This window comes from Neolamprologus brichardi, chromosome 17 (assembly GCF_056152115.1).
Source record: "Neolamprologus brichardi isolate AB-2024 chromosome 17, ASM5615211v1, whole genome shotgun sequence".
NCBI classification, from domain to species: domain Eukaryota; kingdom Metazoa; phylum Chordata; class Actinopteri; order Cichliformes; family Cichlidae; genus Neolamprologus; species Neolamprologus brichardi.
In genome coordinates this window covers 13,799,436-14,347,763 of record NC_142120.1, presented here as the reverse complement: position 1 = coordinate 14,347,763, position 548,328 = coordinate 13,799,436, and the positions used below count along the sequence as shown (strand labels likewise).

Below are 548,328 nucleotides of genomic sequence, written 5' to 3'. Positions count from 1 at the left end.
TTTTGCTCATAATCAGCAAGTGTTTATGTTGTGAGGTCTCCCCGAAAGACGGCGCTCTGATACCTACATTTGTTGCTCAAATAAAAGTGGTGTGAACACGTATACTACATTTAAATGTAATGTAAAATCATCTTTTCACCTCCATCTCTTAAAAAAAATAAATAAATAAAAAAATCATACCCATACATCATACAATGAGGAAATTATTATACGTGAGCCTGATTAGCAGCGGCAGAGCAACTTTTCCTTTGTGTGAGTTGATGCAGATATGACAGGTTCCATGAATGAGATCAGTCATAGGTTTCTCATTGAGCCTCTGTCCTCGTCCAAGTACGACACGTTGCTGGCTCTGCCCGTGACGGCTGGGTAAACACAGACGTGAGGGCAGCTCGAAATGCAAGCACACAAGAGCTGACACCTGGCTGATGAACGCATCAGCCAGCACAATAAGGAAGTCATATTCAGGAGTGTAATACAAACCTTAGGTGAGATAGTTAAGCACTTTAGAGTGAAAACAAAAAGCATTTATAGTATAACACATGTAAGAAGTGTGAATCTTCCCATTTAATTATTCCCATTTAAACCACAGATCAGATCAGTTCATACCTCTGCTTTTATTTAGAGTGGATAAATAACAAAACCGAGATAAGTTCTTTCTTTTTTTTGACACAGGTCTGATCTCTTTGATAATGAAAAAAAAAAAAATACACCACGTCACTACTGTGATGTATATCCAAGTTCAGTTGCTACACTGGACTTTCCTTTATTATTACATTTCACCAGGCATGGTGAAGACTATGCTGTATATAGTATAGGATGTAAATGATATATAGCATAGGTGTCAAAGTCTGGCCCGCGGGCGAAATTTGGCCCGCAGCCTAATTACATTTGGCCCGTGAAGCCATGCCAAATTACTATTAGAGCTGGCCTACTGGTATTATACATTATATATATATATATATATATATATATATATATATATATATATATATATATATATATATATATATATATATATATATATATTATATATATATATATATATATATAATATATATATATATATATATATATATATATATATATATTATATATATATATATATATATATATATATATATATATATATATATATATATATATATATATATATATATATATATATATATATATATATATATATATATATATATATATATTTTGTTTAGTATTAAGCTTTGCTTGTTCCATATTCAGTTTTTCAGAAAAACGTGTTTGAGTCCATAAGAAAACATTCATTCTTATATCTGGAAGAATAAATATATTTCAATAAATATTAACGTTAGCCCGCGACTTTGTTCCAGTTTTGAATTTTGGCCCACTGTGTATTTGAGTTTGACACCACTGATATTTAGTCTTTGTGCTAGAACTGTTACGTATTTACTTCTGTCTAACTTAAAAATAATTAAACAACAGTACAATTTTTAAAAAATAGAGAGAAAAGCGTTTCAAGATCCAAAGATTTAATTTAACCCTGAATGCACACGAACATATCCAACATTGAAAATACCAACATATTTGTTCTTCCTATTTTGCCTGAAATCTGCAAGAAGAAAGGGTGTACTGGTTTATTGTGCATCCACACCAAATTCAAATTACATACAAAGTTTATGCAGAGGCGAAATCTATGGAAGCTCGTTTTCACCACTCAAAAAAAAACTTCTTTTAATTTTAATTTTTAATTTCATTTTTAAAAATTTAATTAGGTTCCAAAAGTCTGAGTTATCAATGGGAAAAAATTCACTGGCAGTAATAAGCTTCCATAGAACTGATGTGAGCTGAGGGGAGTAGTTAAAATATGTAAACTTTACCAAAACGTTCACTTCATGCTACATGACCTCAGATTCTCCTCAGTGCCGATAAGAAATAAAAGACAAACTTGAGGTAATCTCGAGCTGTATAGTTGAACTTTGCTTTGAAACAGAGACAGGAAAAAGGAGAAGGTTTAGATGAACATGAGTAAATTTTTGGGACATTATGATAAGTTCTAAATTAATGTACTGTAACTTGATTCCTTCTCATCCTGCTGGTTGTTAAGAGTGAATGTTCATGGGTTTCCAGCTATATTCTCTGCAGCTGGTGTGAACACAACATTTCAGAGATTAGACATTAGTGATTAGTCAGTGGTGCAACTACCACAGAAGACCTCTATGTGATATGGTTTGGTTTTGTTAAAACACTTGCTACTGTCATCTTCTGACTGCTGCTTATATGATTAAGAGAAAAAATGATCTCCTCCTCTTGAAAAGTAATTTATGAGAAAAAAATGTTTTTTCAAAAATAAAGGTCACTGATTGACCAAACAGGAGAACCAGTTCAGCTCTTTTAAACTGAAACTACAGTCACTCAATTTGGATTTCCTGTTTCAGGCACCTACATTCACACCACCTCCTTCGAAGCCCTTAACAGGTACCTCATACTTCCTCGCTACGGGCCTAAAGCTGTGCAGACGGCGATGGATGAGGAAACTTTGTGTGTTGAGGACAAATAAGCAATTTCAGTCACTAAAAGATGATTCACTATCAGAGTTGCTGCCGGCAGCGTCTTGGTCCTCCGAGGTCTTCGTTCCTCCGTCGGGCACGGGGGCATCAGGTGTGCTGTGATCAACAGAGAACAAGTCACATACTGTTTGTCAGTTTATCAGAAAACTGGTAATAACCAGAACAGTAATTTAAAAAACACTCACTCAAGCAGATTGGGATCCAAACCCTCCATGACCATTTTATTCCGTATGGCCATCACCGGAACCCCCTTTGGCACATTAAACATCACATTAAGGCACAAAACTAAACCGTTACGCAGGTAACCACAGCAACAGTAATAATGACTCACCACTTGAACCATTTTCAGGTATCGGGCATAGCGCGGGTCTTTGGCCACCGTCATGACGTTCTCTGCAGCCGCTTCTGCTTTTTGCGTCGCTGAAGCTTCTGGTGTGGTCTGAGCAGGCTGCAACATGACACATGCACAGAAACGAAGGCAGAGTGAAGCGGTTTAGATGACAGCAGATATCCTGACAGGTTTTATATTTTCATAGTTTAAGATATGTTTTTAAATCAGGTGATACAATTTTGGAAGTACCTGGAAACATACCCATTTCATCACTTTGTTTAGGGGCGTAGTGCTACGTGTTTATTTCTTTAAGGGACCATGTACTAAATATATTAATCACATGAAAGCAAAAGATGCTTTGTATTAGATTTAGCTACTAGTGTCCATCTGCAGGCCCTGGGCAGTTAAAAACCAGTGAAATCACCAAATAACAGATATGCACATGATGAAATACCAAATAAATATGTGCATAGACACACATATAATAAAAAACAAATACATTTTGCAAAAACAAAAAGAAAATTATAATGAAATTAATTCTCAAAATCCTTTTTTATCCAAATCATGAGAGGAGAATCTGTGCAAATCTGCAAATCCTTTGGAAGCAAATTCCAAGCTTTATTTTCTCTGTTAGAGAAAGTAGACTGTAGTGGTGCCTTGCTCAGGCACGCTACAGTGCCCCCTTGTGGTGGACCCGATCGCTCTGCAAATTTGCTCAGAGCATTTGAAAACTTTTTGAATGGTGAATGCTAACTTAACAGCAACTTGCTCAAATACATTACAATGTACATACAACGCTCCCAGCAACACCATCATAAAAAAATGATTGGTGAATACACTAAACAGCAACGGTCCTAAGATGGAGCCCTGTGGCATCTCATAGTACAGGATTTCAGTGATGATATTTAGCTTTAATAAATCTTCCCCTGTAAGACCATCTCCTTTGGCATTCATTCATTCATCACACCTTTCTCTACTTAAACAGGTCCTCTTTCCCCTTTTCCAGAGATTTGTTGCCCCCCCCCTCATCTATTCTCTTTTGTGGTAGAATAACGCATGAAGTGTTAACTGTAAAAAGATAAATGTTTTGTCTTTAAATAAAAAAGTTTGACTTTTCCACAACATGTTTCTGCAAATGTTTCACAATAAGAGAAATGAAAGCCTGTAAAGGTTTTCTGTTTGAGGTCCTCTTTGCAAGAGATCTTTCAGATAACATTTATTCTCTTTTCATCATCTCATTTACCCTAAACTATCTTCATGTGGCTCTTTTTTAAAAGTGCTCCACTGGTAGATATAAATAATACAAGTGGGAGATTCCTGCTTTGAAGTTCTTTCATTTTCACTTCAGGTGAAAGAGGAGATCATCAAAACCACTAAAATTTGACAAATTATATTCCCAAAAAGAAAAAACAACAAAGTTTCATTTCTCTTTAACAATTCCAACTACTTCAGTTTTTTCTCTTTACTGACTCTCTTGCATTAAAAGAGCTACTCTGGAGCTGAACTTCAGCCAGATAAAGCTCCATGGAAATATTCCCTTTCTTCATCTAGAGGAAGAAAAACAAAAACACATGTGGTGGGACATCCCACTGTAGTCAAAACAGTGGAAAATTTTACTTGAATGTCTGGACAACAAATACAGAAGACTGAGTTACCCTGAGAGTCAAGAGAAAAACTGCTCTGGCTCCCATCATGTCAAAAATATATTAGAGGAGCCTCTCTCAATGTGGGATTGTCAAGTTGAAAATGGACTAAACAGGTCAGATATTAAGTTCTAATTAGGTGGTCTTGGGGGTGCTTTGAAACCTTTGTCTGCTCCACGTGTATGAGTTTGTGTATCTACCTCTTCTTGAGGCGCTGCTACTGGACCATCGATTTGGCTCTGATTGGGGATGATGGGTCCATTGGCCTGTGCAGTCTGCTGCTTACTGAGTCCTTCGACTGTGACGTCCTCCAGTCCAGGAATGGAAGACAACTACACAGAGCACAATATTGCTCCATAAATGTCAAGAAAATTGGCATTAAATTAAGATAATGTTGCACTGCAGCCTGCAGAGGCTTCAGAACTCACCTTGGCCTCCAAAATGCACAGGCTGGTTTCTATTTGCTGTATGCGAAGAGATATGTTTGCAAGTTTCTGGGGGAAGATGTTATACAACAGTTCAGGATTTAAGTGTTACAGAGATTTTTTGTTTCATGACGAGAACAGAAGAAAAATAAAGATAAACAAACCTCTTCACACACTGTGGAAAAGCGGTTAAGGAAGCGGACTGTGTGTGCAACAAACTGATTGAGATAGGCAACAATTTTTCTCTGCTGGATCGCAGGAACCTGAAGGAAACACAGGAAAAGAAATTTACGGTAAAAGGAACATAAGTGTAATATAACAAGGAAATGAGGAAATGAAACAACTCCCAGTCCAATCTCCCCTTAAAGCAACTTCTCCTCCCTAGGCTGCATACATCTTCTTTCCCCTGCTCCTTTTAGGTGTCGGCACAATCAGTTTTTTGTGAAGTATCTTGCTTTTAAACGTGATGCAAAACTATTTTTATTATTCTTGTGAAAAATAAATAATGAGTAGAACAAGTTTAACACGCTGACAGTCATTCACAGGCAACTTCAAATGCTGAATGCAAAATATACCACTTATATTTCACAAGAGCAAAATAGCATTTTAGATTAGCTAATATTGCCCAGAACGGTTAATAAAATAAAAAGCATCCCTTCCCGAAAAACAGTTATTTATACAAATGACAGACATTTTCACTTCATAGATTTATTTTAAACAAAAGATAAGCGTAAGTATATCTCTTTGCAAAGGTTAAATCTGTTACCCTGGAAGATCAAGTGTAGAAACAACATATATTCACTTAAAAAAAAAAATCACTCATTTATCAGGGAAATTGAACTACAAGCGCTTGCGACAGTCATATCTGTTAATGACTTACAAGCTATAGGCTTCTATCACCGATAAACAGCCTTTGTGTTATCTTACTTCTTAAACAAAACATATGTCAAGCAGCTCTGCTTGTGCCTGCTTTCATTTCCTCACCAGCTACTCAAATAGCTATGTTAGCTAACTAGTCAACGCCAACCTTGGTAAGGTCGACTCCAGAGCCCACGATGGGCAGCCCGTCCTCGTCCATGTTGGATGGCTGAAGATTAAAGTGCACTTTCAAATTCAGCAGCAAGAAATTTCACTGCAAAAAAGACCGAAAACAGGTTATTAAAACATTTACATATGTGAAACGGTTCACGTGACTCTGGGTTGCGTGATCACGTCCTGACGTCACCAACTGCGTAGCAGAAGGCTGCCTCGAAGTCGCGCTTCAAAAACCCTCGAGCCTGTATTTTTTTTAACCCTATATTTTTTCTTGTTCCCCGCTTTACCTGAATTATATGCACTATTATATGACTTCAACCGCCATGTTTGTATTTTTCTGTAAATTGTTTGTGTTTAAATAAAGTTAAGAGGGGGTGGTGGGTTGGGTGTTACTTCAAAGTAAAAGTTGAACTTTTGCTACATTCGGAGCTACTTGTAATTTAGCCATGAAAATATCATTATTGTATAGAATTTGCATTTATTTAGGTATTTATTTATATGTTTTTGACAACAAAAAATAAAGAACAGATGATAGGAGGCAAGCAAAACAATTAACTCAAACAATGAGCAGTATAGCTTCATGCTCGGAAAAAGCATGCAGATGCAATGTTTACTTGTTTACTTGCTTTTTTGGAATTGGAATTACTCATTTTTTAGGATTTGTAGGATTTGGAAAGTCTGTTCTATCTTGTCTTCCAACTAAAAACAAAACTGTAAGAAATTAATGTCAGTGAGACAAGTCGCCTGACAGCTTTGATACTTTTATTTTGAAAAGCGGAATCAGAGTATAAGCGTTGAGGAAACGGTGCTTGCGTCCGAACAGCGCATGTTAGCTACTAACTAAAACAAAACAACTTAACGCCTAATTTTCGGCACCACAAGAGGCACAGTGCACACATGGAGGTTCTCGACTCTGCAGAGAAAACAAGCGGTGGGTACAGTGGCAATCTGAACCAGCTGCGATTTAAAGTAAGCTACGTCTATGCCGGTTACACACTTAGCGGTGGCCGTCTATTTAAAGGAATTGTGATACGCACACGCTGTCAAACTTAAGGTTTAGCATAAAAAATAAATCAATTATTTTCAGATTTTTTTTATTATTCTGTCAAGTATTATGCTTAATTTATTATCTAAACCATAGCTAATGATATATTTGAAGAATCGCAATTTAAAACTCCTTTTATTAAGGACAGTCCAGCAATTATTCGGGTTCCCAAGCTTATGGCTGTTTAAATACAGGGCAAAAAAAAAATACATATGTGTGCATTGCTTTACCTGAGAAAGTTATTACCTTAGTAATATATGAGCAGCACTGAATTAAATGAATAACATATATGTATTGTTATAATGTGAGTGTGAGTTCTGGAGTTTAAAGCTGATTGCTGCCCTCTAAAGACCATTTGTTACATTACACCTTTATGTTTTAGATCCAAGCCTGTCTCTCTCATCCCTCCAACTCCTGGTGCCACCTCTGCAGCTTCTGTCTGCCTCCATGTGGCAGCTGGTGAAGCAGAAAGATGTGATGAGCTACCAGAAGCTGCAGGAGTTCGTGTTCACAGTGACAGAGGCGATTCCTGGTCTGATCAGCCACAGGCAGAGAGCCCAGCTCATCCTCGGACTCAGAGCGAGGGTGAGGAGGTAGTCTGGCTGGCATACCATCCATGTATGTTTATTTTGCTGCGTTGATTCTGTAAAAACTCAGTTTATTGATATTTCAGTTGATACTGGAGCTTTGCAAAGGCTCGACACGCGGTTCTGTTGATTCTCAAGCAATCCAGAGCCATTTGGACAGACTCCCAGTAACCTCTGAAAACACAGATGTAAGTACGTTAAAGAGAAGCGGCTAAAATAAAGTGTGCCCTGTACTTTTTTTTCAAGATATCACTTCAATTTGTTGCAGTATAGGGATGCAGAGGTGAAAACAACAGAGTCTACTTTTGTCGCTCTGGTTCAAAGTCTGCTGAAAGATCCAATTGAGAGGGCATATTTTTTTCAGGTATGACATATTTTAGTATTTCATATCTTTGCTTGAAAATGCTCAGAATAAAAGGAACATCTTATTATCTTACAGGAAGTGTTTCCAGTGGAATACGGTCCACAGTATGACTCAGCACTAAATATGTTATTATGGGATCTGCTCTCCAAGCTGGAAAAGTTGCTTCCAGTACCAGACCTAAAGCAGGTATTCAGTCAGATAACATAATTGTTTCAGGTGATTTTCAGCAGGTTATATTAACACCGTGCTGTGATTACAGACTGTAGCCTGGCTGGACTCAGCTCCTTCTGTTTTGGGGGAATGCATTCAGTTGTCAACTGAAGATCTGAGCTTTATCTATCAGCACTACAAAAGTTCAGGACTACTGAAAATGGCATGTAAGTAAAATGGCCTGTATTTGTATAGCGCTTTACTTTAAGTAGACCTGCAGCAGTTTTCACAATCAACAAAACTATGAAGCAAGATGTTGCACCATCACAGCTGGGTTAAAAAGTCAGATTTAAAGTTGCATAATTAGTTCTCACTTCTTAATATTTCAAGATCAGTGGATAAATTCATAGCAACAGGTTTGTAGTGTATAGTAATGCACTTTATCAGAACTTTCTGAGATATAATGCTTATCTTAACAGGCCCTGTGATATATTAAAGACCTATTAGTATCATATTACCTAATAAGGTCTTTGCCCTCTCTCTGCAGGCTTACTTAGAGTTTTTAGAGGTAGAACAGGAGGTAGAGTCTTTGGCTATCAGGCCCCTCTTCTGTGGAACCAGCTCCCAGTTTGGATTCTGAAGACAGACACCCTCTCTACCTTTTAAGATTAGGCCTAAAACTTTACTTTTTAATAAAACTTATAGTTAGAGCTGGATCAGGTGACTCCCTTAGGCTTTGATTTTACTCTGTTATGGACAGGAACAGCTAAAGCACCAACAGCTGAGCAGTCATTCCTGTTTTACTTGTTAAAAGCCCACTTGAAGTCCACCTGGTATGCATGTATAGTTGGTGCATTTCAATATGTGAGGGTCACAGCTCCATGTGACCCTCACAATCCCTATCTGATGACCAGATTATGTCAAATAGACCCTAGCGGACTCATTGTGATGCAATAGGCTTAGACTACTGGTTTGCTTTCCTTCACTCAACTGTGACAGCACTGACAGCACCTCCCTCAGCCTATTTCTGCGTGAGGTTTCATTCTGTTAAATACTTTTTTTGTCCTCATAGGTGGTTGCGTGCTTGTCAGTTTCTTTCTAAAATTGGAGGGTCTTTCCATCAGGATATAAAGCACCTTGAGGCGACTGAATTGGCCAAATATGAATAAAATTGAATTGAATTATCTAACCTCTAAACACCCACCAAATCTCCAGCAAACCATTTGGGGTTTGATGATGTTTCACTCACATGCTAAACAAATAAATTTCCAGAAACTAGAAGTTGTTATTTTTCAAATGAAGTCTCCTTCATACATTTTGGCCTTGCAGTTATTCATTGATGGGATTTTCCATTTAGTTTTTCTAAACGGGGAAAATTCCACGAAGAGAGGTGAATATTAACTCAACCTTAACTCAAAGTGGGATAGGGTGACCTGATGGCTGTTAAGTGACAAAGTTATTTTAGTGACATTTCCTAATGTAATAAATTATATTTTTAATCTTTTTTATGCCAAAAGAAATTTAAAAACACAAGTTGTATAAACAAAACTACATTTATTTAATCCTCTTCTTGTTTGCCATGTTTGAGTGAATTGTGTATTACAGTATGTTAACATAATTTTTACACCAAAATAGAGAGGTGCTCGTGACTTCCTAATGCTTTTATCAGCAAACTTTAAATTACAATTTCTGAGAATATATCTAGGTGACCTCTCAGGTTCAATGTTTTGAAGAGAAGGTTTGAGAGAAAAGGTTGAATTGGCTTGGGAATACAATCAAAAATATTACTTCGCATATAAATGAACTCAGTCATTCCATATTCTATTGTATATATTTCTGTTTTAGACTGATACTACAAAATGATTGACCTACTGTGATTCCCACATATTTGTAACAGGTCAACTAAATGTTTAATAACAGATACAATAGATGTTGATGTGTTCATCACACCTAAATACATTTGTGGGTGTGTGTGTGTGTGTGTGTGTGTGTGTGTGTACTATTATTAGTATACACTTTATACTCTTACTTCTTAGTACCTGAGCCTGTTTTTGACGGGGGTTTATTCTTTTTAAAAGAGAGTTTTTCCTTCCCACTGTTGCCACATGTTTGCTTGTTTGCTCATAGGGGGTTGCCTGATTGCTGGAACCTTTGCTATATTATTGTAGTGTCTTTACTTTACAGTATAAAGCACCTTGAAGCATCTATTGTTGTGATTTGGCGCTATATAAATAAAATTAATTGAGAGATTTTGTTTACATATGTCTCTCTCTGCAGTAGCTGATGAGTCTCTTTTTTGCAGACGGTCCTTCTTCCACTGCTGGTAACTCCATTATGTCTGCATTATCAATCCCTCCCTCACAAAAGACAAACGTATCAGTTGGACTGGACGCCATCCATAACTACGCTAACGTATTGAACCCAGTCACTTTAGTGGGAACCGACCAGTACAGCGTGGTCACCGTTTACACTGAAGTGGAAGTCGGAGCAGCTGAGGTGGATGAGCAAATGATGGAGTCGGCTGCAGTTCAAGTTCAGACAGATTTCTATGAAGAGGAGATAGTGGCTGTAAGTGCTGATAGCGCTGGCGACGAAGAGGCTCCTGCTGTGAGGGCTGAAGAAACGAGTGAGACTGTGGATGTAGCGAAAGCTTTGGAGACTTTGACGAGAACCTTTGCATTAAGGGGGCAAGACGTACTTACAGAAAAGAACAACCAGTCATCCATAAATGACGATCTTGAACCAGGAAAGGGAACAGATGAAGGAAAAAGCCATGAAGGGCACGAAATAAGTGACCAAGTGACTAAAGGGAAACGGGAAGTCATTGCAGAAGAAGTGACAGATGAGTTCCAGCTTGGAGGCATAGAGAGAAATATATGCGCAGATCTGAAAGATAATTCATTTTCTGCTCAAGAAATGGCAGAAATCCAGACTGAAATGTCGGAAGCACAGGAGTCTGACACGTCAGGAAACGTGCGCAGATCCACACGTCTGCAACTAAAGACTTCGCCGAGTTGCAACGAGACGTGTAAAATAAAAAGGACAACAAGAGAAAATCCTGAAGAACCAAAAATGTACAAAAACATTATTTTCATTCCAAATATCTTTAGCAGAAATGTACACCTTATTAGAATAACAAAAACAAATCAGATTAATTTGGTTATGTTGATCTTGGGTATAGCTATTATAATCTAAAGATGCACGTTTTAATTCATGCTCATCCATTTAAGTAGGAATAGGAATAAGGAATATGGTTAAAATATTCCTGGTCATGGTTAAAATAATATAAGAAAATAGGTCATTACCTTCATGTCTGGTTGGTAAATGTGAAGCTACACCCAGCATCCTTAAGCACTTGCTCTGGATCGGTGCAAATGTTAAAAAATAAATAAATCTGCCCGTCAGCACTGCTAAACCTCACTAATTAACTAATTATAGGCTGAACGATTCCCTGGTTTTAATGTCTTTGTGCTCATTGGAGCATATTTAGTACACAGATATGAGCAGTTTCTCATCTGCAGATAAAGTTTGCATGCAGTCATCGTGGACATGAATATCGGGGTAATTTTGAGCTTTTAATGATTTCCTTGATTTGTTCTTTTTCCAAAGTGAAATGATTGTACAGCATACATATTTAATTACTTTAAAAAGCAAGAATTTGTTGTACTTGTGCACCCAATTCTTTAAAAGCTCGAAATTACCATGATATTAATCCCTATGATGACTGCATATAAACTGCTGTATCCCAGGACAAGATAACAGACTTTGAAGGGATTGTACTTTATGTACTTTAGCATTCTGATTAAACATTTATGGTTTCCTGTTACACTTTTGTCTACTTGTTCATATCACAAAAATGTGAAAAATCTGAGAGATTTTCCTTTAAATATTGTGACACAGTGTTTTGATTTCTCCAGGAGCACTGCTGATGGATCAGCTGCCCCTTCTGTGATAGCCATCAAAGGATCTGACAAAGGTGATGTGATGTCAAGAAGAAAACAATGTTGAACTTCTTAAATAAATCCACTCATGTATCTGTTCCTTTATTTTAATGCAGGAGATGCACACGAGATGACGTCTATCATCTTCACCTGCTCGCAGTGTCCTTTCCATAACTCGGATGAAAACAGTCCTCCACACTTCCACATGCAGAGCGTTCGCAAAGAAGCATACAGGACTCTCTCAGGAGTTAAATTTACACCATCCCCCTCCAGCACAGATGAAATATTTACATCTATTAAACTTTTTCCCAGAGGAAACTCGGAGGAGAGAAAAGCAGAGCAGCCAGAGCAAAGCAGAGAGAGTGTTTCTCAGTTGCACGGCCGTCAGAGATCGCTCACATGCGAAACATGCGGTAAGACGTTCACCCGGACATCGGATGTCAGGAGACACCAGCTCACTCACACGGGAGAGAGACCGTTTCACTGCTCGCAGTGTGACCGAACCTTCCAGCACTCGTGGGATCTGGCGAAGCACGAGAGCAAACATCACGGCGTAGCCATCTCCTTCACCTGCCAGGTATGCAGGAGCTCCTTCGCTAACCTGAGGGCGTTGACTGTCCACCATAAAAAGTCTCACTCGCAGGAGAGCCAGCTGCCTCAAATGTGCTCCATCTGCAGTCAGAGCTTCCCGACTCCGTCTGAGCTGTTGGAGCACAGGAAGTCCCACGTCACTGCTAAACGTTACATCTGCCAGCAGTGCGGCGAAGGCTTCGACACCCTACTCGCACGCTCTCAGCACAGGCAGATGCATCAGGTGAAGCGTCAGTTTAAATGTCCACATTGTGAGAAGACGTACACTCGGAGGTCTGACGTTAAGAGGCATCTGTCCACCCATACTGGGGAGCGTCCTTACCAATGCAACCAGTGCAGCAAACGATTCTCGCTGCGCTTCATGCTCATCAAACACCTCCGTGTTCACACGGGTGAGCGCCCTTTCCAGTGCTCCCACTGCCCAAAGAGGTTCACCCTGGTGTCTGTGCTGGCCAGACATGAGAGGATGCACACCGGGGAGAAACCCTTCCTCTGTTCTCAGTGCGGGAAAGGCTTTTTGTCACAGGGCGAGCTCTCAAAACATCACAGGTCACACGTGGACGACAGGCCGTACTCCTGCCCTCAGTGTGGGAAGCGCTTTAAGAGCAAGAAAACACAGCAAGAGCACATCGTCTCACACACTGGGGCCCGCCCCTACCCATGCACTTACTGCGGGAAAGGCTTCACCAAACCCTACGCCCTCACCAGACACAACCTGATCCACACAGGAGAGAGGCCATTCCCCTGTGGACACTGTGAGAAGTCCTTCCTCACCCTCAGTGAGGCTCAGTTGCATCAGAGAATCCACACGGGGGAACGCCCGTATCCCTGCGACACATGCGAGCTGAAGTTCAAGAGCTCGTCTGAGCTGGCACGACACAAACGCAGCCATTCTGGCTTAAAGCGGGTGAAACCGCGCTGCGAGCGGTGCATGATGACGTTCGCATCTAAGGCCAAACTGAAAAAACACATGGAGACACATAGAGACGAAGGAGACACAGTGCAGTCTGTAGAGACCAAGGAATGAAACTTGTAACAGAAACTCCCAGAGGTTAAATAAGTAGGGTGGGGAAGGAGAAGGAATATTTTGTTTAGATTTATATAATTGGAGAAAATATATTTTATGCAGATCAGGAGCGAAACAGGCCCTGAGCTTGTCAGCAAATTAGATTTTTTTAAAAAAAATAAATAAATACATTTTTATATTGGCAGTTTTACTCTTTTCACTTTACAACAAGGAAATCATATTCAAAATACTTTCAAATGGAAGATGAACAAAAACTGCTCCTGTAGTGGACTTTTTCACTGCATGTACTGCCTTTTTCCTTCTTTGTGTTGCCATCGTACTATTGCCCACCTATAAATGAAAACAAAGATACTACCAGCAGGTAGTAAAGAAAGGAAAAACATGATTTTCTAGATCCAATTTCTAGACTTCTTGGAGAACTCTGTCATCAAACATTAAAATGAGCATCATGCAATAAATGGTCCTTTTATGATGTGTGTAATGTTTCTTTTTTTGCTGAGAAAGTGTTTGTATGTTGGATTGCATTCAACTTTAAGGCCAAACCAAGCAACCTCAAAGGGATACATAGTTCAGTCTTGTGATGAGTAACAATGACAGGAAATCAGAGGTTGATATCTCGGCAGCTACTGAATGCATTATTGTGAAATGTGGTCAGACATGCACATCCTCCCCTCAGGACTATTTATAATACCTGTACAGAAACAGGTTTTCTGTCACCGCCATTGCCTTACATCTGTAGTGATAATTCTGCTCATTAGTAAGTCTTAGCACTTTGTTGCGGTAAGTTTCTTCCATTTAGGCCTTAATAATTTAAGACTATAAAAGACCTGAACATACACAACATGCAAAATGCATGGACGGATTATGAAAGTTTAGGGCCTCTGGGCACATGTATCCTCCTCACTCATTCCACAGAGAAGCTGAAAACCATGCACAGTTTTTGGTAGTTTTGTCTCGCCAAATAGACATTTTGCTGATGTTCTACAACATTTTGTCTCATTACAGTCATGTTTTATCCTATGTTGGATCTTTGTGTATCATTTGATTGGTTTTTTTTAAATCTCTGGGTTTTTGTTTTATATCTCATTTTGCAACACTGATCATAAATGCACCCTCTCCAACTTTTCATTGCTCTTTGAGGTCCTTTATGTTCTGTTTGTCTCTTCTTTCTTTCTTTCTTTTTTGTTTGATTTTGTGTCTCTGATTCAGTTTTGTCAGATCACTGAATCAGAGACACGGGGCGATCGTGGCTCAAGAGTTGGGAGTTCGCCTTGTAATCAGAAGGTTGCCAGTTTGAGCACCGGCTCGGACAGTCTCGGTCGTTGTGTCCTTGGGCAAGACACTTCACCTACCGCCTACTGGTGTTGGCCAGAAGGGCCGATGACGCAATATGGCAGCCTCGCTTCTGTCAGTCTGCCCCAGGACAGCTGTGGCTACAACTGTAGCTTGCCTCCACCAGTGTGTGAATGGGTGGGTGACTGGGTGTGTAAAGCGCTTTGGGGTCCCTAGGGGGGACTAGTAAAAAGCGCTATACAAATACAGGCCATTTACCATCATGTTTTGTGACATACACGAGGGGCCCATTTAGGACCTGCAAGCAAGCCTTAATTTGTTTAAATGTGGAACTCTTGCGAAAACGTGCTTGGTGACATTTGGTGCTGTTGAGGTGACCTTGAAAAATGATTCTGCATGTCAGGTGATGTGTCTTTGTTCTTTATTTGTGTCAGCAGTTCACATAAAAACCAAATGACTCACTGATCTGATGGTTATGGTGTTATAAAGATGATAAGCATAACCTAATTTCCTTCACACAGCTCCAGCTGTCTGTGGTAAAAAGCAGTCTGTCCAGTTCATTTTCTGGTAGAGTTCCTCATACACTAACTGAGAACTAATGGTGTTTGGTGTCTATTTTAAAACATTGGAAAATTTTCCATAACTTCATGTAAATTTTCTGCTATGGTACAAGGCTGTTGTGAAGTTTGTGAGGATGCTCTCTGCATCGATGCAGTTCAGAAGAACTCTTAAGAACACAATCTCAGACTGTGAACCGCCTCCATGCATGTAGCCTCTTTGTTCTTGTGGGTGTCATGGGTGGGTTGCCACAAATTAAGTAAGTGTGGCAAAAGCCTGAACCCTCCCATAAATCTGATTTGCCCTCCTGTGCACCAAGAAAAATATATGCTGTCATATCAATGCAACAGTGGATAATGAAATTTCCTTGGTCCCTGTTTTTGAGCTTCTTGAATATTTGGGGTTTTCTGGTTTAGTATTTTTGATGTTGTGTTCTCTATATTGTGTATTATTATGTCTTCTGGTTATAGTGTTATATTTATTTTCCTGGGCTTATGATGAATCCTGTTTTCTGTGCCCTTAGTTTTCTGATTACTTAGTTGATAGATTGGTTAATTCCCTTTTGGTATTCCTCTTCTATTTTTTTTAGTCTTGTCTCTGTCTGTTTTAACTTCTGTCTTTATGTCAAGTTTCCATATGTTAATGCTGGTCTCAGTATTAGTGTCTTCCTGTTATGTTTTGATAGGCCTATGTGCACCGTGTTCCATTTTGCGTTCCCTGTCTCTTTAGTCTGTAATTAGTGTAAGCTTTATAACTTCCTGTTCCCTCATTGCCCTCAGTGTATATATTGTCTCAGATTTCCCTCGCTCTTGGTTGTGTTCTCCCTCTAGCTGTGTGCTGTTTGTTCTGTGTGGGTAATATAAAGTTTTTATTGATTTTGACCTTGACCTTTGACCAATTTTCCCAAAATTAAATCAGTGTCGTATCTACCATCACATAAAATTTGACAATGATATCTTGAAAACTGTTGATGTTCGAAAAAGCGTGTTCAAAAGGAGAACTGTATATTATTACATTATAATATATTGCTATATTAGTACCATTTATCTCTGTTGAGATGTTGCGCTGTTGTTGTACCTAATTTATTTTCTTTTGATTTTTTTTTTAATTATACTGTTTTTTGTTCTTGATTCTTTTCTTCTTTTTTTCTCTCTCTCTTTTCCCACCAAAAAAACAGAAAATTTGGTAAGCAGAGCCGCGTCTTGATGCATGCTCAATCATCCAGGTAAGTAAATCCCAAAAGGTTCTTTCTATACATCTGTAGCGTTTTCAGTGGGAGAATCTTCTTCAGTCTCAGCTGACTGCAGGTTTCCCCAATCTTAGAAACAGGACATTTGCACAACAACTGAACCTAGCCTACTCAATGAACAATGGTCTGTGAGGTCAGTTCCTTTATCATTAATATGCAAATTGCCATGACCATTGATTAAGCAGAGTCACATTATAAGGTCAAAAAAAAAATGATCATAATTAACTTTGATCAAGTAATTCAAAATAAAGTAAATTTAGAAATTGTTTACATAACACTAAGTGACTGACCTGGAACTTTCTTATTTGTATGTGGTGTTGTCGTCCTTTAGTAATGGCATATATGATGCTTACTTTGTGGTCCAGACCATCCAAAAAGCTTCACTAGTGGTGAGTGAAATTCTAGCACTACTTAGCAGATGCTGTCTGTGTATCTGTGCTTTGTACCGCTAAAGTTAAAGATTGCTAGCATTAGCGCATATTATAGCACTCCACTCTTTCATCCTAATATGGTCACTTCATGGTTCAAAAACACAACAAAGTGATAGCCAAAAAGCTAACACTAAAGAGTTGAAATATGTAAAAGCAATGAGTGACATCTGCAGCTGAGCATTAGAGCCGAATTAAGAAAAAAAATCTTAGTGTTCATTTTGAGAATACAGTTGAAAGTTTTTTGAGAAAAAAGTCCAACTGTGGAGATTAAACCTGATGTCAAACAACTGCCATGGTTGCTATATGCTCTACAAAGTTGCCTCATGTAGATAAATTTGTGAAACAACTTGATTAGCCATCTTAGCTAATGTTAGCAATGTACATTTTCTAATCTTCAGGTTTCTGTTGCCATACCTCCCCTGTGTTCCGCGCTTCATGTTTAGACACTCATGTCTTCATGTTTTATCTTGTTTGGTCTTTTCTCCTGTCTGTTTTGTTCTTATATCTGTTTCTCTGACTGCCCCAGTGTCAAGCGTGTCTTCTTCTCAGTGTGTTTTCTGTTTTATCGTGCTAGTCTCTTGCCCTGTGTTCAGTGTGTTCAATTTTGCTTCCCTCATCTCGTTATGTCTATTAATTCCAGCTTTGTTCCCCTGTGTTTCCACTTCCCTATATCACCCTGATGTGAATATAAGACAAGATAAGATAACTTTTATTAGTCCCACATGTGGGAAATTTGTTATATATTGTCAGTTTTCCTTTGTCCTTTAGTGCATTTTTTGTCTGTCTGGCTCCTTCTATGTTCCAGGTTTTAGGTTTTTCTATGTTCTTTATGTACCACACCCTTAGTGTTTAATTTCACCCAGTTGAAGTTAGTTGCTCTAGTCTCAGCTTACCTTTTGTTAAGATTCAGTTTCAGCCTCTCTTTATCTGCATTTGGGACTCAAATTTTGGGTCCCCATCTTTACTCCACATGATTTGCGCACCTAGACCGTGACAAGACTTTCTTTCTAATTTCATTATTTCCACTTTATTCTTAAAATGGAATTTCAAATTTTGACTTGAAAATGAACACTAATACTTGTTTTGTTTTGTTTTTTTAATCAGTGTGGCCTGGCCCCTCTTTAATTTCGTCTGTGGATAGTTCCCAAACAAAGGTATCTGTAAAAGCGTAAACATGTTATGGTCCTGAGTCTGCCGACTCAGTGTTTCGTGTTTCTTTATGCTTTTGTTTATCCTGAGTATGTATTCTGTTATGATTTGCCGGTTGTTAGGTTTCTGTTCTGTGCTTACTCTGGTCCCACTTCTGTGTTCTGTCTGTTTATGGTGTCACACTGTCTGTTTGTGAATCTGTCTGTTTAGTTAGTTCAGTGTCTTGTCTGGTTCTCTGTGTCTGAGTTTCCTGTTTTATTCTGAAGGTCCCTGTCTCGTGTGAGTGTGTTCAGTTTACGTTTCCCCCGTCCCGTCAGCTCTGACTTCTTCCAGGTGTGTTGCCCTCCTGTCTCTCATCCCCTGATTACTGCTGTGTGTATTTAAGCCCTGTGTGTTCTCCTGCCTGTTGCCGGTTTGTCTGTGTTCCACGGTGTCCTGTCCCTCGTCTGCGGCTCTCTGCCTCTCTCCCCGTTTCGTATGTTCTCAGGTTTGTTATTTCGTTTTTTCCAGTTTAAGTTTCTTTAGTTCCCTGTCATCCCTCACTGCCTGTTTGCCACTACACTACCCTGTAAATAAACATCACTCGAATCATCAGTCATCACCTGCATTTTGGGTCCTCCTTTCCTCCAACACCACACGGCTCGCCTCGTCAGCCATGACAAAACAGGTGTGTCACATTCCTGCGCTCACCACAGATCCCAGGAGATCTGAGATTGGCTGTGTTATGTTTCTCTCTGCGTGCAGATGGCCACTTGGCGAGATGGTCAAAAACATGAAAAGATTTATATTTTATAAGAAGTAAGTGGTGTGTAGATTTTTGGCCATTTTTAACATCCTATAAATTACAAAATGTTTGAAGTCACCAGCCAATCTCACTTTATCTCAGTCGCACTAAAATTTGGTAACGACATTCGACAATATTCAAATCTTTTTTTTCTTTCTTTTTTTTCTTTTTGGATGTAGTCCACAGCTTTTGTAATTTTTTATACTTTGGTCAAAGTATTTCAAACACCAAAATAATTTCTCTAAGATTTAAAGAATTGTTTAAAAAAAATCAGCGTTAGGGAAACATTATCTCTGCAAAGATTTCTAGGACAATTTAGAGGCTCATTACTAAAAAGGCCAAGGCTCTTCCAGAAATTTTGATTAAAATAAATAAATAAATAAGCCTGTATTATGTAAAAGCGCCCTCAACAGGGAAGTTTAAAACGATGTGTAAAAAAAAAAAAAGAAGGAAAAAAAAGCAAAACTGGCTTAGATCCCAAACTGCCACAAAATGAGATCAGTCTTCTCCTGCCACTTTTTCTGGGTATTCCCTCTCTGTCATCATGTCAGTATTATGGTTATCCTTATAAAAAGAGGAAGTTGAATGTGGTTAATTAACCGAGATGTTTTCATTAGCTCTGACTAGGCAGGTAGGTGATTGGTGGAGAGGGCATGCCAAGCAGGAATCACCAGAATAAAAATGTCCCTGTCATATTAATGGGAGACTAACTGAAGCAGAATAATAGTAGGTGAGGTAGTGGGTTTCTATTTTTAGCTTGCCTTTTACTCACTTTATATTTTTATGTTTGTTTTTCTATTGAACATCATTAAAATACATAAATATCAGTGTTTTTGTGCTACAATAATAACACTAGTGCAGTCCTGATGAAGCAGAATAGCCTTGTTTGTATTTTAAAAAACAATATGTAGTACCTAAGGGTCTTTTAAGATTTTAAAAATAACCTTTTACTGCTCTTATCCTGGAATCATTTATTCTACAAATGGAAAAATGTAAAAGTCGAAGGGATGGCTCCTCCACGCCGAGAGAGGGTGTGCATTGGTTGATTCTCGGTCATTTCCCTCTGCAATCACCTCTTCTCTTGATCAGGGCAGCTGCGAACAGATAGATGTCGGGATGTGACTGTCAGCGGAGGACTTTGGAGGACTGGTGACCAAGCAGGTGGAAAGAACCTTCAGAATAAACAGATAAATAAGGTGGAAACAAGGCAGCTGCGGATGCAGATAACGACTCAACGCGCACCCATCAGTGTGATTTACAGTCCAGTTGGCAATGGTTCTGCTGGTGGCGGATTAATAAACAGTCATAAAGCTTTGGGAGAACAGCTGTGTGTGTTGCAGGAGGACGAGGGTGAAGGCACTGATAGGAGAAAAAGGAGGAGAGAGGGAGAGTGTAACGGAGAGAGAAGTGAGTAGATAAAGCCAGGATTATGAGTGCACTGCCTTACGACTCGCTGTCGGCTCGGCCGAGTCCCAGCAGACAAGCTTTGGACTGGGAGCATGAGCAGCTAGCTGTGCGACGACTGTCTTCACGGAGTCTTGACCTGCTGACTCCGCCTCCTCTTCCTCGTCGACCCTCTGCCATCCCTGGCTACCTGCTGCCTCCATACCAAGGTCAAGAGGAGCAGTTCAGCCTGCAGCGGCAGCAGCAACAGCAGCGTCTCTCCTTGTCCGTGTGCTCAGAAGCCTCCCTGGCGCCCCCTGCTCCTCCACCTGTGGGTGCTGGCCCACCCTGCTGCCATTCCGTGGGAGTCATGCACCTCTTGCGTCTGGGTCTTCTAGCCTTCAGCTGCCTCTTCTGGGCAGCTGGACTGGCTATCTTCACACTGGGTGTGTGGGCTCAAATTTCCCTGGCAGACTACATGATGCTCTCCGCCAACCGCTACCCCAATGCCCCGCTCATCCTTCTGTCCACAGGTGCGGCCATCACAGCATGGGGCTTCCTGGGTTGCCTGGGGGTGGCTGCAAACCTGCCTTGCGTGCTAAGGGCTTACGGCTTCTTTCAGCTTGCTGCACTTGTAGCCGGTTTGGCAGCAGGACTCTCGGGTCTCTTCTACCGTGAAGAAATTGCCGGTGGATTTCGCAGTGGTTTACAGCGAGCAGTGGCGGGCTACACAGAGGATGAAGGCCGTGCTGATGCTCTAGACAGCCTTCAGAGGGCTCTGAAGTGTTGTGGAGCTGACGGTTGGCGCGACTGGCTTGTGTCTGACTGGGCTATCCAGCATATGAACTTCCTGCCCATTGAGAACGGCACCTCGGTGTCCTTGCCCGACAGCTGCTGCGTGAGGCGAAAGGGTTGCAAGAATCGGCCTCTTCTGGCAGATGACGGTGACGGTGTGGCTGCCGCGGGGATCCATCCGCATGGCTGCTTCCGCAAAGTCTTCAGCTTGGTCAATGACAATGTCTTCCATATTGCTGCTACTGTGCTGGGGTTAGCCTTCACACAGATTGGAGGCATTGCCCTGGCTTGTCTGTTAGCCAATAAACTGGCACCGAGACAGCATGGACGTGTAGTAGCACATTAATACTCTAATTACTAAGGCTAGCTGGTGGATTGGCCATTTGAGTTTAATAGAGTTGTGAAGTTTGAAAACCCCCAGGAATTTGTAGGACTTATATAACACTAAAAGTTACTCAAACATATGACACGTGATTCTTTGACAAAACAGTTGAAGGTCCAAACTTGTGTTCAGAAATCCAGCACATTGCTTAAATTCCTTCACTGTCCTTCTTTACAGCTAGATGAGGGAAGCTACAGATAGCTGCCAGGGAAGTCAATATGCTCTTTTTCCTCTTTGCATTGCAAAATTGGGCATTTTCCTGAAAAATTTAATACCTTGGGGCTGAGCACTCTATAGATTACCAAACTGATCATTGTGTAGTTAACATTTACTTTAAGATGAAGTATTACAGGAAAAAAATGCATATTGCAACTTTAATGTTCTTCTTATATTATCCTTCAGCGGTTTCAGTCAAGTTACTACTTTTGTGCGTCGCTTTTCCCTTTGCAGCTGTATTACACTCACTGGCCTCAGCATGAATAATGGAGGTTGTCTTCTCATGTAAGGTTTTTTGTGCTACATGCAACAGCGTAGGAACAAGTGGGTTTGCGTAACAGACTTCAGATCTCACCCGGTGGCAGTACAGTGAGACATTTTCTCCTTTTTGCTGTATGAATTAATTAAGAAATATTTAAATGATGGCATGAAATAATATACCTCTCTGTGTTACATACTTGATCCTTGGACCTTTTCACCTCTGGCACACCTCAGTCCTAAATGCACAGGAATGTTCACCAGCTGTTTTCCACTTTGATCGTTTAGTCTGGCTGTGCTCACAGATGTTTGTATCTACTTCATTTAGTTTTCCCATCTCAGAGATCACTCTGCGCTGGTTTTGGTGCTTTAAAAAGAGATTAATATTACTGTCTGGTATTTTGTGTTGTTTTTACACCCAGTAGTGCGTACTAATTTCCACTGTGTCGAGAGCTTTGGTTAGAGAGTTTATTAAATTATGACTGCTTTCAAACAGTTTCTTCCAGATGTCACTGTGTTGTTCCAAAGCACATCATTGAAAGGTATGACTAGAAACACACACTACTGGCATGAAACAACAAGCAACAGCAAAAAGTTGGGTTATATAAACATTTGTCTTGCTCTTCTTCTTAGATTTTCAGCTTAGCATTATACTCGTGAGACATATGCAACATTATAAAGAAAGTATTTCAATAAGATGAACGTGAATGTGTTTTATTGTACATGTTTTAGTATTACTATGCACTGAAATTATATGAAACCCTTTCAGCCTTCTCGTTATGGTGCATCTCCTCATTTCTTCCTTTTTATTGTTCTTATTAATGTAATATATGATAAACGTTCCCTATTTAATAATGCATAACTGGTATATGATTGCCAGCTCTGCAAGCAAGCATGACCTACTCTGTAAACTATTTATGTAAAAAATAAACAAAGAAAACACTTGCCTAAATATGGGATATAATGTTGATTGCCACAGTCTGCTATCCTCGATTATGCTAAATGTATAAATTCTGGTAATGAAGAATTCATGCATAATAAACATGTTGTGAAGCTCTTTGGGGTTCGAATGTGTTTTTCTTTCTCTTTAATGTTGATTTATAGCCTTCATCTTTAATGTGGGAACCGTTTGCATGCATTTTAAAGAGCTATAGAAGCAGCTCTATGTCTTTATTTCGTTGGGAAGGTCATGCTGAAGGTGTGCCAAAGCAGGAAATTCTCGTTGCATTGAGAAGTAGATCATGGCTGGGACCTCTGGCCACGCAAATCTGAATTATTGCTAACTGAGTGACATCTCATTTCTGCTGTGCACCTGAGACGATGGTGATTAGATCTGCCCTTGAAGGGAGATAACAGAGTGCAGCATATACAACATATGCACAGCTGAGAGCGATGAAACAGAGCACCCTGAGCCAGCATCGATTGGTCTATGGAGCACAAAATAATAAATTATGGAAATGGAAATTGTGATCAAGTCTTTCATACTCTACCCCTACATTTACCTTAAAACCAACATCTATGACTGTTAGATGTAGAGAGACTTTAGGCTATGACCTCTGAACAATGACAACCATTTTCATGACCTAATTATGCTATTGATTAGCCTACATTGTGCTCTAATAAGGTTTCTGTCTGATTAGGCTGTGCTTGTTGTATCCTATTTTGCCCGAGGTTAGGCCATGCCTCCAGTTTAATCAAACCAAAGAGGAGCTCTGAGAGAGATTTGGACACCTGAATTCAGACAAACGCCAAACTTTTTATGCTCTATTTCTAGTCCATTTGAATTGAATCAAAGGTCTGAACCCAGCATACACGATTTTTTTAACGCCATTGCATGAAATCAAAGGCTCACCAAATACAAAAATAAATGTCTGCAAGTTATGCACATAAACACAACATGAAAAGTGGAAAAATAATCCGTAGTCATTGAGCTAAATAATAAAACATTTACTGCTACTACTAATATTAAGCTCAAGTGCTTCAGCCTTGCCACAGGCTACATATTGTGGCACCCCCAAACCTTTAAGATTTTTAACCTCCTCAAACAAATGTGGCCTTGTGCTCTATACCAAGATGGGTGTGTCCTTTAGCAAGTCTCCTGAATCGGATAACAACAGGATTCCTCCTCTTTGGTTTTGGTTTTTGGCAGTGCTTTGAGGAATTCAGGAGCCCAGCCTCTCAGGAGAAATACCTTAGATACAGTTCTGTGAATACATGTAGTGTGAAATCATCACGTAAATGTATTCACACTGTCGAGATCTATTCATGTCTGCTTTTTTCCCCACTATTTTAAATCGTTTTTGTTGAATTATGAGAAGGGAGGAGGACCGTGTGGTGCTCCAGGTTTTGTTTCGGCTCTCCGCCTCTTTAAGTCTGCACCACATCTGATACTTTGGGCCTTTGTCGTTTGCACCGCAGTGAGTGCTCTGCTCCACATTTTGCTTGGCTGTTCTCACCACACGGGCGCTCACCCGTGGCTGCGTAAAAAGCCGCTGCGCACCGCTTCGGAAATGTAGTTTTGCGCGTTCCCGGCGGTCTCCAAAAAATGGACCTAAAATCCGAACTCCTGAAGTCCATCTGGTACGCTTTCACGTCGCTGGACGTGGAGAAGTGCGGGAAAGTTTCCAAGTCGCAGTTAAAGGTAAGGAGAATTTTAGTGCGAGACGTTTTTAAGATCAGGAAACTGAGACCGAGGGGCGTCCGCTGGACAGAGCACAGAGACAAACACAAACGCTTTATATTCTTGCAGTTTTACTTTGGTCATCACTTCGACTCTGTCTAAAGTCAGAACTCAAACGTAGTTGTGTGTACGTGTGGTGGCATACTGTGCGTGAATTCGTGTTGTAATCAGAGGAACATGAGACACGCAGACAGATTAAAAGCTCGCACTCAAATCCAGATCTTTTCAGACATTAACAGACGTTTAGCCTGTTCAAAGTGGAGGTGAAAGTCCAACCTTATCATGGCCTTGATACCACACAAAATTGTCAGGGTTTTTAAATAAAAGACGAATATTATGTTTTGCCTTCTTTTCCCCTCGGTAGGTTTCATTTTGCCTGATAACTTGCTTTCCCTCCACTCCCTACATGCCTAACTGACCCCCCCTTGGTTAGAAGAATCCAGGGAAATAGCAGAAAGCTGCCCTGACATGCTTACTCACTGGTGACTAGCTGCCTGTGCTTGTGAGCGTTTGTTTGCTGATATGTGAAGAAACAAGGGAGTGTGCGGGAGTTGTGCTTAGTTTTATCCATCCACTTATGCTTAATGTCTGAATTCTCCAGGTGCTGTCCCACAACTTGTACACAGTGTTGAACATCCCACATGATCCCGTTGCTCTGGAGCAGCATTTCCAGGATGATGATGATGGACCAGTGTCTAATCATGGCTACATGCCCTACCTCAGCAAATACATACTGGATAAGGTAATGTAAAAAATACAATCTAAGCAAAGGGTTTTCCTTCAGCTGCAGTTATACTCGTATTTATGTTGTTCAAAACTCTTACGAACACATCACTGAGCAGTACCTTCACCCTCGATCTCATGCTCCTTCATTACCATGATCATTAACTTAAGTTTATGTTTACATTGCTTGCCAGCTGATCGTGCAGTACTGTGTGCCGATCTGCAGTTGAAAGACATTCCCATTTCATGCAGTATTATTCAGTTTTGAGTAACACTTGCAAAAACCTACAGTACCCGGCTAACTTAAAAAGAAATTCAGAACCGACTAGTTGTTGGTTTTGGACTGGTTAAGAGGCTTGTTAAGAGATTTATTGAGATGAGGAAAATATAGCCCTTATATAATCATATATATATTAATCATATCTACACGCCTAAATGCATTGATCTGCTGCCATGTGACTGGCTAATTAAATATGTGTTAATGAGAAGCCAAACAGGTGTATCTAACAAAATGAGTGCACCTCACTAGCAACATAGCAGTGGAAATGTGTGTCACATTGTCACAGGATTTTCCATGTACTCAGCTGGTGATATTTTTATGCTTGATGCCAATGCTGCTGAAGTCCTTTTTTTACACTGTTAAGAGTTGTAGCTGAGTTATTGTAACTTAATGATCTTCTGAAGCAATCAGTCTTATTTCAAATTCAAATTTTATTTGTCACACACACAACCATACACAGTATGACATGAGGTGAATTGCTTGTAGCTGTGCAATGCAATGCCCGACCATTAGATGACAGTGGTTTTACAGTATTTACAATTTACAGGTTATTACAAAATTTACAGATTTGACTTAGAAATTTACAGTAAAAATGTGCAAATAGCAGAAAGAGATTATAAATTATAGGAAGTGTGCATGAAGAAAAACCAGAGTGCATGTGGTGATGTGATGTGTGTGAGAGTCCAGTCTTATAGTGATGTGATGTTTGCAGCAGCAGTGTTGTGTTTTACTCTTATATTTATATAAACTTTAGAGATCTTTGTAACCCGTTTCTTCTGACTGCAGTACGCAGTGCTCAGTCGAGTCCCATTTTATATAAGTGTGCACAGAGATTGAAGCAGAAAGCGTGAGTTAATCGAGAAAGATGATAACCAGTGTCATGATAAGAAAGCCAGGCAGTGTTGAACTTCCTTCGTAACGCACCCCTCAGGAAACAAATAATCTTTTGTAAAACTGTTTTAAAAAGTGCAATTTTAGTTTCAGTTCAGAGCATTTCCAGTTTTGCATTTCCAGGTCAAAAAGGGGATGTTTGATAAGGAGAAATTTGATGACCTGTGCTGGACAATGACCATGAAGAAGAACTTCAGAAGGGTGCCACAGGGGACACTGCTATCGGAAAGGGACTGCTTCAAGCTCTTCTGTTTATTCAACCTTCTGTCAGAGGACCGATACCCACTGGTGATGATACCAGAGGAGGTAACAGTTATGAAGAGTAAGGAGAGTGAAATGTGTTCACTGAGAATTTGTAGAAACACTTAAAGTTGGAGAGGATTTTATTTTAGGCAACTGCTTGAGGCCTGATTCATTAGGGCTTTCTTGAAAAGGCTCAAATCCACAGTAATTATTTTTTAAGTCATTTGTATGCTATAAATGCAAAAATGGACACACATTGTACAAAAAGTTAAACAATTCACTTTTGATTTAAAAGAAATCCGGCCAATTAAAAAAAACAATTTTAGAGAGTTAGAGGAACAAACACCAGCAACACTTGTAGTTTTTAGACACTGCTATACCCAAAAAGAAATATAATTTGTGTGTGATGACAGAGTTAGGACATTAAAGATTTTCTCAGTAGGAAAATACAAGTGCAAGTAAGTTAGTTAATGAGGCTCTTCCTGCACTTCCTCCATAATACTTTTGGTTTCCTGTCGACAGAGATAAAAATAAACGGCTTCTGTAGAAGTCACTCAGTGAGCTCCTCATGAAGAGTGATATCACAAAACCACAGAATACAATCTGCGTTGAGTCAGTATTTGCATTGTCGGTGCCATTAATATTTGGTTTTCGCGATGTGCAAAAAGTTTCATATACAAATATTTGAATGCTTCTAGGTGGAGTATCTCCTCAAGAAAATCTCCACTGCGATGAGCGAGGAGTGGGATGGGAAGCCCATGGAGGACTTACTATCGCAGGATGCTACAGTGTGGGAAGAGGGAATGTCCGTGTGGACCTTCCTGGAGGATATGAGTGCAGGCCGGCTGCTGAGCGTCACCAGCGCTGAGGCCTTCAGCCTGGCTTTAGATGAGGTGTTCCTGGAGATCTATCACAGCGTTCTCAAGAGAGTGAGTTGTGCTGTGTCACTGGAGCCTATTTGACTGCTCCCTTGACATTTTTGTCTTTCTTTGTTCTTCAATCGATCCCTTGTTTTGCAGGGTTACATGTGGAAAAAGGGGCATGTGCGTAGGAATTGGACTGAGCGCTGGTTTGTGCTGAAGCCCTCCTCCATGGCCTACTATGTCAGCGAGGACTTAAAAGACAAGAGAGGGGAGATCCAGCTGGATCAGAACTGTGTCATAGAGGTTAGTGAGGAAAACTCAGCATGTTTAACTCTTCACCAACCAACGCTGTGACTTACACACATTTTTCTGTTTCAGTCTATTCCAGACAGGGAGGGAAAGCGTTGTCTGTTCTGTGTGAAAACCCATAGTAAAACCTATGAGATGAGCGCACCTGACCAGAAACAGAAAGTGGAGTGGACTCAAGGTGTGTAACTTATAATGTGTGTGCTCATTGGTTTAGTGTAGTTGAAATGTACTGAAGCTTATCATAGTGTATATAAATAATTCCAGGATCTTTCAGATATATTGAGGCCACTTGTCAAACAATCTCTGTTTCATTGGTTGCTAATTATTTGTGTTTCTTTTGCCAGTGATTAAGAAAACTTTCAGAAGTCAGCTGAAGCTTATAAAATGTTGACTAAGTCACAGTTACAGCCAGACTCAATAATGCTAAAATAGTTTTCCCTCGATGTTTTGGGTCATTATCTCCACAATTCATCTTGCCACTTCTACCAGCAGTCACACCTTCAATAAACACTAGTGATTCAGTTCTTTGTTTCCACCATGTTTGACAGAGGACGTTGTCTACATGTCCAAGTTAAACTCAATTTCATCTTTACAATATTTTTCATAACTGTGCAGGCTCTTTTAGATTCTTAGTAATGTTTAACCTGACCTTCCAGTTCTTGAGCGTAACCAGTGTTTTGGACCTTGTTGTAAGCTCTCTGTATTTCCATTCATGAAGGCACCTCTTGATTACAGACTTTAACAGTGATATCGCTACCTATACTCTGATAGGTGTATTTTAGGTTTTTAGCCTAATGATGGCCTCCTTCTTTTGCACTGATATCTCTTTGGGTCTCCTCTTTAAAATTACAGATATTATGTCTGCTTTATTTGTCATAAAATAACAAGGGGACTCACTGAAACTGCTTTTTAGTCAATTGGTGTTTTTGAGCATTTGAAAATGGAGGACTGTGTTTAAAAATGGCTGTAATTCCTAAAGAGTTAATGCATTATTTTTTCAAAAACCTTTGAATTAAAGGTGAAAGTCTGCACTTCAGTCACGTCTTGATTGTTTAATTTAAAATCTACTGTGGTGTTGGACAGAGATAAAGCACAAAAATGGTCTCTGTCCAACAAATTTTGGACCTAACTCTACAAGTCTGGTAACTATATAAAAACTGCTTTCAACCATGACTCAGTGCCATTAACTTCCACAAGAAGCATTATAGAATGCAGCTGTCTGCAAATGGAGAAAATCCAGGACTTTCTCCTTTTATCAGAAGGAGTTTTAAGAGTTGAGAAAAAAGAAGCAATGACCAAAAACACTGCACAACACTATTAAGCATGGTGCAGGGAGCATCATGATTTTAGGTTATGCAAGTCTCTTAAACAGCTGCAAGAAAAGGTGTGATGGAGGTTGTTGATACTAAATGAGATTTAACTGGTGAGTTACTGCTTCCTGTAATAACAAATTGTGTTTGCCTACGATTGTGACTGAGATAAGAAGCCACATTTCATGAATAATAGGTTCAGACAGCTTGGTAATTTGAAAAGAGGTCACTGACAGAGGGGCACAAAACACCTCTTCTACAAAAAAAGACAAAGAAGTACAAAGTTTGGGTTAAAGTGGACATAACTTTTTTTTTTTTTTTTACAGCTCTGTCTTGTAACACTGAGACACATCTTTTTTTTTTTTTCATGAAAGAATGCTGCCATGGCTTTCTCATGTAAAAACAAAGTGTACATGTAGTTCGTATCTTTGCTTTGTTCGTAGGCTGTTCATTCTATTTATAGCAGCAAATGTGGTGTCTGCAAAGATTAATGATAGTGTGGCAGCTGATCCAGGTGATAATGAAGGTGATAATGAGGGTTTGCTAAGATGCAACTCATAGCAAGAAGTCTTTTCTGAGGGAAGCTATAAAAGGAATATATTGTTTTTTAATTGTTTTAATATATTATTTTCTATAGCAAGGCAACAAACTTTCATTACTACTTTTATGTATTCTTTCACTATTCAGCCATTCAAACTGCCCTCCGTCTTCAGAGTGAGGGAAAGTCTTCCCTTCACCATGAACTCAAACTGAAGAGACGGATCCAGCGGGAAAACAGTCAGCGGGAACGCAGCCGGAGCGCCCGCAGCAGCTGCAGCAGCAGGGGCAGCCAATCTGATGACTTGACTATCCATGAGACGGAGAAGACAGAAAAAGAGAAAGACAAACAGGACTTGGAGATTGAAAACATTATCAAGGTAAGTGAGGTCTATAAGAATCTTTTTTTGTAATATTTATTTAATTACATCATGCACCAAACTATCCGTGATAGTGATTATTTAACTAATTCATAGTGGCACTGGGCAGCTGCCAGTGCAGTTCATTTTGTCCATTTAAAAAGTACCATGTACACTCACTGGCCACATTTTTGTTAGATACACCTGTTGAGCTCCTCATTAGGTCAAATACCTAATCAGCCTATCACATGGCAGCAGCTCAGTGCATTTAGGCTTGTATACGTTAATAAGACGACCTGCTGAAGGTCAAAGTGGATTTAAATGACTTTGAACATGCATTGTTGTTTGTGTCGGACAGGCTTGTCTGAGTATTTCAGAAACTGTACAACCATCTAACGGGTTTATAGAAAATGGTCTGAAATGGAGGAAATCTCCTGTGAGCAGCACTTCTCTGGGAAAAAAATCACTTGTTGGTGCCAAAGATCAAAAGCGGAATGAGCAGATTACTTACAGCTGTAAGGAAAGCAACATGAACTCAAATACCCACTTACTACAACCAAGTTATCAAGAAGAGCACCGCTAAAAGCACAATACGTTGAACCTCGAAGCTGATGGCCTAGTGTCACCTGCTGGATAGAGGTGAAAACACAAACCAAACAATGGCTTTTTCATCTGTTTCACAGCATGCACGGGAACTGGAAACTCGCCGAAGGGAGGCAGAAGAGAGAGAGCGGAGGAAGCAGAGGGAGGTGCAGATGGAACTGGAAAGACAGCTGAAAGAGGCTGAGATGGTAAAAAAAAGTTTTCCACTTGACACCAATTATGTACAGTCTTTTCTCCTTGACTTTGATCTTTGAGAACTGCAGCAAAATGTTGACTGTCGTTATAAAATTCACACCTAGTCTTTAATGATTTGGAAAAATGGTTATGACAGTCCAGAAAAAGGTGATTCAGGAATAGGTCAGTTTATACCGCTCTGTTGGTGCATCTGTTTATGTAACTGTGTGTGTGTGTGTGTGTGTGTGTGTGTGTGTGTGCATAGATAAAAGACAGCATGCAGGCTGAGATGCAGGTGAAGGAAAAGGAGGCTGAACAACAGAAGAAGAGGATCAGGGAGCTGGAGCTGACACAGCAGCAGCTGGAAGTTGCCCTTAATATGGAGATCCAGGCTCGGCTGGAGGAGGAGAGGGCCAGACTGGAGCTTGAGCGGTAACAATGGATTTCTAACTCTTATTATGGCCCTTTATTATTTTATTTGTGATGGAGATCTGAGATATCCATGAGAAGTATTAACATTTTCAATTGCTTCTTCCCTTTCTCCCCTCCTTCAGGTTGCTGCAGGCTGAAGATGAAAAGAGGAAACATTTCCAGCTCCTCCAGGAGCAGCAACGTACAATGCAAAACCTCAGCCCCATACAGGAGCTGTCAGATGGCAGTCCCGATGAGGACACCCCCTCAGCCCTCAACTCTGCCTCTCAGGAGCTCCAGGATCTGCAGGCATCTCGCCAAAGAAGCCACCAGCGTCTGGAGGTGAACAAGTTTGTTTTGACTGGCTTTGTGAGCAGCATCTTATTTAGTGCTCTTCTAAAACAACACTGATGAGGATGCCTGCATGATTTTTGTTTCCAGGAGGTTCAGGAGAGGCTGAGGAATGCCAGTCAACATGTACGGCACTGGAACATCCAGCTGAACCGACTGATGACCCCCATTACTCCTGCAGGTGCGGTATTCACTTTGCCTCTTTGCAGCACAGACTTCTGGAACAGAGTGTTAGTACAGTTAATAACAGCGTAGACCATATAATCTGTCAGATAATTGCATTAAAATGCTACAAAAGGCACCTACCCTCAAACATGTCAAGAGATCCAGTTCAGTGACTCGAATGAAAGAATCTGACTCGCCTCAAGGTAATTAAAATTAAAACTAAATCTTATTATGATTTAAACACGGAAATCTTAAAACGAAAAATAACCGCATGCACAGTTGTTACAGGCTGCAAACATGTTTTATACTGCTTTGAAGTCTGGGACAGCATCATGAGAGGCATAAGTGACCTCACCGTAGTCCCATGAATACTCAAGATGAGTGTTTTCACGACTGCCATCTTGGTGTTTTGAAATCAGGCATGAGGATTGAAGGGAAGAACTGTCTGTTAAGGTTCTCAGTCGTTGAGGTCATCGTAGTCTAAGGAGCTTGGAAAGAAAAGAATCTGGACTTCTTTAAGTTTCTTGAAGAGCGTTTCACCTCTCATTCAAGAAGCTTCTTCAGAGAACTGAAGAAGCTTCTCAGAAGCTTAGACTGTAGTTAAACTTCACATACTGGACTTGTCAGTCACTCATCCTTCGCCAGTAGGATTTTTTTAGTACTGGAGCTTCCTGCTCATTGAAGACTTTTTTAAAAGGAAATGCTTAATCCAAAATGGCGTTTTAAGGGCTTGGATTAATGTCAATTTCAGCAAATATTCTTTCTTATGTTAAAAGAACATGGATCTCTGTCAGTGATAACTTCTGACTTTATAACTCAAATTTTAAGACAGCTTCACTGCTAAGCTCTCATCTGTGTGGGGTTCAAATCCCTTATTCAGATTAAGATTTTATGTGACATTACATTGGCAAAAATTAAATTTACTTGAATAATGTGAGTACTGGAGTAAGTACTTGAGTAATTTTTGAATAACTTTAATTTGTAATGTGCATATTTTATGAATAATGATGTTTCAATACTTTAATCTACTGAATAAGTAAGAATTAGACTTGAATAATCTTTTTACTTTAAAAAGGGAAATTGTGTACAATCTTTTATTCTCCAAAATGCACATAATAAAAATGTTTTGGGGAATGTATATGCTTTTTAAAAACCAATTGCTTCTTACCTGATGCATGCTATAACTTTCAGCAAAACTGAACTAAAATTTGTTAACAAGCTCACCAAATAAGAAATGTTTTGTTAATTTTCTTTGCAGAGCGACTGGAAAGCCGCCTATTATCAAAGCGCACATGCCCTAAAAAGGAGGGCGCGCTGGCCAGTAATGAGTTCATCACTAAGTTTAAGATAAGAGTTGATCAGAATAGAGGCGATGATGAAAGTCTGGAGCATCAGTTGGAGGCTGCCAACCTGTCTGATGAATCGTTCGAGGCCCAGACAGAAGTCAACGGACAAATATGATCAGACATTTTAAAAACGCGAGTTGAGAGTTAAGGGGGAAAAATTTTGTAATAAGTATATATTTGAATTGCACACTAAGATATAAAGTGATGGCAGCGAGCACAGTGTTGCAGGATTTAGTTAAGAACACATCTGACTAAGACCAACTGAAATTTAGAGTTGTGTATAATAAAGTTTATTCATGATTAATAAAACAAATCTGTAATATTTTTCTTTCTCTTTTCTCCATTTGAATCTCGCTACAGCTTAAATAAAAGACCAGAATGTGTTTTGAATAAATTAAACTCTATTCTCTCTTTTTCTTTCTTTCTTTTTTTCTTGGTGGGTTTTCTTTTGCAATCAAACGCAACATTATACAATTATATAGTATAGTAAGAAATATCCTTTAACTTAATTTAGTATTTGTTTTTTAATTTTTGTTTTTATTGTTTCCCCTTCAGTTTTGTGCTTATAACATGTTCTAATCTGACATATTATGCAGTAAATTATTTTTGCAATAACTTAACAGGCCATAATGGGAGCCAACATTCACTTATCAAAGACATTTCCTATTCTGTGGGCTGCTTTATGGTTGTGTCATTTAGAAACATAAGCCACGACAGACTTCCACCGGAGAGTACTTAAAAATGTATTTTTATGTAAAAATATTTTAATTAACTACTATATTAAGAGAGAACCTATTGTTACATGGATTAATTGTACAAACTGTAGAGAAATAAGTTTAAGCGTGCAACTTTTTATTCATTTTTAACTGTATTAATGTTTTTATGTTGATACAGCTGCCTCATATCTGTTTCCTCAGTGTTTTTTAAACCATGTACTCCATCTATGAGTAAGAACATGAATAAATTCCTTTCCAAATTTGTAGTTCTTTTTTCCAACTGTTTTTAGTATATATGTAACATTTCTTTACACACAAATGCAGGTATTCTTTTGCACCAAAACTTTAAAGAAATGCTAAGAAAAAATTAAAATACTACGTTGCAACCTGTGTGTGTGTGTATATCTGTATCTATATAGATATAGATATATATGTGTATTCGTACCCTTTTTTCATCATCTAGTTTCCTGTGCCAGATCTTCTATTGATCCACTGAGGCAGACATGTAAAAAAAACATGAACTAAAGCATATTTCTGTATATAAACAGGACTTTAAATCTTCATCAATAGCTACTTTAGAGGAAATTCTTCAATAAACTGCAACCAAAGGCTCAACTCAGAGGACAAAACCCAACCTGTTATAAATAGTGTGACAGCAAACTTTCTCTTGTGTAAAGTTACAAATAGGAGTAATTATCCACAGGAGCTTTTATACATAATGAAGTTATACCAGATCCTGTAGAAATTGTATATTTAAGATATATAGTTCCCTCTGTGATAACTCTGCTATGAATGCCTCTTATTAACTTTTATGCTTTTACAACCCACTATGAGCACTATGAGTCTTCAGATCATTTGCAGTGTGACTGTCTTTGTGCACACTTTAACCTGATTCCGTTTTCTTATTTGTCAAAATGCACCATGGGTAAAAAAAACAACAAAACAAAATAAAAATAAAAAACATAAAACAAAATAGTAATGAAGGAGAATCCTCAGCAAAGATGAATTAAACAAGTTTTATTTTGATCAAATTTTACTTTAAGTAAAACACATCTTTATTTGATGACTTTAACCCTGGAGAACCCATGGGGTCAGAGCCGACCCCATTGGTTTTCTAGGGAAACCATGGGGTCAAATTTGACCCCATGGGTTCTCCAGGGTTAATGTCATCAAATAAAGACAGTGTTGATGGAGCTCCTGACCCAGCCCAAGCTCTCTATGAAGACGAGAAAAAACTCCCCAGGGGGCCAGATCGATGGGAAGAAACCTCGGGAAAGCCCATTCAAAGAGAGATCCCCTTTCCTGGGATGGCTGGGGGGGTTACAGGAACTCCAAGAAAGCAAACTTTTTTTAATTTTTTTTTTTAAGATTGTCCCATTCTATCTATTCCACGGGGCGACCACGGGGGTTGGGAAGCGTATCTGTAACCGGAAGGTTGCCGGTTCAATCCCCGGGCTCTCTGTCCTGGTCGTTGTGTCCTTGGGCAAGACACTTTACCCTACCGCCTACTGGTGTTGGCCAGAGGGGCCGATGGCGCAATATGGGGGCCGATGGCGCAATATGGCAGCCTCGCTTCTGTCAGTCTGCCCCAGGGCAGCTGTGGCTACAACTGTAGCTTGCCTCCACCAGTGAGTGAATGCGAGAGTGAATGAATAGTGGAATTGTAAAGCGCTTTGGGTGCCTTGAAAAGCGCTATATAAATCCAATCCATTATTATTATTATTATTATTATTCCTGTCCAAAAGAAAAAAGAAAGGAAGTTACTACAATGTATCACACTTGCATGATAAGGTGTGAATTGTGTGTTTGTGTGTGTTATCTTAGCCAGGGGTGAAGCTGGAGCTCCTCCAGTGTTGGGCGCTTCTCCGGGACTTTAGTTAAACAGGCGTCCAAGAAATTCCGGCATTCTTGAAAGAAAGAAAAGATCAAAAAGATGAAGATGATAGTTCTAGTGATCCAAGGCATCAGTGAATCTGGAAGTGTGAAGTTTTCTTACCTGTGGACAGATGCTTTTTGATACTCAGTTTCTTTGTGAGGAACCTCTCGGCATTAAAGTCCCGTGCATGAACCGCTTCATACAACACCACTCCCATTTGCCACACCGTGGTGGGTCCACACCTGTAGCAGCTCCTCCTGTACCACTCGGGAGGGCTGTGAACAGGAGTACCTAACAAACAGACACAATTGCAATTTCTTCTAAAACAAAAGACACAAATTGTTACATCTGTGAAAAGCAGGAGCAGAATATGTTACCATAGAAGATGCGATACAGAGATCGCTGCTTAACAAAGCAGCTCAGTCCAAAGTCAATGATGCGAACACGAGGCACATCTGAGCCGGTCTCAATCAGAATGTTTTCTCCCTTGCTGTCCCGATGAAAGATGTGTTTATCCTCAAGTTCCTTTAGAGCATCAACTAGTTGCTTCAGAATGACCTGGAAAAGATGAAAAACACAATAATGAGTTAATGCTTTTCTGCCTTGATTGAATGCTGTACAGTCTAAGGTTCTCCCAGTCAACCTACCTTGGCCTTGTCCTCTGGTAAAGTTCTTCCATTTTCTGCTTTGTATTTTTGCAGGTCCACAGCGGGGACAGGTCTCTCCAGCACCAGGATCAGCTCTCTGCCAAGGTCGAACCACTCCAGCAAGGACACAGGTGCTGATATTCCCAATGACCCTTCTGCTTCACCTGCAAGTTTAAGCATAATGGCCACTTCCACCGAGAGCTTCTTCCCGCTTTCATCCTGAAATATTACAACAAAGTGGATGATGAGGAACGCTGCATTGAATCCAGTAATGTAACACTGATTCAAGTGTTGGACGCTTACCGCCACTTTGCAGTAGACTTTATTTTTGGGAATGTGTTTGATGGCAATCTAAAAGACACAGAGCATTGGTGAGCATTTCCTCAGTACGACATAATGAAAGGTGGAAACACAGCACACGTCTCAGTTTATGATATTATCCATTATCTGCGTTACTGCCTGTCTTACTACCATCATCTGAACACTTACCTGAAAACGATCTTCTATCCGGTAGCCAGAAAACACTGCTCCGCAGCCTCCTTCTCCGAGCCGGTGCTCCTCCACATATCTGGCTTGGAATTCACCTGAACAGACAAAACAGCAAATTTTGTTTTACTACAGCTGTGACACAAGTTACTCTCCTCTGTAGCCTAAATGTTCCTTTTGCTCTTCCCCTGAATATAAAACCAGGCTTCTTGCTACTTACGTTTTTGGTCTGCCACTGATTTTTTGTCCTGGTCCACATTCCCTTTTTTTTTCTTGGGTGACTCTCTGTTGTCTCCCGCGGCCTTTCCTTTGCCATTTTTTGCACACACCTGTTTGTTGTTCAAGTCTGGAGATGTGGAAAACACCAAAAGCACATCAGCTCACTGGATGATAGACACAAATATCTCCCAAACACTAAACACCAATATCTTAAACCTTCCAACCACACTTAATCTACCCACTTATTCAACTAATTAGCCTACCTTTACCAGAGTCCAACGAGGAAAATGCTTGCTCCTTGTCACCGCTCATATGGTCAAGCAGTTTAGCCTTCTTTGCTTTCTTTGTTGTGCCCTCTCCATCTCGCACAACCTTGCGCTTCCCTCCTTTGACCACATCTGAGCTGGTGGAAGGACCAGCCTGCTCAGCGACCCTCCTCCTTTTTATTGGGGTCTTCTTTTCAGGACTGGCCTTTCCTTTAGCAGTCCTGCTCTTACAATCTATAAACAACACCAACACAGTGGTGAAAAAGAGTCCCCGACATCAGGACTGGAAGCATTTTGATGGCAAAGAATTTGAAATTGCTTTTGCTTAAATTATTACAAGTTTATTCTTGGGATAAAAAAAACTAACCAGTGCGAATTGATACTAGGTTTACTAAGTCTTAGATCTTGATGACACTTGTTGGTCTGTTTTTACTGTTGAGTCTAAGAATAAACTTATTACATTATTTTACCAAAAGACCGGTAACCTTTCTTTGATTAGACATCTTGTATTAAAGCGATTTTCAATCAAACATATGATTCAATTGCTCTAAAAATGATTCACACAGTGTCAACATTTCTAGGATTTGGATTTTACCAGGATTTTATTTTATTATTTTACTTACCTTGATCTCCTGAATCTTTCTTATCGGCTGGAGTGGTAATTTTTCTTGTTTCCTTTTTCATTGTAATTTCGGAGAACTTTTCAAATCAAAAATGTAAACTGTAATGAGTTAATATTGAGTTAATATTCCTTCAAATGTGCGTCCTTCAAATGCTTGACTTTTCTAACTGAATTCTGTAAGTGAGCTTTATAAGTAAACTCTGGAAACTACAGCAACACAACATAGATTCTTGCCTTTGAGTGACTTCACTGACTGCCAGTAGTTCAAAGTAGTTTACAGAAAAACACTCTGGCAGACAAAGCCATAATATTTCATATAATTCAATCATTTCATATCAATTAAACAGTGTCTTTCATTATCTTTCATCATTTGTATAAAGACCTCATGTATGGATGACAGTATGAAGATTTGTGGTTGACCACACACTAATAAACACAGTGTCAGCTACATTGTCATCTGATTTAAAGTATTTATTATTGTACATTTAACTGTCATGGTACTGAGTCTGTGACCCAGTGTTTTGTGTTTGTTAATTTATATTCATTGATTATTCTTATGTATGATTTTGGTTCTCTTTATTGTTTTCTTCTTGTGTTATATTCTTAGGCTTTAGGTTTCTGTTACTTTGCCTTGCCCCTGTGTCCCACGTGTCATGTCTAGTCATTCTTGTTTCCATGTTCCCCAATTTCTCCCCAGTCAGTCATGTCTCTGTGTCACTCTGTGTCTTTGTAAAAGTCTCTTATTTGCTGTTTTACTTTGATAGTCTTGTGTGCTATGTTAGTGTTTTCATGTCTGTGAAGGTTCTCAGTCATCCAGGTCATCGTAGTCTAAGGAGTTTGGAAAGAAAGCGTCTGGACTTGAAGTTGCTTGAAGACGTTTCACCTTCTCAGATGAAAGGAACTTAAACTTTGCTTGAACGTCTTCAAGCAACTTAAAGGAGTCCAGATGTTTTCTTTCTAAGCTCCTTAGACTATGTTAGGGTTTTCAGTTTTCCTTCCCCATGGTCTTGTTGTTTGTGATTTCTCTCAGCTGTGCTCTCATCCTGTGTCTTATTCCCTCATTTATCCCTCTGTGTATTTAAGCCCATTGTCTTCCTCTGTTTGCTGTTGGGTTGTCTGTGCATCATCCATGACAATTAAATTAAATAGCAAATGCAGCTACAATTTCAATGAGATTCATTCCTGGCATTCTACTGCAGTGGCTGAAAGTAGACACCAAGCATTATCACTGTAACTGATGTAAATATTAGACTTGGAGGGGATTCATCTGATAGACTGATGCAAACATTACTGTGAGGAAAATTTTGAATCTCCCAATTTTCTTTTTTTCTGAAAGAAATAAAGTTGGTTACTGTATCACATTTGTATAGCAAGATGTGAATTCAGCACGCGTGTGTGTTTGTGTCAGAGAGGAGTTTATCTGAGCCAGGGGTAAAGCAGGAGGTCCTTCAGCATTGGGCACTTCTCCAGGACTTTGTTAAAACTTGTTTTCAAGACGTCTGAAATGAAAGAAGGACAAGAGATATCGAGATGATAATTCCAGTGATCCAAGCGATCACATTGATTTACTGCAAAATTTTCTTTTTGAGAGTCATTCGGCTGGGCAGGGGGTATAACACATCTGCAATGCAGCAACATCTGCTCTCTGGGCCTGTGTGAGAGTGTTATCACAATGGCGGGAATTAGGATGTTGGAATTTGGCATCTCAGGCACCAACTCATCTCTTTCCTTAACCGGGCTCACCAGAGATTGGTTTCAGCCTCTCTCCTTGCTTTAAGGTGTTGCTTGCTTTAAGGTTGAGTTGATAAATCTGACTGGCCCCTCCCCTGTCTGACCATATCTCTTCATAGTCAACACCAATGTTCTCACCATGTGACCATGAACGGTCCTTACCACTTGGCAAGTAATTTCTAGCTAGAAGAAGGGAGTAAGACAAGCACTTTATGTCCCTGTTAAAATACAATTACATTTTATCAAATATTAGCAGTCCTTACCTTTAAACACAGCCTGGCTTCTTTCTCTTTCTTTCTATATCTCTGAGTGAAGTTAGCTCATTCTTTTCTCTCCCTGTGAAATACAGCAAGTGGAGCTTTAGCTAGCAACACACTGTGACACAGTTAGTGTGTTTGCTGATTTTTGTTCGGTGATAGAAATGCTGCATTTGAAATTACCTGAAACAACATGTTACTCCCTTTTATGTTCACTCCTTTTTTTGTAGGGCTAGCTCTGAAGTACCGCAAATTATGGGCACGTGGGGTTGTTCTGGTGTTGTGCTAAAAATAAATAAATCAAAACTACGGTACATGGTTTGCTCTTTCATCTCTTTTTATGCGACATCCTCTACTGATTAAAACGCGACTGCCTTTCATGCGTCACTGTTTAGGCTCAAATCTCATTGTTTGAAGGCCTGCAGTGACGTGAAATATTAATTTCCCCCAAATGCGTTAAACCCAAAGTAACGAGTTTGATTTGAAAATATACGGAGTGGAAACTACAGATATTTGTTTTAAAATGTAGGGAGTAAAAATTAAGTACAGCAAGGAAGTTTTTTTTTAAACTTTTTTACTTCCTACCTCTGGAGCTAGTTAAGCTAAATTTAAGAAGCGCATGTCTGTGTATACTTAAAAGCTCTTATAGTTATTTTTACTTTGATGACAAATTAAAGCACGGAAAAGAAAAACACGATACATTAGAGCATGACATACTTTGACCTGAGGTGGCGCTGCAGCGTGAAAGAGCCTGAACGTCAACCGGAAGAAGACGAGAATAAACTCCGTATAAACAACATGGCGCCTCCCTGTAAGGTGTCATGCCGAGCAGATATCAGAGTTGAGTTCAAGCAAAGTTGACTCTTTCGGTGATTACAGTTTGTCCGGGCGGGCTGTGCGTCTTATTTTAACCGCAGACACGTCGTTGGATGAGGAACAGCTCATGTTGGCATCAGTGGCAGTCAGGATGGCAGCATCTTCCAGAGGGAAGGTCAGGTCGCTGGTCTCTCTGAGCAGGACGCTGTCCACCAACAAGCCCGGTTCCACGGCTGGAGGTTACCCTCATCCGGCTGAAGCCCCTGCTTCTTCCCCGAACAGCGAGCCAGCCGCGGCGCCTCAGTGGAGACCCAAAAAAGACCCCAGCGGCTGCTCCGTGCTCCTCTTCCCCGGTCAGGGCAGCCAGTTTGTGGGCATGGGCAGAGGACTTTTGAAATACCCCAACGTTAAAGAAATGTTCACCGTAGCCCAGAAGATCCTGGGTTACGACCTGCTGTCTCTGTGTCTGGAGGGCCCCGAGGACGAGCTGCAGAAAACGGTTCACTGTCAGCCGGCGGTGTTTGTCACCTCCCTGGCTGCTGTGGAGAGACTCAACCAAGAAAACCCCAAAGTAAGTGCCAGATAAATGTCTGGAAAAAGGACAATAACTGCAGGTCCTGCCTTCTTAAATGTAGCCATTTTATTTATTTATTTTTAAATACTGCTACAGTAATATTAATTTATATTTAAAATGTGCGGACATTATGTATGAAGGTGTGGATGAATGATGCTTGTTGTAAGAAAGCATTTTGAGTGCCCAGTAGAAGAGCATCTTTCAAATGCAAAGTTTCTCATTTTAACTTTAATTACTGCACCTGATTAAGGCGATAGAGTAAATAAGGCTTCCAACAGTGATTATTTCTTATTATCACATCTTGTTTTTATGAGTAGATTGTTGTTTCACTCCCACCAAAAACATCACCGTAAATAATCTTCTGATTCAGAATGATCATTTAAAAAAATAAACAAATTGTTCTGAGTTAATTTCAGTTCAGTACAGATGTATCAGTGACGTAAATGATATATCGGTCATAATCGGGAGGCTGTTACATTTTTCTTTTTCTTTTTGACTTGTTTCCTTCTGTACACAGGCCATTGAGATGTGTGTCGCTGCTGCAGGTTTCAGTGTCGGAGAATTTGCTGCTCTTGTCTTTTCTGGGGCGATGAACTTTGCAGAAGGTAGAAAGATTTCTTTTTTGGGTTTTTTTGTGCATCTGTAAAAGGTGTTTTAATCACAACTTTGCTTAATATTCTGTATTTACTCCTTATGCATCTTCTAGCTTTGTATGCAGTGAAGGTGCGTGCGGAGACTATGCAGAAGGCCTCAGAACTGGTTCCCAGTGGGATGCTGTCAGTCATTGGTAGACCTCAGGCTCAGTATAATTATGCCTGTCTGCAGGCAAAAGAGCACTGCAAGAGTCTGGGGATGGAGAATCCTGTGTGCTCTGTGGCCAACTACCTGTTTCCAGATGGCAGGGTTATTGCAGGGCACCAGCAGGTAATGCATTCATATATTCTTGCTGCTTTAATATACCGTGAATCTATTGTGTTCTCTTTTCTGTCTTCTCTCAACCATCAAAAAAGTTGTTAGAGCTGCTCTTGTCATTTCTGCTGTCTTCTTTGACTTCTCAGGCTCTGGATTTCCTCCAGGAAAACTCTCGGCGCCTGAAGTTCATGCGGACCAAAACTCTCCCAGTCAGTGGGGCGTTCCATACTGAGCTGATGGCATCGGCTACTGAACCCCTCAGAGAGGTGCTCCGGCAGGTGGAGGTCAGTCAGCCACTTTATCCAAAAGGGATTAACATATTTTCTGAAACATGCATTCAATTACTCTGTAAAGCTACACCAGCCCTCATTTTTTTAAGATAACCCATCCTATTCAGTCTGACTCAGAAAGTTAAATGGAAAGTACACCCAAGACTTTACATCTGGTCCTTAGCAGGTCTTAAAATTAAGTAAATACAAGCACATATGAGCTGCAAAACAACATATAACACAATGTCATTTATTTAATTAAAAATAAGCCTAAATAAGCAACACTGTAAAGAAGATTTGGCCATGTTAGGGACTGATAAAGTCAGGGTCCATGTGTTGTTCATCTGACATGTATTTAAATCATTTTTGAGCCTCCTAACCACAAGTTCCATGTGCGATTTTCTATTCGTCCCCTTCCCGTCCAGGTGCGACGTCCTGAGATCAGCGTCTACTCCAACGTAGATGGAAAACGTTACATGAACGAGAGCCACGTGCGCAGGCAGCTGGTTAAGCAGCTGGTGTCACCCGTGAAATGGGAGCAGACCCTGCACGAGATCTACGAGAGGACGCAAGGACAGCATTTCCCACACACCTACGAGGTCGGACCCGGAAGGCAGCTGGGCGCCACACTTCAGAAGTGCAACAGGAAGGCATACCAAACGTACGCCCACGTGGAAGTCACCACATATGAAGACTGATAAAGCTCCCGTGATTGCTTCTTGTCTTTATACAAGTGTGTAATTAAAGATTTTTGTAATTTTTTTAAAATTTACAATGTTGTCACATTTTTGTCATTAAGAAGTTTATTTGGCGTCACATGAAAAAGCAGTTTCAAATCTTGAACAGAAAGTCCAGCTCCCTTCATTGTACACTAAGCAATGCTACATATCATTTGAAAAAATTTTGGCCTCTTAAACCAGTAAGAAACAAATCTGGATACAAAAGACTGCAAGCCAGCAACAGTCCAGTCAACATGTTTTCTGACATGAATCAACATGCCACTGCTACAATAAACTGGCCAACTCCTTAGGCAAGGCTAGATTTCCTTTAAACAATTTACTCCCAACTAATTTTACATTATACTTTTTTTTTCTTCTCTTTTCTTCTGCGTTGTCAAAGAGGTTGTTGTCCTCACTTTCAACTTCAATACCGCTCAATAAAAACAGTTATTTCAAAAAAAAGGAAAAGTCAAAGTAAACAGCAAGAGAAAACAGCAGTAATTCTCACTCGATAGCAAACATATTTTGACAAACATGGCTGAGAAGACCTGCTCGTGGCCCCCTTAAGCTTTCTGCTCCGTCCATAGTGCACTGAAAATGGTCACCATGGCCACCAGTGCCACAGTAACAAGTGCTCCTCTGTTCCACCCAGTGCAGGCTACTGGGTTAAAGTTGGATGCCTGTAAAATTAGACATAATGAGAAAAAGTGGGCTGTTTTGGATAGATGTACCAAATTATATTTAATATAACACGACCACACAACAGTCAAGAATGCAACAAAGCAAGACGGCTCAAATCCACCGGGACCCTATGTTCTCTCTGTAGTGTTAGTTTGCATGACCATGTGCAAACTAACATGTGCAAGTCCAAACACATGCATGTTGGGTTAATTGATGATTGTAAATGTAAACTGGCTGTGTGTGAATAGTTCTCTGTTAGCCCTATGATAAACTGGAGACTTGTCCAGGCTGTACCACACCTCTCACTCTAGGGCAGCTGGGATGGGCTCCAGCACCCTGTAGACCCTGAATTTGATAACCACTTAAGAAAATGGATGGATTGATTATTTTGATGGTTCTGTAATCTGATCAGATTTTATGTAACTCGGGTTATTTGAAAGTAGTATGAGAAAACAACAAAAAAATGACAGTAGTTAGAACCATAGTCTGGATTAATTTGATTGGCTGAGTGCTGATCATGTGATTTTACGTGCCACCATACCAGCAAGTGCACACACACAATAGCTTAAGTGTCGTTTTATGCCTGTACCTACATTTTACCTATGATTTTTGCACTAGTGTTTATTATATGATGTTAAAATAGCTGAATTATTTTAAATTATAAGTTGAAAAGTAGCTCCTAATTAATTAATCACTTTTCAGTAAAATAGGTTTTATGAGTTGAACTGTTCAAATGACTATTTTGGCTCTATTATTTTTATTTAAATTTGTTTAAATTGAGTTTCTCCTTGTTTTATGTATATATATTTATTTAAATCATATTTATATTGGGGTTCAAATTGGGAAAGTAGTTCCCAAATGGGATCCACTTTAAAATCTTTGGTTCTTTATTAAACTGTCTGCCAATTAGAAGTTTTTGCAGGTTATGCATCTGTTGACAAATTTTAACTAAATAAATAACTGTCGGTATTTTAATCTGGATAATCCACGTGTGGAAAACAGAGCAAATTAACAGTTAATATCAGGTATAAGTGGGATAATGATGTTAGGGATGAATCTGCTGCAAGCTACTTGCTTTACATATTTGGTTTGGCAGATTTTTTTTTTTAACACTGGACGACTTTGCTAACACAACCTCCAAAGGAATTAAACCAGGAAGCTTTGCTTGTTTGGCACATGTGTAAACCTCTACACTTTGGAGTCATTGGATAAACCCGCTGCTGTAAACTGAAAGATATCCCTTTTCCTTGGAATACAAAGCCTTAATGCAAACACTAAGAGCAATGGACCTTTGTGCATACGTATAATGCAGAGATGCGTTAAAGAGAAGAGTTACCCAAGCTGTCAAGGCCTCAACTCTGAGGATCCCCTGCCCAGGTGCAGTGCTCACTAACCAGGTCTTCATTGCAGCAGACAAACCCCGAAAAGTTCCTAACTGATTGTGAATATCCCTATGAGGAAGCAGTGAGAAGTTAGAACCAATCACACAAATGTAATAGTTTGATAAGTGAAATAAAATAAGGGGATTTTTTATTATTTTTTTTTACCTATAGATGGTCCGAGTCAGTGCCTGGGCAGGTCTCAGGAGGTTTAAGGGAGTCGGAAGCTGGTTTGGCATTCTGCTGGCATACTCTCGGTCTAGCTGGTCACCGATTAAAGCCAACTGCCGGCCACAGGCCCGTGCAACCCTGTCACTGATCCTGAGGGAGGGAAAGGCAGGTGTGTTTAGAATCCATCATAAATATGGGAAACTCAATAAAAATCTTTTTTATAAAGCTGTTTTTGCCCGAGGCACAAGCTGCCCGAGCTGTGTGTTTGTTTTTGGTATTAATAGTCGAACTGGGGCAGGGGCGGGACTATACAGTACCTCAGGGTGCCAGGGTCCACCTCACTAGGTCCAGCCTGGAGGGCGATGACACGACTTGGGCGTCTTGTTTGTTCCACCATTTTGTTTTCTGAGAACATATATGCAAATTGTTCATATCGTGCAGCAGACTGCTAAGAACATCAACAGGACAGACAATGGCTCCACAGCCTGAAAGTGTCTGTGTGTTATCTTTGCTCAGGCTCCCAACGGTCAATAACAGGCTGTGTAAATACTGGCTCATGTGACCGGGATAGGTGTGGACTGGGTTACTAGGCTGAAAGAAAAAAACAGCTCCAGAGATAACATCATCTCTTGGCTCAAGTCCAACCTTTGTGCTGTACTTTCTTTTTAAACTGCAGCAAAAATGCATTGCAACGCTTTCATGTTTACGACCAACTTACGACAACTCAAGACGTAACACCTTACATTCAATTTGCCTTTTTCACTGAATTTTTTGTTTTTGTCTTAAAGTCCAGCTCAAAACGAGTTTATAATCTCTCAGGTACACCTGTCTTGAGATCAGTTCCTGTTGCACCTGCAATCCTGCCATTTAATGCAAATGCTGAATTTCCATAACTCAAATTAACCAAACTGCCATTTTACTCTCACAGAGAAGGATAGAAAAACACCACCGGGTCAGGAGAATCAGATCACAAGCTTTAAATACTATAAATCTTGACAAATCAAGAACTGGTTTCCCTTGGATTTAATTGCAACGTCTTTATTTTTACAAACCCTTTTTCTTATGGCAAAACACCAGCAAACTGAAGCCTTAAACGTGGAAACATAAACACCACCATTAAAACGACAGGCAGCCATCAGGTAGAAGCCATATTGCCACAACAAAGTGCGGAGTCATTGCTCTCAGCAAACAAAGGTCGTTTTGAAGATCACACATATTGAAGTAGATAAACAATAAACAGGTATTAAACCATTTAAAGACTTAAATTAGTGTATTGTATCATGTTTGAGCAGTATAATATTAGATATTAGTCGAGTATGAATATCCCAACCCTGACAAGTAAACAGGTGCACACTGTCGTTCGCTCTCTCTCACACACACACACAAAAGGAAATTAAAAACTACCTTTTTATGTAGATTAAGTGGACGCCGCCCTGTGATAAAAGCAAACAAATTAAAAATAAACATTGTAATGTTAAAAATAGCTGGAAATACTGAATAAAAGCATCATTTCAAAGTGTTTTCTTCCTCTACTTACAGCAGCGCCCTTTAATCTCGACGCTCTCAGGTAACTGCTGCCGCTAATGACAGGACACACCTTTATCTGTCACCGCTGGGGCTTCCGCCGACAGTGAACACCAGGGGGCCACCTGTAAGATGCTTTCTGGTAATGTTTGCAGGGTTATTATTAATAACCACAGCTTAAAATTACTCTGCGAGGTGCGCGGTTGGGCTGGGGAAGGCTCCAGGCTGGGTTATTTACAGGTCCAAGAGGGTTTCTGAAGTCCGGAATGGAAACCAAGCTCACAGAGGAGCAACTTCTAGGAAAGAGGACAAGGTGACGTTAGCGAGGTAGGACAGGTGAAGTTCAAGCAGACAAACACGAAGCTTACACTGGATGACTGCACTGAGCCTGTCCTACAGGCATCTACCTGGAAATCCACATTCCAGCCATAATCCCTGTTCTTTTCTTTTAAAAACTAATTAAATTATTTTAATTAGTTTTAAATTAATTTAATGCTATTGTTACACTAATTCTATCTACATGTGTGATGTTATTAGTCATACAGTTTAATTTATTTTCTTATTTTTTTCCTTCGTGTCTTGTGTAGCAGGTTGAAAGGTCTGAAATGGGGTGGTGATGGGTGTGGTGATCACGATTCGTAGAAAAAGATTTATAATCTATGAACGGAGCTGCTGATTCCACTTTTTGCTGAAAACAAGTAAGCAGCTGATAGCTGAATGAATATCAGCAGTTTTGAAGTCCTGAATTTTTAAATCGGACATGTAATTGAGTCAAACACATCAAAATGGTTGTCTTTTATGCTTATATTTCATATAAGCCATTTAATGACATTACATCCTGCTGGACAAAACTCATCTCACAATCCTGTAACAGCTAGCTGCCTAGTAGGTAAGTCAAATACCAATATTGCTATAAGTTTTAACAGTATTACTATAACTAATGTTGTTACAATATTATTAGCATTAGCATACCTTTTTGTCATCTTTTTGTACATAAAACCTGAAACGCATTGAACACGTAGCATTTAAAAACGGGTATTGCTAAATGAATATGTGTTAAAGTAGGCTATATCATCATTAGGAGAGTATTTATATGTGAATAAACAATTGTTCGTATTTGATTATTACAAATGAAACCTGTGTGAACTTCATGACGCAGATCAACTTCATATGGAATTTGAATTGGGTGTAATCAGTCAATATGCTTTGTATCAAAGCTTCAGGCAGCTGTGGTGTAATGTTGTTGGGGATGTTTTCTTGGCACACTTTGGGGCCCTAACTGATTATCAATTAAAACCTCAACCTACCTGTTTACTTTTGCTGACCATGTCCATCCCTTTATGACCAAAGTGTACCCATCTTCTCATGGTTGCTTCCAGCAGGATAATGTACCATGTCACCAAAACTAATAATAATAATAATCTCAAACTGACTTCCACAGTCACATGATTTCAAGCCGGTAGTGCACCTTTGGGTTATGCAACCGACACATTGTCAGGCAATGATGCTACTATATCAGGAAAGTTTCCAATACCTTACTGAATTTATGTCATAAAGAAGCTCTGAAATTGATAAGTGGCCAACTCTGTACTAGCAAAGTGTACCTAATGAAGTGGCTTTAGGGATTGTTTTACAATGACCACGATGCGGTGCTTGTCTGTTAACTCGGACCTTATTATCTTGAATGAATAAACAAACTAATGCTTACTATTCACGAATACATACAAGGTAGTAAATAACCGATGCTTCATTTTTCTGGAAGGACGCGATGCATTGTTGCCACCCACAGTCCAACACTGACCTCTCCTGGTGCTCTCTTGTAGCGCGCCACACAATGACATCACTGCGTCCTCGGTTGCTAGGTAATTCTTCCGGAAGGACCAAGCCCGTAACGACGTCCTTTAGTGGTTTTGAGACCTTTCCTTCTTTAAACGTGTCGCTAAATTTTTTTTAACGTAGTTTAACTAATCTGTGTACATGTAATTACATTTACATAACAAAGACTTTTATTGTGAAGAGGAGTTTGACTGTGCTGGGCGTTTTCGTCTTTGTCCAGGTTCACGTCGCCGGGATCATTAAAAAGCAGCTTGTTGGCGATAAAAGCAGCTAGCATGGAGGTAGCTTTCAGTCTCTAGCTGCTTCTGCTGACGGTGTGTTTCGCTGTGAGTTTAGCTCAGGGACAGTTTGTGGGTATTGCATCACTGACCGGATGATGTCCGCCCAGCCTCTGCGGCAGCATCAGCAGCCCGGGGAGGATTCAGCAGCTTGCTAACAGAGCCAGCCCGGCTAGCTGATGCTGATGACTGGCTGTTTCCTGGCATTGACTTTCAGGTAGTTCACTGGTGCAAAATGCTTTAGTTTCTTGTAAAAGAATGCAGTTTTTCAAATATATGTCTATGCATTGGTCCTATCTGTCTGCGGTACTTTTCTATGTGTTTACCTGTTGTTGTTGTTGTTTTGTGTTCCACCCTAGTGGGAGGCACCATGTCCGGTAAGGTTAAGTGGGTGACAGATATTGAGAAATCAGTGCTTATCAACAACTTTGAGAAAAGGGAATGGATTCAAGTTACAGAAAACGACGACTGGAATTTCTACTGGTAGGTTTCATATCTACAGCACACCTGCACCTGTCCTGCTTGGATAAATACATGCAATTGGCACATACACAGGCACATAAGTTCTTCCTGCTTATATGATGCAATTACAAGTAAAGGTCCTGCATTAAAAATCATACTTATAAAGTATTCATATGATTAATCTTGACCTCAGTAGCGTGTTTAGATTTAAGCAAAGGCGTGCTTTAACTGGTTTACAACAGATATTGTTACGTAGGGTTAGGGTAGGGTTAATAAAAAGTATAGTCATGGTAATCTTAAAAATAAAAAGAATAAAGTATAAAATGGTAAGTATTTGTATAGCGCTTTTCTAGTCCCTAAGGACCCCAAAGCGCTTTACACAACCAGTCATCCACCCATTCACACACCCATTCACACACACATTCACACACTGGTGATGGCAAGCTACATTGTAGCCACAGCCACCCTGGGGCGCACTGACAGAGGCGAGGCTGCCGGACACTGGCGCCACCGGGCCCTCTGAACACCACCAGTAGGCAACGGGTGAAGTGTCTTACCCAAGGAAACAACGACTGAGACTGTCCAAGCCGGGGCTCGAACCAGCAAACTTCCGATTACAAGGCGAACTGAAGGTCTAAAAGTGGAAGAAATGGATCATCTTTATGGGTGCTGAAGAAGATGTTGCCTTCTTACAACTTAGCTGGTTACAGACACTTATATATGTGTATATGATTTGTTTAATTAAATAACATGGATCCTCAACTAGACAGTTTTGTTTGTAAGACTAAAAAACTGAAATTTAGGATCTAGGTTGGCAAATTAGATGCATATTTAGTGTGAAAATATCAATTCATATATTTATTAGTGTGATACTCAATTTACCAAGCGTATTTTGATCAGGTTATTTGTACCCACATGCAGGATGAGCATTCAGACCATCAGGAATGTGTTCAGCGTGGACACCGGTTACCGCCTGTCAGATGACCAGATGGTTAACCACTTTCCCAACCATTATGAGCTGACAAGGAAAGACCTGATGATCAAGAACATCAAACGCTATCGCAAGGAGCTGGAGAAAGAAAGCAGTCCGTTAGCGGAGAAAGACGAGAATGGAAAATACATTTATCTGGGTACATGACTTGCTCTTATTTTGCCTCACAAAACTCAAAGAGGCACGCTGTTTTCTTCAATGAATCTGCTTTTTCTCTTTGTGCAGATTTCGTCCCGGTGACGTTCATGCTTCCTGCTGATTATAACCTCTTTGTGGAGGAGTTTCGTAAGAATCCATCCAGCACCTGGATAATGAAGCCCTGCGGGAAGGCCCAGGGGAAAGGCATCTTCCTCATTAACAAGCTGTCCCAGATTAAAAAGTGGTCGAGAGACAGCCGCACCTCAACGTGAGTTATCGTGTGACCTATACAGACAGAAGCAGCAAGAAATATTGTGAGAAATTAGCATATCTCTAAATTTCACATTACAAAAAGGCTCTATGTAACTGTTCCCCTCTTGTTTTGTCAGATAGTCTCATCTAAGAAAGCTACAAAAGTTCTTTCTGGATTTGAACACATGCAAAATCTGTTTCATAGACATTTTCTTTCCTGGTAAATCTCAAATTGTTTGGTCACAGGCTGTCGTGTGCTGATGCCTGGCTGTGTCTTTGCCCCAGGTTTGTAGCAGCATCTAGTGGCAAGGAAGCTTATGTCATCTCTCTGTACATTGACAACCCTCTGCTGATAGGGGGGAAGAAGTTTGACCTGCGTCTTTATGTCCTGGTGACCACATATCGACCCCTGAAATGCTACATGTAAGCCTATGATACTGTTGATGTGTTTTTTGATCATGTTGAAAACATCAGTATATAGGAGATGTTAAGAGGATTTTTTCCTGTTTTTTTAGAGGTTATTCTCAAATGTGCACACAAAAAACTGTTGTTTAATAGTCTCTCTCTCTCTGTCATTCGACTTTCAGGTATAAGCTGGGCTTCTGCCGGTTCTGCACAGTGAAGTACACACCCAGCACCAGTGAACTGGACAACATGTTTGTGCACCTCACTAACGTGGCCATCCAGAAACATGGGGTAGGTCTGGTGGCGTTCACAGGAAGTAGAATAAAGCTTTTGTGTTAGCAACAGTGGACTTTCTGTTTCTCCATCTCTTGCTAGATCCTCATTGACTTGTAAATGTTCACATTTTATCCAAATCCACAGTCAGGGTTTCTGTTTGAAAATGCAACGTTTCAACACTTTCAGGAAATGTCACTACTTGGAAAATTGGTAGCTTGCCCATTGTTGAGAATAGTCTGAATTCTGCACATATAGCACATCTATGCACCTGCCTCACCACATTACAGGCAGTCCCTAACATGGCACAGAGTCAGGCCACTTTTAGCTTTCTGGGAGCTGGAGCTCAAACAGTTATTGCTGTATCACATTCTGTTGGAGGGATTCAGCACAGGTCTCTTTAAACTCAGGAAACTCTTTAAGAAAAAGATGTGCAATTTCAGCGGAACATCTCAGTTTTTCTACAAGATAAGAAATGTTGCTGTAGTAAATGTCAGCACACTTCTTAGAGCCTAAATTGTAAGAAATGCATGTCAAAAGTTTCAGAAAAAAGTTCTGGTAGCTCACTGCTCATACTATCCTGTAATTATGAAACAAAAAACTTATGTTAATTCACAGAATTTTTTTTTTCTTACTGTGGATCTATCATAAAAAAACAGGACTTTCTATAGTGAAACAGGAACTTTTCTATCATTTAATTGTTTATCTCAATTACTTTAGTGTAGAATAAATGACCATGAAAGACCATAAAACTAGAAAAAGCAGTAAAAATCCTGAAAATAAAATAACATTTATGCTCTACTTCATATTTTCCAAAGCTGTCCAGTGGGCCGAATTGGAGTTTGTGTAAGCTGGTTCAGGCCCCCGGGCCTTATGTTTGACACATTGCTTTAAATAAACTTCCTGTTTACACAGAATAGTTGAAACTGTACTCGTGCCAAAACTGAGTGAGAAAACTCAATGACATGATCTGATCGAGAATGATTTAACATAACTTTATGAAATAGTCGCTGATTACAGATATTTGTGATTCTTGTAAAGTGGTAATTTGTAACTCAAGTTACCACAATCATCAAGATCAACCTTCACTTTCTGTATTTCTATGTCCAACCTTTATGTCATAAACAGAGTTAATAGTTGAGTGACCGTTAGCACTTGCAGCATAAACAGTGTCAGTTGTACACTTGTCCTAAATACTTTGCTTTTACTGATTCCCCGATTGACCAAGTACCCTCGGTTAGTCCGGGTTTGTGACAGCAGCTTCCTGTTGCCGAGCAAGTTCCTGATACTCAAGATAAGAAACATTTTGCATAACTTAACGCAAAAACATAACACCTCTGACTTTTGTGCAGCTCCAGACTTTGCCTGCCCCTAGCCCTCAGTGGCACGGTGGTTGTATTCTGACTTCTAATCCTGCCTCAGAAGGGTGGCTGGATTCTGACTCATAAGAAGAAGGGAAGAGGGAATGAGGCACCTATTAATAGTCTCTGATCTGTTAACACCTTTTACTGTGCTGAATAACTATATATTTATATGTATAACTTCTTATTTATAGGGACACTCACTGAGCATTTTCAAGTCTAAAAAGTGATATGTGCGTATTTTGTAAAATAAATTGATACAATCATGATTAATTTCTACTTAGACTCTTTACCTTTGATGCAGGATGACTACAACCATGTCCATGGAGGGAAGTGGACGGTCAGTAACCTCCGTTTGTACTTAGAGAGCACCAGAGGAAAGGAGGTGACAAACAGATTGTTTGACCAGATCCACTGGATCGTGGTGCAGTCACTGAAGGCTGTAGCTGTAAGTTGATGTGATGTTAGTTTTTTTAATAATATATTAAGAAGGTGTGTTCCTAATCCATATGATGTTTCGCTCATAGGTGACTCTATTAGGTAAACCTTGATGAGGTCAGGTTGGGCCCCCTTTTGCCTTGAGAACTTCCTTAATTCTTTGTGGCATAGATTTGTCAAGCTGTTGGAAACAGAGATTTTGCTTCATATTAACATTCTAGCAACACACTGTTTCTGCAAATCAAACCAACAACCATGCCATGTTCAAAGGCACTTAAGTCACCTTTCTTCCTCATGCTAATGCTCAGTTTGGACTTCAGCAGGTCATCTTGACCCTGCGTTTATGCCTAAATGCATTGAGTTGCTGATTTGAGTTAACACAAAAATCCGAACAGCTGCACCTAATAAAATGGCCTGTGAATGTGTTGTTACCTACCACCATATATTCTGCAGCTCCTTTTTCAGTTTTCAGACAACACCAGGAAGTTTAATGGGTTTTTTTTCTTATTACAGTTTTCACACGAAGTAACAGTTAATTGTGGAGAGTGCTGCTAAAGTAAACATATTGTCTGTACATTTTTGCCAGTGTATATTATAAGATTATGATGCATATAAATTTAGTTCTTTAATTTCGCTCTGCAGTAACTTTTGGGCAACTTGGAGGGTTACAGTTCTCACGTAGTTTATCATCACCCTTAGATGTTGTTAGCTAACAGTTCCCAATTTAAACATCTGACAGAAGCTGTTTTCAAGCCACAGCGTTCACTCTGTGTAAAAGTTAATGTCTGATTTGTAACTGCTTAAGCTCAAACATTTTGAAACACACTGCTGCAAAGCCACCTGGTTGTGGTGATGGCTTTTATGTTTTTAGAACAACAGCACAATCAGCCTAATGCACACTTCCTCTTTCTGCTAAGTGATTGGACTTGCTTCCTGTCTAAAGCCTCCATACCCAGGCCACTTTGTGTGCCTATAGTTATGACTGATTATTTTTTAACATCCTTCGTCGATGAATCGCTCTGTGCCGCATCAATAAGTTTCCACATAAAAGAATCACTCTTGAGAAGATCCCTCATGCTAAATCACTCTCTGCTTTTCTGTCTCACAGCCTGTGATGAACAATGACAAGCACTGTTTTGAGTGTTACGGGTATGACATCATTATTGATGACAAGTTGAAGCCATGGCTTATTGAGGTAAGAAGTTTAAAAAAGGAATTAACAATTTAAAAGAGTGTTTTTCTTTACTTATTTTTCTTTCTTTTATTTATTTATTTATTTTTGGCATATTTGAGTCCTTGATTACTTATCGTGGTTGCACAGTAACACCATGTTCCTTTCCTTAGATTGTGGAGTAAATTTGAATGCCCTTGAGGTATGTTTAGATGTGTATTCAAATGTGTGCTGAAGGTCTGCTTTTAACTCATGCAATGCTGCTGACAAGCACTGCTCAAAGGAGAGGGAACTGAAAATTGCCATGCAATACATTCTTTTGTTGTCACGGTATGAGACTTTCATATTTTGACAGCTGTACAATGTGTTGCTAGGTTTTGAGGCTAGGTCTGAGCTATTTCTGTTCACAGACACCATTCTGCTCTATTTTGGGCAAAAGAAAGTTGGTTGAAGGGCATAAAGGCTCCTCAGTGAGCAACTTGTGCCACAAACCTACTCAAGACCACACTCTGTTGTTCATTAATCTTGCAGCTTCCTCTGTTACGCTACGAGGAGCTAAAGTAGGTCTTTTGTTGCTGCCTTTCACATTGATGATAGAGTAACTGCTCCATCTCGCTCTCTGCACTCATGTAAATTTTCCACAGTGTATCTAATGTTCTAATGTAGCAGCTACACTTCCTGATAAGAGCTTCTCTGTAAAGACAGGAAGAAATTAAAACAATCTGCTCCTACCTGTTTGGATCCCTGGGGTATTATTAAGCACTGCCCATTTGCTGCAAAACCAGATCCATTTGCGCATGATGCAAACCCCCCTTTTAAATGTAAATGTTTTCTTGGTGTGATCCTCAGGTCAACGCCTCTCCCTCGTTGACATCCAGCACAGCCAATGACCGCATCCTTAAGTACAACCTCATCAATGACACCCTAAACATCGTAACACCCAATGGGGATATTCCAGACTGCCGCTGGAATCGGAGTCCGCCTCGGGAGGCCCTGGGCAACTATCAAGTCCTGTGAGTGAACCTGTCAGTCATATTCAGGCCTTAAAGACCAAAATTGTATGAGAATTAATTTTATTTTTAAGCTCCACATTCACAGAGTGTATAGAAATGTGTCAAAGAAAGACAGCAGGGATGTAGACTAATGGCCACTGGGTATGGTTTGTCTGTACAAAATATCTGGCCTTCAAAACTACTTTTTGTTCAGGCTATACAGATACAGATATCATCAGTCATGAAAGGGTTGTTGCTGTCTTCCTTCGATAGCTCAGTTGGTAGAGCAGAGGACCATAACATGGACACAACGTCATATTCTTAGGTAGTGGATTGGGATGACATTGTATCCGTGGCTATCCTTAGACGCTGGTTCAACTCCAGCTTGAAGGAAGATGTTAGAGAAATCCTCTTTTCCATTGAGGAGTGTCCATCTACATTGGATTTTACTTTCTAAGTAACTTTCTTACTTGAGTTTTTAGCTCAAATCTGACTCAAACCAGAGGCTTTTAATAGTGTGTGTTGCTCACTTTATTAAATAAAAGGCTAACATCTCCAAAATAAAGGAAAATAACAGTAACACTATGCTGTAACTAACTGTTCTGTGTAGTTGCAACATATATATGTATATATAAATATATATATATTTATAATGTAAATAAATAAATAATTACGGTATAATCTTCTGAACTTGTAATAAAAGACTAAATTGTTTTTAAAAGCGACCTGTTTGATAACCTGTGTTTTGTGGATAAAACAGGTCGTCCTAATGAGCTCTGTGTGTGTGTCTTCCTTCAATAGCTCAGCTGGTAGAGCAAAGGACCATAACATGGATGCAACGTCATATCCTTAGGTAGTGGATTGAGTTGACGGCGTATCCGTGGCTATCCTTAGATGCTGGTTCAACTCCAGCTTGAAGGAAGATGTTAGAGAAATCCGCTTTTCCTTAGACACGTGTCCATCTACATTGGATTTTACTTTCTAAGTAACTTTCTTACTTGAGTTTTTAGCTCTAATCTGACTCAAACCAGAGGCTTTTAATACTGTGTGGTGCTCAAATTATTAATTAAAGGCTGACCACTTCTAAACATAGGAAAATACCAGTTTAAATGTATATATATATATATATATATATATATATATATATATATATATATATATATATAGATATATAAAACTATAGTGTAAATAAATAAATAATTAAAGTATAATCTTCTGAACTTGTAATAAAAGACTAAATTGTTTTTAAGCGACCTATTTGATAACCTGTGTTTTGTGGATAAAACAGGTCGTCCTAATGAGCTCTGTGTGTGTGTCTTCCTTCGATAGCTCAGTTGGTAGAGCAGAGGACCATAACATGGATACAACGTCATATCCTTAGGTAGTGGATTGGGTTGACGGAGTATCCGTGGCTATCCTTAGATGCTGGTTCAACTCCAGCTTGAAGGAAGATGTTAGAGAAATCCTCTTTTCCTTAGAGAAGTGTCCATCTACATTGGATTTTACTTTCTAAGTAGCTTTCTTACTTGAGTTTTTAGCTCAAATCTGACTCAAACCAGAGGCTTTTAATAGTGTGTGGTGCTCAGTTTATTAGTTAAAGGCTGACCACTTCTAAATATAGGAAAATACCAGTTTAAATGTATATATATATATATAGATATAGATATATAAAACTATAGTGTAAATAAATAAATAATTAAAGTATAATCTTCTGAACTTGTAATAAAAGACTGTTTGATAACCACTGTTTTGTGGATAAAACAGGTCGTTCTAATGAGCTCTGTGTGTGTGTCTTCCTTCAATAGCTCAGCTGGTAGAGCAGAGGACCATAGCATGGATACAGCGTCATATCCTTAGGTAGTCGATTGGGTTGACGGCGTATCCGTGGCTATCCTTAGATGCTGGTTCAACTCCAGCTTGAAGGAAGATGTTAGAGAAATCCGCTTTTCCTTAGACACGTGTCCATCTACATTGGATTTTACTTTCTAAGTAACTTTCTTACTTGAGTTTTTAGCTCTAATCTGACTCAAACCAGAGGCTTTTAATAGTGTGTGGTGCTCAAATTATTAATTAAAGGCTGACCACTTCTAAACATAGGAAAATACCAGTTTAAATGTATATATATATATATATATATATATATATATATATATATATATATATATATATAGATATATAGATATATAAAACTATAGTGTAAATAAATAAATAATTAAAGTATAATCTTCTGAACTTGTAATAAAAGACTAAATTGTTTTTAAGCGACCTATTTGATAACCTGTGTTTTGTGGATAAAACAGGTCGTCCTAATGAGCTCTGTGCGTGTGTCTTCCTTCAATAGCTCAGCTGGTAGAGCAGAGGACCAAAACATGGATACAACGTCATATCCTTAGGTAGTCGATTGGGTTGACGGAGTATCCGTGGCTATCCTTAGATGCTGGTTCAACTCCAGCTTGAAGGAAGATGTTAGAGAAATCCTCTTTTCCTTAGAGGAGTGTCCATCTACATTGGATTTTACTTTCTAAGTAGCTTTCTTACTTGAGTTTTTAGCTCAAATCTGACTCAAACCAGAGGCTTTTAATAGTGTGTGATGCTCAGTTTATTAGTTAAAGGCTGACCACTTCTAAATATAGGAAAATACCACTTTAAATGTATATATATATATATATATAGATAGATATAGATATAGATATAGATATATAAAACTATAGTGTAAATAAATAAATAATTAAAGTATAATCTTCTGAACTTGTAATAAAAGACTGTTTGATAACCACTGTTTTGTGGATAAAACAGGTCGTTCTAATGAGCTCTGTGTGTGTGTCTTCCTTCAATAGCTCAGCTGGTAGAGCAGAGGACCATAGCATGGATACAGCGTCATATCCTTAGGTAGTCGATTGGGTTGACGGCGTATCCGTGGCTATCCTTAGACGCTGGGTCAACTCCAGCTTGAAGGAAGATATTAGTGAAATCCTCTTTTCCTTAGATGCGTGTCCATCTACATTGGATTTTACTTTCAAAGTAACTTTCTTACTTGAGTTTTTAGCTCAAATCTGACTCAAACCAGAGGCTTTTAATACTGTGTGGTGCTCAGTTTATTAATTAAAGGCTGACCACTTCTAAATATAGGAAAATACCAGTTTAAATGTATATATATATATATATAGATATAGATATATAAAACTATAGTGTAAATAAATAAATAATTAAAGTATAATCTTCTGAACTTGTAATAAAAGACTAAATTGTTTTTAAGCGACCTGTTTGATAACCTGTGTTTTGTGGATAAAACAGGTCGTCCTAATGAGCTCTGTGTGTGTGTCTTCCTTCAATAGCTCAGCTGGTAGAGCAGAGGACCATAGCATGGATACAGCGTCATATCCTTAGGTAGTCGATTGGGTTGACGGCGTATCCGTGGCTATCCTTAGACGCTGGTTCAACTCTAGCTTGAAGGAAGATATTAGTGAAATCCTCTTTTCCTTAGATGCGTGTCCATCTACATTGGATTTTACTTTCTAAGTAACTTTCTTACTTGAGTTTTTAGCTCAAATCTGACTCAAACCAGAGGCTTTTAATAGTGTGTGGTGCTCAGTTTATTAGTTAAAGGCTGACCACTTCTAAATATAGGAAAATACCAGTTTAAATGTATATATATATATATATAGATATAGATATATAAAACTATAGTGTAAATAAATAAATAATTAAAGTATAATCTTCTGAACTTGTAATAAAAGACTAAATTGTTTTTAAGCGACCTATTTGATAACCTGTGTTTTGTGGATAAAATAGGTCGTCCTAATGAGCTCTGTGTGTGTGTCTTCCTTCAATAGCTCAGCTGGTAGAGCAGAGGACCATGGCATGGATACAGCGTCATATCCTTAGGTAGTCGATTGGGTTGACGGAGTATCCGTGGCTATCCTTAGACGCTGGTTCAACTCCAGCTTGAAGGAAGATATTACTGAAATCCTCTTTTCCTTAGATGCGTGTCCATCTACATTGGATTTTACTTTCAAAGTAACTTTCTTACTTGAGTTTTTAGCTCAAATCTGACTCAAACCAGAGGCTTTTAATAGTGTGTGGTGCTCAGTTTATTAGTTAAAGGCTGACCACTTCTAAATATAGGAAAATACCACTTTAAATGTATATATATATATATATATATATAGATATAGATATAGATATAGATATATAAAACTATAGTGTAAATAAATAAATAATTAAAGTATAATCTTCTGAACTTGTAATAAAAGACTGTTTGATAACCACTGTTTTGTGGATAAAACAGGTCGTTCTAATGAGCTCTGTGTGTGTGTCTTCCTTCAATAGCTCAGCTGGTAGAGCAGAGGACCATAGCATGGATACAGCGTCATATCCTTAGGTAGTTGATTGGGTTGACGGCGTATCCGTGGCTATCCTTAGACGCTGGTTCAACTCCAGCTTGAAGGAAGATATTAGTGAAATCCTCTTTTCCTTAGATGCTTGTCCATCTACATTGGATTTTACTTTCTAAGTAACTTTCTTACTTGAGTTTTTAGCTCAAATCTGACTCAAACCAGAGGCTTTTAATACTGTGTGCTGCTCAGTTTATTAATTAAAGGCTGACCACTTCTAAATATAGGAAAATACCAGTTTAAATGTATATATATATATATATAGATATAGATATATAAAACTATAGTGTAAATAAATAAATAATTAAAGTATAATCTTCTGAACTTGTAATAAAAGACTAAATTGTTTTTAAGCGACCTGTTTGATAACCTGTGTTTTGTGGATAAAACAGGTCGTCCTAATGAGCTCTGTGTGTGTGTCTTCCTTCAATAGCTCAGCTGGTAGAGCAAAGGACCATAACATGGATACAACGTCATATCTTTAGGTAGTGGATTGAGTTGACGGCGTATCCGTGGCTATCCTTAGATGCTGGTTCAACTCCAGCTTGAAGGAAGATGTTAGAGAAATCCGCTTTTCCTTAGACACGTGTCCATCTACATTGGATTTTACTTTCTAAGTAACTTTCTTACTTGAGTTTTTAGCTCTAATCTGACTCAAACCAGAGGCTTTTAATAGTGTGTGGTGCTCAGTTTATTAGTTAAAGGCTGACCACTTCTAAACATAGGAAAATACCAGTTTAAATGTATATATATATATATATATATATAGATATAGATATAGATATAGATATATAAAACTATAGTGTAAATAAATAAATAATTAAAGTATAATCTTCTGAACTTGTAATAAAAGACTAAATTGTTTTTAAGCGACCTATTTGATAACCTGTGTTTTGTGGATAAAACAGGTCGTCCTAATGAGCTCTGTGTGTGTGTCTTCCTTCAATAGCTCAGCTGGTAGAGCAGAGGACCATAGCATGGATACAGCGTCATATCCTTAGGTAGTCGATTGGGTTGACGGCGTATCCGTGGCTATCCTTAGACGCTGGTTCAACTCTAGCTTGAAGGAAGATGTTAGAGAAATCCTCTTTTCCTTAGATGCGTGTCCATCTACATTGGATTTTACTTTCTAAGTAACTTTCTTACTTGAGTTTTTAGCTCAAATCTGACTCAAACCAGAGGCTTTTAATAGTGTGTGGTGCTCAGTTTATTAGTTAAAGGCTGACCACTTCTAAATATAGGAAAATACCAGTTTAAATGTATATATTTATATATAGATATAGATATAGATATATAAAACTATAGTGTAAATAAATAAATAATTAAAGTATAATCTTCTGAACTTGTAATAAAAGACTAAATTGTTTTTAAGCGACCTATTTGATAACCTGTGTTTTGTGGATAAAATAGGTCGTCCTAATGAGCTCTGTGTGTGTGTCTTCCTTCAATAGCTCAGCTGGTAGAGCAGAGGACCATGGCATGGATACAGCGTCATATCCTTAGGTAGTCGATTGGGTTGACGGAGTATCCGTGGCTATCCTTAGACGCTGGTTCAACTCCAGCTTGAAGGAAGATATTACTGAAATCCTCTTTTCCTTAGATGCGTGTCCATCTACATTGGATTTTACTTTCAAAGTAACTTTCTTACTTGAGTTTTTAGCTCAAATCTGACTCAAACCAGAGGCTTTTAATAGTGTGTGGTGCTCAGTTTATTAGTTAAAGGCTGACCACTTCTAAATATAGGAAAATACCACTTTAAATGTATATATATATATATATATATATATAGATATAGATATAGATATAGATATATAAAACTATAGTGTAAATAAATAAATAATTAAAGTATAATCTTCTGAACTTGTAATAAAAGACTGTTTGATAACCACTGTTTTGTGGATAAAACAGGTCGTTCTAATGAGCTCTGTGTGTGTGTCTTCCTTCAATAGCTCAGCTGGTAGAGCAGAGGACCATAGCATGGATACAGCGTCATATCCTTAGGTAGTTGATTGGGTTGACGGCGTATCCGTGGCTATCCTTAGACGCTGGTTCAACTCCAGCTTGAAGGAAGATATTAGTGAAATCCTCTTTTCCTTAGATGCTTGTCCATCTACATTGGATTTTACTTTCTAAGTAACTTTCTTACTTGAGTTTTTAGCTCAAATCTGACTCAAACCAGAGGCTTTTAATACTGTGTGCTGCTCAGTTTATTAATTAAAGGCTGACCACTTCTAAATATAGGAAAATACCAGTTTAAATGTATATATATATATATATAGATATAGATATATAAAACTATAGTGTAAATAAATAAATAATTAAAGTATAATCTTCTGAACTTGTAATAAAAGACTAAATTGTTTTTAAGCGACCTATTTGATAACTTGTGTTTTGTGGATAAAATAGGTCGTCCTAATGAGCTCTGTGTGTGTGTCTTCCTTCAATAGCTCAGCTGGTAGAGCAGAGGACCATAACATGGATACAACGTCATATCCTTAGGTAGTCGATTGGGTTGACGGAGTATCCGTGGCTATCCTTAGATGCTGGTTCAACTCCAGCTTGAAGGAAGATGTTAGTGAAATCCTCTTTTCCTTAGAGGAGTGTCCATCTACATTGGATTTTACTTTCTAAGTAACTTTCTTACTTGAGTTTTTAGCTCAAATCTGACTCAAACCAGAGGCTTTTAATACTGTGTGCTGCTCAGTTTATTAATTAAAGGCTGACCACTTCTAAATATAGGAAAATACCAGTTTAAATGTATATATATATATATATAGATATAGATATATAAAACTATAGTGTAAATAAATAAATAATTAAAGTATAATCTTCTGAACTTGTAATAAAAGACTAAATTGTTTTTAAGCGACCTATTTGATAACTTGTGTTTTGTGGATAAAATAGGTCGTCCTAATGAGCTCTGTGTGTGTGTCTTCCTTCAATAGCTCAGCTGGTAGAGCAGAGGACCATAACATGGATAAAACGTCATATCCTTAGGTAGTCGATTGGGTTGACGGAGTATCCGTGGCTATCCTTAGATGCTGGTTCAACTCCAGCTTGAAGGAAGATGTTAGTGAAATCCTCTTTTCCTTAGAGGAGTGTCCATCTACATTGGATTTTACTTTCTAAGTAACTTTCTTACTTGAGTTTTTAGCTCAAATCTGACTCAAACCAGAGGCTTTTAATAGTGTGTGGTGCTCAGTTTATTAGTTAAAGGCTGACCACTTCTAAATATAGGAAAATACCAGTTTAAATGTATATATATATATATAGATATAGATATAGATATATAAAACTATAGTGTAAATAAATAAATAATTAAAGTATAATCTTCTGAACTTGTAATAAAAGACTAAATTGTTTTTAAGCGACCTATTTGATAACCTGTGTTTTGTGGATAAAATAGGTCGTCCTAATGAGCTCTGTGTGTGTGTCTTCCTTCAATAGCTCAGCTGGTAGAGCAGAGGACCATAGCATGGATACAGCGTCATATCCTTAGGTAGTCGATTGGGTTGACGGAGTATCCGTGGCTATCCTTAGACGCTGGTTCAACTCCAGCTTGAAGGAAGATATTACTGAAATCCTCTTTTCCTTAGATGCGTGTCCATCTACATTGGATTTTACTTTCTAAGTAACTTTCTTACTTGAGTTTTTAGCTCAAATCTGACTCAAACCAGAGGCTTTTAATACTGTGTGGTGCTCAGTTTATTAATTAAAGGCTGACCACTTCTAAATATAGGAAAATACCAGTTTAAATGTATATATATATATATAGATATAGATATATAAAACTATAGTGTAAATAAATAAATAATTAAAGTATAATCTTCTGAACTTGTAATAAAAGACTAAATTGTTTTTAAGCGACCTATTTGATAACCTGTGTTTTGTGGATAAAATAGGTCGTCCTAATGAGCTCTGTGTGTGTGTCTTCCTTCAATAGCTCAGCTGGTAGAGCAGAGGACCATAACATGGATACAACGTCATATCCTTAGGTAGTCGATTGGGTTGACGGAGTATCCGTGGCTATCCTTAGATGCTGGTTCAACTCCAGCTTGAAGGAAGATGTTAGTGAAATCCTCTTTTCCTTAGAGAAGTGTCCATCTACATTGGATTTTACTTTCTAAGTAACTTTCTTACTTGAGTTTTTAGCTCAAATCTGACTCAAACCAGAGGCTTTTAATACTGTGTGGTGCTCAGTTTATTAGTTAAAGGCTGACCACTTCTAAATATAGGAAAATACCAGTTTAAATGTATATATATATATATATATGTATATATATATATATATAGATATAGATATAGATATAGATATAGATAAATAAAACCATAGTGTAAATAAATAAATATTTAAAGTATAATCTTCTGAACTTGTAATAAAAGACTGTTTGATAACCACTGTTATTAATTAAAGGCTTTGAGGCTTTTAATACTGTGTGGTGCTCAGTTTATTAATTAAAGGCTGACCACTTCTAAACATAGGAAAATACCAGTTTAAATGTATATATATATGTAGATATAGATATAGATATAGATATATAAAACTATAGTGTAAATAAATAAATAATTAAAGTATAATCTTCTGAACTTGTAATAAAAGACTAAATTGTTTTTAAGCGACCTGTTTGATAACCTGTGTTTTGTGGATAAAATAGGTCGTCCTAATGAGCTCTGTGTGTGTGTCTTCCTTCAATAGCTCAGCTGGTAGAGCAGAGGACCATAACATGGATACAACGTCATATCCTTAGGTAGTGGATTGGGTTGACGGCGTATCCGTGGCTATCCTTAGATGCTGGTTCAACTCGAGCTTGAAGGAAGATGTTAGTGAAATCCTCTTTTCCTTAGAGGAGTGTCCATCTACATTGGATTTTACTTTCTAAGTAACTTTCTTACTTGAGTTTTTAGCTCAAATCTGACTCAAACCAGAGGCTTTTAATACTGTGTGCTGCTCAGTTTATTAATTAAAGGCTGACCACTTCTAAATATAGGAAAATACCAGTTTAAATGTATATATATTTATATATATATATATATATATATATATATATATAGATATAGATATAGATATAGATATATAAAACTATAGTGTAAATAAATAAATAATTAAAGTATAATCTTCTGAACTTGTAATAAAAGACTGACTTTTTTTCTAAGCGACCTGTTTGATAACCTGTGTTTTGTGGATAAAACAGGTCGTCCTAATGAGCTCTGTGCGTGTGTCTTCTTTCAATAGCTCAGCTGGTAGAGCAGAGGACCATAGCATGGATACAGCGTCATATCCTTAGGTAGTCGATTGGGTTGACGGAGTATCCGTGGCTATCCTTAGATGCTGGTTCAACTCCAGCTTGAAGGAAGATGTTATTGAAATCCTCTTTTCCTTAGAGGAGTGTCCATCTACATTGGATTTTACTTTCTAAGTAACTTTCTTACTTGAGTTTTTAGCTCAAATCTGACTCAAACCAGAGGCTTTTAATAGTGTGTGGTGCTCAGTTTATTAATTAAAGGCTGACCACTTCTAAACATAGGAAAATACCAGTTTAAATGTATGTATAGATATAGATATAGATATAGATATATAAAACTATAGTGTAAATAAATAAATAATTAAAGTATAATCTTCTGAACTTGTAATAAAAGACTAAATTGTTTTTAAGCGACCTATTTGATAACCTGTGTTTTGTGGATAAAATAGGTCGTCCTAATGAGCTCTGTGTGTGTGTCTTCCTTCAATAGCTCAGCTGGTAGAGCAGAGGACCATAACATGGATACAACGGCATATCCTTAGGTAGTCGATTGGGTTAACTGCGTATCCGTGGCTATCCTTAGATGCTGGTTCAACTCCAGCTTGAAGGAAGATGTTAGAGAAATCCTCTTTTCCTTAGAGGAGTGTCCATCTACATTGGATTTTACTTTCTAAGTAACTTTCTTACTTGAGTTTTTAGCTCAAATCTGACTCAAACCAGAGGCTTTTAATAGTGTGTGGTGCTCAAATTTTTAATTAAAGGCTGACCACTTCTAAACATAGGAAAATACCAGTTTAAATGTATATATATATATAGATATAGATATAGATATATAAAACTATAGTGTAAATAAATAAATAATTAAAGTATAATCTTCTGAACTTGTAATAAAAGACTAAATTGTTTTTAAGCGACCTATTTGATAACCTGTGTTTTGTGGATAAAATAGGTCGTCCTAATGAGCTCTGTGCGTGTGTCTTCCTTCAATAGCTCAGCTGGTAGAGCAGAGGACCATAACATGGATACAACGTCATATCCTTAGGTAGTCGATTGGGTTGACGGAGTATCCGTGGCTATCCTTAGATGCTGGTTCAACTCCAGCTTGAAGGAAGATGTTATTGAAATCCTCTTTTCCTTAGAGGAGTGTCCATCTACATTGGATTTTACTTTCTAAGTAGCTTTCTTACTTGAGTTTTTAGCTCAAATCTGACTCAAACCAGAGGATTTTAATAGTGTGTGGTGCTCAGTTTATTAGTTAAAGGCTGACCACTTCTAAATATAGGAAAATACCAGTTTAAATGTACATATATATATATATATATATATATATATATATATATATATATATAGATATAGATATAGATATAGATATAGATATAGATATAGATATAGATATATAAAACTATAGTGTAAATAAATAAATAATTAAAGTATAATCTTCTGAACTTGTAATAAAAGACTGTTTGATAACCTGTGTTTTGTGGATAAAACAGGTCGTCCTAATGAGCTCTGTGTGTGTGTCTTCCTTCAATAGCTCAGCTGGTAGAGCAAAGGACCATAACATGGATACAACGTCATATCCTTACGTAGTGGATTGGGTTGACAGCGTATCCGTGGCTATCCTTAGATGCTGGTTCAACTCCAGCTTGAAGGAAGATGTTAGAGAAATCCTCTTTTCCTTAGATGCGTGTCCATCTACATTGGATTTTACTTTCTAAGTAGCTTTCTTACTTGAGTTTTTAGCTCAAATCTGACTCAAACCAGAGGCTTTTAATAGTGTGTGGTGCTCAGTTTATTAATTACAGTCTGACCACTTCTAAATATAGGAAAATACCAGTAATACTATGCTGTAACTAACTGTTGTTTTAACGGACCTGTGTGATAATCAGTGTTTTTTTCGATAAAATAGGTCATCCTAATGAGCTCTGTGTGTGTGTCTTCCTTCAATAGCTCAGCTGGTCGAGTAGACGACCATAACATGGATACAACGTCATATCCTTAGGTAGTCGATTGGACTGACGGCGTATCCGTGGTTATCCTTAGTCGCTGGTTCAACTCCAGCTTGAAGGGAGATGTTAGTGAAATCCTCTTTTTCTCGGATGACTGATCAGTTCATTTATTGCCTAATAGAGCTCTTTTAACTGCTGCCCTTTTTAGAGAATTGTGCTTATCATATATTCGTGTAAAGATGTTGCTTTAGTGGAACTACTTCAGTGGGACACTGTGGACTGGCTCCCTTCGATATCTCACTTGGTAGAGCGCCGGACTAACATGGGAAGCCTTAGGTCACTGGTTTAAACCTGGATCAAAGGAGGCTGTTTATTTAACTAATGGAGATCTAGATAGATGTTTATATGAATGCTAACTCCATATTTCACTCTGTGATATTAAATATTTATTTAACAGAATGTATTTGCACACCTTGAATCCCATTACATAAGCATAACTCCACTGGAATATTTGTTTGGTGCTGCTTAACTAGTCAACATACTGTATGCTGAACCTATGGATTTTATCTAAACACTCACTACAATCATCTGCTCTTCCAGCTGAGCCGTCAGAGTGATGCTGCATAGAGTTTCAAATACAGCTGTTGTGCACAATACGGGGGTGTTGTTTCAGGAAATCCCTTTGCTTACACTTTCCCTGAACATCCACTGTTTCTGTGTCATCAGGTATGACGAAGAGCAGGCGCAGAGCGAGAATGCTGAACGTGACCTGCGGAGCCGTTCCGGTCAGTCACTTGGGTCAAAGGGCACCAAGGGGAGTGCAGGCATTCGCCCCACTGCCGCCACCTGGAAGTGAAGCGATAATTTTTCCTTCAAATTAACTTCCTGTACAACACTCCAGGGAACTTCTGTGGGGAACCACTTGGACTTCTTTTTTTAGCACATTGGACAGATGCTCCCTCCATCCACATTTCACTGACTGTGGCACAGGGAGCAATGGCACTGCTGCTCAATGGAGAAAAATCAGCTATGTGCTCACATTGAGAAGGTTGAAAAGCTTGTGTTTGTCACTGTTGTTATGAATGTAAAACAAAATAAGTGGAACTGACAGTGCTCTGACAGGTTTAAGGTCAAATCAAGTAGGTCAAATATCACATACAGCAGCGGTTTCCACACTTAAGACAAGTGCTGATGAAAAGACAAGTGCTGATGAAATCTTCAGAGATGGACACGAAGGATTACTATGCATGACATCGGATTGCTGACACTTTAACTTGACCTTCCACACCGGTGCTAATGAGAACATACACTGTATGGTAATGAAGTGGTATAAAGTTATCAAATAGAAGTGATTTAAATATTGAATTTAATAAAAGGCAGAATTAGCAGTACTAAATGTTAACAGACTTTATTAATTTTTTGTACGTTCATTATCAGTATGTTTTGCGGGGTTTTGATGATTGTATTCCTCTTGCACTTTATTTCTTTACATGTGCTTTAAAAAGTATGTCTCATCGTTCATTTCGACTCTGACCCGTTGTCACATCTGCTAAAAATTTAAATGCTAATTATATGTGTTGAGATGTTTTCTTATTGCCTGCTCATTTCCTTCAACTACTAAAAAGCTGAAACACTGATGAAGAGTTATCGTCCATCTTTCTGATAACTGGATTGGGGCTAAATGATATTGGCGACAAGCTGAGAAATAAATCTTGGTCTTTTAAAATAAAGTTACAAAACTCCCTCTTACCTTACTGAGTCTGTTTTGGGCTGCTGCTAACATTTTTTCTGTAATTTTTTATTTTTTCCATGAATTCACTAATGACTTTGCCTGTGAAATGATATAAGATGTATTAAAAATTAATTACAGAAGGTGTAACTTAAAAAGGTTTTCAAAAGTTCTGCATTTATTACTACTTCCACTTCTAGTTCAAGTCAACAATCAGGAGTATTATCCATGATCATTTTCTCCAAAAAGCAACGAAAAGACAGTGAAAGGGTTTAGAGAAACGTGTCTGCCATCAAATTGTGATTAAACAAGGTTGAAACAGTGTGATTCAGCTCTGCCCTGACACAGTGTCCAATGTGCTGTTTTCTGTGTAATTAAATGCTGCTTTTCTTTAGTTGCATTATGTGTGCGGACTTATGATTTGAAATAACAAGCTGTGTAAAAAAGTACAGCTTTCTTTACTTTACTAAATTCATTCTGTTTAAATAAAAAGCTTTCAGGTTACTGTTAGGGCGGGCGGGTTGTAGTCTTTGTTGAAAATAAATGTGTAGTCTGGAGAATAATCAGAGGTCAAGCCTTCAAAAAGCCTATGACCTATATGTTCTTGCTGTTGCCACAGCAGCAAAGCAGGTCTCTGCATGGTACTGTTTCTTGGTTATCAGTAGGTTGTCAAGTGGTGTAAGCTGTACGTGCTGTGGCCTGTGATTTCTGACTGAAGTCCCCAAAGTAAACACTCTGTTTTTACAAACCAAATTTAAATTTAGAAACCAAATTTACTGGAAGGTTAGGTTCCCACGGCTGCTTGTCTTTAACCCCTTTATAAACTTTTGTGAACAATACATGAACAGAAACTCCTTTAAATGTTTTTTGCTTTTATATTTCAATAAAATATCCGTACTGTTGATGCACTGATAAACAGTTATGGTTGTAATTTGTCAATTTGTGTGTATTGACCCTTCAACAATAAGAGCAGTCAGTTTATTTGCATGTCATATGTCATCTGCTGGTGTGAAAGAAATCTATTGTTCATTGGAAAGTGACCATTGCACATCTCTGTTAATCATATCTTAGCTCAAGTTACAGAATTAGTCAATGGGCTTTACATGCGTTATTTTGGTGGAAGCACAAGGTGGTTATAGCTTCCTATTTCTGAAAAGCCATCTGTGGTTGTTTATTTTTTAAAATCATCTTTCATTGAGAATATTTTCTCACACATTCATTATCTGAATAAATATTTGTAAGAGAATGAAAAAAACATGCCTCCTCCGATTCCACAGTGTACTTTCTGATTTTCAGAGGCGAATTTGTGTCATTCTGTTGCTGATTCATTTTAATTTAAAAAAGAAAACATGGATATTGTCAGCAGCGATACATAGGAACAGAGGCCAGCAGCACCCAGTTCTCATATCTGGTGAGATTTAATTAGAGTCCCCACCAAAATTACCCCAAACAGCAGTAGATGTGCTATATTGTTGGCTCTTTGTACCTCCGTATCCATTGTTTTCAGATGACATGGTCTGGAGCGCCACAGACCTCACAGTGGGAACTACTAACTTTTCATAAATAGTAATCTAAAAAAGTTTTCTGGGGAATGTGACGTCAGAATGCGCGTCTCGCTCGTTTGCATAAGAAATCTATCTTGACTAGTCCAACATCGGAAGTCATGTGATTTCAAAATAAAGTGTGTGACACCGAGACTATCGAGAAACAAATGCACCACTTATGTTGCCTAAACAGAGTTCATCTCTGCTAAACATTTTTTTTCCAGATTAGCTTCTTCAGATTACAAGTGCAATATTATAATGAGGCCACAAGTAATTTATTTCTGGTTTAAAATAAGCCTTTGAGGGTCCCTATTGGTCCACATACAGTTAAGGCCAAGTGTCTTTTCTTTTTTTTTCTTTTTGCCATTTCATTAATTAAAATGTATTTTAAACTTGTATAAAAATATTTTTGGAGTAAATAATTTAAAAAATATATAGATAAATGAAAAATCCTGGATATACATATATAATGAGGGAAAGAGAGAGAGAGAGAGAGAGAGAGAGAGAGAGAGAGAGATAGAATACATTACCACCATGACCATGATTTACTTTCATGATTTTGGAAGTGGTTGATCACTGGAACTGTGGCTGGATGACAGTCTCTTGTATAATTTTATGTAAATACCATGATATAGTGTGCTGTTTAAATCTAATATTTATTATTATTTATTTGTATTGTTGTGGTGTGTTTTATGGTATAGCACCTTTGTTTTGAATATGCTATAACCATAAAATGTGTTTACATACTTATTTTATTTGCCAAAAAAACCCTTGTTTTTGTTAAAAGTTGCAAACATATGAGCACAAATATTTTCAAGCGAAAGCTGTAAATTCAAACATTATTTATGGAAAACAAAAAAAGGACTTTTTTGTTATGCATTTCATTATTTAATTGTTTTAAAGCTCTCACATGAGCTGATTGCTTAATAAAGTGTGTAATTTAATTCAAGCAGTCTCCTTCAGCTCTATGATGTCTGTGAAACTCTTTGCTTGGCGTTATATATACGTCATCGCCTGTCCTCGCAGTCATATTGTGAAAATCTTGACCGGATGTGCAGGGTCGTCTGCTTATAACTGACACGGCTGTTTCAGTCAGTTGATCCATGGTGCCGCTGCTGAGCAGAAAAACGGCGAAAAGATTTGTAAATCGGCACCACTGGGACCAGTAACTCTTCGTTAGAACATAAATCCTCAATAGGACAAGTTTAAGGTGAGTTTACATAGATACTTTTACGTTGTGCTCTTTTACTAACTTACTTTTATTAACTGAAGGGGCTGTGGCTTATTCGCTAATGTTGGAGCTAACTGAGGGCTAACTTTATTAATTCGCACTTGAAGGAAGTTGGCTTTACAAATACGAGAACCGGTATTTAGTCGTGGGAAAGGTCAGTTAATGGTAGCGCTAAAGTGGTTTCAGGTGTGTCATGGAGTGTAAAAGTGAAGTTGAACTAGTTCACCACTGACTATTATCACGGTTGCAGTAACTTGGATATTCCGGGGACCTGTAGTAAGACTTAAGCCAAACCAAGTTAAGTGGTAATGTACTAAATGTCACCGTGAGTTATGTGGGATTTGATGTTATTGTTATAAAGCATAGTCGGTCAGCTGCTTTAAGATGTTTCACCTCAACTGTTCTCACGTTTTTGTAATGCGAGTCTGGAGCTGAAGTGGTAAAGGGCGGGGCAGGTTTCGCAAGTAAAGATAACCTCCTAGCTTGCACGCTGTGCTCGCAGCATTACATAATTTTAACATTTTCTGTGGAAACTAATAGATTGGTATGTTTGTCTGAGCTCTGACACATGCCCTCTTGATCTGCTCTGCTCTGCTCAGTTTGCTGCAGTGTCATCTGGCTGCCAAGTTCTGCCCTCCTTCACTCCTGTGCTGCACATATCCCGACAGTCTGTGTCTATATTGCTCAGAGCTTTGGGGACGGACTATAACAAAACACCTAATGGTCATGACATTTGCCATGAATGAGTGGAAGTTATCAGTCATCATGTAGCAGGAGAATTTAGAGATGGATACCAAGGCGGAGATTTGAGGTCCTTGTGTTTTGTATGTGTAGTTTTGTTGTCAGGGTAAAGCAGTAGTGAAAATGCACCTGGTTCCTTTTTTTTAGGGGGGGGACATCCAAAATGATTGGCCCTTCACATAACCAAGCTAAACTTAGAATGGGTGTTCCAATTCATGCTGAGGACACTTGACTGCATTTTGAGGTACTGTTGTTGGTGTATTCCCACGAAGAAGTTAAATGACTATGGGCCTGCAACACTTGATGAGACTATCTTTACTAGAACTAGAATAAATAAATAATATGCTACTGAGTTCATCTCATAACCAAACTCCCCCGTGTTTTCAGTCTCTTACTCTTGTGCTCCTCGACATCATGATGGGTGTTTTGTGCAGCTGTTTTTCCTCTAAATAAGAAGTTTTGGTGGCCACCAAATATATTTGGGCTTTCCAGGGTTGGTTAAAGAAAAGTAACTTTTTTCTCTCTAAGTAGCATTTGTATTTACTTGGGCATAAAATCTGTGCCCAAGAGAACTTTTACATTGGTGTTTTTTGACTGAAGGCTTTCTTTTGGTCCTCTTGACTCAAGCAGTGAATGTGAATATTGTGTTCGTAACTGGTAGATAATTGAGTTTTAAATTGAATTAATCGCCCAGACCTAATTCACAGTTCAACATAATCCTTATTTATTTTAGATTAGGACTTCTTATTACAGTTAAAAAAAGAGTACTTTTTTTTTATCGCTTCTTTTATGCCAATGCATTTATAAACAAATAAGGATAAGAAATTGATTTGTAACAGTTGGTAGATTACTTGTTTGCGGTTCTTTGCTGTAAGGCTGCCACGATTAGTCGACTAGTCATGATTACGTCGACGACTGATTTAATAGTAGACACGTCGTTTGAAGCTTTGTAAGATCACAAAAGACGCAGAAATAAGTAGGATTTAAGAGTGTAATAACGGACTGAAACAGAAGATGGCAGCACTGCATGTACAAGGATGCCAGCTGTCGTTAAACCCAGAAGAAGAAGAATCTGTGTCCCAGAATTCATAGCGCAGCCCAGCTCAGTTTCCAACAATGGCGGCAGCTAGTTAGTTTTAATATTACTCTTATTATTCTTTCTGGGTCACAAAATATACGTTTAACATATTTTCAGGCGAGAATGTAGCTGTGTAAACCTCAAATATCTGCTCAGTTTATCAAGACACCACATATTTTCAAAAGCGCTCCGACATTTACGGAGACGTCTGTTACCCACTAGCTTGATAGCTGGCCGGGGACAAGGCTCACTAGAGCCCGTGAGAACACCAGACTCCCGGCAAATCGTTTTCAAACCCACCACCGTCTTTCGCTACTCAGGTTAAACATATATAAGTAACTTAGATAACTTACAAATGTTATTGTTTGGCTTTTTTTTTTAGTACTTTATTTGTTCCTAAGTAAATCGGTTTGGCTGAGAAATAAAGTTATAGTTTTTACACAGCTGAATAAATGTCAAGCAGACAACTGATTATCAGAAGTGTGAGATGCTGGAGAATATACTCCGGTGTCCCGTTATATTTTAGATAGCAAGGAGTTTATTAAACTTCACCGAAACAATCTGTAAATTTCATTAACATTTATTCAACTATCATCTTGTCTTTATTTTTAGTTAGCACATACCTTACACACTTAAAGCTGTAAGCTAATGATAGTTCTATAAGAGCAGATGCATGCTTGTGCAGTAAGCTGTATGTTTTACATCCAATGGATACATGATCTGATTAGTCGACGAATCGCAAAAATAATCGGTGACTAGTCGACTATCAAAATAATCGTTTGTGGCAGCCCTACTTTGCTGAAGACTTTGCATACTGCTCATAATGCAAGTCTGGGGCTTCCACAGGAAAACATGCCCGGTGGTGATGTAACAATCTCCTCTTTCCCTTTCATGTAATACTGGATTTCCCTCCATTATGTTTCTCTCCATGCTGTTGGCATACCCAGTGGAAAGTGCCTGAAATTGTGGAACAAATGCCATTGTTTATCCTTGTCCACTGAGCAACAGGGGGACTGATCAGTGATGTTGAGGCTACAGTTAACAGGGTGTTGACGGACCAGCGGTTTCACTGTGTAGAGATCTGAGGCTTCTTAACTATAGTTAAGTTCTACCAGTGATCTCTGTAAGGGCCACAGATGCTGTTCTGGAAAGGCCATATTCCTTTAAGAGCAGCTGTTGAGCTCATGTGAGGAAAAGAGGGCAGAGTTGACTGAGAGTGATAGATATTAAAGGTCATGGCCTGTGATTTTATTTATTTATTTTTTTTGGTGGGTACTACTACTCCTGAGTGCACAAGTTTTTTTTCTTTTCTTTCCTCCTTCTTTGCACAGTTGGTATTAAACAATGCCCTGCAGTGAAAGTGCAATATTGAAGGGATAGATCAGTTCAGCTGCACTCTCCACCACAGAGATTGCAGCTGCTTTGTACTACAATAAAGTAAAATGGAAACATGCAAAACAAAACAAAAAAAAAAATCACCCCTGCTCTGGTAAGTAACTTCCATGTGACTAGCTTTCAACACATTTCATTTTTTGCTTTGTTTTGTGTATGTCATGTATGAAAATGGTTAAAGTTGCTCAAACATTTAGTCTACCCTCAACATAAAAATAAGTATCATAGCTTCACAATTAATCAGTTTCCTGGTTCTTTTACCTCTTATGGTTTTCAGTAGGGCTGCCACAAACGATTATTTTGATAGTCGACTAGTCACCAATTATTTTTTGCGACTAGTCGACTAATCGGATCATGCATCCATTGGACGTAAAACATACAGCTTATTGCACCAGCATGTGTCTGGACTTGTATAACTACCATTATCTTACAGCTTGAAGTGTTTAAGGTATGTGCAAACTAAAAATAAAGACAAGATGATAGTTTATTAAACTTTTAATAAAATTTGCAGATTGTCTCAGTGGAGTTTAATAAACTCAGCCATCTGCTCCTTGCTATCTAAAATATAACAGGACACTGGAGTAAATTCTCGACCATCTCACACTTCCGTTTAATCAGTTTTCTGTTTGACGTTTATTCAGCTGTGGGAAAACTATAACTTTAATCTCAGCCAGACCGATTTACTCAGGAACAAATAAAACACTAAAAAAAGCCGAACAATAACAGTTTTAAGTTATCTAAGTGACTTATATATCATGTTTAACCTGAGTAGCGAAAGTCCATGGGGGGTTTGAAAACGATTTGCCGGGAGTCCGCAGTTCTCGCTGGCTCGAGTGACCATTTAAACCCCCCGGCTAGCTATCGAGCTGGTGGGTAACAGATGTCTCCGAAAACGTCAGCGCACTTTTACAAATATGTGATGTCTTGATAAACCGATCAGATATTTGAAATTTACACAGCTACATTCTCGCCTGAAAACATCTTAAAAGTTTATTTTGTGACCCAGAAAGAGTAATATTAAAACTAAGTAGCTGCCACCATTGTTGGAAACTGGAATTGGCTGGGCTGCGCTATGAATCCTGGGATGGGTTGGGCTACGCTGGGGAAATGAAGAACGCATTTGTCAACCGCATTTGGAGGCGTCTTCGAATTTGGAAAGCCTTTGTCACGCCGCTGTAACGTAATCGGCCTTCAAATCCGGCCTCCAAAGGATGCGGCCTGAATTTGGACTCAGCTACGATACCGGAGTTGTTCTACTTCAGGGTTTAACGGCAGCTGGCATCCTTGTACATGCAATGCTGCCATCTTCTGTTTCAGTCCGTTATTACACTCTTAAATCCTACTAACTCCTGCGTCTTTTAGGATCTTACAAGGCTTTAAACGACGCACCGACTATTACATTTGTTGTCGACGATTTTGATAGTCAACGTAATCGTGACTAGTCGACTAATCGTGGCAACCCAGTTGTCAGGCAGTTAAATATCTATCAATCCTGGTGTCATTACTGGCCCATTCAAAAATTCTTGCAAATCTTATAATCTGAGGAAAAAATATAAAATGAAATGAAAAGGCACATCCGCATTTGCTATAAGTTGTGGGTTCTTGCTTATACTGGCAGATATCCAGACTAACATGTATTTGTCAGGCAACAAAAACTGACACAGAAGCCCTCAGGATGCCTCCAATTACTGAATGCATTTAGATGGAGGCAGAATGAGATTGTGTCACATGAATGGAGCAATATCTGTGTTTCACTATTAAATGTTGTTTTTGCTGAAAATGGCCATCATATAACAAATCCTCATCAAACCACTTGCTTTGCATCATCTTGTGTTCTTATTATGTTTCTCAACCACTGATATAAAGACTGCTTTAGGCATGTGTGTGCCTGTCGGCTGTATATATGTGCTCATTTCTGTGGTGCGTACGTCCTGTTGTTTCCTACTTTTCTGCTTCATTCATTAGTATCTGTGACAGTCTGCAGGGCATTCTGAGGAACATAAACAGGCAATGGGAAGTCAGTCTACTGGTAGCTTATGGAAAGGAATATGCCCTTGGTAAAGGGTGTGTTTTGCTTAGCAGTCTTTCCCACCATTTGCAGAAGTCTCTGGGAGCTCGTGTCTTTTTACAGACGTGACTCGGGCTTTCTCACTTCTTGCCAGCATACTACAGTAAGTGTTCATATGCTTTTAATAAAATGGTCATCTTTTGCCATTCATCAGCACTGGTCAATGTCCTGTTTTTATGAGGGAATGCACAGCATTTATCAATTATCCCTGTGTCCTACATAATGACAAAATATCACATTTTGACATTTTGTTATGCCCAATGAGGAGAAATTATAAATCAGCACAGCTGGAAACTAATGAGATTATCATGGAAAGCCCCATGGAGGAAAGCAAATCCAGCTACAATAAAGACTGGAAAAATGCTGAACACAGTGATAGAAGAGTCTTTTTTTTTTTTTTTTTTGCCTTAATTATACATATATGCCTGAAGATATGTGGTGGTCCGAATGCATCCTTCTTGAACCTTTACAGCCTTAGAACTGTTACAACAGCTAAAATAACAGTAAACTGTTTGAGAAGTTAATGTCATTCATATAAGAGTATTGAGCAGACTTGAGCTTGCTTTATACTAATCATATCTATTTAAAAAATATGATTTTAAGGAAGATGATTTTATTGTTGTTATTATTATTATTTTGAATAAAATCATATGCTCAACCTGTCCTGTTTTACTATTTGTTTCAATAAGGTTTCAACACTTAAGCAGAAGTAAACTATGCCTCATCGGGCCATGCTCACCCTATTCGGAGTCTGCTTTTTAAACCATTCATAAAAGAAACCACTAATACTACTTTCCAAACAGACAGCCTGACAAGTGTATTTCAAAGCAAGATTAATGGGTTAGCGAGTTATGTCAAGCTTTTCAGTGTAATGAAGGTGGTTCTGTTTTAACCTGGGAAGAGCGCCATAGCAACTTATGCTGACCACATAACCTTTTCCAGTGTAAAGTCTGCTGTAATTTCCACTTTATCCGACTCAGACTTCAGTAACATGCAGCTTATTATAGAATTATGATTATTAATATAAGGTCTCCAGCCTGCAAAACTGTAGCACCAAAGGAATCTGTAAAGTTATCATAGTGCCAACTGTACATCACAATGGCCTGGTTTTTCTTGCATACAGAACTGTTGGTACCAAACCCTCCCAATGCATCCTCAAGCAAGGTTTTGGTCTTTCCTGAAAGCAAAATTAAATCAATAGGATTATATTTTCATTATGATGGCACTTCCTTTACTTAAGCATAAAATAAATTTTCTTTAACAAATAGCCCAAAAAAGACAATGCATAGATTTCAATTAAAGTTAAAGACTTATTGCCCTAGTTATCTACTTGTGTACATAAACACGCACCAGAGAGTTCTTTGAACCTGGAAAAATGATGCTGGAAATTTTTTTTTTTTTTTTTTTTCTTTTTTTTTTTTTTCATTCAAAGATTCTTGATTTTATGCAGCACCTTTTGTGTTGGTATATTTGCCCCTTTCTTTGGAAGTATGCAGTATCGTTCAGTGTAGAACTTGAGTCTTTGATGTGGCAAAAAAGGGAAATGTGTCAAACTCACCCTTTCATGTGGGCACTCAGAGAGCCAGGGCTGGCAAAGAAAGTTGATAACCGCTATCAAGATACTGTTATCTCTGTCTGGGGTTTGGGGTTTTGTCAGTCCAGCTAACTCGAAGAAAGCCTGGCTGTGTTGAACTCAATTTGCAGAACAGCTCTTTGGTGTTTTTTGCAAAATGGGTTCAAGTAGTGACCGTATGGGAATTTACTTAACATGCCATGGCTCAGTCAGCCACGGAGGAATGTATTTGTTCACTTCTATCTTAAGGCTATTGTCAGCAATTAAATTCCACTGTGGTTAGTACATACACTTATCAGACTTCAGTGATTATGCAATTTCTAAGCCTGTAATCTAAGGCAGTCTATAGTCTTGATTAAATTATACATTTAGAAAGACACTTGTCATTTTTATTCAATTCAAATTTAAACGATAAACACTCTCGACTTTAGTTTCCGCATATTTAAGTGTTTTTTGCTTGGGCATAGCAGCATAGTGTTGAAATTTCCAGCGTTCTCCTACAGTGACAGACTGAGTGGACTTCAGACCCCAGCTTAGTCAACACCATTGTTTACAGTTCTGGCTCAAGCTGTGTTCAATTGTTTAGCACAGTCGACACAATGTCCTTCAGAGCCAAGGGTGTGCAGAGGTTTTCCTATAAAGGAATTCATAGGAATTCAGTCTTTGTGGAGATTTAAGTTTCTTTTAACTGCATAACAGATTGTTCTATTCATCCTTGTTCATTTTGAATGTAGCTACTAGAACATCACCTGCTCAAACATATTTGTATCCTGAGAATATAAGCATGTAGTTTAAACTGAGTTTTCATATCCCCAAGCACATGAACACATCTCAAAATGTTGATGTTTATGTATCTTGTAAAGGCAAAGTCATATTCTCAGTTTCATCCCCTCCCATGAGTAACAAAACAGAAATGTGTACGTGTATTACTACAGTTGTTATTGGTTTACTCATATTAGGTCATTACGATGTTATTGGAGGTTTCTGTTGAATTTTCTTGCTGGTTTCAAATATCCTTGCCCCTGTGACATCACCTTTGTTTGTTTTTGTTTGGGTGTTTTTTTTTGTTTTGTTTTTTTTCTCTCTTCCTGTCACCCAAACAAGCAGCTTGTGTTGTGTAGTCCACTGTTTGAAACAGCTGGTAGGAGGGACAGGACGACAGGATTGCACATGCCCCTTAATTCTTGGAAATTGGCTCTAATTAATTTTGTTATGAAGAGGTGTGTGTTTGAGGTCTAATGATCACATGCTCATCATTTACTCTCTTCTGGCTTGTCTCTTTGAGATTTTGATCATCTATACCTCTTACATGATTGCTTATGAAGAATGGTCTACAAAGAAAATTGTGAATTTTGCACTATACCGTCACGTCTAATCAGTCAAGTCTGTTATGTTTGAGCTCAAGGTTACTTCCCCTTCTCCACCCATCACTGGTTCAAAAGTGTATGATGACTGAACAGGGTGTGTGGTGTTTGTTAACTTAAAAGGGACCCATTTTGCTCATTTTTAACTCAGTATTTTTGTTTTCTCTGATTCTCTATATAGTGTGTAGCTTACATGCACAAATACTGAAATTGAAATGGTGCTTTGATTTAGAGAAGTAACCCATTTAACAATAATAAACTGAGTCAGGAATGGTGTTATAACTGGACTATAACTTTTTGATGCAGACAAAATGCTCCACAACTACAGCTTATTAAAGCTGTCATTTATGAGAAAATTAAAGTTCACCTCCTTTTCCTTTTTTTTTTTTTTTCTTAAAAAGAAAAAAATATCTAGAAATGGTGGCACACCATCTGTTGTTGCATAGTTTCTTCTGAGTGTGTGTATTGGCTGTTAGACCGACATAACTTCACAGTTTAAGAGAAAATTGTTCATTTGCCTCCCTGGCCTGTGGACACCACAATACTACCCTCTGTCCAAGTCCTGCCCTGGAGGCCATGGGCCACTGACCATTGATGAACAGACCCACAGAGCAGTGGGCCTCATCTTCTCACTGTCTCGCTCAGCTGAAAGGGGCCCAGTGTGTTCATACTTGGCACTAAACTGAATCTTGTGTGATCCAGTCGGAAGTGGACAGCTCTCAATTGGGGGTGAGAATTGTTAGATTTATAAGTTGGTTTTTTGTTTTGTTTTTAAAAAGTAAAAGTGACTACTGGAAGTGTTTTACAAGACTTTGATAAAACTGCTAAACTCACCATGGGTGTGAATGCATCTAAAAGTGTGTGGTTTTTTTGTTTGTTTGGTTGTTGTTTTTTAAGTTACAGATCTAAAAAAAAAAAAAAAAAAATGGAGGTAGAACATGAACGCTTTAATTTGCTATGTTTTTATTGGAGACACACATTGGAAGCCACATTTGACTTTACGGGGTAATCTAGAGAATATAAACTATCTCAGCATTATTAAAAACTTCAAATTACTTCTGCTCTAAGTGCAACTGAGCACAGACTTTGTTGGGTGAAAGTTCAAATACACTTTGACGTGCCCATTTGAGAAGCATTTGCATCCTGTTAGATTTAACTCTGATCTGAAAATGTATATGAGATACTAGAATGAAAAGGGCCTCCAAGCTGATGAGGATGAGAGGAAGGATAGGAGTGAGAAATTTAGCAGAGAGGAGTGAAGGGAAGAATAAACTGCCTGTTTTTTGAGGCTTTTGAGTTTGAAATGCTGGATGCGAGGACTCGAGGAGTAACAGAGCACAGACTGTCGTACTAGTCTGGAGGAAACGGAAGCTGCCCGCTGTGCGCCTCTTGATGGTTTCTCTTTTTGCGATAATAGAGACTCAGTGTTCTGTGAGTAGCCGCTGTGGTTTCAACTTGTCATATGTGCTGGTGGGGGCGTGGGGGACCCACCTGCTGGCCAAGATTATCGAACCAGATCACACACTCTGCACCTGTCTGAACTGCTCTTCTGAACCTTTTATCTTTCACCATCTTATCTGCGTCTGAACACCGCTGTAGTCTCTGTGGAATTTTGTGACAGAACAGTGATGTTCACTAAATGCTGTTTTCTTGGTGGTTTTGTAATGCATGGAGGGAAGACAAATTTGAGTTGGTGTTTAAAATGTTTCCCTTCCCCCTTTTTGTTTATGAACATCAGCTTGTCTTCCCCCCACACATTTGTGAAAGTGAAAGTTTCTGTAATAACATGTGAACTAGACTGATTGTAAAAAGCCTTGAACCTTTTCAAATGGAGGGTGGTTTGTGCTCATAACATGGATATTCTGACTTTTAATTTTGGCGTGTGTTTTCTCTAGGACCCACACACTAAGTGTAGCTTTGGGCAGCAACCATGTCAGGCACCTATGATGACTCCATGATTGATGTCTCCAGTGACAGCTTCTGGGAGGTGAGATTCATTAAATCTTTCCTCTGTTCTACAGTTTGTAACTTGGTTATTTACACTTTTTTTTTTTTTTTTTTTTTTTTTTTTTTTTTTTTTTTTTTTTTTAAATGGCTCAAGTCAATCAAATGATTGAGGATCAATTATAATAAAATGATGCTCTAAATCATTCTTGGGAGGGGTGTAACTGCTCTCCAAAAGAAAGCCCTTTAATAGAAAACAAGCACTGTAGTTCCTTTTTTTTTTTTTCTCTCTGTATATCCATCAAGTTTTATTTTCTGATTTCCAGGTTGGAAATTACAAGCGCACCGTGAAACGGGTAGACGATGGTAGTCGGCTCTGCACAGATCTCATGAACTGCATTCATGAGCGGGCGCGTATTGAAAAGGCCTACGCACAGCAGCTCACTGAATGGGGGAAGCGCTGGCGGCAACTTGTAGAGAAAGGTAAGATTAAATTGTACATAGTTAATTTTTTTTATATACATAAAGATTTTGCTTTGTCTTAGGTAAATTGAGTGTAGTTTATACTGTGCCGGTTCAGTTGCCTTAAGGTGAAAAGCCTACAATAAATTATAATTATTGTAGCATCTTAATCTTTCTAATGTATTTATCACCCAGAACAATGTGCTGATTCATCATCAACAATGGGAAATTTGAGCTCAAGTTGAATCTAAGCGTGAATTTTCTCAATAACTCTGCCGTCAGGACCTCAATATGGCACGCTGGAGCGAGCGTGGGCTGCTCTGTGTACTGAGGCAGAGAAGGTGAGCGAGCTTCACATGGAGGTGAAAGCAGCATTGATGGGGGAAGACTATGAGAAGCTGAAGAACTGGCAGAGAGAGTCCTTCCACAAACAGATGATCGGTGGCTTCAAAGAGACTAAAGAGACTGAAGATGGCTTCCGCAAGGCTCAAAAACCCTGGGCCAAGAAACTCAAAGAGGTGTGAATTTCAAACTTCTCATGAGCTCAGGACATTTGATGCGAGTAGGAAAAGTGTAGTTTAGCTTTAATAAATCATGAGCAGCGTCAGCTTTACTCTAGAACTAAACATTTAGGTCAGGCTTCACATTTGAGGACTGCAAATCACAATTGGGCTTTACAAATTTTAGTCTGGCACACACATCACTTTGTTCTCATTTAAATTTCATCCTCTAGTTGTATGGTCTGTAGCCTGAAAAGACAGGCTAACAAGCTACCAAACACGGAATGTCACAAAAAGGAAGTTTTAAGGGTGACTATCTCAAGAGGTGGAAGTACTTAATTACTCAATTTTAAAAACTGCTATATTTATCACAAGATGATCTCAGCAGTCAGAGAACGTCATTTCTCTTGTGAAGTTCATTTTTAACTTTTTGGTTTTTATATGCAACCATGGTTGCATGTCAGATGATCAAAAAACAGGGTGTTAACACACCTTTGTTGCTGAGGAAGGACCATCTTTCTTATAACTCGTATGGCATTCAGCAGTATCCCTCTGGTAGTTTCTTCAATTGTGCTTCTTTGAAGTTGGATAGGGCAGAGTAAAATTTCTCAACTTAAAGTGATGGCTATTATTTTGCTCATTTTCACTTTCATTTGTTAATGTCATTCACTTTCTATGGTCTGTGGGTCACAAAATGAAATGCACTCGGTGGATTTTGTTAAAATTCAGTTGATAAAATCGAGCGAGTCCTTTTGTCTGCTTCAGGACTTTGGCTGCACAATTCTGATACAGTTAGCACATGTTAATAAACTGTTTGGTACTTAGCAAGCTTTCCAGTTTTGCCATCTTATCTAAAGCAAGGAAGTCATTTATCATCTTGCTGATCACAGCTATAAATTTTACCCCTCAGTTCTCATGAATACATTTTACTGACTCATTGGTAATCATGGAAAGAAGAGCAAACAATGTCTTAAACAACACCAGAGCACAAGCACAGTTGTATCTGGTTAGTGTTGATTTTGAAGGTTACTGCCAGGCATAGGAAAGGAAATGGTGAGGGCACAGAGGGAGACTCCTTTGGTTGAAAATGAGGTCAATGTATTTCCTACTGCTACTTTTATTTTAGCCTATTTACTTGTCGGAACCTACCCCCCCTTCTTCCTGGGCATATTTATGACAGGGCATGTTGCAACCTTCAGGCTCCCACCCACTACTTCCTGTGAGTATGATGTCACAGGGGATGGTGACATCCTGGCCTGTCATTGAGCAAAACTGTTTTGTGATGGAGATTTATTGATTGACCAGATGGGCAAGGACAAGCGATGAATGGCAGAGAGAAAATGAGGGTAATTAACTGGCTAGCTGACATGGGGGAAGTGGGTAGCGTGTCAGTATTGGACCTGCCTTCTAAACTGACTATGAAGTATTTTATTCATAGGCCTGAGCCGCCTTGTTTTGTTTTTGTGGACATTAAATATTTTTTTCTATTCAGAAAAGGGAAAACACACAAATGTCTGTTATAACTTAAAAATCAGGGCTGGCTCTTGTTGTTTTGAGCCATCTAGCGTAATGATTACAAATGACACCGAAAAAGTTCTGCTTTTTCGGTGATCAAGTGTGGTCATCAGTTTACATAAATGTGAAGGCAGCCACTTGAACATTTTGGAAAGCATAACAAATGTTGTTTGCTTAGATACTTCACTGAAAGTTTTCACACAAATTAAGGCTGGGTAAAGAGGTGGTTACATCTTCAGATACCAGTGTTAACAACTCTTTCCACACTTCCTCACACTGTTTCAAGTTACCTGGTTACACACGACTTGTGTCATTTCCTTAATTTTACTTTAACCATCAAACCTGCAGGTAGAGACTTTGAAGAAGGCCTACCACACTGCTTGTAAAGAAGAGAAGCTTGCAGCCAGCAGGGAGACTAACAGCAAACTCGAGAGCAACAATAACCCTGAAGCCCAAAAGAAACTCCAGGAAAAGGTGGAAAAATGTCAGCAAGAGGTCCAGAAGGTACAGTTTCCTGTGGCAAGAGGCTAAGAGGGAGGCTTGTAACTGGGAGGACATTTTGTTTTGTCCCCCCCTTTTTTTTTTTTTTCCCTTTCTTAGCTGAATGTGGGAATCTGTGTGAGTTTTTGTTTGTTTTGGGGTTTTTTGTTTGTTAAATGTGATTTATCATTCCTTCCCTCCTTACCTTTCAGACTAAAGAACGTTATGAGAAATCCATCGAGGAGCTTGACAAATTGACCCCTCAGTACATGGAAAACATGGAGCAAGTGTTCGAGCAGTGCCAGCAGTTTGAAGACAAGCGCATTCAATTTTTCAAAGAGGTGCTGCTGGAGGTTAAGCAGCACCTGGACCTCTCAACCAATCACAGGTCAGAAATGACATACCACCCCTTTCAGAAAGACACAGATGTGGGAGAAGTTGGAGCTTTGAATAGTTGCGCTTAAAGTGTATCCCTTGCCCTTTGTCATTGTAGATATCAGGGAGTTTACCACACACTGGAAGACACAATCTCTGGCACCGATCCTGAAGAGGACCTAAAATGGTTCCGGTCCAATCATGGTCCTGGAATGCCAATGAACTGGCCCCAGTTTGAGGTAATGTACTAAAGACCACACTTATTTAATGCATGAGTGTAAATCTGCTAGGGGAAGGGTTGAGCTCAGAGCAATGGCTAGAGGTTTCCAAATAGTTTTTACATCCGAACCGGACGCTCTGTTTGACTCCTGTCACTCCGAAGAGTGAGTTGTTGTTGCAGACTTGATGAGATGATGATATACACTAATAGCTGTTATATATTATTCAGTAGGGTAATTTAAGAATGAATTAAAGTACTTTAGGAAGCGTATCTTAAGAGCCGCGGGTACTCTTGAGGTGCAGCTGTAAGCACCACAGGTCAGAAATGGGAAAACATCTGAATGAAAAAGTTTCAAGGGAAGTAAGGCATTTGGCCCAAGCAGGAGTTATAGCCTTCTGTCACTCTTGGCATTGAGACACCAGCGGTGGAAGTAAATCTGTCTGTGCGTAAAGCTGCATGCGCTTCCACTGATACAATTTATAGTGTTTTTGAATACTCTTGCAGGCATAGTTGTTCCAGTGAGGCAACTTCTTCCACTTTTTCTGTCTGAACAGTGCTTATTTTTGGAAGTGTGTTTTTTCTTTTCTTCTTTTTTTTTGTTTGTTTTTTTTAAAGAGGAATATATCTCCCCTTAGATTAAATTCTACACAACTGAGAACTGCTATCCATAGCACATTTAAGTAAACTGAATAAAACATCACTGTGTCTTCATTTTCCTGCAAGATGGAGATTTTTTTTTTTTTGTTTATGCAACTGTTTCAGCAACATGGTTTAGGATTGCATAGTGTTATCTGCATTAAACCTGTTGTACCCCTGCTTTCCTTTCCGCATATTTGACAGAATTTGGAATGGTCTCGTCCTCGTCCCTCTAAGAGATGGTCCATTGTAGTGAGTTCTGCATGAGAGGGCTATTCGCTCACAGCAGCCATGGGGAGACTATTTATTCCCACTAACCCTCTCTCATTCTGTGTGTGCCTTTGACTCAAGTTGCCTTAGTGAAACTTAACTGAGACAAAACTTCATGTGGTATATGCAGACAATATATGAATACTATGAGTGCCAGTCAAAGGTTCAAGCTTCCTGACATTTACTTTTCCTCGATATCAGAATTGCTGTAATTTTTCTTTCGTCTTTCTAACTTTTGGACTCTGACCCGTCATTTCAGCCTCTGAGGCATTCCTGCAGTTCATGTGAACTCTGCAGTGTCACATGATACTGTGTCATGGAAGACTTTGGTTTTAAGTTATAAATCAGAGGGGTCAGAGAAACTGGAGCTCTGAGGTTATGCTTGCATCCATCTAAGGAAGAATACAATTATGTAATGTGAATAACCTTCCTCTCTTTGGTTGAGGGGAAAATTTGTTGGTGCTATTTCTCTTTCAATGGGATATGGATGCTGTATATGTCTGTATATCCTTTACACACTGCAATATAAACAGAAATGTATGCACAGTTTTAAAATTGAGAATTAGTGGATCAGCTTAAGAAATGCTGAACTGATCAGGGACTCTGGGGCTGTGTGTTTAAGATGCTGTGCTTATGTTCTCTCTGTACTAGCTGATGGGCTTGTTGATTCACTCTTTTCACTTGGCTAAGTTTGGCACAGTTGTACGGTTAATTTTTAATAGGTAATTTTTTAATGTGTAACAGGAATGGTCCGTAGACCTCAACCGAACCTTGAGCAGACGAGAAAAGAAGAAGCCATCAGAGGGCATCACATTGACGGGCATCAGTCCAGCTGGGTCAGACCAGCCTGTTCAGCCTGCTAAAACCAGCAACAGGTAGATGTCTGACAACTCATTGGTTCACTGTCTTTGTCAAAGATGCAGAGAATAGAACATCTGTTTTAATACACACATCTATTCAAATTCACCACATCAAAGATGCTGCTGCACCCTGTGCATGGCATCCTACTCTTAAGGAATGGCTGTAAACTTTGCATGAGGGAAGCTCCAGGAATGATGTTCAGTTGTGCAGCCGTCCCCATGGCAACAGTAAACATTTTGATACAGATTGTTGGGATAAAGTTATCGTCAAGAGACTGAAGTCTGCTGGTGAATACCTGAAAGCATGCCAAAAGTACTGTGAAAATACAACCCACGCACATGCTTTATAGGCATTCATATTGGTTGTGACAAGTTGAAAAAAGGCCTGATTAGTCAGACATCTGTACTTAAAGCAAGTGGGCTAAGATGTTAAGTTAATACTCCATTGATCTAATAAAATACATAAGGGATTTAAGGCTCCTATCAAAGTTAAATGTCTGGCGGTTTTTAATAACATGAAGAAGTTTTTCTAAAGCGATAAGATCGGAATGTAATTGACCTTAGACATCTGTTAACTGTGTCGTGGCAACAGTACTGTGGACTTGACAAATCATGGAAATGATGACAAAAAACTAATTTAGATACGCTCTATAAAAAAACTTGGTTAAATGATTTGTAATTGTGTGTGTGTGTGTGTGTGTGTGTGTGTTTTGGGAGGCCTCAACTCTTCACATTCCTTTGTAGCTTTGTAATCTCTCCATTTAATGTCCAAACACCTGCTGTTTGCTCTTAACAAGCAGGAAGATGTGTGCATTTAAAACTTGTGGAGGAGTGTGTAGAGGAGCTGATTGAGGGAATGCCAAGCATGGAAAGTATTTGGCCTCTGACCACTACCATTGCACTTGCTGCCACTCCCCCGTATATGCTGCTTATTGTTGGTTCTTTTTGAACATCAGTGAGTATGGGTACTTGTTTCAAGTCTGTTCCCTATCTGTAGTCACAACTTGGATAATGGTGAAACTTGTTTTTGAGTCAGTGTCAGACTTGTCTTTTCTTTCCCTGTGTTGTTGTTTTGTTTTTCTTCTTTTTCTTTCCTCTCTTTGTCCTTGATTCGAAGTGTCAGACATGAATCAAACTGATTTTAAAACTCTTAGAGCTTGCTTAGAGCAATGTCAAGTCTTTTTAATTCGTGATTATGAGGTCAACTTTGGATGGTTTCAGTCAGCTAAGTTACACTGTACCAGACTCCCACTGCAGAAGTGTTTGCTGTAATAATGCCACAGGCTTAACTCGGAGAGCATAGCATGACTACGCAAACAAAGGCGTTCACATTTCTGTACTTGGGGCCAACTGATAACTGCTTCTGTAAATGTTTCTATAAACAGGGAGTAGGAGTCTTGTTTCCTCTGATACAGGCTGCCTTCAGGTTTTTTGCTCCTTGAAACACAATCACAATAATAGGACGTAAACAACCCTCATGTGACTTCTTCACAGGGTTTTTACACCTAAACAACCCACAGCTGGCAATTAAGGGCTCAGGGAGGGGCTCACTGATGTTTTTGGTAGCTTTGTGATAATTATGACATGCAGCACTTATTAGTGCAAAACAAGTCGCACTAGAATGCTCTGTCTGTTTAGTTTCATGCTTTGTTGACGTCACTCTTTCATATAAATATGAAAATTACTGGGTCTTCCAGCTGTCCTTAAACCTACAGTTATAGCCCCACCTCTCTTGCTGTTGCTAAATGTGCAACAGAGACAGAAATCTCTAACCTTCAGCTGACTAATTCTATGACATGATTAAATTCTAAAATAACCTTCTGAGCTTGCCTGTGTTTCATCTAGACTTCTACACTCTATTATCAAGCTTTAGAAAATGTAGCCCATGACAGGGAAACCGTCAGACGGCCCTGCTGGAAAAAGCAGGTGCACAAGCGTGTCCTTTTTTTTTTTTTTTTTTTTTTTTTTAGATGGCGGAAAACATGATTCAGTGATGGGAAGTTTTACAGAAAAAGTTGCTTCTTGAGTGCTGTCAGTATTTTCCCATCTTTTTAAAAATAGAGTAAAGCCCACATTGTTGGAGGGACTTTGAGCAAAGAGTTGTACAGAAGACTGTGCAAAGACTTTTGTCTAACTCAGTTTTGAATATTTACTTCATTAGACGTTCTTTGACTATGCCTGGCCTTGTTTGGGGTTGGATACTTAAACTGATGTCTAAACTCATTTCATTCCAGAGAATGGCGTAAAAGATTATGGAGTCTGACTGTAAGAGCTCATTATAGTTACATGCACACTACTGGAACCTGCTGGGAAATCCATGATGTTGTGCAAGACCAGCTTTGTTTTGTTTGGATACTCACTGTTGGGTTGAGGGGTTTAGTGAAAGGCTGATAGGACAACTTTAACTTGTGTGATGTGCTGATAAACTTAAAGTTGTTACCTCACTGGACACATGTTCATTTGCCCAACCATTTTCTTAGATCCTTATGAACTTAAATCCCATCCCAGCTGTCGCTGAGCGAGAAGCTCTTTACACCATGTATAGGCTGTCAGTCCATCACAGCAATAGCCCTTTAGTTTCCTTTTGGACTAAAATATCGAATGGGTCGATGATCCAATCTTCTTCTGCTTCCTGTTATGCATAACTTTTTTTTTTTTTTTTTTAAATCCCAGGTGTGACTCTGTATGCATGCTTGTCAACAACAATCTCTCACTGTGTCCCATGTTGTCAGTCTGACTGTACCAAAAGCTGCACCTGCGGGCACGAACCCGTTTGACGAAGATGACGATGAAGTGGGGGAGACTGCCGTGGAGCAGGAGATCACAGTCAACAACATCGTTGTGAATAAAGAGGAAATAAAAACGTTGGTGAACCGGAAACGCTCACCTGCAGAATTTTCTGTTTCTACCTTTGCTACATGGAGCGTCGTTGGTGTCGCGTCTTGTGCATTTTCCTTTTCTTGGTTTCTTCCCACTACTTTTTCTTCTCTTGTTCCTCAGGTGTCATGTTGTGGCTCTGCATGGTCATTGAATGGCATTGCACACAAAGCCTGTGTCTGTTCTTCATCCCTAACAGTTTCATGTCTTGCGGAACGTTAAGTGTATGCGCATGGAGGCGCATGCTTCTGCTGTGGAAACGCATTGTTTCTCTCTTACAGTCAGATCTGGATATTAGATTGAAATTGGTCCTTTTTTTTTGTCCCAGCTGATAATTAAAAGGCTCTTTAAAACAAAATGAGTAAGAGTTTTGTGTATCAACTTTTATTCATTTGTGAATATCAGTTGTACCTAATGGGTGGAGGGATTCAAAAATAGCCTTGAAACCATAAACTGGTCTGACTGTAAATTATTCTTGTTGGTTTTGTTGGTTTCAGCTTTGCCTGCCAAGTTCCTTCTGATGTTTAGGTGGCTCCCTCTCCTGGTCAGAGTTCAAACTCCAATCATGCGTTGACAATTGTGATTTGTCTTGCTTCATCTTGTTGTGCTTCGGTTTTTGTTTTTGTTTTTCTTACATGTCACGTTGATGGTTTTCTTTTCGTCTTTTTTTTGCTTTGCCCCCTATTATTTCTCTCTCTTCTCCATAGACTTCAAGTTCTTGTTCTCAGTGGCATCTAAGCAATTTTGAAATCATTTATCCTGTGTCAACCAAATGCTTACTTTTTAGTCTTGCAGTTGTTTAGACTGACCCCAAAGGATAGTGTTTTCTGGATTTGGAGATGCATTTTTATGCTTTTGGGTTTCCACTCTACTGTATTTGTTTTATTCCCCCCTTTCTTTTTTTTTTTTTTTTTTTTTGCCCTAACCAAACTCTTTCCACCTGCCTTGACGGTTTTTCTTTGACGTGTGAGGCAAAATACCAGGTTTTTACTATGTGGTTGGTCTGTCTGTCCAGTGCAAGCAGTACGGAGAAGACTCCAGACTGGTCGGATGAGGACACAGCTGGTAACCCTTTCTCCACCAATGGTGAGGGTAATCCATTCGAGGAAGAGCCGGCCTCTCCTGTTGTATCGGTGCCTGTCAAAGCTCTCTACGACTATGAGGGACAGGAGCAGGATGAGCTGAGCTTCAAAGCAGGTACATGACTAAAAGGGGTCATGTACATCTCAGTTTGGCCTCAAGCAATCATTTATGAAGGAGATTATAATTTCAGTAATGTACAGCTATGACCACTTCATTAGGGTACATCTTAGAGTTGGACCTCCCTTTGTCTTCAGGGCTGCTTTAATTCTTCATGGCATCGATTCAACAAGGTGCTAGAAACGGCCCTAAAAGATTTGAGTCCATATTGATATAGTTGCTGGAGATGCATACTTCCATGATGCAACTCTGTTTAACCACATCCTAAAGGTGCTTCCCCTTTATTAGATTGCATTCTGGTGACCTTGGTTCTGCTCAAAAAATTTTAGAGCTGCATATTTGACGCTGCTGCTGTAAACTGACTTGATTCTTTTTTCTTTTTTTTTCTTTTTTTTTTTTAACTTTCAAATTAGAATGACTTCTGTATATGTACATGGATTAAGATTGATTAAGATTTCTCTCTCCCCGTTTCCAGGTGATGAATTTACCAAAATAGGTGAAGAAGACGATCAGGGCTGGTGCAAAGGCAGGCTCAAGGATGGACAAACAGGCCTCTATCCTGCTAACTATGTGGAAGACATCCAGTAATGAATTGCCACTGATGGAAACAAATGTGAAGAATGTGTTTTATGAAACTTGACAGGCTCTTATTTTCAGCCCTCTTTTCCTTGTTTGTGATGACTGGATTGGAGTTGGTGGAGGACAGAAGAGAAGGGTTTGTAGAGCTTAGGAGGACCACTTTAGTCACTTCTTACCCGTGGACACTGTTGGAAACTAACTACAAGTTTCCAGAAGATTTCAGGAAGATCCAAGAAGACTTGCTGTTGGTGTAAGATGTTACTTAGAATCCCATTTATGCTGTTACAGAAATAGCTATTCAAGTACATATTAGATAAGACTGAATGAAATGTGTGAATTTAGATCATTTGAAAAAATCACTGAGATTACGATCTTATAAATAGTCTTGCATGCGAAACACAGCCTTGATATGCAAGCCCGTTTTTAATTCATCAAGGGAATTGAACCTTTTTTATAACCAGTACTTGCATTTCTCCTGAAAGAATCCAGTCCATAGATGTTTTTTATTATTTGGCCTGAATTGTGAGATTCATGAACTTCATTTTAAATTAGTGTTTATATTCTCTCATTTCTTTCAGGGTTTTGATTTTTCCCCATTCAGTTTGTAACTGTTGTGGTTGTTGTTATTTAGTTTTTCAAAGGAATGGTAAAGGTCCTCAGTTCACCTTTATTCATGGGTAGACTTCCTTTAGTCACTGCAGCTGAATGTATTCGTTTTTACTCATGGATTGTTCACTTTTACTGCATCCACTGACCCCACTCCCTTTCTCACATACCTTTCTGATGATTGTAGATATTTTTCATTCAACACTGAAAGTTTCTCACTTGAATCTTCTAAGTTCAGTTCTCGATTCTTGTCACATGCCAGGTTATGGGAGAATATTTTGTTTAATTTAGATTTCATGTTCTAGCAATAAAACCACAATTAAGTATTGTATTGCATACATGCATATACATTAATAATATTAGAACAAATCAAATATTCTGATTGGATGATGTGCAGGAAATTATTAATTTATGATGCCACAAGTGCTTTTGTTGTTCTCATGCTGAAATGTTGTGATGGAGAATCGGTTTGTACATTAACTGAATGTTTATGGCAAACGTTCATCGACCGTTACTGCTATATCTGTAAATATGATTTATATTTTCCCTGCAGAGGGCCATATGAGTTGCTTTAATCACCAAATGTTTTGTGAAAAATTCCTTTTCTTTGGGACCTATGACATTGCTATCACAGCCTTAATGCACAGTTTGCAAATATGAGCTGCACATCGTTCACAAACAGCATTCATAAGTGCACCAATTAAATAACTATTACTTTTGATGCCTTCAGGCTACAGCAGAAGAGGAAAAAGTTTTGTTTTTGTACATCAGTGAGGAAAGATGTTTGAGTGTTGCTAGCAAAATGCAGCGACAGTTATACTTGCACAGGAAGGTTTGTAATTGTTGTCCCACATCACAATAAATGAATTTACTGGGAAAATATACAGATTTTCTTCTTATATTTTCACTGAATGCCTAAATAACTTCAATGAATCTAAAGACACTCAGACCAGATTTGATCACTATTGTACTTTATTTATTAAAAAAGTTTGACTGCATCTAACTTTATTCTGTTGCTGTAATTTATTTATTTTTAATATATAGTTTTGTTTTTTTTTTAGGCACCATATGACTGTAAAATAAGTTTTATGTCGTAGCCTTATGCTATTGTGCAAGACGAGGATTTAAACAATACAACAGAAAGTTGAACAAATCCCAACAAACTGGAATATGCAGTTGGATACTGTGATAAATCTGACTGTATTGTTTTTAAGGTTTGGCATCAAATCCATCCAAGACAAACTAGACTGGATGCAGTTTTCCCACACACTGCAGGTTTCTATTTATAGTCTGGCTCTCTCTCTCTCTCTCTCTCTCTCTCTCTCTCTCTCTCTCTCTCTCTCTCTCTCTCTCTCTCTCTCTCTCTCTCTCTCTCATAGTCTTGACACTGGCGTATTCCCTGGTGTTGCAGCTGGCATGATAATCATTTAGGTTTCCAACAAACATGCATCCACAAATCGCATCTCTTTTCAGAGACACATTTCATATGACACACATGTTGATATGTTATAAACTTAAAACAATGTCCAATACTTTCTAATGGGAACTGGGTGTTTAAAAGACGTATAGCCCCGAGTCACTGCATTGCTTTGTTTGGTTTTAAAGAAAACTTAATGTGTGTACAATAAATCAGATAAAAAGTGAAAGGTAACTTGAGCTGCTCCTTTATCAGATTTCACCACAGCAGATAGATCTGCATATTTCATTTGGCACAGGATTTAGCTGGCTACCCTCCCATTTTTCTAGGTTTAGGACTAATGGGTCCTAAACCTAGGTAATACACTAGCTTGGGACCCCCTGGGTCTGGGTGTCTCTTCTCACACTTGGGGAAACTCAAGTAATCCGAGTTGCATCTGACCTTTCACATATAACCTTTTAAGCAATACACCACAGAGCAACTCGATAACAGTCTAAAAAAATGTTATTGTATTCCCTCATAAGAATCAATATAAAACATCTAACACACACACATATATACACACATACCTTGACGTTCCCTGTAGGGGATGCCACAGCTGATAATCTGCCTCCATTTCACCATACTCCTAGAATTCTCTCCTTATCATTAGTAATAATGATCATATTAATAATAAAAAGGTGCCACAAAAGACAGGAAATGACCTGCCACATTCCAAAATAACAATAACTAGATTTGATTTGATTTGAGCTTTGTTTCTTTTTCGGTTCAAACGATCCATTTTTCATGCATTTTTTTTTTTTTACCTTATTGAACTATTTTATCATATTTTAGTATTTTTTTATTTAGTATTATTGTATCTTATTTCAAGACACGTTATTAAAGTTATATTGTTCAAAGTTGTGTTTAATGTTTTGGCTGCGGTCACACAGAAATGCATGAAATTCGAAGATACGTAAGCTATCGCTTATATGATCTAAAACTACATTGCCAAGAAGTCTTTGCGACAATAACACGACCACGGATCATTTCCAACCAATCAGCGTCCGCCCATGGTGTTCTCTTACTGACGTGTCGGGTTCAGTTCAGGGGAAAAACACGGGTCTGCTTTTGATGCTGTTCCTTTAACCGCCAGACACCAACAGGTAGAAAAATGGCAGAACCCAGCAAGCAGGACATTTCTGCTATTTTCAAGCGACTTCGTTCCATCCCTACGAATAAGGTGAGACTTAAATAAATACCAGAAAGACGGGTGTACTCTGGTGCACAAGGAAGTCCGCTGAACTAAATATCTGACACGTCGCACTTTATGGGAAACGCCACAGCTGGCTTCAGTTTGCGACCAATTTAACAACTGTCTGACGAGTGTCATCTTTAGAATAAGTCGGGTTTTTTTGTTTTTTTTTTAAAAAACGTGTTTTAAAATGCGCAGAAACAAAATATCACAAAACTTAGAAATTGTAACCTGGCGTGACGTGACGTTAGCAAACGGTGTGACAGCTAGCTAGCTACATTTTGACAGTTTACATCAGCCGTGTTTGTTTAAAGCTCAGTTTCTAAGGCCTTTTCTCGACTCGGGTCATGTAAAAGACAGAACAGACATCTTCAGGGATAAAGACGTGTTTGCGACTCGCTGCTGTAACTATTATCTGCTGATCTCATTGCGAAATTAACGCCACTTCACCAACAGCTGTTTGAGTCAGTAGCACAGTCTCCTGTTTATCCTCACAGCTGTTGCTTCGTGTAGTCGGACACTCTTCACGCTCTTGGCCTCCACCTGTGGACCATTTTACAACTGCGTTAATTTGAAAAGAATCCATGCATAAAATACTACAATACCAATTATAGTCCTGAGACAAAATCTAAATCCAGTTGTTGAAACAGTGGTTACGAATAAACATGTTATAAAACATGTCCTGATAACTTCCTTATAAGCAAATCGCGTGTTAAATATAACAAACAAATTTCCAGCTTAGAAATCCACTTCTTCCAGATCCACATATGTTTTTTTTTAAACATTTTGTTAACATCAGCATATTTTAAAGAACATTATGCTCTGTAAATTGTGTCCAACAACAACGACCTAATTCGCCTTGGAAAGGAAGAGATAAAACAGTAAGATGACATGTCATGTTTTACATGTGCCAACACCATGGGTAGACTAAAGGTCTGTCCTCTGACATATTTTCTGACTAGTTAAGTGCATTGAGTGCATTAGTCTAACCAATACAACACTGTTACTCATATTACCAAAGGTTCAAAGTATCCTTTATTTATATGACTACATTTATCCCTAGATAGCATATTTTTCTGAGAAAACACTAATAATAGCTATGATTTGCAACCCTGTTGACATGCATATAAAACAAGCATGTCAAAATCATGAAATATTATTAAACAACACTGCTGTGGTCCTGAGTATTTGTCACATTTATGTCATAACTGCAAATAAAAGTACTATATTTCAGCCACGTTAACTTGTACAATCCTGTTAGTCTTATTTTAACCAGGTTACCATATAATTTTTACTAAAATGACTGTAAATGCTTTGTTGTTGCTTCTTCATTCATAAGGGCTCAATCTGTTGCTTTTGCAAAAGTTTGTAGTACAGGGTAAAGTTGTTTAAAGTGATTAAACTGAGTATGCAATATGAGTTCATTCACTTAATAGTCAAGAATTTATTAAACACTATTTTAAAAATATCCTTTTTTCTGTTTTTCTGCCATATTGGTTACAAGGTTGCATCAAGCATAGTATGCAACAAATAAAAAGTGCACCTTTGATGCCTGAACTGGCCATATCAATTTATTATTTGTTTTTATTACTTACATCAAATAAAAATATCTTTAAATTATCTATATTTTAAAAAAATAGTCTTCTCCAGTTATAGAATAATCCGTCTCTTTTGTTAATTGTGGAATTATGGTCTTAAAATAGAAGTGAGATGAACATCTTGTATGTTTGTATAATGAGACAATCCTTTATTCTTGCTCTCTGTCCCTCAGGTTTGCTTTGACTGCGCAGCTAAGAACCCCAGCTGGGCCAGCATCACCTATGGGGTTTTTCTCTGTATAGATTGCTCTGGGACTCACAGGTCTCTGGGAGTGCACCTTTCATTTATTAGGTAAGTCAGGAATTATATATTTTCCTTGGAGTTGGAGGTAAATGGACTGGTGCTTATGTCAATGCGTGAATGAGGCTTGTTGTAAGAAAGCTCTCAAATAGAGTAGAAAATGTATAAGTGCTTTTTATCTAATATCACACACTCCAATAGAAGCATCGGGATCTTTGGGATCAAGTTTACTTTAACATGCAGACTAGAGGAGCCAGTTTGCAGACAACCTCCTCTTCTTCATGAGCCACGAGCACCTCTAACAAAATAATAAATCAAGAGTAAACAACAGTTGTGTGTGGAAGGTTGTGTTTGAGCATTAAACACTGAATTTTTTTTTTTTTTTTTTTTTAATTTTCTGAGAAGATTTACACTGCGTTACTGACACCTGCTATGATGTATGGTTTGGAGATGTTGGGATTAACAAAAAGACAGGGGGCAGAGCTTCCAGATTTTCACTGGGAGTTACCAGGATATGCAAGACTAGAAAAGAGTACATCAGAGGGATGGCTCAGGCTGAGCGGTTTGGAGACAAAGTTAGAGAGGCAAGGCTGAGATAGTATGAAGATATGCAGCGCTGAACAAAGGATGCTGAAGATGAAGCTGCCCAACGGGAGGAAAAGAGGAAGAAAATAGAGAAGGTGTTGGTGAGCGTTGGTGTGACTTAAGAGGATCCCTGGGATAAGGTGAGATGGAGGCAGATGATTCGCTGTAGCCACCTCTTTGAAGTGAAAGTGGGTGGGAATTAATTTTTTTTTCTGTTTTTGCAAACAAAAGCGCCTTGACTCAGCTGTTGCTGTAATTTTTTTTTTTTAATTAAATTGAGTTTAATAAAAAGTTGGGGTTTTTTTGCAGTATTTAGGATGTGAAAATATCAGCTCGTTAGGATAGTATTAAACCCTTTAAAAAAAATACAAGACAACAGCAGTCATAGAAATGAAAAGAAGATAAGATATGCACAGTGTTTTGATCAAATTCACTCTACCTTTTATAACCCAAACTGCAAAGACGTAGTGCAATATGGACTCAACAGCTCAGAAGTATACTCTCAGCCAAAAACAGGCCTTTGTAGGGTAACTAAGCATGACTGGTGTTCTTGTTATTAAGGCATAGGATTGTGTTACCTGTGTAATAAACATAAAATTTTAAAAAGATAAGCAATAAAAAAAAGAAGAAAAAAAATAAACTGTCATTTCAAATGACTACATTAAAAGTGTGTAATGTAATAGTAAAGCTATTGTAGGCTGCTTCCTTATTTCGCAAGCATTCACCACAGCAGGTAGCTTCACATGCTTGACTTGGCAGATTTTTATGCCGGATGCCCTTCCTGACCCCACCCCAAAGGGATTTATTTCTCCTCCTGGACTTGAACCAGGGATCTTTCACTTTTTGTGCAAATGTGTAAACTACGAGCAGTAATCCTGGACACGGTACATTAACTGGACATAACAATCTCAAGAGATTTATTGTAATTTTGGATAAAAATAAATGACTTAAGCATCCAAAACAAATAAAACAGAATAAAGACGCTTCAGATACAGTGAAGGATAAGTGGAACAAAGGCAGCTCAAGCAAGGAGATGGGAGTGGATATGGTTCTGTAACCTCAGGTGTATGTTTCTTTGTTCAAACACACATTCTTCAAACCCTGATCCTGTTGTGCCACACAGGTCCACCGAGCTGGATTTTAATTGGTCGTGGTTCCAGCTAAGATGTATGCAAGTTGGAGGCAACGCCAGCGCAGTGAGTAAAATATCAGCACACTATTATCAGGTTAAAACTCCAGCAGTGTGTGACACAAGCGTGATTCTACCTGTTTGCTTTCCTGTTTCTTATTTGACCTCTCGGTGTCAGATTGCATTTTTCAGTCAACATGGCTGCACAGCCAATGCTGCCAATGCCAAGTACAACTGCCGGGCTGCACAGCTGTACAGAGAGAAGATAAAGACTTTGGCCACACAAGCAACCAGACGCCATGGCACTGAGGTAACACTGACAGGCTGGGTTACAGTTTGAAAACACCTCCAGGTTTCTCCTCAAGGGGGGCGGGGAGAAACCAACCTGGCGCTGAGAGATTAAATTTATTAAACACTGGCTTCCTGGGTATTACCCATGTGCTTATCACACTTATAATAAACGCTCATATAATTGAATCATTTTACGGCTCTTGTTCTTCACAGCTGTGGCTGGACAGTCAGGCTCCTCTGTCTCCAACATCCCCAGGCGACAAGCAGGTGGATTTCTTCAGTCTGCATACACAGGTATAAGTGTGTGGTTTCTTCAATTGGGATTTTGTCCACAACTATCCACAGATATGCTGCACAGCCTGACACAGCGATTATTAATTTCACTACGTGTGTCTGTGTCCTGGCCAGGCTGTTCCTGAAAATCTGAACATGGCCAAAATGAGTCTGAGCCCCTCCGCATCAGAGAAGCTTTCAGAGCCAGAAAAAGATGAAGACCGTAATGGTATCTTTGTGTCATTGCTTAATAATCTGATTTATACTGACCCACTGCAGTTTTATATTAAAATAGTTTTGTGGCTTATCACATGTTTATCTTCAGGTAACTCAGAGGAGGGTCCCAATGTGGAGATGCTCAGTGTTTCACCAAAAGCAAACCCAGGTTTGAGTCAATACTGTGCATATTTAGTTAACTCTACCTAAATGCCCATAAAAGTCTGTCTAAATATTGACTTCACTCTCTCTGTTGTTTTCTCAGAGCCCTCTTCTCTTCTTAAGAAGAAGCCAGCAGGTGCCAAGAAAACAGTATGTATAAAGTTTTATATTGGTGTCATAATAAGTACAATAAAACAATTACTTAGGTTAAGGGAGGAGGGTAATATTCAGAGAAAAAACTCAAGTAGTGTCTGAGATAAATTTTAAGACAAATAGAAAGCCAGTCACGTTGTCCTACTTTACAAGCTTGGGTCAACCTGATCGTACTACACACCACAGCCACATAGGGAGGGCCACATTTACACCTGAGTTAGGCAGTGCAGCAGTAGTCACTGCATACACACACATCACATGATTGACCTGAGGGGATACAAGAACAGGTAAATAAGGTGAATCACAACAACAGTAGGCACCATTTACTGCCAATAAAATAAATTATCTTTACACATTTGTTTTAAATAATGAATTGGGGTCCCATTCCACATGTCCCTGCAGTTTGCACTGCCCTGCTGCCACACGGACCCATTTATAAGAGATTATAGTATAGTATTATGAGAGGTTGTTTTTTGTTTTCTGAATTTTCCTCTTTTAAAATATGTTTTTAATCTTGGAGATTCTGAATGTTATCTCAGAATACAAGCTTCTACCCCAGCTCCGTTATCTGTTTTATTTGGTACATCATTGTAATGTGTATGTTTGTGTGCAGCTGGCCTCAAAGAAGGGCGGTCTGGGCGCTCAGAAGGTTAGCAGCCAGAGCTTCTCGGAGCTCGAGAAGAAGGCGCAGGCTGCTGACAAAATCAGAGAGAAAGAAGAGAGCTTTGCTGGTGCCAAGAAGAACGTTACAACTGTGGAGTCCATGTAAGAATACCCATAGCTTTTTATTTCTTTTTCATTCCATCTTTCTTGTTGTAATCAATTAATCGGAAAGAGAATGTAACTTTGTGTCCTCTATGGCAAGATGAAATCCATGGCTCTTTCTTCTCTTTACCTCAGGAGAAAGGGGCTAAATCATGAATATTACTTAAACTATACACCACATTTGGCTCATCTGTTTCTATCTCTGAGCTTACCTACTTTTTTTCTCTTCAGTGCTCCATCCATGCGGCTGGCCTACAAAGATTTTGAGCAGCAGAGGAAAATCGAAGAGCAGAAGCTGAAAGGACTAGAGGGGAAAAAGAAGGAACAAGCTGAGAGACTGGGCATGGGTCTGGGCATGAGGAGGTAAGACAAATTGGGAGTGAGGGGGGACAAACCTCTAGTAGATTTAAGAATGTTGTTTTTCCATTTTAATGTGTCTCACTGTCATTTTTACTCTTTCTTGGCTCTTCTCTGTAGTGGAGTTTCTCACTCTGTGATGTTAGACATGCACACCATCCAGCAGGACAATCCAATTGGAGCAAAGACCACCAAAGGACGGCGATTTATTGATGAAGATGACGATGAAGGGTCCTTCAGCTCTAGGTCAGATAAAGTTGATGTTGATAATATATAAACAAAATGAACTCTTGATACTGTGTTAACAATATTACAGGGTTTTTTTCCCTTTTGAGTGAGACAGAGACGGGTATAACAGTAAAGCTGTAATATCAGTAGTGAAGGTAGATGAGTTTAATAGTTGGATTCGACTATCCAAAGTAGCAGACAGTGGATAAGAGAGGTGAAGAAGAGAGTCCAGGCAGGGTGGAGTGGATGGAGATAAGTCTCAGTAATGATTTGTGACACCAAGTGTGAAAGGGAATGTTTACCAAATGATAGTGAGACCTGCTTTGATGTGTGGTTTGGAGATGTTGGCACTGACAAAAAGACAGGAAGCCAAGCTGAAGATGTCAAGGTCTTCATTGGGAGTGAGCAGGGTGGACACGGTTAGAAATGAGTACATCACAGGGACAATTCAGTTTGAAAAGTTTGGAGATAAAGTCAGAGAGGCAATGCTCAGATGATTTGGACATGTGGGTATATTGGACAAAGGGTGTTGACTATGGAGTTGCCAGGCAGGAAGAAAAAGAGGAAGATCAAAAAAGAGGTTTATCGATGTAGTGAAGGAGGACATGCAGAGGGTCGATGTGATAGGTCAGATAGATGTTTGTTTTTTCTTCAAAAAATTACAAAATTACTGATGCAGTTTGATTAAAACATATAATATTCTAAATTATCATAAATAAAACTGAGTATGGTACAAAAATATATATGGTATGTGAAAAATGTAGTAGCTCTTAAGGGTTAAGAGTTGGGGAAACCTGAAGTGAGCATTTGTTGTGAACATCCGTAGCCTTTTTAAATAGGAGTAATTCTTCTTGGTGCTCTTGCACACAAATACATCAGTTATAGACGAATGAACAACTTGGCAAAGTTCATTCTTTCGATTCAGACTGTGTTGATATTGAACTATGTGCTGCAGAGCTCTTTGTTCTTTCTGTTTCTAATATTTCTTTATGTTCAGAGTCATTTTCAAGTTACAAGATTAATGTGGGATCTGTGAGCACTTCCCTGACACTGTAGCATGATGAATGGGAGTCTATAAATCTAACATTTGCATGCTAAACAATGTGCTGACTGTGTGAATTTGGGTATCTTAGTGTCAGCGTACTAGTAAAGTCCATTATCTCTCTTTTTGTTACACCTTATATTGTTCTTGTTGGCTACTTTCTTCAGGGTTCTGACTCGCTTTGAGGACCAAAGTGACACCTCAGACAGTTTCTCTTCACGGTGGGGCGATAGAGATGATGGAAGAGGCTGGATGAAAGAGAGCAGGAAACCAGAGTCAGACTTGTTCTTGTCCTCCACTATAACTTCATTTGATGACAGGTTGGTTGTTTAAACACAAAACTGAAGTTTTCTACATGTTTTTATGGTTAGGTTTAATGATTCAAAGCAAATTTTAGTTAAATACAACAATCAAAATTAACAACAAATTAAGATAAGGGCTTTCTAGAAAAAATCTGATTATGTTATCAAATAAAATAATCAGATTTATTCTATTTTATCAAATAAAATTACTAATTTACAGAAAGAAATTAGTAAATAATTTAGTTACAATCCATTAGCAGCTGTTGTTATGTGTTTATTTTTTTAAACCGTCTAGACCCTGAAAAAATTAATTTGAGGTCATGTATGTTGAAGAAAAACAACATACAGTCCTGGAACCAGACGGTTTTTCTAAATGTTTGCTTAAAATGATTAAAATATAAACACCACAAGTAAAAAACAACAAGTTATGAAATATTATAAATGCAGTTTAGTAATGGCACAATTTTTACACCTCAGCCGCAAAAGGCTGATGGGTGACATGCAATAACTCGAGAAGAAGGCAAAGGAGAACTTTGAAAATGATAGCATAAGTGCGTCTGCTAGCTGGCTGAGGTGTAGTGCTGGTGGTCATCAGTGCTTTTTAATTGTAGCTTAAGATACTTTTTACACAAAGTTAAGACTCTTCAGTCTTGAATATGTTTGGTGTAATTTAATTCAGCGTGTTCTTTTAAAATACACGATTTGTGCTTAAAGTACTTCTTCCTGTTGTCATATTATTATTTTTTCTGTTGGTAACTGTTATCAGGCCCACAACCAGAAGGAAACTAGAAGCAGCAGCGCTCTCAGACACGGGAGAAGCTCGGAAAAAGTTTGGAGATGATGTAAAAGCCATCTCGTCTGATATGTTCTTTGGAAAACAAGACAACTCTGAGGTATACAAGCACAACGTGGACACACATTCTAAACTGTGCTTTTCCTTTGATTTCATTTGGTAAATACTGGACTGGGATATCACTTTAAAAAACTGTTTGTATTTGTTCCTTGGAACTTGAGATAAGCCTGAACATTAGTTCCTGAAGGTCTTTAATTTAAATGGACATAAAACTTGGTTGAAATTTTTAACATTTTCTGTTGTTCAGTATGAAGCCAAAACCCGACTGGAGAGATTTTCTGGGAATGCATCCATAAGTTCAGCCGATCTGTTTGATGATCCAAAGAAGCAGACTGGTAAGACATGACTGTCTCTTCTTTTCTTAGCGCTTGTATGTTGAGCCGCTCGGAGGAACATCTTAGTATGATTGTTTGTTTGTTTTTAATAAGATGCCCACTTGTGTGATTCTTTAAAGTTGGATTTAACAACCTGTTAACTGTGCACTTTTCTGATACATCTTCCAAACTCCAGGTCATTTTGTCAGTAATGAGTAGACAAACGCGCCACAAATTCAGCTGTGTTCTTAATTTTATTGGGGACTTGGGGTCACTGATTAATGGCGGTTGCTAAAACTGTATCATAAGAGAGAAACTGCACATGTTGGATGCTTGTTCCAGGCTTAGTTAGGTGGTGGTCACATTGAGAACAGAATCTTGGCCTATCCTACTTGGTGTTACACTGTTGGGTGGAATTTTGGGTGGAATGGAGGTTTTCCACCTAAAATTCCACCTGTCTGATGACCCTTGAACATCTGCTAGAATAATTACATAATAAGTATTGAACTGTGATACAGGTTGTAATATAAAATATTATGCCCCTGAAATTATGAAAAGAAGTCTGACTTTTGAGTTTATTGTGAAGCTGTGCTGAAATTGTAATTTAATTTATCTCACATACACTGAAGTTTTGCACCAGCTCCAGAGTGATTAACCAGTCTGACTGTGCATACTGGTCGAACTGGTCTCAACCCTTATTGTTTGTACCTAAGAGGAAATCTAAATACCGTAAATTCTTTCATATGATCATGTGAAAAAGCAGGTTTCACAAGACTGAAAACATTAAATACACACTTACTGCTTCCACAGGCATTAAGAAGGTAAGTAGCCTCCAGGTGCTGCTAATCAAATGCATTTGAGTAATTGATTTTGAGCAAGTGTGAACACCTCTGTGACAGCAGACGTTTTGTTTTCCTGTTCTGGAGCATTCAGGGTGAAAGATATCAGCAATGATCTTAAAGAAGCAATTGTTGCTGCCAATCAATCTACGAAGGGTTATAAGGCCATTTTCAAACAATCTGAAGTCCCTCATTCTACAGTGAGGACAATTATTCACAAGTGGAAAACATTCAATATAATTACTGATCTTATCAGGAGTGGAAGTCTCTAGAAGGTCAGACCATTCAGGACTTGTAGCATTTTTTTTTTTTTTTTGAGTTTCTCTATTTCTGACTCTACAGGCCTCAGCATGTTGGCATGTTAAATGTTAATGGTCATGACTGAACAAGTATAGTTTGTTTGGAAGGATTGCCAGTTTAGGATTGCAAAGTTGCATCTGAACAAACCACGAGACTTCTGGAACAATGTCCTTCATACAGATAAAACCCAAAGTAGGGATGTTTGTTTGGGGGGGCTTGCAGTCACTGAGACCCCCAATGAACTCCTCTGTATACCAAAGTATTGTAGAGTCGAATGAGAGGCCATCTGTCCAAGAGATGAATCTTAAGCAAAACTGGGTCATGCAGCAGGACGATGATCACATCACAGCATTGCTTTAACGAGCAGGCCAGAATTGTTCCACAACAATGTGAGAGACTTGTAAGATCATACACGAAATGATTGCTTCAAGTTATTGCTGCTAAATGTGCTCAGCAGGCTACTGTACTTTTGTTTTACACAGGACTGCAGAGAGTCCCGTGAAAACTGTCTTTTTCACATGCGTGTGGCTTCTCCACGAGTCCCCTTTGTCTCTCTGTCTGCTTGACTTTTTGCCTTGTGTCCACAGCGAGTTCGTACCGTCTGAGCAACGTACTCCCCAGCGCTCCCGACATGTCGCAGCTCAAACACGGAGTGCGCTCAGTTGCAGGAAAACTTTCAGTCATGGCCAGCGGCGTAGTTAGCTCGATTCAGGTCAGTCAGATATATTCCAGCGTATGATACAAGTTCATCAATAATGACGACTTCTCATGGTGCTTTTTTTATTTCCTTTTTTCAGGATCACTACAGTTCCTAAGTGAACATGTCAGATTCACCGTCCATAGGTATCTTCTGTTTGCCAGTTAGATGACATTTCTAGTGGGTGCTCATCGTGGGAGAGTTGGGAGGAAAATATAAATCAATGCTATGAGCAAGTCTGCAGAATGTACTTGTATATTGTATATCTATATCTAGTTTTTTATTAGATGATGTATATACATAGTCGTAGTCTTTGGGATCAAATCAAGATGAGCAGAGCACAATATTTTTCAGTGGAATTATTTTCCCCCTGCAAACACCTTGAAGGAAGATATTTGTGTATATACAGCTATGAAGAATATTCAGCCTGCATTATGTTAAGTTTGCTTTGAGCTTCGGGGTTTTACATATATAGAAATGCTGTATGTAGCAGTCTGAGGAGCTAGGAGGGCTTTCCGTTTGATTCCTTTACCTCTGTAAGTACTTAATTCAGTAACTCTCTGTCACTCATCACGTGCACTTTGTAGTGTTGTTTTTGTGTTTTTTGTTTTTTTGTGCCCCTTCATGCAGGGTTGAAAGTGTCCTTTCTGTTCCCAAAGTGCACTTACATTTGCTCTTCCAAAGGCAGGACCAAAAGCTGATTTAAAACTGAGGCCTTGGGGCAACAGATATACTTTTAGTAAGTGTACTGTAAGTTATGTAAACTGATGCGTCACTAGCACATAAGTGTCATTATCCTGTGAGTCGCAATTTGTTGTTGTTGTTGTTGTTGTTTTTTTGGAAGTCATGCAGAAATGCTTATAAAAAAGAAATGTGATATGCCAAAGTTTTAAGGAGTAAAAAAACAATTATTATAAGATATAAATATTTCTTTAAAACAACAAATGAGCTTCGTAAAAGCTCCAGTTGCATAGAATTAGATGCTATGAAGAATTCAGTCATCATTTTAAGAAGTAATTTTTGTTAGATTATTGTTTTTTTTAATGTTCTTGAAATAAATGCCTAATCATCTTGGTAAATCTCTAAATTGTACACTTAATACGGCTCTTGGATCGCCTCTATAAGACTTGAAGGATTTCTTGATGTGCTGAGACCTTTTATGTAGCTTTCAGGCCTCGTTTCCACTTTAAAAGAACAATGTGAATGATCCCTTTAAAACCATCAGTTATTTTTTTCTGTTACTTTAACTGCCATCAGAAAAGGTGTTAACTTTATATATGCTATTGTTTCTAAACACAGTAGAACTACAGGCAGTGCTTGAGTTAGATTTGATATCTGTTCAGAGTAAAGCTTGTGCTTTTGCCTTTTTTCTGTCCTTTATCATTGTGCAAAGTCAAAGGGACTAATTAAAGCCCGGACTCCGTCATAATAGTGCAGACTAATTTCTGAGAAGCTGGAACATCCCAGGAGTTTGACATGTTCAAATATGAAACACTAAAGAGGTTCTTAAATGATCAAATATATTTTTGTTTTTTGGGGTTTTGTTTTTTGTTTTTTAATTCCCATCAGTAAATGCCTTAGTCAGGAGATCTTTGATTTACACATCTTCTTGTTGGCTCAATCTAGGTATCTTTTGCACATGTGTTGGAAATTGTGTGTGGCAGCTTTTGCTTGGTCTAGTTTTTGCCCCTAAGTCAGCATATATGTCCTGTAAGATTGTGTCTCTGCCGTTCTATATTGTTACATGTAGGAACTTGTATAAGCTGCATGGCCCTTGTAGCCCTCAAAATAAATATGTCAACACATCCTGAATATGAGATGGATTAAGAAACTTGTTTATTAAAGCTCTAGTCTGCTGTGAATTGCTACATACAATCTTGTATAGGGGTTTTTCATTAATGAAAAAACTTACAGATAGATTTTGACCATTTTTGACACTCAAAATGTAAGTACGACTTTTGGGAATATGCCAAATAAATGGTTTGTGCTTAAACTTTTACTGTCTTCATTATTTGTGTAAATGTGTCCATGGTCCGTGTGCCTACAAACTTTTTTTTTTTTTTTTTTTTTTTTTTTTAGATTTAAGTGGGATTTGTTTTTTCTTTTTAAGACATCTTATTCACAGTACTGTGCAAAACTCTTAAACATCCAAGAACCCAGCCTGAATCTATGAAAATGCCAATGACAGCACAGTTTGACATGCATAAAATATTTTTGCATTAACAAGATGATTCTCAAAGAGCTATTGGCAGAAAACCTTTATCATAACGGTGTGTAGTGTGCCCTAAAAAAAAAAAAAATGGAGGACCTGAGAGATGCATCTGGCCCTTCTATTGACCCACCCACTCAATTTTCCCTTACCTACTGTACTTCCGTATCTTTTGTAAATTTCAGTGTTTCATCCAATTGATGCATTCATTTCCAATTTTTCCTCTATAAAAATATAAAAAACTAAAGGGTGGCTCAAGACCTTTGCGTGTTTTTATTGGGCAAATATCACTTCATAAAAAGTCAATAGTATAAACCACATAAAAGCAGCAGTTCTCGCTTTAAAAAGCTGAAACGTGATCTCGTCTGTTTAATAAATATCTTAAATAATCAGTGAAAATGTAAAATTATATCAGTAAAGTTCTCTTCCACATCGGACAGTCTATCAAATGTTGATCTCCTTCTGCAGACATTAATCCACTTTGGCCAATTTCAGAGCAAATTCTGGCAACCGCTTACGTGGCCGGTTGTTGCGTTGAGAGTCGTGCGGTCATTGTCGGAAATTTGATGCAAAATCAAACAACACTGCTAAACCTGGCGAAAAGTTGCTTAATTTAAAGGTTTCATCGTGAACAAATAATCAGTTACTGGAGTAAAATGTTTTCTCTTTAATTGTGTTTATAGCATTTAAACAACTAAAAGCGTTGGTGCTTTTAACTAGTTAAACGTGACAGTATTAATATTTACGAGCGTACGAAGCATCCCTTGAAGGTCGCATTTTTCCAAGGAACAGGAGTAAAGAAAAAGTCCTTTTAAAGCGCCAACACACGCACACTCAGTCCGTTATTTTTTTTGCGTTTTTGAAGTTGATTGCTACATTATGAACTTCTCTCTAAAACAGGAGTCCTGTTTTTCTGTGCAAGGTAACAAACTCTGGTAAGCCCGTTTAACTCTCTAAATAGGCTATAAAAAGATAACCAGCGGTTTATTACTGCGCTAAAATGCCTACTGAACTAAAGCAGAGGAGGAAGACGCAGGCACAGAAGCAAAGCGACGAACCATCAGAAGGCTCAAACGGGAAAGAAGAAACGCAGAAAGTGAAGACTGAAGCAGGAGACAAGACAGGAGCGAGCAAAACGTCCTCGGGCCTGGACATTAGAAGTGTAATGTGCTTGTTGTCGCTCGCAGCTTGCGGGGCTCTGAGCTGGTAAGTCCACATATTAGTATTAATGCTTTCTTCAGAACTACAGAGGACTTCTCTCTGAAGGTTTTCTGACTTTCAGGTTGGTGCTGCAGCAGAATGAGAAGTTTTCCCAGATTGAGGAAAAATACAGATCTCTACACGGAAAAACTTCCAGTCTGTTCGACATGGAGGAGGAGATTGTCAGAGTTTCCAAAAAGGTGCGTTTGATTGACTGTGGAGCAGATCCTTAGCGTGTTTGGACCATGAATCTGCAAATTTTGATGGGTGTGAAAGTCAAATACTTAGCGATCTTTAAATATTTAGCCCGACGATAAAGAGTGTAATTCCCCTAGAATTAAATTGATTTTAAGTGTATTTTATCTGAAATTACGATGTAATTATGTATCTATAAATATTTACTGCTAGATACAGTAGGATAAGGGTGTAATAATTAATATTTTTTAGGCAAGAAGAAATAATTATACTGTAAGTATCAGCGTAACTACTTTTAAGTAGTGCTAACTCCAGGTATTTCACAGGAAAGAAGAAATCATTCAGTTTTATGTCATTTTAAGTTGCGCCCAAGTAATTTTAAATAGCCCATAAGTAATTTTAAGTAGTTTATAGCTTGTATGTTAACATGTATTTTAGAGAAGATGTAATTAGAAGAAGCTATTATACTGTAAGTACTATGTGTAGGTAAGTTTAAGTAGGACAGCACTTCAGATATTTTACAGGAAATAATAACTTAGTTTTAAGTAATTTTAAGGTTTAAGGAAGTTATGCATTACTAAAAATTAGTTACAGTGTAATTATTTATTGGCTCCTGTAAAAACGTGAACTGTTGCCCCTTATTCTACTGTGTCTAGTAGGTATTTGTAGGCAAATATTAATACTTTGGATAAAATAGATTTTATTTTATTTTATTTTATTTTAACCACACGCTGTATTATAAAACACTACCTTGTTTTTAACTGGACTCTATGGGTACCAGATGTTCTTTATTTCAACATAGAATTTAGTTCTTTGGGCAAAACAAATAAACTTAAGAATGATTGTGTTGTATTAGGTTGCTTAAGAAAAGCTGTGAGACAAATATTCCAAAATCTGGACACATAAAATCCAATGTGTCTGTTCACCTAAATTCCACTTGAGATTATTGCATTTCAGCCCATTTGAATTTAAGTTTAGCAAAGAAAAAGTGTCTTCTTATTATATTTTATTCATTATATATATATATATATATATATATATATTTATTTATTTATTTTTTTTATTATTATTATTATTATTATTATTATTATTATTATTATTTTTTGTTTAACCTCAAGGGAGGGAAAAACTACGGTTACATCTTTTGCAGAATGAAACTTGCTTAGTCTTTGCATTTCTTGAGAAATTCTGATTTTTTTTACTCACCTCAAACATATGCAACTCACTTTAAGCATCAAGTCAGAAAGGATGCTGCTATACTTTTTGTAAATTCATATGTTTTAAAAACACCATAAAACCTTCCAATATTACCCAAAGTCAATGACAGATAGAGCAGAAACAACTGCTTTGATTTTTCTTTGTTTAAAAGATGTCACCTGAATTTGAACCAGGACCTGTATTCTCATGTGATACTGATTGAACCACAAGATGTTGCAGCAAGCCTTTATTTACCAAAGCAAGTCATTAGGAGTGTATTGTTATTTACAATAATGGGCACTTCTGAAAACATGGAAGTACACCCACTGTCAAATACTGCCCCCTGGTGTTGAAAGATTTAGTAACTACAGGGATAATTACAAAAAGTACCTTTAAGTTAAAGAAAGGGAGAAAACAATCTATCTTCATGAATTTCATTCTTTTAAAGTTGAGTTATCACTGCACCACTTTGTGTATTATATGAATACTGAGGATCATAGAGCTCCCACAGAAACAGCACTCCTGTTTTGTGTTGCGGCTGCAGCTTGCCGCCTCTGAGGATGACCTACAGGATGCGCTCTCCACCATCTCCCTGGTGACAAAACTCCAGCAGGACATCTCCACCCTCCATGCTGCTGTCACGACAATACAGGCTGATGAAAGCTCTGCTTCCCGTGATCTGGAGAAGGTCAACGCCCACTTCCTCAATGTGACCGAGACATGGCAAGAGAGTCTGGCAGCCATCAACTCCGATCTCACCTCACTCAAGGCCGAGTCCAGGGACACTCATGCAGGAGCCACAGAGCGGGTGAATGAAGCCGAGCGGAGAATCCGTTCGCTGGCGGAGAGGCTGGAGGAGCTCAAGGACAGCACAAAGAGGAACGCCCGAGCTCTGGAGCGCACAGAGGAGGACGACGTCAAGCGAGCGCAGGATCAGCTGGACTGGAACACCAAGCAGATCCACAAGCTGGAGGAGCAGATCGGCATCCTGAACAAGAGGGAGGCCGAGCTAAGCTCTCAGCTCCAGGAGCACATTCCCCGTGCGAGGGCCTGCGAAGAGCATCTGCCGGAGGTAGAAGAGGCGGTGCGCTCCATCCTCAAACTGGGTGGAGATCTGAGCGGGATGGAGAAGAGGCTGGAGGAGGTGACCTTGCAGGTGTTCGGCACTGAGGACAGCATGTTGAAAGCAACAAATGAAATCCTTGAGATCAGACAGGAGCTGGACACCCTGCAGGCTCAAAACAGCATCATGAAGATGAAAAATGAGTTGTCCGTGGTTAAAGAGGCGGTCCGTGAACTCACCATGGTGTTGAGGGAAAGTGGGGTTGACAGCCAAATAAACTCTGACGCTCTGGAGGAAGTGGAATGGAACGAGGAGGAGGAAGAGTGGGTGAAAGATGAAGAGGATAAATTGACGGAGCCTTTTCTTGATGACCTCACTGAATGATGTCATTGTTTTTTTTGTCCACTAGGAAAAATGAGTAGGAATGTCCTGTTTAACTGTACGCTGTAAACCCCTTAAGTTGAGTTTAGTAGTATCTCTGCAAACTTTGTACCTCACTTTAATGTCAGAAAACTAGCCTGATGTCAACATGAGCTCATTAAAACACTGCACAGTATTACAGAAGTTGGATACATTTACCTTTGTGCACCATTTTATTAAATATGCCCGACTACTCTCAAGGTATCCATATGCACTGATACAGTTTTACAGCATTAAATGTGCCAGTCTCTGTTCAGTCTTCTCTGTTTTTCTCTATTTTATTCAAATGTAAACTGGATATTTTTTAGGTTTTAAAGTTTTGATTGAGAACAAAGCAATTTCATATCACCACCTTTGATGCAAGGTCGTCATTGTGCCATTTTCTTTGCGCGTTTTTGTTGTTTAAACAGCAAAAGATCCCCTGATCAGTTGGAAACAAGCAATAATGAACAGCGTCAATAAAATTTCTAAGTGTTCGATTCGATTTTAAACAGAAGAAGCTTTGCAAATATCAAGACAATCCACATATTTGAATGTCGCGTTTTCATCTTGTTCTGGTGTCACCTGTTGTGTCACTAAGCTTATTTAATAAAACAATCTTTTTTTGTTTTTACAGAACAATGTCTGATTTGTTTTTTTCTCTCAGTGAATCGTCTTCTGTCCTGAGGTGTTTGTTTTTTTTTTCCATTGGGGAAAAAACATGTCCTGTACCTCCTGTTTCAGTGTGAGAGCGTCCAGCTGATGCTAGAGAGTCTCGGGGGTCAGCGTGGGGCTCTGAAGTCTCAGCTGGAGGGTTTGGAGCAGGATGTAGCTCGGCTGAAGGAGTGGGCTACTGGCTTGACTGAGAAGAGGGCTCAGCTTCAGAGCAGCTTGACTTCACTGAGAGAAGCTGTGGGCCAGATTGAAGCACGGACATCGACCATCACAAAGGACTTTACCAGCAAGGTTATTGATGATGTTATTGATGTTGCGCCTTTTCTTTTTCTAGAATGCAAGTGTATGTGGGTAGAGATGAATCATATTGATAGCAACTCTGGTATCTGTATCAGATTAATACTAGAGCAATCGATATTGCAGTTCAGTATGTAGCCCACTAAATTCAGTTAAATACTTTTTTGGGGGTGGAGGGGTGAAAAACTATACCTCAACAACACCACATTTACATTCAAGGTCTCCAAGTTTAAAAATAGATGAAAAGCTGATAGGTGTGCTTCACTGTACTATTTATTGTGGAAAGTAAAAATGTGATTTAGTGATCATTAAAATCTCTTCGGAAATTGCAGGTTGATGATAATTTCTCTCATAAACAATAACACACTCTGCTATATATGTCGCGTCCCTTTATAGGTTAAAAGTAGCAGTATCGGTAGTACAGCCGCGTATTTATTTGGTTCAGTTGATACCCAAATTTGCATTATCGCACAGCACTGTGTAAGTATTTAGTCTTTAGTTTTTATGTTATCTGTAAAAAAGCCAAAAGAATCTTTTGCAGAGGTGAACATGCTTTTTTGTTGCAAAGACCTTACAGAAAAAGCTTTCTTATTGCTGTTTCAAACATTTCTTTTTTCCCTATGCCCATCTAGGTGTCATCAGTGAGGACAGATGTGCGCAGGATGGATGGCCTGCACTCTGAGGTGGAGTCTCTGCTGACTCAGGTGGGCGAGCTTGAAGACGAGGCTGCTCGGGTGGAGCACAGCATGGTGAAACGCATCGGGGATGTGCTGGCCAGCAGCATCGATCGAGTTTCCAACCTCCGATCCGGATCTGAACGCAATTCTCAGGCCATAGACCAGCTCCGCAGACGCATCCCTGAACTCGCCAGCGCTGACGAGCAGATCTCGGAGCGCTTGGTGGAGCTAGAGAGCGGCCGGGCCCGCATGATAAGAACGGTGACCTTTGCCAGCGACCTTAAACCAAAGGTGGCTAATATTAGGAGAGACTTCGGCGCGTTTGGGCCCCAGTTGTCAGACCTGACTCTTCGGATAGGACGATTAGCAAAAGATCTCATGGAAAGAGAGAGAGAGATCGCTGAGCTTCGACAGACATTAAGTAACCTCACTGCAGTCGAGGGAGATTTGAGCGTCACAAGTAAACAGGTCAACGAGATAGCTGATATAACAGACATTGGAGAGATACACAAGCCAACATGAAAAACAAACCGAGACCGGCTTCAATTCATCGGTTTCACCCGATTACCTGTCATACTGCTGTTTTAGAACAAGAACAAATACTGAAATAAATCTGTTTTTATTACAAATAAAACAAATGTGAGCATCTGAACACCCTTGAAGCAATCACTATGATCTGAGGATGTCAGCTTTTCTAAATGGCGTAATATGATCTGGACCTCAAGGATGAAGATTTGATCGCTTTATTGTTTTTCTTTGCCTGGCTAAATCTAAATGTGTAAGTTTCATTACTTACCAAGTCAAGAATCCCCAGTAAAACAAATACAACTGCATGAAAATTTTGCTGGTTTTGCCCCCCCAGAAGAAGTTTCACTTACACAACTCTCTTTTTTACCTGCACAATTCTCTCATACATTTCCATCGGGTTTCATGCCGTGTGCGATGCCTTCTCCTCCTCCTTCTATAATCTCCCTGATATTCAGTATGGGCCACATAATACTAGCTTTAGGGGAAACAGTAGCTTGACATTTTGAGGAATGTGCCTATTCGCGTTCCAGCAGAGCTCTGCAGAATCTCTCTCGTGTCTCCAGGGTAAATGTGAATGACTGAGCTCCAGTTATTGGTTCTGACCAGCTTTGGCACAATCACCGATTGCAAGTAGCCACGACAATAAAACCACCTGCCACATATTGTTTAGATCCCCCTCTTCAAACCAGAAAAGCTCTGACTTGTCAAAGCTGGACAAAGGACCTCTGTGTGACCCCTGGCTCCAGTGACCTGCAGGGTGCTTGTTCGGTTTATCTCACAGATGCTCGATCGGTTAAAGTTCTGTGGAAATCGGAGGCCTTAGAAGCTGTGTCATTCTTCTCTATTCATTTATTGCGTTTCCTCTTTATAGTTTTAACTGTCAATTAACTAATAATTACTGCAGTTTTTAATCCTCTCCAGTCCAGCCCCCCATTAATATAACGCTTAAATTACACCAGTGTAAACACCATTACTACATCACACACACCATACATTTTCTATAGAAACCAAGTGTAACGAAAAGCAGCAGTTGATTGTTTTCCCTTTTTCTTTCTACCTTTTTTATGGTGCCATTATATTTCTCCACTTGCGTTCATGTTTAAGCATGCTCTTTCATTGTTTTCCAGTGATGAAGCTACCTTTTAAGAGTCAAAGCGCACCAGTTATGCTCATTTTCAGTGCCATATTATGATTTTGGACTTGCTTCACACCCCCTCGGTTCACCCTTTGGAAAAACGCCATTTTAGATCCCTTTCTTTTTCCCTTTAACCCACCAACATCGAGTTTAAGTGGATAGCTACCCTAACTGACATGACGCAAAGCCAGTAAATAAGCCAGTAAATAAGGAAAGGATTAAACTGTTAATCAACCGCTTTCATGGCTTATTCTGTAGTAGTATAAGTGATGCAGATATCCCAATGTACAAGAATTTGGTGTGAGTATTGCACTACTAGTGTGTCTTATGAATGCCAGAAAAAAAGGTTTCCCAACTTAAAAAGATTTTATAAAGCAATGATCGGTATTTCAGTGCCAATGGTTTTAATGTTGTGTCTGATTAGTTTGGCAGTCCATGACCCGTTTTTAATGTTTGGAACATTGAAAACGGCCGTGCCGTCGGTAATATTTTACTGACATCACTCACCACGCATCAGTTCTTCTTACAGCTTTTACTTAACACATTGTCCTAAATCGTCTTACCTTTACCATTAAAGTGCTACAGACTTGAAAATCCAGTTTGTCAGTAGAGATATGCAGTACATGAGTGTTTCCTGATGTACTCTCTAGATTACTTAAATAGTTTATTGATGTCCAAATGCCTTAAACCAAAACAGATAGCTTTGAAGTATTCTAATGAAGTGGTCACCCAACCACAGCTTTAGCTGTTGCTGAAGGAAGCGCCTTCCTATGGAACACTTGGTAAAGAGGCAAAACTATTTTTCACTTGTATAAAGAGTTCAGCATCTGGTATTTATTCATTAAGAGGTGAAAAATTGTTGCCTGGACTCCACAGCCTTGTCACATATTATTAATAACATGATGCTGAAGTTATAAATAATGTAGCGAAGACGGATTATGATTTTTCTCCTCTCCCCATCAGCCACCGGGTAAATCACGTCTCTTATTTTTTCATTCCCGCCCTTCCTGTCAATACATCATCCATGATGTAATGAACCAAAGTAAGAAATCATTTTATCATGAAGTTCACACCCAGAAATAATTCTTCACAATTTTGAGTTAACAAGGTTTTTTTTTTTTATTCTTAAAAAACAAAAAACAAAGTGAATAAAAACGGGGTGCTCAAAATGAGCTTACTGATCCACTAGAAAGATTAAAAAACAGCCAACTGGCACAAAAACGGTGAGTTTGAAAAAAAAAAATAATAGAAAATTACAGTGCAGAATGAGTGTGGATTCACAGATAAGCAGTCCGTCTCTGCCCCTCTCACTCCTGCTCTAACTGTCCTCATGTTTGTTCTTTTCTAGTGTGCAACGTCACGGCATCAACCACCAACTCTGAAAAACCTTTCTTTTTAAAACTAGGAAAAGCTTGTCACCCGTTTGGATTCATTATTGACCCTGTCGTTGGATGTTTTGACATCCCGATGGGACATTGCTAACTACTCCTCCGTGATGTCGGGCTGTTCAGACAGGCCTGCCAGTGACTCTGTGGTCTTCTGCAGGGCTTCCTGCAGGGCAGCAATAGCCTGATCGTGGCCTTCTAGCTTGGCTGCTTTGCTTTCCAAACCAGCTACCATGTCTCTTAAGTTCTCCAGCTGCTCGGGCTTCATCCTGCTGCTGTTGTTCTCCAAAGCAGCGAGCCTCCTCTCCAGGTCATCCACCTGCTCACCCAGGCTGGAGTCTGCTGAAGGTAACTCTGTCTTGTCTCCTTCTAGAGCAGCTATACTAGACTGGAGATCCTCCAAACTGCTCTTCACTGCCTCCAGTTCTTGCTCCAAATTAGTTTTAATGTCCTCCGCAGCTTTCCCCTGTGCAGCCAGACTGCTCTCATGTGCATCATGTTTGTCAAACAGCGATTGTACTTTGGAGTTGATGTCTGACACTGAGGCAGACATTGAAACGACGTTCTCCTCCGATGCTTTGACTCTGGCTGCAAGGTCATCAGTTCTCAGCAGGGCCTGAGTAGCTGCTTCATTCACTTGCTCCTCCACATTACGAACAGCACCGGCAAACTGCTCCATGCCACTCTCTAGCATCACAGCCTTGTCCTTCAGAGCCTGAAGCGAAGCCTCGGTTGAAGACAGAGACTCCCTCAGATTCCCAGTGGTGTCTTGCATCACTTTCCTCACTGTCTGAATTTCCTGAGACACTGATGCCACCTCTCGGTTGCGAGTCTGGAGCTCTTCCCTCACTGCAGTGATCTGCTGTCTGAGGGAATCACCTGACGAGTCAGTGGCATCTTTGGCTGTTTTAATTTCAGCTACAGCATCAACAATGGCTGACAGCTCTTGTTTGATGAGAGCGGGGTCTTCGATGTCACCCAGGCGGGCTTTAAGATCAGTCAGCTGGCTCTGCGCCTCACTCTGAGCTTCAGTGAACTCTGCAACGCTGGCTTTAATGGACTGGCTGGCCTCAGCTAAGCGCTCCTCAATAGTCTTCTCCAGAGAGGAGAAGTCTTTCTCTCGAGCCTCCTTCACGTCATTGATACCCTCTGAAAGGTCCCTGAGTAGATCATTCTGGAGCCTCTGAAGGGCCTCCTCCACTCTCCTCGTCTCCACCTCGCCTCTCTTCATTCGACTGATGGCCCCCTCCAGCTCCACCCGTGTGATCCCCAGAGATGACTCCAGCCCATCCACAACACCCCTCAGAGACTCCACCTTTACAAAGCACATTGGAAACACAAAGACAAATTTTACTCACACTCTTTTCTCGCATTTAGATGTTATTAGATTTCACAGTCTACAGCCGTGCAAATGAAGCTCAAATTCAAAGTATAAAAATGAAATCTCTACAAGGTTGAAAAGATGGTGCAGGAATTTTTTCAGTTTCTCAGTATTGTTATTCCCTGAACTGTATCAGAGCTTCACAGTGTAAGATAATCTTATACTGGGGCTCAGTGCAGTCCCTTGCTTCTAAAGGCCACACATCCTTTTTACACAGTTTGCTTCTGATTTATCAATCCTAGCAAACAGAAGGTTTGCAGTGGGCTGCTTTTATGTGCCTGAGATGAATCTTGTATCTTCTCTCTTTTTGGTATCATTCAGATCAAGCACAAGAAGAAATGATATATGAAACAAGCCTTTAAAGGAGTCTCAGTCTCCACTTTAACAGCCTAGATATGAATTAGAATTTTTTAGCAGGGCTGAGTTCTGGAAAAGATATTGCCACCTCATGTTCTTTGTGAAGCAAGAGAAAGCTGAATCTCTGCATTAATGACTGACCTTGTAAATCCATCCTAATCTGCCCTGTCCAGCTTTGCAATCAGAAACGACTTGTTCTCATTCAAAGAAACACGCGATAAAGAAATTCATAATACTGTAGATGACGTATTATTGAGTGGATCTGAAATTTTTATTACCCACTCACATTTTAGAGCTCACAAACACAGACTCCTAGAGTACATGAAGTAAAACCACATTATCCACATCTATATAAGTGCATACGCGTTTATTATGAGATGATGCTTCCTTTTAGAGTTCTGGAAAATACCTGGAACCTGAAAAAGTGGCGTTTAGAATTTCTATCCATTGATTCGCATTCTTTCCTACCTACCTGTTGAACGACACTTTCCACTTTGCTGCTCAGTTCTGCGCTTTGCCGTGCGCTCTCCTCGTGTTTTGAGCTCGTCTGGCGGATTTCATCCAGCGCTTGTTGTACGTGAAAAGCAGCGAACCCTGCAGCACCTATTAACGCCACATAAAACACCGTGGTCACAAGAAGACTCAGGCAGCTGCCTGACCGTGGCGACCCCTGAGGTCCGGGGGCACTCGCTCCGTTGTGGCTGCTCTTTTGGGTTTTCTTCGCCACATCTTCTTGGCTGGATGCGGCGCTCTTGTCGCTATTCTTCGGCTTTTTCGCAGTCATGGTTAGCGGGAGCTTTGAGACGTGTGTGTGTGTGAGAGGAGGCTGCTAGTTTTGCAGTCGTGGATGGAGAGGCTTTTCAGTCCAGTCCCACTGACTGGACCAGCAGCGTATCAGTGAGCGCTTCGTGTCTTTCCCCGGGGGGGCTTTTGCGCTGAGGTATGCGGATGGGGGTTGTCCCATGCCCAACTCCAGGCTCTGAATGGGTCTTGTCCGGTGACATAAAACACTAGGAAGCAATGAATGATTAGTGGGCTGCTGCACTTATAGTAGATTTTTATATTAGGCATGTTTTTTTTTTATCTTTGCATCAGGTGTGATAATCGCATAAAGACAGATTTATATAGGTGTGTCATACTCTGATTATTTGCAGAAAAACTGTGACTTTTTACTAACGTGAAGGGGAGAGAAGAAGTGTCAGTCTGTCTGCCATCCACACACTTTTGTCTCTGTTATTATTCTTACAAATTTCCCCTAATGCTGTTTTTTTCTTTCTTTCTGCTGATGCAAACTTTCTGCACACAGCTCAGCGAAGCGGAGCAGCACAGGGAGGGGCACTTTCTTCCCTTTCAGTTTGCTCCTCCTTTCATACGTGGCAGCTGAAGTTTTGGCACAGCAGCAAATCACGTACTGTACACGTTCGCGCAGAGAAGAGACATCAGAAAAGTCACAGAGTCCGTGTTAAAGTCACTGTTAAAGTCAGTAAACGCATTATAAAGGTGAATAAATCCCAGTTGTGCCACCAAAATCCCCTCACTATTGTGTGCTAAGTCTGGAGATTGCGTTTGATGTTTAATTTCAGTGCCAACAGTTCAGTGGTCTTAGTGATGTTTGTGGCATCGTTAAGTACTCATTCATGGTATTTTTATTTATTCTTTTAATAATTTTGTCATTTTATTCTTTAGGACTTTCTAGTCTGCATCTTTACTGATAGACTTTTATTATATTTCTGGATTTTGTTCTTTAAACCACATAACGAAAACGTTCTGAGACAGAATATTAGTCCCTTTCTGCCCCTTTTCTTAAAAAAAAAACCCGTAATGGTCACATTCTCGGTTTGAACACTAGATGTCGCTAAGAGAGCGTTTAAAGTCAAAACCAGAGCAAGCATTGTTCTATACATGAGAGCATTGCATGTGCAGACCACTGATGAAATTATTGACGTTCGTATTAAATAAAATAAAATTAAATTAAATTAAATGCAACTGTCTATGTTTCCCTAAATGTTTTATTCAGCAGAGATGTGCAACATAACAATTTTGCATATAGAAAAGTACAACAAAATTGCCAATAAAAGGAAGGAAAATGTAAATACTAAGTCAGAAGATGATAAAAATGTTAACATGTATATGTGAAAAAAACTATAAACTTAAAAAGTGGAATGAGTTACTTCCCTGTTTTATTCCAGAGGGAGAGCTTATAAGTGATCCAATTCACACCTTGATTTGTTCCTTCAAAATGTACTGAATAATAATTGTGTATTAAACTCAAATGTGCAACAAGTTTAGACTATTAAGACAGTTAAAACAAGTCACAGTGTTACTTTTTGCATTGGCATTGTATTCTTTTTGCATTTTTTGTTTTGTTTCGTGATGCTTAAATTTTTTTTCAGTTATTTAAAGCTGTGGACTGCCGGCAGGCCAGTTCAGCACTTTCAATCCTCTACTTCTACTACAAAGCAATGCTGTTTAATGGTCTGACGTTTTTAATTATGAAGTTAAAAAAGAAAGAAAGTTAATAATAGTGAAAATGATATTTCGTCATCCAGAGGACCCAATAGTGCCTGTATAGCTGGTTGAAAAGTTTTGTAGCTGTCTTTTAAATATGAGTATAAATAGCTAAATCCAATCAGTGGACAGATGTTACGTGGTATAAATTATGCAAAATGAGGAAAAGATTAATTTATCACGAAAATCTTCATTTCATTTAAAAAGTTTTTAAACTTTTTTAAAGTAATTTGATAAATGTCTTCATTTATATCTTCGACGTTAATTGAAAAAAAAGAAAATTGAATAAATAAATGGGTAAATCACTTTCATTAAAATTAATTTTTAATTTTAAAGACATGAATTGAAATGACATCATCCTTAAAAATAGATCATGCCTTTAAAAATCCTGAAAGAGTAAAACAGAATAAAACAGAATAAAAACGAAATAAAAAGATAATACTTGTTTGTTTTATAAAAAACCATCGTAAAATTGATTTTCAGAATAAAGTAAGTTACATTTTTAGAAAATGTAGATATGACAATGAAAGTACGTCCAAAATGTTTATTATTCGAGACTGAAATGTTGGCTTGATCGGCATATACTTTTAATATAGTTTAACAAGCCCCATTTTAGATGAAATGATAAAATCATAAAGAAGACATTTTTATATACTGTAAAACGTTACCACTTGTAGCACTGGCACTTACCCGGCTGTGCGTAATGGGAATTTCCTAGCAGACTATGAACCCCGCATTAGTCCCCGCCCAGACGCCGTGACAGCAGACGCCGCTCAGTCCAGGTGTACGGTGTGAGGTATTGCAGTGATCCGGACCGTTTCAGACCTCTGTCGGTATATTTTCGTGAAATGGCCTAACGCGATATGCTTTGTCTCCGAGCTTGTCTGTCACTCGGACGTCCGAAATGCCGCCTCTCCGCCCATCTCGCCCCTCGTCTCCCAGAGAATAAAGCGGGAACACCGCTAACATGAACGCGGGCGAAGGGATCAGGCTGTGAGCTGTGAGTTTAAACCTCGAGTGGGAAAAGCTAGCGGTTAGGCTAGCCAGCTAGCTGTGACACCCGGCGGCGGAGGCTCGGATATCGGATTTGCGCAACCATGGCGGGACTCATCAAGAAGCAGATCCTGAAGCATCTCTCCAGGTCAGTGATGAGCCTTGGTTAACGCTAGCAGACAGGGAGTGGAAATAAAGCGACGACGAATGGACCAAGCTGTCACAGACGTTAGCTAGCAACCACAAAAACCTCACTTTAATGAGTTTATGCTTGCCGCACATAGATGAAGGATGTACTGTAATTTAACACGTCCCTCCGTTGACTGTCACTGTGCGTTTTTGAGTTGGTAACCCTCACAGGACCTGAGACGTGGCTACCCAGCTAAGTGTGCTAGCACCACGCGAGCTGCTAATCCTCCAGACACTTGCTAAGTCGGGTTGAACCAGTTGTGTAGTTGAGGCAGATTGTTAAAATCAACAATCTCAGCGTTCACCTCAAGGTAGCTTAACCTTCAGCAACTGCCTAGCAGGTAGCTAGTGGGCATACAGTCAATATAGTAATGGGAAGACAGATGCAGGGTACAGGTTTGTTTACATGGGTTTAAACCCCTTTTATCTGGCACTTTTCGCTTTTGTGTTCCCCTATCAGGCATCATACTTAGTGTACATGGAGCCTCAACGTCCTATTATTCAAGATAAGGTCATTTAGAAAGTGAAATATATTGTCCTGCCCCCTAACTCAATATATTTAACAGCATTTTGCGTCACTGTTAAACACCCCACCATATTATATCTATGTTGCCCTTTAATGCCTCACCAAACGTCATGGAATAGTAATGATGTAGTAGCGTTCAGCTGTCATATTTCTAATCCAGATCACTGATGAGTAAGTCATGAAAAGCCTACAAGCATGCAGGTGGACTGGTTCTTGGAAAGAAAGAAAAAAGCAGTGAGGTGATTGTCCTCACTGATAAAAACCTTTGTCGAAACTGTGATGAATTTGTCACCCTGTGGATTATATCAGCATTTGTTATTGCTGTGCCCTTGATGTTCTTGCACAGTGCTGCAGTTAAATATTAAAATGATCTCCTGCACACCACTTATTAGTGGCACGTCCTTCAGCATCCTCATACGTGGTGTTGTGTTGAGATAAGCGCATGTACATATGACTGTGCATGCTGTCAGCAAAAAAATAGCATCTACTTTGACAGGAAATGACTGGAGGAGGCGTGATGTCATCTGTCTTTTGGCTTGCCATCCTTTTTTTTTTGTCCTGGCCTGATTGGTCTGTTTCTGAGCGGAAGAAGACAGTCGACCAGTCCTGCATCTTTCAATTTGGTGATGTCATGATTGAGGTGCTGGTGTCAGAATACCAGAGCAGGGTGGCCCTAAATGCTCTACTGCACGAGTTTGGCCACAGCAGGCTGTGATTCTGCATAGACTCTCTCTGCTTTATCACCATTATTATCTGTGTGCTTAAAGCTGCAGTTTATGTTGTGGGTGTCAACAGCTTAACTGTTGCAGAGGACATTCCTCTCTCAAATACTGTCTGTGACTAGGACTGTCACAGTGAGCCAGCATCACATCTTCACAGTTCACTGATCAAGACGTCTGCAATGACCGTTCCCCCTCTGGGCAGGACAAGTGCACTGAGGCATGCATGACATATTAAACTAGTTGAAAGAGCCCCGTTTTCACGATGTGATCTGTTAGAAGAAGCTTTGTGTTTTACTTTTCATGCCCAAGAATGAGTTTGTGAATGCTGAGAGAGCACTGGCTGAGCTGCTGGCTTCAATGTTTCGCCCTAATGTGAAAGTGTTTAGTCGATAAAGTGTTTCGCAGAAGGTCGAACTCAGGTAGCCCCGGGGGTGAGTTAACAACAAGGTGTTTGCTTGTCTGCGTTACGGACCGCTTTGGATATCGACACGACACTGGCTCAGAGCCTGACGCGGCGAGATCCAGTTACACAAACAAAAACAGATGTAGCGACGCTATGTTTCTCCTGAAAGAGGCTGTCGCAATGAGGTGAAAGGTCACACTCTCATTTAAAGGAATATTACGGAGCTGGGAAAGGAGCTTAATTACAGGTGTTCCAGTTAATGAATGAGCATTCATTTCCTTATTTCTTGTCTTCCTCCTTTTGTTGCTTCTTCATTTCTTAGCACATGTGATTCTTTTAACCCTTTTGTGACCCTTTTAAAATGTCCTCACTTTCTTCACTTTTCTACCTTTAGTCTCTTAATCTGATTCTGACTTTTGTCATTATTAGTTTATTGTCCTCAGTATACAAATGAATATCCAAGAATAGCAAAAAGTGATTTCTTTGTGTTTCCATGTCTTGACTTCAGTCCTCCTCAAAGAAGCATACGATTTGACACGTTAAACAACTTTTTATATATTTTTTTGCTGTGTTTTGACCTCTTCCTTTCATAACGTCATTATGACTGAGTTAAATGGATGCTTATGAATTTCATAGGGCCGTCATATAGCACTACCACTAACTGTAAGTAGAGATGGCACGATACCACTTTTTTATGTCCGATACCGATATCATAAATTTGGATATCTGCCGATACCGATATGAATCCGATATAGTGTTTTGAGGTTGAGTCTGTGCTTTCTCATCATTGGAGTTTTAGTGCCCATTGCAGTGGGAGAAATGGATTCATTTCTTCTCCTGTGTTTATCACCACGAGTATCTTCCCATCCTCTGCTGTAGCTGTGTAATAATGCACCATAGTGATGCACTCCACTATTCCCTCTGCTGGTGGGAAGGCTATTATGGCCTGAGTCATGACTAAGTGCCTCGCTTTGGGTGTCTCATCAGTGTGTAGCTGTGAAGTGCTTAGTGTGTAGGTTGTGTTTGTGCAGCGAGTGCAATAGAGCGACATTTGGCCAGGGTCCCTCCAGGCCTTGGCATCCTCTGCTGCCCGTGACTGGGCTGGTGGATTGTTTTCTCCTTCACGCTAACCTTTTCGCTGCCTCCACGGGGCCATAAATATTCCACTAAGACGTGCTGTGCCAACACATACTCGCCCAACTTTTTCAGGTTGCCTTCATTGTGTTGTGTTTGCGTGGAGGCGTTTAGTAGGAGTTTGTGTATGTGGGATTAAAGGGTCTACCTCCTGATGTCAAATTCAAAAAGGAAGAGCAGGCAAAAATTCCAGGCGTGCAATAAAAGTCCAACTGGTAGCATGCTTGAAGCCTTACTGGCAATATATACTCTCATCACCCACTTTATTAGGCACACTTGCTAGTAAGGGGAGAGGCCCAAGGTGTTGCCATCAGAACTGCCTTAATTCTTTGTGGCATAGAGTCAACAAGGTGCTGGAAACATTCCTCAGAGATTTTGGTCCATGTTGTCATTAACGCATCACACAGCTGCTGCTGATTTTTTTTTTGACTGTACATCCAAAGGTGCTGTTTTGGTTTGAGATCTGGGGACTGTGGAGCTCATTTGTGTACAGTGAAACTCATTGTCATTTTCATGAAACCAGTTTGAGATGAGCTGTGCTTTGTGACGTTGTCATAAAGGGAACAATACTCAGGTTGACTTTGCAGTTTGATTTGCACCAAGACCAGCCTGTCTGACGCAAACAAACACACCACGTTCAAAGTCACTGACATCACCTTTATTCCCCATTCTGAAGCTCCTGTTTGAATTTCAGGAGGCCATCATGATCTTTTGCATGCCACAGTGCAGTGAGTTGCTACCATGCGATTAGTTGATGTTAATGATAAGTTGAATTATAACGTTTTTGATAAGTGTAAATATTAATCAAATATTGCAAATGAGTCCAAAATCGCTGAAGATTTATATATTAGGAGTGAAAACAAATGAAAATGCTTTTTTTGTTTTAGCCTTTTTTTCTTGCCAAGTCGTTTACTTTCACTAAGCCAAAATCCACCCATCCATTTACTTTCACTGAGGTCAAGTTGCGGTTTCAATTGGGAATCGAGAAACATGCTGAACGCTTCCTTCTCTGAGTACTTGCATGTCTTTTTGACAGTTGATCATTGCAAAACACTGACGTCAAACTCAAAGCAGTGCAGCTTTACTGTCTATTTCATGTTTGCACACTGCAAAAATGAGACGCGTGCTGTGATCCCTAAAACCTCGCAGTCTAGCTGCCTTTGAACACAGAATTGGTAAAGATTTTCCCCTTTAGATAATAATATCATTAGCCCTCTGTGGTTGCAGTGTAGCTGATTGAGCAGGGTATTTCACGCAAACATCACCCCAGCGATGTTTTCCAGTTCCTGTTGGGGAATCCCGAGACACTTGGAAAGCCAGTCTTTCCAGTAAGCTTTGAGTCTCCTCCCTCCCTGCTGGAAAACCTACAAAGGAATGCACCAAGGAATCATTGTGATTAGATGCTTAAACCGCATTGGCCTCCTTTTGACGCTCCCATCAGATCCATCATCCTCATCCAATCCCTAATACGTAGTCAGGCCACCCCAAAACAACAAATATAACCAAATGCAGGACTGTAACGAAAGATTTTGATTATCACATCATTAATTATTTATATTCTAGTAAATCAAATAGTAAATTTGGGCCATTTGTTTTTTAAAAATGATGATACTGTAAATTGCAGGTTCATATCATATAGGTTGTCATCCAGCTAGCTAAGGATAAGTGACTGATGCCTAATGCTTAATCATTTTTCTTAACCTTTGCTATCAGAATTTTGTGACCCAGAACAGATCAAAGAAGACGATGAGATGCGACAGACCGTGGCTTGCAGCCTTCAGATACCGTTAATGAGTCCAAGCTTTAATCAAGCTTGAATTATTAAAGCCAGGCAGTAAGCGGCAATATCCTCAGGAAGGCTCTATATAATGTGAATATTGGGTAAAGATTGGAGACCACAGCGACTGGTAATTAAGAAGAAGATCCTATGTGTGCTGCACAAACCCACACTGCACTCCTCTGACCTGGAAGCATATCTTAGGCATGGCTTTAAAAATCTATTTTCATACTCGATGACCTGGCATTTATGAAACATTAGGGAAACTTTTTTATTAAGTCCGATTACTGCCCTTCTTTTAATAGTGCCAGCCGATGGCTTTGAGAAACACTTTAGTGTGATTTAATGTGTGACTTGTCAAATTATCCCAGCAAGTCACATTCACCAGAAGCATCTTATTGTCCTAATTGGCCTCTAATTACATCCAGCACCTGGTGATCTGTTGAGGAATACTGACCCTAATGAAAGCGTTATCAGTTCAGGAGGCTCAACCCGCTCTCCTGTTTACACTGAATGGGCCAGTGAAGGATTTAGAGGGCTATTTAAAGCTCACGTTCACCATTTTTCTTGTTGAGCCTAGTAAAAATGTAGGAACTCCCCTTTGTCTTCCTGTAAACTGCAATTCTAGGTTGCACAGGAATGCCCTGAAGATGCCGCCTGTGTTTCCTGTTTCATCCTCTTTCTGTTTGTCTCTTTGTTTCTCACTTTATGTCGCCGCAGTCTTTGTTGCTAAAAAAAACAAAAACAAAAATAGAGTTGGTAGTCCTCTGAGTCATTCTGGCTGTTTTGTCTCAGACTCCTCTCTTTTTGGCACTGATGTCATCAGGGTGCGCCTCAAATGCATCGTCGGAGAGTAGGAAAAACCTGTATCCATCGACCAGATCCGCAGACACAAGCATACAGTGTGGCGGGCCAAATCTCTGCTCTTGGTTTGTGGTTGTGTGGGAAGTTGCAGGATCAGCGTACTGTTGGAGACGTCCTTAGCTGAGTTTGAGGAAAATGACTCACAAATGGTTATTAGCAGCAGGTGTTTACTGAACAGCCAAGTCATGCAGATGGAAAAAGAAGGATGAAAAATTGGTGATGCATGTTGCATAAACGTGAACCTTGAAGCAGAAGGTTAGATTAGCTTTGGGTAAGATTCTGAACGGCAGGAGAGAAGGAGACAGCAGCTCTCTCCAAACACGACTACAGAGCAGAAACTACAAATGGAGCCGAGGGGTAGATGGTACAACAGTCTCTGTAGTGCAGCCACTTTCATTTGATCACATTTTAATATAAAAAAAAAATTAATTTTAAACGCTTTAAGGTATTTAAAAGTGGCGTCCTTCTTTGTGTATCTTTTGGCATGACGGCTACTAATCATTTCAAATGGGTCATGTGAATCTGGTTAAGTTTTGCAGGAATTAGCTCTGTGCTGAGTGGTTAATTTTGTCCTTTGGAGAGGCAGACACCCCCACCTGCAGCCATTAGCCTGCTCTAATCTCTTTATGGGCCTGGATCTGGTCCGGTGAGCTGGAACCTGCTGACTGGAATAATGGCTGAGGTCTAGTGTGGAGAGATGAAAGAGAAAGATGACAGTGTGTGTGAACATAATACCCTCTACCTCTTGCTGTTGACTGGGATCTACCTGCTTAATTTAGGTTTAGTAGCCTTGATATTAGACAGCTGATTAACAGCATTTTATTTGCTCACAGTAGTGATTTATTTATGGAGTTGAAGGAAGGCAAGAGGAAGCCCTGACTGAGGATGATATACCAGATAAGGTGCAAAAGAGGGAGGGGAAGCTAGCTGGCTGATACTTGATCAGCAGCAGAAATGAATATTTCACTGGTCACAAGGCTAAGACTCTCCATCTCTCAGACACAAACTGTTTCTATGTGTATGCCCATGTGTGCATTGAATTGTTTGTGTTTTGCTTGTAAGAGTTTTAATTTATTTATTTTTTGGACTCATTCTGCTGTGCCGAGGCTCAGTTTATGCTTCCGCAGCTGAATAATTTACACGGATGGCGAATACGAGAAGAATCCAGTGCTGCCAGGAGAAGGTGTTGGGTGTAAAGGAACTGGATTGTGACTGATTGAATCATTACAGACATGAGCTGCTGAATCACAAAGCAGTGACAGAGTGTCCTGATAGTCTAGGTCCAGACGGACCATCTGAACAAAAACAAAAACCTTTTGTCTTCTTATGACTATCCAGTTTCTTAATGGCTGCGTAATCATACAGCACCATTTCGGGAATGCCGAGAGTGCAAGTTTTTGAGCTCTTCATGACTCTCATGAGCTCTCCGTGACTTTCTCTACAGGTTTTTAATTGACTCTTATACTTCTTACTAGGCTAACCTGATTTTGGTCTCTTGTTATATTTTTCAGCTTTTACTATTGTTTTGAAAAATTGATTCAAATTCACCAATCAGTTACCTGCTGATGCCGAACTCACACAATGGAAAACAGTAGTTGAAGACTGCACATGACCGAAATGATTACAGCTGTGTGCAATCGAGCGAGACATGATTGAAAATCGCGGCTACAAAGACGGCAACATGGTCTGTGAACAAACGCAGCCAGTTGCCGTCTTTGAATGCACTTTGGTGTGTGAAGACGGCGAAAAAGCGGCAATAACATGGAGCAACTCTGCCATCAGTCTTTTAACAGTTTGAAATTGAATGAGGTTAAGTTGGCAATTACACGCAATCTATTTGCAATAAAACGAAGATAAACTGTAATAAAATGGTGAAAATGGCAAATCTGTTGGTATCTACTTACACAGAAAATTTCACGTTAACTTGCATTCAAAGCAAGAACCTCATAGATTTGAAATGGCCATTTGTTCGCCAATCTGACTTGCTCAGATTGAGTCCAGCATCGTGCAAATCTATATTTATAATTGAGATGGTGCAAGTTGGACCGTGGTCGTTTGGAGACGAGATCGCCTCTCACTAGGCGACCTGTGCAGTGGCCTCATGATTGAAAGCGGTTGCCCAGAGGTTAAGTTATAGTCACATATGAATCTACAACTCACAAGTTAGTCCACCCCTTCCTGCTATAATCAACCTTTCCTCAGGTTTTGCTGTGCTTCTTCATAGAGTCACATATGGTGTCACATATCTATGTCTTGAGCATAGACGTATGGATTGTGTTATTTTTTTATTAGCTTGCTCTAAATTAGGAGGTGGGTATATCAAGATAAGTGTGTCCAGTGTTGGTTGGGTTTAGTGTTGACCTAATTTAATGGTAGCTTTGGCGTCCACGCCTAATGTTATTTCAGGATGGTCACCTCTGCTGACCTCACTAGAAAAGTACAACTAAGTAAGCACTATGGTGGGTTGAAAAAGCAATAGATGTATTATTCTAGTGCTAAAGAGTTTCAATAATAAATGATTATTTTTTTAACCTTATCCCAACCAGTAATATTATTTATATAAAATAACTATTAATAGGAGTCTGAGTTACAGTAATTCAAAGCAAAATGTATTAATATTTGTTTGTGAAATAGACAATAAATACAAAAATCAATCACAAGATTTAGATCATGCCACAATAAAACTGCATGCCTGCATGTATCTTGACTTAACAGTGTTGATATACAAATGTTAGGATAATATGGTACTATTCAGTGGATCATGGCATTCTGGTAGAATCTATGCTCAGTTGGTTTACACTCAGTTAAATGTTTTTTTTAATTTAATTTAGTTATTTTAGATAGATAAAAACTTTATTAATCCCTCGGGTAGGTTCCTCTGGGAAATTTGTTTTTCCAAAAAGCACAGCACCGACAGAAGTTACAGAGTTAAGAATATTATATATATATATATATATATATATATATATATATATATATATATATATATATATATATATATATATATATATATATATATATATATATATATATATATATATATATATATATATATATATACACACATATATAAATACAAAGACATATATAGATAAAATATACAAAGGGATAAATAGAATAAATAGGAGTAAAAATACAAATAAAAATAAAAATAAAAAATACAAGTGAATTGCACATTTCAAGTATGAAGTCTATTGCACTGCTGATTATTAACAAAAAGTATTGCACAAAAGGTATTGCACAGTGAAGTGGAGAGGCACTACAGCTTAGTTGTTCCCCCCTCCTTTGTCCTCCTGTTTCCCCTCCCTCTCCCCTCCAGAGAGGAGTTAAACAGTTTGATGGCGTGTGGGACAAAGGAGTTTTTAAGTCTGTTGGTTCTTGTCTTTGGGAGAAGCAACCTGTCACTGAACAGAATCCTCTGGTTGTTTATGGCTGTGTGCAGAGGATGCCCAGCATCGTCCATAATGTCCAGCAGTTTCTTTAGTGTCCTTTTCTCTGCCACTGTCACCAGAGTGTCCAGCTTCATGCCGACCACAGAGCCAGCCTTCCTGATTAGTTTTTCCAGCCTGGATGAGTCCTTCTTTGCAGTGCTGCTCCCCCAGCACACCACAGCATAGAAAAGTACTCCAGCAACCACCGACTGGTAAAACATCCTCAGGAGCTTCCTGCAGATGTTAAAAGACCTCAGCCTCCTGAGGAAGTACAGTTGGCTTTGGGCTTTTTTGTACAGGTGCTCTGTGTTGCATGACCAGTCCAGTTTATTGTCCACCCACAGCCCGAGGTACTTGTACTTGTTGACCACCTCCACCTCCTCCCCCTCTATCTGAACCGGCCCCCTCTTTTCTGGTGTAACTCAGAAAGAAAATCTCTTTCTGGTGTCAGTTTGCTATTATTAAAGGTGTTCCACATAGTATTAACAATGACACCCCAATGTGGCGGACACTTCTATGGTCAGGTTTCATTTATTTATTGTTTTTTACCATTTCAAATGAATATCAGGCTAGGATCTAATTCTTTTGTGGGGCTTTATCATGGTTTTACTGCATTCTTCAAATGTGATGCGGACCAAAATTGGGAATGTACAGGGAAGGCCGTGAAGCTCTTGACGGCAAAAGAAAGAATGTGAAATCAATAAAATCACAGTAGTGTTTAGAGGAGATTGTACTGAATTGGTCTACGGCGATTTCTGCGTCAATGATCCACCTAGTGTGCGGCTACTCTGCTAACTATTAACCAATACTCAAACTGTGAATGGAGGCAGAAAACACTTAGGGCATGGACATCAAGTTTGTGTGATTAAGTGTCTTTACTTTGTGTAAAAGCAAACAGGGACTCACTGATTCAGCATACAGCATATAGCATGGGACACTGGCAAATACTTATAAATGTGCACCTTATTTTATGAGACTGTGAGGCCTGGGTACACTTTGTCCAGTGTTAGTTACACATATTACTGTACTAGACTGACCCCTGTTCTTTTTCAGCATCTGTTTATGAGCTTATCACCAGTAGATTGAGCAGTGTATAAGCAATACAAATACAAATACAGCTTCAATTAAATAGAAAACACCTTTTCCAAACACTAGCTTTGGTTTTATGACGTATGTCTTTCCATTCCTGTTGCAGCAGTCATAACCTTAAATTATGGGCTTTTAAACATTTTTTTAGTGTTTCTAAATATAATTTATTCTGTATTTAATATAACTGTTTTTTAAAACCACAAGCGTGTGTGTGTTGTAATCGACATCCAATACACCGTAAGCACTACTCTTGGGATTTGCTTGGCTGGCCTGTCGGTTTGTTTACAGCCTGTTTCTATAAATATATCTGGACTCTTCTCATCTGCGTCCTGTAGGTTTGCTAAGAACCTGTCGCCCGACAAAATCAACCTGAGCACGCTGAAAGGGGAGGGCCAGCTCACCAACCTGGAGCTCGATGAGGAGGTGCTCCAGAGCCTGCTGGACCTGCCCACCTGGCTGGCCATCAATCGTGTGGAATGCAACAAGGCTGCCATCAGGGTGAGACTCAGGGTTGTTCAATTTGTCACCCATTTACTGGAAATGATGACTTTTAGGGAAGAGCTTTGGCGTCAGATTGAAACAACCCTTACGCTTTTATAGAGAACATTAGGACTGGAAACACTGGGTTTAGGAAAATAGATTTCATTTGTAAAATGAGACATGGGTTATGATGCTGGTTCCAGTGGTGCTTTTTTAAGGAGTCATATTTAAATAGATGCGCAAAGCAGATTTTGCACTCAAGTCAAGGATACCTAGAATACTCCATAAACACACAATGTGTATATACAAACAGTGTGCCTTAAAAACACATCATGCAAGTGTTGAAGGCACACTGGTAACCTCTAGTGACTCTTTGCACTACATAAGCACTCTCTGCTGGAGCTGTCTGACACTCCGATGCGGTCATGGTGATCAGCCAAGTATCATGACTGAGAGCAGCCTCTGACACACCCTGGAAACGGTGAATGCAGCTGTATAATTTTCTTCATGACTGGACTTTTATTCAGGCCAAGGTCCATTTTCCACCTCTGCCTTCCCTCCCCCACCCGACTACCTTCCCCTCTTATCCTCAAAAAGCTGAACCCTCAGCTCATGGCATAATTTTTCAAGCCTTTTCTTCTTGTTTCGATTCGCTTTAAGGTTGCCACTTTGATGTCTGATCAGCTGTAAATGCAATGTACCATTGTTCCCTTGTCTTTACTTCTAAAAGTCACGTCAGTTGGGGTCAGTGTAAGGGGAATATGATTTCTGAGTGAACAATGGAGCTGCTGGTGAATTGAAACCTTCACTACATCCTTAACGTAACTCGCTGGATATTTTTGTGTTTGCCATTAAACCGGCTTTTTAAATAAAACAGAAAGCAGAATCATATCTCACTTCCTCACTTGTTAGATCCCCATCTGTTCTTTGCATCTTCCTGTTACGGAGACAGTAAGCCTCACACATTCACCTCTTCCCTTTAAAAGGCCGCAATACACAAATTAGAGTAAATATAGGTTGCTTCATTGAATGGTCCTGTTGAGTAAAGTTACACAATCAATATCTAGACAGGCAAAGACTCATTTGTAACTTCACATACTGTAGTAGATGTTTCTGCCTCAGTGGTTTAAAAGATGAGCTAGAACCCCCTGATGTCTTTGTGAAAACCAGAGGGAAGGCAAATGAAATGGATTTAATTGAATTAGCATTTCCCATTACTTGATTTATGACGTCTCCCAAAAAGGAGTCGCTCTGACAGAAAAAAAACCCTGAAACCGAACATAAGCATTTAATCTGTTTTGCTGTGTAATTTGACTTGAATCAGGAGGCTGCATGTCGAGGATTAATGACGCTCTGGAGATGAATGAATGAGCTGCCAGTCAGTCTATACTACTCATCGATTACGTTTTTGTTCTTTCTACTCTGCTGGATTTCTACATCCTGTTGATTGAAATTGTATTTTTCATTTCAGTGAACCAAAAATCTGAATGAGTGAGGTAAAGATTAGTTCTGTGTAGCATGCAATGCTGCAAAGCTGACACGCTGCTCTGCTTTCACCCACAGATACCATGGACCAAGTTAAAGACTCACCCGATCTCTTTGGTAAGTTGATGTGTCACTTTTGTTTTTTTTATACACGATCTTGTTGTGGTTAAAATCAATAAGTGAATGTCCAGGATATATGATACACTTTATTAGAAGGTTAAGAGCAGGAAATGGCAAACAAAATGTGTCAGTAAGCTTCCTAAAGCACTGCTGAAGCTTTCCTTTGACGTACGAGAGTCTTTCGTTTCCCGTCTTGAGCCCGTTTTATCTTCAGTATGCTGTTTATTGGCCTTCATGTTGGTACTGAACTTTTCCAAAAGCTCGTTTATGTCTGTTCCACCGGCTGCCAGTGTTTCTCTGACCTCCGCCTGAATGAGCAGGCCACAGGTGTCAGGTTGATAGACTCCCAGTCTCCAGTTAGCTTCAATTCCCAGAACACGGGCCAGTGAAAACCAGCAACAAGAACACACAGTACACCTGCCTACACAAAACCTTTAGACGCCTTCAGCTCTGAGCGTTGTGAACTTTTTGGGCTCAAGGAAACATTTTTGTGTTTTCTAATGTGCATTTCCTCTTCGGGGTTCATTAGTTTTAGTGTTAATTTGAGCTTTTTCATATCATACTGTGTTTGGTATTTGTCAGGGGCAAGATTTAACACATTCAGGTCTAGCATCAAAGTACGAAAAGATAAAATACACACCAGCGCTTCTTGACGATTGTTGGATTGGCAAATTTTAATACGTTGACAAAGACTATATAAAAGTAAGGCTGTTTGCTTATTTTGCATATTTTAGCTCATGCAGCCAGAGGACTGTTGAGCTCATGACATACCAAGGCACCCGTCCCTTCGCCAACTGGTTACCAAACCTTTATCGCAGAATCACTCAGCCTGTAATGCTGCTCCGAATTTAACTAAACTGAAATAAACAACCGCCTAATGGTCTTCACTCAAAACATGCTCAATTTTGTCATATGTCTTTCTTAATAAATTTTTACTTTCATTAGATTGTGCAGTACAACCAATCAGTGATAAGACCTGACAAGACAACCAATATACTTCTGAACTGTGATCGATAATGAGTCTGATGAGCTACTATGTCTATGACATTCTAGTCTTTGACTTGCCTGTTCTTTCAGACTTTGGATAAAGTGGTGATGGAGATGAGTACCTGTGATGAGCCTCGTCCACCCAATGGCCCATCTCCCATTGCAACAGCATCAGGACAGAGGTGGGCTTTTCTTTCTATTCTACTCATTGGGATGAGTTGGCTGAGCAGTGTAGGCAGCAATGAAGTGCTTTCAAACTTTTCAACTGTCCAGTTTTTGTTTGTTTTATTTTTGCCTTTTGAATGTGAATTAATGCAACATATATATAGTGCTGACCAGTAATGGCAAAAAAAGTATCAAAACTAATTAAAAACAGACATTTTTAAAACAGTTCTGTTGTGTCACCAAACACCGCCATAAATCAAATGACTCTGAGGGGCAGCTAAAATAGTGTCAGAGTACTAGCACTTAAACCCGAACCTTCCCACTCTAGCAAATATTAATTACTCAACCACTAGTATAAAAAAGGGTCATTTTTATGAGTTAACAATGGGATGGGAGTTTATTTCTGATCATAAAGGTCACAAATCAAAGTTCAGAGATAAGACTAATATTTACTTTGCTTGTTGTACAGCTATGAGTGATCAATATAGCTTATCTTCAAAAATTAATGAATACAAAACATGGGGGTTATTTAGATAATGTGTGAGGTTTTTGTTTGTTGAAAGACGCAGATGACTGACAGGCTACTAATGATCTATTGCCCCCCCTCTCTGTGCATCTTACAGTGAATATGGTTTTGCTGAGAAGGTGGTAGAGGGCATATCCTTATCAATCAACTCCATTATCATCCGGATCAGTGCCAAGGCCTTTAACGCCTCTTTTGAGCTCTCCCAGCTGCAGGTCTACAGCGTCAACACCAGCTGGAGCATCAGTGACCTACGCTTCACTCGCATTCAGGACCCCCAGAGAGGAGAGGTCGGTATTTGTTAGTTTTAAACAAAATAAGGGTATTTTGACACACAACGTTCTCATTTACTGCCCTTTTTTTCTTTTGCTCAGATTCTGACATTTAAAGAGATCAGCTGGCAGATGATCCGGATCGAGGCCGACGCTATCCAGAGCGCCGAGCACGAGATGTTGAGCGCCCCCATCCGCCTCATCACCAACCAGTCCAAGATCCGAGTCACTCTCAAGAGACGGGTTAGAAACCACGCATGTGCCCTTTCAGATATTCATGCTATGACATTTGATGGAGCAGGCTTGAAACCCAGACTCTAGGCAACATCGGCTTGTCCACTGTGAACAATGACCCCTCTGTGTGGCCTCACTGGCTGCAGGGCCAATAGCAGTGCTTCATTAAACAGCTGGTGTTTATTTCAGCCAAAATGGCAACCAGTATGCAGTTTCTTCAACACAAAGGGGATTTTAGTGTGCTGAGCAAAAGTAATTGGCCTGCTGAATTGCTATTGGACAAAAACAAAGATACAGATGCTTCTTAAACTGCAAAACCTGTATTCGGTTTGTTTGTTTTTTTAAATCCGATAAATGTTCTTGTGAATTCGGTGTCATGTTACATTCCTGGAAACTCTTGGCGAACCTCCACCTGCATATTGCTTGTTTATTGCAACTCTTCTGTGTGATTCAGATCAAAGACTGTAACGTGGTGGCCTCCAAGCTGATTCTGATCTTGGATGACCTCCTGTGGGTGCTGACAGACTCTCAGCTCAAAGCTATGGTGCAGTATGCCAAGTCCCTCAGTGAGGCTATGGAGAAGTCTGCACAGCAGAGGAAAAGCATGGCCACAGAAGACCAGGTACCAGTCAGTGACTTTTTTCCACGCATAGAGAACGCTTATCATATTTTCTTACGTTTTTTCCCCTCTTTCTGTCACCGTCCCCATTTTTCCATTTTTCCCATTTCCTCCTCCTCTTCCTGTTCATGCTCTAATTGTGTGTGAATGAGCCATGGTGTAATATTTAGTCCTCGTGCTTGTCAAAATCACGTCTGATGCCCTATTTGTGCCCGCAGTATGTCTTTCGCTGTTGCTTTTTAGCATCCTTCAGTTAGTGTCCTACTTTCCTGCTCTCTACACTCACACAAAGACACAAAATGTACAGACAGCCATCGCCCACTCATATTCACACCTTCCTATATCTCAGCAGCTTCACTGTACACTAATGAATCTGTTTCCTGTAAATTGGCCTCATATGCCACCTGGTGGAAACACAGAGTACTTCACCGCTCATCTTTTTAATTGGACTCATCAATCTTCATGAGTCACTCTTGTAGGAAATGAACTGAAAACCTCATCAGTGACAAGAATAGGATGATCTATCAGAGCGTTTATAACACGGGCAAAGCGTCAACACTTAAAACGTTCTGTGTTCTCCAGGTGTCATCGCCGCCCCCTTCAGCCCAGCAGGTGCGCACCCAACAGGCGTCCTCAGCTGCTGACCAGAGTGCAACCATGGCCAAGCTGTTCAGCGCCTATGATGTGTGTGAGACATCGCACCATCTCCAGATCACACACCTAGACCTGCACATCTGCGATGATATCCATGCTAAGGACAAAGGTAACGCGTGTGCAGCTTTACGCCTTTACTTTATTAAGCGCACAAATGACAAGCATGATTGTTTTCAACTTGAGGTCTCTTGTTTTTTGCTTCTGGCGTATAGTCGTCAATAAAAGGATAACCGGTGGAGCCATGCAGCTTTCCTTTAGCTCCATTACTTTGGACTACTACCCTTTCCACAGAGCAGGTATAAATTCAGCTGTTGAAATCAGTAATCTGCCAAACAAAATAAACATGGTTTACTTTAAACAAACCGAGAATTTATTAATTGTATTTCAATCTTCATAGGTGACAGCTGTGCTCACTGGATGCACTACAGCGACGCCACTAAGACAAGAGAGAGCTGGGCACGGAGCCTCCTGGATGAATTCAGGACCAACGTGGAGATGTTAAAGAGCACAGTTCGAGACCAGCAAGGCCCGAGCCACACACACAGTTCCCCAAAGCATGGTAAAAGCACACACACTCACACACAGGTGTTAGGTGCATTTTTGTTGTACCCACAGCACATCACCCCTGTGGGTTTTCTGTCCTCCAGTGTCCCTTAGGGACGATGTGTATGGCTCTCTAGGAAGTCAGGAAGGAGCGGGAGGAGGAGCAGTAGGGCTTAGTGAGACACACTCCTCACTGCTAGATTGGAGCCCACACGCACAGCCTCCAGCGCAGTGCTGCTGGTGCCTGGAGCCAGGTATCGCGGTGTGTTTGCGCACAGTTTGGTGCGGTGATACACACCTTTGTCTAGGCACAGAAGTTTCTCATTGGAGAACTGAGTTGTGACACTGTTTGCCGCCCTCTCTGCTGTTGTGTTTTTAGTCATTTCCTCTTGTTTTACCTACACATACCTTCTTCTTTTCCCTCCAGGTAAGATAAACACGTCTTCCAGCGCTTCCTTCAGTCCTCCTCCGCCTCAGACTCCCAAGGCTCAGCTCATGTCCAGCTCAATTGTTCTCAGGATGGCTGACTTCAGCATCTATCAGGTTTAGTAATGTTGCAGACTTTTTCTGCAGGAAATCACTGAGGCTGTATATATTTTCTCAACTACCTTTAATTCATTTTTCAGGTCTCAACAGCAGACCAGCGCCGCTCCAGCCCCAAGACCATGATCTCCTGTAATAAGAAGTCCTTGTACCTTCCGTCAGAGATGCCGGCCATCCATGTAGAGTTCACAGAATACTATTTCCCTGATGGAAAAGACTACCCTAGTAAGACTTTTGTGCCTTAATACTCAAGATACATTTATTTTCTCACCTCACAAATAAATGAGTTGATCGTGCGCTGTGTAAATGACAATTTTTCTAAACCCGGGCTCTGCTTCATGGGAGGTTTTCTATCTCCCATCACACTTTCGAGTCCATTTAGTCCAATCAGTGAGCTGTGGGGTTAGTCATTGACTGCTGTGTGGCTGAGAGAACATTGATTTTTCTGAATTACACTCAGTGCTCTGGATGAGGGGTCACCCAATTAATTCATTTATGGATTTCTCACAAGCTCTATTAGCACACATTATGAGAGGCACTAAAGGTTTTTTACTTTTCTGACTTTGAGTGTGCAGCCAAGAAAATAACATTTAGCAAATTAAGTACCATTCCTTCCTCCTCCTTTTTTAAATATGTATAGTGTCTTATTACTTTCTGCTACGTGTTTCTAAATATTATGTAACCTTTCCACCTTTTCCATCATGTTTCTGCTCCACCAGTTCCGTGTCCAAACCTTTATGCTCAGCTCAATGCCCTTCAGCTGGTCCTGGATCCTCGCAGCCTGGTGTGGCTCAACCTCTTTGCCCTCGACCTGAGGCAGAGTCTGGAGCAGTTCATGGAGATCTACAAGCTCAATGACTCTCAAAAACCAGACGAGCATGTTGACATCAGGGTTGACGGCCTCATGCTGAAGGTAAGAAGGATTGCAGAGGGATAGGCCGTTTCCTGGTTTGAAGCTTGGACTGTATTTTCTCGGATTCATGCCTTTTTAAAAGAAATTATTATTATTTCTCCACTAGCTTGTAATTCCCACTGATCAGGACTCTTCTTCGCCTGCTGACCTGCCTCGCTCCATCTCAATTCAGACTTCAGAAATGGCAGCCACTAACACCCGACACCCGGCCAACTGTACACGATCCCACCTTGAAGCCCTTCTGCAGGCCTTTGAAGAGGAACCCTTCTTCTGTTCATCTTTTTCCTCTTTCCCTCGCTCCTCATCCTCTTTACCCATCCTCCATCCCGTCTTCCAGCGCCACGCTCACGAACAGGACACCAAGTTGCACGACGTTTATCGGGGCCTGGTGGTGCCCACGATGGGCACGGACGCCCTCAAGATGCCTGCTGCCACTGACTTTTGGGCGCTGCACTTTGCCCAGTTTTGGGTGGACTATGAAGGAACCCGCGGAGGTAAAGGGCGGCCGCAGCCCTTTGTGGACTCCTTCCCTCTAACTGTGTGGGCGTGTCAGCCAGCAAAGCTCGTCCAGCATCAGGAGAAGCTGAGGAGTGCTGCTGGACCAGGACTGTCCAGAAGCTCGTCAGCGGAGGCTGTCGCACGTTTACAGAGGAAGCGATTATTAAAGGAGTATTACAGCACTGATGCAACGACATCATCACCTCACAATAGCAATTCAGCACTGCCAGCCAGTAATGGTCTCCATAAACCCCTCTCACTAGACAGTCTGCCCTCCTCATCCTCCTCTTTGTCATCAGATAAAGATGCAGATGTGCATGTGTTGGTGCATGTGCAGAAGCATCTGAGCGCTCAGGTATTTTTTCATAAAGGCTTTTGTATCTAATTTGCTTTTTTTATTCAATATCTTTGGTTGGTTTGAAACCTGAATAGGAAGGAAAATCTATACTTAATTGTTAATGGTAACAGTTCTGACCTGACCTGTTACCATTACAGGGATAAAAAGAATAAACATCACAGATTGAAAAGAGACAGGAAAGTTAAGAAGTTAAACAATAAACCTTTGATAGTTAACAACCCCCCGAAAAAAGCTTCACAGCATTAACACATTTATACATCTTTAATAATGCCTTTATTCTGTGCGTGTGTTTAGGTAAGCCATCGGCAGTATGTGTTTCTGATGCAGCTTCAGCGCACCATTAAATCCCTGCAGCAGACACTACAGCAGGATCTGGAGAAGATGAGCTCCAAGAGAGACCGCAAGGATCCTTCCCACCGTCCGGCAGATCGCCAGCCGTTCACCGTCTGCTTGGGCCTCCTGCTCAAAAGCGCAGAGGTGTCCCTGCTCCTGAAGCCCATTCCGCAGCCTGAGGGTTCAGGATCTCCTCCAGGCTCGGAGCTGTCGCCCTCAGAGAGCCGAGGAACTCTGGAGCCTGCGAGTGATGCGAGAGACGGGGGAGAGAAAGGCAATGAAGGATCTGGCTCAGAAGGTGGAGGAGCCAAGCAGTCTTGCACTGTAGACCAGCTGCTATGTGGCGATGGCTTCGAGGGAGGACCCATGCAGGTTCCTGCACCTCTCGTTCCCGCTTCCACTTCAACTACACATCCCGACTTGAACCACAAAACGTCAGTGGAGGAGAGGACTCCAGCTAAAAGGACTGGGCGGGGGAGTTCAGATGAAGGTGGCGAGGTGCTGATGGATGGGTTGTCTGGAGGTGATGATATGGGATCTAGGTTAGACTCCAAAAACCAACCATGTGACCATCTGCCTGATCCACTCAGCAGCAAAGACTGGAGCGACAAAGACAAGGCTGCAAAGATGCCTCAGTCAATATCCAGGTATTCAGTTTGTCTCACAAATGCTATTAGTTTCCACAACAGAGTCATTACTAATACGTTAAGGCAGAACTGAGCTGCTTCATCATTTAGACTCCGCTGAGATAAGCCAGTAATTAGTTTTGTTTATACAGTTCAGTATCACAAATTTGCAGAAGAGGAATCACTCTACCAGGAATCAGATGCTTGCAGTACAGGCTGTGTAAGTGCATTATTAAGTTGAACACCAAGAGATAAACAAAAAAAAAATTAAGGATTCAACAAAGCATAATTTTAATAAGGTTAGTCTGCTGATGATTTTGTTGATTAACAAGTTAATCTTTGTAGAATCTTTTCCTGTCGGGAAAGCATGTTAAAGAGGCCATTACAATGTCAGTATCCTAACTAATGTTGTACAGATGCTTGTTTTATCCAACCAAGGTCTAAAGCCCAAATTTGCTACCATACAAGGACTTGAATCACACCCATAAAAAAACAAAAACAAACATATCCCCTGAAAGGACGTCTCCTTGTGTTATCACTTTCATCACTCCTGCTGCGTTTGGATTACTCTCTGGTTGATCTGACTACTCGTTCATGTGCCTTTGAGATTTGCCCTGGTTTTCATTTATTAAAAGTGACCCTACAAGCTAAATGTAACTTTGCAGGGAGCCAAATGTTACGAACAGGGCTGAGGGGGGATTGTGTTGGTGTGGCTGCACCACAGTTCAGGACGTTCTCTCTCAGGCGTCAAGATGTTACAGCAGGACTCTTTAGAAAAGGATGCCCCCGGTTGTGTTAGTTTTGAAGTGCTTCCTTCAATTTGGATACTCTGTTCTCTTCTGTGCTGTAGAGTGCGCTTGTAGCTGGAAACTGAGCTCTCGTCACCAGGGAGGAAACTGTGAAATTGCAAATATGCATTTGCAGATCAGATCATGGCTTCCATGGAGTAATCCAAATATAACGGAGAAACGCAAAAATAGGCCTTTGAAAGTGACAACAGGCAACTTTAAATTGGGATATGTTTGTTTTTTATGGGTGGAGTTCGAAAAAGTTTTGATTCAATTTTATTTATACAACGCCCAAATAACAGCAGCAGTTGCCTCAAGGCGCTTTATATTGTAAGGTCGATTGTACAATAATACAACGGAGAAAACCCCAACAGTCATATGAACACCCTATGAGCAAGCACTTTGGTGACAGTAGGAGGGGAAAAACTCCCTTTTAACAGGAAGAAACCTTCAGCAGAACCAGGCTCAGGGATGGGCAGACATCTGCACTGACCAGTTTGGGTGAGACGAGAAAGAGTAATCAAATGTGTAATTTGGGGGGGGGCGGGGGAAACAAACTCAAACAATCTTAATGTTTGAAGCTGAAATCTTAATTTCCATATGATCTTTAAAGCTTGAAACATACCACTTAAACCACTTCCAGACTGGTTCAGCCTTCAATAAGTATTCCAGAAATGTTCAGCTGATGACTTGATTTAGCTGACAGAAAATTAATTGACAGCAGGGTTGTTAGTTAATGAATTGATCAAGTCATTTATGTAAGAAAAAGGCTAAACAATCCCTTTTTTTGCCCAAAAGTTTAAAGTGGTTCCTTGGGTGACCGTCATATGAAACTAGTTATGCCTTTTATAAGAGAGAAAGAAAAGCAATGGGGAGCAGGAGTGTGTAGGCACAGTATAAGACAACTGTACTACGTGCTGAGTACACCCTTAGCTGCAAACATAATGTCAAAAAAACAAATATCTATTAGATTTTATAAGTAAACCAGCAAACATATTTTCTACTAGATGATTTGCACCCTGTTTAAATAGCGTTGCGGTGCTGAATCCAGAGAAGTGATCGTATGTCACAGTTGTCAGACTTTTGTAGACTTTTGTTAAATGACCCAGACAGCTTTTTCAGAAAGCCCTCTGTGCCTCGCTCTCATTGACCTACATGAGTCTTTCTCTCACTAATTTCATGTCTATTCCTGAACACAAGAGCTGTGTGTCGAATTCCCACATGAGCGCTCGTCAGTCTGAATGTTCAGTCGTCTCACATCACCTGTCTCACTTTCTGAATGTTGGCCGGCCACAAGCTGCTGTCTTTTCTTACATGTGTTTTCTCATCTGCCGTCTGTCGACATTTGGATGTTCTGTGTCTTAACTCATTCATTTCCTTTTCTGCCTCTTGACCTTTGCTTTGACCCATGCGAGGTGTGTGTGTGTGTTTTCTCTCTATCAAGGAAAGGAAGTTTGTCTGTGGTATCTGATCTCCTCAGCTCCTCAAACTCCAGCAGATCCACCTCCCTTTATTCCATGTCCAACATGTAAGCCACTGGATCTGTGACTAGCTGTGCTAATGAGGGTGTACATGTACCCTGTGTGTGTCCTTGTGCTTGTAGTCTGTGGATGAGTACAAATGTAAATGTGTATATGTGCATCTTCTGTGGGCATGCATTTGCATGAGCGCATGTCTGTATGTGTTAATTTTTTTCTCCCCTCTGTTTGCTGTCTATTTGTTAACCCTTCATGGTAGAGATGAAATGGGAAGCTCTTCCTTTGTGACAGTTTTCCTCCTCCCCAGCCTTGTGTTCTCAGTCTGACGAGAGCAGCTTTACTTTTTTGTCTGATCTGAATTTTTCTTGAGATTATTTCTGGCGCTCTGGTGAGGCTAGCACACTTGGTTCTTACATGACCTTAAACAACACTACACAAAGGAATGAAGCGATATTTAATTCATGACTTGTCGAGTAGGCTCTGTCAGCTCAGAGAGCACTGTGGTGTCGGCTAGTGTCGGCATAACACAAACTCCTATCAGATGTGATGAAATAGTTTCACTGGACTCCTTTTTTATGTCACTGTTACTCAGTCTGTCATAAATTAGTCATAACTTAGAATTAATCGCATGCATGAAAATTGTACCTCAAGCAGAAGCGGAGTGATCGGAGTGATTATGGTCACTACTGTCACACCTCCTCATGCGCCCGTGTATGTGTGTGTGTTGTAGTGGTCGTTTGATGCGGGATCGCTCCCAGTCCAGTTTCTCTGTGTCCTATAAAAATATGAAGAAGAGCCCCTCTCTGCAGTCCCTGGACAACATCTCCATAGATAGCTACCTGATGGAGGATGGAGACACTTACAGCCTGCTGGAAAGAGGTAAAAATATTGTGTAGTTGCACTGAGCTCCACCATTTTATCCTGACCTTTGGACTTCTTACGTGCTTCATGGAGTAGAGGATATCTCCGCAGGGATCAAGATTTAATGATTTGTGTAGGTGTAGTTGCAGCTTGCTGTTTGGCCTTAAGGTGGCAGCATTGTGCTGGTTGTGCGTTGGTGAACTGGATTACATGAGAAAGGAAAAAGTTACACTAATGAATGCAAAACATGATATACTACACTGCATCAACAAAATTTAGGCTAACAATGCAGAAGCTGCGTGTGGAAAAAAATAACTACAGCCTTAAGGCTTCCATAGGGATTAAGAGGGTAAATAGTAGGCAGGTGCTGTTAATCAGATGCACTTGATTAACTGCTCGTCAGTAAGTGTGACCACCCTTGTAAAAGCTGAGGTTTTGGTAAACTGGGAAGGGTTTTGGGCATTTTTTCAAACAGTATGAAGTCCATCGTCTTACACTGAGTGACTATTTAGAAGTGGGAAACATTCAACACGGTTGCCAATCTTCCCAGGAGTGGATGATGTAACAAATTCACCAGATGTTCAGACCCCTGCAATGCTCAGATAAACTGTAAAAACCCAAGAGCTACATCTCAGACACTACAGGACTGAACAAGACAGGTTCGTGTCTTAAAATTTAAAGTTCATGACAGCATAGCTAGAAAAAAGACTGAACAAGTACGGCGCGTTTGGAAAGGTTGTCAGGACAAAGCCTCTTCTCTCTAAAAAGAACGTGGCAGCACAGCTTACACAAACCACAAGACTTCTGCAACAATGTCCTTTGGACAGATGAGACCAGAGTGGAGGTGTTTGGACATGATTCACAGCCCTATATTTGGAGAAAGCCTGACACAGCATATCAGCACAACTGCTGGGTGATGATTTGGGCATGTTTTGCAACCATAGGACATGGGCACCTTTTGCAGTCATTGAGTCCAGCTAAAGCTAGGCCCAAATTGGATCATGCTACAAGACGATGATTCCAGGCAAAGTAGCTAATTTACAACAGAATTGCTGAAAAAGAAAAGAAAAAAGGTGCTGCAGTGGCTTCAACCTGATTGAGCTGCTGTGGTGGGACCTTAAGAGAGCTGTGCATTAATGAATGCCTGCAAACTTCAATGAACTAAAGTAGCAGTGTTGTTAAAAAGGAGTTGCCAAAATTCCTTCTTAAGGACTTTGAGACACCCATTAAGTTAGACAGAAAAAGGTGAGCTCAGTTATTGCTCTTGTAGGTGGTTCTGCAAACTATTGGATCACGACATGCACTTAGTTTATAACAGATCCTTTTTATTATGTGTTATGTAAAACGTTAGAGTTCAGAGGGTGTATGGTTCTCTTTATCATGATCATACATGTGTTTATTTGTCTGTGTGAGTCACATTTGTATTCCTTTATGTACTTTGCAGACGACGTGTCCATCTCAGGCTTCAAGGACGTCATCAGTGAACAAAGCACCGCAGAGAGCGCCATCGAGGCAGCGACTGGTCAGGAGCACGAGGGGGGAGAGTCCCCCGACTCTGCCAGCGCAGCATCACAGAGCATTGATGAGCCCACCAAAGATACAGTAAGAAACAGAGCGTGGTTTTGGGATGAACAATAAAAAGCCAGCATGCGCAGCTTATTCGATTTTAAAATATGTATCCCTCACCTCCAGGTGTCAGTGCTGGTGTTGAAGGTGCAGTCGGTGTGTGTGGGCATGGAGGCCATGGGCGAGAGCACAGCCGTGGCTCTGGAGGTGGGCCGGGTCACACCCAGCCAGCTGGGAAATGTCAGCCTCAGACAGTACCTCAGCAACCGCAGCCTGGGTAAGAAATGCAAGTCGGCTACGCGCATGTTTTAAAGTTTTGTCTGAGAATGAGCATGAGACAAACAGCTTTTCATGTGAGCTCTAATTATTTTTGAGTGTTTTTTATTTAAATGTTACAAATGCCAAACTATCACATGAATACTGCCACATTGCCAATTGATAATTAGCAAAACCAGTGCTAATAAAATTAAAATTGTGTAAAATTGTGTGCACCTGTGTTTGTTAATGGATTTAGACTCAATCCAGCTACAGCTTTTTTGTGGCTTTTTATCCATTTTTTTCAAATATTTTTTTTGAGGAGGTGGAGTGTTTCAGAGAGTAAGAGGGATCATTAGGACAGGGAGAGGAAGGAACATGTGATAAAGGTCCTGGAACAGTCCATCAGGATACTGAGGCGACACCTCCTGACATTAAAAAAAAATGTTGTTCACATTTGAAATGATGGGGTGAACAGCAGCTTACATCAGGACATCCACGTTTCTCTCTCAGCAGATGCCAGTGAAAGCAGGAAAGTGATATATAGAGAGTGTTGGGGGGGAAAAGACGTTTGTTCTCAGTTACAACAGTGATTTATTGATCATTTAAGGCTTTGAGTGCTTCTCAGATGTGAGAATGAATTGCCATCCTTGGTGGAGTTTCTGGGACAAAGCCAGACATTTCATGGCACATCCCTGTGTGATGATTGGTAGATGAATGCAGCCTGAGTCTGAATCCACTTATCTTCTCAAGTGCACACACACACACACTCGCACACTAACAGCCCACCACTACCACCACCCCCTTCACCGTTTTTATTTACCCTCCATAACTCCCCACAGGTATGGTGTGTTCAGTACCAATACCTGCACAAAGCAGCCAAGGTAACTGCTGTGTGTTAATGCACCATCTGTAGCCTAGCGTGCATGCTTGCATTGGTGCCTCTTTTTCCATCTGTGTACGTGTTTGTTTGTGTGTTACGGTTTGCAGGACTTGCTCAGTGGCATGCGCTGCAGATGCAGACGGCGTGTGTTGCAACGCATGAGGAGTGTGTGTTTGCTCTTTTTTTTTTTTTAGCAGCAGCAGCAGCACGGGGTGCTGATGTGGTATTGTGTGTGTGTGTGTGTGTGTGTGTGTGTGTGTGGCACTTAACAGAGGATAAATGTGACTGTAATGGAGTGAGTGGTCCCATTATTTGCAACATTAGGCCTGCAACCTTCAAATCTACGCACATTCGTGCCATATTTAGGGTAACAGCTACTTTTTGTGCTGACAGCTTTAACCCCAAATCCTCCCATCCTTCCTCTTTCACCCTCTCTCTCTCTCCATCCTCCCCTGTTTTTTTTTCTTTTTCCCTCCTACTACCTCATCTCTCCACTGCAGCAGAATTTGCAGTTTCAGTCCAGTGATTCAGGCAATGAGAGAAATGCCAGCTTTACCCCTCGCCTCCTCTCCTTCTCCTATCTCACAAAAGCTATCCTACTTCCCCCCCTCTTCCTTCTTTGTTTCCCTCCACCTTCCTTTTCACTCTTCCCTCCAGGTCCTACTCCATCTTCCTACTAATCCTCTGTCATTCACCCCTCCCTTTCCTTCACCTTTCCTTTCCTTCATCTCTCTCCCTCTGTAGGCCATTTCCCCTCCCTCCCCTCCCTGTCTTATCACAGTCATTCAGTTCTTGGCTGCTGGCTCCCTCGCTCTCTCTCCTCACCCACTCCCATCTTCCCTCTCTTCGCCTCAACCCTGGCTGCTCAGGATTGAGAGAATATGCAATTTTATCTGAGGAAAAGCTGACAGAATTCGGTGTGTGTGTGTGTTTTCTTTTGTGTGTGTGTCTTTGAGTGTTTTTGCTAGGCGTGCAGTTGCCCTACAGTATTAACCTTCTCCTGACTGTCCTTTAGAGAGCGTTTGAAAGGGAAGTGACGCGCTTCTCGCTGTCATAATAAAAAGAGTGATTTCTTTAAGTGGCCATTTTCATGCCTTGCTAAGTGTTCTTATTGTGACTCTCTCACCTGTTCAAAAACTTGTCTGTATTTGTGCGCTTGCCCAGTGAACGTCCCCCTTTTGTGTGCTGACGTTAACGTAAAACAACTACTTGAGACTTTTATCACTTCACATGTCTTCTTTCTCTCTGTACTCATTTTTTTGTCTTCTTTACTTCTGTTTCTCAAGAAAAAACAGCAAAAAAAAAGAAAAATAGGATTGTTACAGTCACATTTTGTAGTTCCTGTAGTTATATTCTTAGTCTTTCTGGGGTGAAACGCTTTTTTTTTTTTTTCATTAGTACAACAGCAAACCTTTTTCTTTTCAGCTCCTTGGAGCTTAGATGTGCTAGGTGTTTTATTCATATAATAAATAAAGTATTAAATGAAAACTTTTGCTTGTTTTTTCCACCAAACCCTCAAGTCCCCAGTCTTCGGAAATAATTAAACATTACAGCTGCAAAGAGCCGATGGGACTGTAAAAGATCTCCTTCAGCCCACCTTCTTAAATCCTTCCGGCTTCTTTTCTTTCGTTCTTTCTTTCTTTTTAACTTTCTGTTCAAGTCCGTCTCCCACTCGTCTTTCTGATGTTATTCTTCCTCTGTCTTTTCATTCATCCCACCTCTTACTTTGAGCTTGTGTAAACTTGATATTAAAATTCACCCTTTATTTAGAAGAAGTAACCGTGATGACCTCGAGATGTTTTTGACACATTTTAAGAAGTAAGGAACGTCCTTAAACTTCACCGTGACAACAATGTGAGCATATTAAACTTTAATGTGTTAAATGCGCTGCTCAGCTACAGCATTAAAACCATCTGCCTAATAGTGTATAGTCCCACCTGGTGGGTGTTAGCAGTGGATCCTTTTCATGATGTAGTTTGCGGGGTGACACCTCTGTGGAAATCACGGATGCTCAGATTTGGTTGGAGATAATTCGAGGTTCAGTGCCCAAAGCTCTTTGTGACATTCTTTTAGAGGTCTCTGAGCAGTTTTTGGTAGTGTGACATGGTGTGCTTGGTCTGCTGCAGTGTTTTGGTGGGTGGTAAGTGACATCCACATGAATGGTAGCACCCAAAGAGTCTGATTCTTGATTTCTGCCCCAGCATTTGGATGGCAGGGTGAGAATTAGCTTAAACAGCAAGAAAGCATGGATCCATCCTGCCTTGTATCAACAGTTTAAACAGCTGCTGGTAGAGTAATTGTTTGGGATAATAGTGGGTTTTTTGGTGCACTTCGGACCCCATAGTATCAACCGAGCATCATTTAAACACCACAGCCTTCCTGAGTATTGTTGCCGACTATGTCTGCCCATATTGTACCGACTGTTTGATGACTGCTTGCAGCAGGATAACATGCAATGTCACAAAACTCATTTTAAACTGGTTTCTTGAGCATGAAAATGAGTGTCCTTTACTCAAATATCTCCTACTTCCATCCACTGGATAAATCTGCAGCAGCTGTTTGATGCTGTCATGTCAGTATGAAGCAAAATCTCAGAGGAATGTTTCCTGCACCTCGTTGAATCTGTGCCATGAAGAGTTAAGTTGTTTCTGAAGCCAAAAGCGGGTCTAACCAAGTACTAGCAAGGTGTACCTAATAAAGTGACTCTACACTGATGTTGAGAAAAGGGAATGAAAAAGGAAAAAAGAGAGATTTTGGCACCATCTTTTTTTCTCTGACATAAATTTGAGACCAGTGTTTATAGTTGGTTCAAAAACATCTCGAGATAAAAGTTTGCAGTCAGCTAATATCAGCTGATGGTTTGACCTGATTACACAGAGAGATTAAAACAGTCCAAATCTTGAATTAGACAAGAAGTGGAATTTGCTTCTTGTCAGATTCCTGGGCACTTTCAAAAGACACACCAGCCTTATTTCATGTTGGGTGGATTTTAATGTCGGGTGTATTTAAGCTGACTTGTCTTATCTCCACGCTTCACAAATGTGACGTTGATGTTAACAGCTTGTATCTCTTCCTTCCCAGCTGGCGGCGAGACCAGCTCTGCATCCATCCAGGGCCTTCGCGGTCCGGCAGTCCGGGCTCGGCTGGAAAGCGGGCCCTGGGCCGCCGCCCACTCCCCTTTGGCTGAACGTAACGGCTTCCTCCAGCTGCAGCTTCACGATTACACGGCAAGCTTCATGATGTCCTCGCTCCGCAACCTTGCCCTTTTCCTGGAGGACGACTCGGCCTCCCAGGTGCTGCCCATGGAGATCAGCATCAGGGACACACACATTGATTTAAAGGTGAAAAGACTTATTTCAGTGTCGTACTTTGCAAAGTTTGTGTTTTACCCCGAGGTTACTGTTACAGAACACCAACAGAACTGTTTCAGTGGGAAATTTGTCTCATTGCTTCAAATCCAGTTTTACTAATTGAGCCCATAACTCACTGCCTCAGACTAAATCACCCTCTTGTTACTAAGTTAAATATTTTGAACTGTGGCCTAATTGGCGTTTGGATTTGAACTAAAGGTTTAATGACACAGAAAGAAAAGGCCTTTCTACTCTGTTTGGTTCTTTCATGGTCAAGCAGCTTTGCTGTGGAACTGATTTGAGAAAATGGATGTGGACTAAACGCCTCCCTCATTCTGTCTCTGGTACACTCAGTCCCAACAGCATGTGCTGTGTCTCCTGCAGGATGATGACCCTCGTGATAATCCCGACTCGGAGCCCTCGCCGGTCATGCTGCACATCGACAGCCTCATCGTACACAGAAGAGACGACGGGTCTTTCTCTATAGGAGGTGACAAACGTGCACGCATTTTCATCTGCCAGATATTTCCACCTCCACTCCAGCGCTGATTCACTGCAGTTATATAAGATGACCTATTAAGTGGCTTTTTAAAGTCCACGCTCGCTGCATCCACACATCCGAACTCCCTCCTCTTCTCCCTCTCTCTTTTTCCTCACAGTGGATAGAGCAGGAGAGGCCAAACCCAAGCAAGCGGCCTCAGTGATTGACAGCTCTCTGAGTCCAGTCCCTGAGACTGTGGGCGGCATCTGTGGTGTTTCAAAGGCGACGCAGACTCAGGCTCCGCCTACCAGCCCCCCTCCATCTGACAAGGAGAAGGTGAGAAAGACAGCAAAACACAGTGGAAAGAGAGAATAGAGGCAAAAAAACAAACAAACAAACACCACATGTGCAAACAGTGTTGATGTTCATGTTTTTATTCTTCTTCTTCATCATTTTCTCCTACAAACAGCTCCAAATGAGAATGTTGTTTCTTTCTGATCATTCTGGAGGCTGAAGCATGGTGTGCCAGGTTTTGCTTTGGTAAAGCTATTCCAGTTCTGTGTTTGGCTTCAGTTTGTTTCCAGTGGGAGTGATATTTAGAAACTTAGGAAAAGCATTGCATTTTCAGCCAGATCTACAATCTACTCGATGCTTATTCATTGCCACCAAAATAGCTAAATTACCTTTTAAACTTTATCCCACGGTGAGGGTCTGTTTGGAATTACAATACTGTTTAAAGTCTTGAGCCTCTCTGCATTTATTTTGCTGGAAAAATGGAAATTAGGTGCAGCAATTTATTGACCACCTTTATTCTTCAGCACAGCCTGAACTCTCTTAAGCAAACTTTCTTGTAATTTCTTTAAGTAGTCTTTACAAATAGTTCTCCAGGTTTCTTGAAGGACATCCAAAGCTCTTCCTTGGATATTAGCTGCCTTTTGTTTCGTTCTTTGTCAAGATGATCCCATGTTGCGTCAGTAATGGTGAGGTCCAGGCTCTGAGGAGGCCAGTCTCTGAATGATAGTGTTTTTCTGTCCTGGTATGTTTTTATTATGTGTTTGGGATCACTGTGCTGAAAAATGAACTCACTGCCAATCAGGTGCTTTCCAGATACAGATATTGGATGGCGAGACCATTTCTGATGAAGCGTCAGTGAACAGTAGATGGATCAGCTGAAGGGTCAGATGCATCTCTCAGGTCCTGTTTCAGGTTTTGACTGGATATTTTCCTATTTCTTAAGGAGATGATGACTTTCATATATAGATAGCTTTTTTTTCTTCCCCTCTTGTCCTCCACTTTTTCAGGTTCCTCAAATTATTTTAAAGACACACTGCACACTATGCCGAGATACACTGAGCTTTTAGCTAATAGCTCTCTGGGGATCACCCTGTAGGTGCAAAACTACTGTTTATGAACAAATTGTGTTTTTGAAACTGGATGTTAGTAATAAAGAGTCTAAATGTTTAGTAAATGGTCTCTGTCCATTTCTTCTATTGATTAAGACCACTTTGAAATATTACCACAAAATCTGTCTCTTTGCAAGCACAATATAAAGAAATGAGAAATGACTCAAGACTTTTGCATCATACTCTAGTCAGCTAAGACCTATTGTCTTATCTGGCTTTTTGGTCACGGCTAAAAGACAGAAGTCATTATGTGCAAAAGCCACACTATAGTTCAGTGGAATCAGACATGAAAAGCCCCTGAAACTGTTCACTGTAGCCGTTGCTTGTTCTTCTTCCTCTTTGTGGTAAAACTTGCTGCAGTCGTTATGTTTTCTGTTCAGCCCAACTTTCCAAAGAAGCAGTATTTCTCAAGTCTTTGTATAAGCAGCGATCCCTGGGGGGGGTATAATATTAAGCCTACCGATGAGACACTTGAATGACTTCATACCTGTAGGGAAACTGAGACTGGAATGGTTGGAGCTGGCTGATTAACAGCAACTGAACTGGTGAGAATGTCAGCGGTCAATGAAGGATGAAATGTTCCATATTCTGTATGTGGGGCAGATTGTGATGTTTGTTTATTTCTTCTTTCAGATGCTGATCGAAGAGAATGAATGTTTAAAGGTGGAGCTTTCCCGGGCAAAGATGGCGCTGGCTGAGGCTCAGATGGAGAAGGACTCGCTGCTTCACCGACTGAAGAGCCTTAAAGTCAGCACCAGCTAGACCGCCACTCTCTAAGACCCGACAAGTCTCGCAAAATAAGAAGGAAAAGAAGATGATTTTTTTTTTTTTATTAAACTACAGTGGCGGCTCCCTTTTCACGAGCCACCGCGTGACTTCAGACTTATACAAATAAAACAATCCTGAGTCTTTGACGACCCTGAGAAAACGCATTTTTACACACTTGTCATCTGTTTTATGTTTTCCACTTTTAATTGTGGACAATTCACACGTTTGCAGCGCTAAGAAGGATAAAAAGCGCACCTGTGTGTGTTTGTGTGAGACAGCAAGAGGATGAGATTTCTAACTTTGGTCGTGCCTACAGAAAACCATTCCCAGAAACCTGCTTCTGTTGTTCAAGTTTCATTTAAAAAAAGCATCCCAGCTTTTCTTCAGTGAGCTTCACTCAGACCTGTAGGCATGGGGAAACGCTGAATGTCGTATCTTCAGAGGAATGTCTTACTTTGCACTGCGCTGAAATTCGATTTGTAATCCAGCGCTTTCATATTCAGAGGGGATCGACGAATCATGTTCCTGCTCGTCCTCGCAGCGTGTACAGTGTATATTGTGCAAGAATGGGAACACATAACTATTTTCTACAGAACTATGAATGATTTTGCAGTGATTCAGTTGAATGAGTGTATGTCTCGGTCAGAACAAGCATTTCTTTACAAGTAAAGTGTGAATTTCCATGGCTTTGACACCAGTCTGTTCCTTCCCGCCCGCACCCATCCCCATTTATTTTATTTTTTTTAATTATGTGTAAATAGCTCCTTAACATGTGCTGCACTTTTAAAACTGAGGCAATGTAAATACAACAATCAGAACTGTGAGAGAAAAGTTGAGCCGACGAGTAGAGACAGTGGAAATAAACATCCACTCTGAGAAAAGAGGAAAATTAGGGCACCGTAAAGCTGCCTGATTACTTAAGTGTGTGTGTGTGTCTTTATGTGAATTTTCTAATCTGCCATCTAATGTCATGTCATTTTATTTTTTTTTTCCATGGACGCACAAAGACTATCTGTTCATGTGCCCATGCCTCACGCTTGTGCGGCTACTTTAGGGGGAGTGACTTTTCTAAAAGCACATGCTTCGGCACAGCACAAAAGGATAGTTTTTGGCGTCTGTGGATTCGGAACATTAAATCGGTCTGAAGGTGCATTTATTCTTTTCAGGATGTTTTTTTTTTTCCTTCTTTTTAATTTAAAACAATGTTTTGATTTGTTTGGTTTCCTGAAACACAGCTCGTTGCCTCCACGAATGAGCGATTCAGACTTGAAATTAGATTTTTAACAGAGCTGTCTTCTTAAAGAGGAATGTTTTACTTTACGTCTGCTTTATTTTGGCCCATTTTTCCTAGACTTTTTTTTTTCATTTTTGGTGGGGGGGAAAAAAAAAAAAAAAAACTATCTTAAAAAAAACAAAAAAGAAAAAATACACACGTAATAATAAGTTGTATTTTTGTCTGTCAAAGCTGCTGAAATACTCACAATAATAAAAGGTATCCGACTGAAAAGGTTTCACTTTTTCTAAGTGTCAGGTGTGAAGTTCTTTGCAGACATCTTTCTCGGCTCATTATGAGACTTCCCGTGCCTGCGTCTAAAGCTCATTACTGCCAGTAGCTTAAAAATGTGAAACACAAACTGCCATGAACAAACAAAACACACTGACATTGTTCTTTGGTCTGTGAGCATTTGTCAAAAGTTTTGGAAAAAGACACGCTGAGCTATGTTTTAAAATGTTTTTATAATGGTGAATATGTTGATCTAAAATATTAAGATCAACATCACCATTACCTCATTGCTTATTAGTTGCCTATTCATTCTTTATTAAACTCACTATCAATCCCATATTAATTGCTTACTCTATTTGGCCATTAAATAAGAGTTTTCCTTCTTAGAATACAATGTTACCATGCTCTCCGTCTGGGCCATATAAGGTGGAGGAACCGTGAGAGTAGATATTTCCTTTAATAGCGCTAAAAAAAAAACAAACGCAGCCTATTTTCATGCAACTAAACTACAAGCATTAAGAACTCTAATTTCAGTCTCTATGACTGTTTCTGGCTCAGTGGTGAAGTTTCTATTTAGTTAATGGCCCAGAGGGTGTGCATAGAACATGATTATGCTTAGTAGGGCATTATAATTACTACGTAATAAACAAATAGAAAATGAGCACCATACCACAAAGTTTTACCAAACGTTAACTCCGACTCTTTAACACTGCATTAACCTAGCACTGTTACAGTAGGATAGTTTGAATCCAGCAGGGGCAGAACGATGTTTATATGTACGCCTCTTTGTCTTATCCCTTGTCAAACAGTTGTCGTCTTCAGCTTCAGACTATTATGAGGCTCCCTCTTTAGCTACCAAACTTTAAAAGCTGGACTTTAATCACTGTTGGCTAATAAGAGAAAAACCACATTGGCTGATTTAATACTGGAGCTTTATAGTTTCTTTGCTTTCCTGTGAAAACCTAAGAAACTGTCTTTCTAAAATGGGCAGTTTCTCCTGGTCTTTTAGTGCTTCAGCGATTTCTGCTGTTTCTACACTTTATCTCAGCCTATACAGGAGCACTAAATATTTCATTTTTTGTATGTGAAAATGTGTTGTTTTTGCAGCACAGCCATATATCTCATACATCTACAACTTACACAGCAGCAGTGTTGGCCTCCTAAAAACCACCAAGACACCGGTGACCCTTCAAGGGTCAAAGTTAGGTTAACGACCGCCCCTTTTTGATTGATTCTCACACAAATTGAAAAGGCTTTTAACAAAATGTATGTGACTTGATTTGAGAGGTAAATTTATGTAGGTGCTAAAAAAAATTGGCTGGATGAATACAAAAGGCACACTGGTGTCAAATGTATCTAACACATCTTTATATGCAGTTTAAGTGAAAAATAACAAATTAAAAACACATAAAAATTCATTCTGACAGCACAACCACAACATAACTTACTTTTGAAACTTCTATTTGAAAGCTAGATTAATGAACACTTTTAAAACTGCTAATTCATTTATATATGTGTGTGTGTGTGTGTGTGTGTGTGTAAGAAATACTGCTAAATATTGAAGCTTGGAGAGTGAAGCTCTTTAAATAAGAGTGCAGCGACTTTGTCGGCTCAAACGTGCTGCACTGAAGCGCTGCAGCAGAGCGTTTGGTCTTTGTGAACATAAATGGTCATGACATTTTATGGCTGGAGAAGTGCAGTGAGTCATAGAAGGACATTAAGTGTTCAAGTGTGTGTGTCTAAGAGACAAAGTTCTGCTCCCCTCTGCTGTTTAGATACTGCAGCTTAATGTGTCTGTGATGACAGCTACGTCACAGTGCAGACCCATTTATGTAAGCAAAGTGTACATGTTCACTTATATACTGCAAGTGTGTGTGTGTGGAGCAGAGTACAGGGATTGCCAGCTCCATGTGCGGCAGGATTGTGGGAAATAGGATGAACGAGAGAGGCATCAGGTTGAGTCTCGGCTGAGTGCGAAGTGCAAAATCTGTGTCCAACACCCAGTTTGGCTGCAGCTGCCTCTTCACTGTTTCATCCTCTGGTTTTAGTTCAGCGTTGGAGCGATCCTGTGATATTTTATACAATGATAGTGTGCAGGTTTAATTTAAAAAAAAAAAGAATTATTATAAAAGCATTATAGTATTACAGAAGAAAATGGGTTTTGTTTGGTCTTTTTTAAGTGGAGCATTTCGATTTCAGCTTGTGCCGTATGCAATGCCACACAGTCTATTGTTTTCAGTCATACTAGTGGCACCTCTTATGAGGAAGGAAATGGCAGTCTGCTGGTAGGTTCACTACTTTGAACAAGATTAATATAGACTCTTCAGCCACTTAGGTACATCAGCTAATTACAGAAAACTGAGGTTGTATTTCATACAGGCTCACTAAAAGCAGACAATAAGAGATTGAAAAAAATTCTAAGATCAGAATATGAAAGTATTGCCATCGTGCCTTGACTCAACGGTTCAGACTGGTGGTAATTTAATGGTGTGAGGGATACTTTCTCAGCACACTGTGGGCTCCTTAGTACCAACTGTGCATCGTTTAAACACCAAACATACCTGAGTATCTCTTTATGATCAGTGTACCCATCTTCTGAAGGCTGCTTCCAACAGGATGCCACCATGCATGTCACAAAGCTCAGATCATCTCAAACTGGTTTCTTAAACATGACAATGAGTTCACTGTGCTCAAATGGCCTTGACAATCACCAGCTCTCAGTCCAACAGAGCATCTTTGGCACATCTTTGGAAATTCACATCATGCATGTGCAGCAGACAAATCTGCATCAACTATGGGATCCTATTGTGTTAGCATGGACCAAAATCTCTGAGGAGTGTCTCCAGCAACTTGTTGGGTGGGTGTACCACAAACAATTAAGGCAGCTACAAAGATAAAAAGGGACCCAATCCAATAAGGTGTACCTAATGAAGTGACCAGTGAGAATATCTCATGAAGTAGCAGCTGTATTTTCATGACTTTTTGTTTTGTTTTTTGTAAAAAGCAATTTATGTATGTATTTGGCACCTCAGGGCCACCATACATTTCCACCAGCCTAAGCTTCTACATGTTCACAAAGTAAACAGCATGTGATCATGATGACATGTGTTTTTAAATGATTATTTCGCACCTGCAGACCTACACATTACTGGGATATGTATGTCACATCAATACTGTATAATCAATAATAGTAGTAACCTGTGCAAGAAGCTTGATCCAGCTCTCTCACTGAGCAGCATCATGTAATCACTAACATGTGGGCGCGAGGATGACAGTAATATCATAAGTCTGTGCGAACAAAGAGCTTTTTTTCTCCCCACCGCTGCAGAAATCTGCTATTGCTGACCTGATTTCAGATCAAAAGGTGACACGCAGGACCTTAATCTGAATGCTGCCACAGCTGGAAACACGTGGAGCGAGCACACACAGCCTTTGAACCCTCAGCAGCTGCTGAGGGTGTATGTTTCTGTGAAATATAATCAGGTTATTAAAAATATAAAAATAAAACAAAAACATTTGTATAATTTGGGGGTTGTTAGATATTAAATTCTTACCTAATATACTAAAATTAATAAAAGCTGAATTGTAGTTTACTGCCATCTTCACATAGATGTGAAAAAGTAAAGTTTTATTTGCTCCAAGGTTGACTAATGAAGAAAATAATAAATGCATATTTAAATTATTCTTTAATTTCAAGACTTTAATCATTTGAATTGCCTAAAAGCGCTTAAAAAATTCGGGGGGAAAAACTACAGCTGCAGGTGGAGCAACAATTTCTTCTAAATTCCAATTTAGCAGGTCCAAGCTTGCACCGACCTGCAGAGTGGGGGCGCAGTGGAGAGAGTGGAGGGAGTCTCAGTTTCCCAGGCTGTCACATCAGCAAACATAAGAGAAAAAAAGACAAATCCCTCCTCTGCATTCACACAAACTCTGCTCTAGCATGACTGCGGGATATTTTAGGAGCTCACCTGCTTCTAAATCTATTCAGCAGTGACGAGAATACACTGTCCGCACAGAGGAGTGCGCATGTGCAAGTGTGCCAGAATAAGTTTGAGGTGTGAGAGCGGCAGCGGCTGCTACTGCCGGTGGCTGCTGCGAGTGTGAACCTAACAAAGGCATAGCCTCCCGTTGGTGCTGTAGCATCGTCATCCACGCCCAGACTGTACAGTAAGTCTGCCAGTCAGGTAACCCGTGGTAACAGAGGAAGCACAGCAGGAGTACTTTCAAAATAAAGGCTTAGCGTCGCATAAGTGATAAGGGACAAAATCTAATTAGATTCTTTTCAGTACAGGAATAGCATAATGATTTTAGCTTATTTTATCTCCAGAGTGTTTATTAGTAAGCAACAGAAGCAAAAATGATTTGAAAGAAGGCTTCTAATTAACAGCCGATTACCCCATGGGGATCCAGTACTCCAGGGGGCCATTAAAAAAGTACTAATTTAGCAGTAAATGTGTTTGGGAATAAATGCAGCAGAAGTAAACATGGCTCAGAAATAATAGTGATTATTTGTATAAATGATTAGCCCCAAATGAGTTCTGCTGCTTTGTTTAGGGTGTATAATCATATTGTGCTTTGCTTATATTGAAAGCTAAATAGCAATTTGCTCTCCTAAATACTGTCATAAAGTATCTACCAGGCCTCAAAATAGATCTAAACAAGTCGGTATTTATTCAACCTACCTAACCTGAAATTCTGTCCCCATAATGTAACTATTGTAGCCCATAACAGCAGTTAATCTTCTCGATTTGGAGAAGTTTTTTGCTGGCTTCCAGCTTTATCTGGATCCAAAACCACTCAAGTGTGAGATGTAGAGGGATTTAGGATGAGAATAAAAAAAGAGGCACCTAAAAGTTTTTTATTTTGTAAGCAGGAAAAGGAAGTCCAGTGTTTGACGACAGGTGAGTTGACGTTGAGGTTCAGGCGACACAGAAAAGCACCGGGCAGTGCGCTTGGATCGCAGGAGAGGAGTGCTGAGTGCAGCGGGGGGAAGGAGAGCTTGTTGTGGCGGCGGATGGAGTTTCACCTCCCGGCTGTTACCGGCAGGAGCGTCAGAGACGAGAAGCGGAGGGGAGTGAGAGTTGGGAGTGAGAAGGAGTTTGTTTTTCCTTTTTGTCCCCCCTCTCTCTTTTAAACCCTGGTTACTCTTCACTTCACACTTCAGGGATTCGCTTCGGTTCTCCCCGCTGCTCCTGATTGCACTGCACCGGGGAGAAGTGCAGTGAAGCGGACCCGTGCATGCCCGTGAACTTAGGAGAGCAGTGCGCGCCAGAGCTGATCTGCAGCATCAGTAACACCTATTTCCACCGTGCAGCAGCAGCAGCATGCAGTGAGAGGAATCCTTTCTGATGCTTTCCCACACCAGACAGTGAAGAAAGGTGTCGGCGGTGGGAGGAAAGGAGGCGTATATGGGAGATTTGTTGGATTTCTATTTCCTTGTCGTTGCAAACTTGTGTCCGGGATGGGGAAGGAGCAGGAGCTGCTGGAAGCCGCCCGGACTGGGAATGTCGCCTTGGTGGAGAAATTGTTGAGCGGGAAGAAGGGAATACTGGGGTCAGGCTCCGGCTCCATCCCTCTGCCCAACCTACTAAGGTAAGCAGCCTGCTTGAATTTGCTTCCCATGACCGCAACAATGTCCGGAGGGGCGGGGAACCCCGGAGGGGGGAGTGCTGGAGGGGATTCCACAGGGTGGAAGGGTCCACTCTGTAAAAATTAGGCACATTTCAGCTTCATCTCAGGTCAGTGCACGAGAAATGAGCCAAGAAACCGCAGCTTCAGTCAGCCAGCCCTCCTCTGAGCTGCAGAAAAAGACCTCCGCACTGAACACTGTGTCAGCTGCTCGGTACCACCACAGGGCTTCTCGGAGACAATAGGGATGTTTAGGGGGCTCTTCGTGTTCGGTTGCAAAACCCTGCTTGACACAGGAGGGGAAGAGGAATGTTATGCAAAGTCCAGAGACCAGCATGTGCAGCAAAGTGCACTTTTAAAGCCACACAAACGGGCAGCAGGCCAAATCATAACTAGACACAGCACCCTGTTATCCCAGGCAGAATTTGTCAATATGTGACAGTTTAATGGGGAGTCAGCTCCTGTCCTCTGCTGATCCCACGACTGGGTCGAGTGTTTAGAGAGGGAGAGAGAGTTCCACACACTGACAGAATGCAAGTGTTTGTAATTTTCAGTTCAGTCTGTTTTATATATGTTTTTGTGCAGCTATGAGATATTTCCGGGAAAATATTATTATTGCTAAACTGATGCCGGTGTGGTATATATATCGCACCATGGCTTTTTTATTTTTTACACGATGCTGGGAAGGCCTGACAGGCACAGCGTCCAAGTTGGCTTTGAAGCTGCTCTACAGCATTCATGTGCTTCTTTGTGAGAAGACAAATGGTAAACAAACACTGGATCCTCTAACAAAAGGGGATGTGGATTTCACTCGAACTGGCTGCTTCTTCAAACACGAAGAGGTACGTGAGCGGTGTCAGGAAATGCTGTTTGTTGTCAGGTTAACAGGTGGCACTGTGTTCAGAGGCTCCAGATTTCACCTTGTAACCTTGAATGATGCATAACAGGTAAATTCATTAGTTTCGGTATGCTGGGGCGTGATCACATTGTAGCGTGAAACTACAACCTTTAAATGCCCCCCCCCCCCCCCCCCCAAAAAAAAAAAAAAAAAAAAGGTTTAAATCTCCCTTCCAGAGCAACTGCTGTGGTTATTATTGTCCTCCTCCTGCCCCTGCAGCCGCTCCCTGCTCGCTTTTCGGGCCCAGGCTGAGCCAGGTGATTAGGAGATCAAAGAAGGGGGGCGTTTGGGAAGAGTACAGCCTCAGGCTTCCCGAGCAGAACGTCTCATGATTAGGATAGGGTCGCATGTTGCAGGGGGAAGGCAAACCAGTCCACTACAGGTGTCAGCACCTCTGTCAGGGTCTTAAAGTGACCTTATTCAAATAGAGACATCGTGATTCAAGTTCTGTTTAATTAGTCAGACGCTACATTCGAAGACAGCCAGATCTGAAGAATAGTGTCTTCACAACCCAAAGAAACGGGAGAGACAGCCGTGCTTTGAGACATTCAGCCCAAGTGTAAAAGCACAGAGAGGAATCACAGCACATGGTGTCTGTTATGTGTAGTTGGTGATAATTTCTGCAGCCCTTGTTGTGTGAATAATACATGTAATAGAAAAAAAGCGAGAAGCTCCCCGCTGGCTGCAACAAGTTGTGAAGAAGACAAGACAGATTTTTGCTTCACTCCTCATTATGATACCTGTGGTCATGTTCTGCATTTAGTTGATCCCATGTATTTGTGTTCTTCTGTTTTTGGATGCTAATTTCCTCTCTGAGATAATAAAGTAACTGAATTTTTGTTCAGGTAGAGGAAGGAGTTGGTGAACCTGTTTGCTTGCTCTTGTTCTTCTTTTTGGTTCATTGGTTGCAAAAGACTTCTGTAGTAGAGAGCCGGCAAGTGAAACACGAGTCTGTGAGGACAGGAGCCGGGTGACTGAACGTTCACAATTGGAGAGGATGTTGTCTCGTTTCTGTATCTATGGCAAATCTCTTAGAGTAATCCATCCATACAACCGTACATTTATTATCTTCTGCTTATGCAAAGTTGGTTGTAGTAGCTACATGCTATTCCAGTTCATCCTGGGGGATCCCAAAGTGCTCCCATGAAGTGTTAGATGAATTATATAATCTCTTCAGTGAGTTCTGGGGGTGTCTCTCTAGATAGGTGAGGAAAATCTCCAAAGGAAGGCATCAGGGAGGCAACCAGATCAGATGCCCAAACCCTCTCACTGTGATTCTATTCTGAGCTCCCTGCGGATGTCTGCGCTCATCATCTCATCTCTAATGCTGAGCCAAGCAACCGACACAGGAAACTCGTTTCAGCTGATCGTATCTGCAAAAGAGATGTCGCGATACCAGAAATGTAGTCATTATCGATAGCCAATCGGATACTTCAACAAAATGATTACTCAGTGTACTTAAACATAAACTCCATCCATCCTCCTCCTATCACTTATCCAAGTCTTCTAAACCAGCCATGAGATATAATCTCACCAGCGTGTCCTGGGTCTGCTCCAAGGCCTCCTCCAGGTGAGACGTGCCCAGAACACCTCACCTGTGAGGCACCTGGAAGGCATTCTGGTCAGATGCCCGAATTACCTCAACTGGCTCCTTTCAATGTTGGGGAACGGCAGCTGTACTCTGAGCTCCTTCCGAATGGCCAAGCTCCTCACCTAATCCCTAAGGTTGAGCTCGGCCATCCTTCAGAAGAAGCTCATTGATCATGTTGAATTAAAACTCCCCTTGAATTCTCTGAAGAGGTCTGGATATTGGGCTTTAAGTTGCTTTGCCAAAGTTTTTCCTGCTTTTCACTACCCAGAACTTGTGACCATAGGTGAGAGTTGGGATGTTGTACATTGGTAAATTTAAGAAGTTTAACTTGGGACATACCCAATCCACATTACTAATATTTATTTTGGTTGTCGCCACTACACGTCACTGAATTTCATTGACTGATTGATTTGATTTCCATGCTTCCTGGTTAGTGCATCTCTGCTACTCTCTTTCTGTGTGGACTTTCCCTTAGGCCCTGTATGCCAGAAACCCTGCTCGTGGTGCTGTGTTATGGATTCTTCATTTTGTCATATCTAAAAGTAAATTAACATTAGTTTGGGCGATGGCGTTTCTTTATCCCGTCTGCAAAAATGTGTGTTGATAAAAGGGATTTAACTAAACAACGACACCCAGTTTGTTACTGTCTGTATCTCATCTCTGATGTCCTAGAACTGTACACATTGTTCCGTATCGTGTTTACTTTATGAATTAGGTTTGGGAGTTTAATTTATCGAAGGGTGAAAAGCCAGATTTTCCACTGAGGGGGTGGGGGTGGTAAGAGGTGGAGTGTTTAGGTCATTACAGCATGAGAAACAAAGCGCAGTAGCTAGAATGGAACATGATTAATTTGAAGGGTGAAGTCGAGGTCAGTCAGATGCATTATTGGTGGAAATACTGTATGTCTACAGGTCATTTTCAGTGAGTTATGTCTGCTGTTACACATACTTGACTTTTATTCAGTCAAGACACAGGCCCCTGAGGAGATGCCTGAAAACTCCCATAGGCTACACACACACAAACACACAGACACGCACAGATGTGGCAGTCTTGTTAGAGTCATGTGTGTGTGACCAGATGTGTGACACACCTCCTAATAGAGAGCTTTTTGTGCTTTAGCAGATGAATGAGTCAACAGAGAGGTCACAGTGATTGGAGGAGCGAGTGCAGGCTAATGTTGTGGGAATGATCTCCAAAATCGATGCATACTTTCCCATCTTAAGGCCTCTGAGCCATTCACGGCATTCCTAAGTCATGAGGTTCCTCTGAAAGAATCGCACTAAACCGCCAAGTGGGACACGAACATTAGGCGCACACGTACTGTATAAACACACTAGAGGAGGATGTAGAGAAGGCGATCATTTGCTGCAGTTTTGTGGCGTGGAGTGCTCCACATGAACACACGTGCACGGTGGAAAATCAATAGTGGATGATCTCATCACTCTTTAATGGGCCACATTCTCATCTAGATGTTCCATACTGTACATGGTGGCTGTTCCTCTGTGCTGGGAGGGAACAATAAATAATAAAAACCATCCCCGAAACACTTATAGCTGCACGTCCTTGTAATATTTACGTTACATAATGTTGCATAATTTACAGAGAGCTTGTATTAGTGGCACATCAGAGTTTTGAGAATATGAAAAACAGACCTCGGGATTGGTCATGTCTGGTTGAAAGCTGAGCTGCTTAATCAAATCAGTCCTGGCACTGACACCAAGCCAGTGACTCAGAGTGGCCAATGTCTAATTTTAACAAATGTGCCTCCTCTTTGTGGCAGTTGTTCAGAGAAGACAAAACCTTTTATCATATCCTTTTTTTATATGAGATGCCACGTCCTGGTTTCTGGCTTTTAAACCTATTCTTTGGTGTGTTTTTTTTTTACCTTACTCATTGTGCATGTAAAGGTTATTTAATATTTCAAGGTGTGTGAAGTCCACTCCAAATGCTACGCTTTCCAACAGACAGCAATGCTCTCGAGCTGTCTTGTTTGAAGTATCTACCTCACTATGTAACATATTTGCATAACGCCCGCCTACTTTCATACGTCCTCAAGTAAGGCTAGCTGGAGTAGTTTGGTTAACAGTCGGAGCAGTATTTCATGTAAAAAGTCCTTTTAGTATCGCCCGTTTGCAGCTGATTTCAAATGACAGTGGTTATTTTTTTGTTGGACTTGTGACATGCCAGCTTCACTTGTCAGAGTTTGCGCTGGTCCTCATTTCATATATTTCGCTGAAGCTGTGCATTTTTGTCCTGTTGGAGCATTAGCATCTAATCTGATCACGCCACGTATGTAGTTAACGTGTTATTCAATAGTGGTAGACAAACAGCTTCTGTGCGTATCAAATGCCCCAAAGCAGAACTATCTCTAGATAATGGCAATGCTAAGTTCTGAAGGTGGCTTCTTCTTTTTTTGTGGATAGTTCCTTTTTATTCAGTTCAATTCAATAAAACTTTATTGATCCTGAATGTTGGCCCCGAAGGAAATTGGAACTTAAAAAGGAAGAGAAAACAAAAAATAACTGGTTTAAATACATTTGGGCAATATTTCTAAACAGCAAAACCCCAACTTTTTCCTTAAAGCTGATTTTTGTGGGTGAGCAACATAAATTATAGAGCCGTTTGGAGTATTTTTGAACACGAAAACAAGGCTTCATTATATTATATTATATTGGACTGTCTTCTTTAAAGTAGTAAGATGCTGCATTGTAAATGTTTTATTTAAACAGGTTGACAGTCTTTATTTTTTAATGAACAAAAAAAAAAAATCTAAATGATAGTGTGTGAGTCCCTGATACTGCTGTGAGGGGATAAAGTATCAGAATGTGTACTTTTACTTCAAGCAGTGTTGCACATGGGCTGATATTAGCACTGAAGATGAATTTGTGATGACATGCTGTTATTGTACACATCATTTTCTTTGTGCGGTGCTTCATAAAGAGAAATCAGGATAAATGCATGCGAGACAGAGTATTGACTCTGATGGGGTGATGGTGATTGAAAGCTGATACGCACAAAGAGAGTGACTCATGATTCGGCAGATGGCGGATGATCCCTCTTCACTCTCGCTCTAACTCAATAACATTAGGGGAAAGCCCTTCTTGTTTGTGTGTGTGTGCGTGTGTGTGTCTGTGAGGGGGGTGGGGGGATAGGTGTGTTTACTTCCCTTCTCCTCAGCAAACAGACACCCCATATGAGGAGAGAAGTGACTCCCAGAGGACACACACACATGCACACACTCCTCCTGTATGGGCTGTCTGTTTTAATTGGCATCCTCACAGGCGGTCTCCCTGGCTTTTATTTTCTGATTCTTTCCGTGCTTGTGTTGGAGTCTTTAGGCGGATCACTCTTTGTAGCACACAGCATGGGGCTCTGTGTATGTGTGTGTGTGTCTGTAGCTGTATGACATGTTGTCCAATGAGGATGAAGAGTGAGAAAGAAACCCACAAATCTGTTTTTCTCAAGTTGCTTCACAGCCGCAGCACTTCGGCTCTCCGTTTCAGGAAACGGCAAATCACACAACCAAAACCCAAGTGTGGATAGCAGCCCCTTTGTGCTTGGATGTGGCTTTTTGTGAGACTTAAGTGTGTGACATAACCATTATCCTTGCATAATCACTGCTAGCATTCACAGATGTGTGTTTGTGTGCGCAGAGCAGTAAGAGTGAGAGCTGATGGAGGAATGAATGAGCTGCATGTGGTGCAGGCGACCTGGACTGGTCAAAGGTTAATTCTGGAGAATGTAAGTCATTTAAGGACATAGACACACATGCACACACACACAAACATACAGACTCACAACTTAAGAGTATTTGTGTGTCGTTAGTTGTTGTGCATATGGTTTAAACAGTTGGTTAACATGTCCTAAATATTCATCCAGCCACAGTGAGGCCAACGATTACCAATATATTCATCGGGAGAAACTCCCATCACATGAATGTGTGTGTTGTCATGGAGACCTCAACACTAGGGCTTTGTTCTACATAACATTGACCATGCAACTGCAGGTCTTCAGGGACCTGCAGGTAAATTAAAAAATGATTTAACAAGTTGAATTTTCAAAGAGGCAAGCCGCTAAATTAGAAAAATAAAATGAGGAGACTCGCTGGACTCTGCCAGTTGCAGATATGATATTGATATATTTGTCCAGATGCTGTATGGAACTTGGCTTAAGCAGTGCTTGTGCTGATTGGTCTGCTCAGTTTTTTTAAATTATTCATAGGTCATATATTGAAAAGCATGCTGGAAGTCTCTGGACTGTGGAAAGAAGAAGAAATATGAACACAGAGAAATCATTGGTGAATTTGAACCCAAGACCTTCTTGCTTTGAGGCAATAGTGCTGATGGCATCAATAATATAAAAAAGTTAAATTACTAACTTTAAAGTTAAAGATTATCTTTCATTTACAGAGCTATTTTCTGATCCTGCACTTGTTTTAAACTGCATCAATGCAGGAAAACGGGAGACTCAGCAAGCAATGAATAAGTGAACACACAAAGAAGGAAATACTCTTGTAATGATCACAGTTGGTATTATAGAATTGCACTAGCAAGATAGTTTAGAAGATTTGGGTAAAATTTTAAATCCCACAATAGTTATATAACCATATAAAGCTAGAACATATAGTTATGCTATTGAGAACAGTTGATCTTATTGACTTTATATTGGATTTGTGTCTTTTTGCAAACAATAGCTGTGCTTACCTGAGTAAATATGATGGTAAACTGAATATATTAGCACTTGTGACTGGATGATAAACAAAAAACAATCTGGGTTGATTTGTAATTGTGTTGGAAACATATGAAATTAGATTTCAAATTTAAGCAACATGTCAATCATTTAATTTTAGCTGGCCAGAATTATTATTATTTTATTATCTAGATTTCTATTGATGAAAAATTGCCGATGTCTCGAATGATGGCACGAGTAGGAATTTAATTGCTGAAATCAAAAATTTACATTCTAACCGAACACATCTGAAAGCAGCAATTCTCGCTGTTAGAAATTAATTGTTAATTTTGTGCAAACTGAATGATACATTTTTGTAATTAAAAATTTTACCAGTCAAAATTAGAGTTTGCATATGTTTGCTTCGAATGCTAATTAGACCAAGAACAATTTTTGATGTGTGCAATTGCTGCTACTGATCAAATATTAAAGGGATTTACATGCAAATGGCAGGAATCCTGTTGGTGGTATGAAGGCTATTCTTCCAAAAGATTCCAGGTATTATATTAGTGTAACTATCATAATACATTACAATTAGAGCAGGGCGATATGACCAAAAATATTTATCACGATATACATTTGAAAATTTGCGATAACGATATAACTGGAGATATAATTGACACTAGACAAAATACAAAATACAACTCCACAACTTTATTAGTGCAAAAAAACAAAAAACAAAAAAAACCCATCAATGTATTTTCACTTAAACAAGCAGCTGTGTTTTTTTATGTGCATTAAAGTTATATAAAAATTTAACCGTGCAAATGCAAATTCCTTGCTGACAGTTTAACCAAAAGGCGTTTCCAGTGGAAATTGGCCGACGCATCCTCAGCATAACCATGTATAATATCCACACAACCTAAGAGGTTATGCACACATGACACGGTAATACTGTGTTGAAGCACAGTATGTATCACTCCGCCAAGGCTCCTGCTGCCTACCGTAGCCGTAATGCTCCGACAACCCATCAAGCGGTGCGGCTTCATAGCTTAGCAAAGTTGTACTAAAACATTTGACAGATTTTCGAGCGCCGTGTACCACATAAAATCGTTTCGAGGTCAGTAAACACAACCAGAATTCATACATAAGACACACGGGATTATAAGGGGCACTGTCGATTTTCAGAAAAATCAAATGATTGATTTTAAGTGTGCCGTATGTTCCAAAAAACACGGTAACAACGACGGCCCGCTAGCATGCTCTACCAAAAATAGTGCTTTGTTGTGTATCTGACGGACGAAAGCTAAACCAGTTCCACACCGAAGTTGCAGCATTTTTACAAACCAATTCTGCTTCATCCGTTTCATTCAAGGATCCATTTTCGCCCTTCTCATTCTCCGTCACCACCAAACTTTTTCGGCCATGTGCGTATGAAAACAAAGGCACTGCGCATGCGCGTTTTACCCATATTCTATTGTGATATTTCATTTTCTTATCGTTGCCCAACATTATACCGGTATTACCGTAAACTGTATGATATGGCCCAGCCCTAATTACAATGTTAGGATGGTGTCTGAGTAGCCTACTAACATTTCAGCCTGTATCCTGTCAACAAAATACTATGTTAAGAATTAACTTGGTCTGTGATCAACATATCAGTGATTTAAATCTACTTTTTAAGTACATGGGCTAATTATTTTGTTTTTCTATCAAATTGTGTATTGAGATTCATGCATTTTTACTAATACTAGTAACAACTGTTACATAGCTGGGATTATGACATCCTTAATATGAACATTGTTCATATATTGCTGTAGCTCAATTATAACATAGTAGCTTTTCTGAAAATACCATGTTTCTTTAATAATAAAATGGACCAATGACCGGTGGTGCTTTTAGAAAGCACTTTTATTTATTTTTAATGTATTGATTTTTTAAATTTAATTATGGAAAAAGGTATGAAAACCACACATTTGCCTTCATATTTCTATAATTACTGTTATGCTTTACTGTGGCAAAGCAAGAAAAACAAATGAATGCAGCTATGAACATGGTTAGAGAGTAATTAGCACCAGACTGTTTGTGGCTCATAGATTCAACCTGCTTCACCTCTGACCACACCCAGCACCACTAATGGGTGAGACTGGCTGCGGTCAAATGGGTCTCTGGTTGCTCTTGTAATTGCATCCAACAGTGATGTCATAGTTTGCTAGTGGGAGAAAAAACATAAATTAGGGGGTTCCCTTTAATAAACACTGTTTCTTGATATTTTGGCAACCAAATCAGGTATTTATACCTTTACTCGGATTTTATTTTCCCACATGTTCCCACATGAAGCTTATATGTGCTACAAAAAGTATTTATTTATTACTTTAATTAGTCAGTATTTACTTTTGGAAAAAAAAAAGTTCAGTTGCCACACGACCTTGAAAACCTGCTACGTTTGTGTTACGCACTATACTTATATAGTGAAGTGCTTAAGTTGCTTAAGTTTGGTTTAACTGTGGTGTCAGTGCATTGAGGTTGTCCGGAGCCAGACTGATTGGGATGGTGTGTGTGTGTGTGTGTGTGTGTGTGTGTGTGTGTGTGTGTGTGTGTGTGTGTGTGTGTGAGAGATCAAACTCAGAGACTTCTTACATCTCCATTAGGGTCCGGGCCAAGTTCTGCTGCAGCGTTCTGCCAAGAAACTGAGACCTCCATATTCACTAAGTCAGACAGACACACACTGGATTTTTCTCTGCTGCACTCTAAGCCTCTGTCTGCCTTTGTTCCTCTCTCTATCTAAATCTTTGGTTTTTGTCTCAAATCTCTTTTTTTCTCGGTCTCCGAGCTCTTTTTTCCCCTTTGTCTCGCTTACTCCATCTGGTGCCCCGGATTCTCTGTCAATATCTTCCTGGCTTCCTCTCCATCACTCACTCCACTCCACAATCTCTCTCCTCCCTCTATCCCTCTCGAGAGACAGACGATCAAGCCTCCCTACTGTTGTCCTTTATCGTTTTCTCCTCCCTCTGCTCCCTACCTTCTCCTATCTTATCAAAAACCACCTCCCCCTCTCTACGTCTCTTTCGCTTTTTCTCTGACTCGCATCTCATGCCGCTCTACATCTGTTATCAGTATGTAGGAGCATCTTTTACCCATCATTCGTCGGTGCAACATCGTGTTGGTTGACGGTGGCAAATGGGGAATTCGGGGAATCCGCAGCGCCGCCTGCCTCTACAAGTACAAACTGGGATTTATTAGTGTTGTCCTGGTTGAGTCCTCTGTTCGAAGAGGAAATGTAGCATTGTGTCGTCCCCGGTGAAACGGTGATAAAGTGGTGTAGGGAAATGTGTCAAAGCTGTGTTCTCCAGATGATGATTGCTACATGCTAAACCGCAAATAGAGACAAAAATTAAGTAACTCAGCATTAAGAATTAGCAGCTTTGCACCAGCACTATGAATAAGTAAATTAGCACTGCAGTATGCCGTTGATTTAGATCTGTTAAGATGTGTTCAGACTACAGCTGTTCCCACTTGAACTTAAGCACTTATCCTGACACTTACTGACTCCAATTTAATGGTGAAGTGTGTAACAACATAATGAAAATGAGATTAGAGAAATGGGGAAATATAAAAGAAAAAAATCGAAGTTTCAGGTCATTTTTGAGATCTCAAGCAAAAAATGTGCTTCATGCGCACATTCCAAACTGGCCTAATGACAATTTGCTGCACTGGATTTTTGTTTGGCCAGTAACTACATGATGGCAAAAAAGTTCAGAAAGCAAAATGGACATAAATGAAGTTAATATTGTGCAGAAACAAATCAAGATTATGTGCACAGTAATTAAGCTATGATAGGCTCATCTTGTCTCACCTCAGCAGAGAGATGATAAGTACTGAATTGGACCTAAAATAGTGCAGTGTTTTTGGCAGTAGATGGCAAATATACAGTAGTATCACTGCCAGATTTGATTTGAGTTTGGCTGTGCAGGATAGGACTAATACTGGCTGAGATTTAGCTTTGGTTAGCGGGTCTTGGGCCAACTTTGGGCCTGAGTACACTCTTGGGGATTTAGTGAGTTATTAATTACAAATTTGGCAACAAGATGTGCTAGATTTAGATTTAGTCTGGGGCACTTGAGCTCTTTCCATATTAAATACATAAACATAATGTAGCCTGAGATGAAAGAAAAATTCATCCATCGACTGGAGCCTATCCCAGTGCCCACTTTTCACAGTTCGCCCATCACATGGCTAATGCTTAGAGACAGACAGTTCATGCCTACTCTCAATTAAGACTCAAATGTTAACCTAACATGCTTCCTTTCACTGCCCTTGACTGCCAGTGAACCCACACTTGCACAGAGAGAATATACAAACGCCACACAGAAAGGCCCGGCCAGCGGATTCGAACCCAGGACCTTTTTTCTGGGAAGCAACACTGCTAACCACCGCCAGCTGGAAGATTAGTTATTTGTTCAAGTAAACTTTCTATAAAAAAAAAAAAGTAACGCATGCTAAATCCATTACCGGGAGTTAATTTAATTGTTTCACGACTTCCCCTTTACATAAGTAGATTTTGCACACTTGCCCCTCTGGTCATGTTGAGTCTCGTCTTGAAAGGCAAAACGCGGTGATACTGAGTGAAGAAGACACACAGGCAGCATGCAGCCAGAGGAGAGGCGAGTGGGGGGAGAGGTGTGACGTCGAGGCTGTCATACTAATCTACAAGTGTGTGTGACCCCACATAACACTGCATGTGTTGTGGAGACACACGCATTCCACTCGGCTCCCCGCTCTCTGATAGATGGCAGTATTTAATGAAGCGCTGCTTTTGAAGTAGATAAGATGTGGAGAGAAGAGGGCTAGAAATGCTAATGTTATTATGTGGTTAGGGCAAGGGCTACGCTGGAGGGCACTGCAGGGAAATTATGCATGTAAGCGTGTGTCTTGTTGGTTTGAACTACTTTGGACATAGATTTTTTTTTTTTATGGAGCTTTTAAATTAAATGTTTGTGCATATATTCAGTATCTTTGGTGCTTTTGGTGTTAAAAGCATGAACATTTAGTTTTTTCAAACTAGGCGTCAGACAGTAAGACATATGATCAAAACCAGTTCTCTCGAAGTAAATCCTCAGTTCTTTTGTAAACATCCATTAGAATTGGCAGTGCTGCTTTTAGGTATTTTTGGCCTGCTGTACTTACTGTATATGTCTCCTGTCTCCTCCTGTCCAAATAGACCTGCAAACTTTAGACCTTTGACAGTAGCACTCAGGAACCAAAAACCTCTTTACACATTCCAGTTGGCATTTTCATTGCAACTGTGAAAATTAGGTAAACTAGGCACCAGCTTTGTGCCTAGTTTACCTAACATGTGGTTAGATAACAACACAGAATGAGGCTGTTTGAAGCTTTGGTTCAATTTTTTTTTAGTTTTTACTTGTGAATTTTGAATTACAATATTTTTTACAGACCTGAAGTTGTAAAACTAACTCTTCTTCATTTTGTGTCCTAGCCTAGTATTGCACTTCCTAATTTAACACCACAGTTTGGGGAAGGACTTCTGCTATCGTAGTATACTCAACAGATACTTTTGTTTTGTTTTTTCAGTACCATATGCTGTGTGTATGAAAAATTTAGTATTTACATTTAAATGTATTTAGTAATGTTTCCAGATTTTTGTTTTATAATCATATATATCCCTCAGAACTGGTGCAGATTGATACCGTGTCTCAACCGCAGTATAAATAAGAATAGACATTAAAGAAACATGAATGTTCACCACTAATGTACACATTATCTGTGTGCACACACATGCACTAAGCCAGCGGTCCCCAACCTTTTCTGCGCCATGGACCGGTTTATGCCTGACAATATTTTCACGGACCGGCCTTTAAGGTGTCGCGGATAAACACAACAAAATAAAACTAGTACCGGTACCGAAAAAAAGAAGATTTATTCATAACACACGTGAAAATACCCAGGAAAACTGAGTTAACGATGAACGCTGAAAACCGATAAAACCCCTGAAAACCATACATTTCAGATCTGAGCCTCAACTCTCACGGCTCAAACGACTCACGGACCGATACCGGTCCGAGGCCCAGGGGTCAGGGACCTCTGCACTAAGCGCACATGTGAAAAATACATATGAAATGACACGGAGAAGGCGAGCGGCAGAGTGTGATTTCAAGCATATTGCACCGCTCTTTAGCACATTCATTGATGAAAAAACTCCAGAAACTCTTTCATCTCCAGTCTATGCAAATATGGAGTTTTCCCAATTATGCTGCGCTCCCTCGGTTTCTCTTTCTCACCCCCGCACACACACGTACCCACAGCTAATCACCTCAGATTAGTGTGTGACTGAACACCTCCCCAGCCTGTCACAAAAAGACCCCGTATGAATATTAAATATGAATTCAGATTGTGTGCTCTCCTGGCATATTGCTTCTCACAGGTGTCTTATGTAATTTGTCACCATATGTGTGGATAACACTGGCCTTTACCTGTATGTGTGATGAGTTTACGGTTCGCACGCGCGTGTGTGTGTGTGTCAGAAATACCTATCTTGGCTGTGATGGTGTGTAATTGCTTCCCCACTCATCTTCCTCTCCTTGGTGCTAACTGTGAGGGAATGCAACCAGGAAGTGAACTACCTTGAGCTGATAGCCTCCCACGGGATACACACATTGCCCAGAAGGATGCCAACAGTTGCCTTTTTATTGTCTTTTTCTCTCATGGTCTCTTTGTCACATAGGAACACAAAAGTGGTGCACTCAGTGTGTGATGTGCTACCGGCTGGTAGATGCATCATCATTGTACATACAGATATAATGTATTCAGGCACTTGTATACTTTCCATATCCACCCACACATAACCGACACACACGTTGGATTTTGTGGGCCAGAAGCAACTCGGGTGTCCTTGTGTACAATAGTCTTTCATATGTTGTAGTTATAATAATATAGAACCTGTAATCAGATGGGGTTTATTAATAGTTCAACTTTAGACAGGCAGAATAATGGAGCTTTACCTAGTTAAATGTATTAATTTTTTTGTGTCAGAGGGTTATTTTAGTACACTTTTGGTGCTTTTGCTGCTTTCACACTTGAAATAGAAGTGAAGAATGATAGGGTGCGCCTTGCATTGTAACCATAAAGACCCTGAGCGGATGCAAGAAATGATATACAGCGCAATGCAGATTCTTGGTAATTTGCGCAAACTAGCTGTCAGTGAAGTGCATGACCCCAAATGATATTTTAGGACCATGTTGATGTTTGCTTATTTAAAAATGTTCAGTTATTAGTTAATATTAACCTCTGGCTCCCTTCCACAATGCGTTTTTCATCCTGTCTTCCTCCCCTCACCCCTAACCGGTCACAGCAGACAGCTGCCACACCCTAAGCCTGGTTCTGCCTTCGGGTTCTTCCTGTGAGAAGGGAGTTTTTCCTTACCGCTCTCTCCAAGTGCTTGCTAGGGGGTCAGTTTGGATGGTTTCTCAGAATTATTGTAGGGTCTTTACTTTGCATTATGCAGCTCCTTTATGTAAATAAAATGAATTTAATTAAAAATCTGATATTTTGAAATATTGGCTGATTTATATTCTATTTTTCTGTCAGACACAGTGTCATAACCCAGCTTATAAGCTGCAACAAAAGAGGGAGAGTGGATGAGGTAGTTGCAAGTAACGGATAAATTCTTTTATGTAGCATAATTAAAGAGAATATTTGTCAGTAAGTCAGCAGTGTAAAGCATGCATGGGTGTGTGGCCTGTAGAAAGCAAAACAACTCAAGAACACCCGCTGTAGCTAAGTTGATCTAATTAAGGAAGCTGGTATTCAAATCAGGGCAGTGAGCAAAAGGGAGGTAGAAAGTAGAAAGGAGGGTGCTTTTAAAACCAAGGTAACTGGGTCCAGGTGTAGCTTATGTAGCCAATTACTTCTCCAATCAGCTCCTACAGTGCAAAGCGCAGCACAAACTACAAAACAAAAACCTAAACCTAATACCAATTTCCCTGACGTTTGTTAGTTAAAGGTATATTTTTGTGCTTGTTTATACTCAATCCGACTCTGCTTGGCTGGTTAATGTTTGTGACGCTCCAGAGCTCCAGAGCTCCAGAGCTAAGGTTGCAGAGTGCCCTCTGGTGGGCACAAGCTATGCAACATCAACATGCATAACATGGTTGAAGGGTGTCTCTCTGTCTCTGTAAATGCTGAACAAGGAGACCCTTCACATGCTACCAAATCAGTCATCTTCTGGAGACTAGAAATATATGTGCAAAATCTAATTACAACATCAGCAGTAACCACTCTACAGTCTCAAAACAATAAGCATGTAGGTGTCACCCACCCCAGGGTCAAGCCTGGATGACATAAGATAATAACTTAGTTCTGTAACGCAGTTTTACTTCCATCCATAAGAGGTGACTGGACTTTCAAAGTTTTGAAAAGTTTATTGAAGTTGACCTGCAAATTCAAAAAGTTATATTCGTTTTTCGATGGCGACAACTTCTCCTACTTAACCCCACTCTGAATGCAGATGGAGCCTCATCTGGTGCCTGCAATTCAACTCTCTTCTCCCATACATTTCTAACTCCATCACCAGCGTTCTCCATCTTCTTGATAATGAGCCCCGATATCTGGACTCCTTCCATAAGTCTCTCTCGCCACAGAATCGTCCCTCATATTCCAACAGTCCCCTGGCCAATGTGAACTACGTGATGAATGAGTCTTTTAAAAAAAATTATAAAATATTCAGCTGGCCTTAAACCCTTAAAAGAAAATGGAGAATATATCATTCACCTAGTCCTCATTTTGCTTTCCACTACCACTAAATTCTGAATTCACTTATCTCCTACAAGCACCGAGGCTCAGAAAGCAGCCGGGTGTGAATTATCCTGCAGATTGTTTTATGCATGATGGTTAAGTGCAAGATTCTTTTGACTGATGGAAAGGCAAATCAGTGTCCCAAAAAGCTTTCTTTGCCATGATTAGGTTTGCCTGTGGTGCATTATTTTGGGGAAAAGGCAGAGACCGGGGGGATGGGAAAGGGAAGGATTTTGTGTTTTGCTTTTTCCTTGAGTCCTTGGAGGAGGTAGTCAGCCCCCTCCCTGGAAAAAAAGAAGAATGGGAAGGAAACAGAGAAATATGTATGGAAAAAAATATCTGGAGGGGTAAAATGCTTTTGTGTGTGGGAGGAAGGAGAAGGAATGATAGAAAGGTCTGGAGCTGGGTATGAAGGTGATATGTCTATGGGTTCAGGCAGTGCATGTTATGCATTTACACACCTGGCAACCCTGAGGGACAGGTCTGCAAATTAGAACTGTAACCTGCACACATCCTTTGACTCATTCCCTTCTTTCCCCCCAACTTTTCCTTTCCATCCACTTCTCTGCTTCTTACTTTTTTGTCAGTTGTTTTTTTTTTCTCATAAGTATATACATATATATCTGTGAGAAGATCCCCCTTGCATCATGACATCCTGTCTTGTCTTTGTTTTTCCTTTAAATGTTTTTTCCTGGCAACCACAATTTCATTGTACATGTAGCATGAGAATAAAGACCTTTCTATGCTATTCTAAAATGTGGCTAATATGTTTATAGCTATGTTAATGACAAAACACTTCAAATTTTACCGTCTCAGATCAGATTCTAACTATATATGAGAGCAAAAAGTGCCCAAGGGAGTTGCATAATGTCTGTGAAGTTTGAAAAAGAAAAATATCTGGGCTCTGGACACTCCTTTAGCTTTCTCTTATCATCAGCTTGAAGCTAGCAGTTTGAGGCTATGTTAGTCACAGCTAGCATCATGGGTAATGCAGGTGTGCGGTTTTAAAAGAAGAATGTATGGAATTACAGAAGGAATATATCTGTCGGTTTACAGCACTGAATTTGAGCCTCTTTTGAACTGTCCAACATTTTTACAGTACTGCTTTGGTAAACTGGAAGAGGACTCTTGAATTATGGAGCTTTTCAATCCACTGCCTTTATTTCTTTTAGCAGTCTAAACTACAGATGTAGCTAGCAATCCGTTTAGACTGTTGTAGCTGTATACTCAGATCTGCGGTTAGTATACTGTTGCAGTCTTCTTTTTAAGTGATGACTTCAGTGAGGTCTAATGTTACAGTCACGGAGACTGCGGCAAAACCAACATTTTTGCAACCATTATCACACTGATTGCCTTTGAAATGGCTCCTTCAAAGATTGAAACCAGGTTTAACATTAGTCTGCCATCAGTTTACAATGGAATGGGGTAAAGTCGGCCATTGTGTCCAATCTGTTTGTGGTGATAAGACAATTAACCATGATAAATCAGTGAAAATCACAAATCTGTTGCCTGTTTTTCCAATCTTTTTTCATCTGCAGAAATAATTCACTTTTACTTGCATCCAGAGCTCTAACAGAACGTCACAGATTTCTAACAGAAATTAATAAACTCCTCTACAAATAGTGACAAAGTTGCAGTAAGATGGCATTTTAATGGCAAAATGACAGGCTCAACCACATCTCTTTGCAGTAGAAGACTCAACTCATCTGGTTGTATTCTAGTTGCATTGCTGTTTAAAACCACCTTTGTCATTTTGCAGTTAAATTGCCATCCAACGATTTTTGCTCATTGGTGCAGATCTGTTTGGGAGTGTACGCAGTCAGTCCGAGCCGGATTGTGATTGTTAGAAGACGGATTGCCTCTTGTGCAGTCGTCTTGCAACTGAACGTTTTCGCTGAGCGGTTGAGGGTGTTGCCTTCAAACACTCGAGCCTGTCTGTAGTCTGTATTTGAACATTTTGTTCATAGTTAAAAAGTTGGAATGATGAGATTTTGATGCACACTTCCATCTAAAAACATGCCTGGTTTTTTACCAGATCAGCAGCGATGGGTGTAAAAACCATGTCCTACTAAACAGGTAGTGCATTTGTAACCACTGGCTTTAAAAGAGTCACGTGGATATCTGAATTAACACTGAGTTTCCTCACAGATTGTGTTTCTGTTTTATGATGATGCAGAACTGCTGGTTTTATGTGTAACTATTCCTTACTCTGCTTTGATGGTGTTGGTTATTTTTGTGTGAATTCCTGCTTTTACCTCATTAGTAACAGAAAATGGAAGCAGAGCCACCAGAGAGACATCTGCGCTGACTTTTGTGAAGGTAGAGTGGATTGTATTGAACTGTGCTTCCACATCGAGCAGATGGTTGTTCAGATTTCTTACACTTCCTGCTTGGGTGCTTTTTCTGGTTAATAAAGACGAAAAAAAAAGTTGGACTTGATGCTCCAGTGACTCACTCTTTCCTCTTCAACTACTAAATGGTATTATTTTTGAACTAAAATACTTACTTTCAGACCCTTTAAAAGCGTAAAAGTAAAAAAAAAAAAAAAAAAAAAGTATTCCCAGCATGTACGCTTGTTCACTCATGTCTCTTGGCATTCTCCCCAGAAGTTCAAAAGCAGCATTAGTACAAATCCGACCCTCTTAAGGACTTCCCTTTTCCTTTCCACCCCTCGTCCCTGCTCGTCTCTGACTCATTGTCAATAAAACAGGGAGACACTGCAAATCTGCTGAGTAAGCACTCCTGAATCTTCAACTTGTGAATACAGCAGAGCCACTCCCCACCGCCCCCCGCAGAGTTCAACCTACGCGCCAACCCTTTGTGTGTATGATTATGTGTGTGGCTGTCTAAACGCCTGCCTGTCTTTGCTTGTGTCCTCTGGTGTCTTTCCTTCTTACTTTCTCCTCTTTTCCCTCCATCGCCACTGTGCTGCCTTGTACTCCTTTATTGTCGGTCGATGCATTCTTCTTCGTTGCCTCTTTGTCTGCGTCTGGCAGCCTGCATGTGTGTCTGTCTGCTCCCTGTCTGTCTTTCTGGCTCCTCCACAAAATGATTTTTATAGCTTCTCCCCTGTGTCTCCACCCTCACACCCCCTCATTTTTCTGTCTCTATCTCTGGCTCGCACCGTAGTGTAACCGACTAATCAGGCCATTCACTGATTACACGCTTAACGCTAATCATGTATGCGTGTGTCTGACTGTGTGTGTGCATGTGCGGTGCCTTTTTGATGCTCAACATGTTTGCGAGTGTGTCATTGTGTCTTTTAAAAACGGCGAGGGGCATTTTGTTGACACTAAGCCCTCTCCGCGGTGTCGTCGGCTCATTGTTCGACATTCAAGTGCAAAAATGCAAAAATGCAACAAAGCGGATGTGGGAAATGATGTGTTTATGGCGAGCTCCTGCCACGCTCTTTGTTACCTGCCTGACTCTGTGTGTGTGTGTGTGTGTGTGTGTGTGTGTGTGTGCGCAGGTAGACAACGATGGGGTAGGAGGGATGATGATGAGGAGGAGGAAGCATGTGAGAGGAGTGGGTGGGGGGGATGCAGAGGGGGAAAACCAATTATTGTCCAGATAACAGGCAGGCTATGGATTTTCTACCGGGCCTCTTCTGCAGCTCTTTCATTTAGTCTCTTTCTCTCTGTCTATTTCTGTCTCTCTGCCCTTGTACTAAATTTAAATTTCACTTCAACCGAGCTTTATTGAGAGGATTAAAAACAAAACAAAAAATGGACATTGTATGGATTCTGTAATATCTGGCCTTGTTATCAGAGTGTGTGTGGTCTGATTAACAACAGAAAACGGGCTGTTGAAATGTGTCAGACAAAAGAGACTGACATTTTGTCAATATGCCCCCTGCCCCTGTGTGTGTCTGCGTATGTGCATCACTGTAACCGGCAGGCAGATTACCTAATATGCATTGCCATGTTGACCTTCTGCATTAGAGGCTTTGTGTCCTTGACAGCTGACAACATCACACACTTGACAAAGGGTTTGACATTTTAGAACAATATCCAGTATTTTAGCTTATGTCAGTCATAATTAACAGTACTGATTTCGAAGAATCATACACAATGTCAAAATATCGCTTCAAATGCGTGAATTTACTTAGCGGGCCACACAGGTATATTTTAGCACTTCATTTATTTATTTTCAAAGTTGCAACTAACCAGCTGGCCCTTACCCCTTCTTATGTCTGGTGACCCTTTAGGCAGGGGGGAGCACTGGCCTGGGGCTCCAAGCAGATGTGTGCCTTGCCTAGTGGCAAGAGGTGCTTCTGTTATGCATGTTAATCATACTAAAAAGCTATTTGGTGGTTAGCAAGGTAACAACTTGTTATGGGTAGGTGCTTTGAGATTTTATATCACCAACAGTCTTCACATGACGTGATCTGCTGGTGAATCTTATAGATTTTAAATATTATTAAATAAATAACAGTGTTAACCAAATTGGTTAATAGCTGGTTGCGTTTTTGGAGGCATCTTGAAGGTGTGAACATCAGTGAAGCATGGTAGACAAAGAAGAGTCGTTGCCAAAAAAGTGTGCAGGGGAACTCCCGGGATGACTCAAAGAAATACCACGAATATGCTCAACCGAGAAACACAACCGCAAACAACCTCAAAGTTTATCCCACAGCTCATCAGTCAGCAGACGTAAAGAGGTGCTAATAGAGAAGGAGAGAAGCCAAGTAGCTACGAGGAAATGAGCTGGAAATAAGACGTCTTAATAGTTTGTAATGCAGTGGTGCTAGTATTTTGAAATGCATGCATAGTTTGGTTTTAACATTTTAAAAGATGTCAGAAAAAAATCAGTTCATATGCAGATTTGAAAACATGGCCAGCAGATGGATTGTTTGGCAAAAACAACCACCCCTACAGCTCATAATGGAAGATGCCAAATTTACGCTCAAGATTAGATTTGCATTTATTAATTTACAGCGTGGATGAATCGATAGCATAAATCTTCTGGTGTTCGTGAACATAGTAGCATGTAGTCTGAGTCATTTTGCTTTGTTAGTTGGGTATAACTCTTCATGGGTTACGATGCCAACTAAACAAAGCCACAGCCTCTGACTACAGTAAAAGAGCTCAGCTGTTAATTGGGACTTTTATGAAAAAATTAGGAGTAATTATCATTTTGGCTGAGCACGAATGTGTGTGATGAATGACGTCTCATCATCGTTACTGTCGCTGATGTTGACATTTTCACTCAAATTAAGCAAAGTGACATGCTTTGCTAATTTTATTTGAAAGCATCACAACAGTCGCACAACATCTGGATCAAGCGGGAGTCCTTTACGCATGCTGAACTCGGTGGAAACAGCAAAAGGAAGCAGCAAAGGGAAACCAGGCGTGCAAAGACATGAATAAAATGAATACTGGTTTAGAAATAAACATGAAGAGATGTTCACAGCTGGACCAGTTTGTTTTTTTAAACATTTATCTCAAAGATTTCTTGCAGAAAGTTCCATCGATGTCCAAGTAAGCCATTTTGCTGGAATGACGTTCTACAGAGCAAACAGCCCTTCTGAAAGCTGCTTTTTAATCATCTTTTACTCTTGAGTCTGAGAAAATAAAACTAGCTTTTCAAATATATACATGTATATTATCATTTTTGTTGCTTGGAACAGCAAAAATTCCTTTTTATTTAACTCGCGGTGTCACTGAAATCCAGTCTACCCCCATTCCTCACCTCTCAGCACAGCACCACATGCTTCAGCCTCATTTTAAGCGTTGTGGCTGTTTGTGACAAAAATCTGTCCATAATGACAAGTGTCTTCAGTGTTTACAAAGATTGCATGTTTCACAGCTGTGATGTGAGCTCCTTTATATTTTAGGCAGGGAGGTGTGCTAATTTACCGTTTGGATGGATTCTTGTGTTTGACAACAAACCTGCAGTGACGAGTCCCTCTCCTATTGAAGTGGAAGTGAAGTAGCAAATGGGTTTACATAAAGATGCGCAGTGACTCATCATCCTCATTGCTGCCCTTTTCATTAGCGTTAATCTTTCCTCTTCCATTATTCCCTTCTTTCTCCTTCCTTTCTCTGTCCTGCTCTTTGGCGCGTCTCCCGTGATTCCTCTATCGGCCCATCTGCACAGCTGAGTCACTGTCCTCTCTCTTTTTCTTGCTGGACGGCTGACGCTCCATCTGTCCTCTTGGGTTCACTGCTTTTAAACTCTTAAAAAGGCTCTTGCTCAAATGCACACTTGACCTCACTGCCATCTTTATGATGCATCACTGTTTTGGGTTTCATTTCACTCTTCAGTGTTTACACACACTTCATCTGAAGCAGCTAATAATACTGACGTTTCAGTCTGTTCAGCTCACAAAGAGGCTTAGAGACACAGAGGCAGACAGATGTGTCAGCCCTCTGGTCTGTTTAAAAAATATTATCGCAATGCCCTTCATACCTTCAGCTAGCTTTGCGTCTGTCAGCTTGCACTCCAGTAATAGCATTTTTCGTACTGCTAAATCTCAAAGTTGTGCAAGCAGAGTTTAGGTTGTCAGTCTACTGAAATGAAGCATTGTTTTTATGAGTGACAGATAAAAGGTAGACGATAGAGTGACTTCATACAGTTTAGTCCATAATTTGTTAGATATAGACAATTTGTGTAGTTTGCCCCTGTACATCACTACTGTAGATGTTTGCATTTACTGTTTAGGAATTACAGACACAGTCTCTCATTTTCAGAGGCTCAAAGTTAATTGGACCACTAGCTGAAAAGAAGTTTCATTGAGGTGAGGTACATTACTTAGTTTTTTTTTTTTTTATGACAGATGAAGTAGAGATGCTATCTTGAGCCAATTCAAAGCTTTTCACTGGACTTTTTGATATATAGGCCCAAAGAGATGTCTGTACAAGTGAAGAAGGCCATCAGTGCATGGAAAAAACAAGTGGATATGAATGTAAATTGCAGAGAAAAGCAACTTCTTCTGCATTCATGAATGTAAATATAGAGGGTTTGCAACGAGCTGCAAACTGGTTACACTCCACATAAAGAAGGCAAGGTTTGACTTTCCCAGAAAACATCTATAAGTTCTAAAAAATCTGCACAGCTCTGAAGAAGGCTCTTTGGATACATAAAATCAAGTTTAACCTGCACCTTAACATTGGGAAGAGTGAAGTATGGAGAAGAATTGTGCCAATGGACGTTAGTGTCAGGAATTCACAATGGTGAAAGTTTATGGCGATGGCTGAGTCAAGGTGATCTCATTTTCCCATTGATGCACTGTTGTTGTTGTTATTGTTATTATTATCATTGAAGCAGTCATCTGTCAAACACGGCGGAGGCAATGGCCATGTGTGGCTGCCAGTACTGTGTCCATGACATGAGTCCTGATAGAGGTATCAGGGTGAATTGTGACAGTAACAGAGCTATAGTCCTCGCTCTGATTTAGCAAACTGCTGCAAAACTGATGGGGCAGCACTTCACAGCGCAAATGGATAATGACCCAATGCATAATGCAAAAGCAACCCATGAGCATCTCAGGGCAAAGACATGGGATATTCCAGCAGCAAATGCATTGAAGGGATGACAGAACATCTTAAGGAAGGAAATGCTAAATTTTGGTGACATCCATGGGTTCAAAACTGCAGTTGTTGACTGCAAAGGATTTTCATCCAGGCATTAACAGCAGTTCATGTCTTTAAAATTTTACTAATTAGTTTGTCAAATTATTTTTTATAGTTAAAATATTAATTTTTAACCTCTCTAATTAAAGTCAGAAGCCTGCACTTCATTCACATATTGATTGATTGATTGATTGATTGATTGATTGATTGATTTAAACTCCACTGTGGTGGTGTACAGAGGCAAAATACAAAACTCCTAACAAACGATGGACCTGACTGTATAACCTGTGTGCCACTGTGGCAGCATAGACTAATGTGGGTGGAATCTGTTGTGGCATGTTACTTGAAAATCCATAGTCTTTGAAATGTCATTGATATTATAATCTAAAATATTTTATATAATATATATATTTCCTTTCTAAAAATATTTTTCATGTAGTCGCCTTTGTTAAAGGGGGGAAAAAAAGAACCCTTAAGGAATAAATTTATATTTTAAATGTTTAAGAATATAACTGTATCCTGTCCAATTAATGGAAAAACTAAAGGGCACCGTCACTTTATTAAACTCGTAGACGGACACTTTATTCAACCTGTTCTCCATTCACTGGGGGAAAGTGCACTGCTGATTCAGTTTTGCAGGCTAGAAAGCTAATTAGCTGCTCTGCTGCAGCACATTAAACAGCATATAAATGTACCTGCAAATGTCAGTTTGCTCCGGTAGGTGCTGACGACATCCTTCCTCTTCAGCAACACTAACACACTGTCTGTTCATGACATTTAGCTACAGCACGAGTTTGTTTACTCTTCCTGTCGTTCTCCACTGCTGTCAAACACAGGCATGGCATGCTGTTTGCCATCTTGCTGACACAAAAAGAAGCTTTGCCAATATTGTCCTTTATTTTCATAAAACAAGGCTAGACTAGAATTTAATTTGATGTTTAACTGAGTGTGATTAGCTGGACTTTATTTTCGTTACAGTAGGCTAAACAGTGCTCGAAGTTGGTTAGAGTAGTTTAGGATTAAACGAATTTAAAAATGTGGTGCATTTATAAATCACATGAGATTTATATTACATGCAACTTCTTGACTGGATGCAGACACATTTTTGTTTTATTCGGAAAAAGCAGGATTATTTTTTTAGAAGCTTGCCTCTACTACAGTTTTTATTAAGTAATTAATTTATTGCTATCAGTAAATAAGATTTTTAATTTAATGAAGCAAAATTCCAAGTTTCTCAAAATGTACATTTGAGTTAATTAAAAATTTAGCTAAATTTTGAGACAACTCACTTCAGATTTTAAATTACTGTCAGTAACAGTATCATAAAAAGCTAACGTGCTAAAGTGCTAACTAAGCTAATCAAACTGACTGCTACTTGTTACTTTATACTACAGAAGTAAGATATTTATATTCTTATCTAATCCATCCCAAGAAAGAGAATACAATTGCAAGATATTTGGCTGCAAGAAGTGACGACTAAAAGTGATTCCGGCTGAATTTTACTCATTAGTTGCAATAACCTGCTGCTAGCTGTTGGTTAGCTTAACTTTGGAAAAAGACTTAAAATAGTTTTATTAAAGTTAGAAAGAATTTATAACCAACATTAAAATCTGTTAATTAACATCTTATATTTGTATAAAAAGAGCACATTTTAATTGATCCGATAGACTTTAGGCTACATTTTGGCAGGAAGTGATCGCATTTTGTTTTCTTTGGAAAAAGTAATTATACTGTAATAACGATATAAATATATTTATTTAACCTCACTCAAGATGAACTATTTCTTTAATACACTGATACAGACCCTCAGACTAGTTTTGAGACCAAATAACTTCATTTCATTTTTCAGAGCGATTTGTTGACTGAGCATCCAAAAGCCACCATATTATTAACATCAGTTTTACTCTGTAACCTGTAATCTGTAGAGCTATGGCGGCGCTAGAGAGCACAATATATAAATCAGATAGTGATCAGATAAATCTCACTCTCAAATCTCACTTTCATGGTAACTGTATTAGAATTCGATTATGAGGTAATTTAGAACATAGTAAAAAAGCGGCTCTATGGCACTGCCGTTTGCAGAAATAAAACCAAATGACACAACCTTGTTGCAGTTTTTCTATTAGTCTAAGTTTTACTTTCTAGAGATGCGGGTTTAACTTACTTACTTACTGTAAGTTACAAATTCTTTCTTCAATTTCTAATTCTGCATTGTGAAACTTAAATTACACTGTTAGAGCTGAATGATGATACAAACTAACGACCTGTTGATAGTTGAAATGCCACCAGTTCCTCAAACCTGCCATGGGAGAAAAAGGTTTTAAGGGTTTGATTTTAGCGAGCCACATTTCTCTGCTTTAAAGTAGAGTTATTTACTTCTTTGTAGTTTACTTTGGTTTCTCTGAGACACAAAATCTTCAGCCAATTTGATACACTGTGTGTAGTTTTACTTAATAAGTGTATCTAAATATCTATGACTGCCTGAGGAGGAGATGGTTCTGAGACTGTGTGTATTGCTTGTGTGTGTGTGTGTGTGTGTGTGTGTGTGTGTGTGTGTGTTCCTTTTTTTTTTTTTTTTTTATTTTAATCCTGTGTGTGAACTCCAGACAGTCCCCAGTGTCTGACTGGGCTGTAAATAGCCATGGGAAAGTCACACACACACACACACACACACACACACACACACACACACACACACACACACACACACACACACACACACACACACACACACACACACACACACACACACACACACACACACACACACACACAACCGAACAAGGAACAAGGACACATATAAATGCTTTTTTGGATGTTTTCTTCTCAGCATCCAGAGATTTTGGCTTGTGAGTAAAGCTCTCCTTCTCCTCATCCCTTTATCCTCTCACATAGCACGCCTCCCCCTCCCCTCTCTCCCCCTTTCTCTTTGTGGTAATTAAGTGGCTCCACCTTCACTGCGTCTGATGGGGTTTTGATGCGAATCCAAAAATCACACCGTGGTTTGGGTTTCTAACAGTTTTGTGATTTCTTATGCGATGTTGATATAATTGATATAATTGTTTGACTTTCACATTTTATGTGTTCACGTTTTGGTACTGACCGTGATATTCCTTTGTTATTAAACCTTTTTATTGATTGTGGGTGCAATTATTTGTGTGTTCGTGGTCAGCTCTTTTTTTGGCCCTCATGCTCGTGCTTTAAAAAAGTGGCCACACCTTTAATTTTAGATTTTTCATTAAACGGTTTAGTGAGCATTGCATTAGTTCTCACAGACCACGGAGGCAGAATTGTGCAGGAAATGTTGTTTTTCATGAGTGGATTTTACATGTAATGTTTTGGATGGTATTTATTATTATGATTTTATGGGTTTTATGAAGCGCTCCACTGTGATAACAGCTTAGTAAATTTCATTGTATGTGTTCTAATATATAATAATATAATGGTATTATTAGTATTAAATCACGTATTCTCTGTGCTTGCCCATTTAGACTTATGTACACTCACCTTCCACTTTATTAGGTAACTGCTCATTAATGCAAATATCTAATTAGCCCAGTTACATGGTTGTAACATATGGCATTTAGACATAATTGTGGCATGTTTGCTTGTGTTAGACAGGAGGACCTGGGTGTTTCAGATAGTGCTGATTTTTTGCCAGGGTTTACAGAGAAAGGCCCAAAAAACAAAAAACAAAAATCCTTACTGAAGCCACAATGCCTCAGCAATAGTAACTCAAATAACCACTCGTTTCAAGGGAGGCATGCAGAAGAGCATCTCTGAACGCACAACACATTGACTCTTGAACCAGACGGGCTACTGTGGCAGAAGAGCTCACCAGGTGCCATTCCTATAAGAACAGCAAACTGAAGCTACAATTCTCACCAAAATTGGACAATAGAAGGAAAAACATGGGCCTAAAATGGTTTAGATATAATAAAATAACAATCCTATTTAGGTTAAGAGGTCTTGACTGAAATATAGTTTCATAAAAGAGAAGAGCAAAATGAGTAAAATCTAAAAATTGCAATCACCTGTTTTTTTTCATTGGGATGCTGAGACGTGTCCTGATTGCTTCACTTAAGTCCTTGAACTGTTTTTATTCTTCGTTTAACAGCAAGATAATCCCAAATCAGTTTGTGGAAAAAGTAGAATATGAGGTCACATGTGTATGAATATTTGAGTTTGAAATTACGCAGCTATGGCACATATATTCAGTCCTTTTCCTTTCTTGTTTTAATTGCCAAAGCTAAGTATTGTAACACAGAAAAATGGTTTAAAAATCACAGGGGAGCACCTTGCGTTTTGAGATACAAAGCGGACCTGTCAGCTACATCTATTGATGCAGGAGTGTTGACAGTGGAGAGGAGGAGAATTAAAAGCTCCCTAATGAGATCAGACAAGCTCACTTTCTTCTTCATGTACACACCTGCCAATTACAGCATTGTTTAACCCAGTGGAAAGCCAAACAGCTTGTCTGCTTTATCTCTAAATACTTGTCTGTCATACACTTAATTTCAGGAAGCAAGAAAGAAAAATGGAAAATAGAGAAACCGTGCTTTAAAGAAACTTTTGGAGAAAGTTGTTTGACATTTTGCCTGGAGGTAAATGACAAGTTTTCCATTAGTTGCTACATGAAGAAAATTAACTTGGCTGCAGATACATAAGTCAGCTGCAGATCGTACCTGCTTCAATATCATAATATTAGCCCTGAGATCAGAAAGAAACATCAAGTTATACCTGATGAATTAACTGTTTCTATCAAAGAAAGAATCAAACATCAACCATAAAACTGCAAGTCCTTTAAAAAGATGAGTTAACGAAATGTAACATGCCCAAAACATCAGTGATGTAGTAGCTCATCCAACTCATAATCCATCACATTTTACAGTTACCTGTAAAAATGGCGCATGTAACCTTTACCTTGAGAACATTTAGGTTGAAGACACATTAGGTGATCATTGTGTGCTATTTTGATTAAATTATGCACCAAGTCTTTTAGAGTTCGTAGTGTCAAACCCAGTCTAAGAAGTAAAGTATTGAATTATCATGACCAGCCAGACCCTGTTGTTTGAAAAACCAGCTAGTGCAACTTTGCTTATTGCTCAAATATTTAGGGAACGTAGTCAGTGTAATTAAAATTCACTGAATAAGCTCTGTGAATATCACCAAATCATAAACATAAAAGCAAATTCTTTAAATAGGTTGATATTAAATAGAAAAAAACCCTGAACTTATCAGTTCCACTGGAGGCTAAAAATGCAGCGTGGCTTGAAAATACTTCTTAGGATGAATGTGTTAGACACTATATAAACAACTGATATTCATAGACGGGTTTAGGCTGACAGTGTGGGGAGATCGCAGCTGATAGAGGAGAAGCGAGAGAGAATCATTTATAGTAATGCTCTCACAGTTGCTGTCTTTTCTTTCTCTCATTCCTAAACTAAAATGTGAACCACAGATTGCTGTTTCCCTGGCAGCTGAGACAGCCATCCCAGGCATGCTGATAGTAACTGGCATCTCAGCCATTTTTACCAATGAATGGAACTTTCACAAATGATCTATCACTCCTTCTCTCGATCTCCCCTAGAGCTCTTCTTTGCACGATAGCGTGTCTCTCCACCAGGCTCGGACACACATATTTAGTAACACACACCGCCAACTGCGCGCATCCCACATGTCATGTGCCACCTCCTCTCGGCAGGAGCAGTCAGCCTGGATCTCTGTGCTCTGCTTCCCGAGGTGTGTTGTCTGGATCATGGCAGGGGCAGAACCGGGTGCCAGCAAGTCCCAGCGGGCGTCACGCTGCCTGCTTTTTACCATAGTATCTCTACAAGGTGGCTCACGTGTCAAGTATACGTCAGACGTTGTTACTGTTGGCCTGAGTCTAAACACGAAATCTTTACATTCAGTTAATAAAGGACTTGAGAGGATTTAGTTTTTATTACAAGCAGAAAGGAGGACATCAGTTAAAAGTAAAACAAAACATGTGTGAGGTGTTTGGCTTTTTTTTTTTTTTTTACTTTCACCACTTAATCAATAAAACATTTCGTGCTTGTAACCAGAATGCATTTTGTTAGGTCATGTGCTTCAGTGGAGCTACCATACTGTTATGGAGCATGTTTATGAAGGCACGATGTCTGTCCACACTTAAAAGAATGAGGACTTGCTGAATTTTAAATCATGTTTTAAACCGTTTTATGGGGTATTTGGTACCAAATGTAGTGCCGTAGAGACCTGAGTGGTCACAGAGGGCGCTATCCCAGAGCCCACGTTAGGTAAGGTATTTGCTTGCTCTAAGCAGACAGGTTGTGCCCATTAATAATTATCATCACATTATCCCCACCTGTTTGTTTATTCAGGCTGCAGGTAGGGATGCACAGTTTTGACTTCTCCCATTTCCGATTCAATACTGATATCAGGAATTTAGGTGAAAATCTTAAGGTTTTGATCAGGAATGACCGGGAGAGAAGGGGGAGTGGATATGTTGAACAAAGGATGTTGAATATGGAGCTGGCAGGCTGGAGGAAAAGACGACGACCACATTCATGGGTCTAGTGAAGGAGGACATGCAGAGTGTGGGTGTGCTGGAATAGGATGCTAGGGAAAGGGTGAGATGGAGGCAGATGATTCTCTGTGACGGCCCCTAAAGGAAGCAGCCAAAATAAGAGGAAGGCCTTGATTTTAGGCATCTGCTCATAGTTGTGCCAGCTTGACCGTAGTTTTTGCTTAGGTAAAAAACTTTTGGAAACACTTTTTTAAAAAAGCTGCTGGCGTAACAGGCGTGAAATGCCTCCAAACTGCTGCTGCAGTCATGCCACATTAGCTCTACCCCGGGTGTTTATTGTGGCATACCAAAGTAAACACAGAAAAGAACTGAGCTGAGTAGTTCACCCATAGTTCGGCACGTTTCCACGATAGCCAGTCCAAATAGTGGACTGGTGATCCGTGGCTGCAGTTGTATCTTTCATAGCTTCATTTACAGCTCCTTGGTGTGCTGGCTTTGTTCACTTTAAAACCAAAATGATCCCAAATGATGAGTTTGCAGAAATAAAATCTCAGGTCACCTGTTTCAATGTTTCACATGAAACTAAATACATAGTCATAAAGAATTCAGACAGTTTTTCCTTCCATTGTGTATAGATGAGCTGCGCCGGTAAGCTGATGTATTCTCCATTGATTTTAGTAGCCTCAGAATGAAGACTGAGACAAGAAGAAGTATCACATGAAGTGCTGCTCTAGAAAAAAAACAAAACCAAAACTTTTAAGAACACTTCAGTTCTACTTTGGTACTCCTACTTATTTTAAAGGTTACCTGAAGCAGACAGAGCTGTTAATGTAATGCCAGATTTTAAATGTCTTCCTGCAGTTCAATTTTATTGACTCTTATTTAGCAATGTCTGAACCGACTGCAACCCGTTTTTAAGAATGTGCTTTTCTTAAATTTTGACTGTAAGCACCATGTAAATGTAAAAACAATCACATGTGCTTAGTTATATAAACGTATACTGTATCTGTTCTGTGAATGCAGTCAGCCTGCAGCTGTCTGTCTCTCTTGGGGCTCATTCTGCAGCGCTATGGCCTGCCTAGATCGATGCTTGTCTCCTCGAATGCCCTCCCAGCTTAGCAGAGCATAATAGCTCCTGAAAGGTCGTGACCTCTCTAATGAGCAGTTCATATGTTGACCCACCTCCTCAGACTGTGAATTCATGACAGCAAACATCCAGTTGTTTCCCCGAGGAAGTGAGTTAGCTTATTTCACTGTATGACTGAGCGTTTTTGCCCTGCAGCTGTTTTTGTCAGCAGTTAGCTGTTAGCATATGACAGTGTAGTGGTTAACAGTAATCCCCCCAAAGGGGGTGTATTATACAGAACACAGATGCTGTGTACACCACGCTAAAGGTTAAAAATATCTAAAATATCTAAAAAAATATCTAAAAATCTAGTTCAGATTTAACTGTTTAGTGCTTGTACCTGTTGTGTATGTAGAATTAGCAGGGACATTAAAAATGATGCAGTGCAGGTCTGCCAGTTGTTGTTTTGCAGACTCAGTAATTTTACTTACCTTTTGATGAATTAATGCCAATGAGAGTTTACTTTAGACTAGTTAGTAGGGTTAAACTTAAAGTAAGACTTTAAGTATCATTCATAGTTGAGACCCCTTATGAAGTTTGACATAGGTCATGTTATGATTTAGATTCACAAGAAGCAATTGATGTGATGGAATTGGAAGGACCATCTACACTAACTGGCTCTAACAAGGATGTAAAAATATCTAATGTAAATGTAAAAGTTGAGCTGTTGAACACTCCTCTTTTCAAATCCTTGTGTTGGAGATTCTGTGTGCAGATTTACTTTGATTTTGATAAAGAAATGTCAGGTGGATTTTTATTTTTAAGGTCACAATATTCTGACTGCTGCAAGATGCTTAAACTGAAGATCAGACAGTGTGACAGTCTTAAAATTTTGATTATGTAGAAATGCAAAACCCCAGAACTGTTGTGACTTCTAACAAGTGTCAGTTCATGTCCTCCCCTTATATCGAAATGCTTTAATAAGTCAGAGATTTACATTATTTCTGGTGTGTTTGTTTTTCGGCACTTGGAGCCAGCCTGTTGGGGTGAGGAGTTGGTTCTTCCAGTTATAATTTAAGATCACATTAACACCCCCCCCCCCCCCCCCAAAAAAAAACAACAACAAAAAAACAACAACAAAAAAACAACAACTGTCCTCTTCAGGTAGGATGATACAGCAGAAACAGAATGCCTACAGTCCTGTGATGTTCTCCCACAATCCAAAGGGCTCTCCCTCCTCTCCTCCTACTGTGGTGATGGCCATGTGGGAGTTAAATCGCTGCTCAGCTCAGGATTTTATCGATCTGTTATGGAGGAGTCCTCCCTGGCAGCGTTCCTTGCTGCCTATGAATCATGTGGATAACTGTGTGGTGCATCGGCTTGCCAGCGCACTGTAAAACCGAAAAACTGGATCTGAAAGAAGGTGTGTTGATGGTACACGGAGTTTTCCTCCACATAACCTCCCACCCTCTTCTTTTTTGAGCTCCTGTTGGTATGCTGAATAATTGCTCTGCTCTGCTGGCTGGCATGATGGCAACTTTACTCTCTCATTAATGTGAGTGACAAAAGAATTGATTACAGCTATAATTTCCCTGTTCACACTAGCAATATTTAACTTTGAGGGAGAGTTGAGCAGGCAATTGAGGCACTGGAGATAAAATGAATAGGGCCGTGAATGAATTAGTATTTGACTAATTGCACAAAAGAGGATGTTGCATGGGAGAGCAATGACTGCAAAAGATGCACCAGCCAGACAGAAAGCGTTGTCATGATGAATTTTTTGTCTACACTGATGCAAAAAGTTAAAAATAATAATAATTTAAAAAAAGATCCCTCTTATTCTTTAGCTTGTCACGCTTTTCCTCTGTCAGTGATTGCTGTTGGTTGCTGATACTCAGTTCTAACCATCAAATCATCTGCAGCAGTGCTCATCAAAGTTTGATTTTATGGTGCAAAGCACAACACGGGAACTACCGGCATCATCTGAAAGCAAACTTGCAGCTTGGTGTGTTGCATGTTGTCTATGAATGAGAAATGTGTACATGTGAGTGAATGAAAAGTAGTTTAGCTGTTTTTTTATTTACATATTGGTTGATAACGTGTGTTTTACAGTATTCTTTTAGCTTCTTTCAGCCCTAACACAGTGATTCTTACCATTTTCATAACCTTTGAGATTGACAGTGATCTCTGCAGTCCTGCACTAATTAAATGCCGCTTCAGTGTATTTGTATTTCGCTCAAGACACAATTAGCTGGTCTAAAGGGAAAAGTAATGGCGTCTGCATGTTCCAGTGCTTAATTTTCATGCCACTGAGCAAAGAATGTAGATTATTTTCACTAATGACTAATCAAGGGATTATTTTGGCATTAGTCCATTAAATCTGATAACGTGACCATCACAGCCTCCTTAGAGACTAAAGGGATGCCTCAGGACCATGCAACAAGTAATGAAACTTAATCTAGTGAATATTTTTTGCTTGATAAATTTTTTTTATAAATTCAAGTTAATGCATTTTTAAAAATTTGCTTCGCTGCAAAGCGGCTCCTTGTGACGAGGACAAATTTAAATTCTAAATCCAAGTAAATAATAAATTATTGGGACATACATTGCTCCTTGTGAATAACAGTCATTGATCCTGCTCAAAGAAATGAAAATCCGTTGCTCTCTCTTTCAGCTTGACGCTATACTCGGTGTCCTGCCTCTTCTGCCCCCCTCTCTCTCATCTGTGGCCCTCATACATCTGCCGCTTGTGATAATAGCTACCCCAGTCAACAAGAAGCACGGAGGGCAGCAGAAGGGGGGGGGGAGACTGCTTCCACCGCTCACACAGGCTCAAATGCGCTACACCAGCTACACAAGCTCAATTAAATCCCAAAACATGTAGCTCGGCTTGACGATTGCAGGATTGGTAAATGCTTCCCTTCTCAGTGAATGCTTGGTTGCAGCCCAGAGCCAGTTAGTTTGTTAGTATTCAAGACATCCATGCAAGGCTGAGCAGGCAAGTGGGAGAAAGAAGGGAAGATGGGGATGAGATGAGAAAGGAGAAAGAAAATGCAAAGAGTTACCAGTTTGAATTTGTAGCATCCTGGTCAACAACCGCCCACCAGTTGTGTACATTCTTCTTCTTCTTTTTTCTAGACAGAATCAAAGGTGTCAGAGCTAGAAATCTATTTTCTGCATCTATTGTTGAGCATCCCACACAGGTCATACCCACACGAAAGCAGGTGAAAATGCTAATTTTCCATTAAATTGGTCTCTAGCCTGCCAGCTCCCTGTTCTGTGTGGTTTTCGATTGCGCTCGAGTGAGAACGTTGCATCTAAGTGCCTACTGGATTTGGAGCAAGCTCATGGGCGTCATGCCTGATAGTCCCGCACACTCTCCCTTACATTAGAGTCAAACCAGGAAAATTAGGGGTTGGAGGCGGAGGCACGATCAAAATTATTGCGAACACAAATGAACTTGTGATCTTGTGGCCTTTGAAATGGACTTTGTTGCATCCAGAGCGCGATAAAACTGCAGCGAGATGGAGTCTGTTTGCCGTCACATTACGACTGAGGCGGGTCAAGTTGGCATGCAGTCTGCTTGTGAAAATATGGCCATGATAAATGGTTGAAAATTACAAATCTGTGGCCATTGCCAAAGAAATAGAATATTTAAAATTGTGGCAATGCATCTGAAGCAAACAATCCCTTGTTCTGTGTTAAATGTCCCAATAGGTTTAAGAGCATTTCCTGGAGATCATGTGTGAAAATAGCTCAGCAGTATTTCAGGGATTTCTAACAGATGCTTGGTCAGCCCCAGTGGTCAGCGCTTTAATCACCATTTTGAGAGATATTTGTGTTCTTTAGGAGACTTTGGGTGATCCCCTGGCTTTTTAATAACAATATGTTGAAAAATCTTGAATCAATTACCGTGAAAGCGTGCGCACAGATTCACTCTGCCCTCATAAACTCTAATGACTTTGGAAGGTGCTTAATTTTGTGCCTAGAAAATCAAAACTCATTACTTAAAAGGTGAGTAACGAGGACTGTATTTGCTATGTTGTATATTTGTTCATGAAGGGCTTTAGACAGGTGGAATGATTTTTAGTGGTTAATATCTTTCTAATCTACACATGCCATGTAATAGGTGCATAAAGTTTCCTTTAAGAAAACTTAGGAAAAGGGGTAAAACTGTTACTTCAGACAGTTTTTGCAGTGTGTAGAGTTGTTAAGTGATACCATCCGTCTTCGCTGTTTTGCGCCCCTGTGGGTCTTGCTGAGTCACATATTCCAGAACATCCAAGCATGTGTGTGTGAGAGAGAAAGAGAGAGTGCATTTGAATGTGTGTATTCATACCTTTGTGACGTTACTTTGTGTGTGTGTCATTCTTTTTGCTAAAGAGGTCTTTGGCGTCAGCTGCGACATCCTGTCTCGTTCTAAGCCCCACAAACTAGACAGGCTGTACAGTCTGATCTGTCTCCCGGACAACCACTGGGGGTGAAACTGAGGGGTCAGGGGGATAGGGCAAGGGAGAGTGAGAGGGGTGTATGTGTTTGTGTGTTGCTGTCCCAAGGATGTTTTGGTGCTGATTCAGAGGCCCAATTTAGAACAGTATACCCATGCTTTTTCTATTCATTTGTGGTGTGCATGTGCTCATATTTCACATGCTGGTTAGTTTGTTGGTGAAATGCTTAAAATAGAAAGTGATGTCTTAACTGTTAATATATGTGGTACCAAGTTTGGTGAAGATGTTCACACCCTTTAATGGCTCCCTTTTGTTGCCAGCTGGTGCTGGAAGACGTCACTTGGCTTTATTGTTTGTCTCATGATACCTGTTAAAAGTCTTAGATGAACTGGCAGGTGATATTTTGGTGAATAACAAGAAATTCCATATGAACGCCAAAAATGTGCTAGACTATCATTCTATTTTCCGACTTTAATGGCTTCTCTGAAGTAAGGTTGGGCGATATTTTCCAGCTGGCCACCGTTAAACTAATATAGTATGACTATATTGTTTTTTCTTTAGTAATGAAACCTATCTATGTCATTCCAACACTGACTGGTCACTGATGTTTGTAGCAAATGGTATTTTTGTTAGAACTAATAGGCATCTGGTGTTCTAGTAAGTTGCTTTGCTATTTGGGAGGTAGTTTATATAGGGCCTTGTAATAGTTGTGTCCTGCAGTGATTAAGTTCGTTAATGTTTTTACTCCTTAGCTGTAAAATCCTGATGGGCTATTGTTTGAACAATGATGGCGCCCACTTGAATACTAGGATCATACATCCAAGGCTTTGATTACACAGGCGATACATGTTAGTAGCTTCACACTACGGGTTGTGGCTGCTTAGTGAGATTTACAAAAAATTATGACAAGTAAATTACATTATCAGATTGCCATGATATCTGGCTGATGGATTGTAAAAATCCAAAGTAATAGGACTTTAACTGTGTTATTATGGTATAAAAGGCCAGCTGGCGCTAATAAACCACAGTGAGAAAACCTTATAGTCTGTCAAGCCCAGCTTGACAAGCTTAGTATGACCTCTAGAATGGGTCACAGAAAGGAGTAGGGGTTTCACGAAGGCATCTGTTTTCCTGAATGTAGAACTGATACTGAATGCATCAAGATACAGGATAATAATAGCAACATGCAGCAAAGCTTCAGGCACGGTTCTGCTGACTTATGGAATTTTACAACCTTGGTGCCCCTGCCTGAAAACCTGAGTCTCCATGTTTTATGAACCTAGTACGTGTGGCCAACAGCAACCTCTGACCTGAAGACCGAAGTGTTTAGGAAGAAGCATGAGCTTTCAACAGGTCAGCGATATAGTGGAAACCAAAACTGAAGTAAAATGCGATCTTTTGTTAGTGCCAGTTAAAGTCTTGCCTTAGCATTCTGTACAGTCAGAAGGTGATCCAAAGCTGATTGGTTGGAACAAGTAAAAAGGCCGTTACAGTAATCCAAATAACTGGCAGATGGCCACACCTCCCTGAGCCTGGTTCTGCTGGAGATTTCTTCCTGTTGAAAGGGAGTTTCTCCTTCCCACTGTTGCCAAAACACTTGCCCATAGGGAGTCATGATTGTTTAGGTTTTCTCTGTATTATTGTAGGATACATTACAATATAAAGTGCCTTGAGGCGTGTTATGATTTGGCACTATAGAAATAAAATTGAATTGAATTAAACTGAATAAGCACAATAAATCATCTCAAGTTCGACCTTTGACACTAGTAGTCTGAATATAGAAATATTTCTTAGATCATAACAATTCTGAACCAGCTGTTTGGAGTGATTCTCAAGTGACAATGAACTGTCAAATATCATTCCCAAATTTTGGAGTGTCGATTAAACTTGAAGAGCCTAAGAAGTTGATATACCGCTTATTTTCTGAGACCATATGGTCAGCAGCAACGTTTCTGTTTTCTGTTTAAGAAATATTATTGTAATGTCTGATAATTTGGCCTAGAGACAGTAAAGCAAAAGCTTGTAACTTTAGCAAGTGTTGCTCATAACAGTAGTGCACTACCATCATTACTTTAAGTCTGTATAATGTTTCATGTGCTCTTACACTGTAGGTTCAGCAGTTTTTAAAAATCTGGTAAAAATTTTCAAACCCACTGAGTTGTATTTTGTTTTTTGCTTTTTAAATTTTGGTGTAATATTAAGTCTTAAGAATTGTGAAAAGTCATATCTACGATTTGTTGTTGACATCCCTAATAAGGATAAGATATTTCTTTAAATGGTCCAGTGGCATCCTAGAAAGGGTAAAAGTCAAGCAATAGCTATGTTGCAGCTTCATCTTTGTTTTTGCTCATCCCAAATTTTGTATTCCTCTAGTCCAAATAGCCTTATAGAAAAGAAAAGGACAAAACATGTACAGTAGTGTGCAAAAGTCTTGGCCTGAACCTGTTTAAAGTGGTCTTAAACACACAAGGCTTTCTAGGCGGTCTTTCATAGGTTTTCATAGGATATTGGCTGCTTTTTCACTTATTTTCAGTGTAGGTCTTGTGACAAAAAAACAAGGGATGTGGTTTTGTTTGTTAAAATAATCTTTACACTGACCTATGATTTGTTCAAACATTTAAAAAATGCACCTAAAACAGAATTTATGGTTCAGTGGGGATAGCGCTGTCCATCTGGGCATGGCCCGTCTGCCTGCAGTCGGCGTTGTTGTCAGCTAGAGGCAATACACAAACTATGGCGTAAAAACTAGTCAATAAGCTACTCTTTCTTGTGCTATTGTTGGTCTGTCAGCCAGAAAGTTCAGGCTGTATTGAAGAATAAAAGTGGTCAGACCAAATATTATCTTATACTAAAATTATACAAACTCAATTTTTTCCTTATATATTCTATTTCCTTTTATGCTTTCACACATTTCAACAAACAGCTGCACCTGTTTTCTGTTAGAAATAAAAAGAAGTGAGTGGCTGGCTACTTTTGCTCTGTACTGTATATACCAGGAATTTTGATGAATCCTCTGCATTGGGATGTACGGTCGAGTTCATGTATATGCAATTTTTACTGACGCCAGGTGTTGAATTACATAAGGCTGTTTGCATGGGAGGGTGACACAGCAGTATTTTGTGTATCACTGTGTATTTTTTTTCCACAGGTCACATTTTGTAGCTTGAATGTTGAAAGCTTAACATTTCTGCACCTACTCATGTTCTAACTCACTTTCAGGGCAGCACATTCCACATTTCCATCCCCTTTCTACTGTAAATCTACAGGAACCTAAGACATGCTGCAGAGTTATGCCAGCAAGGCCATGTGTGGCAAATGGAAGTATATCAAATGATATTGAGAATGCTTTCAGTACCACACAGACCTGCCTTCAGCATGGCACACTGGTGTGGTTTTCGTCTGGGTCAGTGCTGGACTATACCAAGCTGTTAATGCACTCAGAGCAGTATGTCTGAAAGTTTTGACTCAGCATGTGTCTCAAATCCCAGCACGGTCATGTTCATGTCATCAAAAGTGAATGTAAAAGCTTTGTGCTCCACAGTCTCTCCAATCTCAAAACAATTACATGCTGAATAAACATCTGATCTATTGGCCCGCCAGTCTAAATGCTTAAAAACTTTGGCTTACCGCCTGTACTGTTTACCATAAATGAGATTTAAGAGGCTATAAAATCTGATTATTTTTGCCTGTTTGCTGACTCTCAAACACAAACAGCCAGAAGGCAAACTGTTGGAAATTGGATCTGAAAAATCAATAGAAATCCAGGTGCAAATTAGATTATGAAAGTGCCACTTGCTGCACAAATGTACTGTGGTATCAGTGTGTGTCTTTTTGAACTAACAGCCAATCACCTTATTATTTTGTTTCCCATTTTATTAGTTAAACCTAAATGTTAAATCTAAAGTAAAACATGTTTAGAACAACACAGTAAAGAACACATTTCGATACTTGAGATGATCCCATTCCCAAACAAGAGAGTTGATATTAGGGTTGGGCCATATCATACCGTTCACGTTAATACCGGTATAATGTCGGGCAATGATAGAAAAATGAAATATCGCGATAGAATATGGGTAAAACGTGCATGCGCAGTGCCTTTGTTTTCATACGCACGCGGTGGAAAAAGCATGGTGGCGAAAGCAGATCGTTGAATGAAACTGATGAACCAGAATTGGTTTGTAAAAATGCTGCAGCTTCAGTGGTGTGGAACTAGTTTAGCTTTCATCCATCAGATACGCAACAAAGCACTATTTTTGGTAGAGCATGCTAGCGGGCCGTCGTTATTACCGTGTTTTTTGGAACATACGGCACACTTAAAATCAATCCTTTGATTTTTCTGAAAATCGACACTGCCCCTTATAATCCAATGGGCCTTATGTATGAATTCTGGTTGTGTTTACTGACCTCGAAACAATTTTATGTGGTACACAGCGCTCGAAAATCTGTCAAATGTTTTAGTACAACTTTGCTAAGCTACAAACACGCACCGCTTGATGGATTGTCGGAGCATTACGGCTATCGTAGGCAGGAGCCTTGCGGAGTAATACGTACTGTGCTTCAACATAATATTACTGTATTGTGTGTGTATAACCTCTTTTTAAGTTTTGTGGATATTATACATGGTTATGCTGAGGATATGTCGGCCAATTTCCACTTGAAATGCCTTTTGGTTAAACTGTCAGCAAGGAATTTGCATTTGCATTTGCACTGTTAAATTTTTATATAACTTTAATGCACAAAACACACCTGCTTGTTTAAGTGAAAATACATTGATGGTTTTTTTTTTTTGCACTAATAAAGTTGTGGAGTTGTGAAGTATTTTGTCTAGTGTCAATTATATCATGGTTATCGCAAATTTTCAAATGTATATCGTGATAAATATTTTTGGTCATATCGCCCTGCTCTAGTTGATATTATATAATTTTTTGTCCACTGGCATTTGTGGCAGATGTTTTCTGCTGGAAAAGGGTCATGTGACAAATGACAACAGTGGGAAGGCCAAGCATGTAATCATCCAGTGAACGTGGGTGTTTTTCCAAAAAACAAAGTTTTTCCCAACTTTTCAAAAGTCTTCTGGAGTAGTCAGGCCAAATAGAATAAACACAGCAAAAGTTAACATGGCCACAGCATTAATGCAAATCTGAGGCTTCAGTCGAACAAGCTTTGAGACTCGTGCCCTGGCAACTTGTCTGGAAAAACCTGACAACTGCTCGCAAAGCAGTATGTAGTTGTGCTTTGCCGCTTCAAAAGGCCCACCTTTTACTTTGATGGTGATAAAGGTCGTAATATTACTACCACTCCAAGAATAGTTGGTAAGTGTCCGCAGATAAGTCTGGGTCCTCCATTCAGCTGTGGCAATCTGCTAATGACCAAAGCAACCACAAGGAGGTTTTCGGTGCACCACCTTGGACTTCTTTATGACCAGTGTCACCTAGTTACAACCTTCTGTCAAACAGCTGTGGGATACACATTTTCTCAAGTGGCCTGTGGTTGACAAGGTGTCACTGACTGGTCTCTAGACCTGTGTGATTGAGGCCAAAGTCGACTACCTCCTGTATCTTCAAATTTAATGAACAGACATGAGAATGGTAAAAGTCTTTTGCATTTTATATTTGTGATTGTTAAATTTCAGCTTTCAAACTCCTGGAGCAGAAGCAAGCATGTGGTTTGGTCCCTTTCAGTCAAGCCATTATCAGTTTTACACTACTGCCACCACAAGTCTGACCCATGCTGTTAACCTGATCGTGACCCGAGTTGGTCAACTGAGACAGAAAACCTTAGTTATCTACTTTGCACTCTCAGCAGACTTCGCAGACTGTCAGTGTTATAGTGAGGAGTGAGACTACAGTTTGCAGAGGATCTGTAGCCAAGGCTGTGATTGATTACGTTTGCTTCTTAAGTGTATTTAGCATAGCTGTCCCACATCAATCACAAGTACGGATTTGTGGACTTCAACTCTGCAATCAGTTGCTCTGAAACCACAGAGAAGTGTCACATCCTCTACACGACTGTGCTTTTTACTAACATTGACGGTTCAAGAGTTCCCCTTTAGAATAAAGCTACGACCACCTCAAATGTATATCATTTCTCCTTCCTGGGATTCTTCAGTGCTGCATATAAAGTAGGTCATACAGTATGTGCTCTGGAGGTACAGTACAGACCTATCTATCCATATGTGTATGCATTTTTCATGAGTCTCAGTGTGTATGTGTTGAGAGGTTTGTGTGCTTTTGTGTGTGTGTGTGCTGCCTCTGTCTTTAAGCAGGGATGTCTCCTCTGGAAGTTTCTCTCTGTGCTTCTGCTCCTGTGTTGTTAATTAGAAAGGACTGAATGGAGGAGCCTTGGAGAGCCTGCAGCGTGGCACAGAACACCCAGAGATGGGATGGTGGTGGGAGTTAAATGAGAGGGGATGAGAGAAGAAGGCAGTGAGAAGCTGGAGGTAGAAAGAGAGAGAGTGTGTGTGTGTGTGTGTTTAAGCTGAGGGATTTCCTTCCATCAGCCTCTCACTTGCAGCTGAAGTTAGCCATCTTGATGACGAGAATCTCAATGCAGTTTAATTCTTTGAGCAATAACATTGTTTTTTGCACTTTAACCTCCAGCTCAGCTCATACCTCTGCTGCTGACCTGCAGCTTATCTTCTTAACGTATGAAGGATGCTGAAGAAATCTAAATGTTGACCAATTCCATTGACTCATGTAGACACTTACGTAAAAGGCTTTAAAGCCTTTTGCAAATTAGAACATGGAATAACACTTGAATGATCCCTGTGGCGAAATTGGGGCATTGCGCAAGGGATTATTTAGTATGAGCGAGTATTAAGGATCTTATTTGTACACTTCGAGTGAAAATACAAAATTTGCTACTCATTTATAGTAAAGTCAGGAGCCCTACAAGATTATTATTTTCATCTGATCCAAATTGTACATGGTTGTGTGACTCTGTTATGGGATCCTTCTGGCCCTCTGCTTGCATAAATAGAAACCCTGAGGAGGACAGAGTTGCACAGAATAGCACAGACATGAATGGGTTGCAAAGCAGCTTGCATATGTGGACTGGCATTGACATCAGCTGTTCCCTGTTATAATTGTGGGCTAAGTTTTCCTCTTTGACCTCCCTGAATTAAGACTACACGAAGACTTTCTGTATGAAAAGTATTTTTTTGCACTCATACCCATAAAACTTGCAGTGCATTCAGTGGGAAGCAGAGGGAGAGTGAGGATGAAGGGGTGGAAAATGGAGTAAATCAAATGGACCTTTGTCAGTTGACATATTTAACCTAAAATTAGTCTGTTTATGTGATTTGCCGCAATCCTGCGGGCGTAAACACAACCACATGACGAGGCGAAACTTATTAGGGCCAACTGCAAACAATTTTCTGCAGATTAATGGTTCATTATGGTTCATTCAATATCTGGCTTTCTTAAGGGCTTTGCCAACTAGTGTTGTAAAACAGATCAAAATGACTCATAATGTGCTTGTAGTTTTTTTTTGACATGTTTCATTTTGGTCTCCAAAGCCAGTGTAGTGTGAATTGTTTCTCATCGGGACTTGGGGATTTGAGTGTGGATTAATACGCAACACAGATGTTCCTGTATGCTATCGCAACCGTTTAGTTATGCGTCTCAGAGCATGCATGTAGATCTTGCTACTGTGTCTTTCTCAGAGAAACTTTGTGCATCTTAGGTCCTGTAAGCTATGGGTAGACTCTTAACTTTTTAGATCTGGTGCTTTGGGTCTTGTCTTTGCTGTCAGTCAAATTGGTTGTTTTTAGGAACTGATAGTATTTTTTTGATGTCAACCACTTCCTCTATCTGCTAACGGTACATCCCATGGAAGGCTTGGTATTTTACAGTATTTCCTCTTCTGTCATTGTCTGGCTTCTACTGCCTGATGCACTCTTGTGGCAAGTTAGATACTTCCTGGTGCATTCATGGATGCTCATTGTTTCATTCTGGGTTATGGCTCTGACACTCACCAATTCTCCTTTCCTCTTGTCAGTGCCCAAAGAGTTTCAGGATGCTGGACTATCTCTTTACATATCCAGCGTACTATTGCAACATGGGTATCTGATGACTGGTAGGGCTTGGATGTTGTTTCTGGAGCTCCTGTTTTACCCTCTGAAGGTGTTTGGCTGTAGCTGACCATCTTGCATTTTCATCATGGTTTCTTTTAGCCTGTGTGATACCCAGATAGTTAGAGCTGTCCACCACCTCTTCACCACCACATGACTGAGTCTCAATTCCCTTTCTCAAAATCCTAAACAACGGTTAAGTGGATCAGCGATTCAGTTTCTTATTCACTCTTGGTGTAGAGCTTGGAGTGTATGGTTGCTTAATTTCTGTATTTGTGCCCATTCCCACTCTTTTAATAAGTTGGATGTAAAGGTTCAGCGTAGGGGTGGGCGATATAAACGATATACAATAGAAACGATATAAATTTGGCCAACGATAGAGATTTTGACTATATCGCTCTATCGCATGTTGATGATGTCATCAAGCTGCGCCTGTTTTGGTCGAAAGCATCGCAGCGGCTACAACCATTATCATCTGCAAATTATGCCGGGCGACAGTCATAGCAAAAATATGAAGCACTTTTGAAATATGGGGAAAGCCAAAAACCGCGCTTCCTCCAGTTCCGTAACATTGATTCATTAATGTTGAATTCCCTCGCAGCTGTTCTATTCCCATGTTGTTGCAGTATACTAATAACTAACCTCATATTGTGGATGAATAATCTTAGTTGTTCTCCTGACTGAAGTTTGGCCCGTGTATAGCATCCTGCTATGCGATTGCATTTGTCCCTAACCACCAGGGTTAGGGACGTTAACTTTTATCGAGTGGGGAAAAAGTTGGCGTTCATCCTCCAGCTTCACTGTGCTAATGTTATGCTAACATAGCTGTGTCGCTAGCAATCACGTAGCACAGTGGTTCCCAAACCTTTTTTGCTGGGCCCCCCTTGTTTTACAAGAAAAATGTTCGCGCCCCCCCTCGCGCGCGCACGTGCGCACGCACGCGCACGCGCACGCACGAACACATCCTCCAACCACACACATCCATATTTTGCTTCATTGCGGTTTATTTCACACCTCAAACATTTAGTAAACAATTAAGCAAATACAAGTAATCTGCAATAAATTACAGGTAGTAAGAAAATAAACTACTAAGTCTTTTACGCTACGTCCACACCTACACGGGTATTTTTGAAAATGCAGCTGTTTCATCCACACGTAAACGGCGTTTCGAATCACTCTGCAAAATGGGTTCAAAAACATAAATAACTGTTGGATGCTGTTTGTCCGTGATTTGAACCGGGGGAACAAATTGTGGCAGGATCAGCCTGATGTTATTTGTATCCCGCTGTAACTTTACTGTATAAAGAGCTAACATCTCCAAAATGTCAGGAGTAGTTAGTCATTACAACAAGTGTTTGTGAACTACAAATCAAGAATGTGGGATCCTGTTTGTCTGTGATTTATACAGCCCAGCGCTGCTCCCAACAAAGGGAAAACCAATTCTGCAGGAGAGACCAACCTCTGCACTTGTGCAGGTGAAACCAAAGGGCAGATATGCTTCACCATATTTTCTAGTCTTTGGCTTAGAATGAAGTTGGTTTGGAAACATATTCAGCTATGCTTCATCTCCTGCTTTGCGTTTGTGTGGGCGCCCGTGCTAGCAGTGTCCAAGCGTTGTTGTTGTTTTTTTTTTTTTCCCTTTTCATGCCGCGCCCCCCCTGCAATGGCTCTGCGCCCCCCCTAGGGGGCGGGCCCCACACTTTGGGAACGTCTGACGTAGCACAACATTATATACCAGGTAGTCCAACTTAAGTAACCCTGCAAACGCCACTGCTGTTTAGTTTTCTGTCTTCAGTTATGTTGGAAGTGATAGTAGAGCTGTACGTTTTAATTAGTTTCAAAAAATCCCTCAGTCAGAACATGGTATGAAATGTTTAGGTGTAAACTAGCGAGCTAACTTCCTGTTGACTTCTAACTCCGTTAAATTTAATAAATTCTGTTTTCATGGATGTTAAATTTAATTGTTACACCCGATAAAGCAACAATGCTGATGATTTAATTAAAGATGAAAGAATTTAGACCGTTTTTAACTCTTAGTGTCTGTTTGACTTTGGGACCTGAAGTGGATGGAGTTTTGGACCCAGATTACTCCGCGAAGCTCCTCACTACGGCAGCCGTAATGCACTGACAATCCATCAAGCAGTGTGGCTTACCAAAGTTGTACTAAAACATTTTTTAACAGATTTCTGCACGCCCAAATCGGTTCGAGTTTCGATTTTTGAGAAAATTAAAGGATTTTAAGTGTGCCTTATAGTGTGGGAAATACGTTATACAGAAGAAAAGAATATATCGTGAATGTATCTCTAAGCATGTGTGGTATATATAGTTACCACACATGCTTCAAATTATATTGTGATATGAATTTTAGGCCATATCGCCCAGCCCTAGTTCAGCGAGAACAGTGCTTGCTGACATATTAATGCACATGTCTGTCAACTTATAACAGATGCTGCCTTTCTGACCGTATTTCTATTGCTCTTCTATTTGTCCCTTCTTGGCTTGTTTGAGAAGATCTTGGATGTTTTGGAGATGTTTTTTTTTTATGTCAATCCAGTTAGTAGGAGGATTCCCTTGTGCTGCAAGCATCTCTTTCAGTCCAATTTGTCAGTAAGCCAGTGCAGACTATGAATTTAGTCTGGCTACAGTCTATAGTGGATGCATCTATCTTTCCATCCAGCCGTCATCCGTATTCTGCCACAACTGTTTAGCTCTATTATGTATGGAATCAACCTACTGTTATGGTACAGAACACATGTTTTACACATATTAAAATGCCTGAAAGAGTACAACAAAAAGAAATTTACAAACTGTATAACAAAAAAACAAACAAACAAGCAAACTGTTCACCTTCAGTTGCTCAGCTGACATCCATCCGCTTAAATTCCCTAATTACAGCAGACTGAATCATTCCCTCTTCCTGTCTCTCCTCACCCCAACAGACATGTGTCTGCAGTCTGAAGCAGCAAGAGCTGAACCTAAGCCTACACTAACCAGATGTTCCAACTTTGAAACACAGTATGTGGTGTCGTTGTAGAATAGTGCTCACTTTTCCCTCCGGAGCTGCTTTGTCTAATAGCTGGTTAAACCTTCTAAACAGTTACTAAGTTTCACAATCAGATGTCTAATTTTTATGTGACAGTGTGTGGTTGTCTGTCTCCGTGTAAGCCCTTTGATGGATGTATGACCTTTCCACATCCACGTTTTCCCTAAAACTGCTGAAATAGTTTCTGATATGCTGCAATCCAGAGTTGGATTGATGGATGAATATATTATATAGGAAATTTCAAAATGTTTGTTGATGGCACTTGATGAGCTTATGTGCTGTTGATATCTTAAATTTGAGTATCTATTTAAATTTTGTCAGCACATCTTCTGTTCAGCAGTGTTGCCACATTTTACATTAAAAAAATAAAAATGCAAAGAAATGCTCACATTTCAAACAGGTGGAAGGAAGTTGGTATAGCGATAAAGAAATAAGCAGCAGGATGTTCGATAAGGGGAGTCAGACAAGAAGTAGAAAATCGCAACCATCAGAAGAGGAAATGACATGGGGTGAAGTCAGACTAGGTGGAGACTCCAGTTATCCTGTTCCTGTATGTTGAAAATTATGTAGCATAACCAGTGTTATAGTACATCTTGTTAGTGAAAGCACATCATTTCATTTCATTTCCCAAGTGTAAGCTTGGGAATTTCCCACAGTAATTTTTACCCTCTTGACTTGCACCAAGAGGGCATTTTGGTGCAAGCCACGATGTGGCTGAGTCAGTTCACGCATTAGCATAAAAGAGGTAAAAAAAAAAAAAGATGAGACGGAGAGTGTCCCATGCAAATATTTGAAAAAAACTAAATTCTTCAAACTGAGATTTCTTGACGTGTTTTCTCAACACGCACTCTTTGAGAGTGTGTTTGTGGCTTCTTTGCAATCTCCTTTAGTGAGTTTAAAAGTCTCTACCACCAAGGAGCACATTAAACACGGTTACAGTCAGCTCTCTTTGATTCTGAGTGCTTCATAAATACCTTTTAGGCCTTGTGCACCTCTCCTCTTACCAAGATTTATTGAAGCATGGGGACTGATAATGACTTAATTCATGGAGAAACATGACCCTCCTTGCTTTCTCTCTTTGTCTCCACTTCTTTATTACATAACTGTCTACTGAATGTACAGAGACAAGCAGTCTTAAAGCAGAGTTTTTGTGGGAGGCTTGAAGTTAAGCAGTGCTTTGCTTATTATGCTGTGCGGGCACAGTCCTGAGACCTTAGTAATCTTAATAACTGGACCAATTTATATTGTGGAATTTGTTGTTTATGAGCTTTAGAGGATGTGTTTTTTACAGGATGCATTTTCCTGCACAAGCATTGGCCTTTATAGTCTTGCTCTGTCATGTATTTATAGCATTTGTAAAAGCTGTTGGGCTGTTTGCATATATAATAACACAGTGTACTCACACTGCATGCGCTTTGCATGGCTGTCTCCAATCTACCTCAATATGGCTGCTGGCCATAGATTTATATGCTGGTCTGTAATTGCCCCTTGTTTGTCTGCACCTTTTTTCAGAGGCATCTTTCACACTGTAAGTGGAGGGATTTGTAATGATGGAGGAGGCAGGCTGTGTGTCGCATGTGTGCACACGCTCATTGCCTTGTGCGTGGTTGTGTGAATCTGAGAAGTGATCATTATGACTGGGCTGTGTCCTTGTTTTTCTCTTTAAACAACCCTGTGCACTCTAAATTGCACTTCACGCTGTTCCACCATTGTGCCTGAGAGAGCTACTGCGGGATTACAAGTGACTCGGCGTGAACTGGGGCAGAGGCATTTGTTGTCTCTGTACTCGCCCCGTCGGGCTTGCGCATTGGCAGGTGTGTTCAGTAAAGTAGAAAACTGTGAAATAAGAGTTATTCTGACAGAAAATAATCAAGTCTGTCTCATCTGTTTTCTGCATCTTGTGAGCTTGGTGCTGAAAAGCATCCGTTGCTCTCGCTGCTTACAAGTAGCTCTGCAGACATCATATGGGTTTAGGGCAGCTGTGGTTCAGGAAATGGACAAGTTGTCCACTTATTCTAAGGTCAGTGAATTGACCGCCAGAGCTTTCAGTCTGCATTGCATAGTTGCTGAAAGGGTGTGAATATAAAAGCGCTGCACAAACACGCTTTCTGTCACTTACAGACAAGGAAAGTACCATCAGTGTTGTCCATTTATCATTTATAACTGATAAATATGCTAATGTCCTAGATGTTCTAATATGAATGTAACATGACCACAATGTCACTGGTTTGAGTGCGGTTTGGTTTCATGTGATTTCCCTATCTCTCTCTATTTCCTGTAATAATGCTGGGTTATATTTAATAGAGACGCATTTGCACCAGCACGTTCAAACCAAACAAATTAAGTGGTTATGGTTAGGATGCCATAAGTTACAAATAGATGACATTAATTGATATGCAAACTGAAAAACGTTGTGCTTTGATAGCATCTGAAACAACTGAAGGAAACTGGCTAGTTCCCATGCAGTTTAATGATATCAGGCTGAATGTGAAAGTAGATATGAAAGCGTTAAAGACCTTAATGTGAGCATGTCTTTTTCTTAAAATGTGTTATGTTATTTAGTCAGTTATTTTGGCCTCTTATGCATGTATTCATTGTTCTTTTTTTACTTTTACAAGCTATGATCACGATTACGTCATTACATCTGTCAAAGTCATCTACAGTGGTTGCTATCCCATCGATTGTTGGATTGGTGTACAACACTACACAACACGCTGAGTACCTCTTCATTTTGTGTGTTGAGTGTCCTTCATCTTTTGGCTTGTAGTTTAAAACACTTTTAAACTACTTAATATAATCTTCACAACGAGCTCTTCCATGATCTATTAGCTTCCCTGGGTGACCAACGTATAAAGCGTCTACATACATTATCAGCATTTGCCAGTTGTTGGGATGACAGTGGGCAGATGGAAGTTTTTTAAATATTGCCCTTCAAAGGTTACACAAAAGCAAGTCTTTGGAAAAGAGTGTTCAGTGACTCAAAAGTGACTCGCATTTAAAGAAACTGGTGTGTGTGTGTGTGTGTGGAGGACAGACGTACATGCATCTAAAGTAACAAAGAAGTCAAGCTGCGAACAGACTCGTGCATCGGTGCAGTAGATGGTTTCTTTCAGCTGTCCTCGCTGTTCCATTCCAACTGAACTGCAGGCTTTTTCACAATTGGCATGCGGGTACAGCAGATTACAATAATCTATGCAGGATGTGGCAAATGCATAAATAAACAGTTACCAGACTAAAATGTTGAAATGTTTTGAAATGAGCCTTAAAAGAAGCGTGCTGGTGGACAATAGCGGGAGCTGGTTTGTGTTGAGCTGTTACCTGTGGTGCAGACAACATTTTTCAAGGACAAAGTGGAGACAGCAGAACTTAGCTGCAAAAAAATCAGAGACCACCTCACACCTCCGTCATGCACATGTACAGTATGCTGCAGCAGCGAAGATGCGCTTTTCAGGCTGATGTGTTTTGGAGAATGCGCTCTAGCCTCGGAGCAGCAGAGGATGAAAGCACAGGGCGAATATTCACTGTGGACATAATTGGGTGTAAATTAATTGCCTCTCATGCAATAACCTTCTAGATTGAATGAGTGTCTCCCTTTATAATTCTGTTTTGGGAGTTCTGACTTTGAAGCACCTATGTCAGTGATTGAATCCTTCTTAATGGGATTTGAAATAATTGCTTATTTCTTCACATTTGAAAGTCTTAAAGCAATTTCAAAGCAATTGTATATGTATATGTTTGGCCTCTTGTGCATGCAGGCAGGAAGATTAGAAAGTGGTCCTAGATGATATCCAATATGTGCAGCTTTGAAAATGAAGCTAAAATCTTGGGAGAGCCAAGACAGACAGTTTGATTTTTAGTAAAGTATCCTTTCTGGCTGATGCCACTTGCCGTACGCCATGTATGTACACACACTCATACACACACACACACACACACACACACTTGACAGATTTATAGACATTCATGGAAGAGCTATTTTGATCGATCTGATAAATAACACAGGCCAGAGAACCTCATGGTTTAAATACCTTCTTGTGGCGGGTAATTGCATGCAGCTGTGTGTGAACGCAATTTGGCAGCGCACGTCTGCATGTATGCGTATGTGTCAGCCCTCTTTGGCTTTTTGTGTGTGTTTGTGTGCGTGCGCGTGATTGGCAAGTGAGGAGAGAATAGCTGCTAAGATGGGAAAACTTGTGAAAGCATAATTTTGTTTACGAAAAGGAAGAAAAGGAGAAAACGAGTGCGATAGACAGCGAATGTTGCACTTACACTCAGCGTCTGCAGGGCACAAATAAGGTTCAGCTGATGAGCTGCTGCAGTCAGTGGAGTGATGGATGTGTTGGCTTTGACCTTACGGGACAATTTGCCTAAAATAATCTAACCTGTGCTGTGAAAAAGTATTTGCCTCCCTTCCTGATTTCTTATATCTTTGTGTATTTGTCACACTTACATGTTTCAGAGCATCAAATTGTAATATTAAAGTAAATTCAAACTGCAGTTTTTAAATGATCATTTTATTTATTAAGGGGGAAAAAGCCACTAGTACACCCAGGCCTGATTACTACCAGACCCGTTGAATCAAGAAATCAGGTAAATATCACCACAATGTAAAGAAACAAAGTAATTGAAATCAGTCTGGAAAGGGTTACAGAGTCATTTCCTAGACTTTAGGACTCCAGTGAACCCTGGTGAGAGCCATTATCCACAAATGGAGAGAACTTGGAATAGCGGAGAACCTTCCCAGGAGTGGACGGACTTCCAAAATTAGTCCAAAAGTGCATCAACAAGTCAAATAGGAGGTCATTAAAGAACCCACAACAACATCTGCAATTGCAGGCCTCACTTGCCTCAGTCAAGGTCAGAGTTCGTGATTCAATAATAAAGAAGAGACGGGCAAAAATGGCATCCATGGGAGAGTTCCAAGGAGAAAACCACCGCTGTCAAAAAACAACACAAAGGCTCATCTCATATTTGCCAAAAAATATCTTGATGAGCCCCGAGACTTTGGGAAAATATTTTCTGTGGACTGATAAGACAAAAGAACTTTTTCAAAGGTTTGAGTCCCGTTACATTTGGCAACTAACACAGGATTTCATTAAAGAGCATCATATCAACAGTCAGACATGGTGGTGGTAGTGTAATGGTCTGGTCCTGGAGGTGCAAATTCCTCGACTGTAATGTCAAAGACTCATTTCCAGTTCTCACAAATGCTTGATTGCAGTTCTTGCTGCCAAGGGTGGCACAGCCAGCTATTAGGTTTATGTGGTAGTTATTTTATCACACTGGGCCAGGTAGGTTTGGATAACTTTTCTCCTCAATACTCAGGTTATTTTTCACTAATATAACAAATTGTTTGTTGGTCTGAAACACGTATGTGTGAGATTTCATTAAAGCCCTTTTTAGGAAAAAAATGCATAATTTATTTAAACGGAGAGAGTGAATCCCTGCTTTGTGTCTAAACCCAAAAATGTCCATATGTTTCTTTTCTGTATTTATTTTCATGGTTTAAGGGATTATTGTGTTTTTTTTCAATCAAAGCATTGTTTGAGTTTAAGCCACTTCTTCTTCTCTAAATTTCCCAATGTGAGTTAAATTGAAATATACTTATACTATACTGAGAAAATATTACACTGCTCTCATACTGCTTGTTCAGTATTCGTCTGGAGTCAGGGGACGATTCGTCTGGCTTAAGAACAGTAGCACACAGCTGCCCCGTCTCTGTCAAAGCATCACTTATTTTATACATATGCTGTTTGACAGAATTAAAACTGTATGAAAGCTGACAGCAGTTAGTGAGATTTAGAGGCTCAGGTGTGCCGACCTCTAAATATGCTTTCAGTCTTTTTGTTGAGCTAAAGTAACTGCCTCCAGCTTCATGTTTACCCTACAGACATGAGATGAGCATCAATCTTTCCAACTAACTCCTCTGCATTTGCAAAGAAACGTGTGTGTATATATATATATATATATATATACAGTGGGGCAAAAAAGTATTTAGTCAGCCACCGATTGTGCAAGTTCCCCCACTTAAAATGATGACAGAGGTCAGTAATTTGCACCAGAGGTACACTTCAACTGTGAGAGACAGAATGTGAAAAAAAAATCCATGAATTCACATGGTAGGATTTGTAAAGAATTTATTCGTAAATCAGGGTGGAAAATAAGTATTTGGTCAATAACAAAAATACAACTCAATACTTTGTAACATAACCTTTGTTGGCAATAACAGAGGTCAAACGTTTACTATAGGTCTTTACCAGGTTTGCACACACAGTAGCTGGTATTTTGGCCCATTCCTCCATGCAGATCTTCTCAAGAGCAGTGATGTTTTGGGGCTGTCGCTGAGCAACACGGACTTTCAACTCCCGCCACAGATTTTCTATGGGGTTGAGGTCTGGAGACTGGCTAGGCCACTCCAGGACTTTCAAATGCTTCTTACGGAGCCACTCCTTTGTTGCCCGGGCGGTGTGTTTTGGATCATTGTCATGTTGGAAGACCCAGCCTCGTTTCATCTTCAAAGTTCTCACTGATGGAAGGAGGTTTTGGCTCAAAATCTCACGATACTTGGCCCCATTCATTCTGTCCTTAACACGGATCAGTCGTCCTGTCCCCTTGGCAGAAAAACAGCCCCATAGCATGATGTTTCCACCCCCATGCTTCACAGTAGGTATGGTGTTCTTGGGATGCAACTCAGTATTCTTCTTCCTCCAAACACGACGAGTTGAGTTTATACCAAAAAGTTCTACTTTGGTTTCATCTGACCACATGACATTCTCCCAATCCTCTGCTGTATCATCCATGTGCTCTCTGGCAAACTTCAGACGGGCCTGGACATGCACTGGCTTCAGCAGCGGAACACGTCTGGCACTGCGGGATTTGATTCCCTGCCGTTGTAGTGTGTTACTGATGGTGACCTTTGTTACTTTGGTCCCAGCTCTCTGCAGGTCATTCACCAGGTCCCCCCGTGTGGTTCTGGGATCTTTGCTCACCGTTCTCATGATCATTTTGACCCCACGGGATGAGATCTTGTGTGGAGCCCCAGATCGAGGGAGATTATCAGTGGTCTTGTATGTCTTCCATTTTCTGATGATTGCTCCCACAGTTGATTTTTTCACACCAAGCTGCTTGCCTATTGTAGATTCACTCTTCCCAGTCTGGTGCAGGTCTACAATTCTTTTCCTGGTGTCCTTCGAAAGCTCTTTGGTCTTGGCCATGGCGGAGTTTGGAGTCTGACTGGTTGAGGCTGTGGACAGGTGTCTTTTATACAGATGATGAGGTCAAACAGGTGCCATTCATACAGGTAACGAGTGGGGGACAGAAAAGCTTCTTACAGAAGACGTTACAGGTCTGTGAGAGCCAGGGATTTTCCTTGTTTGAGGTGACCAAATACTTATTTTCCACCCTGATTTACGAATAAATTCTTTACAAATCCTACCATGTGAATTCATGGATTTTTTTTTCACATTCTGTCTCTCACAGTTGAAGTGTACCTCTGGTGCAAATTACTGACCTCTGTCATCATTTTAAGTGGGGGAACTTGCACAATCGGTGGCTGACTAAATACTTTTTTGCCCCACTGTATATATATATATATATATATATATATATATATATATATATAAAACTGCCTGAAAACAAACACCAGGGCCAAGAAAACCAGTGCAGCTGTTGCTGACATGAATCAACTTAGACGTCCAAAAGAATGAGCCTGTACAGGATGTTGCTGTATCTGTCAGCTCATAAAGACGCATGCAAATCAGTAACACAGTGTGCACCGAGGGCTTGAGGAGAGTGGTTGGCACACTGGAGAAAAGATGTTATATCTCCCTGCGTAGTTATTTTTCCGAAGTGGCAAATGTTGCACTGCATGCAAAATGTCACAGTCGAGTACTTTTGCTTTGAGTTTTACCCACGTCCAGCATGCAGGTACAATGAAAGGACTGAAAGACCTTCCATTTTGCTTGTTTTAGAGCCACTTATGCGAGTAAATAAGCACTTTATTTGTCTGAGAAGATGTTTTAATTAACAGGAATATGACACAATATAAAATCGAAAGCAGTGTTGATTTAATTTAATGTAAATTTTTGGTACAACATGGATGTAAAAGCAGTAAACCCAGCTTTCTCACTAAAGCCAGTTAATATCCATGATAAGTAATCACAATCTGAATGTGCAGCTGTAGACATAACATCACAATATGAGATACAAGGTGCTGCCATGTAGATACCGATCCAGGAGTGCCATTGCAGCTGACCAGTCATAATGTTGTCGTATCCTAGCTTTGTCAAAAAGGCTACATAAAGATGAGCTTATGGTAGATGAAATGATAAAACAAGACTTCCTCTCACGAGGTAAATATCCCACTTTCACTGCATTTTGAAACAGTCTTTCTGACTCCTTACTCTGGCAGAAAGCCCTGAAGGCAAACCCCTCCCATGTGTGGTCTTTGCCTCACGTTGCAAAGCCACAGCATCGCAAAAACCTGACTGGTCAGTTCCACTGATGGTCCCAGAGCAACAGCAATGTATCTGTATTAGATGGTGCTCTTTTGGCTTTGTGCCTCCCTAACAGACTGCTGGCCTTTGTGTTTATTGGAAGGAACAGGAAGGCTATATTTGTTTGCTATAGCATATCATTTTTTACCTGACATTTCTATTGCGTGCCTTAATGCTTGCTTACTCAGCCTTTTATACAGTTGAAAATGCACACAATTTAATTTTCAGCTGTAGATAGGAAATGATGAGCAGCAAACAAACAAATCCATCCTGGAAAATGAGCCCAACAGTTTCATTTTTCGTTTTCAGCCTCTTTTGTTTTTTTGTTTTTTTTTGTTTAACCCAGAGTAATCTGATCAGCTGCTGAGTTAGAGAATCGGGAAACTGTATAAAGGGACTAAAGCAGCCCAGATTAACAAATCAAATTAACAAAATCAGATAGCGAGTGCCTTTTCTATTGTATTTTTCTTCATGTATTTTTTTAAAGGCCCACATTTCTTTTCTTTGACTGTATTTCTGATTAATATATTTAATTCTCTCAGTCTTGTATGAATGCTTTTTATTGCCAACCTCATGTGTTTTTCCTCAGCTCACTAAGTCATATTTAAACCTGCAATTTATGTGGATAATTCCAAATTTGGAGCATGCTTTTTACAACAATAAGTGTCGGTGCACAACTATCTAAAATTTCCCGAAAATAACCCCCTAATACTTTAATACCACAAGCTGCGGAGGACAAATGCGCTCTGACCCCAGCGCAGTTGGTATTCGTTTCAGTGTCGATTTGAGCCTTGTTTACCTGTGCTTGCTGCAGCAGCAGATGTGTGAGCCTGTGGTCTGAGCAGTTTAAATGGGATGCGGCAGTCCTGCTGACAGGCCTATTACACACTCAGAGGAGAAAAAAGGGGGAAGCCATAAGGAGACACAGCTGTCCAACATAGGAGCACGCAGCATTCGTCATTAAAAAAAAAGAAGCTCGTTATGGCAAAAATATGAAAAAAATTATGTAAAGCGAACAATATATAAACTGGTCAGCTGTTTACATACCAAGCATGCACGGATATCACAGTAGCAGTTGCTCTTATTTCATCCCTGGGGAGTTGTGTACTGTGCTGGCTACCATGGTAAAACACATAGTGGACAGATTGTTAGAGCAGAAGGACGTTTACTCTTTGTATTTGCCTGGATTCCAGTGTATAAATAAACATAATATATAAATATTATCTATATATCTATAATAAGAGACAAATCTCTGTGTATCTGTTTATGTATTTTTATTTTGTGTGCAAACATCAGGATTTGAGCAGCCACATTTTGGCATGCAGGTACATCATGTAACTCTGAGGGTCCTTATATATATATATAAAATAATGTGATGTCATCATATTGCCTAGCGACCACCCAGCAACAGGCTAAAATGACCCAGTTTTGGCATTTATGAAGTTGGAATCAACTAAAAAAGGACAAGAAACATTTTTTAAATTCAGTGTTTAGAAGTTTAGAAATGCTTAGAAGTCCTTATATAGCCATGGCTCCCTGCTACTGCCCTGATGTTGCCCCCCCTCCCTTTCACAGGATATATTGCATGCTTTGTCACACAGCAGAGCTGTAATCAGTACAGGCACGGTCTGAAAATGTTTGTAAGTGTAACACAGACACGGAGCAGGAGTGTAAATGTTTAGTTTGGGACTAAACAGAAGTGTTACTTTGTTTCTTCAGCGTGCGCGTGAGAGTGGACCCTGCTTTTCTTCATAATGACTCCCACTGATATCGTTTTATCACCATTTTCATTGAGCCTGCATGGCTAATTTCCTCGTGGCAGAGTAGATAATGAAGATGGACTTGGCGTGGCTGTAACTAACCTGATGAGTTGCCAAATGATATTTAGCCTGAACTGACTTGCAGAATCACTCAGGTTTCATGTTCTGTATACCAGGAAATGGCAACGGATTAAAATGCATTTGTAAAGTTGAACCCCCTTTAAAGGTAATGGTTTAGTTTGTGGAGGCAGGCTTCTGGGGTCACACATCTCATAAACTTTTTTTTGTGTGTGCAAGATTTTGGCAGGGAAATGAAAACAAAGCAGGCGGCTTATGGCAAAGGTCCCTTCTTTTGAATATTCAGACTGCAATAGCAATAGCAAAAAATGTGTTTGGTGGGTTTTTGTTTTGTTTTGTTTAAATGTTATGGCAGTCATCAGATATGAAATGGCTTCCCTTTGCATTAAAAACACTCAAAGGCTTCAGTCACACAGTCCATGAGACCAGTTGTTAACCTGCTGGCATTTGCCGGGAAAAACGTGCACACTGTGATCAGTGTGTGAGAGGTTTCTGGATGTTGCTGGCTGTCACTCGGCAAAGAAAAACAAAGCAGAGAAGTTCTCCACCAAAAACCTTGTGATTGCCATGGTTGCTGACAGATTTTCATGGTCACTGTAATTTGCATGAATGCCAGAAACTTATATGCAAACACTCGCTGAGCTGTAGTAAAATTTGAAAAAGTGTGTTGCAAACTCGAAACGGAGACTGTTCGCCTTCAAGTAAAAGTTAAAAAGTTAAAAAGTGAAAGTTTTGCCTTACTGCTGAAATCAAATGTGCAGTTTTTATTTAAGGGCAGACAGTTTAATTTTCTGGTTTGCATCAGACTCCTCAGTTTCACTGTGGCTTAGCGAGTGTTTGCATAGATGTGCAAACTACAAGCGACCGCACGAACCAGAAGACATTTCTGGTGCCTCTTTGCAACTAATTTCACTTTGCAACTACCAAACAACCACTTGCCAAACAGTCAGAGAATAGTCTGTTTTCCCTAGTGACTGGTGGTTGCCAGGCCAACTGGTCTCTAGGCTTGCCTCACTAGTGCCTTAGTCATCACCTGATAAGTATTTTAATTACTGATTAATCCATCCGTCCATTCTCTTCAGCTTATCCAAATCAGGGCCACGGATGGGTTGGAGCCTATTCCTGCTTTCATGGCGAGAAGCAGGGTACACACCGGATAGGTTGCCAGTCTGTGCTTTCAGTAATAATTGATGCATAAATGCAAAATATAATCTGTTTCCAAATTTGTGATCGCAGGATGAGGGAAAATCACAAGGAGCATTTTTCACGTTCATTTAACATGTGACAGTTTTTCGTGGCAGACACTTGATCACTGAGTAAATGATCCCTAGCTCATTTGATGGGCTAACTGACAGCTCCTTAGTGTTTCATTAAGTAAATTATTAGACAGATGTGCTGGAGACACCCATTTGTTTTTTGTGTCGAGTCATAATTAGGAGTGTAACAATTCTGAAACTAATCCAAACAGGGTCTCTTGTTTCATGTGAAATATTTCTCCTCCATCTGCCCCCCCCCCCCCCCCCCCCTTCCACCAATGTTGAGCTGTCATTAAGTTGCTTATAGATGTGTTAATAGGACATAGAGACATTGTAGCACAATAGTTAAGGGCAGCAACCTGGTCCCTGAATGTAAACGCATAAGAACTTCTGGAGGGTTATGTGCTTAAAGAGATTTATTTATTTTTTCTTAAGATTTTTATGTCTAAATGGAAGCTTAATAAGGGCGGTTTGGAAATGGCTTCAGTAATTTGCATTATGGTAATAATTTCCATGCATGACAAATCAGTGATGCTGTGCCAAAAAGCATGTGCTAACTGTGTTTGTGCTAGTTGGGCATGGGAAGCTGTTAATGTCTGGTTAAAGCGCGCTACTCTGGTAGAAGCCGCATTTTAACATAAAAAAGCTTTGCAGGCGAAGCAAGACCTGAAAATACAGAATAATGGAGTCTTTTTTTAGTTCATGATCAAGTAATGATTAAGCAACCATGCCTGTGGTAAAAAGACTTCCTGTTTTTCTTACTTACCCCCTCTTTAAAAAAAAAAAAAGATGAAAAAGCATGACGGCAGATGAAATGATTCCCGTCACAGTCGCTCTGAAGAGCTTCAGTGTGAGTTCTCTACAGTATCAATACATTGACCGACTCAATCCACTGCATAGATTGGTTATCTCATTTAGACGGACTACTGGACCTCATGTTTCCCATTCCTAATGCTACCGATCTGCTATATTGATGGTCGACCAGATGGAATTGTGGCTGGCTGTGGTCAAGTAGAAATCTAAAGCTTTCTGTCACTTACTGTGAGGAGAAGTGCCCGAGGAAGACACACACACGGTCCAATACACACGCTTACAGATTGTTTGCAGCGCTCCAGATTGTGATTGATTGGAAAGGCAGCTGTGTAATCAATAGCAGCAGCGGCGAAGCAGATTGTGGTCATTTCTTTTACCTCCGCTTAGGTTGAAGAGAAAAGAGAATGTCATCAGCTGCTTGTTGTCTTTCTGTCTTTGTGTCAGAGGATTTTTGTTGTTGCTGACATTTATGTTTATCATTTTTTTCTTCTTGTTGAAGGAATCTCATCACTTGTTTCATTCACATTTAGAATAATATTACATGTATTTATTCATATAGCACAAGTGATATTGAGGATGATAATATTTGGGAATTAAAAGCCTTCAACAACAGCAGAGATGAATCTGGTGATAGATATGTGTGTTTGGCAGCGTGGCCTTTATTGTGATTAGCAGCGACGGCAGCATAGGTATTTGGATTGTTAGGGACTGCAGGGACTGCAGGGACTGCGCGGCTGACTTGTGACCCCGTGTGAATTTACACTGTGCTTTATTAAGTGGTTTCTGTGCTGGCCTGCAGTTTTTGTCACAGTGGAAATGAGGAATTTCAGCTTTGTTTTCAGTTATTCTCAGGAGGCTGTAACAGGAATGCTTGCTGATTTTTAATCAGACAGCTTTGGTAAAAGGTTGGAAATTATAGGACTAAAAAAAATCTGAATCTACAGAGGCTACTTTTTACTTGAAACCTTTATGCTGCTTGTTTCAAAGAGCTGCCAGTTTGATGTGGATTCTGTATTCAGATAGATTGTGCAGTTTTGGAAGTCAGCTGAGGACAGAAGAGGGATGTTGCCATCATATTTAAGGAGATGGGTGAGAGATAAACTTCTAGATTGTTTAAGACTGTGTAGTACATGTTTCTTTCTGATGAAGCTGTGTGTGTTTAAGTGGAATTCATGTATACAGCTTTTACGGTTTCCTTTCCTTCTTTGATGTCCTGTGTCATAAGAATTACAATAGGTGCTAAGACTTTTATGTGCGCCTTATAGTCGTAAAAATACGGTATGTGTTTTTTTTTTTTTTATTCTGCTGCTGCAGCCCATCTGCTTCAAGGTTTGATGTCTCATATGTTCAGTGATGTAAAGAGTAGTTATTTGAGTTACTGCTGCCTCCTCTTCTCCTCTAATCTCTGTCATTAACAAGGTGTTTACAACCAGACAACTACTCTGTAAAACCTGGAGATCATAGTGTGGGAAAATCCCAAGAATTAGCAGTTTTCTGAAATACTCAGTTGAACATTCATATAATAATTATTATAAAGTAAGTCTACATTTAGTGTATTTTTAAAATATATTGTATTTTCTTAAGCCAAAATCTTTGTAATGGCCTCATTTAAAGTAGTGTTGTTGTATTATGTATAATACACAGTGAGTTTTAAGACTCTGTGTGTTTAACATCCACTCAATGCAAAGGTAAAGTATGCGTGAAACAGCATATAACAATCAAAACAGCTGCAGGGATTTGCCTTGTGCACTGTATTTAAACATAACCAGTCCATGAGTTATTGCAGCCCTTCGAGGCTCATTGCACTGACCTGGACTCAAATCCAACAATTTTTACAACAATGTAGACTACTGTTTTTTGGGGGGTTTTTTTTTCCAATATTGATGGCACTTTTCCCTTGTGAATTTTATGTGACTTCCTCCCTCCAGACTCTCTGAGTAACTCCCCACAGGACCAGCAAATTATCAACGATCAAACTTCATCAATAAACTTCCTAAATCCCCGCGGGGAAGTTGTGCAACTATCGATTTCTCGTGTCTTGTTTTAATTACTGGTGAGAAATGAGGGGGTCTGATGCAATTTCAGTCATGCGTGCGTGTGTGTGTTTGACCCACTGCCTCCGATAGCAAACCTCAAAGTTCTTTTGTGCACCAGAGATTAGTTTGACCCAAAGATAAATTACTTCCTGCGTTGGGAAGTGGTGACCGCTTCACCTATTGAACATGTAATTTAATTTTTGTGCCTTTTTAGGGCATCTGTCAGGAACTCACTGCATATTCATTCACGAATCATCTGCAAAATTATCTGTATGTATTTATTCAGTAAGATACCACTCTGCATATTTATGCTTATATTTGCATGCCAGTGGGGCATTGGATGATTCATGGCATTCTTCTGTCCAGCAACCAGTTAGCGTAGCTTAGTATAAAGACTGGGAACAGGAGGAAACGGGAAGTCTGGCTCTGCTTAAAGCTTTGTGTGTTTGTGTCCAACTGACAGTTTGCTGTTTTCTGCCTACTTCTTGACTCTAAACAGTGGCAACGCCAGTAATGACAAAATTCCAAAAAGCACCCGACACAAAGCAAAAACTAAACTGGAATAAATCTACGTGTTTATCGACACCATTGTTTAAGGAAAGACCAAGTATTTGTTTCCCCATTTAGTGCTAAGCTAAGTGAAGTGGCTGCTGGTATCATTTAGTCATTGCTGGAAAAATATGGCTTTTTCCAACCACCTCTTGCAGCTCTTCCAGGGAGACTGTGAGGCATTCCCAAGGCAGCTGAGAAATGTAATCTCTCCAGTGTCTCTTGGGTCTGCTTTGGGGTCTCCTCCCAGTTGAACATGCTTGAAAGTAGGTAATCTAGTGAGATGCCTGACCCAAGACTGACTGGCTCCTTTCAATTTGAAGGAGTAACGGTTCTTTCGAGTCTCTTCAGAATGATCTAGGCTGATCCCAGACACCCTGCAGATGAAACTCATTGTCACTACTTGCACCTGGAGTCTCATTCTTTTGGTCACCAAACACAGCTTGTGAACACAGGTGAGGGTATGAACGTAGATCCACAACTAAATTTTCCCACTCAGCTCTCTTTTCACCACAACAGATCAGTACAACATCCATTTTGCTGCAGATGCTACACCAGTATTAATCTGTCTAGTCTGTTAATCTCCAGCTCCACTCTCCCCTCACTTCACCAACCAAAAATTGGACACTCTGCCTATTACCAGCTGTTTGACACTGGCTTGCAAAACACTCCAGTGTGAGCAGGAAGTCTTGGCTGGATGAAGCCAAAAGAACCACATCATCTGCAAAAAGCAGAAATGAGATCCTTAGACCACTAAACCCGACACCCTCCTCCACTTGGATGCTCCTAGAAATTCGGTCCAAAAAATTATGAAAGGGCATTTGTAATTTATCAGGATCAAAACAAGAGCAAGATGTTTTAATTGTGTTCAGTCTGTATTTTGTGTCTTTGTTATTAGCTCTCATTCTGGTTCCATTCACTCCAGCTTCTAACCTCAGAATTGGCATTGAGTCTATTGTATATATTGATTCTACATACTCAAAATGGTTTCAGTACACATTTTCTGCGATATCGACCAGCTTACCAGCTGTGCTTTCCCTTTCTCTCCTCGCTGTCATGTAAAATTCTTGTTATATTTATATTTTAATAAATATCTGTTCAGTTCAATTCAGGTTTATTTATAAAGCATGAAATCAGAACAACAGTCCCATCAAGGACCTTTATTATTGTATTCAAGAAAATAACAGCAACAATCAAACGACCTTGGTCCAGCACTTGGTAACAGTAGGAAGGAAAAACTCCCCTTTAACAGGAAAAAACCTCCAGAACAGCCAGGGAGGGGCAGCCACTACCGGTTGGAAGGTGGGGGGGGAAAGAAAAAACGAAAAAAATGTCTTTAAGACCTTAAAGCTGTAGCACATTTTCCCCTTGATCTTGAAAATGGTATGGATTATTGATCATTTCAAGGCATATTAGAGCTAGAAGTTACAGCAAGTATCTAGTTATTAAAGTCAAATTTAAAAAGACAATTTAGCAAAGTCACAAGCCTTTGTTGTGTTCAGTCTTCTCCTTTAAAAACTTAATTTATTTTTTAGAGTTGTTAAAAGTGGATGAACATCTACCTAAAGGAGACAAATATAGGCCAGTACTGGGGGGGATGGTGTTTAAATTAGCAAAATTACTAAAAAGGAGTTTTGTAGGAAGCTGCTGTTTTGCTAAATACGCTAAAAACTGAAGGCTGTTTTACAAGAACTTACTCAGCAAATTAGGCCAGAAGCTGGTGAGGAAAATAACTTCATTTACAGAATAGATGACACTTATAGTTTAAATAGTTTAAATCTGTGCTGCAAAACCGAATAATGATGCCCTTTGCAAACATTCAAGTATTGCCGAATAGCTGCTGTATCCACACGCTGAGTGAGTGGCTGAAGTTTGACATACAAGGACTTCAGATATTTTTTTTATTTTTTTGACCCTGTGTCACCCACAGTGTGGATTTAGTGGTGCAGAAATGGAGCAGTAGACAGTGACAGATTGGTGATGAAGAGAGAAGAGAGAGACAGGGGGAACACCTCTCCTTGAAAAAGCAGAGCAGGACTACCTTTTAGAGTTGTGTGGGTGTGAATGGGATTTTCTTCCTGACACTGTGGGAATATGAGGTGAAACTGAAATTCCTGTTATAAAAAGACGCCACACTGTATATGTCGCTAATGTGTTATTGCCTGTTGCATTAGCTAATTGCATTTTCTGTTCAGTTAGAAACATCGAGATTTTCAGTGTTACTGTACGTGGAGAGAAAAAAGGAATTTCTAGATTAAAGACAGAAGTATGCACCTTAGCAGTCTCTAAAAGGGATCTCTACTGATTTTATATATATATATATATATATATATATATATATTTATATATTTATATATTTATGAATCAGTTATCGGTTATTTGTTGATCACCCAAGTGCTTTCATAGCGGACTCTGACGCCTTTCAATGAGTAAGACCAGAGCTATCACGTCAGCTGCCATCTTCCACGTGTATGTTTCGCTGTACCATGGTACAGTATTGTGTTATTGACTTCTTCTTCAGCATCTAAATATAGAACACTTGTAGCTGTATGCTCCCCACTTCAGTTCCAGAGGAACTGCCTCCTTGGCACACACTTGGTACGCTGTAGTCCTTACTGTGCCGAAGAAAAACAAGTACCATCGTGTTTTTAGAATTTTGGTACTTGATGGTACCATAAGTATTGCTTCTGATGACATCTCTAACCAGGTTTGTGAACATTTGCAGTCAGCTGCAATGCACTCTGAGTCAGAGTTTATTAATTAGACGGTTAGCCATTGTTTCCTGACCTTTACCAGTTGGTCTGAGAGTGATTGCAGTCAGTGGAGGCCAGATTGCAATTGGCTGGTTGCCTTAGATTGCCTTAGATGCCCAAGGCAACCAGCTTGTTACTGTAACTACTTGAAATTGCTACTTAAATAAAAATAAATAAATAAATTCAATTAGTTGGTAACCACCGATTTATCTGATTTGATTTATCTGATTTAAAGAATGGTAGAATGCTTCTCCGCCATCACTGCCTGCTTCTTTTATGAGCGTGGAGTAATGTGAAGGAAACAGGGCTCACTGTGTGTCAAAACAGCCTTCCTTCAAAACATTTAAGTGATCTTTACTTACTTTTTTAAGTATGCACAATTGCAGTCACTGACTGGTCGTACATGAGCGTAAAAACTCATTTGTTTCTGCTTTTTTCTTTAAAGTAGCACCTCTCCCTCCACCCTCTCCCTGTATTTGCAGGGCACTCATGTACTATACAGCTGCAAATGCATGCACACATTTTGTGCAGCTTACATAAACCCACTAAAGAAGTAAACTGGGGCCTCAGAAATTAAGCTGTATTAAAGATCGTGGAGCAAGATTTCTTCTCTGTTCTCTCTCCAGAAATACAATTTGTCTTTTGAGAATTTTCACACACTTTGCACTTTGATTCTCTTTCTGTGGTTAAGCTAATTTCGACTATGACACCGCGCAAACTCAGTTATGTAAACGGGCGCATCTGCTACATTAGACATGCGTGAAAAGTAGCATATTCATACCCTAAAGCATCATGGGGGCTGGACTCTCTCTGTGCGAGTCGGTTTCAAACATCAAAGGCCAGTTCCAAAGAGAAGTTAATGCTCACATGTAAAAGTCTGTCTACGTGTGTGTATTTTTTATCATCCTACAGGTCATATCAGTTAGTGAGCTTCTGCAGCACTGCTATTAATCAGCAGGTATCTCTTCTGCTTCTTCTTCAAAACAGGATATGAAGCAAGCCCACTTCCTGTCTGACTTTATCTGTTGTGATGGCAAGTGCACCTCAACGCATATTGGTTCCTTTATTTATTTCCCCTGAAGTTATTGCTGTTGTTGAGTCCTCTCTTTCTGTTGAAACGCCCTTCACTATATCAGGCGGCGTGAATTTCAACAGGCAGTTGGATTCAGTTAACCTAAATTCCCTCCCCGCAAAGAAGAGGTTCCTTTTAAAAAGAATCCAGAACTACAAAGGTTTTCCCAGTTCCTTCGTTCCTTTTACTTTGATGACAGTTTGCCGCTTTGATGTAGCCTGAACTTTGCTGCAGCGTGATGCCAGCTTCAGTATCAATACTGAGTGAGAACCAGCAAATGAAGGCTTTCGCTTCCGAGTTTGCATCCAGAATGGGAAATGTCTTCCCACTTGAAAGACATTACATATTCTATTTTTTAATGACTGATAAGAAATTACATTTATAAAGAAGTGGAGACCAAATTTAGCTCTCACTTGTTGAGCAGCAGCTTTTTTTAAATTGCTCGAGGTATGTGTTGCTTTTCACCACATCCCCAATTAGCATCCAGTACATCAAGGTGAGCTTAAAAGAAAAGAAAATCATTTTGTAATGCCTGAACAGGCTTGGTGAAATGAAACTGCTTACTGTACTGTACTCTCACCTTTTCGGCTATATCATGTCTGTGTAGTTCTCTGCAAAAGTGATGAACAGGGAGGGAGAAACTGTCAGGGTGTAACTAAAGAAGGGTTCAAACAGAGGGCAGCATTGCTCTGCCTGCAGGGAGGCCCGTCATGACGTTTGACCTCTTTACCTTTACTGCTTTGATCAAAAAGAGGGTTTGGACCTTAAGGAGAACCTGATACAAAGGAGTAAGAGATCTGTCAGAAACCGGAAAACACACTATTAAATTTTAATGTAAATGTGCAGCACAGGAGCAGTAGTTGCATGCAAACATGAATGCAGAGACACAGCATTTCAACCCACAGCTCCCCTTCACATTGCTGAGGTTAATTAGGTAGGACGTCGTCTGCATATTTGACTAATCCGCCAAGAGTCTGCATTCCTGCAGCAGCACCTCTCCTCCATTATCTAATCGCAAGTTGTCTTCTAAATCTATTTAAGCTCTGCTGGCTCGGTTTATGCTTCTGGTGAAAGAACAGAAAACAATGGAGGAGTGACAGGGCATCAGACTGAGTTCGGGAATTTAGGTTGAACGTGGAAGAGCAAAACAAAACAGCTGGGATAAGAGACCTGGCCTCATTACAAAGTGATTTACAAAGTTCAAGTTGTTATCCAGTGTGTGTGGCATTCATTTTCAAAAGTAGGGCTGCACGATTTTGCATAAAATGAGAATCACGATTTTTTTGCTTAGAATTGAGATCACGATTCTCTCACGATTTTCTTTTCCAATATAAATATTTATTGCGCTTATTAACTGCACATCAACTTCGTAACAGTTGAGACTGAACATAAAAACAATAAATAAACATAAAAACAACAAATGTCTCACATTTTGTCGTTGCCGCAAAATGTTGTGCTGCTTAAAATTCCGTCTCCACCGTTGCTCGACACTGCGTGTATAGAGGAGGTAGTGCAACAATAGAAAAATAGTTGTGGGATGGCACTGTGTAGCGTTTGTCTAGGACAGGGGTCTGCAACCTTTAACACCCAAAGAGCCACTTGGACCCGGTTTCCACGCAAAAGAAAACACTGGGAGCCGCAAATACTTTTTGAAATCTAAAATGAAGATAACACTGTATATATTGTTTTTTACTTTTATGCTTTGTGTGAACAACTAAAGTAAGTAAGTAAAGTTTATTTATTAAGTGCTTTTCACAGACAGGCAGTCACAAAGCGCTGTACACAAATATTAAAATAAACAATACAATCAATAGACATTATACACAATGTAAAAGATCAAATGTAAATAATGTAAAGAATATAAAATACGTAGATCAACAAAAGGCTTGTTTGAACAGAAAAGTTTTTAACTGCTTTTTAAAAGAATCCACAGAGCAAATAAGCTGTGTTGCTTATGAACTCCATGAAGTGCTACAGAGAAAATTACATTTTATTTATGTAATTAACACATTTTGAACTCTTAAAGAAATATAACAAAAGGAAAGACACCCAGCTGAACTAAAATGATCCATGTAGCAAACAAAAACTGTTGTGAGCCGCCACCCTTATATCGCCTTTGGGCTTTTGGAGCCTTGACTTGACTTTTAAAAAATAACTGGGAAAAAGCACTATGCTGCTAAAAAAAGGAAAAATAGATATTTGCAAAATTCTGCCTAAATATGTATTTTACCAGGTTAATGTGTGTGGCGGGGCGTGGTCTGCAGGGCCGCTGCAGGAGAGGCGGACGCACCTGAGCGGCACCCGCAATCACGCCTCGCCACCTTAAAGTCTGTGCTCTCTGTGCTGTTGTGTTGTCGGGCTGTGAGCTGAAAAGCTACAGCCGGCTGTATGCGTATAGCAACCGTGTGTGAAAAGTGGTCAGTAAAGAGATGCTGAAAAGCGTGTTCATGCAAACATCGTCGGGTCTGCCGTGATATGTTTACAATAAAAACTTATGGTCCCGAACCTCTGCGCACAGCGTCTGCAAAACGGGGCTTTCATCTTTACGCAGGACTTTAAGGTGTCATCGGTGTTTGTTTTAACATAGTTCACGGTGGAGCTGCTGACATAATGTGGATCCGAAGATCCATAACTGGCCTACCTGGGGTCGAAAGTCTCGATAAATGCACGGCGTTTCGGCGGGTATGCCGGCTTCCGCGAGTTTGACGCTTATTTTGAGCGGTGAAAAAATAATAGAATATAATTTTATTTTTATATTTCAAAATCACAATAACCTTCCAATTTAGAACTACAAGTTAAAAAAAAAAGAACTAAACACAAATACAATTCACTTCAGCTAAATACTTCTAATTTATTTTCCCAAACCACCCGGAGCCGCAGTATAAGGACAAAAGAGCCGCATGCGGCTCCAGACCCCTGGTCTAGGGTGTTGATCATTTTCCTAAATCCCTCGTTTTGCACAGTGTTGATGGGAGCCATATCTTTGGTCAGGTGATAAGTGATAGCCTCCGTAATTTCTTTGTGCCTGCGGGAGTTCAACGGGTATAAGGGAAGCGCTGTATAAGGTTCATGTTATTGATGTTTGGGTGGTTGACCGGGACGGATTTTCTCCTATCACTTTCTCGTCATCCCTGACGTGCTCTCCGTTGTTTTTTCCCTGCCAATTTTAGCAGCCAACTTCTGTATCACGTGGTATAAGGCTCCGCCCTTGTCATTTGTTGAGCAGGAAGAGTGAGCGCTTGTTTTCATGCAGATTACGTCCCGGATCAAAATGCGGTACATTCGTCGTCGTCGTCTTTTTTTTTTTTTTTTTTTTTAAATCGTTGTCATTTGGAAATGAGATCGCACATAAGTATGAATTGAGATCGCGATTTTCTAACGATTAATCGTGCAGCCCTATTCAAAAGGCACATCGCCTGCGTCTTGTACTTTTTTGGCAGAGTTTACACATTAAATACAACGTTCACAGGTTTTCTCTCACTGGGCAGTAGTGAATATAAATACATATCTATCAATGGGGTTGAGACTCCTTCTCAGAGTTGAGGCCCTGGTAGAGCTTATGAAACAGATTAAATATGCATGAGTTTTAAAATAAGTAATAGGACAACAAAGAATAATATTGTAATCTGTCAGGCCTCTAACAGTTAGCTGTGGTCGTAGAGGCTGAGGGAATTCCCTTGATGGTCAAACTGCACATTATAATGCTTTTTTCCAAGAGAATGCCAGACAACAATATTATTACCTGCTCATTTACACATACTGAACCAATATCATGTGTATTTAAATGAGTAGCTTAAAGAAATTAGCATTTGCATGAAATGTGCAAATAATATTGATTTCTAAGCATGACTAATTATGTAACGTGTATGAAAAATTAAGAGCGTTGTACACGTGGCATGGTTTTGATTATAGGTTTACTCCAAGACCGCTCTTATAAATCAGGTACCAGTTGGACACTAATTAACAGCTGGTGTCATCACCAATACTAATGTGGACAATAACTGTGAGTAAAATGTTCCGGACAGGACTCGAGCTTGTGTTGATTGTGCCGTCAACCAACACCCTATGTATTTGTTCTTCTCCACACTATCAAATGAGGCTAAAGGGATATCTAAGTATATCAGAAGCGGAGCCTAATGCGGTACTTGTATCTTTAAAATATGATGAGAAGGGGGTCCTGACCAAGTGTTGGTATGTATCAAGTTGGGAGCAAGAGTGTTAGGCTAAATTTCTTATGCAAGTTCTCGTTGACGTCCTTAGAAGAGCAATAGAAAGCATTCTAACAGGAAACATTACCAACTATTAAAAGATGTGCACAGACCAAGACCACAAGGCTTTGCAGCATCTGATTAAATCTGCCCAGAACACCACTGGCACCCTGCTATGTGTCTGCTCAGAGCCTAAAGCATACTAAAGTAGACTTCGACGGACACAGGCCACAGCCTGTTCACCCTGCTGCCACCCAGCAACCTGCTGAACCACCAGACTTCAGAAGTTTCTTTCCTCAGGCTGTGAGGTTATTGAATTCATCTGCCACGCTGCATCATAAATATAGCTTCAAAAATATATTTTTCTAATTTTATTTCGCTTTTGTTTTTTTTGTCAGTGATATAAATAAGACGTCATTTGCAAGCTTCCTCAATCTTCTGTGGCATAATAATAAATACAAATACTGATTCTAAAACTTTGAAATGTAAAATTGATGAAATGTAAGCGACTGAAGGGAATCTGCAAAGGGGAAAAAAGCTCTAGAAGAGGCCAGAAAAACTATGCAGAGCTCTCTGTCAGCTTTAGGCCAACCCCCACATGCAAAAGGAACTCAGTAGTGTTACACATCGGCCATTGCTCCACAACCTAGAAGTGTGCCGTAAACAGAACACCTTGTTCAGCTCTGGCCTTTACAATGAGACTCACGCATGCTGCAAACAAGATTTCCTCATTTCCTCACAAAGTAGCTACACAAATTTGTTTGTGCAGGTTTTTATGATGGTAATATGCCTCGGTGTATGACTGCTGTGTTTTAGCGTTAATACGGCGATTTTGGGAGTTTGTCATGCGGAAAATATCCACCACTTCCAGAGATTCTTTGTACTGCAGGGCTTAATGACTCAGTGTACATGTTTGTTTTGGGGGTAACACCAGTGGTAAATATCTGCGTGGGTGTTTCTGTGCTTTCAAGGTCTGTTCAAACCCAGTGAACCCACATTGGCAGCTTAGTGCTTGTTTTACTGGGATTAAAGTTAAATAAAGGAAATATGTGATAAAATATTAGAAAAATGCTTCTTTTAATAAACAGTGTACCTTTAACAAAAAGATTGGCATGTAGCTACTAATTACACTCATTGGCCACGTTGTTAGACACACCCTGCTTTAGAGATTAAGAGATTTTGGGTCATAGTGACATGATAGCGTCACGCAGTTGCTGCATATTTGTTAACTGCATATCCATGATATAAATCTCCAGTTTCACCACATCCTAAAAGAGCTCAATATATGTAGATTGAGATCTGGTGACCGTGGAGTCCATTTGAGTACGGTGTAGCTGATTACCAAGTTCAGGAAGTTTGAGATGAATTGAGTTTTTTGACATGGTGTGTTATTCTTCCGGAAGCATCCATAAGAAGATGGGCACCCTGTACACATAAATGAATGTCAGCAGCAATAGTAAGAGGCTCAAACTATGCCAATAATCCATGCTTTTATACTCTTTATGCCAAATTCTGACCCCATTATTGGCATGTCGCAGCAGAAATCAGATCAGGAAACACTTTTCCAATTGTCTATTGTCCAGTTTCGGTGATCCTGTGGAAACTGTCGTCTCAAACCAATCTTTCCAGGACCAACAACTAGTCACATTCAAAGACATTTAAATAACCTTTCTTCCTCATTCTGATGCTCAGTTGAACTTCAGCAGGTTGTCTTGCCCACATCTGTGTGTCTAAATGCTACTGCAACGTGATTGGCTGGTTAGATATTTGTGCTAACAAGCAGTTGAACATGTGTACTTATGTAAATGTAGAAACTGTAGGTATAGAAGCTGCTTGACAAAGCTGCTTGGCCTTTTGTTAAGCTGTCACCTTACATTTTTCCAGCTGTTGTCTTGCTTAATCACCCAAATACTGTGACGACTACTCCAGAGAATTAAATGATGAAAGCTTGAATCAAATTTTTCTCTTGTCTCTCCCTCTTAGAAATATATCGAGTGTATTTATTAGGTTTTAAACGCAGCACAAATTTATCTGATTTATCTGATACTTTTTTGCAGATTTTGTTCTTTTTGTGAGTCAAATCTATCTACATTTATTTCAGAACGGATTCGAAACTGGACACTGTGTCTTTATCTCTACGTGCATTGAATTTAGGTTTTCCTCCTCTCTCCTCATTCGCTGTCAGTCGGCTCTTTTTAACAACCCATCTTGCTGGCTGGATAGGTCAGTGCTAGAAGGGGTCAGCAGAGCAGCATGATCGATATGGCCTCAAACAGTCACAGTGTGCACTGATCAGCTGAACCATTAGAAACAAGCCTTGCTGTATCTCTTTTTTTATCTCTGATCTTCTGCCTCACGATCTACTACTTGTCTTTGTGTGTGTGTGTGTGTGTGTGTGTGTGGCATATTAAGAGCAAATAGTGCTGAAATGAATGATAATCTGAATTCAGAGGAAATAAGACTGCCTAGTCGTGCACTTTGTTCTGTTAGTGTGCGTATGTGTGCGTGTGCAGCCAGCCCTTAATAGCACTTTTAATTCACGTTTAGTTGTGTCTCTGTGTGCACAGCTGTTGCATAATTCCCCTGACCTTGATCATTGTGTTGATGCCTGTCAAAACCAGTGAATGTTCTGCTGTTGCTGCTTTACTCCAGTGTCTCCAAGGAGAAAATTCCTCATGAGATACGCAATATGTCTGTGAGTGAAAGTACAAGTGAAACTTAAATGCTTTCTTTAAAAAAATAGAAAGAAAGAAAGAAAGAATATTTATTTTCAATTAGATTTCACTACAGGAAGGATTCCTTTGGTTCCCTACAGATATGATCAATGAAATAAAAGGAATTAAGAGTTAAAGTGCAGCTTTTATTTTGTACAGCAAATCTTCAAAGGAAGCATTGATTTTTTTTTATCCTTCATTTCAGGATGCACATATGCCAAAATCAATAAGAGGGAGACACAGGGTTATAGAGATTATAGGGTGGTGTGACTAGATACATGTTTTTGGCAATTAGATACATAAAACCAGTAAGATTTAGAGGTGTGTGTGTGTGTGTGTGTGTGTGTGTGTGTGTGTGTGTTTGTGTGTGTATAATAAAAAAGGCCCAACAGTCACTTTTAGAAGTTTCTCGATGCAGCTTTTCAGCTAAGATTTGCTCAGGCTCGAATTGAGCTAATTAGTACTTCTCTCACTTGTACGAGTTCATTTGAAAAAGAGAGGTCATAAAATTATAGCCTCGGGAAAACCCTGAGCTGTAAGTAGACTTTAGTGTTTGTGTGTCATCTGTATACGGGTGTGTTTCGGTGCGTGTTCAGCCTCTGTGGAGCTGGATTTCCTCGTAACTTTCTGTCTTTGTGTAATTTTATTTGCATGCTCAGCCGTTTCTCGAGTACAAGAATTGACCTCATTCGCTCCCATTATTTGCCAGTGTGATGAAGCAGAACTTAAGATCTCCTGACTGTTGCCTCCAAATGAGAAATTACAAGCCTCACCCTGGGACCCTTACATAATAAAGCTAGATTATTTTGTGTGAAGAAAAGCGCAATTTGAAAACAAACTAATAAACACACTGTTACACAAAGAAACTGCTCTGTAAAACAACACCTGTAAGACTTCATACGTAATTTACTTGGGGGAAAAGTGTCACTAAACATTTTAAAATGAGCAATCTGTGTTCTGAAGGGCATTTTTCTCAAGAAAACACCACAAGCCACTTTCCACCTGTCCTTGCTTTCCATGCTTGACACATTTGAGGAATGTGAATCCTAATTGGTCAGGACTGGCTTGTCATTTCCTGCTTCTAAACTAAAAGAGACTGTCGCAGCTGGTAGCGCACTTACACCAGCTGATGAAATAAAGGTGGTAAATCTGTACAACTAAAAGCAGTCATAAACGTGCGTGTGTGTGTGCGCGTTGATTAATTGTGCCATTTCTCTGTTCCACAGCATGTGGAAGGGCCTGAACGTGAACTGCACAGACAGCTCAGGATACACACCCTTACACCATGCATCACTCAATGGACACAGGTAAGACTGCTAATGAGTGTTTCTGTCACTCTATTTCTGCTGGATAAAAATTAGTTATAAATGCAAGCGCTACTCAGTGCACTGGAAACAAATTGTTCTGTTCTTTGTACGCTGTAGAGCTGAAGCTAAATATTGTTTTCCATTATCAGCAAATCTCTAATTATCTGGATTTTTATGTGTTTGCATGCAAATAAATGGGGGATACAGAGATATCTTTGGATTGGTTTCTTTAAAAAAGTCTGACAGTTTCTTCTACAGATTGCACTCTGTGCTTTTTCTATTCTTTAAAAAAAGTGTAATTCTGTGCAAATAAATAAATATATAAATAAATTACCATAACCAAAGGAAAAGAGTCTAAAAGAAGTCAGAATGTCATAAATTTTATTTAATTGTTTTCACATTTCTGCTGTGACATGATGAGAGGCCATGGTACTGTGCTTATGTCATGCTGTCAGTGTAAACTGATTTTGAACGGGCCTTTTTCTAAGTTCCTGGATAAACCTGCAGGGAGGAGTCTTAACTGCGAACACATCCTATTAACTTAATAAGGTAGTTACACATCCAGGGGCCTGTTCCAGTAAACAAGTTCAGTGAAAACTGAAGCAGCTAAACTAGTTGTGTTCCCGTCCTGCTGCTCCTAAACCAGATGTCTGACACAAAGTTTCATTTCTTCATTCATACAGTCAATATCAAAAGCACATAATGAAAAATGTTGATCGGCTGAGTTAAAAGTTGGTACAAACACTGTACAATACACTGTATGGACAAAGGTACTGTAAACCCATGCCGTGAAGCTCCCAGCACACATTTCATGTGCTGATATTAATGCCACTTCATGACTGAGCTGCTGTGGTTCCAGTTTGCGATAATACCACTTACAGCTACACCTACAGAATACCTATGAGGGAAATTTATTGCAACAATGCCATCCCATTGCAGTACCACACTAGAATTCGTTGTGCTCTTTAGAATGACACTGCTGCAGTCCGACAAGCATTTATTGTGTACAAAGATCGAACATAAAGAAGGGATACGGGAGCCTCTGCAAACACTAACAAAAGTGGAAGAAGACCATGAACAAACCACACAATGAGCCATCAGATTGAGGCTTCCTCCCTAAAGTCATATGAGCAAATCTAATGTAATCTAATGTGGTGATGTAGGAGAGGGAGAGGGAAAGGTACCACTGCTTGCTCCTCCTGCCCTGGCTTTACATGCATGCGGTGAGCCTTCAGCAACCAATTATCACCAGGTGTAATTCAGAGAAGAGTGAGGGTGAAGCACTTCTAACATACATGAATTTAAAAATTAACAGGTGGTCCAATGGTTTTGTCCATATGTTTGATATTAGCCCAATATATTTATCATGAGTGCTTTTGGGATCAATTTGACATTGATTTAATCATAAATAATGGATTTATAATAAATTTAGAATGAAATCTGTAGCCTACCAAACACAAAACACTAACTCTCGTGACATTAGGACAGCTGTCAGGTCGCCAGTCATTTTCTCTGCACTGAAACATTTGCTATATATATTTGCTATTGTTTAAATAAAGCTGATTCACACATTGACACTGATCTGTGATCCTGTATCATGCTGTGATTGGTGGCACTGATTGAACATTCCTGTTGTAGTTTGCATCATGACTTAAGGACTGTTTGGACTAGACTAAATGTATTTTGAAACCAGCACTGAATGTGCGCAACATTTCTGGCTGTAAAACACGTCTGAAGATATTATCGACTGCTTTGTTCATGGGATTTCACATAGAGATTTGATGCTTAATAACTTTGATTATAGAGGCTTTAAATCAAAGTTAGAAGTTAGTGCATAACTATGAAAATGAAAAATGAAAATGAAAGCCATTACCGAAAGCAATCTTGCATTTTTGGGCAGTAAAATAGTTGCCTACAGTCAGAAATTCAAAATTCCTACATTATTTCCGTCCAAACTGTACAATATGTGAATGATTTGAGTGTCTACAGCTGCACAGAACTACAGTGCAGCTCCCTTTCTTCACCTGGTCCTGCTGAGAAATCCGTTACACACTTCGGATTAGCTGCGAGCCTGACTGCTATCCCGGTTTGGCGGAACTGAAGGATTAGCACCGTGTTTTGGGGGCAATTATGTGGATTTCCTCCTTCAGATCAACGGGGAAAGGAGGAGGGAAGTGAGGGAAAGAAAAATGCACCCTCACAGTGAAAATTAGGCCGCCAACAAAAAGCTTCAGAGGAGTGATTTAGCATTTAGGTGGGAGAGTGAAAAGAGAGAAGGAAGAGGACTTGGCAACAGGCAGAGCTGTTTTCAGAGAGCTGTTCTTCAGGCTGGGTTTGAATTGAATTTTTAAAGATCACAACTTTAACTCACTGCATTTTTTTTTGATGACATCAAAGGCGCTTTGGTGATAAATACATATTTTTCATCTTTACGCCATCCTTGTTTTAACTGTTCCTTAAACTGAAATGAAATTATAGGAAGATATAATAAACTACAGAAATAAGTAAGTAAGTAGTTCATTAAGCAGCACAGAGCTGCTTCATTGTGCTCTCCTGAGAGAGGTTTTGCCCTCCTGTCTCCTCTGTTGCTCCCTCCTGACATTTTCAATGCAAATCAAGCACTTCGCCTTGCCTCTTCAGCTGGAGTCCCCCTAATATAAAACACTATCACTGACATTACTACTCAGCAGCAGCTAAATGGATTTTTTTTAGCCCAATCCAACTCTGTGATTTGCTGCTTTATAAATTTGTGTACTGCTTTATTTATCAAGAGCAGCAAAGCAGCAATTCTGCTCTCTGTAGCTGTACTTTTTCCAGTGCCTCCTGCAGCGAGCTTCCTGTAAATCCCTCAGAACCAAGGCTTTGTTTAACTAGGGTTTAGTAGGAAGTGCAAGTTTATTATCACATAAGGTGGATAAAAACCTGCATAAAAGATGATCTACTGCAGAAAGAAACACAATAAATACCACGATGGTGGAACAGCGAAATGAAGATTGTGTAGCTACAATATGAGAAAAGCTCATTACGATACAGCCATGTTTATTGAGCATCTTTTTAATTGTAGTGTCAAAGTGACCCACGATTTGTAGGCATAGCTTTATTTCATTTCTTGCACATTCAGTTTTGAAGTGGAGAATTTGCATTTTTTTAAAAGAAGAAAAGAAAGAAGCACCTCATATGTACTGCTGTCCTTGAGTTTGTTCCCCCGAGTCAACTTAGGTAAAATATTACTTAAAGAAGAGAAAGGATGACTTTTTTTAGACCGAAGCAAATATTGCAAAGATGAAAATGGCAAAAAAGGTGGAAAAAATTATTCTTAAATGAAAGAAAGGCATTTATCTGTAGAGCTTGAACGTTTTAGTATAGCTGAGCATTTGAAGGTGAACATGCAGCATTTATGTTTCCATCTACACAGCCTGAAGATTATTATAATAAAATCTTTATTTAGCCAGTTGTTACCAAGGTCTTAGTGATTTATACAAGTACTTTTTTGTTTTTATATAGAGTCAGTAAAAACTTAATTCTCGGAAAGTAGCATGTTTTGCTAGGTGGTGTCTGTGCACTGCTAAAGGATTCGAGTACTTCTTCCACCACTAAAAATGATTAATTGGCCAATATGATGAAGAGATTCTTTGCAAATTATGTTCCAAAGTGAAAAGTGCTAAAAAAGAATCGTTGCTGTCAAATAAAGTTGACTGCTTACCATCATGTGGATTTTGTAGCACCTGGTTGCCTTAGCTTCCTAACTGTCTGTTCTTCCACTTGTTCCCCTGTTAATGTATTGATATCCGTGTACCTGCTTCTCTCTCAGAGAGGTGGTGCTGAAACTGCTCCAGTTTGAGGCATCCACAAATGTGTCTGACAGCAAAGGTTGCTTCCCGCTGCACCTGGCTGCCTGGAGGGGAGATGTAGACATCGTCCGAATCCTCATCCACCACGGCCCATCCCACTGCCGTGTCAACCAACAGGTAAACACGCAATAATCCCTTCATCATCCTCTTAAGAAACTTCACCTTCAGTGTCACCTTAAAGTCTAGCTTTTGTTTGAGCTCCGCTATGTCTCTCCTCGGTCCAACAAAAGGCTACAGGCTCAATCAACTGCAGGCCCAGAGGTTGTGCTAAATAAAAAAGTGATTTCTCAGGTGTCCTTTAATCAGGCAGCAGGCTTTAGCTTGTGGTTCTTTGTCTTCAAAATAAAAGTACATGTGGTTCTGCGATGCTGTTTCATGTTCTTGTAATGAATGTTAATTGACTGGACTCAACAGAGCAAACATAAAATCTATTGATTGTGCTACTACAGGTCAGAATAGCTACTTTGCCATTTTTTTTTATTGCAGAATCTTTTAGCAGTCCATTCCTTACTTTTTAAAATGGGTTTTTATTTTTAAAGAGAGGCAGGCTGAGATCGTTTGGGCATGTGCAGAGGATGGATACTGGATATTCTGGGAAATGGATGTTATATATGAGGGAGCCTAGAGGAGGATAGAAGGAAGCCCACAAAGAAGCCTCGTCAAGGGGGCTTCTTTGTGAGCTTCTGTGGATGCCGTGAAGGAGGAGATGCAGAGGGTTGGTGTGACAGAGGAGGTTTAAGGTGAAATGGAGGCAGATAATCTGCTGTGGTGACCCATAGAGAATTCAGAACAAGAGAACTTGGCCGGCATATCCACCAGCTACACTGGAAGCCTTGGGTTATTTGGCTTTTTCATCAGAGGCCAAGTCAGTCTAGACTAAGTTGGACTAGTTCCCCAGACTGACAATCTGTATTTTTGCGATTTGTTTTTGAAATCGCTGCAGAACTATTACGTTGCTCTTCCTGAACAAGGACGTCCTCTTCCACTAAAATAAAGGCCTTTAGCCCGATTTCTCGGGGCATGTAAACCAGTGCTGCCGCTGGTCGTCTCATTGCGGCTTCTGTCCAACAGAGCCGATCCTTTACATTTTCCAGAGATCTCTCTCTGACAGCCCGGTGAGCGTTTCAGCTCCGGGAGCATTCAGCCTGCCTCTGCTGTCATTCCTTATCAGCAAAAATGACCTTCTTCTCCTGCCTCACTCCTATTCTGTCCATCTTCGCTGGCAGCATATTGGTGATGTCACAGCTCGCTGATGCGCTGCATCTGAAGATAAGGAAACAAAACACAGGAAGCTGTTTAATCAGAAGTGTTGGCAAAAATCTAAATACCCGAGATATTTCTTTAAAAAAATCAAATCAAATCCTGCATTTGCCGATGGCATAGTAATGGACCTCGCTGGCTATCAGAGCGTTATTTACTCTGCCTAATAAGCACAATTTCCTCTGTCACCATTAGCCAGATTGTTTCCCCGTGAGAGTTGTTACAACCTAATTGTTTGCTGTGATAAATGATGTCCTTTCCCCATAAATGAAGAGGTTGGTCAGCAAGTGAACACGCGCAATTTTCTCTTTTACCTTGTCAATGAGTTGCTGTGCGGGCAGCGTGGACACACACTGAGTGGAAGCTGCTGATGGAGAGAGTACTGTGGACAGGTGCTGACTTCTTGGCATTGACTGTGCTCTTGTACCTCTTCTTAAGTACATACACAGTGAAAAACATCCCACTTATCTATGCGTTCATGCTTTCAAGCACATTTATTTAATGGTTTCTTAAATTTCCTGGAATTTCGTCAGCAAACCCCCAAAGCAGCAGCGGCTTCTCTTTCTTTGCTTTTTATATGTGGGAGGCCAGAGTGGGTTTCTATGAGAAGTAATCCAGTCCAGCAAGACAAAGTTAACAGAAGAGAGATTATGTTTATTGTGTCCGTATTTGGCGCATAGTGCAAATAAAAACCCAAAGACTGTGAATTTTATATGCTGCAAGCATAGCTCTGGCTCCACTGCAGCTGAAGAATCAGTTCACAACAAAATATTATTGAACTCTCAAGCAAAATAGTTCTGAGCACGCAGTGATGTGTAGACTATCGAGTTTAATTGAAAAGGACTTTAATATAAATGAGTAATGTAATTTGTGGCATGTTTGGAAGAGTTGTTCTTGATACTGAGCCGATAACCTGTGCAAATAATTCCCCCCCCTTTTTTTGGCCCTAAAACCCAGACATAAGAAATCAGTTGACATTGTATATACAGATGTGTTCTCCGGAGGAGGAATTCCCAAATGATATGCTGTGAGGCTTTTTGGGACGACCATGCATTATGTTTTCTAACACAGCTGCACAGAAAATGAAAAATGAATTCTGTATAAGTGGTTTTTGTACTCGTTTGCCCTAAAAGAAAATCCTTCGTAAACCAATGTTGCTTTTGTACAAATGTTTTAAGGATTAAATTATTACTTGGAGCCAAATAGTGTTTGAATAGTGAGACTTTCTTCCCTTTTTTGCAATACTAACACGGTGCCAAAACAGCTAAGGATGCACTCGGTAAGCAAACATCCCTCCTGATAAAAAGCGCGTGTCCTTCAAAGGAGCACTGGATCTAAACTGGAGGTGGAAAATCTGTCTGCTGTGTTGTGAAACTGTCTGGTGGTTGAACTATAAGCGAGTGAGTGGGGATACTCTTGCAAAAAAAAAAGAAAGAAAAGTTGTGGCTATCATGGCAGGTCCAGTTTCCGCTAATGTGCCTTTCTCTGACAATGCAATTAGAAGAAGCATGTCAGATAATGTGGGCGATATTTTGCACAGGTGTGAATAAAGGTGTGTCTTGACATTTTTGCTTGTCCTTAACTAAACTGAGACTTGCTTGTGTCTATAAATAAAGTTGCTCATTACCGTTATCTCCTGCTACCTTTTCCACACTCCTGTCATCATTTGTGACTTTATGTAAGAAAATGAGCCCACAAGTTGAGTTTGTAGTTCAGTTTAAATCTGCTGCGCTGCACTGTAAATGTGCTGTGTCGGTGTGATTGCATTTTTTTCCCTAATGAAATTCTGATATTTGTCAAACAATTTAAAATCACATGAGTAGTCATGAGTATTTTACTAGTGAATATTGTGAAATATACATTTTTGAAGTAAGACTGCAAAAAAATATTCGTTCAGTATACTAGGCAGCAAGAAGGTTCTGGGTTTGAATCCAGCGGTCTCTCTCTGTGTGGAGTTCACATGTTCTTGCTGTGCCTGTGGAGGTTCTCTCCGGGAATCCCGGGTTCTCCGCAGGCCAGAAGCATGAATGTTGGGTTAACTGGCAATTAAAAATCAGCAATAGTTGTGGATGTGTGTGTGAGTGGATGTGTGTCCCTCCGTGTTAGCCCTGTGATAAACTGGCGACCAGTGGCCAGTAGGCCTTTCACCCCATGGTAGCTGGGATCCTGTGACCCTGAATTTGATAACAGAAAGAAAATGAACAAACGTTTCTTGGTGTATATTGATAAATATTTAGGGACAGAAAATGCAAATGTGTTTTATAATCGTACAGAATATTTCCAGTTTATCTTTAAAAAAACCCCGTAACATTTTACCTGAGAGGTAGCAAGCTGTCATACACTTCTAATTTAAGAGCGCTCTCATTTCACTAGCTGGGCCCACGTCCTCATTTTAGGTTTGACAGCGTTTTAGTAGGTAAAAGTGAATGCTTTGACATGAATTGAGCTGCGGTTTGGGGAAGGCCTCGAGGCGTGGTCCCGCTCCTGAAATTCCGATACATAATCTCCAATTAATCATCTAATTACACTGATCATCTTTCTCTGTAACACTCTTCATTCGCTATATCTCACTTTGATGCTTGTCATCAGCTTCCATCCTCCTCTGTGTGTAATAAGCTGTTACATTAAAAACGATAAACACACTATGCTCCCACTTTTATGAACACTGTTATGTTAGCCTGCTCTTTAGTGTCCTTAAAGGTGTTAGTTTTCTCCTAAGCACTCAGGTTTGCAAACACTGAAAACTGAAAATGTGGTACTTGGGCATTTTTTATTTGTGTATTTTATATATATTTATATTTTATATGCATGCTGCATGTTTGTACAGTATTCTTGTTGTTATATCACCGCCAGGGTACAGCTGTTTTTAGGTTGCAAGCATAAATCAGTGGGTAAGATTTATTTAGTGTTGGTGTGTTTGCGATGCCTAAGCTCCATATTTCCCCGCTGTCTGTCGTGTCTGCAGTACAGAGCAGGGCTTGCATACATTAGTCAGTGTGATGTAGCGAGTCTCACGCGCACTCACACCCATCATCAAGACGTACAGCAGCAAGCCATTGGCTGCACATTACCCCATTCTCAATAATATTACTCTGCCCACACACACACCATTACTCGTGTCAGAGGTTGAGTATTTATGTGTGCGAGTGCTTAGTTTTATAGGCTCGCTCTGGTGCCACAGTATTTGCCTTAATATGATCTTTTTTTCTTACAGGAGAAAGGGAAACTCAACATTTGTGCTTGCTTTTGTGCACAAAGTGACAAATGGTGACAGGAGTGTGTGGAAAAGGTAGCAGGAGAGAACTGCAATGAGTGCGAAAGGTCCTGAGAGTGTAAAGAAAGAGATGGGAGGTTGACAAAAATCGAGCTAGGGGAAGTTTGTGGGCCAGTTCCACTTTGCAGCGAGCAGAAGATTATTAGCAGAAGATTAAGGTTAGTGGGTGTTATTAGTTGGCGGTAAACCAGTTCCAGCCCACTGTTTATTGTCTAATTGGTCCCAGTAGTTCCCATTCGCAGCTGCTTTTGTTTATTGCGGGAGCGTGTGCGCACGAGAGAGGTGGAAGCCGCCTGACTGGAGGAGATGATTATACATGCTGTGTTCGTGCGTGTTTATGCGTGTATGTGTGAAAGACAGTGAGACAGTGATTGATGGCGAGAGATTGTTTGTTTGCTCAAAGCTTGCACTCGGATTGCAAGGCCAAATGCATGTTTTGACGACTAACACGTGGCTGTTTGTGATCTCTTTCTCCCACTGAGACTGACTCAGATCAACGGCTGGGTGAATGAATAGAAGACAAGTCAGGAGTTTAATTTCATTTTATTTTGTTTGGTTTTTATGATAGAAAAGGAAAGAGTAAGGACCAGGTGTTACACCTGGCTTGTTCGGGACATTTTAACGGGGTCAACAATGCCAAAATACACATCGCTAAATCAAAGAATAGATGCAATTAACCGAAAAGTCCAAGGAGAAACTAGTTGCCTGAAAGGCGAGAGGGAGAATATTGTCAGTGGAAATCTCGTATACAGCCAGGCCGGTGAAAAGGTGCTCCATGAGGTACAGTACTGTGCAAAAGTCTTGAGCTTGCCGCTATTTGGGGGCAGGGATAGCTCAGTAGGTAGAGTGGTGGCCCCATGATCGGAAGGTCGGGGGTTCGACTCCACTGAACGGTTACCCTGAGGTACCCCTGAGCAAGGTACCGTCCCTACACACTGCTCCCCGGGCGCTGCATTGGTGGCTGCCCACTGCTTCATTGGGTGAATGGGTTAAATGCAGAGGAGCAATTTCCCTATGGGGACTAACACACACACACACATGTATTTGTTTGTATTCTTCTTCCAAGCAGACTTTCTTGTAATCTTTTAAAAGCGATCTCAGGCAATAGTTCTTTCTGAATCATTCAAAGTTTTTCTTTTGACATTTTCATTCATTGTCAATCTTGGAAGAGACTTGCAAACCTGACGATTATTAGAGGTAGGTTTTTTTTGTTTGTTTGTTAACTCCACTTAACACTGACCTATGAATCATTCAAGTATAACACGCAACCTAACAACTTAGACCAATTTCAAATTGTACTTTGCTACTAGCAGCCTGTCGCAAAATGTATTTATAATTTATAATTTATTCCTGCTTTTTTCAGTCAAATCTACAAAAGAAAGCTAAAGATAACACAGTTTGACAGGCATAAAATCTTACTTATGCACCATCAAAACAAGGCAATTTCCAAAGAGCTATAAATGAAAAAAATTGAGCCAGTAGTGTTGGCAAACCTGTCAAAAGTGATGGAATTATGAACACCATCTGGAAAGCATCTAATTGGCAACAGCTTCATTTTTCAGCATGACAATGATCCCAAACACACAAACACTGCAGTAAAAACATACCTGGATAGAAACGCACAATGGACTGGCCTCCCCAGGGTACTGATCTCGACATTTTAGAAGCAGGATGGGATCATCTAGTCAGAGAATGGAACCAAAGGCTGCGAATAACCAGAGGAGAGCTTTCATGTTTTCCAAGAAGTATTCCCAAAGACTGCTTAAAGAAATTACAAGGAAGCTTGTCTGAAAGACTTCAGGCTGTGCTGAAGAACAAAGGTGTTCAAAGCACATATTTACTTTTAAGCTTGTTAGAATTGTTAAAGCTGTGTTTTTGCCTGTATTTCCATGTATGTTTGCACACATTTCAATACATCAAGGAAGCTCTTCCGATTCTTTAAATGCACATCGGGAAGATGAGAAGTGGGAAGAGTGGGGATTTCTTGATGACCTAAGAGTGAAGCATCAAACCAGTAGTAGGAGGATCTTACTGTATATGGATGTCTTTAAAAAACGTATCCATGCTGCACCTTTACATGTGAGGCAGTTAATTCTCATAGTCTTCACACTGTGGATGGAAAATCAGCCGCATGCAGTGTAAAGCATGATCCCACATCCTGTGTGTGATGAATCTAGTTATCATAACTAGTGTGTTGGGAACATACACGGAGCAAAAGCAGGTATGTGTTGTGGAAATAACATTAATGCAGGTAAAAAAAATGATCCAAGGAATCATGCAAAAACACTGATCTGTACATAAATTACAAGCTTTAAATTAACTGCTGATAATTATTTTAACAATTTTAAATATCTAATGACTGTATTTAAGTTTTATAGGCCTAAAAGAGATTTTCATAATTGCCTATCTATAAAAGATAAGCTGCTGTAAAGCTCTGAAATTGAAAGGTCATTTCAGTGGGTTTTACATGTGGTACAGCTTTCATTTCATTTTCACCTTTCATTTATTTAATAGGGTTGTGATTAACACTAAACTGTATTTAAAAACCAGATCTAAAGGCTGCAAGCTTCAGCTCCAGCCATTTGAAATATGCTGTAAAGAATGATGGCAGTGAACAAAGCCAGTACAGACTCATGGCCTATGAATTGGTGCACTCTGCATGAGCCGGTAAGAAAACAGATACCACCACATTTTTAAAAACAGTAATCAATGTTGCATATTTTTGTAGAAAGTTCTATAATTCTATCATATATTGGACCTTGACAGCCCGGCAGCCCCAGCCTGAAACAAGCATTTTTACAGTAGCTCCTTTCCTTTGCCTATAAGCCACCTTTCTTCTGATTGACTGCCTATGCCTCTGTCTGTGTCTGTGCTCACAGCTGGAGCTGTGCACCCAGGATGACCATAGCGATATTCCCTCTCTCTTACATCACACAGAACCAAGAGCAGAAAAAATATGCATATATTTCTACATTACCCTGAAGCCTGAGGTTTTGGCTTCAGTCTGTTTTGAAGGTTGTAAATATCAAAATAGGATGTGACTGGGTTTAACAACATTTTATTTTCCTAATCGGCGAGCACAAAACTCCTCTCCAAACTGTTGTAGTATTGCTGTATTGTTGATGAAACGTGAGGGAAATTTGAACAGTTACTGACCAATTCTGACACTTTTTACTCCAACGTACCTGCACAGATAAAAGCTAGCCTGTAAATTTTGCTAGGTGTGTATCCTTACAGTAGTTGTCCTGCAGATTTGCCCACTGATGGAGAACAGATGTGGTTTGTGTGCGTGGGAACCAGCACAGAACCGTGTTGGCTACTTTCTCTGTGTGGGACCTTTGGACTCATCAGTTTAGGGTTATCCTGTGCGTACACTGTGTACTGTATGCGTGTGGGTGACTGAGTATGTCAACTATGTGTCGCTGTAGGAATGTGTTCTTCTTCAATAACAGGAGGATGTAGGGTTATTCTATCCTGTCTCCTCTCCATTTTTCCCCCCCTCATCGTTCTTCTTTTCCTGCTCTCTTTGTCCTCCCAGAGGAGACACTGAGCAAGATCACAAGAGAGGCAGGCCTCTCACCAGCAAGAACTTCTGAAGGCTTAAAGACTGTGTGAACTGAGGCAAATGTTACAGGTCACGAGGCCATTTTCCTGCTGTGTGTTTCCATGAGAGTGCTTCTGTGTTTGTGTCTATTCGGTCTTGGTAACTCGATGTCCGGTCATGCACACATGCTGCTTCCACACAAGAAAATGAAACCATATGCGTCTTGATGATCAACTTGAGAACACATGCTACTACTGCTGCGACAAACCGCCCTGGGAAAGTCCTCGGCCACTGAGATGCCCACTGCTGCCAAGACACACACTGAGCCACAGGTCGCTTTCTCATGAGTAATCTCTTAAAAAACTATATGTTACTGTATATCATATGTTTTTAAAAGCCTGACTCCCTGCCCGCAGTGGGATTCCTAATTGAAGTTCAGCAAAAGTAAACTGATTCATCTCTCCATGAATCAAAACAAGCTCTAGCCCTGAGCGATTAAAGCAAGCCAAGAGCAGATTGTGTGCGAGGGTGTTAATTGAGGTGTTATAAAAAAACATTGCAAAGCAGATTTCTAGGATTTCTTTGAGGTCGTCAATTAAGACGTTTAGCTGGGGAACGCTTCAGGGAGGTGAGAGTTTACAATGGCAACCGCAGACCGGCCACCCTGGAGCAGAAGGGCGTTTGGTGTCTAGCTCAAGGACGCTTTAGTTTTAAGGAGATAATTTAGAGATGCCCATGTGTAAGCATTAAAGATCAAGCATACTTCCCCTGGTGTTGCGCAGTCCACTTTGATAATGCCATACATCATGTTTAGTGGGGGTATGAGTTTCAAATATATTAAATGAAGTGTATTTTAATTGCAACTTTGACTGTGGGAAAGTTTGTCTTTTACTCCATCAGTCAAGATGCTCTCAGCTTCTCAGATGTGAGGAGTTGCTGCAGCTCACATCATGACAGTTGCCTTTCATTGCAGATTAAATATCTTTGGGATTTTACTTCTTTATTGCAGAGTGGGCTCTCAGTAATCGTGACGTGCATTTTTCAGTATTTTAATGGAAAACCACAAGTCAGTTTTTCCCCAAGTAATATTAAGAGAGTAATTAATAATGGTTCCAAAACAGTGTGTTGCAAGAAACACTCCTGGCACCATTTACCTCAAAATGTGTTCAGTTGAGTGCTTTTATTTTGGAATTAAATCAGTGTCTGCAGCTGATGCTGCTGTGAATCCTGTGGAAAACCCCAAAGGGTTGTGCGAACGAGTGTGTTTCTTGCCAAAGTGTCTGTGATCAGTCGGTCGGCTGCGAAATGTGGATACTGCAGTCTATTCTGTCTCGCTTCTCATCTTTGTTGTTTCTGGTCTGGTCTCATCCTCTCTGCTATCTTTTGCAATCACTCCACTTGTCCTCACATGTGTTATTAAGTTATTATGTTCACAGTTATTATGGCTCATTTTTTAGAAATTAGTTTCTATACCCAGTTTGACCTATTTAGTGCACAAAAAGGAGAAGAAACAGAAACCACCTATTATCTCTCTCTTATTGTCCTTCAGTCTACCTCTCAGCTCCTACAATATGTTCTTCTGTCTGGATAACAGATTTTATCCACATTTCTCTTTAAAAAGAATTGTTACAGCTGTTGAGTAGGGGTGTAATATATCACTATAGCAATATATTGTTATTTTATTTTGTGACCCAGTTATTAATTTGCTCTGTAAATAGATTCCCTCAGCAATTTGACTCATTTGATTTCAGTGTTCCTAGGATTGTTCAAAAGGAGACATATGTGGACTAAATTCTGGCCAAGGAAGTGTCTGGATATGCTTATGATCTGGAAAGGCCTGTGCAATTGTCCTGTTGAAACAGCTGGGTATACACCTCATCTCTGTACCTCTGTACGGTCAGATTTTCACCAAGAACAATCAGATCAGAGACGGTGCTCTCATTAACTAGCAAGGCTGCTCCGATAGCTTAGACATGCCTGCCAGCATCCAGCATTCTAATATCCCGACCTCAGTCAGTCATGGCGCTGAGTGTAGCTTTTTCTGGGGGAAACCATTGGTTTTGAATTGGTGTTCAGTACACAAATTGTCATCACTGACTAAAACCAATCACCCAGAACTGAAAAGAGCTCACACAGAGATTTTAATAATGCACCGAGAACTGCAAAGATTGAAAATGTATTTCACTTTAACTTAAAAATTGCAGTTCTTTCTCTTTCTTTGTTTCCCTACACCACCACATTTCGAATATGTTGCTACTAGACACCAAATCTTTCTAGAAAAGTCAAATTGAAGTTCTTAGACAATGTATTTTTTTTTTTTTGAATGAACTTGCATGAAAATACTTTTTCCCCATTTTAAAGCTTTATTATCATTTTGACAATTCAATCGATTTGAGTAGTTTCATGGTAAATGCACACATCATGTAATGGAACCAGTGTTGGAAATTTTAACCTATCTCTGAAAAATGTTCTCTGGCCATACTATCACACTTTCAAGCAAATTCAAACTCTCAGAATTTTATGCTGAACTTCAGCTACACTTTTGAAACGCCATATTCCTGAAGTCATTGTAGCAAATATTTGGCCCGAAACATTTGAATGACATAGCTTAAGTAGTTCTCTTTTTATGTAGCTGTGTGAAACTGGCTCCACAGAAAACACTGCAGAGTAAAGCCTTGAAAATGGCCCTGACTTCAACACAAAAATATTTTTTTATGAGCAACTAATAACGGCAGAGATCTGAGATTTTAACGTTTTCCTATCAAGAAATGTATCATTCGTGATGGTCAGGCTGGAAGCATTTGGTTGGAAGACATTGAATGACCCATCAGCCTGAAAAAATCATATCTTAACCAGTGTTGGTCAAGTTTGAAAAAACTAATCAGTAACTAATTACTGATTACTTCCCCAAAAAAGTAATCGCGTTACTTTACTGATTACTTATTTTCAAAAGTAATTAATTACTTAGTTACTTTTTAAAAACACGATTTACAACCTGAATAGGTAATAAAGCGATAGCTCTTTCAGCCCAATTCTACTTTTTCTGCATAATCCATCATATAAAATGTAATCAAATGGAAAAGTCTCTTTTTTTTAACTTGTTTTATCAGTTTTAATCTTTTAACTTTATGCATCAAGTAAAAATTTAATTATATGCAACATTCTTTGACTTGAAGAAATTAGTTTAACATTTAAACCTATTTTCTGCACATTCCAGCACATAAAATAAAAATATTTTTGTGTTTACACTCAGTCTTTCAAATAGATGCAAGTAAAACACAGCAGAAAATAAATAAAGTCAAAGACTAGCGGTCCTTTTGCTCTATTTTCACCTGTAAAGCAGGCGGAGGTGTGCTCTGGTGCAGGTGTGCCGCAGCGGTCAGTGGAAGAATCCGCGAGTTTCTCTGTGAATTTCCCATTACGTCGTTGCGCACTCGGTGCTTGTTTAGGGGTTTTTTTTTTCGCTGTAAAAAGAAGTTTTCTTCCCACGCACAACGGACACTAATGTTTTTGTCACTTTTTATGGAATCAAACTCAAAGTAAGGTCAGTACTTCCACGCTTTAAACGCTGCAGCTCATACTCTCTCCGTACTCGATATATTATCCATTGTTGATCTGCACACAGCTGTTGTCACATACGTCGCACTCGCTTACGTCACCGTCATGAGACATTCTCGCAAAAAAAATCACGGTTTTAGTAATGCAGTAACACAGCGTTCCTACAGGAAGTAACTGTAATCTCATTACCGTTTTTGCAATAGTAATCCCTTACTTTACTCGTTACTTTAAAAAGTAATCAGATTAACGCGTTACTGCCCATCTCTGATCTTAACCTTAAATATCTCATATCTTAAAAGTTATTGATTTGAACAGCTCGTAAATATAATCTAAAAGCTGTTTTTCTTTATTTTTCAAAACACAAACCTGAGACCCTCCATTTGGTGCGTTTAGGTGACATCAAAAGACAACACTCTCCCTGAACAGGCAATGCACAAGTTCTAATAACAGAAGATAAGAGGGAGTAGCAGAGACATTCACCTTGTATGCCTCGTCTTTTTTCATTCCTCATTTACCCCGCTCTCCCCGGGCGGCGAGCTGAGCTGCTTGGATTATGCGATGCTGTAACATAGACGGAGCTCATCCTGCATATCAGTCCATCAGCATTAACGCAGTGCATGTTCAAACAAATACCTCTGCTCTTCCTCCGCTGTGGTTTCATTTCAGGCCTGGCCTCGCTGATAAGGCTTGCTTATTTGCATGGATGTTGCTGTTTGGTCCCAGGGAGATGAACTGCGAGAGCACTGATAGAGTGCACCATGGGAAGCTGTGCGTGTATGTGTGTAGGTATCATTCTGTGAGCAAAAGTTGATTCTTTGTGTCCTTCACTTAAAGAATGCAGAAGATGCGCCGCATATAATCAATATATATGAGAATAAATCCTGCTTTAAAGAGTAATAAAACCTTATAGTTGTCATGGTAGAGTGAGCTTTATCAAGCCAGTGCTTCATTACTGTGTGAGCATTAATATCAGCTGCATATGCTGCTGAAAGAAAGGCTGTGACACAATCATTTGTATGGGCATGTCAATAATGTGCTGCCATGCCTGTTGATGCGGCATTAGTAGACGGCTGTTGCTCAGAGCCCAATCAGCAACAATGCACTTGAGTGCTAGATGGTATCGGAAAGCTGTCAGAGCAGCGTAATAGGAATATATGGCCACTCCGAGAACACAGAGGCAGGATCTTTTTTTCCTCCGCCTGCTGCTCTCTCGCCACATCTCGGGCTCTATCGCTCTTGTCTTGTCACTCTGAGTCTCTGCTCATGTTTTAGTCCCTCTTCTTTCTGTCAGGAAATTGCATTTTTCCTATCTTAAGCAGCGTGCGTGAGGCACGGCGGTTTGGAATGACAAAGCTTCATTGTCCATTTAAGGCCGCAGAGACGGAATAGGCCACAGGCGGCAGCAGCAACGTCTGCAATCTTTATCCCAGTGGTTATCACATCCATGTCATCAGTGTGTGATGCTGCTTCTTCATTACTTTCTGATGCTTGTTTTGTGTTGAATATGAAGATATCATCCTTATCACTGTTGCTAAAACCATAACTTGCTACCCCGTTTGGTTTTCTTGAAAATAAACTAAAGTATACTAACCAGACACTTTATTAGGTCCACTTGGATAGTACTGGATTGGAACCCCATTTATCTTCAGAATGGCTTAATTCTTAATGACATAGATTCAGCTTTTTTTGGGTACATGGGTACACTATGGTTGGACGTGGTCAACAGCAATATTTAAGTAAGCGGGCCCAGTATACTTTCTGTTTTTCAGACCAGTCTATATAAACTCTAGAGAAGGCTGTCATGGCTAAATACATTGACTCCTGTGTGATTGGCTGATTAGATTTTTGTGTCAATGAGCACTAACAAAGTGGCTGGTGAGTGTAAAGTTTACACAATCCACGTTTTAAATTCTAACACATGGTGGTTCTTTCTACACTCGCCATTTGCAGAAGTTGATATTCCAGTATTGGACACTGAGATGTTCCAATAATAAAGTATTCTATGAAGGAGAGTGCCACCACTCTCTCACCTTTACCGTTTATAAAGTCATGTTGTGTTTGATCTTTAATGAAAGAATGGCTCTGTCTCCAGACGTTGCTTTGTAATTGGACACTTAATAATATCGGGACCAAATGATTGTGCTGCGTTTTTGGTTATTTGGGACCTGGTAGAAGTTTATGAAGTCAGGATATGCAGTTGATTAGATAAGCTGAAACTCAAATTATCCATCAGGGAGACTGAGTCACTCCAAGTTGAATATTCACACAGTAACCAAGCAAATGGAATTTATTAAATACAACTCTGGCACCAATTATACCAGTATATTGTAATGAATGTGAATTACAGAGCGCCTGAGTGTGTGATTATTGTTCTTACAGTACAGTGGATCTGCAATCAGAACTGCTCTGGAAGGTTCCACTCGGCCATGAATGGAGGGGTGTGAAGTCCACAGGGGAAAATGCATGGATCTGATTGGCTAAGGAGAAGGGAAAGCTCTAAATCACACAGTGGTGTTCTTTTGCTGCTACAGCGCGTGCGTGTGTGTCTTCACGGGGTTTTCTTACCCTCTGTTATTTGCAGATACAGTATCTCTTCATCTCGCTCTCATACACTTCTCAGAGGCATAAATGAAAGTATAGAAAGTCATGAGAGGGAGGCGAGAGCGGGGGTGACTCTGGCTCTGGGGTTCAAGTGAGTTAGAAAAAGCCACGAGATGAGATCTGAGCAGTGGAGTGTGGCCGTTGTGTTTTGGACTTTCATCATGGAAATATTAGAGGTGAATTGGATGATGAAAACATTTAATGAAATAACGTAAGAAGACAGGGAAATATCAATTACAAAAACGATTCACACAACAGTTATTATTATTTCATGTTTGGAGTGTGTTGTTTTCAACTGGTGATAAAAAGCTGGTTTTTAAAGAACATCTTGATAATCACGCTTGATTGCCTTTTCATGTTACAGCATTCTTTCACGTTTTGTTTGCCTTTCTCTGTCCAATCAGCAGCCAGTGACATTTCTGTCTCATTGATTTGATTTTCCGTTAAAACGGAAGTTCGAGTAATTATTTCTAAGGGCTTTGAGCTAAATGTGTTTGCAGTTATTTAAGAAGTAAAGTTCACTTGCTTTTTATTAATTGTGCTTACTGCAGTAAAGCATGTTGGAGCTACACTCTATGTGTGATATTATAAACAGAAACCTAAATGCAGATCACTTTGCATGCACAATTCATATATCTGAAATATACGGGGGCCAGATTAGTCATTGTTAAGTAAATGAATCCTATTTTCCCTAAGGGGCTCCCTACAACCAAGGGTTCAGGGTCTGACAGGGGTCCCTAGCCATTAAGGAAACGGCCGCATTCTCCCAGAACAGAACACATGAGAAACTCCCGTGATCCCATGGTTGAAGTGTTGAAAAGGACACTGTCTGGTGTAAAGGAACCTGCATCCCTATGTGTCTGGAGGACTTACAGCTGGCCTCGTTTTTTTCCACCTTTCCAAATGGATCATAAATCAAAATGATTTCTTTCATAGTTCCTAGATAGAAGCTCTTGAAATTTTGAATATACGCCTGTTTGCATGTGAGGACTCACCTGTAGTGATGAACTTTACATATGTTTAGTTCCTTTTCTATTTTTTTTCTCTATTTTTTGGTTTTATGGCACCCATATTTTATGGTTTAGTTTCAAAAACACAAATCCTTCATAGCCAAGCCTGAGCTAAAAATAACACAATAGCCAGACTTAATTAGGTATCTGAATAATGTGTAAACAGGCAACAGGACATACTGATGATGCTAATGTTTTACAGTATAGTAATGTCACATTATATATATATATATATATATATATATATATATATATATATATATATATATATATATATATATATATATATATATATATATATATATATATATATTTTAATTCAGTTACATTCAAAAGTGTCAAGATAAGCAAAAGTAGACAAAACATATATACATTTGTATGCTGTACTGAGATAAAAGCAAATTGTTATTATTTTGTGTGTGTGTGTGATTTGCTGATACTATTTTTCCTGATTCTGATTTCGCAGCATATGCGAATAGAAATAAACTTTTTTTCAATGCAAACCACTGTTTTCATAACAGAGATGATTAAACTTGACAATTTCCCACAAACTGCTGTAAGTTACAGGATCTTCTCTGACTTAAACTGTAAACAGTGATCTGCTACTGGAAAGGGGTACAAATGTTGAATTAACAGTAAGTTGCTGTTCACCCACCTTTACCTCACATATTTAATCTTGTCGAACAAAAGCAGGTGCAGCAGACTTATATACCAAAACAAAATGTCAGCTACTGTCAGATACATTTTTCCAGTGCGATAATAAATTTACCAGAAAAAAAGACATTGATGCTTTTTATATATTATTTCTCGTAACTGCTCATCCCGAGGCTGCTGGCTTGTGGCAGGCCCTTGCATCAGCCCGGGTTGAGAACACTGGAATTTGGCTTATTTTGTTCCCTACCCAGTCAATCAGTGCAATTCAAGACTGGAATTCCAAACATTGCCCTTTTCTCTCTTGACAGGAATGTTCAGGAATCCAGAACAAACAAACAAACAAACAAAAAGCTTGCACAGTGTTATCTAAGAACCCCCCCCCCCAGCAAAACTGAGCACGCCATCTGACAAACAAATGTGCTAATGAATGTATTCTAACGGCGCACATGAACTGAGGCCCCATTTTAGTTATTTCAAATCCAAATCAAATCCAGATACTTTTTAAAACACTTACCTACATATTTGCATCTACTTTAATCAGATCACATTTGATGGCCAAAATACATGATGAGGCAAAGTGTAATTAACTGACAGTTTTGAGGGAACATTTTGAGAAATTATTTTACAGAAGTAAATGTTTTGAGGTGAGAAATGTGATGCATTAAGGATTTTTAAAATGTGTATTAACTGTGGAGCTTGATTAATTGGCAGTGAGGTGATATAAAGCTAAAAACATCCAAGTACATAACAGCATATAATGCGTTTAATCATTGAAAGGCACCGTTGCTTCTGTTACACAGACAGGACACCATAGATTTCTCCTAGCAGGTCTCTCAATCCTGATAGCCTTTTGGAATTTGTACATGCAGAATGATATAGTACTTGAGATATGTGTTTCATATGTGTAGCGGAAATCTCTGCAGTAAAATGTAGCTTCCCCATATCACTGGGCCAATAAATAAAGCTAACTGCTCCTTCCTCCTCCTTCCTCTCTTCCCTTATATCTCAATCGTTTCACCCACATGTCCCCTACTTATAAATCACCACCTTCTTATATCTTATATTGCAATCAAACTTACATTCCATTTTCCTAACCTTATCTCTCTCAAAATTTCATCACCTTTCTCATCACTTCCCTGGATCTCGCCATGTTTCTATGGCTCACTTCACTTCGTGTCTCTGACTCTTTATTATTCCAATAATTCCTAAGTTCACTACCCCCCACCTTCCCTCAACTTCACTCTTTTCAATATCCATTTTTTTTGTGTTCTTCCACAGAACCACGAGAAGGAAACTGCACTCCACTGTGCAGCCCAGTATGGACACTCTGAGGTGGTTTCAGTACTGCTGCAGGAGCTGACTGACCCCACCATGAGAAACAGCCGACAGGAGAGTCCTCTAGACTTGGCAGCACTGTACGGCCGACTGCAGGTCTGTGAGAATATCGGATCAATGAAAACATCATTACTTGACGCTAGGAAAAACGAGAAGGGAAGCACTGCTTTGAATCTTTTAGTTTTAGTTTGAGCCAATAAGTCAACTCAGTGCATTTAGCCACGTAGCAAGACAACCTGCTGAAGTTCAAACTGAGCATCAGAAGTGATTTTACAGTCTTTGAATGTGACATGGTTGTTGGTGCCTGATGGGCTGGCCTGAGTATTTCAGAAACTGCTGATCTGCTGGGATTTTCCAACACAACCCCCTCCAGAGTAGAAAAGGAGAAAATATCTAGTGAACAGCAGTTCTGGGTTAAAATGTCTTGTTGATGTCAGAGGTAAGGAATGTTTCCTTCACCGTGTTGAATCTGTGCGTTGAAGAGTTACTGCAGTTCTGAAGGCAAAAGGGTGTCCAACTCAGTACCAGCAAGATGTAACTAATAAAGTGGCTGATGAGTGTAATTTGAGAAAAAAAAAATTTCAAAGACAAAGGGATTTTTTTTGAATCCAACATACAATACAAGACAGTTGGAACTGTTAGATAGAAAAGGTCCAAGCATTTCCATAATAATATATCTATGTATGTATATGTGTGTGTGTGTGTGTGTGTATATATATATATGTATATATGTGTGTGTGTATATATATATATGTATATATATGTGTATATATATATATATATATATATGTATGTGTGTATATATATATGTGTATATATACACATACATATATATATATATATATATATGTATGTGTGTATATATATATGTGTATATATACACATACATATATATATGTATGTATATATGTATGTATATATATGTATATATATATATATATGTATATATATATATATATATATATATATATATATGTATATGTGTATATATATATGTGTGTGTGTGTGTGTGTATGTATGTATGTATATACTAGGGGTGCAACGATACACAAAATTCACGGTTTGGTTTGGTTCGATATTTTTTCGATACAAAAAATGTTCATGCCTTTTTAATTTGTCATTTATTAAAATTATAAATATATATTTAAACTCAAAAGTACAGTTTTTAAATTTAATGTTGGGCTGAAACAACAAAGTAATAAAAAAATAAATCTATCTGATCAAGAAATCACTCATCTTTGGAAAAGAGAGTTTATTACAGAGAAATGGCTCTTTCCAAAATAAAAGCTATACTATACGCTTCTTCTGGGCTATATTCTCAGCAGCATATTAAACATATCAGGTCCCCATAAGGAGAATCATGTGCTAACGGCTATCTAAATGACTCGGGTAAAGTTTGTAGCATGCGTGCTTGTTGTTTTTCTCTGCTTCCACTTGTCTTTGCACTAGGATGATGTCGGAGTAAATGTGCAGTCATATTCGTTGTGTTCCCACTAGTGCCGTCAGCGTTAATCTCGTTGAAATGACGTTAACGCCACAACACGGCAAATCTCCGTTAACAAGCTACCGCGGATCGCCCCGTGCGTGGGGCTGAACGGCCAACACATTAACGAGCAAACTGCGCTAACACACTAGTTCCCACCAATGTAATTGAGCATTGCTGGCACATCCAACATACTGTTTTACTTTAGTCCATGACGCGCTTACCTTCAGGGTCATACGTCACATGAAAACCAAAATAGTTCCAAACGCCACATCTGAATGAGGGTGGGGGAGGTTCAATTTGCCATGTTGTAAGGAGAGCTTAACTTCTGTCTCGCTAGCTTGCCCTGCGCTCAGTGAATCTGCGTTTGACTACTCCGCCTAGGCTGCACTGTCGAGCGCAGATCCACTGAGCGCTCAACACAGACAGCATCGTCAGAAGGAAAGTTGATAAAATAAATTATAAATTTTGTATTGTTTGATACATATGCGTACCGAACCGAAAGCACTGTATCGAACGGTTCAATATCGATACGAGTATTGTTGCACCCCCAGTATATACGTATGTATATATTTATATATGTGTGTATGTGTATATAGGTGCGTCTATAAAATATAGACATAAATGGTTAAAACGTCATCACCTTGATTTCCCAGCACTTTAGTATTTACTTAATGGATGCATCTGCTCCTGAATAATGAGCATGCAGTGCCTTGAAGTCAAAACAGATATAAAAGAATACCTCAACCTGTTTAGGTTTTGACCTTTTCTACATCAGAGAAGCTTTAATTTCCATAAAAGCCGCTTGATATAGAGGACTTAGGTGGCACCCCATGCATAAGAATGTGATACAAACATCTGCTCCCTAATCAATTTAATTTGCAATTAAAATTGAATTGAAACTCCAACGACATTAATAAAAAAAAATTTCAAAGTGACAAAATGGGTAAAAAAATAATAATTAGCTGAGCTTTTAATGTAGCTGACAGGAGGCACAAATCCTCTGCAATTTGGGGTGAAGAATAAATTAGCTGCGTTTTATTTACAGAGTACTTTGCTCAAAAGGCAGCAGAAGGGATCGTAATTAAAAGAAAGCGCGGTTAAATGCAGGTATTTGTTCTTGTAAAGATTTTTGAAGAGCATCCTCTCCTCCAAAGATACACACTGGTTTCTCAGTCTAGGTCATGTTTTTGTTGATTACTGGTTAGGAGGCTGATATGTGGATGATTTACTGTATTTTAACCTGTTCGTGCACTGTGTATCCCGTCCAAGCTCCTCACTGGCAGGCAAAGGGAAGCAGCAGGTGAAGAATTAACATGGCAAAGGAATCAGACCTTCCATACCTCTACTGCTAATTCAATTTAACTGATACATATGTGTTGGGGGAAAAACCCTCAAATATTGCCTATACTCCACAGAAAGGCAGACACAAAGAAGTGTTACAAAAAGCGTGCACATGCGAGCACAATCCCACACAGAGGCGTGTGCCTGCTGATGTTCAAATGCAATCACACATTCTTTCTGCTAAGGTGGTGAGTAATTGCAGTCAAGCCATACAGGTTTGTCTGAGTGAATGAATAATTTATAAAGGCAGCATGGTAGTTCTCTCTCCTCTCCTTTCTCTGCATAATAATGAAGGGAAATCCCTGTGGTGGAAGCTCCTGCTGCATGGAGATGTAACTAACACAGGGCAAAAGTTTACTACACACACACACACGTGCACAGACACGCGCGCGCAAAGATGCACATTAAAGGGAGGAAGCTTTCGAGAGAACTGCCTGTTGGCAAGCTGAGTTAGTAAACAAACGTCATTCACTATCAGTTAAAAGCACAGGAGCATCTTACCACAGATATATTGGTGTGTTTGACAGGAGTTTTAAAGAATATTTTCTTTCACTATTGGTTGAAAAAGGTAAAAATACCTGCTGATAATCCATCTTCAGTGTTTACTTAGCATCCCACTTAGTCAAGCAGATCTGGAACTGCAAGCTTGAATTTATGATTTTGAATTTTGCAAAGAAATTTTACAGAAAGTTTGGTGATACTAAAGCAGACTTCTCATTTCTGGACTGTTGATTTTGTCCTCTAAAATGACAGCTGCTGGTAGCAGGTTTAAACAACTAATAGAACATTTTAAATTTGTGACTTGTTTTAAGGAAGAAACTTATAAAGCAGTCCAAAGTACAAGTATTATCCCATCTTGATGCATTCTTAATCATCCAGAAAAGTAAATCTCCAAAAAGTTCATTCTGTTCATCTGGACGTAGCGTTTTGTGGGAGAAACTTTTCGTCACTCATCCAAGTGACTTCTTCAGTCTCAGCTGACTGCAGGTTTCCCCAATCTTATAAACAGTACATTTGCATAATGACTGAAAGTAGCACCACTGAAGGAACAATGGAGGGAGGAACGCTGGTTTGAGCGTGGAGTCAAGGAGGTCATTTACGTGAAAAGGGAAAGACCATCTCTGAATCGAGGAGGGGACCTAAGGGTATCTTTCGCCATCTTACAATGCTGTGATTGCAGCCATTCCCCAACTCTCTGTGAATGGTACTCATGACCATGGATCAGTGATCTTTGATCAGTGGGTTTTGGTCAGTGGTTGTTGATCAATGGTCATGAGAATTTGCATAATTAAGATTAAGGAACTGACCTCACAGCCTATTGTTCCTTCAGTGGGCTGGTTTCAGTCATTATGCAAATGTACTGTTTATAAGATTGGGGAAACCTGCAGTCAGCTGAGACTGAAGAAGTCACTTGGATGAGTGACGAAACGTTTCTCCCACAAAACGCTACGTCCAGATGAACAGAATCAACTTTTTGGAAAGTATTATCACACTTTAAGTCATAGGCTTGTTCTGGACAGCATCACTAACTCAAGCATTCTCTCCAGTTGATGATCCAATGACGAGTGGATCATGTGAAACCAAGGTGCATGATTGGATGGGGCATGAGTGTTTCTGCAGACTGGGTCTATTAATATTTCACAAACTAGTGATCTACTGCGATCTTCCCACTCAATCATCTGTAGGGTTTACAGAGAAAAGACCTGTATGTGCTGTGATATGCAAAGCCTTGTTTTAAATGACCACACCCAACCACACAAGCACAATGTGCGCTAATTGTGGATGACAAATAATATAATTGCTTTATTTATTAATAAAAGGTCCAAGGAGGCTGCTCTGGATTTTAATCCTGCTAACATGGCTACAAAAGGAAGCAAGGCCTTCCTTTGACCTTCACTTTGAAATTTGTGTTTGGTGCAATTTAGCTTTTAGCAGGTGTAAGAAGGTGACAAGTGGCCTAGTTTTTATATGTTTGCTGTTTTTGTCATTAACGCGTGGCTGTGTTTTTTTGTGGGCAGGTGGTGCGCATGTTGGTGAGTGCCCACCCCAATCTCATGACCAGTCACACTCGGCTACACACTCCGCTTCACCTGGCTGCCCGCAACGGACACCACAGCACCATCCAGACTCTGCTTGAGGCCGGCATGGACGTAAACTGCGTGGTAAGAAGGCACCACCACATTCCTTTTTAAACTTAATCTCCCGAATTTGTTGTACGCTGTTAAAATGGACAGCTGGACACACTTTGGGATTAGCGAATTCTAATGAGTCGCTAAACAATAACAGCGCCTTCTTATTGTGCTCCAGTCAGTAAGAAAATGAGAAATCTTGTACTTTAGAGGTGTTTACTTTGAAAGTGATATATATTTACAACAACTGAAACATGTAAGACAAGATATGTTTGCCTGGTAGGTACTTGAGTTTAACATTTTGTTCCTATTATCTGATATAGATTGGATTAAAATAAAAAAATTGTTTTTACAAAACTTAAGAAATTATTTATCCTTTTGCTAAATCTTTCAAAATATCCTTCCTCCTGTCATCTTGCAGTTTTCTGATTTAATAAAAGAAAATAGAAGTTTTTATTTTTACATATCCAGATTGCTACATGCATGGATGCTGGGAAGATTCTTCTTTTGAATCTATGTGCTTCCTTCATCTGATCAGAGAGCATATACTGTATGTATATTTATGTGGTACATGGGTCCTATGGTTTGGTGGTGGGGAAGGATGTATAATTAATTGGGAGAACAGACTGTAAAAGCGAAAGAAAGAAGAAGAAAGAGGACAGGGTGTTCCAGAGAGGGCCCTCCTTTTACACACCTCTTTATATTTTCATTAGAGGAAAGGGAAACGCGTGTCGGTTACAATATGTGGAGCTTCATTACTGCTCGATTTCTGATACGATGTTTGGACCTCTCTGCTCTTCTCACCTTTATATTTTGTCTTTTTGTGTATTCTGAGTTGTCTGGGCGATTCAAATACAACTTAGTCCCGACCCTTTCTGGACCATTTGCTTTTGTGAAGTCTTGTCAAAATGCAGCCACGCTTTGCTGATTTCTTGAGCACTGTTGTCTTTCTCTGGAGAAAAGCTGAACTGTTTGACTTTGATCACTTGTCTTAAATGTAGAAATATAGCCCTTTACTGTATTAACGGTTCTCTTTGGACTTATTACTTGATTGTTCACACCACAAGCTTTATTTTGACCCGGCACAGAAGAACATCACAGCTGATCATTGGCTTAGTGGGCTTATTCGTTTTTTATCTGGACAGATCATCAATGTGTACCAATAATGGCGCTGTTATTTCAAAAATATAAAACCGCTTGTGATTGTTTGTTCATTCATTGTCCAACTATAGATCCATGCATCTTAACTACTTATCCAAGAGCCTGTCCCAGCTGTCAGCTGTTCTCAGGTGGCAACAGTGCTAACTGCTGCAGCTACCTGCTGACCAACTATAGATACTTCTCACAGCTTGTTATAAGGTCATCACTCATTATATGCCGGCTTGGGGGTTTTGGTGTCTAATGTGCAAGCCACTGTGACAGATGTGTAGTTTAGAACCAGGTTAAATTCATTATTTATTAAAACAGCTGGTAAACAGTTGTATTTGTTCTGAAGTCCTGCAAAGTCAGCATTAATTGGATTGTTTTTTTGAGGAGAGAATGTGGACTGAAGACAAGGCTTAGGATTTACGACTTGTTTTATGTTCCAAGCGGTGCTTATGGATGAGTGAAAGAATGAGATTATGCATACTTTGCAGCTAAAGTTCATTTCCCTTTTTCAAGGTGTAGTTTAGAACAAGGCTTATGAGATTTTTGGCAGATTACACTAACCAAGAGTTGCTCTCTTGGATGGAAAGGAGCCAGCTGTCACGGAGCTGAGTGGTCTGTACTGAACAGGACTCAGGTGCAGAAACCCAGAGCAGAGACGGCAGATGATGTGACAATTTATTAGGCGTAGTGCAAAAAACGTAGCAAAGACAAAAAAACAATAAGACGTGGAGTTTGACGAGGCGTGGCCTGGGAAACGTGGCTAGGGCGAGGGAATGAGGCCTGAGATGTAGAGTGGAGCTGAGCAGGGAACAGTCACACTGAAGAGAGAAGATAGTGGCGTTAGGGAGGTAGTGGAGGCAGCTCTGAAGTGGCAAGTTGTAAGGGTGGCAATTCTTACTTGCAGTAGGGGACATGGAGTGTTGAGAGGGGGGTGAGAGAATCCAGGGAGGGCTGAGTGGCGTGGAAAGGCTGACCTGAGATCCGGGGCTTCAGATGGAGTGTGATGGCAGGAGGGCAGGCAGGTGAGGCACAGAGGGATTTTCAAAATGATTGCTTGGTATCCTGATTCTGGAGGTGGAGCGTGAGCCAAGGTGAATACAGCAACTGCAGCACAAGAGAGTCTGGTTAACAAGATAAATCACAGCAAGAACTTGAAGTATAAGGCCTGTTACCAACATGTGTTGATGACGAACTGGCAGTGAATGAACATCAACGTGTGGCTTAAATCCCTCTGGCTTGATTGCCTGCAATAGGCTCCAGGTGTGCAGGAGCTGGAGGAGTTGGCCCTGCCCAGGGGCGGATCCCAGGTAGGTTCAGGAGCCTTATGGAAATTCCAGCCACCCACTGCAGACCATGACACCAGCTGAGGTGGTTCAGGCAGCAGCTCAGGAGGCCTCTTGAGTACCTTTTGGAGTCTTTCCAGGTGTGGCCAGCTGTTAAGAGACCCCAGGGTAGACCCAGAACTTACTGCATGCGCTGTATCTTAAATGGCATGGAGGTCTTTGGATGCCTGAAGAGGAGTGCTGATGCTTATTCTGCTGCCAATATCACCTGACCGGAGATAAACATCAGACACTGTATGGATATAATTTACTGGGATTAGCCACTTTTAAGTCCATATTTTGTATTTCTATATTTTACTAAACAAATTAACTTTTTTTTAATTCAACATTTTCACCAGAAATATTACTTCACTGCAAACAATGTCCAGGTACGAGCTTTTAAACAAGACACAGGTCTAAACAGCTATGTGAAACTCATTTTACATTAAATGGCATATAGAGCCCACTTTGATCTTACGTAGGCTGTACTAGTGAAATGCCACTTTTCTGTCAGTATCAGTAACTACACATTTAATCCCCGAGGTGTCTTAAAATAAGAAAGAAATGCACAATTTCAATAATACATCTCTACATGAAAAAGAAACGCTGATTTACTAAATGATTGCAAGGATAAAACTGAAAGTTTTTATTTAAAAAGGCTCAAAATTCTGTTTTACAGTGTTGCACGTTGTTGTTTCACGCTTCTTTACTGGAGTTGGTTCTGTTGGATTGAAGAATTGAAGAATTGAAGCCGAAAAGCAGCTCCAGGAGTTTCAGAGCTCAGTCAGAATCTAAAGCCCCCTAAAGCTGCTGATTCTTAATCAAGGGACATTTCTGCTTAGAAGCTATAGAAACAGGGATCGATCAGAGTTTGTACACACATGCGACAAAACAATCCTTCAAAGCCTTTATAGGAAATTTCCTTCAGTGCCCCAGAAGCTTTTATGGATCTAAAACGTGTAGCTGTTGCTATGTGGATCTGAGAGACTCTAGAAGTTAACTTCTGCTGGTGCCAAAATCTGATCTGACTCTATTATCATTCACTGCTGAGACATATGGCGTAACAGATGCTACGTTCTCCCTTTTTTTTTGGCTGTGTAAAGTACAGTTTATATACAGTATAAATAGCATGTGGATGGAGGAGGGTCTGCGACTGCAAGACAAATATGAGCTTTTTTGCCGTACTGTGACAGCGTCCATTAGGATGTGTAGCAAAGAAGAATTTGATGGGCACGGACGTGGATGTGTGTCTGTGTGGATTCCATATCTGGAAGGATGAAAACAGTTTGACCTCTTGGATATGAGAATCACTGTGAGGCTCTCACAGTGAGGATATGCATGACTCAGTGGCACCGCACCTATCGTCTCTGCCTTCTGTCCTTGTTACACGCTGCGGTGTCTGTTTATGCCCGAATGTGTGCATGCCTGCTCAGATCTGAAGAGCAGGGCTGTGTTTCTCTGCAGGGATTTGGCCTGAGGCTCCATGTGTCTAGAGCAGATGAACACTACACGCCTTTGATTTGCCTCATCTCTCTTCACACGTCTGCAAATCCTCCGCTCTCCCCTTTTCTTACTTTTCCTCTCTACCTACTCATCAAGAGCACTGCAAGTCTGATATCTCGAATCGTCTCCTCAGTTTACCCTTGGCGTTTGCTCTGCTCGTGTCTGTTGCTGAAAATAATGCATAGGGGCATCAAGTTCTCTTTTGCTCTATTAGCTATCATTATCATACGTTGGATGAGAGTAGCTGTTGCACACTTGGCGAGTAAAATTGGCTCTTTGGTTGGTTAAACTTGATGGTCAATTAGAGGGAGCCTACACATGTCACCTGACCTGGAACAGGGGTCAAACACTGCTCGACTGTAATGGTAGGCATTTCTGTTAAATTGGGTTTTCATTTAATCTCCGTGTTGCACGGTAATTGGACTCTCCTGGTTTTACTCATAGACTGCACGTAAAAGATGGATATAGCAATAATGATTCCACAGCATTGGCTACACTTTTCGGACCTTACTCCCTTTAATATACAGTTTTTGTTTTTGTAAAAGCCCCATGTGGCTGTTTGCATTTGATGTTCAGTTGCAATAACATCAGGTAAACAAGCAGACTTAATGGCTTCCCTTAAGAGCAAAGGCTTTTTTAATGCCACTTAGGTGAGAAACACAGCGAGTGTCGAGTTGTCCTCTTTTCCCCACCTGCTTTCCGCTCTTCTCCATTTCCCCTCTTGCCTCGCTCGTTCTTTCTCTCTGTATTTTCTGCAAGGCCGCACTGTCAGAACTGTACTATAATGTTGAAGGTGCAGAGTGGATGCTGTGGGTGACTCACAGATGGCATTCCAAGAATGGAAAGCAAATTGTGCATGTGTGTGTGTGTGTAAAAGAGAGAGCGTGTGTGTACAGGTCAGTAATTGGAGTCATGCCATATAGGTCTGTGTGAGTGAGAATGAATAATTTATACATGCAGCGCACTTTCTCTTTTTTCTCCTCTCTTTTTCTCTTGCTCTCACACACTCTTTCATCCTCTGTCTGTTCCCATAATAATGAGGGGAAATCCCTACAGTATGGAGGAACGTGCCACTGAGTGACCTATAGCCAACACAGGGCAAAAGTTTAGTATAGATACACACATCTTTGTTCACAAACACAGCTAACTGCTATTTCCAACACTGTCTAGCACAAAAATATGCTTTAGGTCATTATTGCCTGCAGTGCAGCTGTTTTGATAAATATAGAGTCCTATTTTTTTGTCAAGCATAAGTAAGAGGGATGATGTGAGCATTCACATTCAGACATTTACCTCGTCGTCCCATCATGAGCAGTGAGCGCTACATTTCTGCGTGCTGTCGTTAAATCGATTCATCTGCCTTTCAATTCCAGGAAACTCGGAGTAAGAACTGCCTTCCTTGTTTCCTCATGACATCACTGCATAATCGCTATGGGAAACAGGACAGGAAGTGGTAAAGGAGGTTCAGGAGGGCAAGATGTGTGTACTAGAATAGGGGGTGGATCTCTTCCTGAGATACAACCTCGGCTTTCATGCATGAGGGCAGCAGAGATTTCGTTTTGCAGGGGAGACATCCACATTGTGATAAACTCGCAGGCGCTACAAATTTGACATTTCGTCTGTTTCCACTTTGGATTCACACCTGCCGGATTTTTCCGAGAGATCTGGGCCTTTGACCTTTTGAACTTTTAAAAGACAGAGGAGCTGTCGCATATGACGTTATAGCTTCATTTTGCCATCAATCCCTTCTCTGTGGCGATAACACCTTTGTGTCAGGGGAAACGGAAAAAGTTGAGTATTCCCTGCAGAAGACGATCACACTGATGTGGTGTAGTGTTGCGTCGAGCAGAATTTCCTGGCAGTGTCGGCTGTCGTCCAGATAATTTGTCTTCATTACGGCTGGGACTTCTATTCAGTCCAGGGTTTCATCTGTGTTGTCAGGAAGCCAGCTATGAAGGATGCAACGTGTTCAGCGTGTGTGTGTGTGTGTGGCTGCGAGTGTGAGACATGTGTCTTTGTGTATGTTGAAGTCCTTAGTATCCTCGATGGGCTCTATTGCTTCCAGCAACATGCACAGATTAGTATGTTTAATGTTCCAGAAAGACCTTCAGGATCATGATGTCCTGTTAAGCTATATAGCAGTAACTTCATCAAAGTAAAACTAGTTACAGCGTTTCCCTTATATATACGTTGTGTTTTTGGCTTTACTAGCGGGGTGTGTGTGTATAAGTCTTCCCAGCTGCACCTAATAGTTCTTGCTGAGGTAGGCATAGCAGTAGCAGTTCATTACCTACCGTCGGTTCTGGTTGGAATGGACCTCCAGCTTGCTGCTCATCTCAAGTGCAGAATGAGTCAACTGGACTGCAGGACGTGAGCCTCAAGTAGCTGAATGATGTTGAACATCACTAAAATAGTAATAGCGTCCCTACCTATTGACCTGATCTATTTTTGTAGCTTATTTTTGCTAATTATTCTGATTGTATGGAAACAATTAACTGAAGCAGAAATACAGTGGACAAATTCACTGCACGCTATTTGGTAGAGTCCGACCAACGTAGGACCTTTTTACGACAATTTATAGATCTGACTTTTTAGTCATAGTCCTTTGACTAAAAAGTTATTTAGTTTTAGTTAGAATTTAGGCATCTAAATTATTTTAGTTTTAATTGACTAAATATTATAAGATTATAGTAGACTACATCAAAGTTGATTAAATATAAAATGTAATGTAGGTTGTTGTTTTATTACCCTTGAGAGTTGCTCAACGTGGTTTACAAAGCATCCTGTTTTCCTTGGTATCAAATGCAAAACTTGTCCACATATAGCCACGCTTCGCTTCCTCCCAAGCACTGACAATTTGTCGCTTTTTCATGAGAAGCATGGAGGATGGAGCTAGTTGTACTGTACGTGTGTTTCCAACAGCAGAGTGCCTTAATAAATGCCATTACTGATATATTAACAAGTACCAAATATTGGACATTAATATCGGCCCAATACTGGCCCTCCAATAAATTTTAACTTTAGGTTATTTAAAATAGATTTGACTTTAGTTAAATAAAAAAAATCTGTTGGGTTTTGTCAGGAAGGGAATCTGTTATAAAAAGACCCTGTGTGGATGTTCTAGTGTCTGGCATGTTGATAGTGAATATTGGGTCTTGTTGGCTGTGGGGTGGAGCTTTAGTGGAGGAGGCTTTAAGTGCTCGATGGAACTGTTTGGAGGCTGTTTGTTCTTGAGCTGCTTACTCTGCTTACTCTGCCCGCTGGTATGGAAAACATTCCGATGTGTGTTTTTCCACATCCTAGGATATCAGTCATTAGTATCAGCAAAGGATGCTGTAACATAAAAATTCTACACCTTTAAGTCTAGCTATTTTGGTGCTGTTCACCCCCAGGCTGTGTGATTAAACAGCTGTTCTTTATGTTGTTGGACTTTTTAAATGTATCCTTGTCAGGATAATCGTCTCTCTCATCACTGCTGATACGGGATGAGACACTTACTGGCACCATCCTCGTGCTGGTTTCAGTGTGTTGCATCATATCTGTAATATCTCTATTAGTTGGACTGGAGGCTGATACGGGCCAGCGTAGGGTGAGGTGAAAGTGGGACGTTTCCACACAGGCGCCTGCTGCTTGTGTAATGGTTTGAAATCGCTGTGGCCTCGCACTGTTTGGAGGCGAGGGAATGTAACTTGTTTTAATCTCTCTGAATCTCTTTCATTTAACTGCCAGCGAGGGGGGAAAAAAAAGTCAAATCAAAATATTGCCTTTTTGCTCCCTTTTAATCCCAGTTCCCTTTTCTTTTTTTGTAACGCCTCTTGTGCTTTCTGGTTTTGATGTCTATTTTTGTCTCCAGTTTCAATTGTTAAAGTGACTTAATATTAATACACAAATGCTATCTCTGTCTCTTGTAGACCGAGAATGGCAGTGCCCTCCATGAGGCAGCTCTCTTTGGGAAGATGGATGTTGTTCGCCTTCTGCTTGACTCAGGTGGGTCTATAAATATACCCCGGCTAAACAAAAACTGTGCGTGTTTCCTTATATGTGTGTGATGTTTGGAATTTTGTTTTGTTGTGTTTTCCCTCTCCTTCCCTAAATTGTGAGTCAGTTTGCCCTCAGGTGAACTCCAAACATCTGTTTGCTAAATTCTTCCTCACTTCAAGCTTTGTTATTGTTTTGGCCAGTTTCTCTGCAACTGCATAATTAGGATGTGTTGTCTTATGTCATCTTATGCAATGACTGAAAAAGATTCCCGAAGGTAGAACAGCTCCTGTCTTAACTAGTAGCTTGAAGTCATGTGGGTATAGTTAGTACTTTTACTAAAACAGCCTGGACACTGTTGTCCTTTTGACATCATTTCCATCCTCCACCTACTTTCCTTCAGCACTTCCTGTTTCCTACAGGATTTCCTCTGGGTGGCCATGTTCCTTTTGCCTTGATTTTATTAACATCCTGGATCAAAGCAGGGCTGTACTTGTCAGAGTCACTGAGCTCTAACCCGATATAGCTAAAAATATTGCCTGTCGGTAGGTGGGTTTACTGTAGAGGTGTAGGATGGGCCTCTATGCCTACGCGTAGAGAATGGCTTGTTGGTGTAACTGCTCTATCAAGTAAGCATCAGTCATTTTTTGACCAAAGAAATAACCTTTAGTATCACAGAAAAGGATCATGTGACATTCAAGTTAAGTAGGTAAATGTGGTTATTTCTGTATTTTCTCTGAGCATTGCAACGTCTGAACTTGGCAGGGCCTCCAGTCATTAGAGTGTCTGCTACTTTCTGGTCTGCTATTTACTGACCGATCAAATAAAGGCTAAAAAGGCTAAAAAATAGAAAGTTAAGAACAACTAAATAAAAACTGAATGCTATTAAACGTAAGCTAAGTTTAGCACAACTCTGGGACATGAAGAGCATTAAACAACAAGCCGTTATTATTATAATTCATTTTTCTTTTAAACACATTTGTTATTTTTGATTAAAAAAAAAGCCAGGAAAGCTGTTTTTTTACATCTACAGTTCCTTGAAGCACTAATCACATTACAGACTTCATTCATAAATGTACAAACCACATGAGAAATAAGGAGGACAAAAGGAGGGAAAATAAAAACCTGAAATGCTAACTTAGGTGTAAATGTCCTTTTATTACAGTTTGATACACTTATGATGGTACCCAGCAGAACGATTGGAATGACATTTATTTTCACATATGGCCTATTTGATATTGTGCATCAGTTTTTGAATGCAGTCTTTTTATGTGTCATTGTCTGAGATTGTGACTTAGCATTGCAAGAATGTGTATGTGTGAGACTAATTTGCATTCATCTACAAAACATTTGGGTTATAATCTTGGAAAAAATGCTCACTGGTGTTTCTGACTGAGTGGTGTGTTTACAGATCTGACTTCATATTTATTTTTGTATACTGCGCTTGAATGTGTTTAGTTCTGTGCATCTGCGGTGAAGGTGAATTATCATGAGCGAGCCTGAGTAGGTCCTGTATTGTTAGACTAAGTAATGGGTGTTGACTTTTTCCCTCTTTTTATTGTATTTTATGCACGTTTTCTTGTGTGTGTTTGTGTGTCAGGGATCGACACCAATCTAAGAGACAGCCAAGGAAGAACGGCTCTGGAGATTCTGAGGGATCATCCTGCACCAAAATCCCAGCAGATCACTGCTCTCATCCAAGGTAAAGACGCACACACTTTTGATTTAGATGAATTGAGAAAGTGGGGAATTTCAGGTGTAAGAATCTTATATAAGTTCACTAAATTTATAACAACAAAAAGAAAGATTTAACAGTTCACCAGCAACAATGGAAGCTCCTGTATGTGTTTAGTTTGTACAATGGGTGAATGCACTGTTACTGTTAGCTTTGACTTGTTTTCTTTGTCTCACTGGTTTAGCTGGATTTTAAATAAGATTGTTATCAATAAGATTCTGGAAGTTTCAGTGGATAAATAGCACTATGGTATTTCTGATGACTACTGTGCAATAAAGTCCATATCTAAACTACTTAAGAACCCTTATAATAGATGTTCTCCAGCAGTGTATAAATGAATACTAATATCAACACACATTGTAAAGGAGCAGCAAGACCTTGGCATGCCATAAAAGGTCAGACTTACATCTTCATATTGGATTTTGTTGCTTTGCTATTTAATAGTAGTTTCAAACATCCCGACTTGTCAAAGCAGGAAAATCCCTTGTTAAAATCCTTAACGATGGTTGAATTTGGAAAAGGCTCAGCTAACTGGAATGCACCAGTCATCACAGGCATCAGTTTCATTTTTGCTTTTTTTGCTTTAATGAGTTAAAAAATTATCTGCTCTGACAAGAGTTTCTACTTTTGTGACGTTTAGAACCACGAGCTATGATGAGTGAAGTAAATGATGCCTTTCTTTGTGGATTTTTTGCCCCTATGCTGTAGTTTCCGTCCTAAGAAATGCATATGTTTGGTTTATGGTGGCTGATTTGGTCGATGATCTGTCCTTGCTGTACTCTGCCTTTGATAGTTTCAAAATAAAAGTGGGAGTGCTAGGAAAAAGCATTTGCTCCCTATCAGATTTATACTTTTTTTCACGTTTCATGGTGGAGAGTGATGAATATGCAATACACCTATACACTTCTCTAAATATGCCAGCTGCTTCTCTGATAATGCTCAGGAAAACTCAGGAATTGCAAATGGGTGAAGTCAAGGTAATCTGAATGTTTTTAATATGTTTAATATTTAATATGTTTTATGGCCCAAAAAGAAAAAAGCATACTGTCATTTTCAGTGTCTTCACTTTATTCCACCTGCCATTAAGACCCCTGTTTTTGCTCTTGTCCTCGCTGCAGTGGGTTTTGTGTGCAACCAGTGCTTGTTTGTGTGAGTTTGCACCGCAGTCCCCGCGGACCCAAAGATTCTCCATATTGCACCTTCTAAAGACAGTTTTATCCTGAAGTGATTATGAGGTTCAGTTTGAACGCTCTAATCTGTGGCTTGGAGGCCTTCGCTATCTGTCATTGTGTAGTCTGTGGGTGTACGTTAGGCGTGTTGTTGCGCATGATTTAAAGAGAGTGAGATAAAGACAGACAGGATTGGAGGGATAGGCGAACGAGGAGAGCCTAAATTAACCGCTAAACAGTCTTAACTAGGAGACAAAGATAGAAAGGGGAGCAGAGACTGAGCCCCAGGAATGTAACAAATCGTCCACGGTTAGAAAATAGCAGACAGAAAGCTGACATTAAACCAGGGAACGCACAGCGATGCAAAGGGCAGAACAATTTAGATGTAATTAGTGATTCACGTTTCCTATTTCAAGTTTAGCACGACAACAATTTGAGGCGTAAACAAATAACAAAATCTGGGAAAATTGTCTATATTTGTCTTGTGTTTTAAACCTTAACATGGAGTTGTTGCTTTATTATCCTTCTACTTGCTTCAGAGTTACATATGTGAAGTGGAAGTGGTTTGTTGTTGCAAAGAACCTACCCACACATCTTGAAAAATTATTTCACATAGCTAGTTGCTCTCCAAAATAGTTTTTAGTTTTAGTTCTCTTTTGTGATTCTCATCAGTCAGGCAGAGTTAGGAGCTAAACAGCACATGCTTAACTCTGGAGGCTTAACCAGCTAAAGGTATAGTGAACAATGGGCTAAAATTCACTTCTTCAGTTCATAAAGCGGCTCCCAAACCCAACATCTAAAACTTCTGCGTAATTTGTTTTTTGCTAATGAAGAGCAGTGAGCTTTAGAGATGGTCTGCGTCTCCGCTACATAACAGAATTGGACTCTGTTCAAGCCCTTTATTGAAACTACACAATGTACACTCAGCACTTTATTAGGTACACCTCAGCAGTAGTGGGTTACACCTGCTTTTTGCCTTCAGCACTTACTGAATTTTTCGAGGCATAGATTCAATATTGCCCTGTTCCACTACATCCCAAAGGTTCTCTATTGGATTGCGATCTGGTGACTGTGGAGGCCCTTTGAGTACGGTGAACATTTGAGTGCATGTTCCAGAAACCAGTTTGATATGATTTGAGTTTGTGAAATGATGAGTTACCCTGTTGGAAACAGTCATTAAAAGATTGGTACACTGTGTCCTAAAGGAATGGACATGGTCAGCAACAATACTCAAGGCTGTGGTGTTTAAACATGATTTTGTGGATTGGTGTGATGAGTCCTTCCTTTCACTAAACGTGTCAAAAACTAAAGACATGATTATTGATTTTAGGAAGTCCTCTTATAGCTCATCGCCCACTATCGTTAAAACTGCTGATATTGGGATTGTTGAAAGTTTCAAATATCTAGGTGTGGTACTTGACCATAAACTGTGTTTTGGCTCTCATGCTGATGCCATTACTAAAAAAGTTCAATAAAGACTGTTGTTTTTAAGGAAAACGAGATCTTTTAATGTCTCATCTGAGATGTTGTCTTTGTTTTATAGAAGTTTTATCGAATCTGTGATGTCTTTTTGTATTGCTGCCTGGTTTGGTAACCTGACGGTGAAGAATAAGAATCGGTTGGGTCTTTTGGTAAAAACTGCTAGCAAAATTTCAGGGCGCTGGCAAGATGGACTTTTTGCCATTTACAATAAAAATGTCCTTAGAAAGGCTCATTCTATTGTTAATTGTTCAAACCATCCACTTCACAGTGAGTTTGAATTGTTGCCTTCCGGCCGCTGTTTTAGAGTACCTCTGAGGAAGACCAAAAGACTTCTTTTATCCCTACTGCATCCTGTCTCCTAAATGCCATAAAACTGTTCTGGGATTTTCTACTACTATTATTGTCATTTTATATTATTTTTTGTTTACTTTTATCCTGTTGCTAAACTAATTTCCCTTTTGGGACAATAAAGAATTTGAATTGAATTGAAACAATGCCCAGTTGGACCCCCCATCATAACACCAGCACCAGCTTGAATTTTTGATCCAAGACAGGATGTTCATGTTATTGACTTCAGATTCAAGACAGTCGAACACCAGGCCTGGTGGCCAGAATCCTTTAGAAAATGTGAAGGACATACATTTTTGACTTTCAAACGTTTTTCAGCTTTTCCCTCTGATACAGACCTTCTACATTGACATTCATATTAAACCAACATCATTAAACAGTTAAATGACAGAAAAGTAATATATGTAACTCACCAGTCAGTGTATGCTAACCAAAACCCGTATAGCCTCTGTAGCAGCACCACCTACTAGATTCTTGCTCCCTGTTTTGTACACCTACTCCTAACATTTAGCATTTTTTGGTATATTTGGGATTTCCTCTACAGTTTAAAATAACTTCTGCGACCCTAATTTGGAAAAGCAGAAGAGAATGGATAGAGTTTAAAATACAGTTCTGTGGATTTGCTTGTTTACACACTTGTATTTACAAGAATGAAGAGTGATTATGTGGATCACTGGGGTTGAAGATGTCAATACAGTGCAGCTGTCTGGACTTAATTCGGCATCCTTAGCTGCTCACAACCCGAGCTGTGCATATAGAATCACAATTTGGGGGAATATTTGTTAATATGCACACAAGTGAGGCTAGAAAATATGTTTATGAAATTAACGTAGCTTTTTAAAAGTCAGAAATTCATGTCATTGTGCATATTGGTCAGAAATGACAGCCGTGAAAAGCTTGTCTCTCTAAATTAGAAGTGCAAACAGAGATTTGGACTTCAGCATAAATTGGAGAGTGAATGTGTGTGAGAGAGAGGGAAAGGACGCAGCTGTGACTCAGTGAAAAGATCAGCTGCATGCCATTTCCTGTTGGAGAGGAGATGGAAAAGGACACACACACACAAACACACACGCACAGACAGAGACGCAAAGAGCAGAATACTTGTCATTTACTCAATTGTACCAGTCGAGGGGCTTTCTGGTTGCCGTAGGCACCTCGTTATGAATAGAATCTCATTTGATTCACAGCACACGATTCATCAGACTGTTTGAATTAACAAGTTCATTTTGTACTGCCCATCAGCAACTGCTTGTGTACTACAGTTCAGTGGATTATTTTATTATTTTATAAAGACACTGAACTTTATGTTCTCTGCTGTTTATGGAACTTAATAAATCTGCCGGAGCATTTCGTCTTTCTTTTTGAGTCGGATACAAATTCCAGTACTAAGTGTAGTTGTATGCAAATGTGGTTGTTCGTCATAATTACTGAGCTGAATGCCACTATTCATAATAATGAAAATATACCCACACGCACAAACACTCCTCCTGACATTAACCGGCTCCCTCATTAGGACTCTGCAGGGAATTTGCCACCTAATTTCTGTCTGCAAGTATGAGAACCTTCACAGACATGTCTGCAAGTATATTCGTGTGCTTTGCCTGAGTTAAGCAAGTGTTGAACTTTGTTTCTGGCCCTTCACCTGAACCCTTTTCTCCCCTCCTCTTCCTCTTTCCTTCCCTAGCCACATAATTTGTTCTGTTTTACCTTCATGAACAGCAGATTGCTTTATTAGCAGAAGCTGTGAAGTGAATTTGCGGTGTGGGGAAAAGTGTGAATTGAATGCAGCTCAAGCTGTTTACAATACTGATGGCTGTGCTATTATATTGATCCGGTAAAATGCCTCTGAAATGATTTTTTTCTCTCTCGCTCTCCCTCCCCGATCACTCTCCAAACTTCCTCCACTCTGTGCCCTTTCTGCTCATTATTCCCGTCTTCCTGGCATATTTTCACTTTCCCCTTAATTCACATTGCTTTCATCTTGTCTGCTTCATCGTCCATCTTCTTAATTCCCCGCTGTTTCCACGTGTCTGTAGAATATATGATGGATGAGATGGAGAAGCTGAGCATCCTGGAGGAGCCTGTCCGCACGTGTCCTGTCCCTACACCTCGAACTTCTGTTCCCTCGCCTTCCGCGTCCCCTTCACTGAGACACAAGAGTAAGTATGAAGACAGATTCATGTGACACAATGCAACTGGACTGTGAGCTCTGAGGTGACTAAATACAGCTTTTTTTAGTTCTAAAAAGAGGAAGTGGCAGAAATAAAGACAGAAACCGGGTGTAGACAGATAACATAACAACAAATAACAACCTATGTAGCACATTCCTTTATGCATTCTGCACAAAGGCTTACAATATGTTTAGTAATATACCCGAACAACTACAAAGGCATTTGTATAAAGCATTTATTTATATATAAGGGAACATTACAGACCAGTCCATCATCCAAATGCATGTGTCCAGTTTACTCTAAGAACAATGCCACTAAACTTGATTGGAACTATTGTTTACTTTTTACAATATGGGCTGAATAAAGCCATGGAGAGCAGCTCCTTTAGTGGAGAATAACAGTCACTGCCACTCCACACTTACCTTGTCCAGCACTGCCCCCTGTGTTACAAATATGACATTGCAACCTGCTGAGTGTGTGCTGATCTGCTCTCCTCTCAGTGATTGTCAGCAGATCCCATAATTACCTTGATTACCTAGAGAGTCGTGGAGGGAAGCGGGAGGAAGTGATTAGCACAGTGTGCCTTAATGCGACACAAAAGCAAAGCAGGAAGCAGACGGGGGAGGAGTTTTGTGTCTGCCAAACAGGTTAATCTCACAATAAATCACACAGGCATATAAAAGATTTTCTTCCACCTTTTTTTCTTTGTTGTTTCGGTGATAAAATATATTTGCTGGCGTCCCTGGTTTGAGAATAACTGGCTTCACAGATACGGATCACATTTCTTACATTCTCCTCAGATGATGCTGTGACAAGCGAGCTGTCCAAACTGCTTCATGAGATCAAAAAGTGCCGGGATAGGGACTACTCATTCGAGGAGCTCTGCCACACCATCTCCTCCCACTCCATGGACAGCTTCGGTAGCGGGCGGCTGTCCGATGAGGAGCGCCCAGATCGACCCAACGGCACTCTGACTCGAGCCAGCAAGGTACGCCACTAGGCTATTACAGAGGCGTGGTGCATTTTGGTTGTGGTGTTTGTCTCTCCTTTCTCGGTCTGCTCATGTAAATGCATTTTGTGGGAAGTAATGAGCCAGGCAAAAATGGAAAAGGGCACTGAGGTAGTTTGCAATTGAACACCTTGTTGGTAATTAAATATTCTCACACCAGAGTTTAAAGTTGCTCTGAAAAACTCCTTGCCAAAAAGAAAAACTAGTAATGCATTTCTACTTTTCTGTTAATTGACACTTGACTATAATGATGGTTAACTCAAAAGTAAATGTCCGGGCCTTATTCCAGTTTCTTAAATACAAGAATTTAGTGGTTTTGCAGCACTTCTTTTTCTCCTGCTGTCTTTGGAGTTTGATTTATGCCCCTAAATATCCCTTTAGTTGGCTGCTTTGTGCTGCCTGCTTTCTGTTTTACTCGTTCTTTTTTTCTCCTGTTTTAGTAAACAGATAAAACAAAAGTGCAAATGTCAGTGCAAATCTGCCAAATGAAAAAAAAGCCAGATAGTTTAAGGTTGCAATTTCAGATAAGATTGGTATGAGGTCACTGGCTCAGAAAGTCTTAATTTCAGGAGTGACCGAATTGCAATCAGTCCCTACAATAATGTCTGTGTTGCTCTAGAATAAATTAAGACTTAAAAATCGATAGAAAAATATTTTGGCTCTGAGTAAAATGTTTCTGCCACATCTATAAATGTTTGACTGCAGGCAGGCCCTATCTGTTTATCTAAAAGAATTTCTCTCTGCAGGCTTATCAGCTCTTATTTAGTCCTTCAAGATGTTTTATCTCACTGCACACAGGGCCCAGCTGTGCTGCAGATCTTCATTTACTGTCAAGGCCACTTCACTGGGTATTGTTCAGCTGCTTGTTAATACAAATATCGAATCGGCCAGTCACATGGCAGCTACTCAGGCATTCAGACACGGTCAAGATAACCCGTTGAAGTTCAAATTGAGCATTAGTATGGGAAAGAAAGGTGATTTGAATGACTTTAAAAGTGATGTGGTTGTTTGTGCCAGCTAGGCTGGTCTGAGAAGGAGAAAATATCGAGCGAGCGGTAATTCTCTGGGCAAAAATGCTTTGTTGAATGCCAGAGGTCAGAGGAGAAGGGCATGTCTGCTTTGAGATGATAGGAAGGCAGCAGTGACCGAAATAACTACTTGTCAGAACCAGGATATACAGAAGAGCATCTCAGAGTTCACAGCCTTGAACCAGATGGGCTACGGCAGCAGAAGACCACACCGGGTGCCGCTCCTGTCAGATAAGGAAACTGAGGTTACCGTTCACACATGCTTACCCAAAAACAGGAAGAGAAGATTGGAAAAATGGTGCCTGGTTTGATGGGTGTCGATTTCTGCTGCAACATTCTGTTGATGGGATCAGAATTAGCTGTAAACAGCATGAAAGCATGGCTTGCATCTTGGCATATCTCAGTCTGAGACTCGAGATCCATGTGAATGAGAAGTGTTTCCAGCACCAGCAGCTCACTGAATCTGCATCATGAAGCCTTAAGGAAGTTTTAAAGGAAGTTTTAAAGTCAAAGGGGGATCAGCCTTGTGTTAACAAGGTGCACCTAATAAAATGGGCACCTTGTGTACTTCTGGCTTACAAAAAAGACTGCACTTTGACTATTTTGACTACAGAGGGCAGTATCAGACTGATGCCGCTGAGCTGGCTCGTCCTGTTGCGTTGTCACTTCTTGTTACAGAAACAAAACAGGTCCAGGGTTTATTTACAATTGTAATTATTCTTTGTGCTCAAAGATCCGTTCACAGCCTGCAGATATTTTTCATGACCTTCTTCTAAATTGGTGCCTATTTATGCTGAAATATTGTTCACGCCTTCCCCGTATCTGTCCACACTCTCCTAACACAACACACATACACACACACACACACTCTTACGCAGAAGAAAACTGATTAGACATTAATGGCTTGAAGTTCAGCTCAGGAGGAAGTGGATGACCTTTATCAGTGTTAGCTGACCAGAGAATCACACCTGCAGTTTATTTCTAACAGCCAGCACAGCGTGACGAAGAGGCTCTGAGGCTCAATTCCATCAGCCAGAAAGACAGAAACACAGGTCATCTATCACACCTGAACCTTTAGACCACACACAGACACACGTGCGCGCACACTCAGGCGTGCACACTCACAGGGTTGTTCAAAGAAATGCGATTGAATGTGCCTGCGCGTCTCACTTATTACTGCTTGTCTGTTTCTATTTTTCTTTCTATTTCTCTCCATCTTGCTCCCCTACGGTAACACATGCACAGACACTCCAGCAAAAAATATTGTGACGCTGATCAATAGTCCATTTTTTTTTTCATTTCTTTAATAAGTTCACTTTCAGCGTAATTCAAGTAGCTTTTATGGACAGTGCAGCAGGTGCACAGACCTCATGCTGAGGCTCTCTCACACGTGCATGCACATTAAACACGTACACCACGTCTTACTCAGGCTGTAATTACCTGTATCCATCTTGTGCCCCTCTCTATAAGTACCAATTTGTATTCTATTACTGACACTCCTAACTTGTGTATGTCTGTGTGTGTTTATATGTGCCCGCAGGCTACTGTCTAAACTGTGGCCAGGCCTATTTAGTATGCGATTCAGTGTCTCTATAGTACAGAAATGAACAATGCAAATATGCGCAACAACTCACACATAGATTGCATACACTCACGAAGAATGCTGGCACAGTGTGAATTAAGTCAGAGTGGAAATGTGTGTGAGTTGTGTTCAAATGAGCACTAGCATGTGCATTCTGTGTGGTTAAACCAGCATGTGTTTGTTATAATCTGATGCCACTGGTCTGCCGGCACTGGTTGTATTCCTTGCTTACATTTATTACACAAGAATTTATTATTCAGTTATAATTCAAAACTAAATAATTTAGTCCACATGCTTATCTACGTATTTCAAATCAAAGCTGAGATTGTGTATTTTTTCTAACCAGAATTCCAGAACTTGTGTATCCCAAGAACCGTAATGGAAAAGCACAGACTGTACATAAAAGGTGGATGTCATCGTGGAGCTTTAAGTCGAGTGTTCTGGCCATTTTCATCTTGGTGTTTGGAAACCAGATGTGACAAATGAGGCTTGGATGCTTTGTCGTCTGTTTTACTCTAAATTGGACCAAAATTGACATCATGTTAAGTGAATTAAAGCTAGGGTAGTGACTGAGGCCAAAAACCCAACAGAAAAGGGTTTAATGAGGTCATAAGTCAAGTGTGGACTTGCACTCTGACTTCTTTCTACAGCTCGCCCCCTGCTGGCCACTTATGGATTTCTTTTCCCTACTTGGATTCTGTGTTTTGCGTGCAGATGATGCATAGAGCAGAGAATCAGATCCTCACATCTAAGAGGCCAGAACCTGTAAATACCCTTTACAAGTACTGTCTGGACTAAAAATCACATGTGTTCCTTATTAATTTCAAATATTTGGTGCCAATCTGTAACCATGCTAACAACTCTGCAGGACTATGATGATATACAGCTTTGCTTTAAGCTATATGTTGAGGGACACTGACTAGCAGGTTATAAAATTTACTGTCTCCCGATACTAACATTCTATCACTAAGCACAGAATCAAGTAAGGATTTATTGTAATAAATCATATTATTGGGCATATTGATCAGATTTTTTATACTGGTTTGAAATGTAATTTTTGCCACGATATTGTTCTCTGCACCAAAAATGTCACCTTGCTGTAGATGTCAGTTAGATTTTGGAGTTGATCCTTGTTTATTCATCGCTAACCATGATTGTCTATAATGACCAGTTAATTAAGACTTCTCCATGCTAGTTGGAAATCTGTACAATACTTGCAGCCCTGAGTAAAAATTCTGAACATGAGACATACAATATCAAAAATTCACTCCAGAATTGATTAGTTTGATTGTTTTTTTTTATTTTGTAAAAAAAAGAAACCCATTTTAAATATAATTATAATATGAAAATGTACTCCTTCCTTTTTTGTGGAAATGACATTTTGTGGCCACACCTGCAGTTCCTGTCTTCCCATCAGGGGACATATCACACTTTTCAGTGTTAGTGGTCCAAACAATTAGGAAAGAAATCTAGTGCAGCGTAACCCATTCAGTCATTGTAGAGCTATTTGAGCCTGGATCTGTCGAGCCACTAAGAATCTGTGTAAAAACTGTGTTTTTCATCCATGCAAAGACTCTCTTCAACAGATATTTTTTATGCATGGTTAGTTTTCACTAACCAGTTGGCTGCACTATCAAAGCCATGTGCATGTAGTGCAGGGAAATTTCTAAGGGTTTGTTCGGTTTCATATTGATCTGTAAAATTTAAACTCGTGTAACTTAAACTCATTACACTGGAGTCAGTTTAAATCCAAGTATAAATCATTTTGTTTCCTCCATCAAATGAACTACACTCATTTGTGTTAACAAGCTTTCAGACAGACATAAAAGACACATTTTCATGTAGTTAAGCAGGTGATTTTCAAGTCATAATCCATCCCTTTAAAGCTTTCCCATTGACAACTAATGTAATATTGATTAGCTATGCAGCTTTCAGTATGAATAATTAACTGTGTCCTCTCTATTGAACACTGGCTGGCATCACATTCATACTGTAATGAAAGGTTATGTATTGTTTATGCATACAGTGCAGTATGTATATGTGAATACTGCAGTCCTTTTTAGATCAATCAATATTCAAGTGTTGCAAAGGGCCCTCTGCAATCTGGAGCGATTGGTGACCTTTTGCTTTCTGCCTCATTTTCTGCCTCCGTCTCCATTCTTGCTGCCGTTCTTTGGCTCTTCCCATCTGTCTCTCCTTCCTTCTGTAACTTTATTTGCACAGTTTTCATTCTTTGCTTCTTTAGCATGCCCTCTGCATTCCTGCCGCTCTTAATCCTTTTCTTTTTTTGTTCTTTTTGCCCTCTCGCTTGTCTCTTTTAGACCTCTGTTCTAAAGATAATCACCGCATGATGAACATGAGACCTCCCTCAGTCTATGCACCCTCATCACTCCTGGTAAAAGCTATATGCAGTTTTAGAGACGTCCGATATGTGTTTTTTGTCTTTATAATCTGCTGTGGTCTACGACCTCGGCTGCGTTGTTTGGTTCACAGAGATATCAGGTGGGCTTTATCTGCCCTCTAACGCTTCATACTGCAGAGCCCATCCGCACACCTGTCCCCTGAGAGCCAAAGAGCCCCCAGGAAAGGGCACTGCGTGTGAGCCTCAGATGTTCTGCTATTAATGGGCTTTTCTCACTAACACATACTAGCCCAAAGCAGTGCTGTGCAGGTATTTCAAGTAGTTATATGAGAAGGGTTGCAGGCTTTTGCTGTGATCCCCATGAAGAGCTTCACAAAGAGATACTGAGGTTGATAAAGATGGTGCCTTTGAGGGGAAATAAGCTGGCTTTTACTGTAATTATCAAAATCTCCAGTAATGGAAGAAAGTCAGGGAAAGAAATTCTAGATAAGAATGTATTTGATTGTTTGATTTTTATCCCATAAAAGTGTTTTTGGTGAATCTGCTGCACATTTAGCCATAAGCACCATAAGTTAAATCATTTTAGCAAACTGCTACTTACTTGCACCCACAGCTGTCACAGAGCGACGTTAGCATTGTGCTTTGAAGCCAAAAAGATGAATTGAATAACTCTGTGTGTAGAGCTAAAGAGAATGGCAGAGGTGGGTGACCAGTCTCTGCGGTACTACTTGCTTCTTTTTTCTTTCCAGAAGGCAAATCAACAGTGAGCTGCTTCTGGCCAATAAGTGGCACCTGGAAAGGCTTCATAATAGCCTCCAACTCCCACCCCTCTGTCAACCAGCAGAGCCTTCAGGAGCGAAGTCTCCCTCTACCATGTCATTTGTTCTTTTAATTCAGTCTTAATGTAAAAGCTTGTTTATTCCAATTTGTTTCTGTCTGTGCCAGGGTTACACGAGCCACTGTTACTGTAAATATATTGGTCATAGCAGCTTTGAAAATAACTGCTGTCATCCTCTGTCCTCCTAAATCTATGCTGATGTATACAAATGGCTTTTGTACGGTACCATCAGTCTTTTCTTTTTCCGGTTGACAATTAATCTTCTTGGGACACATACACCCTCTAAAATTGAGCTGATTATTATTGGTTACTTGTTATAATGACAATCATATACTTGTGTTCTGATTTTTGTGCTCACAGCGGCCGACGCCACCTCTCCCTCCGGCCATGGAAGAAGATGAGGCAGAAAAGAGCTGCGGTCCCACTGGCTTCTGGGAAGCACTGACTCCATGCAATGGCTGTCGTAACCTGGGCTTCTCCAGCCTGTCGCAGGTACACACACACACACGCACACACACACACTTATATGCAGTGAATTAACTAACTCTAACTGCATGATGATGATGTTTTGACTCCTAATTTGCATTATAATGCAGTGTCGGTGTGCACAGAGTCAAAGAATGATATCATCATCACAATTCTTATTTAACATACATGATGTAGAGTAAAGCAACACACAAACACACAAATTACAGGCTAGTGATATTGCCATTGTTCTGAGCGAATACTTTCACTGGTTACCTTGGGAACGCAGTGAATGAGCCGTCACTAGAGAGACCGGCTCTCCTGGCAGTTCTAAATACTCTGCTCAGTTTCTGCCTCTTTCTTCATCTCCTTACATTTCTGAAAATCCTCCCTATCTCTCCAGTTTTTTTGAAGCCTTTTACCTTTACAAGTAGTTCATGAACTCTGAATAACTCTCAGCTGAAATATCTGATACAGTGAAGTGACATGAAAGGCTAATGATCCCTGTGGGGGAAAATGGGCATATTACAACAACAAAGAAAGGCTATGTAGGACAGAAGCTTGATTTTTAGGGTTTTACTGAACAAGCAGGCTTAATCCAAACTCATACTACTTCTCAGTATTCCCGCTCCATCTTTACTTCTTCCTTCCGGCTCCCTCAGCCCCACATGCTGTGTATTAAGTGTGTTTAAATGAGTGCTTAGCAGGGAGATGCATGCTGGCACAAACAGCGGGACATCTGACATTTACAACACAACAGACCCTCTGTCTGGTATACTGGCAGCCTGCCGGCCTGACTGGCACACCGCCTGGAGATGTTCGCACCTGGGCGAGTGTGTGCGTTTGTACTAATGCGCTGTGCATAATAGCTTAAACCTTTGAATGCGAGCATGTGGGTATACACAGTGTATTTGGTATCATCAGCTTTTTGTGTGTGACATCATCTCGAGCTTGCGTGGGAGGATTTGTGTGTGCGTGCGCGCTCGCACTGGTTTTATTGAAGAAGTAGAAGTGGAAGGAACAGAGTGTCAGAGGGAGAGAAGGACTGAGTCGTTGCTGAATAATTAACTTATCACTGCAGTGATTTTCCCAGTGCCATTGTGGATAAACAGAGTTAACATAAACACACACAAAAAAAGCATTTGCATCCCCTTAGAGGATTAATAGGGTCTAAAAAAAATAGCTGTGCTGCAGTCGCCGCCATCGTTTACATCTCAATCTTTTGTTTTTATCAATCCACGTGACATCTGCTAACATACGTGCTCACCAGTCCCCCCGGTCATCTTTCTCCCCCGTTAGATGTCTGCAGTAGTGTTTTAACCTCTGTCACTTGTCTGAGTGTTTAGTTTCCTGGTTGTCAGCTGTCACTTAAAGCTGTCAGTCAAAGTGCTAGATTTTTGTAATGAGTCATACAGAAAATCTAACCTTAAAATAAACCGCTTAAAGCACCATGTTAAAGTGAGTTTTCTTTAAACCCCCCCCCCTCAATATACTTTAAAGCCATTAATATTATTCAAATTCTTCATTGGAAAATTCATATTTGTTTGGTTTACTTATGTCAGCAGAAATGATGCTGTCAAATTCAATTGATTACAAAATATCCTGCGGAGACTAAGAACCCTGACCTTCTAATATATACAGGCAGTGTTCATATAAACATGTAAATCAGATATTTGGTAAATAAAAATTGATTCATGTGCTGTGTATTGTTTAATTTGAGGCAAATGAGTATATTAATCAGATAGATGTGTTTGATTAATTGAAATCAGATCAGGAACCTCTCACAGCCCTATCAAGCTAGTCATTTAAAAACCCATTTTACATTGTGGGCCACATACAGCCCACTTTCATCTTATGTGGGCTAGACTGGTGAAACTCCGCTTTTTGTCAGTGAAAAGATGTTGAACTAAACATTGAATCTATTAAATCTTACTATATAATATTGATATATAAATTTAATAATAGAAGATGAAGAAGCACAATTTCAACATCCTGTTTCAGTTTTTCTACATGCTGCTATAGTAAATGAAATAAATCTATAAGCATGACTCTTTAGGGTTAAATTGCAAGAGGTAAATGACTGAAATCTAAAATGAAATTGTGTTAATGGCCAGTGGGGGAGATCTTGATCAGTAGAAGAAAAAACCTGTAAAACTTAAAAATACAGTTTCTTTATATTTTCCAAAACCTTCCATAGGACCAGATTGGAATCTTTGCCAGGCTGATTCTGGTCCCTGGGCCTTATGTTTGGCACCCCTGATTCAGAGTATTTTTTGGGGGGTTTTTTTGCATTAAAGAAATGCATGAATCTATCTAAACTGGAAAAGCATCACTGACATATAAACAGTGTTTACAGTCATGTGCCAAACCAGATGTACATTTTTATCTCTGAGAAATGTGTAAGGCAACATTTACATTTTGAATTTCTGGCAAGAGTGCTCCTTTCAGCTCTTTACAGTAGCTGCTATATGCTTCATTTTTCACCAGCTAGTTACTGACTTTGTTGGTGCCAGGGTTGCTATGGTTGCGAGGTCTGCGGTTTTCTGAGTAATTGGCCCACATTTGAAGCATTTCTGCAGGTTGAACTTCTCTTGTCCATGAGTTCGTGTTGTGTATGAAAATTGCCAATATATCCTAAAAATCATAAAAGCCAAACTCCAAATCAGCATGCAGGCTTAGATAGAAAACAAACTATTTTGTGATACTCTCCAACACCAGGTGCCTGCCTTTTGGGTGTTGTATTGTATTGTTTATTATAGGTTAGTTTGATTGGCCATGGGGCTGGTTTTATCAAACAGACCTGGCAGCTCTGTTTGGTGCTGAGCAGAGAGCTCACAGGAGAGTTTTTGTTGAACACAGCTGCCTGCTGCATCCAAAAGGCTGGAAAACCAAAACAATAACCTGAAAGGTCAGTACAGCCGAGGGGAAAAGCAGTGTTGGCTGATAATTTTCTGTGAAACAGGATGGCTAGCCATTGCAAATGTAAAATACTGCAATGAAGGGTTTATGGAAGTGTTTTAAAATATTATGTTGCTGAAAAACAACACTGTTAAATTCATAGCTATACCTTAGTAAAGCCTGAGAGTGACTAAACCACCAAAGGGTTGGTGGTTTAGCAGGGGATACTTCTTTGTCCTCTGCCACCGGGTGGTATCAGGGTGAGCAAGGATGTGTCCAGGGTGGATATTGTCTCTGGACTCTGATCAGACACCTCACCACTCCAAAAACCACAGATGCTTGGTAGAAAGGTGCCGGGGAGTGATCTGTAGAGGCTTCAGGTATTGGTGTGTAGACATATACTAGTCGTAGGAGTCAAAGAGAATTTGTCATGAGAAATACAGATTTTTTTTACAACATGTGTTCAAGCTTAACTATCAGAAACCCTTCTCATCATTAATGGGAACTCGTGTAATTTTCCAGTGCCTGGAAATGTACCTCTATCCTGTTTGTCTCAATTTCTAACCAGGACGAAGACCAAAAAAATGAATAAAGTCTGAAAAAAATGTTATTAACTCTTTACCTTTTACCGTTTCATTCTACAGGGTGGGCCATTTATATGGATACACCGTAATAACATGGGAATGGTTGGTGATATTAAAGTCCTGTTTGTGGTACATTAGTATATGTGAGGGGGCAAACTCCTCAAGATGGGTGGTGACCATGGTGGCCATTTAGAAGTCGGCCATCTTGGATATAACTTTTGTTTTTTCAATAGGAAGAGGGCCATGTGACACATCAAACTTATTGGTAATGTCACAAGAAAAACAATGGTGTGCTTGGTTTCAATGTAACTTTATTAAATTGAAGCGGAGCAAAGTTACAGAGGTTCAATTAGAGACACAGCTAAGCATTTTGCAATTTCGCATAATTTTAAAAAGTTTACATTTCTTCAGTATTGAACAGCAGAAATTAGACTTTCTTGTTGTAAGTTAGTTAAAGGAAAAAAATAAAAAACAGTGGCCGACAGCGCTGTACACACAGTGGTAGACTGGTGCGTAATAAGAAAGTGGATAATGCAGAAAACAGAGATTTTTAGATGTGACACTCTTCTTGAAGTACACTGAGAGAGAAGGGGAGCTGTGCATGACGTGTCATTTTATCGTGGTGGAAGCAGAACCGCAAAAGTAAGAGGGAATTCATGACGATGTTTATGTGAAGCGAAAGGTGAAGCTTAGTTTCGATCTTCTTTTGCTGATGGTTCAGTCAGTTTTGGTTGGAGGATGATGAAACCTGCAGCGTCAGAATCTAGCGCAAAAAAAGACGTAAACATAGAAAGCTGCCATCTCACCAATTCTGATGCGTCGGCAGGTTCGCGCTCTATGTTTACGAATTTGTGCAGAATCCATGTACCTGCTCTCATTTACAGTTTTAGTCATTTGGCGGTTGTTGAAATTTTGTGAGGTTTAACCTAACCGATTTTAATCGGTAAACCCACCCCTACTTCTCATAACACATCCAGTCCATTGTGTTGGATGAAGGTTCATGAGTAGTGGAATAAAAAAAGCTGCCCTGTAGCATTACTGAGATGGATGTCTAATGTCAAAACTTGCTTGAAGTATTTCAACAGGCCCACAATTCACAGCTTCCAAAATATCCATCTGACGTGAAGTCATACCCTGAAACAAAAACAGCAAAGTAAATATGTACCTTTATTAAATGGCAGCTGAAGACATTTTATTTCCTTTTCTATGTTTGTGCAAGACTGCACGTCTTAAGCAAGCATGAAATAAAGTTTGCCTATGTTTTAATATTTGTGTGTCTATACATATTTGTGTGTCTGTACCTTGTACCTTTGTGGCCCGAGATAATGAATTTAGCACATGCGTGCTTTTTGTGCACACATGACGGCACTCACTCCCTCATTACGAAGTTTCTCCTGTTGAGAATTGTCGTCACTAGCTACAGGTTTCCGCTGACCATCTCCATGTGAACGCAGTTTGACGCCAAAGCATGTGCGGGGGTTTCCTTCGCAGCATCACCTTTTTAAAAATTAAGTTACAGAACTCATTTGAACAACAACCTTGAAAGCAAAAGAAAAGGGAGACAGGTAATGATGAAATGCAGGCAAGACAAGAGATGCTGTAGAGAGAGGTCTGGAGTGTTGCCAAGCAACACAGACTTTCTTGAGATGTCAGGCGTGGGATGTCCACCATTAACAAATCTCAGTCACCAACAGCATAGGTGCGTCAGACCGCTGCACACACACTTGCACATGTCAGCATTTCTTGACTTTCTACCAGGTTATTTCCTCTCATTTCACCATCTTTACTTCCTTCCTGTTTTTCTTCCTCCGTCTGACTTTCTTTCTCCACACTTAGTCAGACTTGCTTCTTACATTTCTCTTTCTCGAGCTCTAATTTTCTTTCTTAAGAAACAGGGCTTTACTCACAGCTGACGCAGTTTTAAGATGTGTGTTGTAAGGTGTCTTTGTGTGAGAAATGAGAGAATCTTAGCCAGCAAATATCCAGATAAGTGATATCCAGGCTCAGTTTCCAGTACAGTCCACCTTTACAGATATGTTTTAAAAAGTTGTATGAGAGCAGATGTTTTCATGATTTGCATGTTAGACACACAAACAGCATTTAGTCAAAGCCTGCTCAGACGTGATCGGTCAAAACTCGTGAGACTAAGTGCAGGATAAGCTTCTGGTCTGGTTGACTCCAGATTGTGTGCATTCATATGTAGATATCAGTTTGTAGAGGTTAGTGTTGTGCTGTCACAGATCAGACAGCCATGAGAGCCTTTGAGGGTGCTAAGGAACATCAAAGGCAAGTGTTTATGAGGGGGCAGAAATTATGTGCAGAGCTTTAAAAGCATCTAAATGAGGGAGTCGAATTTGTGTGAGTGGGTGAGTTTTCATCTTATGTTTAAAGTTTAAGATCATACCTTTTTCAGATTGTTTAATGTTTTGTAATATTTAATTATTTAAAATAAGCAAGGTTGAAGTTGCTCCGTGGAAACTGTATCTTTATCTTACGTGCAGAATTAGACATGCTTCGTTTAAATAAATAAATAAATCACACACAGCTGCTGGCCTTCTGAAGTTTTTCCTGGAAGCAAAGTGGCGGTATCATAATGTCATGCAAACAAACTGGTGATAAGATTTGATGAGTACAAATAATACTAAAGGTACTGAAAAGCAGTGACATTCTGTTATAATTTGGGGTTTTGCTCCCTTCTGATTGACAGGATTTTACCGTCAATATACTGTGAAAAGTATTCACTCACCAATCCAAGTGATTTATTTCAGGTGTTCCCATCACTTCCATCACCGTGGGTGTATAAAATCAACCATTTGTGAAGGAATGGGTCGCTCTCAGGAGCTCATTTACTTCCTTCGTGGTTCCGTGATAGGATGCCACCTGTGCAACAAGTCCAGTCATGAAATTTTTATTATTAAATATTCCACAGTCCACTGTTAGTGGTGTTATAGCAGAAGTGATAGGAAGTGGCAGTAACTCAACCCCAAATTTCTCGCCCACTGCCAACCATTTGGGGAAGAGAAATTTTTCCGCTCATAACCATTGGTCATATTCCATCCAACAGGGCGGATGACTCAAAGAATGTGCGCGTGATGAGAAAACCAAGGTGCTTGGTCATTTTGGAGGCCTACTTAGGTAAATTGCATCTCTCTGGTCTTATTCACATTCAGACAAAGATGACTCCACCCACGCCATTATGCTCCTCCTCTTGCTCATCACTAATACAAGTTTTTTTCTTGGTGGCATTACCTGGAGTCTTTTAATAAGGACTTCGGGCAGCATGAGTTGATGTGACTACAAAGTCAAAACAGGAGAATCTTTCCTAAGTGTTCAGTAACCAGTCGCAGTAGATGGCCACCCCTCCCTGATCCTGGTTCTGCATGAGGTTTCTTCCTGTTAAAAGGGTGTTTTTTCTTCCCACTGTCGCTGAATTGCTTGCCATAGGGGGCCATATGATTGTTGGGGTTTTTTGTTGTCGCTTTCTTTGTATTATTTTAGGGTCTTGACCTTACAATATCAAGCAACTGTTGTTGGGAGTTTGTGCTATATAAATAAAATTGAATTGAACTGAATGGAAAAAAATTGAATTAATCTTGCATTTATACCATTGTAATAAATCAAACTGTTAATATGTAGCCATTCTGCATATGCTAGTAGTATAATTATCTTCCACTCACATAAACCTTGTAGTCATAACTGCTCGGGAAAGGAAACATCAATTTCCTGAAAGAAAATGAGCGTGCCAGTTATGAGACAAAAATACATAACTGAAAATAGTCAGCAGCTATTTGGATGATGTGTTTAATTATTTTAGTAGGATTTCTTTTTTCAGCTCCAGCTTTTCAGATTTGAAGTTTGATGTCTAATAGAACCTTTGGGAAAATTTAATTATCTCATTTTGGACTTGTAAAATTAAATTAAAAGTCAGTAATAGCTCCAGGAAAATGTGGTGGCTATTTTCTTGATATTTACTATAGACAAAATTAATTCATCAAGAAAATAATTAGCAGACTAAATGATCAAGCAAATAATTACTTCTTGCAGTCCGTATCTGAGACGTCTAAAACTCTGCAGTGCCTGCAAATTTGTGCGCGTGTGTTTGAGGATTGTATGAATTGAGACAAAGATGTGAACAAAAGTGTTTTAAATTTTTGCTCTGAGTGAATAGCGGATGATGCTGTTTGCTCTGTGGATTTTAATCCTGTTCTTCCAGTTAATTATCATTCATTTAATTTGCTGAAAACAGAAATTCTGTCATTCAAAACATTGAATTAGACTAATTGATTATTATTATGTTCTCTTTTAATTTGATTTGATTTTGCTTTCATTTCCCACTCTCGCTCCCGTCTCTCTATGGGACGTGATGCAGCTCTGTGCTTACACTAGGTGCCTGTTAATGGCGTTATGCCCCTCTAGACTGCAGCTATAGGCTGTCAAAATAACTCACAAGACACATATAGGTGCTGTCATATTTCACCTGAAATAGACTGGCACAAACCTAAAATGCCCTTGACTCCATGAAGATGTGCAGTGGATGCGTGCACTTGTTTGTGTGTAGTTTTACATCCCGTCGGAGCATCACACATCTCACTATTCTTGAGGTAAACAGGAAAAGGCAGAGAAAGCTGCCGAGAGGGGAATAGAAGCTCAAAGAAAAGCCACCAGCAGGAATTTTTTTTTTTTACTGCAGTGTTGGTTTTATAATACGGTGCACCACAGCAACCCTTCCTGTAGTGTTGATGCCCTTGAGCAAGGCATTGAAAACACAGTACGCTTATGCAGAGACTGTTAAATGTGTGCATATTATGTTGTGTTCCAGTTCAAATGAGCTTGCGTTAAAGAGATTAAGCCACAATCCTACACACAGGTGACAGAGCGAGATAAGGGTAAATTTGCTTTCTGTGTTCTTGTTTACAAAGGAATTAAAGATGTGGTTAGAAGGCTTTACAGGCAAATAAGATGACTGATCGTACCGAGTTCATATTTAAACAAACATCATTTGTATCCGTGTATTTGTGTAACATATTGATGGAAATTATTTTCATACGAAACACTGTTGTGGCCCCACATGACGCGATGGCTAATGATGTTGGCAGGAAACGTCTGTCTCTGTTATTTTGCCTCTGGCAGCACAGTTATGCAAAAACCTATGATAATAGGTATTTGTCATTTTGAGCGATTTACACTCAGCTAAAAAAAGGGGAATGAACTTTGTCGAGAGATGTGAGGCAGTTGCAGATGATGCTTCATCATGTTTAGCTTGGTCTAATCTCGGGAGATTATGAGTTTCTGGAAAAGAAGTGCTCTCTGTTAAAGGAATTTCTTGATTTTTACATCAATATATTTATATGAGGTTGCAGTTGCTTAGTGTACCATCATACCAAACCCAGCATGCTGATTTTAAATGGATATAGTGTTTGCTAATTCAGTCTGAATACAAAGATTTAGTGTTTGACAGCTATATCCTCACCAGTATAGCTGCCAAGTAGTGAAGCCAGTGCCAAGGAGCCACTGGCTCCACCACTTTGTGCCCCTGTCTTGCATCATTTTAGGTCTGCACTGAAAATCATTCTTGTGCACTAAAATAAATTAAGTGTAATAAGGCAAACATCAAGCTGATAGGCAGTATAAAAGATGGACATAGGTACTGTGATAACACCCACTGGTGAATGAAATCCTGTTTTGTACGGTGGAAGTGACTGTAAACTGACTGTGAAACCACACACTTATTAACTGACATTTTGTTAGTCCAACTTCATTAGACAATGAACGTATCCTTGGATTATCCTCCTTTCAGGAAATCTACAAAATAGACTTTGGCTATGTCCACACGTACACGGGTATTTTTGAAAACGGAGATTTTCCGTTTTTGCTTTTAAAAAAAAATCCTGTCCACACGTAAACGCAAAAACGAAGGAAAATGCTGCTAGGAACATGCCAAAGCAACAGGTGGCGATATATTCCTAACCGTGTAGAAATGTTGGCCAATCAGAAATCTAGAAGCCTGGGCGGGAAAGAGTAAACAAAGATAGATCTGCGCATAGAAACAGAACTTAGTCCTGTGTGGAGGGACAGTAACTGTGTGTGTATATGTAAGCATTTAAACACTGCAGAGAGTAACAGTATTTTGTGTAAGTCCGCCATTGTAGAAATTCATTTCACCGAAACAATAACGTGGCGCACAGTGTGACGTCAAAAAATGCGCACACCTTTGACGCTGCGTTTTCTCCGTTTTCATTGTCCACATGTAAATGCAAAAACTGGGTTTTCAAAAATATCCACCCTGGCAGGTGTTTTTAAAAATCTCAGTTTTCAGTGACCGAAAATGCCGTTTACGTGTGGACGAAAGGCGCAAACGCATAGAAAAATCTGCGTTTTCAAAAATACCCGGGTACGTGTGGACGTAGCCTTCAGTATGACTCGAAATGAGTGACTGAGCTCATAAACTGATCAGGAAAAGTGTTCATAGAGGTCAAGTCCAATGGCCCTTCTTTTTGGAGGGATGTTTTTTCCGTGGCTCTTCATAAGGCTGGTTAGTGGTCTCCAACCACTGCGGTAACCTCAGTCATGGTGGCCTGTGCTTGAAGAAAACAGTTTTCACTCAGCCATAAAAACATATTACACACAAACATAACAATCAAAAAGCAAACACTGCAAGAATGATAACAATACTGCTAGCGTGACAACTTCAACATTAACATTCCCATGAGTCCCTGCAAAAACCAGCCATAGTCTGCATGGTTGGCTCACTTGGGGCTGACATATACATTGCCTTTAATTCTGTTTTTTCAGCAGTTTTAAATGTTTGTAATATTGGCCAGTGATTGTTCATGCATCATTAACAAACACAAGATCAGACTTTTAAATCAACTACTACATTAACCTCCTAGGACCTAGGGTGCACATATGTGGACATCACATTTTGGGTTGTCTTGACCAAAATACTAAATTTTGCTCTACAAGGGCCTGATTTCCACTTACGAGGACATTATACTGCCACTGTTCTATCGAAATGTAAAAATGTGGATCTCATTTTTCTCAGAAACAAAAATCAGGGGGAAAAAAAATCACATAATTCTTTGTTTTTACATTCATCAGGTCTCAAACAGCCCAAATAGCAAAGACAACTTGAAAATGCATGCCATAAAAGAGTTCAGGTCTTAGGAGGTTAAAGATTGTTTTGTTTTTTTTAATCTGTTCATATTTAAACAGCTTTGAAAACAGCCCATAAAAACAATGGAAATCAGCTTTCAGTTTTTGCTTCTGGTTTATCAGTAAGGTTGTGTAAATGCAGCCATGGGAAATAAAATAATAACTGGGAAGTTAATTTCAGCTCCAAACTAAATGTGCTTCCTGCTGCAAACTTTTTTTCTCCCACCGTTACGCAACGCACACTCACCTTAGCAGCCTTTTGTTGCTTCAGAACTTCCTCCAAAGTTGAGGGACCTGCAGTTAAATGCAGTAAAAGTTTGGTCACACAGCAGTGGCTCTCTCTCTGCAGTCTCTTGCTCCAGCTGGTTGCCGTGTCTGTGGGATTAAGCGTGGAGCCGAGGGAAGCCGCAGTTAGAGCTTTGCTCAATACAGTAGCCATCATGGGGAATGTGAAGGGTGTAATTTTCTGTGGAGTGAGTGTCGGTGTCCCATGGGTGGCTCAGCTAGCTGATTTTTGAGGGATTAGCCAGCCATGGAGGGAAATCCAATTCTGCAAGGCAGTCCTTGCTCGCTGATCGGACCAACCTGCACCTCTGACTTTTTCCTTTCCTTTTCTTCTATTTTCCAGTTTCAGATTTACTTCACTCTGTCCTTTAATTCTCAATCAAATACTCCCTATACCTTACCTATTTTTGTGATTACCCGAGATCAAACAGTAATCTGGTCGTTAAGTGATGACGTGACGAATCCTACTTCCGGGCCTAAGGTAGTCTGCGTTTAATATGGCTTTTGTGTTGTTAACATGTTTAATGTTTTGTATTTTCTTCTATTTAATCTCAAAAAGCTCCTAAAACAGTCAGTGATCACTGTTGACCTCCCTCGGGTTTTATTACCGCTAATCATTTATTTAAGCTCAGTTTTTAAAACCTTAGGATGTAACTACAGCCCAGCCCATGCAGCAGTATATGAATGATTAACCTCGTATTGTGGATGGATTATCTCAGTTGTTCTCCTGGCTGAAGTTTGGTCCTTTTACAGCATCCAGCATCCAGCAAAGTTAGCTTGTTTATATTATGCTAACATAGCTGTGTCGCTAGCGGTCACGTAGCACATCATTATATACCAGCTAGCCAAACTTCAGTAACCCTACAAACGTCACTGCTGTTTAGTTTTCTGTTGTCATTTATGTTGGAAGTGATAACAGAGCTGTATGTTTTAATTTGTTTCCAAAACCCCGCAGTCAGGACATGCTATATTGTATTTAGATAGAAGCTAGCGAGCTAACTTCCTACTAACTTCTAACTCTGTTAAATGTCATAAATTCCGTTTTCATGGATGCCTGGATGTTAAACTGAATTGTTACACGTGGTAGAGCAGAACGCTGATCATTTTATTAAAGATGAAAGACTTTAGACAATTTTTCAACTCTCAGTAATGCCATAGTAATCGTTTGATATATGGACCTGCAGCGGAGTTTAGGCCCAGACACGGCTAGTGACGTCAGACTTAACGACCGGATAGAAATTTTAGAGATGTACTTAATTGCTTTCTTGTAGAATTGTATGGGAAACAAATCCCCCAAATCATAACCCACAACAGAACACATAGATGGAGATAAAGTTTTGACAGAATGGATACAATTGTGCCTGTGCAATGATTAAAAAAAATAAAAATACAGCTTTCTTACAGCATTCTGCAGGTTGCCAGATGGGATTTTGGTCAATGTTTGATTATCAAGAAAGACGAACATACCCATTCAGTTTTGAACTGCCTTAATCTTTCTTCACGTTCTGTCTCTTTTCTTTATTGTTATCCTCTACTGACCGCACCCCTCTCATCGAGGCCCTCAGAGCGTCCTTTGTCCTTTCTTGTGTTCACCCCTCCTCTTTCTTTCTAATCAAATAGTCTCCATGAGGAAATGCCAGCAAATTATAGCGTCTATTCATATCTGATGGCCTGTGAACTCTGTGTACAGTGTGTGGGGTGGTGGATTGGCTGTTGGGTGGTACAGCGCTGGGTTTAACTGAAAAACAGAGATTCGGGATTTAAGTTCCTCGGATGTAACAGAAGCAACAGCACATTTCCTGGTTGGGTTATCAGGCCTGTGCACATGCAAACAGGCACGCACACACAAATGCTATACATAACGAGAGTAAACTCAATCAGAGAAAAACACACAAAATATGCATGAAAGCTCTGACATGATCACACACGCATAAAACCCCCCCCACCAAACTGTATCTGCAGCAGACAGACACGTACAAATGCTGCACTGCATTATTACACAGATATAATCAGAAACAATCTTCTGGCCACATGTGGAGGCACATAGACACACACACACCCAAAATGCACACTGTCAGACGTTTAATCTGGCCTGGCAGTTGGATGGGAGCTGCATACGACCTGCTAATTAGTGGCCAGAGGAGGCCTCTGTTTGTCTGCTCTCTTCCTGTTCAGCTCAGACACAAGTTTCTCTGTCCTATCTCTTCCCTTTAAGATAGAGAGCAAGAGAGAGAGAGGGAGGGATATGAATGAAGACCGAGTGTGTCTGTTTGTTGGAGGCACAGCACACACTTCTCTGCGTGAAGCCTTTTTGACAACATTTTAAAGCTTTTTGACCCCCCCATCACCTCCAGGGCCAAGCGGGAGGATACCATCAGAATATCAAGGTAGCTAAACCTGTTGTCACCCTGCCGGATTAATTTCATCTCCACATTCAGGTGCTCCTAGGCTTCTGTCGAAAGATTTCTCAGCACCGGCTGTCCTGTTTGAGATAGGTGGGACATGCGCTGTAGAGAGACTTGCTCAAACTTTAAGTTTGTTGCTCTCTTCAGTGAAGCCGGATCGCTTGCTTTCTTGTCTCCCTTTGGCTTACTTTAGTGTAGAAAAAACAAGCACGTTGTCTGAGTTGCCTCCCATTTCTGTGCATTTTTCCTCTGTGTGCGTGAGGAAATCCTTTCTCCTAACTTACCGCACTCCCACTTCCTCTGCTTCCGTTCCTGAGCACAAAGTCATTTTCCTCTTCCCGCTCTGTCTCTCTGTCTCGTGCTCATCTCCTCGGGATTCGCTGACACAAACTCCAAAGTAAGTGTTGAGTAGGATCCTGGCGTCCTTTTGATCTACCTGTGTTTTCCTCTCCCTTCTCTTTTCGCTGTCTGTTTCTAGTCTTATCCAAAGCTGTGGTTTTTATTACACCTGTCAGATTTGACCTCCTTTCTTTTGCCTTGTTTCTGCCAAAGCAGCCAGGGTGGACGCTGGAGATTTAACAGGAATAATAAAAGGTGATGTAGAAGTGAAAGAGGTAAATGTAGCTATACCTGGTAGCAAAGGGTATAGCACAAGTTACAGCACAAAAATAGGTCTTTTTCAATACAATTATTGATTATTTATACCTGTATTCATTTAAGGAATAAATGTAGTTAAAGTTCTAACTATTGCTATTCTTTCAGTCTTCACCATCACTGCTTTTCATTTTGTTTTTTCTTCCCTTCAGATGCTAGTGGGGCAAAGCTTTCATTATTTCTTTCTGGAGATTTTGTCATATGCTTTTCTTCAGTGCATCTATTAATCAGTATGACTCCGCTCGTAGCGTTTCAAAAGCTCTGGAACACAGAATGACATCCTCGTTGTTCCTGTGAACAAAGGAGACAGTAGCTGAGATTATTCTTAACTTTTCCCACCAAAATTTATCATCCGAGTCATTTATTTTCAGATCACAACTGAATTTCCTATGAGCTCTGACACTTTCTTTTACAAAGACAATGGTTCCACTTGTCTCTGTTTCGTTTTGGACCTCTGTTCACTTCCAGTGAACAGTAACTCGGAAAGCTTTATCTTCGTTCGCTCTAAAGTACTGCCCCCTCCCAGCTTCGCGCTTTGGAGCAATCTCATGCCTTTCCTGGCAAATCTGACCCACCGAAAAACCCCTTTGGTATGATTACATTCCTACTAATAGTAATAATAATGCTTCAATTTTCAAAACATAGATCCAAAATGCTTTGCAGAGTAAATTGAAATGCCACTGATTTGAAAATCAAGAATCAAAAAGAAAATTAAACACAGTTAAAACAAAAACAAGTAAGAGCAGAATAAGACTCGGACAAACAGGGTAAATAATATGGCAGTGAGGTCAATATAATACAAATAAATGAATAAGAAAACAATCCTTATAGAAAAACAACAACCAAGAACAACTTTACGTAAAAATGCGTTTTGAGGTATGACTAATGGTCCAATGTTGATCGTTCCTTGCTGAGATGATTTTTATGGCTGCTCGAGCTCATCCATGGAGATGCTACATTTTATTACACCAACTTTGCATGTGCCTGATTTTCCAGAGTTTAAACATGTGTGACAGTGATGACTACTCCACCTAGGTGTCTCCAGCAGCCATGGCTTTATAAGAAGACGCAAAGTCTGCTCTCCCCAGTTCTTCTTGTAAAGACATCCACAGTTGCAGGGCTCTAACAGAAAGTGCCCAAATTCTTTTTGTAATGATGAATTACATCATTACATCAAAAGCTATGGGAACAGCTAAGAGGGCCTGCAATCGAGAATGCAAGCAGAAGAATTCCTGATGTTTGAGGACAAATTTTCCCCTTAAATTTAAATCCGTAAGTTGTAAGTTTACTAGCTGTCAGTGAAACAACATATACCTCATATTCACATAACAGTAAAAAATTATCTTTATCTATAATTCTCTATATGATTCAACAGAAGCATATGTTAAACTTCTGCCTTATGTGATTGTAAATATACTTCAATTCAATTCAATTTTATTTATACACCCTACAATAATACATACAGAGAAAACCCCAACAATCAAATAATCCTCTATGAGCAAGCATTTTGGCGACAGTGGGAAGGAAAAACTCCCTTTTAATAGGAAGGAACCTCCAGCAGAACCAGGCTCAGGGAGGGGCGGCCATCTGCCGTGACCGGTACTTACATGTAAAGCCAGGGTTGTTGCTACACACAGTGCTAGATGGGCGCAGCTCCCCATTATTCAAATTCCAGTTATTTCTTTATTTATTTTGTAATGCAAAAAAGTCAGTTAAATTTATTTAAACATTAAATTGTGCCATCTACTTTTCAGCAGCTGCCTCCTTGACCGACTGACTAGTCACTTCAATGCTAGTATACCTCAATTCTGATGGTTTTTGTTTGTATTATTGCATGTTCTTGTTGCCTATTTTTCTGCTTCTTTAAAGAAAAAGTCAACTCTTTTTTTCCCCATTTACCATCAATCTAAACGAATCCACTGCAAAAGGTAGAGCCTCTTAAAAAAAATTAAAAAGTAAGATTTTACTGGACCCCAGAAGATCAATACTGAGGCAGTAAAAGTGTGACGGCGATGCTGAAAGTCAGGTTTGTCAGGAGAAACACTACACTGATTTGTGGCACAAATCTGGGAGAGTAGGCAGCTCTTCAGAAAACATGGCAAATCTTTCCAAGTTAAAGCAGTGGATCAGCTTTATAACAGAAAGTGACAGCTTTAATGGGAATCTCAGTTGTGATTTGAAAACAAACAATGAGTAAAAAAAATGAATCATTTCAGCCATATTCTCATTTGGATCATGAATAAATGGGTTGTGTGAATTAGCCAAGTCTGGAAATAAATCCAGTGACAGCTCTCATACAGTCATGACAATGCATATGCTGGTGATGGGCACCAATCACAAGGAAGGTGAGATTAAACATAACATATCTCAAATAAATAAATAAATTGCATTCATCTACCAAACTTCCATTTTCATATTATAGCCCGGGATGAGGGGTACCACTGATTGTTGCTGTGAAGTAATCAACCTGATTGCTGTAAACATACATGCGGTGACATAAATGAGGCCCCAGGTTGTAAATCAATGTATACATGCAGAAAGGCAGTAATCAGGTTGTGCTTTTAGAAGCTATTGCAGTAATAATGACAAGTTTTGCTTCCTGATTTTTACTCATGACTGTGTAGTGACAAAAATGAGTTTTACAATAGATAAAAAGTGGAATCCTCCATAAACGTTTAGAGGCTACTTTTTAAAACAGTTCTCAGCCCTGTTCTGAATGCAATTATTTTCAATGGGAGAATATGTTACTGTTATGTTTTCTATGAAACAAGCTTTTATTTCTATCACAAAAACCAAAAACACCTTTATACTTCTATAGCTGTAGCAATCTGAATTGATCCAATAACCTTTGAGACGTATCAGAAAAAAATTAAAGTGTCAGCTCTACTGTGAAGCTGATAAAGGTTTGGGGTATAGAGGTGTGTAAACCCATATGTGGTTATGGTTTGGTACAGTCTTAAAATCAATGTGAACATGATTTGTTGCACCTTTAATGGTCAAAATAATCTTTATGTCTCAGAAATGGCTCTTCATGGCTGCACTAGAGTGCTCTCAACCTTTCCTTCAGCTCTGTGAGGGAAATCTCTAGCTAACCAGGCTGTCACGTCAAATCTGTCAGCCGAGACGGGGCCACCTGTGGACTGAAGGCGCATAAGTCTGACTGGGTCTGACTGGATTAGTGGTAATGGCGGCCTAATCGAGTGCTGATGGAGATGGAAAAGGGGGAGAAAAAACAAGGGACTTTGAGTTTATGTGCCTTTTAATGAAGTGGGGTGTGAAATAAATCCCAGACTGAGTGCAGAAGGTGTGAGCGAGAGAAATCATCAAAGGACTGATTGCTCTGTAAGCTAGAATGATTAATCAGTTTTGAGTGTGCTCAGTGTGTGATTGATGGCCTGGTGCAGTGTGGGTAATGTAGTAGCAGATGCTGACAAGAAGAGTAATGGCTGTTGAATTAGAAAATAGATTAGGAGAAGAGGAACGGAAAGATGAAGTCATTGGGTTTAGAAATATGTATGAAGCAATGGTGAGAACAGGGGCAGCCACACACAGTGAAGCGTTCACCACTGATCCCATTAGTAAGAGTACAACTTGGGGAAGGTTGCCAAGTGACACTTCAGAAATGATGATGGAGTCTAAGGGAAAGGACAGACATCCAGAGGCTGAGTCGCTGGAAAGAAATGTTTTGTCTTTTTGGCTGAAATGACTCTCGCCCCTGTAACCTTTTCCCCTGCTTCACATCACTCTCTCTTGTTTTTCATTCTTTCTTGGTACACATCTGCCTCACAGATAATGGACCTTTTGGGCTTCAGCTCCCTATCTGAGCCCTTTGGGGCTCAACCTTTTCACCAGCGCCGCAACAAAGTGCAATCTGAAATTTTCCTGAAATACCCAGAGAGCAAGGCTGTTATATAAAGGTCCCACAGAAACATTTCCTTATTTATGATTCTAAATTATTCAAATGAGAGCTGATTTTCAAAATGCTGCAAGCCCCATTTTGCTAAAAATCAATGATCTGTCTCATTTAATATGCAAATGACATTTTAGGCATTCTGCAGTCTTTTTAGTCAGAATGAATTACAATAAGGCTCACAAATGTGTCCAACAGCACTTATTGAGAGAATTGAATGAAGGGTATACTGTAATTTCTATTAAGGGGCGGATAAGAAATAATCAAGAAGAACCTTTTAAGTTTATTGTGCAAGTTTGGATTTCTAACCTTTTATTTTGGGGAAATGGGAAAAGAAAATCCAACCTGGCTCTGTTAACGGACTAAAGAGAAACCTAAAGAGAAACCTAAAGAGAGAAAGTAGAGGCAAACAAGTTCATGTGTTTGATTAGGATAGAAGTTAAATTTGTGAATGGTAATAAGAACTCCCCTATTCCTTAGACCTAAACTAGTTGTCCCTTAAATAAGTTAAAAATGTTACAATGACAAAAGTTTAATGTTTGCAAATACCCTTAAGCCACTTGAGCCTTGAGCCACCTTTAGCAATAGCAACTTGAACTTATCTCTCACATCATTGTGAAGGTATTTTGGTCCACTCTTCTTTACAGCATTGTTTCAGTTCATTGAGGTTTGTGGGCATTCATTTAAGCACAGTTCCCGTCACAGCATCTCAATGAAGTTGAGGTCGTAAGTTTAACTTTGCCATTGCAATTTGTGCTGTGCTTGGGATCTCTATCCTGCTGCATGACCAAGCTTTGGCTTTTAAACAGATGGCCTCACATTTGACATTAGAATACTTTGGTATATAGCGGACTTGAAACAAGCCCATGTCCTCCTCTATTAACCTTCGTTATTTTGCAGTATAGTTTTTTGTTGTTGGTTTTTCGCTGTTTTTACTAATATGCTCATATTTGTTTTTACTATATACGGTGCTGGGCATTATGGCCAAACATTATGGACATTACTCCAAAAATAGTAGGTAGTTTGTTGCCGTGCTGTCTTCAGCTTTTACTCCTCTCTTCTGTGGAACCAGCTCCCAGTTTGAATTTGGGAGAAAAAAAACCCCTCTCTATTTTTAAGATTAGGCTTAAAACATTTCCTTTTGATAAAGCTTATAGTCAGGGCTGGGTCAGGTGACCCTAAACCCAATAGACCTTGGCTGCTGGGGGCTGCCCATAATGCTGTCTTTACACACTTTTGCAGTTTCTTAGAGCATTGTCTGACCTTGGGGTGACTTTGCTGATATGTTCACTCCTGGGAAGATTGTGGCATTATGTTAACACACACCTGCTGACTATGGTTGCTGCTTGCACTCTTAATTCCTGTGAAAGCAGTTAAGGATGTATCTTGTTTTTGGAAACGTTCTTTTTCACACAACTTTTTTGTCTTTGTTATGAAGTTTTGCTGATTTTGTTTCTCACACTTGAAACCTCAGCTGGGTAAGGGGTAAACCCTTGCATTAGGTGCATCTTGAAAACCTTGCCTATCAAGATAATCATTTACTTCGCTGCTATTTTTACCCTGCAAATAATTGGATTTTGATTTATTTATTAATTTAATTTGCATTTCAAACAGAAAAACTAACAATTAAAACTTTCCAGGTTAATTCTGCCTTTTTTACCTTTAATGTATGAACTCTGTCCTCTTTTTCCTAGTGACTCCTTTCCTCTTTTATGCATAAAATATTTTCACGCCATGTGATCATACCCTGAAGCTATTGTACCATCAGAAGATCAGCAGCCTGCTCTCTCAACATTTAATAAGTTGAAATAAAGCTTTTGTATCCCCTTGTATGTTTGTACTTCAAGGTTAGGGTTTGGTTATCCTATCCTATTATTAAAGAATTTTGATCACGTTCATGAGATTCGTCACATTAAGCCTTCAAACATTAAAGTAAAAACTGCAGTAATGTTACAGCAATTATATGGGAGAAAAGTTGTCTCTTTTGTGTTAAGGAAAAGCTCCAGGAAAGCCTTGTCGATCACATTGAGGACAAAAGCCCAAAGTGACTTTCGGATTTTAAAGAAACGAGGAAACTTCAAACTTTTCCCAACCTTTTATTTTAAGAGAAGACTGGCCTAAACCTTTGATGATAATCCAATTGTGTGAACACGGTTGGACTTCAATGATAGCCTTGAGCTGAACTCGCATTACTGATCTGATGTGGTTATTTTCCTTTGTTGTTTGTAATGAAGCACCTCAGGCCAAGGCAAAGAAAAAGAACTTTAGCCTCTTAACAGACCTCTTTTTGTCTTAAAAAAAAAAATCTGCCCTCTCTTGCTTTTAAAAAGTCACAAAATAAGAATTCCTGGCTGGACTCAATCAGAGGCTCCTTCACTTCCCTTTTTAAAGACCATTCATTAACATGACACATCATCTATGGGTCTCTGGAAGGGTATAATACCAGTTTGGCTGAAGTACATAATTAATGATGTAATTAGTGGTGTTTGTCTTATAATGAATGGAGTGCGGCTGGTAGCTTCCAGTGGAATCATTTGAATAAAACATGTAAAATTATGGTGGGGTAAAGAAAAACAGCTATCAGATTTTTCTTGTTGGTGGCTATTATGATATGTTTAACAAACTACCCTACCATTTCTCTTTCCGTTTTTTTTCTCCCTCCCAGGATTCAAAGCGTTCGGCAGAGATCGTCACTTCTCCTTCGCTGGATGTTTTCCTTCCAGAAGACGAGGACAACCCGTATGAGTCTGTGACCACCGCTGTCACACGCAAACCCTCCTCTCTTGACATCAATCAACGACTCAACGCCTGTCCACGCAATGGTAGGATAGCTACACATGTATCTGGTACCTAAAATACTAAAACAGTCCTGTAACTTGCATTTATAAACTTAGGTGTCCTTTTATTTAGGTTATGTAAATATAATACTTACTTGAATATCTAAGACTTTAGACACATTATTAGATACACCTTGCTAGTACCAGGTTGGACCCAAGTTTGCCTTCAGAATTGGCTTCATTCTTCATGGCACATTTTCAAGTACTGGAAACAATCCTCAGAGATTTTGGTCTGAATTAACATGATGCTACACATCCATGATGTGAATATCCTATTCCACCCCTGGAATCTGGTGACTGTGCGAGTACTGTGTACTCATTATCGTGTTCAAGAAACCATTTTGAGATGATTTGAGCTTTGAGAGATGGCAAGTTATTCTGCACTGTGGTCACAAAGGGATTTACACAGTCAGCAACAATACTAAGGTAAAAAACGTTCAGTTTGGGCCCAAAATGTGCCAAGAAAATATCCCCCACACTGTTACACCACCACCAGCAGCAGCATGAACTTTTGATAAAAGGCATGATGGATCCATGCTTTCCTGTTCTTTACACCAAATTGTGCCCATGCTGAAAATGAGACCCATCAGACCAGGCAGCAGTTTTTCAATGTTCTGTTGCGCAATGTGAATTGAAGGCTCAGTTCAAGGCTTAGCTGGCAGGAGTGGCACCTGGTGTTCAAATATGCTCCTCTGCATTCATTGGTTGTACATAGTGGTTATTTGAGCTAGTGCTTTCTTTCTATCAGTTTGAAGCAGTCTGACCATTCTCTTCTGTGCTCTTAACCCTCTCAGGCTCAAATTAAACTTTTTGTTGCTAATGCACAACCAAGTCTTGCAGTGGTACTTCTGAGTAAAAAAAAACCTCATAAAATATGTATGTGGGCTAATCAGGTTGTTAGTTTTTAACTGTTGCAAATCAGCAACGCCTGCCTCGAGAGGGTTAAAGCGTTACCAAGAGTGCTGTCACTGACTGGATATTTTCTCTTTTTTTAAGCCCATTCTCTTTAAGTCCTTGAGATGGTTGTGTGGAAAAATCCCAGTAGATGAGCAGTTTGTGAAGTACTCAAACCAGTCTGTCTGGTGCCAACAACCATGCTGTGTTTAAAGTCACTTAAATCATTTTTGGGTCCCCATTCTGATGCTCTGTTTGAACTTGATGTCTTAACCATGTCTGCCTGCCTAAATACATTGAGTTGCTGCCATGTGATTGGCTGATTGGATATTTGGGCTAGAAAGTAGCCAGTAAGTGTAGGTTTTATTTAGGGGTGCAACAATACTCGTATTGATATTGAACCGTTCGATACAGTGCTTTCAGTTCGGTACGCATATGTATCGAACAATACAAAATTTTTTATTTATTTTATCAACTTTTCTTCTGATGATGCTGTCTGTGTTGAGCGCTCAGTGAATCTGCGTTCGACTACTCCGCATAGGCTGCACTGTTGAATGCAGACCCACTGAGTGCAGCGCAAGCTAGCAAGACAGAAGTTAAGCTCTCCTTACAACATGGCAAATTGAACCTCCCCCACCCTCATTCAGATCTGGCGTTTGGAACTATTTTGGTTTTCATGTGAAGCATGACCCTGATGGTAAGCACGTCATGGACAAAAGTAAAACAGTATGTCGGATGTGCCACGCAATGCTCAATTGGTGGGAATTAGTGCGTTAGCGCAGTTACCTTGTTAACGTGTTGAAGCCATCCAGCCCCACGCACGGGGCGATCCGCGGTAACTCGTTAACTGAGATTTGCTGCGTTATGGCGTTAATGTCATTTTAACAAGATTAACGCTGACAGCACTAGTGGGAACACAACGAAAATCACTGCACATTTACGCCGACATCATCCTAGTGCAAAGACAAGTGGAAGCAGACAAAAACAACAAGCACGCATGTTACAAACTTTACCCGAGTCATTTAGACAGCCGTTAGCATATGATTCACCTTATGGGGACCTGATATGTTTAATATGCTGAAAAAATATCGAACCATGACACCAAAGTATCGAACCGAACCGTGAATTTTGTGTATCATTGCACCCCTAGTTTTATTGTTAAATTATGTTTTTTTTTCTCCTTCTGATAAGACTTGGCCCCTTTATAATTGACTTGATTTTTATTGAATTGATTCAGTCGTCAGGGTGTTATCGTACAGAAAATGTACAGTCTGTCACTGCAGAAAATCTTAGAATGGTCCTAGAATAATTTGACAGTGGAACATATGCTACGTTCAAGTACAAGCCATGATCCATATGAAAATCCCACTGCTGTGAAGATCACGACTTCAGTAGCAGAAACGAGCCAGCTGAAAGCCAAACATATTGCCTATTCAACATGAACACACAGTTTTATGGCAGTAAACAAGTGTGGAGACAGTGGGTGAGAGTGAGAGCAGCAGTGTTTGGGATACATGCATTGTTAAAAATATGGTGGCTTTTGTTGGTCTTCATTTATTTAAGGCAGCTTAGCTGATTTTTAAAATTGATTACCGGGATAAGATGTTAGTATCAGGGTAATATACAGATGAGGTCTGAGTTTCTATTTTACTTTTCCACTCCCAAGTAATAATTAGTTCCTAAAACGTACTTTTAATTTGTGTACTTCATTTTCATCCTGTCTTTATCACCTCATAAACATCACCTTAAAATCTTTATAGATCCTGCTGCTGTCCTCAAAAAGCTTGCCAATGAATGGAACTCAATATTTAATTGACATCATATCAAAAGTTGAAACTTTAATTTAAAATATATTCCCAAGTTAGAATAGAGGCCTGTTTATCACTGTGCATGGAGAGCAGATGCCTCTGTTGCGTAAACAAAATCTTTTTCTCAGCCTTGCTTTGTATATAATTTCAACAGCTCAACAGCTTAGGACTGCCTTCCTTTCATATTACAGAGGTTTTCATTGCTAGATTAGCACCCACAGTCTGTTACTGTTACTGTAGTTTAAATCTACAAAAAAAAAGTGGGTTGGAGCAAATTAATAACTAATTATTATCATATGCAAACAGTTGCTCGTTTACATCCCTAAATATTGAGGTTCCTTTTAGTCTAGGAGCAGGTGGAAATAAATATTTTATCCGTGAGCTAAATAACTGTTTCTGCAAACAACTGAAATAATTAAAATGCATTGACTAGGGTTCATTGATAAATACCTAATGGCATCTTCCACATTCAATATTGACATTAATAGAAAGTGGTCAGCTGCTAGATTTGGGTGTTAAAACGAAATAGTTGATGTAGAATATTGATCGCGTTGCATCTCTCTCTTCCACAATGTATCTTCTATTCTGTCTTCTGCCCATCACCTCAAACTGCTGATGTCAGATGGCTGCCCCTCTCTGAGCCTGGTTCTGATGGAGTTTTTTTCCTATTTAAAACGGAGCTTTTCCTTCCCACTGTCACCAAATGGTTCCTCAAAAGTAGTTGTTTGGTTCTTGGGGTTTTCTCTGTATTATTGTAGGGTCTCTACCTTACAGTCTAAAGTGCCTTCTTGTGATTTGGCGCTGTGTAAATAAAACTGAATTGAACTGAAAGTGTATTAATGATTGCTAAAAAATCTTCTTCCAGGCATGGGTGTACTTCTTGAGAAGAAGTGCAAATATTGTATTTGCACTACTCTCTGAGTAACTTCTAACTTCTTTCAGTCTAAAAATGCGTTTATAACTAAAGCAACCATTCAGTGATTTATACCTGATACCTGATACCTTTTCACTGTCATCCACACTGTTTTCTAATCTGTTTCTAGCATGAGCTAATCCCTCGGCCTTTGACCTTTCAGTCAGTTCTGTTTGCTCACCGCATGTTTGGTCTGCGGCGTTGTGCCTCTGCACCCACGACAACAAACACCCACGGATGCATTCACCCCTTTCACTCGACTACACACTGCTGCAGGTTGTCACGGCAACTGCATCACCGGCTGGTGAGTCACCTGAATGTTGCCATGGGAACTGTCTTGCTAGTGACACCCCCCTCCCCACCACTCCTGAGCAGAGGAGCAGCGAGAGGCTACTGTAGAGCCTTGTTTTCTGTGTGTTTGTCCCGTGCTCGACTGTTGGATCTTGCTCATCATCGACTGTTTGAGAGTTGAGAGTTGAACTGTCAGCACACGCTCTAGATTGTGCATGTGCGCGTGCATATGATAGGTTATTTGTTTTATGTCAAAGTGTTTTTGGGTGGAGAATTGCTCCACTGATGTAAAGGAATAGTGTGGGTGTTGTATTTGTTCTCATCTCTCTGAGTGCTGTCACCTGGCCAAATGAGGGAAAGAGAGCCACACAGACAGATTGGGAATAAGACTGAGATGTGAGGCAGAGCTGACTACATATCTATAGTATAGGTAAGCATGACAAGAATTACATATTCACCTATAACATAGAGATAGTTTACATATAACATGGATAACTCCTTCCAGGTATCAGATAATGTGTTAATCCAGATAGACCAAAGGTAAGAAAGACACTGAGATGGACCATGAACAGGTTATACATTCAGTAGAGGAAGTCAAAGGTTGACTCAGGCTGAGCCATCTCCATGAAAATGACACAGCAGGAGGGAAAATCCTGGATTCCTGCTCTGAGTCCAGTCACGTGTCAGCCTAATTGGACATGGGTGTGAGTCAGTCTCTCTTTATCTGTCTCTGAGAGGAAGGATGTGGTGATCAAGGAACATGAGGAGGAAAGGGCTGAGATGAGAGGAAAAGGAAGAGCAGAGTGGGACTTGGTGCAATACACTGCAAAAAATTTGGTTTGTTCTTTGGTGTTATCATATTTAAGTTACTGTGTGGAGGTTTTGGGAAAATACTGAATAAAAGTTCACTACAACCACTGTATTTATTGCAAAAAAGAGCTTTAACAACAACAATAGCTACCAATGCATAAGTTAAGGAACAATGTGTTGTGATTTCTAGAGGGATAGACAGGGGTTAGAGTTAAAGAGCTGCCTTAAATTTAAAGATATAGTTTTTTGGACAACCAGAAGTTTTTCTATACCATATGTGGTGTAGGATTGTGAAATAGTTTAACTCTGGAATTAAATTAATGTCCAAACATGACATTATAAAGAAATAATTTCCACAAGGTACAGGGATTTAGAAGGATGCCAGTCACTGGATGAAATAAAAGTTCTGTATAGATGGTTTATAAAGGCATTATAAGATAATTACTCTTTTTTTTTTTTTAAAGCCACATCTTATTTTAAATACTGTTTTATTATCAAAAAAGCATTTATTTGCTTATATGTTTTAATAAAATTGTAATGAGCCTGTTAATGTTGCCAGCAACATTAACAGGTTAGGCCTGTTTTCTGACCACAGTAACAACGGCAGAAGAGACAATTTTTTAACAGCACTATAAAAAGTTCTGGTTCAAGATTTGTTCAACTAGGGACACGAAATGAACGCTACTGCCTCAACATAAAATCTCCACACAGACGGATCAGATGTTACATGTGCATTTACAGTTTGTGAAATTGTGTCACAGTCAAAAATGGTGCATAATTACTAGCCTATATTGTGCATCTGAAAAATCCTGCTCTGCAATAGAAGCAGAATTTTTAAAGTTAACATCATCGGCGCCTGTAGTGGAAAGCAGGTATCTGAAAATAGGAGCATTTCATAAACTCATATTTAGAAAATGACAAAGAACTTATTGCAATTTTTTTAATATTTAAGTATTACCAGAAACTTGATCTTTCTAAAAAGGTTCATTTGGATTTGGTTTATGGTGTCATACATACCTGGGGAATATTACACTCCTGAGTGTCCATATTCATAGTGTCAGAGTACCAGATATTCATCCTAAAAAAATTGAAGGGTCTAGCTGGATATTTTTTGTAGTGTAAACCCTGCCTGATAGCCACCTGTCTTGTTATTGCTGGTTAGTGGTCTGCAGGTGTGGGCTGCTGCAGTCTCACAGTTGAGGAGGGGAAGATGCTACAATACACTCAGAAGCTTCAAAGAATCAGGGCGGTTTTATCAAAATTCATCTGCTGACTGTCACTCAGCCTAGCCGCTACAGAAACATCAGGGGCTTGTTGTCACTGAGACTGCCATCCCAAACAATTTCCTGCATTTCATGTCTTGGCTTCTTGAATTCCTCACCAACCTTTCATCTCTTTTTATTTTACTTTTAACTTTATTTTTTTCTGTCTCCTAAAGCACTTGTCAAGAGATTCTCCACAGAGTGTTAGAGGCGCAGTCCTCCTTCTGATGCTGCGGTATTCATGGAAACGCGGTGTCCCTTTGCACAATATGCCCTCTGATATGAAAACTGTCACTTTTGACAATGAAGAGGCTGAATTATTTTCTTTATAATGCAAAGTACATGGAGTATATAGTTGCGCATGTAATCCTTTTATTCTTCGAGTCCTAAGGCAAGTCATTTTTTATTTTATGTCAGGATTATATTTATTCCTTTCTGATAGAATTTCCTCTGTTTCAAATGAGAGAATACATTTCTGCTGCACTGTTTGCCTGCAGATAGATTTAATGTACATTTGTCAGATTTGTTTTATTCATTTTTACATGTATACAGATTCAGATAGAAATACAACTGCTTGCCAAGTGTAAATTAAAACACTCATGCAGAGAATGGAATGTAACAAGCTAGTAGGAGAGGCAGAAACATATCTGGTGTCACTTTCAACCATCAGATGTCTCAGTTTTCTTTTGTGCAGTTTCTCAACCTTAAATTATTCTTTTTTTGTTTAGTTTTTGCTCTGCTACTAAGAAGCACATTTATTAAGTTACTCAGTATTTGTAACTGTGACATTTAACCAGTTAAACAGTTCTGCAGTACTGGTAATCGGTTTAACAATCAGTAGATTTGAACTCCAGGAATGCTGCTGTAACAGCCCGATTGCAGAAACGCACAGGAGCACTGCAGGTAAAGTGCGATCCTGCAGATAGGAAAACAGGCAGCAGAGTGGTGAGGAGGGACCTGCGAGCGAAGCTTCCCAGCTTCCAGTCACGTATGGAGCAGACAGGAAGTACAGATTGTTGCCAAGCAGTAAGAGCAAAAGTGCTTCTTTTCTGCTATTGACTGACTTCTCCCAAGATAAATACACACTTGGTGTTTGTACCTATGTATGTGCTTTTGTATGTGTATAATACTTCACAGTCCTATATTTATATACAGGATCTCTGTAAACTTTCCAATGACAAAATCAGCCAATAAACATGCAGGATGGGTATCTTGAATTTCTTTGAATTTTTCTTTGGTTTGTCACCTCTTGAAGGAATTTGTAATACATAATTGTAATTATGAAATACGTTCATTTGACCAATTTTACCCTGGATCCTCAACTGCTTTCTATTGAAGCATGTTTGTGCAACTGAAAAAATTGTTTTCCATTCACAAGTTAAAATTTTGGGATACGATCGGAAAATTCTGAATTAGATGTCTGAAAATTTCGACATTTTAAGTCAAACTTCTAAGAAAATAACTCCAAACTGGAGATGAACCTTTTTGAGTTATTAAGTTGACATTTTGAGATAACTCAAAATTCTGACTTATGTGTGGCAAATCTTAAAACACAATACGTTTAGAATAAGGCGACACAGGAATCATCATAGCTTTGACCTCAGAGGTCAACGTTTTGGAAAATCATCTCGGATTTTTTAATTTATACTATCTGGTCTTTAAGTGATGATGTGATGAATCCGGTGTTTATTAAGGCTGTTGTGTTTTTAACATGTTTTAATGTTTTTTATCTTGTTCTATTTAATCTCAACAAGCCTTTAAAAACAGTCAGTGATCACTGTCAGCCTCTCTCAGTTTTTATTGCCGCTAGCCCGTGCATCAGTATATGAATGACTAACCTCGTATTGTGGATGGATTATCTATGTTGTTCTCCTGACTGAAGTTTGGTCTGTTTACAGCATCCTGCCATGCAACTGCATTTGTCCCTAACCATCTGGAATCCTCGTGTCAACTTTTATCGAGTGGAAAAAAGTTAGCGTTCATCCTCCAGCTTCACTGTGTTTTTGCTAACATGGCAGTGCCGCTAGCGATCACGTAGCACATCATTATATACCAGCTAGCCTAGGGTGACCATATTTTGATTTCCAAAAAAGAGGACACTTAGCTCAGTCATGAAGAACTTGCTTAAAGAAACATATTTAACATATTTAAACGATGCCTTCTCTGTGCGGTTAATTAATTGTGAAATAAAATATGTCATATAGGCTTTTACAAGTCAACAAGTGCAAAAAAATAACTTAAAAACCTCTGGAATTAAATAATGCTACAGAAATAATGCCTCATCTGCATAAGAAAAATTACCAGTACTAGGTCGGTATGAGGGCTGGACTGGGACAAAAAACTGACCAGGGCATTTTGACTAGAGACCGGCCCACTAGGTATTATAGGAAAAGCCATAAAGCCTTTGAATTAAAACGAACGCTGTTGTGACAGTGATTTGCACTGTCTTGTTGGTATATGTATGATTTCTATACATTTTACATCAGATAAAAACTTAGATTGTAAGATTCAGTATTATTTATTAAAAGCTAGACATTTTAAATGAGAATAAGAAAGAAAAGTATTTTTTTGTGCCCCCCTTTCCCTGTTAATGCCCTACCTGGCCCCCTGGCAAAACTTTGCTAGATCCGCCCCTGCACAGTTACCACCTGTCAGCTACTTAGAAAAGGATCCTGGTGTTATTTGTCTCTCAGAAACATTCATAACTTCCCTTCAACTCATTCATGTCACCTTAAAGGTAAACCTGTTTCTCCATCACCTGTTCAGCTCTGACGATTCAGTAAGGACATCTCCTGGTTTTATCTTCATGTTTCCCTCTCACCAGATAACAAAACCGATATCATATCACTATCAGTAACATCATATCACCTGCCCAGCTGTATAGAAACTCCGTCATGCTAGCTAGTACGCAGTTATTGTAACTGACTGTAAAAAGTCAGCACAATGAAAGTAAACTACACCTAAACTTGGTTTATATCTGACCCAGATAGACTGCAGGTCATAACTTCTTACCTGAAGTGAACTTTCAGTTCACTTGACACTCATCCACCTGCTGGGTCTGTGGAAACTCCGCCATAGACACCACCAAATAACTGAGTTATTTTTACACACCAGCCAGCATCTGGCCAATCCACCACCTTTCATTGTTTATACCGTTACAAAACAACAACAACAAAACCATCGGCTGTAAAAATGAAAAACCACCATCGGCCCACCGGGCAAATGCCCAGTATCCCCGATGGCCAGTCCAGCTATGGTCGGAACAAGGGAAATTTCTTTTGCAGTTCGTCTGAAAAGATGCACTTGCGCTTTGGGATCGTTTAAACATCATTAGTCGCGTTGCTGTGCCGCTGTCTGTCTACAGCGCACAGCAAAGTGGGCTGTAGACAGTGAACCTCGTTACCTGAAGCTGTTCGATCCACAAGCTTTTGTCTAACAACAGATGTGTAAGCAGGTTGAGTGAGAACTTTTTAACCATACTGTATATCTGCTGCTTTGTATGGAGGTGTATGTCAATGTTAAGTTACATCATATTTCATTTTAAATTTCAGGACACAGAAAGTCACACGAATTCTGATTTGAGGGTTCACACTGAGGTCATGTGAAAGTGGCCTGAGGCAGATTGAAAAGATTAGATTTCTGGCTGCTCTGAGTCACATATGAGGAGTAAAAACTAAACAAAGCTCAGATTTTGGTCCTTTTTATCCCGCAGTGTGAGCGCAGCCTCAATCTGAGCTTGAAATCTGGAAGGTTAATATATAAAGATTTCTACTTCATAACAGTGTTGATATTCATTATTTTCCCCTTATGTTACAGAAAGAGGCAGTTTTAATGATGGTCTTGTCACAGCTATTAACGCCATGCTTCATTTTTAAATGAGTTCACATTAGCAAGTCACAGGTATGCACACCGCAGCCCTGCTACCTGACAGGTTAATGAATGAAGTACTCGGTCTTTTAGTTTCTTACTCCCCCTCCCATATTAACTTTCACCCTCACTGCTCTCTGGTGGATAAAGCTGTGATGTTGCTGCGTCTCACCCCATTTATCGCACTTTGGTTGGCACTGGAGGCTTAGAGTGGCTAATGGCACCATGTACTAGCCCAGGGCTTCGCCATTAAAAGGGTCGAGGCCCATTGACTTGTTGAAAGAAAGGCAATAACATGTCTTCCTCTTTGACACCCAGAGGAAATTGCTGTTGATATGGTCATACACTTTTCTTTTTTTTTTTTTAAAGTTTCTGGTCTTAGCTTTACATTCAAGCCTTGAGTTTTCTGTTGACTTACTTAGATTTGGTTGTTTCTGTTATATAGTTCTGTTTGCGCTCTATTGTAGGAATAAAGAAGACTCTCTGGCTTTTCCATTCCATTCCACTTTCAAGATCAACAGTGAGTTAAGATCTTTAAATACTTTCTGACTTCCCTATTGTGGAGGCTTATCTTACAATATAATCTTTAAAACATATAATTATTTTCTAAATGTTGTAGGTATTCTAGTCAAAAACATTACTAAAACATTTCGATTTGGGATTTTCTTCAATATTTATGCAGACATTATGTTTATATGGGGCTCACAGAAGACTCATTTCATGCCCTCAAATGGTGATTCCTGTAGTGAATCAAACCTTTTCTTTTTCTTTTTTTTTTTTTGCCTGTCCCATTTGGTTCTTTAGCCATCAGAATTGTTGTCTGAAGACCAACAAGGATACCCAATGGATTTATTTTGCCAAATGGATCATCATGGCATTGTCGTATTGGTCCATTTGATCGACCTTTGTTTTTATTACTTATTTTATTTTATTTTCAGTTGTTACAGACGGGACAGACATGAGTGAGGGATAGGAAAGGGAGAAAGAAAGAGGAAGGAAAAGCAAAACAGAAGGGGAGAGGGACAGTGCGAAAGGGGGAAAAAAAATATCTCCTGGATCACCTGTTGAGAGAAAAAGAATAGAAAACAAGCAAAAAAAACCAAAGCAACATACTAAACACAACACCATCGCATTAATCTAGCTAAGTGTAAACAGCAGTAAATACTAAATATTGAATGTTGTTGTGCAGCACGCAGGACAGACAGCGCACAATGTGCTTTGAAGTAGCAGCCAAGAAAGGTGTGATTTAAGTCTACGAACAGTAAACACCCGTGTGCACACCTGTGTGGATCAGCGCGCTTGTATTCAAAAGGTTTCCCCATGTAATGGTCTGCAAGAGGATGTAGAGAGCCATAGCCCTGTCCCCCAGGGCATGAAGCAGGCATGGAGGAGATCCAGGCCCCAGACATCCAGAGGCCCCAGAGTGCGAGAGCCCAAGGAGGACCACCGGAGGGGCATCAGTGCCACCTTCATGGGAAGGGCTGAGGATCCCCAGATTCAGTAGTGAATCAAACCTTATCAACTTCCTGCTGGAGAAACTACTCAGCATGATGGACAATCTGCCCTATGCCGTGCATGCCTCCCTGATTGGTCAACGTAGCACTCATAGCAAAAGTCTTATTGGCCCAAGGTGTAGGAATGAGCGGTAGAGGAGATCCTTTCTACTACTGAGCTATAGTATTAGATGGTGTAACTTGATATTTTATAAATCTACACATGCACATCAACATTTTATCATATTATACTCTTACTCCATCCCATCTGTTCATTACCAGATGGAAGGATTATTATTACTACACCATCACATGCGATTTATTTTATACTGCATTTGTTAATAGCATTAATCTAATTAAAATTTTAAGCCAAATTTCTCAGAGGTAAGATACTGTACATGTTGACATGTATTTTATTTATATGCATATTTATTCCACTAATTTTTCTTGTTTTATAGTAGCTGTGCTTTATAATGCTGTTTTTTTAAAATGTATTACCTTGGTTTGTATTGGAAACATTTATGAAATGTTTGGAATATAATAACTTACAGACATTATAGTTTGCATCCAAACATGAGGTCACATTTGGCGTCTGATCTCACTTTTACATTTCAACTATTTTTTTAAGTTGATCCCTAAATAATGTTTCTATAATCAAATATCTGACGTGCTACCATTATATGATTTATACTGCATGACAAACTTCTTAAAGTACATTTAAAAAGAAAGAAGACAAAATGAATATATAGAAAATATAATACTGTTCCCATAAAGCTAAATATTGCCCAGAGAGTGAGCTGCCTTGATAGAGGTTTGCATGCTGAGTGCTCTTTGTTTTTGCTGTTTTTGCTATCTGACTCTGTACACTGTTGCGAAATCAGTTTTACCCCGGTTCGTTTTATTCCTCGAAACTTCCAGAGACGGCACCGGAACTCAGTAGTTATTTTACAAAACCTTTATTCATCTTTATTCATCTTCATTTAAGCATGCACTTCTAGAAGGGAAGACGAGGCCGATGTCCCTCTGCAAAATCTTCACCCCTTTGTTAGTTACAGCCAGCTTTATAGAGGCGACCCCATCATAAAACCCCCATGGTGTGCTCCAAACTCTGTGTCTGTGTGTATGCACGAGCACGTGAGTGCCTGTGTGTGCGCGTACCTGTATGCCTATGTGAGTGAATGTATGTGCGCACCCGTATGCCTATGTGAGCGCACGTGAGTGAATGTATGTGCGTACCTGTATGTATGTGTGAGTGCGCGAGAGTGAGTGTGCATGTGGGTGTGGGTGCGTAACAGTTAAAGCACTGTGGGTGTAGGTGACTCCCTAGAGGTCATAAAAACCCATCTCCCTTCCAGACCACAGTTATCCAGTTACAAATGTTGAGACCCCCACCCAGATATCCTCTGGGGAATTTCCACTCAGCATTAACTCCTCTTTGTCTTAGTTTCACAGTCCAACTGGGGAGGGTCTCCTAAAATCTACTCCTAAGTTCATGACACAATCAGGCCTTTATTACATTGAGGGCAGTGTCAGTGTCTCTACAATAATTCTACATTCTATGTTAACACATTTCTAAACTCTAAATCAGCTAAACATTCCTACAACACCTTATTGCTTCTGCTCCTGTTTCTATTTTTATTGCACCGAGCATATAAAAGGCACAAGAATTTCCTTTGGGATTAATAAAGTTCTTATCTCTTTTATTAATTTTTGTATCAGTATAGTCAGTATGTAAATAAATAAATAAATAAATAACCTGAGCAGCAACTGTACTTTGTCTGAAATGCAACAGAAGATCAGCTGATGTCTGTTTATAGTAGAACTCACAAATTCAGCATGAACACAATTTCCACCCAAGGTGGGAACAATGGCAACTTCTGTACAAAAGGGCTCTTCACAAAATATAAATACACTGAATGACTAAAGATACAGACCAAAAATAGTACTGAATTGGCCTCGATTTAATGAGGATCTTAAAGATTATTACTCTCAATTCCCTGTGTGGATTTAAAATTATCCTAAGCTGAAACCCCAAACCATAGGGATTGGCTAAAGCATCTTTGCTGTAGTGCACGGGTAAATAAAACTTTCAAACTTCCTCTTTTTTCAATTCCAACTGTAGTGTTAAAAAAACACAGAAGCTCAGCTGTAAGTTGACACTGACTTGCAAGGTTGCATGCACACACACACACTATACATATGAAATACCCCCAGAGTGGCAGAGAGGCAGAACTGACAGCCCAAAGAACGTGTCTAAAATTGACAGTTTTTGTCTTGTTAGATGACCAGGAAGTGGACAGCTGATTGAATGCTTGCACACACCGAGCATTCACTTAGACACACAGGTCCTCTACAGGGTGCTGTAAAGAGCAGGGCAGCTGGTCTTGGATCAACACAGAGTTATATTTGAATATATCCAGGCTCTATTATAAGACACAGAAACTGTACAATGAAACATTTCGGCGCTTCCCAGTATCAAGGATGTGAACAGGTACAACATCCATCAGAGATTACATTTTGACACCCATAAACATGTGCACTTTTGTATGCACACTGACATACAAACATGCATTCTCTTTGGCAAGGACAGCTAAGAGTGTTTCCCAGGAGTGAGCCCAAGGCAGGTGTAAAGGCAGAAAACAGACACATTCACACACACATCTTACATCCATCATCAAAAACAGTGTTGACAGGCGTATTCAATAGGACAAAACCTCAATCCCTATCTATATATAACCCTCCTTCCTTTTTTCTCTCTCTCCCATTTTTTTCACTCTTTATTTTATCTATTTACGCCCACATTTAAACATTGATTCAGCTCCAGGCAGTTCTTTTATGGTGCATGCGCGCGTGTATGTGTGCATGCGCATGCTCGTGTGTGTTTGCAAACATGTTTGATAGATGTGAGAGCATGCTGTGAAGCTGTGTCACTTTCCCCCTGCAGGACAGATGTGCCTGCGTGATTGTGTGGCTTCACGTCTGCAGCCAGACTGTCAAAAAATCAAAATCAAAATAGGATGGAAGATGGTAGCAATTTCTAAACCAGAATCAGACATTTTTGGTTTTAAAGCTGCTTCACAATAGAGCTGCAAAACTGGTAACTTCAGGTTGCTGGAGTATACAGAAAATCTTCCATGAAAAGAAATACAGTTCTTTTATTTATTTATTTAGCATTTAAGGACTTCAGGGAGTTTTAGCTGCGTCTGGAAATGGTCTCTTATGAGGTTTACATCTTTGCAAATTGTGTTTCTCTCTGTTGCTCGATTATTGTTCCTGCTAGCATTTTCTCAGTGTTTATGATTTCTTCTCTAATGAGCCTCATTCTTTTGTGTTACTGTGAAAATTGGTCCTACTTGCTGTTTTTCTGGATTCTTGTTAAAATGCTGTTTGGTAGATTTTTGAAAAATCTTAAGTTATTAAATGTCAATAAAGAATATGCAATTATTTCCATAAGTTTTTTTTGGGGGGGGGGGGGAATTTGCCTCTGTACACCATCACAGTAGATTTTAAATCAAACAAAAACCAGTGCTTCATTTTTAGGAGCTTAAAATAAATTGGACAACTGACTGATAAGCAGTTGTGTGGCAAGGTGAGGCCTGCTCTATAATTGTACGATAGACTGAACTGATTGAAGATCCGAAGTTGGGTCCAAGTGTATTTGCTTTCGGTAGCTTTTTACTGGATACAAGGCCCAGAGAGATGTTGATAAGAGTGAGAGGCCATCATTTTCAATCAGAGAGATACCAAAGCTTTAGAAGTGGCGCAACCCACAGCGTGGATATAATGCAGGGCGGTGGATCTTATGTTAAAGCGTGAGCTCGTATTACTGTCAGTGGAACTGGCTTACTAGTATTTACTGATGATCTGACTGCTGATAGAAGTACCGGTAGCTGGATGAAATGTCAGATTTAGCCAAATGGATAATGACCTAAAGTGTACTGAAAAAGGATCCCAAGTTTCCCAGAATATATAAGAAATGTGTGGTTGTTAAATGTTGACTTAAAAACAGATGGCAACAGTGTTTGTCAGCTAAGACCAGCTACACTGACTGACTGTAAATGGCTTCATCTCAAACTTATAATCCAGGGCAGAAGCTTCATTTGATACACCAGACACCGTATCTGCTGTATTTTATTTCTTCTCTATTTGGCTCACTTTATTTTTGGGCTGATTTCAACCTTTTAGACTGAATATTGTTCCACCAGGAATGTCTTCAGGGATCTAATGCATCTGCTGCTATCCTTTTTTTCTTATGGCTTTCTCAAAAGTTACCATGTTCTTTTTAATTATTAAGAAATTCTGTCATAATAAGTAACAAAAAATGTAGAGTTTACTTTCAATTACAGTAAAAAGAAAATCTGAATACAACTTTATTTTTATCCTTTTCAGTTTGTTCACAAATAATTTGGTACCTCTTCTTGCTTTTTTTTTCCCACATGAAGATTCGAATTCCTCCTTTGCAGGCTGACATCCTGGTAAATGTAAAGTAAAGGCGTTTGTCGCTCATTAAATTACAGGACGCTGTATGTGTCATTATGCAAAACATCAGCAGCAGCCCCACATTTCTCCCTTTTTTATACATTTGTTCTTTTTGAATAGGTGAAGATGATTTGTGGGAGTTGTGAAAAATCACACCATCAACGACATCCAAGTTGAAACAACAACAGGGAGCACTGCTTTTATTTCAGTTTCCATTTGAAATGAGCTAAGTGGTCGATCATATTTGGACCTGCCACATAATTAAAAGTTATGCGATTATCTTGTAAGAATGCTGTGTTCTGCTGGGACACCGTGCGTCTGGGCATTCATATCAAAGTTACCCACCTTAACATTGTTGCAGCCCAAGCAGATGGCAGCACTCTCCCTACATAGGAGCAAAAATAATCAATCCGCAGAACTAATTAATTCATCCAATCCAGGATGCACAGGAACAAGCCTGAAACACTACCAGAGGTCCAATGCCAGATGCCACAGGACACCCCCACAGAGCTGCTGGCTCATTTTAGAACATGCTAGAGCTCTATTGGTGGCACAAGGGGGGGGTCGTACATACACATAGTAGGCACGTGGTTTTAATGTTGTCGCTTTAGTTAAGAGACAATCCCTGGAAATCAGATGAAATATATAATTCTGTTCTTAGTGCTGTTGTGTCAGTGTGTACATGTATGCACAGGTAATAGTCCCGACTGGGTCTCACACCTTAATTGGATGATATTCTGGCATCTGATCGAGTCCATGTAGGCAGGTGGTAACTGACAGAAAACATCTAGCGAGTGTGTGTGTGTGTGTGTGTGTGTGTGTGTGTCTGATGACAATATTGCGAGAAAGCTGTGTTAGTCTGGGTATTGTGTCTCTTCCAGTTGATTAAGACAAATGCTTTCTCCCACTGAAAGTTAATTCAGTCGACTTCAGCACTTCTCTCTTCTTCCTTCCTTTCTTGTCTTTTCCTTTTCCTTTTTCCTCCCCTCTTCTCTGCTAAAGGATAATGCACTGGGGAAATTAGCTCAGATACTCTGTAATCAACTGCACACACTGAGTGTGTGTGTATAGAAAACTGAGATAGACATCAAACTGCTCTGGACAGCAGTCACGTTTTCCTGCTGTGGTTGTTGCTGAAGCTTGTAAAATTACAAAATGGCATTCACCTCTCTTTGGTTCTCTTCAGTGATAAAACAACTGTGACTACCAGGTCACTATTAGGCGGAAGTACTGTACATAATACAGGGCTCTAGACTAACTTTTTGCCATGGGCGTACCGGTACGCCTAACTTTAAAAAGTTAGGCATACCGGCACAAAAGTTAGGCGCACACAAATTTTATAACAATTTATATAATATAATGTGTTTTTCTGGATACACTGTGCCTTTTCAGCATTCAAAGATTGATGACACCGTGTCAGAGCACTGGCTATGAATTTCAGAAGGATCAGGCCTTAACTTAACAGAAAAGTTATCAATAGTTCTTTTCCTATTACAGCTACATCCACTTCTGTCGTGCCTAGGCTGCTCACTAGGTCTGGGTATCATCACTGATTTCTATAATCCATTCGATTCCGGTTTTCAAATTCCCAATTCGATTCAACTTCGCCTCAGACAGTCAGAAATATTATAATTCTGATCATTTATCAGTACTGACTTCATCAGAATTGTGAACATCACAGCAGATGCCTTTGTGTGAAAGTAACTGAGAATAAAACACAGAAAAACATGAAGGAGATTTTCCTGGTCTGGCTTTTTATAGCAGATAACCTTAAAAATATTCTACAATGTTCTGCATATAAAGTTTAAATTTCTTCAGTTTTGAACAACAGAAAAAATAGGCTTTCTTGTCCGAGGTCATTTAAGTGAAAAAAAGAAAAAGAAAAGAAAAGGACAGCAGCCGACAGTGCTGTAAACAACGGTAGACTGGTGGGTAATAAGCGAATGAATAATACAGAAAACAGAGATTGGAGACGGGAAACTGTTCTTGAAGTACAGAGAGAGATAGAGAGAGAGCTAGCTGTGCATGAAGTGTGATTTTAATAGTTGTGGAAGCAAAACAGCAAAATTCATGACGACATTGATCAAATGTGAAGCGCAGTTTGCTGCTTCTTTTGCTGCTTCTTTTGCTGCTTCTTTTGCTGCTGGCTCTGCGAATTTTGGTTGGAGAGAGACAAAACCTGCAGCTCAGAATCAGCGCAAAAAGACGTAATCACAGCGCGGACCGGACGCATCAGAATCGCTAAGCTCCGAAAGCGTGTCCGTGTTCGGGCCGTCGGGTGAGAAAGCCGAGAAAGACTAAGTTGATTCTGATGCGTCGGGTCCGTTCTGTGTTTGCGTCTTTGTGTGGAATCCGTGTACCTGCTCTCATTTGCTGTTTGGAATCATTTGGAAGCATTTACATCCATCACCCATAACATTATGACCACTTACAAGTGAAGTGAATGACACTGATTATCTCTTCATTGTGGCACCTGTCGGTGGGCGGGATATATTAGGGAACAAATGAACATTTTGTCCTCCAAGTTGATGTGTTAGGAACAGGAAAAATGGGCAAGATTAAGGATTTGGGACAGTCTGACCAGGGCCAAATTGTGATAGCTAGACGACTGGGTCAGAAATTGTGATGTGTTTCCGGTCTGCAGAGGTCATTATCCATCAAATGTGGTCAGAGGAGGGAACAGTCGAGAACCAGCAACAGGGTCAAGGGCAGCCAAGGTTCACTGATGGATGTGCGGCGTTAGGGTTGGCGTGTGTGGTCAGATCCAACAGATGAGCTATCTTAGGTCAAATTGCCTAAAAATTTAATGCTGTTTCTGATAGAAAGCCAATAGAAAAAGCAGTGCTTTGCTGTTTGTTGGTATGTGGCTGCATAGGCATAGACTAATCAGGGTGCCCATGTAGATCATTTTCGCCAACAATGGGCACATGAGCATCAGAGTTGGATGGGAAAAGGTAGCCTGGTCTGATGATTCATGTTTTCTTTTACATCATGTGGAAGGCCAGGTGCATTGCTTACCTGGGGAATACCTGGACCCATGATCCACTATGGCAAGAAGGCAAGTCGGTGTGATACTCCGGGAACTGCTCTGCCGGGAAACTTTGGGTCCTGTCATTCACGTGGATGCCACTTTGATCAAGCATCTGTGTGATGAGCTGGACAAACAATTCCAATCCACACACAACTTACAGGACTTAAAGGATTTGTTGCTAACTTCTTTGTGCCAGATACCACAGCACACCTTCAGTGGTCTAGTGGAGTCCATGCCTCAATGGGTAAAGATGGTTTTGTCAGTTAAAGGTGACCCAACAATATTAGGCAGGTGCACACAATGCTATGCCTGATCGGTGTATATTGCAGTATTTTGACTGGCTGTTGTTAAATGTCTGTCCCATAATACTACATTTATTCTGTGTTATTTTGTTCCTTGACTTTAACTGTGACTGTGTTTACATGCAGAGTGTAAATCCAAACACATCTGCTTGCAAGTATCGCAGAAATGGTAATCTGGCTTTAGACTCCGCCCTCCTGTGGATGATGAAGGGGGTAAAAAGGGCAAGTCTTCCCCTCTTCTTTTTACTTGTCTCTCACTCTTTCTCTCTCCCTCTAAGGTCACTTGTCCCATGTAACGGTGAGTGACGGGGAGCATGGTAACCATGGCAACTGCTCAACAGGACCCACACCGGACTGCTCGCCCCCCTCCCCTGACACAGCCCTGAAGAGCATCGAGAGAGTCATCCGCCCACAGGTGAACACACACACAAACACAGACAAAAAGACTAACACACACACACACACTAATGAATGCGTTGTAGAAGCACCTGATGCATTATTGAACATCAGAGCATCCACCCACAAGTAGCTTAAACACCTGCACCCACACACACACACACACACACACACACACACACACACAATGGTAAACAACTCTCTCTGTTTCTGTTTGTCTCTCTGTTTCGTTTCATCTATCTTCCTCTCTCTGTTCCTGTTTCTAGTAGTTTAGATTATCTAAATTTTCCATTATGTTTGTGCTTATAAGCATCATATTCTGGTAGCAAAAGCTCAGACGGTCCTTTTAAACCAGGGTTGGAAAGTTTGACTGTGTTTGCTGTGTTTCTGTTCCAAATGTGATTTAATTTCCATTCTCAGTGTCTTATTTCGGTCTTATTTTAGAATATTTTCTTTAGTCACAAAACCTGCTGGAAGTTTAGCATGTGGGGGCACGTTTTGCACCACAGGTATAAAAACGTCAAACTTATGTATTTGAAGAAACAGCTTTGGAAGACAGGTATCTGCTGTGTCATCTGTGAACCTCCACGCTGACATAATGGGGTGCGATTGAGAGATTGTGGTCTGCTGCTGCACCAGCTACACTCTTTTTAATAATTCAGTTGTTGATTCATGTTAACTTTCACCTTTCACCAGCGTCTACATGTGCCGAACAACCGTTGCATGCAGCTGGGTTGTGCGTTGACTGTGGTCAGAATGCGCACCAATAGCTTGCCAGTCACTGCATTATTTAGCAGATTTTTTCCACTGGCGCATTAAATTAATATGATTTTAAAATTGAGATTTTATTTAATTTGTCTCTCTCTCATTGAGGCACCAGTGTGCATGAGCTTGAATACGTACTGACAGTTCACGCTTGCGCCTCTTTGAAATTAATGTGTGTAAGGAGAGCCTACATTGATCCATTTGTCAGAAATGCTAGTTGATCCCATCTCATCAGCTCCTTGTTTCACCGTTAGATTTTTGTCAATTACAGACTGCTCCATATTTGTCACACGTGTTTTTAGGTGGTTTTTAGACATAAGCTAAAACAGTTAATTTGGTGAATGTATGTTATTCATATTTCTTCCTGTTTGACCTGAAAAGATAGCTGGATGATTTAAAAAAAAAGATGTGATGTTCCAGTTTACTTGTAGATAGACTGGTTCTTATGTAGTGCTTTTCTGTTCTACTTAAGCACCTAAAGGGCTTTTTTACGGCATGTATTTTTAACCCATTCACACACAGATTTATACAAGCACTTTTTTCTTAGTCTAAGTACATTTACACACACATTCGCTCTCAGGAGCACTATCACTATCTTGCCTAAGGATACTTTGGCATGCAGACCACCAACCTTCTAATTAGTAGATGATCTGCGCTGCCTCCTGAGCCACAGCCGGTCCTGTACAGCCTGCATCTGCCACACTATCTTCACTAACATAGGAAACTATATGATACATTGTGAAAAAAGGTCCCCCGATGAATAGGCCTATATTACTTTCTTTTCGTGCTGGGAGTTCTATAAACTCCTTTTGTGTCACTGTCTCAGCAGCTGCTGTACCTGAATCTATGCAACTTCACTGTTTATTTTTTAATGCTAATGGCACAGATGGTACAACATTGATCACCTGATGATTATTTGAAAAATAATGATGAAGATTGCCAATTGCAGTCATTGCTAAACACAATGATCCTGCCCTTAACCCAGCACAACTCCCCATCTAGACAGATTTGTTTTTGTCGTTGTAGCGAATCATTTGTTCACTATAATAAAGGTCTAATGAGATCTACATGAAAAAGTCAAACCCAGACAGCCAGAAGTTGAAGTTCATCGTCTACTGCTTAAGAAACAGAGTCATTTATGGATATTTGTATGAAATTAAATTTTAAAAAATGCTTCATTAGGTTTATTTCAGTGAAGGAACCTCCTGTGAGCCAACTGAAGTGTGAAAGGAATGTGTATTAAATGTGTATCAGCATCATTATATCACAGATAGATGCTTTGCCTGTAATACAAAGCTTTCAAAACTCCACTTTCTGTGTACACCAGCAGCAGAATTGATTAATAATAATATGCCTCTGATCTTGAATAACTTCAAATCAACACTCGGCGATTCACACGCAACAGCAAATCAAGTTCATTAGAGACTTGGGATTAATTTATTCCTCGCTTTTTCGGTCACTGGGAAGATAGTATCAGACACCCGTGCGCAGTGCGAGCGTTTCGCACCTTGATAATTAAAGGCAGTTGTTTCTCAGTGAGCAGATGATGTGTGACATAACACTGACAAAAAATATTGAACTCATCTGCTTGTTTAGTGTAGTGTAGTAACTATCATGTCAGTGTTTTTCAAGATTTTCATTCTTGTTGAAGATTAAGACATGGCGTGAGATAAGTAGACCTTCTGACTCTCTGAATGGCCTTTACTCACCACAGCATCTTCTCTTGTTGCCCTGTTTTCTTCACCCACCCCCACCCATTATCATGGGTCTATCTTTGGCATGTTAACTAATGTGCGTAGAGGGATCACATGCGGCGCCCAGCGGGCCTCCTCTCGGCTTGAAGCGCACATAATCAAGGAGCACCAGAGTTCAATTTTATAGTGCTTAATTAATTCTCTAGAATTCATTTCATTTGATTTAATGCTCCCGCTGGCTATTTCAGCAGTACACACAAGCAAGCAAAAAGTTAGTGAACCCTCTGGAATTACCGTGATTTCTGCAATGATTACTCATATTATGTGGTCTAATCGTCATTTGACTTGTGAGGTTAAAACAACCAAACACTGGTGCTTTTCATCTCTTTTCAGACTGATTAATCACATTGTGCAGGCTGGAATAAGCAACAACATCCATTAGATGTTTCCTTTAGCTAATTATGAAAACAGTAAGCATCTCAGTTAAGCTTAGGTCAGGAATCTGAATCCAAGATCTCATTTAGTTATTTTTATTTGAAAAATGCAGGTCAGTGGCTTATTGTATCTTCTTTTCTTTTCTTTTCTTTTCTTTTCTTTTTTCTTTCTCTTTTCTTTTCTTTTCTTTCTTCTGCACTGATATTCTCCCCTGGTACAGTTTGAAATTCAGTTTTTCTCTCAGTATTTGCAAGGCGTCCAGACTCTAAAGTAGAAAGCAGCCCAAAATCATGATGCTTCCTCAACCATGTTTCCTCAAAGCAGTGATAGTAGTTTTGTGTGATTTGCATTTATGCTTCAAAATTTAGTTAACCTTAACTTTTTTGTTTGTTGTTATTGAGACCAGGTGTTTCCTCTGTGTTGCTGACAGTATTCTTATTCAGCTTTTTCTTTCTTTCTAAATTGGAAACATAGATTGCAGTTTTGTTACTACATTTTAAGGGTTTTTTTTTTACTTCTTGCAGGACTATACTTTATTGTGTATGTTACATATTTGCAGTAAAATTACTTCTAGGCAGAGTAGTACTATAGCACTCGTGAATTTGCTCTCTTTGTGAAGGACTTGAGGATTAAGGAACGTGTAGGTCTTTAGAATTGCTTTTGTAATACGCTGTTGTGTGCATCTCTGAAATGTTTTTTCTAAAATCCTGTGAATGTTATTGAGATATGACTCACACTGGCCACTCTTTGTCAAAAAGAGCAAATTTTGTGAGTAACCACACTTTAGGCACCTTTATTTGCTGAGAAAGGCACCTCTCCAACAACTCCAGTCTCATCTCCTTAATTGCGACACCTGACTCCAAGCAGCTTTGGGGGAAACTGTAAGCACAGACAACCTTTTGCTTTTTCTGACCTGCGCCATCAGCGTCTACTCAGTGTGTTTGATAAAGACATGAAAACTCTGTGTTATTAGTTTGATCAGATTGTGTTTTAATAAACACTTACCAGCCACTTTATCAGGTGTTCGCCTGTTCATTATTGCAAATTAAATTCTAATCAGCCATTCAAATGGCAGCAACTCGATTCATTTAGGCAGACAGACATGGTTAAGACAACCTGCTGAAGCCCAAACTGAGCTTTAGAATGTGCAAAAAAAGTGCTTTAAGTGACTTTGAAGGATGCATGGTTATTGATGCTAGACTCATATGAGTATCTCAGAAACTGGCGATCAACTGATTTTCCCCCAAACAAGCATCTCTAGAGTTTAGAGACTGGTCCCAAAAGGAGAAAATATCCAGTGACCGACAGTTCTCTGGGCAAAAATGCCTTATTGATGGCAGAGGTTGGACTTCTTTGAGGTAGTAGGAAGGCAACAGTAATAAGGAAAAAACACATGAACACATCAAACCTTGAAGCAGAACAGCATCAGAAGACCAGATTGGGTCCTGGTCCGGTCAGCTGAAAACAGGCAATTGAGGCTACAGTTGGCTTAAAAATTGGTCACTAGAAGGTAGTAAAAATGTTGCCTGGTCTGAGTTTTGATTTCTGATGTTTTGGTGTGCAGGATGTTTTCTTTGCACACTCTTGGCCCCTGATTTAGACTTCTAAGGGAAGTCTATTTCATAAGTTAAGATGCAGCCATAAATTCCTTTTAATCATACACCAGATCATTCCACGTGAACTGACATGCACCTCCTGAGAAATGTCGCTATACGTCCGAATGACGCAGCCAACGACTGAATAATGCGGAAGGTTAAGGCATAAATTACGATATAGACTTCCTAGAGAAGTCTTAATCTGGCAAGAACCAACTGAGCATAATTGACATCATGAAGAGTTAATAAACTGAGTACTCAGTGAGAGTTACTGAAAACAAGCAGTTTATCTCACCCTGATGGTGAGATTTTCTGCCGAACTGGCAACGTAACAATTGCATAATGGTGCAAGATCAAGTGATTTGCTGCCACGGTCTCTTTTTGCAGTGTGCCATCCCCCAAGACAAAAACCTCTCCAGTTCTGCTGCAGTGACTCAAAGTGTATACTTTTGTCATAGACCCCTAGCCAGTCACTGAAAAACACATGTGATCACTTTGTAAATGGGGAAGGAGATCACAAAGACTATGCTGACTGATATCCACAGGCTTAATGTTCAGACCGTTTTCATTTCTTTTTCCTTTGCTACTTTTCCAAAACTGTCAGCTGGACATGTTAGATCTCCACAAGCTCTTGATCACAGACATGGCCAGATGGGATGTGGAACACAGAGGGGATGAGAGATGTAAAAAGGACAGAGATCCATGCATCATGGGGTTATCAGTTTTAAACCCACTGGCTCAGTGTCCTACTTTGCTGTGTGCGCGTAAATTTTGTGTGTGTGTGTGTAAATTTTAATAACTGCTACTTGCCTACGAGAGCTTCTTGGTTATTGAGAACACATGACAGAACTTGTGTTTGCGCCCACAAAGGCTGAGTTGGTATCTTTAGCTGTAGTTGTACGTGCCAAGCTGACAAATACGCTCACTGGTCATTTTATTAGGTACACCTTGCTATCACCAGAACTGCCTTAATTCTTCTTGTCATGAATTCAACAAAGTGCTGGAAATATTCCTCAGCGATTGTTGGTCCATATTGACATGACTGCATCACAAAGTTTCTGCAGATTTGTCTGCTGCGCATGCGTGATGTGAATGTCATCTTCCACCACATCCCGGAGGAGCTCTGTTGTTTTGAGATGTAGGTGACTGTGGAGGACGTTTGAGTCCAGTGAACTCGTTGTTATGTTCAACAAAGCATTTTGGTGAGGTCATGTGAAGTGTAGCCTTAGTTTTCTGTTCTTAGCTGATGGGTTTTCTCAGAGACCTGCTTACTTTTTTCTCTTTTTCAAACTATTCTTTGTAAACCACAGAGATGCTTGTGTGGGGAAATCCCAGTAGATCTGCCCTTTCTAAAAGAATGAGACCAGTTTGGCAGGAAGAACATGCTATGTTCAAAGTCCTCTTCCCCATTCTGGTGGTCTGATGGTCCATTCTTGACCATTTGTACATTCCGAAATGCTCTAAATTGTTGCAATGGGATTGGCTGATTAGATATTTGTGTGAAACAGTTGAACGGGTATATCTATTACAGTGGCTGGCGAGTGTTTATTAAAACACAATCTCAATAAACTAATAACATAGACTTTATCCAACACACAGAGTAAGGTTGCAGGGTAAAATGAGGTTATAATAAAATGATACCCATTACTAAAGCTCAGGCTCTAATTTTTCTTTTGCTTACTTAATGCGAATGTCTGCAATACTGGGATCTCTCTCTTATACACACACACTCACACCCACCCACACACAGAAGAATATGTGGAAATACAGTATGCATTGCACACATTCAGATCTACCTACCCTGGATCTGTCACACTTCAACACTTCCTTGATTGAGCTGATAGCTACCCTGGCCACATGAAGACAGTCAAACACACTCAGAGAGTAGATAAAGCGAGCCAACTGCTTTCTGATGCTGAAACATGGAGATAATACTTTTCCCCTTACAGAGGCTGAGAGGATGCACAGACGCACACAAAGTCCATAATAAAGGCGCCAAGTATGACACCACTGTCACTCTGAAAACATCACCAGAGCATTCAGAAGGATGTCAGCCTGACATGTGGATGATGTGCCTGTGTGGAAACCCCATGACTTACTGTACAGTCCCACCTTTCCAAATTATTGTAGTTAAAGTGCTCTTGAGCTAGGGGCAAGAGCAAGCAGTGGGGGGGTGTTGATTTTGGTGGTAGATAGTGGATTGTTTTGACCAGTCCGGAGCAAGTTGATATGTGTAATTTCAACATCAGTGCAGAGTAATTTTGAGATGACAGCATAATTACAGTAAACAAACAGGACCATCACAGAAAAGACTGCCTGCCTCTGTTAGCACCAAAGACACACTTGTAAACTGCCCTTTCGGGACAGATCTCATTGGAAATGTGAAAAGGTTAAAAACAGTAAGAACGTGTTGTCTTCAGGACAAATGGAGTTAAAGTTCTCAGACATTATTGTGATAGCAGATGATAAACCAACCAATCTATCCAGTAAAGAGATTGTCTTAAAGGCTTTTGTTGATTTTAGCCTCAAATTTAATCACTCTTCTAAGATGTGTAAAAGATTTAGTATTATCAGCCCCACTGTGAATCAACACCTACCTTTACAACTCCCATGCTCACATAATTGTAGGCTTTCTGCTAGCTTGTGGCTTGTAAACAAGTAAACAAGGCAGGAAGTTTTATGCAGTGTGTTTTTTGTCTTTTTTTTGGTGGTGGGAGTGGTGGTGGGGGTCTCTCTGGTCTCACTGGTCTCTGCCAACAAAGTAGCATGACATCCATTTTTAAAGTGTTGTTTACACGCCAAGGTATACATCTTTAATCAGCGTCATACTGGAAAACACCATCAGGAGATCTATAATAAGATCTTATGATGTCATTGTGTTGTCTAAGAACCACCTTGATAATGTGCGGCACCCATTTATGCCATTTATGCACATATAACACATATAAAAAAAACATTTTAATGTCACGACATAAAGACCTCATTTATATTCTAAAAAAGTTCATATCCACATCATATGACGCCCATCACATTGCCTAGCAACCACCTTTAAATTGCTTTTGCTGATACCTCAGGTTTTACTGTAGGTATTAACTTATATTTGCAAGGATAATTTTATGTTGCTCAACAGCTTTAATAATTCCACTTCAGCCATCACACTTGAATTTAAACAAAGAAAAAGTAGCAGTTGGAACTGACAAGGAAGCTTTTTGGTGTAGTCACCGTCAGCTTTATGGAAAGGCCCATCTAAAAAGATCACTGCGCCTTCTCAGCTGAATTCTGCTGATATAACTAAAGTATTAGTTAAATGAAAGTTTACTGTTCGCTAATGAAAAACATAAAAATGCATATTGCTGGTAAGTTATTCCAGCTCAAACTGAGGTTAATTATTCAGTTGGTGTTTCTGATTCAGTCACCAATTAGCCTGTGCAGGTCAGACTCTGCAAAATATCCTTGATGTCTCTTTGGAACTGAGGAGAGGTCATTCATCAGCTTATGCAGCTAGTCTTGATGACCCTACTTGAACTTTGCAAAACAAATGGGACTATGCTGAGGGCACTCTGCACTCGCAGTCATATATATGCAACTTTCCCAGTATGTGGTAAATTCATTTAACTGCTTTGCATCTGTAATCTAACACAGATATATCTGCATTTTCCGAGTTGGTTTCTGTGAGTGTGCTATGTGTGTAAGGTTGTAATCACGCAGACTGGTTAATGATTTTGGTTTAAAGTTGCAAAACAGTGGTTATCGCTGTTGACTCACAGCAAGAAGGTCCTAGGTTCTAATCCACTTTCCAGCTGTCAAGTTTGCATTTCTCTGTCCATGCGTGGACTTCCGCTTCCTCCCACGGTCTAAGACTGTGACATCCAAAGACTTGAAATGTATGTCAACTGATTATTGGCTGTAGGCCCAGTGTATAGGTGTATCAGTCTCATGGGATTCACTCAGCTTTAAATGGAAATTTATGTAAATTTAAAATAACAGAACGTGCTGTTTATTTTAGTTTACAGTCTCTGATTTGTGGGCATAAATGTATTCCTGTTTTTTTTTGTTTTTTTTAAATAAAACGTGTAATAGCAAAGTTACTTTATCCAAATGCCCCTGTCAAAGTTGAATGCTCATCCATTATATATGCTCTGACACTGACCATGTATTCTGTACAAAGTCAACACATACTTGTGAATTGTTGTCACCTTTTGTGCTGGTTTGATCTAAATGCTCTCTCTATCTCTCTATATATTTTTGATTTATTTTGAACTTCTAGAATTATCACATTTTCTTGACTAAAACAAACCTCTAGAATCTTCACTCAACACCTCACAGACTGATTGCGAATCACATTGGCGTTTAGAGCTCATTCATCCTTTCACTCCCATCAGTCAGTTAGATGCTGAGGTTGTTGCTTGTGCCACTCGCCGACTGCTGTAACAGTGTTGCTCCTGTTAGTTAGTCAAAGGAGCTTGCAAAGAAAAGCGTCTGGACTTCTTTAAGTTACTTGAAGACGTTTCACCTCTCATCCGAGAGGCTTCTTCAGTTCTAAGGTCAAATGGTGGAGAGTCCCAGATATAAACCTGGTGGGAGTGTCCCCCCACAGAGGGACAAAAGGACCCCCTGATGATCCTCTAATCGCCTGAGCCAAGGTGTGGAACTGGGTGTGGGTCCCAATCAGCCAGAGTTTCGGATGAGTTCATTGTGAAACCTGGCCCCACCTTATCATGCGAATTCCTGAGGTCAGATGGCCCAGGATGTGAGTGGGCGTTAAGGCGTCTGGGAAGGGATCTCAAAACTGGATTATAGATGGCAGAGAGTTGGTGTCATAAACCACCGCCTCTGTTCAAAGATGGTCGCTCACAGTGGACATAGATGGCTTCTTTCACAGTGGACATAGAAGCCATCTATCTCCACCATTTGACCTTAGAACTGAAGAAGCGTCTCGGATGAGAGGTGAAACGTCTTCAAGTAACTTAAAGAAGTCCAGACGCTTTTCTTTGCAAGCTCCTTTGACTACGATGACCTGGATGACTGAGAACCTTCACAGACATACCTCCTGTTAGTTAATCTCACAGGAAATTTGCTCGGATTTGTCTGTAATTACAGTAAACACTTGCTTTACATTTCCATAAATACATCTGAGTGTTTGTGCCAGCTCTTCATATGGCCCACATTGTCGTGTGTTTGTGTAACAAACAAAAGACGAGAAAAAATGGAGAGAATGGGGCCCTCGGTTTATACTGTTCAGTTCATTTTTCTCAACCCTTCCTTACTCCAACTGAACATTTTCAAGTTATTGCAACAAGTAGGAGACCTTTCTGTGTTTGTGGTTAAAGAGATTTTCTTTCCCAGCCGGTGGCCCCAGAGGACAGACTTGGGTCATGCACTGCTAATAGAAGTGACTCAAGCTAATACTAAAATCTCTCAAGTGGGAGTTGCACATCTGAGCTTTTCCCTGCCGTTTTCTGCCTGTATTAAAAGGATTTGTAGCCGGGATTTGGATGCTTTCAATAAATGATGCAGTTCATACATATCATTAGTTATGAGCCAAGAGGACTGCTAGTCTCTGCTGGCCTCTGCATCACATTTAAATCATCTGTCACAATAGATTTGGTGGGAAAACAAGTTCAGTGCTTGGTAGCAAACAGAAGGTAAATTACTTTCTGGATTCCTCACAATCTTAGATGATGGAACAAAATAAAAGACTGTTTTATCTGACTGAGGGATAGAGCAAATAAACACAAGGGATGGCAAGCGATAGCAGAGAATGGTGGGGAGGACACTTACAATTCTAGGAAGATTATTTTGTGTGTGTGTGTATCGTGTTTACATATCTTTGTGGGGACCAAAAATTGTAAGTTTACTATACTTGTGGGGACAAAATGCCCATCCCCACAAATTTGAAGGCATTTTTGAGGCTCAAAATGTGGTTTTAGTGTGAGGGTAAATATTAGGTTATGGTTAGGTTTATGCTAAGGGTTAGGGAAAGGATTAAATGTTCCCAAAAGGATATAAAAACATGGCTGTGTGTGTGTGTGTGTGTGTGTGTGTGTGTGTGTGTGTGTGTGTGTGTGTGTGTGTGTGTGTGTGTGTGTGTGTGTGTGTGTGTGTGTAAATAAAAAACAGTTTGGGGAACAGCTAAAAAAAACCTTAAAAGGTTAATAGTCTGCACATAATAACTCAACTGGATACAGGTCCAGGATAAAAGAGCAGGAGAGACAGATTCCAATAATATTTTATTCCACATGGAAGTCATTGATTGGAAAATTGGACCTGCCATCACCTGAAATTTAAAACTTTCTTCATTAGCTATTAGGTTTGATTTTAAAATAGACTAAACCTTTAATCCACATTTGCCCATTTTAAAAACCACAAACAAAAATGTTTAACAACCAGGTGAGCAGTATGTTTAGCAGATAGATAAATAGATAGTATGTAGCGCATTTAATTAGTTCAAATGTTGAAAAAGATTTTATATATTAGATGTAAGTGCTCCTACGTCCACATTTATGAGTCACAGCGGAAGAAAGGAACAATCCCTTCACAAAAAGATCTTTAGCATGGTGTTACTTTTTCAGAGAACATCTACAGTATTTTAATGGAGGAATAAAAGTAGAGCAATTAACTGAATGAGCTATCTGCCATCAGCAGATTGGTCAATTGGTCGTAAACGGATGGGTATGGTTGGGAATAGTATTCGGGTAGGCTGCGTTGTTTAAACAATGCTCAGCTGAACCAAAGGTGTGTCACCCAGTGTGGTCTTCTGCTGCTGTAGCCCATCTGCTTCAAGGTTCAACATATTGAGGATTCAGAGATGCCCTTTTGCATAGTTTGGTTGTAAAGGTATGCATTTTATGTAAACCCTAGAAATAGCTTTATGGGGAAATCAGCAGGAAGATCAGCAGTTTCTAAAATACTCAGACTGCCTTGTCTGGTACCAGCAATCGTATCACCTTCAAATTGTATACGTTGCTGAAATACTGCATTGTCATGTACTGAATTTAAATACAGTACATGACATATTTCTTAAGACAAATAATGAAAAAGAAGTTTGATCGTTACAAGAAACACACAAGAAAACAGAGCCATATAGCTGAATGGGGCAAAAACAGCATGCATCAAAAGAAAGTGTACAAAATCCAGAGATGAGCGGTGGAATGTTACTTGTAAGAGTTGCAGTTAAGAGTTTGTTTTGGAATTGGGAGGAAAAAGGAGGTTTTAGATGTTTACCCCTTTATCTTTTCTATTCTCTTGTTCTTCGCTGCCCTCTGGAAGCAGAAGCATCGTCAGCTCGGCTCTTTTGAACATTTTGCCTTGTGAGTTTGTGCGCTTACATCTTTATGTGGACGTGTGTTGTAGCTGAAATAAAAGACAGACATATGCTATTTGCAATGCTCCACATTCGGGATCATTACCTCTAAGCTAATGTTAACAGAGGACGAGCTGCTGTAGCAACTGAAAATATCAATTAAAATCTAACCATAATTAACTTTGAGTCTACTGCTCACGTTACACTTACAAAAGCAACATTTAGAGACAAATAAGCCTCATTCTTTGGTGTATTTGACATATATTATGTTTGGGGTTTTTTGCATGCTTCCCTCAGAAGCATAGTAAATATTTCTGTGGGGAGTTTCATTCATCAGAAGTGGTGATATTCCTACCTTCTAATCATGAGATCCAATTCTCATGTTATTGATAAATTACCGCACAAATGCTGGGTTGCAAAAGTGTCAATTATTAGGATTTCAACACACGTAGCTTTTTAAATGACCTTTTTTTCCCCCTTTGCTATGTTGGAAGGAAAATGGTTTTTCCTAATGTTTAGTCATGCATGGGGTGTGTGTGTGTGTTCCCGTGTGTCTGTGCTCATTAATCCCCATCCAATCGGGCACGACATGTTCATTAGCCCGCTGCCTGTTTGCATTGTTAACGCTAAGCCTCAGCCAGAGCTATGGCACATGTGCATGTTTTTTTTTCTTATATGCGTTAATGAGTGTGCGTGTGCAGGCTCTTAACAAGCACAAGTCTAGAGAACAGACACATTTAATAGTTTGAAAGAAGAGGAAGACAAATGCACATAGATGAGCTGGCGATAAGTACAGTAAGAGAGGGATGCTTTAGGAGCAGTTGATGTACCCATTAAACTCCCTGAAGACGGAGACACACAAAGGCTCAGATTGCCACTTTAAAATACCACGGTGTCACATTTGAAGGCGTTCACTCATTCTGTGTTCACGATTGCTTAATCTCATTTTGAGCCCTCGGTGTTCTGTTGTTAAGCTTCCAGTAACACGTTTTGAGTCATGTCACACATGGCTTGTAGCAGTGTCTTTATTTTCCACAGATTATGTACGCTTTAGATCGCAGAGACCTGATAACAACGCCTAAGTTGTCGGTTTGTGTAGAATTGCTTCTGTTACACGACCAAAGACAAATGGAAAGACTAATGAAGAGAATGCGTGGCTTTGACAGCTAGTTCTTGTAATGTCCCTCCCCTTGCCCAGTCAGTGTGTTTCACTGTTGGGCTCATACATCACCGTCTTTACTCCCTGTACCCTTTCTGGGTTGTTGTGATCTTGTCTGGTTGATGCATTGGTCCTTTAAACATCCTGCCGTGTAACTCCCTGGTGACTGACTTTCCACAAAAAAAAATTTAAAATGAACTCTGTGCCATATTTGGTTCTTTGAGCAGTACCTTGGACTTGAGCAGTGGCGTATCCTGAAGTGTTCACTCTTAGCTGGATGTCATTTTCTCTCTGTGTGTGCAAAAATTCTTCTTCATTCTTCCACTTAAAAGACCGAACACACTGCACCAAATTGATCTGTGTACTTTGGGGTGGATTTCTTTCTTTTATAGGTAAAGTTAGTTGGAAATGATTGTTATTCACTAAAGAAATGGGATAAACCGCTCTACCCCAGCCTACCTGCACCCTTAAAGCTCACTCAGCATGGCGTACCTTGTCTAATCGATGCAAACAAGCAGAAAAAAACTGTCAGATTTTCCCCTAAGCTAGCTTAAAGGCTGCAGCTTCATAAATACTGCACAGACTTTAGAGTTTGGGTTAGCGTTAGTATTCTCACCCAGCAGCACTTATTTCCCAGAATAGAGAAAGATATCCACGGCATTCAAATTTATGTTAAATTAGTCATTCTTTCAGTGTCCTTCCTTTTTTTTGTACATTGTCTTCTCTTTCTATTTTCCATTCTTTTGTTCTTTATTTCAATCTCGTACCTCTTACTTTCGTCAGTGATCGCTTGCTTTTTGGCCTGATCCTCCCTATCCTGTTTCAAATGTTTACCTCTACTCATTGTTTCTTTTGTTTCTTCCTTTTTATTTCTTAATTGCTTTTCTTTTCAGTCAGCGTGTCTTCACTCTTTCCATTTTTTCATCCTCCCTCAGCCTTTTTCCCTGTTCTTGTTCTGCTTTTGTGTTTTTCATCCCAGTTTAGTTCGGCGAATATCTCAAAGCCCAATTTGAATGCGTCATGCATAGAAAAGAGCGTCCTGTCCTCCTCCTGCTTTCATTTCCTTTTATATTCCTTTCCCATCTCTCAAGGTTTCGTTTTTATACCTTGAGTCACAAAATAGACCGTGAAGGTCTTACGAAGGTTGTTTTGTTGTGCGTGTGTGTGTCTGTCTCTCAATATTTCAGGATGATATTTTGCGTTCAGAGTTCACTCTATTGATTCCCTTAGCATACATCCTTTGAGTTGTGATTGCATATACATGCACCAGCAGGGTTTTGACTGCCTGAGTTGTTTGTGAAGCTTAGCAGCAGGTTGTTGAGAGCTGCAAATGCCTCATTATGTAAGATGTGTTTACCAGATGCCAGTCTACAGTTTCATTTGTCCTCTGTCTCACTTTATCACTCACATTTGCGTCTTCTAAGCAGCCATTTTGGCTCGCTTCTTTTTCCTGTTCTACCTCTGTCATCTGCTATCTTGCATCCCAGTTTTACATGAGGAAAAAACAGATGTCCATATCTTATGTTATACACATTTTTTTTTAGGAATACATGCCTTGACTTAAAACAATGCCTTTGTGTTTTTGCCTCATATGGTGTATTTTCATGTATGTTTCCACATGTTTCAATAAACTGCTGCATCCATTTCTCCTTTTCCTAGCAGTGATTGCACCACCCACAAACTCATCCAGAAAATAATAAAATAAAATAATAAAGGGATTTGCTTTTGACTACGAGAAAGCACAAGATCTTCAGCAACAGAAGTGGATCTGTCGTATAAAAAGGAAAATTAAAAATAAAGGGCGAGAGGATCAAAACAAAAATAAGGAAAATTGCTTTATTGGTAATTAAAGTTATTAGCTGGTCCCTGTGGTAAAACGAGTGATGAAAAACAGATAACTCTTCTTACATCTCATGATGAGTGGGAACATTTATTGAGCTGCAGGCAACTGCGTTTTATTTTTGGTATAAATCAAAAAGGGGCTGTTTGTTCAGAGAGAACTGTATTTCTCTAAAGCTGTAAATTCTTGCAATTGCAATTCTTGTAATGGTTCCCTTTTAGTGGCGATCTCGTCATGAACAACATAAAGCTGCAACACAACATAATATAATGTAGGATCTGACTTAGTAAAAACCTAAAAAACCTTATTCATAAACAGGAAACTGATAAGTTTGTAGCATAAACCTATTCGCTGGAACGTTCAAGACAATTCAGTTACACAGCAAAAAGCATTTATATTTCTCGTATACGAGGGAGGCCCGAGCTAAGTGTCGTTCCTTCCACTTGACCCCAGTTGCTCTCGTCCGCTCCCTTGTAACACTGCTGTGTGTGTGTGTGTGGTCAGAGTGTGACCCCATAAACAACTTCCCTAAACCTGCTGGTCTGGAAGCCCAGCAGTTCATCTAAACAAAAGGCACTTAGACTAAAACAGATATAGATATGTTTATCCCACCACAAAACAATAAGCGAAGGTACGACCTCTCCCATGCTCCCAGGATGTGGGTGTGAAAGCCAGAACACTCTGGAATGCACACAAAGTCTTTGCAGACTATTAAGGATCAACCGTCTACCAACATGACATTGATTATAAAACTCTCAGCATATATGAGTAGATATTTCTAAGCATAAATGACAATCCAACAATATAACCCTAACAGAAACAGGTCATAATAGCACACTAATCAAAAGATATACGAATAAGTACCCTGCTACAATGAAAATGTGAAACTGAAATCGCAACATACAAAACCATACTGAGAGTTAATTTTACGTTTTTTATTCAGACGGGAAGCAAAAAAATCTGTCTGGCAAACCTTTTTTCAAGCAACCCAAACAAAACGAAACACTCAAACAAAAATGTTTTGGACTCTCAAACCCTTCGTCTTCTCTTCTCCCAGCCCAAACAGCGCACCTCTCTGTCTTCATCCTTGGATGTCCAAAGGCCGGTCAACCACAGCTGTGAGCCCAGCGAGGTGAGCTCTTCCCTCGGCTACGCCAGCTTCAGCACCAGTCCCCCTGCCAGCCCTCCACTCAGCCCCAACCAGGAGGACTCTGCAGGTTCCAACGACGACTGTCAGCTCACAGGTAAGAAGCATTAAATGCCGTTTAACTTCAAATTTTCCAGTTACAAAACAAGATGATCATTATTGAAGGCCTGAGCCTCAAGTGAGAACAAGTCTTTTACCTGGAATGTAATGACATCTCACCTCCCCGAGGGGAAGGAGGCGGAAGCAACACAGATATCTTCTCTAAGGAGTAACGCTGTGCTATTTATATAACCCTTTGCATTAATGTACTGGCAGCAATCAAAGCTACTAAAACACTTCTTCCTGTTTTAATATATGCAAATTAAGACTGAGTAACTTTGGAATTAAAGGGGAAGTGTACAATTTTAAGGTGGCATCTAAAGGGCTGTTTTAATTATTGATTGTTCTATGAGTGACTTTCCTAACTAATTTATCATTTGGTCAATTAAGAAAAATAATTAAAGAGATTTATTATTCTTTGTTGCCTGACCAAAAATCATCAGTTTGATGAAAAATAACATGGTTGTGAATAATGTGTTTTTTTTGGATACTCACTAACATGTTGCCTGAATTATTCTTTATTTTTGGATTAGTGGTGTTTTATCATCACAGGGGTCTATTCTCAGTGAAGCATCTGTAGAGAGGGAGTGAAATGTGGTTTGAGCTAAAATGAAAGGGAATGTAAAATCTGTTCAGAATATTTAAAATGCCACATTTCTCATGTGTCTAAGCCAGCTGGTGTCTTGGTGACTGCCTCTCTTACTAAATATCTACTCTAATAATGCATAACGCACATATTTTATCTGAAAGTGAATATAATGACTGCTTGTATGTTTTGCCATGTGGTGCATCATTTTTCTTGCACTTGGGTTGCTCATTATAACATAGCTAAGCCCACCTTTTTTTTATTCCTGATGTTTTCCTTTTACATGTTGTCACTGTTGCCTTGGTTTAAGTGATGCTTAAACTCTGACTGCATGGGAACCAAATAAAACCCTAATCTCTTTGTCCTGGTCCCAGGAAATTGAAATCCTATTTCTACTCATTCTATTCCAGTGGCCATAACCAAGTGGCACCTTAGAGGCTAAGAACATGTCTGAGAACAGCTGGAAGGTGTACAGAGTGCACCATAAAAGCAGGATCATTTCTGACTGAGATGAATTAGAGATCATGATCCAGGGTACACTAGGCAGGCAGACAGTTTAGCAACAGCAGGAGAACACTTTATCTTTCAGTTAGGCATCAGTCACACAGCCCTGGAGACCCTAGAGACCCACACGCCTCAGTTGGTGAGTGGTTGTTGGATGTTAATGGCGTTAGTGCTTGAAATTGGTTGCAAAGAGGTATACGATGCAGTACCAAAAGTCTTCTTGTGATTGCTTTTGTCGCTGCCAGATTGCATTGGTGGCCATCAGTTTGCGTAGGAGTTGCAAACTAACCAACAAGCGGCAGTGAAACCTGAAAAATTTAGACGCAAACCAGAAGACACAACTTTTACTCACCAAGCAAGTTGTAGTTCCAGTTGGTGTTGCACTCTTCAGTTTCACAGCAGTTTAGCGAGCAGTTTGCAGGAAAGACTGCCTTCTATACAAACTGTGGCCAACAAGAGCAATCTAGAGGTGTTTTAGTCCCACGCTGTGTTCTCTTTGAGACCAATTCTGCATGTTTACAAACAAGCAACTTCCTGCAACCACTCGTCAGTCGGGAAATATATATTTTTGCTTAGCAACCAGTAGTTACCATGGGGTCAGTAATTGGTCTTAAGTAGGGATGGGTATCGAAAACCGGTTCCTGTTGAGAACCGGTTCCCACTGTTTCAATTCCTTGGAATTGTTTGCCATTTTTGCAAACGATTCTCTTATCGATTCCAGTCACCCCGAATGACGTCACCACATTGCGGCGCGTCATTAACCTGGCAGGAAACATGGCGCCTAACGCTCAAAAGTTTGGTTTTACTTTACGAGAACGGATGACAACAGGGCAACTTGCAATACTTGCAAAGTAGATATTTCATTTAAGAGAGGAAACACTACGAATATGCAAAAGCATTTGCTCACAAAACACGCGATGACCTTAAATGAATGTCATGTTTTTAATTCCGCTCCGGACTCATGAATCTCAACCCAGCAGCAGCGGTAACGTTTGCACGTCCTCTCCCGTTAATGCGGCAGGTAAATAATCAACTAACAGTGCATATTATGTTAGCGCGATCTGCCTTATTACAAAACCTGCCATTACTGTGGGTGACCATGATGAGAGAGACAGAGTCTGGCTCAGATGCTGGCAGTTCTCACTGCAGTCTACCGGTAGCGTCTCCTTTCAGGCCACGATAGACGAATGTCACCGAGCAGTGACTAAGTTTGTGGTCAAAGGCTTTGCCACAGCAGATGCCCCGATTTTCGGTAAGTGAATGTGTTTAATTGTAGGCAGGGACATTACTGGATATTCTTGTGTAATTGCTACAGAAGAATATTTATTTTGTTATTTTACATTTACAATTTTTTTCCCCGGGGACCCTGTGACACCCCATTGAAGAGCCATAGGCTGTGGATCTCTTAAGATCTCACTGTTGGGTTTGTAAGGCCATGTTACTCCTAAATTTCTATCTTGTTCAAAGAGAAGATATAAAACAAAGTTCTAAGCTAATCGACCTTAGTGTTTTCCTTTTTTAAAAATAAGAATCAATAAGAGAATTGATAAAGAATCAAATCGTTAAACAGAATCGAAAATGGAATCGGAATCGTGAAAATCTTATCAATACCCATCCCTAGTCTTAAGGCCTGTGTGACTGTTGTTTGACAAGCAATTTCGCAGTGACTACTAGCTGCCTCTAGCAACCAGTCACAACCAATCTAGGACTGCTAGTTGGTCTCTAGGCCTGTGTGACTGGGGCCTTAACTTAAATGAATCACTGCAGCGAGTGCCTTACTGACTTCATTCATCAAAATAAATGAATAATATCTCTATTTGCTACTACTTGCAGATGCTGGAGCCATTCAAGCTATTGCTGAAAGGATAGTCATGTTATTAATGCAAACATATTGAAAGATGCCAGTTTGGGTTTGTTTGCATTCAAAGTTATCAGCACATCCCAACACAGACACATTAGCATGATGTTTTTAGATTATATCCCATTTTAACTTGTTAAACTGTGTTTGCATAATCTGCCCTAGACTTTGTTTTGACGAATACAGCCACACCAGCTACTTTTACACAGCATCAGTTACTGCAGGTTGGCTCTGACACCGAATGTTCAGCGGTTAGTTAGACCTGTCGGGTAATGCAGGTTCATAGTTATGAAAATGCAACATTTTCAAAACTCCCATTTTCCACAAGCAGCGTGTTCCTCTCACTGGCAAAAATAATGGATTATAATGGATTCCCAGAGGACTCGTGATTTTCTCCTCATCAAAGAAACACCGGTAATTTTCCAGCCAGTGAGAATTTAGTCAGATGAAAGCATCTGAGCAACCAATCAGCCAGGTGATCTGGAGACTACAAACTTCAAACTTTCCTCTGTCTTTTCCCTTAAAACTAAATGCATCAATGCTTTGCAGTTATTAACATTTTTTTTTTAAACTTACTATTAAATATTCACCAAAAATCTTCTTTGCTTTTGCAGAGAACTCCACTAATCATGGCAAGCCAGTGAAAATGAATGTATTTAGCCTGATATATTCACCATTTTAAATGCTTGTGGGGATGTAACGAACAGATTAATGTTAGAGATTAAACTATTACTACTGAATAAATCATGTTAAATATATTCTTTTTAGTCTGGCATTTAAAAAGCAAGATTTTAGGGTAACAATATAGCAGATGAATCGCACATCTGTTCAGCTTTGATGCAAATCAGGATGCAAGCTTGTTTGCAAGCTTGCTGGCTATCTTAAAAACTAGGCTCTGAGACATCAGCAAAAAAATCTCTGTTAGTCCAGTGGGGAGTCGCTTTTTCTGTCACACCAGATAAAACACTGTTTCATCATTAGATGCTCTCCCCCGCTGAGTTTCAAAGTTTCATCTCCAAAAGGAATATTTGGAGTAATGAATAAGGTGTTCATATAAGAGTCCCGTAATCAGTGCATCTGAGTCTTAAATCTGCACACGTGCACATTTCACTGCATTTATTTAAGCTCACAAAATAAAAAAGTAGCATAAATGCTAATTAATGCAATCATGTTTACTATTCACGTGCCCCTTTTTAAAAAAACTACATATTTATGAGTTTGACACATTTTTAACATCATGGACTTTCCATTACCATGTATGTTTCTGTGTAAATTAGGGAATATTTTTGAATATTCCTTAAATTATAAAAAATCAAGTCGTTCATGCGACGATTTCTACTCCTGGTTTTATGTGTGTATGTATAAGGTGGCTATAATGTAAAAATGGCACTTTAAGGTTTGATGGTAGTTAGCAAACAGGAGAAAAGTCAAAAGTGGAAGACTATTACAGCTGTCAAAATGTTCTGAGAAATAAAGAAAAGTGAGGCTCCGCTCAAACTTCACCTGGTAAAGCTAGCATGTCAATTGTACCAGAAATATGCATCATCACTGGAGATTAGAAGTGGGTGGGTGAACACTGTCAACACTGAATATTATTTTTGCTTGAAATACCAAGTCCTACAGTAAATCCCCTTTTTATTAAAAAATAATTTTTGTACGTTTATGTCGGCACAATGTAATGCTTTCAATATTTAATAGAAACATAACGATTAGTGTGTTTTGTGTTTTATGTATTATGAGATATTTATTTCTGACCTTCGTTTCCTTGGTGTCATTTCCTAGAACCTCGTTTGTGTTACCATAGTGATGAAATCTCTGTTGTCATGGAAAAGTGGTGGCCTTGGCGATGGTTAGCTTGTGACGTGGTAATACTTCCTTCTCTCAACTGGCTTTCAGTCCAACTGTCCCTCACACCCGCAGCTATCGGGCTTCCAACAAAAGAGGCAAAGCAAGGGAAGCTGTCCATGCAGGAGACATATTCGATGTGTGTGTGTGTGTGTGTGTGTGTCTTTGTCTGTGTGTGTGTCTCTGTGCTTCATCCGGGAGCAGTTCAGAGACCCTGCTAGACTTTGATCTGAGTAGAGCCTCTGCAGGGGAAAAACACATTCATTATCAATCCACAGGTGCATGCACACAGACACACTTGCGCGCACACACACACACATGCACACAGGCGTAAAACTGAATGAGACATCTTCATCTAGTATTCCTATTGAAGCATTGCGGTGGTATTTATGTTACAAGACTGTGTTATTTCCCTCTTAAAGCTACATAATGAGCCTTGGCCTGTCACTGATATCTGGTGGATGACTTCTGAAGACAGAAACTGAGGAGCAATTATTGATCACAGTCTCGAAAATCTCTTCTTTTTGACTTTTGAAAACATTGCCTGACACTATGTAAATATATCGGGCATGGATAGTGTTCACAGTTGAATTGCTGAGTGGATACATAAAAATTTAATGGCTTGCAAGAAGGTTCTCGTGCTTAAATGGCTTATCAGTGGTTCATTTAGAATGCACAACCACAAAGTGTCTTTTGGACACTGTTGCCTAAAAGGCATCCCTCTTCTCAGTGAATTGGATCAATGCGTTGATCCTGTACTTAATAATTATGCATCTAGTTATTGGTTGAATGGATGCAATAACATTTACTGTACTATGTAAGATATTTGCTCTGTTCATAAATATTGAAAGATGAATAGAGTGACGAACAATCAGTTAAATTACATTCCAGGTTGTTTACAGTCATGATTGGCTAACTTACTCTAATTGTAAACAATCTTAAGAATTTGCCACATTCAAAAAGGAGTAAGCTAAGCTAAGCTAGGCTGAAGTTCCTTGAGTGACCACTTGGTGCTGGTTCCAAAAATGAGTCAGTTCTTATAAACTTGCATCGGACCTGAGATAAAGTTTTCTCAACTTCGAGGCGGGCAACTGAAGCAACTATCAGTGAGAGTAAACATTACTGTTGATTGATACGTGACCTGGTAGTAAATACATAAATACATTAGATGGTCACCTAGGCAGCTGGAGCATGGAATATCTGCAAGCAATGAACTGTCAGCTTTAATGCAATATGCAATGAGCAAATGGCTCCCAGCGTGGATGTAGCTTAAACCTGTGAGAACAGAAAGACTTTCCCAAAAAGAAAGTTTCTTTCTGAATGTAGACACAGTTGTGACTGCAGAGAATGTATTCCAAACAAAAGGACCACAGCAACTGAAACACTCAGCACACTTGGATCTAATAGTCACAAGATTTGCACCTGGTGACCTGAGAGGTCTAATTGGGTTATAGACACTGAACAAGTCAGAGATGTAATAGTGAGCCAAACTATTGAGAGCTTTATGAACTAATAGAAGCATTTTAAAGGTAATTATGTGTTGAAATGGGAGAAATGACTTTAACACTGGGGTAATATGTTCAAATTTCCATGCAAGGACTTTGACTGCTGTTGTCAAAGTTGTACTAGTGATGGTTTGGATAATCCAGCAAGTCGAGTGTGACCGAAAGCCGTTCTGATGACCTTATTGATATGATTATCATAACTCTAATTATCCAGTATTATGCAGTCTATGGATGGACCTTGTTAAGTGCAGGCCATCATGGTGGCCGGATACATCTTTTATTTACAGTCTATGTTAAAGACATAGAGTATATATTAGAGACTCACTAGCTTGGCTCTGTTAATAGCTGATACATTAGCCCGTTAACCTCTAATTCTTTTTACAGGATTGATGTGTCATATAATTTCTTGATGGGTGTGACAACTTTTAACTCTGTTCTCCAGAAAACAAGTTAAACATTTTTTCAAGCTCTTTTACTTAAAGACTTGATTTAATTTACTTTTCTTAAGTCTTTGCAACTTAGTCTTTAGCTATAGATAAAAACATGAATCAATAAATCCATTTTATCTCTATTTTTCAGGAGGAAGCATCACATTACTATTTTATCCTTTAGAGCATATAGAAAAAAATCTTGTTATAAAAACTGGCTGCTGATGCAGACATACTAAAATTTTACATTCTGGGGGAGGGATTGTCTTCTTATAATGGATGTGTAATGCCTTATCACCCTGCTTATGAAAACCTATTATATAAGTCCTACAGCACTTTATAGATGCTGCCAGTAATGCCTTCTAAATATGTATACCTCTATTTGTTCCACTCTTTCTCTGGATGTGTGTCTCCCTCACTCTCCTTGCTTGAAGTTCCAATACCAGGAATAGATTGGCACCCATTTATTTTTCTGTTTCATTTTTTTTCTCCTCTATTTTTTTCCCTCCTCCGTCTTCTTCTGCTACGCTGCTCATCCCGCCTGCTCTCTCTACTTATTAGCTTTATAAGGCCTATTGTGGGGTTGCCATGGTAACAAGTGGCTTACAGAGAGAAAGAGAGACAGCGAGAGAGAGAAAATGAGAGAAAGGAGTATATATGTATGTGGGTACAGAAGGCAAAAAGTCACAGAATTCAGAGGATGCCAGTGAAAAAGAGTGGGTGAGAGAGAATGAGCGTCTAATGTTGCAGAGGGGGTGGGGGAGCCTGGTGATGAACAAAATTCAGGCAAATAGAAAGAATGAAATGTGAGATTTCAGGGGGCTGGTTTGAGAATTTAGGACAAGAATGTGAAGGGAACACGTTTTTCCTGGCATTCCATAAAAGGTCTTTCCTTCCTCCTGCTACACATCTGTCTGTCCTCTGATTATTCCTTTCATTCCTCCCTTCAACACTGTGTACTTTCCTTCAACCCGAAGCAAAGTATGCAGGTGTCAGCAACCTGCGTGGGCAGTTGGACTATAAGGATTCCTATTTATAACCCGATCCATCCCTGGTGCTGCTGTTACACTACATAACTAAAGTTTATGTAGTGCTGGACACTGCTTTGAGAGGATATTCCTCCATCACAGACCACCAAGTGTAATTCAGTATTAAGCAAAGTCAGTGGAACTGTCAACACAGTTGTCCTTAATGAATTATGCAGTGCCCCCTGCGACAAGTCAGCAGCAAACAGGCATAAATCTTCAGGTCTCTATTTATTCCTCTGAGAGCTGTTCAGCTTTTTATTCACTCCTTATTTTGTTATTTTCCATGGAATTTAAATGGCAGTTGTTTTTTGTCTCTTGCAGACATTTATTATACCAACGCTAGGTCAGGTGATTCATGTAGTGTTAAAAGGGATCACTAAAAGGGATTAACCCACAGAGACCTTATCTTGCTGTTTCCCTCAGATTTTTTGCTCGGGACGTGGTGTAAACCAAAACAGGGCAAAGTACGACTTCCGCTAAACACTCAGTTTAGTCCTTGATGCTTTAATTTATTTTAGTTTATTTCTGTGCATTTTGCTAAGAAAATGGGAAATAGGTGCAGCAATGTATTAAAAATGTGCAAATATATACCGAAATATAGTACATCAGTCTAAAGGAAAGATCAGTCTGGGGGAAGATAAAGTCTTTCTGTAGGTTAACCTGCTTGTAAGTCAATATTCAGTCTGACTACTTTTATTCTTTGTTGTTGTTTGTCGAGATGATCCTACGCTGCTTAAGTGATGCTGAAGTTCGGGCTCTGTGAGGCCAGTCCACCAATGATAGTGTTTGATGGTGTTTAATCCTACTGAGGTATGTTTTTACTGCTGTGGCTCTGTGTTTGGGATCATATTTATGGTGAAAAACAAAGTAGTTGCCCATCAGACACTTTCCATCGTGGATCAAAATCTGGCGCCACTTTATAATTCAATCGGTTTTGACAAGATCCCCTAACAGCACTGGGCGAATGTAGCCCAAAGCCATGACAGAGCCTCCACTGTGTTTTAAAGATGGCTGTAGACACTCAGTCATTCTTCACTTCATATGACATGTTACCTCTGATTTTCAGTCCAGTTTTTGTGTAATTTGGCATACCTTTGCTTTTTATTCCTATTTATCCTATTTTATTCCTATTTAGAAATGATGCACAATGCAGTTGAAATGCTTGGTTTACAGCAAAGTTTTGGCAAACATAAGATATGCGTTCGATGAAGCATGAGCTTTTGAAGAAACTGGAGCAAGAGTCATTATACTGCGTTCGTAGCTTCTTCTGTTCCATTTATAAAAAGTAAATAGAAAATTGAACCATGTTTCATGTTAAGACAGATGGTAAATTACCCAAAGAGCAGATCTGTTATGCAGCTGCTAGATTATCTTTAAAGGGTTTTTCTTTTCATCACTCTGTCTTCATGGCCTTATCTTAGTAAACTTAGGTTAGTTTGTAAAAGGATTCTCTGAGATAGGTGAAGCCGCCCCGATTTAGTATAAAGAATTACATTTTCTTGGGTGTGTTATAAAAATTAAAAAAAAAAAATCCTGCCTAAAAATTTCATATTCTTCTCATAATGCAGCTGACACACAAAAAGCGGCTGAGTAATCGATGATCTCCATCAGTTAATGAGCCGTAAATGGCAAAGCGATCAACTACTCTGTGTGCGAGTGCTGCGCTTGCTGTGTGTTTACTTGAAAGACTTAAGTTCATTAGACTTCCACTGCTTGATTCAGTCCTTTGTTGTGAACTATAACACACTCCACTTGTTCCCTGTATAAGAACATTCTTCTGCACAGATGCAGGTCTGTCGGCGTGCTGCGCGTAATTATTAAGTCATCGTCACAGTCAGCGTAATTATTAAGTCATCGTCACAGTCAGCAAAGCCTTTGTTTGGAGCACTAATTTGATACTCATGGACACACACACACCTTACTTACCTTAGCTTTCTCCTCACCTTCCTTTGTCAACACACATTTGAAAGAGTTGTCTTTTATTGCATCTCTTCTGACGTAACCTCAATAAGAAGAAAGAGGTTCTTGACATCTCATTAATATTTTAATCAAGACCCGAGCTAAACAGAAGCAGAGACACATCATGCAAGTTTTTCCCCTGCTGTTCTGGCCAGGTTGAATGTGCTGAATGTGTCCCCTGTTGTGTGGCAGAAGTGGTGAAATTATAGTGCTCCTCTTGTTACTTTTTCAATCAGGTTTGAGAGAGGATCAATCAAAGATAAAAGCTGTTCAGTCAAATTTGAAAGGTAGAGGAAGAAAAAGATGAAAGAGTGTTTAGCAGTTATGCAGTTTGAGCTGTATTGCTTCTGTCTCGTGTGTGTAAAGTGTTTTTTTAATAAGCGCGTGATTTGGTTTTATGCCATACATGCAGTTTTGCACTAAAGTTCATAAGGTGCACTGATGCAATCCAGTGCAAAGCCTTGCAGTGCAGCAATCCTTTTTATTTTGTACTCATGGTCTGAGTAGAAATTATTAGAGCTATATCAACAGACTGTTTGACACAGAGTGGGATCATATGTGAGTTTTTGGACAGTCTTGGTAGTAGAGTGTACCGCCCTAAGGGTGCAGCACTAATTAACTGCTCAGTTTCATTAATGAGGTGGATAGTTTTGATCACACATTCACTCTCCGTCTTTAATTTATTTTTCGCCCTAGGCAGTTTTGCTACCAAACAGGTTCAGGACAAATGTGGATGTTGTGTGTTCGAAGGGGATTTTAATAATATTAACCCATCTCAGCTACATATGTATCAGTAGGGCTGTTCAATATAACGATATATATCGGATGACGATATAAAAACGTCTATCGTTTCATTTTACAACGACGGTAAAACCATCGCGTGTCCGCTTGTTTATGTTCCACATAAACCTTTCACAATAAAGCTCAAGATCCTGTTGAGACTTTTCAAAATAAACTGAATCTAGTGAAAGAGCAGATTATTTACGGATGAGAAGTAAAAAAGAGCTGCCAGGTGCTAAAAAATAGACCTTAGACTCAAACGTTAGAACAGGCTTTTCCCTGCAGCACGCCGTGTAATAAATACTCACAAAGAAAACGGCGGCCGTTACAACCTATGTCTAAAAATGTATAGTTTCATGCATCGGTTAAAACACTCGACTCCAGCTACATGAAGCGCAGCTGGAAACACTTCACGCAAGTCGAGCTGCCCGAGATTCACAGAATTTACAGAAAATGTCACATTTTTGTGATTTATATCGTTATCGGACGATAGAATTCTTATATCGGGATATGAGATTTTGGTCATATCGCACAGCCCTATGTATCACAATAAACATCAATAAAACAGCAAAATATACAGTGGGTAATTTGGAAAATGTCTCCTAATATGCTAGCTGTTATTCCAGCTGAGCAGCTTCATTGTTTGCAAAAATGGCTGCATTGACTGCAACACATGTGGCAAAGTAGTATAGTGTAGGATCACATCTGGGCAGATGGTGTTGTTGAGTGACTCAAAGTCTTCACAATAAGGAAGGTGTTAACTATTTTTTGAAAAATATTGATGGAATGTTAATAAATGCTGAGCCTTTCATCCCCCCCCCCTTAACAAAACTGTAATGTGTTGTGATGAACCTTCTCAGGAGTTACAGTTAAATGTGACAAACATACAAAAAAAATAGGAAATCAGGAAGTGGGCAAACACACCGCTGCATAACTCTGAAGCTGTGTCAACCCTGTGTCAAAGTATATCAGCCAATATATTGACAGTTATTTTTTTTTCTTCATAAAAATGAGTTTTGTCCATAAAAAAATACAAGAAACATGGCAGGAAATACTCAAATATAAAAAGTAGTTATTGAGATGGAAGTGTATTACAAGATCAGTCAATAGCTCTCCTTGGAGTCATGTTACTAGGGATGAATATTAAGGACTCTGTGATCTCCTCACTTTTTGTCTGGCATACAAAACTAACACAAACTTTTTTTATGCATAACTTAGAGTTAGGGTTACTTCTCATCACAGATGACTCATAAATCTCATCTGGCTAATAGAGACACTGTGACTGCAGACTCTCGCATTTGCATCTGTTGAATGTGGCTGTGTGATTTGTTTTGTTTCTTTATTTTTTTTAGTTCTCATTGAGTCTTTTCAGTAACAAGCCTCTTGAAAATCCATGCAAACTGAAATCAACAATGTGCATGAACATTATTAAAACACCTCATTGCTATGTAACTCCTCTTCTGTGCCTTCTTCTCTTTGTATTCGGGCTTAAATCTCTGTCACTACTTTGTGGTTGGGTTTTGAATAGAAGGACCTGAGGTGATGATGAATCATGTTTGGAAGCTCTGAACACAAAAGAGGCTCACGCTGATACCCAGACAATATTCAAAATAGCTCGACAGAAGGTAGCAGAATTTAGAGAGATGCACAGAGAAACTCGCCTTAAGAGAAGCTTTATGGAGAAGTTGTATCTGGTCTGCAGTGTTTTGGGGTTTTTTGGCATGCTACAGTTATTGCGGCATTATAAGACATATATAAAGCTAAAGAAAAAAGCAGCACAATTCTTTAGAAATGGGTAACAGGGAGTTACATTTCATATATGTGTTTTTTCACACCCTCTAATCACACTCTCAGACACTATTTCGTCATAGGTGCTGGTGCCGGAAAGTTATGAAGAAAGTCACTTTTGGTGTCTGTCCTGTGACACACTGGGTTTAGTCAGTAGTGATGTGGTTCTCTCACTCCCAGCTTTGAACATTTGGACCCTTGTTAAAGTTCCCTTGGCGTCACATTCACTGGGCAATCTCTCAGTGTGGAGGGTTGTGAAGGGGCAGATTATTATTCAAGCTGCAGTCTGTTCCTAAACTTACCAAAGTTTTGGTAACTAAGTATCAGCAAAAATAAAAAGCAAGTTAAAACAAAGTGAAGCACAAAACTGTCAGTTGGTGATTTATGTCCACAAATGGGGCATTATTCACTGAGAGTTTGTAATTTATAGCTTTTTAAAATGCTGTTATTTCATGGCCAGTGTTGGCATGGACTAGTCTCTCTTTTTGATGAAAGAAGTCAAGGGAGAATGACCAAACAACAGAAGGCAACAGTAGTGTAAATAAGCGCTTGTTACAACCAAGCTAATAATAATAATAATGGATTGGATTTATATAGCACTTTTCAAGGCACCCAAAGCACTTTACAATGCCATTATTCATTCACTCTCACATTCACACACTGGTGGAGGCAAGCTACGGTTGTAGCCGCAGCTGCCCTGGGGCAGACTGACAGAAGCGAGGCTGCCATATCACGCCATCGGCCCCTCTGGCCAACACCAGTAGGCGGTAGGGTAAAGTGTCTTGCCCAAAGACACAACGACCAGGACAGAGAGCCCGGGGATCGAACTTACAGATACGCTTCCCAACCCCCTGAGCCACAGTCGCCCAAGCTAAGCAGAAGAGCGTCTCTTAGTACACAAGAATTGTTGAAGAATCGACCACACTGGGTGCCACTCCTGTCAGAACAGGAAACCGAGGCTATGATTTACACAGGCTCACCAAAATTGGACACCAAGACCAGGAAAATGTTGCCAGTCTCGCCATGAGCCTCAATGTTTGCTGCACATTTCGATATTAGAGTCAGAATAATGGCGTAATGGCATAAACAACATGAGATCATGGATCTGTCATGCCTTGTATTAACTGGTGATGTGGGGGGATTTATTTTTTTTTGGAAGACCTTGGACCCGAGTGTTGCTGCTAACCATTTCCATCCCTTTATGGCCACAATGCACCATGTCAGAAAGTCCAGATCCTGCTTCCTTGAACATGACAATGAGTTCAGAAACATTAGTATTTAAATGGCCTCCACAGGCACCAGATCTCAATCTCAATCAAAGGCAGCATTTAGACTTCCTGGAAATGTGCTGACTTTGAAGGGTGGTAAAGAAAGGTTGACTTGAAAAATTGGTACCTTTTGTGAATTTGTGACCATTGGATCTCTTTATATAAACACTAAGATGATCGGTGACTATATTTTAATTTGCAAAATTCCCCTTTGTATTCTGAAAATCTCTAAAGCTGTTAAGCATTTATGTGATTTTTGGATAGCACGTATATATAAAATCTAAAATTCTAATCACTGCTGAGCTCGTATTAGTCATTTAACTGTCACCATCCCCTCCTGTCTCACATAAGCTGAATAAATGAAATTTCAGTGACTGCCATCATTCTCAACTTGAGGAGACCTGAAAAAATGGGTTTTAGCAGACAAAAGACAGTCGCTGTGGCACAAAAAAAACCTCTGCATATTTGATTTACGAGTGAAAGTGTGAATTCAATATCTCTAGACTGGCCCCTCTCTGCCTTAAGGCTGGGTTTAGATACGTACAGGCTCTCAGTAATGAAGTAACGCTCTCAGCAGGGAATCCCTATCGCTTCTCCGCTACCCACGGGGCAGAGTTTAGCCTGACCTGTTTGCACCTGTTAGTGTGGCGCTAGCTCTGGTGTCACAAACCTGAGGCCAGCTTTCAGCATGAAAAGATGAAGATAAGGAAAATGCCCCTTAACCCATAACTCAGATAAGAACTGTTTGCCATTCATTGTCTTCTTATTGTTTTGCTCGCTTGCTTTTGGGTGTGTGTATATGAGATAAATAAAGAGGATATTGAAAATACAGTCTATTATTAACTTGACATTCGCGTTTGTTAGAAACCTCACACATGCACACACACACACTTTTTAGTATGTGTAATAGACTGAAATTCACCTAAGGTACCAAATTGGCGACCACCTAACCTAAAAACTAATTTGTTGATTAGGATCATGGAGGCGCTTTAATTTTCTGGGCAGCAGGCATCATCTTTCATAAGCTGTGAAAACATAGTGATGATTTTAATTTTTACAGGCAACGTGATAGTGACAATTTAGGAGTTTGGTGGAATTCAGAGACCCTGCACCACGGAGGCTTAGGCTGGAAATCATAAATACTGTTGTGTTCAGTGTAATAATAATAATACTCACATCAGAACAGCCAGCTATAATATAGTGCAAGAAATGATGGTGACAAGCCTGTTACAGAATTTGGGATTCAGATTTGGTCAATCTAACACAAACAAAAAATGCAGTAAAGGTGTAATCTCCACTGAGAACAAGAAATGTCCAGCCGAACAGCCAAACATAATGGGGTGTGGTTTAAAACCAATTAGACATGTATGGTGAACTAAAATAGTTAAATACGATAAAGATAAAGGCGATTATCAGCCTCATGATTTTGTGTGATATATTATGTGGAATAAGCAATGTAAGGAGCTACAAACACTAAATTTGCTTAAATCCAAGATAACCAGAGTAGAGTGGTGTTACTGGGTGCTTTCTACCTTGTGTCCAAAGAGCAAAGAGTTTCCTATTCTTTTATATTAATGAGTACATATCTTTGGAAGTAAATTAATACATTTTATATCAATATGTGTAACAGTGAATTATTAGTATCTGTTAATTTGGTAAGCCAAGTTATTTTTGCCATAATCCATTTAAAATGCAAGTGTATAATGCATTTATAATGACTATATACAGTGCTTAACACATTTCTTAGACCACAACCCAGTGTGAGGTTTATCTCACAGCTGCCCTAAATGAACAGCATTGGTAATTACCAAAATCTTTCTTATGCTTGTGTAATTTCCCAGCTCTTCAATTGAAATTATAATATAAATGCTAAAATATAATTATTGTTTTTAATCTGTGAATTTATCATCATTATTAGCATTATTATTATTATTTAATTAAGATGGCCAATTACAGTTATTTATTGTATTCTTGAAGAAAAGAATATTTTTGTGGTGAATGATATGATATGAATTTCTTATTTGAAGTGAGGACCAGTGTGCCATTTTTATTTTGGCATAAAAATGTGAATTCAGTTTGCTATTTGCCTAATAAATAACAATATAATTTTTAATTTAAACAAGTTTTTGACAGATTTCTACATTTTTTTGCCTTTTTTTAAGGACAAGTTGTCTAAAAAAAATTGTAAAGCACTGTAAATACATATAGGTTGATATTAGCTCTGTAGGATAGTGAATCAGGCTGAGTTGAGTTTGAAGGACAGGTGCATTGGAGAGCGAGGACCAGAAGCTAATTGAAATATAATCAAGAGATGTTCCATCTCAATAAATCCACAGATAACAATGGTGAATATTTTCAACAACAGACCTTTTCTCGAGCAAAATGTAGTCATATTTTAAAAACCACAATGTAACCTTTTAAGTTTTTTTTCTGAGAGTCAAGAGTCATCCTATAGTATGGGACCTATCAGAAGATTAGTCATTATGTCATGCTATGTTCAATCCTGTGACACAAGTAGGAGTTAAAAGCAAACACTGTAGGTCATTTTTCCTTTGCAATCCATTGTGTGGTTTTGAATCCCCAGGTTCTTAAACATTTGGTGTAAAGCTGGAAGAGTACAACTGAAACCTTTCTATTTCTTGTTAAGTGTACTTGCGGGACCTTAGCTAAGGATTCTGACATTTCCAACAACCATTGAAGGAAACATTTATCTAGCTCTCACATGTAACCCACTGAATCCCATGTTGCTTTAACACTTTCTTAAATCAGTGGCATCAAATCATTTGCTTTCATCATCGTAAGTCCCAGCAGACTTTTACAGTCCCACTCATATGGGGGAGGGGTTTGCTCGCCTAGCCTAAGACTAACCTAATGTAAGCTTAGTACCCAAGGCTCCGGGAGCTGATAATGATTTATCCAGGCCTGTGGTGCTTAGAAAGTAGGGCTCAGTCTTTAATCTCAGGAATGACTGACAGTTCAGATATTACTCTGTAGTTTTTAATAACAGTCAGTGCGGCGCCACATGAGATGGAGCAATGAACGCAACGCTATCAGATGTTGGGATCGTTTCCCAGCCCCTCCTGCTACCTCACACACAGAAAGAAAAACACCCCATTGTATGAGAAAATGGTGAGTTTGTGTGACCGTCTGCATACACCTCCACTGTCCCCTGTAGAGATTAGTCAACAAAATAAGATGTGTTGAGACCTCTCGCCGCACCTTTTTTTGACCTGTCCGTGTAAGAATCAATAATGAAAAAGGCTTTATTAGATTTCTGATAGAGTTTGCAGTAGAAACTCAACTTGCAGTGGACTGCTCCGATACTGTGTAGATTGGTTGACTTTATTATGATAGATCAAGCCTTACTCTTATTTTCTGCAGTTTTGATATATAACCTCCAGCCCTGTATCCTTACCCTTTCATTTCCCTCCCTCACCCCTCCTCCCTCGATCACTCAATCCTTCATTCTGTCACTCCCTTATTTCTCTAGCCGCTTTCACACACTCTGTCTGCCTGTCAGTCACTGGTCTGTGCCCCTAGCCTTCCCCCTCACTTTACACCAGCCTAGCTGCCATTTGTCAACCTTTCTTCTGTGTTTTGGTTAGTTGTTTTATTGCAACAGTATGCCTGTGCATTACTCATTTGCCTTTCCTTTTTAAATGTGTTTTCTATTAGATAACCTCCCTCAACCTCTCTACCGCATATCTCCATCTCCATCTCCATCTTCTGCAATTCTCACCTTTTCAGCCTCGTGCTCTAGGTTTTTTTTCCCTTTCTGTGCTGGCCTGCAAACTGTTATGCCTCAATGAAAGAATATTGTCTTGCCTCTTTGTCAAGCTATGCTGAGTCTTCCAGCTGTTTCAGCTTTAACTAGATTTATTTACTATAGAGAGGGTTTAATTTAGACCGGGGTTGCATTATACACCATGTGGAATTGAATCTTACTTCTATAAAGTGATTACTTGCAAGAGAATATTCATTTAAGGAAGAACGCTTACTTTTACTTACTAATATGAGCTGGTGAAAGGAAAAAGTTTTCAAATTCGATATGATGTTAGTAGCTCTAAGCAGGTTTTGAGTTTTGCGTTGTGCACACAGTGAATAAGCAATGAATTTAGGGAACACTCAAAATTGTCAGTGTGCACACTAAAAACACTTGACTTCTGAGTGTGCTCCTAATGCATGCACGATACACCGCTGAACATTACAACCCACTGCAATTGGGCTTGAAGAGGATCTTAGGAAACAAAAATATTGCCTTTTATTTGCAAAGATTAATTTGGAGTCCTATTCGGTTGGTTGCTCGTGCATGTGTACCTCTTTTTAATGAGATTATCTGACGTCATAGCAGGAAAAGCACAGGTGTAACTAATGATGCTAATTTATACCACTTCCAGACCTTTGAAGGAGGCTCGGAGTCATACCCGACGGGGTTCCCTCGTTGAAACAGAGCCATTGTTAGTGTTATTAGTTAAGCTTGTGTTTTTTCTGCTATAACAAGCTGTTCAGAAACTGAATCATTAATATCTTCTCTTCACTCATCACATGTCAGTTTTAGATTAGAGCAGGGTACCAAAGAGGTCTCAAAATTTCATAGCAGATACACTGCCTGGCCCTAAAAAAGTCACCACCAAAAAAAGGTCACAGTCTAATATTTCAATGGACCACCTTTAGCTTTGAGTACAACACGTAATCGCTGTGGCATTGTTTCGATAAGCTTCTGTAATGTCACAAGATTTATTTCCAACCAGTGTTGCATTAATCTTTCACTAAGAACTTGCGTCGATGATGGAAGCGTCTGACCACTGTGCAAAGCCTTCTCCAGCACATCCCAAATATTCTCAATGGGGTTAAGGTCTGGACACTGTGGTGGCCAATCCATGTGTGAAAATAATGTCTCATGCTCCCACAACCACTCTTTTACAATTTAAGCCTGATGAATCCTGGCATTCTCGTCTTGGAATATGCCTGTGCCATCAGGGAAGAAAAAACCCATTGATGGAATAACCTGGTCCTTCAGTATAATCAGCTTACCTCATTCTTGGAGCACATACTGTTGCTGAACCTAGACCTGACCAACTGCAGCAACCCCAGATCATAGCACTGCCCTCACAGGCTTGTACAGTAGGCACTAGGCATGATGGATGCATCACTTCATCTGCCTCTTTTCTTAGCCTGATGCACCCATCACTCTGGAACAGGGTAAATCTGGACTCAACAGACCACATGACCTTCATGCATTGCCTTTTTTTTCGGTTTGCCTCACTGACTAGTGGTTTTCTTATGGCTACACAGCTGTTCAGTCCCAATCCCTTGAGTTCCCTTCGCATTGTGCGTGTGCTCTTACTTTCACTATTAAACATAGCCCTGAGTTCTTCTGTTGTTTTTCTACGATTTGATTTCAGTGATCGGTGATCGTGATCATCCTGGAAGATGATGTGTCCCCACTATCCTTCCACTTTTTAATAATGCATTGGACAGTTCTCAACCCAATTTTAGTAGTTTCTGCAATCTCTTTAGACGTTTTCTCTGCTTGATGCATGCCAATGATTTTACCCTTCTCAAACACACTAACATCTTTTCCAGAACCAGGAGATGTGTCTTTCGACATGATTGTTTATGAAATGAGAAGCAACTCATTGCACCAGTTGGCAAATAACTTGTTGCCAGCTGAAAGATAATCACCTATGCACCTATAAGAGGCCCGTACCTATTTGCTTAGTTAAATCCAGGTGGCGATTTGTTTTTTGGTCAGGCAGTGTGCTATCCAGTGTTTCTCGTGATGCAGCTGCTTCGGAGAGACAGGTAGCTCACACACCCCTACTCACCACCCACTACCCCCATGCTCAGTGTTAGCTACAGTAGGTTGACAATTTGTCATCAACTTGAGTAACTCTGTCCTCTCCTCTCACTGGCTGTCCTCTACTATTGTGCTCCATGTTCCACTCTGACCCGCCACCCGCACACTGACAACATAGCAGGGCAACCCGAAAACAACAACAACAACAACAACAAAAAAGCAAGGTATTGCTGAATTTCTACCTGAAACAAAATCAGCTGAGGTTTTTTGCTCATCAAAGACTGTTGAGGCATCCGCTGACCATCTGTCCCTCCACAGTCCCACAAGGATTGCTACTCCTTTCATAGTACTGCTAAGCTTTTAAAGAACTTAAAGGGATTCATTTGTCCTGGATGTGAGCGTCTATGAGCTACCTTAACTTCTCAGTGGGTTTTCAGTTCCACTAGTTTGTGTAATATGGCCAAACAATGACAAGAAAATGTACTTTTTTATGTACTTTTAACATTACAATAACATGTGACTTGCGATGGATTATGAGCTAGATGAACAACTTTAAAATAACTCATTGCTGGTCCATATGATGTCTGCTACATTCTGTAAATATGTGTATGTTCTAAAGAATAATTAACCCGATGCAAACTGTTTGTAGTGCTACAGAGAATGTTGGCTGTACGCAGAAAATCAGTGCTGCAGGCCCAAAGTATTTGAACTTTCAGGAAGTGTTATCCCCAAGCAGCTGCATTTTGAGGTGGTAAAGGAATTTTCCTACAAGTAAATTAAAGCTCTCAGACACCGTGGGTAAAGCTACAACACAAAAATAACATGGTTAGGTTTAGTTTACACTTAAAACATTGAGTTGGGTTACCTGGAGGTTACCTGGTTACATCAGTAAGCACATGACTACAGTGGAGGTGATGTGGTTGTGCTTACCACAGCAACAATAATATTGTTGTCTGCCTGGAGCAGGAACTGCTAATTCCCTTGTTCCAGTGTTTTGTTGATCTACTCCAGCCTTCTCCTTACCAGACGTTGACAAATTTAACATTTTCTGCTGATTTGTTGGCTATAAAAATCTATAATGAATTTATTTGGATTCTCTCCCAGCTATCTTGAACATTTAGTGTGTATATTGACATTTTCCATTAAGCTTAATTTAGTCACTTCTCAGCCCTAATACATAATACACTCAATACCTCTTTTGAATAAGAATAGTGTGTTGAATTGATCTACCTGTAGGATGTGCTGGGCAGCTATAACACTAAAGAACTCCGATAAATGAAAAGTAGTAGAAACAGCAGGAGCATTTACGTAACGTACACTACATACAGTAAATACAGCTCTATTTCTCTCCCTCTCTATTTTTTGCTTATTCTCTATGGAAAAATAGAAGGACGTGCACAAGTGAAGACTTTTAGTGTTTAAAAGTCGGTCGGCAGCCGCCTTTACTGTTGCCATTTAGTTCTAATTATGACAAATCTGTATTTATTGCACAAACATTTACATTGCTGCTGCTGTTTGCTTTCAGTTGAAGATTAGTTCCTGGGCTGTCCCGTTGCGTGCCACAACTTGTGTGTATTTGTGTGTTTTCATACTAGTGTCGCAATAAAAAGCAGGTATGCAGTGATGCAGCTGTTGTTTCGCCCTGCGATTCCTAGGTATTGGCTGTACTTAAGCGAGAGCAGGGTGCACACAGTTTGACGGCTCTTTAGTTAGAGCTGACACTAGCCTTGGATCTCCAGGTAAGAAACGCACACACGGACACACACAGCCTTACTCAAACACACTGAGGATGGTGAGTGAAGCCTGGACACTCAGGAATGGATAAGTAATGAAGGTGAAAACAACTCAGAGGGGGAATCTATCGATTGTTTGCAGGGGAAGAAGAAGAAAGGAAAGCATAGTTAGCTGCCTGTTAGACGTATTGGTCTATTTATACTTTTTATAGAACTTTTCTTCTGTTTTTTTCTTCAAATCAAAAATCTGCTCGGCTTTTGTTTTGTTTTTTTGTTTGTTTTCTGTCTCGATAAACAACTTGCTGATTTGATTGCCGTCTTTATCCACTGTACACTTTTCCCCTTGTTCTCCTGGAGGTCAAAGGCACTCAGCTGCCCGATGACTGCGAGAGATGCTGGAGCTCGCTGTTGCCATAGTTACGGGTAGACTCACCTGTTGCCAACTTTTTCATTTTTATTACAAAGAGGGGAAGTGAAGGGAGCAAAAGAAATTCATAACAGGGTTGAGAAAAGCACGTACAGAAAGAAATGAGAGGGGAGAATGATCTTAATGATGCCTTTTAAGGGCCAATTCAGTTACCGCATCTCATGTGATTATTCTGACACATAATTTAAAATAGATACATTTATGTTTTATGTTGTAAGCATTCGCTGTGTGTGAGATAGTGATAAGAGATGGCTAGGCCTATGGGGAATGACTCGCTTTTGGAGCCTCCCTCAGAAAGATCATTCAAAGTATGTCTTCTTATGGATGCTTCTGCTCGGTCAAAGTAACACAGCGTGGACAATGAGAGAGAAATATTAAGATCAGAGGTCAGGGGGATTACTAATCTTTTGGCTGCTTTGTCCCATTTATCCTGAAAAATGATGGGGCTTAATAATCCGAAATGCTTTCAGTTGTGTAAGAAATAATGACATTTTCAGTAGATGCAATACTCAAGAATGAGTCATGGTTTCATCCCTCATTACCTGAAATGTGGATGGGTGTGTTTTGCGGTGCAGTCAAAATGTCTGTGTTTGAGGGGGCCCATTAATAATGTTTTTAGAAGAACTGAATCATCTCCTGTTTCAATCATAGTAAGCAATTTTAGTTGGCAACTTTATGGGGGGTCCTCAGACAAAAACAGCCAACTAATGCTTTCTTTCCTCTTTCTCTTTCTTTCTCTTCTTCCATCATGCAGTTGTTGCATATTGATGTGTGGCTTGTTGTGCAGAAGGCAGTCAGAGAATGCTTGCAAAAACTGGCTGACAAACCAAGACATTGACTGTCTGTTTGTGTGGGTCGAGGATGTGGCTGGCAGCGGGGGTATGCAGTCAAATGATTGTAAATTCAGTGTGTGTGGGCCAGTGAGGGTACATGCCATTATTCCAGTGACAGTTTTGATTACAAGAGTGTAAAATTTTTCTATTTGTTCAAGCAACTGTATTTGACTGTAAAGAGTTATTAGGTGTGAGTGTTTATGTGTGAGGAAAAAAAATACTTCATCAATCAATTGTCAGACTGTTCCCTTGGCCTGGTGCACAATCTTAACACAAAGTGACCGATAAGGGAACAAAAGGAGGGTCGGGGCTCGACTAACACAAGAAATAAACCCTTTTTCTTACCAGTATTATAGTTTAATCAGGAAATGAATGGAAAACGAAATCTGATTTTAGAAACCTGCCTTGGATGCAAAGCAGTGAAATCAGTTGTTTTTATTGGGTTTTTTGCCCTCAAAAAATGGGAAATAGGTGCAGCATGTACATAAAAGTACATAAGTGATACAGTTTATAAGGGAAAAACAGAATCTGTACAATTCTAATGAGCTTGAAAGTCAGTATTTGGTATGACTTTATTCATCAACACAGCCCGAACTTACTTAGGCAGCTTTCTTGTCATTTCTTTAAGCAGTCTTCAGGAATAGTTCTTCAGACATTCAAAGCTCTTCCTTGGATGTTGACTGTTTTTTGTTTCATTCCCTGTAAAGATGATCCCACACTGCTTCAATAATGCTATGGAGGCCAGTCCATGACTGGTTGTGTTGCGTGTTTTTGCATACAGGTATGCTTTTACTGCATTTGAGGTAATGAAGTAATTGCCAGTCAGATGCTTGGATGTCAAAGTCTGTTATTTTCACAGTGGGTGTAAAAACTTGAAAGATGGATTATAGTTCCTCGGTATTAATAGTAAAGTCAGTGCAGGGGCGGAGCAGCTCCTTTCTAACCTGAGAAATTAACTAACTAGTTTTTGTTTGATTCTAAGCCTCTCCTTTACTACACTCTCATATTTAGTGTAAGATTTGTCATGAGTCTGAGAATGTGGCAGTTCTGGTGAAATTACATTTTTCCTAATGAGCGTATCTTTATACAGAACATGTAAACATACATGACTTAAGTTGTAACTAATGGAGATGTAATTATAAGCATTCACTGATACAATAATAGTCAAGTATACACAGAACCCGTGCACACACACACACACACACACTTCTTTCCGACTGCTGCACACAGACAGAGTGAGTGGACGTCTAAAAGCATCCCCTGAAAAATTAAAATAAAATGAAAAAATACTCAAACCACATCGATGGTCTGAGAATATCTGTCTGGACGAGTTCATGCATACATGTAAGTTCAGATGCACAAGCATGCCATTTGCACCCACACAGTGAAGGCGCAGAGGTGCAAAATGCAAGTCTGGAGCCCTTTTACTCCTCTGAGAAACAAACAGCTCTTCTACAAGGGAAGCAGAAGATGCATTACCCTGTTCTTATCTTCCTGTTTGCAGCTAGTGTAGTTTTTACTTTTCTTTCTCTTTCTGTTATTTGATGAGTACTTTATTCTATACTTGCTGTCTTGTATTGTTGGAATAAATTCATTCATTTGTATCATTGTTTTGGCATTTGACTCAAATACAATGCACATGCTTAGGGTAATTTGTTTGAGATAATGGTAATCACATTTTTTTGTGCATGTGTCCTGTCTGCAGACGACATCCCTTATCAGCGAGACCCGACTCCTCCTCCTCCCTGCTTGTCCTCCAAATCAAACGCTCTGTCACAGGACCACAGGAAGAGCCACATCCCAGAGGAGTTTGCAGGCCTGCTTCATGGATCTTCTCCAGCCTGTGAACCCCCCGATACACCTTACCACCTTTACAGCCCCAAATCCTTTAAAAATACAGATGTCCAGAGCAACTTTCTGCAGACCCCGGAGTTCAGCATTGTGATCGGCGGAGGAGCCAGTCAGGTCTTCTCCCGGCCAGGGACTGAGTCATACTCTCAGAGCTTAGCCAACGACACTCGAAAGCCACAGGTTGTGTACCGGACTATCTTCCACACCAAGGTCAACCAGGACCAGGCTCAACCCAGAAACTGTGAACAGGTAGATCTCCCTCGTGGATGGTCTACCCTGAGCCACCCACCCTCTTGTTCCTCTGGTCAAAACGGAGAAGTTGCAGATTTACGGGGAAGCCAGACAGGAGCGACATCCAGAGACAGTTCACCTGGGATTGGCTACGAGGAAAGGGCTTGCACCCTTGGGAGGATGAGGTCCATGCCACGCAGTGTGTTGGACCTGCAGCTTTCGAAATCTCTTTCTAAGTCTGATTCTAACCTAGTGGCAGTGTCTCCCATACAGGTAAGTTCTCGCTACCTTAAAAGTGTCATTCTCTATGCAGCCAGAGCACTAAAAAGAACATGAATTCTGCGATTTAGATTAATAAGAGTTATTAACAAGAGTCTTTCTTATTAAGTGTTTCTGATCATTCATTTGACATCATAAGTAAAACTTCACTCTTTTTAAACGTCTGCACAAGCAAAGAAGTCTCCAGTATTGTTGTACTGAGCACGAATGCAAATATCGTAAATATTCACTTATATAAAAATAATTTGCATCTTGCTGTGTCATGTGACTTCATAAACAGAGCAGAAACCAGTCCAGCCAATTGGATAACTCATCAATCTGGGTCACAATGTTCTCTGCCGCAGCACATTTTATGAGACTTCTGTAATTCATTGTAAATAAATCATGAGCTAAATACATAATCTGTTTGATGAAAATAGTGCCATTACAGCTGAAAGTTTGATGAGCACTGAACGGACTTATTTTCAGTTTTAGTTGTTCATATTTTTAAGGTTGAATATTTGGCAACTTTTTTTTTGCATCTCGTATTTGTGCAGTAATTAAGCACAAAGTGTTTTATTTTGTTTTTTTTCTTACAGGAAGAGCACAGCTGGGGGTCCGGATCACGGGGCCAGGGCCCTGGAAGTCCGAGCCCACGTGAAGGCGCCAGCCCGGAGGGGAGATTGGAGAGAACGCCGTCTTTCACTGCTGAGTGGGAAGAGGTAAGAAGACAGTTTTCCTGACATGCACAGCTTATCACCCAACATTTAGCATCAATTGCAATATTAAAGAAGAAGCCAAGTTGTCAGCGCCTCTGCTCTGACACTGCATTTATTTTGGTGATAAAATGGATTAAATCCATCGTGCTTTGTCAAAGTGAACCGTCTCAGTAGGAAACAGTTGAAAACTCCGCACCCACAGCAGTGGGCTGCTTCAATTTTTCCTCCCTTTGAAATACACTCGGCTACTACAGTGCAGAAGGAGCCCAAGTGCTAATTTAACATGCTCACATATTGATTTTATTCTGTAACCAGCGATGAAGCTGCAGGGAAGACCCATGTATCTCAGAGAAGGCAGTTTGTAGTTTCTATTAAAGAGCTGCGGTCCAGGGTGCTGCGTGCTTTGGTCTTGGTGTGTTTGTGCCCGGGGTTCTTTCAATATTAAAGGGTCTCTGACACAGTTGTGATGCATTGACTGGACGCCACTGTTTGGATCCTTATAACCATTTGGGGTCACAGACACATTGACTTCCGCTCACTCTTCACACCTCAGAAAAAAAGCACTCGTTGCACCCTGACACACCCAGAAAATGAAAAACCAAGTTTTGCAAAAAAAAGAAAGTTCCATCACACGTAATCATGGGGATGCCTTAATTAGTCTCTCTATTTTTAAAGTGACTCTAATGCATGTCAGTGGAAGTCCATTTGTGCGTGCCTTTCCACATTTGCATGCACATGTTCATTAATTCCTCCACGCAGCTCATGACTTCCTGATGATGATGAATTGCCATATGGAATTTTCCACAGTTCTCATATTTCTTTTTCTGGATAATTGCATGCTGCGTGAGGAAGAGATAAGGTTAGATTGGCCCCGGGGAAATTTAAGGTTGGTAAACAGGGATTTCAGAGGAAAAAATAACAAAGCTGCTCTATATCTATCACATGCTCAGGAAAGTGTTGCATTATTGAGAAGAGAGGAGTGGCAAGGGACATTCCATAACAGTCAGTGATTTGAAGATACTCATTCTCTTTAGTGCAACAAGCTGAAAGGTAGTCCAATATGCTGGTTTATACAAAAAAATATGGTTATTTAGGGGGGGGGGTTCTTCTTGGTCAAAATCTAAATTCAAGTGACCCAGATTAGTCTCTTAATCTGAGCCTGACACATGAAACATGGGTTGCATTCGTTTTATTTTGTAGGGGAGCTAAAATGTCGAGCTTAAATACTCCAGAGATCTGCTGTAGATCTAGTAAATGCATCTGATCATATTTGGAATTAGGACCTGCAAACTATTTGACATTTCTTCAAAGGTAACCATTCTATCCCTGCTTTGAATGACTGTGAATTGTTATGGTAGATCTGCCAGAACTTGCATTGTGCAGATGATATTGATGAACCTGCAAGAAAAGATGCTGGAACATCTTGATAAAGCATTGCCCCAGCTCATAACCAACAATATCCAAGGTATCAATTTAGATTTCAAAGTCAGTGGGACAAGACAGGAAATGGTGAAGACCTTCAAGTATCTTGGTTCCATGATATTAGATAAAGGCTTAAAACTTGAGATTTTGGTAAAGACAGCAGCTGAAATACCAAAATTTAAGACCACCAGCTAAGTTGACACTTTTGTGTTCCTGCCACCTTATTTCAAATTCCAACGTTCAGAGTTTGACATGTCATCCCACAATATACATGTTTAACTATATAAGTCTATATATATATAAGTCTACACTCATATACAATATAGACATAAAACAATTTAAGCTCACAAACCAAAACAACAAACTGCTCTTTTACATTGGCTAAACACCCTGTGATTATCTGTGATTATCTGTATGTGCTCCAAAATTCACCTGCTGTGCTTCCTGTTGTCTAACTTTCTGTACGCCTGTGAAAAATGGACCCTCGTGACAGGACTCCAAAGACGTATTCTGGCATTACAGATAATATAGTCCATGACTGATGTGTTATATAATATAGTGTCAAATTTTAATTGGTCCATCACCCGGTGATCTTCTTCTTTGTTGTTTAACGATGATTCAAAACATCTCAGGCACTTCTGTGCAGATTGGCTTTGATGTCTTGATACTGGGGTGGATGAATGGATATGACTTGACCCAAACCAACTGCTTTTAGACTTTTTAGACCTACAGATTGTCTCCCTGCCAATATTGTCTTACTGCGTTTAAATAGTTGTAGTTGTACACGTCATTTTTTTTCTTTTTTTAAAATAATGTATCATTAACAGCATTTTTGATTCATTAGCTTTACTTCAAAATAAAGTTGTTTAGAAAAATGTCACATCAGCTTTAAATCTACCACTCTGAGTCTTGATTTATTGCTTGCATTTGCATTGGTGCTTGGTGTGTAGTGACATATGCAGAAATTACTTTCAGTTTATCCTATTACAAAGACCACCTTCATGGTCTGTCAGCTTGTAAACAGCATTTGAATTTGTCAGACCTGACTCCTTGAACACTCAGGTTTCTCTGACCTCTGAGCCAGCGGTGCTGAAATGTAGGTGGATGTGCAGGTTGCATAGTTAAGTGTTATCAGCAGGTCCAGGGTTGAGGATGGTCATTTTACTGCTAGTAGTCAGACACTAATGAAGCCACACTAGCTCTCTCCAGTCCAGCCTTCTCCTTTCATCTCTGCTCTGGTGTCTTTAAATTTCCCGTTCCTCCATGCTTTTCCAATTCACAGGGGGAATGACTGGCATTGAGCATGCAGGCTGGCGTAATGATCATGCTATGTGACACTCGAATCTAGAAATAGGGGTTAGCCTTATTACTGGGAAATGACTTTTCCTTGCACACACTGTACATCTCTCTAACTGAGATTCTCCCTCACTCTCTTTCTCTCATCTGATCAGATTGACAAGATTATGAGCTCCATTGGGGCAGGAATAAGCAGTGGATTGGACATTAAGGATGATACCTCAGGTAAGAACGGGCATGTATGAGTGAGTGTGTGTGAATCTAACTTTTAGGGCAAGTCATGCGTATCAATTAAATTTTTAGTCATATGCTTATATGTTGGGCACCATTTTTCCATAGTATGATAGTATTGCACTTAACATAGCAGTTGCTGAGTAATTAAGAGATTGTGATAAGTTAGAATCCGAGTTTTGTTACTACCAAACCTTGGGTAATGAGATAAATTAGCAGTGTTGGAGTGTTACTCACACATAACTTGATACTTTAAAAAAAATTACTTACTAATTTGCTTATTTACTTCTGAGAATGGAATTTCTTATGCTATTCATTACCTTACGTTTGTGTTATTCTTTAATATGCCCTCTAATGCATTTCCATAGTCCCATACACCGACACAAATCCCTACCCTACAGTAATAAGGACACACAATCTTTCTTTTGAACAGAAAGCCAACAACACAAAGCAATGCTGAAAACCAGCCCAAAGTGACTTTGAAACGAGTGCCTCTTGAAGTTCAGGCTCTGGCTGCCAGACTGGGTTCAGCATACAGTCAGTTCTTTGCTAGCTTTGTGTCAACGTTATAATGCAGTATGGACACAGTTTGCACTTTACCATCATGCTCTGGTGCTTTCTCTGTTGCTGTGGTAAAAATATACTCACAGCCTGCTGGATAGGTCTTTGCCTCAGTTTTTGCCAGCAAATTTCCAGTGTTTTGCTAATATGCTATTAAGCACTAATTAGCAGGTATGTGTATTTGTGTTGCACATCTGCAGTGAATCACTGCAGATTGCTAACAAAGCTTGTTAACAGTTACTTAGAACCCCACTTTCACTTTGGGTTCCAAAAAAACACAAAATGTGTATGCTTTAAGTTAGTGCTTCAACCAAACCAAAGGGTGGCTACACCCATCATGGATATATGGTCTATATTGTGTGTGCTTTGGTGGTAAAGTGCCATTCACACAACATTATACTGTGCATAGATCTTTTAGAAAAAGGTTTCTTTAAGCTTATTGATCGCATTAAAAACACATTATTTGTAATTGAAATAATGGGTGTTAATGATGAATTAGCAACTGCCACAGATCTTATAGGAGCTCAGCTCTCACTGGGTCCGACATAACTTGAACTGAGGCATTGACCCTGTCAGCTAGACCCATTATAGGAAACAAAAGAGAGACCCCACATGTGGTAAATTTTGAAATAATGGGGGGAAAGTGACGGCATAGCAGTTCAGATAAGAAGTCACTTAAAATACTAATGTTAAACTTGCATTTTTTTTAAATTATTATTATCTTTTTGGATTTGTAAAATCTATGTAGGTTGTATATAGAATATTAGAGAGAGGTGGAGTTGCAAGGAAATACTAAAATTTGAATAATTGATTTCCTGTTTTATTTTCAGCTAAGAAGCTTTTTTATATTGTTGATAGAAATGGTGGCCAAAACTATGAAATTAAGACTGCCGTTGTTAATTTAAGAATTTATCTGATTAGCACGTGGGTGGTTTTGTAAGCGATCTTGTGTGGTTCTTACAGGATAAATGGAACTTTTTTTCTGCACAAAAAAGCACTGTTTTTGCCAGTTTCCTCACCTGCATACCTTGAAGTCTCCACTAGTCATCTATTTACTGCATTCATCCCCCTTTCCCTGTATTAAGTCCCCCATCCTCCACGTCCTGATCCTCTCTCTCTCTCTTTTCATCTGTGAATGCAAAGCTGCTTTTATCCATGGTTACCACAGAGAGAAATCCAGTTTATGCCACACCAGTTCTTCCCACCAACAACATATACAAAGCACCGCGCGCACACACACACACACACACACACTCAGACGTGTGTGTATATTTATGGCCACATGGATACAGTCAGCATGGTGCTGGTATGAGCGGTCGGCAGCTCAGCTCGCAGACAAAGGAGCTGAAGATGTTGCAAGGACTATTATCAGCAGTGCGAGCCAGATATATGTAGAGCAGCAGAGAGAGAGCAGGGTGATGATCGACACTGAGAGAAGACGGAGACTGGAGGTAGACAGGGGAAAGTGAGCGAGGGAGAGAGAGAGTGAGCGAGCGAGACTGAGAGAGTGAGGGAACGAAGGAGGAAAGCAGTGCGCTCAGAAAAGAGAGAGAGACAGAGAGAGAGGAGGCTGCAGAAGCATACAGATGAGAGTGGGAGTACTTGATAAAGAGAAATCTACAACGCGGGCAGCTCTCTCTCTTTTTCTCTCTCTGAAACACACACACACACACACATTTGCGTGCACACACACACACACACACACAAGCTCCGGGGAGCAGCCAAGCGAGCGCAACAGCTGAAAAGAAGCTGCTGCTGTGCTGTGCACGACAAACACACAGTCGATTTTGCTTGCGGATCTATACCTCCAGTCTTATCCATCACCCATTTCTGGCAGGATTTAACCTCCATGACAGAAGCTTTTTTCTGGATACAACTTCAGCCCTCAGCCCCTTCCCATCTTTCCTCCAGCTGGATTCAGAGAAAGAAGCGTCTGGACGTCTTAACCTCCACTTTTACCTGCTTGCACCCTTGCATGCTGACCCCCTTCATACTCACCATGCCCCTTGCCTAGCCTCCTTTTCTTCCCCCCTTTCCCCCCTCTACCTGCCCTCCCTTCATCTTTGTTGTCTTGCTGCCTTGCCAAAAGACTCTTCAAAACCATGGCGGGCTCCTTCGACAGCCACTTTGCCCGCCACAACATGATGTGGCAGTGCCAGCTGTCTCAGCCAGACTGCCGCTGCTACCGCGTGGATGGCTACTCCCTACTGAAACGTTTGCCCCTCCACCCCCTTATAGGTCCCCGCTGCCCGCTGCAGTCTGTGGGCCAGTGGCTAGACTCCATCGGCCTGGTCCAGTACGAGAACCACCTGCTGGCCAATGGATTTGACAACGTCCAGTTTATGGTGAGTGTTTTCATTGTGTTTTGAGGGAAAAGAAAGCTTCTTCAAGCTTTCTCTGCTCCTCGAGCTCATCATGTCATTGTTTTCTGTGCAGGGATTTGCATGACCAGCATGTTTCCTCCATCACTCTGATTTTTTAGTTTGAATTTATTGAATTTCCCCCTTTTTTTTGTATCATCTTCTCTCTCTTTCTTTCATTCTTCCCTTCCCATCATTACTGCCTCTCCCATCTGATGCCATGTGAGGTCCTCCTACGCACAGAAATCCTACACCACATTTCTGCCACAGCAAAAAAATCCAGCTCCAGCATCATGCTGCACACATACGTGCTCATGCTGCAATAAAAATGCATGCTGAAATCACAGTTGTTTTACGGTTTTTGCACGCATCCGCTTGCACACAGAGGAAAAACTGTGCACGCAACCACCTGTAGCCTGCGGATCGGGATCCAAACTGATAGTCTCCTCTAGTTTATGCAATCCCTTCTTAATCAGTGACGTAGGAAGAGAAACTCGCTAGGTCATTTTGGACATTCTTTTGATGTTGCATGTGTGTGTTAGTGGGAAAGATATCCACAGAAGAGGGAGGGATGAGCAGGAAAGTAGGAAATGAAAACAAGGAGAGAAAGCAGTAGAGAAGCGATGACGCTCGATCAAGAAAAACTGCAGCAGAAGCAGAAAGATGGGAGACAAAGCAGAGAGATGCTGACTGGATGACTTCCTCTTCAGTTGGAGATTATTATTACTAATAATCTCCAACTGAAGGGGGGGCGATATCTCAAAAATGGCAAATATAAAGGGGTTCGAGGGTTTATCCAGTTCTCTAATTCTGGTTGACTTACAGCCTCTTATTTTCTCCTGACTTCTTGACATCCAGAAGAGAGAATGCAGATAAATGTTGATGTTTCTGACATCAGGTCAACCGCCAGGGTATGCATGGATCACCATAAGTATTTATGGATGCATGTAAGCCTGTGTGAGCGTTCTGGTCCTACACTCAGTGTGACCTGCATCTGTTCCTTTAGTTACCCTGGCAACAGGATGAAATCACACCATCTCTCTGTTGTGTGTTTCTCCCACACGTGGTCACAGTTTATCTTGTGGTTAAAGTATTTAATACAGATGAAATGGTTTTGAAGAAGCAGTAGGTGTATCTGGGCCGTCTAAGAGAAAGAATTAAACATGGTGATAATTGCAGCGCACTGTGTCTTCAAAATATACAATTCTACCCATTAGAGAGAGCATAAGTTTCCCCTTTTTTCTGAGTCAGTTTTATTTGTATAGCACTAGTTCACAACAACAGTTAGCTTCAATGTATGTTGCACTGTGAGGTGGAGGAGACCAGTTTAGCTATGAGTTGTTCGTAGTCTTTCTATGCTCCTCTTTTGAAAATGCAGGAGAAAGGAGGCATAATCAAAGTGATAGACATATAAACCCATGCTGAGTGAAAAAAGTCCGTAATTGGATGTCCCCTAGCAGTCTTAATACATAGCAACATATCTAAGGCATGGTTCAGGGTCGACAGAGCATCCTTAAGTATAAGATTGATCAAAAAGTAAAGTTTTCAGCATCACAAGTAGAAATGGTGCTCATCTTCTGAACCCACTGGACGGGAGCCAGATAACTGAAGACTTGGACTTCCTAAAAACCATGAGTAAGCCTATGCTCTAAGAATGAAGTACAATATCGGGATGGAGAAAGACAGAAATTCCTGATTTTCTTAAGCTGGTAACTGTTGAGAACACATGCGGTTTTAGAGAACTTCTTGGTCTTAGTTTGATCTAGTTAGCCATTCTCGAAAGTCAAGTTAAAACCTGGAGCACCTTCATGGTTACTGTGTCAGGGTAGCTGAAACGGTACCATTCTTGCCTTGTGTACTTAGGGGATGCATCAACGCAGTGATAATGGCAGATATTTCCTAATAAAGCTCAACATATAAAGCATACTTGAATTTTTTTATTGGCATACAGATTCATTCAGAAGCATTATCTCAAACTATCTTTTAATAAGATATTTATCTAAAACCAACCTGCCATCTGGAGTTTCAGCACAACTTCTAATTTTAATTGGAAATTTATATAAATCCATTTTCTCATAATGAATCGAGTTTCATGGGTGTCTGCAGAACATTACATTATTTTTCTGTTTACATCCTCCTTTGGTAAGTTAATGAGCAGAAGGTAGGAGTCACTGCAGCAGCTGTTAGTGTCCAGGCAACTGTTAACGTCACACATAGGCTGTTCACAGCTTTTTGTTTTGTTTTTTTGAACTCACATGTATTTTTTAAGCCCGTGGCTGTGCACCACCGTTTATGTATCTGGATTACTCTCGTGTGGACCTAGTTTATTGTCAATAACATTGTTTCTGAGAGACTCTGGGATTATCTGTTTTCCTGGCTTTACTCCCTCCATCCCATCACCCCTCTTTAAAAACGTATTCTCAATAGCTCAACCGTCTCCTCTGAAACGCCTTTAGATACAATTAATATTGAAAAGAGCTAAGATGAAGCTGCCTCGCAAACATCAGAGTAACTTCAAAGTCTCTTTTTCTAAGTGGTGCTTTTCTCCGGGTGTTAAAGTTTCGCTGGTGTCCCCCATGCTGAGTAGAGTTTGTAACTCCTTTTATGCTTTTTAACAGTCTTGACTAAACAAGAAGGCTGCTAATATTTTTCAACCTAGAGGGGGAAAAAATCAGTGTCCACCACAAATTGATATTAATGCGATTTAGGCACAGGCTACAGGCATTATGTTGGGCGAGAGCAGCTCTTTTTTATTGTTGACTGGGTTCTTGAATGAGAGCTTTGTGCCACATTCATTTCACTCAGTATGGGAAATCGAGTGGCGTGGATGATTCAAACCACGACTCTGCTTATTACAAAATAAAAGCTTTTTTTTCCCCTTCCCGTTTCAAGGCCAGTTCATTTGTACAGCTGATTGGTTTGCAAATTAATTTGCCCTCGAGTTTGATCTGCGTCAGTGCATAACTGTGAAAGGCCCCATGTGGCGTGCAAGAATATATACATCTATATAGACATGAATACTGTTTAAGTATGGGCCTTCCAATCTACCATTATCATTTACTGCTAATAGGGATGGGTGTGTCTGGGCACCTTAACCACCCAGTAGAGGACGAGTGCTGCTGGATTGACGGACAAATGGCGAGGAGTAGAACGGTCGTTATGGACACAGAATTTTATACGAAGGACACTGGATAGAGGCTAATCACATCCACTTCAGTGACCGTTCATGTATGGAAAATTTAAAGACAGAGACATGCAAGAGCACGAACACAGACAGGCAGAGGCTGACTCATGTTAGCTGTTTCTGTTTGGATCCAAACAGGCCCTCATGTCTTGTCTTGCACTTTGACTTGCTGAATGAGCTACTAAGCGATTCTTCATTAAGCTATTTGTTGGTAGCTTAACCTCTTACGCTCGCTATCGCCTGTCGTAAAATCTTCTTCAGTGTTTGTTTGTGGTTTTTTTATCAAAACAATGCATTACTTATTTAATTCCTGTATACTTGACACTACCTTTGTGGTATTCTGCAGCTTGATAAACAATAAGCCTTACTGTATATATGTCCACGTATCAGTACAAATTCCCATTCTAATTTAAAGGACATACCCTAAACCTTTGTTTCATTATTGAAGGATTAGAGCAAACAGTAACGTTGTCAGGAAAACACACCCCAAAGTTCACTTCATATGATGCAACAAATGATGCTACAAGACTGTTCATCTCTAGTTTGTTAATGCGAAAAATCTCTTATGTTAGCGAGTTGCAATAGCAGGAGCTTTGCAGAGGTTTCATAGTGCTTGCAACCTGCATAGTTTTCTTCCTTTACCCTTACATTCATGTCCTTTCTTGCATATCATCTCTTGTGAAAAGTTGCAGATTACTCTGGTGTTTTTGTCCTTTTTATTATTGGGGCAATTGCACCATTTCTTTCTTTCTAACTCTCGATTATTTAGAAAATTAAATGACTTCTGTAATGCAAGAGTACAGTAACATGATCACAGAGGGAAGGATCACATCCAGAGGGAGTTTTGAAAGAATGTTGGAAAGCAATGACAAAACGGTCAAATAGAGAGTAAATAATGTCCTTACAACAATGAACCATTTATTAAACCTTGTGCTAAAAATTCTCAGCTGGAACTGTACCACATTTCATGCGACAGTAACTAAGCACAACACATGCTGCATCTGCTGTAGTCCTAGCAGCATGTGGTGGCCTCTTCCATGAATGTGCTACACTTCAAAAAATAGTGCTGGTTGCATTTTTCATAACAGATACTGGACCCTGGTACAGGCGGCAGACAGGGTGTAACAAGAGCATATATTTGAATAGATTTTCAGATAGTGGCCACCTGGCAAATGTATGTAGTCACTCTCTGTAGTCACCTCCTCTGATCTGGGTTTTTTTTCCCTCCTACCCTTTTTTAAAAGAGTTTTTTTTAGGTGCTCATCTGCATACATTATCCAGTTGCTTTTTTGCCACTTGGCAGGTAATGTACTGCGGGTGTTTCTGGGCTTTCTCACAAAAAATAGCCGCCTCCCGGGTCTGGAAGTTATGCCGATGAGTGCAGGGAACCTAAATGGTCAAGATGTGTGCTGTGAAACTAAAACAAGGAGACAAAGGACGATAAAATGCTTCATAAAACTGAAGGGCACTGGAGAGTCTGTGATATTATCGCTCCCTAGTTGTTCATCATGGCGAGCAGCAGCCTTTCATATGTTTTCTAAGATGCAAATGCATCTAGTGAGAGGAGAATTGAAAGCAAAGCTACGTCATATTTATGGGATCACTGGAGCGAGAAGCCCATTCTTCTTGTTTAGCCCTCTAACTGCAGTCACATTGTCCCAGCTAATACTCATTACAATCAAACCCACACACACACACACTGCATGCCAGCACATATATATGCTCAGAATATCCGAATGAATAGAGGATAGTGAAGAAAGCTGATTTTTATTTAAAGCACAGTTGTGATAGAAAATAATAGAGAATTCCTACTAAGTGCCACATAAACTGGTTATCGGTGGACTGTGGAGGCACTGAGATACACACACTAATACAAAAGAATGCCATGTGCAGTGAAACCTCCTTAATCATGATGCTTTTTATTTAGTTTCATTCAACACAGTGAAATATAAGAAGGATAAAAGACTCCAGAGCTGCAGAAGAATGAGGCCGCAGTGAAAGAAATGGAGAAGTAAAGCATTATGTATAATAAAGAAACAGCAGCTGAATTAGAAAAAAAAAAGCATGCAAAGCTAGCAGAATTAATTTGACCCTGAGCTTCTCCTGATAGTGAAGTTAGGAAACAACAGCATTAGAAATAACACAATCTCAGTATTCATATTTCATAAGGTGGTTACATTTAATACAGCTTTTGAAGGGATTTATTCTGGAACCGAAATTCTTCAAACTGCTGCAAAGTTGTAGAAACTTAAGTCACTGCCTCTTCACACGGGAGAAGGGGATAAATCTAAGAGCAACAACTTTTGTAAAGAAACCAAAAGGAATATGAATTACAGACTAAAAGTGCAAGTGAGGACAGAGAAGAGAGGGTTTGAATAGTTAGTAAGTGAGAGAGAGGCAACAAAATAATGAGGAAAGAGGAACGCTTCTGAAATAAGCGGCGGAGAATCGCAAAGAGAGAAGATCAGACGGATGAACACGGGCATGGAAAGAACAGAGAGAGAGAGCAAAGAGACACAGTAGGCCGAGCATGATTTGTAGCACACGCCCGGGCCTGTTGGAGCCGATAATGGTCGTCACTACTATCGTTTTTTGCTCCATCTCTAATCTCAGCCTCAACCCCCTGCTACTGCACATGAATTTTAATTTCTGCATTTAGAGATTTTGCCCTCTCTGGCACAGTCGTTAAGCGGCGTGGTCTAAGTATCACAAAATAACTGCGGGCTATGGCAATTGTATCAACTCTGTGGATGCTAAAAACCTCCATAATGGATTGTTAGAGCTCATACCAGTCCTGCATATCAATTTCTAAGATAAAAACTATGTTTACCTCCAGAATACAAGATAAACAGTAGAAGCAGGAGGAGGAAAAGCACAACACCGTCATTAGTTGCTTTCACTTATTTCTGCTGGCTGTTGTGTTCATCTATTCATGTGATAACTGATCCCATGATCCATCACGCGCACTTGGAAGTGGTAGCCATACTGTAGGGCAAACATAATGTTCAGACAAAGAGAAACAGGACAAAATAGGTTTGGAGAGAGAAAGAACAAACATTGAGGAACCCCATCTCTCTGCATCAGGAGCCCAACAGGGAGCAATTAGTCATGCTTCTTTAAACCCCCCCAATCTACTCTGCTCCAACTCTCGGAGTCATTACTCTGGTGTGAAGTTGTAGCATTGTGGCTCCAACGCCAGCTTCTCTCTGTGCTCTATTAATCAGCCTGGGAGCTGATCTATGAACTGCACTCTTCTTCTTCCCACAGAGGTCCCAGTGTACAAGTAGGTGAAGACATTGTGGAAGCTAAGGTTTAGCCACAGAATGAGCCCGATCATCTGCTGCATTCGTTTTCACAGCCCGGTACAGTGACAGGCAGGTGGACCAGTCACGCCGATCACTTTTCATGGGCATTTATTTAGTTTTTCATCTGATCACATTATGTCATTTTCAGGAGATCTTTGCAACCTGCATATTTCATCTGGATCTTTCAAAGGTTGAACACAAAGCAGAAGTAGGCTCACTCAGAGATCTAGAAGTAATCAGATTACAAAAGGGAATTCAGTACTGGAGTTATTGGGGATAAAATGGCAAAATCCCACTCTTAATTTCAAAAGCTTTAAATGAATTCTTATACAATAATACTGCAATAAAACTACTGTTCTTTGTAAGGTCCTAAATTCATCCAACTTTTCAAAATGGACCAATCTACCTCACAGCTACACACCTTTAAAGTCTGCTAACGACATCATATAAGATATTATATTATCTGTTTTTATATGATCTGCTCTGCAGTTGTTTTTTTAGACTGTGGTGTAAACAAAATGGATAGAGATTTCATTTTATTGAGGCAAAAACAAAACATCATGACTTCATATTTTATTATTAAAACAGGCATCGCATTGCTGTTTAGTGCAATTATGGCAGCCACACCTAGAGGAGCTCCTCAGTCATGGACCTCTATGCCACGAAGCTGCTGGTGCATAGTTCTCTTTGCGCTGTAGCTTACCATGGTCTGCTGCTCTGTGGCTGAGCTAGAAGCGCTTCCACTTTACGATAATACCACTTAGAGTTGATTGTTGATATCTAGAGGGGAAGACATTTCACAAAGTGACTTGTTACAATGGTGGCATCCTATTACAGCACCGTGCTCCAATTCAGCGAGCTCTTTAGAACGACATAATCTTTCACAAATGCTGGTAGAAGCAGACTGCCTGGCTAGCGGGTGTATTCGAAGGTTAAGAGGTGCGACTCGGTACTTTTGTCCGAGCACAATCTAGCTTTGAAATTGCTCAAGAGACTCTAAAAGTTTGCTCATTACCTTTTAGAATTGCTTCTTGAAGCCTGGAGCTGGAGTTCGGGATGTGTTCCTGCTTAGCAATCGTAGAGGTGGAAACAGCCAACTCCAGAGTGTCTTTTAATGCTACTTACAAAATGGCACCCACCTGTTATTTAACTCACCAAAGCCCCTGGTATGCATTATACAAGTTCACAACAGAAGCTCAGCTGCTGCACCAAAAGATTCAAATCTCTTAAAACACACACATTGATCTTTTAGTTCTAACCCCAGCGCTGCTTCCTCGTTTCATTAATACAGCCTCTCGCATTTCATTACACTTTTCTTTTACACTGCACCTGTTCAAAGCCATTACGCCGAGCGTACATGTCTAACACGGAGTCAAATTCACTTTAGCATATGCAGACCTGAGCGCTGCAGTAGTCAGCAGCGCTTTTCCTGGGAAGCCATTTAAAATTCAGCATGCAGAACGCTGCCTCCTTCTTAAATGCAAATACAAGCAGATGCAATTAGCAGATACACAGCTGGACGCAGAATGGCGTAGGAATCTGCGTGAGAGAGCCATAAAGCGCAGCATGTTTCATGCATGACTGCAGAAACTCTTCAGGAAGCTGCAGTGAAAACTAAACTGCAGCAATGGCATACCTAGAATGAAAATGTCACAGCCAGGGAGCAAAATGTCCTTTTTGAGGGCAGAGTGTTCCCAGCATCGATCTCTACGCAGAAATGAAATAAGATGGAGGAAAACAGCAGCTATCTGGTATCTGCCAGTGTTCTTTTTTTCCTTCTTATCTTCTGTGTTATTAGTTAGCTCTTATTAGTTTGACATAAAGGAGATGTGGAGGGAATGACAAGTGTAATCCTTCAGTACCACAGAGTGCGCGCTGTCCGTGTGTGCTGGGAGTCTATGGATGGCCCTGAGACTGCCTGCAGGCTGCCTACACAGTCCCTCTCCTCTCCCATTTTCTTTGCCATCATTTTGATGATTACCTTTCTTTACTTTTCACTTCTGTCATAATCTGTATTTCTGACCATATTTCTGGCTGAGTCGCTGCTTCTCGGTGCTACAGCTGTCTGCCTGCACACCGCATCTCTTCTTTCCTGTAATTATCTGTCTGCATGAAGACTCCCTCTCTGTCTCTCTTGCGGGAGAATGACTGATAACTCTCTTATGGCTTCCCATTGGAATTAATTAAAGGTGAGGCTGTATGATACCCATATAGGCTCTTGTTAGTCTTAATAAAAGACCATCGTACTGCTGTCTGCCACTCTCTGTTGGTTGTGGAAAATCTCTTTTTCTTTGTTGTGTTTCCTATGATACTTTTTCCTCACAGCTAATGAAATCTTAATGCAATATTATCTGAGGAATAAACTCAATTTATTAATGTTATGGTCTAAAAACTGTTTTCAAAGGTAAACTACAGCAGCTATATGTGGCATTCTTAATAGTGTGGTATTAATATTTAGGGGTGGGTTTTTATAATCGATGTATCGCTTAAAATTGATTCTAGCTTGGATAACGTAACTGAATCGATTTTTTAATATAAATTTATTTTGCCCGAAATGCCAGAATCTCAGGTTAAACCTCACAAAATTTCAACAACCACCAAACAGCTAAGACAGTAAATGAGAGCAGGAACACGGATTCTGCACAAAGACGTAAACAGACAGCGCGGACCCGCCAACGCATCAGAATCAGTGAGATGTCGCCTTTCTCACCTGACAGCACGGACACGGTCGGGGCTGAAAGCCAACAGCTCGCTGATTCTGATGTTTCGCCGGGTCCGCGCTTTGTGTTTACGCCCTTTTTGCGCCGATTCTAAAGCTGTTAGTTTTATCTCTCTCCAAACAATATTGACCGACCCAGTAGCAAAAGAAGATCCAAACTACGCTTCACATAAACATCGTCATGAATTCCCTCTGACTTTTCCTGTTTTGCTTCCACCACACTTCATGCACAGCTCTCTCTCTCTCTCTCCTTCAAGAATAGTTTCCCGTCTAAAAATCAGTTTTCTGCATTATTCGCTTGCTTGTTACGCACAAGACTGCCGTTGTTTACAGGCTGTCAGCCGCTGTTTTTTTCTTTTTACTTACTTCCGAAAAGAAAACCCAATTTCTGCCGTTCAATACTGAACAAATTTAAACTTTTTTAAAATTATGCAAAATGCAAAACGCTTAGCCGTGTCTGTAATAAAACCGCTGTAACTTCAGAGGTAATGTTCATATGTTGATTAATGGTTTTCTTAATCATTTTTGATGTACTGCAGAATATTTTTTTATAAAATCCCAGGCCAGGAAAATCACCTTCATGTGTTTCTGTGTTTTATCTTTAGCTACTTTGACACAAAGGCATCTGCTGTGACGCTTACACCTTTGATAAAGTCTTGCGAGTGTCAGCTTCCTTTTTAGATACAGATACAAAAAATATGTAAATCTACTGATCTGAATTATAATATTTCTGACTGTCCAAATTTCCCAGATTCAAATCGAATTGAATCGAATCAATCGAATCGAATTGAATCGAATCGTGGATCAAATCAATTCGGGACCTTGTGAATCGGAAACGAATCAATTCTAGAAATGAGTGACGATACCCAGCCCTATTAATATTCCAGATAATATAAATCTACACATTAGCTTCATATGGCTATCTTGTTACAGATCTGTAGTTAAAACATTCTCATATCAATGTAGAAAAGAAGAGGGAGCAAGATAGAAGTGTTGATATAAGACTGCCAATCTAAGAGGTGTGATGATTCAAAGAGAGACGTACCTGTGGACTTGGATGTTCTCAAACATTCTAACTCATAATATCTGCTATAAATAAGATGATACTGAGATTTTTAAACTCAGATTTTACCATCATTATCCCACCTTATTAAACCAAATGCACACTCTGTGTCAGAGAGTTACAAAACTTAAGAAAACTTGATGAGTTTGCAAATAAGATTTTATTACTTAATGAAATGAGGAGAAAACTGCAACGAGGTAGCACGTATATTTTTTTCTCCAACCACTGGGGGAAAAATATCATCCATAAAATTTGGGTGTTATTATCTCAAAATGTCAAGTTAATTATCTCAACGTTTTGACTTGGTACATCAAACTTCAAAAGTAACTCATAAATGAGAAGAAAACTTCAGAATTCTGAAATAATAACTTGAAATTTCAACTGGCAACAAGCTCCCATAGAAAGCGGAGGAAAATCCAGATATCTGAAACTAAACAGAGCAGGGATTTAGAGTCTACCTGAGTTGCAGCTTAAACTTGCACAGACATTTTTCGAACATCAACACTGGACAATATTAAAGATGAATTGCTCCCTCCACATGTAACGCATAAAAGCAGATGCGTTCTTACTGGCGGAAATGCTAAATGTGCTTGGGTAAAGGATGCAGGAAGGCAGGGACTTGTCTGGCCAGCTTGCTGGGTATTTACAGGACAATTACCTGCACTGTCCTCAAATAGACATTACACAGACTTTGCACTTGGAAGCTGGCAGCGTAAAGACCACCTAATGTCAGATCTGAAAGATGTGGACCTTTGTGTTCTTGCATGCAGCTCCGTCGGGTAATGTTTAGAAGAAACCACGTTGTATTTATGTCAGAATAATGAGTTGTGGTGCATTGCCAATGCGCTGTACACGAAAGCTGCTGATAGTGCAAACTTTTATCAGAGGCAGTGCTAAACGGGGTCAGGCTATAAGTACCAGAAGTGAAGCGTTTCACACTGAAAAGAAATTTGAGATGTGGCTCTTCAGTTGTTATTTTTCAAAGGAGTTATCTGTAGTGGAGCCTTGTTGGTTTGTGCCGTAACCTGTTTTGAAACCCTGTGTGTTATTTGGTGTTTTACAGGGCAGCAATGTGGTGGAGGACCAAGACCTGCTGGAAATTGGAATCCTCAACTCGGCCCACAGACAACGTCTCCTGCAGGCCATACGGCTCTTGCCCAGGGTCAGCGCTGCAAATAGTAACACTATCACACAAGAATACCACAGAGTCTACAAAGTGGATAATTTAGTCAGTCTGGACTGGGTTTATTGCAGCATCCATCTCAATGAAGTTATATAAATTCATGACCAATTGAAGGAGAGAATCTTGAGCCGGCCTGTACTCAGTCCTTTTTGTTTCATATAAAATTCAGCGAATCTTCTGCTACATCTGTTTCCGTGTGATATAACTCTCTGTGGGTGGCTAGGTATCTCTCTGCATGTTCTGCTCAACACTTGAACAAGAAGCATGCAGAGAAAGGTGCACCAAGCCACATTATCACAGCTTTGAAAGCACATAAAATTAAATGATGCGAGAAACTGCTAAATCCATACCGTCTCGCATCTGCAAAATGCACTCAATAAAAACATATCGACACGCTTTGAGTCGACATTTGCTGCTGAAAAGAGACCGGAAGTTGTTTTTTTTTCTTTTAAAAAAGGCCGCTGCTATATGTTAGCAAGGTCAAATACTTTTGTGCGAGTGTGCAAGAGTCAAAGTAAGATCAAAAGTGCTCAGCTGCACACAGGGAGAGCAGAAGAAAGGAGTCTGCAACAGAGAGCTAAGAGAAAGGGGAGAGTCTGAGCTCGGAGATAAGCATGCTTCATAGAGACTCCAAAGAAAACTTTGATCTCCGGTCAGCATTTTCCTCCTCTCATCCCCAATAAACTTTTCAAAACACTGTAAGAGATGGAACCTTTTAACTTTTGTCTGCCCTCTCACAAAAAGACGCACACACTTGTGCAGACACATGTAGGCGAACACATGCTTAACTTAAGGTGGAGGTTGCAGAACGCTTGCTTGAAGCAACATAAGCTCTCTGAAGCGCTTTTGACTGTCAAAAGAAAAGTGAATGAATTATGTATTATCTGCTACACTCAAAGTGTCTCAGTGCAAGCAGTGAGTCTGCTTTTGGTGTCTTTTTTACAAGCCTTCTCAACAGTTGTGCTCGTGTTTCCTTTGCCTGTACTCGTTTAGCTTCCTCACCTGTTTCCTTTCGATTGAGGAAAGCCTTTAATATGGAATGCATCTTGAAAATAAAGCATGGCACGGGAATAAAATGGAAATTAGTAATAGGTATGTAGGCAGTAAGCATTCGCACCAGATCTTGCTTCAGATAGCACTTGTTTTTCTGCAGTAAAATTTCAGGTCTAAAATGTGGAAAATGAGAAGAAAGATAATCCGCTGTGCTCACATCCTCGTGTTATGTACAAGAGCATGCAGCGAGAACAAACAGAACTACAGAAAAGTAATAAAAAGTGCGCTCCAAAGATAAACTTCTTCCGTAATCCCTTTTTTCTGCTCTGTGTACTTAAGGTGAGACCTATCGGATACGATGGCAACAACCCCACATCAGTGGCAGAGTGGCTGGAGTCTTTGGAGCTCGGGGACTACACCAAGTCTTTCCTTGTCAATGGTTACACTTCCATGGAGCTGGTCAAAAAGATCTGGGAAATTGAGCTCATCAATGTAAGTCAGTGCTAAAAATACCCATATTAAAAGATAAAATCTAATGAAAGCACAAAGGATTACATGGGAAGCCAAAACCTAATTTAGCCACTGGGTGATATGTTACTTTTTCCCAAGACAATGAGCTCTGCAGTTCACTTTGAGTCAATTCCACATTACATTTCTGTGGCCATAAATACTCACTAGAGCACAAAAAAAAAAATCAATTTGCAGCTGAAAATGCCCAGTAAGTTCACCATTTAATCCCTGAAACAGCAACAGTCAGCTGTTTCAGGGAATCTCTGAGTTTTTGTTTTTTAACCATAAATTTGAGTCCCGTCTTAAAACTTCAGGCAAATGGTCAAGGTAGCAGAGTTCTGAATTCATTGCTTTTTCTTTGTTTTTTTCTTCGCTAAAGACATTTGTGGCAGAACCCATGAAAATATGTTCAAACAAGACAGGTTTGAATACACTTGTGAGGTAAAACTCCCTCAACCAATTCCAGAAACTTGATTCTGTTCATCTGGACGTTTTCACAGTGAGAGTTTCGTCACTACTCCAAGTGACTTCTTCAGTCTCAGCTCACTGCAGGTTTCACCTGCCTTATATACATTTACATAGTGGCCGAAAGTAGTACCACTGACTAACAAGAGGCTGTTTCATAGTCATTAATATGCAAATTGGGAAATTGCAGCAATTTCTGGGACTTCCTTACCTGGATGATTGAGCACACATCGAGACACCCCTCAGTCAATAGTCAGATATCTAGTCAGATTTTATTTCTGTACATATTCTCAAGCATAGCATTGGTTCAGGCAAAGCACCATCTAATTCTCACCCACCATCCCACAAGTTAATCTCATCCCATCCAATTTTCCAGCTGCTATTCACACTCCTTTAACCTGCCTAAAGTTGCTGCAAGTCACTTGGCAACCCCCTTCCCTCCCCTATCCCTAACATGCTGTGTCCGATATTGTCGCTTACATTCTTCCCACCTGTGGCTTGCTGTGCATGCTCTATGAAGGGTGCGGAGGTTTGTATCTCCTATTGAGTGTACATATTATAACCCCGGAAAGTCATACTTCAGTAGCCATGCAGGCTTGATTGTTAGCCCTTTGGCTTCTTACTCGAGAACAAGGCTGAAGTTGATTCAGAGGCCATACTGTAAAGAAGGCCCATCAGGCATTTCTTCTCATTACTGTGCAATATGTGCTGAGAAAACAAACTGGAGGGAGGTGCATTTTTTTTTACTGTTAAATCATAACATTGCTTTGTCTTTTTCTTTCTTCATTTCGGTGTAGAGATTTCTGGTCCGATATCTGCAGTAACAAAACCAAGTAAACCAAGGAGCTACTGAATGTTGAATTCTCTCTTTCTGTAAATATTAGTAAAGGGGAACGATAAGAAGGTTTGACATTTGGGTTTTAAGTGTTGTCACAGATAGTCCAGGTTTATGATTCAATTTTTACCAACATAAAATCTTCACTCGGAGATGCAGTTTAATGCAGGCCGATCTCTTTGGAGTGATGTGCTTCTTTGATGCTGGCAGTGTAACGAAATCATGCTCGATTGCAGGGGGCGCCTGCCTGGCTGATTTCAATGAGAGAGAGTGAGAAGGGGTGTTTTTCCTTCCCTGCGGAGGATAAAGTGATGAGTGATCAGCTGGAGGAGGTGGAGAGGGAGTTATATAAGCATGTGGGATGCAAGATGTTTTATAGCGCCGGGGATACCGCCCACATGCTGCACTTCTGTGTGTGTGTGTGTGTGTGTGTGTGTGTCTGGATGCATATGTGAGACAGTTAAACTGTTGATACATTCCTGTATGTTTATGTATTTGTATTCAATGTATGACATGCATGGATGTATATTAATTTTAGACCTGTTCATGTAAATTTGAATACTGTATAGCATCAAAAGATTTTCTGAATTAACTGAAACTGCAGTGCAGCACATTTTGCAGCCACTAGAGGGTGCCCACGTACACTGTATAGCCAAAAGTACTGCATGTCCCTGTAAGACCTCAGATTGCATTTCACTGTTTGCACCGGGCTTCTTTGCTTCAGTTAAAGGAAGCTTGCTTTTATTTTGGACTGTACTATCCCCAGCTTTGCTATCACAGTGCTTTGGTGACAATGCTTCACTTATTCAACATGACTGTGGATAAAGAGATTTCCCTAGTTTAGTATAAAAACTTACCCAATGCTTTATTTTGGGTTTTAGTTCATGTTCTATATAAGGGGAGTGAAGAAGGGTTGCAGGGAGGGTCAAGTAGATGGGTATGATTGTCATCGGTGATTTATGACAGAAGGATAGCAGCAAGAGTGAAAGGTAAGGTTTGTAAGTGTAAATCGTGAGACTTGCAATGATGTATGGTTTGAAGCTAGTGACACTGACAAAAAGAAAGGAGGTGGAGCTGAAAGTAGTGTTGCTGAAGAGGAAGTTTTATTTGGAGTGACCAGGACGGACAGGGTTAAAAATGAATACAATAGTATTTTTTGTATGTTTGTCACACTTAAATGTTTCAGATCAAACAAATTTAAATATTAGATGAAGATAAGACCAGTAAACACAACATGCAGTTTCTAAATGAATGTTAGTGCAATTAAGTGTTTGTGATAACTGGCCGTGAGTCTTTTACAATGCTGTAGAGAAATTTTGGCCCACTCATCTTTGCAGAATTGTTGTAATTCAGCCATATTGAAGGGTTTTCGAGTCGGATTTAGTCAGGACTTTGACTAGGCCACTTCAAAGTCTTCTTTTTTTTTCTTAAGCTATTCAGAGGTGGACTTGCTGGTGTGTTTTGGATCTGTCCTGCTGCAGAACCCATTTGCGCTTCAGCTTAAGGTCACAAACTGATGGCCCGACATTTCGCGTTAGAGTGTTTGGGTAGACGGCAGAATTCATGGTTCCATTTAAAACTGAGATGAACCTTTAAGGTCCTTTTGCTCAGCAGTGGTTTTTGTCTTGGAACATTTTTGCCCAGTCTCTTTCTTATAGTGGAGTCATGAACACTAAGCTTAACTGAGGCAAGTGAGACCTGCAGTTCTTTGGATGTTGTTCTGGGGTCTTTTGTGACCTCTTGGATGAGCTATTGTCGCACTCTTGGGGTAATTTTGATTCGCTGGAGTCCCACAGCTGTATATGCTAATATAAAGCTCAGTTACTTTGGTTCTCATCTGTTCCTGAATTTCCTTGGATGAAGGCAGATGATCCGATGTGACCACCCGTAAAGAAAGGACCAAGTTGTTTATGTTTTATAATCAGTTCCTTTTGTTGTTATTATATCTCATAGTAAATGTTTAGAATGAACTGATATTTAACTAAACTCAGGAGCTTTAATAGAATGAATAGAGCTGGGTGATAGAGATGGTGTGCCTCCGTAGTGTAATGTACATGTTGGTGTCTGATTTTATAATTCGCATTTACTGGATGTAACATAGTTTGCATATATTTTAGGGGACAAAACAAAACAAGACAGTATCATCTAGGTAGTGTGCCAGGAGGTATTTCTTCCTTTACACTTGTGTTTAAGTTCACAACAAAATGTATGAGTCAGATATAGCCAAGGGGCTAATTTACATCAATTCACATCCACAGTCGCTGTGCAGTTTGATGTCGTATTATAATAAAAATAAGGGATTAAAAAAGCAGATAGAAAACCATTAGTGTAAGAGGGTGGCAATCAAAGAAACATGGTGGGGCAATCACTGCAGCTGGAGTGAGGGTTGTCAGTTCCTACTCTTCTTGCACCTTGGTCTAGGCCAGGGGTGGGCAATCTCAATCCACGAGGGCCGGTGTCCCTGCAGGTTTTAGATGTGTCCTCGAACCAACATAGCTGATTTAAATGGCTAAATTAGCTCCTCAACATGTCCTGAAGTTCTGCCGAGTCCTGGTAACGAACTAATCATGTGATTCAGGTGTGTTGACCCAAGGTGAGATCTAAAACCTGATTGAGATTGCCCACCCCTGGTCTAGGCCTACTCAGTAGTCTGTCCTTGATCAGAGTTCCCGTCATCCACATCCATATATTTTAAAGATAACTGCAGGCTACTGGTCAACTCAGCATATATGAAGTCTGGGGAAACTGCAAATTTAAATTTTAACTTGTTCAAAAATAATTATTTACTGTAGTTTGAATGAAACTACAGTTTCATATGATTGTTGGGTTTTTCTCTGTACGATCTACTGTGCAATATAAAGCGCCTTGAGGCGACTGTTGTTGTGATTTGGCACTATATAAATAAATATTGAATTGAATTGAAACGTGGATTTCCAGAGAAGGTATCACTACAGTGGATGGAGTTTTTTCTTCCTCATACTCATAGGGGTCATATGATTTTTGGGTTTTTCTCTGTATGCTTTATTGTAGAGTCTACCTTACAATGTAAAGCATGTTGAGGCGACTGTTGTTGTGATTTGGCGCCGTATAAATAAAATGGAATTGAATAGTGGAAAACATCTGCTTTTAAGCGCAAGGTATTTGAATCAAATGTTTTCCCTGTACTAAAATAGATATGAAGGAATAATCTTAGCAGAATTTTAATGGAGTCATGGGTCCAATAACATGAAGTGTTACCCTTGCCTAGTCCGCAGTCTGCAGGGAGACTGTGAAGCTGGCCTTATCTCATGGATGTAGTGTTTCTTATCGATCTCTTGTGAGTACATCTGACTGGGAGAGAGTGTACGTGTATGTCTGCTGCACAGCACTGCAGCAGCGCACTGTCACTGAAGTAGTCTCTGGAGACTTGGAGAGGTCACTTCTGCACCTGAGGAGGTGTGTGTTTGTCCGGAGATGGTGTAGAGAACGATGTATTGTGGTGGGAGAATAATATAAAGTGATGCTGGGAAAGAGATATGGGTTTAAGAGAATGACAGGGAGTGGGAAAAGAGTGAGTGAGAGAGAGAGATAAGAACGAATCTTTAAAAATCGAATCTGGACACTGCTTTCATGTAATCACCAGGTAATTGCCGTGGGCAACAGATGCAGTGGTGTCCATGGAGATGGGGGAGGAGTGTGAAGCGTTGCTGAAGTGTTTTAAAGTGGGATATAAGTGCGTGTGGGTGGGGGCATAGGCCTGTGTGTGTGTGTATAGTTGGGCACATATGTGGATACCTGCTGTTGTGGGATTAGCAGAGTATTTCAAAACACCTTTAAGCCTGCTGGTCCTCATTCGTGCACAATACAATGCAGACAGAGAGCAGGTGCAGCTTTCTCTCTGCAGTATTGTGTGTGTGTGTGTGTGTGTGTGTGTGTGTGTGTGTGTGTGTGTGAGAGAGAGAGAGAGAGTAACTGTGGCATTCAGGGTTTATAACATCGGAGTAGATTGAGTCTTCGGAGTCACACCTGGTCCAAGTTAACTGTTAGATTTAGTCTCAGTGGCGCTACTGGATAATCCAATTCTTTCATGACTTGCTTATATTAGTATAATATTCGTATATAAATAAATTATATCTTTCTGTTTTGCAATTTCACAAACATATCAAAGCAAGTATTTTCTAATGATGTTAAAAAAAGATTCAATGGCAAATTCCTACATAATGCAGACTGAAACTAATAAAGAAAGAAACCAAATTAAAGAAGTATAGGAGCAAACCAGCTTGGGAGTGTGGGGATCTTGGGATCTGTCGTGTTTGACTGGTAATCTTTCAACAATATACACATCTCTTTTCATTATGTTTTTGAGCAGGATATGAAACAACAATGGGGCAATGCACGTCTTTTGTTCCCACACAACAATAGCATGATGTTCCAGTGTTTAGCGCCGTTAGCTGGTACAAGATTAGGTGGATTTAGCGTGTTCTCTGTGTTCTTGTTCTGCTTTCTTGTGGGATCCAGAGGTTTCTTCTGGCATCAAAAATGGTATTGCTAGTTTACATGTATGTTAGTGTTTAATTCTCCCATCATTGTATCCTTGGCAACGGCCCCGGCTTAAATCTGAAGTTGGTCCCAGGTGCTAGAGACTGCTGCACACTGCACTACTTAGGACTGCTTAAATAAAGAGGATGAGGGCTTGTTAAAGATACTGTTATAATAACACTGTCCAATACTAAATATTTAAAAAATATAATTGCATATGAATTTATATCTAACCTTATGGTTTTTTAAAACATTGTCAAGATACACTCGCTGGTCACTTCATGAGCTACACCTGTTCAACTCCTCGTTTACACTAATATGAAAGAAGACTAAATATCCACGAGCTGCATTAAGAACAGAGACCATGTCAGTCTTGCATCATAAGGGACAACAAGCACACATAAAGCTAACGTAGGCACCACATGCACTTAGTTATTTTCACTTAGCTGTGACGTTGAAAAGCGAAGTAGCAAAAGAACCAAAAGTCTGAAAGACCTGAAATGAAAACTCATTAAATCAGACTTTAATTTTTAAAATATGAAATTGCTATTAATAATTTAGCAGAATTCATTATTAAAATTGTCAGAGTAAGTTTTCACACGTATCTTATAATTGGAGTTTCTTACACCGATCAAATTTAACAAATCATATTCCACAGAACGTACTCAAGATAAATTGCTTCGCCTTGTATCACCAAACTGACTCGTGAAATACTTAATGGGACCAGTTCAGGGACCAGTTTTTTAGCAATATGAGTGGAAAAAAAATTGAGATCTTTCCAAATGCGTGTTTTCTTTGATTCCTTCATGTCAGAAGAGTATTTTGTGTGTTTTTGATTGAGGGAGGCCAAAGGTTTTTGAATATTTGTGGAGATCTGCCGTTTTAAGTCGCTTTGCAACCTTAATTTCTCCCCAGAAGCCAAACTGATTTTGAGGGCTTTTTCAGATACTTGAGAATGCAATAAGGGGAAGAGTTTATAACTCCATCAGCCTCCTTTTAATAACACACGTCTCCTGGTAAAATCTGTCTGCTGTCTCAAGAATAATTTACTGTGCTCATCCTTACTCTGCTTAGCTCTCCAGGCTGTGAGAAAGCCTGTTTAAATGGATCCAATTTAACTTTAAAAAGTGAAGCTGTGCAGCTGGAACACGAATACATTCAGGCTCATCAGATTATGTGAAAAGAAGTCTTGATTGTTGCGTTAAAGTCTGGGGGAGCTGTTTTATCGGGAGGTGCTGCAACATGAAAATGTCAGTAAAAACGACTGTTTGATAACAATCATCAGCTTTACCTGGCGATTTACCGGGCTACTCTGATACCCCTGTTTCATTTCCCTGCAGTGCAGTGACATAGAGGCACATCCTTTAAAAATCCACACGGTGGCGCTGCTGCCTCTCGCTTGAATCAGATCTCGTCTGGAGGTGAAAGAAAGTACAAAATAACCGAGTCAAGGCCCCAAATTGCTCTCATTTAAAGCGAGTCCTCTGAGAGCCCACAGTGAAGCAATTAGAAATGGATTTCATTTTAGAAAGCCGCATTCACGCCGGTGGAGTGCAGATAGTTTCTGGTCCTTAAGGAACGATTCCCTTAATGTTTTCTGGATGAGTGGCTCCTAATATCAAGGGAGGGCGGCTGCAAGTGTGTACAAGTGTAGCGTACCTGTGTATTGTTCTGGAAATGTGTTTGATTGATGTTCACAGAGGATGGAAAGCTGAGTCTTTAAGGTCTTCTGGGTATGAAAGGACCATCTTCCCATTCTGATATGTTCACGTTGATTTCAAGTAATCGGATTAAAATTGAGGGTAGAAGAATAATCGAATAGTAGTAGTAGACCCACAATAGCTTCAAATAGAAGCTTCTAATCATAATCACTGTGATGTGTTTTGAGCATTTTAGGCAAAAGTATGTGTACTCACAGCCTCTCACAGGTTCAGAGAGGAAAGTTCATATTCTAACGTAGTTACAAATCTCAGGTATTTCCACTTTAAAAAAATAAATTACACAGATAACATAATGAGAGTAATTCAAGAAGTATATACAAAATCTTCTACTCGGGTAAAGAGTAACATCTTACATATTAATTGCTGATTAATTACTATAGCATTAATATATATGGCTTTTTATCACCTTATTAAGTCTAATCACAAGAGGTTTCTCGTGTTTTATAGTCTGACATGAGGCTATGTGTGTTATGTGTATGTGTTTCTCTATAGACCTAAAGGTAAATATAGGAACTGCAGTTTATTGAGTAGAATGGACATAAATGTTTAACTTCCAGGAGTCAACTTCCCCTCACACCCATGGCCACTAAGATGATGTGCATGATAAGCAGCTGGATTGTTTTGACTTTAATACTCTGAAGATGTGTAATGTGTTTCCAGTTTTACCTTCCAGTAAATCAGTAAAAGCTACATTGTTTCCACCTTTAGGAAAATAAGCTGAATTGTGAGTATAAAGCAGCACCAAGTGGAAACAGATACATACTAATTGCACTTATTTTGTTTATTATCTCCTAACATCCAGGTTAACTACCGCTTACTTAAACCAACCCTATGTATTAAATAGATACAGGAAGTAAGTGCAACATCTCTCTGACTGATTTTCATGATTTCGTGGTATATAATCATGATCTGCTCTCGTAAAATAGAGCAGCGGAGGAAAAGCTTTTGCCTCTTCATACTCGTCCTTTGCATGTGAAGGCCTGTTAGTGTGTGCTCATATCGTGTAGGTGTATGCATGTGGGTGTATATCTGTGTGTGTGTGTGTGATTCACCCACAGGGCCGGACTTGTCCCTGCATTCTCCTCAGTTTTTCCAACGTGCAATTTCAGTAAGTGTACACCCAATATGCTAGGAATGTTTTGTGAAAAGCTTAAAGTGACTAAGTGTGTGCGAACTGCATGAAGGGTCTAAAATAAATTGAGGAGAGTCATGAGAGTTCAGCTTTTCTTCTACAGCTTGTAGAAGATGGCTACTAGTTACCATAGAGACTGTGCACTTGGTATAAATGAAATGAAATACATGTGTGTATGTGTGTGTGTGTGTCTGTGTATGTATGTGTGTGTGTGTGTGTGTGTGTGTGTGTGTCTGTGCTGGATTGCTTTTTTTTTTCTGACACTATTCTAAATAGTTTGTGTGTGTGTTGTTATTCTGTGCTTATCACCTTCTTTGTCACCTCTCCAAATGGACAGATTGTCTCACATCCCATCACCAGATGGTTCCTGCCTTCGTTAGACACCGCCGGATCGTATACTTCATAAACTAGAACCTACACAGACACGCAAGCATTAAGCGAGCGCCACGTACAGTACATGCTTCTAGGTATCTTGCCTATTCACAAGTTCTCGCACCGAAAATTCATGCCTGCGCCCGGTGAGGAACATTTGTTTTTCATATGTGTATTTGCGTCCGGCGTGCTGAAATGTGCAGGGATACAGTATGTGTGAAAAGGGAGTGAGTAGTAGCTGGTGTTAATTTTTGTGTGGGCAGATTTGCCTCAGGACTGCAGTGTACTTCACCGTCACTGCTTACTGCTGATATCACTTTCCTGCAGTTTTTCTTCTTCTTTTTTTAAAAAAACAACCTCCTGTCATAGCGCTCACCGTGCTGCAGATCGTGTAGGAGGTGTCAGGAGAGAATATGTGTGACCCCTCTGTGGCTCATGAACCTGCGGTTGGTAGATCTGATGTAGCGCTGCACATCCCGGTCTACTACTTCTTCACAGAAAACATCTTCACTTGTTAAATCTGTTTGTAAAAACAGGGATGAGTTTACTTGATTTTGTTGTGTTTGTTTCATCTATACAGAGCCCAGGTTCAATTTAGTCACGCATTACTAATATTTTCTCCTCTGTGTTGTGGTTTGTGACACCATTAAGTTGACTAGCTTTACTAGTATCACATCCCTTTAAACCTTGAAATGACATTTCTAATTGGAAATATGTCATAAATATGAGTAGCAAGTTTCTACTATATGTAGCTCTGACTGCCATGTGTAAGGGGGCTATAGACAGTACAGAAGATGGTTTGCTTTTGAAGTGTGGTGAGCTTTTCTGCCCTTGCAAAAATCCAGATATGACAGAGAGGAGCATAAGGGCCGAATTAAGAAAAAAATATTATTGATCATTTTGAGATTAATCAGTTTTAGTAATAAGGAGGTTATTTCTCTTTTGGCACATAAGCAGCGTTTGATAAGTAAATGAAATGGCTCACAATAGACAGCTACAAGCATACCAATGGTTAAACAGTAGTGCAGTAAATAGACAATCTTTTTTCTTATTGACCAAAAACAAGTGACTGAGCTCATACACTGAGCAGGAAAGTGTTTACAGAGGTCAAGAAAGAAAGCTGTTTTTTTCCGTAGACTTCCATTCACATGCAGTCACACCTATTGCCATCTGATGGCCGACCAAAGAAACTTTATAAATCCCAGAGGGAAACTGAGTCGCCATAGCAGCAGACGTACAAAGGACAACAAAGCAAATATAAATATGAAAGGACACAAGTATCAACACTAACAGATAGAACAGACAGAATGCCGTTACAAGGCACTTTGGCATTGGCTTCCTTTTTCTGAGCTAGAAGCTACGTCCATGTTTTACACTGTTTATATATGCTTTCCCTACACCTGAAAAAGTTAGCTTATGTTAGCATATGTTTGCTAGATGTTACATTAATATCACAATTGTGAATTACTTCAGTTTTGATAATTGTGCATTGAGATCTTGAAGTTTACATATTTTTTTGCTTACTTGGATCTTTAGGGGACTATTTTGTCACCACATGGGATCTATTCCTTTAAAATTAGTTAAAAATGCTTAATTTAAGACTCATCCGTTGTTGCTGTTTTCTAATGGAGATGCCAGTGTGAGGGTTTCAAGCACTCTATTTAGGTTATGCCCCGTGGATCACATAAGTAGACGCTTGTAAAGACAGAAATAGCTAGAATGACGTCAAGCTTTGTAGCTTGGATTTCATTTATGTGACACTTTAATACGGACATAAACACATGTACCCGCTCAATATATAAAGTAACCACATGGACTAGTGTTGTCCTGACCTAAGAGACATAAGAGAAGGTGAGTCATTTCTAAATGTTTCATTCTTTGGTAAATAGCAGATATTTGAATATTACGAAAGCCTCCTCAGTGATGGGATTTCTCTGAAATGAGGCACGAAGGAGAATTGCAAAACTGATAATGATCAGATGAATGGAAATTTTCTGTGCTCTAGGCTACTTCCTGTCACATGTCTAAACTTGTTTAGAACTGCAGCCAGAGACTAAAGCTTTATTTTTGGTTGCGAGAGGGCTCTGAAGTTCCAGTTGACAGCATTAAGTTTGACCAATCAGAAAGGTCGGACTGGTATCAAACTGTTCACATGATGATCACAAACTACAAAATACTTTTTCGCATCAATTAGAAATGAGATTCCCCGTTTTTCTTTCTTTTCTTTTTACTACTCCCATATTTCCATTAATATTTGCATTCACTGTGTAGGAGTTCAGGTCAGTATAGTAGGTTTACAATTGCTTTAGATCTTATATACAAAGAAGTGGATATATTTAAATCCATTTTAAAGACTTTAAGGTGTTTTGTGTCAAACTGCAACTATTCTGAATTTGTTACAGCTCTGACTTGAGGCTAATCTTTCCAGACTCTTTAATAACATCTTTTACAACTTTTACAACTAATAATAGCTAAAAGAACAATTATTAGACACCTGGTTTTTCTTAGGTGATAATGTTGATATCATTACATTTGCGGAAAATCAATTATGCTCATTTTTCAAGTTTAACTTGACATAAACACAGAAAAGAGAGGGAATCCATAGACTATTTATTTATAGAAAATGCAATGGAAGCTAACACTAGCTAGCTTGGCTAGCATAAATCCCTCCATTTTCTTCTGCTTGCCCAGTTCAGGGTCCTGGGGCTCGAAGCCTGTCTACTGGGCAAATAGCCCAATACACTAATGGAATATGAGAATTTCATTTGAATTTTATTTTATCTGCTTGTGCTTCTAGTGAAGCATATGTTCAAGGCTTTAAAAAAGCGGGGGTGTTGTAAAGTATTTCATAATATTAATAAAACATTCCTAAGCATCATTATTATAAAGGTGGAAAGGAGGCAAAAAAGGCCATAAAATGTATATTTCTGCTGTAAAGCTAACTCTAGCCGTTTCCAGGCTTTGTGCTAAACACAAAACCAGTCCATAATAGACCCTATGAAAATATAATTGTGTTATAATTAGAAGCGATATAGATAAATATAAAAGATAAAGATATGACTCTGACATTTTATTGTTAACAATGTAATTTTTGTTTTGAATATTTACATCACTGCTGAACTCTTTCAACTCAAGCAGCACACAAACACATAAACTTAGACTCCTTGCGAGCACAAGCTTGTCTTGGTATAGGCTCAGTGTGTCTCCATAGTGACGGGATAGAGAGGAGGAGGAGGAGGGTGAATGTAAACTGGGTAGAAAGCGGGAGAGCGCAGGGAGAGAGAGTGTGTGGAGAGAGAGAGAGAGCTCAGGCAGAGACATGTAGGAGATGTAGTCTGGCTGCCGCAAGCTGAAGAAGGAGGAGGAGTTTTCGGGCGCTGGAAATCTGCAGAGAAAGTGAGAGAAAGGGAGACAAAAGCTGGTGCTGAGGAGGCGAGGAGGAAAGCGTGGATAAAGAAAGGAGAGAGGCAGAAGGGAGAAGAAGAAAAAAAGAAAACCACTTGTGCTGGTCAGCAACAAAGCAACAGTAAACAGCTCAAGAGAAGAGGGCGAGAAAAGAAATCACAGCAGGAGTCAAGATTACTCCTCAACCTTTGGAATGAGTCACGTCCTGTGGAGAAATAGGTGAGCTTGCTTTGAGACGGGATGTGGAAAGGGTGATGACAAAAGGAGAGCTATAAAGCACGCGGGGGGATTTAGAGATGAACACTAATACTTTTATTCTTCGCTAGCTGTTCTTTTAATGCAGCTTTCGTGCTTTCTGTGCTCAGAAATGATTTAAACACAAGAAATGAGTCCACAGCGCTCAATCAACACTGCTGACTGAGCTAATTTACAGGCTGTGTAACTGTGCGTGCGTGCGCGCAGGTGTTGGAGTGTTTTTGTGCATCTAGAGTAAGAGTCTGACCTCATGTTGTAGTACTTAAAGCTCTGATTGTGCTTTGATTAAAGAGCGACTGGGTCTCTGTCCACAAGTTTAGCAAATACAGCCAAAAATGGTGAATTTATGCCATTTAGTTGCACAACGAGAGAAATTTGTGTGACTTTTGTTTGCTTGCATCATTCAGAGAGGGGACCTAGCTGTCACTGAAAAGTCGGAATGTCAGAAAACACACTAACCGCCGTCTAGCAGATCAGCCACTACTTTTAAATACATTCCAGTTCAGTTGCTGCCCTAATTTAATGTCCTCTCCTTATTTGCATTCACCTAACATACTCCTAGAAAAATGGTAGGAGAAGTGAAATGTGGGACAAGACTGGGAAGGAATGTAGTAGCTTAGAATAGAGATGCTGTAAGGCTTCGTGTTGGTTTGCACAGCTGACTTGACTACACAGCGAGTGATACGCAACCGATAATCAGCATGTATGAGATAAACTGTAAACATTGATTAGCAACAGGGGGGCTAAGCTTGCTGTCAGATGATGACTGTTTTCAGCTATTTTAACCAAAGCGTTTAAACCCTTATCTTTTCTAAACCAGTGTTATTGTTCCAGCCGTGATTGCCATTATTTTTATTTTTTTATTTTTACCCCGGCTTAAATTAAACTTCAGCTGCCTTGAATCCACTGGCAGCTCAAACTCAAACAGCCCAATTAATATTTTCTAGCCTGTACCAACTTGTTTTCCAAAAAGTACACACGCAAACAAGTAAAAGAAAAATGAAAATACAAGACTGTGCAGGATAATGGCTTAGGTCCTTTTTGGGAAAGAGTGAGACGGGTCCCAGCATGTGGCGTGAAAGAAAGAAAAGTTAAAAGTATTTCTTTCTTCGCCCAGCTGTTTGATAACCGGAGCCTGGATGGACAGAAAGATTGAGTTGGAGTGTCTGCCTGTTGCTGTTTATCTCAGACGTCGGCCGATCCATCAAAAACCCAGCCTCGCCTTCTGTTCATCGAATCGTCACCACAGCGACTCATTGCAATAGATTCCCTGTCAGTGACGGGCATTAATCAGTATGCAGCTCAGAGAAACCACGGCGTGATGAATGATGCCGCGAGAGGCATTCCACAGACAAAGACTTTTTACATGCTGATGCAAATGTTTTTATGCTTAATATCTCTTTAGTTATGCTCCTACGCTTTGCAAGAGGACATATTACTCTATGCCATTTCATTAGTGGACCATTCAGATCGTTAATGGGTATATACCGCACCCTTCTGTCCAAGTTTATTTATCTTATTTTAATGGCTCACATTAAAGATCGCCATTTTTCTATGTAAATGAGCTGTTTATATCCCAACCTTAGGCATTCATCAGCAGTTTAAATGGCTAACACTTATACTCCATATATATGCATAAAAAAGAGGGACATCAAAGCAGACAGAAGATCGTACCATCTCACTTGTGTCTGTTCTCTCTGTACATGCACATATAGAAGATTTGTTATCGTACAATATAAAGCGCTTTGAAGCAACTGTTGATGTGATTTGATGCTATAGAAGCAAAACTGAATAAAATAAAGTTTAATGTAAAGCTTAATGGGATGTTGCTGATGCATCAGTTCTTGTTTGCATACTCGATGACTTTATAATGGACAGAAAAAATCTAATTTACAAAAGTTTAGATTCAACAACAAAGAAAAGCAAATGTTTTAAAAGTTTTCCAAGCCGCCACAGAGAACCAGGACAGAGTACACAGCAGGGTCCCATCCAAAGCTGTCACTCAGCAGAGAGCCCACAGATGCACATATGGCTGCTACAAGCATCCTATTAACCTTATCTTGTCCTATTTCTCCCTCCGCCCCAAAAAGTGCATGTACTGTACGTTTCACGCTTCACTGACTCTGACTACAAGCAGCTGTTAGAAACAATCACTACCTCAGCAAAGTACTGATGTCAGAAACCTGATAGAAGAATGGAAAATAAGTCTTACAAGCAGTTAAGAGGAAGCTATGTGATGCGTTCTGTTTGTGCGTTCACCTTTTTCTCAAAAAGTTATGATTGGATTTGTATGACAACTTTGCCAGAGATGGGGCTTGGCCCAGCTTAGATTGTGGAGTCAATCCAGATTTGGACATGTGGGTTTCTGTAGATTCTTTACCATTGAAGGATTGGGCAAAGTCTACCATAAAATATCATATATCTTAAAAATTGACAGACATTGTCTTTGTGCTTTCAAAGAAATATACCTATGCAGTCGTGGACTGCCAAATTCCATTGTAATATTTACGACCATATTAGCAAATACCTGAAACATGAGACCCAGATCTAATATTTTAAGTGCTGTTTCATTGTGTTTCTTTGTAATGTAATCTAGATATATTCTCTGTGTGTGTGCAAAAAAATACAGAGGTTTATAAACTCTTTGAACCCCTCCCCTCCTAGACAATATTGTACACTCACAAATACACACAGTCATGTGCACAGCTTGGTGCCTTAGGAGAGCTTGTGCTTCTCTGCAGTGTGAAAATTGCTTCCATCTTGGGGCTTTGAAGTATTTATTAACCCAGAAAAATATCATCCACCATTTCCTCTCCCATCTTATTGGGAATTCAATTCATGAGCCTCCGTGTGTGGTAAAGAATGAGGGTGTGTGTGCGTGTACGAGTGTGCCTGCAGAAGCAAGATTTGAGAGATCTTGTTTCAGCCTTGATCCTGCAGCATTTGGCTCTGTTTGCACACACACACTCACACACTCACACACACACACACTCACTCAGTCTGTGCTTGCAGTCATAGTTACAGTTCTTATGCTATTAATGGAGATATAGCTGTCTCCATGTAGGCAGGCTTATTAAACAGCCCCCTCTCATTGGCTGCTTCTTCTGTCAGCACTGAAAACAACTGAAATGTCCTATTGGTCTTGGTTGGACATCAACTTCAACACATCACTCGTAAGTGGTTGCTAGGCAACCAGTGGTCTCCAGTTTCCCTCCCCTGCTTCATCCCACCCACCCACCCCCCAAAAAAGTGGTGCTATGTTTCCTTTTATTCATTTATTTGTTTGCTTATTTAGATTACATTAAGCCTGGGCATGATTGTTTTAAGCATGTGTGTTTTAATGGCCTGGAGCTGCAGGCAAATCAACACTAATCATCCCTGCAGAAAAGCTCCACCTCGAAACAACACATTAAGCGAGAGATGGAGCAAAGAGAGAACAAGGGAGAGGAAGGCAGCTGGCTGTGATTAAGTATTCAGGGTCAGAAAAAAATGTCAATGATTGGAGAGAAAATGAGGAAAGCATTGTTGCACAAACGCAGTGCTGTGCACATTATCTACGTTACATCAATGCTTTTCTATCACAACCTGTATTGATTGCTACAACAGGGTGGCTGGTATTGTTTTCAAGTGTATGTGTGTCTGAAAATTGTAATGATGCCATCATCAAAATGTGCTCTTGGAGACTTAAGCATAATCTACACTTTGGCAGGTGTTTATATGACTCTTAACTTCAATTTATATTTCTTCCACAAACCATTATGCACACTTCGCAGACAGGACTTTAGAAATGTTGGCAACTGCTCCGAGGCAAGAAATAATTAGGCACAAAGCCTTGTGTTGCCTTAAATACACATGCTGCGTATGTTCTGACAGACAGCTAAACACCTTTCTCTCATCCAGACTCCAAGCCATTATGGAAATCGCTAACAGGTTTGCCAAATATTAAGAAAAATTTGGAAACAGTACTTAAAGAATAAACATAATGTGCAAAAATCTGTGATATACACCAACAACAAAGATATGACCTCTGTGTTTTCAGTGTTGCTGCAGTCCTGTACTCATCCCCTAAGATGCCATTCAGACAGGCACGTGCCTTTTACTGATCGATATTGCTGCTCACTTAGCCTGTAATGTATTCTGCCCTCTGCAATTTAAGTAAGCTTTGGCCAGTGATTCTTTGATCTGTACGGAGTCGATGCAGGATTCTCGAACCCCCGATCGTGCTATTAGGAGACAACCCCCGAGGCATGCACAAGTCTGTGGATATCACAAAGGTCACAACCTCTATCTGCAGGGGTCAGGTGATCGGTCATATTGACACGAGTGAGCTCGGAGAAGGTAGATGCACGCGATACGCGATAACAAACCAAGATGGACCAATCAAATGCAGTTGCCATGGCTAAACTGAAAGAGTTCGATTAACTCTTTTATTAGCCCGAGACACAGTAGTTATCCTCTCTGACTTTGTGTTTTTCTCTGTCGTCTGAATAACGAGGGGACAGGGGAGTGAAAATGAGGACAAAGCCTGCAGGAAACGAGACACAAGAGCAGATGATGAGAGGTAATTTTGGGTCAAGGGACCATGGGCAGAAAGTGAAGGGAGCAGTGAGGATGAAGAATTGGAGGGCAGTGAAAGGGATTGTTAGTCAAGTCAATGTAGATTAAAAAGGAGCAAAGAGACTGATAAAAGAAGTTTTACTCTCTTCCCTCTCTGTCATTAAAACTATGTGCTAGCTTGAGCACAGACAGGGACTGGACTGTTGGTTCTCTCGCTGGGTTTCATGCTCCAGTGAGCCAACCAGCTTCCAACCTCCCCTCCAGTAAGAGTCACAGAAAAGCCTTTTTGTCTCCAGTGTCCCGAATGAGAGCAGTCGCTGTGAATGTCCACAATCGCTGACGCTTTCTACTTATTGTCACTGGTTTCTTTTCAAAATATGTCATTTTGTCACAGTTTGTGCTTAAAAGAGGTCACTGGGTTTTTTTCTTTTTACTTAAAATATTTTAAGGGCAGCTTTCACACCTGAAAGTGTAAACTGTGCTTCAGATCTTGTTACACTGCATCTTTCACAAATGAGTGCACTAAAAAAACTTTATATGACATGCCTGTCATCACCTGCATGAGCTGTGGGTGATACAGCTCCTAACAGCGGCTGGTGTGTAGACAGGTGTGCATCTCACACGCTGTCACTCCAGCCTGTATCCTTCTGTCATCATTTCAAACAGGAAGGGGAAAACTGAATGATCACTGTCAAGGTTGTCATAAAAAAAGAAGTGTTCTTCACATTGGTCAACACACTGGTATTTCTAATGGCATTGCACACCTTCGTTGCCTTTTTTCTCTCATCCTCCCAAACAACACGACGTCCTTCCAGCACTAGAAAATAATAAAAACACACTCTTCTCTTTCCACATCACACTTCGTTCAGTTCTGATGACAGAGAGAAAGATGGAATGGTTTCTAGTTATAGTCAGACTTACAATTAACATTGTTATTTGTAAATGTAATTGTTGGACTAAAGCTGGAGCTGGCAAGATGTAGCAGGGAACAGAGGCCACAGAGCAGAGATGGCTGTGAGAAAGTGTGGCTCTGTTAACCGTATGTGTGTCATCTAATCCGTTAATCAAGCCCGTTCAATCTGGGCTAACGGGACTGCTAACAGGATTAGTGCATTGATCGGCACACAGAGACGCACACACAGAAAACACAATCATAGCAGCAAAGTTCTGAAATCAGGACCCTTTGTTAATATCTGACATCACTTTCAAGCACCGTCTCACTGCAAGCGAAAGTGCTATGACTTGTGTTACAAACCCTTCTGGGTCGTAGTTTTGAGCTTTTCTGGTCTCTAAGATTAAAAACACACTGAAGTAAATTGTGAGTATCTCCAAAGCAAGTTTATGGGGTGCTTCAAGATTTTCTCTGTTGCCTGAACATACTAGTTTTTCTTCCCGGGGAATCCGCTTTTCTTCAAAGAGATTGTTAAACTTTAAATTTTCCCGCAGACTGCAGTACGTTGCAGGATCTTTGCTCTCTTAAACAGCTGAAAATAAAGTGTTCTACAGCTGGAAAGTGATATAAATACTTGACTGAAAATGAGTTTTACCTGACATGTTTTGCCTTATAAACAGTGATGGGAATAACGGCGTTACAAGTAACGGCGTTACTTTTTTCAGTAACGAGTAACCTAACTAATTACTATTCCTATCGTTACAACGCCGTTACAGTTACTAACAAGAAAATGCGGCCCGTTACTATTTTTCAACAAACAGACGGTTGAAGCTGTGTTCAGCTTAACGCATCTTATATCAGTTGCACGGAAGTAGCTGACTACGTAAGTAATCTTACGTAGACGCTACAGCTTTAAGCAGCTGCGCGCGCTCCCGCGGACGGTAATCACGATCACTGTCTAGCACAACACCTGGAGCTAAGGGGGCAAAACAATCGCATGAGTGCTGCTGTTTGACTGAGGAAGAATAAAGTAGTCATGGTAAGCCAATCACATGACCACTTAAAGACAAAGCAACAAAGTGATATATACCAGTTTTTAAATTGTGTTGATAGGCCACGTAAAACCACAGTCATAATAAACAATATTTACGCAGCATTTTTTCCTCAATAATTTCGTCACGTTTACTGTCTAAGGACAGCACTAGCAAGCACTCGCTGCTTATGAGCAAAAAACAAAACAAAAAACAGCGGAAGTTTTAGGAGTGACGGCGAGAGAGAGAGAGAGAGAAAGACAGCAGAAAAAGAGAGAGCGCGAGTTTTGAGACGTGAGAGATTTGTGACGTTTAGCGTGTTTGGAGTGTGTAGTTAATGTGTTGTCTTGTGTAGTTAGTGTGTAGTGTTGTGGATAGTTTTGTGTTGTGTGTCAGAACAATGAGGTGACTGCTGTCTCCAGGCAGAAACAGGAGTGATACACCTGCTGCTGTCAGACCTGCAGGTATCAGGCTGTGATGTTCTCCTTTGTAGTGGACAGGAATTATTTTTTTGGAGTGGCACAAATAATTTGTGTGGCATCTTATTGAACGCAGAACAACTGATTGTTCTGTAAATAGTTTGAAATGGTTATTTAAAAAAACAAGGTAAAAGGTAAATGGATGCAAGTAACTTTGTTGTTTGCAAAACTTGTGCATAGGATTTTAAAATTGACAATTTATATTTGCATTTAAAGTTATGAAATATGATTCATTAAACATGTTTGTGGTTGTTACAGTAAAAAATATAACTTTTTCTAGTCTGATTTTATGTTTTTGTCTGATTTTAGATCAATTGTGTTAATACAGTAAGTCAAAATGAAAACATGACTGTAAATTTAGACACGTGAGGTTGTGCTGAAAACAATAATACCAAACAAGGCAAAGTAAATTTAAAAAAGTTTTTAAAGGTAAAATGTAGAGGGAAAATCAAAAGTAGTTAAAATGGCCAATTATACCCTGGACCCCAGAGGGTTAAACGATTTTTGTAAAGTAATGCAATACTTTTCAAGTAATGAATTACTTTTAGAATATTGTAACTCAGTTACTAACTCAGTAACTTTTTTGAAGAAGTAACTAGTAACTATAATTAATTACTTTTTCAAAGTAACTTGCCCAACGCTGCTTATAAAACAAGTGTAGGTGCGCCAGATTCATAGAAGAAAACAAATGTTAGGCACTGACATCATTTTCCATCATTTTTATAATTTTATCAGAAAACACCCCATCGAGCCTTTCTCTCTTTTTCATTTGTCTTCATAATCTTCCTCACTGCTTTGACCTTTTGCTGATACCGAGGCTGCTGGCTTGTTGCTAGCTCTGGATGGCACTTTCCGCTTTAGCCGCTTTTCCTTTGTTAGCTTCTTTAACTTGTCTGTGTTTAAGTGTCTCATTGGTTTTGTTGTCGCATTTTTGCGCTTTCTATCACAGTTTTACTTCAGTGAACTCTTTGTATTCTTAAACTAATCGTAACAGCTTAGTCTATCGCTGCTAGTGAGTGCACGACTACCTGCCTATGCTGTTGTTGCGCGTGCATTGAACACACCAGCTCACAATCTCTGAACATATGAGTCTCACCCAGCCAGTCACAAGGCCAGTAAATAAGTCTATTTCTAGTTCGCATCTACCACAGCTCAATCAAGAAATGACAACTGGTAAACTGTCAATAAAGTCTTGGATGAATCAGTTTTTTTTAGTCTCTACTATTTATCAATAAGAGCCAGTATTCTTAAAATTACACCAGATGATGGAGTGAGAAAATGATTGAGAGGTGGACTAAGATAGTGTTAGGTTGGGTCTTTTCAGGATATCTGCTGACAGTGATAAAATAGAGAATAATGCCAGATTTATTCTACTGTCAGCATCAATCAAATGTTTGCTGCACCTGCGGTGACAGAAATGCTGTCTATATCTGTTGAGCATTTTTTCCCACCTGTCAATGTGCTGTTGGAACAGAATGTACAAGCATTGGCTTATCAAGATTATATCATCTGAGCTCCGTGTTTGAGTTGATTTGAATAGAATTGTGCTTAAATGAATGCTTAATCTGCCACGATAGCACAAGACAGAAGTGAAAGAAGAGGGTATATGCTGCGGTAGCTCAGCACTTTTCCTGACAGTATATATACACCTGCTCTGAATATAATTTCAATGCAAATGGGCTGGTGTTGCAGTCAACCATCAGGAAGGGAGTGAGTGTGTGTTTTAACAATAATGGCTGGGTTTCGTTTAAATTTACATCCATTGAGGGATAACAATATAATCATCTTCCCCAGCAGCTCTGAAACAGCTGTTTGGGCTCTTTGTGTGTGTGTGAGTACACATCCTCATCCACGTGCGTGTGTATTTTATTTATTTATTTCATGGATGAGCGTGAGTGGGCAACTGCTGCTGCAGCTCCGTGTTGCTATGGTGACAGCTGAACTTCAGGCCGAGGTTGAGGCTTCTACTGTATTTGAAGTAGATGCTGTTGCATAAGGTAAAGTATAACACAGATTTGCACCATGCAAGGCAATTACTGCACTCTTTCTCGAGTGTGCGTGTTTGACAAAGGAGCAATGTGAGGACTGTGCCGCGCTGTTGCCCCTCGGGAGATCGGCAGGAGGCTGAATATTTCATAACTTTTTCCGTATAGCAGGACATACATGTCACATTTTACACTGCAGAGTCATCATTTTTATGTAATGACTATTTACTGTTACGTAAGTCAGTTATAAGAAGCAAAAATGAATACCAATGCAGAATAATGGCGCCATACTATTGAATGTGCAATGCAACAGTTGGTCAGTTAGTCAAGAGTCCAAAATAAGGGTATCAAAACTGTATGGGCTGACATCAGCAAATAAGTTGGCATTTACCAGCATAAAGGGCTGATATTTCTGTGTTCAGTTCTGGGTTAAGTATTCAGAAACAGTGTGAAGAGCTGCAAGACTAAAAATCCAGTCAGCTATTTTATAATAATTAGCTGATAAATAGGACGATAAAAAGAAGATAAGAAAGAAACACCCTTCAGCCATGTTATAAGTGCTGATGTTGCATAGCTTGTCCTCCAGAGGGCGCTCTGCAGCTTCCCTGTTAGAAAAGCACCTTTTTGGAAGGAACATTTTTTTTCATATTTTTATGTATCTGAGGGAGAAAACAAAGAATCTCTGCCAATATGTCAAAACAACAAATGAATGAATAATAATTTTTAAGCCAAAAACAATGCTCTTAAAAATTCAACATCAGCAAGGCTTTAATACTGAGGATTTCTTTGTTTGCACAAATAAATGAAAACAAGCAAAACAGACTTTAAATTTAGATTTTGTTCCGTTATTTTTAACATTAGTATCTGGCCAGAATTTCTCTATCATCATCTCTAATGTCAAAAAAAGAAAAAAAGCCAAAAGTTAAAAGGCTGAGAATACATCATATTTGCACTTACGTTCATTATTATTATTTGAGTCCCACATTATTTTTACTTCTAATATTACTGACACTTTAAAGGAAGGACAAACATCACTTGATTTTTACTGCACTAAATTCACTAAGTCAATGCTTAAAGACAGACTGGTTCAGAGATTAAAGTATCACTACAAGGGGGCCGACCGTGGCTCAGGGAAGCGTATCTGTAACCGGAAGGTCACCGGTTCGATCCCCGGGCTCTCTATCCTGGTCGTTGGGCAAGACACTTTACCCTATCACCTACTGGTGTTGGCCAGAGGGGCAGATGGCGCGATATGGCAGCCTCGCTTCTGTCAGTCTGCCCCAGCTTGCCTCCACCAGTGTGTGAATGTGAGAGTGAATGAATAGTGGAATTGTAAAGCGCTTTGGGTGCCTTGAAAAGCGCTATATAAATGCAATCCATTATTATTATTATTATTACTACATAATATCAGCTTGTGTTTTCTAAAAAGCTGGTGAAGAGTGACTGAAACTGGTGGAGGGACCGTGCAGTGGATATAATATATCAATTTATTCCACTAACAGCTAGTCCCAGCTCTGCTCGATTGCCCTTTGATCGGTCTAAAATGAACAATTAAAACATGTTTGCATGCAGTGAAGACCAGTGGAGATTAACACATTGCTGGCCACGGTGTATTCTTTGTACCGTTCAACAGTGTGTTCTTTATTTTATGAAATAAAATAAAAGTTATAAGACCTACTTACCACTTTTGAACTTGCTTGATAAATTATACAAGAGTTGTTTGCATATCTGCTCCATTTACTATGCAAGGAATATGATTTATTTATTTATGCTCTCTTTGATTGTTTAGGTGTGCGCTCACGTAGGTTGAATCGTACCGTATGCATCCTACGTGCCTGTTTGGTTGTTTCTTTGTATTTTTATGCTTCTTCCGCAGATGTGCAGCAGTAATTGGTGAGGGAGATTTTATGTTGTGCTGACTCAAACAGAGGCAGGCCATTAGACTGACAGCAAGACCGTGCCATGAGGCTAATTACCACCCTTTGCCCTGAGGACACATTCAAATTCTCTCATGTTCATAAATACATTTACTCGAAGTTCTCCAGAGGCAGCTCTATAAAACCTGCAGAAGTTTGTTGTATACTGAAGTTTGGTACCAGAAGGTGCAAAGAGAACATCCCTGCAGTAGACTGCCATGTTCTAGGCCGCCTCTTTAGAAAACCCAGTAACTGGCACAGTCAGTGGACGCCTGGTGACCAGAGAAAGAATGAACGCTTTCATTGGAGTCCAAGTGCATGTTTTTTTTCTTTTCTTTGTTCTCTGTGACTGTGTAATGAGAACCTGGGGAAAAAAAGGAAAAAACCCAATAGACAGTTACAAACTTGCCACAATCTCATTGTGGAATTTGCAATTACTTGCTGTCAGAGCAAAATCTCAGAGTACACTCTCAGCTGTCACTAACAACACTTTGTTAAGCAGTAGTACTAGTTTAGAACAGGCATTTAGGGACTTGCAGTTATTTGCTTTTGTGATTAGAAGGGAAGATTAATGAATTGCTGTTGAGGTGCAGGTAGGCAATAGTTAGCTTAGCTTAAAGACTGCTAAAAGCGAATCTTTGAGACAAATCTAGTCACTGAAACGATGAGCTAGCCTCTTTTCAAAGCTCTCTAAAAGAATAGGTTAACATTTTGTTTAATACTCTTTTGCTAGCTGTCAGACAAGAGGACTGATGTAACTCAAATACAAAGCTATAGCTAGCCTATCTGCCATTAGAATTACAAAGAAACAGCTGATTCTTTGTGATGTTATATAAACAGTGTTGTTTACATAAGAGCACAGGTTGGATCTGTAAATGAAGTACATGAGAACAAAAGCTGTGCCTATAGCTTCAAGGTCCTTTCAGGATCAAGGGCTAATGAAGATGTACGAGACTCACCTTTTGCTGTTGTCTTTCTGTTTTTATATATATATAATTTTAAGAAGAATCATACAAGTTAAAATTTCAAAAACAGCTTTTTGTTTTCATCTACCGTCAATGTAATCTCTAAAAAAGACAAAATTTGAAGATTTCTGTTTTATGCTTTTTTGTTTGTTGTCCATTTGTCGTCCGAGCAACAGACCGATCGAGAGTGAGCAGTTTTCGGTTGCAAGAGATATGCTGTTGTCAAAATGCTTTGAATAACCATCAGCTACGATCTAATGAGGATTTGGGTTTTTATTAGCCTTTTAAAATAAACCTGCTTCTGTAAACAAAGCCGGGTAGATGAAAATGGAAACCGTGGTCCAGATGTGGCTACTCTTAAGGTTATATTCTCAGATTGATCAGACCATTCATGTGATTAATGTTACAAAAGAGCAATAATTAATTGATCAAATGTATTTTTTTATACCCTTGTCTCTCTCACTGTTTCTCTTAGGCGTAATTCTCATACATACCTGATGTTCTTTGTATATAAGGTACAGTTGTGCTGTTATTCAGGTAAAGACACAACTGCCAGTTTGAATGGAGCCATCCAAGCCATGTTGGTTATGTAATAACAACAATGACATGCGTGTTCTCGGGGGCATTTTATATCATTATGCACTCATTAGCGCACCCCTGAGTGCTCTGCTAGTGCTCTCCAATGGTTTTGTCTCCGAAACCCTTTTCTGAAAACTAGTATTATTCTCCATTTTAGGCTAATGATGATGATCTGTTACCTTCTTGCATTTTTTTAAACACTGACATAATCTTGTTATCACCCAGAATAAAAGCCTTTGAACTCTTTTGCTGTCGCTAAAATTTGTTTTAAATTATGCAAATGAAAGTGAGAGTCATCGTTTTTTGCCAGCAGAGTCATTTGTGGGGGATGCACTTATTGTGTTTTAGTACATTATAAAACTTGGTGTGGAGAAGAACTATATATATAATCCCAGAGCTGTTGATGTCTGTCCCCAACACAGATGTTTTGGACAGATGTTTGCACGCTTTTTTTTTTTTTTTTTGCTTAAGAGAAAATGACTTGAATGATTTTCTGTGCGTCAAATAACTATTTCAGGTCTACTACGATAAATGATCTTCGTGCACAATGCATGAAAACAAATATCTTTGTGTTTATCAGGTACTGAAGATCAACCTTATCGGCCACAGAAAACGGATTCTGGCCTCATTGGGGGACCGGCTACACGAAGACACCCCACAGAAACCTCCACGGGCCATCTCCTTACGGGTGAGTGAGTCTCTGCGAGCTGACAGTATGCGGTTTTACCCATGACAATATTGAGCAATATCTTAACCAATTAGGATTCAAATGATCATGACTCTATAAGACAGTAGTTCCCTTCCCAGATGGCTCTCTATTTCTCTGAGGGAAATTCAGCCTCCCCACTGCTGTAGTTACCACCCAAATGATTACCCATATCTCTCGGAGAGGCGCAAAATGGCCGTCCCACCGCTGTTTCCTCCCTGCTGATTTGTCCTGGATGCTACTCACAATTGGCTTTCCCTCTCCCATCACAGCCACACTCCTATATCTCGGTTTTTTCAAGCCCAGAGAAAGTTTGAAAATCTGGAGGCAGTGCTGAAACAGCCCGCTGTTCCTAAACACGTCTTCCTGTAAACCGCTGAGTCATGAAATAGGTTGAAAAATATTACAACAATAATCCTTGTTAGTTTCCAGGGGGAAAGGAATTTGTTTGGCTCCTTTAATAAAGTTTGAAAATGCTTAACCAGGCACAAGCGCTGTTAGCTTCAGCTAGATGCAGCCTGTATATTATGTGGTATTGCTTGAATGTGTCGTAACAATTTTAAACATTTTAAAGTCCACTTTTCAAGACATATAAAACAGAAAAAAGTTCCAAACTAGAGCAAGCAAGTAGTCTAGTCTGAAACAAGACTTTCAGCCTTTTAATATCAGTCCTAATTTCACAAAATTTCCTAAAGGTGTTACAAAGATGTGTAATTAAAGCAAAGCGTGATGATACTGAATGGCTCAGTGCAGGGAAAAATTATGTATTGAAGCTAGGGCTGCACGATTTTGCATAAAATGAGAATCACGATTTTTTTGCTTAGAATTGAGATCACGATTCTCTCACGATTTTCTTTTCCAGTATAAATATTTATTGCACTTATTAACTGCACATCAACTTCGTAACAGTTGAGACTGAACATAAAAACAATAAATAAACATAAAAACAACAAATGTCTCACATTTTGTCGTTGCTGCAAAATGTTGTGCTGCTTAAAATTCCGTCTCCACCGTTGCTCGACACCGCGTGTATAGAGCAGGTAGTGCAACAATAGAAAAATAGTTGCGGGATGGCACTGTGTAGCGTTTGTCTAGGGTGTTGATCATTTTCCTAAATCCCTCGTTTTGCACAGTGTTGATGGGAGCCATATCTTTGGTCAGGTGATAAGTAATAGCCTCCGTAATTTCTTTGTGCCTGCGGGAGTTCGACGGGCATGGGGAAGAGCTGTATAAGGTTCCTGTTATTAATGTTTGGGTGGTTGACCGGGACAGATTTTCTCCAGTCATTTTCTCGTCATCCCTGACGTGCTCTCCGTTGTTTTTTCCCTGCCAATTTTAGCAGCCAGCTTCTGCCGTACAATCGTCGTCGTCTTTTTTTTGTTTTTTTTTAAATCGTTGTCATTTGGAAATGAGATCGCACATAAGTATGAATTGAGATCGCGATTTTCTAACGATTAACCGTGCAGCCCTAATTCAAGCCCCTTTTCTTCCAGTGTGTGAGCAGAGGGCCGTGTTTACTCAGTAATCCTGCACAAACAGGAGCAGATAGTTTTGTGTGATGGACAAAATGGGTGAAGGAACACAGCAACTGAGATGCAATGCATGAGGTTGCATAGGCAAGAAAATATTACCAAGCTTCTTCAAGAGTCTTCTCGTACGATATCAGCTGAAAGTGAACAGCCTCTCAGGAGAAATAACTGACCTTTTACTTTGTAAGACCCTTGTGCCAATGGAAGTTTTAATTCTTTTGGGGATTTGAGTTTCTACTCAAGTTTGAAAACCTCTTAAATGAACATCATTTTCCACTTTAAGGATTTAGCAGGTGCTTTTGCTTAAAGTGACTTACAGTGAGCAGGCAAGGGTTCACTGTTGTGATTAAGGACACTGATGGATCTACTGAGACCTCCTGGTAACAGGACACTGCTGTTCGTCCTCAAGTTTGCAAAGTGGTTTTGGGTAGTCAGCAGAAAAGCATCACTGTAGCTGAAAAATGTAATGTGACACATTGCACTGCATTGCCCTACTTTTACACTTGCAGCGGTGACATAGCACATTATAATATGATATACAAAACCTGACTTGCTTCCTTTAACCCCTCTCAATCTGCCCACGCCTGTTTTGCACCAGGAGCCCGGAGGAAACCACACTCCTCCCCAGCTCAGCCCGTCGGTAGGCCAGGCAGCGTACACAGCAGGGGTCCCAGGTGGATCTCTGGACGTGCAGCACCTCATGATGCAGGCGGACGCCCGGCGCAGGCAGCGCAGCAATGACAACTACTTTGAGGACGTGCCGCGATCCAAGCTGGAGCGACAGATGGCTCAAGTCAGCATGGTGAGGAAGGGAGGAGAGGATGGAGGGATGAATGAAGATGGGAACTGGGAGAGAGGGATGGACTCCAGGAGTGTATTATGAATGGTCATAATCATAGATGCAGACCTGGCTGCTTAAATACATAAGCATTCTGATAGTTGCATTAAAAGCCGAAATATAACACTGAATCAAACAGAATAAGAAAAGCTCATTTTCATACCAAAATGCGTTTCTTTATGTAAAGTAATATAAATGCAAATCTGATTTCAGGTCTACATGTAAGCTGTAATCTATTATTATTTATTAGAAACAAATGAGCTTCATGGCAGGCATTTTGTAATCAGGACAGCAGAATATATCTTAATTACAGATGAAAGATTAGTAATCAAATGACAATCTTTAAAATATGAGATGGGAGATAAAAATATTGTCTGCTTAGTTATTCTAACATAAGTCATCATTAATAATCTACAGCAGACCATCTAAGCAGTGTTTGCTGCATAGACACCTCACTAAAAATACCAAACACACACACACACATATATATATACATATATAGACTTAAGAAGTAAGCATCTCGTCCATTCAGCCACTTGTAATCTCATGTGAAATGCTAAATTAGAACATTATGGCTTTCAATCAGTAGCAGCACAGTGATTCAGAAACATCCCGGCTTACATCGGAGGCAGCAGCAGCTGTGTTTTGGTTCAGTATGATTGGGGTCTTTTGGTGTCTCCGTGTGAATCAGAGAGCCCATCAGTGCAGACTAGCACACGGTATGCTTGCCCTAATAAATCTCTTTTTTGTGTGTTTGCGTCACAGTGTATCCCCCCCCTTTTCCAAAAGCAAATCTCTGTTGAATCATCTCTGCAAGAATAGAAGGACAACTGTTAGAGGAAGGAGGAAACATCCTTATTCTGTGTCATTACCCTTGTTCTCTGGCTGTCACAATGTTTCCATGATTGGTTGCCGCAAACGTTTCTCACGCCAGCTCTTCCCTCACCGTCTGTTTTCGCTCTCCTTGTTTCCTCCCCAGAGAACAATTACTGCAGCTCACTTCTTTCTAGACACATTTGGCCATTAAAGTGGTAAAACTACAAACTTTTACCGACCAAATATTTTGAATCATCTCTCTCAGAAGGGAAAAACTGTTTAATGTGGTTAAACCGGTGGCGTATAGCATAGAATTGACTCTCGCGGACTCTCTCGAAAGGTTCGTCCCCGAGCTGTTTATTCAACAGTTTTTGCATTGGAATAGAAGATCTCACCTCTGCGGTCCATCAGCCTTCCACCAAACAAAAACAGTCAGATGTGAACAGACACATAAAAATGCAGTGTTTGGCAGAGGATGTGTGAATACCTCCTCAGGCAAAAATCATCTGGTTTCATTTATAAAAGGAGGACTAAAAACAAAAACAGGCTTATTATCCTGACACATTCGAGAAGAATGAAGGCATGATTTGGGCATTTTCTTTCTGTTTAAAAAAAAAAAAAAAGCTGGATACTTTATTGGGTGAAAAAGCAGCGAGCTGCTCAGCTGAAGCATGCGAACATGCAGGAGCCGAGCATAATTCATCCAAGTTTAATTTCCTTTTGGATGCTCTCCAAAGTATGTCCTCTTGATGGCGTGTCCACATGCAGTCATGAAAGCTGTTGTATTACAAACTTACACACTTTTATCAGGTCAACACGGGATGTGCAGCACAGACCGCAATGTCATGCCCTCTCCTACACTCCTTACACTCCTGTGTAATCCCGACATGCAATTGCTTGTGTTTGCAGGCAGGCGAGTGGTGTGAGCCAATCACGTTGCGTCCGCCAAACGAGGCCACCTCATCCACTCCGGTGCAGTACTGGCAGCATCACCCCGAGAAGCTCATCTTTCAGTCCTGCGACTACGAAGCCTATGTGAGTCATACCCTGTTGTTGGGCATTCTTAAATTTTCCCTTTTTATTGATCATTTGGTTTATAAATTGTCTGAATCCAAGCAGATTTATCTATATTTTTTCCAGCAAATGAAAAACTAGTCATAATCTTTGCTGATTGATTCGTGGCTTAACTGACTAAATGTTTCGGTTCTATTTGAATGCTGTCAATTCCTACTGCATATAACATTATTAAAGATCAGTGACCCTCAGCTTCACCTCTCAGTCAATACTGCACTCGGTTATTCTCAGTACTTTGGTAAATTTAGACCTTTGCTAGTTACATAAAGGATGTTACATATCCACGTTACCACAGATACAGCCTCGCACCTCTCACGGGTTACATACTGAGCTTCCAGGCTGCAGCGATTACTTACTTGGTAACCAGAAACCAATTTGCCATTTGCTTTCAGAAACATTGAGAGGCAATATAAATGGATCTCTTAGACTGGATGGTTTGATGGCAGTGAGATGAAGACAGAGTAGTTATGAGCTTGGTTATTATGTAACAGAGGGGAAAAAAAGAAGCTGGGAAATTAAATCCGAGTTTGATGTCTAATTTGAATAAAAGCAGAGAAAAAAATGAGATAGAGGCTGTGAAAAAGAGGTGAAAGAAGTTTCCCAAGAGTGTGTCATCCCTCAGTTAGAAACCCACCCTTGTTATTTTTTACACCTTAGAAGATTGATAGCAGAAGCTTGGACCATTAGGCTTCCAACAGTTGTATAACTACACAAGCAATGTGTTTGGGAAAATGGGAATCGAGGAATCGACGACGGGTGGGCCATCGGGGAAAAATGGTGGCGGTGCTTTCATGGAGCCATTTATGACAAGATCTCTAATGCTATCTGTCCCAGGACAACAGGCTCCAGAAAGCTCAGAGAGTGAGATAAATGAGGGAGAGCCTCAACAGAGCGCCAGGCAAGAGCGCTCAGTGTGAATACTGGCAAGGTGACGGAAGCTGGAGAGTGAATAAGAATAAATTAGATGGATAAGACACTGAAGGGGACCGCATTGTATTTGTTTTAATAAAAAAAGAGGAATTGCTAAAAAAAGAAGAAGAAAGCAACCAGGGCAGAACAATAGATGCGATGTATCAACGGTGTTCTCATTTTCAGCTCAGGCTCTAAACAAACAAAATTCTCTCTACTTTCAGCGGCTCCTCGCATAACATTGCAACTTTATTATGTCAGCTTTACAACTAGATTTTGAAATTATTATCTGAAGTTATTAGAGATCCACTTCCCGCAAAACCCTGCAGACATTTTGACATTATTACCAAACATGCAACATCATTAACAGCCAATATTATCTCAGCACAGACTGCCTACTCGTTCTTATTAATGAAAAAAAAAACGTTGAAGATAGGAAAATACAAAATATCTTTGAGTAATACTCAGGGCTCAGACACGAATGTTTTGTGATGTCGCTCTTTCATATGGGTCAACCTGGTGAGCTAAACCTGCTCATGTTGCTTTGTATTTAGTAGGAAAATGGGAAACAGTGCAGTGCAGTGATTTACTGAAACATTTGGAAACACAAATGGGAACTCAGTATATAAGGCAAATAAAGTCTGTACAATTCTAACAACCTTCAAAGTCAATATTTGGTGTGACCACTTTTATGCTTCACAGCTTTCATGTATGTCTATAATAGTCTCCAGGAAAAGTTCTCCAGGCTTGTTGAAGGACATTCAAAGCTCCTCTTGGGATGTTTGGCTGTAAACACTCACTGCTGTGGCTCTATCATGACACATCCCTCCATAAGACCTGTTGCCAGTGATTTTCAGTTCAGTTCTTGTGTAATTTGGGATACCTCAGCCTTTTCTCCTCATTTCTCATTTCTTAAGAACTTGACTTTCAGGTACTATTCATCTGAGTTATTAGGCGTGACACTTCTTCTTTTGTCCTCTACTTGATTAGTTTTCTCAAATTCTTAAGAGCACGATGGCACCGTGTTGAGATACAAGTTTTCTGCTTGTAGCTCTTTGAAAATCACCTTGTTGGTGCAAAATACTTTGACTTCTTTCAAACCGTGTTTGAAAAATCCTTGACATTTACACAGATTCAGTTAAAAAAAGAAGAACAAATAATTTGTTTGTGACAGGCTTCTATCAACGAAAGATAAAGACAGGAAATAATCCATTTTAAATGCTAAGTTGTCTGTTATGTGTTGAAAGCACTGACTCATTCCTTGCATTGGGTGCGTATTTTGTGCTTGAATCATTCAAAGGTCACTATTAAGTGGATTAATTGGAGATTAATTATATGAATTGGAGGAGTGGGACTATGCCTCTGAACACTTCCAGTTCTTTTATATATAAATGACATCCTCAGTTCTACAAGCTGTTTGTCCCATTTTCAGTTCCTTCACTTCTTCACTTCCCATTAGTACATGGGGATCTGCCAGGCCCAAGAGTCGCTGCCGGTCCCCTCCGAGGCCTTCCCCAAACCGCAGCTCAGTTCATGTTTAAGCCATTCAACTTTATCCACTAAAAACCGCTGTCAAACCTCTAAAATGAGGATGTGGGCCCCTCTAAGGAAACATTCCTCTGAAAATGGTCCGGGGTTAGCACTGGACTGATGAGTGAAATCCAACAAATGTGCAAAGAAAAGCTTTGATAGATGATTAGAAAGGCTGGAGAACTCTGTTCCTCAAGACCACTTGACCAATCTGGCTCCTTGGAAGCAAAATATAAAGAAATAGGGAGGTGGCTCAAGATTGTTGGACAGTACTGTCATTCAGAGTTTTCTCGACCTTTTCCTCCAACACCAACATGAAGTTTACATTTGTTGGTGACAATCCCAGCAGGCTTACAGGTCCACTGTCCACTTAGCATGTAATGAAAACTATCAACCTATGCATAATAACAATATATTAACATATGCTAAACATTAAAAATGTCCTTCTGTTCATCGTTGCATGCGGATGTTACAGTTACCCAGATACAGACTTACAAAGCTAGTAGCATGGCTGTAGAGTCTTAGCCTTGTTATGTTGCCTTGAATTTTATTTGAAACTAATAAAAGCCAAAGATTACTGCCAGCGACATGGTATAGGAGACAGCAGCTGGTCTTGTGTGCAACTATAATGCAATTTCTCAGATAACTGCCAGCAAGCCAGCCATAACAGCGATTTAACGTTGTTAGCTTGAGTCAAGACAAAGTATTAACATGCCCAGACGACCTCTTTCTGATCTGCCAAGGACTAGACTATGAAAATATGACTGAGTCAGTGTCTGTGCTGCGAAAGAGCAACTCATCATGCAAAGCAATTAGCCCAGAATGACGTTTCATGACTTTAAGCAAATATATTGTCCATCAGATTCAAGACAAATCACGTGTGGTCCTTGACTTTCGAGTCATTTATTGTAGAGTTAAATAGATGAGATAAATGAAGCTGTAAATATTTCTCTCCTAATTCACTAAAAGCCTGCTTAAGGTCCCACTTTGGGGAATAAAGCCCCGTCAAGAAGCTGGTCAGTCATTGTGAGGCAGTGAATGTCACGCCCATTAAGTGCTCTAATGCCAACATAAACATTGTCCCTGTAAAACACCGTCACCATTAGTAGCTTCTTTATTAAATCTGATACTACGTGTGCAAAATTACTAACTGCATCCAGACAGAAGGATCTACCAGACAGCAATGTTAATGTACCTCAGGGAGCCACTCAAGGTTGATGTAATCACTGCTGTGTGCCTTTAATGAAACCCCATATGAGCCATGTAGGAAGCCATCCACTCAGTGCCTTCCGCATTGTCTGCATTGTTTATGCTGTTTACATCCAGGCAGTCAAGACCTGGCCAGCTTGTAAACTAGACACACATAGCAATGGTTAGAGGTAGAGATGCACAGATTCCAATTTCTTTGGCCGATACCGATTTCTGCCAATTCGGCTTGAGCCCCTCGTGACCCTAATTTTGCTGAATGAATGGGATGGGGTTTTTGTTCTAAGAACTAAAACCAAGTCAACTTTTCTTTAGTGGAAAATATAATTTTTATAATGTTCCCCCAAACTGCAATAGGTTCCAGATCTAATCTCATATGCAAAACTGAAAATGAAGTGCTCTGCTACTGGAAAAGGGTAGAACTAGCTTTTTATCAGCAAAAAAAAAGGATCTGCAGATAAACTGTATATGCAAGCTTGACTAGCCACTGGGACATCAGACACTGGTTTTAGTAATGTCCTCTTGGGAAGCCATATCTTGGCAATTTAAGAGTAGATACAACAGCTGAGGGGTGGACTTGACTGAGCTACATAGAGACATTGCACACTTCTCACAAGCGTAGTTTAAAAAAAATCTACATGATGTTAATTAAAGAAAACTTTGATTATTTGATTATGACTAAGCTGATTGGGAAAGCCGAGGTCATGGATCAGGAGAGACACCAGTTGCCCCAGGCTAGCTATCATTAAGAATGCAGGTTTAAGGAACTATGTATCAGTTTCGATTTTCAGACCCAGACGCTCTGTCTTTGATATACAGTCTACAAATACATTGATGAAGCAGGTGTCTTAACTTACGACGTGATTAGAGAGGGCTGCTGTTGGAGGTTGTGGTATCCTCTTCAGCAGAGATCAGTGTAGCGTTCAGCTACAGCACTGCTTGCTGATCATTTGGCAGGTTGGCTCAAGCCATTTTATCATAATCAAGCCATAGAGCAGGGTCACCGCTGCAAGCAGCTGAGGCAGTAAAACAGCTGTCACCAGTCCCGACCTAGACAGGAGCCGTAATGGTAGAAACAGCAATGTCCTACTGAGCAGCACTGATGGCAGCAGGATGGTCTGTTCATTCTTTGAGAGCATGGCTCTGACTAATTCATCAGTCACCATCAGAGCGGCTAAGAAATTTGACAGCAGATGACTCTTCCTGCTGCTAGACTTCGTCTCCATCATTTCCGTTCGAGTTATTTGCCCTCTGCCGGTGCATCCAGCTGGTATTGGAAATTTAAAAGCAGTCACAAAGTTGATGCAAAAGTTCACGTATTTAACGAGCATCGTGTTGTTTGTGTGTTTCCAACAGTACTTGGGCTCAATGTTGGTGAAGGAGCTGAGGGGGACGGAGTCCACACAAGATGCCTGCGCCAAGATGAGGGTAAAGCTCAATCTAACTTTATTTCTGGTACGGAAACCTCAAGCCAACATTTGGATAATTTTGGTTTATTAAAACTCACTCGACCAAATTTAGCCTTGATAGCTAGGGATCGGCCTGCCAGGGCCTCTGCTCCTGGCTGCCGCCCGACGCACATTGCACCTAACCCCTGACCCCTACTACGCCTCCTGTGGGTGGTGGGCCTACAGTAAGATGGGCCCATGTCCCTTTTTTGGGCTGTGCCCTACCGGGCCCCATGGACTAAGGCCCCGCTTTGCCCACAGCCACCATCCCCAGGCCTGGCTCCAGGGCGGGGCTCTGGTGACCCTATCCCATTGTAAACTCATAGGAGTCAAATTTAAGTAAAATTATTACCAAGCTATGCTTACTAGCTTATACTATAGCAGCTAGCATGAGAGCAGGCTTACTAAACCTTTAAATCTGGGACACAGTCTGAATGCCCTCACGCTCTCACTTGAACTTAAACTTAAAATATCATAGCGGTGGATTAAGTGTGTTGAGGGATTTATTTTTAATATCCCTGCCTGGGTTGCTTGATACCTCACAATCCCCCTTTTACCTCTAATCACCTTATCTCTTCCTCACACCTTGTGTCATTCTGCTGCTCCCTCTTTTTTTCATTCCTCCTTTCCTTTGTTTCTTACTGACAAAGAGAAAGAGGAATGTGCCCTACTATCCCTGTCTTTTCATCCTGCTCATTCTTTCCATATTTTACTCTTAACGCTGACTCTCTCACTCCTCTGGCCCCCAGCTCTCACCCCGAGCTGCTGCGGTGTGAAGAAGAAATTTAATATTCGCATGCAAAGCTCTCGGTTCCTCTTCTCTCTTTTCTTACTTTCTATATTTACAGTATGCCACCATCATCAGAGGGAAATTTTTCTTCTGCTTCTCATTTTCCTCAGTTTTACCAACCTTTTACTGCACACTGTGGTTGTAATTAGGTGCAAAGAGATGCACGTCATATTACCCCCCAGCTTTTGTAACATTGCTAACGTACCACTCTTTCATCCTTCCCTCCACGGTTGAGGTAGTTTTGGATGTTTAAGATCCAACTTCACTTCTCGGCTCGGATTCACTGCCAGCGAACTGCCTTTGTCAGTTTTTCAACACTACCCGATAGTGACAGGGTCGAACTGTAGCAGCAACATGCTGCAGGAAGGGAGCAAAGAACAGAACAAAGACAAACAGATATGGGATAGCAGCTCGCGTGTTCGACAAGGGAGGAGAAAGAAAGGACGGGCTGTGATAGGAATATGGATGCTGAGGAAGAGGAGATGACAAGCGATGAAGAACACAAAGTTGTTCAGAGAAGGAAGCTTTGAATATATTAAACCTTTTGTCAGGTAGAATGACAGCTGGGAGGGTAATGCTGACATCGCTGTAAATCACACAATTCTTCACAGCACCTTTCAGCATAATGAGTTCAGTATAGGTATGTAATTACAAGGAGTGAGGAGAGATATACTGTCAGAGCCCGATATGACCTAAAAGTTAATAGACTTATTGAATTGAATCGCTGCAGTGACTTGAGTGTAGAAAGGTCATTTCTTATTTTATTTTTCATAACCTTTGAGAATGACTAGAGTTTGGCAATCAAAGCAGAACAGAAATCTTCGTTAAATACGCCAAGTTAAATTGTCAAGTTGACTTTCACGAGCTGCCTCCAAAGTCACTGCTGTTTTTTTTCCTCTTTTTTTGTCTCTACCTTTTCATTTTTGCACAAGAAGTCGACAGAACAGATGAAGAAAGTGCCGACCATTGTGCTGTCCGTGTCCTACAAAGGAGTGAAGTTCATCGACGCCACAAATAAGGTACAGCAATGCGCACGGCTCGCTTCCTGCGAGGCCCGGTGTAAATGACACACCGAGTGTAAAGCCCGCACAGCATTGCAGTGCCCGTGTCTGCTCTGTGCTGCTGCAGCCTCGCTGATTTACAACAGTATGTACACAGAGCACAAACAAGCAATAATCAGGATGAAAAGGAATGAGCTGAAAGTCTAGAACAGTCCAGAACAGAATGGAAGTATTTGAGTTTCATGTGCACGTATATAAGAAAAGAATCAGGTACATATTCGGATTCTTGTTTGAATTGCACTAAAACAGAGCATGCTCAAGTAGGTCATCCACACTGAAATATACAGAGACAGTTTTAGATATTAAAGTTACCCAACAGTGATGAGAAGGAGACCAGCTGGTGATTCTTACCAGAAAATTAATTAATTAAAAAACAATCCCAAGTAAGTCTGTATTTGGCAATTCAGTTCTCCAATTAGTCACACAGACATGCTTGTGCCTTCTCTCGGTCCTGCATTGTTATAGAACACAGAAGGAGATGAAATGTGCAGCAGCTCCCTCTACAACGGCACGCCACAACTCATTTTGCGTTAGGCTAGTGTAGGGTTTCCTCCACGCCCTGGAAACTAAAATGGGCTGCGTGAAGACGTCCGCTGCTACGTATATCTGCGATTGTCTCCAACACAATATAAAGATAATTAAATGTGCAATTATTTGTGGAGGGAAATTACACAGACTTTGGAAAAATGATTATGCTTCTTCCTGTTGACACCATTATAGCGCTTAATGTATAAAAAGTCTCCTCAAAACATCTTTTTAAACCGTGAACGACAGACGGAAAGAAACAGTATTAAGTACAAAATCCATTAGGAAGATCAAATATAATAAGTCATTATTAGTCCTCTGTGGTTACCTGCTGTGTGGGTTCACCCAAAACAACAACTACAAGGAGAGGATTCCTCTCTTAGCTTAACCCAAGTAATCAATATGCCTATTTATATATAATCAGTGCAGAGAGACAGCTCTGTCCTGTATGACTAACCTGGCATTTCACTGGTTGAATGTTATGCAACTTCTTTTTGATTTCTCTCAGGTGAAATCATCTGCATTGCACCGTTTTGTTTTTTTTTTATCTCTACAATATGTTGTTTTAATGTTTTCATTTTCATGCCCTTAAAAAAAATCCACTTCTTCTAGATCAAAGTTTAATGCATTTTCAGCATATTTTCTTATAATAGCTCAAAGCAACTTCTGCAAAAATGTAAAATGTAATGTTTACTGATGTTGGCCCCCGCTAAAACTTCTCTTTGGGCTTTGATGTTTTTTTAATTCACAGCGCTGAGATGTGCTTTAATTAACGCAACACAAAGTCTGAGCGTTCTCCAGTGACATTACCAGAGGACAAATTCCAACTTAGTGACTCCAGAAACGTCTCAAACTGAAAAGTGTGCTACAGTGATTATGAGTTTGAGATGAATAATAAATCAGATTTGTTTTTCCGTGAAGTGGCTCAATGGAGATAATCTACGATCTCTCTGTGCGCTTCTTTATCTTTCTGCTTCTGTGTTTTCTCTTTTTGTTTCCTCATCTCCGTCTTTTGCTCTCTCTCTGTAGAACATCATAGCGGAGCATGAGATTCGTAACATCTCGTGTGCAGCTCAGGATCCAGAGGATCTGTCCACATTTGCCTACATCACCAAAGACCTCAAGTCCAGTCACCACTACTGCCATGTCTTCACTGCTTTTGATGTGGTCAGTATTGACACTCTGCTGTGCTCACAGGCGAACATCAGACTCACTGTCCAAGATCACATTCACCTATTTGATTTTGCCGTTTTATCAGAACCTGGCCTACGAGATCATCCTGACGCTCGGACAGGCCTTCGAGGTGGCCTACCAGCTAGCCCTACAGGCTAGGAAGAGTGGCCATGGATCATCCACACTGCCCGAAAGCTTCGACAGCAAACCCAGCAAACCTGTCCCTAAGCCACGCATCAACATCCGCAAGTCTGTAAGTAGCACAGCTGCACAGCTGCACTACTGTTCAAAGAAAGAATCCATCCCTGTCAAGTTCCACAATAGTGAGGCCACATGTTCCAGATGGTCTGGATTGGATTGCTTTGGTCTAAAGTGAAAAAGCTTCAAATTATTTGAATTTCATTCCAATAAAGCACTCCTATTTTCACTGGACTCTGTCCATAATACCTTACCAGTATCATCCTCACTCATTTACATTATTTCTAAACATCTGAGATTGGTTTTCTAGCTCTATCTGCTCATGTTCTTTGCTTGCGTGCGCCTTGGCCCAGCGGACTAAGCGGCAGAGGTGTAGGTGGATATTTGATCTGTTAAGCGTTCACTCAGTCTTACTGTCCCTGCAGTCTCTTACACACTTGGCTGATTGATGATGCGTGTTTGCATAAAGCTCCAGGGAGGCTTTCCCGCTCTCTCTCCGGGTGTGCAGGAGTGTGTGTGTGTGTGTGTGTGTGTGTGTGTGTGTGTGTGTGTGTGTGTGTGTGTGTGTGTGTGTGTGTTTCTGTGTAAGAGAAGATAAAGAATTCTCATGTGGAGGACTGCACTATAGGGAAGAGCTTTTCGCTCATGTGCAGTAATCTGCTTAAGGTAGGGCTGGGTATGATAAGAAATAAATACAAACGCTGATATACAAATGCTTTGATGGTTTAAATGATAAGTTGAGGAGCTTCACTTAAGCTGCATCAGTGCATACAGAGCAAATGAGGAAAAACCTAGTCTTCTCTCAAACCTGCAGGAAGGCACCTGAATGTAACCGTAATGGATTTAGAGAACGGTGATGGTTAAGCAGAGCAAAGTGCTCCATTTTTGCCCTTATTTCTGCTCGCAGATATCACTCAGAACTGTGAACTTGTTCTGTTTCCTCCTTTAGCCTGACATTCCCTGAAGTGTAATAGATATCCTTGTTGGTGGTGGCTGGCTGTATAGTAGCTTGACAATGGCTTTAGTCCAGCTTGTAGCATCGATGGGCTAAAAGATAGCCCTTCAATAGTGCTTATTGAACAGATCGTTCTGCAAATGAAAACTGTTTCATGTCTTGTGTCAACTCGATAATCGGGATGATTCCAACGTCTGAGCCCAGGCAAAAGCTACAATGACGGATGGTCATATTAAAAGTGGCCAAGGTTTCAAATATTACAGTTATAGTGTTCCAAAAGCTCAGGCTGCAGATGCACCAATAGCTCAATTTCAGAGTGTTTTTTTGTTCTTGGATGTACTCTTGTACTCTTGTATGACACCAAAGCAAGGATATTACCTCATGCACCCACCCACTGGTCAAACCTCCTGTTTGCAAACGGCAAAGAGAAGAAATTTATTTTAAAGGGATTGTGGCTTTAAAAAGGAAAGGAAGTAAATTGGCTTGTTTTAGGCAGGTGGTGAGCTAAGAGACAAACAAACAATAATGAGTTATATATAGTATATAATAATGAATTACTTTGGACACATTCATTCAAAGCCACTCGAGTTGAGTCCAAGGCTTAAAATCTGAAGCTGAAATGAGCTTAATAGGTCTCAGACAAGTCAAAATTGATCAGTGATGCTTCTAGTGGACTCTGTATGCCCCTAACAGTTATGCAACTTATATTGATACATATAAATTATGGTAATCAATACCCAGCCCTCGCTGTTTAACAGCTTCTTCTTTCCCAAACGGTATCATAAAAGCATGTGTCATACCTCCATCAAATATGGCGTCACAAAGTCTATCAATAAACCTGCAGCCCTTCCATAAACCCCACAACAGACAATTAAAATAGTCACCCTAACCCACTCTGCACTCACTACCCTCCTCCACTGACAAACACCAGCACAGGCTCAGCAGCACACATGTGAGTCCAAAAGGCCTGGTACAGAGTTATAGTTGCTGCTGTAACGGTGTGCTTGGACCAAATTTACATACTGTGAGTCATGAAAAAAAAAAAGGTGATTGAGTGGAACAGCAGTTTCATAGGACTGCTCTCGCTTTCTAAAGTTAGTGTGAGATGTGAGATGGTGAGGAAAGATGGGAAAGGAGAGTGCCTACAGAGATGATGGATGATGGCATGTGTACACACAATCTGCTTAGTCGGCAACCATTACATTAACCATTAATTGTCTTTTTTCCTGCCTACTTCATGTATATGTATGTGTGTGTGATGTAGTTAATGGCTTGTGGTGTGCAGCAGGGCAAAGATACTGCAGGATTCATTTAATATTCCTGCCACCCGCCAGCAATGATCTCCATCCTCCAGCACCTCTAAACCCATGTCCTTTAAAACACAGTAGCTTTGTAACAGTTTCTCCACAACCTCCCATTGTCATATTTCCCCTGTGAGCATATCAGCTTGTAAATCCCCCCCAACTTCCACTTAACCTACAAAGGTAAACTTTGAACTAACCAAGACTGGTATGTTACTGTAATCTGTAATGTGACACTTTTAAAGCAACAGATTTCATTTTAGATAGTCAACAATAGCCCAGGGCCGTATCAGATTATAACAGCTGTTTAGAAGTCCTTATGGAAGATGGAGACTATGAGTGTAGGAAAATGCCTCGGCCCCATATACTGTATATTAAAGATGGACATAGCAGTCGTGGTCTCACTAATTGGTTAGCAAAATCGGGCTTTTAAGTGTTTTCGCTGTTGCTATGTTTTTGTTACTTAACCAGACAAATCTAACTGACAAACTAAGAGACTAGGGGATACCCTTACCCTTTAACAACCTTTAAAACAACTGGAAATTCGTCATGAACCTGGGGGAAATTGTCTAAATCCATTTGAATAAACTGAGCCTGAGTGTTAGAGACACTTTTTTTTCAGAGCTTTTTTTGTACAGTTGCTGTGGCATATTCATACTAGTGGGAGTGTTGTTGCCATGCAGGAGTTGCTATATAAGTGTGGCGTAACATTGCCTTCTCCAGTTTGAGTTTTGCTGTGTTGTGGTAATGCTGCTGTCCCCCGCTGTTTCCAGGGCAATGAATTTGCTGCCATGTTGTTGCCATGGTTTTTTTGCTTTTGGTTTTAGACCGCCGTTGCCTTTTTTCTGTTGCCATGTAGCTGCTCTGTCCTCGCTGTGGTTTTTGCCTTGCTGCTTTGTTGCTTTTGGAGCAGGCCGACTTTGACTTGTGTATGACCTCTGCCTCCCTGTAGGTCATCATGCCCCCCTCCAGCCGCTGGTCACTGGGCCACATTTACACCCCTCACCGGCCTCCTCTTCACCCTCCTCTTCCTCCCTCTCGACTCTTCCATCTTCCTCACAAAGCTCAGTCACAGGTCCTCCACGCTTTTCCTTCTCTTATCCTTTGTTTTCACATAATTTTTCATTTATTCAAGGAGAAGGCGCCATCTGTAAGTGCTTCCATTTTAATTCTGTTGCTTTTACTCAACTGACTCTGCATCCTTGTGTGTCCTCTTTGCTGTGTGTGTGCGTGTGTGTTTCTTCATTTACTACCCCATAGCTCCATATCACTTTTAGTAGCGCTGGTATTAAAAAGACAGCCAATCTTGCAGAGCCAATCCATTTCATAAGTGCTTCAGTTTTTACGTGTCTGTCTGTACCAATTCAGCCTCTGGATGGAGATGCACTGCCTCCTTCTTTGTGGTATATTTGAGATGGTAAATTAATATAAATAAAGCGCTTTGATCAATAAACAGTAGAGTTGAGTGGTTGGATGTATAAACCAGCTAACAGTAATTGGACCGAGCTGAAGGATGAGGGATTTTTTTTTGGTCTTTTTTAAATTTTGTTAAATTATGCTAATTAAATTGTCTGGCTCTTGAGAATTCGACTCAGTCAATAATTATCTCGTGAATTCCTTCCTTTCTTTTTTGTGTTTAATAAATTCTTAGAGTTGCCAAAGATTCTCATCATTAGTGACCTTGTATGTCCTAGCTTGCCAGCTACGACAAGTGTTGTCAGCCTTTCAGTGGCACATGCTGCAGGTTGTGTGGCCTAAATACTGAATTGCATAAATTTTCCCATTTACTTGCGCTTTCATGGCTCAGTCACTACAGTTACTACAGTGAAAATAGGACCGCAACCTCTTTCTGATTTGGAAAAAACTGGTGGTTGCCCAAAGACTACATTGATTTATAGTTATATAGTACATTATATATTATATTGAGTGTGTTGAACGTGCAACACACTCAAATTCTGGGCAACCAATTTCAATCACATGGTGATTGCTTGGGTCAACTGGCAGAAGGCAACCTGTCTCCACACCATCGCAGTATGACTCAGATTGACTGCAGTCACCCTCAGATAGACTAGCAGCAGTCTGCAGATAATTTCCATCTAATTTTTAAATGGAGACAGATTTCCAGCATATTGTAATCACCCTGAGTCAGTCTTCACCGACAAGTGCAACTCAGCAGGAAAGCATCGCAATAGGGGACTTGATTCAACTGGTTATTTTCTGTTTATATTCCTATATAAAAGTAAGGTTTTAGACTGCCTGCAGCATTTTTCAGTTAAATTTCTGGCAGGACTTAAAATTTTATGTGAATTTCTGTGTATATAGATGGCAACAGATTTGCGTTTTTTACTGATTTGTTACATCTGAACAACTTGACTCCATTCAATTGGAGCAAATTGGTCTTATTGCCAATTTATCACATGTCAAATTTACTTTGAAGATTGTTCTTTGAAGCAACTAAGGCAACAGGGCTGGAAGTTCACTGTACACAGTCACAATAATTGTGGTCATCCTGCAGTCTCCAACTATGGTTTTCCCTAGTTTGATTGTAACATTAGAGGCTGCACTTCATTTAGATCAAGGCTGTAAAACATAAGTCCCGGGGGCCTGAATCGGTCTGGCAAAGACTCCAGTCTGCCTCACTGGATAGCTTTGGAAAATGATAACAAGGGACAAATTTTGGACTTTTAACTGTATTTTTCCTTTATAAAGATCCTCATGGGTCCCTCCATACTCATACACCAATGTAATTAGGTAATAAAGAATTAAATGGGAGAAATGTTTCTGGGTTTTTTCAACATCTACAGAAATGTGTTATTTGTTTGTTTTTTACAGCATAAATCTGCAGTTTACAGATTTATTCCTTCCAGTTTAAGCCTGAAGAGTGCTGACAGATTCTTTCATGTAATTTCATGTGGAAAAACTGATGTCTACTGGTGTACTTATATTAAGATCTCTCAGGGATTGAATGTGTAGTTAAAACTTCACAAGTCATTTTCATGCGAATCATCAAATCAAACGCTGGATTCAGAGTGGCCTGCTGGAGCATTTTAAAACACTGCCTACCCTTTATAACAAATCCTTAAAAATGAGCTAAGTGCTTAAACACACTTAAAACCACGTAGGTTCAGTACTTCCAGAACTAAATGCTTGCACTGAACTTTTATATTTGGAGTGCTTTCACTTCTGGCCCAACCTCACACTCGCCCAGAAACATCTTCATCTATCACACAAAGCATATGATTTTTATAAAGGGTCATTAAAGAACGACTGCCGTTCCACAGTGTACGTAGTGCGCCAAGAAATTATTCAAAAGTTCAATAGACCCACACTACAAAGTTTTACATCGGTTTGGACCACTGAGTTCGGAGCCAAATCAAACATTGGACTCCCCGGTAGCATCACTTAAAGTTTCTCTTCCCACCCCTTCCTTGGGAAAAATTCATTTTGAAGGCAGACGATTCATTCAGCGTCTTCATGTGTGGTTGATGAATTTGATACTGGTGATGCTGTGGATGAGCTCTTTACTGAGCGTGATGTGTTGTGATGCCGCGAGATCGAAAGTGTGTCTGTGTTTGCCCTAATCCTATAACCCCAAAACAGGATTATATGGTCTTGCTCTGGCTGTCTGTGTGTGTGTGTGTGTGTGTGTGTGTGTGTGTGTGTCTGTGTGTGTGTGTGTGTGTGTGTGTGTGTGTAAAGAAGAGGATAGAGAACCATATTAAAATTACAGTTAGTTTCAGTACTGTTGCTGTAGCAGTGTGTTAAGAGAAGATAACAGAACCATGGCTCTGTCAGTGCACCGCAGAGTTAATCCAGTTTCCTCCAACAACACTACGACACCTTTCAAAGCAGATCTCTTTTGGCTTTATTATAAAAATGTTAACACTACATGGAGATGCAGTTAATAATTTGCTCATATATGTTTGCAATTCAAGTTTACAAACACGCATATTCCTGTACCGAGTCAACTTTACCGCCGCTGCCATCCCCCAAAACCATCTGAAAACAAACCAACAGACTGGAGGAAAGCCACCCTCGGCAATAAGCCTCTTGATTGTTGCCTTGGGGTTATTTTTGAAAGCGCTCTAGATTGTTTGGTTTGTTTCTCAGCCACCACAACGGCTTTGCAGTTACAGACAGCATCTCTGTTAAAAGTCTTTGAAGCTGCAGGAAGTGGCTCAGGAGGTAGAACGAGTTGTCTGCTCAACGGAAGGTTTGTGGTTTGATCCCTGGAAGTGCCAAAGCATCCTTGGGTAAGCCAAGGCCAACGTGCTTGTGAATGAAGAAGGTTGTATAGCATTTTGAGTGGGACAGGACTATATAAGAACTAGTTCATTTACCATTCGTACAGCTTATAGGTGATGGACCGCCTCAGTGTGAACACAGACATGACATTTATTCATATAAAAAAAATGTGTATATTCTCAGTTCTGCTTTCTCATCTGTAATATTTTCCCCCGCCACCTAATTTCTCTGTAAGCAGCCGATCCTCCACCTCCATCTCATTCATTCTACTGTATCACTCTGATGTCACCGACTATCCGCATGAAATAATATCTGAAAATTGCACCTCAAGTCGATTTCTTTAAAACTACAACACAGACTTTTGCATTGTTTGGTTTGAAATCATTCAACACAGCGATACTATATGATAAATTGGCCGTTTGTCCTGCTTCTTTCCCCCTCCCCCGCTTGTTTTTATCTAACTCTGCTTCTCCCCGTCCTCCTCCTCCTCCGGCTCTCTCTGTGTCAGATGGAGCAGCCATCCATGGATCAGAAGGGCCATGCCAACGTGCCATGGATTGTGGAGCCAGGTCAGGAGGCCAAAAGAGGAGTCAACACCAAGTACGAGACCACTATTTTCTAACATACACCCGCCTTGTCCAATCCTGTGTGTGTGTGCCTTTCAGAGGTTGCCCTGTACCGGGGCCCCGCCCCGGAGTTGGGCACGAGCGACGCACGCCGCCGCGCCACCTCACCGGCTGAAAAAATAAAAATAAAAAAAATTAAATAAAAAAACCATCTCGCCCCGCCCCCGATAGCCGAGCCTGTCCACTGCATGATGACGTTTGGCGCTGCGTTGTCTCTCTCTTCTTTCTCCTTGTCTCTTCTTCTCTCTTTTATTTCTGCTCTCCCCCCCTCTCTTTGGCCTGGGCCACATCCTCCTGCCTGCAGGGCTGGCGCATGACCTTTGAACCCAGGGCTGTGGTGCACTTCTGTCTCCACCTGTAGGGGGAATGGTCAGCTCTGTTTTTCCACTTCATGTTTGTCGGTCAGTCAGCAGTCAACCACTCGGTTATTCTGCTTCCAGTTTCTTGTTTTTTTGTTTCTTTTTCTTCCTGTTTATGGGTGCAACCATTTGGCTTCGTCTCTCTCCTCCTTTTCTCCTCCAACTGCCTCCATCCCTCACTTTACTATTCATTTTAGCCCTTTTGTCCAACTGCCCCTGATAACTTGAACAAGATTTGAAACCAGAGCACTGCTAAGAGGCGAAACAGTGTTTTAGCTGTCTCTGAGCACCGTGTGGGAGCTGACAGTGAGGAGGGATGTTGTCCTAACTTGACAACTGGAGGGAAATTTAGACTTTTTAAACACTTTTTAATCAAAGAGGAGAGCTGAACTTTGGGAGAGGTGATGTAGCACAGTCTAACTTTGACTCAAACTGGTTCATCCAGCAGGCTACTAGAATGTATTTCAACTTTTTGATTCTTTATATCAGATTATTTTTTGGAGATAAACTTGTAAATTTCTTTGACAAACTATATTTTAAACTTGACCTGTGACACAGGAAGATCTAGGTGAACTTTTGCTTTTCTAGCACCTTTTTTCAGCACATGTTTGTGTATATGTTCAGAATTACTTTTTTTTTTTTTTTACTTTGTTTTCATTTTTTTTCCCAGCCCATAAACCTTGTTTTATTTGGGGGAATAAATCTTGTATGTAAAAGGTTTAGCATGTGGCTTGTGAAACGCATGGTGGCCATTTTGGATTTGCTGAGCAGGGGGGCCAGTGGAGAGGCGGGGTGTGAGGGCTCTCTCGATAAGTGATGTCATCTCATTTGCAGGGCAATGCCGGATGCTCATGTCTATTACTGTGGAATGCAAAGAATGTAGCCAGCCCTAAACATGGACCTTGTCACACACACAATGCAAAAAGGACTACAAAGGACCCTCTTGTTCACTTTTCAAAAGGACTACAAACATGGATGCTACTCCACAGTGTTTAAAGTTGACTACAAAATTTTAACGTCATTCATCCACGTGTTGCTAGACACAGTAAACATCGGACCAACTATTAAACACACACACACACACACACACTGACAGGACTGCATCTTGACAGACGACCGTCTGCTCTGAATGTACACTTATTTGAAAGCAGCCTCAACTTTCTGCAACTCCAGCAGGATCCGTTTTATGCGCCCAACTGGGAGGCATGACCTTCGAACTTTTTGGCAGGTCAGCATCTCCATGGAGACTGTGAGTATGGTTGCAGGGCATGTTTAGGTAATAGACGGCGGGCTGACTAAAGGGCATCCCCGGGCATGTGTCAGTGTTGGCATGAGTTCCACGATGTCTGGCTGGCTCTTTTGGTCCTCTTTATTTTATTTCTTTGTTGTTGTTGTTTTTTCTTTAATGTCAGAAAATAATAAAGAGATATATGCACAAGTGTGTAAATGACTAGCTGCAACACGCTCAAGATGCAACGGGTGTCTCATAATGGATGAAGAGCCTATGTGAACAAAGCATCTAGAGTCTAAAAAAAAAAAAAAGTATTCTATTCGTATTGCCTGACATTTTAATGTTTAATATGAGAGTATTATATTACCATGAGGATTATGATTATACTTGTGCAATTCTTGTCTACTGTTGTCTTAATGTTACATTATTTTTCTATGATATGCTGAAATGAAAACCTTGGGCCTGAGAATGATGGCAATCCTTTAACAAAAAAATAAAATAAAATAAAATCCGAAACTAGGCGATCACACTTGTACACAGAGAGCGAATGTCGCAGGTGGCTAGCTAATTTTTAGGTCAGGTCAACTCTCCATCATTTCTCACGGGGCTCTACTCTTATCTAGCAGATGTACTATTTTAAAAACGCAGTATTACTGTATTATTTGGATGAGAAATCATCCAGTTATAAAGTGTACATAGATATTTTGCCAACTCATTGTTCATACATGTAAAAGAGAAAAGAATAAAGGATTTGCAGTAAATGGCACTGGAAACATGGTACCAAAATAAAGGTTGGACATTTAAAAAAAAAGTGGTAGATTGTAGAGACTGTATTTTGAGTGCAAACTAACATGAATTATTTGGTGTCATCACTGCTGACCAACTAATGTACATAGGCTTGGGCTTCCAGCACACTGATTTTTGTAATTTTGGCCATTATTTATATCCTTGTAAATCACATTAAATAAAATATGACTTGTACAACCATATTTATCCATGGGATGAAGTTGTTATTACATCTTTTTTTTCCCCCATTCTCAATCACTGCATAAAAGATCTAATACTGACAATAATGGCTTATTTTGGTATTGGTGTACCACTGTAACTGTGAGCAAAGATGGAGATATTTGAGTAATGTTCCTCTGTTGTAGGGTCTGCAAATATTCGACCTGAATATTTCAATGAAGCTTTAGCTGCAAATCCTACTCTGTTTGTAGGACTAACCCTTGGTGCAGCTTCTGCAGATGATAAGGATGCATCTCCAAGTATCACAAAATTTCACATCGGACCGATTCTCATTTGCAAAATGTACTTTTACCATCTGGGTCTTGCCCCATTTATGCACAACAAGCACCATCTCAGAACTTACTCGCACATTGTGTGTAATATTTCACATACCTCAAACTGGACCTGCTGCCCAGCTGTGATGTCAGGGACTTCAAAACTTCACCGCTTTCTACCAAGGAAATTGAGAAAGAGAGGATAACCATTTGTCTCCTCCAGGCTTCAAAGCATTAAGAATCTCTTCAAATCTTCTCTTTGTATTCATTCTTAAAGAGCTCTTCTCTTAGTCTTGCTCAACAATTTGAACACAAATTAACACTCATGGGAAAAGCTGTCGTTAATATATCAGTACAATATTGATTGCAGAGCTCTCAGAGTTACTTTCTCCTCCACTAGCTTGTTTTTGGTTTGTAGGAAGTTCCTCACAGAATCCTGGTGGATTATTTACACCTTCAGGTGGTGAAAATCACTGATGTCTCAGGGCAGTCGTGTAAAAGGAGTTAGTAAAGAAGTGAAAACGATTGTGAATCCACTGGAGAGAAAGATGTTGAGACAGTAGTGAAACAGACCAAGAGTTTGTTAAAGTGTACTTTCACTGATAGTTATACTCAGCATCAAGACTGTAGTGAAAAGACATAAGCTGTACTCGAGAAAAAGAACAAAACCCACTGCTGTGCACTACAAACCTCTAAGTAGGTGTATACAATTATATATAGGAATTTTTTAGTATACTAAAAACAGATCATAGATGAGCTTAGAACTGATCAAATGAGCAACTTCCTGCTCTGACACTGAGGTCACTGCAGGGTGAGCAGTTAGCTGCCTCCCCATTAACCAAATCATCGAACTTTACTGCGTGCCTCTTTGCATGTAGAAAAAGCACACACACTGACATGACACGTCTGCAGTGAACCATTGCAGCTGCTGTGTATTTGCAGAGAGACTCCCTATTGTAAAGTGTTCACAATATGAAATCATAACGAGCAACAAATCTCTGCATATATAACAGAAACAATCATTTTCAAAAATGACCGCTCCCCTCTGCTTCCTAATTACATTCACTTCTCAGCTGATTAACCACATTTCATTTGCATTTTTCTGGTTTTCCAACCACTGAATGGGAGGCAGATAGATTGTGACAGGAAGGCAAAGGCCTTTGGCCATTACTGAGTTACCGTTCTGCACATCGTGTCAGACAAATTTTGCAGTTAAAGAGAAACATGCAGTCTATTTGAGTAAGGTACGTCTCTGAATTCACACCATGATTTTATCCAATGTCTTTTTTTTTGTAAATCTGGCACAAAATTGAAGGTGCAAAATGAAGGAATGGAGGTGCACCACATGGTTTCAGGTGAAAAAATAAAATATTCACCTTGTGATACAAACTCACATGTCAACATTAGTCTTTCAAAAACAACGAAATGATGAGAACTGTGCAGTTAAAAAAAGAAAATCTACATGAAGAGGCAGGTTTGGATCTGCAGCTGTTTGCAAAGATCCACTCTATTGAAGGTGAGTGTATTTCTGATCAAGAAGTACTATTTGAATGAGCCATCTGCTACATTTATATCAAATTATGTAAGTATTGGGTCACTCCATTTCATATCATCGTGGGCCGTTTGCTTGAAAATCGCTGATTTGCAAAAATGTTTTATGTATTATTCAAGCTTTATTAAAATTTTAGCCTCACAAATAGATGAAATTAAATAGTTATGTGATTTACATTTCAACTTTCATGCTGGATTTTGAAAATATTACTAAAAAGTTGTATCACAAACAAATATCAGTAGATGGTGTATCCAAATACAGTCAGCATCACTCCAAATTATTCACAGAAAATTCAGCCTCACTCCCAAACCGTCGCTGCAGATAGCCGCCGTTCCCTGAGCCTGCTACTGCCAGAGGTTTCTTCCTGTTAAAAGGGTGTTTTTCCTTCCCACTGTCACCAAATTGCTTGCTCGTACGGCATCATCAGATTGTTGCTGTTTTCTCCGTATTATTGTAGGGTCTTTACCTTATAAATATAATGCACATTGATGGAACTGTTGTCATTTGGCACTATATAAATGAAACTAAAGTGAATGTTTAAACACTGCCTCAGATTTAAATGTGCAAGACAATAAAAAGCCTGAGAGTCGGTAGATGAGTCTTTTTTTAAAATATATAAAGCTAAAATTTCACAGTAAACATGATATAATGTGTCCAAATTGTAAACCTTATCAATTTCAGGCAAATCAGAGGTAAAGTAACTTGACTCTGTAACACTATGCTAGCTGAAATACTGTCTCTATGTAGAGAGACACTATTTAAAATAAGTGATAGATTTGATCTGTGTAATTAACTGGCATTTCTTGTGTGCCATCTCCCACATTTTGAGGCTGCAGTAATGTGAAAATTAAACTGCCTTCTCAGTCAGCAAAAGGTGTCTAAAAGTCTTTTTTTTTTTGTAGCAATTTCCAACCTAGAAGCTGTTAGAAGCAGAATAAAATGAGAGTTAATGGGGGATTTTAAGGGATATAAATTGCTTTAAATCCCAACACTGCATAAATGTTGGTGCTGGCTCAGAAAAACGTTAGAAATAAACAACGGGATGCTCCATAAATATATAAACAAGGGCTTAGTGCACGGTTTACATCACTGTCAACGTCTTTTACCAACTCACATATGTAGACGTATGGATGAGTGGATGTGGTTTATTATCTATGAAACTACAGAGGACTGACATTTACAGCAAGTCTGTGAAAGGCTGAACAAGCATTTGCCATGAGCTATAAACCTCAGAGCAAAATGGCTCGCAATCTGTTTGCAGGTTGGACAGTTCAAATCTGCAGCCGAAAGAAGGCGACAGACCGCTGGGCCGTTCTCTGAGATCAGAGGAGAAAGGCGTGGTGCTGTGGCACATTCGTTTGCAGAAGATGTACTGCCAATCTGCATTGGTGCATTCTGTTGAAAATTGACAATGCATTATATTGTTTTATAAAAGGACACTACTGCAGGAGGAGAGTGGGAGTTAAGTCAAGATATTATTTCTGGAAGATTATACTAGGAGTGGAGGAAGTGGTGCAGTGGATGCTGTATGCAGGCTTCCCAAATCTCCACTAGCTCAATTTTATTTCTACTGCTGGCAGCGGTGGAGACACTTAACTGAGCACAAAGAGATACAGTGAGGACACAATAATGGGGGAGGACATGAACACATGGACAAGCATGGCAGGTTTTTTTGCTGTCACGAGAAAATGACCAATAATGACAAAATGGTTCTATTTGTTGACACCAATTTTTTAAATTTTGTACTGTCTGCAACGAAGTGTTAAGCAGGAAGAGTGCACGCTTTGTTTCAGTGTCTGTGTCAGACTGTGGGACAGGGCCAAAATCCCAGATGGTGTGTTCTTCCCACGGCCACTAACTAAAATGAGAATACTTTAGAAAAACAACTCATGTAACAATCACAATTATATCTGGCATTCGTTAAACAGAGACGGCTTCAAGCAAGATTACGGAGTCGTGAATGGAAAGGAGGGAGAAAAGAAACAGGTCTGTGTGGACATTTAGATTCAGCTCCTTGGACACACCTGAATCCACCGTTCCATGCCTCTAATATGCAAACAGAACCAAAAAATTGGATTAGTATCTGCCTTGAGAAACTGTTTTACATAAAAGACAATTTGCTGCTTGTGGTAAATGACTGGCTGAGCACAAAACACCTTTTTTTTTTTTTTTTTTTTTACACCTGTGCAGATTTGCAGCAACATAATGTCCTGGATGAGCTCAACATAGAAATGGGCTTGCTAGAAAGTGTGCAACAGAGAAATCAACTGGTTTTGCAAAAGAGTTGAACAAAAGGTGAATCAACACACATGCACACAGAGAGACACTGCTAAGCAGCAGCTTGTGATGTCAACATGATAAAGCTGGACACAATGAAGAGTGTTGGTCCAAAAAAAAAAAAAAAAAGAAAAGAAGCAAAAACCAAACAGACTATCGCCTTCTCTTAACACAGAAACACCCGAGCGAACAACCTGGATTCTCAATATGAAACAAACACAAACGCAGTGCGGGATTTGACATTGGCATTTGTTGACAAGTTAGTTTAATGTACTTATCCAAATAAAAAGCTGATTATCAGAATAGAAATGTACTTTAAAAAAAATCTTTGAAATACAGACCTCAGGAGAAACATGGAAGCTACAGGCTAGCATGGTAAAAGCTCTTCTTTGTGACTTATGACTCATGTTTAAGTTGTGGCTCTGACATCCCACCTGATGAAGACCCTGGAGCGGCTAGTCCTGGCTCAGCTTTGGCGCCTGGTGAGCTCATCACTGGATCCACTTCAGTTTGCCTACCAGCCTGGCATTGGAGCGGATGATGCCATCATTCACCTTGTGCATCGTTCCCTCTCTCACCTGGAGACCGCTGGGAGCACTGTGAGAATCATGTTCTTTGATTTCTCCAGTGCCTTTATCAGCATTCTTCCCACGGTCCCGAAGGACAAGCTGGAGAACTCTGGAGTGGACCATCACCTCACTACCTGTATTCTGGACTACCTCACTGACCGACCACAGTATGTGAGAACTCAGGGCTGTGTGTCGGACAGGATCGTCTGCAGTACGGGGGCCCCACAGGGAACTGTCCTGGCACTGTTCCTCTTCACCATCTACACTGTAGACTTCTCCCACAACTCCACCCAGTGCTTCCTGCAGAAGTTCTCTGACGACTCTGCAATAGTCGGCCTCATCACTGATGGGGACGACAAGGAGTACAGAGAACTGACCCAAGGCTTTGTGGACTGGTGCCAGCTGAACTACCTCTAGATCAACACTAGTAAAACCAAGGAGCTGGTGGTAGACTTCCGCAGGCACAAACATCCTCCACTGCAACCACTGAACATCCAAGGTATGGACATTGAGACTGTGGACAGCTACAGGTACCTTGGTGTTCATCTGAACAACAAACTGGACTGGACTCATAATTCAGACGACCTCTACAGGAAAGGGCAGAGCAGGCTGTACCTGCTGCGGAGACTCAGGTCTTTTGGAGTGAAGGGCCCACTCCTGAAGACCTTCTATGACTGTGGTGGCCTCAGCTATCTTTTATGGCGTGGTCTGCTGGGGCAGCAACATGTCTGCTGGGGACAGGAAGAGACTGAACAGGCTGATCTGCAGGGCCAGCTCTGTTCTAGTTGCCCTCTGGACCCAGTGGAGGTGGTGAGTGACAGGAGAATGGTGGCTAAGCTGTCATCCCTGTTGGACAACATCTTCCACCCCATGCAAGAGACTCTGACAGCACTGAGCAGCTCCTTCAGTGGCAGGCTGCAGCACCCACGATGTGGGATGGAGAGATTTCGCAGGTCTTTCCTCCCCACTGCTGTCAGACTCCACAACAAAGACTTCAACTGATCAAACACACACATCCACACATGTGCAATAGCAATAACACTAAGTGCAATACTCTTTTCTGGCATCGTTGTATTATACTCAATTGTATATAGCATTTGTATTCTATTTTATTCGATTGTATATAGTATTTTATTTTATTCTATTCTATTGTGTACAGTATCTTATTGATATCTTATTCCAGTGTTTTTCTCTTATTTTTTTATGCAACTTTGCACTGTCCACTGCTGTAACAAAACACATTTCCCACACGTGGGAATGGGTTATGTTATCTTGTGTTTATCCATCTATTTAGACTTAAATTTGCCTTAAAAAGCAGCATCAGTCTTATATTTTGCTTGGCCTGATTGACTGATGAAAAGGCAAGTATGACTGAGAACAATCCATGTATGAGCCTGATTCAATACATACACATACACAATACACATTTTCCCCTAGCAACCAATGATTTAATTAGGTCGATTATGGTGGACAACTCTTGAGCATCGTACTTATGATGTCACATGAGAAATCTCAACACACTGGTGGAAACCCTGCATTCTTAACTTGGTCCAAAGACAGAAGTCAAACTATCCACAAAGGTGGACAGTTGGAAAGGAGAAATGAAGGCTTTGTCTGACAACACAAAGCCTGGGAATTGGAAAGGTTTCCCAAAGAAAGACATGAAATACCCCTGAAAATAGGGGACTATATAAACTATAAAAAGCAGTTAATGCGATACTTTGTGAAATCCCCTGAATTAAAGATGAAAGTCTGCATTTCAATCACATCGTGCCTGTTTGATTTCACATCCATTGGTGTGGTGTACAAAGGCAAAATTACAAAAATCAAAAGCAGTGGCCAAATACTTACCAAGCTGACTACACAAATCTAAGATAAAGCAAGAACCTCATAATGAAGCCTAAAAAGTAAAATACAAGATATGGTTTATCATCTGTACTACAGCTCAAAGACTAAGGCTCTGCATACTGAACTTTTTGAAACAGAGTTGAAGCATGACCTGATTAGTGGTGGTGGAGATGAAGGAAAATAATTTTAGATGTGCATCAACTTTGTATTCACTTAAATGTTTACATTTGTTTAAAAGCCAGCACCAGACAAACTAAAGCTGTGTTTGTTTGCTGGAATCTCCTCGGAGTGCTGAACAGGGCAGAGGATAAGCATGTAGGTTAAGTGCTACTGCAAAATGAGATTGGACAGCACTGCAAAAGGCTCAGAGGAAGTATTTTACATAACAATTTTCTACAACTGGATGAAGAACGGAAATGTTTCACGCAAGGTAGGTAGTTTTTAAAGCATGTGGGAGACCTACCCTGAAGAGCACAAAAAATACAACTGGCATGACTGCGATAAGAGCCGACAGGCTCTCGTCGACGTTCTGGCCTGCCTTACTTATCCGAGTCTGATGTCTACTCCCAAAACACCTTAAACTTATGTCAGGGTGGGCTCCTATTAAGTTGTTAGGCAGCTGATGATTATTTTGTGACACCAAACCATCACAGAAAGCTTCTTATGTCACCTTTCTTATGCCCCAAAATGGTAAAGCAGAGATCACAAACATAGCTTTTACACAATAAAGAATTTAGAGAAAAAGATGTTAATATGAAAGAAAGATGATCAGAGGTTTAAGCTGCACTAGAAAAGCTTTTTATATAAGAATCTACTCATCTGTTTGGCCTCAATTAAAGTGGAGCGGCAACAGAGGAGAAGAAATCAAACTTGTAATTCTATCCAATTATCCAAAAGACAGCTGAAGCCTTGGAATCGCTTTAGATAATCTTTGAAATACATTTTTAGACAAAATGAGAGCTGTGGATTTTCCAGCTTTCAGTTTTATTGGAAGGCCCATCGGAAAGGGACGTCATAATGGTCAGCATGGAGACAAGGAATGTTTGGGAAAATACTGGCACCAGATTATTGTTTCTAGAGACTTTAAAAATAGCAAACATTGCATCATTTACATACAGACCCTAAACCCAAAGGGGATTAGCTTAGCATACCAGGTTGAAAATAGGGTCAGCTCATAAACTCTTAACCCAGCTGTGGGGTGGGGTGCAGTAGCATCTCATGGCCTTACTGTTGCCACAGGGAGACAAACTGGTATTTATCAAGAACACCGTCAGTGAAACTACTTCATGCACAAGAGTTTGGTATTCACAAGTACACTAAAGACGATGACATACAGTTTTTATCTGAATGGGTCATAGATAGCTATAGACAGACCTCCATGGTTAAATTTGACTTTGAAGCTACACCTATCATCACATATGGGTACACAACACTAGCAGACACAGGCATTAAAAAAATAATAAAATAAATAAAACAATAGACATCACATAGTCGACTCCCCTGCAACTTTATAGCCTCATCTTATTATATTTTGTAACCTGGTTTAGTTTGCATTGAGGTCTGCACCCTCAATGCAAACAATGCGCCTGATACTCCTTTTAATAATACTACTTCATACTGAGAGTGCCAAATGCAGAAAGGCTCACAGAAGGATTCTCTCTGGGTTTTTTTTGTTTTTTTTAAATGCACGCTGGTCGAATATTGTTTGAACCAATCGTTTTCATTGCAGCTTGACCCAAGCCTGTTAACTTTGATTTCAATCTCACAGAAAGGTACCTGAACCATGCAGGTTATCCCACTTCTTATTAAACTTATTTTTTTCCTCAACTCCATACACATCCAGTATGTGTAAGAAACAGCCTCTGTAGGAGTTGAGAACATACCCAGTCAATATGAATATGCCAACTCAAGGTGCTATCAGTGTGCACACCAAGATATTTGCAGGACTGGACTTTCATAATTGGTTTTCTATGAAAAACCACAGGACTAATTCTAAATAACATTGAATATCAGGCTATTTGTATCACACCTTGTATTACTTGTATTCATAAGAACAAATATAACATAACACCTCCCGTTATGCTCTGTTAAAATGTACACTTGTCTCAACCTTCTGTTCTGCTTAATTGATTAGTGGAGGCGGTCATTAAACCACTAGTACACTCAGTATTGTGTTTCTAGTTCTCAGTCCAATGCTGTTAAACAACTTTAAGGGCAAGTATCTGCTGAACACTCAGTCGCTGACGCATAAAGATGTCATATTCAAAGACAAACTCCTCAGAGCACTTAAGCAAAATTAAGCCATCTGCTATCTTAAATTGTTAAATCCCATAAAAGGAGTATCAGGCGAGTGACAACCCTTAATGACTTCCATCCCCTCTCAATCCTCCAAAACAACACACGTACAAAGCCTGTGCACATTTTTCTGTCTTCAGGGGGTTTGTTGTCACTATTTTATAATAAAAAATAAAATCTTATAAGAAAATAACCAGATAAAGTGCACATAAGCACAGATGCAGAGTTTTCCTGAGGCTACACAGACTACAAACCCAGCACTCATCATCCTGCTCCTGTCACTCTGCTCCAGATCTGTCTGCCTTTATTTGAGCTCTGCAGCAGCAACACTAATTGACTGGGACAACCAATGATTAATGCTAAATGTTGCGAGAAAGTTAGAACAAGTAAATCTGGTCATTTCTTCCTTAGAAAACCAAGTTATGCACGACCAAGCTTGTTTGTTTTGTGTCAAACTGAAAAGGTAGCCAAGCCAACAACAATGAAGACCAGAAGCCGGATGATTATATAATGTAATTTTTATGGGACAGACCACATGTGGTCTGGTGCTTCTCATTCCCTGCTAGTTTAATTATGGTTTAAAATTTCACTATGTTAATTTTGTTTTGTTTTTTTTCTACAATTTTGTGCAAGCAGGGCTGGGTAAACTCGTACTAGCATAAAGTACGTCTATGTTAAGGTTCAGGACGTTTTGGTGCCTCTAATAAATCTGTTGTATTGTTTTGCCGCTGATACTGAAGCTCAGATACTGCCATGGCACTGATATAAAGCAAAATCCCATCAAACACAAAGCACTGTGTCAGTTTACACAAAATACCCACCAATTCAGTAATCAGAGCTCAAGTGTAGTATAAAATAAATACTGTAAAATACGATCCGCTGGTAAATGGAGTTGGAAAAAGAGTGAGAAGATAAAAGTAACACCAATAAAGAATTGCAAAAAAGAGAGAGGGAGATAAAAAAAGAACAAAAAACAACTCTGGGTAGTGATGTGAGATGAAGAGAGACTCTTTGGATCCAAAATTTAGGACAAGAAAGGAAAATCTGCCTCACAACCTAACAGCCACAGACAGCAGCTCTCTCTCAGCTGTAACCCAGAAAAACAAGATTCATCTTCAACATCATCAACCAGCTCCACGGAAAAGTTTGCTGTGATGACGGCTTTAGCCTCTCATGTTCTAAATGTCATTTAAAAATACAATTCTGCTACATTTCTAAGAAATTCTCTTGAAAGCTTTTAGTGTGCCCATAATCAGTGGAGTCAGTCGAGTCAGAGCCTCTTAAGGCATCGTAATGAAAAGCTACCAGGAAAATAAGTGCACCATGTACAGACAGACAGCATTTGGCACAGGTGTCCAAACTCTTTGTGTGAAGAGAACAGGACATCGGTGGAAGAGCTGCCAGTTCTGATGTTCCCTGGAGAACACCAACTGAGCTAGCAAGTGCAGCGCTGTGAGCACAGGTTCCACTAAAGAACAACTGGAACATATGGTTACCCTCATAGAGTCTGTTTCTAACAGTTTGGTTGGGAACATAAACATTAATAGCCTGCTGGAGGTCACTTTGTAGGGCTCTCTAGTGTTCCTTCTGTTTCTCCTTACACAGAGGAGCAGATACTGGTCCCGATGCCAAGTTGAGACCCTTCTACGGCCCTGTCCAGCTCTCCTCATGCCCATCTCTTGGTATTTCTATGACACTCTTGAGACGGTGAACAGAGACAAATAAAACCTCCTTGTGACAAAATGCCTATGGATGTGCCGGGCTACCTGTACAATCTGAAAGGGCTGCAGGTAACAACCCAAAGCTACGCGGAGTGTTAAGGACAGGTGAAATTGATACACAGTAGTTTTATGCAATTCTTTACACTGATGATCGAGTCTTCCCTTACGTTTGTTAAAAAGTGTAAATATTTTACAGTGAATGAGTCTATAAAGAAGCCATCAAACTGAATTGTTATCAGACAACAAAAAGCAGACGTACACAGACTGTATCTGAAGCTGCCATTACTGACATTAGTGTCTCTAATGAGATTGCAGCAATCTAACCATCAAAACTGTTACTCAACAGCAGACGTCCCTGTATTGCACGAGGCAGCATCAAGCCAGCTTAGATTTCTCCATTAGCCATGAAAGAACAAATCTGCCACAAAGTTTCTCTCTAAAACTTACCACAGTGTATTGCTAGCTGATGAACACAATACTTTGTCGTGATACTAGAGGTACAGCTGCCAGTGTGGTTCACAAAGACGGAGACAAAGATAGAGGCAAAAAGTGCAGATAATTTAATACAAGGAAGCTAATTTAAAGACGAGAATGAATAAAAGTAAAAACTTATTTAAATGGAGTAAGGATTCAATCACACAGTGATTCCGTGACACTACACTTTGCTAGGGAAAAATGTTCATTCCTTGACAGTGTTGGGGAATAACGGAATACATGTACCGCCGTTACGTATTTAAAAAACAAAATATGAGTAACTGTATTCCGTTACAGTTACCGTTTAAAAAGGTGGTATTTAGAATACAGTTACTTTGTTGAAATAAATGGATCACACGGCGGTTCTTCCCTGTTTCATATTGTGGCGGGTCAGGACTGTTTGGGTTTTGTTTGACAGTTATGTTCTGTTGTTCCAGGCGGCAGCGTTACGGTTGCCATAGTTACAGGGTGACGCTCTCTCTCTGCGTGTTTCCTGGGTGAGAGAGGCCTTTTTGTTGTTGTTGTGCTAAGCTAATAGGCAGAATGCTACCGGTATAGCTCTAAAGAATGTAGCATCATAGGCAGTGTAGTCCGTGCTGCAGGGAGAATGGACTGCCATACACGTTATGTGTCTGTGAGCGAGGGAGGGAGAAAAAGGAAAAGTATGAGCTGTCATCGAGCAAAAACGGGAGCTGGAAGCATGTAAATATAATAATAACCACTGCAGCCAAGAAGAGTGCCTGACAAGCCCAGTTGTAAGTAAGCTATTAAGACTCGACTATACACCGTGTTCGTGTTTTCCTCCAAAAACAATAAGTTCCGTTGGAGCAGCCTTTCAACGCCTCTCTCTGTCTCTCGCTAGCAAAGTTGACCCAGACAACAAAGTAAAGCTAGTTTTCGGCTACGAGCCCGACACAGAACCCACTGTATTAGCCAGAGGTCCCTTTACTACAGTTCGGAGCCGCGGACCTTCAGTAACAGTAATAAATCACAGCAATAGTACATTCATGTAGTTGTAAACAGCATGATAATATATTAAGTAATCCAAAGTATTCAGAATACGTTACTCTCATTGAGTAACGTAATGGAATACGTTACAGAATACATTTTGGGGCATGTATTCTGTATTCTGTAATGGAATACATTTTAAAAGTAACCTTCCCAACACTGTTCCTTGAGCAGTTGGTGAAGGTTGCTGGTAGTCGCTAGGCAAAACCACTTGCTAGTGCTGCACCAAAAATCTCCTTGCGATTGCTTTGGTTGCAAGGAGATTGCCATTAAAGACACCAACTTGTCTGCAAATACTCACCATATGCTCACCAAGCTGTAGTGAAATCATTAAATGCACACAAACTGGAGATAAATCCTCCAAAATAAAAGTTTACCCTTTTGACAAATGTTGGTTGAGCCCTAAAGTATAAATGCTTAGCAAATAGTGGCAAGTGGTTACAGAGAAGTTGGCTTCTTTCATGCAAACTATGGACCACTATGGCAATCCAAGCTAGTGACCAAAGCAATTATGAGGCGGTTTTTTGTGCAACATCTTCTTTGCAACCAATTTCCCAGTGACAGGTAGCAGTCACTCGCCAGTAAGTTTGAGAATGTATATTTTTTTACTCAGTGACAGGTGATTGCTAGGGGGTTGTTGACTGGTCTCTTGGTCTGTGGGACAGAGTTATACTCTACTGAAATTATAAATACTATTCTCTTCACCTGTCAGTGTGTTATCTGTGTAAAATAAACATTTATAGGGCTACAACTTCTCTTTTTAATGCATAAATTACATTTTGGAACTACAGTTACTTTGAGTAACTGAACCTATCCAAGTATCTGATTGTAGGCATAAAACATTTTCATACATCCCACCAAAGTCTTTATGTAACTACTATAAAGAGCTTAAGGAGGTCAGATTTTATGTGGGAGTTGGATTTTAAATGCAGTTTTGCCTATCTGTCCCTGAGATGACACACATGTTGTAAAACACTGGGGATTGTAAAGTGGGACTTTATAATCTGATCAGTGCACCATATGCATATTCCAGCCATAATGCTGGTAAGATAAAACTGACTGTTGCAGCACTCTGCCTTAAGAGGCTTTTAAAACTGCTGCTTAACTTCTGTTCACGTGTACTTTCCCAGCTGCCATGAATTTTGTTCATGGGTGCAAAACAAGATTCAAGGCATTAAAGAGTAGACTGGGGTATTTTTTTTAAACTGTGTGCATGTTCAGGGCTTATTTTCTGGGAGCACTATCCCAAAAGCTGCTCCGTTGACTGTTTGAATGATCCCTGCATTATAATTCAAGACATCTGGGCTAAACTACACGTGGTGACAGGAGACTGCATGATTAAAGACTCGACAGGGACAAAGGGGGACAAATGGCCTGTCAAGCAAGGTGGTTTATCTGCTACATGAGCATGTTGAATGTCTGGTCATTTTATGGTTGTGTTGCTAAGCAGAAAATGCTTAGCCTGTGGTGCATCATCCATGGGCTGGTTGAAGTAGAAATGAGTAACACAGTGAACTTTTTCACAAGGCAAGTAGATCATAAATGTCTACTTCTCACTGCTTTCATAATGCCTGTTCTAGACTTCCAGCAGTCACAGCAACTACAGGTTTTACTGTTAGTGAAAACATAAAAGCAAATAAACTGGAGAAAAAACAAAACAGTTAATGAGTTTGCCCGGACAATATATTTCTGGATAATAATTTGTTTCAGGTCCCCCTCCTGCCACCTGTCAGATACACAGACCACCAACAACTTACAGTTAAAAAAAGAAGTTATCCGACACATAAACAGCACACGCTAAAATAAATGTTCTTACACTCTACTAATCACCCCTAAATATAGAGGAGCCAGACTGAGGTCTGACAAACTGACAATGACATTAATCTGCAATGACCACATGACTTGTGATTAAAAAAGAAATACTTAAGTGTCCATGTTAGCCATACGGTTTCACCAACCCAACCAGTACATAGCCTATTCCCACTAAAAAAAAACAAAAAAAAAAACAGACAAACAACAAACCCCCAAAACACAAACAGAAAGTACATCTAATATTTTGAACATGGCTTTATTGAATAAAGTAAAATGTCTGCATGTTGAGTATAAGAGGCAATTAACCTTAAAATCATAATCTCACAAAATCAACAGAAAGATTCCAGCTAAATGCAGACAGTATGGTCTCATAACACCGTTACACCCCCATGTTACTGTGGAGTGCCATCTTATGGCTCAGTCACAAGTGGATCTATTTGTTTGCGATCAGTGACCAATAACAAGTAGTTTCAGTAACCAGCCAGTTGATTGCTACAATTATCTGAAATCTGCGCAACTAGAGGTTGAGTGTGCAACACCTTACTGGTTCAATTCCATTTGGAGGCAAATCTTTTGGGTTGCGTCAAGAAGGGTAACTGTAAAACTAATTAAAACCAAATCAAACATGCAGAGCTACTTCCTGTTACACAATCCTACGTCCTCTCTCCAGTGTAATCCTAATTAATTTTGCAAAAAGTTGAGAAAATCACCACCAGTCTGACTTTACAGTGAATATTTTTTAAACTATGACAGACATGGTTATTAAATTCACTGATGCCCTTCAGCTCAATGGCTGAAGAGTTAAGCAATTTCCTCCTCCACCTCCTCTTCCTCGCTTCCATTTTCCTGTGGACTGTTAGCATGGATGCTGCTGGTCTGGCTGGGTGATCAGCAGGACAAGGTGAGGCTCGGGTGACCACAGCATCTGCTGTTTCTGGGCCTTCTTCCATTTCAAATCTGCCACCCTTTCCTTAAAAACGAAAACTTAAGTCTGCATTTATGCCAACCAGCATAGTTCCCCATGACGTAGCCACGTCTGCGTTTCCTAGTCACCTAAACCAACTGGGCAGATAGGTGAGAGAAGGTGAAGCAGTTAAGGAGAGATGGGAAGAGGCCCAACAAGGAACGAGATCTGGCTCTCAGCCCTCTGGCTCACCGAGGGAAAGCAATAAAGGTGGCACGCAGCTGAGCCAACAGCTGACAGGAACAGGAACCAATGTTTGGCCAAGGTCAGTAAAATCAGAGCACACACATACACACACATGCAACCACTCACATCCACATAGGGTAAGAGAATAAACAGACAAATAGGGTCAAAAGTCACATGGGAATGAGACCGTGGTGACCCAGTACTCAATGGGTGTCAGACACCTAAGGGTCATAGAGCAGAATGACAACACGTGTGTGTCTGTCTGTTATGTGTGAACACTGGCATCAGAGAGAGTCATGTAATCAGCATACCTGCTATTGTTGGCAGACATTACGAGCTCTGCTAGCAGGTACAGTCGACACACAGAAACAAATACACAAAGGGCTTTTCAGTGTGCAAGATTAATTCTAAACACACTGTGTGAAACTTATTTAAAAATACATTTATGAACAGTGGCAGGCTTATACCTTAGCTTATAGCTTATACCAGCACTTGTCTTTTCCTGTAGATGTGTTAATAATGACAAAAAAGCAATTAAATGTTGGTGTGTTCATGTAAGAAAAGTATTAGGATAGAAGCTGCAATTAGTTGATAAATTAGCAGACAAAGTAAATATAGATCATTTCAGTAAAATAATCATAGCAATTTGGACTGTTTGTTGAATTGAAAAGCCAATTTTATAGCAAACAAGTAGTCATTTTTTAAACTGTTTTTTTATTTCACTGACAAGATAAACGAGGGAGACTAAAATTTGTAGACTGACTGGCCATAACCAGTCTGACTGATCAGCTTCAAGTAGATCGAATTACAATGTAGATCTAAACATACATAATGCACTAATAATTAGAAATGCTCACACCCATAACAGCCAACTTGCTAATAGCTACTCTTAATCATTAACCCATGTTCATATTTCACTGATAATTTATATAATTCTGTGTGCACTCCAGGCTGCTTATCCAGCTTATACACAAACACTGCCCAGCTAATCTCCAATGTATAGTTAAAGTGTTTTGTTTTTTTTTAAAAATGAGACCTAAATCTGGCAACAATGGCGAGGATGCTAGAAGCACTATTGCTGACAGCAGGGTAGCTAGTCCAGGCCACAGGACTAACAGCTCCCCTGCTGATAACATTGCAAATGCATAATCTAGCAATGCACAGGAGGACAGGTTCTGACCCACCTGGCAGACAGGAAATACTCCTCCTGGCTGTACAAGGCTGGTTTTTATTTATGTTAGTTACAAAAATGATTGAAAATGCACACTCTGTGTACAGTTCAGCTCCATGCAATCATGTGATCCATCTCTCTTTCTTTTCTAAGTAAAAGAGGGAAAACAATGATCAAGCAATAAAAATTAGAGAGTCGATCCACAGAAGCCCTGCAGACGTCTCAGAGCAGGATACACAGTATACTATTTGCATGTAAATAGCAGTATTTACAGTACTCTGTGTTGCTGTTATTTATGATCTTCAGTAGCGAAAACGTAAATTTCACAGTAACATTAACGTACAGCTGTGATCAAAGTTTACATACACTCGTGTTCTTATTCCAAGGTGAAATAATTATACAGCAATGATTACAAAAGATTACAAAAGAAGAATTGTGTTCACAATTTGTATTGATTTTGGATTCTGTCTAACCCACACAGAGCTAACATGGATACTCAAAAAATATAAATCTTTTAATAAGTGGTGCTGAAGGATTTACATTATCTTCTAACTTGGCAAAGCCGATTAATGATCAACAACAAGACTACAACTACAACTAGTTTCTTTTTGCCAGCATAAATTCTTTTTGACAGCACTCAGAATATTGAGAAAGTCCAAGAAACTCAGCGAAGATGTAAGGAGAATTAGAGCTACAGAAGTTGTTTCTTGGAGCTATTTCTAAATACAAAGACTAAGCTATTTACCCAACTAAGCATGGTGGTGGTAGCATCAAGATTCTGGGCTGTTTTGCTTTTACATAGCATAATTTGGATGAAATCATGACTAATGACAAGTACCTCCAAATTCTTCAATTTCCCCTTAAAAATCTACCGCTAGATGGCTAAAACTTGGGCGGAGTTAGGTGCTACAACAGGACAATGATCCCAAACACACATCAAAACTGGTTTTGGAATGAATAAAGTGTTAAGGTTGAGCTGTGTGGTAGGCAGGGGTAGGACCCAAACGCAGGACTTACAGATGGAAAAATTGACTTTAGCAGCAGCTTTATTGTCTGAGAAAACAAACTAAAAAGAAAGGAACACTAAAAGAAACAAGCATAAGATAAACTAGAAACAAAGGCTCTGGTAACTAAGGAACCCAAGACCATTAAACACACAGCTAATGTGGAGGACGCGACAACGGACAGGAAAAGACTGATGAGTTGATGAAATGCACACATGGTAAACGGACTGGTTCTTATATAGCACTTTTCTACTCTGAGCACTCAAAGCGCTTTATACAACTAATTCATTCACATCCATTCACACAAGCATGTTAAAAGCTTACTATCTATCATTCATATTCACACTCCGATGGATGCATCGGAGAGCAACATGGGGTTAGTATCTAGCCCAGGGATATTTGGCATGCAGACTAGAGGAGCCTGGGATCGAACCCGAACCTTCCGGTTAATAGCTGACCTGCTCTACCACCTGAGCTACAGCCACCCCATCATCATAATGAGGGGATTGGAAACAGGAAGGAAAACGGCAGAAATAAATCAGACATAACAAGACAAGGGAAGTGAAACTGAACACGATGCATACAGGAAAAGAGACTTTCAAAATAAGACAAGAAACACACAGACAGAAACCCAGACTCAAGACACGCACACTTGATTGAGAGACTGAGTATACAAGCATAAACACAGAGCTGAGACTGACTAAACACAGGAGATGCTTAGACACTGAGGAAGGGAGAACGATGATCAGTAAGGACTGAAGGTAAACCGAAACCCACTCTAAACATGAAGAAAGAATTACCAAGAATCTTAGAGCTAAAAACTAAACGATCTAATAAGCACTCATAGGCAAACCAAACATAAACCACACAGAGAATATAACACAGCTTAGAACAGTGGATCCCAAACTTTTTTTGCTGGGCCCCCCTTGTTTTACAAGAAAAATGTTCGCGCCCCCCCCTCGCGCGCGCGCACGCACGCACGAACACATCCTCCAACCACACACACCCATATTTTGCTCCATTGCGGTTTATTTCACACCTCAAACATTTAGTAAACAATTAAGCAAATACAAGTAATCTGCAATAAATTACAGGTAGTAAGAAAATAAACTACTAAGTCTTTTACACTACGTCCACACCTACACGGGTATTTTTGAAAACGCAGCTGTTTCGTCCACACCAATCGAATCACCGAGAACGGAGATTTTTTAAAACTCCTTTTTTGTGTGGATGAGGAATACAGAGTTCCTCATGCAACATCAAAGGTATGTGTCTTTTTTCACGTCACGCTGTGTGCACGTTATTGTTTACATGAGATGAATTGCAGAATGGCAGATAGTCAGATTAACAGTATTTCGTCTCTATCTGCAGGTTTTTACACGCTTATATATACACGCAGTAACTGTCCCTCCATTTAGAAAGGCAGGGGCATCACGGTGTAATTATTTTACATGTAGTTGTTTTTTTTCCCTGTGTAATAATATTGAACATTGCTATCAATACATTTTTCAAAAAATCCCTCTCTGTGCAAAATGGGTTCAAAAACATAAACAACTGTTGGATGCTGTTTGTCCGTGATTTGAACCGGGGAACAAATTGTGGCAGGATCAGCCTGATGTTATTTCCTTGTATCTGTAACTGTAACTTTACTGTATAAAGAGCAAACATCTCCAAAATGTCAGGAGTAGTCATTACAACAAGTGTTTGTGAACTACAAATCAAGAATGTAGGATACTGTTTGTCCGTGATTTAAACAGCCCAGCGCTGCTCCCAAACCAATCCTGCAGGGAGACCTACCTCGGCACTTGTGCAGGTGAAACCAAAGGGAAGACATGCTTCACCATATTTTCTAGTCTTTGGCTTAGAATGAAGTTGGTTTGGAAACATATTCAGCTATGCTTCATCTCCTGCTTTGTGTTTGTGTGGGCGCCCGTGCTAGCAGTGTCGAAGCGTTGTTGTTTTTTTTCCCCTTTTCATGCTGCGCCCTCCCCCCCCCCGCAATGGCTCTGCGCCCCCCTTAGGGGGCGGGCCCCACACTTTGGGAACGTCTGGCTTAGAATATCATTTTAACCAGATTCAGAAAGTACAAAAGATAAACTCATGAAATGACTTTTGCAAAGCTCCACCTTAAACTCTAATGAGAATATGTGGACTACACTTAAAAGTCTCTTTGTCTTCTTTGGGAGAAATTTGCTTTGGACAAATTTGCTTTCATATCATCACGTAAATGATAAATACATACATAGATAAATAAATAAAAATATCAAACATCCAGCCAAAAATCTTGTGCACCCAATTTCTTTTAAAAAATTTTTTAGTGTCATTAAAGAAATTATTAAAAGCCCCAAATTACCATAAAAGTCAACCTCCTTGAGAAGTACAGGTAGACTTCTGATCACATCTGTGACCAGATTTTAAATACTTTGTCAACCATGTGGTTTGAACTAATGCAGGAAACTGGTGAAAGATGGGATCCCACCCTACCATATATATATATATATATATATATATATATATAAAACATCACATAATCAGCTTCTAAAATAGCTACTTGTGGCCACTTTAAGTCTTATGACACACACAGTCACACGTACATTTCCAGCCTACAAACACAAGCTGACACTCAGACGTGCCTTACACCTCCCTTCCCGAGGACGTACGTGCGACTTTATTTAGGCTACCCCATTCCTCACTTTTCCCAGTGTGCATGCGTATGTTTGGCTGGCTACCAAAAAATCTGCATGCACAATTGCACGTTGCAAAGCCACCAGCTTGAAAAATAGCAAACAGAGAAAATTAATGAGAGGAAAGACGTGTAAAGCGAGAGAACAGAGGGAGAAAGAAAACAAAATGAAAGTCTTAGACAGTAGACAGAAAGCCGGAGGGGAGCTTGGTTCTTTTGAAACGGACCCTTTTTAAATCTCCTGGGAGTCCACGTGCGACTGCAGACCTCCCACTGAGGAACTAGGGGGGTTAAATATCACCCTCACATTAGCCTACACCTCTGAATAGTTAGTGCTTCTTAAGGAGACTAATTAGCCTGTAGGACTCTGAACTTTACATTTGAATGGCTTTTTAAAGGAGATGATGTTATTCAGGGCGCAATTTACTGAATCTGGATACCCACATCAGTTTTATCACATCTTTTCTTTGCGTTCCTTTCAAAATTAATTAAATCTAAATGCATGTGAAAATAAAATGACATAAGGACACACTTTTGAGAGATTTTGACAATTTTTCATGCTCAGTAGCACAGCGGGAGTTTTTTTTTTTTTTTTTTTTTTTTTTTTTTTAGCTCCTGAGACATTAAAAAGCAGCCAAGAGAAAAAGAATGAAGCCTCAACTTGCCTTTCTTTACCCCGAGTCTGCTGTATCGAATTAGTACTTTACAGCATGACAGGCATCAAGAATATGGAAAGGAAGCCCCGGCCTTGCTGCAGCCATGAGGGGGAAGGTGGTGTCAGTGGTGTGTAGACACTCAGACAGCCAGATAGCTGTAATTACTTCAGGAGACGACAAAGATTAATTAAGCAAGAGGGAGCAGAATTAATGAGGTTAGCACATACCTCAACCAGACTTTAAAAACTTCACACCACTGCCGTAGAGACTGCAAGAGTCACTAATATTTCCCCGTTTCTCATTTTGTTATTACATAAATATGCATTCAGAGGGAAAGTAAGGCTGTTTCAAAGCATGCAGTGACCTAATCCCAAACGTAATCCTACCCTCAGGGGCTAACAGTATCAGGAATGTTTAATTTGCACTTGAAGGCATAGGGATCACAGTTGATTACTCCATCCAGGTGTAATTGCCAGCAAGATATGATCGACAGCAATTTAAGATGCCCATTAGCCTATAGCTCACTGAATGCTAAATTCAGACAGTTGGGCTCTTGTGTGTGTAATGTGTGTAATTGCAGCTTGAGCATGATTAAAACCCTCTCTAAATAATTTTATCTTTCTCTTGGAAATATCCAGCTCAGGGTTAGCTGAGAATATACAACCTGATAAATAGGCTCGTGCAGCAGAAAACTCGAGAGTGTTTACGTCACCCAGTAAACGACAGCATATAAATAGAAAGCGCTGGAGTCTGACAGACAGCTGGCAACGATGCTATAGCATGTCATATGGCTGCTCTAAGACTGATCCAGTTCCCAAATCTAAACGGCAGCCGTGATGCACTGCAGCACACGGAATGACTGAGCACCCAGAGACAAATGGTTTCAAGTTTAGTCAGGATATAAGTAGGTAATGTCGTCATGTTTTTGGCCAGATAACGAGGGCTGTGTTTGTGTCAAGCTAGAGCTCAGTAAATTTATAGACAGGACAGATTTACGATGAGTATTCAAAGCTGGTTCTCAGGATGAAAAACAGGTGGTGAGGTCATGGCAGAGAAAATTTACCCAATGAACAGAGCTTGGAAAAGATGGCTGGAGGATGTTTCATGACCTCCAGACTGAATTGATGGTTTCTGCCTCTGCCTTATTTTACGATTTAATTTTCATTTTATTTTGCTCAAAATAATTTGACGTAATTGGTTGACAGCAATTGTTTTTACATCAACTTCAGCTTCTTAATTAGCTAACTTATGAACTGTCATGGCTGTGTGCAGGCAGGCAGGAAAAAAGGACCCAAAATGCTGGACTCACTGAGGCAAAGGTGAACTCAAAATACAGAGCTTTATTGTGGGTTGCTCACTGAACAGAAAACGAGCTATACTGGCGAAAAATAAACTAACAGACAGGCAAGCAGGTAAAGAGAACACACAGTGTAGTATGAGGGTACCATGCAACAAAGGGCAAAGGCAAACACAGGGCTTAAATACACAGTGGAGTAATCAGGGAATAGGAGACAGGAGGGGAAATACAGCTGGGAGAAATTAGGGCTAACGAGATGAGGGGAAGCAAAACTGGATACACTGACATGGTCCTTCAAAGTAAAACAGGAAACAAGAAACAATTTGCAAAGACGCAGACTTGACACTGAAGTAAACCTACACTAAGCACGAAGAACAGCATCCTAACAAATAGAAAATCCTAACGAAAGACATAACCAGAGTAAACTAGAACATAAATTATTATAAAGAACCACAAAACACCGAGTCGTCTGACTCAGGACCATGTGATAAATCAAATCCATCTGGTGCCTCGTGTTTCTTCTTTCTTGCAAGGAACACATTACGACCTATTTCCACATGAGTGTCTGGAACAACTTTACAGTGAATATTATTTCTAGTATTATGCAGTCTTTCATTCCCTGTTAGCAAACTAAATACAATATAGAAGACAATCCTAACTTTCTCATCTAAAAAGTGAAGCCAAAGTGGAAGTCTTTTGCACCTACATTATTTAAGTCCAGCAGGGGTCAAAAAGACTTTATGCTCTTAAATCTATAGACCATCAAATGGTTGGATTACCTCTACAGCATGACATCAAGTTTGGCAAAGGCCTGGTAACAAGCCATTCATTTGATTCAGGTGTGTTGGAACAAGGATGCATCTAAAAGCTGCAGGACAGTAGCTCTTGAGGACTGGAGTTGGACACCCCTGGTCTAGACCTTTTGTAAAAACCTTCTTTCTGAGTTTATGATCTTAGTCACACACCTCTTGCTCATCACATCCGATTTGAAAACACCATGTCGGTGACAAAGTTGATGCTCGTGTCGAGACTTCAGAACACGAGACTGCACTGCACAAACCAATGGGTGATGATACAGGAGCTATGTTTTTACTGTGACTTTTCCACCTTTCAGAGTTCAACTTGAAGGGGGATTTCAGCTGAAAAATCTAATGTAACGGCCCATCCAGTTATTTGTCCAATTAGCTCACCTTTACATGATATATTTCAGTTACATCCTTGCATCAGAACACATTGATGTTTAAATTAAGAAATGTGTGCCAAAAAATGCATCCTTGGCATGCGTTTTGAGTGATGTGCGCACCAGTATTGGCCAAATATCAGTATTGCTAACATCAGCTTTGAGTTCTTTCATTACCCACTGCTGATGTTTATCTATTGTACCACATCGATTTTATGCTGACTAAATATTTCCAATTAGTTCGACAAAAAGCTGAAATCCCACGTTTCACAATCAGTACAAAAAAGTCTTGGTGGTGTCTCTGGACACATATGTTAAGATAACTGATTATTCTAAACTGGCCATGGATGTGAGGTAAAAACTGCATAAACTTATGTTTAAATGTGGCTTGTAGTCTGAAATGCTTTCATTAAAACAAGAACTATATTTCCATTTACTAAGATGCTTTTTTGAACTCATATTCAATGCACAAAAATTTCTGACAGAAAAAAATAATGAACACATTTAAAATATATAAATATATGATAAAGGTTATGCCAGATTTATCCCAACAAAGATATATTAGTACCAATTACACACCCTGAAAAAATTTCTAGCAAGTGTTGGAATCATAAAAAATCGTGTTCCCTGAAGGCAAAATGTCCTGAACTTTGAAAATGTTCAACAAACCTTGACAACACACAGTCAGTAAGGTAAAATCCCATGTTAGCCCTCTATGCACATCTGTCATCACAGAGAAATCACATTAATTAAACGCTGATGAATCATCCTACAGCTTTATCTATTGCACATAACTCAACTGAGAACTGGATTTCAGTGATGAAAAGTAGTCGGTAGATATAACCACAGAGACCAAATGACCTCCATCATTTCTGTGAAGGAGGGAAGTTATACATATATATATATAGATATACTGCTGCTTTTTCTATGCAACCGGGACTACAGGCAGATTTCAATGAAAAGAAAAAGTATTGACTTCAGTGCATCATGTCTTTCACAACAGAGATTAGTTTTGGATTTTAAAAACTGTTACAAATTTGATTTACAACATAATGAGAACAATGAATGATTCTATTATGTAGCAAAGCAACATTTCTGAGAGGTGAGTTTGAAATTGATGTGAACAAAAGCAAAAATGCTTCTATTGTGTACTCAATATATTTAAAGCAGACATGAAACGCTGGGAAAAGAGAGAATATTTGATTGCATAAAATAGCGCTTTAACGCATGTTGCTAACATTTGCTTTACCAACTATATTATGAACAGCCAGTCCTCTAACTCCAGTCTCTTAGGTTTCACTGTTTATTAACTGCAGTACATATTCTACCTGATCCACCTGATTCTGATTAATTATCTAGTATTTAGCTACTTTTAAAACTGAGCTCATTCAGTAAAATTGAAGTCATCTGATGAATGGAAATCTTAAAGCAGGGGTGTCCAACTCCAGGCCTCAAGGGCCGGTGTCCTGCAGGTTTTAGATCTATCCATCCAAAACAGATAGATACAGGAGCAGCATAAATCATAAAAAATGTATAATCCTTTATAAAACAACATTGTTAAAAGTGCTACAGGTCTACACTGAAGGTCTTATAATGTAAGGTTGTGTGAAAATGTATATAGTGATACAACAGTGATAAAATAACAAAAAGGTTAAAGAAATAAAATAAAACTGAGACTGTGAAAAAGAGAATTCTGGCAAAGGGCCTTCATAACATATGCACTATAAATATGAGAGCAGCAAAGAGGCTTGATACAGGAGTGTCTGTGGAGACAGGTGTGTTTACCTGTCACATAAGAAGAGCTCTTGTGAAGTTTTATAGAAAGCGGCTGGAATGATTTCCTGCAGCGTTCTTTATGGCAGCACGGTCGAATAAGAACCAGCCTCTGCTACCTCTACAATGTGAAATGGAGAGGTGATGGTTTGTTCAGTGACCTCCTGTCCCTCACTGACTAAAATGCCTCAAGATTCTGGACAATGGTAGACTGAGCCAGTTTGTTATTCTGTTAGATATAAAGATCTAACAGGGATTTTTCCTGCACACGAAAAATAATTCAATTCAATTCAATTCAATTTTATTTATATAGCGCCAAATCACAACAAATGTCGCCTCAAGGCGCTTCATAGATACAGAGAAAAGCCCAACAATCATATGACCCCCTATGAGCAAGCACTTTGGCGACAGTGGGAAAGAAAAACTCCCTCTTAACAGGAAGAAACCTCCGGCAGAACCAGGCTCAGGGAGGGGCGGCCATCTGCTGCGACCGGTTGGGGTGAGAGAAGGAAGACAGGATAAAAGACATGCTGTGGAAGAGAGACAGAGATTAATAACAGATATGATTCAATACAGAGAGGTCTATTAACACATAGTGAGTGAGAAAGGTGACTGGAAAGGAAAAACTCAATGCATCATGGGAATCCCCCGGCAGCCTACATCTATTGCAGCATAACTAAGGGAGGATTCAGGGTCACCTGGTCCAGCCCTAACTATATGCTTTAGCAAAAAGGAAAGTTTTAAGCCTAATCTTAAAAGTAGAGATAGTGTCTGTCTCCCGAATCCAAACTGGAAGCTGGTTCCACAGAAGAGGGGCCTGAAAACTGAAGGCTCTGCCTCCCATTCTACTTTTAAATACTCTAGGAACAACAAGTAGGCCTGCAGAGTGGGAGCGAAGTGCTCTAATAGGGTAATATGGTACTACAAGGTCATTAAGATAAGATGGGGCCTGATTATTTAAGACCTTGTATGTGAGGAGCAGGATTTTGAATTCAATTCTGGATTTAACAGGAAGCCAATGAAGGGAAGCCAAAACAGGAGAAATATGCTCTCTCTTTCTAGTCCCTGTCAGTACTAATGACTAAGTAATGAACTCAAGAGGAAGATTTCATATCTTCTGCTAAGAAAAAAATCACCAGTATTTGTACTTTTCCCCCCCAGATGAGCAGAAAAACAAAACAGGTAAATGTATAGGCTCCTAATCACTGCACACACAAACTGAGCCCATTCTTTGTTACATTACAGATCAAAATATTTACTCAGGGAAAAATATGATTGCAAATTTGATTCCAGACAGTTGAATAAAGAGAAGCTGATTTTGAATCATTCTGGAAAGCAAGTCAAGCAAATCCTTCGTCGCTACAATGCAGGCCATGTGCGGATGTGCGGTGAATCATGCTGTCACTGTGCCTGAGAGCAGGGCTCCTCATGGGGAGCGTCAGACGGCAGGAAGGAGGAGGTTTTATAGGGCAGAGCACACCAGGTCTTAACCATAAATTTAGCGTCTGCTAAACAAAACACAACTAAAAAGAAAGAGGAAACACACACACACACACACATACAACTTCACAGCATATGTGATTTAATCTTAATAAATTACATTTTCCATTGAACCACATCATATAACAGTTTACATCCTGAGGTGATATCAACATATCAGTTAGAAGGAAATTTGATGATTGAACAGCAACTTTAAAAAAGCACCAGTCAGGAAGGGCACAGTGTGAGAATAACACAAGCACTATTGAATTTCATCCTTACTTTGATTTATTCTTTTTTTGTGCTTATTGCCCCAGCTGCACATGGAGTCCACACCTTTCTCACTGACGTGAGTGGTTTCGATAAAGGTACAGGGACACTTGCCTCTCTCAGTAAAACCTCAGAATTTTCACTCAAATTAAGGATTTGTTTTTCAAGTCACATTAAGAAAATCATCCTTAAAGATTGTAACTACTTTTTCCAAGTGCTCCCAACAAGTAAAGGCTCAGTAGTAAGACAACGTGCACACATAAAGTAATATCTAAAGTTAAAACAGTTATATAGTTACATGAAAAAAGGCAATTAAAGCAGAAAAATGTCTTTTAAGACTGGCAACATGAAATTCGAGTATAAATTATAAATCACATACTGTGGTTATATTTTATAAAAAACATTTCCTTTGATCCACGTTCAAAAGTACAAACAGTTCTGACATACAAATAGTCTCTTTAGCTTTGAAAAGAATTTAATTCATAAAAACTTTATCATGCTATCCATTTTTAATGCTCATCAAAGTGCACCAAAAGCTCCAAATGTGCTGGTATGTTGAGAAAGTGTTGACACAAAGCACACATACCCTCTGTTACCCACAGTATGTGCATTCACGAAAAGGCTGCAGTGTCTACAAACGGTTTAAAACTGTCAATAATGAATACTGACCCAATGCAGAAGTTCAAAAGCATCACAGCACAGACAAATCAAACTCGCTTCATCACTTCTAACAAATCATAGGACGTCTATGATAGCTTTTACGATTACATACATACATACAGAAGTGGAAAATCTCTTGCACATGTGCAATCCTCAACCCTAAAAAACACAGATATTTTTCATTTAAATCTTTCATCTGTTGGTAAATAGTAGTGATAGAAAAAAATGGGTTTGAGAAGAGCCGATGATCAGGTTTGCTGGCTTTTCAGAAATCAGTGTTACCTTTTAAATGCACCTCTTTGTGTTTAAAAAGATGTGTGTAATGCAGATTCAAGGAAGAAGATTTCACAGTGCATCATTTAAAGCTGGCGCAAACTGGTCATGTGACCCCAGCAAAGTGTATTTGTCTAATGCTCTCAAGGTTATTGTTACTGACTGTGCAAAGTGAAAATGTAAACTGTTTTTCTTAGATGCGCAGGGCGTTTAGCGTTGGACAAGTCTGCATACATTATGCAATTGAGCAGTTCTTGCAATAAGCTGGATGATGGTGTCTGTTTCTGTCATCTTTTGGAGCGGTGCCGGCGGCGTTATCGTCACACCACCCTCTGGAGGATGTAGAGGATGCCGATATTGTCGATAGTGACGAAGGTGGAGAAGTCGGATGACACGTGTATCTTCTTTAAAGCGCTTCCCGTTGTATAGAAGGTCTGCAGAGCTTTGCCTGTCTTCACTTCCCACCACTGGATGTAAAGAAGAAGGACAAAAAAACAAGAACATGTTAAAATCATTACGTTTGACCCAAGGGTATCTGAAAGAACAAGAAGCTATGTACAAACCATTGAAGAAAATATGTATTTAGTTACATTTCTCTGGAACAAGTAAATCAAGGCAGAAGTCGTGTAATGTGCACTATGATTTGTCTGATTCATGAAACAAAGACAACAACAAAAACTAAAAAGACTCAGTAGTTTACGATGGCTGCCCAGAAGACCATTTCGAATTTAATATTCTAAAATCTCCAGACTCAAACTCACGCACACACCCACAGGCTCTCTCAAATACGTCGATGGAGACCCATAAACACACCACCCCCTGCAGCTTTTTTGAGTTATTCCCTTTAATCTCAGTTTAAAGTTGACATTTTCCATTGAAGCTCCTTCTCACTGGGATGAATCATCAAAGGCACATCAAGTCAATCATTAATGGCTTGGCACGAGTGTGTGTGTGTGTGTGTGCGCGCGCATTCAACGTTTACAATATTAGGCACGATGATGACACATCAAAACAAGAAACGATGCCCCTTCCAGCTAAATAAAGACGGCGTGACTTTTTTTAATAGGTTTAATCTTTAGTAGCTGAGCATGTTTTTGTTATGAACCTTTAGCTGCTCTGAGTGTGGGTTAAAGAAGGAAAGCAGGCCAATCCCTAAGTCTATCGACAGACAGACTGCAACAGAAGAGGTGGCAGCAGCAGATTGCTGGCTTATAGGAGGTGCGCACACTCACGCACACACACAGCCCATTAATCACACAAACCCTACAGCAACTTTAAAGTGAGCTCATTTGCATACCCCCCAAAAAGGCATCGCAAAAAAAATGTGGTAAGGTTCCTTTTGTTCAGATTTTCATGCTGTACCACTGTGTGTGTGTGTGTTGTTGTTGTTGTTGCTGCTGCTTCAGGGCACTGGCAATACTTGTTCACTAGACTTCCTTCACTGCTACTATTGGCGGCTAAGATCTTGGTAGAAAAGACAACAGAGAAGACTGTATTAAGTCATGACATAAACGCCAATAATAGTCGCCTAAAATGTCATATTTATAATTTATAATCAAAGCAGTTGCTTTAAATTGGTGCATCTTGCCTATACTAGTCCTGTCCTACTAAATGTCCTATATGGTGCAGGTAGATGATTTCATCGTAACTAAGCCCCCGTGTCAGGATTTTGACTTTGAAAGAAAAAGTATCCACTACTTTAGCACTGGGGGAAATGGAGACAGGGGTATCTGGTATTAAAACAAACAAACAAACAAACAAACAAACAAACAAACAAACAATCTTATTGTCTGCAGGGTGAATAATTTTAAATCTAGGTTATTTGTGACCCAGAAGATTAAAGATGTTTTTTTTAAATATAGTGCAATGTGGTGCATTTTTCCATTAACATCCTTCTTTAATTGCTAAAAATAATCTTCTCTCTCATGCCCAGACTTCTCCTGGTAGCCCAGCACCTGGACACACTACTATGAAATATTTGTGGTGAATATGAGACGGTTTCTACTGAGTTTAAATGGAACAAAAAGCAGGTCGGGTCACACTTTATAGGTTATTTTAAGCCCCCCTTTTTGTGGTTTTCACATCATTACACAGCTCATATCTGACATGGAACCCTTATGGAAATGGAACTAATGTCTCCATCTCCTTCATCTATATTCGGCCATAAATCAGACAAGAAAATATTTCACAACATATAATATTAAACATACTTTGTCTAACGAAACATTTGCATACAAAGGCTGCTTTACATAAAAGCTATTAGTACAGATTTGTGACCCTAAACTTCAAAGCTATGCTATGTAATTTGCTACAGCCTTCAAGGCTAAACGTGACCTGAGAGTAAACATGACTTTAAGTCAAAGCAATTAATTCCTACATGGTTCATAAATGTGAAGAATGAATGTGAATGGTGAGAGACAGGAATAAGCATGCAAAATCATACTTTATATAGCTTCCTCTCGGATAACACAAGTAAAACCGAAGTTGATACAGAGGTCATGGAGGTATATCATCAATATAATGTGGAGCAACAGCCTTGCTTCTCCTATTTTTGTTCTTATAAGCAGTGGCAGCAGTTTATGCATGCATATGCATATACTGCTATACTGCTGTATTTAATACAAGGCCAGCTACAAGTGTGACCTGACTTTAGCTTTTAAGTTGAATAAAATGAGGTTTGATGATGATCAATACAAACTGAATTTCTCTTTGACAAGAGTCAAGAGAAACAGAAAGTATATAATAAAGGGAAGTATTAAAATCAAGGTGAAGTTATTGAGCACATTTTTTACAGCAGGAATCATATTTCTAAGCAGCTATCTGCATTCTAAATGATGTAATCTGTAGGCAAAATACAATTTCTACATGTAGCCAAAGCCCTGTTTAAGTGGGGCTTTGACTGCTGGACTGCACACCAAAAACTGTCTGCTATCATCCACAATAATTGAGCTTTTTATTTACCTTTTTTTTTTATTCCATACACGAGAGGGGGCAGGGATAGCTCAGTAGGTAGAGTGGTGGCCCCATGATCGGAAGGTCAGGGGTTCGACTCTACTGAACGGCTACCCTGAGGTACCCCTGAGCAAGGTACCGTCCTTACACACTGCTCCCTGGGCGCTGCATTGGTGGCTGCCCACTGCTTCACTGGGTGAATGGGTTAAATGTAGAGGAGCAATTTCCCTATGGGGACTAACACACACACACACCTTAAGAACACACCTTAAGAGGCCCAGAAAAATTGCCCCCACAGACAAGTCAGCAGACTGCCCGATGGCTTCCCAGATTGCAAGGGCACGATCAACCCCACTGTGCAGGTTATCCCTCCTCAGAGAGTTTTCTTTAGTTATCTCCCAAACTTGAAATCAAGCAGCCAGGCTGTGCTAGAGACCTCTAAGGAGGCAAAAAAACAGAAGACGCCTGACAGAAGACTGTTAGGTTTCATTTTACAAAAAGCTGCCAGAGTACAAGCTTCTCCGAAATAGTGAGACCTCAAACAGTCCACTCAAAACATTTTTTTTCTTCTTCTTCTTCTTTTTTTTTTTTTTTAAAAAAATCAGGCGGTCTTAGCAGAATTGTCATTCAATCATCAATAGAGCTTAATCAGTCAGATCCCAACACATTCATCTAATGATGGGCTTATTACACTACCCCCCAAAAATGCCTGGAATCTACACTACAGTACAGGAAACCCCTGTATATGTGGAATCTTAGTGTAAAAAGGTCAGCTACAGCAAACTGGTGGAAAATTACCATTAGAGAGAGTCTGGCTAACAAGATTTAAACTCGAGTACCGATGACCTTTCATCCTGTATCTCAGCAAAGAGATTTTCAAGGTCAAACCATGATGCCTACAATACAGCCATGAAACAATACAAAAACAAGCTAGAGGTGGGATCAATTTGATTGGTGAGGCGACAAACTGAGTATATACTGCAGATACCAGAGGAGGGCGGAGACACACTTGGCTAAAGCCTAATTGCATCTGAAATGAAACAAAGATGGCTGCTGCCTGTCAAAGAGCTGACAGCTCAAACAAAGAAATAATACTGAGACGCCTGCTGCGCAAGCACACAAACACATATATGAAAATAAACAGACCAGTAGACGGACTGAAACAGGCGAGGAAGAGAGCAAACAGAGTCGAAAAACAAGACTGAGCCTCCCAGCAAACAACGGCTGCAGACGAATGATGAAACTCTTTGACGAAATTGATAATAAGGGGAGTAAAACCTCTATAACTCCAAGTGGTTATAAACAGGGGATTGGCAGAGACACGCAATGTATGGAGAAAAGAGCTGGTGCAAAATAAATGTTTAAAAAAGCCCGTTGGCTTTGAGGAAGGACGAAGGGAGATGTGTGGAGTGAAAGTGTGAAAATCATTTCAGAGTGAGTCTAGATTTACTAGGAGGAAAAAAAAACTTAGCCAGAAAATCGCTATGTTTAATCATTTACACAGGAGGATGAGGATGAGACTATGCTGGGTGGCATGCATATTTATAGTTTCATGTGACAGGAAGGAAAGTGAGCTTTTTCCAAAAGAGACAAAGCTGCAGACGGGAGAAAGGTAAATGATAGGTGAGCAAATCCAGACAGATAAAAGATGCTGAAAACAGTAAAACATATTTCACATTTGTCAAAACAACTGTTTATTCTCTCTCGTGGGAATATGGGTTTTGCGTTCGTGTGTCACATGGAGGGCCCATATCCTCGGAGCAGATGGCTGATGTGCTGACATCAACAGCATCTCCGTGAGACCACTGATATATGGGACACAGCTAGTGATGCGTGTAGATGCTAAATAACTAAACTGGAGTTGCTTGCTGGGTGTTCTGTGTGTGTTTGGTGACCACCTTGGGTCTTCTTTGAGATGTAAGACAACGCAGTCTGTAGTGAAGCCGCTGAAAGCCGAGGGAAAATGGGTTTGTGACAATGTTTGCATGTACAATATGTGAATGCTAATGCAAAGAAGACAACGCACAGGTTAGGCTAAGTGGAAATTTAGCATATTCAGAGAATGCATCAGTGCATCAACATGGAAATAATGTACAAGCAAAACCAAGTGTAGGTTACACAAATACTACAACTAAAAACACGGGGGATTATTCACTAATAATGGACTTCACTTATATAGCATCCGCAGCAGGTTCAGTTGTCAATGTTTATTTGTATTCAATTAATTTTATTTCATTTATATAGCATAAAATCACATATTATCCTTTAATGTTGGAGAGAAAATCCCAACAATCAGACGATCCCTCATGAACTCTTGGTGGCAATGGGAAGAAAATTTAAAAAAAAACCCTCCCTTTTAATTCTCACTAAAATAAAAGCTTTATCAAAAAGGAAAGTTTTAAGCCTAGTTTTACTTTAGAGAAGGTGTCTGTCTGCTGAATCCAAACTAGGACCCTGATAGCTGAAAGCTCTGTCTCCTATTCTATTTCGAAAAACTCTAGAAACCACAAGAAAGCCTGCAGGCTAAGAACAAAGTTTTCTAGTGGGAGACCACCTTCATCTACACTGAAGACAAAATTATAACAAAACAATGCTGCCAAACAAGGCCAACATGGAGGTGTTGTGGTAAGATCCTGGGTTTGTCATGTCACTTTTTACTGGGCTGAGGTACAAATAAAGCATCACCTGACACTAGAATATGTGAGAAGAGAGCCGTGGTGGTGCAGTACTGTATAATATTGTAAACTGTGTACTTTAAATGACTGACTTCTGGAATAGCTTTTGGAAATCAGGAACCCAGTTGGCATCCTGTGGCTTCTTACACCACTGTGTTAGGTGAAGCAAAAAAATCATGGTAAGGGACTCAGCTGGCACGCCTCATTCCAGTCCCTGACGGCCTTAGGCAGCCACAGGAGCAGAAACCATCAGTTTCTGGGTAAAACCGGTGAGCTAGTAGTACATTTTTATTGCCAGAGAAGGACAGGGGGAAGGTGTTATGCAATAAATGAATAAATAAAAACTCAAAAAAAGAACATAAAACAAAAAGAACTTCCTTCTGTAACCATCAAGGGAAAGTGAAGCAGCAGTCCAAAAGCTATTATCCCTGATAGCAAATGATAGAAGTTATACCAACAATCAGTGGGAGTACAAATGGCACTGGATGAAAAGCACAAATATTTATGGCATCTCCTTTGACTAAAACGTGATGTCAAAACAATGGCCACTGATCCCCTTATCAATACAGCCAAAGCATTCTGTAGATTCAGATAGTGTCAAGCTCACATACACAGAGGTCAGAATGACATCTGGGGAAGGCCTGATAGCGTCTGTGTGAATGTGAGTAACCCCAGTTCATCTCAGGCAACAACAGAGGAGAACCAGATTGGCTCAGACGGGCCCTCACCATTAGCTGTGGTGAGGCTAAATAGGTCTGCTTATTTGGGGTACCTGAGGGAAAGTCAGGATTGCTTATGTAATAAAAAACAAAACAGATTTGAGGACCAGAGTGATGCTTATGTGTGAACACAGTTGGGCCTTTTAGAAGGGAGGAAGGAGGCAATTCATCTTCCTCTTACATAAATGGAGTCCAGGGGGAATAAGTACAGTTTCTATGCTAAGTAGAAATAAGAAGGAAAGTATCTAGAGCCAGACCACAAGGAGTGGACGCTGGAGAGGAAGAAGATTAAAAAAAAGAAAAAAAAGAAAAAGGGACCAACCAGAGGTGATTTTGTAAGGCCACCTCCATTTCATAAAGAGAAGGTGAGGGATTTAGCGTGTGAGCAGGTCATGAGTCTAGCAGAGAGGGACACAGCGCGACTCTGAGGCTGAATTATTTATCCAAGGTTCCGCTGCTGAAATATTGATGCTCAGACAATCCTCTACACATCTCTCCCTCACACGCTGGCTTTCTTCCTTCACTTTTCTCTCACCAGCATTCCCACCAGCTACTCCTTATTCACTGCAGATAAACCAGAACCCGCCCCCCTCTCCCAAAAAATGGAAATGAATATGGATTCTGCAGAGAAAAAAAATGAAAAGCAACAAAGACACATCACGTCCTTGAATTTTTTCCCCTCTTTTCATCCTCAGTGCCTTATTGTTCTTTGTCATGTATTCCCCTATTTTATGATTTAAAAATGTAGCAAAGATAAATAAAAAAAAATATGCAGATCAAGAGACTCCATAACAGGGAAAAAACAAGAAACATCAAAAGAAATGGTGAGAGACAAAAAATGTACTTGATGGATAAAAGAGCAGCTGGGGATTAAGAAAAGAAGACAAATATATAATTTACACTTAGATTATGTGTGAAACTGGCAAAGAAACACTGAGTGAAAAGAGGAGAGCTAACTTCAATAGAAAATCTTGTTTTCACATTAACAGTTTGGCCCAAAGCTAGAAAGCTGTGACGAGTGAGCTTCATTTGATTTAATCATAAAATTACTGTTACATTTACAACATATACATGTAACAGCAATTTTATACATTTATAATAAATCATTTGTTGGATTTATAAGGAAAGGGCAGGTGTGACAATTTAAATCTTGATTTTATTACAAAAAAATAATAAAAATCAGATTTTACAGCAACAGAAATAAATGGCCACACTTAATTTAGAAAAAGTAAACAACAATGAAATCATAGCTCCAACCAGCAGGGCTGGAAGGACAGATGGTGGTGATAACTGTGATTCAAACAAGATATAAAAAAAAAAAAGAAGACTGAACTAACTTTTGTTATTTTTCCTTTCTAAGAATTTTCTAGAGCAGTGAAAACAAGAGCAATGTGCAAGCTTTTGTTTTTTGCTCCGTTTTAAAGCATAATTGTTTATTATTCTTTGATTTAATTATGTGGACATGATCCATGTGTAGCATTTGTTTCACTGTTTGGCAAAATTTGTTTAAATGTTCAGTAATAAAGTAGTAGTAGTAGTAATAAATAAAAAAATAAATAAAACAATAATAGTTATTTCAGAATATTCTACATATATTCGTATTTCTATGCATTTAAATTTAATATAACCTGTTACTCTGATGTGCATAACAAAGTCCTAAAAAAATGAAACAACTATACTCACAAAGTGTCCCATGCCAATATGTTCTTGTCAGTGTGATAACGGCAGTCTCATCACTTTGACCTTCAGATTAATCGATTGATCTTATATTTATACAGTAATTTCTATATGTTGACAATATCACACTGGTAAGAATCATAGTTTCTAAGCTAAAAGGCTTTCTGTCAATTTTTGATCCAAAAATTATTAAATTGACCTTGAAGACCTTGGTGGATAGAAGCCAATTTGAATGGACTATTAACAGACAGAATAACACGCATGCACACAAACACTATCATAAACATAACCTCCTTAGTGAAAGCAATAAAGAACAAAATAAAAAGAATACAAAAACATATCAAGATACAGAATAAATAAAATCAGTAGGAATGCGCCATTTCAAAATGTATTTTTATTCTTGACATCACAATAGCTTTGCATGATTCACAGTTCAAAACAATCCTTCTGTATCTATGCCTTGCCGTAGCCACTCAGAACATCCCTGTCTAACACAAACAGTTCCCCTCTAGTTGACTTTCGCCTGATTGCTTCTCTCTTGCAAAGAGAAGACTTGAACAGCGAGCTAGTGGGGCTTCTGCGCTTACCACCAGAGCTGTGTGCTTGAGACGACCACATAACGTATACCCACTCTCTTTGTTGCAGCCTTATGACCCACATGGGATGAAAATGACCAACTAACTACCTTGCTCTTATTGCCGTTATATAGAGCCAAGAGTAGGAAGAAACTGCAGACTGAAGCTGAGTTTTTGGCTCACAGGGATCACTTGCACATATGCCGACCTCATTATGTGAAACTTTGGCTGTTTCCTATGAGCACCCACCACAGTAACAGTATATATATATGTGACATGAAAGCCTACTTTAAAGAACAAGCTTGAGTAAGCTCATTTGTGAGCGAGCATCTTTGCATTTTGAAAAGCACACACCACCTAGCTCTACTTTTCCCCTCTATCAGTAGTCTAACACATCTTCCCTGCCTCATTTCGTCTTGCTGTTCCTTTTTTTTTTTAAGAACAAACAGAGACCCTTCTTTTACAGCAAGAGAGACAATTAACCCTGGCTTAATGAGCAACGCAGAGGAAACAACCGCCTCCAAGAGGCAGATAAATATTTCACCAGCTTGTGTTCATACCCAAAGCCTGACAACGAGTACAGAAACCAGGCCATCTTCATTCCGATATCAACTCTCTCAAAAGTTCTTCGCTCTTCTTTTATCTCATACAGAAACAAATTCCCAAGCAGACAGTCGAGGGAGTACGTGTCTGCTCTGGATGTATTTTGACCACATGAGGAAGAGCATGTGCATGTTAAAATATGCATTAAAAAAACAAGAAGGAGAACTGTTGTTCTGTCTAAGAAAAAGATAGTCGGCTTTCAGGGGGTCTTTTGCATCTTGTGAGTGTGTGCAGGTATTTTTAGAGCCAGGTCTGCTTCTACGTTGGAGCAGCACTGCGGGATGCTTATTTCTGAAACAGCGTGAAGCACGAAACCATTGAATGAAAGCAAAGCTGCAAACGCTGCCTGAACCAACATGGTGGCCTATTACATTGACTCTTAGAAGGCTATAAAAATGTGTTATTTCCATCTCTGGACCAATTTTGAAGGAGTGGGAGTGGACTGATCAAAGTGAAAGCCAAGGGGTGCAACAAATTCCAAATATACTAAATGTGGCTGTCTTTTTGTTGCTACACAAAAAAGAAAGATTCGAAGTACACACAAGCGTTGCGTGGAGATAAAATGAACCCCATGAAGAAATTAATTGTTATCATTGTTGTTGCAGATAACATAACCTCAAAGCATATTAGAGGAACGACAGAAAGCGAAAACCAGAAAGTCACAGCCACACAAACTGCAGCTATAAATAAAGTTGCGATTCACTGTATTAATAGATTATTGACCAAGGGCTTGTGGCAAGTGTGAACGCTCTCCCATGGGCCTATCCCATCCTTTTATAAAACAAAAAACACAGGCATAGCAGATCTTGATGCTTTTTCTCACGATAAGCATCATTCAGTCCAAATATTTATCGTTCTCTTTCAGGATGTAGTCATGCCATCTTCAGATTTCTGTCTAGGCCTGCTTTTGTTTCAAAAGTCGTAAGTATGACTGGCCGTGTCAGTGTTTTTTTCTATCTGAATAAGCACCAAAGTGAGCTCTACATGATTTATTAGTGTAACAGAGTTAGCTTCTAGTGTCAGAATAAAGGACACAGACAAAACATCACGAACTGCAGTTCATTTCGCAATTAAGGGACTTGTTTGTTGGCCTACATTTGATGAAGGGCTGAAATTAGAATCACAGGAGAGAAGTAATGACCTGTGAGACACTACGATTGGAAATAAACATGGCAGCTCCTCAGTCAGCGTTGGTCCCTGTGACACAGCAGCGAAAGGTGCCAAAGAGTCCAGTTCACTTAGTAAACAACGTTTTCAAGACTTGAGCCCACTTATTCTATTCTATTTATATTTTGGTCTTAAGCAGTAGTTCTCCAGGTTTTCTGAAGGTCTCCTTGAACATTGGCTGGTTTGTACCAGCCCTTGTTTTCTGATAATTCTCAGAGGAATGTTTGTTTTGTTCGTTGGTTTGTTAATCATTCAAACATTTAAAATAGCACCTTACCCAAGGGATGAACCAGTGTTGTGCATACAGATAACAGACAATTGGCTGCCTGTTGCAGAAACATTTTTTTTGTAGTTGTATCCAGGAAAAATCCCCAAAACAACACAGTTTGACATGAATGAATTAGTATTTTTGGACCAACAAGGTGATTTCCAAAGAGTTACTAACCTAGGCTGACCAACCGTCCTCTTTTTTTTGCACTTGTTTACTTCTAAAAGCCTATATGACATTTTTTATTTCACCATTCATTAACCGCACAGAGAAGGCATCGTTTAAATATGTTAAAGTTTTCTTTAAGTAAACAGTGTTATTAAAGTTGTTTATGACTGGCACAAGTGCCCTCAAATTATGGTCACCCTTTACTAGCCAAAACTTGGCTTAATTGGCGCGGTTTGGAGTGTACCATCAAAATATTTTAAGGAAACTGGGCAAGTAGTGGACAGAATAAAACATCTGCAGCAGATGAACAGGATCTGAAAGTTATGGAGCCCCGCAAGGGACATGGGAGAAAAAAAAAATTAAGACAAACTTTTGCGAGATCTCGCAAAACAAACTCGGGATCTCGCAAAAGTTTTGCAAGATCTCGCAAAACAAACTCAGGATCTCGCAAAACTTTTAGCCGCACTCTTTGGAGGCCGCCAGCTCGAAGCCGACCGGGAGGTCGAGGCACGATGTGCTAGGAGAGCGGTGTTCCTCCCGGCTGTAGTAGGTCTCGACCTCCCGTTAGCTTCGAGATGGTGGGTGTCAGATCTCCGAAAACGTCGCAGCACTTTTGCAAATATGTGATGTCTTGTAAACCAAGCAGATATTTGACGTTTACACGACTACATTCACGCCTCAAAATATCTTAAAAGTTTATTTTAAAGACCCAGAAAGAGTAATATTACAACTAAGTAGCCGCCGCCATTGTTGGAATTAAACTTTTGGGAGATCCCGCAAAAGTTTTGCGAGATCAGTTGATCCATGTGCTGTTCACTAAAGCATTATCAGAAATGTTCTCAGTGGCTGTGAGAAATCATTTTTAAATAATGGAAATCATAAGAAAAAATTAATATTTGCCAAATTGTAAAAGAAGTAGACTGAAAAATCAGAGGCAAGAGGTCTGATGGAGTGATGAATCCAAATTTCCAATTTTTGGATAAAACTGTTGGGAGTACGTATGGAGAAGTTCAGGACAACAGTGAGAGTCTACATCATCTGTAAAACACGGCTTTCATGGTTTGGAGCTGCATTTGTTGAGGATTTTGTCAAACATTGTGAAATTTTGAAAACAAAAAAGTGCAGTCAAATTTTGATCCACAATGCAATACCATCTGGAGTCCAAAGGCATCCATGTTAATAAGTGATTCTAAGTTGGAAGCAGCTGTGGATGTGAGTGTGTGGAGGTCTGTCCTGTAATGGAGTGGCGTCCCCATACTCTATAATGGCTGGGATAGAGGCTCACTAAATCCCTTGGTGACACGTGAATTCTAAAATATTAAACATTTTGAAACACACCGGCCCCTTTTTCTTATGTCCAATCAAAAAAAAAAAAGACATATGCAACAAGTATTATTTATGCAGAAGAAGAAAAAAGACTTTACACAACAGGATCTAGAGACAGAAGAATGAATAGTTGTAATGACTAATGTTTAGCCTTGAGAGAAAGCATTAAGATCGGCTTTGCCGGTGAGGAAACATGAGACACATTTACTCATGGCTTAGTCAACCTCATTATACGAGAGTCTTGACTGCTCGATACCTCACCCAACCCCAGGGAGAGGTGAATGCAATTACTCTGGACAGTTCTTTTTGCTCAGACCTACGCAACTTGCTGCTACGCAAGTCTTTCTCAATCTTTGACACATTTTTCATCCATCAACTGTCTCTTGAGGGTAGGTCAGCGCAACCTTCACTCCTTCATTTCATCTAGTCTCCCCGCCCTCCTACCTCACTTTGAGTCTTGCTTGGAGTGATGACAATTCACTGGCCGCCAAGGACTTGTTAGGACGCTTAATAATGTTGGCTTGAGCTGATGAAACAGCAAAGAGACGGATTTTGATATGATGGATGAAAGCTAAAAAGGCACACTGATAACCACAGTGTGTGATTGTATTAAAAAAATCTAATGATAACTGAAGGAAGGTGTAAAACAGAGATAAGAGGAACAGGACGAACAGGTCTTCTGGGAACCCAAGAAAAATAGGGACTGAAAGCAAGGGGAGTCCAAGAAAGGTGAAATTGTGTTTCTCCCTTTTTCCTCCATCACACGTTCGCCTGATAAGTGATGGCTGACAACAGAAGTAGCAGGGGAGAACCATCACCTGAAATACTCGTATCCATCTGGGCTTACACCTTTTAGAAGTGTATGTATATATGTATGTTTGTGTGCGATTTAGTATGTGTTTGGCAATTCTGTGCTGCTATTGTCCTGTTCTAGTGAAAACAATGTTAATTTAAGGTGGAATTTAGTTAGTTAATCAAAGTTAGTTGGTACAATCACCACTCAATAATGCAAAAAAAAATCACATTCAATGAGTTTTCAATGCAGTCTCGATGCTGAAGGTTATTTTCTCACATTAGTAGCCTTTTACAGAAGTCTTACTTCCTATCATTTCCTGGTACAAAGAGGAGGGGGATACGGCTGAACTGCCATATCATGAAGATATGGAAAAGAACTGTTGAAGCTGGGCAGGAACAGAATAGGAAGATCAGAGAAGATTCATAGATGTAGTGAAGGAAGACATGAAGAGGGTTGGTGTGGCAGAAGAGGAAACGAAGGATGGGATGTGACAGAAGCAGATAATCTGATGCGGCAACCCCTAAATGGAGTAGCTGAAATAGGAAGAAGACTTCTCATTAGGGCCTGCTAGATTATCCAACAAGTTTTTTGGATTCTAATTTTAAAACAAGTCTGATCCAACTGATGCAAGATGATCAACCAAACAAGATTCAGATCCCTGCTAACGACATGGCTCCTAAGCCTGGTTTATGACAGGTCGCTTAGTAACACAGAACAAACCTGAAGCCTGGGTTAAACTCTGTTGAGGATATGGACACGCAAAGCTGGAGACCCAACAGCCTAGTATTCATTTGGGTTATACTTCTTTGAAGTCCACTGCCCGGGTGCATGCGTAGCTGGTGACTGTAATTTAAACTCACCGTCCAATAAGCTGACTCACGGATGCAGAAAGTATAAAATCTCCTAAAGAGTACCCACAGTTACTGATTAGGGCTCAATACTATAGGACAGGCCTTTTTCTTCTGAATCAGTATTTACAAAGAGACACTTGAGTGCTTTTGTTTTGTTTGTAACATAATGGTGTGAATTATTCTGGGATGGTGGGGGTGCGTGTGTGTTCTTGCAGCCAGGATGAGCCTTTTCACACCTGCTGCCTCCCTGTTGGACCATGGCACTGTGACGGATTGTCTCATCGCCGTTTGCAGAGTTTGTGTGTTCGTGTGTGTATCAAGGCCAGGTGTGAGACAGGTACAGCATTTCCTGGCAGGACCCAGAACAGAAGAGAGAGATGATGGGAGTCACTGTAGAATGTAACGGCCTCTCTCTGAGGGCTGGACCACGCCACTACATCAAATCCTGACACACACACAAACACACACACCCCAAACAATTCCTGAAGGCGTTTGTTTTGTAAGAAATACAAGCAATTTAATGTGTTTTTTTTCCTCTTTTTTTAAGAGAAAAAGAAACACTGGTGACAAGGAGCACGAGAAGTTTAATTAAACACTCTACACCGGCATCTACCCACAACAGGGGACTGGACTAACACATACCCTCACACAATGGCCTGCTGCTTTTAATTACACTCGCATCATTCACCCAAGCATACAGAGAAGCAGGGCGTGATAAAACGCACAGAATGAGAGCAGCACAGACGTGGAAAAACAGCAGCTTGAGAGATGATTAAGGAAAGAGTACTGACAGAGACAAGAAAACACAAAAGCACCAGGACAAACAAGAAAACATCATTCTGCACAGGTGGCCAAGGAGACAAATAGAAGGAGACAAACAATAAGAGCTACAAGGCTCGTGTTGTATCATATCAAGCCATCGTCTAAGAGAGATCCACGGGAGACGTCACCCGCTGTCACTGCTCTGGCTCTTATCCGGCCAGCAACATCATCATTCTGCTAGCATCAACACACCGAGTCACACCGTGGAAGGGCTTCTCATGTTTACAGTTGTGATCAGAGAGGATCTGATAGCTGAAAACTCTCCACTGAATCACATCGCGATAAGGAAAACATTCTCGGGTGTGCTCCGCTTTGCTTACTATGACAGCTGTCTTCCAAAACGCTGTCGCACAAATGAAACGTGGTTCGGTCTTAGCAGTGTTATCACACCTGCTGTGTTTAATCCGTTTAAACTGAACTTTGGTTCGTTTGTTCAGATAGGAACTGAGTAATTGCACTTGGGTGTGGACCAAAACAACCGTACCGAGACCCTTTGAAGGAGGTGGTCTCATTGCAGATCCAACCAAACTCCAGTGCGGTTTGTTTATGGTGTGAACGTGAGCTGATCTCGATCCGAATCAACTACCAGGTGTACGTTGTAAGTTTGAGCTATAAAACCTCCCATACTCACGTATGCTTTGTATTCTGGCATGTGGCAAGGTACTATAGATGTGCAAGGGTCTGTAGGAGCTAGCTACTACCTGTGAATGAACCTGAATTCTCCAGTGTTCTCCAGTAGTCCAGAACGCACTTTCTTCCTGTACTTACTACATTATAATCTATGAAATAACCGCAGAATTAACAAAAACAGTGATTAAAGGGTTCATTTTGGTTTATATCAAACCTCATCTAAACTGTTCTTATGCTGCTACTACTTCCAAATATTCCCCCCAAGATAAATTTGCTGCAGTCTTTAAATTCTGGTTTGCTGTTTCTCTGCATAAACACATTGGTTTAGATCTGTCGTGTAGCATTATGAGTCAGAGGAGTTTCGAGCTCTGTAATGCTATTTATATGTGCTGATTATTATTCAAATTCGTAAACAATAAAGGCTGTGATCACATCCTGATTCTGGATCAGATTTGTTTCTAGCCAAATTAATCAAATTGGTCGACTCCTGACACCAAACATATTAGGAACGTTTTAAGCATTTTACTGTTGTTTATTGAAGCCACGAAGAATGAATTTGTTATTATGGTGAAGGTATAGTTTTACAGTACACTGCATTGTCATTTTCTTTACTCTGTTATCAGGTTTGATGGTTATAAACTCTAATTCTAAATTGTAATTAACAAAAAAACAAGTTACTCAGCCCTCATGCTCCTCAGCTAAGCCTTTATTTAGAGCTTTTGTGGTGTTCAAGCCAGACTTCGATATCAGCCTACATCTATGATCCAAACGCACATCTTACACAATCCCACTGATCCCTCATAATGAAATCTTTCCCTTACACCAGCTGAGGATAAATACAAACCAAATACCCTTATGAGGACGCTCAAACGATCGCCAGGCCTTTTTCCAAGACTGACAGAAGAATGATTACCACATAAAAAGACTCCATGAATCATTCGCAAATCTGAGAAAATAGTTGAGTGATAGTAAATAGTATCTTGGCTTTATATTTATTCATAACTGTCAGATCCAGATGTCAGAAACAGAGGTTTTAAATATCAGCTTACTTACTAATAAGTTTCCATGTAAAATTGAAGACATTTGCTGCAGAATGGGCGAGCGTGGAGACACACTGACAATAATCGTTAAAACAGATTATTATTGTGCTTTCTCAGTCTGTGGGCTATATTATCTGTCATGAGAGATACTCACTCTGTCAGGGTAATTACTATGACAGACGCGATGGCTTCTCATCGCTGTCCAGCTGACACACTATGTGATTAATCAATCAAAGCCTGAGGCTGAGGGAGGTTCACCCTTTAAGACAGGCAGAGTAATCCATCACCTCTCCTCAAATCCACTCGCTGATCTATCACGTCAACACGCTTCGCTGAAGAAGACAGAGGGTCTATGAAACAGCGTAACAGAGTGATCCGATTCCCAGAATAATTATGACCGTCATCCTGATGTGACGCAAGATGAAGCAGATGAGGTCTGCATTAGTGCTGCGGGTAGAGCACCCCTGTCTGTATATGTTCATTAATAAACAAGCAAAAGGGTGTTTTAGTAGACATCTAATGCTTTTCTTAATAATTTTGTCACAGTTTTAAGGGCGACATAAGCAGATTACAGCCCATGACTTTTAGATTTTCACTGGCAGGTAAGTTTGAGGATGAGATAAAGAAAGAAAAAAGGATTTAAACAAGTTTATTTTGGGGTTTTTTGTTTTGCTTCTCAGGTTTTTAATCTGTTGCTAGCAAACCATGATCACAGGAATATTTTTATTTTGGTGAAAATATAGGAAATGGCTTTGTTGCCAGAATTTTGGTGTGAGACCATTATTATGTCTGTGTACCAACTGTGAAGTTCAGGCTGATAATCAGTTGGCTTAGCTAGATGCTTTTACACTTCTGTCTTTATGTGGATTAGACAAATTACACAAACACACACACACACATACATACATCTTGGATGATCAAATACATCATGCAAATTTTTGCCAACTGTAGGGCAAAAGAAATGTTTGGTTTAAGAAATATTTAAGTAGTTAAATATGAGTAAGTAGTTGGATAACAGTAAATAGCTATTTATTTGTAAAATCTATTTAATATTGTTTATATCTATTCATAAATATATAACAAATGTTCTCTTCCTACCTTAAAAAAAATAAGTACTTACAAAAAAAAAAGAAAAATCACATACACATATTTTAATTAGACTGCCTTTAGCTTAGATAGTGGTGCACATTCACTGTCTATGCACGACTTGTTTTAATATGTATTAATATTTCACTAAGAAACTGTATTTATGAAGAGAGTTGGACTATGAAAATCTTTTCCAGTACACTCCAAAGACTCTCAAGAGGTTAAGGTCTGGATGCTGTTGCTGCCCATCCATGTGTGAATATCCTGAACCAGTCAATCTGAGCCGATGAATCCTGACATTGCCATCTTGGAATATGCTGTGCCATCAGAGAAGAAATTAAATTCACTGATGTAAAAAAGGCATAAATCAGGTAATTCAGTAACCTATACTTGGAGTTTAGTGGAAGGCCTTTACGCATTTAAAATTCAGGTGGTGAAAAAAAAATCAATTGATTAAAATAACATTTTGCACTTCTGGACACTTAATGAAAGACTCGTTCCGATCATGGATTGATTCACATGTCTGCGACTGATCATGACTTTGATGTCGAAAACTACCCCAGATGATGAAAACTGCGTCTCCAGCTACAAGAAAGGCTACGAGGAAGTGCATCACTTCAGGAGTGTTACAGTTGTTTTTGACATACACAAAGTTGTCCACAATGAATATATACATACCCCCAGATCTGATTGTCCAGTTCTACTGTAACATCAAGCGGCCAACAATGTGATGGAAAACATTGAAAATAACTCAAAGTCTTTAAAATGCAGGATTATTTGGGTTACAGCGTCTATTTACCAGTGATTTGGCTGGAGACTGGGATCCTCTCTCCCAAAGAGCAAGTTGATGGGTTGCCACTTTGAGAAGTATTTACCCGCTCTCCACAGCACACAAACAAATGCAAGGAGAAAGAAAGGGACTTTTACAGAGGAACCTATTTTTATTTTATTATTGTTCAGTTGCTGATCTTTACTATAGTGGATACTGCTCGACTTATTGTGATTTCTTATGCCATGTTTCCAAAAGCTGCAACAGAATAACTCAACATCCAAAAATGGCCCTTATTATCGATCATAAGTGTTCTCATGTATGATGTCATGCTACAATCGTGGTCTTTTGGAACCGCCTGGTGAGGACTTTTACTCTTCGACTACTCTGCACATGCACTTTATACCTCGAGGACACAAAAATACATCTGAAAGAGCTTTTTAAAAAATGTTTATATTCTAAATACCAAAGACTCTTAATTAAAATGAGTACATTCAACGATTATTTCAACTTTTGAAATAATTTCCAAGTTTTATAATCTTGTCAACAGCAATCTGCACCAGATGAGATTATGATGTGTTTTGGCCATCTGTCTATATAAAGCCTGAACAGCAGCACTCTCTGCCTTCGACAGAAACGACTCTGTCGACCCACACATGCAGGTATAAACAAATGCGCACTTGTACACAATTGTGCACACGGCACTACCCCACACACAGTATCAGGAGTAATCCGAGATATAAAGCCTCATGGATCAGAAGTGCTCTCCCTGGAGAATTACATCATTGCTGAACAAATGGCCAATCAGAGCTCAGCTGAGACTGTCCGCTTTGTGACCCCTCTGCTGTAAAGTAAAGGCAATAAGAACGAGACTGTAGACCTAGAACATTCCAGTCACGTCGCAAGGAGACACTGATATCTTTCTCTAAGGCATTCTGTGTTTTATGTAAACCTGCAGCATTGCAACAGCTGTCTAGTGAATGCAGAAGAGATGACACATGCTGGCAAGCATCTTTCCACTGATTTTACTGTGATTCTCAATCAGCGTTCATCTACCTACCTACCTTACATTTTTGAAAATAGAGGCATCAAGAAATGTACTCTGCATAAATCCATAAACAGCTTTTCAATAAAGAAATATACTCAAGTTTATTAGTAAGCAGGAAGCAGGACAATACCTATGTATACCTCAATACAAGGCAATACAAATACACATTACACAGAGTGTGTGTGATTACTACTTAGGGTGATAGTAGGTAAATTACTACCTATCCTTTGTTATTTTTTGTGGGGGTTTTCATCACTTAATAAAAGGATTTGTGACCAGCCAACACTGTTAATTTTGTTTCTTTATAAAAGTAAATATTTTGTAGTGTCCTGGCAGCATCGGGGCTGCATACCATGAAAATGAAACACTGCCCCCCTCTCATCCCCCAGAAAAATCACGTAAAAAAAAAACAACCCACAATGTAAAAAAATGAAGGTGATTATTCAGCACTCGCCATAAACTGCAATATCTCAAGCTCATGGAGACATTTGTTGCTTATTAACAACCACCTCATTCTAACTTTATTTCCTGTCATCTTTCCAACTGGTGTTTTAATGAAGACATAAAATGTCCAGTTACTATATGCCTCTGCCGGCCAGTAGCGCTGAAGTTTAGATCCATGTCTGTGCACATTTATACGACAAATGTAGTAAAGTAAAGGAAACCACAGAGGAAAAATAACAAGTGGGCATCAAAGACCTGTCATTAATTCACCAACGACTAACTAATCAAAATCTCTCCTGCTCATAAATTATGGCATTAAATAATGTCCCACAAAGCAGTTTGGGAATTACATAAGGTCACTGAGAGACTGACTTTTGACCTTTTAGTTTAAAATGTCATCAGTTTGCAATTTATCCTTTGAAAGGTTGCCAAATTAATAATGATTCTTGAGATTTAGGCAAAAGTGAGGTCAAATTGACCTTAGAATCTTGACAATCATATATAATAATTTCTTCTTTAGGTTCGAGTGAATGTTTGTGCCAGATCTGGTTACATTTCCACAAGGTGTTTAAGAGATTCTGTCACTTGAATGACACTTATTGACGTATATCTAACAATGTCAGGTGGACAGACAACTCTGAGAACCTTCTCCATGCAGAGGCAGAAGAAAAAACAAGTAAGACGGCATGGATTTGAACAGCTCAGTTCAACGTAACTGCATTTCACTCCCTTGAGAACAGACGCACCCATTGCCAGCTGTGAAAACCAAATGGGTTTGAATGTGCAGAATGCATTAGCATACCTTGATGTAACCTCCAGTTGAGACCAGAAGAGAGTTGTCTGGGGAGAAGTGCAGATCTGTTACCCAGCCTCCATGCAACGAGTCCATGCCATCCTTACCGTCCCGGGAACAAACCTTCAGCAAGGACCCATCCTTGACACTCCAGAGCTGTGGTGCACAGTCACACATTATAAATCATCCAATAAACAAATGTTAGGGCCTATAAACAGCTAACACACATTTTACGCTGTCAGTTTTAAATACATGTTTCCTTCTTGTTATGTAATGAAACAGAGTAGTGGCTGGTAGAGTAAAATTGTAGATTTCATTCATTAGATTTAGAAGTAAGCTTCTTTACCTTTAAGTCGCTGTCTTTGAGATACACTTTTTCTCAGGCTGACACAGGAGTACTGACATTATTTCAAGTATTCTCTATTCTCTTTGTGGCATCTTTTTCTAATCTTTGAAGGCTTTAAACTATGTTGTATAGTTTATACTCTCATTAATTTCATTGCTATACGTACTAAGCCGATCTTTGGCTTCCCCTCAGTATTTTAAGAGCAGCACATGATTGTATATATATGTATGCAAGTGTCAGTAAGAACTTTAGAAGATGACAGTCTGAGGACTGAAACATCTCTAATAAAATATGCACGTATATCTGGGATTATTTGCACTCTCTAGGCCCCCTGCCACTAAGACTTTATGATGTGCACGGTTTGATGCTATAAGCTTCTCTTGAGCCTCAAAACATGACAAAGGAAACACAGAAGAGTATAACGATTGCTCTTTATGTGACATTTCTGTGTATAGTTTGAAGTAAAACCATATAATATATAACATACAGTATATAATGAAATGATGAGTCTACTGCAGCTGTTATGCAACTGTTCACATGTCATGTTCATTTGACAGTGACACATCACACGTACCGCTATATTTAACACTTTGTATGCTTTTTGTGCTGAATGACTCACATTTGTTTCTATAGAAACCGGGGCGAGATTTCGCTGTAGTTTACGTAATTGAATCTGATGGATTTGGTCATTTCTAAATAATGGAGCTGCTCTGCTCAGAGGCCACTAGAGGGCATTAACCCTTTATTAACCCGATACGGCTTGCTGGCTGAATAGCAGATCTTCTCCTCTACCTCTTACACATTATGGCTTCATATTTACTTTGGATGTGTGTGTTTCTGTGTACATTGTGTACAAGTGCTTCATTTTCCAAAGCCTTAGAGATCCAATTTGGCAGCCTGAGTCCTCTCCTTCACCTCCCACTGCCAGACGTCTCCTCCTCTTCCTGCTATCTTCATCCCAACTTCTTACACACTCTTCCAGCTCCCACACCCCCTCCTGAGAGGGAGCCCTAGCTCCCCCCTTTCATCTCACCCCTCCTCTGTGCACCGCAGCAATCATGATGCATTAGTAAGCACTTTATCTAAATGAGTGATGAGATGTAATTACAGAGTGATTTCTGGAATAAATGTCGACTGCTATAATTGCATTTTTTGTATGTTCCACAGCAAATTAGGTGGTTTAATGCGTTGTCATATTGGTAACATAGAGCAGGCTAGTGTGTTGACACCGCCATATTACTTTGCATCATCCCTCCCCAACAAAACATTGTGTGGCTCTGTGTATCAGGTTGATTTACATCAGCACCAGATGCCTAACTAGTCTCTTTCTAGAACAGCAACCAGAATAAAAGGACTTCAAAATAAAAGTTGAGTATTTTTGAAAACACACCCGGATCTCTCCGTTGTCATCTCCCGTTGCAAGGTGTTGGCTGTCCCACGAGAAACGGCAGCTTCTCACACACTCCTGATGGCCAATCAATGTGTTGGCACACTGCCAGGACTCACAGTGCCACAACTAAGAGCAGAATGAAAGAGAAAGAAAAGAAAAACATATAGAATTTTTTAAACTTAACATTCACACTTTCACACACAAGTTTGCGACCAAAAATCATTTAGTCAAGATAGACAAAGGCCTTTACACATCGGATGCGTAAAATCCGTGCAAATGTTTCGTGCATTAAAAATATTTCTTAGACTCAGCTGTTCTTTACGTGGCCGACATTTATTTTTTTCGAACCAAGCTCAATTTTTCAGATCCGAATAAACAAAACACAACATTTAGAATGTCGCATTTGGCAACATTTATGCATCAAAATGTGCACTGGTATTGCAAATACAATATTATGGAAAGTAAATATATGATATGGAAGTAATATAATACTATTTTACCTCGTACTCACAGTTAAAACAATAATTTCCGAGCCGACTGACCCAGTCTATCTCCAAACTGCCACACTGACATCCTGAAATATGTACGAAAGCGGTTGAGATACAGCTTCAGATCCTGGACCAAACCATGAAATTCTCCCTGCTGCTGGCTTCTCCAGACAACTGGATGAAACCAGAATCTCCGTTTCTTCCTTTTCTTGTGTAGAAACATTAGGACCAGCATTGCTTGATACTGACTTCATTCCACAGTGTATTTTCTGGGGACAAATTTTTGGCAAAAACGCTACTTGTTCGGTCTGTACATAAAGTAAGTTTAGATCGGAAACTTTCTGAATTTTGTGTCGGTTTTTACGTGAAATATATTCTGCATCAGATCTACGTCGTAACTTACGCCATACTTGAAACCCCATTTTAACCCTATGCTGCAACCTTCTACATAACCTGATGCACACCTACCGAGAAATTTAAGTACACGTTGGGTCGATGCATACCACAACAATTTGAATCACGTGGAAGGTTGCGGTGTAGAGATAAAAGGAGTGTTCAGTTGTAACACAAGTTAGGATGTAGATTTCCCGCAGAAATCTAAACCACAGTTTAAGGGTGCTTTATAGGTGATGAATAAGCTAAAGTGTGTTACATTTGCAATATTTTTTATGTTCAATATAAATCTCTCTGTTCAGAAATGTTTGCCAAGCAATAATCTCTCAGAACAGAATCTGTTGTAAATACTGAAGATTGAACACAGTAATAATGACACAGAAGTTTAATTTCTGTTGCTCAGAAAAATCATCACCCACTGATAGATCTTATGATGGCAAAGAATCATGCCAAACGCAGAGCTAATGTTGTTACAATAACATTATCTGTTCATCAGTAATTTTTCCCTCATTACTGCCGTCTCTCATACTTTACTCCCTCCTCCACATCTTTTCTTTTTATACTACTTCCTTCCTCACTCCACATCCTGCGTTGCACTGAAAATAACAGGCCTCATAATTAGACACTTCATTTGGCAGTCGACTAGCTACGTCTGAACACAAAGTTCAATTCATCTGAAGGTCAGGGGAAAAGAAAAGAAAGGAGAAAAAAGGGGGATGGAGAGAGAAAGAGGTGGAGGGAAAGGAACAGACAGAACAGAGCACTTTCCTTTTTTGTGGTGCTCCACAAAGCAAGTCATGGCTGAGCCTTTTGGTTTGACCTCCAGATAGATGGAAGCCAGGGACTTCAGTGCTTGTGTGTGTTTTTAGCTCCTGCTCGGTCTGGAGAGCAAGCACTATGTCACTGGCTTCTAACCAGCCCCACAACACACACACACACCTCAATTATGATCTTTGCCAAATCCATAAAACACACATTCTGTCTCACTGCCGTTTACTGACAAAAGCCAGGTTGGCTGACGACCCAGTGCCTGTTCTCTACAGTAAGTGTCAACCGAATCCAAATTCCCGTGTGAAACTAGGCGGCAGTGACTCTTGATCACCGGCTTGAACAAACACCAGACCGAGTGGCTTTGAATAGTTGCTAATGGTGCACACTCAGGAACACCAGTTGTCTGTAAGTGGATAACTGATCGTATAAATCTAACACTGAACCCACAGCTGTATTCAGAATCCAAGGAAAGGAAAAATAATGACACTACAAAGATGGTGATGTGAAAGAGCATGACATCTCAGGATTGTTCAGCTTGTATTACGCGGTGCAGTTCGCTGCTCTTTGAATGATGAGAAGGGAAAGCGATGATTTAAGAGCTGCTTGCAGAAAACCTCTAGTCCACAGAGTCAGTCAAAGTCAGGCCAAAGTCAGGCGCAGTGGTGTCGGCAAACGGGAACCTGGCAAACGCAATATCCTGACAGGGATGTTAGTTGATTGTGGGCCTGCCAGTCTGCCGGGGTTGTTTGCCAGCTAGACTGGACATGGATGCAGAACGACAGACTGATCTGATGATCTGATGCTAACTCTCCAAGGCCATTGGGGCATTCTGCTGCATACCAACCTCTAAGGTCTTTTACCAAACTGCTGGGAAAAAAAAGTGTTTCTTAAGATATCACCTCTAGCAGTGCATCCATGTGTTTGTGCTGTAAGAAGCAGCCTTGAGAGAAGATGAGTAATATGTCATGTTGTTACTGGAGGCACAAACAGATATGTCTCATCTCCTCTGTGTGTGTGTGTGTGTGTGTGTGTGTGTGTGTGTGTGTGTGAGTGAGAGAGAGAGAGAGAGAGAGAGAGAGAGAGAGAGAGAGCGCTGAACCTTAGCAGTCTTGTCGGTAGAGGTGGTGGCAAAGAAGCATCCGTCTGGCGAGACATGACAGGACAGAATGGTTCCGTGATGAGCCTCGATGTCCTGCAGTTTCTCTCCGCTCTCGGTGTCCCACACCTAAGAGTGTGCAAAGAAGAAAAAATTACCATTTGATCTCACACGGCTGTTAAATTTAATATTATAAATGTGCAAGAGCACGAGTTTTACCTTCACAGTACCATCGAAGGACCAGGACAGCAGTCTTGAGTCGTTCGGTGAGTCGGAGAGTAGAGAGAAGCATCTGACTTGCTCCTTATGACCGTGCAGTACTTTACACTTGCCTGACTGCCACTCCCACAACTACGGGGGACAACAACAAAAAAAACGTCTTTCAGCCACTTTGTGACAGAGATATCAAAAATCAGTTTTCACCCCTTGTTGTCATTTTTGCCTTTCCTATGTATTTAATGAGTAATTTAATCGGTGATGCGTTTCTTAAGTATCTATACATTAAGGAAGAATCAAATTGGTCAAACTCAAGAGAATTAACTGAATTTAAAAAACACATTTCTAACTAACACAACATAGGAAAGTATTTTCCTCTGTGTAGCACCCCATAAAATTAAGTGGATAAATCCATCTTTACAACATAATATCATAGTACTTAATTGATTTACTTTCCTTTCCCCTTCCTTTTAAATGTGCTAAATGCTGGTGAATCTGTTAAGTTAGAAATCTGGACCTGTGCATGAGTCTACAGAGTGTTTGTTTTATGTGAGCAGAGAGTTACAGGAAATGAGCTGAAACAAGGGTTCCAACTGAGCTCAAAGACGGAGGGCAGGACAGAGAGAAGCATCCAGATAATCCTATCAATCATGGCCTTGTGTGCAAGGTGCTGCCTTTCCACCCCCCGCAAACAATCTGTCATTGGTGTGAAGGTTAAAACTTTTCATTAACTAAGATCAGTGTCACTAAATCGGCATACATTTAAATACAGATATCCGTCTTCTTGTGAGCACATATCAAACTGCATAAATCTCAGTTTCTTTTTGAATAAGTGGGGATTGTTTGAGAGTGCTGAGAACAATGCAGAGAGTAGCTGTATGAATATGGAATTAGATGCTGTGCTGTCGGTGAGGGAAGGAAGTGCTGCAGTGGACAGGTCTGTCGGCAAAGGGAATAGACGAAGAAGAGGATGAGATGAGAGGAAAGGGGAAATGAGCAGCAGAGCATGAACGTTGGGAGTTGACAGAGCATAACGGCCTGAACAATACACACATACTCACACACTGCACAACAATAACACATAACAGATAGCTGCACGCGGTCAACACATGAGCAAGACGGAGATAAAGAGCTACCAAGAGCGGCACAGCCCGAGGCAAAGAAAGAGAAAAGGAAGGAGAGGACACGAAAAAAGAGGGATGAAGAATGGAGAAGTGCAGAGGCCGACAGAGACGTTGGTAGCGTGTAACAGGTAGGGGAAAGTGAAAACACCACAGGGACCTGAAATATTGTGAGGTTAAAAGATTGAGCATGGAAGGCATTTTTACTCAAGGTGAGGAATGGGAATGGGGAAAGAGTAATCGATAGCAGAGAAGAAAAATGGGAAGCAGGCTGGCAGGGGAGGTGAAAGAAGCTTGCCATTGATTAGCAGGAAAAGAAGGTGAGGATGGAGAACATACTGATGAATAGGACTAGGAGAAACAGAAATATAAAGCAGACAGACACACAGGACAAAGACAAAAACAGAGCAACCTAGAAAGAGGAGGAACCTACTCTTATGGTGGCGTCCTCAGATGAAGTGATGAGTGTTTGGCCATTCTGACTGAACTGACAGTGCAGCACAGTCTTAGTGTGCCCCTGCAGAGTGGCCAGAAGCTTCCCAGAGGGCACCTCCAGCACCTGGAAGGAAGAAATAAACATTAGCATCATAAATAATCAAGTAAACAGTAAGACCTCATGGTTAACGGCTTGCTCCAAAACAGGTCTAAATGTCTAAAGATACAATTATGCAGCAAAAGTGTCTCTGAAGGTTTCCTTTAAAAAAAAATCCTGATAGAAAGTCACACTTTAAGGGAGAACTTAAAAAGAAGAGATGTAAAGCACCACTGCTGGCTTAACAGCGATAAGCACATCAAAAAGAAAGTGGAGTTTGGGAAAGAGGTGAGCAAAGTCTGGTCAAGACCATGAAGGGCGGCTGGAGGTCTGACAGCCCCGTCGATACGAGTGTGTATGTGAGTGTGAGTGTGTGTGTGTGTGTGTGTGTGCGTGTGTGTGTGTGTGTGTGGGGGGGGGGGGGGGGGGGGGGGGGGGGAGAGAACAAAAACAGCTTTGATGCACAAAAGTTCCAACTCAAGGAGAAAAAAAAATATCACCATGTGTTGTCACTTGTGAGTTCTGAATAAAACTTTGAGACCCTTCACAGAATAGCCAGAGCTGGATTTGAGAGAGAGAGATACGATTTTGTGAGTGCCCTCTACAGGTCAACTGGATGGAACATTAAATCCTGGAGGCTTCCAGAGATCCATAATGAGTTTACAGGTAAGTAAACCAATATGAGAAAGGTGTTAGATAATAACTGCATCTGTCATGAAATACAAATGCCAGTCCTTAAGACTTGGACTATTTTCCTCCAGCACCTCTGTGTGGGTGACATTTCTGGGATTCAGTGAAGTGTGAGTGTACTCAGCAGACATTATAAAAAATTGAAATCCATTTATTTCATTTTTCATCTTTTTTGCCAATGTCTTAGATACTTCGGTGATGAAAATCTTGTAAAAACAATGACACACATTCATATCAGTCTGCTTTGTGTTTAGTTGTTAGATGTATCAATCAACTGTGATTGAAATGTACAAAATATACAATATTGTGCAAAAGTCTCAAGCCACCTCCAACTTTTATGTATTTTTCTTCCAAGCACCCAGGTGTGTGATTTGTTACTGTGGTCTTAAACAACAGTTTTCTCTCCAGGCTTTGTGAAAGTCCTTCTTTGAACATTGGCTGCTTTTCCACTCACATCTTGTATCTGACCATTTTCAGAGGAATGTTGGTTTTTGCTTGAACACTGACCTATGAATCATTCAAAAATGAAAGAACCCCCCAACTTAAGAGATGAACCAGTGTAGTGTCTACATATAAACAACATCTTAGCAAAGAACCAAGAGACAATTTTTACCCATTTCTTTACTTATTCATAGCAAGCATAAGAAAAACGGGCATAAAATTTGTATTTCTGCACTAACGATGTGATTTGCAAAGAAAAGGCAGCCAACATCCAAAGAATGACTTTCAGGAATCTGCAGAACTTTTCCTGAAGACTACATGAAGACATTACAAGAAAGTTCAGACTGTGTTGAAGAATAAAGGTGGTCATACCAAATATTGACTTTCAAGGTTATTAGAATTGTACAAAATATACTTGGGGGGGGAGGGGGGGGGGGGGGGGGGTTCAGCTTTATTTGCCGATGTTTCAGTAAGTCACTACACCCATTTCCCATTTTCCTGGCAAAATATAAACAAGTGGCAGATGACAAATGACTGGCTAAAGACTTTTGCACAGGACTGTAAGGGCTAAACGAGCAGGTTAGCACTAAGGACTGTGCTATAGAAGTACAACACAAAACTGGTAGTTTGGTTACTGAGACTGATCAGCAATCACAAATCACATCAGAATAAAGATCATTATCACAGATTATATTGATTGGGAAACTGTTGTGGTTTTAGGCAACACTGAAAAAGTGGAACAGAACTGTATAATATAATACATGTTTAGTTGATCACCAAAGCTAATTATTCTACTTGCCAAGGACTAACAAAGTGAATTTTAATTAGGATATTTTGAGGTGAAATTTGATTTATTATCTACTGCAACACTAATCCAAAAATTTTACTTTTCTAATTAACCATCTGACAGATTTATCCAGTAATAGAAGAAATATTCGGATTTGGAGCAGACAGATGGCTATGTGATTGGGGCATACACCACATGGGGAAAAGAAATGCCCTCAGCAGCTAAGTCCCCCAGTTTGACTCCAAACAGACCGGACATTTGCTACATGTCACTCCCCTCCCCTCCTGCCCTACCTTCTCTGTCCGTCCCCACTGCAGCTATCCAACAATTGTAATAAATTATGGAATCTGCGATCTGCGAAACCTCATAAACCGCAAACAACAAAGTAATACATAAATAATTAAAGACCTAGAGCACAAAATAAACTTCAGTCCATCCCATCACCTGTCAGTTTTGAAGGTATAAAGTAAAGGCTGATGTCACCTGGGTTTTTTAGCAGGCACTAAAATATTTATGTCTCAGGAGAAAGGGTTGAAAAGCCTGAGCAGAACAAGCCTCAGGGTGTGCTGACCATGTTTGTCAAGCTCCATGTTCTGACATGCGAGTTTCACAGCCTGTGAGAGAACACCTAGGCAAGCATTAAACGTCAGGCTCAAGTATTTCTGGGCTAGGGTTTTAATGGAAATGTCCATGGAGATCTGGTAAAAGAATAAATAAATACATAAGGGGAAAAATATAAAGAGGGAAAAAAGGGGACTGCTCATTTTAATATCATCACCAAAGACATAAACAAGCCACTGACTCGCTTTAAGACTCATGTGGTCAAAGACACATGAACAAAAGTGGTGAGATGGCCAAATAATTAGCATGGTCCTGCATGGTGAGATGTGATAGCTGATACGCACAGTGACAACAATAATCTGCCTTTTCTATTATTAGCTTTAAAAGCCCTTTGAAAAAGTAAACAAACAGCCACACACACAAACAGCAATTAGTTATTTTTGAACACTCTGAAGTGCAAACACATTCACACACAGATCATACTCCTTCCCTACCATACCTGCACGCTGCCTGTGCACAGAGCTACTGCCAGCACCAACCCCCTGTGGGAGGTCAGGAGTCTTCGGATCCTGCAGCCAAGCATCCTTAGGAGATGACTAACTGTCAGCCCTGACGCCTGGCACACAATGCACACGTGCACACAAACACACATTTGCACTTTTCAATCATACAGAAACACACAGTGACATTATGTTCTCTCTCCTGCACGTATTTCACAAACTTTCAACTTTTTACATTAGCATAACAAAGCTGGCAGCTCACAATGCTGCAAACTGACAGATCATTGCTAATTGTTCTCCAGTACACTGGCTATAAATAAATCAACACGTTTAAGGAAAAAAATATGAATGAGCTGCAGCAGTCCGACGAGCCACGATTTTATCCAGCTTACGCTAGGGCTCCACCTGGTGCTAGAACCGCAACAATAAAATACCCCTAAATCATTCATTTCTTAATGTGTCAGAATAGAAAACAGAGATTCAGGAATCGGATTATATTCAGTGTTCAGAATAATGCCCAACCCACTGACTCACACTTGTGAAAGAATCGGTCGCTCTCAGGGGCACAGTAATTTCCTGCGTGGTACTGTGAAAAGATGCCAAATATATATAAAGATGATGTGGAAGCGATTGGTTATGACTGCAACTCAGCCACAAAATGGTAGGCCATGTAAAAATCAGAGAGCATCGTCGGTGGATGCTGAGGTGCATAGCGCACATAGGTCACCAACTTTCTGCAGAGTCAATCGCTACAAACCTCCAAACTTCATGGCCTTCAGTTTAGCTCAAGAACAGTTCGCAGCGAGTTTCATGGAATGGGTTTCCATGGTGAGCAGCTTCATCTAGACCTTACATCAACAAGTGCATTGCAAAGCATCGGATGCAGTGGTGTAAAGCACGCCGCCACTGGACTCTAGAGAAGTGGAGACGAGTTCTCTGGATTGACAAATCACGTGTCTCCATCTGGCAGTCCGATGGACGAGTCTGGGTTTGGCGGTTACCAGGGAAACGGTATTTGTCTGACTGCACTTCGCCAAGTGTAAAGTTTGGAGGAGGATTGCAATGTAGGGTTGTTTTTCAGGAGTTGGGGTTGTTGCTCCCAACTTTGTGGGAGTATTTTGGGGATGCCCCCTTCCTGTTCCAACTTGACTGCACACCAGTAAACAAAGCATGATGCATAAAGACATGGATGAGCAAGTCTGGTGTGGAATAACACCTTTGGGATGACAGAGTGGAGACCGTGAGCCAGGCCTTTTTGTCAGTGTCTACCCTCACAAATCCGCTTGTGGAAGAAGAACGTCCCATAAACACTTCTAAACCTTGTAGAAAGCTTTCCCAGAAGAGCTGAAGCTATTACAGCTGCAAAGAGCAGGCTCACATTATATTGAACTCTATGGATAAAGAATGACGTATCACTCAAGTTCATATGAGTGTGAAGGCAGACGAGAGAATACTTTTGGCAATATAGATAATATCACTGTTTGTATGCATCTGCATTTATCAAAATTCTCTCCAGGTATTGTCTCGGATCACTAATCATCGCTCTTTCTTTACTTTCTGGTTGCAAAAATTGTTCCCAGGAGACAGGAAGGGAGACATATGAAGGGCCAGAGAGGAGCTGTAATTAAAATCATTAGCTCCTGTATTCATTAAGACAGCAGGACCTCTTAATTAATTAGAGCTGCTCTCTCCTTTAGGGGGCTGGACTGGCCTCAGTTCTGATGTGTCAGGGGACCCTGTTTGAGTGAGTGTTTGTGCTGTAATATAGGACAGTAACTTTGGGGGATGTCCTCTACTGCTGCAGAATATGCATTAAGTACACACTCACCAGACTACAATCTCATTCTCTGCCTGCAAACAGCAATTTATCAGCTAGACAAAGAGCAGTGGAGCAAGGAGAGAATGGGGACAAACAGAACAAAGGAGAAAAACAGATAGATAAAAAGAAAAATAAATAAATACAGAGAGCAGGAGTGAAAAGGACTGAGAATATAAATTACAGGTATAAGGAAAGGCTAAAAATTGAAACAAGTCAAGGGAAAAGGAGATGAAAGAGGTGCTGACCTGTCACACCGCTGATCGGACAGATAAAAAAAAAGCGTGACAGCGATAATGTCAGATCTCATGACTCAACACGGCCTGAAAGAACACCTCCTACAGCAATGTGGAATGGAAGATTAAACTCAAATGCTCGACATTTTTACATCTGTACAGACACACGCACACCTGCCCATACACGTATGTGCTTCTTTGATTAGGAAAAAGATATATGAAATTTGCAGTATTTGAGTACTTATACTTGCGTTAAAGAGGAGAAACATTACTTTTTAGTAAACATTACACTGTAGATTATTATTTGATGAAAGGTGATTTCATTTACTCATTACACAGCGTGGTCTGGATGTTGGTGCATGACAACACTGGGATTTTCCCCACACAGCCACCTCTAGGGTTTACACAGAATTCAAAAAAAGACCACACAACACATCCAGACGAAGCACATGGACTACAGCAGCAAAAGACCACACTGGATGCCACTCTGGTCAGCTACGAATACTAAAATCTCTGAAAAGAGAGTTCAACCTGGAACTAGCAATTTGTACCAAAAAAAGCTGAAAGTGAGCGTACTTTCGATATGCTTATTTTATGTGCAATTTATTATGTCCTTCAGTAATGTAAGAATCTGTATAATCTACCTGCACAGTGCCATCTTCTTGCCCCAGGACAACAGCAGAGGGCTGCCGACAGATACAGGTACACCGGATCCTGGATGACTTCTCCTCTGACTGGAACAGCACCGATCCTGTTCTACCATCACGCACCTAAAACACACACACACACGCATATTTAATTTTTTTTTTAAATCACTGTACCAACCAACAAAAATACTACAGCTTCACGTTCCTGCCACAAAAAAACTCTATGCACTTTGATATATCCACTTTCCTAACAACTCACCTGCAGTCTGTTGCAATTATCTGCAGCTGACACTATGATTTCCTCATGATTAAACAGAACGTCAGAATCTCTCTTCAGGCGGATGGCTGAGGATGTGTGAACCTTCTTGGTCTCCCATATCTTAAAACAGAACGAACAAGATATGTAAATCTAACATAATAACCCAGAGTTAGAGTTGAATATATGCAATGTCACCACAAAAAAAAAGAAGAAAACTGAATAAATTGACGGTTGTGGCAATATTTAAGTCACTGGCATCTTCTTGGCAGTTAAGATGAGGGTTTCTGGTAAAAACAAGTCAAATCCACACATAGCCACAAAGTACTTTTCTTTTTTCTTGCAGGATATTTGCCACGGCAGGTCAGGATTTTTCCTTTTGATGAAAGAGGACACTGTCAACACGTCTGTTTATTTCACCTTTTCCCTAGTGTGACCTGCAATTTATTGCCCTGTTAAGTTTATAACAACAGGAGTGACTGCTTTTCATCTTCTGAGTCTGTGGCTGTGAGTCTGTGGCTGTGTGTCACGATCAATATCTGGTGCCAGCATAGCAATCTCAGTGTGAAGTGAGATGATGCACTGCAGTATCGACATTTTTCTCTCACCCCTAATAAGCAGTATGTACAGAAGGCTCTGCTGTAGTTGTGGACTGTCAGGGACAGTTTTGCCACCTTGTTTGAAAAACAGCAGCTGTAAAAACTGTAAAAACACCCCAAAGGCTAAACTGCAGAGATATTTCATGTTACATTGTCTTCAAGATGTTTATGATACATATTATTTTGTTTTAGAGAGCAATGAGTCAAGACAAACCTGTTAAATAGTTTATTTTGCCATCTTCATGTAACCCAATAACAGAGAAGTAATTTAAAAGCAAGTCAAAGCAACAGCTATAAAGGACTCTTTCTTTTATAAAGCAGCACAATAACTGTTAGATCTTTATTTCTGCCATGGCCTAAATGCATTGATTTTATTCACATAAAAAAGACCAGATACCTTTTGTACTACAGTTACATCATCATCCCTGAGCACTGCTCATTAAGAACTGAAACAGCTGGCAAGGGGGGAACATAGTGTAATTAGTCAACTTGTGAAGTTAATTTTACTGTCAGAATAAGCAATTAGAACAACACTGACAGCCTCTCTCCGTACTGTTATACTGTAGCTTTATCACACACACACTCAGTCTTACCCTGATGGTCTGATCATCAGAGCAGGAGAGCAGCTGTGAGCCATCAAGAGAAAACTGGACACGCTGCACCCAGCTTAGGTGGCCACTGCAGTCTGCCATCTTTTTATTGGCTTCGAGATCCCACAGCTGGAACACAAACATTTATTTATCTTTATTATTATTAGTAGTATTATTGAGAATTTTCTTTACATACTTACATACAAAATTTTGAATTTTATATAAAAAAGGAGACATTAAATATATAGTGAGATACCTCAACAGCATAGTTTGAAAATGCAATGGCCAGCAGGTTACTGGTGGGGCAAGCGTGACAGTATTGAACTGTGCTCATTCGATTGGTCCTGATTTCAAACAACATGTCTGATGTCTCTACATCAAAGACCTGAGAAACAATAAAAGACAGACAACAAATCAGCACCTGCTGTCTCATCAACATGTCCAAAAGCTGTTACGACTGCACAAATAACACATTGAAATTAAAAGAAAGGAGAAGCACAAAACGTGGCTTTCCCAGTTATTTGTCTCTCCTGGTTTTATTCTCAGTGAGTTCTTTGATTCTTTGACTATTTCGTTCATTTATATGTTAGCACTAATTAGCAAATATTTGTATCTCTGCAGTGTACCTACATGCATCCCTTGCAACGCTAAAAATAGCTGAGAACTTAGCGGTCGACCAATTTGTACAAATAGGTCAGGCCCGGCTCGAAAAACCTAAAACAGCAAAGTGCCAAGCTTAAGACAAGCCAATTGGTGGCCACGGCCATCTTTAGTATTCAGTCTAGGCAAACATCAAACTCAATGCCTATTGGGGAACAAGCTACACCAATCAAACATAACATTATGACCATTATTTCTTCATCATGGCACCTGTTAGTGGGTGGGATATATTAGGGAACAAATGAACATTTTATTCTCAAACTTGATGTGTTAGAAGGAGGAAAAATGGACAAGTGTTTGGATTTAAGCCAGTTTGACAAATGGCCAAATTGTGATGGCTAGACGCCTGGGTCAGAGCATCTACAAAACTCTGCAGTGGTCAGTAAATAACAAAACTGATCCAAGTCACCCAGCGACAGGGTCATGGGCAGCTGAAAATCAGTGATGCAGGTTGGAAGGTGAAGGCTGGTCCGTGACCTGGCCTCCAAATTCCCCAGATCTCAGTCCAATCGAGCATCGGTGGGATGTGCTGGACAAACAAGTCCGACACATGGAGGCCCCAACTCACAACTTACGCAACTTGTTTTAAGCTCAAAGGTCATTTGACAATATCAAGTATACCAAGGTATTAATGTGCTCTACAATAACTCTGTGCTTTGCATCAAAAAAAGAAAAAGATTTTCTTCATGCCTTAGGATTAATGTTGCAATTTTCCTCAAGTTTATAAAGCCTCTCCTTTCAGTCACCTTAGAGTAAAAGAACCTATGAATTTTCACTGTGTTTGGGTTCCCAGAATACAAATAAATAAAGATGTAGGGAACAGAGTGAGGCTGATAACAAGACAAGACTGGCTGACTTTGGAAAGCTCAGGAGAGGATGAGAGGGGATGTGCACATTTATAACCAAGACACACTATTTAGACTCTCTAGAAGACAAACAAGCTCTCTTTCCTGTCTCCTTCAGTGAAACAGCACACCAACATCAAGGGCAAAGAGGATAGAGTGAATGTGTTCAATTTTTAATCAGTACAGCGAGAAACCATTAAGATAATGAACAATATCCAAACCATATGCACCCAATTTTATCAAACATTTAGCACCACCTACAAAAAAACAAAACAAAACAAAACAGCGTACAGGATCATACAGCAGCATGCTTACAATGATAAATGCTCACCAAAACAGCATTTCTGGCAGCACATATGACACGTTTGCCACCGGCAGTCCAGGTGCTACACTTGACAAAGACGTCTTCCTTGTTGTCTGTAAACATGTCACTTACATTGATCGTCTTCCATTCATTGGCAGAAGAAACCTCAAATACCTGCAAACATGCAGAATCATGCAAGTCAGTGCATTACAAGACCAAGGTATGTAAAGCATATCAGTATTTCTAAATTTAGTTACTAATAAATGATCTAAATAGAAAGCGAGTACCATCATTTGCCTATTATGTTGCAGTAAAGTTCTTCTAGAATCAAATGTTTTAATCCAGGGATTATAAAAATATTGGGACTGTAAACTCATGACTAGGAAACATGTTGTCCAACAAAAGTACAAAAACATATTTAAGAAAAAAAATCTTTACCATTTAAATCCGTCACTTCAGATTTAATTAAACAAAAACAGTGTATATGTCAGAGCACTTCACCCGCTAATAATTATTTCTAGTTCAGTGTGTGTTACCGTATCAAAAAGAAAGCAAGTATCAGGACTAATGGCAGTCACCTTAAGGGTACCATCGTTGGAGCAAGTTGACAGATACTTGTCATCAGGAGAGAAACAGCAGTGGTTGACTGGTTGAAAGTGACCAAACATGGTGTTCTGGGAGGATGGCTTATTGAGGTTCCACAACTAACGAAGCAAAGAAAATGCACATTACATAACATATTAGCCCCTTTTTTCCTTGTGTTTTTATGTGCATGTGTTAGCTAGCAATCTGTCCAGGCCTCTCTTCCTATGACAGCTGGGTTCTAACACAAATGAGACTCTGAACTGGATAAACAATGAAAATTAATAGATGAATTGATGGACAAACCTTGACGTTCTGAATATCGTCATTGGAGCAGGTGGCCAAAAGGAGGCGCCCTGATGTGTTGGTGAACTGGCAGTGGTTGACCTGCTCTTCGTGCTCCTCTTCAAACGTTCTAAGCAGCATTGCTCGCTCTCCATTCCACACCTGCAGTGTCAAGAACATCAGGATAACATGGCTGATTTCTGTGTTATTTTACTCACTTATTTCTTAATCATAACATAGTTATAATGGTGCTGTGGACTGTGTACCTTGACTTTTCTGTCACTAGAGCAGGTTGCTAAGAGACGGCCGTCAGGGGAGAAGGCACAGCAAAGCACTTCGTCATCATGGGCAGGGATCTCCATGAGCTTCTCACCTGAGGTACTTTTAAACACCTGCACACCATTGCAAAGATGGCAGCGAAGCCACGTTTCATCAGTACAATATTGAGTTCCTCATGTAACACTAAAAACTCCTGACTAAAGTTTAATAAACTATGAATTTACAGCTTTTAACAATGGTTACGACAAAGTGTTACTGAAGCTATTTGTAGATTTCAGAGAGCTGAACAATTCTAGTTAATGATTGCATTTTGGTCCATTCTGCTGTTGCTTTTGATGCTTTGCCGGTGAAATGGTACCTTGAGTGTCTTGCTAGCTCCACAAGAAGCAATTTTGGTTCCATCCTGCGAGAAGCAGGCTGAGTAAATGGAGCCCTGGTGGGGGTGAATCACCAAACGAGACAGATTGTCTACACCACTCTTATTCCTGTATTCAAAAACACGACACACACACAAAACAGTAAAAGCAGGAGTTCAAAGCTTGTACACACCATTAGAATGGAAATAATAACAATTTCAGATATATTATATCTTGAATATTCATTTTAATTGCATTGTAACAGCAAATGTCATCTAAAATCTTACATGTTAAAGAAGGGAGTACAGATTTAACAACGAAAACGAGTTATCATATAATTCAATAACAAACTAACTAATAATGAGATGTAAAAAGCAACTTGAAATATCTCCATTATAAAGAGAACACCATATTAAATGCTTGCTTTCTTACACCAAGTCAAAGTAGAGTTTCCCAGCTTTGGTCCGGTTCTGTGCCTGCAGTCGAGCTTGTTTGTAGACCTCGGAGTTGGGCGGCTGAGACAGAGCAAGCTGCACAACATCAGGGAAAGGACGCTGCTCAAGCTGGTGGCCGTTCAGAGACAGAAACTCCTGGAACTGACTGCGCACTTCACTGTTCTGGAAGCAAAGAAAACACAAGCATACTTGAGTCCACTGCAAACACCAGGTCACATTAAAGGGAAACTACCCAAATCTTGTCACTTGTTATCATAACTATTCTTCACTAAGTTAGAATAACTTTGCAAAAGTTTGATTGGTAAGTAATTGCTATTATGCACCATGGCATGTTCTCTTGCAAAGATGAAAATTACAAAGTGAAAATGTGATAATTAAAAAAAAATGGAGGTAGGAAAATTAAAGGTCAACCTTTTTATTTAATTAACAAAGTACATGAAAGACAGACGGAGTCTAAACCTGTATTTTTCCTCGGGATGAGGTAGAATGAGCTGCACTCTCATTCTTTGTTGAATTACTCTTTTTGTACATGGAGATCAGAAATTTAAGCATCAAGGACACTGTCATTTTCACTAATTTGATGCAACAGATAGGTATGCACAAGTTTATAATTCCTGCAGTCTGCACATATCTCTCATGCATCTTTGTGAGTTGCTTCGCTCAGTGAAAATATGACTGGAAATAAAAAAACAAAACAATTATCTTCAGGCTCTGCGTCACGCTACTCAACTAATCTTATGCCTTGAAAAACTACTTGTACATAGAAACCAAAGGTTTGTGTGGCAGTGATAAATATTAAGTTAAAAGTGACCCATATCTGAACACATATGTGTATCCCATATGTGAAACGGGCAATAGACACAGTGGCCATTTTTTTAATGTCCTGACCTCTTGGTCCAGAATGGATCCATACTCCACATAGTCATTGATGAGATGAGCTGAACCCATTATCTTGGCCTTGATGATCACCCAGTTGAGAGAGAACATGAGGGAGTAGAGCTCCTAGACAGAGAGATAATCAGAAACCAAAAGAGAAAAAGACACAGAGAGACAGAGGCATGGTGAGAAAAAAGGTAGACTGAAGAAATAAAACCCTGCTATTATTTCTCACTTATACGTCATCTTAAAACACTGCATAGGGCTGTGCAGTCTGGTCTACTTTAACTTATGTATATATGTAGATATCTATCTATCTATCTATCTATCTATAATAAAAATGGTTTCCCATACTGTAGAACAGAAAATGAGAAAGCCATTTCATTGTTCAGCACTGTAATGAATTACTAGGTTCAAACACACTTAAAAGAAAAAGAAAATAATTATCACTTCTACCTGGGTAAGGTTGGCTTTGGCCATATGGTAGGTCAAATATCGGATCCAGTAAAGAGATTCCTCGTCTCCTGAAGTGGGGGGACCGTCTCTGTAATGCTGCTGGTACTGACGCACCACCTTAGTGTGAAGGCTCTGTTTAACACAGAAAACCCAAATAAGCACACACACAACAGCAAACAACCATATTTGTTGGGTTAAAGAATATGCATCTGATAATGACATTGGATTTATAGCTTTGATTTTATGCTAGAGCTAATTTAAACCTAATGTAGCTAATTAGTTAGCCTGGCCTCTTAAAACTTGTAGCTTAATTGACAATCACTGCCCACTTCAGTTGAAGGATGCCTTTAGACTGACCTCAAGCTGCGTTCGGTTCTGCTCCAACAGGAAGTCTATCTGGAGGTCGTGAAGGTAGTACAGGTAGGGTTTACTGTTATTGTCCACGAACAGCAGAGACTTGTTAACAAATTCCTCCAGGATGTCCTCCACCTCCTCAGGTTCCAGATCCCAAAGAACAGACAGCACCTGAGAGAAGAAAGAACAACACAATTAACCGTTCTTAACCTTGTGGAAGAATAATATGCCATTAATCTGCAAAAAGCATTAAATTTTAAAATGTTATGTCACTGTGTCAGAAAATACAGGGATCATAAACAATCTCCTTTTGTGCAGACAAACCTTAGCGGGGATTTTGACATCCTTCTGTAGAACAGTAAGATCCTTGTAAAGGTCTCGGTGCTCATCAGGAAGTACCTCGATGCTAGCAGCCATGGCCTGATCCAGGGCATCATAGTCATAAGATGATGACTTCCTTATACGCTTGAACTGCTTCATCTGCAGTTGGCTGAGATAGTAACGCCAGCGGTTTGGTTTTTCTCTGAGCAGCGCTCCGATCAGAGACACCACCAAAGGGGAGCCTGACATGAGGGGCAAGGAAACAGAAATGTGTTTTTTTTTTTTTAAAGCACATGACCCTAAAATGATATGAGACCTAAATCGTCACAAAGCTTGATTTGTTTTCCCAGAAAGCAAAAACTAAATTGAAATTAGCCATGTTTTCTTATAAAAAAATAACATCACCCATATTAGGAAAGACTTCTAGGCTTCTCTTAGATTTCTTTATTAGTCAGTGTCAGGATACATACCTTTACACTCTCTGACAATGCTGCGAGCCTCCTCAGGTAGTGCTTGCAGTTTTATTCTAGTGTACAGAGCAAGGATCTCCAAGGCCTTGTTTTCATCCAAAGCGCTTTCAACTTCCACCTCGTGCTTAGCACCTACAAAAACAGTCAATGCAGAGTATTTTTCAGTATACAGAAAAGTAATCGCAGAAATTTCACCCACTTAAGTCTGTACAGTGACCAGAGAAAAACAACAAAGCACATACCACTAACAGAATCAGTGAGGCTTCTATTTCTGGTGGTGAGAAGAACACGACAGTGGATGTCAAACACCTTCAACACTGTACTATCCCAGATGTCATCCAAAATCAGCAGAGATCTAAAAAACACAAAAGAAAGAAGGAATTTGTCACAGCTGCTGCTTTTTTAATCAGCTGACTGTTTACGTCTGCTGACGTAGATACCATCCGAATGACTGTGGCTGCACCACTTACTCACTTTCAGGTGAACAATCTGTCGCAGCAGAGCAGTTAGACAACATTCAGCACATGAAACCATCTGCATTCCTTTTACCTTTAAGCTTCTATTTTTCCATACGCAGATTTAGAGTTACTGAACACATCATTTTTTTATATTTTCTATGTAACCAAGTTTCTTCTTTAGTAAAAGTTTCAACTTTCCAAGGAATTTTGTTTGGTGACATAGGATACATTTATTACACAGTTATTTTATCTCCAACACCCCGTCGAAACAATTAATCTTTACCTAAAATGTCTGTTGAATTTTTAAAGTTGTTGTCTTTAACTTTTTGAAACTTTCTTTTAACTTAAATTTGAATTGTTTTTAATGCATTATTGCAGTTCAAATGTCTCAGTTTATATTTCCTGCGGTGTTTAAATTAGAGATGGCACGATACCACTTTTTTATGTCCGATACCGATATCATAAATTTGGATATCTGCCGTTACCGATATGAATCCGATATAGTGTGTTTTTTAATCAATAAAACAGTTTTTTTAATATCTTGCTGCATTTTGTATAGGTTCATACTCAAGTTTAAATAAACAACAACACTAAAGCTATTCTGTTATACCTGTATGTAAAATATACACTGCACCCAAAATATTTCATAGTTCAGCAATACTGATCAATCTAATAAACTTAAACGATGTAATCAACTTTAATTTGATGCAGTGTGGAAAAAAAATGCACAGAAATAAATTATTTTTCAAGAATAATTAAATAGATTCAACATATTTCTTCAACAGAACTGCAGACTGCACAGATGGTATCTTCCCAAAGGAAAAAGTAGTATAGCTTACTGGGGTATATTAGACTTAACAGTTACTATATACAGTAATGGACTTCTATATATTTTACATAAGATTAAAACTTTGGCTGTAAGATTCAGATAATTATTTATTAAAAGCTAGACATTTTAAATGAGAATAAGAAAGAAAAGTATGTCTTTGTGCCCCCTTTTCCCTGTTAATGCCCTATCGGCCCCCCTGGCTAAACTTTGCTAGATCCGCCCCTGCACAGTTACCAGCCGTCAGCTACGTAGAAAAAGATCCTGGTGTAGAAAGTAATATTAAATAAATTCTAACAACAGCTTATCAAGCTTAAACGTGCTGCTGTTGTTCAGCCGCTGGTTTCCTCTTTCTGGCGCGAAGTGGGCAATAAACAAACAAGAGAGACGGACTCGCGACAGAAAAGCCGATCAGCTGATCATTAATCAGTTTCACCACTGAAGTAGCAGCAGGAGAGGGAGGGGGAGAGAAGAGGCACTTGCTCCATATATCGGTTGTTAAGCTTAATGCTGGAATGCTTTCCAAACATTCAGAGATGAACTTACACACTTGCTTTACTTCTCTCTGGGATAACTTCATCGGAGATGAAATGCCGGTTTGGTAGCGAAGCTACAAATACACACAGCCGCTCTATTACGTGAGCACACTGCTCCGACATGCTACGGTTATGAGCCGAGTTACGCTGTGTCGCAAGTTTTGTGAGGTGCTTTTTTGATATTTAATGGATCGGATTACATTTTTTATTTCTCTCCGATATCCGATCCAGTAATTTACGTCAGTATCGGACCGATACCGATACGTAATATCGGATCGGTCCATCTCTAGTTTAAATCAGTGGTATATACATAAAACATAATTCACCAATAAACTACATCTGACTTGACTTAAATAATAATAATGTTGGCGTTGTTGACCGACACAATTCATCTGGTTCAGTAACTTTAAAAATACTTTACATGTATACTGTAGCTTTCTGTTTTAATTATTTTTTACATCCTTTATTATTTTACTTGTACATGTCGATATTAGAATGGCATGGTTAATGTAAATGATATACTAACTTATTCTATATACATATTACTTCTGTCATATTGATTGATTAAATTTAAAGTATTTCATGTTAAACTCAATATTATAAATAAAAAATTGGGAGATCACATATAATTACTAAATAGTGACCTTGGATATCTGCGCAGCATGAGGAAGCGTAGACGCTCCTTGGCTTCATCCAGAGAGTTTGGGGGACGGTGGAGGGGCTGGGAATCAAGGCTCTGCTCCAGACGAAAACACAATGACTGAACTTTAACCAGCAGGTCTGGCTTGTCCACCTGGCCGATGGACAGCCAGTGGACGCCTCCAGGAAAGCAATCTGGAGATAAGAGGGAAGAAAGAGTTAAAGGAGCAAGAGTTGTCAAACTACAGAGAAGTAACTGCTATCTGTCAGTTCGTGGATCATTAGCAACAACATCATCTTAGCTGAGTCCATTAGTGATCTATGACAGTAAGAGACCCAGAAAAGTACATCAACGATTACAAAAACTTTTTTGTTTTAAGCTTTTCAGTTTCAGTCATTGCCTCAAACTAATTCATATTGATAGTTAGTGCTTTATATCAGTCAAATATTCACCTTCAATGATTCCATGATCTCTAACAGCTTCAGCAGCTAGGACAGACTTCCCCGAGCCAGCCATGCCAAAGACAGTGATCCAGCCGGGCTCCTTCTGGAGCCGGTAAAGCTTCTCCCTGGCCCTGTTCACCAGTTCTGGTCTGTTGACAAACACTACGGGTCTCTGTGGGATGCCACCTTCACTAAGCATTGACTGAACTGTTGAACAAAGCAAAACTGTGAGTGTTTGAAGAGTTATCATACAAAAAACAACACTAAGTTTAATACTAAGAAGATGCTCAGTCAGGATCAAGATCAACTCCCACACAACAAGCAGACTCTGCATATCCTTTTTTTTTTCTACCAGCACTCATGAACTCCCACACACTAACAGCACAACCTATCGAACCACCACCATCCTCACCCACAGCTTCCTACTTCTTACCATAAGTTGCAGAGCCATCAGAAGAGCCCTTATGTGGATTCAATGAGATGTGCGGCAGGTCCCTATGGAGCAAACTGGCCAAATCGTCATATGCCTCTCTGACCAGTGCGTTGTAGAAAGAAATGTAGGCAAGGTTGTCCTTTCTCAACAAGAGGTCTATTAGTGCTCCGGCCTGATCCTTCCTGGTAGGCTGAAGACAGAAACATCAGAGATGAGATGTGAAATGTTATGATCTGGTAGAAACCATACCAGACGACATTTTGAATAAATGTTAGGAGTCTGAGATACATTCCACAAAAAAGATTGTTCATGTTACAACATTTGTGCATGGTTTAAGCCAGCTGTATTCTAGAAATCAACCAGTTGCATCATCTAGTGGGGAAATCCCATGTTGGCAAAATGTTGGCAAAGGTTGGAATACAGTTGTATTATTAATCATTTAAAAAGAGAATGTAAAGTTACATTAAAATTGTACACACTTATTGGTTTTGCTGTTAGTTTGATTTCTACAGCAGCCAAAAAGCATTCTGTTCATGTATGCCTCAGTTACTTAACGGAACATCATTTTAATGACACAGCATTGCTTCTCTATGGCGAAATCCAAGGTAATGTATTACTAAATAACCTTAAGGGGAAAATGAGTTATCTACAGTTATCGTCATGTCTTGTGTCCACAGAAAATGGCAAAGTCAACACAAGTGTGAAAACAAAGACTTGACTCAGTAAATAAAGGTAGGAGGAGGGTGACTCAATACACGGACAATAAAGTCTGAGAGGAGGAAAGGAGGACAGGGCTTCAGTAATGTCTAGCAATATTTTCATTGACCACAGTATTAATTCTAGAAAATGTAGAAACCACCAGAAGCTCACCTGAGTCCTGATCCTCTCCTCCTCATCCACAGTCATCACACCATCACTGATCATGTGATCCATCAGGTAGGTGGGCTTAATGTCCTCCTCCAGTTTTTGGCGGAAGCGCAGCAGACAGCTACGTGCCCCTTCCTCCAGCGCCATTTCTGCACCACACACCAACCATACAGGATCTCGGTGCACTGCACACTATTGGAAAAAAATGCGGAGTTTAATAAATTGTGGATCTGTCTTCTCCCAAAAAAAGGTAAACAAATAGAACGATTTTTGAATAAGGAGAATTAAAGTAGAAACATAGAGTAAATATTGTTAGTTTTAGTGTTTGTTAGTTTGGAAAAAAATAAATAAAAACAAAATAAAATAAAAATCACATCATGGTTGTAGAGGCACTGATGGGCATGTTTAATGAGACTCTGGATGTTTACAAGCCTGTGAGTCAACTGGTTTCTATTGTAATACATGTACTGTTTTTCCTATAACTCGCCTGACATATGTCCTCAATACGTCATCATGCCCCTGCTATATACAGATGTATTTGTGATTGTGTATATGTGTGAACTGATCAGTCTTGAAGGTTATGTATTCGTCAAGCTTTAAAGGTTTCCTGCTGTTTAAAAATAAAATTTGTTAGCAGGCTTTAAAGACAGAATGTAGTCTAAAACCTTAGAAATACCCTCAAAGCCACAAAAGTGTGTGAAAACAGTCTTTAATGTCCAGATATCTGTGTTCCAATACGAAACAGGAAGAGATCAAAAGTGAAAATACAAGAGCTGATAACGCATTCACTGGGGTATAGGTTACCATCTATAGTAGGAGTACTTAGTTTTGACAGCTCAAAATGAACTTTCACTAGTGCTAATGAAGACTAAACTTGACTCTTCTTATTCTTAGTAGACATCTTTTCTAGCGTTATATTCACAAACTAAGCCCAATCCAGCACTTGTTAGAAAGTTCAACCTACTCCGACTGCTTGAAGTAAATGAAACAAAGAAAGTCAGGTAGCCACTAGCTGATACTTACGAATATCGTCTAGTCTTCAGCGAAGAAGGTGGTTGTTTAGCTGTAAGCGGCTTCGATATCAGGTCACGATTTAAGAACCCAGTCACTAAAAAGAGGTTTTAATTCTCCGTCTTAACGTGTTACTACACACCCAATTTTGAAAGAAGAGCTTCCTGATTCATAACAAAAACAACTGCCCCGGCGTGAAGCAGCCAATTGCTTGGCAAGCTCTAGCTCACGTGACTGGTGAGCTCACGCTTTGGAAGAATGTGTAGCTGGGCAAACTGAAGCGGCGTTTAAATACTTCTCGAGTGTTGTAAATATTTGCGTTCGCTCAGCTAAAACGGTAAGGCTTTACAAATATTTTCCAATGATAAAGTCATATGAATACATATTCCAGCGGCGGTGTTTTCATGGTAAATTTGCGTAACATAAGAGTTATTATGCGTTACTATAAGACATAACATAGAAACGACCATTATTTATTGTACTTTCTCTGTCTTGTTTAATCAAAAATACTTTAGTGTGTGGTATTACCCACTAAATTCACGATACAGTTCAAACACTTTGCACAATTAGACGCCACATTAGACGAAATTAGATTTATGAATTAAAAATCCTTTGACAACTCGATTTTCATCTACCTCCAGGCCGCACTTGAAGGCAACATTACTGCCTGGTGACAGCAAGTGATGAGAGCATTTGTTTACTCCAGTACACATTGATGCCCTGATAATACAATTATAAGTAGCTGTGAATAGATTACTTATATAATGCTGTGGACATATAGGCTTGTTGTCAGACCTGCGTGCAATGAGACTCAAATGAAGTATATGCAAGCTAAAATTATCATCTATACAAATTATTGTCTGTATTTAATTAATTAAGGATGCAGGTTGGTGATTATAATTTTCATCCTTACTTAAATAGCTTTTTTTCTTAACAGTTGTGTGTTAGTCTCGTGCATTCCCCAGATAGCCAAATGATAGCAATAATACATTATAGCTTTGTGTTTTCAACTTGCAACAAGAGAAAAATGCAACACAAAATGAAAGATAAAGGTTTAAACCTGGTTTTCTTCCTATTCATGGTAAACTATTAGGTTTCCTCTATTAATACCCCTGTAGGAGCCATTCTTGGGTTAATACCTTATGTGGTCGCTAGAGGTCACCTTTTTCTGTTTTGATTATGTAAAGGTATTTAAGGTAGACGCACGTAAACGGCGTCAGGTGTGTCATTAATTGTAAGATGGCAAACAGTTTGTGACCGTTGCGCTGTTATGTGAAGTTGATATGGAATAAAGACCAAAAAAGGACAAGATACATACTGCTGGATTTATTGGACTGTTTACTTAATGCGTGCATACCAGTGACATCGCGTCACCCCCCGTTAACGACCACCTCAGTGGCTTCAAGCGTAGGCTTAGCCTCTATATTAGAGTCACAAACTCGCTTTTCTTTGGGGAAAGGTTTGTGCCAACTGCACCGCGGTGTTTTGGGAACAGGACAAACAGGACAATTAAAGTCTGAGTGATCGATCGCCGCGGAGAGCTGAATGCCGTTTGGAAAAAGTTACCCTGGAGGGTTCGCGAGGTGCGGACAGCTGGACTATCGGTCTGTCAGCTGACAACGTGGAGTTCTTGGCGACTGTTCCGTGGATGTTGGAGAGGACTCAGAATTCTTCATCAGAATCAGTACGGCGCCCAACGCAAGGTATGAGTAGCGCTACTAATAAATGGCCATATATAAAAGTGTGCACACTTATCTAAGAAGACGTAATTCCAATGCATTGGTGGTCAAACATAATAGCTCTGATTTATAAACAAACTTTCGCTTGTCCGCATAAACCCTCAATACTTGGTAAATATTTGAGTTTTGGAACATTTGAACTATGGACACAAATAAAGCTGCTGACAGGCCCCGTGAGCCTGCTGCAGAATCAGCTGTGCAAAGTAGCAACGCCAGCAAGGCTGGGACACATCCAGAAAAGGAGAAACGAGTGGTGAAATTGACTGCTAAGGCACTTGCAGAGAGACTGGACAGACTGCAACGTGATAGAAAAGCTAAATTAATTAAAGCTAATAATTTAAAAGAGAGTATAAGGGTCTCAATGGAAAAAAATGAAACTTCTATGGTTCAAGCATCGTTCAATGATTTTGTTGGTTTATGTAATGAAGCAAAAACAGTTCACGGTTCATTGATGTGTTTGTTACCAGATGATGAAAAAGAAAAGCATGAAACATGGTTTAAAGCAAAAACAATGCATTATGATGAGTTCACTTATGACGTGAAAGACTGGTTATCAGGTTGCGAACATTTACATGTAAAGGGCAATTATGGTGTTGATGATGGTGTTAAGCCAGAGGACAGTGTTTCAAATGTTGTTGGTAAATCTTCAGTCACTAAAAGCTCATCTAGTGGTAAAGTGAGCACAACTTCTTCTGCCAAAATAAAAGCAAAAGCAGAAAGGGCAGCAGTACTCGCTCGTATGGCAGTTCTAAAAGAGAAGCATGCCTTGGAGGAGCAAGAACTAAAGCTAAGGAGGAAACGTGAACAGCTTGAGCTGGAAGCGTTGCTTTCTGCCTCTTCTGCAAAGTTAGCTGTTTTCCAAGCTGCTGAAGTTCAAAGTATATCTAATATATCGTCCAATGCTATGAATTCATATTATGAAAGGGAAATCAGGAAAACAACTGCTTCAGCCGCAGTCAAGCCCAGTACACCAGTCAATGAAGATAAACCTGCAATGCAAGTAGTACAGACTGAAAGCAACATATCTGCAATGATCCTGCCAGGAACGGAAATGGAAAGTGAGCCACAAGCTCAAACGGTCATCACAACGCAATTTCACAATGTGGATCCTCCACCGCCCAGGCCGATTCCTACAGCGGGAGAAAGACAGTCGGAGGACATTTGTACCATTTTACAAAGACAAAACGAAATAACTGCAACCCTTGTTCAGCATCAGCGTTCATCCTCATTACCATCCAGGAAAATACCTATATTTGATGGGGATCCTCTTCAGTACATCTCTTTCATCAATGCGTTTGAACAAGGAGTGGAAGAAAAGGCCAATAACAGGGACTGCTTGTACTATTTGGAGCAGCTTACAACAGGACAGCCGAGAGAGCTGGTACGCAGTTGTCAACATATGGCTGCAGGACAAGGCTATATACAAGCAAAGCAACTGCTCAAAGAACACTTTGGAAATGAATATAAAATTGCAACTGCTTACATCGAAAAGGCATTATCTTGGCCTGCAATTAAAAATGAAGATGTGAAATCATTGCAAGCATATTCTCTTTTCTTACGTGGGAGTTGTAATGTCATGAAAACATTGCAACATATGCAGGAACTGGACATGCCAGTGAACATGAAAATCATTTTGTGCAAGTTGCCATATAAAATGAGAGAGAAATGGAGAGTCTTTGCATATGATGTATTGGAAACTTCTAAACATAGGGCTCGGTTTCAAGATTTGGTTGCATTTATTGAAAGGCAGGTAAAAATTCTTTCGGATCCTTTATTTGGGGACATTCAGAATGTAACATCAACAATCCCTGTTTCAAAGGTTGACAACAGACTGAAGTCACAACCAATCAAACAAATTAAAGGGAACAGCTTTGCTGCTACAGTCACACCCATGAACATGAATAAAACCTACAGCACGGAAAGGCTGATTACCACAACAAGCCATGACTTTACAGTAAAGCCATTTTGTGTCTGCTGTACTCAACGGCACACACTGGAGGAGTGTCAACAGTTTCAGCGGAAGAAGCACAGAGACAAAATGCTTTTTCTAAAGGAGAAAGGGCTGTGTTTTGGTTGCTTAGGTGCTGGGCACATAAGCAAGGACTGTGCTAAGCGTTTGGTATGTAGGACGTGTGGCAAAGGTCATCCCACTGTCCTCCATATTGATAACAATAGTGTAAGCCCTGAATGCTATGGAGAGCCCTCCTCTTCAAAGAATGTAACTCCTATGAAAACTTGTGGTCATACAGGGGCCGGAAGAGACAGCGGTTTGCTTTCCATTCTGCCAGTTCAAATAAAGTCTGTTAAAGGTAGTCATGTCATACAGACATATGCTTTTTTAGATCCTGGCAGTTCAGCTAGCTTCTGTTCAGAGCACCTCATGCAAAAGCTAAATCTTGTGGGCAAAAGAACTCACTTCCTGTTACAAACAATGGGTCAAGAAAAGGTCGTCTCTGCCCACTCACTTACTGGTCTTGAAGTTTCTGGTTTAGGCAGCAATGCCTTCTATGAACTTCCAGAAATCCTAACACAGGAAAGGATGCCTGTCACCACGAATAACTTTGTAAAGGAAGAAGATCTGATCAGGTGGCCATATCTGTCAAAGGTTCAAATTCCCCACATACTGGCTAATGTGGACCTGTTGATTGGATGCAACGCTCCCAAGTTATTGGAACCATGGGAGGTCATTCATAGCCAGGGGAATGGCCCATATGCTATAAGAACAGCATTGGGTTGGGTCATAAATGGGCCCATGGAAGATGGTAAAAGCAACTTGGACAGCGAGCACCTACCAACAGTTGTAAATAGGATATCTGTTTGTAAGCTGGAGGAAATGTTGAAAAGTCAATATAACTATGACTTTAATGAAAAGATTACAGAGGAAAGGGGTTTGTCAAGGGAAGACCTTAAGTTCATGAAGATTATGGAAAAATCTGCAACAATGGAAGATGGACACTACTGTTTGAAGTTACCTTTTAAAAAGGATAACATAAAGATGCCAAACAATTACTCCATAGTTAAACAAAGATTGCAAAGTCTACAACGAAAACTTCTCAACAACGAACAGTTGCATAAAGAATATAAAAACTTTATGGACGAGATGATAAGTAATGGCTATGCAGAGCAAATACCTTCACAGCAGCTGTCTTGCGAAAATGGACGGAAGTGGTACATTCCTCATCACGCAGTTTACCATCCCAGAAAACGATCTATAAGAATCGTATTCGACTGTGGGGCATCATTCCAGGGGACATCATTAAACAAGCAGCTCTTACAAGGTCCTAATCTCACAAGCACATTGCTTGGGGTTTTGCTTCGATTTCGACAGGATCCAGTCGCATTTATGGGTGACATAAAGGCAATGTTTTATCAAGTTAAAGTTGCCAAAGAGGACAGAGACTTTCTGCGTTTTTTGTGGTGGCCAGATGGAGATCTGAGCAAGGACATAATTGAGTTTCGCATGACTGTTCATCTGTTCGGTGCAGTATCTTCCCCGAGCTGCGCCAGTTTCGCTTTGAGAAAAACGGCTGAGGACAATAAAACTGAATTCCTAGACAAGGTATGTGGAACGCTGAAAGAGAACTTCTATGTGGACGACTGTTTAAAGAGTGTGGCCTCCACCTCAGATGCTGTTGAGTTGGTCAAAGATCTTTCAGCACTCTGTCAAAGGGGAGGATTTACACTGACCAAGTGGGTTAGTAACAACCGCACCCTGTTGCAAAGTATCTCAGAGGAGCAAAGGGCTAAAGACTTGAAAGAATTAAATCTTGACAGAGACAAACTTCCGGTAGAAAGAGCTCTGGGCTTGCAGTGGTGTGTGGAAACTGATACATTCAACTTCAAAATGGATGTTCCTCAAAAATCCTGTACTAGGCGTGGAATGTTATCAATATCAAGTTCTATTTACGATCCATTGGGATTTCTTGCACCAGTCCTGCTGCCTGCCAAAGGAATGCAGCAGGAGCTTTGCAAAAGGAAACTGGGATGGGATGAACCAATACCCCAAACCATGTTGCAAAAGTGGAAAGGTTGGCTCAGTGATTTGCAAATGCTTTCCCATTTCAAGGTTAAACGGTGTATACAACCAAGAGAGTTTGGACCTCTCTCACATGCACAGCTACACCATTTTTCAGATGCTGGTGAATCTGGATATGGAACTGTGTCATATCTGCGCATGCAAGACAACAGGAAATCCATCCACGTAGCATTTTTGATGGGCAAGGCAAGAGTAACACCTCTAAAACCAGTCACTATTCCACGTCTGGAACTAACAGCTGCTGTAGTTGCCGTCCGAGTGGATCTCATGTTAAGGGCTCAGTTGAGAATGAAACTCGAGCAATCTGTGTTTTGGACAGATAGTACATCTGTACTCAAATATATAATGAATGAGGATAAACGATTCCTTACCTTTGTGGCAAACAGAGTTTCATTCATTACAACTGCAACTAAACAATCACAATGGAGATATGTAAGCTCAAAGGAAAATCCAGCAGATGATGCTACAAGAGGGCTCAAGGCTGGGAACATTGTTCATAGCAGCCGCTGGATCGAAGGACCAAGCTTTCTGCAGAAGCCAGAAAGTGATTGGCCAACCAATCTAATGGAATGCTCCTTAAAACCAGAGGACCCTGAAATCAAAGTTGAGGCCACAGTAAATGTTACTCAAGTAAAAGACTTGCTTGATGCTACATGTCAATTGATGGTGTACTTCTCAGACTGGAGAAGGCTCAAGGTTGCTGTTGCTTGGTTCCTTAGACTGAAGGCAATCCTTCGTTCAATGAGAAATAAGAAAAAAAGACCGCAACCTAACTCAGATAACCCAATTTATAAAGGTACTACAAAGGAGAAAGTAAAGAAAACACAACTGTATAGACTATCTTCAAAGGATCTTCTGGAAGCTGAGCTTGCAATTATTAGATTTTGCCAGCAACAAAGATTTGGAGAGGAGATTGCTGCGTTGTCAAGTGGGAAAGGTTCTGTGAGCAGACACAGCTCAATTTATAGATTGGATCCTTATCTTGACGATGAAGGCCTCTTAAGAGTTGGCGGGCGACTGACAAAGGGCTCCTTACCAGAAGAAATGAAGCATCCCCTTGTTCTTGCAAAAGATCAACAGGTAGCAAGTCTCATCCTAAAGCACATTCATCAACAGCTTGGTCATAGCGGTCGTAACCACACCTTATCCACACTAAGGAAAAAATACTGGATCACAAAGGCCAACTCAGCTGTAAGGAAGGTTATCGCAGAATGTAATTTTTGCAGAAAATATTATGGAAAAGCCTTGGAACAAAAGATGGCAGATTTACCCAAAGAAAGAATTTTGCCAGATAACCCACCATTCACCAACGTTGGAGTTGATTACTTTGGACCTATTGAAGTGAAAAGAGGACGAGGTACAGCTAAACGTTATGGAGTTATTTTCACCTGTTTAGCCAGCCGAGCAGTGCACTTGGAAGTGGCTAGCTCTCTAAGCACAGAGGCCTGCATCAATGCTTTGCGCCGTTTTGTGAGTCGAAGAGGTCAAGTCGCACACATCCAATCGGACAATGGAACCAACTTTGTTGGAGCAGACAGAGAGTTAAGGGAGGCTCTTGAATCGCTGAAACATACCCAAATAGCGGATGCTTTGCGACACATAGGAATAAGATGGAATTTTAATCCGCCTGGAGCATCACATCATGGTGGAATTTGGGAACGGTTAATTCGTATGATCAGAAAGATTCTGAGATCCGTTCTTCAGCAACAACAGTTGGACGACGATGGATTAAATACGGTTCTATGTGAAATTGAAGCAATTTTAAATGACAGACCCATCACAAAGCTTTCTGATGATCCAAAAGACCTAGAGCCACTGACACCAAATCACATCCTTCTGATGAAAGGAAAACCATCTTTACCACCCGGACTATTTGACCCTCAGGATATGTATCTGAAGAGAAGATGGAAACAGGCTCAGTACATCTCAGATCTTTTTTGGAAACGATGGATAAGCGAATACCTGCCTTTGTTACAGGAGAGACAAAAATGGAACCAAAAGAAGAAGAATCTAAAACCTGGAGATATAGTCATTATAATGGATTCTTCTGCACCACGTGGTTCCTGGCCACTTGGGAGAGTTCTGGAAACCGTTCGTGACAAAAATGGACTCGTACGATCTGTACGGTTAAAAACAAAGACTAATATTCTGGAAAGACCTGTAACTAAACTTTGCTTGTTACATGAGACTGTAATCTAAAAGTGTGTTTAAGTGCTCTTTAATTATGTTTATTTTTGTGAATGTATATGTCTAAGGTAGACTGTATTAGTGGCTCCTTATTTTCTTTGTGATTAAAATTGCCACGTCTGATAGCCATTGCAATTAGGGGCCGGGGTGTAGGAGCCATTCTTGGGTTAATACCTTATGTGGTCGCTAGAGGTCACCTTTTTCTGTTTTGATTATGTAAAGGTATTTAAGGTAGACGCACGTAAACGGCGTCAGGTGTGTCATTAATTGTAAGATGGCAAACAGTTTGTGACCGTTGCGCTGTTATGTGAAGTTGATATGGAATAAAGACCAAAAAAGGACAAGATACATACTGCTGGATTTATTGGACTGTTTACTTAATGCGTGCATACCAGTGACATCGCGTCACCCCCCGTTAACGACCACCTCAGTGGCTTCAAGCGTAGGCTTAGCCTCTATAACCCCTTTGAAAAAATATATCTAGGGTGGGCCATTTATATGGATACACTGTAATAAAATGGGAATGGTTGGTGATATTAAAGTCCTGTTTGTGGCACATTAGTATATGTGAGGGGGCAAACTCCTCAAGATGGGTGGTGACCATGGTGGCCATTTAGAAGTCAGCCATCTTGGATACAACTTTTGTTTTTTCAATAGAAAGAGGGCCATGTGACACATCAAACTTATTGGTAATGTCACAAGAAAAACAATGGTGTGCTTGGTTTCAACATAACTTTATTTTTTCATGCGTTATTTACAAGTTTCTCTTTGTTCACAGCCATTGACATGTCGAAGAGGTTAACACGTGAGGAGCGGATCGAAATTGTGTTGATATCTGGTGAACGCAGTAACTGGGTCATTGCAGCAGATTTCAATGCAAGACACCCTACGAGACCACCCATCTCCCATGCTACAGTCAGCAAACTGCTTGCTAAGTTTCATGAAACTGGTTCAGTGTTGGATTTGCCAAAATGTGGACGCAAGAAAACTGTCACTGATGAAGAAACATCAATGGCTGTCCTAGCTTCATTCAGTGAGAGCCCACAGCGTAGCACTCGCCGCATGTCACTGGAGAGTGGCATTAGTCGAACATCCCTTCGGCGGATATTAGCTACTCACAAATGGCTCCCTTACAAACTCCAGCTACTGCAGCATCTCAATGAGGATGACCCAGATCGGCGCACAGAATTTGCAGAATGGGCAAAACAAAAATTGGAACAGGACCCGCAGTTCACGCAGAAGATTTTGTTCAGTGATGAGGCAAACTTTTATGTGAATGGTGAAGTTAAAACAAACAAAACCTGACACTAACCCACATTGGATGGATCCCTCCAAGACTGTTGGAACAACAAAAGTGATGGTTTGGTGTGGTATATGGGGTACAACGATAGTGGGTCCATTCTTCATCAATGGAAACCTCAATTCCACTGGATATTTGAAATTGCTACATGATGATGTGTTTCCCTCTTTATGCACTGAAGCTGGCACGTTCCCTGAGTTTTTCTAGCAAGATGGTGCACCACCATTATAGGTGCCAGGTCCGAGCATTCCTAGATGAACAGTTTCCTGGAAAGTGGATTGGTCGCCGTGGGCCAGTTGAATGGCCCCCAAGGTCTCCTGATCTGACCCCCTTTGATTTTTATCTTTGGGGTCATCTGAAGGCTATTGTCTATGGTGTGAAGATACGAGATGTGCAGTACCTGAAACTACGGATACTGGATGCCTGTGCTGGCATTTCTCCTGTGGTGTTGCTATCAGTGTGTGAAGAGAGGGAGAAGAGGGTTGCATTGACAATCCAACACAATGGGCAGCACATTGAACATATTTTATAAGTGGTCAAAAACTTGTAAATAACTCATGAAAGAATAAAGTTATGTTGAAACCAAGCACACCCTTGTTTTTCTTGTGACATTACCAATAAGTTTGATGTGTCACATGGCCCTCTTCCTATTGAAAAAACAAAAGTTGTATCCAAGATGGCTGACTTCTAAATGGCCACCATGGTCACCACCCATCTTGAGGAGTTTGCCCCCTCACATATACTAATGTGCCACAAACAGGACTTTAATATCACCAACCATCCCCATGTTATTACAGTGTATCCATATAAATGGCCCACCTTGTATATAAGGTCTAATCATTAAATAAACACCACATGCTCAATTTTGTTGTTTTATTATATTAACATTGTTACAGAGGGAAACAAAACTCTCCATGTTCTTATGTAAACTGATGTAAAACTACATATGTTTTTCTTTCTGCATACAAATGTCCGCTGGAAACTTTTCGAGACAAAATTCATTTCTGTGTTCAGCACCTTTCATCTCACAATTGTGTTCTTACATCCAGCGCAAATGTACTGTAAACAAAACAGCACGTTAAAATGTAACAAGCAAATAACAATATAACCAATCAACATAACTAATATTCCACTGGCAGCTAACAAATAAAATTACAGAACATACAACAAGCAACAAATACCCCAACAAATTACTCAAGCAACAACTAAAATGCACAAATACCAACACAAAGAAACTCATGCAGACAACTGACATTACTTTCTTTCAGAGGTCAAAGCTAAGTGTGGATTAAAAATGATACAAACAGTTTCATTTTCTGGCTGATAAAAAGGTAAGAGACAACAACTAAACTAATAAATCCAAGGAAAAGGGCTCTTGTTTTGCATTATCTTCAAGTGTGGCACTTCTTATTGTCAGTTTTTCTGTAGTTAACAGTTATATTGTTACCTTAGTACTTAACGGTGATAACATTATATGTAAAGAATCTGAAATTCTACTCTGCTACTTTTCTATATAAATCTCTCCATCTATGTTTTATAAAGCTTGCTGTATGCATTATACATATTAAAATGCCCTTCTGTTCTTATATACTGCCTCCAAAATTCAAGGAGTTTGACTACAGACACAATGATAAAATGGGGGGTGTCAACATTAGGTACAGAAATGGATTATTGTAGCTAATACTGGTTTTCTGGTTTGAAGTCCTAAATGTTCACAGGGAAGCACTGACAAGGTATTTGTTATTTTTGCTGTTTACTGGGCTTCAAGTGAGGATTTACGGAACTTTTACGTCTAAACTGCAGAAAGGGTTCAGGAATTTAGCTTGGTAATACATATAATAAGTATTTTTTGGACAGCTGAACCTGAAGTCAACCTGTGGACAACGTTTGGAACAACTCATTTTCCAAAGTTTATTATATCCGTAAAACATGGTGGAGGCAGTCCAATGGCACTGGGTCACTAGTGTTTATTGCTTTAGTGACCAAGGACATAAGCAGCTGGATTAATTGTTAAGTATATGGCTATGTAATATAGTAACACTATATTTTTGTTCAAGCCATTGAATAGAAGCTCAGCTTAGGTCAGCACTTTTTAAAAAAATCAAATAATGAAAATAAAATTAAACTGATTGGGTACTGAGGTAAAATTATAACGACTGTGTTACTGTCCAAATATTGCTGAAAAATATGTTTGAGTATTTTCGCAAAGTAAGGAGTCACATTGAAAGCTGAGCATGTGATAAATACACTGCTGTGCTTTTACTGCCAAATGTAATGACAAAACCACAGCTGCAGAACCTGCATGACACAATGACCCACTTTCCTCTTCTCTTTTTTTCTTTCACTCCATGCATTGACATCCCATTACTGAAAATCTTTCTCTTCCTCCTCCTATAGCTTCGACTTTTTCTTGTTTTCTTTGTGTAGTAACAACCAGCTTGTTACTGCTCAAATACATTGTAGTCGACACAGATACTCCCCACCTCCTTTGCTTTACCTATGTCTAGTAGAAAAACAGTCTTCTTCAACTGCATGATATTTTCATTTTAATTGTGGGTGACAGAGTCCTGAGCTGTGTTCTGAGGAGGGTTTGCTGCTGGTTGGCTGTTGCTGAACATCAGCTTCCTCAGGATGTCAGCATAGAAAGGTCCATAGACTGTCTTGTTGTAGTTGACCAGGGAGATGAACTTTGCCCCAATTATTGCTAGTTCAGGCTTGATAGCAGTCAAACCAGCTGGTACTTGTTCAATTTTGGACTGAGGTTTTGGGTCAGAAATGAGTGCCATGAAGTACTGCTGCACACGGTCCTCTGCAGAAAAACCACAGCAAGCGTTTAGTCAATTACATCAATTTCTCAACTAAATTTTTTTTTAAGAAGTTAGTCTTTCAGCTTATTCTCTCTTACCAACTAGGGTTCGGATGGGATTATCCTTTTGGGTAATGTTGCAAATCTGTCCTGTGAGGGTGCCCTGCAGCGCTGGGGTCAGTGCAGGGTAGCTCCTCTCTGTTAAAGACTTGTTAAGCTCACAGCAGATCTGAGCACTGATGCCCTCTAGTGACTCTTCTAGGTTAAAGTCCCTATAGGTATAAAAAAAATCAGTTTAAGATGGAGTTTGAGACAGATATGTCTGAAAATAGTCTGACACAAAGGTACTGACGATCTGTGCATCCCATCCAGCAGCACACTGATCATCCTCTTCAGGCGGTCAGACAAGGATGGTAGACCCTGGATAGGCCCCCCAATTGTGCTGTAGACAATGAGCAGCACCTCATTCACAGCCTGACATTGCTGAAGCTGCCACTGAATCTCTTGGAGACGGATCTCATCTGTCATCCACGTCTAATGGAGAAGATTGCACCAATAAAATCTCCAAAGCACAAATTGTCTGTAAAATCTCTAATCTCTCAGCTATGTAAATATTTTTTTTAAATAACGAGGAGAGAAGCTGACATAAACATAAGATCCTTCTCTTAACTACATTTACAACACACTACCTCAGGCGGTGGGCTCTTGGAGTAGTCCCATGTGAGGATGCGAATGAAGGCAGCGTTGAGAACTTGAAATGGCCCAGGCACCACTGGTTGTCCTTTTCCAGGACCATTAGTCTGTTCTGTAGGGGCGATGGATGACTGCAGCTCCTCCAGTGCAGACTTGATCCAGGAGGTAGTGCGGTCTAAAGCACCTGAGAAAGTTTCATATTAGCGCAAGTCTAGCAGGGTTTCAGTTTTTCACTTTGACACATACTGTAAAGAAAAGATGGCATAGCCACTGTGACATCCTCCACTGGACTTTGGACTCTCTTTTTAAAGTTTTGAGTTGAGCAGTTAGAGTTTGTTTTGTTATAAATAGATGTACTGGGAGGTCAATATGACAGTTTTTGCTTCATTTCAGTCTGAAAGTCACACACAAAATATAAAAAAAATATATTCTCAAATGTAGACTCTGTAACAAACACCTCAATAAAACTGTGGCATATTTTCTGTATTTTTGTGTGTATAAAAGGGTGCTAAAGGTTATATATAAAGAAGAATGTAGTGTTATTCACTCACTGGGTGTTTTGTCCAGGATGCTCTGAAACTTTGCCCTCTCGTATTCGACACTTTGCCTCTGCAGCACAGGTCTCAGGTTTTCAATTGTACAGTTGACCATGTCCGCTCTCATCAGGCTCAGCACACGGAATATTTCCCTAATGTGTAGAAATAACCAAGATGCTATGAATAATTTGCTATTATTATTAAAAAATATTACTATTAAACAGAACAGGTCAGACAGTAAATACAGTCACTGTTAATGTATATTGGATGCAAGCATTGAAATATTTTGAAAAGTGTGCGCTTACTTAAAAAGCGTCACTATGTTATCTGTGCCCTCTCGTAGCTTCTTGATTTCCTCATCCCTCACGGGTGCACACATCTTGCCCATGGTTGTGATAATGTAAGAGGCAAGTCCCTGGATGTCTAGAGCATCGTTGTCAGCCTGCTGACGAATCAGGTCCATGTCCAGCACCTCCATGATCTGGGTCCGCATCCGATTGGCACCCGGATTAAGGAATGACAATAAGATCTGTTTGTCAAGAGGGGGAAAAAAAGTTGTTTTAGAATATTAGAACTCAATTCTTAAGTAATATTAATTTTTAGTATATTAATATATTCACTAGTTACAGAAAAATATTTGAATGCATGTGGTGACCTCTCTGATCTCCTCCACTAATCTGATGGCTTGTCCATATTCAGGAGGGTCGTCATTCAGCTCAGCCTCCAGGATATCCCAGAAGGCCTTGTGAAGATTATCTCTCACTGCCTTTAATAAACTAAAAGAAAAAAATATAAATAATAGGGGGTTTATCTGAGTAAAGCTGCCATTTATAAAGCATACTTTGATTTTGAATTTTATTTTATTAACTTATCTTGAGAGTATTAGGCTGGTAAATTAACTTTTTTTCTCTGAAGGAACTAAAATGATTTTCTTGGATCTTCCTTTCTTTTGATATAACTAAGTAACACTACTATTTAGTAAGTAACTAAACAGTAGTGCAACATTTGGTGTTTTCTGGTTGTACGCCAATCATAAACACTCCCAGACAAGTTCCTGCAAATATACTGTAGATGCAAATCATGAAAGCATGTCTTCAATGACAAAATTCAAATCTTTCCTTCTTCTCAGAAAGTGTGTGTTTGTTACAGGATGCTATGATGTTTGAAGATAAACTTGTCAACTTAAAATTGTGTTACCCACTGGGAGCTTGAGAATAAATAACAGTGAGTCTTTGGATCTCCCTTTTCTTTTCTAACTCTAAATTCTCGCACATTATCATCAGACACAGACAGTTGGTATAACAAGACTCACATTTATTTTAGTTTATAACCATGTTTAAAAAGGTAAACATGATTTTTAAACGCTACAAAATCTCTATGTTTGTACAAAGCACAGAAAGCAGCATCAGCTCTCCCTGATACCTAACATGTTCTTCATTATGGAAAAATCTGAAATGTAGTATTGGTGTGGTATTAATATTGCAAAACGTGACACTACTAAGCACAGGCTTTTGTCATATTTTACCTGTCCTGAGGTAGGCTATTTGGCTCCAGGTGGAAATTGCGGTTCATAACAATCTCATGGGAGAGGCTGAGATTGAAAAGGTCTCTTGCAGACTCCATGACTTCGTCCAGTGTTAGGGTTTTGGGTGGGCTTGCTGTGGGAATCAAATATTTGCTGATTTATAAATTGGGGAAAAAAAGCATGTCCGACTATTAAAGATGACAGTATAGAGCACGGATGTCAAACTTCATTTACACCGTTCATACATACAGCTCACTTAAGGTAACCAGTGAAAGTCGGTCTTTATGTCAGTGAACAGAAGTGTAACAACGCATTTAATCCTTGGCATTTCACACTTCTTTTTCTTAATATAATAAAAAGAAGTCTAATAATAATAAGCATGTTTCAGTTTTTCCACATGATGAAGAAGAATGAATGATGCAATAGTAAAAGAACAGTACGACTTTTTCGACTTAAACTGTAAGAAATGAATATGTAAAATGACAAAGTTTCCCAGACTGTCCTGCAATTACAAAACAGAAAGTTTCAGTTCATTAACTGAACATGTTAGATATTCTTATTCAATCTTCTTATATAATTGTTATTTGTTATATCTGGATTGGAGTCTCTGTCAGGCTTATTCTGGCACCCGGGACTTATGTTTTGATGCCCCTGGTGTAGAGGGTGGTAGCTTTCTTACAAGCCTTTATATTAAATACAGTCATTAACCCCTAACAACAACTGCAAACAAAACAGCAGATTAAATTAAATTTTTTTTTTACCACTCAGACAGGGTCATCAAAAAGAAAAAACACAAACTTGGATTATATGCAGTGAGTTTATGCATATTTCAGTGAGAAAGGGAGGGGGACAGACTCACAGGATGGGCTACAATGCTTGCTGGAGGAGTCACTGGTGAAGCTATCACGTGAGCACTCCAGGTCGCTGTTCAATGTCATGCTGTCGCAGCGCTCTGACGATGACTCCACATCACTGCCTTGGTCCTCACCGCTGGATGTGGAGTTAGGCCGCTCATCATTTAAAGGCATTTTGGATTATAGCTGCAAATAACAAGTCAGTAAAAACTTAAAAGGGATTTCCTACCACAGAGTTTAATTCAATATGTTCCGAAGATCCAGACATTTAAATGATAAGCACTGAGATACTTTCGAGGGAATCCTGCATAAACTATCCTTTAGCTCAAAATACTCATTAGAAAACCAAAATTTCCATGACACAATCTTACCATCATTTTACCTGAGCTCGTCTGAGAGTGAGATAGAGTGTGTGACTGTTGCAGTTTTTGTTACCAAGGCAGAGTGTAACAAAAACACCAGTCATACCTAGTGAAACAGCTGGAGGGCACCATTAAACAGACAAAGCTGCCTTGTTGCAAACACTTTCAACATATTATTAAAGTCAATGATGGTGCATGACGTAAGTCACTGAAAAATAAAAATAAATAATAATAGTGTATAGTGTGGTTCAGTGTTTGTTTGCTGCCACCAGGGTTTAAATCACAATACAAAGTCTAGACATAAACAGAACACATTTCCATATAGGTTTACACAAAAGCCTTTATGCCTGTGCCTATCTATCCAATGTCAGTTGCGTCCCCAGGACAACATGGGACAACAGAGGGCTCCGCAACTGTCAAGATGATCGTGTTACACTTCTCACTGTGCTGTTGTTTGTTTTCCACAAATACACATAGGAAAGAAGGGTAAAGATGATGAGATGTGCACATTTTTAAAGTTATTGTAAAGACTGTTTACCACTGTTAAAAAAAGAGTAACCCACTTAAACATTACTTGAGTACTGTAACAGGTTAAATCAAGCCTGCAGGCCTTTCTAATATAGCCTAAGACATACAGTGCTGGCAGAATGACCCATAGGTGTTCCTATCCTCTGGCTCAGTTATCTGCTGCCAAAAATGAATGCACACTCCCTGGCAGCTCTTGCAGTTTAAAGATAGCTCAAGGGTCGAGAAAAATGGGTGTGGGGAGCCTTTTTATTACATCATATGCTAGACTTGACAGCTAGGTCAAAGCCATGCAGCAGGCCAATTTTCAGAGATTATCCAGAGGGATGAAAGCAGAGTGATCCAGAAAACTGATTACGGATTAGGCGTACTCTGTCATCTGCAGCTTCTTTATGAGAAAGCCTCTTTAAGCAGTTCAGATGCTAGGTAGAGTAAAATGCATTGTCCTGTTATAACCAGAAGGATGCAATCTAAGATAAATGAACATATCGTATAATTTTCCCAGATGTTTTGGAAACATATCTGAGCGAATATGTCATCGAATAAGAGGTACAGTCGCTCTTACACGCACACGCACACGCACACACACACACACACACACACACACAAACACACACTGCTACATCAACTTCTGCAGGAACAAAGACAGCCTTTTGGGGTCCAGATCTGACTGCGGTATAATGTAAACAAAGCAGTGAATCAGGAAGGCAGGGCTAGATCCACGGGAACTCTCCTTATTGGTTGCAGTTCTCCGTCTCTCAGCCCTACATGGAAACCCTTTGGTTGCACAGCTACGAACGTGGATAAAAAAAATATCCACACACGCGTAAGAAGTGGGTACACGTGATCCGAGGTGCAGACCAAAACAAGAACTCCGTGTACAATACAAATAGTATATTGTATCTGATCATGACAGAATCCACAGAAAAAGAAGTGCGGAAACAATAATGCGTTACGCTCTCCCTTCAAAATACATCTGATGCATCCGTCAAACTCAGCACTATGTCAGTGTTATATAATTGTCTTTGTTACTTGACTAAATCCCCTGGTTTACAGCTTAATGTGAGTCATAAATGTCATTAATTTCGTACACCAGCTGTCACTGGTATGCTATCTGTCAGAACCGTCAAATACTGTACTCTTCTTCCTGTTTCACAACAAAGCGACGGAAAACTTCGCTGCAGACACCATAAACTAAGTCACAAGCACAAATGTCTTCGAGAAACGCGATGTTTACCTCATTCAAGTCACTAGAAAGTGAAGCTGACAGCGAAAATAGCCCCGCTCTGAAGAGAAAAGTCGCCGTCGTCCTTTTTAAAGGTCCTGTTCTGATTATATTTATGGTGGTTGGCAATGGTGCATTACCAGCACCAACTGGAATGAGTGAGCTCTGCAAAGGGAATTCAAGTGTTCAATAATAGTAATAATAAATTAAAAAAAGAAAAAAACGAGAAAAGAGGAAAATAAAGTTGTCTCCTCTTGCGTTTGCCTCTCTGTTTAAAGGTCCTTCAGTAGCCCAGCTGGCTCTGAGAACTAGCGGCCGAAACCATTTTACACACGGGTGTGTTCAACTGCCAAAATAAAGGCGATTCTAGGAATTGTCTTTAAAAAAAAGAATATAATTAATTTAAAAAGAATCTGCAATTTAAAGAGAGCAGATACAATAATATGCAGACATTTAGTTCAGAAAAGGGTAATGTAATAATATGGTCTTCATTTTATCAAGCTGTCGAAAAATGGTACACCCCGCCCTGCTTTTCCAAAACGTCTGTGTTCACGTGGGTTGTTTTGTTTACGGATGTAACCTCAGAACCTTTACAGTATTGTGTGATAGTGTGGACGCATGTGCTCCTATTATTTCCCTTAACATAAGACCCCTAAAAAATATACGGGTCTTAGGTGGGAGGTTTTTATTATATTAATACTACAGTATGGTCATTGTGTGGTTATATGACATCTTGAGAAAAGATCCAGATGCTTAACTTGTGACAAATTGAGTCATGTTTCCAATGGCAGCACATCTTAAATATAAAAACGGCAAAAATTGTATTTTTATTCGACTTTAGGCATTGTTATAAAAAAAATCATTTAAAAACGAAACAAAACAAATAAAACAAAAACCTTTCGGGGTCTTTTGCGCGTGTGGCTGTTGTAGCCTCTGGGGGGCAGCAGCGGGGTTAAGTCGGTTCATTTTAGACGAAGAAGAACGTGATTACGTCACATATAGAGTTTCGTGATGGCGCTTGATTTGACTCCTCGGTTTAGAAGGTTGAACAGCCAAACTCGAAGCTTTCGTGAAAATCTACAGCATGGTAAGATATGAGTTTCGTTTTAACGAGTTTCTTATTTACAGCTATGCTATGCAAACATAGCATAGCAATTAAGACACATGCTAGATGGAACTAGTGATAATTATAAACGCGGTTGCCACCACAAACACATCGTTATCAGTGGGGGTTGTAAATTAACTTTCAACTGTAGTTTTATAAAATAAAGTATACAATTAAAATAGTCTCGTAAAGTACTTAGTAGTACATAAACACCGTAACACCGGGAAAATGACGTGCAGTGTAGCTTTTACTTACTAGTTCAATTCATTTCATTTCAATTCAAAATTTATTTATACAGCGCCACATCACAACAACAGTTGTAACCCTGACCCTTTCAAATTAGATGGAGGAAATATTACAAACTCCCCTTATCCTTCAAACTTTTAAACAAGTCATTAACATTCAACAATTACCTTTGGCTACAATAAAGCAAGTTCTAGTTTAAACTCACTGGAGTCACTTTTTCTTCAAACCTCTGTTTCTTTAATTACCAACAGGCTTCGCTGGGCCCTTTGGTGCCACCCAGCTGTGGCACAACATCATCCAAGCCCTACAGACTCAAGTGGAAGTACGCAGCTGCAGGAGACATTTACGTGTTTACGCTGAATGTTTCACAGGCTCAGACGCTGTGGACGCAGTTCTCAGTTACTTGATGCAGAACGTGGCATTTTGCACAAGTGAAGTTTCTCGTCTCAAAGCTGCTCGGCTCTGTCAGGCTTTGATGGAGGCGAAGGTATTTGAACCAGTAGGCACAAAGCTGTTTCGTAGGGACAAGGAGGTGACCTTTGAGGACAGCAGCTGCAGTCTTTACCGTTTTCTGGAATACAAAGGATTTTCGAATTCTGATGTGAAGGGAAACATTGATGCAGAAAACATCCCAGAACAGCAGGAGATAAAAAGGAAGAGGAGCTCAAGGTGAGTTTTACATAAACTCCTCTCAGTTCTGTTACATTGGTGCTTAATTTACATTTATTTCCCAGTATTAAAGCATGTGAAAAACTGATAGTGCTGATTTGAACACTGAAACTCTCATCTTTGCAGAATAGGTGTATTATGATTTTTTTTTTTAGTACATTTTTTGCATTTATCTTAATGTTCTCATTTCATAGCTAAGACATTATAAACATCAACACTCATACTAAGTATTACAACATTTAGTATTTATATTTTTATTTAGGAAAAAAAGAAACATATACACAGAACCAAAGTGTTTGTTATCATCCAAATGTTTCCTGTTCTTTCAGGAGGCTGAATGAATTAAGAACAATTGCCAATCCTCTTGCTGTTGGATCATCAGACAGAAGGGTGGAAAGATTGCTAAGGGCCATCAATCTGCAGCCATCCTTGTCTGCAGCTCACAACAGAACCACCACATCTTCTACCTTTCTTTCCAAAACTGGTAATGAGGAAATGTGCTGGTATAGTAATTGTTGGGGGGGGGGTCATTTTGAGTGGACAGATATTTTTCCTAAATGTTTTTGCTTTTGTTTATTTTGTTCTTTCTTCTTTCCATAGTGTCAGATCAGGTTTGGAAGCAGCAAACCGTGTTGCAGCTGCTGCAGTTAGTAGAATTGCCAGTGTTGGACTGCATTCTTACCTCTCCTGAAAGAGTTCATCCCCAAACCTGCAAAGTTCCTCTGGCCAACCAGGATCTGGTTATCTCTAACACATGCTTGGAACGAGAGCTGTCTGACACCCTTCCCCTACCCCAGTCAGTCCTCTGATTCATCCCTTGAGGCTTTTGCACTTTGGCTTGGGACCTATTTGTTCATGTATTCCATTACACCTGTAGTATGTTCTTTCCTACTTTTTTTCCAGGTTGGATGAGTGGCTGTCAGCAGCAGCAGACTGTTTGGAACTCTTTCCCGACCAGCTGATCGTGGTTGCAGGAGAACAGCTAAGCCTGCAATGTGGAAATGCATCTTTGGAGGATCCCAGTGCAGAACATATGACAAGCAAGAAGAGGCTGTTGTTTGATACCATTGCCAAATACTACAGTGGACAAGAAAAATCTCCACTCATTTCAGGGCGTTACCTGGACATACATATTGCAGTTCTGAATTTACTGGGTAAGAACCAAAAGAGCTAAGTTTAAGTTTATAGTGGCTTTCTGATTTATGGTGTGGAGCATTAAGTGACAGGGCTGTGATCTGTACCACAGGTTTTTTTTTTCCAGTCATGAAGGTTAATACTTTGCTTGTGTCTTTTAATTTCCAGATGAAGGGAAGCTACAGGATGCCATCAAAGCATCTCAATTGTGTTTGCGGCTGCTGGAATCAAGTCTGAGAGATGAACTGCAAAGACTTCTGGCCTTCATGGTGATAGCAGCTCGCTCAGATGCTTGCCGTCTGCAGAAACAGGTCAGCAGCATCCTCTAAACCACACTGCCAGTTCCATCTTTTTGCACTCTTATAGAATAATAAAAGGCAAATAGTCCATATAGAAAATAACTGAACATGTTTGAAGCTGTTTCACTGAATAATCTGATAGTACCGTAGCTCTATTTTGTAAAATTATAAATGAAATTTATAATTTTTTGTCCTTTCAGACTGATAACAGATCCTTGGTGTGCCGCACATTTCAGAGAGCTCTTGTTCAGAATCATGAATTGACTCGATCACAGAGTGAAGCTCTGGTGTTCTTTCTCATGGACAATCACTCTGAGCTCTTCAAGGTAAAATTCTGTGCTCTCAGAACTACATTGAAATAGTCTTCTTAGACAAACATGCGTTTCTGTCTGGATTTCAACCAGCCTTAAGTTTACTTTTTAATGTCTCTGCAAGTACCTGATAGTTGTTACAGTGTTTCCTTTTACTCTCTGGTCTTATCTTGCAATAATGATAGACACCTACAACCCTTATTGAAGCTGTGAGGAGAACACTGAGGACTGTGCAGCAGGGAAAAGATCCTGACTCATTTGCTAGTAAGTTCAATGTTAATTACACTCTGGCAAACCATCACACAGTACACCATCAGATGAGATAACCGCTCACTATGTATAGATACACTGTACTTCAGTTTTTTGTGTACCTAACTGTATTTGGAAACACTGTTGCTCCAGATCCACAATAAAAACAAAACAAAACAAAACAAAAAACCCCACTTGTTCCCGGGCACTGTGCATCCTCCATGAAAACCATGAAATCCTCTTCATGTTTTGTTGCAGCGTTCACCTTCTGCCAGCAGGTGACTCCACAGGAATACGAGGACCAGCGTGAGGCTACCACCCTGGAGAGCCTCAAACAACTTCTTCATGACATTTCCTCGAGCAAGAGGATGTCTGCCAAGGAGAAGAGGAGGCTGCTCAAAGAGTTTGAAAAGCATCACCCTGTGGTCTTCCTGCAGCACTTTTCTAGCACTTTCTGAAACACACAAGTAGCTGGGACTGGTTTGACTTCATGGGTGTACTTGGCAAATTCACGCAGTTTCAGGATTTAAAAAAAAAAAGGTTAACCTTAAATGCATTTTATGATTCTAACTAACAAGGAAGTACTGACTTGCATATGGTTACACCTCTAATGTGTAGTATGCAGAGTATCGATACATACTACAAATGCTTTTCAAATGGCATGTTACAATGGCTGTAATCTTTCCAAATCCAAATGAATCACGAGGTAATGATAGCTGAAGTTTTATTTTTAAATTTGCTTGTAACTTGAAGGCAATGAAATTTTAGTTCAGTACATCTGGTCAACAACTGCTGTAAAAAGTATTGCACTAGTTTGAAAACTGTTGTTTACTGTATAATCTATGTCATGATGGTAAATGAAGTATAATTTAAACAAAAAATTGATTGTTGGCACAGATTTTACATTCTACAGTTTAGCTTTACTGCAGGATAAAATCAAGTGTTAAAAGGGTGTAAAGGGAATACTTAAATTTCAGTACTAAATGAATTCTCTCAGCCATCAGATGGTTGTTTTGAGGCAACATTAAGTGAACAGCTTGTGCTTGCAGATTGAAGTGCTCCATTTGGATGTGTAATACTAAACTCTTTTTTTTCAGTGTGCATCAGGCCTTGGGAATAGTGTGCTTTTCTGGGGCTGTACATTTTTATTAAGCATTAATTTCTCTACATCACAAAAAGATGTAAAGATGTTATCCATTTTGAGGCCTTGATTTGGTAGCTGTACTTGAAAGAAAAATACTAATTGTTGTAATAATTTCTTTTTCTGCGAACATTCTAAAAAAATGTTATTATTAAATGAAAGCAGGAAGGGTATTAGGATAACTATCCTCATGTATAATTTTATGGTTAATGACTGTATTTAGTGCCATAATTTAAATATTCTAATTGGAGGTTTTTAGGATTTTTAACTTGAAAGATAGACATTATGACCTCATTGGAAAAAGTGCGGTACTCTAACTGGATATGCTACTGATGTAATTTTTTTTTAAAAATTATAAGCATCACTGTAATGAAGACATGGTTGTAATAAAAAATGTGTCTCATTTTATCATATTTTATTTTCTGAAACACTGAAGTCATCTAAAAAAAAATGCACTTTATGATGCTGAAACATACTTTATTTTGTTTCAGATTAACATGTTTAATAAAGCCTTTCTAAAACTTTAGATGTTGCAGTGTATGTACCACAGTGCAAACTAGAAGTCAATGTTTTGTAATGGAATAGTGAGGATAAATATAAATTATGATTTTTTTTGACACACTTCATCTGTTTCCGATTAGGATTTTCAACACTGCTATTCCTGCAAATGTTTTGTCATTAAGTTAATTCCTATCTGAAATTTAATAAATATTTGAGTGTTCAGTATGAGGGTGACTATCTTTGACTTATTGGTCAAGAATTTATGAAAAAACATTTTTGAAATCTACTTTTTTTTTTTTTTTAGAATATTGGTAACAGGGTTGCACCACACATCGATGGTTTATTATTTATTATTCTCAAATACATAATACAAATTGGTTCCTGTCGTTTTAAACCATGTTTGAAGCCTAAATTATCCTCTAACTACATAATAATCCTTAAAATGCATATTCGTATTCATAGGTTTATATTTTTCTAATAATTTATTATAAACATATTGTTTGAATAAAATGACAAAGTGTGAAATAATGATCGTGTATAAAAGTTAAGTTTTAACTTAGTTAAAATAAAACCGACCCCGAAGTGGTTATTTAAAAAAACATTAAAAAAAAACAGAGTACCTGATGACGTTGACGCACCTGACTCCGTTAACAAACCCGGAAGTAGAGCTCTTCGTTCACTAGCGTACCAAGCTAACTCATTTCGTATGCTACTGGAAGACATGGGGGCTGTGTTTTACAGCCATTACTGACAGCGGTACGGCTGAGAGCCCACTTACAATAGGAAGTAAAGCGGAGACCCTTTTTTGATATTAAGGTAAGTAGCTGGAGGCATTCGAAGTGAAAGTTTTATATAGAAATAATCGCTGTTTGACTGGAACGTCAGTCTACTTGCGCATTGTTGGCTAGTTAGCTTGGGCAGGTGACTGCCGTGTTCATGTGGGGAAAAAGGCAACATATTGCAACGATGATGTCTGCGACATAGGTAGGCAAAGGATTAATAGAAGAATTGGAAAGATATCTGTTGACTGCCAGCCGTGCTTTCAGTACTCGTTTGCATTGGCTGTGTGCTAAACAAGATGGTTAACTTGGCTAACATCAAGGTATTTCACAATCAGATCTGACAGACACGCCGAGTGACCCATAACACTTTGAAACCCATGCTAACATGTGGCTTGATCGTGTCGAATATGAAGAACTTATTAGTTCCTGCCGAGGTTACTTACTTGTTATTAGATACGTCCAGTTTTCATAAACAATTCCACCATGATACTAACAGGCTCTCTGGGGACCAGCTGCTAAGGTGCTAACGACTTTATTAGGTTAGCAACTGGTATTTATATAGATTACAGTCAAGTAAATCACGCGTTTCAATTTAGTTACTCGTCAGCAGACAGTCAGGACGCTTGTTGCAAAGAAAAACAGGGTCATGGGTTTCTATTCATGCGCACTGATATTTTTGCCATTGTTTTTTGGCCTTTCCACTCTTTCCAGACAGAAGCAGTGGCGTGCTAAAATAGGCTATGATGCTGTTTGTTCTATGAAATCTTCAAATCTGATTGCCTTTAGTGCTTTAGATGTTTTGCAGCATTTTTCAGAGCACTGCCACATCTTCAAATGAAGCATCAGGGTTTTAGGTTTCTATTCTTAAACTGAGGGACAAATTCTAGAACGCTAACAGCTTCAAAAGTAGGTGATGCTATGTGATGCTGCATATGATGAGATGTGAAATACTTTATTTATCCCTTAATAGGAAAATTCCTCTGTTACAGTAGTTGAAATGATGAGGAAATTATAATATTGTCTGGCAGCTGCCTGTCTAGGAAGTGAACAGGCTGGTCTGGATTATCCGTGGATGGATAAAAATTTGTTCAGTGACCATCTCTCCACCACAGCTTCAAAAACATCCAGTTTGCAGTCAGTCACAGACCCTGGTTTTCCTAATTGTTTTATTCAGTCTGTTGGTGTCAGCAGCTCCGATGCTGCTCCTCCAGCAAACCACAGCAAAGTCAAAATTGAATTTAAGTTTGAAAGCATTTACAAAACGTTTTATTAAGAATCACTGTATTTTGAACATTTCAAACCCATCCATAACACTTTAAATGTAGGGTTCTGTAAAGAATTAATTATTAAAACTGCAGCTTACGTGGCAATGTATGGATTTGCTGGGAGCTTATTCGGTTCAAACATCAAAGGTCTAGAAGGCTGCTCAAGAAAGATTAAGAACACCGAAGGAAGTGTTTGCATTTAAAAAAAAAACCCCAAACATAACCACCAAAAAAAAACTTGCTTCACAATCATCGGTCATGCTCTTTTGTCTTGGTTTCTGTTGCCTAACTTGCTCTTACTCTAGACTATTTTGAAAGAGAGCATTAATGTGGTGTGGCTCAGTTTGCTCTGAGTCATTTTATATTTCTGGGGACAGCGTGGATTGTTACTATGCTTATTATCCTCAGCCAGCACAGGGAGGATGCTGGTGGGGACTTTGATGTGCAAATTTTCAAGCAGGTGCATTAGTGCATGCCTAATGGATTGTTGAAGGCTTTTGCTTTGCCAGAAGCACACAGATGTCTCTTTCACCAACTACCTACACAGAATATTTGTTTCAAGTCCCATGAAGCTGACAAAATGAGCAAATAACCTTTTTGCGAAGCTTTCCACCAGTTTCAACTTAATATAGTAGAAAATTTTGCTAAACAGGAGAACGGGGTTAAGGCAGGGAACGAGTTTGGGAATGCACACTCGCGTTTTTAGAGGCTTCTTAGTAGGGTCACCATAAAGGCCTATTCTGAAACAGGAAAAGGAAACACATTTGAAACAGCTTCATATTTTAATTAAATTATTGATATGTGGCTGCAGTTTACTGATAATTTTTTGCAAAATGAACTGATTTAATGAATCTCATTATTGGGGTTTTTGTGTAAACACAGCCTTCCTATTTAATTTCTTTAACCACTGTCTTTTTCTTTTTCTTTTTTTTTTTATTAAAGGTGTTTCTTCAGTATCTGCAGAAATCCATAGACCTGTTGATATCCAAGTCTTTTATATCATTGAAAATAAGTTGTTGCATGCATCTGTACTACAGCCTGCCAAACTATTGTTGGTTTGTGTACAGCACAGACAGTACATGCTGAATGTACTGAATCTAATATTACCACCATATTCCACATCTTTGTTTGAAAAAAATAGTTTGCATGGCCAACTTGCAATTTGGGGAATTGCTATATTAAGAATAACAGTGGAGTATACTGTAAATGTGCATGTAACATAGTGCCTGGTTGCAAAAACTGCAAAGAATTTCCACATCTGACTGACTGTAGCTTATGTCTTTAACCTCTGATCATTCCTTAATGATCATCATCAATGTTTTATCTCAGCTGCCAGGTCAAGCCTGAACATGGAGTCCATGCTGAACAAATTGAAAAGCACTGTCACTAAGGTGACAGCCGATGTCACTAGTGCTGTTATGGGTAACCCTGTGACACGGGAGTTTGAGGTCGGGCGACACATTGCAAGTGGAGGTCCCGGCTTGAGCTGGAGGATCTATAATGGCACCAAGAAGTCCACCAAACAGGTGTGTGTGTGTGTGTGTGTGTGTGTAGGTGTGTGTGTGTGTGTGTAGGTGTGTGTGTGTGTGTGTGTGTGTGTGTGTGTCAGTCAGTGTCTCTCTCTCTGACCAGACCACCTCTTGACACAAGTTTAGATTTGATCCAAGTTCATAAATGATTTACTCAACATTTGCTGAAAGGGGAAAAGGAATTAATTTGAGACTGAAAACCGCACTGTCACCATGTCGTTGTATGTCTTTTACCCTCCAGGAAGTAGCAGTTTTTGTTTTTGACAAGAAAATGATTGACAAGTATCAGAAATTTGAGAAGGACCAAATCATCGATTCACTGAAAAGAGGAGTGCAGCAGCTAACCAGACTGCGTCACCCTCGTCTCCTGACTGTTCAGCATCCCTTGGAAGAATCACGGTGATTAACACACACACACAAATTCACACATGTATGTCATGGATGAAACTGAATGAGTCACTGCTCAGAGGATATCTTGACATTTGAGATGAAAATGGATCATGGCAAGTAAAGGTTAAGGCCTTGTGCTTTCTTTCTTTTCATCCATGACAGCTCTAAATTCATAATTCTCTTCTGTCTGTTTTTACTCTTTCTGTCTTGTTTATTTTCTGTCTGTTATTGCTTTGAATTGAACTGATGACATTTATTTATTTGGCCCTCAGAGACTGCTTGGCATTCTGTACAGAGCCGGTGTTTGCCAGCCTGTCCAACGTGCTTGGCCAATGGGACAACCTGCCCAGCCCTGTGCCCAGCGACATCAAGGAGTACAAGCTCTATGATGTGGAGACCAAGTATGGCTTGCTACAGGTGAGCATGTAGGCAGAATAGATTTCTTTTTGTATGGCTGCGTGTTTCTTGATGAATAATTAAAAAAAAAAAAAAAGGTCAGTCAGAGCTGCTTTTACATTTATTTTCAGTTCATTCCAGTAGGACAAAGTGGAGGACAAAAGAAGTAGCATTCTTAACAAAAAACTATGTACAGTAGATTGTCAGTATCTGAAAGCTATATCCTTAAGAAATAAGAAAAAAAAAATAAACCGAAAGACCTGACACAGGACCTGAGAGACTCATGTGTCCCTTCACTTGATCCATCTGCTGTTCACTGAAGACTCATCAGAAATGGTGTCAGTGGAAGTGAAGCGCACGATCTGATATCGTCGTGTTGGTGTTGTTCCCAGATCATCATACTAAATGTTGTTCCAGGATTAACATTGCAAGTGACCAATCAGAATGTTGTGACGTCATACTTTTGCGACTTCGGGAAAAACCGCCGTAAAACCAAAAACTGTACTTAAGCTGCGAGAAACCGCCTCTGTCCGCCGATCAACGGACCCTAACCCTAACCCTTTAATAAACGGTAAGCAGAATTGATATTGTCCTTGCAACACTGGAATTGCATAAATGCACGAATGGCTTGGCGCGCAAAAGAATAACGTCACAACAATGTGATTGGTCACTTGCGATGTTGATCCTGGAACAACATTTTCATGATGATCTGGCAACAACACCAACACGACGATATCAGATCATCCTAGTGAAGCTGTCAAGAAATCATTCTTAAGGAAGAAAAATGGAGAAAAGGCTGAAGAATGCCAAATTACACAACTGAAAATTGTTAGCAACTGATCTGGTGAAGTGTAGATTTCAAACTTTAAATGTTTGTAAGCCATTGTTAATATGTATGGAGGAGGTCAGGAGAGAGGTATAATAATGAGTGTTTACAGATGTATGTAAAACACGGCAGAGGCTCTGTCATGGTTTTGGGCTGCATTTCAGGCGGTGGTGTTGGGGATCTTATCAGAACTGATGGAAATATAAACCCAGAACATTGCCATCAGATATTTATCCACCAGGTAACACCTTCTGGAAAGCATCTGGTTGGCAATGACTTGAAAAAAAAAAAAAAGCATACCTGGATAGAAAAAATGCACAATAAACACTATCAGTCATAGATTAGCTTCCCCAGAGGCTAGACCTAAACTTTATTGAAGCAGGTCATCTTAACAGAGTACAGAACAATAGATAAATAAATGTCTACATCTGCTTCCCATTTTCCCATTAAAATATAAAGAAATGAAGGGTAGCTTACGAGTTTTGAACAGTAAGGGGATCAATTTACTGTCACTATTAGGGATGGGTATTGTTTAGGTTTCATCCGATACCGGTGCCAAACCGGTACTTTTGAAATGGTGCCGGTGCTCGAACCGGTGCTTAAAGAATGGAGAACAGAAACTTTGTCCAAAAACCTCTCATGTTTAGCTGTTTTCCAGTTTTTCTTTGCTTCTTTGAACGGCTGCTGCTGCCATCATCATCCGTCATCATTTCTGCTACACTGGCAGGGCTAGGGGCCAGGACTCTACTCTTCGGGTTTTTGGGTGATGTTGCTAACTCCGGGTCCGATAACAGGCACCACACCCGCAGTAGATGTGCTCGGTGTGAGGTCTTGCAGCAAGCTATCAAATATGGTTATTTCTTGGCTTTTAAAAAAACGCTATGCGTCGCCAGGTGTTTCATCAGATTCGAGGTGTCACCTCCTTTGCACAGTATCACCTTAAAGCCCTTGTTGCAGGCTGCTGAATTTGCATCTTTTGCTGTGCAGTGCAACCAGACTTTTGACCGCTTCGCCTTGGGCATTTTTAATCTGTAGCTCTGCTCTAAAAGAACGTACATACCTGGGCCCGCCTACTGTCCTTGGAAAGGTAAAATGATTGGCTAGAATCCAAAGTGTATGACATCTCAGGAAAAAAACACCAAAATGTGTGCTGCTTTTCAGTCTGGTTACTACCGTTTGTGTCAGATATCCAGATATCTGACATAATGGCCGGTATCCGGTGCCATACCCATCCCTAGTCACTATATTAATTTGAGACTAAGCAAAGCACATAGCAAACTAGACTCTTAAAGCTTTTAATTAAGCATTTATTTACACAACAGTACTGGTTATTAATGTAGTTGCAATAATCAGCTTCTCAGTCTTTCTTTACAGGTTACAGAGCAAGAAATACTGGTGTTTATTTAGTGCACACTTCCTCTTCTCTTTTTTCTTCTACTTTATTCTTAGGACTTAATGCTTGGAGATCCAAAACATTTTCTATGCTCTTTCTTCTCAAAGCCTGTTGAACCTGCTTGATGCCAAGCCTCGCCTGTCACCTTTTAGAATTATGTTTTATGACAGGCTGTAGTACCAGGGAACATTTTACATTCACCTCCACCTCCGTTATTGTCTCTGTCACCCACATTGGTCCTAATTCTTCTATTTTTATTTTTTTTTCGTCAGAGCATCTCTCATCTGTTATATAAAGCAGGGGATTGAAGCTGAAAGACCTTAAAAGAAATGCCTGCAGTGTTTAGCATCAGTTGGTTGTTACACAACTTTTACTGCAGCAGTGCAGAATTGTGTTTAAACTTTATGACCCGGAACTCATTTACAGTGTGTTAAAATGTATGTTGACCCAGTTAAACTGATAATACTGGTGTATCTTGGTTGTTTGAGGCAAACCATGATTAATAATTAATTTATCTTGTTCAGATTTCCCAATAACTTCAGTTTTCTCTCTCTTCAGATCTCGGAGGGTTTGTCCTTTCTCCACAGCGGGGTGAAAATGGTCCATGGCAATCTGTGTCCAGAGAACATTATCCTCAACAAGAGTGGTGCGTGGAAGATCATGGGTTTTGACTTCAGCATCTCCTCTAACAACCCGTCAGATGCTGAGGTATGTTTTCAGCCTGCTTGGCTTATTGCCGTGACGAAGCTCTACCAGAATAACATCTTGCAACTTTTTGACGTCTACTTTCCTGTAGCCCAAGTACACATGTAAAGAGTGGCAGCCCAACCTTCCTCCACTCTGCCTACCCAACCCAGAGTACCTGGCTCCTGAGTACATACTGTCAGTTAGCTGTGACGCTGCCTCTGACATGTATTCTCTGGGCGTGGTCATGCATGCTGTCTTCAATGAGGGGAAGCCTGTTTTCCAAGTCAACAAGCATGACATTTTTAAGAGTTTCAGCAGGCAGCTGGACCAGGTAAGTGAAGCTGTACTGTAGACATGTTTTTTTTTTTTAATGACTGCTGCTCAAAAAAACCCAAACCTTTGCACAGACTATTAGTCTTTGGCTTTGATTTTCAAAAATGCTTGTTGTAGGCATTGTATTATTTTTATTTTTATTTTTATTTTTTTGTGTGGCATGTGCATCCGACTTTCTCCATCCTCCTCTTATTTTTGCCTTTGTTCCTTGATGCCCTCCACTTGAGCTGATTTCCCTGTGGAACGGGATTTGATTGTCACCAGTCATTAGAAAGCAGATGTTTGAAGTAAACAAAAAATGATGTGCAGCTGTGCCAAGATAACAATGTTGCCTTGAGAATAAAAGTGGACCATAATAAAGGGAACAAATACACTAATTTGGTTTCCAGCTATTCCTTCAAAGTCTTCAATCACAAATATTAGTATGGGCAGTATAGATGTAAACTCCAGCTTGCCTGGTTTGTTTAGTTTTTATGCTCAGCTACTGTCATCTGTTGAGATCTGAGTGATTTACCAACTCATAGTTCAGGCACAAGAGAACCATGACAGAAACAGTCTAAACTCAAAGAAAAGCTCCTCTAAACTAATGTGGACTTAATGTATTGATAAATTATGGAATACATTACAGCTATAATACAAATAACTTGGGTATATGTTACTGTTATGGGGTTTATTCTTGTCTTTCAATTGTAGTTGAGCAGCATGAGTCCAGCGGTGCTGAGCAAGATCCCAGAGGAGGTGCGGGAGCATGTCAAAATGCTGCTCAGTGTCACACCTAATGTCCGGCCTGATGCCGACCAGATGACTAAGGTCTGCATATTCATTGCTTGCATAAGAATATCATTCCATCGTCCATAGGCCTCCCTTTGAGGAAAAATATTTTTTTGGTGTGTTTTTCAGATCCCATTTTTTGATGATGTTGGTGCAGTCACTCTGCAGTACTTTGATTCCCTCTTCCAGAGGGACAACCTACAGAAGTCCCAGTTCTACAAAGGACTCCCCAAAGTCCTACCCAAGCTACCAAAGGTAAATGCTGCAAACAAGCCCCCCCAAGACTTGTTTGCAGTGTGAATACTGGAGATTTCACCTTCATTTTCAGGATTTGTATAAACACGTTGGTTTACTCCTGAGTTAGCAGTATTACTGTGTTACACTCGATCCTATGACTCATATTAGTCATGTCATTTCATCTTTTACCTATTCTGTTGCGTCTTCTCTTTAGAGAGTGGTTGTATATCGCATCTTGCCAGCTTTGACCTCTGAGTTCGTCAATCCGGACATGGTTCCCTTTGTGCTTCCCAACGTGCTGCTGATTGCTGAAGAGTGCACCAAGGACGAATATGTTCGCCTCATCCTGCCTGACCTCACGCCTGTTTTCAAGCAGCAAGAGCCTATTCAGGTATACAAAAATGTAACCTGACACATACACTAATTTAAACTTGTGCACATTTGCAACAACTGGTGCTTTAAGAAATGTCACTTTTGTAATATACACATCGTCTTAGGATGGATCCTCAGGTATGGAGGTATATCTGTTTTAAAAACTGTTTGCATGATATTTTTTTCCCCACTTTGAGACACGTGTGTAATTAATATTTGATACGTGATTGAACAGTTGTATTTAGCCTGCCTAAAACGCATGGTGCTTTATGTCTTGTTCTGTCGCATTATCAAGACTTCTCTGTATGTTTCTTCCCATGCCTCTTCAGGCTAGCAATATGGTGAGTGGTTTTTCTGCTGTGAATATTCTCTCGTCACATCGGCTTAGTGTATGTGTTATGTTGTTAGTGATACTAAAAGCTGTACTAAAACCACTGGAATGAGTCTCTTACTTCCATCTTCCACTGTACTCACCTGTTGAACATAGGCTAGTATTTTCTCACTCTTGTTTTCTTAACTGAGTCTCTGTGTTGTGCAGATTCTGCTGATATTCCTGCAAAAGATGGACCTGCTGCTGACTAAAACGCCACCAGATGATATAAAGAATAGTGTGCTGCCCATGGTCTACAGAGCTCTGGAAGCCCCTTCAGTACAGATCCAGGTACAGAAGGGAAATGGGAATGGTGAAATAGATTATGATTCAAGGAGCTACTGTGCACATAATTTGTGAAAAAACATAGATGCAGTTTTATAAACATTCTAAGATATTCTTGGTATGTCTGGTTCTTATTTTTGCTTAAGATAACCTTTGTCTAAATTAGAAACACTATAGCTGTGTCCCTATTCCTAGACCGCATCCTTCAGAGGCCGAATTTGAAGGCTGATTACGTCACAGCTTGGTAACAATGGCTGTCCCAATTCGAAGGCTGCTCCCAATGCGACCAACAAATGCGTCTTTCATTTCACCGGATTTGAAGGATGGGTTGGTGTATCCTTCGTGGCCCAACCTATTTCCAACAATGGCGGCAGCTACTTTGCTTTAATTTTACTCTTTCTGGGTCACAAAATAAACTTTCAACGTATTTTCAGGGGTGAATGTAGGTGTTAGATAATTTAAAAATGTTATTGTTTGGCTTTTTTCAGTGTTTTATTTGTTCCTGAGTAAATCGGTTTGGCTGAGATTAAAGTTATAGTTTTCACACAGCCTAATAAATGTCAGACAGAAAACTGATGAACCTCCTAAGACCTCACAGAAGTGTGAGATGGTAGAGAATTTACTCCAGTGTCCTGTTATATTTTAGGAAGCAGGGAGCTGACGGCTGAGTTTATTAAACTCTACCGAGACAGCTGGTGACGCAAATCTGAAGGCTAGACCGTCCCATTTCACAGCCTCGCACTTCCAGCGTTCTCGGTCTTCGAAGGACTCGGCCCGCGTAGATCGCATAGGTCGGGTCCTTCGAAGGATGCGGCCTAGGAATTGGGACACAGCTTATAAGAGTAGTTGCTAATTTTTACTTCATTGGTGTTTATTTTTAGAATTGTGCTTTGTCAGTTTGAGGCATTCATTTTTGCCTGTACTCTTAGTTCTCCTTTTAGTGTTGCAAGCACAGTAAGAATGAATTTCAACTCATTAACAAAATGTCACATTTAATAACATTCTCTCGCTGAGCAGGAGCTGTGCCTCAACATCATCCCAACCTTTGCAAACCTGATTGATTACCCATCTATGAAGAACTCTCTCATCCCTCGCATCAAATCAGCCTGCCTACAGACATCCTCACTTGCTGTGAGTCTACATCGGTCATTCTGCTCTCGAGCTGTTTGCCTTAATAAAATGATATATATATTTTTTAAGTCTTTAATTTGCCTTGTCTTTTCTAAAAATGCCACATTCTTTTTTTCAGTGTTGTTAGCTACTGACTGAAATGCATAAATGTGTTTCCTGTTTAATTCTGTAATTTGCTGTGTCACCGTGTGTCTTCTTGTCTTGATGTGTAGGTGCGAGTGAACTCTCTCGTGTGCCTGGGGAAGATTTTAGAATATCTAGACAAGTGGTTTGTCATTGATGAGATCCTGCCCTTCCTGCAACAGATCCCCTCTAGAGAACCAGCAGTACTCATGGGCATCTTAGGTAAACAAACCGTAGCGTCTCCCCTCCTCAGAGGAAGTTACACATATTACCATATCATTTCACATTTTGTTTTTCTTAAGAATTCTTTATTTGACTTGCTTCCTCTTTACTTTAGGGATCTATAAGTGTACATTCAACCACAAGAAGCTGGGCATCCCCAAAGAGCATCTTGCTACCAAGAGTTTGCCCCACCTCGTTTCCCTCAGTATAGACAACAACCTCAATCTCAATCAAGTACTGCACAGTCAAACTGATATAATATTTATGTTATTTAACTGTAACTTTCTAAAAACAACAGAAAACGTTATATAAATATTAATATAACACATTATATGGTAATTGATATGCTTTCTTCCAGTTTAACTCTTTCATGATGGTTATCCGTGACATGCTGAGCCGCATGGAGACAGAGCACAAGACCAAGCTGGAGCAGCTACACATCATGCAGGAGCAGCAGAGGTGTCTTTCTTAATTTAGTTCACCACGTACAGTAAAACACCTAATTATCTTTGATTAAATGACTATGAATATTAATTGTGATCTTTTAAAAAAATTTTTTTTAACTACAAATGTCCTAGAATGTTTAAAGTACCTCTAATCTTTAATAGAAAGCAATTAACAGACTGTTGGTAATGTTATGACTAAATAAGCACTTACAAATGTCATTTAACAGGAGCATAAACATATCAAATCCACTCAACCAAGCAGAGGAGAGCAAGAGCCCACCTAATTCTGGCAACCAGGTGATTGCTTGATTTCATGACAGTCATCAGCTCTGACAACGTGATTGTAAATGTTAGCCTCTCTTAAAATCTCTTCTTTTTGCTTTCAGATTGATGACATCTTTGGTGGCACAGGGGTTAATGGGAAGGAAAATGGATCTGCAGCACCAGTCTCACAGCCTAGCAGAGTATGCGATTAATTTTTTTGATTAATTTCCACCCGCTTTCTTCTTTGTTCATTTAGCATGCAGCCTGGTTTGCTTATTTCCTTTCTTCCTTTGCACACCCCTAGGTGTCTCTCACGCTAGAAGAGAAGCAGCGATTGGCTAAAGAGCAGGAACAGGCAGCCAAACTGAGGAACCAGCAGCCGTTAGCGCCACAGACGATCAAAGCAGCCACTGCTGGCTCCAACTCACAGGTAAATCCTGACAATATCTGCGTACACAAACACACACTCGTGCTCAAACACTAATCATGCTACTTGTTATGTTACAGACTAAGGATCTGACCAGCAGCCTTCTCAGCAACATGACATCCCTGTCCATGGCAAACACAGCACGACCAGCCCCAGTGCAAGGATCCACCATGTCTACATTCCCCTCCTCTGGTCCAATGGTCGGCTCCATGGGAACCTCGGTCTCAAATGGTTTTAACCCAGCTATGGGCTTCCAGACAGGAGGTATGGGGATGGGCATGCGACCTGCAGGTCCCAGCCTCTACGGTGGAATGGCCACCACCACCAGCACCCCAAACTTTGGATCCCTCACACAGAATCAAGGAACAACTGGACAAACAAATAAACCTTCTGACATGTCAGCGTTGGACAATCTTTTTACATCCAACAAGCCCAAAGTCACTCTTAACCAGATCGGTCCCAAAGCTCCACCTGGAACCAGCAGCCCTTGGCTCGGTCAGTTTAATTCACCCCAGAATCCTCAGACTCAGATGCAGGGTGTGTCAGTTGGTATGGGAGGGGTGCCCGGTGGGTTTGGGATGCAAGCAAACCCTTTTTTCAGCCCTCAGAACTTTGCTCAACCTGCTGCTGCCCCTAGCATGAACCCAAGTGGGATAAAACATAGTGCATCTGTCAACAATGATCTGAAAGACTTATTTGGCTAAACAAGAATTAAAGAGAGACTCCAGGTTAAGTATATTCTTTTAATGACTGTGGACAGAAGAGTCTTGAATTCTCACAGAACAGGCCGACTGAATGTGAAGATTTAAAGTCCTTTCAAGGGTCTTACTGTTGGCATTTTTAATCTGACCTGGCTTAATTTCTGACTCTCTCTGTTGGCAAACTAACCTGAATTCCATTTTTACTTGACTAGAAGGACAGACTATCGAGGTGAAGTTTCTTCTTCTATGCTGGGGGTTTCCTACTGTTTTTGTACTTAACATTCTTGATGGGTTGACTTGAATTCCAACTCAGATTATTCAGGAAGGGTTTGTGTTTATAACATGAATGATCGAGTGGATGGACTGCAATTCTCTTCTTGAACATGTGACGTCTGAGTCAACACAATTGGCGGAAAAAGATTTTTAAAAAGTGGTTACTGTGTCTCTCATCTGGTCATTTTCAGGCTTCTGTACCTTTAATCCTGTTTGGATTGTAATCACCCCGTTAATTTGCCGTTATCGGTTGTTATTATTCCTATGACTGTTAATAGTAGGTAGTCACCTCACTGCTAGTGGGCTCAGTAGAGCAGGGCTGCTCAAAAGGAAAATTAGTGCATAAAGAGGCAGGCAGGAAAGTGGGGGTATAATCTTCTTCTTCTCATTTCTTCTGGGCTTGATTTTTACTTTCACTTACTTTTTACTTGAATTTGCTGCTTCTTGGCATCCTTGTGATGATTATGTTAAGTTAAAAAACTACTTGGGTAGGAAAAGAAGGAATGCACTTCTTTACACAGTCACTAGAGAGCTCCTGCATAAGTGAGGCCTTTTCTGCTTATTGCCAATTATGATGGTAGTAGGTGGAGCATGCTGATCATATTTATGGGACTGATTACAACACATAATGGCTAGTCAGTGGGCTGATTACATCCATGCGAACTATACTGTTTTTCCAGACTGTTTTTTAGAATTGCTGCAAGTGTAAAATGATCAGAGAGCTGGCTCGGAAACAGATGCCACAAACAACAAAATGTAATCTAAATGTAGACTGGCGGTAGCTTGAATTTTGGCTCTGAGAAGCATGCAGTCTCTGATCTGCATCCAAGAGGCTCCTCTGTGGAGGAAGTCTGAGAGAGGGTGTCGAATTGACAGCCCCACCGTTGCAGTTCAGGCTAAGAAAACCAAGTAGCTCCTCTGTAGTCTGTTTCTCTGCTGCTACATTAAAGTAAACAGTTGTGACCGCCCAGGCACCTTCTTTTGTAACAAGACCAGTTTCTGTAACTGCAGTATGGATGACTAACCTGTGTCGGATGTGTGGAGTAACCACTGAAGCAGTGTTCTTTTTAAAAAGGCACTACATAAAGGAGCATATGCACTGCTTTAGCTATTGTGCCTTACGTGGGTACATATTTAAATCTAGACAGCACTCATCTGTTACTCAAGTATTAATGTTTTCCATCTTTATCAGCTGTCTGGCACTTGCTTCTCTAACCACTTGCTTTGTTGCATGTTACTCTCCTTGACCACAAAAGATCTGAAGTTTAATTAACATCTTTTCTTATGATTCCTCATGATTCTAGTGACCAATGAAAAAATATATTAACATGTTTTTACTGATGAGATATTTAAGGGACTTCTGTGCTACCATTTATGTTGTTCAGTTTATGAAATAAAGATTATCACAATATATTTTGATTGTAGCACTTTTCAGCTATCAGCAGACCTGTACTGGTGGCATATTATGAAGTGTAGATAAATAGTTTATTTAAAAGTGGATTGCTCTGAGAGGGCCTTGCCATTTTTTTTTTTTTTTTTTTTTTGTGGTAATGTTTAAGAGGCCTTAGCTGAGTTGTGTGCAATAATCACTGTCGGTTGTTAAGGGTGCATATCGATTGGCTCGAACATCTCTCTCCTTAACTAAAACTTTGTTTTGACCTCTTATAACATAGGTCTGTGAAATTTTCTAAAGAATTAGATATTAATGTGTGCTCATTCTAAAGCTTACATTTTTCAAGAATGACACATTTTTAGGGTTTTTAGGTGTACATTGGTCATACAGTTTTGTTTTTTTTCCCATAATAATGATGATGATTGTTTAAAATGTCTTTTATCACAAAACCCTTTTGGTTTTGTATAAAAATGCCACAAATGGCAGTGTTACTCATTTAACTGAATCCCTGGGTTCTGTTAATTCCTCTGCTTTTCACATACCAGACTAAAAATGTGTCTGCAAATGGATGTTTTTCAACCTTGAGTCGACATGTGGCACATATGATTTCCTTGCTAAATGGATGTAGTTTTTGGAGTGTGTTTCACATATCCTAGCAGAACCCCAAAGGAACAACTGAAAGCTTATTCTTCTACAAGATCATTTATATATGACTGTTGTCCTATATGTGTAGTGTGGGCTTTGTTTCATGTGTCAAGGTGCTGGTCTCTGAGGGTGAAAATCTGTACATATATAAAGGAAAGTGCACAATCTAATCTTGTCAGAGGGTGGTGCTTATTTCTTTGACTGGATTTTTAAGTGTAAATGTAAGAAATGAAGGAGAAGCACAATCCAAAGGAAGTTTTTATAAATTCTTAAAAAGATTTACATGGCACAGCTTGTAGACAATCAGGATGACACGAAATAAGAAAATTAACTAGGGTTAAAAAAGTGAAAACATCTAAAAAGTCCAATAATTACACAAATCTGTGAATATTTGAAGATTTACTAAAGCATGGAATTTACTTGTATTTTATGGTAAACTGGTAAAAATAACTGATTTTAAGTTAAAAGATTTGTAAGTAGCTTTTCTCCAAAGATTTATCTGTAAAGGATTCCACTTATTTAATATGGAATAGGCTACATTAGCCACTATCACAAGTGCTCAACCCGGCCATGTAGAAAACTCGTACATGGCTTAATTTACTGCATCTCTGCATGTTAGTGTAGCTTGATTAAAAATTCAAACTTGCAATGAAAACAAAATGACTTCAGCGGAGGAATAAATAAATGTCGATCAGCCTGTTGAGGTGAAGAGGGCAGGAAGGGAGGAGGCAGCTTGTGACGTGAGAGTCAACCTGAGGTGGGCAGTGACACAACTGGTAGGATCAACATTAAGTTGACCCCTGACCTACAAATCCCCCTCAGTCACTGATTAAGTCTCACCGCTCTGGTTGTGCCCGTGCTCAGGTTTATCTGAGTTACTGTTATAAAATACAAAAGGTGTATTAGCCAGGACTGTAGATTTAGACTATAAACATTCAAAGCATATACACCTTCACAGAAATTCAACTTTTACGCAGGTGTCTTATCAAGAAAGAATAACTAGTCAAATTATTAATCAGTAATCGGTGTGTAAGGGGGCAGCGTTCACCTCCCAATGTAACATTTACGCTAATCCACATTAACAACTCAAGAAATAAGAGATATGTGGTGACTAAGTTAAATATCTCTTTCCTGGTGTTCTGCTGAATATAAAGGAGACCTAACTGACCTTCTTGTCCCAGTATTGTTATCGACTTAGACATACCTGTGATATACTAGTGGTCATATAATTTGCTTCAACAAAAGCCTTATTGTTTGGTTTAACAGTTCTGAAGTGTGTGTATTACCTGAGAAGCTCAGCGTGTATGAGGATCTGTTCATCTTGAAGTGTAGTGTGCCCCGTTGGTTCAACTGGTACTGTCTCTCAATACCACTGCTGTCAAATAAACATATCTGCACACACCACATATAGAAAGAAACACAAAGAGAGAAATGCACTTTGTACATTTAGTGCAAATTCAGTGGGGCAAGGATTAAAAGTTAAAAAATTTTAGACAAACGAAGATAAATCTGTTCTTCTCTAAACAGGACCATAATTTATGAGAAATACGTAGGACTTGAACCTACTGAGACTATAAAAATATCAGGAAAGTGTTTACTGATTTCATCTATTAGCAGTGTTGGGAAGGTTACTTTTAAAATGTATTCCATTACAGAATACATGCCCCAAAATGTATTCTGTAACGTATTCCGTTAAGTTACTCAATGACAGTAACGTATTCTGAATACTTTGGATTACTTAATATATTATCATGCTGTTTACAACTACATGAATGTACTATTGCTGTGATTTATTACTGTTACTGAAGGTCCGCGGCTCTGAACCGTAGTAAAGGGACCTCTCGCTAATACGGTGGTTCTGTGTCGGGCTTGTAGCCGAAAAATAGCTTTACTTTGTTGTCTGGGTCAACTTTGCTAGCGAGAGACAGAGAGAGGCGTTGAAAGGCTGCTCCAAAGGAACTTATTGTTTTTGGAGGAAAACACGAACACGGTGTATAGTCGAGTCTTAATAGCTTACTTACAACTGGGCTCGTCTGGCACTCTTCTTGGCTGCAGTGGTTATTATTATATTTACATGCTTCCAGCTCCCGTTTTTGCTCGATGACAGCTGTACTTTTCCTTTTTCTCCCTCCCTCGCTCACAGACACATAACGTGTATGGCAGTCCATTCTCCCTGCAGCACGGACTACACTGCCTATGATGCTACATTCTTTAGAGCTATACCGGTAGCATTCTGCCTGTTAGCTTAGCACAACAACAACAAAAAGGCCTCTCTCACCCAGGAAACACGCAGAGAGAGAGCGTCACCCTGTAACCATGGCAACCGTAACGCTGCCACCTGGAACAACAGAACGTAGCTGTCAAACAAAACCCAAACAGGCCTGACCCGCCACAATATGAAACAGGGAAGTACCGCGGTGTAATCCATTTATTTCAACAAAGTAACTGTATTCTAAATACCACCTTTTTAAACGGTAACTGTAACGGAATACAGTTACTCATATTTTGTATTTTAAATACGTAACGGCGGTACATGTATTCCGTTACTCCCCAACACTGTCTATTAGCCTGTTGAACAATAGTGTAATTATAAAAATCTTTACAGTCACAATAACTGAAGGAGTTACACACTATTAGAAAGAATGGTGTCCAAACTTTTTTCCCCAAGAGTTCCATATTTATTAATGGAAAATCACCCAGGGGCCAACAATCCTTCTCACCTTTCTACTTTTCTCTCACATGTGGAGGGTGAAATAAAAAATAAGATCAAGCTGTTTGGAACACCTGAAACTCCAGTGAAGCTGCTGAAGATCGTCATCTCAGGTTAATTTTAAATGTAATTTTTGCGTGTATTTTTTTTTTTTATTATTATTATTAGTCCTTTATTTATCCAGGTAAAAAATCTCATTGAGATTAAAAATCTCATTTCCAAGAGAGACCTGGCATCATGGCAACAAAAGTCACATACCACATAGGTATATAACATTTAAAACAAATACAATATTCCATACCAACATGTGTAAAATATACAATAACAGATCAAATTAAGAGTACATTAAAAACAATCACACTGAGTAAAAGAGCTGTTCTCTGTTGCGTGAGTGTATAAAAAAACTCACGCCCATAAGATGCAAAGAGGAATTACACTTTATTAATTCTGTTTGCAGTGGAGGGCTATAAATACATATAAAATCTGACCTAGGGCCATGATTGGCCCCGGACATGGTGGACACGCCAGGTCTGTGGGAACCCAAGCAATTACTAATTATCTTTCAAGTCATCACATTTCTGCTAAAACAACATGAAATGTTTGGACGACCTACTCACACGTGCTTGGTGTTCTGTCCAATTTGGGCAATCTCCTGTTAATTCCCACCTGTAGGTCCGGGAGGCGGCAGCTGTGGGCAGGGCTGAAGTGGAGTCAAGTCTGCAGTGAGAAAAAATGAATATCATACACAATCATACAGAGGTTTTGCTTTCCTTACTGACATCTCGGTGGATTAAAGTCTTTATTTTTACTCAGCTAGCTGCAGACTTTGCAGTCTGACTGCAGGGAAAAAAAAAGTCTTACACTCCAGTGTTGGATGCAAATTTTGGACGCCTGCGCACCCTCTTATAAGAGCCTGTAAAGGTGTGGAATTCGGTCATGTCTACAAAATGAACCAAATAAATAAATAAAAATATAACTGTATAAAAGTACAAGCAAGAACACATCACTGTAAATGGCACATACTTGAGAAATCGATCACGTAGCCTGAAAATGCAAAGGTTCCCCGAGGGTTCAGGGTGAACTGTCGTTCAACTTCTCTGCTGCTGACTGATGGCGACAACATGCTTAAACCCTGAAGAGGAGGATGACATGGAACACTCAAGGGATCAAACCTTCTTGTAAAACTCAATGTGAGTTTATTTATATTTTTTTTCTCACCTGGGATCCATACTCACGCCACACTTGACCATCTCTGAAGTACCAGCCTATGTCCTCCGTCTGCCCCTGAGGAACAAAGTTTAGTCTCCGCACCTCAATTCCTGGGTCATTCGTCTGTAACCAATCAAAATCAATGAACACCTTCCTGTTGAAAGACAACACAAAATCCAGTCATCTGTGTGAAGCTTGTTAATGTTCTAAACAACATGGGTGGGAGTAGTTTATATTTGACATGATGTTCTGTGACCTCCCCACCTTCACATTTCCCTACATCATATAACAAAGGGGAAACCCTCAAACGGAGGAGCTAAGGTGGGCGGGTCCAATGCAGCTTGCATACTAGATGCATGGACGAGGAAGTGGTATGTTCCAGTAATGTGGGCTGGCACTGAGATCAGCTGATCTGTTGATTTCATGGCTTTACTGAACTCTATAACACTGTTCTGAAGGTTGTTCCACCCCCCAGTAAAAAGTTCCATATAAATACTTAAAGGTCCTTTTCTGACCAATGACATGCTCACTTTCAGTTTTGTAAAGCTGCTGATACTGTCAGATATGATCACAACACACTGACCCATGGCGTGTATTGATACTGATTCCCTTGGCTTCTGGGTGGCAGTAGTGTGCCTCTATCACATGGTCGTTTTCAATTTTCAGCCACTGATGGCCAACTGACAGCTGCCACTCATAATTCTTCCTGTTGACTGTGAAACACAAGCAAAGATCATGTTATCGTACACACTCCACTCCACTTATTAATATATGTTTTTGAGCAAATCTGCACAAAGGCTATGGCTTTGTATGTAGTGTATTTATTTTTAATGGTTAGTTGTTATTTTAGGCCATATTGTTCTTTTTAAGTAGCTGCTTACTTCCTGTTGGCACAGTCAGATGAGATAGAAAATCAATGGTCCTTTAGTCAAAGGACTAAAAGGCAATCCTATGTAAATGAATGTATGCATGTAAATGTGTCATACAGACCTACAGTTTCCTGCCAATAGACCTTTGCTCCTTCATTAATCTAGAATAACAATAAATAAACATATTGTGGTCAAAACCTTTTTATCCCCTTTTTTCCACTGCTTAGACTGATACAGCACGCTTACCGTCAACTCAGAAAAACCACCTGTGAAAACAAAAAAGAAGAAAATCACCTCTCTCTGCATTGTTGATTAAAATGTAATTAGATAACTTTGTTAAACACAGGTTTACTTACTTATGATCGAAGACAGACCTAAACGTGCCATTCCACACAAACAACTGCTTTCACTTTCTGCTTCTGGGCTAAAGTTCATCCAGTGTGTTGACTAGGGTTTGGTTGGTCCATGATTCAGATTGAGATGATAAAATTTCCCTAAATTGCCTATGAGGAAGACATACTAATGGTTATCGCTGTCTTAGTTACCTGCAATTACTCTTTAGAGAGCCTTGTATGTGCCAGTCTAGAATGGAGAGAGGGCAAGACTCTGTATGGGTACTCGTGAATAAAACAAAAAC

The 548,328-nt window shown here is 40.0% G+C and overlaps 19 protein-coding genes and 17 non-coding genes across 54 annotated transcripts; 29 read left to right on the top strand and 7 right to left on the bottom strand.

The window, feature by feature from the left end:
• Positions 1-1,144: 1,144 nt before the first annotated feature.
• Positions 1,145-6,324, bottom strand: washc3 (WASH complex subunit 3). Of its 2 annotated transcripts, XM_006780794.2 has the most exons (8): positions 6,262-6,324; positions 5,967-6,071; positions 5,104-5,202; positions 4,943-5,008; positions 4,715-4,846; positions 2,872-2,988; positions 2,726-2,790; positions 1,145-2,636 (listed from the first exon to the last, which is right to left on the bottom strand). In XM_006780794.2, the coding sequence occupies exons 2-8, from the start codon at positions 6,015-6,017 to the stop codon at positions 2,537-2,539; spliced, it is 630 nt and encodes a 209-aa protein (XP_006780857.1). In that variant the 5' UTR covers positions 6,018-6,071; positions 6,262-6,324; the 3' UTR covers positions 1,145-2,536. The 2 variants fall into 2 exon arrangements, with proteins under 2 accessions (XP_006780857.1, XP_006780856.1); XM_006780793.3 differs by lacking the exon at positions 6,262-6,324 and having other exon boundaries at positions 5,967-6,176.
• A 451-nt stretch (positions 6,325-6,775) lies between these two features.
• Positions 6,776-14,137, top strand: LOC102781010 (uncharacterized). Its single transcript, XM_006780791.3, has 9 exons — positions 6,776-6,905; positions 7,402-7,604; positions 7,693-7,794; positions 7,875-7,970; positions 8,046-8,156; positions 8,230-8,347; positions 10,423-11,194; positions 12,038-12,096; positions 12,178-14,137. Exons 1-9 carry the CDS (start codon positions 6,872-6,874, stop codon positions 13,677-13,679), a joined length of 2,997 nt encoding a protein of 998 aa, XP_006780854.2. The 5' UTR covers positions 6,776-6,871; the 3' UTR covers positions 13,680-14,137.
• Positions 14,138-20,572: 6,435 nt separating this feature from the next.
• Positions 20,573-21,667, top strand: LOC118454131 (tetraspanin-7). Its single transcript, XM_035907605.2, has one exon. It carries the CDS (start codon positions 20,573-20,575, stop codon positions 21,665-21,667), a length of 1,095 nt encoding a protein of 364 aa, XP_035763498.2.
• Positions 21,668-24,319: 2,652 nt separating this feature from the next.
• On the top strand, positions 24,320-34,390 carry def6c (DEF6 guanine nucleotide exchange factor c). The gene is made up of 12 exons (XM_006780790.3): positions 24,320-24,818; positions 25,459-25,599; positions 26,875-27,057; positions 27,693-27,923; positions 28,014-28,160; positions 28,236-28,344; positions 30,164-30,393; positions 31,056-31,163; positions 31,415-31,581; positions 31,704-31,902; positions 32,002-32,092; positions 33,335-34,390. The coding sequence occupies exons 1-12, from the start codon at positions 24,723-24,725 to the stop codon at positions 33,535-33,537; spliced, it is 1,905 nt and encodes a 634-aa protein (XP_006780853.1). The 5' UTR covers positions 24,320-24,722; the 3' UTR covers positions 33,538-34,390.
• A 1,299-nt stretch (positions 34,391-35,689) lies between these two features.
• Positions 35,690-38,883, bottom strand: LOC102780450 (serine/threonine-protein kinase pim-2-like). 2 transcript variants are annotated; one of them, XM_035907857.2, is made up of 9 exons: positions 38,256-38,883; positions 37,630-37,866; positions 37,368-37,493; positions 37,151-37,245; positions 36,965-37,012; positions 36,662-36,880; positions 36,392-36,572; positions 36,135-36,305; positions 35,690-36,045 (listed from the first exon to the last, which is right to left on the bottom strand). In XM_035907857.2, exons 1-9 carry the CDS (start codon positions 38,314-38,316, stop codon positions 35,954-35,956), a joined length of 1,230 nt encoding a protein of 409 aa, XP_035763750.2. In that variant the 5' UTR covers positions 38,317-38,883; the 3' UTR covers positions 35,690-35,953. The 2 variants fall into 2 exon arrangements, with proteins under 2 accessions (XP_035763750.2, XP_087686527.1); XM_087830401.1 differs by lacking the exons at positions 37,368-37,493; positions 37,630-37,866.
• A 2,144-nt stretch (positions 38,884-41,027) lies between these two features.
• Positions 41,028-43,881, top strand: mcat (malonyl CoA:ACP acyltransferase (mitochondrial)). The gene is made up of 5 exons (XM_006780788.3): positions 41,028-41,629; positions 42,150-42,237; positions 42,339-42,556; positions 42,691-42,828; positions 43,239-43,881. The coding sequence occupies exons 1-5, from the start codon at positions 41,186-41,188 to the stop codon at positions 43,509-43,511; spliced, it is 1,161 nt and encodes a 386-aa protein (XP_006780851.1). The 5' UTR covers positions 41,028-41,185; the 3' UTR covers positions 43,512-43,881.
• On the bottom strand, positions 43,226-47,769 carry bik (BCL2 interacting killer). 2 transcript variants are annotated; one of them, XM_035908728.2, is made up of 6 exons: positions 47,301-47,769; positions 47,168-47,196; positions 46,081-46,168; positions 45,761-45,913; positions 45,550-45,664; positions 43,226-44,212 (listed from the first exon to the last, which is right to left on the bottom strand). In XM_035908728.2, exons 3-6 carry the CDS (start codon positions 46,158-46,160, stop codon positions 44,096-44,098), a joined length of 465 nt encoding a protein of 154 aa, XP_035764621.2. In that variant the 5' UTR covers positions 46,161-46,168; positions 47,168-47,196; positions 47,301-47,769; the 3' UTR covers positions 43,226-44,095. The 2 variants fall into 2 exon arrangements, with proteins under 2 accessions (XP_035764621.2, XP_087686675.1); XM_087830549.1 differs by lacking the exons at positions 47,168-47,196; positions 47,301-47,769 and having other exon boundaries at positions 46,081-46,178.
• Positions 47,770-49,170: 1,401 nt separating this feature from the next.
• On the top strand, positions 49,171-70,334 carry ttll1 (tubulin tyrosine ligase-like family, member 1). Of its 4 annotated transcripts, none has more exons than XM_006780786.3 (10): positions 49,171-49,618; positions 49,761-49,884; positions 50,785-50,993; positions 51,080-51,260; positions 51,530-51,667; positions 51,832-51,940; positions 53,588-53,731; positions 54,830-54,916; positions 55,742-55,905; positions 68,197-70,334. In XM_006780786.3, exons 2-10 carry the CDS (start codon positions 49,772-49,774, stop codon positions 68,324-68,326), a joined length of 1,275 nt encoding a protein of 424 aa, XP_006780849.2. In that variant the 5' UTR covers positions 49,171-49,618; positions 49,761-49,771; the 3' UTR covers positions 68,327-70,334. The 4 variants fall into 4 exon arrangements, with proteins under 4 accessions (XP_006780849.2, XP_087686674.1, XP_087686673.1 ...); XM_087830548.1 differs by lacking the exon at positions 68,197-70,334 and adding an exon at positions 63,726-63,777 and having other exon boundaries at positions 51,491-51,667; XM_087830547.1 differs by lacking the exon at positions 68,197-70,334 and adding an exon at positions 56,686-56,745 and having other exon boundaries at positions 51,491-51,667.
• trnay-aua (transfer RNA tyrosine (anticodon AUA)) lies at positions 56,148-56,277 on the top strand. The gene is made up of 2 exons: positions 56,148-56,184; positions 56,243-56,277. It is a non-coding gene; the product is annotated as a tRNA-Tyr (tRNA).
• trnay-aua (transfer RNA tyrosine (anticodon AUA)) lies at positions 56,676-56,805 on the top strand. The gene is made up of 2 exons: positions 56,676-56,712; positions 56,771-56,805. It is a non-coding gene; the product is annotated as a tRNA-Tyr (tRNA).
• Positions 57,204-57,333, top strand: trnay-aua (transfer RNA tyrosine (anticodon AUA)). The gene is made up of 2 exons: positions 57,204-57,240; positions 57,299-57,333. It is a non-coding gene; the product is annotated as a tRNA-Tyr (tRNA).
• trnay-aua (transfer RNA tyrosine (anticodon AUA)) lies at positions 57,680-57,809 on the top strand. Its single transcript has 2 exons — positions 57,680-57,716; positions 57,775-57,809. It is a non-coding gene; the product is annotated as a tRNA-Tyr (tRNA).
• Positions 58,216-58,345, top strand: trnaf-aaa (transfer RNA phenylalanine (anticodon AAA)). The gene is made up of 2 exons: positions 58,216-58,252; positions 58,311-58,345. It is a non-coding gene; the product is annotated as a tRNA-Phe (tRNA).
• On the top strand, positions 59,708-59,837 carry trnah-aug (transfer RNA histidin (anticodon AUG)). The gene is made up of 2 exons: positions 59,708-59,744; positions 59,803-59,837. It is a non-coding gene; the product is annotated as a tRNA-His (tRNA).
• On the top strand, positions 60,204-60,333 carry trnay-aua (transfer RNA tyrosine (anticodon AUA)). Its single transcript has 2 exons — positions 60,204-60,240; positions 60,299-60,333. It is a non-coding gene; the product is annotated as a tRNA-Tyr (tRNA).
• On the top strand, positions 60,702-60,831 carry trnay-aua (transfer RNA tyrosine (anticodon AUA)). Its single transcript has 2 exons — positions 60,702-60,738; positions 60,797-60,831. It is a non-coding gene; the product is annotated as a tRNA-Tyr (tRNA).
• Positions 61,720-61,849, top strand: trnah-aug (transfer RNA histidin (anticodon AUG)). Its single transcript has 2 exons — positions 61,720-61,756; positions 61,815-61,849. It is a non-coding gene; the product is annotated as a tRNA-His (tRNA).
• Positions 62,218-62,347, top strand: trnay-aua (transfer RNA tyrosine (anticodon AUA)). The gene is made up of 2 exons: positions 62,218-62,254; positions 62,313-62,347. It is a non-coding gene; the product is annotated as a tRNA-Tyr (tRNA).
• trnay-aua (transfer RNA tyrosine (anticodon AUA)) lies at positions 62,716-62,845 on the top strand. The gene is made up of 2 exons: positions 62,716-62,752; positions 62,811-62,845. It is a non-coding gene; the product is annotated as a tRNA-Tyr (tRNA).
• On the top strand, positions 63,214-63,343 carry trnay-aua (transfer RNA tyrosine (anticodon AUA)). Its single transcript has 2 exons — positions 63,214-63,250; positions 63,309-63,343. It is a non-coding gene; the product is annotated as a tRNA-Tyr (tRNA).
• trnay-aua (transfer RNA tyrosine (anticodon AUA)) lies at positions 63,716-63,845 on the top strand. The gene is made up of 2 exons: positions 63,716-63,752; positions 63,811-63,845. It is a non-coding gene; the product is annotated as a tRNA-Tyr (tRNA).
• On the top strand, positions 64,212-64,341 carry trnay-aua (transfer RNA tyrosine (anticodon AUA)). Its single transcript has 2 exons — positions 64,212-64,248; positions 64,307-64,341. It is a non-coding gene; the product is annotated as a tRNA-Tyr (tRNA).
• Positions 66,002-66,131, top strand: trnay-aua (transfer RNA tyrosine (anticodon AUA)). Its single transcript has 2 exons — positions 66,002-66,038; positions 66,097-66,131. It is a non-coding gene; the product is annotated as a tRNA-Tyr (tRNA).
• Positions 66,502-66,631, top strand: trnay-aua (transfer RNA tyrosine (anticodon AUA)). Its single transcript has 2 exons — positions 66,502-66,538; positions 66,597-66,631. It is a non-coding gene; the product is annotated as a tRNA-Tyr (tRNA).
• Positions 67,046-67,175, top strand: trnay-aua (transfer RNA tyrosine (anticodon AUA)). The gene is made up of 2 exons: positions 67,046-67,082; positions 67,141-67,175. It is a non-coding gene; the product is annotated as a tRNA-Tyr (tRNA).
• Positions 70,335-71,793: 1,459 nt separating the features above from the next.
• Positions 71,794-93,596, top strand: pacsin2 (protein kinase C and casein kinase substrate in neurons 2). 2 transcript variants are annotated; one of them, XM_006780784.3, is made up of 11 exons: positions 71,794-71,953; positions 82,086-82,177; positions 82,461-82,617; positions 82,879-83,114; positions 84,960-85,115; positions 85,304-85,479; positions 85,585-85,705; positions 87,337-87,467; positions 90,185-90,316; positions 91,345-91,526; positions 92,005-93,596. In XM_006780784.3, the coding sequence occupies exons 2-11, from the start codon at positions 82,121-82,123 to the stop codon at positions 92,115-92,117; spliced, it is 1,461 nt and encodes a 486-aa protein (XP_006780847.1). In that variant the 5' UTR covers positions 71,794-71,953; positions 82,086-82,120; the 3' UTR covers positions 92,118-93,596. The 2 variants fall into 2 exon arrangements, with proteins under 2 accessions (XP_006780847.1, XP_006780848.1); XM_006780785.3 differs by lacking the exon at positions 90,185-90,316.
• A 1,609-nt stretch (positions 93,597-95,205) lies between these two features.
• Positions 95,206-107,703, top strand: arfgap3 (ARF GTPase activating protein 3). Of its 2 annotated transcripts, XM_087830892.1 has the most exons (17): positions 95,206-95,353; positions 97,137-97,255; positions 98,913-98,985; positions 99,097-99,228; positions 99,423-99,503; positions 99,618-99,711; positions 99,808-99,867; positions 99,964-100,010; positions 100,627-100,778; positions 101,010-101,141; positions 101,256-101,381; positions 102,573-102,725; positions 103,474-103,600; positions 103,808-103,895; positions 105,601-105,725; positions 105,811-105,856; positions 106,341-107,703. In XM_087830892.1, exons 1-16 carry the CDS (start codon positions 95,285-95,287, stop codon positions 105,826-105,828), a joined length of 1,596 nt encoding a protein of 531 aa, XP_087687018.1. In that variant the 5' UTR covers positions 95,206-95,284; the 3' UTR covers positions 105,829-105,856; positions 106,341-107,703. The 2 variants fall into 2 exon arrangements, with proteins under 2 accessions (XP_087687018.1, XP_087687017.1); XM_087830891.1 differs by having other exon boundaries at positions 105,811-107,703.
• A 1,005-nt stretch (positions 107,704-108,708) lies between these two features.
• On the top strand, positions 108,709-114,274 carry ikbip (IKBKB interacting protein). 2 transcript variants are annotated; one of them, XM_087830955.1, is made up of 4 exons: positions 108,709-109,125; positions 109,202-109,319; positions 112,718-112,939; positions 113,578-114,274. In XM_087830955.1, exons 1-4 carry the CDS (start codon positions 108,920-108,922, stop codon positions 114,142-114,144), a joined length of 1,113 nt encoding a protein of 370 aa, XP_087687081.1. In that variant the 5' UTR covers positions 108,709-108,919; the 3' UTR covers positions 114,145-114,274. The 2 variants fall into 2 exon arrangements, with proteins under 2 accessions (XP_087687081.1, XP_035764550.2); XM_035908657.2 differs by lacking the exons at positions 112,718-112,939; positions 113,578-114,274 and adding an exon at positions 111,056-112,583.
• A 2,145-nt stretch (positions 114,275-116,419) lies between these two features.
• ckap4 (cytoskeleton associated protein 4) lies at positions 116,420-119,290 on the bottom strand. The gene is made up of 2 exons (XM_087830533.1): positions 118,881-119,290; positions 116,420-117,985 (listed from the first exon to the last, which is right to left on the bottom strand). The coding sequence occupies exons 1-2, from the start codon at positions 119,190-119,192 to the stop codon at positions 116,768-116,770; spliced, it is 1,530 nt and encodes a 509-aa protein (XP_087686659.1). The 5' UTR covers positions 119,193-119,290; the 3' UTR covers positions 116,420-116,767.
• A 2,382-nt stretch (positions 119,291-121,672) lies between these two features.
• Positions 121,673-154,726, top strand: bltp3b (bridge-like lipid transfer protein family member 3B). Of its 4 annotated transcripts, XM_087831097.1 has the most exons (25): positions 121,673-122,057; positions 132,380-132,542; positions 134,088-134,126; positions 135,207-135,298; positions 135,905-136,094; positions 136,179-136,319; positions 136,765-136,932; positions 137,512-137,692; positions 137,796-137,879; positions 137,981-138,142; positions 138,231-138,380; positions 138,554-138,669; positions 138,753-138,894; positions 139,389-139,582; positions 139,689-140,435; positions 140,733-141,418; positions 143,630-143,713; positions 144,394-144,542; positions 145,969-146,126; positions 146,217-146,367; positions 147,188-147,229; positions 150,310-150,569; positions 150,963-151,068; positions 151,238-151,395; positions 153,096-154,726. In XM_087831097.1, the coding sequence occupies exons 1-25, from the start codon at positions 122,014-122,016 to the stop codon at positions 153,222-153,224; spliced, it is 4,536 nt and encodes a 1,511-aa protein (XP_087687223.1). In that variant the 5' UTR covers positions 121,673-122,013; the 3' UTR covers positions 153,225-154,726. The 4 variants fall into 4 exon arrangements, with proteins under 4 accessions (XP_087687223.1, XP_006780844.2, XP_006780846.2 ...); XM_006780781.3 differs by lacking the exon at positions 138,231-138,380; XM_006780783.3 differs by lacking the exons at positions 138,231-138,380; positions 143,630-143,713.
• Positions 154,727-159,687: 4,961 nt separating this feature from the next.
• anks1b (ankyrin repeat and sterile alpha motif domain containing 1B) lies at positions 159,688-431,414 on the top strand. Of its 4 annotated transcripts, XM_035906771.2 has the most exons (29): positions 159,688-160,326; positions 233,998-234,078; positions 237,890-238,046; positions 255,109-255,261; positions 260,011-260,154; positions 268,007-268,082; positions 269,674-269,775; positions 274,844-274,966; positions 275,779-275,966; positions 282,158-282,289; positions 302,816-302,972; positions 322,416-322,552; positions 338,382-338,568; positions 362,618-363,267; positions 363,852-363,974; positions 366,845-366,914; positions 369,720-369,826; positions 381,176-381,274; positions 382,628-382,780; positions 408,486-408,593; positions 410,739-410,942; positions 412,704-412,829; positions 417,870-417,941; positions 419,684-419,770; positions 421,367-421,504; positions 421,596-421,763; positions 424,917-425,039; positions 428,718-428,809; positions 430,029-431,414. In XM_035906771.2, the coding sequence occupies exons 1-29, from the start codon at positions 160,196-160,198 to the stop codon at positions 430,075-430,077; spliced, it is 4,137 nt and encodes a 1,378-aa protein (XP_035762664.2). In that variant the 5' UTR covers positions 159,688-160,195; the 3' UTR covers positions 430,078-431,414. The 4 variants fall into 4 exon arrangements, with proteins under 4 accessions (XP_035762664.2, XP_006780843.2, XP_006780842.2 ...); XM_006780780.3 differs by lacking the exon at positions 424,917-425,039 and having other exon boundaries at positions 419,687-419,770; XM_006780779.3 differs by lacking the exon at positions 424,917-425,039.
• A 26,354-nt stretch (positions 431,415-457,768) lies between these two features.
• On the bottom strand, positions 457,769-504,390 carry apaf1 (apoptotic peptidase activating factor 1). Of its 3 annotated transcripts, XM_087830707.1 has the most exons (28): positions 504,212-504,390; positions 503,192-503,380; positions 502,322-502,511; positions 501,898-502,095; positions 501,450-501,639; positions 499,228-499,340; positions 498,986-499,117; positions 498,519-498,757; positions 498,198-498,365; positions 497,841-497,972; positions 497,397-497,510; positions 496,486-496,670; positions 496,056-496,182; positions 495,685-495,810; positions 495,440-495,580; positions 495,130-495,255; positions 494,579-494,725; positions 492,999-493,127; positions 492,746-492,871; positions 491,557-491,676; positions 491,295-491,420; positions 488,598-488,714; positions 485,521-485,646; positions 483,970-484,101; positions 483,754-483,879; positions 481,003-481,128; positions 479,276-479,422; positions 457,769-459,324 (listed from the first exon to the last, which is right to left on the bottom strand). In XM_087830707.1, exons 2-28 carry the CDS (start codon positions 503,333-503,335, stop codon positions 459,178-459,180), a joined length of 3,894 nt encoding a protein of 1,297 aa, XP_087686833.1. In that variant the 5' UTR covers positions 503,336-503,380; positions 504,212-504,390; the 3' UTR covers positions 457,769-459,177. The 3 variants fall into 3 exon arrangements, with proteins under 3 accessions (XP_087686833.1, XP_087686832.1, XP_006780841.2); XM_087830706.1 differs by lacking the exon at positions 488,598-488,714; XM_006780778.3 differs by lacking the exons at positions 457,769-459,324; positions 479,276-479,422; positions 481,003-481,128; ... (1 more) ...; positions 483,970-484,101; positions 485,521-485,646 and having other exon boundaries at positions 488,611-488,755.
• A 9,930-nt stretch (positions 504,391-514,320) lies between these two features.
• On the bottom strand, positions 514,321-522,275 carry tcp11l2 (t-complex 11, testis-specific-like 2). Its single transcript, XM_006780777.3, has 10 exons — positions 522,000-522,275; positions 519,881-520,061; positions 519,022-519,154; positions 518,152-518,272; positions 517,802-518,025; positions 517,512-517,648; positions 516,957-517,144; positions 516,620-516,801; positions 516,367-516,539; positions 514,321-516,270 (listed from the first exon to the last, which is right to left on the bottom strand). The coding sequence occupies exons 2-10, from the start codon at positions 520,047-520,049 to the stop codon at positions 516,008-516,010; spliced, it is 1,590 nt and encodes a 529-aa protein (XP_006780840.2). The 5' UTR covers positions 520,050-520,061; positions 522,000-522,275; the 3' UTR covers positions 514,321-516,007.
• Positions 522,276-522,993: 718 nt separating this feature from the next.
• depdc4 (DEP domain containing 4) lies at positions 522,994-527,749 on the top strand. Its single transcript, XM_006780776.2, has 9 exons — positions 522,994-523,074; positions 523,590-524,007; positions 524,337-524,491; positions 524,608-524,803; positions 524,911-525,161; positions 525,310-525,452; positions 525,641-525,766; positions 525,937-526,015; positions 526,259-527,749. Exons 1-9 carry the CDS (start codon positions 522,999-523,001, stop codon positions 526,456-526,458), a joined length of 1,644 nt encoding a protein of 547 aa, XP_006780839.1. The 5' UTR covers positions 522,994-522,998; the 3' UTR covers positions 526,459-527,749.
• A 570-nt stretch (positions 527,750-528,319) lies between these two features.
• scyl2 (SCY1 like pseudokinase 2) lies at positions 528,320-541,450 on the top strand. 2 transcript variants are annotated; one of them, XM_006780774.3, is made up of 19 exons: positions 528,320-528,458; positions 531,019-531,215; positions 531,460-531,617; positions 531,881-532,025; positions 534,782-534,931; positions 535,020-535,241; positions 535,937-536,053; positions 536,144-536,269; positions 536,466-536,642; positions 536,953-536,964; positions 537,162-537,284; positions 538,296-538,409; positions 538,622-538,754; positions 538,870-538,988; positions 539,113-539,213; positions 539,428-539,497; positions 539,587-539,664; positions 539,769-539,894; positions 539,972-541,450. In XM_006780774.3, the coding sequence occupies exons 2-19, from the start codon at positions 531,039-531,041 to the stop codon at positions 540,593-540,595; spliced, it is 2,772 nt and encodes a 923-aa protein (XP_006780837.1). In that variant the 5' UTR covers positions 528,320-528,458; positions 531,019-531,038; the 3' UTR covers positions 540,596-541,450. The 2 variants fall into 2 exon arrangements, with proteins under 2 accessions (XP_006780837.1, XP_006780838.1); XM_006780775.3 differs by lacking the exon at positions 536,953-536,964.
• Positions 541,451-544,019: 2,569 nt separating this feature from the next.
• LOC148097877 (protein mono-ADP-ribosyltransferase PARP12-like) lies at positions 544,020-548,078 on the bottom strand. Its single transcript, XM_087831064.1, has 8 exons — positions 548,048-548,078; positions 547,406-547,535; positions 546,832-546,976; positions 546,637-546,745; positions 546,475-546,553; positions 546,231-546,330; positions 544,181-544,295; positions 544,020-544,099 (listed from the first exon to the last, which is right to left on the bottom strand). The coding sequence occupies exons 1-8, from the start codon at positions 548,076-548,078 to the stop codon at positions 544,020-544,022; spliced, it is 789 nt and encodes a 262-aa protein (XP_087687190.1).
• Between the last annotated feature and the right edge of the window lie 250 nt (positions 548,079-548,328).

Excerpts from the sequence above, each read along its gene's own strand:
- ikbip (XM_035908657.2), top strand. The coding sequence starts at position 108,920 with ATGCCTACTGAACTAAAGCAGAGGAGGAAGACGCAGGCACAGAAGCAA. Across the intron at positions 109,126-109,201 it reads GCTTGCGGGGCTCTGAGCTG|GTTGGTGCTGCAGCAGAATG; the intron begins GTAAGTCCACAT and ends TCTGACTTTCAG. Across the intron at positions 109,320-111,055 it reads TTGTCAGAGTTTCCAAAAAG|CTTGCCGCCTCTGAGGATGA; the intron begins GTGCGTTTGATT and ends TTGCGGCTGCAG.
- LOC102781010 (XM_006780791.3), top strand. The coding sequence starts at position 6,872 with ATGGAGGTTCTCGACTCTGCAGAGAAAACAAGCG. Across the intron at positions 7,605-7,692 it reads TCCTCGGACTCAGAGCGAGG|TTGATACTGGAGCTTTGCAA; the intron begins GTGAGGAGGTAG and ends TTGATATTTCAG. Across the intron at positions 12,097-12,177 it reads CATCAAAGGATCTGACAAAG|GAGATGCACACGAGATGACG; the intron begins GTGATGTGATGT and ends ATTTTAATGCAG.
- LOC148097877 (XM_087831064.1), bottom strand. The coding sequence starts at position 548,078 with ATGGCACGTTTAGGTCTGTCTTCGATCATAA. Across the intron at positions 546,554-546,636 it reads CTACGTGATCGATTTCTCAA|ACATGACCGAATTCCACACC; the intron begins GTATGTGCCATT and ends TTCATTTTGTAG. Across the intron at positions 544,296-546,230 it reads GGACAGAACACCAAGCACGT|ATATGTTTATTTGACAGCAG; the intron begins GTGAGTAGGTCG and ends TGGTGTGTGCAG.
- bltp3b (XM_087831097.1), top strand. The coding sequence starts at position 122,014 with ATGGCGGGACTCATCAAGAAGCAGATCCTGAAGCATCTCTCCAG. Across the intron at positions 135,299-135,904 it reads GCAACAGCATCAGGACAGAG|TGAATATGGTTTTGCTGAGA; the intron begins GTGGGCTTTTCT and ends TGCATCTTACAG. Across the intron at positions 144,543-145,968 it reads TTACAGCCTGCTGGAAAGAG|ACGACGTGTCCATCTCAGGC; the intron begins GTAAAAATATTG and ends TGTACTTTGCAG.
- pacsin2 (XM_006780784.3), top strand. The coding sequence starts at position 82,121 with ATGTCAGGCACCTATGATGACTCCATGATTGATGTCTCCAGTGACAGC. Across the intron at positions 83,115-84,959 it reads GGGCCAAGAAACTCAAAGAG|GTAGAGACTTTGAAGAAGGC; the intron begins GTGTGAATTTCA and ends TCAAACCTGCAG. Across the intron at positions 87,468-90,184 it reads CCTGCTAAAACCAGCAACAG|TCTGACTGTACCAAAAGCTG; the intron begins GTAGATGTCTGA and ends CCATGTTGTCAG.
- ckap4 (XM_087830533.1), bottom strand. The coding sequence starts at position 119,192 with ATGACTGCGAAAAAGCCGAAGAATAGCGACAAGAGCGCCGCATCCAGC. Across the intron at positions 117,986-118,880 it reads TGGAAAGTGTCGTTCAACAG|GTGGAGTCTCTGAGGGGTGT; the intron begins GTAGGTAGGAAA and ends TGCTTTGTAAAG.
- anks1b (XM_035906771.2), top strand. The coding sequence starts at position 160,196 with ATGGGGAAGGAGCAGGAGCTGCTGGAAGCCGCCCGGACTGGGAATGTC. Across the intron at positions 363,268-363,851 it reads TGGCAGTGTCTCCCATACAG|GAAGAGCACAGCTGGGGGTC; the intron begins GTAAGTTCTCGC and ends TTTTTCTTACAG. Across the intron at positions 428,810-430,028 it reads AAAAGAGGAGTCAACACCAA|GGCAATGCCGGATGCTCATG; the intron begins GTACGAGACCAC and ends TCTCATTTGCAG.
- scyl2 (XM_006780774.3), top strand. The coding sequence starts at position 531,039 with ATGGAGTCCATGCTGAACAAATTGAAAAGCACTGTCACTAAGGTGACA. Across the intron at positions 534,932-535,019 it reads ACAACCCGTCAGATGCTGAG|CCCAAGTACACATGTAAAGA; the intron begins GTATGTTTTCAG and ends ACTTTCCTGTAG. Across the intron at positions 539,895-539,971 it reads CTGCTGGCTCCAACTCACAG|ACTAAGGATCTGACCAGCAG; the intron begins GTAAATCCTGAC and ends GTTATGTTACAG.
- washc3 (XM_006780794.2), bottom strand. The coding sequence starts at position 6,017 with ATGGACGAGGACGGGCTGCCCATCGTGGGCTCTGGAGTCGACCTTACC. Across the intron at positions 5,009-5,103 it reads TTTCCACAGTGTGTGAAGAG|AAACTTGCAAACATATCTCT; the intron begins GTTTGTTTATCT and ends ATCTTCCCCCAG. Across the intron at positions 2,989-4,714 it reads TAGCAGCGCCTCAAGAAGAG|CCTGCTCAGACCACACCAGA; the intron begins GTAGATACACAA and ends GTCATGTTGCAG.
- def6c (XM_006780790.3), top strand. The coding sequence starts at position 24,723 with ATGGACCTAAAATCCGAACTCCTGAAGTCCATCTGGTACGCTTTCACG. Across the intron at positions 27,058-27,692 it reads TGGTGATGATACCAGAGGAG|GTGGAGTATCTCCTCAAGAA; the intron begins GTAACAGTTATG and ends GAATGCTTCTAG. Across the intron at positions 31,582-31,703 it reads GCCAGACTGGAGCTTGAGCG|GTTGCTGCAGGCTGAAGATG; the intron begins GTAACAATGGAT and ends CCCCTCCTTCAG.
- arfgap3 (XM_087830892.1), top strand. The coding sequence starts at position 95,285 with ATGGCAGAACCCAGCAAGCAGGACATTTCTGCTATTTTCAAGCGACTT. Across the intron at positions 99,712-99,807 it reads AAAAGATGAAGACCGTAATG|GTAACTCAGAGGAGGGTCCC; the intron begins GTATCTTTGTGT and ends GTTTATCTTCAG. Across the intron at positions 102,726-103,473 it reads ATAACTTCATTTGATGACAG|GCCCACAACCAGAAGGAAAC; the intron begins GTTGGTTGTTTA and ends AACTGTTATCAG.
- bik (XM_087830549.1), bottom strand. The coding sequence starts at position 46,178 with ATGTTCTCAGAAAACAAAATGGTGGAACAAACAAGACGCCCAAGTCGT. Across the intron at positions 45,665-45,760 it reads CTGACTCGGACCATCTATAG|GGATATTCACAATCAGTTAG; the intron begins GTAAAAAAAAAT and ends GCTTCCTCATAG. Across the intron at positions 44,213-45,549 it reads TTGAGGCCTTGACAGCTTGG|GCATCCAACTTTAACCCAGT; the intron begins GTAACTCTTCTC and ends CTAATTTTACAG.
- LOC102780450 (XM_035907857.2), bottom strand. The coding sequence starts at position 38,316 with ATGAAAAAGGAAACAAGAAAAATTACCACTCCAGCCGATAAGAAAGAT. Across the intron at positions 37,013-37,150 it reads GGATAGAAGATCGTTTTCAG|ATTGCCATCAAACACATTCC; the intron begins GTAAGTGTTCAG and ends TGTGTCTTTTAG. Across the intron at positions 36,046-36,134 it reads CAAAAAGCATCTGTCCACAG|AATGCCGGAATTTCTTGGAC; the intron begins GTAAGAAAACTT and ends CTTTCTTTCAAG.
- ttll1 (XM_006780786.3), top strand. The coding sequence starts at position 49,772 with ATGTCCGGTAAGGTTAAGTGGGTGACAGATATTGAGAAATCAGTGCTT. Across the intron at positions 51,668-51,831 it reads CGACCCCTGAAATGCTACAT|GTATAAGCTGGGCTTCTGCC; the intron begins GTAAGCCTATGA and ends TTCGACTTTCAG. Across the intron at positions 55,906-68,196 it reads CTGGGCAACTATCAAGTCCT|GTATGACGAAGAGCAGGCGC; the intron begins GTGAGTGAACCT and ends CTGTGTCATCAG.
- mcat (XM_006780788.3), top strand. The coding sequence starts at position 41,186 with ATGTTGGCATCAGTGGCAGTCAGGATGGCAGCATCTTCCAGAGGGAAG. Across the intron at positions 42,238-42,338 it reads GGCGATGAACTTTGCAGAAG|CTTTGTATGCAGTGAAGGTG; the intron begins GTAGAAAGATTT and ends TGCATCTTCTAG. Across the intron at positions 42,829-43,238 it reads AGGTGCTCCGGCAGGTGGAG|GTGCGACGTCCTGAGATCAG; the intron begins GTCAGTCAGCCA and ends CTTCCCGTCCAG.
- depdc4 (XM_006780776.2), top strand. The coding sequence starts at position 522,999 with ATGGCGCTTGATTTGACTCCTCGGTTTAGAAGGTTGAACAGCCAAACT. Across the intron at positions 523,075-523,589 it reads TCGTGAAAATCTACAGCATG|GCTTCGCTGGGCCCTTTGGT; the intron begins GTAAGATATGAG and ends AATTACCAACAG. Across the intron at positions 524,008-524,336 it reads AAAAGGAAGAGGAGCTCAAG|GAGGCTGAATGAATTAAGAA; the intron begins GTGAGTTTTACA and ends CTGTTCTTTCAG.
- LOC118454131 (XM_035907605.2), top strand. The coding sequence starts at position 20,573 with ATGAGTGCACTGCCTTACGACTCGCTGTCGGCTCGGCCGAGTCCCAGC.
- tcp11l2 (XM_006780777.3), bottom strand. The coding sequence starts at position 520,049 with ATGCCTTTAAATGATGAGCGGCCTAACTCCACATCCAGCGGTGAGGAC. Across the intron at positions 518,273-519,021 it reads AATAGCCTACCTCAGGACAG|TTTATTAAAGGCAGTGAGAG; the intron begins GTAAAATATGAC and ends TTTTTCTTTTAG. Across the intron at positions 516,802-516,956 it reads CCAAGAGCCCACCGCCTGAG|ACGTGGATGACAGATGAGAT; the intron begins GTAGTGTGTTGT and ends CTTCTCCATTAG.
- apaf1 (XM_087830707.1), bottom strand. The coding sequence starts at position 503,335 with ATGGCGCTGGAGGAAGGGGCACGTAGCTGTCTGCTGCGCTTCCGCCAA. Across the intron at positions 497,511-497,840 it reads CCAAAGCCAACCTTACCCAG|GAGCTCTACTCCCTCATGTT; the intron begins GTAGAAGTGATA and ends CTCTCTGTCTAG. Across the intron at positions 481,129-483,753 it reads CTACCGACAAGACTGCTAAG|TTGTGGCACTGTGAGTCCTG; the intron begins GTTCAGCGCTCT and ends TTCTGCTCTTAG.